Below are 535752 nucleotides of genomic sequence, written 5' to 3' on the forward strand. Positions count from 1 at the left end.
GTTTTTAAAGTTAAAAAATATAATACAAAGTATTAAAAATAAATATCAAGCCACTTATTGAACTTTTTACTGTGCAACGTAGCGAGTAAATATTAAGTTAAAAATATGCCTCTTTTGCTGGGATATAGTACATTTTATGGGCATTCTGAAAATATGCACAACTTAAAATTTTGTCGATTTTTGATTTATGACATTCTTGAAAGGAGTGAACGATATGAGTTTTCTAAAATCCAAACGGAACATCTACGAGTATAACCGTATAAATTTATCATTGATTGATTTAAAACGAATTTATAGGTGGAATCAACAACTTTTTTTCCGACAGAACAAACAATTAACCATTTTAGATTTTACATTTTTAATATGTTCGTAATAACATTTTTTTTAAAGAAAAATATTTTTGTGCTTATTATAAACCCCTTAATTTCAAAATATACAAATAGGCCTGTTATTAAAAAAAGGGTATTGAATTTGTGGTAGAGCGAGTTCGAACCTAGGAGCTTTGATTAAAAGTCTACGACACAAGCCACGAGATCGTAAAATGAATAGTGTCGTCATTATTTTTTTCTCAATTATATTATTTTAAAATCGGTTAGTTGAACTATATGTACCTACATTACCCATGATCATTTTTTTCATATGCATTCGAAAAATGTAATCCTTTTGTTTAAAACGTGTGGTTTTAAGGATCTAAATTTTAATTATTACATGTATGTATATGTAGGATAATATGTAGGTATACATCGCAGATATATGGTATACCGGAATTTGAGAACCTTATAAATATATACCTCAGGAGCGTATAGCACCAATATGGCGACCTTCATCGCTAGATATCGTGCTCTTATTTAGAAGAACATTAATATAGTTGCAAGGTTAACTCGAACCACATATTGCACATTAATATGAGATAAAAAAGTGCCAACACTTAATTCTGCGAATGAGACATAGGCGTGCAAAATTAAAATCTTTAACCCCAAGTTACGATAAAAGATCACAAAAAGATTGAATGAAAATTGGACTGATGAAGAAATATATACATTTGATAAGTAAGACTTACTAATAAGATGTAGCAGATTTCAAATAATGTCAGATTTGGAAATAATGTGCGAAAAAAATAATTTATTTGTAAAACAATATTTAATTGCATTTAATGATTTTTCCCTCATCTAAATTAGGGAAAAAATCATTAAATGCAATTAAACATTGTTTTATAAATAAATTTGTTTTTTCGATATCAAATAGCAATGCCTTTATCGAAATATGTACTTAAATATTACGATTTGTGTATCTGAATTTAAAATAAAAAAAAACAATATTACGTTATATTTAATATTATTTGTTCGCACATTCATGAATTTTAATTAAACGTACATATTTCATATACTCGTATATATTATATGTAAGTATAATACTATGTTGTATGAGATGTTTTATTCATTATATACATATTAAAATTTGTTATGATTAAGGTTGACAATTTAAAATAACATTTATATTTTAGGCTGACAAAACATGTTTGCAGTAAATTATTTTTGGTTAGTTGCGTTTCGAAATATTTGATCGAAAATGAATTAGGTTATGTCAATTTTATAATTGAATCGATTTCGCTGATATTCTTATTACATTACCACATGCAGTGGAGTTGACAAATGATATATTCAATTATTATTTATCACATGTATTGAACGTAATTTCGAACAGAGCGTGGAAAAAATAATACGTTCAATATTCGTAGACTTTGGTAATTTGGTAAAAATAGATATCTTTCATAGATAATGGAAAAAATATGTACCAAAAACGCTCTATATAACTAAAAGGCATAATTTATTATTATTATCCCATTTCACTATTTAAAAGGCATATTATTAGTGGCAGGTTGTGGTCCCGTGGTTAGTGTCGCGAACTCTGAAGTCAGAGTTTCTCGGTTCGAACCTACTCTACCACAATTTGATACTTTTTCTAATAATGAGCCGCTTAGGCTACAGAAATATGTTGAAATTGAAATATTTGTGTACATAATAAAAACAAAAAATTTAACTTTTTAAAAAATATATATTGTTATATATATATATATATATATATATATATATATATATATATATATATATATATATATATATATATATATATATATATATATATATATATATATATATAAAATTGATAAAGGATTTATGTATGTTTTAAAGTGCCCTTAAGACGATTTTTCATTAAAACGGTACTTCGTATATTGATTATTTCGAGAAATAAAAATACTTTGTATTCTGATCCACTCACATTTTTATTTTACCAACTAGTTTCGGCAACAACCTGTGAAGAGGGCAACAGGTTGTTGCCGAAACTAGTTGGTAAAATAAAAATGTGAGTGGATCAGAATACAAAGTGTTTTTATTTCTCGAAATAATTTATCAAGATGATCCACAAAGTTAATGCTTTCAATATTCAAAACATTCGTAAATTAACATTGCAACTACGTATTATATGTTTTAAAAGAACATATGTACATATAATGGTAAAGAAATGTTTGCTTTGTTTACCGCACACAATTTATTGAAATAAGAGTAACATGGAAGACGATAAAATCAGTATCTATTGATCAAAAAATGATATGTATGCTGTATAGCGGTTTATCGATCATTAATACTAGATACGGAGTACACTTTCAAGGCAATAACTGAAATCAGATACATGCATGTATTTATTATGAAATATCCAAATATACCCATCAGGAGGATTTCTACGGGTACAATAACGTTATAGCGTGTGAAACTTGGAACATAATTCACTCATTACTGACCTTCTCCGGATAATGATACTGTTGCACCAGAATCCAAAATAAAGCTACAAAGCATCTGACAATGATTCGTTTTATTGGGATGTTACTTTAGTCGAAAGAATTGCGTTTTTTTCTTCGTGAAATATGTAATTACATATTGTACGATTGTGAAAACATCGATTATGCGACACTTTGGAAAGACTTAAATGGGACATACATAAACATTAGGTTAAATACACATTACACGTAATCATGCCGACCGTATCGAATTGTCATGATGACCAAAGAAGCAAAGAAGCGAATCACGGAGCATTTCGTCATAGGTTCAATTACCCTACTAGAAATATCACGTCTTTCATCATAGTACTTAACTATATTATTTGTTAAAAAAAAAACAGGTAACATCACCTTGTCAACATGTGATCATCAGTTATTCAGATTTCATCATTTTCAACTAGACTAATAATAAAACAATTAAAAATTAATAAATCATAAAAAAACGATGAAAAAAGACCAATAGTTAATGTTTTACTGTTTGTAAAGACAGTAAAATGTATTTTCTTACTATTTTCTATATTTTCAACTTAACCAGTCTGAGCCACAGCAACACGTGGTTAGGTACAGCTTAAATACAAAAAAATGTTTATGTGTAAATTTATATTTTTATTATTATCAAGTTGTATTTTTACTTTTCTTTACTGAAATGCTTATGAAATTCATAAACTTATAAGATACGTATTTGTAACAAATTATTAATAAATTTATTAACCATATAATTACTATGTGAATACTACGTGAGTTACGAACTTAACAGCACGTCAATTTATCAGAAATCCTTTCGACTTAAAGCCTCTGTATTATTAGTGCAATACATATAAATTTTCAACAAGAGAATTAGCCTTACTGCTATACACGCTGTTATACGAGCATAGTAAGTGCACTATGAACCATCCTTTCACTCTTAACGTACGAAACCAGAAACCATGCTCGATGTCCGCGTATAACAATATATTGACGTGACACACATTTAAGCTCTTGTACCTGTTATCAGCAGTAATCAATGATAAACAATAAAAGTACTAAACAACAAGTAACAACAACACAAGTCATATTGTTTCTTCGACTATCATTTCACAACTTAAATCAGTCGAATTGCCATGTTCAAATTACTAGAAATTCCACATTATTTTTAAGAAAGTCAGGGAACAGGTTTTAAGAGTAGAAATGCAAATGAAAACAAGAAAAGAAATGTTTTTTTAGATAATATAAAAGTAATAATGAAAGTAAACTTACAAGTCGAGAATTTTCATCATTTTTGCAAATATATCATACAGCCAGGCCAAACATTTTACTTTTACGATCTCTGCATTCAACTTTTACTAGAAAAAATCGTTAAAATGACACATTGAATATTTATTGGCTTCTTTCTAAACCCGAACACTTTTGACAAAAAGCCAAACGATTGTGGGCCCTTTTTCGAATTGGACACGGTGTTATCTTGATCGTTAAATATATCCAGGCAAAATGATCAGTCCTGCACTCTAGATTATTGTATCAAGGCTAGAAATATATTTCTCTGGATACATATGCAAATGAAGTATGCTAAGAAATATATATCTTACCTTACGTTCAAGGGAAGTAGTAGGTGAGAACAACTGAATATGAAGGAGAAAATGCAGAATAGAACTAATAACCAGAGCTATCGGAGTTGCATATCTGCACTAGTACAAGCTTGTATAATTAATAAACTGTATATTTATAATGTATCAAATGTAATAAAACGTGTTTTTTTTACTCTAATATTTATTCAATACTACCCTGGACTAAAGCGGGGGGCTGATCACCTTTCCTTCATCAGTTAACGACCAAGTGCATGATGCAGTGCCCTATGCACCATTGGGGTGCGGATAAGGGTTTGAAGAAGAATTTATAATGTAAGGTAAACATAAAATACATACCTTATAACAACAACAATGTTTTTAGGTAGGTACTGTACTGATGTGTATGGTAGAGATATAAGGCCAATGCAAATCTGAAGTAACTTGATATTTTATATTTTATAATTTTATTATTTTACATTTTCTTAAATGTTGAAGTTCGCATTTTGCATTGCAGATAATCGAGGGAGTAAAGTGACTTGCCATAATTTATAAAGGACTTGAATTCAATTAAAACCTGATATTTAATCACATTGTATTCCTTTATCTTAATGTCAAATCGTGTGAAGGCCCTGAATTTATATAATTATAATTATATACAATTAATTGTTTTCGTTATAAAATTAACTTAAAACATGTCTCTTACTTAAAACATGTCTCTTAAACCTTTTTTTATAATAATCAATAAATATTTTTGTAAAAAAGTGTACATAAAAAATGATGTAATGGTCTGCCTCCATACTGTAGTGTTTAATGAACTAGGTAACGTTAAAATTAATAAATATCTTCTTACCTTAATATTAATATAATATTAATGACTGGCATCTGAAGCATAATTTTTTTGCCTTGCTTTTATGCAATATAATATATTGTCCAAATAAAGCTGTATCAATTTATCCCAAAGCTTGATTCAAATGAGTTAGGTACGAAGTTGTTTTTAACGGGATATTCGCAAACACAATTCGATCTCCGGACGACCACCGGCAGAGAGTAGGAAGGCATCATGTCAACGATTGAAAAATCGTCTGGAGGTCCTGGGTTCCAAGTGGGCTGATCACCTTCCCTTCATGTATTAACGGTCAAGATATCACTGCGTTTATACCATGCAGTACCCTATGAATGAATGAATGAATGAATGAATGAATATATATATATATATATATATATATATATATATATATATATATATATATATATATATATATATATATATATATATATATATATATATATATATATATATATATAAATATATATATATATAAATATATATATATATATATATATATATATATATATATATATATATATATAATATATATATATATATATATATATATATATATATATATATATATATATATATATATATATATATATATATATATATATATATATATATATATATATATGTATATAAATATCTATATATATATATATATATATATATATATATATATATATATATATATATATATATATATATATATATATGTATATATATATAGATAGATATATATATATATATATATATATATATATATATATATATATATATATATATATATATATATATATATATATACATATATATATTTCTGCCAGAAATATCTACATATTAATGTATAAACTTAAAACTGACTTGGATAGATCGATGTGAGCTGATGAAGTATACTACTTCGACGATAAATAGTAAAACGTCAGTTTACGAGAGGGCCTTCGATTTGTTAACTTAGAATGTTGAAATCAGATTTGCCTCAAGCGACACTTTAATTTATGAGATAATGCATCATTATGGCCAAAACGTATTTAGACGTAAGTATATAAAAACCAAAATCTGCATAGTCTGGTGATTTGTACGTGTGAAACAAGTGTAAAACACGTTTTTACACACAAAACACTACAATTACAATGCCGCCGTCATGAAATCGGAGGTAAAGTAGGTATAAGTAGTGCGTTATTTGACCGAATCATTTCTCGATTGCTCATATTGCTCAAGTCTGAGGCGAGTAAGTCAGTCGAGTATTCAGTTAGTATTTGAGTAAACATATATCGCTCACTCCTTTCAACAAAGTCAAATATAAAAAAAACTTGATTTTTTAGGAGATCGTTTTTAAAGTTTAAAAATATAATGAAATGTATTTAAAATAAATCTAAAGCCTATTGAACGTTTTTTCTCCGTTTGAAATTTTTTTATTGTATTTTAAAAAATAATTAAACAATATTTTTTCTTCGAAATGCAAAAACAACACTTTCTGCCCTGTTGCGGGTAAATATTAAGTTTGAAATATGCCGCTTTTGCTGGGATATAGTACATTTTCTGGGCATTCGGAAAACATGTAAAACTGAAAATTGACGATTTTGATATATGATGTTGTTGAAAGGAGTGAGCGATATGTATATCGTAAGGCCAGAATAACACCATAAAATGAATTTAAATTATACACTGCAATCTGGAGAGATTCTTGATAGTTAGAAGAGGAAGAGAAAAGGAGCAAAGGAAGCCTTATCAGGAAAGGAATGGTCAGCTTGGGGTTCCAGCGTCAAGGGAAACGAAAATTTATATATATATATATATATATATATATATATATATATATATATATATATATATATATTTATATATATATATATATATATATATATATATATATATATATATATATATATATATATATATATATATATATATATATATATATATATATATATATGTATATACATATATATACATATATGTATATATATATATATATATATATATATATATATATATATATATATATTTATATATATATATATATATATATATATATATATATATATATATATATATATATATATATATATATATATATATATATATATATATATATATATATATATATATATATATATATTGTATTTACAATATTTTGAGTGTGTCCAAATACTTGTTCACAAATCTGAATTCTTTCCACATTTTTTGGAGTTATTTTTACATTTTGACATCTCAACATAGATGAAGTAGAATATGGAAGTCTGGGTATTTACAGGGCTTATGACTTTTCACCCGTGTAATATTCACCTATTCTACCCATGATTGAGGACCACACTAGTAAATTTTTTGAAACTCCTAGATGTATTGAGCAATCTCAGCGAATATGATCAATATATATAGTTGCGTAGTGTGGTTCTCAATCATCGGAAGAATTGGTGAATGTTGGACGTGTAAAGTGATCACAACCAGCCTGTGACAGATCATAAGCTCTGTAAATACCCTGAGATTCATGTTCATCATCATCTATGTCGAGATGTCAAAATGTGTGTATTGGATGACTGAAAAAAATAGCGCTTTCGACCTAAATTACTGAGTAATTGATTTAAAACATTTTAAAAACGAAGAATGAATGAAATTAAATGAACAGGTCGACGCATTAATATGTTAAATTTTAATACAATTAGACAATATGAATTAGTTGTGTAATGCCGATTTAAGTGACTGAATGAGCCGAGTATAGTAGTAATAATAATGAATATGTACCTGCTTGAACGGTGTTGTAATGATTGTAAATTGTAATCTCACAGATTCGAACCCCAATCTCCAAGGATAACGGCATTCTACGGATCCGAGGCAAGAATTGTTCGTGAGCCTGCAAGTGTATTTAAAATACACACTAGAGTATAGTAGATGAATATTTTATAACAATCTCCGCGAATCTAGTGTAACATCCATCATCGTGTTGCCAACTATAAAAAAGGATTTTTAGAAATGACATGATTAAAAAAAACTAAATGTGTAATTATTTATTTATTCGGTTATCTAAGATTATAACCTAAAGTGCGTATATATATATATATATATATATATATATATATATATATATATATATATATATATATATATATATATATATATATATATATATATACATTTATATATCTATATATTTATATATTTATATATATATATTTATATATATATATATATATATATATATATATATATATATATATATATATATATATATATATATATATATATATATATATATATATATTTATGTATATATATATATATATATATATATATATATATATATATATATATATATATATATATATATAATTCATTTCAGATATATTTTAATCTATGAAATAACTTTTTCCTGGTATTTGATTAGTATTACGATATATTTATTGATTTGGCGTTTAATTTGTAAAATTCCATTTTAATTTATGTATTAATTTTATAAAAAAAAAACACATAAAAATTAGTATTGTTACAATTGTTTCGCCTAGTTATGGCATTTTCAAACGAATGTGAAGATTAAATGGACTGACGGTCCTTACAGAGCTATACAATTGTATCTTAATATTATTAATATTAGTATTAATTTTTATGTGTGTTTTTTAATAAAATACATCTTAGTAGACTGAAAAAACTGCGTTTGATTTAAAAAATAATACATAAAGTATCACGATATATTGCCTTGCCTTCATAAAACCAAAGATCGAGTTAACACTGCATTCATATGATCTGGTGTCTTATGTTATATTAAATTGAAAATAGATCAATACATCCATGTGAATAGCACGTCTACATGTAGGTACCAAGCTATCCTGCTATTTTCTAGTTTGAACCCGAGAAGTATGACATTAATAATCACATGTTATTCAATAACTTGCCAAATTGCCCATAATACAAGTGTATCGGCTGCCAGCGTTGCTACAGGTGATCTCCGGTTACCCCGAGTCGTTATTTAGACATAATTGGGTCATACATTAAGAATTATTAGCAAACAGAGATCGATCACAAATTATACAAATTAAGCAAATTGTATTGCTTTTAAATTGTTCGTGTGGTTCAATGGATGGTAGTAGATGAAGGTAATAATTATCATAATATACTCGTAGAATAAAAACCAAACTTTGTAGGGCACAATAATTAACGTACAGGTGTTTTGAAGAAGGATAGAGTACTAATTTGACTGATCCAATTCTTTTGCTCTAGTTTTGGGTTATTGCAAATGCTTTTTAAATATAATACATTAATTTAGACACACTCAAAATGTTGTAAATAAAATAACTGGTCAAATTAAAAGCTACATAAAAAAACAAAATCATGTTCTTAGGCGGGTCTCAAGTATGTGAATTTAATCTAGGATTCGGACCTTGCATACAAATATAATGAATCTTTGATTAGTAAAAGCTTTTCCTGTTCCAAATGATAAAACATAATTCCTAAGCGGAGAAAATCCAGATTTGTGAACATGTATTTGCACTCACTCAAAATGTTGTACATTAATTTTCTTTCGTGTTGATTTATTTTTTGACAGCACTTTTTTTTAGTTCAATTTTTCTTTTACAAGATACAACGTATCTGCAACGCAGGTACGTATATATATATATATATATATATATATATATATATATATATATATATATATATATATATACATATAAAGGATTTTGTTTTTAAATCATATATATTAATTTTAGTGTTGTAATATAAATAAAAATGTTAATATTCGTTTGAACACTATTTTAAACTTCCTAAAGTTATTCATCGATTACTTTGAAACGTTGCATTCAAAGACGCATGTACCTGCCACATTTTTTTACATAAAAGTTTTGAACCACAATTACAGCGCCATCTGTTGAACGTAATAGCAAGAGACGCAATATTTAACATTCCTTTAAAAACCTCTTTTCTTTTCAAAACTTGTATTTTTTTTAAAATTTCAAAAACGGTATTTCAAGCGACAACAACATAAAATCAATGACGTCAAATATTACCTGGGTTTAAATAAAATTAAGTTGCGATTTATCGTATGTTGGGCCTTAAGACGAATTTCATTTTGCTTCCTTGTTCCGTTGAAGGAACAATACTAGACACTGCAAATAAGGAACAAAAGCGTATCGAATTGCCTTCACACTCTAGTATTAGAAATTAGACATAATTGTTCTTAGAACGTGTATAAAATAGAATAGAATTTGTTGTTTTGGCAGTGAGACTAATGAAGCAGGTAATTAGGTCTCACTGATGAAGTAATTCATCGCCACCTTCGCGGGCTTCCGGATGCACGACTCTTCTCCATCCTGAACCATTTGAAATCCATAATTATTTTGATCTTTCATCACTGCACGTATTCAATACACCGTAGTGAAAGGAACGTATCCCGTATGTACTGGAAATTGCAAATATAATAATAGACTTCTTTAGAAAATTACGCGGGTTTTGTAATATGCTCGATCAAAAGCTTATATTGTGGCTTATCTAGGTATCTTCATACTATATTTACTCGGATAAATGTTTGATGAAGCGAACAGCAAAAGCAATGTACTTGATTCGCATGCATGCTATTTCTTGAATTTCAGCATTATGCTTTAATTTTTAAATACATCTTTTAAAACCTAAAAATATCAATAATTTGCTTATTACATGAAATATATAAACGATTAAAAAAATTTAGGAGCAGACGAAATCAACAAAGAGTAAATGTGGAATGAAAGATGGGCCAACGAACACATATTAAACAAACAATTAATCGTGGACCCAACAGTTCGAATACAGAGTTTTGATCTGCCTTGAAGGGTATGGTACAACATAACAGAGTAAGAACGGAGCAGGGTTGCTGAACTGATCAACTCTGGGGGAAACTGAACAACCCTGATTTTGAGTGTGGAGCTGAGCAGACCATAAGACATAGAGTAGGACTGCCGGCTCCAGGGGATTTGGTGGTGACCTTCGGGATATCCATGACGCGACCCCGGAAGCGGTGGATTAGCTGAAGAGACTGGAGACAGGACTCTAATTCCATAAGACGCAACCCGCATGGGCGAAATAGCAAACTGCTCCATAATAATAAAAAAAAAACTGATTTTAAAATACTTACAGTATTTTTTTAAATGTTAGCAATAAAAAATATATGTGTAGCATTACCCGAACTCAATTCCGGGACATTAGAATATTTGATTTGGTGTGAGTGATTCTTTGTGTATTGAATCAAATTATATTTTGATAAGGTAAGACAAGGTGAGACAATAATTTGATTGTTCAAATCCCAATAATCAGGATTACAATGTGATAAGATCATTCACTTCTCAAGGTTGGGTATTTATATAAGTGAGAAAATTAAAGCATAATAGAGTGTCACAATGGATTTGGTCACAAGGCCTGATTTGGAAATATGCATCACAATGTTAAATGAGTATTCTCGTCTATTATTAAGTTATCAAAATAAATATGAACGTTGTAGATTAACAACGAATTGTTTAAAACATGCATTTTAAGATCTCCTTCATAGCATTAATTAATTTTTCACAAATACTATGTTTAGCTATCTTTAATAAACCCTTGTTTATTAATACCATATTTAGCTATCTTTAATATACCCTTATTTATTAATACCATGTTTACAAATACCATGTTTAGCTATCTATAATAAACCCTTTTTTATTTCCCGACTTAGTCAGTTTGAACATTTTTTATCTCTCTGATAAGCAGTAATACACCCGTTAATGGATGAACATGACTCCTTAATTTTAAGTCTTCGTCAACCGCTCCTTTTTGACAATTCTGGCTTTCATTTAACCAAAATGTTGAACGATGACCCACATTTCACTTTATAATTTTTCTTCCCAACTGTCTGGATTTCATTATGACACGCAATATTTCGGTAATTTTTGTTCTTCTACAAGATTCCATAATTATGATTTCGTCTCAGATAGAGATCCTTAGCATGACGTTCCATCACTCTCTGAGCTACTTTTACATAGTTGCTGAATGGTCCGTTTGATGAGGACCCATGTTTTCACCCTTTAAGTCATATCAGATATGAAATATTTCTCGTATACTTGACATTTGAGATAAATTTATGTACTTAGAATTTAATACTTTAATATCGATGTACATTTACCGGTCTATCCTCTCCATGTATTTCTTCAAATGTGAGGTGTCATCTCACGTGTACCTTTCTTCCACTGCAGATGAAACGCATGATTACCACAAATTCGATGATGCTTCGTCATGTTAAATATTAGTTTCACTTGGAAACAATGCAATTCCGCGTGAAGTTTAACCTACTTACTCGGACGTATGCCAACAGCTTCCTATAGATTATACAGGGTGTTATTATTTTATATATAAATTTAGTATGCATTATATATTTATGTAATAAAAATCACAATTGAAATTTCGTCTGGCGTAGACGGTCGGTGACTTATATCCATTAAAAAATATTTCGCATACTGAAGGATAATAAATGATATCTTTTTGGTGTCAAAACTCATTTGAGAAAAAACATTTTTAATATCCAATTCTTCCTACAAAATATAGAAAACTGCAAATCTGACATTGCTTTTACATTTTTTTTTTGTAAAATATCGTTTGTTTTATTTGACATATTTAATTCTCCCTTATAGCCACTGAAGTAATAAGTATTTAGAGAAGGCAAAGAAAGAGTTCAAGAGTCAAGTTATCTATAGATCTTAGAAGATTTTTTCAATGCTTTCGTTCGTTCAAAAAACGTTTATTTGACAGTTGTCTTTTGTTAAAGTGCTATTTGTTTGGCTTTATCAATTTCAGATTAATTATTTCTTTTAAAACGTCAAACAAACGCAATACCTATAAGAAAATGGTTGAATATAAGTGACAAAAGACGGATACGATTTTGAACCATTTTTAGTAATGTTAAAAATTAATACATTTCGTCATCTCAATAAAGATAAAGAAGAATATGGGTAGAAATCAAGTCTTTTCAATGTATGTTGATTTATTAAATTATAAAAATAATAACTCAGTGGAGAAAGCCAGATTTGTGAAGAAGTATTTGGACGTATTAAAAAAATGTTTTGTTAAAAAATAATGGTTAAACATTTTTCTTAAACACGGGTCTAACTGGTAACGGATGTTACAGCGGTAACGGTTGCCAAAAAATATGAGTAAATAAAAAGTATAAAAGTATTTAATGGTCACACCCTGTTTATTTTCTTATGAACGTACGTAGGTACATTGTCCGGAACCAACTCCTCACTGTGATATGAACCTACACTACTTATGTACGTTCATTATCACCACTTGTACTGGGAGTAGCTACTGAAGCTTTGTTATTTCTTCACACGCTGTCTTCAAAGTATACCTAATTCTTCACAATCATCATTCAATTTATCACGTTTTCGCTTTGAAATTCACAACAGCAACATAGAAATACACAACAGCGAATGCGTTTTCTTTCTATTAGCCTAAAATATAGATTCAAACAATATTTGTACTTTAATTTAATTCATATTGTAATTTCTAACATTTATTTTCAGGTAGTTTAATTAATCCGTGTCTGCTCATTTTTATGGAGTTTGAACTGCCTTCAAGATCTTCTATCAGCTGCCAACTTTTTAGTGAATTCTCCAAATTTTAGACCGCGTCCAGTAATTCAGACAATAACTGCCGATGGAATTTTAGCAGTGGACGATCTAATAACCTTTGATTTTTCTTTTCGAAGTTATAGTATTTACAGTAAAAAGTTCTTTGAAAATAAATATAAACAGTTTTTAATAGCAAAATAAATAAAATGAAATTCACGGTAGTCTTATACGAGTAATTATTATATACAATTCATATATGAAGAGTTTTTGGTAAAATAAATATCTACGAAAATGCAGCGTTGCGATGCACTTTATATTCTTATTCTTATTTTTATTTTTGTTCTTCTGCATCGTTATCCTCATCGCTGAGGGTAGTGACCATATTCTCTCCTCATCAAAACATTTTGTAAAGTAATCCTTCACCTCTTCCGACACACACCATTGCATAACTTTAACTACTGATAACTTGTGGCAGCCTTGATTTGGTCAATCCATCCAATGGGAATCTTCCTCTTCTTCAACCACCTTCGACCCCTTTAATGACCATTCATTTTTCAAGGGTGTCATCGTTTCTTCTGGCGATATGTTGGAAAGACTGAAGGCCTCGTCTCAAACGGACGGAGAAAAATCATCCACATTTAGCTCTTTACAAATGAAAATATTTTTATTACATATATTAAAATAAAGTACATTACATTTTAATACTAATTATCATTATGTTTTTAATTTCTAGAGCAAATTTATAAAAGATAACAAACACAGAAGCCTTGAAAAAACTATGGTGTAAAAAAAATAACTGAACTGGTTTTATACATAAAGTTTTATTACCTAGAAAATTATAAGTAATTATGATTGATTATATCCGATATGTGTCGTAAAGAATCCACGAGACAAAATATATGTTTATTATGAAGCAATATTACATATTATATGTTTAGAAATATTCGTAATTATTTAAATAATATATATTCATCTACCTGAATTACTTTTCAGTATAATTATTTCACCACTAGAACTAATGTGATGTCTAAATCTATATTTTATTATGTTTTCGATCACACTCTAAAATGATGAAACTAAATTAAATCATTGATATAATATATTGTTGTCGAGTATTGTATAAGGAAGAGAAAGTAAATTAATTCTATAAAATATTTTAATAGTTTCATTAATGATCATTTTGATGGTTTGCATTATTCAATACGGAACGTGTGATTGGTTCTTCGTACCCAAAATATAATTATGATTATTGTCTTAAAGAATAATGTGAATACTCTTACGAAAATGAATGTGAACGACACTGGAAGATTGTTCGTGCAGAGCCATATTGGAAATGTTCTCTCGCGTCATTAAAGCGTGATTGGAGGGAAAAGTCTCATCCGGTCAAAATAGCCCAATTTAATATAGCTAATCTTGATATTCGTTATTAACATCATACCCATCCCTCCATTTTAAAAATTAAAACCTAACTATGTTTCATACTTCACCTAACTTAATCTAACAATTGTAATATTTTTTTTACAGTATTAAAGGTAGATATAACCAAGCCGACAAACTATGTTAATTTAAATGTACATAAATGTTATCATGTTAAAAATATTTAACCTTCTAAATTTATTCACCGAGTGCCATAATTTTTTTTACCTACGACTGGTGTTTTTTTTCTATCTGTAACACGTATAACTTTTTTAAAAACGAAAAAGTTTTTACTGCAATGGCAGCGCCATCTGTTGAAAGTAACAGCAATACCCGCAAACCTAAACATTGTTCATGGTAGACAGCATGTTTATTGATGGTTGATAAAATATCGGTAACGCTCAAGCGTTTTAAATTAGAAACATAATAGAAATATGGGAAATCGCTTTTCTTTCTTTTCAATTTGAAAAGACTTAGCCACAGCATCGCATGGCCTAAATATTATAAAATAAATTAATAACTTTGAACGTGAACATTTTGGACGCATTATTGGAGACATAGTTTATTTATCTTTTGAGAATAAATCGAGGGTATGGATTTTTATGAAATTTATTTTCAAATTCAAGAAAACGATTTAGATAGACATCGGTTTCAGGAAAGACTATTATTTATAAATATCATATTTACATATGAAGTAATATAAATAATTTTATACCGAAGGAAGCTCATGTTTTATCCTGACTATAAAAATAATTTATAAATGACATTTAAAAAGCTTTAATATGCGTGTAGTTTATTCGGTATCATCACATGACTTCGTGTTAAATACCAGGCCATTTTATAACAGCTATTTTTATCAGGGCTATTTTGCGTGTTGTCTATTTTGGCGGGGCCCTTTTTACGAGTCACGGCAGTCTTGAGTCATTAATATGATTAGAGGGAAAAGCCTCATCCGGTGGTAATAATGTTCCTCATACATCGGTGTGGACATCGCAAATATCTAGATATACTGGTAGGCCACAGCGAGTGGAGTACCTGCGCCTACCCCGTACCAGCTTTCACCTGTTTATACGCGGAGCACCCATCTCCCACCACGAGATCTGTCACTCTGTCAGTCTCCGCGCTACAACAATAACAACCTGTGCAGTCAGCTAGCGGCCGGCAATACAGTTTGACGTTTGTGCCTTTCGAGAATTTACCGCGCGATTTGCAATTTATCTGTGCGCGCGTGTTCCAATTTTAAAATCGTCGTTTTTATATTTCTTCAACTACCGGTGACAGTGTATCGAACGTACGCCATCTTAAAAATTGTCTGTGGTGTTATTAATTATATGAAACATATCATATTTCTTTGAAATTCTTGAAAGTTATAGAGAAATTGGAACATGCTCTTTCTCATAACGAACAAGTAAATAAATCGGGGCACTAAGTAATATTTTAAGATAATGTGAGAATTGTTTGTTTTTCCGATAAAGATTTACTGATTACGTACTTATTTTGTGCTCGTGTCTAGAACAATCGAGTGTATAGAAAATAAAAATATTTTTAAAACCTGTGAATATTAAAAATTGCAAGTGATAAAGATGAAATTATAAGAAATAACAATGGTTATCGAAAAACGCAAGATGGGCGAAGACAACGCAACGTCTTCTGGAAACGAATCCGAAAACGATCGTCCTTCTTCGGAAAATACGACGGTGATTGCTGAAACTTTGAGCGACGTCCCATCTACGACACTTTCTTCAGTCAAGTCTGAAAATTCGACTGAACAGCTAATAAGCAAACCGCAGCAATACAACAATAACAATAGCAGCAAAAACAAAAGCAAAGATGGAAAATTTCCCCGCGAAGATAGAACGGGAATAGAAAAATCCAGGCACAGTCCTGACACGTGTTCAAAGTCCATTTTGACGTCTATGCACAGTGACATTTCTATCAGGGATCAGTCGGAGAGGAGGCAGTCGAAACTGATTCTGTTCCTTGGTATCGGGCAGTTGCTGGTCGGTGTCGGGATGGTGATAACGGGAGGACTCGTGATGGTCCACGGGGGAGCTCTCGGCAAGTCTGGCGCCGGATTCTGGTCAGGGTGTCTGGCCATCATTACGGGAGTAATGGGTGTTCTCGGAGGAATCAACGACTGCTATGGGCTGTACGAACGACAGACGAGGTAATTTTATTTTATTTTTCTATTTATTTTCCGCCTCCGTAGTGTAATGGTCAGCACGCTCGGCTACTGTTCTGGAGGTCCCGGGTTCGATTCCTAGATGGGGGTCTAATAAGTAAAGTGATTCCCAGAGGGGGGTCTAATAAAAGTGATTTTTTTCACTCTAATATTTATTCAATATTTTTCTGGACTGGTACCTGAAGCGGAGGGCTGATCACCTTTCCTTAGTGTGTTAACGATCAAGATAACACTGCGTTTATATGATGCAGTACCCTATGCACCATTGGGGCGTGGATAAGGGTTCGAATGAAATTTATTGAGTATAGTTACAAAAGTTTTTTTTTTAAATAATTTAATTAATTTTCTAGATATAACTACTTTACATTTTTTACGCAGTTCTCTCCAATAAAGAGACTAAGCTCTTATATTATTAGTAAAATTACTAATGTCTTATGTTATTTTTATTTTTAATGATTCACCCCACAATAATCTATATAAATAAAAATGTAAAAAATTGGTTTGTTCAAAATCTGAAATCTCTTAAAATCCGTTATACCATATGCCATTGATTTGAATTTTTGTCATAACATCACATTAAAATACTTCTTGGTTTTTAACTGCAAAATCTGTTTTACATAAAAGCAAACCACATAATACAAAACTTCGTTCATGGTGGACAGCGTGCTTCTTAACAGCTGCTAAAATATTTTATACCCACAAGCATTGTGATATTAATGTATTAGAAATGTTTACATTCTCTTTTTTTTCTTTTACATTCAACCATACTGAGCCACAGCGATGCGTGGCTCCAGCTGGTATTAAATAATGAGTTATAATTAAAACTCCTTTGGCTGACTGAGTGAGGCGTTTGATACAAGCCTTATGTATTCAATCCTAAAAATCGAAATAACTAATATAATAAATTTTCGAATATGGGAAAAGAATAGTAAACGATGAAATTGTAATTGCTTTAAGTATTGGCAGTAAACGAAAGGCGATTGTAGAGATATGTGTTTATATCTGAGAACTTAATGATTATGAAAATAAATGTGGCAAATGTGAGCGAGATAACAGAACGAGGACGGCTAAAAAAGACTTGGCATCAGATCAATCAGAACCTAAAATCTGGTGATGTCAAAAGTCTGCGTAATCGGAGGGCATAAATAACGTGATGTATGGATGAGAAAGCGAGGAGTGTATGTCAGGAAAGAAGAGTGTGGCGTTCCATCATCTCTGCCTACTCCTCCGGGGAAATGGCGTGGTGGTAGTAGTAGTAGTAGTAGTAAAAACTTATGATTGCTAATGATTACATGAGTCCTTACCCGCATACGTCTGTACATTTGGCAATGTATTATATTAAAATAACAGTATTCTTATGGATTTTCACATGAATACAGATGTCCAATACTTCGTAGTGCAGCTCAAACAAAAAAACTAAATATTTGAGTAATAAATAAACATAAAGTATTCCATTACTTTCACTACCTATTGGAAAACTAGCGAGTTTAAAATTTACTGATATGCATAGTTATTGAGGTTGCCCATGTAATAAATATCATTGTTACTAGTTTCTCAATTTTCCGCTTTCTTCAAAATAACTACATATTACAATATTATAATAATTTTACAATATATTAGTACTTTATGAGTGTTTATATGCTTATGAATGGTATGAATAGAAAAGTATTTAATATCCATTATGGGTAATCATTTTACGATTGTTTTCATTTTTTATTTACGTTTACATATTTCCACAGAAAATTAGCGTTTTTAAGTACCTTTCGCTACTTATAGAGGGTAAATTCAAAAAAATATATCGACGTATCACAGGTATGATCAATTTGACTGCCTGCTGCCTTTTGTATGCTGACTATGACTACTTAGACACGTGAATCGAATGAGAAAAAGAAAAAGAACAGCGAAACAATTTTTGAGGCGAATTCCGTTGAAAATAGGAGCAGAGAAAGACCGAAGAAAACTAAATGAATTATTTCATTTACTGGTCACGTCAGGAGTCGGAATAATTGGCGGGTGTGTATGAGGAGATGCATAAATGTGGAAACACAGATTTGTGTGGCTTTCTATTCACTCTGCCTACCCTGCCGTGAAGCGGTGTGATTGTTAGTTAGTTAGTTAGTTTGTAATATTTGTGTTTTTATCATATACACAAATTTTACAACTCAATATGATAATTCATTTAAGGCCGAGATCTCTAACGTTCAAATTAGAACGCACTTGGCTGCGATGAGGGGTAGACGTCTCTCCGCGATTATTTTTTTCTTAGGATGTATATTAGGATTTGACTTTTTTAGAATAAGTAAAGAAAAAAATATTTTCATATTTTCTTTAACTCCTTACCTCTGTTCGTTTCACAACCATGTGTTTATTTCAAAGAAAAACTATTTTTAATGCAAAAGCGGTGTATAACGAAGAAAAAAATCAATAACGTCAAATGTTACCTAGGTTTAAAGAAAAATAAATTGCGACTAATCGTATATTAGGCCTTAAGTCTAAGCAAGCGGCTTATGTTTCTTACTTATTTGTAATATATCATAATTGAAGTCATACATTTTCTTTTTTTTGTTATTTGTTTACAGTTAAGTTCCACGCAAAAACAAGAAAATAAATACGTTTATTGTTCAAAAACATTTCTCGTAATGAGTTAGTTTTGCTGGCACGAGTTTTTACTATTTGAGAACGATCGCCGGTTCGGATGGCCGAGCCGAGCTAAAGTAAAGCCTTTACTTTAGCCGAGGCGGCTGAAGTAAAGGCTTATTTTTCCAAGTCATTAATAGCCTAAATGGGTAATGGAGTTGCTAATTACGCGCAGGGCCGAGAGCACGACGCGACACTGTGACAGTACGGCGGACCCGAGATGCTAGAGTCCAGATATCTCGTGATAAAGGACGGTACAACAACCTAATTAGAGAGATCTTCGGCCATTTTGAACGCCGTAGAGCCCCACTATTCGTACAAATCATTTTGGTATGATGTATAGAGATATTTTTAAATTAAACACTTAAATATACATATTATTTTTTGAAATCTTATCAAAGATGAAGAAGAATATGGAAATCTGGGCATTTACGAGGCTGACGACCATCATAGGCTGGTTTAAGTGATCACTTTACACACGTGTAACTTTTACCAATTCTACCCATTATTGACAACCACATTATTAAAATTCTTGGAAGTTCTATATATATGAACCAATTTAGAAACCTTGTTCTTAAATCACTAGAACTTCACTAGAGACATCTATTGGTGAGATGTGAAGAAGCTTTTTTTTTACTAAGCAGAAACTCTTATATTAGTATGTGAGGTCCGAATCCTGGATTACAATCACACACATGAGAAACGCCTGAAAATACCATTTTCATTTTTATTATTTAAGCTTATAATTTGACCAGATTTATTTACAACATTTTGAGTATGTCCCAATACTTGTTTACAAAAACCGGATTATCTCCAATGACAGGAGTTATTTTCATGTTATTTTTTGACATTTAAAGATGAAGAAGAATATGGAAGTCTGGGCATTTACGGGGCTTACGATCGTCAAGTATGTCAAAAAATAATATGAAAATAATTCCTGTAATTGGAGATAATCCAGATATTGTGAACAAGTATTTGGACACACTCAAAACGTTGAAAAAAATCTTGTTGTTTGTATGTTGTACTTTAATATACCACTTAATGAGTTTTATTTATATATATACGACTAGTTTCGAAAACTTACATATGTTTTAATTTTTACCAGAAGATGAAAACATCTGTATGTTTTCGAAACTAGTCGTATATATACATAAACCTCATTTAGTGGTTTTATTCAAGTGTTAAATTTAAATAAAATAATCAACATGTCATTCTACAATGTTTATGCCGAATCAATATATAATATATAGAGATATTTTTAACATCTCAACAAAGATAAAAAGGAAATGGAATTCTAGGTATTTACAGGGCTTACTATCTGTCATAGGCTGGTTAAGTGATCACTTTATACACGTGTAACGTTCACCATTCTATGAACTAGGAAGGTTTAAAATATTTTTGATGAAAGATAAGTATTGTAGTTCCGATGCTTAAATTTTTTTTTCGGAAAGCGCTAAGGTGTCAGTTACCCTAAATATACAGATCTAGAGCGCAGAAGTGATCACCCTTCCATATGATTAATAATCAAGCTAACACCGCAACAATGCGAGTGTAAAAAATAACTTGAAACAAAGAGAGTTAACACACTCATAAGTAGGAATCGGTTATAAAAGGAGCCTAAATAGGGCCATGATAAGCCGTGTTGCATAAGCTGAAGCTAGATATCAGAATCACTTAGACGTTAGGTTAGGTTAGGTAACCCTTCCATATGATTAATAATCAAGCTAACACCGCAACAATGCGAGTGTAAAAAATAACTTGAAACAAAGAGAGTTAACACACTCATAAGTAGGAATCGGTTATAAAAGGAGCCTAAATAGGGCCATGATAAGCCGTGTTGCATAAGCTGAAGCTAGATATCAGAATCACTTAGACGTTAGGTTATTTTAAGAAAATAGTCAATTCGACGCAGTGCCTTATGCACCATTTACGTGCGAATAGGCATTTAAAAACTCGATATTTTCTTAAAAAGAATGACCTGCAAAGCGTCTATTTTAGATGCGTCTATTTAAGGTAAATGTGAAAAATAAATCACAAATACCCATACAAATTGAAAATAAATCTATAAAATATAAAAAGGTGCTATTTATATAATATTTTAAAACATTATGTTTTTAACACATGCAATAAATTATATAGGAGTATAATTCACATAATTGCCCCATCAGTAGTTTTTACTTGCATACTTTATATCACATTACATGCATATTCATATTGTTGTGCAATATTTAAGCATTTCAGTATATAAAAATAATATTAACATAGATTTTTCATCATAATAAAATGGTATAATATTTAGTTTTTTAAAGAGCTTGTACACACCTACGTAATGCTTGCATAATGGATAGTTTATTGAACTTAATTGTTTTAATATGCACTGAAATATAATAATTTGGGAAGTACATATCTTTCCTTTCAACAACGTCATATATAAAAAAACTTGATTTTTCAGGAGATCGTTTTTAAAGTTTAATAATTTTATAAAATGTTTCAAAAATAAGTTTTAAATTTTTAATTTTTTAAAATTTTTAGTTAAAACCTGAAGGTTTTTTTCTCCATTTGAGAAATGTTAAGTTTATTCAAAAAAATATACACAATACTTTTTCTTCAAAATGCAAAAACAGCACTTTCTGCCCTGTAGCGGGGATATATATATATATATATATATATATATATATATATATATATATATATATATATATATATATATATATATATATATATATATATATATATATATATATATATATATATATATATATATATATATATATATATATATATATATATATATATATATATATATATATATATATATATATATATATATATATATATATATATATATATATATATATATATATATATATATATATATATATATATATATTTTTTTATTTTTTATTTTATTTTTTTTTATTTTTTTTTTTTATAAATCACAATTTTTAACATATATTAAAAATAAAAATAAAAAGTTATTTTGCAGAGACCCACCAAGCCACCTTGTGTGTCTTGTCGGTGGAGTTCTTTTTGCATACATTTTTTTATTGTTTTTTAACCATTTTAACCTAATATATACACACAAAAAAGGAGAAAAATTAACAATATAATCTTTTTTACAATGTTCATAAAATTAACTCTTGATCATTTACCCATTCCTTTATTTTGCCTTTGTTCCATCTTTTATTTTGACCTCTAACATCCGTCGGCAACAAATTAAAAATGTTCGGAACGATATATTGCAGTGTTCGACTTCCATATTTATTGTTGATTCTTGGGACTATCAGACCTTCGTTTTGTGTAAATCGTGTATCATGGTTGTGTACTAGAAGATTTCGATATTTTTGTCTAGTTTGTTGCTCAACGATGATACTCATCCACAATATTCCACGTACCGGCAGTAATTTTAAATGTTTATATAACAAGATTGGATTGTCCCTTTGATTATATATTTGACTGGGTACAATTTTTTTGATTATGGAATATTGCAGATTTTGAACCATTTTTAAATTTGTTTTCGTCGAATGTCCCCAAGACTTAATTCCATATCTTATTAAGGATTCTACTAAAGAACAGTATATAATCTTTAAGGTTGGTTTAGGCAGGATAAAGTACAACTTATAAAAAGTACTCCCTAGAGCCCGCAGACGATCACAGAGTTTTATAATATGCGCATCCCATTTGAACTTATTATCTATACATAAACCTAAATATTTAAATTCGCCCACAAATTCAATCCTATCGCAACTACAATTTTGTTGCTTTTTATTGTGCAAACAGTCAAAATTGTGTGCAATAATATTACCTATCTGTGCAAATTTGTTTGCAAAGTGAGGTGAACTAATAAACATACATTTAGTTTTCTTTGAATTGATTAAGAGTCCAAAATCATGCGCCCATTTTAAAAGCTGATTAAAATCATATTGTAATTTTTCTTTAGCTTCTAATGGATTTTCACTTTCTATGACTAAAGCTGTGTCATCGGCGAACATAAATCTATTTACATATTTAAATATTTTTTTCATCAGTGAGACATATATTATGTACAGTTTTGGTCCTAAAATCGAACCTTGTGGAACTCCAGATAAATATTTTTTGTCTTTACTGAGAAATATATATATATATATATATATATATATATATATATATATATATATATATATATATATATATATATATATATATATATATAAATATAAAACGTATAAAAGAATTCCATCGGAAGTAGGTAAGCTTACAGGCACCGCCGTCGTGGCTTAGTTGGGTAGATGCTCAACCGAACCCGCAACTGGCGTTGCGGGTTCGGTTCCCACCAATTCCAAAGTAAATACAAGAGAGATTTATTTTCAATAATTTGTTATTCACATTTACGTTACCTATCCTTATTCTACATCCAGACAAGCCTTTAAAAGTAAAAAGGCTTTACGGGTTATTCCTTTTTAAAAATTCAGACAGAAAAAACATGTACGTAATGTATGATAAAAATAAATTATATTACCAATATTCTCAATATTATTAATATTTAAAGCATTTACTTTGTTATTTTTTTTAATGATATTAGTATATAACCACTCACCGGTGAGTGGTTATATATTAATATCATTAACATTTTTGAAAAAAAAAGTTTATTACCAACATACATAAACGATAAATAATAAGTGTAAGTCCCTCTCCAAGCACAAGAGCTTAGTCTCTTTATTGGAGAAAACTGCGTTATTAATTTTAAGATTGTAGAAGTAGAAATGTCTACGAAATTAATTGAATTAAAATAATTAAAAAAACATTTGCAACCATATCAAATAAATAATTTTAAAAAAGAAAACATATATAACATTTATTTATTGTTTCGGCATTAACTTTGTGGTAAGACATGTTACAATAATTAAAGAAAACACTTTTTTTTACCACTTTTTTACTCAAGTGGTAAAAAACAAAGTGTTTTCTTTCATTATTATATATAACATTAATTTATCATATTATTTTTGACAAAATGTGTATTTAAAAAATAAAGGCTAGAAAGAGATTTGCAGATAAAAAAATGACAAAAATGATAAATGAGTGTGTTTTAAATATAAATTAATTTAATTTAAAAGTAATTATTTCTTTTTCTAGAGATGATCTCATTTGATAAAAACAGTTAAATTATACCCATGTGAAATATAATATGCAGTGCGTTTAAATGAGTGAAATTGAAATTGAACGCGGAACAATTATTACCGTTTGGTGGTTAGATTAGCAAGTATGCAATATGCGGAAACATTTTACAAGTTGTAAAGAAGATTACTTGTGAAACGTTGAGGTGAAAGATATATGAAGCAATAGACTTCACGACTACCAGCGATGGCTGCTGACACTAACTTGCAAGTAACCCCAACATCGTGTTTAGCTTTCGACAACAACGAGAAAAGGTCTACTACGGTTTAGTTGAACTTATTACAATGGACCCAAGGCACTTGTATACAGATGTATTCCTGTATATATGTAAATTGAAACTAGTAATAACTGTCTCCCCAAACTTAAATCTCGACATAAATTCCAAAGTAAATTTTAAACTACGCGGTATTTAGTGGTTCTGTTAAGGAGATATTCGCAAATATAGAATTCATTCTACCGGAGACCATCGGATAGGTCACATCTCTGTTCAAGACAGATTTTTAAAAAATAATAATAATAATAAATCTTTATTTCAGCTTGACTAAATGATGGGTGCAATACTTAGTCAGCCATATATGTTTTACAACATATTTTAATAAAATGAAATTAAAAATAATAAACTAATAAAAATAAAAATAATGAAAAGAAACGCCGAAAAAAAAAAGAAAATTTGTGGATGAAGATTAGCTCGCTGGTAAACGCAGCACTGTGCTCCAGTGCCGCCACATGTCCATCCCCATCTGTGCTGCACAAGCCGCTTTATGATGAGGTTAAATAATGTTTACTCTGTTTTTTGTTTTGTAGAATATATATATAGATTTTTTTATTTAATACTTGTCTTTCAATAAATCTTTTCTTTTCAAAACCATATGATTATTTCGAGGAAAAACTATTTTATCAATGCAAAAAACGTGTTTCAAGAAAATATCAATTATGTAAAATGTTATGGATTAAGAGAAAATTAAGTTGCAACTTAACGATTACTAGGCCTTAAAAGTTTGACCTTGTTAAGAAAATTTCAAATGCAAAAATAAACCAATTATATCTTCACCACCTGTATCCCATACCCCTTTATCCATTTACAATCTTAAATTTAATATAACATTGTAGAAGTCATAGAGAATAGAACGCCATACTACTCTGCCTTTGAAAACAGTACCCGCGGATTATTCCGACTCATGGCCACTTTCAAATATTGGAAATACTTGATCATGCCAAATTTTCTTTGGTCTTCTTCTGCTTTTATATCTAACTCAATTCATATAAAAATTAGTTTTTTTGCTGTAATTGGGAGCTGCTTAGTTGAATTATTTTTTTAATCTAAATTTATATATATATATATATATATATATATATATATATATATATATATATATATATATATATATATATATATATATATATATATATATATATATATATATATATATATATATATATATATATATATATATATATATATATATATATATATATATATATATATATATATATATAAATTTAACATTTCGTGTGTGGTTGTCCCGAACGTTTTATTTTTCTGTGGATAACAAGACACGGGAATAAGGCCTAGCCTAGTCGGAAGAACATCCATTCGTCTCTATTTATGGCCATAGTGCCTTTGTTCTGCGATACAACGCAGCCTTATTAAAATTACTGAAATTCCATTACACAAATAACAGAAGAAATATCTAATTCCTCCAGTAACGGTTCAAAGCAATAAATAGTCGACATTCTTACATCTTATTGTTTACTTAACAATATTTAATTAATCATTTTCATGTTAAATGCCCTAAAGTGTGAAAACTGTAAACCTACATTCAATTATATTTTAATTACATCCATGACTTTGTTGATTGTAAACATAATATAAAATGCGTGCCACACTATTATGTCGGAAAGAAAAAGAACGTAATCCTGGATTAAATACAAACAAATATATTACGTTAAACCATAAGTAGGTAGTACGTAAAATATACTTTTATACATCGCTCACTCCTTTTAACAACGTCATACTTATATAAAAAAAGAATATTTAGGAGATCGTTTTTTTAAGTTTAAAAGTATAATAAAATATATTACAAATAAATATCAAGCCATTTATTGAACTTTTTACTGTGCAACAGATCTTTTTAGGTAGAACCTGATTAATTTTTCTCCATTTGAAAAATATTTCGCATATTTAAAAAAATAATTAAACAATACATTTTTTTCAAAATGCAAAAAACCAACTTTTTCTCCCCTGTAGTGGGTAAATATTAAGTTAAAAATATGCCACTTTTGCTGGGATAAAGTGCATTTTCTGGACATTCCGAAAATATGCATTAGGTACTGAAAATTTACGATTTTTTTATATATGACGTTGTTGAAAGGAGTGAGCGTTTTATAAAAAAATCTTTAATTGATTCTGCAGTCACAATGTGGGAACAATTAAAAAAAATTGAAGTTTTACTCGGTAAATACCACTTTTTCTTAAATCTATTGTGATACGTTTTTTTATGCATTCCGCATCATTTTCAAATACCATATAAGGTGTTTAAAAATTACGTGGAATGCATCAAAACACATGGCACAATAGATTTTAAAAAATAGTGGTATTTACCATGTAAAACATTAATAAAAATATTTTTATCAACAGAGGAGTTTTTAAGATAAAAATATCTTTGATTTAAGATCGCATACATTCAATTTAAATTTCAGAGTATAAAATAAATAACCCGAGTGCTGAAAATAAAAATGCTTTTAATGTGTTTATTTTAAAAGTCTTAAACATTATTGTTAAAAATATACTGTCTATAATATTATGATATACTGTTCAACATAATGTAACAGTAATGTGTAGAAGTTTATGTAATCTTTAACAACTCTTGAAAAATTATGAAAATCACTCTTTCCTGGCATTTGATAAGCTTCAAGATATAATGTTAGTATTCGGAATGTAAAAGTCATCAGTCACATTGGCATGGAGATGATAATGTCGAAGTTAGCTATTGGTGACTGAGAAATAATGTACATATTTATTTGCTTACCATGATGAAACGATTAAAATACACTTTTTACATTCGTAAAAATCAGCATTTACAGTTCCATGTAAATTTGGCCTTGTAGTGAATATCAAAATAGATCTATCATTATGATTGTTTTTGTGTACCTAAACGTTATAATGATGTTTTTTTACTATGACTAGTACGTTCAGAAATTTGATAATATTTATATGTGTAGTGTGGTATTTATTGTACTGTTAAATAACATTACATACCGTTCAAAACGTGGTTTTTGTGGTCTTTAAATAATTGAATATGTAAGTAGTTGAACAGAATTCGATCAAGTTTACATGTTTAATAATACATTGATCCAATTTTATTCATTTTAAAATAGAACTTGTTTTATTAAAAAGTACACACCTGTTTGATTTGCATATAATATAGATTCATATGAAAAAGACTTTGTATATCATTAAGCATTTCTTTAAAAATAAAAATTTAGATTGAAATTATTATTTCAACATTAGATGAAATTATAGATATATATATATATATATATATATATATATATATATATATATATATATATATATATATATATATATATATATATATATATATATATATATATATATATATATATATATATATAGGACTTCTACAAGTTGCGTAAAATCTATCATTTGTGAACAAAAATTAGATTCACATATTGTTGGTCAAGGGTCTGTTTATTTTTTATTTCCGGATATATTGTTACTTTCAAATAGAGGCATCATAAATTTATTTGATTTTTTTTATATATATATATATATATATATATATATATATATATATATATATATATATAGGACTTCTACAAGTTGCGTAAAATCTATCATTTGTGAACAAAAATTAGATTCACATATTGTTGGTCAAGGGTCTGTTTATTTTTTATTTCCGGATATATTGTTACTTTCAAATAGAGGCATCATAAATTTATTTGATTTTTTTTTACCATAGAGAGAATTTCCTGTGAAAACATAGGTAGATACCGTGCTTCGTTTACATTCGATTACGAAACGGGCATCGTCGATTCGATTCCCGCCAAATATAAATTAAAATGAAATATTTATTTTCAATCGGGCTATGTAGAGTGATTTTATTTATAATTATTCCCTCTTCCATTTTGTTTCTCTTACTGGAATCTAGTCTCTTAAAAAAGGCTTTTCATGTTATTCCATTATTAATTGAGTATTCATTGTTGAATTGTTTTTTATTTGTATTTTATTTAAATATTTCAATAAAATTATCATTCATAGTCCAATTAAAAAAAAATATGATTACCGGTTTCGGAATAATCATTCCATCAACAGGTCAAATATAGACTAAAGTACTATAACACAGTGTCAATATTTAAAAAAAAATTACACATTCGTATAAAAGTATCGTAAAATGTGCCCTCGGCACGGGAAATCCCAGAAAAGAGACATTTTTAAATTTGCAGACTACTATAAATTTAAACTGTAAATAAATGTATGCAAATACGTGTTTTTTAATGCAATTTCGGATGTAGTTTTTTTTCCTCAAATTATAAAATAGCGACTGCAATATCAACTTTAGATATCTTGATTTGTCATCAAATATATTTCCTAAAATTTTCTCGGCGTGTTTGCACGTAACAAGGCAAAACCACAAGCTTCGGTTGAATAAAATCTTTCTTTTGGTGGATTTCTCAATCCAATCTAGACTAGTCATTGTCTCAAATTATCTCCATACGCAACTTCCACCCGCACCGTAATGATTGCATCGCAACGCGCGTGTATGGAATTTAGAATTCACATACGGCAACACTGAAATAAATTAGAACACTTTTTGGTGAGGATTTACGTAAATATGGTGACGTTTTTTATCAGTCTTGAATCTATATTGTAATACAGGTAGTACAAAATTAATGACCCTATTGGAAGATCTTATAATGTTTGCAAATGGCGTCATATCAATCATATTTGACATTTAACTCACCTTTTCAACGTCATATATCTAAAATTGTCAATTATCAGTTGTGCATGTTTTTAGAATGCCCAGAAAATGTACTATATCCCAGCAAAAGCGGCATATTTTTAACTTAATATTTATCCGCTACAGGGCAGAAAGGGTTGTTTTTGTATTTTGAAGAAAAGGTATTGTTCAACTATTTTTTTAATATACTAAATATTTTTCAAATAGAGAAAAAACATTCAGGTTTTACCTCAAAAGATCTGTTGCACAGTAAACAGTTAAAAAACGGCTTGATATTATTTTTTTTAAACATTTCTTTATATTTTTAAACTTTAAAAACGTTATACTGAAAAATCAAGTATTTTGATACATGACGTTGTTGAAAGCTGCAGTATACAAACAGATTGATAAAACGGGCACAAATATGTATCAATACTGGTGGCAGCTACTTAACGGATATCATATTTTTCACTTTACAAAAAAAATGTTCCAAATAAAGATTTCTTTCACTCAAAATCTTTTTTAAATTACGTAATGAAGTTATTCAAAATCACAATTGGATGATTAATTTTGCGTTACCCTGAATATGTTTATACACTACTACTATGGCTGTCTAATTCAGAAATGTCAAATATGATTGACGTACGCCATTTGTAAAAACTATAACTTTTTCCGAAAGTCTGATTAATTTTGTGCAACCCTGTTTAAGCGGAATGATGATGCAAAGTCTACATACGAGTACTTAGTGTTAGCATACAATACTCTTGTGATTTTTTAAAAAGAAAATAAGTGAATATTTCTTCCAAGATAATTGTTTGTTTAATTGTTTTTCCAGAATTTTCTAATAAACGTAATAATTTGTTTTGATAGTAAATAAATATTGCAGTAAATATAACAGACTACGGTCAGAGGTGTCCGTTAAAATCGTAGGTCAGTTATTTAAAAGTAGGTTTATCGTAAGTGTATGCTAAAAATTAACAAATCAGTTCCCCTTTTTTTATAAAGATACATTTCCGGAACTAATATTGCGTTTGTGCGTATGTATGCAAAAATTTATATTGAAGAATTTTTTAATGTAGGATACTTCCTATTTAAAATAATAATGCGTAAAACTTACAATATGACTTGGCTATAGAATCACTTAATACATTATTTAAACTGAATTTTTTTTTTTTTTTTGACATGATGAAGAAGAATATGGAAGTCTGGTCGGGCTGACGACCGTCATAGGCTGGTTTAAGTGATCACTTTACACACGTGTAACATTCACCAATTCTACCCATTATTGACTACCACACTACTCAAATTCTTGGAAGTTCTATATATATGAACCAATTTAGAAACCTTGTTCTTGAATCACTAGAACTTCACTAGAGACATCTATTGGTGAGATGTAAAGAATCTTTTTACTAAGCAGAAACTCTTATATTAGTAATGGAGATAATCCAGATTTTGTGAACAAGTATTTGGACTCACTCAAAATGTTGTGAATTTTAATATTGACTGGATTCGAAGCACAAAACTTCTTCCCTTAAACTAGATAATATCCCATTTTTAAGATATTTATTCGTAGTCTTTACATCGTGGACATTATAATTAAGTTTTAAAATACGATATACATATTTTGATTTCGTAACAAAATTATTTTGTTAATTATAAAAAGCAAAATCACTAATTTGATGCTTCAAATATTTGTTTTATTTTGTATCCCGTCTTCTATATATGTAATAATTAAATTGACTTTTTTTAACTAAAAATAAATTTAATATAAAAAAAACGTTTTAATTCCAAAGATTGTTAACAATTTGCGAAGATACAGCTCATATCCCAAACTAGCAGTGGTACGAAATACATAAAAAAATATTATTACAATAAAATAATTCTTACTTATTAAATATTTTATTCAATACTTCTTAAAAATTAAGTAAAAAGTGTAAAAACAATCAATTATATGTATTTTTTGGTGTTTCAAAAAATAACTCGATCGTAATAAGAAGACGTATTCAATAATAAAAATGGCTAGTTGAAAAATAGGTATGTCGGTGAATAAAATTGAAAAATGTGTTTTTTTTGTTGTTGTTATTATTCGTGTCGGGATGCCAAAATAGTGTATCAGAAGCTCGCCACTGTATGGCATCAAAAATAACATTTATAATAATTAATATTATGACAAATACAAATGATGTTTAAATCACAAGAAATTATTCATGACAATTAATATAAGGTTTATTCTTAATTTGTCTGCGGAAGAAACTCGCGTTGAATGATGTTAATTGTTATGATTGAGAAATGTTAATTTCATTGTATAGAATCGGTTCTCATGAGTTGAACTTTGATCGTTGAGAAAAGCATTCCGATGTAATTGGGTCATATTTGAAAGAAAGTAAAATTTTTTTTAACTATGCATTGTAAAAGATCGCGAAGCAGATTCGTCCGCCTCCGTAGTGTAATGGTCAGCACGCTCGGCTACCGTTCTGGAGGTTCCGGGTTCGATTCCCAAGGAGGTAAAATAAATATTAGTGATTTTTTCACTGTCATATTTATTCAATATTACCCTGGACTGGTACCTGAAGCGGAGGGCTGATCACCTTTCCTTCATGTGTAAACGATCAAGATAACACTGCGTTTATATGACGCAGTGCCCTATGCACCATTGGGGTGCGGATAAGGGTTTTATTATTATTATTATTGTAAAAGATGCGTTACAATTTACATTGGTGATGCATTTGCATTACAATTAATTTGTATATATTTCAACTTAAGTTAAACTTTTAGCGAAGGGCTGATCACCTTTCTTTCATGTGTCAACGTTCAAGATAACACTACGTTTATATGATGTAGTACCCTATGTACCATTGAGATGCGGATAAGGGTTTGAAGAAGATAGTAAAACTAATTAACAAAACATTCATTATAAAAAATCAAATTCTTACTTTTGTATTTGATTTATATTTTTGTATTTGTAATTTCAAATTTTTAAATATTGTAAATGTATATTGCTTCAATTGAAAACAGCATTCGTATTTTTCAAAAGTAAAATAAATGTTGTAATTAAATATTGAAATACTTAATTCAAGTGATGAATAATATAATATGTCAAAATAAATAAACTTTTAACGACGAATATAACCTTTCATACAATCTCGATCCAACTAAAAGTATTATTTAATTAAGTATAATAGATTGTAAAACAGCTTCCCTAATATGTAGCTGAATTTTATTATATTTTTTATATATTATAATATTAAAAATGAATCCCAGATTATTTATAAATATATTTTGATAGCTAACATTAGTCAATGTGCACAATGATTAAAACTTACTTGTGTAATAACTCTTTTTGTGTTTATTTATGTAACAAACAATAACACTAGTTTCGAGAACTACAAATGTTCTTATCAACAGGTGGAAAAACAATCTTTTACCCGTTGACGAGAACATCTGTTGTTCTCAAAACTAGTGTTTACATTAATAAACTCAAAAAGTGATCTTATGCAAGTGTTTTGTTCTTATATTTAAATTATCATAATTTTCCAAAAAATTTAAGCTAAATCAATAAATTATAAGACTTAAACACATTCAATTCATATGTTTAAATAGAAATTGTATACTTGCGAACGGTTTAATACATAGATTTCTCTACCTATAAATAGTTCATCTGTTTTGAAATCCTTACGATTCTGATGATGTTGAAAGAGCAAGAAAATTATGTTGATTGAAATGTCCAACGATAAAATATCATAATTTAATGTTTTACATTTTTTGACTAATAAAAATGTATTGTTTGTTTTCAGCCGAATGGGGAACCTCTTCCTCACCCTGTTTCTGGCTCTCAGTCTAGTCTCCCTAGCTGCTGGAAACCTGGCAGCTGTACTGGCAGGAACTGGACTACTGCGAGATGTCAGAAAGAATCAGGTATAGTTAAGATTTATTATTTAATCAATTAATTCAATTAGGCACATATCAGTGATTTAAGAAAAGAATCCGAATCTGAGATAAGCATCATCGATAAAACTAAAAAAGGTGCGTTGAGAAAGTTTGGGCAAGTGATGAAAGAACAGGTAAAATATTATGAGGCGAATGTACTTGGAAAAAGGAGTAAAGGAAGACCGGGAAAATTTTGGCATGATCGAATATTTCTAGTATGGAATTGAAAGTGGTCAGATCAGGAGTAGGAATAATCTGCGTGTATTTAACATATGAGAAGAAATGAATGAATGTGAAAGAGGCAAAGATCGTTTGCAATGACAAATTGATGTGGAGTTCTATACTTTCTGCCCATCCCTGCAAGGAAGTTAAATAATTTATAATTTTTGTTTAAAAAAATTGCTACCATTAGGTTTAAAATATGTTTCATATATCATTGAAAAAGTATAATTATATTTTTATTTTAGCTAAAAGATCAAAAAAGACCAAAGTAATATTTTCGATTCTAATAACTTCATCACCGACAAAGTGGGGAATTTTAGAACAAACGCTAGTAAAAATATTTATAAATATTTTTCATATTTTTAAGATTTTCCATGACGCATTTTTAATTTTCTCAACATATCTGAAAATAAAATTTGCCGCATTCCTACTGCATAACATTTTAATTATTAAACGTTGTGCGTCAGGATACCTGGTGGAGTGAATGGTTATTTTTTTTTACCATTTCACTTTCTAAGTTATATGTACTTAGTATGTAATAATTTATAATAACTTTACACAAAGCTTTACATCGCCTATTAAATGAAATTAAAAGCCATTTTTTCTACCATTAATAACGTCGTGAATTATACCTATACTTCATTTCAAAACAATTAAACAAGCCACATGTGTATATACGGTATAAGGTATGTATTACATTAGCAATCTCCTTGATTTTTTGACCGCGTAAGATAATGTATATAAATTAGTATCTGGCTACTTCTTGCTTAATTAAAAATAATATATCGGTGATAATGAAGAGCAATTATGTTTTGAAAGTACCGGAAAAGTAAGTCTCGCATGTCACGACTTACCGTGGTATGATTCTACACCCTTTCATTAGATTTATTATTAACAACCAATTATTTATTACCATTATTATACAATGGCATAACGGACAGTAGACGGACGAATGGACGGTGACCGAAGACTAGTGATGCGAATGGTTGATCGTGATAATTAAATTATCATCCGGATATTTTGGAACCGATTAACTCGATTATTGGTATTAGTTTCTTCAACGAATCAATTTACCTATTGGTATTAATATTATTTAGATATTTGATTTCAAAAGTATGTTCGTGCATATAAATATGCTTCAAATGCTAGTCAAGCACCTACATACATATATTTAATACATAAATATATAAGATTTTATATGATATTTTCTTGATACCAAGGAGAATTAAACCCGTGACATAATGCCGGCTTATTTTTAATTTTGCGATCCATTGATATACTATTATTAAAATAAATATGAAGAAAATTACATAAAAAAATAAATAATGGAGAAAAAGAGAAACGCAATCACAATTTAATCTGGCAACTATTTTATTAGTCATTATTCATTAATCGATAAACCGAATTCTCCACTTATTAAATCAAAAAAATTTAACTTTTCTTGTTTACTCAATTGTTTTTCCCTTAATCAATCGGTTATAAGCTCAATCACTGATTGCTCATTCCATTAGCCAGTTATGCGCATTACTACCGATTATTTTGTATCTTAAGGCAATTTAAAAAAAAATAATCTCAAAACATCCGGGCTTACCTAGTGAAAGTATTTTTAATGAAACCCCAGATTTTTTAAAACGGTTATTACGTTACTTTTATAATTTTTTTTTTCTTTTTAAACTTTCACTGAAAATACTGATAAAATGTTGATTATTTTAATAGAAGGGAGTATTTTTTTATATAAAATATATTGTTTGAAGATTAGTGAGTATATTAAGGTATTAATATATATTTGGGTGGTTAAATATTAAAATGTTGTTATTTAAAATGCACAAAATCAAGCATCATATATTGCATAAACAATGATGTAACAATGATATCAGGTACATTACATATTGGCAATTCCATGCAAATAATTCAATTAAATAATAAATATTTAAATGGTTCTTAAACTTTTTCAGTGGGTAAATAAAAATAAAATAAAGATAAAATAATAATTGAATGTATAAAATTAAGATATTTTAAAAATTCCTAATCAAATATAAAATTATCAATACTAATTTCCTTAACATTTACTTATTTCTTTGATCAAAAATTGTTCAGTTATTTTCTAAGTTTCAAGTAAAGTAACTATTTAGAACTAGACATATAGTAATATACAACTCACTGCAATGCATTTCCGAGATATAAAAGGCAATAGCAATCATTATTCGACGTGTTTTATTAAGATTTCCTCAATGTAAATTGCGGATGCTCTCTAAGTAATTGCGTTAGAGCTATATTGCTTGATTTATAACTTCGTGTAGTTTTATTTTTGAACCAATAAATTAATTTAGGAAATGTAAACTGGCTTGCAGTGCCTTTCCTACACGTGGTCTTTTTTCCTTCAAATATATCAGAAGCAATGAAAATGCATCCATTTTAGACCCTTAAAGATGAATTTTAATTAAAAAAATTCAATGTGTATTTCTGATAAGAGTCAAATATAATAAACCAATGTACACTCATACATACAGAGAGCTTTTAATATGTATTTTGAAAGCTGTCCCACCATATTCCCAGATCTGATACAGAAGCATCTAGGCTTCCTGGCGGATCTTCATTTGCAAAGCATTTTTGTTTATTTTATGAAGTAAGTTGATAAATTTGTGGAATGTGCAACAAAATTGTATCCCGATTTTACTGTGAATGCCAAACTTAATAAATACTAGTTTGTAAAAACCACCACCAAATTTTCACCCCGGTGTAAGCCGTGAAAGGTATTAGTAGCTTGTTAGTAATAAATGTATGTATTCCCTAAACTTCGTGCGGGTTTGTTGCCTACCCAGTCATTGATATATTTTTCAACATTTTGAGTGTGTCCAAATACTTGTTCACAAAATCTGGATTTTCTCCAATTACAGGAGTTATTTTCATATTATTTTAAGTATTAAAATATAAACATATACAAGTATTTGGACACACTCAAAATGTTGTAAATAAATTATCTGGTCAAATTATAGGCTTAATAATAAAAATGAAAATGGTATTTTCTGGCGTTTCTCATGTGTGTGATTATAATCCGGGATTCGGATCTCACATACTAATATAAGAGTTTCTGCTTAATAAAAAGCTTCTTAACATCTCACCAATAGATGTCTCTAGTGAAGTTTTAGTGATTCATGAACAAGGTTTCTAAATTGGTTAATATATATAGAACTTCCAAGAATTTGAGTAGTGTGGTTGTCAATAATGGGTAGAATTGGTGAATGTTACACGTGTGTAAAGTGATCACTTAAACCAGCCTATGACGGTCGTAAGCCCCGTAAATGCCCAGACTTCCATATTCTTCTTCATGTTTGATGAGATGTCAAAAAATAAAAAAAAATGATATATTTTTCATTCTGCCATTTCTCATTCGCCCTTTTATTGTCCCTTTTAGAAAGTCGAGGGACTTGTCATTTGCTTGCAATATGTTGTCCAGCCTTTGGTTCGAGATGCGTTCCTATGGCCATAAATCGGTACAGCATTTTATGAATAAAAATATTATGAGCACCGTTTGATCCGGTAAAAAAGTGCTTTTGTTTAAAATTCTTTACATATTTTGACGCGATAAATTTCAATTTCTTCAAGTTTTTGAGATATTAAGATTTAAATGTTGAGAAAATAAATCGAATTAAATAATAAAACATTACAATATACAGTTTTTTTAATTTATATAGATTTTGTCGTGTTCAATGCGAATCTACCAGCGAATTTTACTGATCCATGTCCATTTTTTTTAGATATTTTAGTTTAAATTAAGATTAGTGTTTACTAACAATATATTAAATTGTCAGGAAAGAATAAAAAAACTATTCCCATACATATATTGTACAAACCCTAAATTTTCCAAAACATTGGTTGACATTATAAGGCTATTTTATTATTTTTGTGTAAATTAAGCTAATTTTATGTAAATTTTTATATTTATAACTGTTGCAATTGACTTAAATTAACATAACGGCATTATTTTAATTATTGCGCGTGAGTTCGACGTTTCGGTAGGAAAGAATTAGCTTCTTCGAGCCGTGACCACACGCTACCAGCTACCATTAGCGTCGGATGGTTTGTCAGTGAATCGAGACCAATCTCCATATGTTCCAAAGGTTTCCGTGAAGAAAAAGGGCAATTAATAATTACATTGGGAAACATACAAGTGCAATATGGATTACATAATGTTATGGAAGAACAGAATTACAGGAATACCTCGCATCGTTCGGCTTTCATCAGTCCGGTTTAGCTAGTTTGGTAACGCATTTCTTTTTAGCAGAATTTTATTACAAGTAAGAGATCAAAATACTACTAGCACCCCTCAAAAAGATAAGTTGAAAAGTTATGTATTTATCCATATACTACGTCGTTAATTCACTCAATTTATACAAATATCATCTTTGTCATTGTGATATTTTAAGGCTTTTATTTTAGTCAAACTTTGACGCTGGCTCTAATAAGTTGGGATGAAAATTCATTAATTTCTAATACTTCATTTGTGGTGTACTCGAAATTTGAGAGAAAATGTAACAAAAAATTAATATTTAGATAGTTATAGCAAATAATACGGAAAAATATGAATACGTATATTGCATTGTGTTAATTTATTAATTAATATAATTTATAATTTTACTAGTTAAACATAATCTTTGCCACATATTACATTAAAAATTCATAATATGTTTTCCATAAGAATATTTGTTTCCTATTTTAATTGTTTTTTTTTCGCAAATTGCCATCATTACGTTTTATATTTTTTTATATGATAAATTGTTACTATATACATAATTTTATAATGAAATCCCACTATAATACTGTACGAAGATAATATAAATAACATTTTAGTGAAAACAAACAGTCATTTTACTAGCATTATTTGATTAATATTTTACTAAGGGTTTGACCCTTTAAGAATTGCTTCATAGTATAAATTTGTTTTTAAATCATGCGTGAGTTTATTTTTATTGTATTTATTTAAACAAAACTATTTACTTAACTGATGAAAGGATCAATACTATCTAAAAGATTTGGCATAATTATTTTGTTTTTATTTCAATTATATATTTGTTTATTTTTATTGCGAATCGCTCTTTGAGTTTCTTGAAAATCGTAAGACTGAGTTATACATAAAAAATAGTTATTATAAATAAAAAACAAAATAATATTAGTTCCGTTGATTGTATTAATCTGCGCACTTAACGATTCATTGACCTTATAGATGTATTGTAAGTTTCTTAATACATAATGGATGTGTTCTTATTTGTCATTCTAATGTAACATTTTCCCGATGCGTTAATTATTACTTATTTCCTCCGCCATTTTATCAAACAATCACTTCCCACGGCAATAATAGTTCCGTGATCATGTGCTTGATTGTCAAGTAAAAAATTGCAATTAATTGTTTTGTCGTGTGATTGAATTGGCATTGTAAAAAGTGTCAAGTTGTTACCACGTGCAGTTATTGTATTGGTATCCTACGTGTTCTCTAATTCACATATTTGGAAAACAGATATCCAAGCAAAAAGGTTGAAATTTTCCTTTTTTACCTATTTGTATGCGTTTCGCCATAAGGTTGGTTATTATTCATTTTTAAATGAACATTTCCAAGTTCCGTTGCGGTCACTGACTGCGGAACACCATAAAGGAAGTAGATGATCGTTAAGTACTTAGATTATAACAGTATAATTATTATTGATTTATATCGTTACTCTTCGATTTAGGTAATAGGGTTCAAAAAATGTTTTTATGATATTCACGAATGATTTGATTTTTTTTTATCATGTTAGCCTAAGTGGCTTGTTTTGTAAAGAAGGATTTGAGTTGTAGCAGTGTGGGGGTCGAGCCTTACCACTAACCATGGGACTTGTTCACATACTTAGAAATTTCAATGAAATTATAAAACATGAAAAATTCAAAATATGTATATTTTTTCTTCTTTTTAAAAACTTTTTTAAAATCCTCTTCCGTACCCAACGGAACATAGGATCGATCATACTGCATCAAATCAATAAAGTAGCAACTTAATTATTTTTCTCATAAAGCCAAGGTGATAAGCGCAAATAAATACTGAAGTGAAATCTTCGTTTAACCATTATCAGCACCCAATAGCACCCTTACGGCATGGCAATCTTGATCGTTACTCTTATGAAGACAAGGTGAATAATCTTGGGCTGCGGTACAAGCCAAAGATAAAACGTAATCGTAAAAATATCGTAAAAATATACATAATCGTAAAAATTACTAAATAAACATAATCGTAAAAATCACTACTATTCATTTTGACCCTCCTATGGGAATGGAACCCGGGATTATAAACGCGCTATCCATTACACTTTGGAAGCGGACATCTCTTTTATATTTTTAACTTCCTCAAAATTTACCCTTTTATTTTAATAATTCTTTATAGCAATCAATAAATAATAATTTAATTAAATATTTTTAGGCTGTTTTATTGTTAACGTGCTTAATTCTCATTAAAGAATTCATAGTAGTTTTGTTATACTAATTTGAATAAATAAATACATCAAAGTATTTTCTTTCTTAAAATACATGGTATTAATCTATTTAAAAAATACTCTAAATGTAATTTTGCCACCTCATTAATAAACTTAATAAACAAAATAATTTTATTGAGCTTATTTTGTACAACCATCATACATTTATTTTTATTATTAAATATTTTTAAGTGCGTGTAATATTAACAAAGTATATTATAAAACCATATTACTCGCTTGATTTATTACAAACAAATGCTCGGCACATTAGTGGCGAGCTGAAACGTGAGTTTGTGGATCATTAATTTGTTTCGAAAAATGAAAGTTGACAGACAGAAACTCATACAAAATCAAAATCACAAGTTAACCTAACAATAACAAGAAAAATTCCCTTGCATACAAACAACAAGATTTTTTTCAACATTTTGAGTGTGTCCAAATACTTATTCACAAAATCGGGATTATCTCCAATTACAGGATTTATTTTCATTTTATTTTTTGACATCTGATCAAAGATGAAGAAGAATATGGAAGTCTGGGCATTTACGGGGCTGACGACCGCAATAGGCTGGTTTAAGTGATCACTTTACACACGTGTAACATTCACAAATTCTACCCATTATTGACAACCACACCACTCAAATTCTTGGAAGTTCTAAATATACGAACCAATTTAGAAACCTTGTTCTTGAATCACTAGAACTTCACTAGAGACATCTATTGGTGAGATGTACAGAAGCTCTTTATTTAGCAGAAACCCTTATATTAGAACAAGAACCCTTGTGAACAAGTATTTGGACACACTCAAAATGTTGTAAGAATATATGTTATATATAACTTTCAAGAATTTGAGTAGTGTGGTTGTCAATAATGGGTAGAATTGGTAAATGTTACACTTAAGACTTCCATATTCTTCTTCATCTTGGACGAGATGTCAAAAAATAATATGACAAGGTTTGTTTAAAAAAAAATTAAAACACTTATATTATATTAGACCACAAATTGTGTTTTATCAGTATTTCTATACTGATAAAACATTAATTAATAATATGCTTTTGCAAAAATCCTCACCATTATTGTCTATGTTCCCATTAAACCAAATCCCAAACTTTTACCCCTCACCCATTTTACCAATACCTGAATGATTTTTTGCTCGTAAGTTTTTGTGATCATTTGTCGATGAAAACATCTGTAGTTTTCGAAACTAGTCGTGTGAAGTAAAAGTCAATTAGTGGTCTAATACAAGTATTTAATTTTGTCACAATAATGTTATTCCACAATGTTAATACCAAATCAATAAATAACATTTCTTGAACCTCTTGAATGTTTTTCGCAGATACTTTGTGGCACATTTTATAAACTTTATAAAATAAAACAAATTTATTTTATAAAGTTAATAATATAACAAATTTTGCATATTCAGGGAAAGATTTTCAAAATATTTTCACAATTTTTGTGAGAATACGTCTGGTCATGGGAATTTTTTACATCTGTATGTATGATGAGAAAACCAAAATTCAAACAATTAGAGAAAATTGAAAAATAACTATCTAGAACTGTAGGAAAGATACAATTAACAAGATTAAGTATGAATTTTTGTTTGTCTTATTTTTATTTATATGTATTTAATATACTATGATACATAGTAATACACTCGTATATATAAAACGATGTATGATAGATTGGAATGGTAAAATAAGAAAAGAATGTGAAGCGAAGAAAAGCATTATCGATAAAATTAAGAAAGGTGTGTTGATACGGCGTGGACATGTGAAAGTGAGGAAAGAATACTAAAACATATACGAGAAGATTCAATAATGTAAAAGAGGCGAAGATTGTTCAAAAAGGCAGACTGGTGTGGCGTTCTATTCTCTCTGCCTACCCCAGCGTGAAAGTGCCATGATCATTAGTTAATTAGTTTATACTGTTATCATCAGGTCACGCAGTACATTTAAATTAAGTCAGATTTTGCTCGAGCAACTCTACCGAAACTTGACATCTTTTTATTAAAGGGCTTCTGAGGCCTACGAAAACAGAATGATATAAAAATATTTTTCGTTTTTAATAAAAACATAAATATTTTTCTGTATGTAAAAAAAATTGGACCCTAATTGGTTTCATTATGTTAGTACTATATGCTTAGAAGGGTTCTTTGATTGGCTGAAGCGAGTTAATCCAACTTCATCATTTATTCCAAATACAGAACAACTGTTTGTATTGCGCACTTGATTCGGAGCTAATTTTAAATATCTATTTCTTGCAGGAAGAAGACGAAATAGAAAACTTCTGGCCTCCGATACTATCCAACCTTGGACTCCTGCTGACATCAGTTGTACATTGCTTCATAGCATTGTTCAGTGTTTACCATACAGCAAAGAGAGTTTGTTCCTGCTTCAAGCCTAGAGAACCATTCAATCACAATCAATTCGATCCATCATATTCGAATATTAAAACTCCTTTCTCTGTAGTCAGCGTATCAGAGAAGAATAAAAACAACAAATTCAGACCTGAGTCATCGGCCAATATGACAGATAACAGAAAGGAACTAAGTAAGATCCTTGAAGGGAAATTAGCAAACTCGGGATCTGATACAGACGCTACCGACGGAGGAAACCATAGCCATAGAAATGATGGACAAAAGTTGTCCGAACATAGGAGAGTGTCCAACGAGGCCATGCATGACGCGCACGGTGTCGGGTCTTACTTTGGAAGTGCAAACAGCAAGGATAGGCTGGTCTGCAGCTGGTTGGGAGGTCAACCTGCCATTCCCATGAGGATCCAGAAAATTCCCAAGAGCGGTGTCAGAAAGAACAAGATGAAACCGGGGCCTGTGCTACTGGTACCAGCAACTGCGGGAAACACGGTAAGTTTTATTTTTCTTTAAATATTTAGTTTTGATTTTGTGTGAAATCCTTCTGTCATGGGCTAGATGTGACGTTGTCCATGACGGAAGGATCTACAACCTGAGGACGAGGAGAGCTGACCCCAACAGTCTACAAACACGATAAGTTGGGATGGAGCCAGAAAGAAGAAGATTTTTCGTGAAATACATACTTCTAAAATTTCTATAAAATTATACCATTATTTGCTCATTCAAGGCCATTTATCTTTCGGTAAAATATTAGAATAAGAGATATAAATATATTTTTAAAATAAAATTGGCCTAAGAAGTGTCTCCCAATATTAAATTTACTTTAAACATTCCACAAATCATTTCAAAATAGAGGTCGCAACATTCGATTGCATTTCCTTATAACATTTACCACTAATCGAAAATTAACATTTTTACTATTTTTTGACATCTCATCAAAGATGAAGAAGAATATGGAAGTCTGGGCATTTACGGGGCTTACGACCGTCATAGGCTGGTTTGAGTGATCACTTTACACACGTGTAACATTCACCAATTCTACCCATTATTGACAACCACGCTACTCAAATTCTTGGAAGTTCTATATATATGAACCAATTTAGAAACCTTGTTCATGAATCTCTAGAACTTCACTAATATAAGAGTTTCTGCTTAATAAAAAGCTTCTTTACATCTCACCAATAGATGTCTCTAGTGAAGTTCTAGAGATTCATGAACAAGGTTTCTAAATTGGTTCATATATATAGAACTTCCAAGAATTTGAGTAGCGTGGTTGTCAATAATGGGTAGAATTGGTGAATGTTACACGTGTGTAAAGTGATCACTCAAACCAGCCTATGACGGTCGTAAGCCCCGTAAATGCCCAGACTTCCATATTCTTCTTCATCTTTGATGAGATGTCAAAAAATAATATGAAAATAACTCCTGCAATTGGAGATAATCCAGATTTTGTGAACAAGTATTTGGACACACTCAAAATGTTGTTAACATTTTTATCTCTAAAGGTTTTACTTACTTTTATCATTTTATAGATATACTTATACTTTAATGTTTAAATGTTCATCTGTTGTATGTTTAAATGTTAAATGTTTAATAAATAATAAATAAAACCCTTATCCGCACCCCAATGGTGCATAGGGCACTGTGTCATATTAACGTAGTGTTATCTTGATCGTTTACACATGAAGGAAAGGTGATCAGCCCTCCGCTTCAGGTACCAGTCCATGGTAATATTGAATAAATATTACAGTGAAAAAATCACTTATATTTATTTTACTCCCCTTGGGAATCGAACCCGGGACCTCCAGAACGGTAGCCGAGCGTGCTGACCATTACACTACGGAGGCGGACAGAATAAGATGTTAACAATCGAAATGTTGTAAATTCAACAATTCAATTGTTAACATCTTAACCACACAATTTATAAAATTAATAATGAATACTATTTATCTTATAATTTTAGGCTATTAATTGTGAGTAGTCATTTACATTCTTTATAATTTATTATTTGCTCAAATGTAAAAAAGAGAAGGCATACTTTATTATTAAGATACACGTCTTTATATTTTGGGGAAAAGTCTATTAAAACACTATTAAGAGATACATGAAGTAGAATGCAACGGTCTATGCAAAACTTAACCTTAAATTAAGCAACCAGAAACATGAGAGCGTTTTCGTTCAGCTAATTTAATATATGGGCAAACGGCATGCGATGTTATTAAATAATGTTAATCACTATGCGTTCGTGTGCGTTTATACAAAACAAATTACCGAGAAGTTTACTTACAGTTGTATTGTACAATATGATTTTTAAAGAGATACTGTTTATAATTTAACATTTTTAACCTTAGAAAATTACTTTAAAATGGTAAGGAATGTTGAGAATTTCGTTTTATCTTGGAATGGGAAATTTACTTTTCAGCGTATTTATATAAGTGCGTATATACTTTATACATAAATAAATTTACTCTATATATATATATATTTATATATATATAAATATATATATATATATATATATATATATATATATATATATATATATATATATATATATATATATATATATATATATATATATATATATATATATATATATATATATATATATATATATATATATATATATATATATATATATATATATATATATTCATATTTATATAGATAAATACTTAAACGTAGTTTTCAACATCATTTAAAAAAATCAAAGTAGAAAATAAAATAAGAAATCAAGCACCTTCTTCAAGTACATAGATTGTTATTGGAACAGTAAAACTATTTTCCTCTGACCGACTCTAAAAAGCTTTCAGTTTCTTATTTAACATTTTTTAATACGCTTAAGGTTTCGTCAATTGAAAGTTAATACAATTGACAATGAACTCTGTATCGTCGATAAAAAAAGGTCGTCAGTTTTGAATTAAAAAAAATAAGGTTGCATGTGGCAAAATTTTCCCGGCAACCTATTTTTTAGGTCGTTAAATGTTATCGTCAATAGGACTTGCGATACTAATTCTCTCCTCTCCCCTCACCGAAGCTTTTTGTTCCACAATATTTTTTTGTTTTTCGCCGATGATGTGTAGCATTTGATTATTATTTGAATGTTTTTCTTCACTAGTTCAATTGTAATTGTGCACTAGGCGCTTAATAATATAGACCCGAGTGTTGCATATTTATTGGCTTTGGAAAAAATGTTATACTATGAAAAATGATAATTTTATTAAATTTCATAAAGTAAAAGTTAAAAAATAAAATACTTATGAATTTTCCATCCAAAAATGCATACTAAGAAAGTTAATGAAGATGGAATGACAGACAGGGACTCATTATGTACATCATTATTTGATAGTTTACATACATATTTCCGTTACAACGACATGATTATGATTATCGGACAAAGTGCACGCCATACGAATATTAACAGAGCATCCTGTTAAGAAAATTACTTCCAGGATAAGATAATGCGAAATACATTAAAACTGACATTTGGATAAAATAAAATAATAAAATTATCATATCAGTACTGCACGGTGATATGATTGTTCTCAAGGTTTCTATTGTGTAAACACGAAGTAAGGAGACATACTATGTTTGATATTATTACTTGATCCTAATATAAATGAATTACTTTCTCTCAGTAGCAGTATGCAACAAAAGTCCAACAAACAACAGAACTCGAATCCAAAGAAATTAATTGTCTATGACTTTAATTATACATTGGGGGGAAATTCTTTTATTTTTGTACTTTCTCTATTTTTTCGTTCATTAGGGAGTATCAATTTGGTAATTACTTTTGTTTAGAAAAATGTCAAATATACGCGATAGCTATAAAAATTCGGTAGAAAAAACGCCTTGGGTGGGAAAATCCACGAAACTGTTTTTTTTCTTGTTGAATTAATTTGTATTTTCATTCTTAAATGTTAACCAGAAATTTATTCAATCAAAAATTGAATGTACCTCAATTTGATATTAAACATGTATATGTAAGTCTTAGTATCCCAGGGCTTACGACCTAGTATTTGGCTGGCTTAATTTGGAATGCTTAGACTTCCAAATGATATATCATATCAGATTGAGATACCTTTAAAAAATTAACATCTCATCCGTAGGGTGAAAAATCCAGTTTCAAATATAATACAAATAATAAATATTGTCATACAATATTATGTCAACAGTGATTGGTTTACCTCAACACTTACAAAAATATTTTTTCCTCCAAAAAAACTACACCCAGATCATCGTTTGGTTACTTTATTTGGACTTAAGTCTCTATGCGAGTGGATTCTAACCTTTTAATGAAACTTTGCAGCCTTAAAAACATCGGAACTAATTCCGTCCGGTGGAGAAAAGTACCTAAGCCGAATACTAAACTCGGATCGCGCTTAATGTTGAAAAGCAATCGGCATTATTATTAGCCGATTTGTGGGTGAACGACACTCCGTGAACTTGAAATGCCCAGCAGAAAAATTAAAGTTTTTTTTTCAGTTTTTTTTTATGATCTTACATCTGCAATATGCGAGACTTGTGGCATTATGGTACATGTTTATCTGTATATTTTTTATAATAAAATAACTACGTATTATTACAATGTTCAGTAAAAATATAATTTAATCTTGAACTATATCTCTTTGCATTGTATTATTGCAATGATATAAAAATCGTTAAATATGTACAGGCGAGGTGATCTTATTTGAGTTTACGGTATCAGTAATATTTTTTTTGCCATTTGCAAAAATTTAGCAAACTTCAAACAAATAAAAATTTAGATATTTATTTAGCTCGGGCGTGAAAAGTTATGATTTTAGTATAAATTTTTATTGACGAATGATTTTTATTTTGCTGTATCAAATGTATAGTTAAATTGAATTTTAAACTAGGTTATAGATAATATTAATAACACATGTGGAATATACCAATTTGTTCTTTTTTCCTACCATCAAATTCTACTAAAGGCAATACAATTTGTCATTCCGAATAGGTTTTTGAAAATAACCCCTTAAGAATATAAAACTGTTCTTCTATATTTTTCGTGAAATAGTTCCATTATTATTAAATGAATATAATGCCGTTGATGCAATTTACCGCCTATACACGTTATATAAAATACCTATTTGTAACAAATAAAATAAAATTGGACATAAATTATTTTCACGTCGTGACTGTTATCTTAATTATTGTGCTTCATATTTCAGCTTCGTGAACAATTTTGTAGAAACATATTCACATGTTCCTCATAATAGTTCATAACTGCACCAATTTTATCTTCAAAATGTTACAAGATCAACAAAATGGACACTTAAATCTGGACTATTATATTTCAAACGTGTTTTATCAACACGCTATATGTGAACAAATTCTTGTTGTAGTAGTCACGTAGAATTGATTTTTTTATTTTAATGTACTCGATTTAACGTTTTGGATTTATATTATAACTCCATTACACAGTCGGCATATACAATAATAACTGAGCGAATTACACTTTGAACATTAGATACGGTCAGTCAGCCCCTCAGCAACTTTAAAATATGTAACGGGATTCTATGGGTTTGATTCCAAGCAATCGCATTGCTAAGTGTCAATTCGGTAACCATAAAATTAAATTTGTTTTTTTTTTGCTGTCGATGAAATCTATTTTATAACATTTACTTTTTACTTTTTTTAAAAATAGTTAATGCGAAAGATAAAAGGGAAATAATTTCGGATATATTACAAATACATTCCAACCCCAATAATGTTTTTTCCTTTATTTACGTGGATAGTGAATGTACCGAACTTAATAACTATAAAAAAATAACAAAATAATTATCTAGAAATCAAAAAAATGTTGGCATTTCGTGGAAAAAATTCAATGCCATATTGTTTTTTATATCTTAGTTCTATAAATAATTCATGTATTTTGACTTTTAACAGATCACGACTTCGCCTTGTATTGAGTTTTCTTCTTAATAAAACACATATTTAATTTTATTCACACTAGTTATATTTGAAGTATGACAAATCATTAATACTGGAATTCACCTCACTTATGGCTTATTTTATCAACATTTTATAGTACTCTCAGTATAGTCAATGAAGTTCTTAATAATTGCTTCAAATTGTTGATTTTCCACTCTAATAAAAGTTATTTCATTGCTGATGTCATGTTCAAATGTAAGTAATAATTGCATATTTAGATATAAAGTCATTATTTATTTCAAATAAATACAACTTCTGGTTGTCTATATTAGTAATAAAATATTGATTCATAGAGCTACTGTTAATAAATAAGAAAATAATTTATGCTTCACATTATATGGTCTGTACAATTTCCTGCAATAGATTTTCTCAAGCTACCAACTCCTGTGCTTAACTACTGTTTCTACTATCAACGAGAACTTTTATACATAAATAAATATATATATATATATATATATATATATATATATATATATATATATATATATATATATATATATATATATATATATATATATATATATATATATGACGATGGACTGCAAAGTACAAAATAGCAGCAGCTATGAAATCACCCATCAATCGTACCATGACCTCTTATAGTCAACTAGACGACTCGAAATGAAGATACTCTATGATAGCTTGACTTTGCTAAGAAATACATTTTTCACACATGTAAGGGAAAAACTATCATAAATTTAATTTATGTTTCTCTCAAACTAAAAGCATTTGTAATTGGGATTGCAACCAATATGGTATATTCCATAGTTTATTTATACTTCGTATTATGTTATTGTTAGGATTCTGTAAATATTTCGGAAATAAATAAATATACATTTTTCTAAAATTATAATTTAATGTGAGTGACGTAATTATGTTACGTGATATGAATACGATTTAATGATCATTATTTTAAAGGCGTGTGTACGCTCTTCCTGTTAATTCCTCAAGGTTCCTTAGCTTTTTGGCTTCAAAAATAAATAACTTGAGATCATAAGACCTTAGATCTAATATTTTGGTTAGTATGTTATTTAAAATTTAATTTTAATAAATTTACACGAAAGTTTTTTTTAAATATTTTTTCAAAAGTAAATTATTTATAGCTTTGAGGACCATTTCCTAGCAATGGCTGCTATTTTCTTTATTCTTCCCATTAATCCTTCTCAATTTCCTTTTCCATACAGCAGTAATCTTCTTCACCCTGAGCTTACATCATCTTTGCATCTCATCACATGTGTTTCACTTCTATCCACAAGATCTGAATCCTAGAACTGATAACCTTACCTTCATGTAATTAACGATCAAGCAAATATCGCGTATATCCAACTCGGTGACCTATGCAGTTTGGATGTTGATTGATGTCAGAAATACAAATTTCACGGTAAAAAGTCGTTGATTTTTGTTACGCCTTGTTTAGGTACATCTTTAATAAACTTTTTTAATCTACAAATGAACGTGTTAAAAGAACTTATTCACCAAAAAATGTTTTATCGATACGAAAATAAAGAAAAATAACAACCACATTACGATATAACCAATGCGTTTAAATACTTTCTAAAAATAACCTTAAAATAAAGTTGATTTTCAATTAAAATAACATTCAAAACATAATATGACCTCGATTTTATTTATGTATAATATTTACAACATTTTGAGTATGTCCAAATACTTGTTCACAAATCTAGATTATTTCCAATTATAGCAGTTATTTTTCATATCATTTTTTGACTAATTTTATCTAGTGATTCAAGAACAATGTTTCGAAATCGAATCATACTCGTATATATAGAACTTCCAAGAATTTGAGTAGTGTGGTTGTCAATAATGGGTAGAATTGGTGAATGTTACACGTGTGTCAAGTGATCACTTAAACCAGCCTATAATGGTTGTCAGCCTAGTAAATGCCCAGACTTCCGTATTCTTCTTCATCTTTGATGAGATGTCAAAAAATAATATGAAAAAATATATACTTATTTCTGGTCGGCGTACTCATAATGGTTGATAGCCTTTCGTGAATACATATAAAACTCCTTTAAAAGCGAATCTTAATTTTGCAACAATACCATCAATGTTAACTTTTCAACATTCACTCTTTTCTCATTTCTACCATTTATTTTACAGCGTGATGAAATTTCAAATTTAATGAATGCCTAATGTCTAATACGTGACGAATTAACGTCCAATCAATTAATAAAACTAATTAAGTTTTCGTTCAAAGCAGCTTTTGATACGTTCCAATTTAAACTGAATAGATTTTTTACCATACATACCAATTTCTTTTGTATGCTTAAAAAAGCGATCTTTCTAGCGGCTAGGTGAAACGTACATTTCTACACTTTTCGTTTGCATCGATAAGCGTCCAGTAGGTACCGAGTCCAAACTGGAGGTACTTTTTTTCAATGCATCCGTAAGTATGTCAATTCACCAACTGTCGAGTGAGATTTTGCATTGATTAGCCTTTAGTATCGCATCTCAGATCTCCGCTACTTCTCCGTACCACGGGCTGTGATTTCACTTTTTAGGAGAAAATTTACTTCTTGTTCGGTAAATGGACGGAGAATTTCTTTGTCAAATGCTGTCAGTCAATTTTTAATTAAAGAAAGTTTCGATATGCCTGCCTGTTTGACATACGTAACTAGGGCCTGTTATCGGTGGTGTATTACACGTTGCTGGTCTATTTGCGATAGCTAGAAGAAAAAAGTTAACAAACAAGTAAAAAGTTCAGCTTAAATATATATCATAGAGATGTGTATCCTTTTCACAGGAGCAAATTAAAATTGCAATGTTTAGTAAAAGAGCAGAAAGAGCATTATTTTAACTAAAACTAGCCTTCGAATGTAGATAATTTAAAAGTTATAAAATTATTCGTGAATTTTGCTCCTACAATATGAAAACTACAAAATGACAAAAAAAACTAAAAATATTTATAATTTGTATTTAAAGCACTAACATTGTGATTTTCCATTTTATAATTAAATGTAAGTTTATTTTAAAATCACTTTAAGTTTAAAGTGATTTTAAAACAAAGTTACATTTATTATTTTTTTTAAATATAGCTAAAAACTTCATGCATATTATAATTAAAAGCTCTAACTATTCAGATTTTAGATAGACTCGTGTTATTTATAGTTTAATCTCTTAATTCGTTTGTACGTTAAATTAAGTTAAAATATATATTTCAATATAAATAATTATGAATTTAAAAATGTTTGTAATCACAACATAGACAATAATTTCAAACTTAAATATTTTATAATCCTTAGCTTAGCTTTATTTTAAATATAGATAGGGATATAAGACTTCGGAATTTACAAGGCTAGTTTACAGCATGTTCTAACGTTTTATAATGTTATAATTTGAACAACATCCGGCAACTTTAAGTGTTGTATTATTCACATGGTATGGAGTGGTAACAAAAACCAATCTTCAATCTTTACTGCAATAAGAGGCGAAGTGTTGGACACTTTAATAAACATGTAACTCGTGATGTAGATATTATTGTAACACCTCCGTTCGCGGTCCTTTATAGATCCTTTATTAAACGTTTGTATCTAAGTGTTTAATTCACACCCATATTACGCACTACACAGCATCACAAGCAATGTAATAGTATCAAAGAAGAAACTCACGCATATAATTAAAAGCATTTGCATTTTTTTTAAATAACTTATTCGGCATTTATGTTCGCAAAATTACTTGTAAATTATGTCAGAAACGTTATACCAACTACAAAAATTATATTCAAAGTAGTTGAAATGAAAATAGTTATTATATAAACGTAAAATACGAATTGGTATGGAAAAACAAAACTAGCGGACTCCAATTGAACTATTCCTCTAGCAAAGAGAGCATGGAGTAAATTAAGAGAACATTTTTAATACTATTAATATTATTTATTATATAGTACACTGGATTATTCACCCTAAGGAGCAAAAATGTTTCACGGACGTTACACAAGTGTATAAAGTGATCGCTTAAGCCAGCCAAATACCAGGTCGTAAGCCCTCGGATGCTAAGACTTCCATCTTCTTTCATAAAAAGGGGAAGAACGACACATGTTTCATATCAAGCTGAGACACCTTCGAAAATGAACATTTTTGCCCAACACATTTGAACTATGTTCTCATTTGAAAATTTAAATTTGAACATAAAATCTCTGATTTTGACAATTAACACTCATTACCCGAAAATTTAACCGTTAAGTAACATTTTCAGTAAAATTAAAATATATGTATATGTATATATATATATATATATATATATATATATATATATATATATATATATATATATATATATATATATATATATATATATATACATATATATATATATATATATATATATATATATATATATATATATATATATATATATATATATATATATATATATATATATATATATATATATATATATATATATATATATATATATATATATATATATATATATATATATATATATATATATATATATATATATATATATATATATATATATATATATATATATATATATATATTAGCAAATATTTAATTTACTGTTACCGTAGGCATCAGAGCTACCCAATTAACAATAATTTGAAGAAACAGGATTTTTTTTTATTGGTTAGCCATCCCAATTCCTTAGTAAAATTCATTTCACCAATTACCAATTCGTATGTTAATTATTTGTATCTACTAGAGATACCGCATAAAATACACGGATAATCGATTGATGTATGCAAATGCATCATAACCAGTTATTATAACATTATTTTTTCTCCGTAGCACGAGTTATTTAACTTTGAATGACACCTGTTGACATAGAACGTCTTGAGATTAAGTATTTTACACGTTTAGATCTAACGGTTTTAAGAGGGGAGTCGACTTTTGCCTTTTCACATACAGTTCAAGTTAACGTCACCATGAGAAAACACCCTTAAAATGCGAAACGGCTGTCAAAATAAATCATCATACAGAATTCTAACACTTTTTAAATTCATATCAACGATGTATGAACTCAACAAAATTAATACCAGCTCAATAAATAATGAATATTTGTGTTTTTTAACCATTATTATCATGTTAAGTAACGTTTTTCCCGACCTGACTTTATTGGAAGTATTTATATGATTTTGCTATATGACATGTATTTTGAAAAGGCTTTTTATTTTTCTTATGACAACTACCGAACCTCGATCAGTGGATAGAGAACCTTTTCACAAACGTGGTTTATTTCTACGCTTATTCTCCAAACAATGGGAACAAAGGGAACCGAAATAGGAGGTTTTAAACTTGTGAAGTTCTTATTTTTGCGGTATTTTTCCAATTTCATAATCATCGCAACGACCTGGCTAATAGTAAAATATGAATAAATGGTATCTTTATTAAATTCTCTAAGCATAAAGGAATTATCTATAGCTGCTGGGAAAAATGTAAATTTTGGCGAATTATCATTTCTGATATCCTAAAAAAAGGACAATTCTAGAAAAATAAGGGAAGATTAATTCTGAATGTTTTCTTTCATCACATTAAAAAAATGTGGCCAATGGCAATTGATGTGAAAAGAGAAAATTAATGACCTAATGGCAATTAATTTATTTTTTCTACATAAACAGATTTTTCAGTAATTTGTTGTGGAACTTGTTCTTCACACATAATGACGCGTTTAGTGTTATTATCCATCCCTCTTAATGTTGAAGGAATCTAGACATATTATGGGTAAACATTTCTTCGCTTAAGAACAAGTCAGTCTGAATAGAAATGTGAAAGCGAATTCTTGTAATAATTTGTGTAGAAAATGTCCGGAGAAGTAGGTATTATAATTGCGTACAATTGTTTGACATCAAGTGACCTTCTGTTGGGCATGGCCACAAGGAGGCATGCTATGGTACACGTTAGTCCTGTGTTTCTAGTTTTGCAACATAGGTCAGCTTGTATTGTATTGTACGAGTATCATATTATATCCCGCATTTAATGTGTAGTTGATCTCCTTGGAAGAAATGCATAGGTCACAGCTGAAAATGCGAAAATCATCATTATCTTTCTTATATCTCTTAAAACAGTTCATAATTATCATTTATTTAAGTTCATGTCAGTCTGTACGGTAAGGTTTAACTTTAAAAACTTATATTCTATCAGGAACAATCGTTTTAACTGTACGTATTTTGATAGTTTTCGATACAAAAGTTGACTTTTTGGGTGAAATTAAATTGAATAGTACTAGCAAAAAACATTTTGGATTAATTATTGATGTTACATTTGGTTTGATCACTATTTTTGATAAGTTTCTTATTAACTAAATATTTCAGAGTTATGTTTTTTATAATTTAATTCGGTAAAAAAGACAAAAAATATTACTTTTGATAAAAATAATACACCTACGCATTGAGAAATATAATAATGATCAACATTCGAATTACATAGAATCTTACATTACATTATGTGTTGTTCATGTTATCTATTTATTTATAAACATCGAGTAGAATAAAATAAACATTAATAAGAAAGGTTGTTAAAAATGCGATATAAAATATAATTCTCGATGACTATTATCATGATTGACGGTAATAGATAATATCTGAATAAAAACAGTATTAGAAAGTGTATTACATAGACGATTTTATTTAATAATGTTAAGAAATTATTATTCTCGACGTAAATATGTACACGTATTATTATATTATTGATAAAATACAGTCAACTTTTAGTCAATACATACAGGTATAATACAAAAAATATACAATTATGTATAAAAGGTATTTATTAATCCAGTATTTTAGAATGGGGTTTGTTTTAATAAAAGAAAAGAAACTATTAATAAAACATATTTAGTGAAGGAATTTAAGAAAATTCTCAGCTGTAACCTTGAATTACATTTAAGTTTTGTACTGACATTTCTTCCTGGAATTGCATTTTATATAATAAAAGAACAACTATAAAGTTTTTTTCCACGATTGTTTTATTTGACCAGTGACTTTCATCATCAGCGGATTTCATCATTACCGACATCATCACCAGAATGATGATGTTGGTAACAACAAAACTCGGTCACTAGTCCAATAAAAGAGTGCTAACCCTTTATGGAACACACTTAATAGAAAATATAATATATTACAATATATACATGTATATATTTATACATATACATATATATATATATATATATATATATATATATATATATATATATATATATATATATATATATATATATATATATATATATATATATATATATATATTTATATATGTATATATATATATATATATATATATATATATATATATATATATATATATATATATATATATATATATATATATATATATATATATATATATATATATATATATATATATATATAAATATATATATATATATATATATATATATATATATATATATATATATATATATATATATATATATATATATATATATATATATATATATATATATATATATATATATATATATATATATATATATATATATATATATATATATATATATATATATATATATATATATATATATATATATATATATATATATATATATATATATATATATATATACCATCGACTCATCCATCGCAAGTGAATTAACCCATAAATAAAATCTTTAATAAATTGATATTATGTATCCTGTTTATTTTAGTATCTTTTCTCTAATTAAAAACCGATGGAATCAAAATTGAGCATTCTTAGGAAAAGCGACATTTATGTTGTGATCATGTTCGGCCCTGGTTCAGTACCCGTGTGGGATGAATAACAAGTGAAGGGGATACATACGACTTTTTACAAATTACGTACTTTACTCATCATAAATTTTCCGCGAGCGCGACTGTGGGAAAGCCGCGCCATCTAATATACTTGAATATCTGCACATGGCGGGAACTTTTTTTTGACATAACACAAAATTATTTATTCAAACAAGGATTTCGTAAAACATTATTAATATCTTCTTCTTCCAGACTACATCCCAGCTTATTGTCCTTGTAGACTGCTGGGGTCAGCTCTCCTCGTCCTCAGGTCCTTCTGTCCTGGACGTCACCTAAAACATTATATATATATATATATATATATATATATATATATATATATATATATATATATATATATATATATATATATATATATATATATATATGTTATATATTTTTTTAAATAAAAAACTCACGTTATTTATTCCTGAAAAACCCTACCACCGGTAATCCAAAGAAGTACAAATTCTTTAATTTTTCTAAAGTATTATGTAAATTTATTTCGCTTCTATTATAGTAAATTATATTTTTCCTTCTCTAACTATAAAACATAATGTTTTCTCCTTCTTAAAACTGTTTTACCTGCTTTTAACGTCATAATTAAACAAATTTTCTTGAAGGTTTTGATTTTTACCTTGCGTTAATTTATTTATAGTAAAAATTCAAATTAATTTATCTAAGACGAAAAAACCAAGAAATATTTAGAAAATTAACTACAGTTCATGAGACAACTATTTTAATATAAAAGATTTAATTATTTTTTCATAAATTTATAAGAATAAAATTAGCCTCCATAGTATGGTGGTTACCGCATTTGGCTACTATACTGGAGACCCCGGATTTGGCCTGGAGATTTTAAATAATTATAATTATTTTTCCACTCCAATATTAATTTAATAACCCTGGACTGATACCTTAATCAAAAGACTGATCATCTTGCCATTACATAATTAACGTTCAACTTAAAATCAATTAGGTGTAGTGCCCTATGCACCATTAGGTGCGGATGAGGGTTAGTAAAAGAACGTTAATTATCAAAAAAAATATTTCGATTTTCTACTTTCTTTAAATCTATTGTGTTTTACCGTTTATTAGTCCGTACGTCAGTAGTATTCTCAGCACTTCGTATTCTATTAGCCTAGATACATACAAAGCTTATTAGAATATTGGCATCTTTTCCGCAAATTAGAATAAACTCCTCTTATAAATTGTGCGCACACAGCAGATGACTAACGAAAGTCAACCGACTGGATACTCGGCTCGCAGAAAGGGCAATATATCTTGGGAGATGTTTAATTCAGTTCTCTTTTGGAGTGATCTATTGAATAATGCATGACCAGAATCTACAGTGACGGATCACGCTTGGACTTATCGCTTTTTCAAAGGTGAATTTATCTTATTGAAAGAATGAAGCTTCAAACGATCACTTTGTAGCCCATTTAAAAAAAAAATCAAATACAAATTAAGCAATCATAACGATATAACTTTGTGTTTATGCTTTAACTCGTTTTTATAATGTTTAGCGTATTTTATTTGTAAGTATTCTGAAAGGGGTAGATCTGTGCTGAATCTATTCATAGTATAAAATATAAAAAGAATTATTAAAAAGATTTCAAAACGCTTTATTTTATTCATTGTTTCGGCATTAACTTTGTGGTAAGACATGTTACAATGATTAAAGAAAACACTTGTTTTATACAACTTGAGTTTTATTATAACTACATGTTTCATTTCATTTCATCATTCAGGTCTGTATAATAAGTAAAATATAAAATATAAAATTGTTCTTTAAATAAGGAAAGGGAAAAGTTAGGGGGAGGGGGTTAGTCTAGGGGCGGAGTTTGAAAACAAAGGAAAAATGGATGGCAAAGGTGAAGAATTGTGAAACAATATATTATTTAACCCATAACTTTCCCCGCTCCTTATTTATAGAACAATTTTATATTTTATATTTTAGTTATTATACAGACCTGAATGATGGAAGTTTAACTTTCGAAACATGTAGTCTTTAATAAAACTCAAGTGGTATAAAACAAGTGTTTTCTTTAATCATTATAACAGACTTGTGTTAAAATCAACAGTCATGAAATCAGTATGAGAATAATTATTTAAAAAAATGTATATTTAAACCTTGACTTATTTTGACCTAGCAACTCTTCAAAGGTTATATATCTAATCATTTACCGCATTATTTGTCATTAACATTTTTTTTAAATACATTTACTTCCCCCAACCTCTATCCCAAATTCGATTCCTAGGGTGGGTTAAAATTAACAGTATTTATTTTTTACTCTTATATTTACATAATATTACCCTGGACTGATACATGAAGCGTAAGATTGATCATCTTGCTTTCATGTAAGTAACGATAAAATCAATAAAATTCTGTACCCTAAGCACCTTCGAGCGCGAATAAGGGTTAGAAAAAGAAGAAGGATTATTTACAGGTTAAACCAAGAATTTTAGTTATTGAATGATATTTTTAATGGGAGTTTATCATACGTAATATTAAAAAATAATTTGCATTTATTTTGTATAACAATGTGATGTTTTATTAGACTAATTAATTATTATGATAATTTATAAAGCGCCGCTTTGTGAAAAAAATATAACGTGGGCGCTCAATTGAATCCACGTTTAGTTAACCAATATGTTAGTTTTCCGAGTATGTACCCAAGCGAATTAAAATTTCATCAACCCGTTGTTTAGTGATTTATGTGTTAACTATTTTACATCTATTGTTAATATTAAAACATTTTTTGACATCTCATCAAAGATGAAGAGGAATATGGAGGTCTGGACATTTATAGGGCTTACGACCGTCATAGGCTGGTTTAAGTGATCACTTTACACACGTGTAACATTCACCAATTCTACCCATTATTGACAACCACACTACTCAAATTCTTGTCTCTAGTGAAGTTCTTGTGATTCAAGAACACTGTTTCGAAATTGGTTCATATATATAGAACTTTCAAGAATTTAAGTAGTGTGGTTGTCAATAATGGGTAGAATTGGTGAATGTTCCACGTGTGTAAAGTGATCACTTAAACCAGCCTATGGCGGTCGTCAGCCCCGTAAATGCCCAGACTTCCAAATTCTTCTTCATCTTTGATGAGATGTCAAAAAATAATATGAAAAAAATTACTCCTATAGTTGTAGATAATTCAGATTTGTGAACTCAATTTTCAATTTAAATTTTCAATTTCAATTTCAATTTATTCAACAAAAAAATAATATTTACATAACAAACAATATTCAAGGCGTGTATATTAAAAGTAAGCAAGAAGACTTAAAGGTGTAGAAGAATCCCGCTTCGGAAAACTCCTTCGGACACATGGAACAGATCAATATCCAATGTGATATTGTTCAACATAGCGGTAGCTCTTCCTACAGGCATAACCTTCGGCAGGTTGGTCCTGTGTATAGGAATGTGAAACAATCTATGTCGACGCTGTCTTAGGTAACTATCGGGAACATACAGACCAATGTTCCGGATAATTTCAGGATTATCGATCGTACCGCGCAACAATCGATAAAATGCGTGAACGTATTTGGACACACTTAAAATGTTGTAAATATTAAAACTAGTTAGAAATTATTAAATGCGAATAAATTTTTTTTTTTAATGTTTAATTTGTTTTAAAATAAATCTTTATTATACGTATAAAAAGGCACGTTTCTTCGACTTTCACTATCGTTAGGTTACCTTCTTGTGATTCCATTTAAGGACAGTTTGCTTATCTCGAACTTGATGATGGACTTTGAAACTTGTTTGGAAACGCTAGTAAGATAAGCTGTGAACACGGTAGCGTAATACCCTTGTAAGGCTGAGTTGTCTCAGCTACGGTGCACTTGATTTTAACACCTTTGAGTACATATAAATTCCAATCACATTAAAACTATCATCATTGCTTTAGATAAGTAGAATAAAACATAAAGAAAGCTTTCACACTCGACCTGTTCGTGTGGCTTTATCAAAATTTCAATAATAATCTATACAAATGCGACTTTAATTCATACTAAACAGAGAACATGATATATGGTGTATTTATAATTGAAACTAGCGTAATTAAATACTTCGATATACAAATTTACATTAACGAAGGCAATTCTTTGGTTATATTGTGTGTGGGCAGAATATAATATATGCCAGTATTTATTTAACTAAATGGGAAAGCATATGGCACTCGATACCGTAGAAAACAGTTAAAAGCTTTCGCTAACTTTCTCGTGCACTTCTAACAAATTACAAACTATATTATCTTCCAGAAAAATTCTATTGTCGGCGTCACATTGGAAATAACTAATAAGAATAAGTGATTTTAGTGCCTTTCATTTGTCGAATTACGTGCTGAGCCAAGAGTTCGCAGAGTTCAGAGCCGTAATGTGCAGTGCCTCCTGTATCATAAATTAACTTTCCCACTTTTAGGAAGATTTAGTAAATACTTAGGTAGGTACTTGTATAACCTCTTATTTAACAACCCTGTATTTATAAGGCACCATCATAAAAAAACGCTGATTAAAAAACGACTAGTTAATGCATCGTTAGAACTAAATTTAATTACAAAAATCATTACATTGCTATGTAGTGATAATGCACCTAATAAAATATACTAAACAATATTTCTAAGATAAATAATGTGATACAATTTTTTACTCATTTAAAATAAAATTAATACTCTCGTAAATATGTACGATACAATATAAAATATTTAACACTAACTGATAAAGAATACCGTAAAATTAAATTTACTTAGGTACCTACTTACGTGCAGAGAAACCTAGTGATACAGTTTAACTTACCTTCAACATCTGATGCAAAGTTGTCAAACCTAGCTCACAGTTTTTGTTTACTATAGAAGGCGCTGTTTTGTGTGATTATAAATGGTGTATTTCAACGATTGGTCAAGGCGAGATTCTTTCTGATGTAGGAGAGGCAAAAGGTATTAGAAACGGTGTCAGCTTTATGAATGTAGGTATTATATCTGCTTGTTGGTCGTGGCGCCAAACCAGACAGAAGAAATCTCCGTCGCTTTCAATTTTTTCCTCCCAGTCAACGGGTGTCTTTTGGTCTTTGAACCAAAGTAAAAGAAAGAACTTCGAAATCTGAATGAACTAATAATTTTGTTTTGTTCTTTTGAAAAACATTATTGAATAAAAGTACAACGTTATTCCGTTAATGGTCTTTATCGCGAATTGGAATCTCGTTATGAAGAATTGCAAAATGATTGATCATTAATATAAAAAGAAATAAGGTTCCGAAAAAGTTGCTCATTTTGTTTCTCTACAGACTAATTATTTTTTAACGATCGTATTAATACATAAATGTGAGTATGTGCCCATAAGAATACCTTTATTTAAAATAAAACATCAAAATCGTCAAAATATAGAAGATGATTCTCGTTTTAAAAAAAGCTTTCTAAAAATATTTTTAAGCAATTTTTTCATGAATTGACTTGACCGTCAGTTTGTTTTAACATCTTTACATTTTTTTTATTTTATAAATTTTTTTTACTTGGTACCACTAATCCTTAAAATCTATTGTGACACATATTTCGATATATTCAGCATTTACAACATGAAAACAACATTATCATTTTTTTTTAATATTATATATAAAAATATTAACATTTGTTAATAAAAAGACGCATAATTACGTAAATGATTTTTTCATTTATTCATTTCTGCCTTCAAAGTTTTAGTATTTATTTCCTATAACAACTAGATATATTATTATATTATATTTCCATAACTATTTACGAGTAAATTGATTTATTTTCGCGATTATTTTTAAGTTGCCACTGTCTATTTACTAACTCAAACACTATGAAATATATCGTGTCATGATACATTTCAAATTCTTTCAATGGTATACAAAGCATTTTAATAAATTATACCACTATTCAGCTTTGAAAAAATTCAGCAGGTGATTACATTGATTGGACAGCCTTGATTTTGGTCACGAATAGTTTAAATGCGTCATATACTTAATACTAATAATAGTACCTATAATATCTACTTATGAATAAAAATATAATTTTCTTTGACGATAATATTAATTTGAAAAATGATTGGATTTTCAAGGTCATGAAAGTGAACTGCTCTGAAAAATAAGTTTCTGATTCCATAAAATATATTTTTTGAAATAAAAAGCAAATTCTTGGCACGATCAGATCAATCAGAACCTAAAATCTGGCGGTGTCAAAAGTCTGCGGAATCGGAGGGTATGTATGACTAGATGTATGGATGTGAAGGAGGCGAGGAGTGTATGTCAGGACAGAAGAGTGTGGCGTTCTATCCTCTCTGCCTACCCCTGCGGGGAAACGGCGTGATGGTAGTAGTAGTAGTAGTAGTAGAAATAAAAAGCACCTTCTATTTTTTTTTTAAATGTTATCAGCGCAGTAACTGGAATTTAAAGGTAATAAATATGCTGCTTTTGTTTAGATAAATTGTTTTGTTCTAAATATGGTTTTTTGATTACATTTTTTAAATTATTTATTTACGTTTATAATTTTCCACTTTTACGAGTATATGCATTTTTTGGGGAGACTCACCATGCCAGCAGAGGCTGTTTGTCTGTAGTTTTTTTTTTATATGCTTTTATTATTTTCAACTAATTTGTAAAATGATAATAAGAACAAAACTTATACATACAAGAATAATGAAAAAAACGCTACTGTTCAATTTTTAATATATATAAACCGTAATCGCTTACTCGTTTCTTTATTTTGCTTTTGTTCAATATTTTTGTTTGTCCTCTTACCTACGCCGGCAATAAATGGAAAATGGAAGTAACATTTTTACTGAACTATTACTCATGTGAGGGTTCTGCTTTCATTTTTTTTATTAATCTCGGGATTGTCATTCGTTGTGGTTGAGGCGGGTGTTTTAATATATACTATTTATAAATAATGTGTACTTTAAATAAAATACATACTTTATTTGAGGTTAATAAAGGAACGAAGAATTATCTTATAAAATCTTGTATACATTAAAAAAATTGTATGGATATCAGAACAAAAATATTTACATATCTTTTTTAATTAATTTTTTTTTCCAAATAAAGAAGTATTCTCAAATACTGTTTGATCCAAACAAACTAACATATCGATTGTTTTAATTTAATATTTTGGATATTGAGAAATGAAATCTTTTGTTTTATATTTATAACATGCAAATAAGGTAATTTAACTAAACAGAAAGATTTTTCTTAATAATAGTTGTGTTAAATTACTAATGGATTAAATTAATAAAAACTTTCATACAAATAAACACATGGGTAATCAATTACCAATCAAAACTTCCACTTATTTATAGCTTGACGGGTTATTAAATTTTAAAATCTGTAATTGCTATTAATTTCTATTATCGATAAAATGATTGTAAAGATTTTAGTGGAAATAAAATGTTTAGGTGATTCTCTATAATTTTACGATCGGTAAAACCGTTTAGTTTCTATAGACTTTCGCCGCCAATCGCGCATTATAGTATAGGCAATCAAAGTAATTTAACACAGTCATAATTCACATTTATTGTGGATACTGATGCGAATGAAATATCTAATAGACGATAAAAACCAAACAATTAATTTATAAGTTATATTTTGTAAAATATAAATTATATATATATTTTTCGACCGTATCATAAATCATATGTTTACCATACTTTAATGAGTGCCTTTTTTTCAATTATGCTCGTATTTTAATCTCTAATAATAGAAAAAATTGTATTTTACCAACTGTTACGGTTTAAAATTTATTCGAGTTCTCAAACGACTAGTTTTATAACTGCACTTTGGAGATTGTGAAAAATATGTATTGCAATAAAAGGGGTGTAAAAATATCATCCACCTGCGTGGCGTCGGTCCTAGGTCGATTCCCATGGGGGGTCAAAAATATTTGTGATTTTTTTACTGTAATATGTATTTAATATTACTCTTATTTTATACCTAAAACACAGGATACATAACTTTGCCTGCACGTACGTAACTTTCAAGAACACTGCATCAATACGATACAGTGTCATATGCACTTTTGGCTGTGGATAAGGATAAGAAGAAGAAGAAGGTAGATAAGTGTTATCACGTTCGAAATAATTTAATTTCAATTTTGGGATAAGCGCCGTAGTGTAGTTGGGTAGACGCTTGACTGCGAAACTGGCATCGAGGGCTCGATTCCGCCAATTGAAAAATAAAATCAAGGAAGATTTACTTTCAATTTGTCTGGGTGTATTTTTTCACATTTAACTTTCCTATCCTTACTATCCTATTTACAGATAAGCCTCTAAAAGTAGAGGCTTTGCGGGTTATTCCTTTAAAAAAATAAATGTATTATGTTTAGTGAGATGGATAAATAATTTTCAGAAGTACCATGAAATAGGCAGATACGTTTATATTTTGCTGTTACAAGTAAAAACATATGCGTATTTTTAACATTTTTGCTTTGTTGTAATAATATGACATTTTTGGTCATTTAACTCTAAAATTTTAGTATCAAAATTAATTAGAAAACATTTTCACTGATATCCTTTAGAAGATCATTGAAATGTGTATGTTTTTTATTTAAGTTTTACTTATTAAATACGACTATTTCTTTCGATGCATTCCGCATCATTTTCAAACACCGTATAAATAATGCGGAATGCATCGAAACGCGTGTCACAGTGGATTTTAAGAAAAAGTGGTATTTACTAAGTAAAACTTAAATTAAAAATGAATATATTTTACCGCAAGATGACTGCCAAATCAATTAATGAAATATATCTGAATAATTTATACTAATGTGTGGTTTTAATAACCGTAAAGATGATCAATTTTGATGTAATAATTGGCCACGGTAGAGATATAAATCTTGTCCACGATCGGTACGAACTCCGGATGGCGCCAGCCCAAGGAAAGTGATCTTACGAGAAACACATCAGGCAAGTAATAATGACTTTCGATTTTATCAAAACCCCCCCGGTCGATTGCATCCGATGGGTATCCGCAGGTACGTGAGTAACTAGCTACACGTACGTACATATGCACTGTTACAAGATACGTATATGTAGTTTGTAACGTCTTTAAGAAAGTCACGACTCTGGTAAACGAGATGTGCTTTTTTATATACGTTACAGGCAATTAGAAGCATTCAAAAAGTTGTTTGTGAGGTACCTACCTGGTTTTCCTTGTGAATCATAAAAATCATCTTTTATACAGCGTACATGCTCTTACATTGTGGAATATTGTATATTTTTCGATGATTTATCGAATTTTAGTTCTTGGTTAGCGAATATTCATACAACTTTATTACGAATTGTACTTTTTTTTTTTTTAATATTGATCATTGATAAATGCGCAATCAAAAATAAAGTTTTTTTGGGAATAACCCGCAAAGCCTAGACCTTTAGAAGCTTGTCTGTAGGTGGGATAGTAAGGATAGGGAAGGCCAATGTAAAAAATACATCACAAACACCCAGACCAATTGAAAATACATCATTCTTGAATTTATTTTGCACTTGGCGGGAATCAAACCCGCCCGCGACGCCAGTTTCGCAGTCAAGCGTCTACCAAACTACGTTACGGCGCGGCGCCTGTGGCGTATTCTTTTACCTTTTATGCTGAAGCCACGGGCCATTTAACATTTTTGTGTTTGCACATACGATTTAACGAACATGCAGAGACATCTCTTAGGCTAACCATGTTATACTATGATGTGGATATACTGACAAAAAACTCTCAATCCCCTGTTTGAATAATCCCTGTTAGTTTAAGCTTTTAGCCTGAATAAAATACCCGCTTTTAAACGTAGAGTTGAAATTACTTTTAGAACCATATATATTTGACATTTCAAACTACTTAGTGTATTTTGCCAGTTTATGGAACGTTGAAAACTTTATAATGAGCAGCATTAAGTCAATATTGCATATTCTCGACTTAACGATTTTTGCCAGTACACTCACGATATTTTCTGTTTGAATAAACGCAGCGCGCCAGGCACCCAAAATATTAATTAATACCTGGCTATTTGAATGTTACGTCATTTTTTTTAAGGAAAAATAATTGTGATTTTATTATTAACACAAATATTTCCGTTTCAATTTATTATTAGATTAAAACCAATATTTTTAGCTTTTCCACTTTTTTTATTTGACCAGCGACCGGGTTTCGTCGTTACCGACATCATCAGACTGGTGATGTCGGTAACGACGAAACCCGGTCGCTGGTCAAATAAAAAAAAAAAGTGGAAAAGCTAAAAATATTGGTTTTAATCTAATAATAAATTAAAAATGCAATTCCATCACGAAGTGTCAGTGGATAATATAAATCTATTTCCATTTCATACTATTTCTGTGAGCCTAAGCGGGTCATTATTAGAAATAGGCATCAAATTGTGGTAGAGTGGGTTCGAACCGATAAACTCTGACTTAAGAGTCCGCGACACTAACCACGGGACCACAACCCGACACTGTTGAATTTTATAACTGAATTTGACGATTTATTATACAGAAAGTTGCTGCTTATAAACATAATGTCGTAAATTATAATCCACCGGTCTAGCACAGATCACAGCACGTCTAAAAAACATTATATTAACGGACAGTTAGGTCCGCTTACCGCTTACCGGCGGTTATGTGACAAGGCACATTAGTGTGTGTTATTAATTGGTCATTCATCTCGATTTGGCATGCGAGCGGGTAGCGGGCAGCGGGCAGGGGCGCGGAGCGGGGAGCGGGGGCGGGCATCCGGATGCTGTTAAAATAAACGGAGAAAGTAGCCCCGGCCGGTTCTGGCAGCCTTCGAAAGGAACCGATCTTACTTTTACGAAGACGAAAGTGTTATCTCACGAGAACGAGTGTCTATCGATACCGCTATCAGCCATCGAGCAGAATAGCCGTGAAAATAGCACTCCGGACACCGGCTATTTGCTCGTGACTCGTGACGTCATCGGTAATCAACATCATAATAATGTCATCATAATATCATATTCCTAGATACAATTATCCACCTCAGGCGCAATCATCAGGACGCTCGGCTACCGTTCTGGAGGTCCCGGGTTCGATTCCCAGAGGGAGGGTAATATAAGTGAATATAAGTAATTTTTCACTCCAATATTTATTTAATACTACCTTGGATTGGTCCCTGAAGCGCAGGAGTTATTACCTTGCCTTAATGTAAGTTACGATTAAGACAACACTGCGTCAATACGATTTAGTGCCCTATGCACCATTGAGTGCGGATAATAGTAAGAAGAAGAAGAAGATGAATATATTACATTGCTAGATACAAATCAAATGCATCGCGTAATCAAAGTTTGATAAAATTCAAAATTCAGTTCTACATACTACGTATTCGGTGACTGTTAACAATGAAAGCCTATGGCTTACCTAGTGTAAAAGAAATTTTAAAAAACACTCGATCCATTCATTCGCTGATCATTTGCAAACCTAAGCCAAGAAATTGGGGATTTTATGCATGTTTTGAGGATTCAAGAAAATCTAGATACTCGTACATATAATCATATGTTTACATACAATACGCGTTTACATTTTTTGCACATTCCGACCTCATTAATTCAAAAGTAAACAACACACTTAATAGAAAAAGAAAAATTTAAAATAGTTTTCTCACGCATTTTTAAAAGTACGAATTACGATTTGATAAAGATCCGATTAATCTCAGATTATCGATTATCCCAGAAAAACATCTAAGATGACTGTGACATTCACGCCAATAAATCGATCGAGCGTGATCTTCGAATGTCACGGATCGTAATCTCTGTTATATTAATTATTTATGTTCAATTTGCAAGATCTCATTTGGTTAACTTTAGTTGTTGTTTATTAAATTCAATTATTTAAAAAATTATAATAACATAATTAGCAGTCAGTATTAAAGTTTCTCTTCACATTCCTCGACTCAATCGATTTCCCATCGAAGCAGGTCACGATTTTCGTAATAATATTTGGATATGTATTACATATAATTTATTTTCATGTATAAAATTAAAGTGAAGATGATTTTAAAGTGTTTATTTTATTAAAATATTCAGTTAAAATCTGAGCTCTCAAAATGTGTCCGTAAAACTTTGTATTATGTATTATTTTTTTGAAATCTTATCAAAGATGAAGAAGAATATGGAAGTCTGGGCATTTACGGGGTTGACGACCGTCATAGACTGGTTTAAGTGATCACTTTACACACGTGTAACATTCATTAATTCTACCCATTATTGACAACCACACCACTCAAATTCTTGTCCGTAAATGCTTAGACTTCCAAATTCTTCTTCATCTTTGATGAGATGTCAAAAAATAACATGAAAATACCTCCTCTAATTGGAGGTTATCCAAATTTTGTGAACAAGTATTTGGACACACTCAAAATGTTTGTATTTTGGTCACATAATGAGAGGTAGAAAGTTTGCCATCCTATACAACTGGTCATAAAAGGGAAGATTGAGAGCCGCAGAGGGTTTGGAAGAAGACAGCTTTCCTGGCTTCGGAACATTCGAGAGTGGACCGGGATGAGATGTGTGGAGAAGCTGTTTCGTGCTGCCCAGGACAGACAAGCTTACTCCCAAGTGATCGTCAACGTCGGGGGACCCAGTAGGACACATGAAGAAGAAGAAGAAGTTGACACATTTCTCAGATATCTATAGAAAGTAAATTCCTTGTTTGTTCTTAATATGTTTGTCATAATTAAATTACTAAGAAACAGAATATAATTGACACTGAAGGTATAAATTTATTGTGTTTAATTTACATGCGATGAGATTTCAAGAAATTTCCTTAAAACTGGAAATACCTGAACCTTCTAGAATCTAGAAGGTAACGGATCCCGCTGATTACTTGACTAGTTAGTTACGGATGTCATTGAGTTTATCTTAAACTCATCGCGTTTCAGACTCATTATAACGTACTTTACTACGAATAGAGTTTGCTGAAAATAATCTCAGTTTTTGTGCCGCTTTTTTACGAGCTAGCGGATGTTCTGAGATTTGACAGGGTTTTTATTGGTAGGCTTGGGAATACCACCTATTACAAACGGCCAATAAAAATGAAATCACGAAGGTTTTATTGCGAATTATATGAATAACTGTCAACACATTGACGACCAGAATGATTTGTGGCTTATAATTAGTATCTATTACATTCGACTGAACTATTCGTAGATTCGCCGAGCTTTAATAATCGAATCGTATTATTCCATTGAAATTCAGTTTTTTTACTTGCTGTGCTCAAGATATCACAAAAAACTTTTTTTTATAAGTGTGTGCCTCCGAAGTGTGATGGTAAGCACAGGTTAAATTCCCAAGATATCGAAATAAATATGAGCGAGTTTTTATTTTAGTATTTATTTCATATTCCCTTGACTGGTACCTGAAGCACTGGACTGACCCTGGCTTCATCAGATTTATGATAGCATAAAAATACATTAAATACGAAAAAGTTTCATATGCACCATGGGTGGGGATGAGGGTTAGGTTAAGTTAGGAGGAAGAGGATAAGTGTACAACAAATAATACAATATAATTTTTTTAAATATCACTGTGTTGAATTTTTTAATTAAAGTTTTATATTAAAATTCGAATTTGTAATCTTAAGATTTCAGTTATAAATATATTGTAAGTAAATAAAAAGAGATTTCTATAACAGATATAATATGCATTTGCTTGGCTAGAAACTCCATTTTACAATATGGAATTATTGACTGGGAAGTATCCTTTGGCTTTTTCCGACATGGGGATGATGTGCAAACTTATTATAGGTGCGTAAATAGGTTAGATTATTCACTGCTCATTAAATCATGACTCACATCACTAGTATTTTTTTATTTATTTCAACTTTCCCTCAGACTAACTCTGATGTATTAAACTGGTATTAAGTCTGTAATAAATCAGAATGAAATTTGGCACAGAGTCTTAGAGGTGAGTCATGTTTGTTTAAGTATTTTTTGTTTCTCAAACACGTTTGCTTGTATTGTACCATATGTAGGTAGTAGGTAGATAGTACGCGAAATGTAGGCAAGATGAAGATAAGTCGGGTTACACAGCTGGACCTCCGCAATACCTCGCGGAAGCAAACATCCACGTCACGAGCCGGAGAGACTTCCATGTTACCTGCATCAGGGGAGGTTCGTAAACTACAAGGCAGGGGAGAACTACCAAAAAAACAAATACTAAAATCACCATCTAACTTGTAAAGTTCAATGTCTGTAATTTATACAAAATTTTCCATATTAAAACAAGGAATGTTAGTTATCCTAAAACCTGTGAGTTGTAAAGGCTACCATTTCAAATTAAAAAAAGACCCATGAGCACTGGATTGGAATTCAGATTTTTGTTCCCTTCAAATCGACCATTTCCTGAGTAAAAATCGTAAACGACATTTGTTATAGTAAATACAGTTTTTTAGTAACTCCGCATAAAATAAAAATACGGATAATCTAGAAAAAATCATGCCTAATCGATAATCATACTTTTTTTCGTTTTTATTTATTGTTAAAGATTATATTTTTTTATTTTAATTAGACTTACGCAACAAATTTTATGGAGATCAAGTAATGAACACAATATTTTTTCCTAGAAATGATCGATATAACTTGATCCTTTCGTATAACAATATCCTGTGGTCGAATAAGTAAAAAAAATATGATTTTGTATTGAAATTAGTTTTTAGAATAATATTGACTCGCAAACTGAACAAAACTAATTTTAAATATTTAGGGCACTGTTTTGGTAATACTCATACTTTAAAAATTTTAAAAATATATAAATGTATTATTAGTAAAATAAATTGGATGTAAAATATGTGTTTACATTCACCTTGAAATCAGCATTTTTTTTGCAAAAGATGATGAAATGACAATTCTAATTACTTACATATAGGTGAAATATATGAAAGAGTAAATAAAAATAGGTTTTAATGATCCTCATCAATGTACAAGAATAATAGAAAGGTAATTCATCATTTTCTTAGTTTGTGATTATGATATTATCTCTCGTTTCATCGGTCGCTGGTTGTCGGTCTCTGGTCCGTAAAACCTAAGCAAACATCGGCCGGCGGCAGAATCTGCAGAAGTAATATAAAGTAATGTTATCATCAGTCAGGGCGCGCCCCGGCCAGGAAATCCGCCCGCAGATATCCAAATAATAAGTGCCTATTATTACATCTAGCGTACCAGCCTAATGGCAACTCATCCTCACCTTCGTAACCGAATGTCAAATGTGAAATGTGAAATGAATAAGAATGAAGAAAATGTAATAAATGATTTCGTATTGAATTTTCGAAAAAACTGTTTCTTATTAAGATAATTTTTTTGATTATTTATTGGAATTAGAAAATATCAAAAATGTATCTACATAATACAATACTAAAATATATACGAGTTTTTAAACGATTGCGTTTACGCATAAATTATTATTATTAATAAATATAATAAGACATCCTCTCACCAAGCCTTAGTAAAAGTAACGATTTGCATTTGTTTTTTCCGTTATTTTGATTTTTTTTTAAATAATTCGTGTGTACGTATTCTTGAACATTTTATCTTTTTTATAAATCCTCTTGTATGTATTTTTATTTTTATAACTTGATATTATTTAACGTCAATTACATGAAAACAAGTCCCTCGCTTCTAGTCCAGGGTACTTAATATATTTTAGAATGAAATTTTAAGTTTAAAATTAGTTAAATAATTTATTTCAAATACGGAGTCGAACATTTGAGTGGACCTCAAATCTTTCAATTTGTATTTATTTATTAGCAATACTACCAAAATCGTATAATAATATGGTGTTATATGATGAAGCTATCGAACAATAAATTATTTCTTAATTTTGAACGACGACTGGCAAAAATACGCCATTCTACGATACTTTGAGATTGATGCTGTCTTTATTTTTATTTTATTAATTATAAACAGTACAAATGTATCCCCAGTTTCAATTTATCTAAAAACGTTACCAATCTGATCCGATAGTACAAAAAGGTTAAATAAATTGTTGCTATTACCAATCGTTAGTGGAATGAAACAAGAATGCAGAATTATTTATGCGCTTGATTAGTTTAACCCTTTCAGACTACTTGAATTACTTGTAATAAATACAATTAATTTTTACATGGAAAAATAACATTTTAATTCAAATATAAACTCTTAAGGTTTTTAATATAAAAAATCAATATTATTACAAAGAAATATCATTTAAAAAGAACCGTACGTAAATGTTCTATATTTAGTATATAGAATTTGTTTACCAAGACACATAGTTGGATAACTAATTTATTTTAGTGACTTTCTATCATTTAACCACACGTATCCTGCAAACATTCTTCGCATCTTCTACATTCATGCATCTTCTCATATATACCTGCCGATTATTCCGACTCTTGACCTGATCACTTTCATGTATTTGAAACACTTGATCATGCTAAGTTTTCCTCAATCTTCCTCTTTTCCTATTTCCAAGTACATTCCCCTCATAGATTTGTTTTACTGTTCGTTTCTCACTTATTCTTTCAAAATATCAAAAGCGTCTAAAAATACCTCACTTAGTTTTATCGATAATACTTATCTCAGTCGTGCATTCTTTCCTTATTTCACTATTTGAACATCTGTCATACAAAGTTTTTCCGCACATCCGCTTTGAAGTATTTGACATACTTGTATATTTGCATAGTATGCATACTTGTATGTAGTAAGTTTCTAATGATCGTATCTTTAAACAATAATCTAGAAGCCCTCAGAATTAGATCTTTGGATCTCTAAACTATTCAAGTATTTATTTTAAGAAATATGATTTTTTTAATTCGTACTGAGAGGGTTGACAGACCTGCAAGCTGCGGTAAGCGATGTGAAACTCTTGATTAATAACCAAATCATAGTGTAATGATGTTATTATTATTATTTTCTCGAAATGCTTTCGTGTGTCGCGGCGGCCACCTGTTTTATCTCATTTGTGAAAACAATTCTCGTTGAATGAACTCCGCGGCCCGAGGAGTCGAACCGGGGACATGATGGATGGACTTGTCAACACATCGCAGCGTCATTAATGGTGTTTGTGTGGTGTACAATGAACAGTGTACAGTATATAGTGTACAGAATCAAGTTTCTATTCACTGCTGAATTGATGACTTCGTGTCTAGTACGGAATTATGATGTAGTTTATATGTTAGATGCATAGAATTATAAAAACATTAGCAGCTTCATTTTTTTTTTCAATTAAGAGGGATCTTTTGATGTATTCCAACATAATTATTATTTAATTTTATTTATTTATTTTCATCATGTACATTATTACTAATTACTGATTACGGTAATGTTCCCTCACTGAATTTTCCCGTATATTCAAATACTTTATATTGCTGTTGCCAGTTCTAGAGTAATATACTATAGTATATATTCTAGAGTAATATACCATATTAAATATTGACGCGCAAATTAGTTTTGAGACCCTAATAAAAAACGAACTCGTAACCTCGTGCAAAGCAGGCAAGTCACATTCCAACTCAATAGTTAATATAATTGGATGTGTAACTTTGAAATCGTTTATATGATGCAGTACCCTATGCACCATTGGGGTGCGGATGAGGGTTTAAAGAAAAAGAAAACTTTGAAATCTGGGAGGCTAGCTATCAAATAATAAAGACCTCCAAATTAGCGATAAAAAACGCCCTACTACTACCCTTATTTGTCTTAAGAGGTCCCTTCAGGGTCGTGCAATTCACAGCGCCATGCTATATATACTAAAGGGCGTACTCTCAAATATTCAAAGGCAGTACGCGACCGGCTGTATGAAAAGCCGCACGTGTTGTCTGCGCACAATTAAAAAAATATATATATTGTAATTTGGCGGATATTTTATACTATTATTTTTAAGTATTTTCTTTCAATAACTATTTTTTTAAATTATTTTTATCATTTTTTATTTTTTTAGCTCCTTTCTTTCAATAACTATTTTCTTTTCAAAATCATATATTTATTTCAAATAAAAACTTATTTCTTCAATACAAAAACGGTGTTTTAAGCGAAAAATGCAATTATATTAAATGTAACCTGAGTTTAAAGAAAATTAAGTTGCGGGCTATTGATTATCCCGCCTTAAGTAAGAGGAAGCAATAACTTTGTTCGCCTGCGAACGTGTTGAAAAGTCACATGTCCAAATGTGGGATTTTTCCGGGACTTCTGGTCACTTCACGTCAGGCTTCAGTTATATAAAACGCGCAAACAATTATATGTTTTTTTTACACTCCCTGACATTAACATAGTGCGTCAGGCGAGAATCAGAGGCCAGTAAGAAAGTTATCAGGCTGGTTTAGTTCTACTGACCATAATAAGGTATAAAGTAATATCGGCACGTAACCACGTCAGCCATGAAGCTTGGCTTACATTAGTAGTCTTACCGGTATAACACAATACATATCATACTTTTCTCAAAACCATCCACAAATGTTGGTAAAGAAACCTTTACACTTACTCCGTAGTACACTGCTACTAAATTCTTCAATGTAAACTTATAAAGATATAAATAATCAAATCACAAGGAAGAAGAACGATTTGTTTTTTTTTTTAAATATTAAGTCACAGGTAAAAATCTATATTCCATAAGCCGTAATGAGGTTCAAAAAAGACGCAGTATGGATAAAAAATATAATAATACATAAGTTGGGGTGTTGTGGTCCATTTGTCCCATTCACTCGCTTAAGGGACAGTATATACTAGCGGGATTATTATTTGATTATAATTTTTATTTATTTTATTATTATAATTATTTGTCCGACTGAAATAACATCCTACGATATCGATAAAGCATTAATACTCGTTAACAATGTAGTGCAGTAGTGCAATGAAACTTTTCCAGTAGTGCAATGAAAACAGAAAATACTTAAATTATGAGAGGGTAAAAAAGACAAAGCCCAAGTTCCCCCACTACTGCAATAAAATCGAAATATCGTGCCAGATAGGTAGGTGGTAGGCTGAGAACGCACTATTCTAAGTATCATCCTTCCTACCTACCCTCTACTATCTTAAGTAACTGTAATCACGTTTACATAATACAAGTAACTAGTTTGTACGGTAACTCTACCAATAAATCTACCAATGTAAGCTGTGCTATAAAGCGCCCCACGATTCGCTTTCCGAATCGCACCTCTTCTTGTGAAGCAACACTCTGCGAGTGACCTTAAACTTTACGCCGTATCTTCTCTGACGTCACCTCGTGTCTGTGATTCGTGATAAATATATCGACCTTTGGTATTTATTTAATTAAAAGTAAATTTATATTTTTTATTAGAATAACAAAAACACTGATAATATATTTTTTAAATTTAACACTTGTATAATACCACTTAATGAGTTTTATTTCATTACACACGACTAGTTTCGAAAACTACAGATGTTTTTATCTACAGGTGAATAGTAAAACATTGGTGATTATTGAAAAAAACAACATGTCATTCCACAAAGTTAATGCCGAATCCTTAGTAATGTAATATTAATATATTTTATTTATTTTAAGCATTGTCAACTTTATGGTATGGTAATATAACACTCTGCTTATCATTTTTCGTTCACGTTTCGTAATAACCATTTTATCATCAGGTCAAATGCAGACTAAATGTAGAATAATATTAATATTTGGCATTATTTACAATATTCTTAATATATCTGTTACGTTTATTTTTTCAGTGAAGCTTAGGTAATTTGTTTTGTTATATGTTTTTTTAATTATAAAATTATCCGTTTAATTGGTCATTTTGATTTGACTTATTATAAAACTATCATCTTTGATCAGAAGGTATAATATAAGCAAACTTTCGCAGTAGAGTTTTGTGTCAGATTGAGTTTATGTTTGTATGGAAGACACTCTCAACTTTTACAGTATTGAGTGTTGAATGATGAAACGTGCAAGGGTTAAGAAAAATGTGAAGGTAGATTTGAAAAAATGTATCTTTAAAGGATTGTACTAGAAGAACATTATTACCATATGCCCGCATTTAATGGCAACTCGTGGCTAATAAGGCAATATCAGAATAACAAAGCGAACATCTTGAATTTATGGCCTGCAAACGACTTGGTTTATTGTACAAACAAATTACCTACGTAAAGTTATTCGTCCTATTATAGATGAAGGTACACAGGGAACGTGGCTGATAACAAGTACGATGTTCGCTTTCCGCTTGCATAATGAATTTCGATACAATTTTCCGTTTAAACTCAATACCTTAGGCAGTACCCATCTTCAAACGAAATAATTGGCCTTGACAGAACGAGGGAAACAGCCAGCGGAGAGAAACAGATATGGAATGAGTGGTACATGTTTTTTTTATGTTTTTGCCATACGTATTTCCAATAACATTAAATTAACTTCTATTCAGTAAAAAAAATCATGAATTTTCATTCCGTTATCGGTAACTCCCTTGCAATACTGATCAACTGTCAGTTACAAAATGTTAAAGCCATCAGACATAAAAATAAAGAAGTAAAATAATATTTACACAACGTGCTATCCCTGATTTGTTTTTCTGCACCAATGTGACATTATTCATAATCTCTTTATATAAGTTTGTATGAAGAATATATCTACTTGTACTTATAGGCCACTTGTTGCTTTGGCTCATGCTGGTTAAAAGTAAATAATAGAAAACACACATATGTTATTTCACAATGCGTGTGGAGCAATGCAAATATTTAATATCTATGATAGCAATACACTTAAAGGCGTTGAAAATACTAAATGACAGCAGATGTCAATAAGCATACTGTCCACCATGAGCAATGTTTTGTAATGCGTGTGTTGCTGTTACGTTCAACAGATGGCACTGCAAATGCGGTCGAAAACTGTTTTTCAAAAATTCATATTTTTACCTGTCGCAGGTATATAAAAACACGCGCGTATTCAAATTTAAAGTTGTGTCAAAATTTCAAAGCAATCGGTTAAAAACTTGAACGAACTAATATTCGCAATTTTATTTATAAAGATATAACTCAAGTCTCAACAGAGACGAAAAAGTTTGTGGTAAGAGAATATGGAACAATCCCTAGGGAGATTAACCCAGTACTTATGTAAAAAGACATGCTCCAAATATTACCACGAATGTAGTTGGATAGTAATGAGTGCTGCTGGAGTTTGCTGTTTGCACAAGTCATTTGATTCTATTACAATTCACAATCGAATTGCTTCCGCATTGTTTATTCATCAAAATAATAAATCACCAACAAGGTCAAATACAATGACATCAAATATCGTTCTTTAAATTCTAAGTAGGTTTTTTTGCATTCTTCTTAACCACTCGATTTTTATGCGAGTGTACTAATAAATAGGAACGGCATTCCAACCATAAAACTATTTATATGATAAACTACCAACATTTACAAATATTTATTTCTGAGTTTTTATTAAAAAAGTAGTTACTATGTTGGTTTCTTTCAAAACATATTCATATTCGCGGATTTTTAATGTAAATAAGTAAATTATTTTTTGACATCTCATCAAAGATGAAGAAGAATATGGAAGTCTGGGCATTTACGGGGCTTACGACCGTCATAGGCTGGTTTAAGTGATCACTTTACACACGTGTAACATTCACCAATTCTACCCATTATTGACAACCACACTACTCAAATTCTTGGAAGTTCTATATATATGAACCAATTTAGAAACCTTGTTCATGAATCACTAGAACTTCACTAGAGACATCTATTGGTGATGTTACAAAATAATACCAAATACAAACACTAGTGTTTGATAATGTCTTAATAAGACGAAACGCGTCACGTATTAACATATACATAAATAAATGTAGAACTCAATCCAATAAACGTTGTTTAATTTAGGATATATTACCCAATAAACTTCATATTGTTTTGTAATTCATCAATCAATCATACCCAAGTAATAACATTATTTGCTATTAATAAATTTAGTAAGTTATATCTTATTTCATCCATTTTTTACCCAACAGCTCGCCAGCGAGACGAACTTTCACTTACATCGATAAATCAATTCGATTTATGTTTTGTCTGAAAATTGTAAAAATAGTTGGTAGGCCTGAATCGATATACGATACGTGTACACCATTGGATTGCTGTTCGTTGGTGCGTAAAGAAACGATTTGCTTTCCATTTTGAAGTCGAAAAATACATAGTTTTGTTAAAATTATTTCAACCTTTTTATATTGCGTTCCAAACTGAGGGACTGACAAACTGACAAACTGACAAACTGACTTTTCCCTTTCTGAGGACAATACCGTATTATAACAATGACTTTAAAAAGATCTGCCATCATCATTCAAAATTACTTAACAATTATTATTTTTATGATGCCTAATTTTTCGGTAACTACGTACAATGTAGGGTATTAAAAATTACCTTTAAATGGCTATTACCTATAAATCGTTGACATAGTGAGTTAATATCGGTTTATCGATAATTTACTGATATTTGTGAAGGTATAAAAAAATGAATATAATGGCATTGAACTGTGATAAAAAAGTACTAAATATATTAGAGTATGTTTTTATTGAGGAATGGAAATGTCGTCAAATGTCACAAAATGCAAATTTCTAACACTCAATAATACTAATAGTAATTTAATTCTTAGAACCAGTGATATAAAAATTATCATGCTGTACCTTATTGTATTGAGGCCTTACTCGCAATAATATAATTCATTAAGCGTCTGGCTACGCTGAGTTCATGTTATTTCACCCCCGATTTTTTAAGAAAATATGTTGGATTCTTGTTTGTTAAAATGAATATTGAAAAACAATTTTTATGTGTTTTTAACTTCTTACCATTCAATAACTTTTAAATTCTTTACATTAACTTTAAATTTTTGTTCAAAACCATATTTATGTATTTCGAAGAAAAACTTATTTATCAATACAAAAACGTTGCTTTATGGAAATAATTCAATAAGGTCTAATTATACCAGGGTTTAAAGAAAATTAAGGTGCTTTTTATCGTATGTTGGGCCCTTAGTTCGAAACGATCTCGCCATGGAAGTACAAACTAACTATTTTAATTGTGGTGTTTAAGTTTATTTGGTAAGTATCGTAACTTTCAAAGCACGTAGCGATTAGTTTGAGATTGTACGAAATTTTGTACACCCACCACACGTCAATAAATTCAAACTTTTTGTGCAAAATATTAATTTTCTACATAATGAAGATGAAACATTTGATTATTCAATGTATTAATAAGTGAATAATTTACTGATATTATCGGTTCACAAATATATTTACCGGTAAACCGGATAACCGAAAGCGGGATATTCATACCCTAGTTAGTACAAAATGATTGTTGTGTAAGATGTAGGATCAAATTGTTCAAATCCAGCGTATGTTTTGTTGCAAATTATAGTTGCCGAATTTATGTTATCTATTTATCAAAATCCATTATAGCAAACGTGACACATCACGAAGTATTAATTAAGTAGTCATAAAAGTGAATGCCTTCGAGTCAAAATAGATTTTTATCCGAAACCACACGGTTATGGGAATTCATGTAAGTTAATGTAGTATCGTGTGTTGTATTAATAATTTTAAAAATATCTGAAAAATACATACTATTGCTGATAATAATTTTGGATAATTTATATAGCGCCATCATGGAAAAATACTACCTCAAGGGTGATACATATTATGTATGGCTTTATGGTTATAATTTATATTTATTTGTTTATTTATTCTTATTTTTCTGGAATAACCCGCAAAGCCTCTATTAGAGGCTTGTCTTAAGGTGGGATAGTAAGGATAGGGAATGAAAATGTAAAAAATACATAAAAAACACCCAGACCAATTGAAAATAAATATTTTTTAAATTTACTTTTGCACTTGGCGGGAATCGAACCCGCGACGCCAGTTTCGCAGTCAAGCGTCTACCCAACTACGCCTCGGCGCCTGTCAACTATTGTGTTATGGATAAAATACAACAATAAAAAAAAACTAACTTATTAATCATCACCCCGCTTCCCTGAAGAGGTGGGCAGAGAGAACAGAACGCCCCACCAGTGTCTTTGCAAAACATCTTCGCCTCTTCCACCTTCATGCATCTCATCATACTTACGCGCCAATTACTCGGACTTCTGACCTGACCACTTTCAAGTATTTGAAACACTCTAAGTTTTCCTCAGTCTTCTCATATTCGTTCGATTCACATCATTAAACCATCTCAATACTCTTTTTTCTTTTTTATCGATAATGCTTATCTCAGCCTTGCATTATTTCCTTATATCACCTATTCGAACATCTATCATACAACGTTTTACCGCACACTAGCATTATTTATTTACACAAAATAATAGTTAATAAATAGTGTCAATTTATTCTCTGTTTTCGCGATTTCTTCATACATAAACACATTTCTTAGATCACCATTCACTTAACATAATTTATATTTTACAAATGGAGTTTGACTAATTTTGCGGCGACGTTCTACCACTACTGCAAATACAAACATCGCTTGTACATATAAAGGGTCCGCCAAATAACTTTTTTTTTTGAAAACAGGGCGCAAAACATCGAGTGTAGCTTCGGCTGTGTGGCACGTAGCGCCGTCCTGTTGAAACCAAATGTTGCCAATATCCTCCTCTTCAATTTTTGTGAACAAAAATCCGTTCAACATGGCCCGATAACGATCGCCATTGACTGTAACGGCCACTCCTTGCTCATTTTCAAAGAAAAATGGCCCAATTATGCCTCTGGACCAAAATCCGCACCAAACAGTGACTCGTTTTGGGTGTACCGGCTTTTCAATGTATGCGTGCGGGTTTTCTGTGCCCCAAATACGACAATTTTGCTTGTTTACATACCCGCCAAGATCAAAATGAGCTTCATCCGAAAAGATGATTTTTTTGGCAAAATCGGCATCTTCTGTAAGTCGATCGCAGGCCCACTCAGCGAAGCGAAAACGCATTGGATGGTCAGTTGGCTTCAACTCCTGAACCAATTGGACTTTGTATGGCGTCATACCAAGGTCTTTATGCAAAATTCGTCTCAATGATGTCTCCGAAATGTTCAATTGTTGAGAACGACGGTGAATTGATGTTGATGGCGCTTCACGCACACTTTCTGCCACAACATCGATATTCTCGGGTGAACGCACTGTTTTTGGCTTTTCACGCTTTGGTTTATCGATGAGGATGCCAGTTTCTTTCACTTTTTTCACAAGATAACGAACATACGGAGCTGACGGTGCTTCTCTTCTTCCAAAAACCGTACGCAATTTTCGCACACATTCTGCAACATTACCATGATTTTCAAAGTAATGTCGCAATATTTCCCAGCGTTGTTCAAGCGTATACACAACCATATTCGCTCAGCGGAAGGATAAAACTAATTATCTGTCAAATCAGACATGAGCTAAGTGTTACCATTCACGAAATAAGCACTAGTTGAAAAAAAAAACTTTAGATGGCGGACCCTATATGTATTAGATTACTCGCATATTGAAGCCTATTACTAGTGAATAAGTACATTGATCTGCACGTTCCAGTTTTAAAAGGTCGCTTGCTGTAGAAGTTGGCAAAATCATACTCATTTGGGAAATATCAACTGCGTTCAAACAAACTTATAGGTTATCTGTATTCTAATGGCGTAATATTTGATTTTTAACGTAATAAAAAAGGTATTATGATAAGGACCTACGTATAAATATACCGGAAGCTCACGAGTGTAAATAATAAGAACCTGTATTTATAAAAACAGCCTTTATTGTAAATAAAAAGTAGAATATTTACAATATTTTGAGTGTGTCCAAATACTTGTTCAGCAATCTGGATTATCTCCAATTATTGTCAAAAAATAATATGGTAACGTAGGATTTTTAAATAAATTCTAATAAACAGTATTTTTCAAAGGGAAGTGTGCATTCCAAAATTAAGAAACGATTTCGTTATATACAGGTTCACTAAAGGTTTATTTAAAAAATATGTATTAAAATATGTAACAATTTCGATGACTTTATTACAATAGGAAAAATATTTATTTAAACGCATGCTTATTATTGACCGTCTTTCATTTTTGACGGTCAAAAATTTCGGTAGGATTCTATTTATGTGACTAATAGAAAAAATATCGGTTATTTTTGGGTCAAATTATTCGTCGAATAAGCAGTCAGCCAACCCTTGTATTTAAAATAGAGAAAATATGTATTTCAATGCAAGATAATCGTTGACTGTCGATTAGTCGGCAAATAGGCCTATTTCGCGAAACACAACGAAAATATCAAATAAGTTCAATATCACAAATCGATATTTCAATTGTATTTTGTTGTTTTTACTGTAAAAACTTGGCAGAATTAATTTCATAAAGGAATTATTATTTAATTTTTTGAGATATATTACTTTGCAAAGCAGTAAAAATCTGAATGTCAACAATGTCCACGGGTTGAGCAAAAACGTCATTGCACATTTGTATGTTGAAAAACAAATAATAAAAACCGTACGTGGATAAACATAAACATGCCAACTGGTCACACTATTTCGTATGCATAGTCATGAACACGAAATTTGTATTGCAAATATTTTTCGAGAAAATGTCAAAGGTGGGTTTGTAATATACTTACCTTAAAGGCAAACTATCATATTTCGAAAATGTACGATTAATTTTGTGGATTTAAATTTTATAAACAGAACACTCATTATAAGATTTACAGATTTTTATTCGATTTACACTTTACTCATATATAAGGCAATTATTGCTTACTCAATACACCTGCTTTTTACGTAGAGCGGTTGGTATTATTTTTCATTAAAATTTTACTTGGTATTAACCACTATTTCATCTAATCTATTATGACACGTGCTTCGATGCATTTCGCATCATTTTCAAACACCATGTTCAAATACAGTGTTTGAAAATGATGCGTAATGCATCAAAACACGTGTCACAATAGATTTTAAGATAAAGTGGTATAAACCATGTAAAACTCAAATTAAAAATGGATACTTATTACTATGATATCTGGGTAACTTCATTTTCATTCTTGATTAGATTACAGTGCAATGATTTAAAAAAAATAACATCTACTCAAAATCCCGATTTAATGTTACCTTTATTGTTTCGCATTGTTAACGATCACGAAAACACATCACCAATCCTAATAATACCGAGATAATTTATTCCAATCTTCTGTTCACCTTAGAAAAAAATCAATTACAAACGAATAAGACACATATTCATTCATAAAAAATACACATATTTGTAGTAGAAAATCAGAATAATGTATCATCTCTTGCATGTACTGTAGCAAAGAAATATTTTACAATACTTTTTGTTCTATTAATTTTTGATAATTTTTCCTTCTTTTACCTTGCACTATTGGGTGTTAAGGGCACCAAATTAGTATTATATTGTATTAAATATTCATATTAAATATTTTGATCCGCCTCCGTAGTGTAATGGCCAGCACGCTCGGCTACCGTTCTGGAGGTCCCCGGGTTCGATTCCCAGGGGGGTCAAATAAATAAAAGTGATTTTCACTCTAATATTTATTCCATATTACCCTGGACTGGTACCTGAAGTGGAGGGCTGATCACCTTTCCTTCATGTGTTTGATCAAGATAACACTGCGTTTGTATGATGCAGTGCCCTATGCACCATTGGGGTGCGGATAAGGGTTTGAATGAAATGAATGAATTAAATTTTCAATATTGTATTCGCATTACACAAAAAAAAACTGACACCTTAATAAACTAATTTAAAATATATGTTCTTATGATACCTTCAGAATGACGAAGTCAATAATTGAACTTGTAGTTTTTAGTACATGATAGCGAAATGTCCTAGATTCAACACTACCAAGACATAAAAAAATTATCTATGTTTTCTTTGCAAGTATTTCCACATGTGAATTATTTTTGGATTGAATGAAGAAATAAATAATCATGCTTTTTAATATTATAATATATCGCGTTTCGATTAAATCAATTTCGATGAACTCATATTAAACCGACAGCTGCAAGTTGCTCTCTTCACGATATCCGAAGCGAAAGTTGGCTATCTATATAAAGCATAAAGTATTTTAGATACAGTTTTGGCAAACAAGAACCGCAAAGTCATGTTTAACGCTGGTATTTCATATACAAACACCAACCATAACTTTCCATTTCTTGTTCTTCATCTTTCCACAATGCACACCAAATGCTGGAAAGATCACGATGTTAAATTGGTACGTAATTATTTAGATCAATTATTGTTGTATTAAATTGGTAATTACGTTTTCGAATTAGATTAGTGTATCATATATTATTTGTAATAAAAATTAAGTAGGAAGGATCATACAGATTTATTGTATTCAAAATAAACTTACCATTAAATGACTATATATATATATATATATATATATATATATATATATATATATATATATATATATATATATATATATATATATATATATATATATATATATATATAAAAATCGAAAAATAGCGGAAGCTAAACTGGCAGTGCACAACGCAGTCCTGGTTCCAACTCATTAGAGTTGGAACCAGGACTAGGAACCAGGACCATACATTAGTATGGAAGTAAAACATGGAGTTGGCAAAAGAAGGATGAAAGTAGACTGAATGCAGTCGAAATGCGATCTCTCAAAAGAATGTGTGACAAAACGATGTATGATAGATGTGCGAATAGTGAAATAAGGAAGGAATGCAAAGCTGAGTTAAGCATTATCGATAAAATTAAGAAAGGTGTGTTGAGATGGTTTGGACATGTAGAACGAATGAGTGAGCAAAGAACGGTAAAACAAATTTATGAGGCGAATGTTAGTGGAAAAAAAGCATAGGAAAACCGAGAAAAACATGGCACGATCAGGTATGCCAAATACTTTAAAGTGGTCAGGTTAGGAGACATAACATTCGGCGGATATGTATGAGGAGATGCATGAACGTGGAAGAGGCGAAGAATGTTTGCAAAGACAGAGTTGTGTGGCATTCTATTCTCACTGCCTACCCCTGCGGGGAAGCTGCGTGATGGTTAGTTAATTAGTTAGCTATAGAAAAAGTAACTATTAGGGTTCGGATAAGGGTTTGAAGAAAAATAAAACAAATAAAAAACTATGATGTCTGACTAATGTTACCTCCGTATGATTGATAAATTTCTAATATTTAAAAAATCTGGTTTTAACAGTCACTAGATAAATAACTAAATAACAACGACGGAAACAGGGTGAGCTTGAGCAATGCTTTTTAAATGCCACTCTTATAAGGTTTAACACTATTTGTAGCTAGGAAATAGGTGCGCATTAAATGCATTCTTGTTACTGCACTATTTACGAGTACAAGCGCATTTTGCGCAGTGAAACTGCATCCTGAGATTCATTCCGGCCGTAATACATGATGAAGGGCGCGCTGCACACTGCGCACTGGGCATCATTCTTTAATGTAATTAACTATCATGGATGATACTGGCTTTCCACACTTGATACATTCATACCTGATGCAAAAATTATTTTTCATAACCACATATATTGCACCATGAAATGTTTCTTTGAATATATGCTACTTTTTTTCCACCTTTCAAGTAAAAAGCTTAGTTTATAACTTTCTTCATTATCGTATCGCTAAATGGAGTTTATGGTATCCTGGGATGTTAGGCACTCGGTGAATAATTTGCCTCTTTTCTTTTCATTCTTAGGCCAATCTGATGACAGCAATTGTTAAGGGTGTAGTCGCAAATATACAATTCAGTACGCGACCGCTGCGTAACGATCCACATGAGTATCTGCGCACAATATTTTTTTAAAGTTTTTATTAGTTTTTTTTAGAATTTTCATTGAAATAGTGTTTTTATAATTCTTTTCTTTTCTTTTCACCGTTTATTCATTTCGAAGACAAACTTATTTTTTTCAATACAAAAACGGTGTTTAAAGAAAAAAAAATATTTGTATTAAATGTAACCCGGGTTTAAAGAAAATTAAGTTGCGGGTTATCGATATTCCCGCCTTAAGCATCCTGCTAAATACTTTATTTGGTGGTTCCATCTTGTAAGATAATATAATATAACGAAAAAATAAGGTAAAGCAACAATATATCAAACTGTTCTATTTCAAGCTAACTCGAATTTTTAGAGTTAAAATAAATATAGATCCGTATTTTCATTACAAGAATGATTTTATTCCAAGTCAGATGTATTTTTACTCCAGCTTAGATATATATCATATACATATGTGTGTATGGATATATTTTCTCACGCAAAAATCATCTAACTCTATCCTATCGTAATAGTCCTGCCCCAGTGTAAATTATGGATGCATGTATGTAAAAATGGCATTACTCGGAATGCATATACCGGGTACGGAGGTGGATACACTGCACACTGCACAGGTTAGGAAATGATTTCCTCTAAACTCTAAATGCACCTTCGGATGTAAAGCAGCACCGCCGACAGATTTACCTTCGTACGCGGAGTATTATGCGCATGCATGGTACGTACTAAGGGGATAGAACGAGACATCCCTTTACGTGAACCGTATCGTATTCATAAAATTGCACATGATGCATTTCGCAATAACACGAGTTTCCTAGTGTTAAGAAACCAGTCAGTCCGTTAAACCGGAATTTGCATTCGAAAATAATATGTAATGAAAAATATTTAACCTTCCAAACATATGTAAATATTATTTATTTTTAACTTTGGGAACTTCGTTGTACATTAACATTTTTTTGTCTTAAAGAAAAAGTACGTGACACTCCTTTTTGACAAATTTAAACATTTAGACAAGCTATTGTAAAAGTCAATACTATACATTTTATAAGAATTCAAATGACACTTGTTAACCACTCTATTTTAGACGCTATTTTTCAACAAATACCAAATTTATCCAAATACTTCTGGGTTGGAAAAAAGGCCATAAAATAAAGTTGTTTAAAACAAAGTTTGCGCTTAAATAGTTTTTGTGAAGTTAATAAAATTTACTAAAAAGTATCACTTAAAAATAATACATTTTTGTAAATAACAGTTGACGAAAACATAAGTTTTAGCAAGCCCAATATGTCATTATTTAGTACATACAATATTGTAAATGGTTTCCTTTGATGTAAGTCATAATGAAATTTGTTTATGACCAAATTTAGAAATTAGAAGCATTAAAAAAATCATTCTAAATTTCTTTTAGATTTCCTTAGTCTGAAAATCCTTCGAGTGAAAAAAAATGTACTCTTATGCGTCATGACAATGTGATAACGGCCCCAAAAAAGATGGGCCGATTACATTATCCCTCCCTATGGCGGGTAGTAAATAGGTCGAACAAGTTCAAAATAGAGATGTTTAGAAGTCGTTAGAAAAAGTCTACATCTACAGTGGATTAATTGGTTGGTGAATTGATTCATTTTATGTGATTTTACATTTCCATCAAGAAATAAACGAATACGTCGTATGTATATTAGAATTATTATTTACAATAAACTAGCCTCTTAAAGAGAGCAATATAATCCACTTGCATCTGCATCTGAATGCACAGAGAAATTCAGTATTATTTGATTGCACTCCTACCTGCCGAGCTGCCAGTGCAACCTGCAACAGTTCGCGGCTCTGCGTTATGCAATCTTAGAATGCATTTCGTTATGTACCTACCTACAGCGAGGAATATCGCACAAGCTTATATTCTATGTTTTAATACTAACGATATTTTAGAGGTTATTATCTAAATGTAAACGAGTATGTGAGAAATAACAGTGCAATAAAAATATATTTATCAAAATAAAATTTGATAATTATTGTAGCTACTGCTTCAATTATTACCTTAGATATCTCAATTTTTATTGCTGGATTTAAGAGTAGCATTAACCATAAATTTATACAGTATGTTTGTTAAAAAGTTTTTCAGTATTTTTTTAAATTACCAATATTTCAATAAAGATAGAAAAAAGTAATTTCATTTATTCATTCGGCATTTACTTTATGGTAAAACCTATCCATTTTTTATTTAAAAAATTGCTCAGTAAATACCACTATTTCTTAAAATCTACTGTGACACGTGTCACAGTAGAATTAGTAATTTTTTTAATTAAAAATTTAAAAAAGAATTCAAATGGTCATATGAAAGTCTGAGTGCTACGACCATTGGCTGGTTTTAAATCATAATTGACAACCTTGAGTAGAATGATAAATGTTACACAGTGAATGTTACACAAATATCGAAGGTTTCATTTATTTGAAATGACAAAAAATACGATAAATAAATAATCATCTCAACAACCTCTTACTATACTTTGAGAACAAAAAACAAAATTATAATAACCCCTATTTTACAGCTATTTCAAACGATGAAAAACAAAATGACACAGTTAAAATTTTAATAATTTAATTTATTTTAATTGCAACTGTATTAAAGTAAATTATATATTAAAATTTTTAAAATTTCAGTTATCTTACCATAAACAATTGTTAATAAAAATAAGTAGGTTTTCTAATAAGGATATGTTCGAAAATACCTTATCTATATTTGAAGGTGTTTAGTAAGTATTATTACCACTCTCCCTATCATTCATCAAAAAAGTATTATTACCGTTAGTTTTTACAGTTCTATCTATATGGTATCTATATACCAAAATATCTGCAAATTCATTTTTATTACAAATGCAGAAAAACACAAAAACAATAATATAATCTTACCAAACCTTTCGTATTATTAAATGAATTTTAAAAAGGGACGACAATACGTAAAACTAGTTTTTTTTAAACCACTTTTCTTGTTGAAACTGCATTTAATACAATGAAACAACAAGTACATAGTATTTTCAAATTTTACTTTATTTGAATGGTGAGCGTTGTTACTTGCATTACGTTTCTGATGACGATGAAGTCTGGTCACTAGTATAGTAAAATAGAAATGAAAAAAAAAACAATCATACCTTTTAAAGTTGTTGTTTTATTATACTTACTACTTTTCTCTGTTTTTTGTATTAAAAACAAAACCGTCTACTTTCTGTAATCGTTGCTCAGTTTCATCAATCACGTTAAACGTATATAAGATAACTACTGTTTAGCCAGTAATTTGTATCAAAAATAAAAACTGCAATTCCTCCATCATACCTAAATTTAATTATAGTAATTTGATGATGAGAAATGTGGTTTTAATGATCAACATTTATTATAAAGCTAATTCACACAACCAGTCCATGTTTGTATTTAAAAAAACTTAATGGCGTGTTCCATTAAGTAGTAGATATGTTTGCATGTAACTTCGAGTTTACTGACAGTGAGAAAATCTATTTTTGTTGTAACTTTAATTATCAGAACAATTAGGCACAACTTTTTATCTCATTTTAAACAAACAATTACATAAAGCAATAAAGAACCGATCTAAATCTTACATTGTAATTCCTCCTACGTTACTATAACCACGAAGTTAGCACATTGTGCTATTATTTCTGTTGTCTCTGGTTTTCTTAAGAAATGCTTGTTAAAAATAAAATATTTTTATTTTACCTTTTACTAAAATTTCTGAAATCCATCAAATTATTTTTTTTTTAAAGGAATAACCCGCACAGCCTCTTATTTTTAAGGCTTGTCTGCAGGTAGGATAGTAAGGTTAGGGAAAGTAAATGCGAAAAACAAATTACAAACACTCAGACCAATCAAACATAAATATGCCTTTAACTTATTTTGCGATCGGTGATGCCAGTTTCGCAGTCGAGCTTCTACCCAACTACGCTATAGCGCCTTCTAGTGAATATAAATAATTATGCAAAAGTTAGTATTTTCTCGAAATCTTAAAACTTCAAAAGTTATTTACCGATTGAAATTTTGACACTACGTTGTATTCGATTAGTTTCAAAGGCGTATAGCGTACTTTGTTTATTTGATAGTTGTTTACAAATATGAATGGAATGTGAACAGTTTTGCTCTTCAGGTACCAGTCCAGGGTGATATCAAATAAATATTGTAGTGAAAAACTCTTATATGTTTATTTTGATCCCCCTAGGAATCGAACTAGGGACCTGCAACATGGTACCCAAATGTGTTTATTACTGTACTATGGAGACTAAGGGGGAATACATCTAATGGAAATACATCTAAAAATAAAAGCTAAAAAATACATTTTTTTATTTCCAAATCAAATTTCGCAAACTTAATTCAACCATCGAGAATTTTTTATCAATTTTTTTTATAGATAGGTATCTATCAGGATATATATAGATAGGTATATATATAGATAGGTATCTTTGAGGTCAACAAAACAATTTTTAGGGTGGTGAATATAAAGCTTCGTTTTTACAGGACTTGTAGCTGCGAAAGAGAAAGAGACTTGTGAAGATAACGTTACACAGTGTAGAAAAACTAATTTAATAACATTTATGTTGTTGTATTTTATCTTAATTTTCTAATGTTATTAGCTGGGTATACGGCGGGAACCATAAAGCAAAGAGTAAAGAGTAGGGATGGCCAAAGCGTCAACCGGAATGGATCGAATCCCTAGTCACCTGCTTTTGTGATATATTACATTATTGGAAAAGCTTGCCGATTTTTTAAATTTTATTATTTAGGAACTAAACAGAACAGTTACATCAAGTTATATACATAAATGAGTATTATAAAACGAGTACTTTTACTGTTCCAATTACAAAATTCCACATTTGTAAAAATACCTGGAAGAGAGACCAAAGAGAAAAGATCAAAGCTTGTGTCAAATACAAATTGTAAGAAACGTGGGAAACACCATGATATCAATATTGACTAACAATATCAAATTATATCAGCGCTGACAATGCCCAGTTCAACATATCAAACTCCTTATATTCATCGTTTAATACGTAATGCCAAGTTTCCAGCATGTCCTCTGATACGACATAAAAAGGCTGAGATAAGCATTATAGATAAAAATTAAGAAAGGTATGTTGAGATGGTTTGGGCTGAATAGAATGAATGAAGAAAAAACAGTGTTTTTTTTATTTCGAATGTAGTTGTAAATAAGAGAAAATGAAGACAGAGGAAAACTTGATGAAAACATGACCAAGTATGTTAAATACTTGAAAGTGGCCAGGTAAGGATTAAGAATAATCGGCGGGTACTAAGAGATGTATGAATGTGGAAACGGTGATGATTATTTGCTTTAATAGATTAGTGTGGCATTCCTTCCTCTCTGCCTACCCCTGTGGAGAAGGGGCATGATGGTTATATAGTTAAGTTGATATTGAATATGTATTAGTATTGTCTATATTAGACGGAATTAAAAGTTATTTTTGGCTTTGAATTACTTTTTTGACAAAAAAAAATATGTCGCCCGCGATCTAAAATTTGGCCATCCCTGGTGCAGAGTAAAGTACGAGATGCATAAAGGTATGGTCTAATCTATCCATAAATCGAGCATTGTGTTAACACACCGTAAACCCTGGCATTCCCAGGGCCGCGGGCCCAGCGCCTGTTGCATAGTACGGGTTCCGGACTCCACGCCTCACCCGCACTGCCGACTGCCGACTGCAGAGCTCCCACCATACATACCGTTTACCTATCTACTACCCTGGTACCTACTCACTATCGAGAAGTAATGACTGCACGAACTATATGATAACACCAAACATAATACGAGTACGTTCTTACGTATGCTCCTGCATCGAGATTAGATTTTCGCTCAAAACAGACGAAGAAGTAATGTAGAAGTCAGGCATTAAGGCCTTACTCGCAATAATATAATTCAGTTTGCGCCGGCAGCGCTGAGAGCCGAACGTCAGATCACGCCCAATTTTTTTAAAGAATAATAATAAATATTGTATTTTTTTGTATTTTTAGAATACATAAAGAAAAATACTTTATTAGCTTATTTAACTCCTCCTTCTTCTTCTTCAAACCCTTATCCGCACCCGATGGTGCATAGGGCACTGCATCATATAAACCCAGTGTTATCTTCCTCCGCTTCAGTTACCAGTTCAGGGTAATATTAAATAAATATTATAGTGGAAATTACTAATATTTATTTGACCTGGGAATCGAACCTGGGACCTCCATTACACTACGGAGGCAGACTTCAACTCTTTACCTTTCGACAACTCTTTTTTTTTGAAACCATATATTTATTTCGAAGAGAAACTTATTTTTTCAATACAAAAACGGTGTTTTAAGAAGAAAAAAAAATATGTCTAATGTTACCTGGGTTTTAAAAAAAATAACTTGCGATTTATCAAATACTGGGCCTTAATACTGGGCCTGCGACATGTCATTGACTGGTTTAAGTAATAATTTCATATACCGTGCAACATTCACCATTCTGACCATGATTGAGATCCATATCTTTTGTTTTTTGGAACTCCATATCTCTTTCAAATTGGAGTGCTTTTTAACAAGTACTTTTAGTTTGTATTTTTAGCGAGTAGGTGCTTTTTATAAAGAACAATACTAAAAATGCATTTTAATACAAAATTTCAGGGATATATACATACATACAAACATATTTATTTGCTCCTTTATATTTTGTTAACTTTATACAATATGTTTAATTAATTTACAATCCTTCCGGATTTTCAAACACAAGAGACGTTATTTTATAGTTTACATAAATACAAGTGTTTACCTTGACCTTTCACTTTACCATTCTCTCAGCAACTTATTATTGATTTTTATTGTTTTCTCAATGTTTCTAATGTGACTCGTACAATTAGCAAAGTCCAAGTTACACAAGCTAGACAAGTAGGAATGTGCAACTCCTGGTGACTAACTCACTGCTGCTATTATTTTTTTTAAACTAATTTTTCTTTTCTATACAGCAGTAATGTCCTTCATCCTGAGCTCCTTTATTTGCGTCGTTTGTATCCCGCCAAATATTTAACTAGTTTTTTTTTGGAAAAATCGACAGGAGCAACTGTTTTAATAATTAAAATTAGAAATAATTTGCACAGAAGCCAATCAGAGATTTTCATAAGCAATAAAAACATATTTGCATTCAGCAAATAATAAAATAAGACTTTGTATCCTATTTAAAGAATTATTTGGAATGCAAACGCCGCACATTATTTGGGTTGAAAAAATCTTATTTAAAATAAAGTGTATTAAAATTGTTGTTAGCTTTATATGAATTTTGTATAAATCAAGTTCTATTCTAAGGGTTTCAGGTACAAAAATATATAGTTTGATAATAATTCAAGAATTATGCCTTAGGTTATTTTTATCAAAAACATTTCGTCGGCTTTTTCACTCCTATATCCAAGAATCTGAAGTGCAGGATTGACCATCTTGCTTACATATAATTAGTGACCAAGTTAACAGCGCGCGTATCCTCGATGGGTCAAAAAGAAAGAAGAATAATAGTTTTCTTACTGAAATATTAATTGCAGGTAAAGTAACTTATAATAACATACCGTTTTGAATCTGTCTCTTTTATTTCATTATAAAGCATTGCTCGTATCTGTGTAATTTTAATACCTTGTATTACGAATGTGCCTGACTTAGTTGAATACCGATCCGTTTGATTATGCAATGATATTATTTGTATACATGTGTGATGCCGTTACTATTAGTCAATGTGTGCTTTCCATTGATATCTTAATCCACCGTGAGATCGTCTCTGCGCATTAGTTAAGTATTCAATCAAGTTCCTAGGATGTGTTGAGCTCGTAGGTAGATTCCTTTATACCGCTGTCAAGCGATCATTGATTCGGCACGGAACTGTTAGATAAAGACATAAATCTGCCGATTCTAAAGAGAAATTCACTCGACTCTTTATTACGTCGTAAACTTATTCGCTAATTTTACGTCTGTAAAAGTGGGTATTACTTTTCCAATGCAGTTTGTTTCTTATTTTGCAGTGGGAAGACGGGTTGAAGTCATATAAACTTTCTATAAAACTACTGGTACATTATGTACGTATTTTTTTTAGTATGTGTTGTCCAGTCTTATAGCAATTATACGTCATTAAATATTTATCATTTTCAATTTATTACTTCTTTGTTTAAAAAAGTCATCACAAATACTGATTTTAATAACTATGAAAAACTGTACCAAAAATGGCATATCAATTATGTCAGCACCAATAAAGGGCTTAAGAAACAACATTATATGACAAGTACAATGAAAAAAATACAATTTAAATGTGATGAAAATTGAGATATGGAAAATGAAAAAATAAATGATAATTTAATTTAATTTAATTGAACCACAGTACCTACTTGTACTTCAATAGTGCCTTACGTTCAAATCTCATCTGTACTACACAAGCTTATTTGATGATGAGGTTGAACTTTTATCAGCTGTTCACAGTCCATAGAAAACCTTGTCCTTGTCCATATAAATATAACAGATAAGGATATAATAATACGTTGACTGATTTTCTTAAACATCTCAGCAATATACAAATTATTCGATTTTTTTATTATTTCAAAATGACGATTTATCCTTTTGCACATACGTCCTACATTTCTACACATTATCACTTTACGATCCGTTAAATATAAATTTATAAGTACCATACATATTACATATGGTATACTTCAAGCATGTTTATTGGAGCATATTAGGAATACATTATATTTGTACATTTTTACCATTGATTCCTCTGTAAGTGACGTGGAAAGATTCAATATTATTCTATAAATGCCTCGAGGCATCGCCATTGCAAAAGCTCTGGCAAAAAGTGGAATTCCGTTACTGAATCGTAAAACCTCACGTACCTATCAAATTTACAAAAAGACAATAGGCATATTTTATGGACTGGCCGTGCGTTGCCAATTTAGGCTTTACGTATATTTTCGCGGCTCTAGTAAACGTTAATAGATTATGTTGTATACCGAAGAGGCTTTTCTGCCTATATATGATACATCTACACACAATACATTTCGTTCTTGAAAGGTCAATTGAACCATTAGTAAGAGCCTAGTATTTTTATTCATGTTTAAAAATACCTTATGTTCTTTTTAGTATATTTTATACTAAAAATTATCCGGAATGACACCATTACGTGATTTATTATTATTATAATCATGAACAAATGATGTAATGTACTTGTTTCTATTATTATATTTTAATTAATTTGGTTGAAAACTGATTGGATTTTTGGAGTAAATTTTTTTTTTATAGAAATTTTGATGAATTTCATAAGACAATAATCCGATTAAAGCACTCATTTATAGCAAAATTTTAAATGTATTAGTTCAAAACCAGTTTTTCTGCTATTTTTTTAAATTTTACATCCATAGTCGTAGTGTAAAGAGAAAATCGTTAAAAAATTCCAAAAAACTTTTTTTTTTTAAGTTTATTTACAATTCTTAAACGAATTTGTGGAAAAAAAGAAGACACCAAGCATACATTTTTCATATGGTTTATTCAATAATTGTAAGTTTTAAATATCCCAACTGTTAAAAAACACGTGTACTACCTTTATATTCAACAAATAGCACTGCCATTGCAGTCATGTTTTTTTTTTTAGTTTTTCTCATATACCTACATATATTGTCTCATATACCTCATATATTTAAACAAATGCGTATGCGAATGCTGCGTTGAGTTAAAATTTCATAGATATTGGTGAATAAATTATGAAGATTTTAAATTTTGAACAAACTAACGTTTATATTTTTAAAGAGTTGAGTTAAAGTTCCAAAGATATTGGTGAACAACTTAAGGAGATTTTAGATTTTGAACAAACTAACATTTATATTTTTAAAGAGTTGAGTTAAAATTTCAAACATATTGTTGAATAACTTAAGAAGATTTTAGATTTTGGACAAACTAACATTTATATTTTTATTTATATAGATTCTGCACTAATTATATATTAACTCATTTATTTTTTAGCTACTTTCAGCTTCTTTAAATTAAACCATTTTAATTTACTTTCTCTCGCTGTGTCAATAAAAAAATATGTACACATTTTGTCATAATTACGAGTGCATAAAAACTTTTCATCTAATTCGTATTTTTTAAGAATGCTCTATTGTTTGTCACCATAACGAAATGCTAGAAAGTTTATTAAACATTTTGAATGAGTCTAATCATAAATCTAAGATCTTTCGAGTTTAAAGACTTCGTGTGACACATTAAATATTACTTCAAGAGATTCAATTACGTAAGGTTTTTATAACAATACCACATGTTTTGTCGGAAAGTTTATTTTCTCATATTTTTATTAGACTTATTATTCAATTAAGCCATTGTAATTCTTTAAATATATTTAATGTGTCATATTATGTCACCCATGACCGCTTGTTGTATGAGCCTGTGTATATTTCGCTGTACACTGAGTTTTGTTTTGTTTTTTTCATCCAAACAAACTTAATCTCATTATGACATCTCAACATAGATGAAGAACAATATGAAAATCCGGTTGAATATGGAAATTTCTTTTTCATTTATTTTAAGAAGTAAAAATTAACTCCTAAGTGGAGAAACCCATATTTGTGAACTAGTGTTTGGACACACTCAAAATGTAAATAATAATGTTATAAAATAACTGGTCACATTGTGAACTGCATTTAAAAAAATCATCTTTTTAGACGTCTCCCAGTATGTAAAATAATCCGGGGCTCTGATCTTACATAATTCTTAATAAAAGGGTCGTTGCTAAATAAAAGCTTTTTCAATCCAACACAGATGGGTGTTGTGAACTCAATGATGAAGCGCCATGATGATATATGAGTTATAAGATTGATAAAATTTAATATATGAGTTTAAAAATTGACGATTGTGGTTGTCAATCATGGATAGAGTGGTGAATGTTGCACGTGAGTAAAGTGCTCAGTCAACCATCCTGTGACGAGTCATAAGCCCTGTGAATACCAAGATTTCCATATTCTTCTTTATCTATGTTGAAATATCAAAAAAATCTCATTTGCAACTACGAAATGCATCCTATTCTTGAAGCCAGTGCTGCAGGGATTTATTTTCAATGCTACATGCGACAGGAACCAGGTAAATTTTCCCACGGGAACATAACGAAGTACTCCAGAAAATGTCAGTACAATTTATACGGCGCAGTTCCCTTTCCTTATGACATGTTTGATTCCCACCGAAATATTCCGTCTACAGCTTAATCCAGTTCACTAACTACCAACTAGTACTTAATGCTGCTGCAAGATAAATAATATGATGGCGAAGTCCATTTCGAGCGACAGAGAAATACTTCGGTTGTCTCCCAAACGGACAGGTCCCCGCTGTCCGCTCCTTTCCTCAAATATGTTAATCTGCTGACAGAGAAATATTGAAAAGTTTTCCTCCTCGATACTCCTGCTTGCTGGATATATTTATGGCGACCTCCCACACTTTCCGCGGGCTTCGTGCCGAACGTTTGAAAAATACGTAACGGCAAATTTCTCTCACGATATTAAAAAAAACTTGACTATATTTCAGTATTATATATTGTCAGAATGATATACATAAATGCGTACAAATGTTTTATTTTCTATTTTTTATTTGACGACAGAGTGACTGCCGAATCAATTAATGAAAGTTTTACGATTTATCTAGCATAGATGTCACTTGCGTGCATTCAAATGCTTTTTTGTATTTTGTGCACATTCCAAAGGAAGTTTACTGCACAATGTAGAAATCTATAACTGTTCGGTATAAAATAACGTTTTTTCCGGATTGTTATATATTTTTCGATTACATTAACTACCTTTCAATAGGGATCGATACCAGTTTCAATATGCCAAGTCAAAGGTAAAGGTATCTATCTATTATTATCGGCAACCTGGTCAGCGATTACATTTCTTGGTACTGCAATTATTTCAATATTTCGCGCTTTTACTAACGAGGCTATTAGACATCATAACTTCATTCTTTTCTTTCTAACCTTCAACTTTAACCTGTTTTTTTTAAAGGTCTCTATTTTAGAAGTTTATCTGATAGTAAGGATGTGGAGGGTAGACGTGAAGGATACACCATCGACGTCGAGACCAATATTGAATATAAATATTTCTTAAACTCATTTTGTAATTGGTGGGAATCGCGCGACGACAGTTTTGATGTAGAGAATCTACCCGACTACGCCACGGCGCCTGCCAATGGTGCATAGCCTATGCAGCATAGTGCATTCTATTGGATTTGTAGAATGATAATTTCATTAATATTCATATGATGCCCAGGAGATCGGTGGTGTATTTCCGGTTTCATGTAGGTACTTACCAATTTTTATGAATAAATCACTTATATGTATTTATTTTGACCTCTGCCGAGAATCGAACCTAAGATCTCTCTCTGGCATAGTAGCCGAATACACTAAAGACTTTACCAAAAAATCGTTGTGAATTATGTTAGTAAAATTACATGTAATAATACTTATAATTTGTAATGGATTCAATATTCCCATGGTACTTTTTTTCAATTGTTCCATTTTCATTACATTCTTTATACCTGCCTACATATAACGCTTCCAGTGACAGATTTAGATCTCCATCTCGCCTCTAACTGATTATATAGCTTACTGAATACAATGCCACCGGGTATTACTCTATTTTTCCATTTTGTGTAAACCCGCACAGAAGCCAATGTCATCTTTATACTCGACTAGCTATAATTCTTGATACTTTTTTCACACGTGCAAGAATCCGTTGTTACTTAGTGGGTCAGCATTTATTACAATTCCAATTTAAAGTGTAACAACAATTCCACCGCGATTCAATGTCAAAATAGTTTAGGTATTTTAAGTAAATTGCTCATGTAGCGGAAACGAGAACAGTTACATTTCTGATTCGGTATTATTATGATTGTAATCGTAATAATTGGGCACTCCAGTAACGTTTAAAATGAAGATGGATTTGACACTCTTTGAACTATATAATTGGTTTGAATTGTTAAAAATACAGTGGAAACTGTGTGTTTTTATTTTTGCAGTGAATTTGGCTTGTACGAATTATGGCAAAATCATGAAAAATGCAAAAGAAAAAACTACGAAAAAAATGTAAAAAATAGAAATCGTTGGCTCTAAAGATAGAAAAGACTTAGTTGTTTCATTTTATTTTGTTACATTTACGATAGAGTATTAAAAGTTTAGTAGAATTGTGTTTGTGAAGTTCTGAAGTGTATATAACTACCATGCTGGAGGCCCCAGGTGCGATTTCCAGGGGGGTCAAAATAAATATAAAGTGATTTTTCACTCTAATATTTATTGAATATTATCTTGGAGTTGTACTTTTTGCGCAGGATTAATAACTTATAGTATAATCAAAATCTAATAAAATGTTATCTTATTAATTAAAAATTAAAATTTCATGAAAAAAACATATTTTTTTATAAATTTCTATAATATTATAAAGTTCATTATCTAAAATTTGACAATATTTTTATCTTCTCAAATTCAAATCATTTCTAAATGTAAAATCCAAAATATTTATTAGGTATAATAGAATTAAAAAAAACTTTTTTTTTTGTTGAATAGAGTAATGGTTTGTATTTAGATCAGAGTCAGTAGACTAATCACATGTTGCGTACTATTATGTATGCACATAATATTTAGTTCAGACATGCGACAATCTAAACTGCGACGGATTGTCACCGAAACGTGTGAAATTTCATTTCACTGCGTTCAATGCATGGTCGTTAAATATTATAAAATATTGCGTATATAATATATTTTATGTAAGATGAATACAACGTAGTATTTAGCCAAGAATAACATAAAAATACATTCATAAATAAAATGAAAAATAATATAAATGATATAACTTACTGCGTGCTGCCATTAAAAATGGGAACTAATTTTTTATTTTTTTTATTTATTTTATTTACGACATTTATATACAGCGAGATTCTATTTCAGATAGACATACTTCGAAATTGACCCACCATTATTATCAGTTTTTAGGAATGCAAAATATTTTTGTCAACGAAGGGGGGGGCTCTTTTCAATCAATTTTCCCCAATTTATTTACTTATTTCAGGATTTTGCGCCCCTGAAAGTTCCGTTCAAAGTTTTATTTTCGGCCCCTTAAGTGGAAATACAGTTAAATTAATTTAATTTAAAATACGATCTATATCGATACACATATTTTAATAAATATTACCGTATTTACTAGTCATCGTTGTAGAAACATTCGTTTTATGTTTTTCTTTTATAATTATTAATTGGAGGTTTTAGATACTATATTTTTCAATTTTACATGATTAATTCGTTTAACAATAAAAATTAATTCAAGAAATCTTTTTGAGTTGATCTCTGTATTTCTTAAATCTGCTTTCCTCGTCCTTTTTATCAAATCAAGTGTTCGTAATTGAATTGTTATAACATGTTCACTATTATTATTTAAACAAAATAAAATAAAATACCGAAGCAATTTCAAAAATTAAAATGATGTGTGAAATAATCGATTCTTCTGATATTTGTTATAAAAATAGAATCATAATACGAATATTCGAATAATAAAATAAAATCGATTATTCGCTACAATTGTTCGATATAATACAGTGATAATAAATAGTCTATTTATTACGTAAGTCAATCGTAATCTTTAGGTTCTATTCGTATTATCCTAACTATTCGGTGTTAAGTGAACGAATTACTTTATCAATGTATTTTTAATTCATGTCAATTTTCATAAACGAAACTGTTTGTACAATCCTAAATTATTGTCATTTCAATGCAACTAAAATTGGGCAATCTTATCAGGAAATAATAATGGCTTTGCGTCACAAGTTTCTTTAGATTTTCGAAGTCCGATTATTATTTTTGACATGAGATGAAATAATTTTTCTAAAAGAAATAAACATTTATGTTTGAAACGCACCGCGTGATAACTAGATTAATGTTTCAGTTGCTCTGACTTTTACACTAGATACCGCAAAATTGGTTAAATGCCTTGTTTAATCAATGTATGCAACTATGTAAAATATTATATATTGTATATTTATAATATTTTATATGTACAAACTCAACCTGCGTATCGCAGTCGTACAGGAGAAAGTGACCAACTAACAAAATGTAAATTTTTCAGGAGGGCCATTTAAGTCACTTTTGCTTGGCAAGAAAATAAACATCAATGCAGTTAGTCATTTTTAACAAGTCAATACATTATACTTACAAGTTTAAAATCCTTTGGGATTTTTTTCAGGGCAATATTAAGCTAGTAAGATATCAAATAGTCAATGATCACGCTTTTGTAAAAAATAAAATACACTTGGACACTTTCTACTGTATGACTACGATATAGTTTAGATTAAAGTAAATGTATCAATAATTACAACTATATTTTATTTATATTTTCCATGAGTAATCGTACAACAAATTTCTATATTTCACTTTAATTTTCTTCTTTTTCCTATTTATAATACTTTTTCTATGGCGGCAATATCAAGATTAAACAGTAATTGGTAGATTTGACATGAAAAATAGTTTCTTACATCGGAATTAATTAATACAACAAACTTACATTCAATATTTCATGAAACATTCTTACTTACAGTAAGAATGTTTCATGAAATATTGCACTTATTATTATAACTTTGTATTATGCTGTTTGTATCAGCGTGGTGTAATTAATTATCCGAACTTTACGCATAGCCCAGGGCTGTCAATCAGAAGATTTTGTTTTAAATATAAGATTAGAAAGAAAAAACACGTTTTCCCTATTCGTATATTATATTTAACGTTCGGACGAACTATAGTTCGTATACTATTAATTTTATTGAGTTATTCGAAGGGTTTTCTTCGAACTCTAGAAACCTTAAGAGAATATGTGTTAATACCGAATACGTCAACAAAATGACATAATAATGAGACATAACCTCCTTCAGATGTTAACTATTTTCAAGATGAAATTTTTAAAAAATAAAATTACTCTGCGATAAATTTACAAGGAATTAATAATGTTTTTTTTAAATATATATTTTAATTCCTTATTCACTACCTAGAAGAATAAAAGAGTATTTGAAGAAAAAAAAAACAAATGACGTAAAGTGAAACTGGGTTAAGTATATTACAAATTGAAACAAAATGGAGGAGGAAAAGTAGTTTTTTTTAAAACACAATTTATGAATAAGGCATTAACTTTATGGAATAACATGATGATTTATAAAACACTTGTTATAAAACATTGAGTTTATGAATGTAAACACGACTTGCTTCGAGAACATCTGTAGTTCTAGCAACAAGTCATATTTACATTAATAAACTCCAAAGAGATCTTAAAAAAGTGTTTAGATTATTTATATATTCATAGATTTGGCGTTTATTTTGTAGAACTTCATTTTAATTGATGTACATATTAAATTTCAATTTATATACAAAAAGACATTAGTTTCAAGATGACATAACAAGGCGAAACAATTGTCACAAATTTTATTTTTATGTGTTTTTACCAATAAATTGCAATTAAGTAGAATTTTAAAATCAGTGCTTGATTTTAACATTTAATGTATAAATTAAGTGTTTAGATTTTATTTTGAAATTAAGTTACAGTTGGCATTTAACAAAAGTTCATCCTGTGCGTCTCCCGTCCCTGTAATTGATATATCTAAAAGTCCAATGTTAAAATCAGCCATACATAAATAATTTGTTATGGTGGCGGGAGTATTATTTAATAAATATTTGAAAAGAATACACAATGGACCAGTATTCGTCATATGTACCGTTGAATGGGATCTGCGTACGTTTGTACTACTCTTAACCCAGATAAAAACATACCTAATCGCTGGACGGCTGAACAAGAACAATGTTATGTTTTCCTCTAATTGTTTTAATCAATTAAAAACACACAGCGGTACATACACTTCATGAATTATTCTCTGTTTGTTTAAGAATTATAATTGGTAAAAAAACTGAAGTCTTAATCAAGATTATGCATTCAAATTAAATAACATGTAATTTATTTTCAGAGAATTAATCCATTTTTTTTCATTAAGGGCACATAAATTTTATTCTAACACACTCCTGCTTCTTTACTGAATGCGTGAGAAATTTATATTCATTTTTAGTATCTCGAATATATTAATATAATAATCACACACTATGCATTTTTTTAGAATAAATTAAAATATCAATTATGCCATTGTTGTACATAATTTAAATTGATATATTTTTATAAACCTTGCACAGTATTTTTTACGTTATTATTTTCTTACGTGTTTTGTTGATATGATTTTTTATGGACATTTAAATAATATGTATATCGGCTCTTTGGGCCTGTGTTGCCGAAAAACACTTCTTGCCAAACGCCATACGAAAAGTATGTAAAGTTAAGTATGTACTACATTTTTGAAACGCTTAAATGATTTTAAATACAGTTATACATATAACAGAACATAAAAAGCCATAATTACCAAACTAATGGAATTTTTACAGGTTAAAGGCATCGTTTTGCATATTTTTGGTGCTAGGAAGTAAAGTTTTTCTGCGTAAAGCTCTTGTAAATGTGTGGGTCAACATAGGTCATTGTCATAGCTGATCACATCTGTATATTTTGTTGGCTCCTAAATATTAGTGCTTCTTTGGTAAATATTAACTCACGTCCAAAACCTTGAACTATGTACTAAGTCATAGGATATAAGGTTTACATTGTAACTGTTATTTTATTGTAATCTTGTCCACCCCCGTAAAATAGTGGTTAATCCTTTTTCGTGTAGGAGGTCCTGGATTCGATTCTTAGGTGGGTCAAAACAAATATCAATGATTTTTCACTTTAATATTTATTTTATACTACTTTGGACCAATACTCATAACGCACAACTGATCATTTTTTGTTTTCAAGTAATTTATCATCAATGTGAAACTGCTTTGATGTGATGCAGTGCCCTATGCACCATTTGATGCGAATAAAGGTCAGAAGAAAAAAATTGTTTTGATTTAATTTGAGACTTTTATACTATAATATATAACTAAGTTCAAACGATAAAACTTCGTGTTTCTTCGTGTTTGTATTTGATTATATTAATTTTCTTTAAATTTACTATTTTACGATAAAAAAAAATTGACACGATAGTTTATTGACCAAATTTAATTTGGCGTCTACTTAATTGAAAGAAACATTAAAAAAAACTTAAATTTTTCGCAATTTCAATCAACAATATATTCTTGTACCAAGCTAGAAAATAATATAAAAGGAGTTGCATTGTGAAGCAGATCTCGAAGTGGTTTAAAAAAATGTTACTAGAATAATAGAGTCGTCAGAGCGTTAACGAGAGCGCAAATTTATTATTTTGTATGAACAGAGTTAACGAACAGTTAGTTGTACCTACTTGCACACCTTTATGTTTAGTACAACGTTTATCTCCAGATTGATCTCCGTCGCTTCTGGGTTCTGGATTAAATCGGTAGGATTATCTGATACTATAAAGTATTTACTCTTGTTATTTATCATCTACTGATGTACGTATAATAATTATTATTTAAGATACTAATGAAGCAACTAACATATACTGATAAATTATTTTTAAATGCGAAAACGCTTGAGGTTGTGTTTATTAATGTATTTATTATTTCAAATAACTTTTTTTCTTCTTTTGATTTTCCATATACTCGCATCACATATTAGATTGAGTATAATACCATTATTATATGGGAGAAAAAGGTACCTTCCAATGCTGTTGAATAAATGATTTATGTTTTATATATAAATATATATATATATATATATATATATATATATATATATATATATATATATATATATATATATATATATATATATATATATATATGTATGTATATATATATATATATATATATATATATATATATGTATGTATATATATATATATATATATATATATATATATATATATATATATATATATATATATATATATATATATATATATATACACGCACGCACATCGCTCCTTTTTTCTTTCATCACTCCTTTCAACAACGTCATATATCAAAAATCGTCCATTTTCAGTGCATGTTTTCGGAATGCCCAGAAAATGTACTATATCCCAGCAAAAGCGGCATATTTTTAACTTAATATTTACCCCCTACAGGGCAGAAAGTGTTGTTTTTGCATTTTAAAGAAAAGGTATTGTTTCTTTTTTTTAATGTACTAAATATTTTTCAAATGCAGAAAAAACAATCAGGTTTTACCTAAAAAGATCTGTTGCACAGTAAAAAGTTCAATTAGTGGCTTGATATTTATTTTAATTACATTTCATTTTATTTTTAAACTTTAAAAACGATATCCTGAAAAATCAAGTTTTTTGAGATATAACGTTGATGAAAGGAGTGAGCGACATGTGTATAATCATATCATAAAACATCTTACATTGTTTACTCACTTATTGTTTTATTTTTTATATTTCTATAAATATATCACACATTAAATACGTTCTTTCACAATAATTAATGTCCTTTCAAACCTTTCGCTCTCAAACAAAAATAAAGATAGATACTTTATATCCTCGTGTTTATTAATTAATTTATTAACAAAATATAACGCGATATTTTGGAGCGTAGGCGATGCTGTCAGAAATGAAGCAAAATAATATATTTCTCGGACTCGGACTGAGAATCGCTCCGACGTAGAAGACGTGTAATCTTAAAGTTAACATGTGGTTAGAGATGAAATCACAAAGATGTATAAAACTTTAGATGGACTGTGTGATAAGATGGTTCACCCCGCCTTGGTGCACATTACAACAACTGAGATGTTATTAATATAAATACAAAAGTGTTTAATTCACTTGCCACTACATACTATGGTGTAATTCTCAAAACCTTATTTTTATGCTAAAAATAAAATAATAAAAAATAACAATGGAACAATACTTCTCCCCCAAGTTTAAATTATAGTTTCTTTAGTAAATTACCGCGTCACTTTATCAAGCTTCGATAACTGAAAAATTAATCGAATATTAATACAATAATCGTATAAATATATTTTATATTGTTTATAATTCCTCAATATTCTGTAAGAGATTTGCAATGCTAATAAATTAATTAATTTGTAGATTCAAATGAAATAAACTTAAATACTTTTTACAATACTAATAATAATAATAATAATTTAATTAACACCCAAAAGTTTTATGTTCTACGTTCAAGTAGAAATTATATTTATGAAATTATATTGAAGGTAATATGGATGTCTAGGTCATTTACAGTGTTAACAACCTATCATCGGCTGGCTTAAGTAATCATTTTAAACTCTTTTATAGTGTTTTCTGCATATGCTCAAATATCAATAAATACAACTTGATTCTTGGAGCTTGTAAATATATTAAATTTCCAAGCCTCCAACCAAATGCTATTTAAAGAGACATCTAGCAAAATTCTTATGAAGTAAATATCAAAGAATTTTTATTATTGTACGTAATATTCTTTCCGAATTATCAACACTTAACATATCGCTCACTCTTTTCAAGAACGTCATAAATCAAAATTCGTCAATTTTCAGTTGTGCATGTTTTCGGAATGCCCAGAAAATGTACTATATCCCAGCAAAAGAGGCATATTTTTAACTTAATATTTACCCGCTACAGGGCAGAAAATGTTGTTTTTGCATTTTGAAGAAAATGTATTGTTTAATTATTTTTTTAAATATACTAAATATTTTTCAAATGGAAAAAAAACTTCAGGTTTTACCTAAAAAGATCTGTTGTGCAGTAAAAAATTCAATAAGTGGCTTGATATTTATTTTTAATACATTTTATTATATTCTTAAACTTTAAAAACGTTCTCCTGAAAAATCAAGTATTTTGATTTATGACGTTCTTGAAAGGAGTGAGCGATATAGGAGACGATTGAAGTATTATTTCAGTTATCATATTAACAATATGTCAAAATTATTTTTGTGGGTTTGTAGATTTCAAAACCAAAAAGTAATCAATTTCTATTTACAATAATGGTCGTTAACTTTTCGTGGATATTATTGAAATTTATTTAGAACACCCTCTAGCAACAGATTTTCTCATTTCATTAAAACTTCCGACGGCTTGTAGCTTTACGTATGGTATACCAGTTTTCATTAGATAAAACGTAAAATGTCTTTCTTTACTCCATCTATAATCAAGCATTGGCATTGGCAGGAACATAATGGATAATATCGAGAACTTCACTCGGCATTTTGCTTTTAACTATATACGTAATTATAAGTTAGTAACATCAGATCTAAGCATGAAAATGTATTGTAAGGTTGGCACTATTCACTATGCACTCCACACTCTCACAATAGTGTTGGGATGTAATGCACGGTAGAATTTCGCTATTCGTACAAAATTTGCGTCGGATTTTGAACGTGTATTATCGTTTGCCACAAAATAAACATGGTTTCGTGGTGCTAAATCAACGCGAATATCATTACAAACCCGAATGTGATTCGAGACAAGTTTCGTGAATTAAACACGCTTTATTATATGTTAATGTTGCTTACACAACATTGTTTTCTGGAGGCAGTGCCTTCTATTGAACACGCAAACAGAAATAGGCGATCTGGAGCACACTATTACAGCTTGGTTCATGATTTCATTGCATTGAACAATAGGGGGTGTCTTGGCAGTATATAGGTGATCTGTTACCCTTCATTTCTGTGTGCAAGAGATTTACTACATTTAGTATATAATTTTACCTATTCTATTTGAGAATGGTATAATCGAACCAATCATCGGTCTGCTTGCATTTTAAGACCTTAAAATTTGAACATTAAATTATAATCGACAGAAAAAGCGAAGGTTTAGCTGTGCGAATAAATAGTAGAACGAATAGCGAAATTTCTCCATATTTATATGTGCAAGTTGTAGTCGGCCTGTACATCATCGTATCTAGTTATTAAATGCAGCGGTTATTAAATTTTCAGCAAACGTCTATCTGTGAATAAGTAGCCACACCTACAAGTAGGCACTGCAGAGCGCCTCATATCCGATCCTATCTGCCCCGCGCTATTATTCTTTACTATCTTATTATTAATCTCAGATTTCTGTTAAACGCGAGACTTACAATTATGTATTAATAATAATGAATTATTACGAGGAAAGTTGATTACAGCTTATTTTGTATCGAGCTAAAATTCCAAGGATAATTTCTATTTTAACACTTGTGTTGTTTGATGTTGCGAACACGGCGGATATGCGAGTACCTACGTATATTACATGTAAAATCAGCATACGTTATTTATATTTCTGAAACTCAATTATTCATAAATTAATTATTAATATGTTTTAAGGTAAATGGTTTTTAAAAAAGGACATAAAATTTAAAGATATTATTAAAATTAATATTCTAATTAATGTAGTCTAAATAAAAATAAATAAAAGGGTTTTATTACTTTGCATTATTAACTGAATATGAAAAATAATCCCGATTTTGATATATCGGAAAGTTTGCATTTTTTATATATTTTTAAGATATTTGTTTTTTTTTTCTGATGTCGCGGAATAAAAATAAAAATTTGAAAACCTTTAGGGGCTAACGAAACGGGAGATTGCTAAATAAGTCATCACCACCAAGCGGCAACTGATAGAAACTTTTATCAGAGTATGGCGTAATAATCCTAATCTTCGGCACAATGCAAAAATCTGCATAGAAAGCATGCCCCGACGCTTGGATGTTGTAATCGCAGCAAAGGGTGTTATCACTAAATATTAAGGTTTTTCTGAAATTGTTGAATAATCGCTTTTTATGATAAAAATAAATTGCTGTTATTAAATACACAATCATATTGTTTCTATATTCTAAATAAAGCACCCCAATCAATAAAATAATTATCAAAAAACCTAATAATATGCTCATTAAATTAATTTAATCATAAAAATTACAGGAAATTCGAAGTGTCCCTAATAATTTCGCCACCCACTGTATATATATATATATATATATATATATATATATATATATATATATATATATATATATATATATATATATATATATATATATAATTTAATTATGTTAATACTCTGATCCGGCCCTTGACTTGAAGGCAGAATGATAATTTGTCCTCAGATTTGTCCTAGAAAAGGTTGCCCATGCCTGGTCTAATTGAATATATGTCTTTTTTTACAGCTAAGCCGTCCAATGCAGATGGCTATGGTTCCCGTCCCCTCTGCCCGAATGGGCTACGCCACCCTGCCGCTAATGCCAGACCCACATGGCCCCCCCATGATCTACCCACACCATGGACCGATGTACCCTGCCTATCCGATCAATGACATGGTAAATATATTTTTTTTAAATACGTGATAGAAATAAAACTTTTTAAAAAAAATATATATTTCATGTGAGACAGAGGAGAGAGCAAAAAAAATGCATAAAAAATATCCGGTTCATTTCTACCATGGAAATTTTAATATTTACAATGCCATCGATAGGTGATTTAATTGGTAATACTGATATGAATGGTTTGTGATAATTAAAATATAAAAGATTTGTATGCCTCCGTGGTGTAATGGTTAGCGTAGTTAGCTACCTTTGGAGATCCCGGGTTCGATTCCCCAAGGGGGAGTAAAAATAAATACAGGTGATTTTGCACTCTTATATTTATTTAACCCTGGGCTGTCCCTGAAGCGCAGGAGTGGTCACCTTGCCTTCATGTAAGTAACAATCGAGATAACACTGCGTCAATATGATGCCCTTTGCACCATTGGGTGCGGATAAAGGTTAGATAATAAAATATAAGAAGAACGAAATGAGCCTTATAAATGTGACGCATCTTTTAAATTTCACTCTTAATTCTCGCCCAATTATCGACTATCGAATCGCCGCCTAAAACGTTTCACTTAAAACAAAGAATACTTTTATAAAACATTTTAGCCACTGTGGCAATTGCCTTCTTAGGGGTACAAAATTGTGTAAGGAAATTGTAGAATTAGATTGTTATATCAATGTCATGTATCTAAGTTGCATTGAATACATATATTTTGTTCACTTTACTTCAGTGTACATTTTAGATGCAATGCATGTTGCCGTGCTACAGGCGTAAAGAATTACTGTCGGTGCGGGCGTTTCTGCGTGGGCCGATTTCCTTCGGCTCTCCTGTCAATTATAATATTATTCTGCAATAATAATTATTACTGGTTATCGGGTGAATGGTTCCGCAGATTACTTGGGAACCGCAGTGGTTATCTAACGCCATTACAATAGATAGTATCGAGAGTAAATCGTTTTATTTCATGTCAGCATGCGATCAACGAAGATGATTACGATTTAATTTCGTTGAAGTCAAATTATACTAGATAAATATTGTGTTATATTACGTCGTAAGTTTTAATAACTACAAATGTTTGACATGATATGAAAGATGATAAAAATATCTAAATATCTAGTCAAAATTAAAAATACATCATAACTAACTAACCATCACGCCGCCTCACAGTAGGGATAGAATGCCACACTAATCTGTTTTTGCAAACATTCTTTGCCTCTTCCTATTTGAGATGCTTGATCATGCTAAGTTTTCTGTACTATAATTCATTCTTTAAGGGGATATTCGCAAACACAGAATTCATTTACCGGGCTACCGCCAAAGAGGTAACACCGTCTTTCTTAGCCTGATTTTTTCATGGAATGTATTTTGGATATTTTTTTGTTTTTTAGAATATACAATATAGAAATAATATTTTTATATATTTCTTTTAGTTCCTTATGCAAAACAGAGTTGTGGTCATCATCTTTGTTAATTAATTTGGTATATTATACTAAATATAAAATATGCCTCGTACTATTCATCGAAAACAAGGCAAATAATAACTGCAACTTTAAAAAAATGTGTGTGTTTCATTATGTCATTCGTGCCGGATTATTTATTCATGATACACCTCAAAACCACTTCGTCACTAGGCATTAGCGTGTAATTTACATACAAATATTATCCATTTATTCGTTCGTAATTATTAAACAAACAACTCTGTTTGCGTTTACGAAATATTCTAAAATAAAATCTTACCCAATAAAACCAGGCAAACATTTGAAAACACACGAGGTCGCCAAATTGCGCTGTCATTTCCATAATGTTCGCTTTATTTGCGCATCAAATAATTGCTAAAGTCATCATAATATTACCACAAGATGTCTGCCATTACCACCATTACCGTCTCCTGTTTGTTGATAAGTTCCCATTAGTCGAGATGATTGCGGAAAAGGTATTATTGTTAGGTGCTATTATGTATTGGTCTTCCGAGCAGTGAAATGCCGAATCACTGCTGACTGTTGGTCAAACTGTGAGTACAAGTATAGCATGTATGTAGTTATGTATGCTGCGTAACTTCTTGCTTCTTGGGAAACCTCGACTCGTCAATCTACGGAGATTGGCAAATGAAAATTACTCACGTTCGCTACATTGCACAGGGCCAGTAACCGAATATCACCTTTACTTATTAAATATAACTTATTTATTCATTTTTCATAAAATACCTATCTGAGTAACAAAGCTTTGAAGAAATGTCGGAATCCGCTCTGTCATATGCAATACTTAAAAAGTGGACAAGAGTTTTCACACCGAGGCGAGTTTTTTAAAATGATCCACGTATACAAGTAGTGCAATACCATCGACTGTAGTAAGATATTCTGTTTTGTGAATCCTCGTCTACCTTTACGAATTGCGTTAAACTCACAACCTGACTCTTATTTATCTGCTGTATTTGAGTGGGCACTAAAAAACTACTAAGGAGTTTTAATTATTTTTTATTTTTATTTCAAAATAGATTACATACATAAATCATATATACATATAATATTCCCGATGAGTAATTTCTATTTCTCATTTTGGGACATGGGATTAAGGTTAACAAGACTGGAACACAAATAATAATGAAACAAAAAAGATTTTTTTGAAATAACCAAAACTAATACTAATACATGGCAAAATATAAAAACAATAAACAGGTATAATAAATAGGCACAAGAAGCATATTTAAAAGAAATAAATGAGAAAACACAAGGTAAGAAGCATATTTAAAATAAACAAATGAGAAAATATAACAAATGAGAAAAAATAAACATAAGGTAAAAACAAAATAAGAAAATATGACTAAACACTACATTTATATCTTTCCATAAAGTACCCTCGTATTTAAAAAAGTAATAAAGTATTTCGATGTTAAAAGTTTTGTAGTATTCGACATCAAATCTTAGATTCATAAGTAATTATCGCAAGATATGGGATCATACATACTTAGTATGGTGAAGTCTATTGGTGACTAGATCAAGAGGAAGTCATAAAATTTAAAATACTCCTCATTCGGGAGAAAAGGCCTGAATATGTTTTTCAACAGTCCAGCTTCTCTTGATTAATTTTCCGTGGTTTAATGTTGTTATTGGGCTCGAATTATTTTCTTATTAATCGGTGACAGCAGATAAATTTCTCCCGATCTTAAGAAGAGAAGAGTCTCGCGTTAAGACACTGGATATAAAAATGAGTAACAAACCTCTTTGATGATATATAAATTTGTTTGATATGAAAGATTTAGAATGTAAAATTCAAACACTCCGGCCCTCGCATCGCAAATTGTTGCTGTTTGAATACGAAGTATCTAATCCGCAGAGGATCCTCAGTGGCAGTGACTAGGCGACTACTAAATAATGGGCCGAAGCTTGCGTCATAATTTTCCTTTTGAATACTAAAGCCGCCATTGCACAGCGCAACGCACCGGTATTCGCCAAGAATCTGTCGGCGCTATTATAAAATGTAAAAATGTGCATTGAAAAATCACAAAAAGCGTGAAAATCATACAAAACGACCATCGTGCAATGTCGCTTTGCGCGCAGAATTCTTTATGGCGTTGGTTTCATAACTGGGTCGACAGACTGCTCAATTTGCTCGTGCTCGTGGCTTGGGATCAATTTTGAATGTTTGTCTTTTTTGGTCACAGATTTGATGAGCACGACCTTTGTCAGAGTTCATTTTTTACACTTAATTTTATTACTCAATATGGAAGAAATTTTTTGTAGCGTAAATCTAACATTGTTCGCATTTTTACCAAATTCACTACAGTTTTTCCGAACATTGTTATTTTTATGATAAATGAATAATCTTATTTGATAAATGTTTTTTTTTTTAATAAAAAAAAATCTACACGTATGGGTATTAGGGAAATAATAATCTGTAAAACAAACATTTATGTATCTACCTTCATGCCAATTTCCCTCAAATTATATTTTTTGAGGGCTTTAAGTGACTCCTCAAATATGACACAATTTGGATCATTAAAAATTTTAAGTTTTTGTACTTGATCAATGTTCTGCTTTCATACAATTCAATAAGTTTAGATACTTCTAGAACAAAATCTCGACTTCAAATAAAAAAATTCAAAAATATTTGTGACAAATAATAAATTCTTTTTAACAAGAAAACTGTCCAAAACAAAACTGTTTTCCCATAATTCTAATATTCATAATTCTAACGTAATAAATGAATAGATAAATAGACAGTGCTCGCGCAAACCGGGACAAAATCTAAACCGGCCGGGACACCGGGTCCCGTGTCTGAAACCGGGACAATCCCGGTCAAACCGGGACGTATGGTAAGCCTAATAATAACAATAAAGACAACAAATTACAAGTAAATAAATAAATTGTTATATTATTTCGAGAAATAAAGACTTTGTGTTTTGATCCACTCACATTTTTATTAACCAACTAGTTTCGGCAACAACCTGTTGCCCTCTTCAGGGTTTAATTTATGACTTTATTTATAATTTAGTCATAAATTAAACCCTGAAGAGGGCAACATGTTGTTGCCGAAACTAGTTGGTTAATAAAAATGTGAGTGGATCAAAACACAAAGTCTTTTTATATCTCGAAATAATATATCGATATGATCCACAAAGTTAATGCTTTTAATATTTAAAAAAAAATAATATATATATTTTTTAATGTTGATTATTGTATGATTACAGGTCCGTATAAAACGCAAGCGCTACTCCGGTTCGTCATCCCCTCGCACAGAGGGCGGCAGGAGGCGCAGCAACCAGCTCACCCGCTCACTGGAGCGCATCCACCGGCAGCGCCGCGACGCGGAGCCCGGCGAGCGACGCCACCCGCACAAGCAGGCCAAGAACAAGCCCGTCACGGAGGCGGACGTCATTAGGACCTACACTGGCTTGGACAGGTGACAATTCTCAATCAACATTACTTCTTGGAGTCTTTTGAAATGAGAATACAGTAAAACCTCCTATAACGTTGAGATAGGTACCGCATTATCAGAGGTAATGTTCTCTAATTACTTTTAAGAAACGTCAGAGATATTACTATTTATCATTTGAATCCTAAGTGTCCATCAAACCTCCTCCCTTAGTTTTTCCCTCTACCTCCTTCCTTAAACTCCCTTTATCCTTTGCCTTCCTTATTATCATCATTTTTAATTAATTTTTTACTTAGTAAATACCACTATTTCTTAAAATCTACTATGACACGTGTTTCGATGCATTCCGCATCATTTTCAAACACCGTAGTACGGTGTTTGAAAATGATGCGTAATGCATTGAAGCACTTGCCACAGAGTAGATTTTAAGAAATATTGACATTTACTAAATAAAACATCAATTAAAAATGGATAGATTTTACCACAAAGTGACTGCGGAATCAATTAAAAAAATAATTATCATCAATTTGTAATTTATATATTTTTTATGTTTAAGTACTATGTACCCTCTGATTGCAAACAGCTATACATGGTATCAAACGTTTTAATCAATATCACTTGTCTTTTTTTGGTTGGTTAGAAGATATTGCTTTTGAGCAATATCAATAGCCCGCCAATGTACTTATTTATTTTCTGTACATGAAGTTTAAATAAATAAATAAATGTCATAAGTGGTTATTTTTCAAAGTGGATTTTTACATTTTAAACGGTGGAAAAGAGTGAAATGAGTCATTTAAAATTAAAATACAATTATAAAACAGTAACCCTCTACAACGTTCCGATTGATAAACGCGGTACCTATCTCAACGTTATAGGGAGGTTTACTGGGGGTGTATGAAAGTCGTTTTTGTTCACCTCCATAAGGTGTAGCGTTTACCACGTTTGGCTACCAAGCTGGAGGTAACGGGCACCATTCCCAGAGGAGTTAATATAAATATTAAAGTAATTGTCACTATAATATTTATTTTAAATTACCTTGGAGTTGTTTTCAAAATTCCTGTTGAAAGTTTTTAAATATAAATTCAGAGGATGTAAATCGGATTAACAGTAAAATCTGGATACAATTTTGTTTCACATTTTTTATAAATTTCGCAACTTAGCACATAAAACAATTGTAAAAAAATTAATTTGCAAGAGAAGGTCTGTCAGGAAGCCTGGATGCTTCTGTATCAGATCTGGGAATGCGGTGGGATAGATTTCAATACCCTAAACTTGTACCTGAAGCGTAAGACTGATCACCTTGCCTTCATATAATTAACGATCAACACATTGTCATTAGGCAGTTTTTTCATCAACCCCGCCCGTTATTAGTATACTTATTAGTATCGTATACTAATCACAAGTAACCACAAACCCAATTCCGATCTATACCCTGTTTAAAAAGAAAATATGTAATAACCAACTGATATTAATATTTCAGGACAATTGCGGAGCAGTTTATAGCGGCCTGTGACGAGAGCAGGCATAGTCAGGGTACTCCTGATCACACTTCAGGGAGCCCCATTAAGACTGAATCTTCAGCCTTCGATTCAGCAAGCAGCGGAAGACGCAGCAACAAATATTAAATATTCTCAGTTAGTCCCAGGCAATGGATTCCAGAGAAATAATACTAACTGGGAGATATCATGTACATAAATACTCTCGAAACCAGGGCCATGAGTATATAGGACAATCATTTTGTACATTATTTTTCTTTTATAAAAGGTCAACAACTCGCATCGCTCTTTATGTCATGCAATAAAGTGCCTAATTTCTATTCAGAAAAAAAATAAAACACAAATTTCACATTCTAATAACAAATGTAATTTTTATTACTTAAATGATGTCATAAATATAGATATGATTCAATGGCTGTAAAATTAACAACTTGGCAGAGGAAACAAATAGAATAAATTACAATATGTTGTCGTTAAACCATGTGCTATTTACCTGTATAATCTTACACAATGTAAAATACGTGTTTCGCTTTAATGGTATTGTTTATAGAAAGGTTAAGATAGAAGATACAATGTATTGAAAAGAATCCTATTGTAGACAATTAACTATTTCATTTGAGATTGAAATATACATATGCACAGCATATTAAATTTGTGTGCAAAAAACATCAGAGTATACATATAAAATTGAAAACCTGTAAAATATAACATATAAAACCTAATGTTAAGATTCAATAAAAACAAGAAATTTATTATGTAACTCCATAGTAATGTTTTCATGTAATTTAGAGAACTTAAGTTAATATTTCTTTTATTTTGTATTTTCATATAGTAATAGAAAACAGTTCGATTTTTTTTATATTATCAATTTACGAAATTTAATATTAAAAAAATCTCAATCCCATATTAATATTTTTGTCGCTTATGGCATTTCAAATTTAGCTATCATAATTTTTTACCAAGTTACATTCAAGATTGATGAAGTAAATGAGATAATTTTTGAGACTGCCCATAAGTATATTAATTATAAGGTTCCAGTATACAAATGTACAAAAGGTTATTAATAAATATAAAACAAGATGTTCACTAAAGTCAACATCTTTAAAAAGAAGGGTGAATTAATTTACTATCACATGAATTTCGGCTTAAGTTTATTTTTTCTTGAGGTAAAATCTTACTTTATAATGAAAATACATAATATTTTTATCTTCTATAACATTTTTCAGTAATATTACAATTTAAATGGCTAACTCCATGTAGACGTACTTTACAAAAGAAACCAACATTTTAATTTTACCAGCTGTATTTTCAAATTTAAGTTATTTATATTGCTAATTTGCAAAACCAAGTCACTATACAAAATTTGTAATATTTAAGCTGACGCATTTTAGATTTTCAGGTATTTTTGCTTTCAGTGCCATGTTATGTAGGGCGCTTTCAGTTGTTCTTTAAACAACATTGACCCTTCTCAAAGGGTGGTACTGTTAAGCATTTGTTTTTAGTAACGCAATTCAAACTGATGCTTTTTAGTGCCTTTTAATATATATATTTTTTAAATTGCAGTCTAAAAGTAAGTTATGTTTTACATAAAAGCCTAGTGATTATAAAATATATTGAAGCCATTGTAAGTATTGTAATTTGAAGCAATTATTGTAATATGTACGGATATTATTAATACTATATGAATGAAGTTACATATATTTTATAATAATTATAAGTACATTTCATACCTTTGATTACAAAATCAAATAGTCATAAATAAGTGTAAATAAATATTTTATTATTTTGATGAAAATATTTTTTGATAATTTTATATTATTGATTATTAGATTTTCCGTGCTCAACTATACACTTACTATAGTCTTGTACATAGAATAAAATATTTTGTAAGAATTATAAGGTTGATCAATTGAATAAAGAAAAAATATTAATAAAAATAATGCTGTTGGTTTATACACGTCATAACAAAGGTAACTTATTTCAACCTTGTTTTGTGTTCTTTGAAATTATAAAAAAATAATGTTATAAATTAAGTTCATATGCAAAACTGTATATTTTCTAATTTTTAAGTGTATACTGAACTTTAAATAAAATATTTTATTAAAATTTATAGTTTTATTGAGATTAATAAAACAACATTAGAATTGAGGGAAATAAAAACAATATTGAAAGGAAAATTATAATAGACCTTATGTATTTTGAAGAAATTATAAGGACTATAATAGAAAAACACAATCCTTGCTTGATCTTAAAATTTTTAATAAAAGAGCAAATAACTACACAGCTTCTAATGGCTTTTTAGATGCTGAAAGAGTTAGTATATTGTGTGTCATTTACACTTCTCGCCAATAACCAACATGAGTCTGAATTAGGCTAGCCATCATCACAATACATAGGGAAATGTCACCATTATTAAGAAATGATATTGATGCCCTAGAAAATATACCAATAAATCTTCAATTTAGCCTTTTAGTAAAAGTATCCCGACAGGATCTTCGGAAAATACGCCAGTCATGAATCTAGATGGATACTGCCATGTGGTCTGATACTAAGTAATAAAAGAAAACTAGTGCAAACAAATGATAAAATAATAAAAATTGGAAACAGTTTGCAGTAAATATTTCTTCTTCTTCTTTTTAATGGCTTTTCACCCATCTTGGGTGTTATAGCCAGTGTCGAGTTATTTTTTATCTACACCTTTTACATTTGACTTTCAAGTGTTAGTATTCCTGTTAGTGGGGTTAGTTTTATTAGTAACGTAAGTTTGTTTAGTGAGTTATTTTACTTTACTAATTTATACAATTCATTTTAAGATATTTACAATTAATTTTATTTACAAGTTTGTTAGGGGAGGTTAATAAGGTTAAGATGTTAGTGGGAAATGGAACGTTTATGCTAAAGAGGTCTGAAAGGAAGCTCGGGTAGCCGTAATTCAACGGGCACCCAAAGAACATGTGATATAGATCCTCCTCTTCAAGACGACATTCACACATGGCAGTATCCCGGACATGTATTCTAAACAAGTGAACACTGCAATAGTAAATATTTGAATAAAGATTATAATTTTGTTTGTGGTATTATTTAAGGTACCTATATGGTGTATTCTATCCACTTCTTATCAACATTTCAAACCATTCCTTTACAGTGTCCATCTCCAGTGCTGTTATCAGAATGACACAAGGTATAGTACCAAAACATTGCTAACAGCATTTCGTTTGTGGAGAACATTTGAAAGATTCATTATTGAAGTTACTTCAAAAGTCATCATCGCTTAATATATCTTGCATGGGTTTAGTAGAAGGGGCTCTCCTGTTGAGGGATTGGTTGGAGCCGAGTGTGCCCCTCGCACCCTGCCCCCCCGGGGCCCCCCGCGCTCCACGACTGGGTGCTCCCCCGCTGGCCCGGACATGTAGTTCACTCTCGTCTGAACTTCCCAGAGAACCCAGGTCATCAGAACCACCTGGAACCATATTGTCATAGAGAGTTATAAAGTTTTTTTCAACATTGATTTGTTAGAGTTATGTACATGCTTAGATATTTTAAAGTAATAAAATAGATATTTTATAATTAAGGTTGACAATCTGAAACGCAGGACTGACTGCCTTGCCTTTATGCAAATAATGATTAAATTAACAATTTATTGATCTGATGTGGTGCCCTATGCACCATTTTAGTTTGAATAGAGGTGGAGAAAAAATATCAGCGGTTTTATCAAAGAGTGTAATTTTTAAAGCTGCTTATAACGATGCTAATAAAAGGTTCGATTATCAAGGGGAGTGAGAATCAATATTAGTGATTTTACACTATATTATTTATTTAATACTACCCTGGACTGGTGTCTGAAGCGCATGAGTGATCACTTTGCCAACGTGTAGTAATGATCAAGATAACACTGTGTCAATAAAGTTCAGTACCCTATGCACCATTGAGTGCGGATGAGGGTTAGAAGGAAGAATAAAGATATCTATTGAGTTGACTAAATGATCACAGAGAGCAGTTAAATTTAATGAATCTTGTTTGACTGGAATAAAAACATTCAGACTTTAACATAAACAGAGATGATATAGTAATCCCTCAGTGTACATGAATATTACCACCACATGTTGTTTGATGATTTTTTGAAAATTCTTATATGATACATAAAACGTTATTTGTTTAGTTACATAGTTAGTTCTTTAAAAAATCATTTCCAATAGAGATTTCTTGAATTGATTGGTTATATCATCTGCAAAGTGTTAATTTTTATGGTTTCGATACACCCGACCTTTTCAGGAAATACAGATACACTAAGGTATTTATAAAATTACCCATATCCAACGCCTTTATATCGTCATCATCAAGATTATCTCCTATAATGTCATCATCGTCCCCGATAGAATCGTCAATTGAAAATTCGTCCTTAGCTGCCATACTACCAAATACTTTTGGTTGCTCTCCTCTTCCCGCACCAGCTGTAATCAAAATATTAACTTTTTTTCACCACCGACAGAAATCTAATATTTATCTTTGCAACGGAGATAAATTTTCGCACAGAGAAATAACAATTAACAAAACAAAACAAAAAACAATTAGGTTTGTGTGACAAATTTCATTATCACAATTAAAAACCATTTTTAATTTTATATTTAAAAAATGTAGCAAGTCATAAATTTACCAACTATGGTTACCTTAAAGGATTTATTAATTACTTTGTATACTGTTTGAAATAAAATATGTATATTTTTCTAAATACAAATTGCCTTGTAAATAATATTATGAAAAAAGGAATAAACATACATAACTGTGCCGGGTTGTGGTCCCGTGGTTGGTGTCGCGGACTCTTAAGTCAGAGTTTTTAGGTACGAATCCACTCTACCACAATTTGATGCCAATTCCTAATAATGAGCCGCTTAGGTTCACAGAAATTGTATGAAATTGAATATAAAAAACACAAATATTTCTCTTTAAAAAAAATAATAATAATAAATAAATATTTTGCTAAAAGGAGAAAATCTGTTCTCTGTGTTTTAAAAATATTTATAATGAATTTCTTATGTTTTCAACTAAATAAAGCAATCATTCATGATGGTTGTTTCTACAATATTATGGACAGAGAAATGTCACCATAGCATATTTGTCTAAAAGAGAATAATAGACAAAAAGAATATAAGGAACTTTACCTGCAGTTCTTACTCTTAGGCGTGTTCTAGGCCTAGTTTCCGGCCTCTTTTCGATTTCTTTCAATTCTTTTCTTGGACTGTCTTCATAATCATATTCATCTATAATGAATTTCAATAATAAATTTTAAGCACGATAAATTTGTAATAAACACTCAAAATATTGTTATTATTTCTACCTGTATCACTTATATTAACTAGAACATCTTCAGCTTCATATTTCTGTATTAGTTTTAAAGCAGCAGTACGCCTCTCTTCCGCAATCTTTAAAAGAGAATAATTATTATATACATGCATGATACAAAGATATCTATGAATTATTTTAGTCAGTGCACCATTGTTTGAAAGGATATAAATTAAAATAAATATACAGCTTATTTTTACCTCAGCTTCAGCGGCCTCCAAAGTACTAAGTTGCTGTTTTAATGCTTCAATACATCGTAGTTTTAAAATGTAATCATCATATAACTTTTCTAGCTCCAATTCTAAGTTCTTAAACTCTGCTTGGTAGGCTGGTCTGATACATGAAATAAAGTTTAAAAATATGAATAAATCAAATATTAGCAGAGTGCAGCAGTGACACTACATTATTGACTACAAAGAGAATAGTTTTGTTCTTACTCTTGGTTCTTAAAATTTGGCACAAAATATTTTTTCCACTCCTTACGACCAAAACCTTTACCAATCTATTATGGCCAAACAAAAATTTGTAACTTTAAAATGTAATCATCATATAACTTTTCTAGCTCCAATTCTAAGTTCTTAAACTCTGCTTGGTAGGCTGGTCTGATACATGAAATAAAGTTTAAAAATATGAATAAATCAAATATTAGCAGAGTGCACCAGTGACACTACATTATTGACTACAAAGAGAATAGTTTTGTTCTTACTCTTGGTTCTTAAAATTTGGCACAAAATATTTTTTCCACTCCTTACGACCAAAACCTTTACCAATCTATTATGGCCAAACAAAAATGTCAACTTACTTGATCTTCTGCATGGCTTGAAGTCTCTTCTCGGATCTCTCAAGTTCTGCCTTTTTCTTTTCTATTTTAGAATCCAGCGATGCCTCACTTGCAGCAACATTCTCTATTTGTTCCCTGTATGTAGACAATTCCTTCTCATACGCGCTGCAAGCTTTCTCTACTGTTGACTCGACGGCCGACATATCCAATGGCCGACTAATGGCTTGCTCACGGATCTCCTAGGAAAAAATAAATGGTTGAATGATTAGTTCAAAATATTCACCATTATAATAATCTGCCCCGTTTCCTTTCTCCGAACCTCTCTTTCTAGCAAAACTTTAATTTATCCTTTAATTACACAACAATCCATTTAAATTACACAACAATCATAAAAAAATAATTTGGTTATAGTTTTGCAACCTCAACTAGTGTGCCTATATTAAACTATATTTACCTAACCCCTTTTTAACCTTCAACATCCCAAGGACCTAAATCTAAAACTTACAATTAGTTTTATATACGGTGTTTGAAAATGATGTGACATGCATCGAAACAGTGTGACAATAGATTTTAAGAAATAGTGGTATTTACTAAGTAAAACTTAAACAAAAAAAACTATATTTTGTTCAAAAACAGAAACTGCTTGACCATACTTGAGTGGACAAGAAGCTTAACAAGTCCAGTTTGAAACTATGTTGCCAGATTTGAACTTTTTTTTTGGGTTGATGTAGAATTGAGGAGGACAGAGCTCCCAATAATGACTCCGCATTTATTTGACATATTTCTTGCATCTTTCAAGGCATAATAACCATTTAAGATTTTAGAAATACTCTTTCCTCTGCCATTTTTTCAGTGGTCTAAGTCCTAGTGCTTTTAATCTACCATGCCAGGGCATCCTTGATAACATGTTGATATTTTAAATCTACCTTTATGTCTATAACACACCCTAATAACCTATAGGAAGTTTAACATACCCTTTTCTCATCCAATCCTTTACCTATTTATATAGGGGTCATCACTAATAGGTGACGAGGCATTGCTTGTTGGTATGAGAGCATTAAGAATTTACTAAAAATAAAAAAAAATTCCCATATACTTACTTTGTAATCAACTTCTTTACCCAAGAGATCATATAGGACAGCTCCATTAGCCGTTATCTCAGTAGCAAGTTGGCGAGCCTTTTTCAAATCGTCAGTCTAAAATCATAAAAACATATTGGGATACTTGCAAGAGAAAATAAGTAAAATTTATAAGTATAATGTATGTATCGTATTGTGTTACTTTTGATGATATATCAAATTGAAAAGTCGGGTCTTCAGCATCAACAGACTCTTCATTTTCAATTTTGGCAACATTAAGAGCATCATACAACACAGATGTTATTTTCAATAACTCTCTTACTGCATAACCATCCGCCCCATATAACCTTTTTGTGTTTAGATTGATATTAGCCTTTGTCATCTGAAAATTAACAAAAATTTATGACTAAACCGATCATATTTACAAAAACCTATTATTAGTAAAAAGGAAATGTAATTGGACCATTTATTATTTTCGAGTAACATATGTTAGTTTTTTTATAAAAAATAATTGAAACAAAGCAAATGTAGGACAGCATTGTTTATGTTCAAGCTTTACAATAACTATAAAGATTTATTTTATTACAGAAGAAATTTTTGTCAATTGGTTTAAAGGATTCTTACCACTACACTTATAACTACCGAGAAATTAACAAATATCTATAGTCAGGGTAAAATTTAACACCATTTATATCTTTACAACATTTTGAGTGTGTCCAAGAATTTGAGTAGTGTGGTTGTCAATAATGGGTAGAATTGGTGAATGTTACATGTGTGTAAAGTGATCACTTAAACCAGCCTATGACGGTTGTCAGCCCCGTAAATGCCCAGACTTCCATATTCTTCTTCATCTTTGATGAGATGTCAAAAAATAATACATTTATATCTTGGTGAAATCCTGGTTATTAAAAACATAGGTTTATTGTTGTCTGTATCAAAAAGTAAGTTATCAATATAAAACATAAATTACCCTTTTAATAGTGCTTACTTATGACTATAACTCATACAATGTTTGGAAATAAGTTTTCTCAAATTAACATTAATTCTACCAAAAGTTTTGAATAAGAAAATATGAATAAAATGAATATTTGACACACCATGAATTGAGCTGCAGATCTTATTATCATTATCCTCTCATCCATTGTGTTAATTCCACCATCGAGATGTGTTTCTGGATCAAAACGTTCTACCAACCATTTTAATAAGCTAGCAACCAGTGGAAAATTTGGTTGTCTGAAACTTTCAAGTGAAACATGCTGTGGATATCCAAAAGCTCTAAGATGCTCTGTGAAATCTAGGAACATAAATCAAATATATTATACACACATTGAGTGTAATTCGAAAAATAAAATAATAATCAGTTTACCAAGACAATGATAAGAATAAATGGCTTCTGAAATTCCCTTTATTCTAAAACTCTTCTTCTGCCTTTTATCCATGCCCAGTAGTACATAATGTACTGAATCAAATTGATGTAAAGTGAAGTTTATCATTTATCTCAAAGCACCATCATCGGTCCTGCGTTTTAAGTCCAGGGTAATATCAAATATGAAAATACTAAATTGTGGTACTTTTTAGTTTTGTTATACTTACTCCTAGAATCTCTAAAAGACATCTTTATCCCAATAAACTTTATCTAAAACTATAGTTAGTATAATATTTATAGCTGATCCATCTTTTGAAGAACAACTGTCGATATTATTTGTTTGACATGTTAATGTTTGAATGTTTCACATGTGCGTTGCCATGGTAACCAAGGTAAAAATAGGTGTTGATTGACATAGTTTTTATCATACCATAATAGAAAAATAAACAATGTATGTGGTTACAAACACACAATAATCATAAGAAATCATTAATAGAATACATGTATTTTTTGCCAACATGTGTATTTCATTAGCCGGACATTTGGCCGAATGGCTATTCCACTAATATTTTTAAATGTTAAAATATATTTATTATTACTTAAATTATATCAGTAGGTTAAGCAAGGTTGGACAGATAATTAATTAGTGTAGGATACTGCCTACTCTACTGAGTTAGGTAGTAGGGTATACTAGGTACTACTTAGTAATGTAGGGTAGGTACTGGTTGCGTTTTTATATGTCACACGGGTAAGTTAGGATGGGCACAGCGTTTCTGCCTACATGGAATGTACGCCCCTGTATTCATGTAATTATTGACCAATGATTTTGTAACTAACAGTAAGCTAAGGTGGGTAAATTTATTAAATTAAGGTTAAAGAGCTGCATTTTTAAATTAAAATACGCAGTACATATAATATTTACCTTTATAGATTGTATATCTCTGTCATATTATGGACCAAAATACAAACCATACCAACTCATCATTGAGAAGATGAATGAAAAAAATGAAAGATACCACATTACACGCCTATCCAACCTGTAATTTTGGTAGTATAGAGCAATTTAACAGAACTATGTTGTGCAGCTATAAATAAGATGCGAATCTGAATTACGATTAGCAAGATGGCATGGCAGTATAATATATATTCTTTATATAATCCTCATGTTGTACAGAATCATCGCAAAACATATCAAATTATTTATAAAATAAAAAACAAATTAATAATATGACATTGAATTTATTAGCACTCTAATCATACAAACGAGATATTGAATACTTTACAGGCTTCAGAATAATGCATATACAGATACAGATAGTTTGATATTTTTCAAAAGAATTGAATGCATGCGAGAGTTAAATTTTCAACCATTAAACTTTTTTTACAGAAAACATGAATTAATATTATTCTGAATAAATTGACCCACCTGCATATACTAATGTAGAAAACAAACTTAATTTTTGAGGTATTTGATTAATTTTACATGTATTTCGTTACATCTTTGGTTCAAACAAACTAACAAAAACAAAAATTATATTATTTTTCTTAAATTCAAAAATCTAGAAACTCAGTTCAAATGTACCAAATGTGAATCTTTTTCCTGTAAAATTGCAATTTGAGGCTTACATTAGCATACATAGAAGGGGATGAAAATCAATTTGTCATCATATTTAATTAAGATACTATATATTCTACAATTATTTGGGAATAGATTGGTGACTACGGGACCAATCTACTGATAGTATCATAAATCGAGCATGGTTGGTGTTTTTCTTAGGTTGCGTTTTTCGGACACAGCTCTCTTTGCCATTAAACGTTCCCTGGCAGCTTTTTCTTTCCTAAAAATAATTAAAAACATTACATAAGCTAGAAGAGGAACTATGCATATTATGAACCAATATTAACCAAAATCTATAATAAAAAATAATAAACTAATAAACTCAGGATTAATATCGTAATGTAATTTTCATAGGATACTACCTCAATAAAAACAAATCGCTCACTCCTTTCAAGAACGTCATAAATCAAAATACTTGATTTTTCAGGAGAATGTTTTTAAAGTTTAAAAATAAAATACAATTTATTAAAAATAAATATCATGCCACTTATTCAACTTTTTACTGTGCAACAGATCTTTTGAGGTAAAACCTGAAGGTTTTTTCTCCATTTGAAAAATATTAAGTTTATTAAAAAAAAAAATTAAACAATACATTTTCTTCAAAATGCAAAAACCAACACCTTCTGCCCTGTAGCGGGTAAATATTACGTTAAAAAGATTCCTCTTTTGCTGAGATATAGTGCATTTTCTGGGCATTTCGAAAACATGCACAACTGAAAATTGACGATTTTTGATTTATGACGTTCTTGAAAGGAGTGAGCGAAATGTCAACATCTTGCTGACAAAAAATATAAAAACATGTAAGTCATTTCTCTCAGTAAGAGATTAGTTACCTTTTTGCAGTTTCTTGCGATATTGACACATTCTTCACTTACATGAACCTTTATTTTCAACGCAACAATGTGATAATATTACAAAGGACAGCAAAAAGGAGAAAAAAGTAAGGAAAATTAATTACTTGTTCTTCGAATAGTGTTGATATTATAATATCATTTTGTACACTATAAAAGAAAATTATTGTCAAACATACAACATAAGAATCAGTGCGATCCGCATTTTTATTACAGAAGTTTTTGACTAAGTATTTTTAGTAGTATTGGCCAAAAATTATAGAATAGAACTTACACATTCGCTAAGTGTAAAAATCAAATAAATAATAATGCCAAATTTGTATTTAAGAGGATTGTATGGAGATTAGATAAAAATGTGTATATTAATATACCTTCTTCGTATCCTTTCAAAAGTTTCCGGACTTATTTGAGGTTCAGAATCGGCTGCTTTCCGGATGAGATCTCTCAACTTCCTCATACAATCAGCAACATTGATGTGCTGATATCTGGTCAAGTCTGATTTGACAATTAAAAATCCTTCATTCGAGATCTTGTGATGATGCTGTAGAAGTCATAATACATTGATTGATATTTTGTATTTCATAATTTTTTCAATTCAAACCCTTATCCGCACCCCAATGGTGCATAGGGCACTGCATCATACAAACGCAGTGATATCTTGATCGTTATCACATGAATCTTCATGAAGTGATCAGCCCTCTGCTTCAGGTACCAGTCCAGTGTAATATGGAATAAATATTTGAGTGGAAAAATCACTTATATTTATTTGACGCCCCAGGGAATCGAACTCGGGACCTCCAGAATGGTAGCCAAGCATGCTGTCCATTACACTACGGAGGCGGACATTTTATAATATAAGATGGCGATTTTATAATTACATGGCAAATATTTTAATTCAATGAAAAGTAATTTTAATTAAAATTACTGTTGTTTAAAAAGAGAAATCACATTTTGCTGAGAATTGATTTTTATTGCCTACTCTCATGTCAAAATTGGAGAATAAACCTTTAAAAACTATTTCACAAAATGCTTCCAATGTTGGCCAGAGTGGATATGGTCTATAATACAGTGAAACCTCTATCTATCGTTTCTAAAGGGACCTTTTAAAATAAACCATGAATGCGGGAAAACAATGGATGCGGGATTAAGAAGCCAATACACAAGAAGATACAATGGAGTAAAGATACCGTCCTCCCAATCTGCATAACAATGGTTAGGTTAAAATTCTAAGCAGAATACAAATTTTAGATGCAAATAAATGTATTCATTTAACAAAACCAAAAAAATATTAAAGTTTCTTGCATTCTAAATAATCTTTGATGGACATTTGTTTTTGACTGTTTTATTTCCATAAATCAATACTATATTTTGGGCTTTGCAAATATTATTTCGGCATCAGTTATTGAATGTGTGTAGTATGTAGAAAGCTTTTAATTTTTAAAAGAGTGTGCATGCTTCTGAAAATAAAAGTACAGGCAGCGGCTCCTCTTCATCAATATCGACCTCTGCTGTATCTGTCAACCTTATGTCGCACAAGCTTTATATAGTTTCTATACCACACATTGGAATATTGTCGTCAATTGTAACAAAATTGAGAAGAATGCAAAAAAAACAGACAAAATATGTCAAATGTGCGGCGTGATTCAAACGATGAATGCGGTAAAATGGTAGATAGAAACGATCGATGCGATCTATCTTGTATGAAATCAATTCGGGATAGAAGAATTAAACGACACATCCGGGGAAACGATTATTCGAGCAACGATAGATAGAGGTTTCACTGTATATACAAATTGAATATAACTCCTATCAAGCCATCTACAAAACTTTGAAACTTAAGAGCAAAAGAAACAAACTGCTTCTTAATTTACAACATTTTTGGTGCGTCCAAATCCTCCTTCACAAATCTGGGTTTCTTCGCTCAGGAGTTGTTTTTATATTTTGACTTCTCAACATAGACGAAGAAGAATATGGAAGTCTGGATATTTACAGGACTTCGATAGTTCACATTAAATCAAATCATCTATAATTTATGAGGCAACCCAATATGATAAGTAGACATACCATACGAAGAATATTTTCTCGGACTGATGGAAGTAACCAATCAGCTTCAGCAACTTTGAATCTGAGGTCCACTTTACTATTGACTTTATTTACATTCTGACCACCGGGACCTGAACTGTGAGAATACGTGATACTCAATTTTTCTATCGGGATGTAGCCGGAAAACTTTTCGTTTGGATCTGTCGGGACCTGCAAAAGAATATTGTCAATATTGAAAACAAACAGTTGAATAAATAGGTGCACGAATCATAATTTTGAGGCTTTGTTGGACTTACAAAACTCGGTGTAGTTATCTTCAAAGAACTAGAAGGATATAAGTTATCGAGAGAAATAGCACTTTTGTAGGCCAAAGACCGTCCTAATATTGCAGTCTGAGCGTGTGTACCATAATGTTGCAAAATTCTCCCGAGTCTTAGTAAAGACCGGCTCATTTTGAATGTATCAAGAGAATGCACAATTATTGAAAAAAATCAAAGGAACTTTTAAATAAGGTTTACGAGATTAGACCACAGATCTAGCGTATAACCTAAAATTATGCTGTCAAATTTTATGCTCTTCTCTCCATAGATTTTTACGTCTTTTATATTTTTGCAATAGACAATATATCAATCTTCCCCGAATATAAAATTTTAATGTAAGCACCTACCTAGTTTCAAATTCAAATCCCAATCCATGTAAACTGGCGACTAAATCACTATTTTTTTAAGGTGATAATTTCCTGTTTTCTTCGAAATATATAGTACTTTCTTCCATTGTAGGACAATACGCTTATTAAAATGTTACGTATTTATTAGACAAAACGCTTATTGCGGAGAAAAAATGTCCTTAATTAAAATGTATTTCGGATTTATTTGATGTCTAGATTGATTATAGCTCAAATCGAATAGTTCTTCATAATTAGTGTGAATTTTTACTACTTATTTAAGCCGATGTTCGAACTTTTAAAATAGTTTTAATTACCTTTTGAAATCTTTAACACGAAATGAAATATAGGTGACTACAGAGAATAGGTATGTATGTATGAAAAATTAAAAACTCACCGACATTTCGAGTCAAAAACGAATTATTTTTAGGAACAAAATACATATTTTTAAATCCCCAATCAACCTACGGGTAGCACTAAAAACAAGAGAAGGTAATTAATAATTCAACTACCTTTAATAAACCACTTTAAAAAACACTTCATGATATTTTATGTCGATATATTTCAAGTTTTGTTGTAGATATTGGGTCAAAAAATGTTTAAACGTTATATGTATGTATATTCAGGAAAGGAATTATAATTTACGGTAATTTGCATCATCTGATAACGGAAAGAAACTCGTACACATTACTGTGTCCAAATAAGAAAAAAAATGTACGAGTGAGAGTTTGCAACCCTGAGTGGCATAGGTACCCTCTAGATGCCAAGCGCGGAGAAAGAGTTAATTTTGACACGTTGACAGGCTAGTACCATAAACGTTTTTTTGTTACCAGAAACGCACACAAACGTGTGAACGTTTCATAAAATCTCAATAAAACATACAATAATTAAAATATTTAAATGCAACAGCAGGTTCAAAGACATTAAGTAAACTCATTCAAGGTCCGATAATGTATAATTTGCGAAATCGCGACTGCTCCAGAATAATGTTCTTAATCTCTGCCATCTTTGGAGGCAAATCCTCTCAATCTCCGGACGAAGAGTGTCTGGTAATGAATTATTTTGATAGAATTTACATTACATCCACATAGCGTGAACATCTGGGATCATGGACCTCTCGCTGGAAGTAGGGTAAGCTGACACGGTCCGCAGCAGCTCGCTGGCTGTGTGGCAGTTGGCTGTGCGTTGTGTCTTCACAGTATGAATTTATCTCCATGCTCTGTCTCGACTGTGGCGTGCCAAATGTAGATACATTATACCTGTGCTGCGAACAGAGGCGAGAAAAAAGTCGAGAGATTAACGATATTGTGTTATCCAATAAGCATTACCCTAGCTTTGCAATCGTTATAAACTGTGATAGGTGAGGTAAGGCTGGAAACAGACTAGCAGCTTGAAACACTTGAGGTCAACTGCTTCGAGTTGTCAAAAATCACATCAGATAGCACGCTGGCGTTTTTAGTAATTGTTATTGATAGCTGACCTACGGTAGTGATTTTTGTATTGAAACTAAAGAATATCCAACTCTAGTAATTTGATCTCAACTGCTTCTATTTGACAGCTTAGACCCAACATAATGATGAAACATCTAGGTACGACAAGTTGAAATTGTTGCATGCGTATTCCGGCGAAAAGTAGTAATTTTCTATTTTGTGTTCATTGATTTTTAAATACCTGTTACCTACCCAACATGTTAATTTTCCTCATTTCTACAATTCCTGTGGCAAAGATAAAATATGAATTATTTTAATAGTAGTCATTAAATCCGAATATAATCAAACGTAATTTTATTTATCGTTGTCGTTATTGTTTCATGGCAATATATTATTGAAAAAATGTATTAAATATTTTCAAATACCTCTCATTTTACACACAATAATAGTCGATTAAATTTTGTGTAGTCGCATTTTTTTCGCAAATCGTTGAAAGTATCGGGAATGTAATAATTATAATAAATTTACGGTAAAAGTACAGAATAATATTCCGTTACAATGTTGGGCGTTTCATCGTAAGTGCGGCAAATGCAACTAACGTCTCAATGAAACCATTATTTTATGTGTGGTGTGTGGCGAATTAATTATTGAAACGGAGCAAATTATGAATTATTACTAACCACAGATGCTGCATGGATTCAAAATGTGGATTTAGCGGATTGGCAGATATCGTTTCATTGTGATAGAAGTAAATCATAAATCAATAAAAATTAAATATCGACATGTTTATTTTTAATGAAAATTCCCTCCAATGATATTTACTATTCATACTGCATAGTTAAAATTATAATAACTTATTACGCTTCCGCTTATTTTTTATTTATTATATGCTTATTGACAGGTAATTTTACTATTAAAAGTAAACATGGGTCGTTCTTGAACGATCCGGATACTTATATTCGTTGAGTGAATCTCATTCACGAACGCTGACCCGTTCGCTGACACTGAATCAGAAATTTATCGATTCCCTGATTCATATTGTCATTGATATTATTAAATCATTAATTGGAACTTCTGGATCTTTCAATCAATTGAAAATTTCTCAAGAAGCTAACGAAAGTAAGGTCGCTAGGATTTTCAAGGAATCCGTAAGGTTTCACGATAACAAAATTAAAGGAACAATTTAGTGAAAAAAGTAATGATACCAAAAATTCCCCAAGGTTTTTTTGGGTCTACTAATCTTTTGAAAGATAAGACCTTAACCACCTTAGTCACTTTATATTTCTAAATAAGAAATATTAAATGACATTACTATCAGCACTTCCATCAACCCAACTCTCAAACAGTTCTTTTAAACTGTATATTATGGAATATAAAACATCAGATGTATTTTCCTTAGAAGATAATATGTATTGGCATTACAATTTAAAAATTAAGTACTTTTCTCTCGTTTGGGAAAGAAAATTACTCTCAACATGAACTTATGTTTTATTTAATGTTCAAGTACTATCTACCCTCTGATTGCAAACAGGTATCAAACGTTTTGACCGATATCACTAGTCTGTTTTTTGATAGGTTGGAAGATATTTTTTTTAGTAATGAGCCCGCCAATGTATTTATTTCTTTTCTACACATGAAGTTTAAATAAATAAATAAATATGGCAGACAGTAAATCAAGCTATCAAATTAATTGATCGAGTATTCATTTTCAATCTATTAATTACCTATGGTAACGACCAACAACCGAACATGTGGTTGATTCGACTACCGCAAGCACTTAATGTTAAAGTAAAGCATTATTAACGCCCTGTACTGCTTCTAGTTCTCAATACCTACAGCAGTCCCAGCAACAACCGGAAAACAATTCATCTTTCATTTATTTACGGTTTTTTCTACAAACACATTGCAGGTTTATAATTACCTCGGTTTAATTTCATGTATCGTTAAACTCATGAGCACTGAGCTTTGAGCGTCGGGCAGCAGCTCCATATCATGGAGTATCAGGTCTCGTATAATGAGTACTACCAATTAATTTCGGTACAATTTGCACAATAATTGTTAGAGCAGCTACTATGTAGCAATTATAAAAGCGGCACGTTCTTTTAAATACTTGTGCTTATGTGTTGCACTGCTCCGATAATCAAGATTTAACGACAGAAAATCTATTTACACGATTGCTGTCGGCTTTCCTGTCAAAAGTTCGACGGATTGTTAGAAATTCTATATGTGAACAGTAGGAAAGGAACGGACATTACAATTTAAGAAATATCTTAATGCTAATTGTTATTCATATTTCTGAGAGGATCAAATTAAAATACATCAAAACCACGATATAACGGACCTTTATTTAACGAACTTCGGATATAACGAACAAAAAATCCGGTCAAATGAAAATGAAATTAAAAACGTCCTGTCAATATTATACATATTTAAATTCAAGTGTTACCGCATGTAAACATTTTATAGCGGCCATGTTACCAGTAGTAAGATCACATCTCGACGATCTAATTACAATTATTGACATTTCGTCAGATAGCGAAGTTCAACTATATTTAAAGCGTTTTCCTTATTTTAGAGAGTTGTACAAAAAAAATAAGTATGTAAAAAAACAGCAAACGTCAAAAGTGCAAACAAAACTTGATTCTTTTTTCAAAGCAGGATTACCGAAAGCAAGACAGTACATAGAATTTTGTTTGTATTTTGTACTGTTTATTTATATCTAAATACAGTGTTCATATTTTCATAAAAAATTCTTGATTTATTTTAAACCTATTTTTATTGAGCTTTCGGTTTTGAAGGACACCTCTTTCTCCCAATACGTCCGTTATATCGAGGTTTTACTGTAATTGTGTAAGTAATAATTAATAATAATGTAAAATAGGATGTGAATTAGTAAAAAAAACAGGAAAAGAGGAAAAACGCAATAATACCACAATTCATTGATATTCTTTTGTTCTACTCTAAATTTAATTTCTATTGCCGGTGATTCACGTTAAATCCATCTCCCACTTATCATCCCGTTCTTTTTTCCCGTAAAATTCATTTTTAAAATATTGACATCTCAACATAGATGAAGAAAAATAAGGAAATCTGGTTATTTACAAGGCTTACGACCTATCTGGTTTATATCTGACTGGAAGACTATGTATGGATTAAAATGTTTTTACTATTCCGGCATTTCATATAATTTCACGGTAAAATAAGAATGTCGATGGAATACACACAGAAAGGCAAGCCTACTCACTAAATAGATTCACGACTTTGAATAATTAGCGAAAAAATGTTTCTTATATTAAAATGAATTTCGGAAGAAAATCTGCCTTTGGGCAAATCTCGCGTCATTAATATTGCGATAATAATGGAGCAGAAATGATTGAGAAGATATTTTAATAAATATTTATAAGTGTAGCGTACATCGGTTTCGCTTGGCAAATTGGTGATCCGGTGGTTGTGTTTCTAAAAATGAACGTTTAATTAAATCAGTAATCAATTATCCTAAAGATATAAAATAAAATTGCCGAATGTTCGGTAGATTGCGCATACGGTACATATTTCAAACTGTTGCATATTTATTAATCCGTGTTTTAATTTTATTATAAAGTAATTCAAATTTTGGTACGTACGTATGACTAATCTCAGATGTTCTAATTCTCGAGTGCAAAATTCTATGTAATTCATCTCGTATACATTTTTTTAATTCTCATTGTTTCAAATTAAAAGATATAGATATCTACATATTCGTACAAAAAACACAATATGTACGTCAAATATGGCATACATAAATTAAATAAATGTTTAAAAATATACGAATTTCCTATAAAACGGTGTTGTAATATACAATATGTCTATGGCAAACAGTTTAATTATAACCAATTTTTTGAGAATAACAAAAATACAATGACATATTAATGAGTACTAAAAAATAGTTTTTATTTTAAAAATAAAACAAAAAATACACCATAGATACAGACAAGCTCACAGTGTTCTTTGAAGTAGAATGGATATTTAGTAAAATGGCTTCAATCGAAAGCAACCACAAAAAACTTAACGTAAATCATGAGAGGCACTCGAGGCAAACTAGTGTAAAATAATTTTAATCACGTATGTATCAATATCAATCGTGAATATTGTATTGATTAGTATGTCCTGTATGTAAACAGTTATTCGGTATGTTAATATATCTAAGAAGTACAAATGAATCCTGAATTGCAATTGAAAAGAACATAAAATTATTATTTACAGTATAGGAGATCATATATTTTTAATTTTGTCCATTTTTTTATTTTTTACATAGTTTAGAACAGTTTCCCTTTATATTTTTTTCCTGCTAATGTATTTTTTTATGATTTTTTTCATAGCATTTAAATCCTCATTAAAACAGCTTGCGTCAATATAAGATTTTTTCAATATTAAGAGAGCGTCAGAAAAATTATAACTGCACTGTAATTAAATAATAAGAATCAATTTGACGCCATCTTTTGCGGATTTCTTTACATCCATAAAGACAGACGAATATCTAACGTTCTACGATGTGCATCTACGTAAATGTGAATGGAATAGCTATCAATTTTCAAGACAAATGGAATGATTTCTCATTAATTTGCAAATATCAAAACTGGGTTTATGTGCGGAGAAATCTTTTAGAAAATTGCATTTAGAGATGTAACCGATTTGTTAATGCATTTATGTAATTAAACAATTTTTGCGGTCAATTCAATTTATAAGCGAACAGTTAGGCCGTAAAATTAGAATTTATATTCATGATACCAAGAGAATATTTTCATAAATATATGATTGAATAAACGGTGATATATTTATACAAATACAAGATACTATTATTCTTATATAAAAATAATTCCATGACTATAGTTTAGAAAGAGTACCACCCCCTTTCTCTTGATTTTAAATTGTTACTAATAAATGCATTTTCCTTCTTTAAAATATATTTATTTAAACATACAATAGATACAAAAGCTTTTCATTAATAAACAAAGAGTTTATTGTTTATTTATTTATTGTTACAAAAGAAACCTTTGCTCAAATCCTTATCATGAACTTGCGGTATGTACAACAGACGCACATAGCGCGTGCCGCAGGAGGAAAAAAAAACAAGTTTTCAATATGCTAAATCCAAAATCCACCTTCGTAGTGGATGGTCAGCACGCTCGGCTACCGTTCTGGAGGTCCCGGGTTCGATTCTCAGGGGGGGGGTCAAATAAATATAAGTGATTTTTCACTTTCATATATATTCAATGTTACCCTGGATCCTAGAGCCAGGAGTGGAACCTGAAGTGGAGGGCTGATCACCTTTCCTTCATGCGTTAGTGATCAAGATAACACTTTATGATCAGTTTTGTATCAGTTGTATCAGTTTTGTATGGCAAGGGATGGAAATGAAACGGAAACACTTTCCGCGTCATACGAAAAAAGTATTTTAATAAAATTTTCAAAACAACCTTACATGATTTTTTAACGATTCACCCAAATAGTAATAGCTTGTATTGGATAGATATGAGTTTACATACCTCATGATATGTAAAATCGATGAAATTTGGCTATTATCTGTGAATCTGGGAGTGTAAATACACTACCCGATATCAATGATCCCTATACGATCCAGAGTCTGTAAAAAGGTCTGTAAGAGGTGTGGGCATTTTAATAAATTCCTCAAAACAGCCTTACATATTTATTGTAACTGCAGACAGTTGGTAGATTCCATTTTAAATTTTTGGGTAATGTATCCAAAATCAATCAAGGTTATACTGGATTGAATCCTACTTTTATTTACATATATAAGATAATATGTTGTATTATCATATGTAAATAAAAGTAGAATTCAATCCAATAACCATGTATAATTTTGGATATGTTACCCAAAAACAGCCTTACGCGTTTTTTAACGATTCATCCAGATAGTTCTGGCTTGTATTGTGTTGGAACCTCATGCCATGTAAATCAATGAAATTTTTTCTATTATATGGACTCTGGGAGTAAATACTTCAATGATCCCTACACGATCCAGGGTTTGCACTAAGAAGTGAGGTGTGGGTATTTTAATCAATTCCTCAAAACATCCTTATATGTTTCTTAACGATTCACCCAAATAGCACATTTTGGGTAAGCACCTCATGCTATGTAAATCAATGAAATTTGGCTATAATATGGGACTCTGGGAGTAAATACGCCAATGATCCCTACTCGATCCAGGGTTTGCACTATGAAGTGAGGCGTGGGCGGGGCGGGTTCGGGCACAGGATTGCGCGTAGCGTTATCCATAATCTGCGGGAAGAAGAATGCAATCGCGTGGGCGGAGTACTCCGTCCGATGCTCCCGCGGATTGAATTATTGGTTTTTTACTCTCCCTCCAGCCACACTTGCCAGCTCAAGCGAGCACCATCCGCACGAAGTTTGGCTTCTGCCAACAACTGAAAATTGCAGTAAAACACGACACAAGAGGCGGACTGAGAAATTTCGGGGCTGTTTATTTTTATTGATAGGGAAGTTGTTTATTTTATAGGATCCAAATTGATTTCAAAACTAATGAATCCATATAACGTATACAAACTACGAATACGTATCACTAATACGTATCACTAATACGCATCACTAATACGTATCACTAATACATTTATAAATCTCATACGTTAGTAAATATCCGAAGACTCCAAAAGCTTTCATTGATTGATTCGGCAGTCAATTTATGGAAATATCGTTTCATTTTTTATTTATTAACTTTTTCTTTGTAAAAACCAACCAAACATACAAACTTAAACATAAACTTTTGTTTCTTTTACCAATATTTATTAAAATCCATATAACTACGTATTTCAGTGCATTCAACATCATATAAATACAGTTTTTGATAATGATATTAAAACGCATTTTATAATGTGTTTCATATCAATAAATAGCTGTATTTACCAAGTAAAATTTAAAGCATTGTTTCACACATATACCTACATATCTGTATAATTCAATAAATTGTATCCCAATTTAATTATTGATAAATAATTACTAACGTTATACATACAATTTTTTCATACTATTAACATGAGCGTTTCCTTTAAGAATTTCAGACGCTCTCATCATTGGTCGAATAAAGAAAGAAGAAACGTATTAAAATATATAATATGTAGGTATTCATTTAATCGAATTATAATGCGAATTCCCTTGTTAATTTTTAAAAAATAATCTGAATAAAATTATACTTCGATTTTAAGATAATCTTTAGAATTATTGAGATAATCCTCTGAACCCACTCTGTCTAAATTCTAAATGTATAATTGAAAATATATTGAACTTTACAACTGTTTATCAATTTAATTATAAAACTGCAAAACAGTGGATGTGCATAAATAATTTAGCAAGACGTAAATGTTTTTTATCAACTCTAAGATTTAAAATAACTGGGTGATAAATGAATTTTTAATTTAAATTAATAAATTCAAGTCACGTTCACAACTTCAAAATGTCGTGGTTATCAAAAATAAATTGAGAAAACTCTTAATCTTTTGAAAATCGACAATTTTGTTCGAATTTTATAAAATGGTAACAGTTTACAAATTTTAAAGTTTAATTTTTTTTATTTATTTAACCCTTTGTACGCATAAATCGACTAAAGTCGCCTGATTTTTTTCCCTTTGGACGCGTAAATCGACTATAGTCCATGGCTTGTAAAAGCCATGAACATGACTGAAACAAATAAAAGAGGTTGAAAGGATTTTATAAAATACTTTATTTTTCATGAAAAATTTGCATTTTTCAAATAAACTTTTATTTTTTGCTTAACGCGTTCAAAGGGTTAATAAACTTAGGTAGAGTAAATACATCGAAAATACTAAAAATTTATAAAATATATATAGAACCCTTATCTGCACCCCAATGGTGCATAGGGCACTGCGTAATACAAACGCAGTGTAATCTTGATCGTTACACATGAAGGAAAGGTGATCAGCCCTCCGCTTCAGGTACCAGTCCAGGGTAGTATTGAATAAATAGTACAGTGAAAAAATCACTAATATTTATTTTACCCCCCCCCTGGGAATCAAACCCGGGACCTCCAGAACGGTAGCCGAGCGTGCTGACCATCACACTACGAAGATGTCACAAATTTAAGACATTTTCAAATATATAGGTAAAATACACAGACGAAAATAAGGAAAACCTGTCAATACTAAGGGAAACAACCCGTCTAGCAAAATCTCTAGTATGTTTTATTGCTTTGTGTAGAATGGAATCATGAACACTAAGTATAAAGGAAATGAATATGTTGTATGTGATATTATTTTTTGACATCTCATCAAAGATGAAGAATATGGAAGCCTGGGCATTTACGGGGCTGACGACCGTCATCGGCTGGTTTAAGTGATCACTTCACACACGTGTAACATTCACCAATTCTACCCATTATTGACAACCACACTACTCAAATTCTTGGAAGTTCCATATATATATGAACCAATTAAGAAACCCTGTTCTTGAATCACTAGAACTTCACTAGAGATGTCTATTGGTGAGATGTAAAGAAGCTTTTTATTAAGCAGAAACTCTTATATTATCTTGTATGTGATATACTGGGAGTGAATGCTACCCTTTTCGTAGACAAATTCACAGATGCGCAAATGACTCCATCCTTCGGAAACTATAGAAAGACTCTAAAACAATACGCAGATAGAGGGTTCTTTCGTGATTTGGGCAAATTGAAAGACCAAGGAGAGTGTTTAGTGTTGAGAAACTGTTAGTAACAGAGTCAGTTGAGGTTAAGCTCACAAGATGAACTGATTAAATGAAGGAGTAAACTTTCTTTTCTCTAAACCAGCCCCCGTCTTGACCCAGGTCTGCGTCTAGGAAGAAAAAATACGAATTACAGGTAGTGTCAGAGAACCAAGGAAACAATGAAGCTCAGCAGCAAGCACGATGGCAAGGAAGAAAAAGAAGAGAGATTTTAATAAACAACCATCGTTGTATCAAATTTTCGGTTAAAATATATGGTATTCATAAGGAATTTGTTAAAACAGTAATGCAAAACTTACGCAATCTAATGCGAGCAAGAGTATGCAACCCCGAGTGGTCTAACCGTTGCTTCTGTTACTTTTTCTACCAATTAATCTTCCTCCATTTTCTAACCCATATGAAGAGTTTCTCCCCTCACGTTGACTGTTTTTTTACTAAACATATTCCTCTCCCATTAATGATAATCTGTAGCGCAGGATGACCTTTTCGTCATGTAATTGACCATAAAGTTGACACCACATCTAACCAACTCGGTGCTCTATGCACCATTAGGTACAGATAGTGGTAATCAGATATGACGGTAAAAATTATAGTGTACATATCTTGGCAGTATATCAAAAACAGAATTAAGTTTTTTTAAATCTTTAACATTTAGTTCTGGTCAGTTGGGTGTTAATTACCCACCATAAATGAGGAATGATCTCTTCAACAGCTAATGATTTATTACTTAATTATCGGAGATTTTCCAGCCGTTGGTATTCGGGGGAGTTTCTCTCGCCAGTTTTTGTGGCGATCTCTGTCCTTGAGTGGGTATAGAAATCGAAGATGCTAATTAAACGAATTGATTTATCAACACCTCTGGTTTCTGTTCGTGGAAGGCTGTAAATGTCGTGTGAGAATTGCGAGATTCCACGCACCGGAACTCCGCGCCGCAGACGAGACGCGTAGACGCAATTGGTTCCGAAAGGAAAATGGTATGGATAGAAAAGCCTGAATGAATTAGGGGGTGTCGTGCAGAAGGGAACCAGTCCACAAAATCACACGAGTACCAACATAAATGTAAAAACCAAGTTAAATGAAGCTTCTGTCATTCTTTTTTTAAATACATTAGATTTTAATACATGTATACACCAGCCTATGACGGTGGTAAGCCCCGTTAATGCCCAGACTCCGTATTCTTCTTCTTCTACCATATGTTGACATATCAAAAAATAATATGTACATATAAATCCCTTAGCTACCTGACCATGTGTTCCTGTAGCTAAGTGTAGTTAAGTAGAAAAGAAAAAAATGAAATAACACATTTTTATACGTATAATAGATTTTCACATACTTGTGAAAGAGTGAAAATATTTCAAATCTTTTAAAAACAATGCAATCGAAAACATTGCTAACTAAAATGCAAAGTGACAGTAGCTATCAATAAGCACGCTGTCCAGCATAAGGAACATTTAATATTGCTTGTGTTGTTATTACATTTAACAGATGACACTGCCATTGCGGTTAAAAAGCTGTTTTTCAAACAAATAAGTTTTTTTTCTATCATGCGTTGCTATGGTTCAATCATATTAGTTGGGAAAGAAAAGTTTCATAAAAACACGCGTGTATTCGCTTGCAACGTTGTGTCAAAAATTTAAAGCAATTAATGAATAACAACTTTAGGGGATTTAAGATTTTAAACAATCAAACATTCATATTTTTATTTATTTATTTATACAAACAATATAAATTATATTTAGATAACTTTTTTTTTTTAATTTAAGAGTTTTTAGTAAAAAAATATATGCTATCTTGAGTGTGGGCTGGTTGCTTCTCGCTTAGCAGTAGCCAATTTTCCACGAGTTTTCTAAATGCGTACGTGAAGCAGGTGATCATAGCCATGTTTGCAATAACCGCGGTAGCTATGTGAAGAAAAAACACGCTTTCTGTTCCACAGAAACGAATGCATAGATGTTGATTTATGCGGAATGCGTTTTACAAAATCATTAGGAAATCTATTGTCATGTTCCTCGTATTAGTATGAGCGCTGTTGATTTTGTTATTTTTATGAATATGACAAAACACAAACAGTTATAACAATTCTTTCAAGAGAACAATCATATCCAAAATTGCATCTTCTCATGCTATGAAGTCACTATCAGCTAAAACGATATACTTTGTATAAAACAATTTGCGGTTCCGACTGGTGGTTTTCGCAACTTTTATTTTATAATTAAATAAAGTCGAAGCACCGTAGTGTAATGGTCAGCACGCTCGGCTACCGTACTGGAGGTCCCGAGTTCGATTCCCAAGGGGGGTCAAATAAATATAAGTGATTTTTTAACTCAAATTTTTATTTAATATTACCCTGGACTGATACCTGAAGCGGAGGGCTGATCACCTTTCCTTCGTGTGTTAACGATCAAGATGACACTGCGTTTATATGATGCAGTGCCCTATGCACCATCGGATGCGGATAAGGGTTAGAAGAAGAAGAAAGTTGAAGGTATAAAGTTGACACTGTCCACCAGTTGAAATTTTTACAATGTAATCATCGGTTCTTAACTTTATATAAGAAGTGTAAGATTCTTAAGTTAATTTTACAGACCAGTAGCCTCTTACCCAGCGATTAAGACGTTAAACGCCATGGGGGGCACCGGTGACCTCGCCTGTGTTGGACCGCAGAGCCATGGGGGGCACCAGTGACTTCAATCAAGAGCTATATTAAAAATAAAAATAAATCTATGTAACCCATCGTCATCGTATTATTAAAATACGTAAATTACCGAAAAGTTTTTTTTCTGAATTTCAAATTTTTTAGCGTCGGCGTTTAACGTGTAACGATAAGTCAAGAGGTTAAGAACGACCATCTTTGACATTTTTCCTGTTGGGTTTGGTGCACCTAGCAGATTTTGTATTAAAACCCCTTAATACAATTATTTGATACATCGCAACTTAATTTTCTTATAAACCAGAGAACGTTCGACGTAATTGAATTTTTTGCTTGGAATGCCGTTTTATTATTTATTGAAAACGTGAGTTTTCTTCGAAATAAATATGTCTAATATATGGTTTTGAAAAGAAGAAACATTCAAAGGTACCCCTTTAGGTAATATTTAACGAAAATGGCGCTGTATAAATTATCCAAATTCATTACTATTATTATTATGTGTAAATGGCATTTTCCCTTAGAGTAGCTATTTTTTGAGTTAAGAACTTTCTGCGTAACAAAATAAGTAGCATTAAAAAAACAATACTTGAAAAGAAAAGAAAAAAGAAATTTACTTGCATGCGACTTATGCGTATGGATAGCTCTGCATTCAGGTGACAATATGTATTCTATTCTCAGTAATCTGATACATAAGAGAAACAATATTTCGATAATAATTTACACAAATTATACGCTTTTAATATATTTAAACAAATATATTAAATGCAGGTATTAAACATCTAAATTGAAATACATTATTCATACAATATTTATTTCAAAACTTTCATTCGTTTATAAAATAGAAATGTAGAAAGGAAGTTCAATACGAATGAATATGTATTTTTAAACAATAAATCATACAGATTATAGATTATCCTAAATTAAATTACACTATATGAAGTAACGAGTTGTTGATAAGAAAATTTATTGTCGCATATTGAGGACATTATCAATTTATAAGTATACAATATTATAAAGTATCGGCATACTTAATTTGCTGCAAATTTCTGATAACCGCGTTTGGTATTCCATGTTGAAATTTAGCTCTTCAAAAACTTGGGAAAATACGATATTTATGTGCATATATTTGAAAACACGATGCACGACAGAAGAGGCATGCCCAGATTGCCGCCATAGCCTACATACCCCGCGGACCACGTCGAATGAAGCAGAAAAGTTCGCTCGAGACGTAGGGCTACCATTATTTTAGTTTGCTTTGGGGACTGGAAAATTTGCATTTCATGATATTGTAGTATCTTTAATAAATGAAAAAATCACCGTAATAATTAATAAGATGAGTTATACGAGGTAAAGCTGGATTGAAGCCGTCACATATGATACTAATACAATTCTAAAGACAGTGTGTTATTACCTATGGACCAAGGCCTATTACTTACGCATGTGAAATATGACATTACCTTGAATAAGTAAAAAAAATATACTAATGAGTTTATAAAGGTACCGAAATTCAAGTGTTATCCCGTGAAACCACTAAAATGCGGTATGGTGATGTAAAGGGTATTTCAGAGAGGTGAAGGTAGAGCTCTGAAAACAAGTACTTACGTATCTAAAGATGATTTTTTTCTTCCATCATTATGGTAGACTACAAAACTTAATCATCACTTTAAACTTGTTTGCCAATATCTTTCTTACCTCTCAGAAATACCTATACCATCCTCTCACAACGTTTTAGATGTTGCGCGGCAGTGCAGTTATAACTGTTAAAAAACAATATCCATAAGTGGTGTTGAATAAGGGTTAGCTAGATCGCAGAGTAACAAAGATATAGAAACGGATAAGCTGCTACATTATGGAGCCACAAACTTCTAAAAATGTCATCCAGCCATGCACCCACAAAATATATCTAATCAAGCAAACTTTCGTTTATTTGTGGTCACCCTAAACACAGCCATCTGCGATTGGCTTATCGCTATGACGCCTCCTATTGGGCGGCCGCATCTACTGTTACCCGCCGCTAGCTTCACGGCATATCGTCCCGCGCGCTCATCTGTCAGTCAGTCTTCGTGGATCGTGTGTGTGTAGCGTAGCGCTGTCCCACCCTTGTGAGAGATTTCATGACAAGTAAATCGCAAAAATATACCTTATTATAAAATAACCGTGCCATTCCGACAAGCGACGTCTCATCGCGGCGCATTGTAAAACCACCCCACTGCCGGCGGATAAAAAAATAACACTTTCTGTGCTCCACGCGTATTTTTTTCGCAAAGTTGTGTTTATTGTACGGCCGGTTAAATCGTTCGGGATTGTTACTTGATTGTGTGATTATTGCCGAGGATATTGTGTTTCTGTGGTTTGAACTTACTTGCCGATTCCAGATCACATTTTGAAAGCAGAAAGGTAGGTGTGAACTGTAAAATAATCAACCTTTAAAAAAAAACAACCCTTTGTGATATTTAATGGCAAATGTATGTCTTCTTTTTTTTTTGTTTGTCTTCGAAAGCTGTGAATGAGATTTGTCTTCGGGAGAGTAATGTTTTGCGGTTTGTGTGTGTGCAGACACAAATCGATGACGGGATGGGCGGTGTTGGGGTGGGATTGTAGTAGTAGGTACCTACGCATACCGAGTGGGTAGGTTTCTAAATACGGCGAGCGTACAACCCCGTATTCGCGCATGTAGTGCGAACCCTGCCAGTTGAAATGCTAAATGCTCTCTGCTAAATGATGAGTCCCCTTAACATGTATGAAAACACGACTAAAATGAATTCAGAAGCAATTCCTTTCAAATAAAATCGTAAAATTAGATTAATTTAAGCACATTGTAAAAAATAAATACATTAGTGCATAAATAACTTTTCAAAAGCAGTTTCGTGTGTATTACAGGTAGATTTCTTCCTATATATATATATATATATATATATATATATATATATATATATATATCCTGTAGTAGTAATCTACTACTATCATCACGTCATTTCTGAGCAAAGGTAGGCAGAGAGGATGGAACGCCACACGCATTTGCCCGTACACGCCCCAGTCTTCATCTTACCTATAATAATAAATCAAATATATCGGGGGTAGACTGGCAAAAAACGTTAACTCTAAAATCCCTGTTTGAATAATCCCTGTTATTTAAAGCTTTTAGCCTGAATAAAATACCTGCTATTAGACTTAAAGTTGCATTTCTTGTAAAACCACATAAATATGACATTTCGTCAGAACTTCGGGACGCGGATCTGACTTGGGAGGATGCAAGGGAGCTGGCAGCCGACAGAAAAGCCTGGAGGCAGTTTGTGGAATCCATATGCTCCACCTAGGGAGCGGATATGGTTTAATATAATAGTGTATTTTGCCAGTTTATAGAACGTTGAAAAGTCAAAATTGCATATTTTCGAGTTAACGTTTTTTCACAGTTCACCCACGATTTGATATAACGGTTTTTCCTTCTTGCTATTCATAATTTCAGAATAACATTCTATGTAAATTTTGACTTGAATGCTGTCTCCAAAAAAATTAGCTAACAAGTTTTACACTTTAAAATATAAAACAGAATTTTTGATAACGAATCCAAATGTAGTTTCGTTGATGAAATTGCAACAAGAACTATGAGCAGATTATTTTTCATAAGTATGAAACATTTGTTTATCTATTTTTTTTAACAAACAAATAATATCTAAACATCTAAACTATTCTTTTATAGGAATAAAACATTTTAATAAACTACCTGCAAGAATAAAAAATATAATCAATTTAAAATCTTTCAAAAATGATTTACAAAAACATATAAGGCAAACTCCCGTTTGATTACCATTTATTTATTTCTTATTTTTACTTCTTATTTATATGTACAAACCCTGTAAGCGAACCCCCTCTCTAAACACGAGCAATCTGCTCTCTTAGTGAGGTAGCACGAAAAAAAAAATGTAACTATGTTGATACTTTGATTAAAAAAATAAATAAATAAAAAATAAAATAAAATAAAAAATCTCCAAAGCTTTGTTATAAAAATGCATGAAGAATTAACAATACAAATCTTTTGATTTTGGTATCATGGAATATTGGCCGTTCTTGTGATATCGTATCAAGATATCATCGAAAATGCAATTTTACTGTTTTTTTTCTGTACTGAAATATCTCCATTTTTTAGTAATGCCTATTTGTTGAGTGCGCGATATTTCGATATATCGAAGTGCATGTTGAATTGGCGAGCCTCGTTCGTGCCATTCACCTCTTGCAGAGAGCGTGGCAACGGATTACTGACCTTGAACTTGACAGTCAATAATGCAAGTTAATTGGAACGGGTTGTAAATATGCCTCGGGAGGTATATTTGATTTAACATATAATATTTATTATTTGATTATTTTTTAAATAGAAATATTTGTGTTTTTATTATTTACAAAAACACTTGAATTTCATACTTTTTCTTTGAGCCTCAACGACTTATTATTAGAAATAGGTATCAAATTATGGTACAGTGGCTTCAAACCGAGAAACCCTGACTCTTGAGTCCGCGACACTGACCACGGGACATAACCCGACACTCGACATATAAATACGTTTTCATATTCTCTTTGTACATATCGCTCAATCCATTCAACAACGTCATGTATCAAAAATCGACAATTTTCTGTTGTGCATGTTTTCGAAATGCCCATAAAATGTACTATATCCCAGGAAAAGCGGCATATTTTAAACTAAATATTTACCCGCTACAGGGCAGAAAGTGTTGTTGTTGCATTTTGAAAAAAGGTATTGTTTGATTATTTTTTTAAATAAACTAAATATTTTTCAATTGGAGAAAAAACCTTCAGGATTTACCTAAAAAGATCTGTTGCACAATGAAAAGTTCATTGAGTGGCTTGATATTTATTTTTAATAAATTACATTATATTCTTATTCTTTAAAACGATCTCCTGAAAAATCAAGTTTTTTGATAAATGACGTTGTTGAAAGGAGTGAGCGATATTTGAAAATAAAATAAAATACAAAAATAAAAGAAATTCACGTTGCAAAATTCGCCTTTTGAAATAGATCGTTTTATAAGTTGGCAACATGTTGCTTCATTGCGCATATCCACGGTTTTGGAAAGTTGGTAACAATGCAGTTTAAACCATTCCCCCACTGCAGTCAGTTCTTAGTTTCCAATACGAAAAACGCCAGGCTTCAGGGTACGTAAACTCCTCGGTAACACTAATGGCGTTGTACCAGGAGTCGCAAGTTTTGTAGACATGGGCTGTCGAATTGAAAACCCGAATTGATTCACGGCTTCTCTAAAATAAGTCATTAGTTCATTCGGTTTTCGGATTCGATTATTTAAATCTAATTACGCCATTCAGTGCACGAATTTGGTTTCGTAATGCTTATTTCTAGATCTTAATATTTTTGACAATTTGACATCGAAATAGACATCAACAAAGGGAGCCGCCAATAATTTAGCAATATTAAAATAAGTCAATCGTTTATGTGACGTCATTAATTGCCAACTTACGAAAATAACGTTTTTTCGAAGGCGAATTTTCCAAAAGAAAATGATGAATGAAAATATTAATTATATCGACTGTTATAAACACACAAGTCTAATACAATCCTTTATAGGTTGAGTATGTAAAATTAGATATTCCTCCCGTCTGACAAAGATCCATTGAGAGCAAATTTAAAAACGGTTTATCCATAATACCGTGGTTAAAGTTGAATGTAGCACAACAGAAGCAAAAAATAATATCCACATGTTTACCCTTGAACTTTCAGTGTTTATAAATAGAAAAAAGATACATACTGTCTAGTGTCATATGTTTCTTCCCTCTTTATTTTAAAGCTATCCATGTATGTATCATCTTGTCTTCGTGTTATTTTTATACCCCTGTTTATTAAATAAGTATATCTGTAGTAGTGAAGTGGTTACCACGTCTGTCTACCTTGCTGGAAGTCCGGGGTCAAATTCCCAGGGGCATCAAGTATAAGTTTAAAAAAAAAAACTTTATTTATATTTAAATTCTTTATTTAAAAACGTTTATTTATCTTCATTTAAAGAACCCTGGACTGGTACTTGAAGCGTAAGACTGATTACCTTGCTTTCATATAATTAACGATTTACTACACATTGAATCTATTTGATGCAGTGCCTTATGCACCATTGGGTACGGATGAGAGTATGAAGAAGAAGAAGAAGCCAATCAAATGCTCTGCATGCACCTTAAACCGCTTTTACTAGAAAGAAGAAATGCGTATATTTAGATCATCAAATAGTTCGAAACGAAAAAATATGGGAACTTTTTATCTTGCACCATAAAATTGGCTATTGTCGTGATTGCTCGTATTGCAATCATCGAGGCTAGACTACGTATGCTAACACAGTATGCGGATTGTTTTTTCCATATTTAATAACATGTTGCTGTCTGTTTAAATTATAATCAAATAATATTTAAGGCGCACTATTTTCACCGGACAACAAAACTGTTATTAATCACACTGACCGACATTAATCTGACAATCACGGTGAAAATCTCGCGAAATTAAGTGTATCACAATCTACATCGCGAATCTCTGTAGTCTGAAATGTATTCATGTGGCCCCACCTTCCACCTTCCAATCAAATATCTCTTTTACTTTAATAAATTGTACATTCATCTAAATAACGATTAGAAATAGAAATTGTAGAAATGACGAGACGGTTTGCTGAGCTTGCTCTACTATAACTCGATACTATCACGAATTTACAGATGCTACATGTTGGAATACTAATTTTCTTCTTCTAATACCTGAGGATTGTTCCTTTGTCAGCATAGTTTTATGTAAAATATGAATTTTCATCTGAAACCAATATGTCTCCTTAGAAAATTATACGTTTAGGTTAATCTTCCTTGTTGCTTTGAGACAGTGATTTCTAAAACAACCGGATCATCTGTTTTTGCCAAAAATTAATATATTTTGTTTATTCCCCTTATTTTATTGGAAGTTTTAGCCTTAAGGCCCAGTATTCGTTACTATTTAAATAGTTAACTTTTCCTTAAAACACTGTTTTTGCATTGAAAACATAAGTTTTTCTTGGAAATGATTGTATGGTTTTGAAAAGACAAAAGAGTTATTGAAATGTAAGGAGTTAAAAAATATACGTAAAATCATTTTTTCCATATAAGTACGTATATTCTAAAAACAAAGAAAAAATCCAAAATGCATTCTTTAAAAACATCTGACGTGAATAGACATGTGACCTCTCCCGTGGTCGCCCGGCGAACGAATTCTGTGTTTGTGAATATCCCCTTAACTGACGATCTGACAAATTGCAATGATTAAAATAGAAGTCCTAGAGGTTAGGCAAACTGTACCAGTGTTATAAGCTCCAAGGACAAAAATAAATAGCACAAATTCATTTTGAAATGGGTTCGAAACATATACCATATACCTCATATATTCTTTTATATATGAGGTATATGGTATATTATTATTATTATTATTGTAGAAACTTGTAGCATTAGTAATTTTTAACATGTAAATAAAACGTACGAATATATTGTCAATTGATACATATTCGATATTTCTCTTCGCTGTTATTTAGTATTCTTGTCAGCAATTGGTGGTATTGAGTCTATCGACCTTGCAATGTGTCTGCGACTGTCTTTGCTGTCTACTTGTGTCTGTGTCTTTTCTTGGCTGTGTGTTAGTGACTGTCGCCGCCACATATCCGCCCTTTGTTCGCACACGCTTATTTTACATTATTTTCAACTCCTCATACCCTCTAATACGATACAATTTATCCTCTTTAATATATTTTGTATTTTAAAAGCATTGTTAACTTTGTGGTATATTATTATAACACTCTCCTTATCATATATCATATCGATAGCGAACGATGAATGATAAGAAGAGAGTTATCATCCTCATCATTAGTTTAAATTCATGGTTTTCAAAGCAAAGATTTTTTTTAAAGTGTTAAAAACAAAGGTAAGATTGAAAACGAATCAATATCCATTACATGTCAAATGTGACAACATACGAGTATTTATACTAAAAGTTTTTCATGATTATATATTTTGAGTTTAAAAACCTTATTCTGACCCTCGTTACTAACTTAACTAGACACTAATCTTCCGAAGGTTTACAATATATGGTACAGGCAGACAGATACGACGAATTAGACATATACGATAAATAAAAGAATTTTAAAACAGCATTTAATTAAATTCAATAACACAAAAATAAAATCAAAAAGTTGTCTGAAACTATAATAAATAAGTATATACGATTTTAAAATTATCGATTCATTCATTTTAATTTAGTACCTATATGAAAAATAACTTCATGTTATATTTTGTATATTAAAAGCATAGTTAACTTTGTGGTATGGGAATATAACACTCTCCATATCATTCATCGTTTACTTTTTAAAAGTTTTATTACACAAAGTGAACGATGAATGATAAGGATAGTGTTAACTTCATATTATCCTAATTTTTATGACGGATCTATGTAATACAATACTTTAGTTCAGATTGGTTAAAATTGTTTAAATTTTGTGAATACAATCTGCTTCCTTAAAAACTCAAGGATTTAATCAACTATAAAAACACAAGGATTTAATCAAATATAAAAACAAAATATACACTGTAGAAGTTGAGTGAACACTATTCGCTCTCTTATAATGTGCATTTGGATATACTATACGTCGTCTTATAGCCCTTTGAATGTCCAGTCATCTTTTTGTCTATTGTTCCTTCCACGAATCCTGCACGTGGGCGGTCAAATCCTCCCTTCTATACAAATCATTTAGATTCCTTCTTAATGCTACATCAATTCGAATATATGAGACAGTGAAGCGGGAGAATAAAAAAAGATGCATAATAAGGACGTGACACGAATAGTTTTCCTGTTAAGTATCTTCTTCTCTGTCTTATTATCCACATGACACCACATTGGATTGGTGCGGCGTCTCTTGAAGAAAAATGATTAGTCTTACGCTTCAGCTATGAAGGGCTAACATATAAATAGTTGAATTTTATTAAAGCTAGACTCTTCGATATTCGTTTTCGTCGAATTATCCAATATGGATATAACCAAAAACAGTTTGTTGAGGTGAAAAAGTCAATTAGTCTGATTTATATGTCGATGAAGGTAAGGATCGTGCCCACATATGATGCACTGTATCCAAACCTGATTTGTAGATAAATAGTAATAATGATGACTCCATCGGGAATAAAATCTGCAACCTCTAGAATAAAGGCAAATACACTTCGGCTGTCCTAATTTAAAACACAGTAAGGGACATTTTTTTGTAGTAGGTTTTTTTGCATTTATGGACTAAGTAGACTCTACTTAGTCCAAAAATGCAAAAAAAAACCTACTACAAAAAATGTCCCTTACTGTGTTTTAAATTTGGACAGCCGACTTGGTTATCACTACAATACAGATGTTTGCTGGCGCAGAAAACCTTGGCCCCGTGGTTCTTAAACTTTTTTTATATAGCGCTTTATGTTGTTTTTGGCGATACTTTAGCGCTCCCTCGCGCAACGGTAAAATAAACATAAAAAAATATATAAAAAAAATCCTTTGTCCAAAATTCGGCCTATCGGGCATTAATTTCTCACTTTCATAACTGCCGCACAGATATTTAAAATAAAAATAAGCCACCATTGGAATATTATTAACTATTATAATCCTCATTTACTCTCGACAAAAACGCTTCGATTCGTTTTAATACCTGTTTAATTAATAATTAAAAAATAAATATTTATACAGCAAGTAAGATGATGTATTCTTTCACTGAACCTGTTCCGTTAGATCTCATGTGCGCATTGTTGGTGTTTTACATACATATTATTATTTTAATAAATCGGCTGGTCATTCTGGCGGAACATACGTATATACGAGTATTCCTAATAAAACGGGCTAATTTAATATTTCACGTTTACCGTACCTGCACACGTGGGTTAATCACCACTTAATTACATTATTTGCGTCTATGGGTGTCAAATGGTGCGCTACACACGTACGTTAATTGAACGCACATTAATTTTTATCACCGTATTTTTCGGACCATAATACACACCCCAATGTGATTTTCTATGTAAAATAGGACGATTTTTTGGTTAGGTTTTATAACGCACCTGCGTCTTGCAGCTCTGGTACGAAGCAGTGTGTACTACTACTACTACCATCACGCCGTTTCCCCGCAGGGGTAGGCAGAGAGGATGGAATACCACACTCTTCTGTCCTGACATACACTCCTAGCTTCCTTCACATCCATACATCTAGTCATGCATGCCCTCCGATTACGCAGACTCTTGACACCACCAGATTTAAGGTTCTGATTGATCTGATCGTGCCAAGTCTTTTTCGGCCGTCCTCGTTTTGTTCTCCCGCTCACATTCGCCACATATATTTTTTAGTCATTCTCTCGTTATCCATTTGCTCCACATGTCTGTATTAAAGAACTCTTCTTAATCTTTTCAATTATCCTTTTTTCAGCCATAGATTATTATTTTCATGGCATAAACATGGGATACATTCTCCAATTACGTTGATATTATATTTTATCGAATAATATTTTCATATGAAAGCGCTAATTACTGGGGAAACCTCTCTATTCACCTCAAAATGATTGTTAAATTTGACAATAATTCCTGTCTTTGATAAAAATTATAATGGATTCTTCCAATACTTGTTCTTTTTCTTCGTGATGCTAATTGAATACAACATATTTTCTTCCTCTTGGGACGGTCTGTTGCTCGCAAAATAGACTCTACATTACGCATTGATTGCTGTAATGATTTACGATCCTGTTGAAAATACTAATTAATGAAATAAATCTCCCTCGCAGACTTGGTGTGCCATATCCGTTATTTTACAGGGAAAAAATATTTCTTCTCTCAAACAGCGGGGTTTTACAATTATAAATCACGGTTTTACAGTTTCATGAAATTCAAACCGCAATGTCTATTTTATTTAAACAACAGTATCTTTAATTTGAAATACAAAAAATCTTCATCAAAATGTCAGAAATCAGATGAAATTAGTGCACAGTTGTACGAACATATACCTACTAAATGCAGCATGGGTCGCTTGTATGTTAAGGTTACATGTCTTTTTAATAAAATGGTCACCATATCCTCCAAAAGCTAATTGCTAGATCACGATACGAGATTACGATAAAAAAAATTAAATCATATACGTACTCACTTATTATATTCAATGCATATTGGCGTAACCCTGTCCTTGGTTTAACAGTGATCCAAAAATAATTAGCTTATAAGTCAAAGTTAGGTACATTATTATCCGTATTCAAAATCCCTGGTAAAATATGACCTTGAAACGAAAATTTTATACAAAATAAGAGATAAGGCCGATCCTCTCCCCTTTATCCTACTCTCATCCTGTTAAAACTATATTTTATTTCTGATAAATTACCACCGCTTTGTATCCCATGTGCTTAAAATTTTATATTTGTTACTGGTACAAATAAAAAAACATTTTTAAATATTTTTATTCCCAAACAATATTAGATGAAAAATATTGTTTGAATTTTCTGAAAGTGCATTGAACTTTACGTTTTTGACTGTTTTCGTTATGTTAAAGATCATCGTTTCATAGGAATAAAACCCCTTTTATAGAAAAGATCCATTATCACTTATTATATAGAAGATTCGATCGAGACTGAAATTTTTTACTTGATTTTAATAGCATCAATGTTTATCAATCATGGGTGAAGCAGACATAATATGTCATCCAATAATTAAAAATAAGACGTTATAAAAATAAATTACGTTTGTAACGACATATATTCGTTCTGCCATTTATCTGCCGATATTGTTTTATTTCTTACTCGAAGTGAAGATCCTAGCATTGGATTAGGTAACAGTTTCCTGTTTGTATCCGGTTAGCGACCTTGCTATTCTGATTGGAAAATACAACTTTCTTTATCATCAAAAGGCTCCAATCATTATTATTGAGTACCGTGTACACCAGGCATAGATCACACACCTTTTCACCCTGTAGCAAATGCTGGCTCGAGCACTTGACATTCTGAGTCGGAAGCTGGTGGAGAATCCGATTATGGCAGTATTGGATGCATTGTACCAACGGAATACAGAAGGAATGTTGCTCCAGACCATATCCAAGTTTAATACTCGTGCCTATGTTTTATCTGCACTATAAACCGACACTTAACAGTGTAGTATTTTTTAAAGCAATACTAAAGCCCTTAGTACTGTACTCTGGTTTTGTATGTAGTTTTTCAATGCAACATCCATATAAGATCCTTGTAATTAAAATATTTTGACAACGGTGAATTTGAAAATTATGTGCAACGATTAATTTTGACATAAAGAAAAATTAGGGAAAGCACCTCATAAAATGTACTTATTGTTATTGTTAAACTGTAAATATTGAGAACAACTAATTATTATTATTTTTTATTGTTTTAGATTTTTTAATCTCCTCAGAAGACATATTATAAAAACTAAAGATATATTTTTTAATGTTTGCTACTCAGTGATTTTCTCCAGACCTTTATTGGTCCAATCAGAATAGGTATTTTCAAATAAAAATAAAAATGTGCATCCTACGTACCCTTAACGATAGTAATTATTTTATAACAACTCTATTAAAAACCCTAAAAATGATGAATGTCAAATTGCTTCACTAGTAAATTGGAATTTTCTACTTTAATGTTCAATAAATCATTGCCTATAAAACTTCAAATTACATTTAAATGGTTTAATTTATTTTTATGTTATGTTCTGATGGCTATTGTATGTTGGAAACACTGAGTACCTACTGAATGCATCTTCATTTAAACACGACTGGTGTATGAAATACATTGTTGCAAATATTTTTTTGGACCAATCTGATTTTACAAATGTATTTTCTCTGACAACCAATAAAGTTTTATTGCGATTAATATCCTTACATGCACTATGTCAGCTCCTGTCGTGCCTATTGGCAAATGAAAATATAGATCTTACTTTGTATTTAATTGTTATTACCGTAAAAACCAATCAAGTATGTCCTACCCGTCATGATTTAACAGCTTGCTGCAAATACTTGATACCTGGATCGACACTGTTGACAATGTATGCATTTACGTGATTATCTCTGTTAATTATCTTATTACGCTGTCGAAGTGCTGCATGTACAGAAAATAAAGCTTGTCATTAAAAAAACGACAACGAAGATTCTTCAAAATAAAAAAATTGGTAGCTAGTAGTAGCTAGTCAGCTAGAGACGAGTGCCAACCTGACAGGCAGACGCGTTCACAATCCCGACCATAACCATAAACCAGAAGTCGGCAAAAGCGACTTGCGAGCCTTTGCATAGACGTTTGCGTCTCTTCGCCCTCTATCTGCGGAAACAGTGCAGGAAGAATTTCCAAAATGTCTTGAATGTAACAGAGAAGCGAGTCGAAGATATTAAGCTAGTTTCCGCAATATCAATTGCAACTGATGAATCGTGTGATACTAATTTAATTTCCCTAAAATTCCACCTCTATATGCAAATACCGCTCACTCATTTCAAGAACGTCATAAATATTGGGTTGATGCAAAAGTTTTGACCCTTTTTTACATATATTTTTTTAATTTTTTTTTTCTTGTGTATTATTTATTTAATAAATTATATAATTTTCATCAGTTCTTATAACCTTCTCCCATCTTTCTATCAACTTATTAATGCCAGTAGTATAAAATTCCGTGGATTTTGATGCGAAAAATGAAGTAAGGGATGTTTTTACCTGCTCTATTGAATAATTTTTTTCATCATTTAAATTTTTTTGCAGTGATCGGAATAAATAAAATTCAGAAAGAGCAAGATCTGGAGAATACAGTGGATGCTTGATAACATCCCAATTTAACTCATTTAGCTTGTGTTGGGTCATCATAGCCACATGTGGTCGCGCGTTGTCGTGATGAAACACTGCCCCTTTTCTGTTTACCAATTCTGGTCTATCCTTTTGAAGGACCATGTTCAATTTGGGTAAATGCTGACAATATCGTTCTGTTGTACTTGTCTTATCGTGTTCCAAGAGTTCAAATTACACAATACCCTTATTATTCCACCAAACACAAAGTATAACTTTTTTTTATGGATTTCGGCCTTCGAAGTTGTTTTGTCGGCTTGTCCAGGTATAGTCCAATGTCTTTTTCTTGTCACGTTGTTGTACACGACCCATTTCTCATCTCCCGTCACCAAATGATGCAAAAAAGGTTCATGTTTTTGTCTCGCACTCAAAGCAACGCGCGTTGAAAGACGATCCAATAAATTGGCAGCCGACAATTGATGAGGTATCCAAACGTCGTACCGCGAAACCATTTCCATACGCTTCAAATGTCTTAATGCGATTATTTGGTTGACTCCCATCATTGACACAATCTCTCTGATGGTTAGACGTGGATTGGTGTCAATTATGACTTTTAATTCGTCTTCATCAGACTTCAATGGCCGCCCGGTACGTGGTTTATCAATGAGTGAAAAATCTCCAGATCGGAATTTTGCAAACCATCTTCGTACCTGTCGAACTTTGATGACATCTGCTCCGTACACTTCGCAAATGTTTTTGGTTGCCACACTCGCGGTATTGTCTTTACGGAATTCATAAAGTAAACAATGACGTAAATGCACTTTATCGAACGACATTTTGAAAAAATACAAGGGGTTATTACTGTACTCTGGCCAGGCCAAAACTGAATAGAAAGTAGAGGAAAAGCATCCTTTATACAATGGAATCATAAAAAAAGAAGATACTATTCATAATTTATGAAAAAAAAATTTTTTACCTGGGATCATAAAAAACGGTCATTACTTTTGCATCAACCCAATAAAATAAAAAAAGATTTTTCAGGGGAACGTTTTTAAAGTTTAAAAATATAACACAACGTGTTAAAAATAAATATCAAGCCACTTATTAAACTTTTTTCTGTGCAACAGATCTTTTTAGGTAAAACCTGAAGGTTTTTCCTCCATTTGAAAAATATTTAGTAAATTTATAAAAATAATTAAACAATACCTTTTCTTCAAAATGCAAAAACAACATTTTCTGCCCTGTAGCGGGTAAATATTAAGTTGAAAATATGCCTCTTGCTGGGATATAGTACATTTTCTGGGCATTTCGAAAATACGCACAACTGAAAATTTACGTTTTTTGATATATGACGTTGTTGAAAAGAGTGAGCGATATGTCTATGGCAAATATGCGGCTCTCTGGTTCCTTTGTTATCCTCTTTCCATGACAATTTGGCTCCTCTTACTTAAGAAACTGCCGACCCCTGCCGTAAACGGACGCATACGCAGAAAAAATTCATTTCTATGTATGCATAATTGTTCTCACTCGACAAAAATAAATGCCAATCCTTTATAATAAATGGTATTTTATGATTATCGGAACAATAATTTGCGATATAGATGCGCGCCTTAACCTTCTATTTAGACAGGAAGCGTAAACTCTAATAAAATCAACATAAAACCATCCGAAAAGTGACGTAATTTTAAGAAAGCACTATAGATAATGTATGGATAAAATCTCTTTTGAACATTTTGTTACACTTTCCGATTCGCCATCTTAAAATATATGTTTGCATTCGTTTTTAAGCAATACAGGGCTACAATGATTCACCAGAAAATATGAATAAGGGTACAGGGGGTGAGGATTCGCGAAATGTTTTAAACTTCCAACATTCTGTGATCCTATTAAAACCTTTTAGCAGGATCACAGAATACGTCCAATAGTACTGTAAGCGGGAAAATGGAGTTTCAGAATGAGTCATTGTTCAGCTTCTTTAGAAAACAAATCCCCCACGTTTGCTTAGCAGCAAACAGCACCAATCTGGATCAAGTAGGTACGAGTAGTTGCGGTTGGTACAGGCCTCTGAAGATTGGAGATCGATGACGTACGTTGTATAGAACATGCATAGAAGCGAAGTTGGTGATGTTGATTTTGTGTGATTAATCTCATTCGAGACAGTCCAGTTTCGTATTATGATGGATAGCGTATGATCAAGATTTTTAGTGGTCTACTAACGTCAGCCACCCAGTTAACTGCCACGAGTCAACTCGTAAATCATGAGTTTTATTCCATTATTCATTTATTTGTTCATGCTGTTAAATACTAGCCATAATACAAACCAATATAATATATAATTATTTCCCCAAGAACATTTTCGCAGCTTAAAGAACTATCGTAAGTCCATTTTAACTGTACAAATAATATATTCATGAATGAATACTAAAATCTGATTGTATTAGGATTGCAACGGAGAGTCCATAAGTATTAAGTATTTAATAAAAAAATGCAGTTTAGGAGGATAATAGTTAGAAGAAGAATACAGAATTAAAATTTAAAATCATTTAAAAATTTTGTTATTTCTAATGGTATATTCAAACGAAAAAAAATAACGAAGTAACCACGAAAATATACAGAGGAAACTCATAACAAATCAGTCTTAATTAGGTCACTAATTATGTATCTAAGTTTGTTGTTTTCTGATATATATATTATATACCAGCAATTTTTTCGTAAAGAAATTAAAAATCTTAAAAATGATCATAATTTACGTCTAGCTCATTCTTAACGAATCGAAATTCCTGAATTATGTTCCTGTATGATTTTTGCTTTCATAAAACTGCAAAAATTATTTTAATTACAATTTCATTGGCAAATTGTCTCTTGAACATAATCCAGTTCCAGGAAATTGTGATATCAATTGAGGAAATTTTAAGCCAATAAGTAAAAATTCGATACTAATTAAACGTTTCAATTTTAATTTGTTCAGTTTTTAAACCATTAGTAGCTTGAAGTGTCCAGTTTAATGAAGTACATATCTAGAAAATTGGTCTCAAATTAAATTGTAGTAATTTTCCGTTAAAGTAACATTATACCAGCAAAAAATTGTAACGGTTATATACATATTTCCGTTGTAGTACACTCGATGTAAGTGTACAACAGCGATGTAGGTACAATTATTTATGATCATCTTATGAGCGAGATAATATCAACTTATTCGTTGACCTGAAAAATTATAAAGTACATTGTATTTCGAATGTATGTATACATATATTTATAGAGACATATATTCTTATTATTTATTATAATATGTTAATTAACTTTCTCAGCGAATTACAAGTATTATCATATTATTTTTTGACATCTCAACATAGACGATAAAGAATATGGAAGTCTGGGCATTTATGGGGCTTACGACCGTCATAGGCTGGTTTAAGTGATCACTTGACACACGTGTAACATTTACCAATTCTAATTATGATTGCCAACCACACTTCTCAGTCGTAAGCCCCGTAAATGCCCTGACTTCCGTATTCTTCTTCATCTATGTTGAGATCTCAACAAAAAAAACTAATAATTGGAGATAATCCAGATTTGTGAACAAGTATTCGGACACACTCAACATATAAAAGCTATAAAAGTATATCGAAATTAAAGTTTAAAAAATATCGTAACAAATATAGTAAAAAGTAATTAATTTCATCAATTCCATATCCGCACCCTATGTGGAGCATGTGGAGTCTTCAAGCTGCCTCCAGACTCTTTTGTCGGCTGCCAACTCCCTTGCATCATCCCAAGTCAGATCCGCGTCTCGAAGTTCAGACAACTGACGAAAGATTGTCAGCAGTGGACGTCCTGGGCGGCGGGAACCTGATGCCTTGCAACAAAGCTCTGATTTAGGCTCTCGGGAGGCATGCAAAGTATAAAAAAATGTTGTAAAACATATATGGCTGACTAAGTATTGCACCCACCACTTAGTCAATCTGGAATAAAGAGTTATTTTTATTTTTATTATATGTTTGTGTTTACTTTTAACATGTATTTCGCGTGTGAAAACTAAACAAAAATCAAAACATAGTAAAAAGTAAACTAACAAAAACCGATAACTAAATTTATCAAAACTACAAAATTTATGCAAGTAAGGGAAAAAGTTTTAAAATATTTTCAATCTTAACGAGTCAAATATCACCATCGACGGAAATTTTTATTTTATTACCTCTAGCCTTCAGCGCTTGTTACATCTCATAAAAACCTATTTACGACGATCTCGAGCTAATGTCGGCCACTGATTGAGATAAAAATGTACTTTCTTTTTGTTCTGTTAGATGCACGTTTGGATAAGGTTGTTCTCGTCTGCCCATTGGAGTTCCTCGTGGATACGAGATAAGAAATTATAGGCGATGGTATTCATATAACGTAGTTCTATGTGACCCTCGGAGATGACTCAGCATCGGTGTTGAAGTCTTTCTTTTTCTCGACTATAATCGGGTCATCTGGTAAAACGATTTCACAGGCTGATTCAAAACTTAATCTTAAATATAAGATAGATAAATTTAGGTATTGTTAGATATTGCAAGTAGAATTAAAATAATTATGGATTGTATTTTTTATAAAATCTGGTTAAAATAGGATAAAAAAAAACGCTTCAGAATTGTCCCGGTAGTTGAGATATTCACGAAGTGGCAATAACATATAAATATTCTGAGTTTTTTAGGTATAAATACATTGTGCGGCATTCAAGTCTTGATTATATATGATAGAATAATACATAGTTTTACTTTGCATCATATTTTTAAAGAATTATATAATATATACATTATTTTATACTAAATATAGTATTGGAGATATTTAGATTAAAATATTATTAACATTCTGATACATCAATGTCAAAAACCAAATATTCTTAGGTTTTTTCGTCCCCATTTTTAAAGCTTTATACAAAGAAGGTTAGGCAATCGAGAAGCCAATTTTTGATCCTGTGTCTCTTAGGTACTTTCGGATCAAAACCTCTCGTTTCTAAAAAGGTTTCACAATCGGCGACATTTATAATATCTTCAATTCATAAATTCTCGAAAAATATTAACAAGTTCCTCACTCAATTGTAGAAATTATTCGTTTTTGGAAAATATATCCACTATTATGATTTTTATTTGTATATTCAACACAAATTCTGAGTTATTTGTGTTTTCTAAGTAGCGTGACTGTCCCTTTGTCCGCGTGGAACGTCATATTCCATACAGTTGTCAAGTTAAAGATATTTCATGTTTGGACTGTATTGTGTGCCTAATGTGATTTAGAAATTTGAATAAAACCTATCCCTCGTCTTCGTGACCGTGACGGAATCCACTATTTATTTATCTGTGAACTCCACCACTCCTTGTGGCGCTCCTAACTACAAAATTGAACTCGTATACCTATCTAAGGTTAAAGCTCATAGAATAGAAAAATGAGTATCTACCATTTGGCTACCGGTAATACCTACTATGGGATTCGTAAGTAAATTCAGTATTTCGATGAAATTTTGGTAAAAACCGTGTAAAAGGGGTTAATGAACGTAAATTTAATTTTCAACGTTAACGTCACTGTTTAATTAACGACCTCCAAAGTGACTTTAATTCATAATAAATTGTCATTTTAATAGTCATTGGGGGCTGAGATTGTTTATGGATATGAAAGCATGGTTGAACAGTTTTACGATGCGAATGTTGGACTTCGGAGAGACGAAGAAGTCTGACAGTGACTTGTTCCGAGTTTATTTTAGAATATTTACGTGTGAAACTTGAATTAATTGATTTGTAATTACAAAAATAATACGAACCATTCAGCCAGATCTTATAAAAATCCTTCTCATAAAATTACTCTAAAAGAGGAAAAAATAAGCATTCAGTCATTGCCATAAACGGATAGATTTAAAGCGGCAACTGTGAAATTGTGTCTCTTTTGCACTCAAAACTTGTATCACTTTTTTCACAAAACTCAGACGATTATTCTCGTCAGACTAATTCTAAACGATCAGCGCCAGTAGTCAGACTAAAAAATAAATCAACACTCCATAAATGTCTACATCTTAAACCGACGTTTTGTAGTTATATATTTCGATTTTCGTTTTATGGGCGTCTTGAAGCTTTTAACCTTTTTATCCTCCTGGGAGGATTGTCTCAATCAGCGGTCGACTATTTCGGGATAGTATGGTTATGATTTGCTTGAAATATTGCAGATGTCAGAAATGCACGAAATATAGAAATATTGCCGTCATTCCGTGAACGGCGTGGAATTTTTATAGTCATGCACTTGCATTCAATCAGCACATGGAGCGTGGTATTTCTGTCCACAGAAATTTTAGCTGCATCAGATTTGTACTAAACAAAGAATGTATTTCTGAAGCCAGCAATAAAAAATCTCATAACTTTCTCACGAGATAAATTGAATGTCTTAACGCCTCCAATCAGCAATCTGAATTTGTGTACTTGAATGCGAATCCATTATTCATGCAAAAAATATAATCTCTTACTTGGAATTTTGGAGTCAAAATACTGAATATTTTCTAACCTGCTAAAAATACTGCGATTTGAAAAGTTTGTAAGTATAAAATAATAAATAAATTATTTTTATTTTATGTCTTCAACTGGTTTGATATATTTCTTTTGATGAAAATATTGCATCGTATTTTAAACACATGTTCGCCAAATTTATTCCATTGCCATTTTTATAAACGCCAAAATTTTTAGACCCCGTAGGTCTAAAACGAACGTTGTGTGCATCTCCACTTTTTTGTCTGTTTATTTATTTTTATACATTCAGACACATTTTGGTGACGCATTTTATCTGTGTATTCTGTTTATCCTGAAGCTCGAGAGACAGCATCCTGCAGATTGCTCGTGTATTTTTGTCTGTCAGCTTAGTCATTTTAACAACAAATAATAATAAATGTTTTATCAGGCGGAGCTTTTGCGGTTTACTAAAGATAGGTCTCTTTACAAATATTTGTACCTAACATTGTTTATTTTTTATACATAATTTTTTCCCTTTAATATAATAGATACAGTCCTGTATTGTAAAATATTTTTTTGTGTAGGTTTTTGCTTTTTTGGAGGAAATGATGTCATTTACGATACGGGTTGGGTAGCTGTCATTAAGATAATGACAATAATAAATAATATCATGGAATGATGCTTTTTTTTACATAAACATAATACAGACGAATACCTTCATTTAAGTCTCAAAATTCTAATGATGTGTGTTTTATACCTGAAAGATAACCGATATTTCCTTCACTATCCAAGTTTTGCATGTTTTTCTCACTTAAATAAGATAAGCACTATTTACGTGACTATATGGAACGCACGCCACTGGTATTAATATTTGTCATACTTTTAACTTTTAAATTAATTAAGCGTTTTTAATAATGTGACATAATGTTTTTCGATAATGTAATAATTCCATCCAATTTTATTCTGATTCTCTATGAATTTATTAACATTTGTAAGTGCAGTTCCGTGATAATATATCAACGATTGCCATTTTACGAAGATATAGATATTCAAATTGCATCGAAAAGGTTAATTGTAGTGTTGAATAATTGAAATCCGAATGGATTATGTAAATAAACCGTTAAGAAGTATAATCAGAAGATACCATAAAAATCAGTGAATTAAAAAGATCAACGTGTTTTACGGCCTAATAAAACCTGACTTTAACATTGCCATTTAATATAATATATGTAAGTCATTAGTATTCAATCGTATAAATATTAAAAATAAAATATGAATACCAGTAAAATACGGTTTAAGAATTTTCATGACAGTTGCTACTGGAGACTTCTTTCATATTTATCATGATTAAATTGTCGCTTTTCGTAATGTCCATTTATTATAAACATTTTTTTTGTGTTAACTATTGATTATAAGTTTTGAAGCAATTTACTTGTAGTTTTATCAATTTATTCGACAGTCCCGTTGTGACTATCTATCCATGTTGTATTTAAACACACCCGTATTCGTACAAGCCTTTGTAAGCTTAAATGCGTGACTCCATTGAGGTAAAAAATGAGAATGTAAGATAAAAATTAATCAATTATGTTTACCATCTAAACCTGTACCAACGCAGAAAACATGATTTTTGTCTTTTATTATTACATCCTACCTAGTGCTCTTGGAATGTGTAATCATTTCATCGTTAAATGTACATTAGATGCATTTCCTTCGTCAAATTAGTACAGCTTTTTTTTAAATATTTGGTATGTGTTATCCTAAAAAAATGTTAGGTATAAGCTGTAATTCAGCATATAAGTGATATCTTTCAGTTCTTATTGATTACTTTTTGACGTTATAATTGAAATATCAACATTTTCAAAACGACCTATCAAAATTCTTAATTCTTCAAACAGATGGTGCATAAGACATAAACGAAAGGTGATCAACCCTCCGCTTCAGGGTAATATTGAATAAATATTTTATTGAAAATATCACTTATATTTATTTAAACCCACCTAGGGAATCAAATAAGTGTCTGGTTGTGGTGCCGTGGTAGTGTCGCAAACTCTTAAATCAGATTTTCTCGGTTCGAACCCACTCTACCACAATTTGATACCTATTTCTAATAATGAGTCGCGTAGGCTCACAGAAATAGTATGAAATCAAAATATTTGCGTGAATAATAAAAACAATATTTCCCTTTAAAAAACCTGATCTGTAGAACGGTAGTTGAACGTGCTGGTCCTTATACTACGGAGGCGGACAAATAATATAATTAACCATTAAATATTAGAATATCTTAGTATTAAGTAGTCGTATTTCCGTAGGTATTGTGAGGGAGCGAACTGGTATCGATCGAGGACCCTTTGAATGGAACCCTCCCCCTTGTCAACAGCTGCACTACACAGATCAAACTTTGCTCCTTACAGACTCTTGTTTCCGTCTTGCCTATTCAAATAAATGCCAGCCACTCCGTCTCCGTCTCCGTAGTTCCGTACAAATATATTATCATACTCCGTGGTAAATGCTCTTGACTTAAGTATTTCATACCCTTTGAAGTATTTGAAATCGCCACATAAATTTGTTGTACTGTTAATGACATTATTTGAATAATATTGTAAGAATCCAAGAAGGAACTGCTTAAAATAAAGTTTATTTAAAGTAGTGATTTTAAAACAAAGTTACATTTTAATTATAAAATGAAAAATCACTAAGTTAGTGCTTCAAACAAAAATTGTCTCAACTTGATATGAAACATGTATGTTTACTATCTGAGCATCTCAGGGCTTATGATATGACAAAAAATTGACATCTCGTCCGTAGGGTGAATAATACTGTGTCCGTTATAGTAAATAATATTAATATTGTTAAAATAAAGTTTATTGAGACTTAAAGTTTCATGTTGTATGTTCTTATTAATCTTTTTCCTGGCTACATCCCAACTTATCGTCGTTGTAGACATCTGGGGTAAGCTCTCCTGGTCCTCAGGTTGTAGGTCCTTCTGTCATAGATAACGTCACCTAGGTCATATCTTCGAACCATGTTCTCTCTTTGCAGCATCCAAGATTTTTTTTAAATTCTTCTAGATATCTTTCGAGGTAGATCCATTTCTATTGCCTGGTTTACAACATACTCAGGTTCTCTGCGTCCTATATGCCCTTATGTACTTATCAGTAATAAAATTAAATAAAACGTTATTTTTATCAACACTATACTTTTTTAGAAAGGACGCCTTAGAGTATTAAAACACACTTAGGACGGGAAAGGTATTTCTACCCGTTCGGTCGATTGATGCTTAAGGACGGCAAGGGTATTTTTACAAAAGCAGATAAGAAGAAATTATCCAATGTTCAGCGAGTGTTTTTGCCTAGAATTTTCACTCATGAATTACATGAAATTATAGTAACTTTAAACATAAAGAGTAAATCCACTCACAAGTAGGCATAGGCTATGAAACTTTTAAAGTTGAAGCCTGAGTAGGGACATGATAAACGGTGTTGCATAAGCCGTGCCGTAGCTAGATTTCAGAGTCACTTGGACGTTAGGTAATTCAAAAAAAAAATATCCAATGTTTTTAATGAACATTAAATGCCAATCTCTTTATTAAGGTCTTAACTATATGTACATAATTATTAAATCCCGTCGCCAGCGGTCCGCAGGCGTAAAAAATACCCGTCCGAAGAGTATTAATAATTAACAACATTTTGAGTGTGTTCAAATACTTGTTCACAAAATCTGGATATCTCCAATTACAGGAGTTATTTTCATAGTATTTTTTGACATCCCATCAAAGATGAAGAAGAATATGGAAGTCTGGGCATTTACGGGGTTGACGACCGTCATAGGCTGATTTAAGTGATCACTTTACATCTCACCAATAGATGTCTCTAGTGAAGTTCTGAGTGTGTCCAAATACTTGTTCACGAAATCTGGATTATCTCCAATAACAGGAGTTATTTTCATATTATTTTTTTCATATTACATCTCACCAATAGATGTCTCTAGTGAAGATCAAGTGATTCAAGAACAAGGTTTCTAAATTGGTTCATATATATATATATATATATATATATATATATATATATATATATATATATATATATATATATATATATATATATATATATATATATATATATAGAACTTCCAAGAGTTTGAGTAGTGTGGTTGTCAATATTGGGTAGAATTGGTGAATGTTAAACGTGTGTAAAGTGATCACTTAAACCAGCCTATGATGGTCGTCAGCCCCGTAAATCCCTAGACTTCCATATTCTTCTTCATCTTTTATGAGATGTCAAAAAATAATATTAATAATTAACATTGACTTTAATAATTAATTGATTAATAATTAACAGAACTAAGGTATTTTTTGTGTAACATATAAAAAATTGCAACAATCTTCATCGTCTTTAGTTGTCTTTGAGGCCTTAACACTTCTTCTTCTTCTTATTGTAGGCCTTACGGCCTGTTTTTAAGAGGGATTAGCCTCCTGCGACGTCGATTCCCAGCTATCGGCCCATCTCTTTGGTGGTCTGCCCGGGAGTCGTCTACCATGGGGTTGGCCGTGCAATGCGATGTGGGGGAGTCTGGATGGTTCCATTCTTCTCACATGCGCATACCATTGTCTTCTTCGTTGCCTTCCCCACCTAATGACATCTTCGATCTCGCATATTCCCTGATCTTGGCATTTCTCAGTCTATCTCGAAGACTCTTGCCTGTTATGCTTCTCAGAGTCTTCATTTCTGACACTCTAAGCGTGTTTTTTGAGGCCTTAACACACAAACATTAATTACTATTAGTGTTATATGTTATTAATTACACATAATTAGTTTTTTGCTGTTTTTTTCTAGCGTCTATGACTTAAAAATTAAAAATAAATTTATGCCGAAGTAACACAACGCTTGCCTTCGCTAAGTGCGTAAAATAACAAGATTGTTGGCTTTGCTAAAGTGCAGTGCACGGAGGAAATTGCGGTTTTATTCATGAATCATTGTGGTCGGTTCTCTGCCTAATGCTTCGAGTTCTAATAATAAAATTTATTCAACTACGTCTATTATTCCCTTTTATTTTACCATTATTGTTTTATAAATTAATGATTGCTGCCGGCATAAAATTCGAGCATATATATATATATATATATATATATATATATATATATATATATATATATATATATATATATATATATATATATATATATATATATATATATATATATATATATATACATATATATACACCATATGTATGTAACCCTTGTGTATGGAAGTGAAGCATGGAGGTGGCAAAAGAAGGATGAAAGCAGACTGAATGCAGTCGAAATGCGATCCCTCAGTCGAATGTGCGGCAAAACGATGTGTGATAGATGTTCGAATGATGAAATAAGGAATGAATGCAAATTCGATAAAATCATGACAGGTGTGCTGAGATGCTTTGGACATGTGGAACGTATGAGTGAGGAAAGAACGGTTAAACATATTTATGAGGCGAATGTAGTTGGAAAAAGAAGCAGAGGAAAATCGAGGAAAACTTGGCACAATCAGGTTTGTCAAATACTTGAAAGCGGCGGGCCAAGAGTCGTAATAATCGTCGGGTATGTATGAGGAGATGCATGAATGTGGAAGAGGCGAAGAATGTTTGCGAAGACAGAGTGGTGTGGCGTTCGATTCTCAGCCTACCCCTGCCTAAAGCGATGTAATGGTTAGTTAGTTAGTTATATTTATACACTTTTTTTACTTTCACGTTTCCAAGAAATCCTCTTAGTCACATTAAGGAGGAAGCAAGTGCGCAATGACAACTTATATACATAATTCATATTGAATAACTCTTTGTACTATCCAGGTGTTTGAAACCACTTGAATTATGAACAATTGACAGGATGTTGTTAGGTGAATCGTGTCTTAATCGTTAATTTATGAAAAATTTTACGTGTAAACACACACGTCTGTTTTGGTGCAGCCAGGAAAGAAAAAAATACTCCGATGGATGTATTCTGTAATTTTGCATTTTCAAATATTTCATGTCGTTGTGCCACTGTCCCAGTATTATAAACAATAAAGAAAATTATTCATGATTTATTTTAGTTATAGAATGTAAAATTAAAAGATAAAATAAATGCTTACAAACTATGATATAACTCTCCCCGATCACTGTTTAATAAATGCTTTTAATGAAGAAAATACACTGTCAATCTTTGTTCTGGGTACTTTAAAAAATGTGTAAAATTTTTATTTTTTCAATAAATAATTAACAAAATACCAAAATTGTATCCAATTTATCAAAATATAATTACACACACAATGAATCTATTAAATATTGGTCACACGCTCCTGTGGCTCATCTGGTTAAATTGAAAAGAATGAAAAAAGCGTATAAAAACTTGCATTTACTTCTAATCAAAATTTCATAGTTTAAGAAATAAGATTTTGAACCAAAGACCATTTACATATTCTCAATATTATTAATATTTAAAGCATTTACTTTGTGGTTAGTCATTTTTACTTATATTTTTTTTACAAAAATGTTACTTATACTAAAATGTAAATAACCACTTACCGAGATTTTTATGTCTACCGGTTTCGAGACGTACCCGTCTCTTCGTCAGGACAATCACTACCAAAGCATGCAAAGCCAAACAATACTACCCGTCACTACCATAGCACTATTCACACACTTAAAGCTATACAAAATGTTTATCACATCCGATTTCGGTCGGCCCGAAGACCTAACATGTTCTAAAAATTTACATATTTAATAATATAAATTGCACTCAAAGATTAAGATGAAAAAAATATATAGGGAGAATCATATTATTAATCAAGAATATATAAATCCAGTTTCGAGTTTTGATTCCTGTATATATTTTAGTCCGCCTCCGTAATGTAATGGTCAGCACGCTCGGATACCGTTCTGGAGGTCCCGGGTTCGATTCCCAGGGGGGTCAAATAAATATTAAGTGATTTTTTCACTCTAATATTGATTCAATATTACCCTGGACTGGTACCTGAAGCGGAGGGCTGATCACCTTTCCTTCACGTGTTTACGATCAAGATAACACTGCTTTTATATGATGCAGTGCCCTATGCACCACTGGGATGCGGATAAGGATTTGATGATGATATATTTTATTCAGCTCATGTACTATGAATTGAAAAATATGATTTGAATTAGTGTATTATTATTACGGTATTTTATAAATATACATAGGTACCTTCTAGGTACTATGTCAATAATAATAAAAAAATTTCAATTAATTTTCTATTGAATTTGCTCTGAGATAATTTAAGCACATAAAAGTTAACAATCTCTTCGTTCATTACCAATTTTAATATGATCTTTACCGTCTGTGACCAATCTTCCTCACAATTTGATGGCAATTATTTTCCAAATATTTCAAAGAGTTACCGTTTCGGCTTAACGGGATTTCGATATGATCTATGGCACAGTACCAAATAATTCCCAGAGCTAAGTGCTTTTATTTATTGATCCGGGGCCAATGATGACTTGCGTTATCGACTACACCTCGTGATATTTTATACTTTTACACCTGTTACAAATATTTATGGAAAACAAATGAAAGATTTTGCTGAAATAGTTATTAAATATTATGAAAAACTCACAGAGAACTGCGTCATCGACTACATTTGTAATATTTTATACGTTTACACATGTTACAAATATTTATGGAAAACAATTGAAAGATTTTGCTAAAGTATTTATTAAAATATTTTAAATAACTCACAAGAGACCAAAAGTTTTTTTAAATAGGAAGATCTGGGCATTTCGGTGCTTATGACCTATGCTTGGCTGGTTTGAGTGATCAAATTATACACTGTAACTTACCGAATAACCGTATTTATTTTGATTTTGAAAAATCTGTATTATATTTTAATATTCTGTGTCCTCTTCTTATTCTAACCCGTATCCGCATCCAGTATTGCATAAGGCACTGCATCGTATTGACCCAGTGTCATATTGCATAAAGGCAAGGTGATCAGTCCTGCGGTTCTTGTGCCAGGCCAGGGTATAAATAAATATGATATAATAAAAGGTTTTTAAATAAATATGGGCAGGAAAATCTTTTTTTAATATTCTATATAACAGTGAATAATTCACATACTCTACATTTTTTTAGATTATAAATCATTTAGTCACCGCGTTTATCCGACGCGGTGCCCTATGCACCATTAACGCAGTTAGAATAAAAACATTTTCTTCCTTATAATGATTGTAAAATTTCTTTTTCTGTCCTAAATTACTGCATTTAGAGCGATTTAAAACCATAATTTGATTCGACAGTCACTTAATGGTAATTAATATCTATCCATTTTTTATTAATGTTTTAGTTGGTAAATACTACTTGGTATTTACCAAGTAAAAACAAAATTTAAATTTTTTATGCGACTGCTAGAATGCTGACTTAAACCTCAAACAAAAACTATAAAGTTGTTATTTTATTTGTGTAGTGTCGTTTAAATAAAATCCACGGTGTTACTTCATTGTGTTCAGCAACATTTAATTTGCTTGAGATTATCTTGATAAGATAGTCACTATGGATTTATGCGAAATACAAATTTCGTGTGCTTTCGTTAAATAAGCAAACCAATTAAGGATCATAATGAGACAATGTTACTATAATTTTATACTGTATTTCGTGTGAATCTCTTAGCCGCTGCGATTTCCAACACGATACGCGTAATGCTTTTTACGTGTTCTTTCAGACAATTTCAGATCACTTCATCTTATTATATGTGCTACTTTGATCCTAATTAAATAAAACAATTTAAATACTTTTGTTATTTTTTTTAAATTAAACTCTTGGAATAAACCACTGAATGAGTTTCGAAAACTTACAGATGTTTTTATCTACAGGTGAAAATTAAAACCAAAGAGCAAAAAAAAACTTATTCTTCTTCTTCTAATCCGTATCCTCACCCGATGATGCATAGGGCACTGCATCATATAAACGCAGTGTTATCTTGATCGTTAGTTGACACGTGAAGGAAAGGTGATCAGCCCTCCGCTTCAGGCACCAGTCCAGGGTAGTATTGAATAAATATTGGAGTGAAAAAAATCACTTTTATTTATTTCATCCCCCCTGGGAATCGAACTCGGGACCTCCAGTACGATAGCCGAGCGTGCTGACCATTACACTACGGAGGCGGACAAAAAATATTTAGGGGTATATATAGAGGTTAATAGGGTAATAAATATAGGGAGGGGGTGTTAAGGAACAAGATTTTTTCTAAAAGAAAACATAGATAATAATGGTAAAGTATTTTGAACCAGTATGTTATTAATTAACGTTTTATCTGAATTTAAATTTTTATGTATTTCTAAATTTTCTAAATTATTCATCACTTGAAGTGTATGAGAGTCAAATGAGTGGTTACTTACTTATCAACATAACTAACTAACTAACTAACTAACCATCACGCCGCTTCCCCGCAGGGGTAGGCAGAGAGAATAGAGCGCTACACCACTCTGTCCTTGCAAACATTCTTCGCCCCTTCCACGTTCATGCATCTCCTCATACATACCCGCCGATTGTTACGACTCCTAACCTGACCACTTTCAAGTATTTGGCATACCTGATCGTGCCATGTTTTTCTCGGTCTTCCTCTGCTTCTTTTCCCGCTAACATTCGCCTCATAAATTTGTTTTACCGTTCTTTCCTCACTCATTCGTTCTACATGTCCAAACCATCTCAACACACCTTTCTTAATTTTATCGATGACGCTTATCTTATTAACATGTCATTCCACAAAGTTGATACCGAATCAATAAATAATACAAATAATACAAATATGGTATTCGTTAATCTTGTTAAAATTTGACCTTTAGTGAAAAGTCTGTTAAAAAAATACAAATAATTAGTCTGACTCTGACCCCCGGTATCCTACCCTCATTTAAAATAAATTACATAAATAATTACATACAACATTTTGAGTGTGTCCAAATACTTGTTCACAAAATCTGGATTATCTCCAATTACATGAGTTATTTTCATATTATTTTTTGACATCTCATCAAAGATGAAGAAGAATATGGAAGTCTGAGCACATATAGTCATGCCCGGACTTTCATATTCTTCTTCATCTTTGATGAGATGTCAAAAAATAATATGAAAATAACCCCTGTAATTGGAGATAATCCAGATTTTGTGAACAAGTGTTTGGACACACTCAAAATGTTGTAAATAAATTATCTGGTCAAATTATAAGCTTAATAATAAAAATGAAAATGGTATTTTCTGGCGTTTCTCATGTGTGTGAATATAATCCAGGATTCGGACCTCACATACTAATATAAGAGTTTCTGCTTAATAAAAATGCTTCTTTACATCTCACCAATAGATGTCTCTAGTGAAGTTCTAGTGATTCAAGAACAAATTTTCTAAATTGGTTCATATATATAGAACTTCCAAGAATTTGAGTAGTGTGGTTGTCAATAATGGGTAGAATTGGTGAATGTTACACGTGTGTAAAGTGATCACTTAAACCAGCCTATGACGGTCGTCAGCCCCGTAAATGCCCAGACTTCCATATTCTTCTTCATCTTTGATGAGATGTCAAAAAATAATTTGAAAATAATTACATAAATAATCCTTAAATTCATCACATTCTCTAGTAAGTAAGGTGCCAGCGCTCAAGACCTATGTGTTAAGAAACTCAAAGCGAACGTAACCGCCTTCGTTCTGATCATTTATATCTATAAAGATATAGATATTAATTATCATTATTATTATTGTCTCTGTGTATTTGATTTTCTTTTGGTCCATTCAACTTAATGTTTTAAACACCTTTATTTGATTATGTTTATGTTAACTAAGAGTGTAAAGTAATGATATGCTTAATTGTAAACAAAACGTCTTAATTTCTTGAATATTTTCTGCAGATACTTTGTGACACATTTTAAACTTTATAAAATTAAACAACTTTATTTTAACCACTTTTTTATTATAAGTACACTTTAACTGACCGGTTTCAACTAGGACCTTTTCATCATAAGGGTTTATTAAATTCTAAAACATTAAAATATTAAAATACTCATAGTTAATTACATTCCCTTACTCCTAAAAAAATCTTAACCCTTTTATTTTAATAATAGTAAAACACTTTGTATTGTCAATCATGGGTAGAATGGTGAATGTTATACTATACAAAGTGATCACTTAAGCCTATGACGGATCGCAAGCCCTATAAATGCCTAGACTTCCATATTATTCCTCATCTTTGTTTAGATATCGACACAAAGAAGAAAAATTAAATCAAACCCCCATTCAATGTACTCATTACTTCATTTTTTAATAATATAATATATTTATGTATCAAATATTAAAAATCAATTTTAATATTTAATATATAAATTAAAATGGAGTTCTACAAATTAAACGCCATCTCTTTAAATAATATAATAAATAACTTTAATATCTGTTTTATGTTAAGGTAGTATTTTATATTAAGTACTTTATATTTCTTGTTTTAATATCTGTTTCACACTTTTAAATCACAAAACGAGAGTTCTGCGTGGTATCGTTTTGCACGAAAACGCCCAACCATATTTTTCATTTATTTAAGCTAGTGGTCATCCGATATTTTATATTAATTTCCCTAATTTTTATATAATTAAAATTATATTCATTTACAAAATTCACTAAGATAGCGGTAATCCAAACTAATGAACAATCCCTGTATGAGTGTTATGTTGATACATGATGTATCACATTATAACAGCCGATTAGTAGTCGGAGAGAGCTGCCCATAACAGCACCGGCCGGCACTTCAAAATAATGATGGATCACTTCTGTGTACCGCTGCGAGTGGATAGCAGAGAGTTCGCGATGTATTTAGGTGATTTGATCTAAAATTAATGTATTGTACGATTTTTGCTTCATTTTAATCGAATTGCATTATGCAGAAATAGCTGTTTAATAAAATTGGATCAGTAACCGTTTCTAGCTGTGAACCTAATTATTGTTGCTTTAGTATACTGCACTAAAAATACAGAGAAACAAATCAAACAATTATTTTCATTAATTGAATTTGCACTCACTTTGTTGTAAAATCTATCCATTTTTAATTTAGTTTTACTTGGTAAATACCACTATTTCTTAAAATCTATTGGGACACGTGTTTCAATGCATTCTGCATCATTTTCATACGGTGTTTATATATTCACAATACATCTTAAGAAATAGTAGTATTTACGTAGTTAATCTTAAATTAAAAATCAATTAATTATGTTCAGTAGTCGTATTATTCTAAAAGACAAACTGCCTAACTAAATCATCTAACATATGGGGTCAAACTATACCAGATACTTTTTTACAGATACCATTAATTTAAAATCTTAAGACAAGATTTAAAATTTTTGTTTTTTGTAGAATGACTCAAAAATTAATATAGATTAAACCGTAGTTAAAGATTATCTACATATGAAAACTAATTATTGCAAATACCGTATTGCCAGTAAGACGTAAATTTCTTTAACTCGATCGTAATATTATTTACACGGATAGGTATATAATAAATCTGTTTTTTTCTCATTGTATTTTAACTTTTTTAAACCCTTATCCGCACCCCAATGGTGCATAGAGCACTGAATCATACAAACGCAATGTTATCTTGTTCGCTAACACATGAGGTAACATTGAACATCCAGGGTAATATTGAATAAATATTAGAGTGAAAAAATCATTTAGGTTTATTTGACCACCCCCCCTGAGAATCGAACCCGGGACCTCCAGAACGGTAGCGAGCGTGCAACGTTTTAGCACGTATTTATTGTATTTTAATTTTATGATAAGAAAAAAATAAAGCAATAACCACAAGGAACCGTAATAGTATTTTAACCACCACACATTTATGTATTGTAGTCTACCACAGCATCACATAAACTGCAGCAATTAACTTCCGACTCATGTATGTAGATATTATACGACGTATGCGAATGCCTGCACAAATATTTTATGCAAGTTGGTGGATTTGTATGCAGAAGCTTGCTTCAACAAATATGTATGTAGCTTCGCCAGTGGAAGCATTTCCCGTTTCTACAAAGGAGTTTCAGTTTAATAATATAGCAGTTGTGGTGTAAACGGAGAAATACGAAGGGGTTCAAGTTTAGTGCACACAGTTTGCAGTATGCAGCTCTGAACAGTCAATAACTCTGCAAACAGGTTTTAAGAGTTTACAGGGATTTTATTTCCTTCGGTTTATTGATTTTAAATAATACCTTTTCTATTTAAGTCCAAGTCTATAAAAGCACCTAAGTGCCAACTTCCTGAATAAGCTTGGTGGAAAATATATATTTTTTAAATTAACGTAACTTGTATCCACTACATTTATAGATTCGGCGTTTGATTTGTAGAACTCCATTTTAATTTATTTACTAAAATAATAAAATAAACACTGTTTTTTTTAGTCTACTAAATTGTATTTTATTGTTAAAAAAAGCACATGATAAACTTTGTGACAATTGTTTCGCCTTGTTTGAAACATTCGTTAGAAAATGCCATAACAAGGAGAAACAATTGATTTTTATATGTTTTTTAACAATAAAATACAATTTATTAGACTCGAAAAATCAGTGCTTGATTTGTATTGTATCCACTATTTTACCGAGGGCATTTGCCTATCAAAATAAATATAATTAAAGCATTTGTCTTTTATAATCACTCTGAAGTGAACCGAAGCGCAGAACTGCTTACCATGCCTTTACGTAATTAATTATCAAGATAACACTGCGTCGATGCGATACAGTGCCCTATGCACGGGGGGCTAGAGTAATTAGAATGTAACTGTCTTAATAAGGTTATTTTTATTGTTAATATTTCTTAATGGTTTTTCATTGTTAAAACTGTCAATAATCAAGTGAAAATGCACTATTTTACAAATACCTGTACATTTCGTTAAAAGTATGGTAAAAATATGTCAACTGATTTTAACTGAAGTGTTACACCCGGTCATACAAGTAGGCATGTACAATATTTACTTTTTGTAGAGAAATATACAATAATATTGAACCCCTTTTAATTTTTTTTCATTACAGCGGTTTTACTTTTCTTTGAAACTGGGCATTTTAAGGTTTATTAAAAAAAACTTCACCCCATTAGTTAAATAAACCAATAAGATCGAAGTTTTGAAAAAAAAATCCTCTTTATTATTTTTGAATATGCATCAAGAAACAAGATTTTCATTTTTCAACTGTATATTCAGTTACTTTACAATTATTTCTCCGTATTCATCCCATCGGCCCATCCATTAGTGCATTCGCTCTGTATTTAATTTACTCTTATCAAAACTGGTCGTCTCTTCAGCCTTCCGTAATTACTTTTAAAACGTAAAGAAATTAAGTGATTTCCGTGTGCAGTTCCGTCGTTATCGCTATAATAAATTGACAAGTTTCCTCAATATTAATTGATGAATAAATGTACGTGATTGGGATAATTTATTTTTATTATTTTTAGACGTCTCAAGGAGAATATGCTAATCATAATTAAGTTTTATTGATATTAGTATTATTATTTTTTTATTATTTCAATTTGAATGATTTAACTAATCGTGTTACTGAGATTAGTAGATATTTTTTTACGATGCTGAAATTTCTGCAGTCCAATAAAAGACAGATAATTTCTTTATCTTTTTTTTTGGATTAAGCTGATTCAACATTTTTTTATCATTTATTCAATTATATTATAGGTAAGATATTCTTATATTTGTGTGTATTATTTTTTATATATTATTTTTATAAGCTCAATTTTAGAAAAATATCTAAGGATGTTTAATTCGGCCCGGGTTGAGATTGAAGCGTCAGAAACGATATTAAAATTTCCCAGAAAAAATCTGCAATTTATGCCGTATTACTGATTATTTGTAACCAGGAAAAGTTACATTATTCACTTCGATCAAATCATATTACAATTACAATCATGCAAATCACAGTTGATTCGTCTGTGATATAAAAAAATAAAAAAATAACGACGCTAATGTTATTAGTTCATTAGTTGGGATTCCGGGACTCGACCTTGATGAACACTAAAAACTACGTATCTCCTAATCCAGCAAATATCGGAAAGCACACGGGGGGTTATTGCGATCGGTATTTAGTACCTCTATCGCATCGTTTGCGTCGATCATATACTGCTTAACACCCTGTATATATTCCGTTAGCGGCGAAATGTCACAGAGATAGTGAAACGTCTAAAAATGACAAATGATTTTCGCACCTTCTCGTAGAAGAAGACTGTATTTGGAGAGAATGTTGAACCGTTTAGTTCAGGCATTCTGAATGATCACCTGCACTTAAACGTTCCCGACAGTCCAGTCCAGTCCAGTCCGACCAGCTAAATGGTATGCCTCGCCATTACCGATGTTTCACGCGTCACTTGCCCCACCACTGTACACGTTACTTGCCTATGCAACTGTAGTGTATAGCTCGCTTTACATCGTACTGACAACTGACAAATTGTTGTCCATTATATACAAACGTTAACATTCCGCTCTGAGATAATGTAGCATCTATCTCTATATTGTAAAATAATAAACGGGGATTCATTCTTTTTAGGGTAATTTAACTTTTTTTTTAAATAATAAACTGTAACATCAGAATGATGAAATAAACTACATACATATGTCATTTATTCGATCGGCAATAATAAAAAACACCTTTTTTAGATTCGGTCGTGCCAAGTCTTTCTTGAGCGTCTTCATTCTATTCCTTAATTCATATTCATATCCTATCATACAAAACTATCAACCATTTTGTAAAAATACGTATCGCTCACTCCTTTCAACAACGTCATAATATATCAAAAATCGTCAATTTTCAGTTGTGCATGTTTTTGGAATGCCCAGAAAATGCACTATATCCCTGGAAAAGCGGCATATTTTTAACTTAATATTTACCCGCTACAGAGCAAAAAGTGTTATTTTTGGATTCTGAAGAAAATGTATTGTTTAATTTTTTTTTTCTACTAATTTTTCTTTATACTATTTTTTTTTCAAATGGAGAAAAAACATTCAGGTTTTACCTAAAAAGATCTGTTGCACAGTAAAAACTTCAATAAGTGGCTTGATATTTATTTTTAATGCATTTCTTTATATTTTATGCGGACTTATTGTTTCAGAATGTAGCTTTTTATGTTAAAATTATACCATTATCGATCTTCGTATTAGAAATGAAAATTAATCAATATTTTTTACCGAATGGAAGAAATGTTTATGTTATCTACACAACGTATTTAATGCATTAATGCCTCAACATCCCTTTGTAATGGACGCCCCGAACATTGATTACATTCGGAAGCTACCAATTTGACTAGGTTGTAACGATAACTAACTTTGCTTATTTTCGGTAAAAAAAAATATGTATATTTTTGGTAACTTCCTCATAAGATTAATCGATGGCCTATTTCAAAATCCCGAAATAAAGTAAAGAAGTAAAGTTATGTGACATCATCTCTCTTTTAAATATTTTGCAGCGCGACACAGGAAAGTTCGATGATATTTTTCGTCGCTTTCTGGAATGAATGACGCATTCTCACTTAATATAGATGAGTCATTGAGTTTGAGGGATGATTAACAGCCTACCCTTTACTTTTCCTCCGTTCATATTAAATTTCGAGCACATAAAATATTATTACAGACATTGAACAGATAACATTTCGATTTAAGTGATATTTGAACAATGGCATTATTTTGTCAGTGTCATCCAAACCGTCTATAGCATGGTTTCCCAAACTATGGGTCGCGAGCGAATATTGATTGGCCCTCGGCACTGTATACATGAATTTTTAAAAAAAGGAAGTGAAATTTTATTCAGGTAATTCCTATAAATTGAAATAAACTTATAGCCAAAAGGTGGGTCCCAAGATTGGAAATTTTTGTTAGATGGGTCGGAGCTCAGTCTATATTATGTCCAGACTATGGTCTATAGTCTATGGCCATTGAAATTCCTACGATATTCACCATATAATGTTTTAAAATTCGATTTGATTTATTCTTGTTCTGTTTGAAAAATATCTTATGTCTGTCTCTTAAACAGCAAAAGTTTTATTCTTCTGACCAATTGGTGCATAGGGCATCGATGCACCGTAAATTCTGTCAGGATTATATCAATGCAAGGTGACCAGTTTTTCGCTCCCGATTCATGGATTTATAAGTGAAATATGTTTAATGGATGAAGATAAGCATATTAACGGAAAATATATAAAAAATCCAGGAGTAATAGAAGGCACCAGAGGAGAGAAAGGAACGCAGCGATGGCTATGGTACTTCGGGTTTCACATACCCGCACTCGTACTAGTCTGTGTAAATTATAAACTAATATGTACCTACGTGTCCTTTGTGGATTCTACGTAATTTTTCAGTCAAAAAAAAACTTTATATTTAGTCATTGATTATTTTGTTTAAAATAACGCCCTCCTAACTATTACATACTTAGATTTTAAACAAACCATTTTGATTGACGTCATACTTGTAACTCTACAAAGGCTGTACTGTAATAATATTGTAGTATGGCGATTCTATTATGCCCGTCAGCAGCTCGCGTGAGAACTCAATTAGCGAATACTTGAACCTTTCAGGGTCAGACAGGCTGATATTATTATCATGACAGAGCTAGGAGCATTGTGCTGGAGACAGTGTGTGCGATTGCTTTCTGGCAAATTGCAACTAAACTGTTATATGAAGGTTCACTGGACTTGTAAGATGTATGTTATGTTAAAGTGAAAAGTAAAAAGACGCCTTTTAAAAAAAACTTTTTCCACAACTAAGCTTGCCTCTTTTTCCGTTGATTTTAACCAAATTTTTAGTTTTTTTTTGTGTTCCTATATTTTAATGATGCCCAAGAGCAATAAAAACTAGTATAAAACGAATAACGACAAAGAACTGGGATAGTTTTCATGGTTGGATGGAGCCTTGCCCTCAACCGTACATAATACGGATATATCATGTGTTTCGTATGTCGTTTTATTGCAAAATGAAATAATTTTTCATAATATCTCATAACAATCTCGCGTTAAACATATGTACTTCAAGATAATTTTATGGTCGTCATCCGAGAATTTCGTACGTACCTACTTGTGACATTTTGTGAAAACCTGGTATTTTTGATAATAGACGTTTATTTTATCTGCTTTTCAAAAAAAGTGTAAAATGAATCGATGTAGTGGTGGTAACTCATAACTAACTGACCAGCACTATTTTTTCTATGTATATTTTGTTTTGATATATTTTGTGTTAAAAAAAATCTTAGCATATCTTGAATCGAAGTATGTAGTTAAACTCATGTTTTCGGTAGTATAAATAATTAATTAAGTCTGTATGCAGGTATTTTGATTACAAAAAATAATCAGTTCTGCAGCAACAATCACAAAAATAAACTTCATTTGGGGTATTCAGTGTTCCTGTAAAATGATTCACACTATTTACGTAACGAAAAGTCCGCATAAAGATATTAATATTTCTATTTAATTATCGTCGTTCTGTACCATCGCACTTAAAATCCGTATAACGTAACCTGATTCCTTATGTTTAACGACGATAAGTAGAAATTATGAAAAAATATAATTTCTTTACTTTCTCTACGATGTCTTTCATTTAACAATCATCAGTTTGACAGTTGGCTTTTGTTAAATAATTTTTTCAATTCCTGACAAATGTTAAATGAAAAAATATCATTTTACTCTCGAATATATTGAACACATGCAATGACTACACATTTTAATATGGCACAAAGACAGATCGAAGACGCGTTTTGTTTATCTAATTTTCGTTAAACCCATTAAGCTAAAATCGTTAATCACCTTTCTAGAATGTATCCATATTTCAGTATTTTTATTTTTTTATTTATTCTTATTTAAATTTATTCTCGTTGTAAAAAACTAGTATTTCCTTTGTGTTGGTACGTTTATTATTCTTCACCTTATAAATTATTTCTCTGTCTACGATTCAACCCCCTTTAATGACTGCTCGCTTTCATCTGAAGCTTTAGTTATATCTGTCCTGAGGGAGGTTTCAGAATAATTATCATTGTGAAGGCCTCAGTTGCGAAGTAGGCATTTTAATCATCGGCTGCGCCAGCCGCCATCTTTAATTTTTTAACCACGCCCCTCAATGGCAGAAAACGCGAATGTCTTTAAATTGAATCGATTCAATGAAATATAATATAATTTTATCTGTCATAGTATATACTAAATTATTGCAAAGTTATAACAAAACTTGTAAAAAGACCATAAAAATACTCCTTATTTTTTGACGTTTCAACGTAGGTGGAGAAAAACATGGAAGTCGGGCATTTACGGAGATACGACCGTCATAGTCTGGTTTAAGTGATCACTTTACACTCGTGTAACATTCAGCAATTCTACCCATGATTGACAACCACACTATTCAAATACTTGGATTTTTTTATATTTGATCCAATTTTTAAAAATGTCCAGACTTCCACACTACTGAAATTCTTGGAACTTCTATACATATTTTTCAATTTTGAAACAGTGCTTGGATTACTATAATTTCACTAAAGACGTCTATGGTGAGATGAGATAAGCTTTTTGTTGAGCAGAATCTCTTTCATTTTCTCAATTGGAGATAATGCTTATAATAACGGTCAAAATGTTGTAAAATACACCTTTATACACATGCAATTACACATATGAAATGGTTTAAAAAATATATTTATAGAAATGGAAATGTGGAAGTCGGGCTATTTATTTAGGAGCTGTCGTTGGTTGGTTTACGAGATCACTTTATACACTAAATCTATCCATTATTGATAACCATATTACTTAAATAACGTACATACTCGTATGTTAATGCTACTTTGATATTATTTTGTGTTATTTGTATCGTTTTCTGTTATTTTTTTTAGTTTCCTGTCTTGCTGTAGAAGTTTGTTGATAACAATATCTGTCAATATAGTTTATTAATGTCCGGTTACTTTATTATCTACTCATAGAAACAAAAGATAATTAGAAATTATTTTCTAATCACCGAAGGTTATGAACCTAGTCTATAATACTCTTGTGTTCATCTATTTATATACAAGACGTCTTATTGAATGAACAATAAACATGAATCGGATGTATGAATAATAATATCTCCCCTTTCTTGAATGTGATGATTATTACTGTAGGAATTATTTACAAATACATTAAAAAAATAGTTTTAAATAAAATAAAAGGAAAAAAATCCATCGTATTGGTGTTACTTTACTTGTATTTATAGATGGTGACCTACTCTTAATTCCCTTTCAGATTTTCTTCTGCGAACCCTTATCTTCACCCAATGGTGCATAGGTCACTGCATCGTATCGACGGAATATTTATTTACTATCCTTAATTGTTTGAAGGAATGGTGATCAGCCCAATTCTTTTAGGGTAATATTAAACAAATATTATTGTGAAAAATCACTCGTGTTTCGATGCATTCCGCATCCTTTTTAAACAACGTTTACGTAAGTATATATATTTTTTAAAAAGCGGAAAACATCGAAACATGTGTTACAATATATTTTAAGAAATAGAGGCAGTTACCAAGTAAAACATTAATAATGCATAGATTTTATCACAAAGTGACTGCCGAATCAATTAATGAAATACATATAGTACTCAACGATTTATTAATAATACGCAGTACTATTTTGATGCCGGTGTTATTGTACTCGTAATAATTGTTACTGATATTATTTTTGGAGCAGCAGAAAATTACGATACTGAGAAACTGTACCGAAGAATGTAATATACGTTAATGTAAACGCACAATAATTATCATATTTACCGAGTAATTCGATCAAATAACTGGATTTTCATTAATATACTGTGTATGTACCGTTGAAAACAAGTATTTTAAGTATGTTATGTTTTTTTTTTGAGATGTATAAACTACAATTTATTCTAGCTTTGGAAACGATTCTTCCAAATTAATGGAACAATAATTCGTATAGCCACTAAAAACAGCTAGATTTGATTTATTCGCAAAACAAGTTTATAAAAATAATGTTAATGACCATCCGGTTTCTGAGCTGAATTAAACGATTCAAATTATTATTTCAATCTTATTTCTTATCTCTTTTTTTTAGTTTTTAGTTTATCTGTGTAAAAAAAAACTTGTTTAAGCAAATATATTACAAATTTCCTTTCATACTTTTTAGCGTTCGAAAACTTATTTTTATTTATAAATTTGGTGTTTTTTATTTTATTATATTTATGATTAAAGGAATAACCCGCAAAGCGTATATTTTAGATGCTTGTCTGCAGGTGGGATAGTAAGGATAGGGAAGGTAAATGTGGAAAATACATCACAAATACCCAGACCAATTGAAAATAAATCTTTCTTGAATTCATTTTGCAATTGGCGGGAATCGAACCCGCGACGCCAGTGTGCCTGTCTAATTTGTAGAACTCCATTTTAATTTATATATTAAATATTAACACAAAACATTGATTTTTAGAGTCTCTAAATTGCATTTCGCACACATAAAAATTAAATTGTTTACAATTATTTCGCCTTCGCAAGAATTCGCAGAATCGGGAAATTACACTTTACACATTACAAATGTGTGCTTTCTATTTTCTTTATTTTAAATTCGACCTTTTTTTAAAAAATAAAATAACATTGTTTTTCACCACTTTATTTATTAGACTTTGTCATCATCAGGGTTAAACATGTACTGTTTAACATATTTAACATGTTTAACCCTGATGATGACAAGGTTCTTGTCGAAACCGGTTGAATGTACCAATAAAAAAGTGGTTAAAAACAAAGTATCTGCAAAAAAACATTCAAGAAATCAAACCTATTCACCCAATGCAACGCGTGGGCGGGTACAGTTAATGTCTCTCTCTAACCCTTATCCGCACCCCAATGGTGCATAGGGCACTGCATCATATAAACGCAGTGTTATCTTGATCGTAAACATATGAAGAAAAGGTGATCAGGTACCAGTCCAGGGTAATATTGAATAAATATTAGAGTGAAAAAATCACTTACATTTATTTGACCCCCTGGGAATCGAACCGGGGACCTCCAGAACGGTAGCCGAGCGTGCTGACCATTACACTACGGAAGTGGACAAAACGGGTTCACAGTTAATAGTAACTTCTTTTGCGATGAATTCTTCCTCAGTTATCTGGTCGTTTCGAAAATTCCTTTGCATACCGGAGTACCTACCGAGGTACATTATGTAATCCATTATTTATATCGTTCTGATTGAGTGCGTTCAGAGCTGCCTACCGGTAATGAGAGCGGTGCAATCAGCCGAAGCGCTGAAGGTTATTTGTCGATCATTTCGCGGTCACTTGACGGTAAATGGTACGAGTACTTCGATGAACTGCCTCCTTCTCTCATCACTGATTATATACGCCAATTTATGAAGGTGGATCTGCATTTCAAAGGTCTTCTCAATCAACTAAGCCCGTATTCTTAAAATATGTTAAACGATTAACTTTTAACGGAATACATGCCTTCCAACAAACTCACTGACATCCTTCTAACAAATGTTATTCGTTGTCAGGTAGGTATTATTTTTCATATGTATTGCGTGATGGACGTCAATGTTCGATGTTTTTTTTGATAGATTTTTAGCGTTAAATGGTCAAAAATCGAAAAATATATTTGATATTATTACACACATCGATATTTGAGAAAAAATACTGGCGATATTTGCAATGATTATTTTGTTCAAATGTTTCTGCTGATTTTTTAAAATGGGATTTGCATTTATTATTTACCTTGCTTACACTTGAAAACTGTATTTGAAACTGATTTTCTGACATCATAACACATCATTTTGTAACAGAGAGATTCAATAGGTTTATATATATATATATACATTTTTTGCGATATATGCGTCTTAATACTACGTTTTGAAATATATCGAAAATTCAAACTTTGGCCTTTTAAAATTTACAGAATCTTGAAAAGACCGATGGAAAAAGACTACAGCAAAACAAAAAGCTGATATAACGTCACCATATTTAATAGTTGCGAGCTCTTTGGTGTTTTAGCACATAGTGTATATACAGAACTACGGTAATTTACTTGAGAAAACTGTTATTTTACGTGTATGAGAAATATATATTTTTTGAACTTACGTATTTCAGAATTCGAGCACAAATCTGTTATTTCTCGTTATACCATTTCTTTCCAGTGGCTGTAATCAAGACTGATGTCTTAAGGCAACTATTGTGGTTTTTCTTGTTACGTACAGACCTCGAAAACGTGGAATTATTTTAAAACGAGTGACTGACTGTCTACGTAAAAGGCTATGTCATTAAATATTTTGGTTCAACTGTATAACACTCGTATATATATTACATCAAAATAAACGTTTTCGGTTATTTTCTTTAACGCTTGATGTGATCATATAATTGGATATAAAACAATGTATTTTATTTATGCTGTATGTGCTATATCCGTTATACCTATAATTAAATATTATCAAACACGTATGTGTATCGTGTATAATATAAAACCATTTTTTTTACAAATTAATGGTTTAATAAAGGGTTTTTATGTATGAGCTTATGTTTTATATGATTATCAATGTAAGTTGTAAAGTTTTTAGTAATAACACTTTACAACTAACATTGCTTTTCTCTTGCAAGATATAAAAAAAAGCTTTTATTTACTTACATTAACACTTAAACTCTATTAAATAAAAAGGCTGTTTGGCCGCCGCGGTTTTCGCTGGTGACGTTGAGAGGAGCTGGCCGGATAAGATTTTTTTTTAAATTAGCTTTGTGGCATTTTTTCTACTTTAAAATTATAGTAATTTTGTATAAATAAATTGTTTACATATTTCAAATAAGTTGTTATAATTCATTTAGAAGTGCCCTTATTAAAAGACCCATATTTAACCTTTTACTCTATTTTAAAGGTATGTTTACTTTTTTGCAAGTATTTTTTACGTATAAAACAACTTGCTTAATTTCAAGCATTATTTAATTCACATCAAATATATTAGATTTAACACTCGAGATATTATTATCAAAATGTTATAGATAGAGATTGTTATCAAAATGTCATAACCCTTAGAAAAGCGACGTGAGATTTGGGTGAGATCGAATTTCTTTTTAAAAAATCGGTTATTTATGTGTTAAGATACGTATAACATTTAGCGAGTGTTTTTGCCTAGAATTTTAACTCATGAATTACATGAAATTATAGTAACTTTAAACATAAAGAGTAAATCCACTCACAAGTAGGCATAGGCTATGAAACTTATAAAGTTGAAGCCTGAGTAGGGACATGATAAACGGTGTTGCATAAGCCGTAGCTAGATTTCAGAGTCACTTGGACGTTAGGTAATTAAAAAAAAAAAAAAAAAACGTAAAACATTTTTGAGATTTACGTATTTAATAGGGCCGAACGTTGTTAGTATTATGTTACGAAGCATATCAAAATTTGGAACTCAAAGTAGCGTAGATACAGTTTTTTCGTCATCAGAATAAAAACGATGAAATATTATTTACCTAATTAAAGACAGTTTGATTTCTATTCATATCTCGCTTAGCTACCAAAAATGAATACATTACACCTCGGTAAAGGTGTTACTTTGTATACGCTTTAAGTGTCTTGTAATTATTCCTTTTAAATTGCCGAGTTTGTATATTCAGTTGTCGTAATATTTTCTAAATTAATAAAACATTTTTATAGTGCCTGCTTTACACAGAAGCTGCTCTCATAAATAATTAAAATGTTTATCGTTCACTACCCTCATAATTGCTCATTAGATACTGATACCGTGTTTTCTAATGCATGCTTCCGATTGGTTTGAATACCAAAACACGTGTCGTAATTGCCTCGGAAAAGGCGACCAAGAGCTCCGTGAAATTTGAATTACGGCTAAACAAGCCTAACAGTCTTGTGAAAATGTGCATTGATCTTTTCTGTTGAAATTTTCACTGGCAGCGTTGATGTTTTCATACTATTTCATTCGCTTTAATACAAATTTTAATCTGTAATTTTTTTTTATATCAGGCCAGTCTAAACTATACATACATACATGTAAGCACCCTACTTTCGTGCATTTTCGTGAATTTTTCAATCAAAAATAAAACAACAATATATGTTTCATTATGACGTACACGGTATTTCTAATTATTAGGTAATTCTATCGGCTTGTGTTGATAAATAGGAATCAAATTGTGAAGAACCCAGAAACATTTACTCAGAGTACGCGACATCAACCACGGGACCACAACCCGAATTTTCCGTTTTGATCAAAATGTTATATGTTATTGTACTCAATATTATTTTTTTATTGTTAGCCTATAATGTCACATTTCATTTGGTACTGGGTTTTATTCTTTGTTAGGTCAAAACGAATACCTACTCTAACAAAATCAGTATTTGTAATATTTTGATTTCAATATAAGAAAGACAATTTGATGAATTTATATTTATAACATTTTTTATGTATTAAATACACTATATTTCTAATAATTATTGATAATTATGGACGTTCAACAAACTGTTAAAATCGGGCGAAGAGCAAAACTTCGTTGTTTTATTAACTTTTGACCAAATATTAAAAATATTATATGAATTAAGGGTTTTAAAATAAGCAATACTTGTCATTACATGTTCAACTCACAACGAAATCGGTAGATCGATAAAAGCGTTAAAAGTTGGAGCATTAAACAGAAGTTGTTAATAAGGTTGTGGTAAGGTATAAGAAAAAATCATCAACACTCCTTAAACTGATTTTCCCATACCCTTTTGTTTACCATTATTTGGCTTAAGATGGTTTTAGCTATATACATAATGAAGAAACTTTGACCGCCTTTGTTTGGTTTACAAAGTGCGTGCGACACACCTACATCAGAAGGATTGTTAAAGTGGTCATTACAGTTTAACTTGCTTTGTTATTGTTATTGATTTATATTTGATCATACAAACATACAAAGTAAATATCATTAAGTTACAATTTAATGACGACAACGAAAGACAATTTATTATGACGGAGGTTAAAAGCCAATATACGAGTACTTGTATTGGAGGCATATATTATATACATAATATAATACATATGTATGTTGCTCTATAAACGATCCTGCGCATCTTTGTAGTGTCGCTTGTTAAGTGCGTGAGTACCACATATTGTCTTTAAATTTCTAATAAAATTAGCCATTCAGTAACCTTATTTTTTTTCAAAATGACAAGGTATTGGAAGACTTTCATTAAGTTCTGTATAATAAAACGCTTTCGTTATTTTTCTCCCAATATGGATGTATTTTTTATCATTGAATGTTCTCCCAACCGTATTCCCGGATCTGATACAGAAGCATATAGACTCACTAACAGACCCTCTTGCAAAGCATTTTTTTAATGAACTTAGTTGCGAAAATTATAGAAAATGTGAAACAAAATTCTATCCCAATTTTACTGTGAATTTACATTTAATAGCTTTCAATATTTTTTATATCAGTTTAAAATTGCATCGCTACATTTTGTCAAGTCTCTCCCCCTCGCCAATAAGTATCTGCCGTGTTATTTATCTATCCGCTATCGCTGGTGGCTAATTAAGGTGGAATTAGTTTTATTGGGGCAGTACTGGCACGCTCTGAGGAGCAGAGCAGATGAACACAACAAAATCGTCTCGGGTCTTGATTCCTCTAGCCGCCATTTTGCAATATTTTTACATTTCTTGGCTTCCCCGTTCGTTGCACTCGACATTATCTCATATTCGTCTGGTATACAGTTACGTGTAATGAATGGTGTATTTATACAAAGCAACACAAAATATTTTTTATCTCTTATTTTAAAAATCAAAGTTAATCTAAAAAAACTAGTAAATCTCAGCTAAGACAAAGATTTGATGCAGCAATCAGTAGCAGTCAAACAACTAGTCAATCTCAACAAAGACAAAGATTTGATCCAACACGAGTTGTACGTTTACTGTCGCTTTTTTTGTAAAAATAAAATAAAACCTTCTATATTTCAGTATTGCTTCCTATATTCTAACCGTTAATTTATTTGTAGCTTGTCACTCTATATAGTCGCTAAATAGAACACTCAGGAGTTTCCAGAAGTAAAGGTTAAATTCTCTTAAGTTTTCATTCTATATTTTGTATAAATTAGTTACAATATGTAAAATGAAAATACTTAGTATCATAAATATCATTTGATACTACTAGCCAAATTTATACCCAGTATTTTCATTAGATACATTGTTTCAAAATACATATATCTATAAAAATATCAATGATATTTACTTGAGAATTACATATTTTGGAACTTCTATGAAAATACCTCGCGTTAGTCGTTATCTTCGTTTGTTCATAGTGAAACTGGCAGTTGTAATTTATGTTAAATCTGCATATAATTATTCTATTACACTACCAGTTCCTCTGGATTTTCTTCAGCTCTTGCGCTTCGTCAAAAGGGTGATCTTTCACCCGTAACAACACTGTTCGATCGAATTAACAAAAGTACATTCTTACTTGAACCTACTTCGAGGTCGTTTCTCCGGAACCAAGTAAAGTCATGTTCAATACTTCGGCCAAACCCGTTTGAGCTTCATCAATACATTTCCACGCGCGTTGGCCGATATCTTTCCATCAATGAATTTCACTTCGGATTTTTTCTCTCATTTAATTTGCTTTTAGTTTTACCCCGCAATTTCTTCTGCCGAGAAACTAGTTTCTTCATCACCTTTTGGAAATCTTATATTTTTTTATCTACTCTTTCCCGTTTGATATCCGTAAGACTTTCTTTGTTAACTTATTGTAAACTGTTAGCATTTAATTATATTCGTGTCAAATGTTCTGATCTCGGACCGCTCGCCATAATTATTTATCAATATTGCCTTCGGAGTTGCCAAACTTTTTTCGACGAATCGATTTCGAATACATTTAGTGGGGCATTGTTTTCTCGGTGCATCATTCATCAGCATCTTCGGTAACTGACCCGCTTTCATACAATCTTCTCCATTGTGTTGCAGAAGTTTCTAGACGATGCAACTACAAAAAAGTCGACTGTGCATAATTTTCACACCGTTATGTTCTGTTATTGCGAACTTTTCTGCAAAGTATTTTTCTGTAAAACTTCTCATAGATATCATAACAATATCGTGTCAGCATACGAATATATTTCTCGGGATAAAAAGTGCCATAAATCATCATTATGCATTCCATACCACCATTTGTGTTTTCAAATAGCCTAAAATATTTTTTTATAACTAATCTGCATTGTTTATATTTACAATAAACAAAATATATATCCCTAAATTGTTCCTTACTTTATTTGTAGCATGACGCTCACTTAAAGCGAAGTTTTCCCAGAGGTGATTAACGTACAGTGATTATTTATCGATTATATATAAAATTAAAATAAAACACTTTAATTATGCGTATTTGTTTTTCTTACTTTTATTATATTCTTTTTACAATTCAATTTGTTTTGTCAGACCCACTAATCCACCTGATGTGGTTTGTCTGTGGAGTTCTTATTTTGATTTTAATTTTATTATTATCATCATATTCAAGTAATTTGCTGAATTACAATAAGAAATAACATAAACGCATAAGAAGAATGAAAAAAAATTGCTAATATTTACAATTTATATATTTGTTCTCGTTGAATACATTTCAAGTATTATTAAAAGTTGGTTAGGTGGTGCATCTAAATTTTTTGATGTGGTGGCATCGATACTAAGTGTGAAGGTCTTCACGAAAAAGTTAAATTTTCAATATTGCACAAAAATAATTTAAATGCAAATCTATTATGTTTATTGTATTCTATCAAAATCTTAATTAAAGTTGCGACAAAACGTGACCAATCATGTGTTAAACCAATATGAAATCATAAAATCGCACCAAAAAGTAACAATTTTACAAGCTAGAATTCCTGATTTCTTAAAATCATTTATAATGGAAATGTAACGTTTTGTTGAGAAAATCCACAAGTGTTATAATATTGGTATGGACTAGTACAAGTAGTAGCGCAAGACCGATTCCTTTAACGCGAGTGTTTTTGCCTAGAATTTTCACTCATGAATTACATGAAATTAAAGTAACTTTAAACATAAAGAAAATCCACTCACGAGTAGGCATAGGCTATGAAACTTATAATGTTGAAGCCTGAGTAGGGACATGATAAGCGGTGCAGCATAAGCCGTAGCTAGATTTCAGAGTCACTTAGACGTTAGGTAATTAAAAAAAACGATTCCTTTAATGCTGTTCGTCTCTGAATTTGTTTATCTCTGTTCTTCAACATTCATTCAATTTTCTTTCTTTCTTCCAGTATCATAATGGCGATGAACGGAATGAACGGACACCACCAGGAGGGGACGAACGGCTCAGCTTCCGCTGGTGACATCATCACCCAGAACCAGCAGCGAGGGTGGTGGACGATAGGGCTGATCAACGCTCGCTACCGCTACCTGACGGCGGAGACCTTCGGATTCAAGATCAACGCCAACGGCACCAGCCTCAAGAAGAAACAGATCTGGACCCTGGAGCCAGCTTCCAACGCAGGAGACAGTGAGTACTAAGATGATACAATTTCTAAAATTTTATTGATATTCCAGTCCAGATTAGTTAATTTATTGGTTGTACACCGATCCATTTAGTTTTTATTGATACTCTTTTGGTTGACACTTCCGTCCATTATTTTTGTCAACTTATTATTTTTTAACATTATTTTTGATATTTCAAAATAGATGAAGAATAGTATGGAAGTCTGGGCATTTACAGGGCTTACGAACGTCATAGGCTGGTTGAGTATAAAGTGAACACTTAAACCAACCTATGACGGTCGTAAGTCCTGTAAATGCCCAGACATCCATATTTTTCTTCATCTATGTATCTTGAGATTTCAAAAATAATGTATAAAATAACTCCTAATTGGAGATAATCCAGATTTGTGAACAAGTATTTGGACACACTCAAAATGTTGTAAATAAATTATCTGGTCAAATTATAAGCTTAAATAATAAAAATGAAAATGGTATTTTATGGCGTTTCTCATGTGTGTGATTGAAATCCAGGATTTCAAAACGCACTAAAAATTCTGTAACTAACTATTTGTTGATATGGTTCTGGTCCCGTGGTAAGTGTCGCGGACTCAAATTTTAAAAGGAGTTAAATTTCTATGTTAGAGCTTCTCTTCCACAACTTGAATCCTATTTTTAATAATAGGCCGCTTTGGTCTACGATAATAATATGAAATCGAAGCATTTGTGTTTATTTATTTGTTTTCATAGGAACACAATATTTATCTTTACAAAATATCCATTTGGTTTTTGTTGATGCTGGTTAATACTTCATTTCTAATAGGTTTTTTCATATGAAAATATTACTTATATTGCATTGAATATAGAGAAATATCTGCTAGGAAACAATCGTTTGCACCGAAAAATTACTCTGTCTACAATAATCAAGTCACGCGAACTGTTTTTTTTTTTAGTTCATTAGGTCACGAGGAACCAGTGCATTTTGGACTGTAATAATATTTACTTTCAATATTTGCTTCTTTCTCTGACACTTATCTGTTGCGCATAATAAAATATCTATTCTGTATTTTCTGAGTATCTTATATGTACAAAAGATGTTAGAGTGTCAACATGATATTCCTACTTATGTTAATAATAAATAAAACCCTTATCCGCACCCCAATGGTGCATAGGGCACTGCATCATATAAACGCAGTGTTATCTTAATCGTTTACACATGAAGGAAAGGTGATCAGCCCTCCGCTTCAGGTACCAGTCCAGGGTAATATTGAATAAATATTACAAAAATTATCTAATAATCATTAATTAATTATGTGAAAAAATCATTTATATTTATTTTACCCCCCTTGGGAATCGAACCCGGGACCTCCAGAACGGTAGCCAAGCGTGCTGACCATTACACTACGGAGGCGGACAAAGATTCACTGACTCACTTATGTTAGTTACATTAAAAACTCTTTTATTCTCACTATATTGGCTTTCTTTTCAAGTCAAACATAAATGACAAATATAAAAAAAAAATTAAATTTAAAAAGAAATATGCCATCTTTATAAACTAATAACTTCTACTGCGATATTTTTAATGTTTAAATAAAGCTGAGAATACATATACTCCGTTATTCCCACAGCGTTTAATTCGGAAATTGAGAGATGTCTAACTACCGAGTAGAGAATATTAAAGTATAAAACGAAAAAACAAACAACAAAAAAACTGGTTTTTATAACAAGACATCTGTAACTAATTGATAACTTCTTTGCATCTATAAATGCATACAAATATAGCAGAAAACTAGAAGAAAGTGTCAATATATATCATTTTAATTTATTAAATCGCGACAAAAAATAGACTACCTGCGACTAGGGCCTATACAAAAACTTACTATTGACTAAACTGGTTCTTGAATTCGAATACTTCCTGCAACTCGGTTTAACCCGTTTTTGAAGTTGCACAAAAAATCTTCAAAAGCTTCATTAAATCGTTTTCTACCCCAAAACAGATGTGCTACTGTTTTGACTATGACCACTTGCCTATTTATAATCATAGCAAGTGTATATGTGCCAGATGCACGGCATTAAAAAAAATAAACCATCAAATAAATTTATTTAAAGTGCTATGATATATAATAGATTTATATTATCCACTGACACTTCGTGATGGAATTGCATTTTTAATATATTATTAGATTAAAACCAATATTTTTAGCTTTTCCACTTTATTTTGATTTGACCAGTGACCGGGTTTCGTCGTTACCGACATCATCAGACTGGTTACCGACACCAGTCTGAAGATGTCGGTAACGACGAAACCCGGTCACTGGTCAAATAAAAATAAAATGGAAAAGCTAAGAATATTGGTTTTAATCTAATAATATATAAGCTATGATATATAGTACATTATACTTACTATTAAATTACATATTTCATTTCAAATATTTTTTTTTGTAACCAAGGCGATTTCTAGTCAGAATATTAACAGTTTTTTTAGTATGATATTCAATAATGGGTTAACGTGTGTTAAAAAATCTGACTTTAAAATCTCGCAAATTGAGAAAAATACCCAGGTTTCACAAACCCGTTTTTTTTTTAAACCGATGAGCCTACCTGCTAAAAAACAAAGTAATTAGTTTTTGCTTTATTCGGAGATAAATTTGAAACAAAAAATGATATCCATTTCAATGTGACTTTTGATAACCTTGTTATTTCAATATTTCGAGTAGTTCCAATTTTTGTACGTTAATGATTTGTACCCTTTCGCTTCTGAAAGATTTTTAGTCAGGATTTCTTGAATCTCAGCGGAGACGATGGTTTTTTAAAAAGGGGCATATGTAAGTAATGCATTTACAAACCTTGCCATCTCTCATGATCCCATGATGTAAAGTGATAAATTATTAAAGAGTGTTAAGAATTCACTTTTATCCATATTACTTTGATTTTTTAAGCGTTCATATATTTCACGTAAATACTTTTAATGTAAAAAAAAAACATTTTTTTAAATATGTTGTGTCCACGTAATACTAGCATCTGTATAACATTTATGACTAACTCTCAAAATTAACCAAAAAAAAGTTAAATGGTTTTAGCAGTGGTATATTTTTTATGGTTAAAATATCAATTCTTATGAATATTTCTCAGTTTGTGTCGTCACTGAGTTTGTCGCATTATGACCTTTTAATGTTTTAACATTAAAACATCGCGTTGACCTGACTGCCCGTGTCCCTGGACGTTTCTTGCAGGGGGGCTGTACAACTGTTTTTGTATTGTGTGTCACATGTGGAACCCTATTACCAACGCTGTGTTACACCCAAATGTCATATCAAAGGTTATACGTTGAATAAATTAGATTCCCGTACACATTTTTAAAATTCATTTTCAGATTATAAAAGCGCCACAATTAATTATTGTGTGATTCTCACAAAATTTGTTTTTAAACAAATATACCACATACAGAGAAATCGTGACGTCACCAGATGTAACATAAAATTATTTGTTGATTTGGGGTTTAATTTATAGAAATCCTATGTTTTCAATATTAAACCAAACACTGATTTGAGTCTACTAAGTTGCATATATTTTATTATTTTTAAAATTCAAAATAAAAATTCATGACAATTGTTTCGCATTACCACAGTACTTTAATAATGTCCTAACAAGGTGAAACAATTTTAAAGTAAATAATTTAGTAGATTCAAATCAGTGCTTGATTTTAATATTTAAAATATGAGAACTGTAACATTATATGTTTAAAAAAATATGTTGCCTAAATTATCAACCATGAGACGAGTGTGCAATATTTCGTGTTGTAGAAAGATATCTACATCAAAGTAAATTAGCCATTTTTGTGATCAAGAATTATCTGTAAAATGTGTAAAAATTACACCATTTTCACAGTATGCATACATACATTTTTCCTATGATACATTGTTTCAGTATTGTTAAAAACGTGTATCAGAATAGAAATTCAAACTATCTTTTCCAAACTATTTCACATTCTTAGAATTTTCTCAATTAACTAACATAAGAGATAGATAATAATTTGCGACCATCGATCGTTAAAAATGAAACAGAGCAAATCTTTTTATCACAAGCATCATAAATCTTTACAGTGATACAGATATAATAATAACAATTATTCGAAACAATGACAGATAATTAAAATAAGCCTATAAAGGAATCGAAGCGGAACTTTTACTGAGCACTACATAGTGTTTTATCATAATTGTTAATTCAGACTGCTTATTATCATTGATTTTAATCAAAATACGACTTGTAATTTTACCGAATTTATTAATTATAATAGCTGTTTCGCCTTGCGTGGGCATTGTCAAACTGAGCTAAAAAATGACGCATAAATCTACCTAGACCTAAGAGAGGGGTTTAAAATCCCCCTAAAACAACACTTCACTCGATAACTTCATAACCATTGAATCAATTTGATCCATATTTTTTGTAACCTTTATAATAATACTTAGCAATACTTCGTTTTTTTGTTTTAAAATATGTTAAACAGTACTTTGACGAATATTCCGCAATCTACGGTTAAATGCATCGATAAGTGATCCAACGATCCAACATGAAAAATGACTTGTCTCTGTTGATATATCAACAAAAAAGCTTTTTAACAATCCCTTCAGAGATCGATCCCAGAAGTGTATGCCGTGTAAAGCGTACTTTGACGTTCTACCCTTTTTGTGTACCTTTTTGAGGAAACCATCGGCACTTTAGTTTGAAATTCCATGGTTACCATGTAATTTAATTAGCTTTAATGAGCTTAGCTCACAAGTTGTCATTCGGAGTTGACGTATTCGCTATGCAATGCACAATAAAAACAACATTTAGGAGTTTTTCCCGTTATTTAAATCATATTTTTTAAATCATAAATTCGTACGGAGTGAGTGGAAGTTTTTGGTATCGTAAGGGAAGTGTAATTAACTATGAGTATTTTAACGTTTTAGAATTTAGTACATAAACCATGATGATAACAAGGTTCTTGTCGAAACCGGTGGGATAAAATGTACCAATAAAAAGTGGTTGAAACAAATTGTTTTATTTTATAAAGTTTATAAAATGTGCGGCAAAGTATCTGCGAAAAACATTCAAGAAATATGTAAATATTTATTTATGTATATGTATATATATATATATATATATATATATATATAATATATATATATATATATATATATATACATATATATATATATATATATATATATATATATATATATATATATATATATATATATATATATATATATATATATATATATATATATATATATAAATATTATGCATAGATATTAGAAATATATTTAAACAATCACGATTTAAGTTTAAAACACAAATTGATACCATTCAAAAGACAAGTTTATTATAAGGTCATTAAACTGTGATTTTCAATTTGTAGAATCTAAATGTTCCCACACATATAGCGTAAGCGTTGATATAAATTTTCGTTCCCTTTTTAGTGCTTTATAAGTTCAAAGTTCGACGTGTATCATAATGAACTTTCAACTTAATGTAACAAGATTTCGTATTATCCGGTGTATTCGTTATGGTCGTAAGGCTTCTATATAATTGCAAGTATAAGGTATGAACTTTCAAGTGGACGGTGGTAAATCAAATGATATTTTTATGTAGTAAACATGCAAACACGTGCTGATTTTGTGTTGAGATGAATAACTTGGTTTCTTCGAGGGAATTCAAAGTTTCGTCTCGCCCACGCAAAATGCAGTGCTGGGAAAATGATTCGTGAACATTTCACGGTCGTTAAAATATTATCCCATAATAATTCATACTTTACCGTAGAACATTCAACCTGACATTAAATATTACGTTATTAATTGTGCCTGAGAATGATTTACTGGTTAATATAAATTATTTATAACATTTAATATGTACAGTATAATATTGTTTATACTAGATATGCGTATGATAAATAAATAACAAAAATAGCACAAAACATTCAAAAAACGATGAAACACTTCAACGGTTTATAATTTTTTGATGTTGTGTGGCTTATTAGTTTAATTTAATCAGTAAACCTCTAAAAGCTCTAAAACCCTAACTTTCGAAATCCTACCAGGCCAATTCTGTATAAACAGACTTGACGATTAATTTTCAGCTTAACGAAATTGTTTCCTTGTCCTATTATTAAATAGTCATCAGATGCCAGCATTTGTCAACTATCATCTGGTCAGGTTGTGGTCTTGTGGTTAGTATGGTGGACTCATAGATCAAAGATTCTAGGCTCGAGCCCCTTCTACCACAGCTTGGTTCTTTTTTTAAAAACGGGTCGTTTTGGCCTACGAAAATATTTATACTGAAATTTTGATATTTGTGTATGTAATGAGAAAAGTAATATTTCCCTTTCTTAAAAAAAATATTGTCCGATGGCTGTCAATGTTCGTTGTATTAAGAGAATAAAATTTTATATTTTTTCATTGATTATCATATTTTTAACACAAGAATCTGGAACCCAGGAATGATGAACCTTGAGATTTAGTTAACGACCAGTTGCATCAGTCGATGCAGTGCCCTTTACACCATATGAGTTCAGAAGACTGCTCACAGTCGGTTAAAATGGAATCACACAAATTTGTTATGATTAACTCCTAATGTGTTTCAAACACCACTCGAATAATTTAACACTGCTAACATTTAACACGAAATGATACAATGAATCTCATTCATTCACTCCTCGTGTTATTGTGAAGCAAGGCGAGAAGGCGGTAATTATACGGAACGTTTAGATCTTCATCGGCAATCCACAACACGTACCATTAATATCAATCTGCAATGATCATGTAAATGACAGACGGCTAAGCTTTAACGAGAAACATACAATAATATTTGGTTTACATGAATGTAGTAACTTCAGTATACCATATATTAATTCTTCGTGAATTTTTATTTTTCAATTTTGTTTTCACTTTAAAAGGATAAATACCCAATAATACACGCTTAAATTAATATTTCATTTTCATTAATTGATTCGGCAGTCACTTAGTGGTAATATCTATGGATTGGTAATATCTATATATTCTATTATTTTTTTACATCTCATCAAAGATGAATTAGAATATGGAAGTCTGGGCATTTACAGGGCTGACGACCGTCAAAGGCTGGTTTAAGTGATCACTTGGTTTGAATTGGTGAATTTACATGTGTGTAAAGTGATCACTTAAACCAGCCTATGACGATCGTCAGCCCCGTAAATGCCCAGACTTCCATATTCTAATTCATCTTTGATGAGATGTCAAAAAATAATATGAAAATAACTCCTGTAAATGGAGATAATCCAGATTTTGTGAACAAGTATTTTAACACACTCAAAATGTTGTCTATATATTCTAGTTTTACTTGGTAAATACCAAAAGAATCGGAATAGAATTATTTATTCATCGTGTCAATGTATTATTATCTTGTTGAACTCAGTGATGAACGATGAACGCCAAAATTATTTTTGTAACAGTTGGAACCCTATAAATTTTAGAACGGTGCATTTGACACACTACGTTTAAAACTAGACATATGAAAATAATGTTTTTTCAAAATTGTGCTAGAAATTGGAATTCATTAAATTAATTAAAAATATATTATGCAGTCAGGAAAAAATGCATAGGAAAATCAATCCTAAAAATAGTGTGCGTATGTAACTTATGTGGGTATGTATATTATAATCATTCGGACAAATTAAAACATAGGTGTAATATATCGGATAATATTAATCGGTAATGCTAATATCCGAAAAGGTGGAGGTTTCACCAAAATTCCTGTTTTCCTGTGTATATTGAGATTTATTACTTATTACACGCAAGATTTATAACTTATTAGATGCCAGTATCCATACTATTGTCGAAAATAAATTAAACAAATAGTTTTCGAAAACCCTTTGTATTAAATATTCATTGTCGTTTACTTTATATATTATATATTTTATATATATTTTTTCTTCTAGTTTTGGTATAATATACAAGTAATTGTGAAATTGCTTCTATACCATAATTTCTTGAATAACACAAAAAGTAGGAAAGTATCTCCTATTGCTAATAAATTATTTATCATTTTCCGCCTTTTTCCTCAACATTTACCCCATTTCACAATAATTTTTAATAATGCTAAAATCACCTTCCATGTGATTTGCGTTTTTTTCTCTGACGCGTGACAGGTACACTTTGTTCATTTTTATTTCATTAATTCATTCTTCCTTCAAGAAACATTTTTTTAAATAATTGTAGCGTGTTATGGTCTAAACTGTAGTATACATATGGAGTGACGTGTCTAATTGATGCTAATTACAGCTTGATAAATAAGATAAGTTTTCTACGAAGTACATATATATAAATTTTACTGTACCTACTCATAAAATATCCAGCTTTAAAATTTGCCTTGTTCCAAGAAATCGGTTTGCTTATTTTTCCTTATCCCGACTTAAGCTTAATATGGCTTGCGTTATGCAGAAATTAGAAATAAAAAAAAAACTGAGTACTTCAACGCTAACTGAATCCTCCGTGTTAGTTCTATCTAGTCATATCCTATGTAAACCCACATATAAAATCATATATCTAAGTAACTTCTTTGCTTACTTAGATTCATTGAATTCTTTCAGCTCGTGCCTTTAACGAGATAGTTAATGTTTATGTCTAGAATTTTCACTCATAAATGTCATAAAATTAAAGTAACTTTAAACATAAGGAGTGAACCCACTCACACTTAGGAATAAGTTATAAAGTTAGAGACTAAGTACGGCCTTGATAAGTGGTGTTGCATAAGCCGTAGATAGATTCAGAGGTACTTTGACGTTAGGTAATTTAAAAAATCTTAATATCTTTATTTATTTACAACTTTAAACAAACAGCTTTTGTATTGTACAATAATACATGAAAAAAATTTTTTTTTCATGTATTATTGTACAATACAAAAGGCTGTTATCACTCGAGTTTAAATCATTTTATTGTTATATTTATTAATAAAAACCATCGTTGTCTTTTTTTCATTTTACTATTTAAAAAAAGAATATTAGCAAAATCTACCATAGGGAATCATGATTATTTAATAAAATACCTTGAAGGTGAATTATGATGAATATTAATATTATGATTATTAAATTTTATTATTTATTGATTCGACATTAACTTTGTGGAATGACATGTAAAATAAATCACTTGAATATACCACTTTAATGAGTTTTATTTATATAAGTATACGACTAATTTCGAAAACTTACAGATGTTTTCATCTTCTGCTACAAATCAAAATGTTTTAATTCATTAAAGTGGTATATTCAAGTCTTTAATTAAATTTTAAATCAATCTCCGTTCAATACGGATATTATCAAAGTGACATTTTTTTTCGTTAAATCGAATGTAAATGTAAAGATGATACTGATACGTTCAAGCAATAAATTTCGTTGCAGATTATACTATATTTCCATCCATAAAAATTAAACATAATTTGACATGTGATTACAAAATTATGAATTTGTGTGTAATAATTTTTATAGATATATCGTGAAGCAAGTCGTGTATTATTTATTGATTCGGCATTAACTTTGTGGAATGACATATTGATTATTTAAAAAATTAAATACTTATATATTAGCACTTTTGAAATAAAACTCATTGTTTCATTAAACACGACTTGTTTCGAAAACTTGCTGTTTTCATCAACAGGTAATCACAAAAACTAAAGAAGAAAAAAAAACAGGTTTATATATGGGTGGTTTGAGCAATAACTAGAGGGGAGGGGGTTAAGGGGTGAGACTATTTAATTGGAACATAGACAATAAAACTGAATGCTTGGGAAAGCAAATTATTAATTAATATTTTATCAGAATTCAATTTTTTATGTGTTTCTAAATTTCCTAAATTGTTCATGACTTAACCTTTGTATGTGACTGAGTGAAATTAAATTATAATATTTTATGATTTGACTATCAAAAAAGAGCCAATTTTGACTATGTGGTTGTCGTGTTATGTTTTTATTTTACGTCATTAAATATAACTTTGTTTGTAATCCCAAAGAAATTTACAACGAATAAAGCAAGTCTCATAATTTTATCTGAAATAGATACATATGCAAAAATTATATGCCTGCAGCAAATGTGCTCGAATTATATGCAATAATTAATTTATAAAACAATAATGGTAAAATATTTGACCTAAATTAAATTATTCTAACTATGGTAAATTAAGACTTCAATTTCATGCAAAAATAATGGATTTCTTTTTACTAGACGTAATACATAGTTTGTTTAGTAACTGTGAATGATTTTACGAAATGTTTTTTTCAGGTGTCATCTACCTTCGCTCCCACCTGGATAAGTACCTGGCGGTAGATTCCTTCGGGAATGTGACCTGTGAGAGCGAGGAGAAGGATCCTGGAAGCAAATTCCAGATCAGGTTTGTTTGACTTTATACCTATAGTGATATAATAATCCTTCAATATTGATTTACAAGCTGTTCTACACTTTCTTACATTCGACTGTCGTACATTTAGGTGTTTTGAACAAGGTTAATACGTTACTATTACAGGCATCTACAGGCATCTTGACCATCGTGGAAGAATGTGATTCATATGGCACCATTTTAAAATATAGGCTATACACAAAGACGCAGCGTATTAAAAAAATCTGTCATGAACGGAAAAATTTAAATTTAACTATCTCTGAATTTAATAAAGAACCCACAACCCGCTTGATTAAAAACGCTTCAACTGCGTATTGTAGATAACATTAACGTTATTTCTTCGGGATTTTGAAATAGGTTATCGATCAGTATTGCGAGGAAGTAAATTATATCGAAAAGAATATAAATATTTTTTTACCGCATATAAGCAAAGTTAGGCTATATAACCTAGTTAAATTGGTAACTTGGTTATGCAATCAATGCTCGGGGCTTCGATTACAAAGGAATTTTAATCCATGAAGTACGCAGTGTAGATATCTTTAACTTTACTTCTATTTGTTAAATAAACACTCTTTTTTCTAGTAACATTCAAGTATTGTCACCCAAACTGTCATCATACTCTAATCAGTATTGCATGCAATTATGCAAGCCAAAGTGATTAGCGTTTGATTTGGTTATATGATACGTTTGATTTTATTTCCCGCGGGTAAGCAGATAAACTTAATTATAGTAGATGTGTAAGTACAAATCATATACCCGCAGTAATAAAAATGTAAACTAATCAAATAACCACCTCGCCGCTTCTTCGCAGGGGTAGGCGGAGAGAATAGTCCGCCACACATTACACAATTTTAGCCTCTTCCAGATGCATCACCTCATACATACTCGACAATTATTCGACTCCTGACCTGACCACTTTTAAGTATTCCTGACGTAACCATTCCAATTAAAATTTAAATAGTTTTGCAAATGAACTTACCCCAACCCTATGAGCTTGTTCAAACCACTCCACTCCAAAACCAATTAGAATTCTTCCCAAATGAGGCATGCGCTTATTAACTGCAATAAAAAAGGTACGTGTATTTTTAAGAACCCTCGGAAAGTCTACTCTCGTTCCTTGAATTACGTTCATTCCGCAACATGTCTATTCCCCCAGGACCCTATTTTATGGGGTTAGTACTAAAAGTACGGCTGTACCTTGCCCTTGAACTTTCCTATACAAACTACATATTCAATCCGCACCCTCGCTCTATGTACACTCCTCCCTTATGTTTCATATTAAGATATGTAGTATTAGAAAGAAATTTACAAACATTGATTTATACTTATTCGGATGTTATATTTAAATCTGTTAATGGTAATTGTTGTTTTTACCGCCCTTCAAATACGACATTTTTTATTGTACTTTTGTAAGCACCCGGTACTGAGTTAGGCATGTTTGTCGTACTATTTTACCACCCTTAAAATGCTATATGGTTGTGTTTTTTAATCAATCAATAAGCCAGCCGATCTAATTCATCTTAATATTTAGTTCACGTTTAAAATATCTATTCAATGCAATTTTTAATATACTTATATGCACAAATCTTTAACCTTTTTTGTTTTTGGTACCATCATATTTATACATAGTATTTAAGGACAAGGTAAAGTTAAAAAACAATGTTTCTTCGAATGTTGAGAAACATATATAAAAATGTATTAACAGGCTATCTTTATTTTTCGAGATGGCCTTATTGTCACATAAATATTTTTGTATGGAAAATCTCCTATACAATTCTCACATTTATTATCATTTCTATAGTCAACAATAGTGGTATTAACTTATTAAAACTTACATTTAAAAAATATGACAACCTAATATTATTAAAATGCATATCTTTATTAGAAGAATTGACAGTGAAGGCATTACTTTTGAATTGAAAACACACAAAGTTTAGACATTCAAACATTTTTGATATCGATGATAAAAAATGCTTTAAAAAAATATATTTTAAGGCTGACATTTAACATTTAGACTTATGAATAAATGCTGATTATCCAGACTATTGGTATGTCACGCCCGCTCCACGCTCGCCGTTTCGGTTATATTGTCTATGTATCGATTTTTATTACTATCTGCATATCTGCTATACGAATGTAAAAGTAACGAGAGATAGCATTATGTACTTTAATACTACAAACCATTCCGATAATGTAATTTTCATCATCTGTTAAGTTGAGTAAACATTATCATAAATGGTACCTAATCTTATTATGTTCTGATTACTATCTTATTGTAATTTAAGCGTAATTAAGCGATTAAAGCGTTATTAAGATAGCGCTTTCTCTACGAAAATGATATAATCATTGCAAAATTTATTCAAACGTATTATCAATTAATAACTCATGAATCATTGCCTTAATGTGTAACCATGATATTAGCAATATTAACTACTTATCTAACTATCCAAGTAATTCAGAAAATAAAATTTAAAATGCTTGTTGAAGTGTATCGCTTAAAATTAGCTAGAACTAGAGCACACGATATTACTAGAAATTACATTATCAGTAAAGACAACATTTTGAGTGTGTCCAAATACTTGTTCACAAAATCTGGATTATCTCCAATTACAGGAGTTATTTTCATATTATTTTTTGACATCTCATCAAAGATGAAGAAGAATATGGAAGTCTGGGCATTTACGGGGCTTACGACCGTCATAGGCTGGTTTAAGTGTTTAAAATGTTGTAAATAAATTATCTGGTCAAATTATAAGCTTAATAATAAAAATGAAAATGGTATTTTCTGGCGTTTCTCATGTGTGTGATTATAATCCGGGATTCGGATCTCACATACTAATATAAGAGTTTCTGCTTAGTAAAAAGCTTCTTTACATCTCACCAATAGATGTCTCTAGTGAAGTTTTAGTGATTCATGAACAAGGTTTCTAAATTGGTTCATATATATAGAACTTCCAAGAATTTGAGTAGTGTGGTTGTCAATAATGGGTAGAATTGGTGAATGTTACACGTGTGTAAAGTGATCACTTAAACCAGCCTATGACGGTCGTAAGCCCCGTAAATGCCCAGACTTCCATATTCTTCTTCATCTTTGATGAGATGTCAAAAAATAATATCAGTAAAGACGTTTAAATGTTAAGGAAAGCCGGCTTACCGTAATTTGCCGATAGCAATAAAGAAGTCGAAAATTAACATTTATGGCATTGCTGAATTGTAGTATAAAATACGTTGAATTATACAAATTTTCGTGTAGGTACCTGAACTAAAAAAAACTTGTCACATATCGAAGGCACCAAATTTGAACATCTTAAAGTTTCAAAAATACGTGAAATAAATTAATTAATATATAGGTCCTCCTGAATTCCATTAACCTCCAATGCCTACAGTTTTATTTATGTTGAGATCTGTATATATTAGATAATGTTTTGTATTGGGCCTTTTTCTACATACACTACTAAATTTTACATTTGTATGGGTTTATAGTTATTACATCGATATATCACAAACGCATATCAATGATACTTTGTAGCAGGTGATACCTACCGATAGAAATGATATTTATTTAAAAAAGATCTCGACATGTCTTATTCGTCGAGAATAATTGTTAATAGTTAAATTAATAAAAGTCATTAATTTTTAAGTAAACGACCATTTATCAAAACCATTGTCCCAGTTCTTAGTTTAAAAATAACTACCTTTAGATGAAATGTAAAGTGTAGATATATAAATATGTATTAATAACTTTGCGAGTATTTAAAAATTTAAACACTTGTATACCACTTTAATTGAGTTTTATTTCATCAAACACCACTAATTTTGAAAACTACATTTGTTTTCATCGACAGGTGATTACTGAAACATGTTTTTAAATGTTTTATTGTAAAATAATTAACATGTAATTTCATAAAGTTAATGTTAATCCATAAATAATATGATAGAGTTTATCGGACTGTCGAAAACTCAACAAAATCCAAAAGAACATGCATTGTATGGAAAAAAGTTTTAACGAATTAATGAAATTTTTAATTAAAATTTTACTTCGTAAATACCACTATTTCTTAAAATCTACTGTGACACATGTTTCGACGCATACCGCATCATTTTCAAATACCGTATACGGTATTTGAAAATTATGCAGAATGCATCGAAACACGTGTCACAGTAGATTTTAAGAAATAGTGGTGATTACTAAGTAAAATTTAAATTAAAAATGGATATGTTTTACCACAAAGTGACTGCCGAATCAATTAATAGAATTAATTCAACTTATCGGTTAATAATGAAAGTAGGTAATAATATTGAATCGTAAGTCTTATCTCTTTGCATTCCAAATACCAGGATATCAGAAATAGCCCTTTGATATTGATATTGCATCCTTTATTCAATAAAACGTATGCTTTCGATTTCGAGAATTTGCCAGACAGATGGTTTGAATATCGCACTTCGCTAGTTTCAAGGTTACGCGTTCCCCGCGCCGGCCACCCCACTCGACCCACCCCTGCCTGCAGTCACTGCACCACAATACTACATTATGAAGCTCCCCTCCAGTCTGGACGCGTTTGGCTCCGACATTCGTGCGCCCCCCTCGCAAGCACTTGCTCACAAATTACCCCCAGGGCTGGTTTATGCATTATTTCCAAATTGAAAAAAAAAGGCTATTGCATTTAAGGTTTTTTTGTGAATGATGATATCCAAGTTGATTGGATTTTTGAGCTAGGTACTTATATAAAAGAAATAGGTAAAATATTAGGTAATATTTTTCATATTATTTTTTGACATCTCAACATAGAAGAATATGGAAGTCTGGCATTTACGGGGCATACCTTATTTCCTTTAATTGGAGATAATCCAGATTTGTGGACAAGTATTTGGACACACTCGAAATGTTGTACTTGAATATTTACATATATTTTAATAGTATCTAGGAAATTTTCTCGGTGCTTCCTTCCTTATATTTTGATAAATTGTCTTTTTTTCTTACAGTTTGTTGTCATTTAGACTGTAATGAGCGTATTTAAAACTGTTTTACGTTTTTTTGTTGTTTGTTAATTTCTATAAATAATATGTGTACATATTATTTATATAAATATCTGATTTTAACAACATTGACATAAATTTGTTAGTGTTTTTTTTAATGATATCACAACGTAGATATAGAAGTTATAGAGATGAAATGTTGGACATTTACAAGGCTTATGATTATAGATGTCGGCTATAGATGTCTATCCTGGATTTTGTAAAATAATGTGATGGAGCGTTTCGGTAACTTTATTTACAATTTGAGTCATCAATCGTGGGTACATTGGTAAATTTTACAAATAAATTGATCACTTAATCCAACCAAATGTTCGATGATCTGTCTACCGATTTGGTGAATTTTTAATACATACTTTTAAGTAAACTTGAAAATTAAATTATACAAAAATAGTGCCTGTTCTGGCTCTGCAACTAATGTGGCATTAAGGGGTGAAGGTTTGAGAGGTCACCTCCGCCCCGTTAACGAATTTCAACGGAGAGCAGTTCCCCGAGGGGCTCTACAAGTTCGGCGGAGAAAAGAACTTTACACAAGGAAACCACGGAAGTGTAAATGTACCTTCACACGTGCCCTTTCGTGTTTACTTTTCTCATTTTAGTGGTATTTTTATACCTGCCATTATTATTTTTCTGCCTAGAATTATCATAACTGGAAAGTATTTTTTTATCATACTTTTTTATAGCAGTTTATTTTAATCTTTATCCCAGTTGCCCTATATTCTCGAATTTGGCAAACCACTTCCGGAGATAATGTGCGTGTCAGTTTAGCAAGGCTACCGCTATCATTCTGTTTTATCAAAAATAATCTAAATTTAAACTAATATAATATCTAGTGCGAAATGCGAGGGTTGATTGATATGATCCATCTCTGACCTGCTTCGAGTTGATCAGTCAGCTGTTGAGTATGCATTATGTACCTCGATATGTTTAGGTGTAATGTACCGACGATGAGTTGAAATCTGCAACGGTTTAGTAAAATAACAGTCCGCTGATCTCTGAAAAATGCTATTCGGTGCTAAAATGGACGCGCATGAGTTTCTAGATTTAAATGTGTTGTATCCTACCAAAATCCACTAAAAAGCGCTTTGGAGGATTCTGTAGTATCATATGACATAGTGTGTCTTGAATTTTAAGACGGCAGAACTTCAGGTAAAGGAAATTTTGCAGATGAAAACAATTTCTGCAAGATGGATTCCTATGTTAATGCCCTCACCAAAAAAAGTTCATCTGGACACTTGCAGGAAACCTCTTGCTATCTAGCAAAATAAACAATCTACCAAAATAACTCTGAAACCAAACATCAAAGCATGTAGTGAAAACCACGAGCTCTCAACTCCTTCGCACGTTTCAGGTCCAAAGGTCATTACCTCGGTTTTCGGGGATATTTGCGGGGTGTGTGTTTGTTGACTACCTCTCAAAAGGAGTCACAGAAGCAGACTCGTATTAAGCTTAGCCGATATCGAAATTTCTGGAGGTAATAAAAGATAAGAGAATGAGTTACCCGGGAAAGGGGATGCTGTCTCATCAGGATAATGCTACAATACACAAAGCGTTAGGTCCATGGGTGTTATTCACGATCCTGAGTTTGAATTGGTCGAACACCCCCCATATTTACCTGATCCCCCCCCAGCCCCCCAGTTACTACTTGCTATTCCCTAAACTCGAGGGAAATTCGCGTGGAATTATTTTTTTGATGAGAATGAGGTCATATGCTGTGTAGATGAGTGATTGGCAAGGGTCGGACTTATGCTGTTTCAGGAAGCTATAGAAGTATTGGAGCATTACTGAAAGATGTACTTTCCCAGTCCAGGTATACTTTTTGTCGAAAAATAAAGTACATAAACTTTTTTTCTCATCCACTTTGAAATGTTATATTAACGGAGGAGCTTATCAATCAGCCCTCATATTATAATTTATTTTGCGGAACTTAATCCGCTTATTTAAAAAAATATATCTTACTTAATTTATGGCAAAGATAATTAATTATCTAGGTGTCTACCTATCACTTTGATAGTTTTACGAAGAGATTTAAACATAGGTACGTACATACTAGCAGATATATTTTTATTTATTTATTTACATCTTATGAATTAGATGTCAAATAATGGAGAGAATTGAATAAAGGAAACCAAACATGAAGTAAATTATTAATTTTTCTCCCCATCCCATTTTATTTTTACCTTCGATATGATTGTTTTTACATACTTGAAAATTCAATGTTAAATTTACCACGCCACGTTATTATACTTCCCCTTTCATCAGTTCTCAGTTTATTTCTGTTTTCTTATTCCCTGATTTAATTCTTCCACCCTATTCTATTCTCCCCCCAGATTATATTTAAAATTAGGTACCTACATTCTTCTTGCGCTGTTATTGCAATCATTGTAGATTATTACTAGAATCAAGTTTGCTTGCTTCCGGCTTTTTGTTCCGCCCTTCTAGTGGGGGTAACTTGCTTGATAAAATAAAATAACTTATTTTTACAAAAATAGTTTTTTTCTAAACTTACAATTAAATCATAAGATTTGACTTGAATGTAACACCACAGCAATCTATGTCAATACCGTGTCTTATATGCATGGATTTAAATTAAAAGTATTAGCGTTATAAAATTTTAAAACAAAACACTTTTTTTAAATTAACACGCCTACCTACTTATTTTTCAAATACTTACTTTTGATAAATAAATAGTACATATTTTTATATAAAATGTTACTCAATAAGGGTTTTTTTTTAAATTGTTATATATAATAAAGTTCTACGTTAAAAAATCACACCGATTTTGCTTTTGTTAAGCACCTGAAATTTTTTCTCGGGCATGTTTAATTATTACATTTTTTTATTATTTTATATCTGATGTTACAATATTATTATTATGATAAAGTTCGTCGTCTCACAATAGATTTAAAAATATATATACATATATATTTTGAGTGTTTCCAAATATTTTGAGTGTGAAAATCATGTTTTCAAAGCGTCTCCTAGCATGGAAAATGATTCGGGAAGAATCTTACATACATTCCATGAAGACCTCTGCTAAGTATAATACTTACTCAATTTAATCATTGATGGTGCAGAGAACTCATATATGAAAGATTCGGATCGATTAAAGGTCCGCCTCCGTAGTGTAATGGTCACCATGCTCGGCTACCGTTCTGGAGGTCCTGGGTTCGATTCCCAAGGGGGTCAAATAAATATTGACTGATTTTTTCACTGTAATATTTATTCAATATTACCCTGAACTGGTTGGTACTTGAAGCGGAGGGTTGATCACCTTTCCTTCATGTGTAAACGATCAAGATAACACTGCGTTTATATGATGCAGTGCCCTATGCACCATTGGGGTGTGGTAAGGTAGGCTTCTATATTCTTCTTCATATATACTTATTGAGCATCAGTATAAAAAATATCAAATTTAAAATTAAAAAAAAATAGAAGGTAAACATAAATATAAAATTATTTTAATGTATGTTTGTAAATGTTTTTATTCCATCAAAAATTTGATTGATGTCAATCAATTGATTGATCACAAAATTGGTATATCTCCACCACCTGCCCCAGACCTGTCGCTCGGCCGCCCTTATCTCCATTGTGCGCCGTGGCACCCCCCGCCAGCCAACCCTTCCCCCGCGGAACAGCGTCCCCGACTATTTCCGTAAATCCCGAAATCCCGAGGGCGACCCTCCGAAACGCGTTCCCCTCTCGAAATTGTGCGTTTTTTTTACCACCCGTACCTGTGCGCATGCCCTGGAATATTAATTATTGATGTATGCGTGAAATTTCGGAACGTAAAGGCACGTGTTAAGTTACTACATCGACACCAGTAAAACGTCGTAAACGCCTGTAAGGTAAATATCGTTTTGTTTTAGTAATTCTGCTCAAAATTATAAATGCCTGATTTGGAATACAATGGTATGTGGTTTGTGATTTTTTCATGTATGCTTATTTTAAGCGGATTTAAAAGAAACACGATCTCAGCCTAACTGTCATTAGCTTTAGGTCGAGATGGTTAACGTGTTTAGCTACCGTGCTGGAGGTCCCAGGTTCGATTATCAGGGGGAAGGGTTAAATAAATATTAATGATTTTTCTCTCTAATATTTATTCATGGAAAGATTGATAAAGACATAGAAAGGAGAGTGAATGCTGGGAACAGAGTGAATGGTGCACTAAAATCAGTTTTAGCAAATAAAAATCTATCAGCGGAAGCTAAACTGGCAGTACACAATGGAGTTCTGGTTCCAACCCTTATGTATGGAAGCGAAGCATGGAGTTGGCAAAAGAAGGATGAAAGCAGGCTGAATGCAGTCGAAATGCGATCCCTCAGACGAATGTGTGGCAAAACGATGTTTGATAGATGTTCGAATGATGAAATAAGGAAAAAATGTAAGGCTGAGATAAGCATTATCGATAAAATTAAGAAAGGTGTGTTGAGATGGTTTGGACATGTGGAGCATATGAGTGAAGAAAGAACGGTTAAACAAATTTATGGAGCGAATGTAGTTGGAAAAAGAAGCAGAGGACGACCGAGGAAAACTTGCACAATCAGGTATGTCAAATACTTGAAAGAGGCCGGGTCAGGAGTCGTAATAATCGTCGGGTATGTATGAGGAGATGCATGAATGTAGAAGAGGCAAAGAATGTTTGCAAAGACAGAGTGGTGTGGCGTTCGATTCTCTCTGCCTACCCCTGCGGGGAAGCGGCGTGATGGTTAGTTAGTTAGTTAGTTATATTTATTCAATATTACCCTGGACTGGTACCTGAAGCGGAGGGCTGATCACCTTCATGTGTTAAAGATCAAGATAATACTGCGTTTATATGATGCATTGCCCTATGCACCTTCGGGTACGGTTAAGGGTCTTTAAAATATTGAAATAAATGTTACTTCTAGAAATAAAGTTCACTGATTTAAACACGTAATTTTCTCCTACGATCTCTCTCTCTGAATCAAATTACGAAGGAATTTTTATGTTATCATTAATTATTGAAAGTATTTAATTAATAGTCTCGTTATTCTCAGATAAATCGTCTTCTCAAAAGGATCAAAACAAACATTTTATAAAGATAATTATTTATAATATATATATATATATATAAAGCTTTATAGAGGATATGCAAGAGATGTCATAAAATTTTAAAATAATTAAAAAATTAACCTTATTTTAAATGCGATATTGTGTTTTACAAACCAGTTTTATACAATTTTACATTCACAGTAATTCCGGCCTAGACAGAGGCGACGCTTTACAATTTGCAGTGATTCGAAATAAAACTTTTTTCCTATCCACCCCTATCTATGTGAAATTTAAATTTACACAAATGTTTACTTCTTAATAATTATATTTCCCCCTTTTTTTCTACGCCAATGTTTACAAGACTGTTTGAATCTATTTCCGTTTTTAGCCATATGCAAAAAGAGTTCCCCTTTACAACACATCCAAATTCTAAAAGCACCCATTTCCCCTCGATTACTTTCTAAACGAGTCGATTTCCCCAAATGCCATGGGGATTGTAACTAACAAAAAAACCTTCTCTGAAAAGACATTTTTAGTTAGACAGCTTTATCGCCAAAAATGTCCAAAGCCGACGTTCAAAAAAAATATTACCCCTTTTTTGCCGCGTTCGTATAAGTAGCCAGAAGATATGCTAAAATGTAGTTGTATAAAAGGGTAGATTGAAAAGGATAATCCTTGGTCGTGGATGGTATGTATAATATTTTGCATTTCCCATTACACCTGACACCCAGGCTGCGGCTGGCGTGAAATTAATGGATATTCCAATTTGTAGGGGTGACTAAATAATACATATGATTATTCCTTCGTAGTTTTCGATACACTTGTGAGTACTAATACTAATTTAAGAATTTTCTATAAATTACTGAAATAGAATGTAAATATTCAAATGCAATCATGATAAAAACACAGAAGTAGTAAATGATAAACATATGTATTGAGGATTATTAAGGCCCAGTCTACGTTAAATTCATTTTCTTTAAACCCAGGTAACCTTTGACGTGATTGATTATTTTCTTTAATCACCGTTTTTGTACTGAAGAAATAAGTTTTTTCTTCGAAATGAATATATGGTTTTGAAAAGAAAACAGTTATTGACAGGTAAGGAGTTAAGTAATATGATAAAAAATATTTATTCCCCAAATTCTAATTGTGCGCAGACAACACGTGTGGTTTCTCGCGCAGCCGGTCGCGTTCTGAATTTATTTATTTGAGAGTACACCCTTAACGGCCTGCTCTACGGCAGTTATGTACCTATCTTAATTTAAGTCTTGCCGTTGATAGTTTAGCCGCGTAAGTATTGTCATTTATTTCATTTAGAAATTTCGACGACAGGCTCTCAGCGCAGCCGGACGCTTAATGAATTCTACTATCGCGAGTAAGACGTTAATATAATAACAAATGCAATATCCGATTTATTGGCACAAAGAATTACGTAATATTTCTTGAAAAATTGTATGGTCTGTTTATATTTGTTCAATAAAGAATAACGACTGCACTTGTATAGATATTGGTGAAAAATTAAATTGGTTTTCATTTATTTGCATTACAGTGCATCACCTTTCCTAGTAACCTGAGTGGCCGCTGACAGATGTTCTGTTAGGCGGTATTCCTGTATTGTATGAACGTGACTCATCGTATAGGAAATTCCCTCGATAATAGACATTCTAATGCCATCCAGTGTGGAGGTATCCAACCGAAAATGACAGCTGACAGTTGTGCATAACGTATTTAGCGATAATGGTGTTCGCTCGATCACTTTTAACAGTTTTCAGAAATCGCTTTCTAAAATGCTTTAACAGTCTTTTTGACGCCTCAATGAACATTTTGCAAGCTTATCATTGGTTTTTTTATAATAATAATAATAAAACCCTTATCCGCACCCCAATGGTGCATAGGGCACTGCTTCATATGAACACAGTGTTATCTTGATCGTTTACACACGAAGGAAAGGTGATCAGCCCTCCGCTTCAGGTACCAGTCCAGGGTAATATTGAATAAATATTACAGTGAAAAAATCACTTATATTTATTTGACCCCCCTGGGAATCGAACCCGGGACCTCCAGAACGGTAGCCGAGCGTGCTGACCATTACACTACAGAGGCGGACAGAATTATAGTAATTATAGTAATTTGTAGGCGGACAGAATTATAGTAATTTGTAAATTCATAATATTTTGAAAGTGTCCCAATCTTTGTTCACAACTTCTGGGTTGGCTATTTATTTGATTTGGAAATTGAACAGAACAGTTACATAAATTCATTATCATTAACGAGTAACAGTTATTTGTACCATTTTATTTACAAAATTTCCCATTTATATTGATATCTCAAAAAAGATGAAGAATAATATTGAAGTCTGGTCATTTACAGGGATTACCATCTGTCACATGCTAGGAAGGGATTACTTTATACAATTGTAACATTCTCCATTCCACCAATGATTGACAACCACACTATGTACTCAAATTTCGGAAGTTACATTTATGCTTCAATTGACTTACTTACTACTTCTTAGTCACCATTTATGATTGAGTTTTGAATGAATCTTAATCAAAATATACTAGGCGAATGAAGTGAGAAATAGAAGCAGAGGAAGGCTGAGAAAAACTTAGCCTAGTCAGGTATTTCTTATACTTAAATACTAAAAGCGGTTAGGTCAGGAGTAGAAATAATCGGCGGGTTTTTATGTGAAGATGCATGAATGTGGAAGAGACGAAGAATGTTGGCCTACCCCTGCGGGGAAGCGGCGATATGGTTAGTTAGTTAGTTTTGAAAGTTTATATAGGCCCCGTATTTATTGATGTTAGGCTAAAAACTGATTATTATAGTTTTGTATTGCATAATTTTTATCCAATGATTAGGCATGTTTATACTTATATCCACAAATATGCTAATAGACCAACCCTTCTTGAATTCACGAATAAAGTCGTATCATTGTCTATGATAGATTTCTATTGTGTTTCTAAAAGCGTGTTATCCTTAGGTTTTTAGTTCCACCGCATATCCTATGTCGTGGCACAATATGATAAATGACATTTGAATCTTGCGTCAACAACAGAACAATGGACCGTCTTTAAATGTCATTAGCAAGCATATTTAAAATATTCTATACATATTAATACGAAACAATTCTAACAGAACTTTAAATATTTGGGAACCAAACACTCAATAACCTTCCTATCGATATAAAAAAATGATGACATTTAAATGCTAAAAAATAAATTAAATGTTAATAGAAAAAAAAACACGCAAAAAACACCGTTTTTTAAAAAACTTCTTATAAGATATTCCACAAAGATAAAATAAAAATAATTAGTTTTAGTCCTTCTCTGAGCACAAGAGCTTAGTCTCTTTATTAGAGAGAACAGCGTTGTTAATTTTAAGATGTAAAGTAGTAATGCCTAGAAAATGAAATAAATTATAAAAATAACTCTTGTAACGATATAAAATAAAAATATTGAGTTTTTCTCTATCATATCCTTTAATGTCAATATATTAAGCTTAACAATAAAAGTACATAATACCTAAACCGTTTTAAGGTGGTATAATCTAAAGCCTGCAAATATTTTTTCTTTAAACCCATAAAACATTTAACGTCATAGATTTTTTTTGCTTGAAAACCGTTTTGTATTTGGACAATAAAGTTTTTCTTCAAAATAAATACATGGTTATGAAAATAATATTTTTTTGAATTTGTGATTTTTTTCTTACTGACCCTTTATGAATTCGGTGACTTGCCTCGAATAATTTATTTCGTGACAAAATTAAAATTCTTTCCATATAAAATCTAGCTTTAAAACGCTCATGTAAATATGACCTTCAAAACTCCACCCTAAAATTACTAAGTTCGGTCGTGCTTTAAAAAAGCGCTTTTCATGTTGAGCCTTGATTTAAGGGTATTACTTTTATTGCCTCCTTTTTTTTACTGTTACTCTTTATGTTTTGTTGATGTCTTTATTACGCTCCCTGTTGATAGCTACTAACTCGCACATGTACTTGTGGTACAGATAACTCGACTTATTTAAATAAATGGGCTATTAAATTTATTTATTCCTTTATATGGGGTTGTAGATTAATAAACTTCATGTAATGGATTTAACATATTTTATCTTCCTGGAGTTTACATCACACGCTATTTACAAATCTATTTAGGGGTGGCATTTATCGTCAACATATTTCGACTGTAAAAACTTTATTTGAATTTATTCGAAGTCTAACCCTATATTTATTCGTTTTAATGAAAACTTGTTTTTACTAAGAAATACTGAGATTCGAACACTTAAGGACTGACGATCATAATAATAAAGAATTATGATTTTTTTATTCAAACACCAATAAAAAACATACTATTGCACTTTTATATTTTTCTTTTGACTGAATAAATTTCAAAAATTATGCTAACAGTATTTATATTAAAATACCTAACGAGACTATGAAAATAATGTTTGTATCCCAAGGTTAATTATGATTATAACAAGTTAATGAATTGTTATCTTTAACGTTAATAAGCTCATTTAAAGAATATCTGCCTACATAATTAGTCTACAGTGAGTCTTATGCTACTTCAAGATTAGAATTTACTTGAAAAAATTCTGTTTTATAAGTAGATATATATTATTTATAACGTTCTAATTTGATTCCAGTCGGGAATTGAACCCGATAATTTATATGTGGTAACCACACCACAGAATGTTAAATAATTCGGAAAGCGAAAAGCTTTATTTATGTAAATATTGTACAATACCGACAATTTTCTTTAACTTTTTGTTTTAGTAAATCTACTTAATATAAAAATAGGCTTGACCTAAAAAAATCGTACACTTTGTAGCAGTTCTTAGAATGTAAACACTTAGAATGCTAAAGAGAAGAATATTTTCATATTGAAATTGATTTTAAATTAATATAAAACAAAATTGGAAAGGGTCAATGTATTATATTTAGAAAATATATTATTAATATTAAAATTCTACTAGGTGTAGATATAATGTTATAATATTATTATATATATATATATATATATATATATATATATATATATATATATATATATATATATATATATATATATATATATATTATATTATTATTATTAATATTAAAACTCTACTAGGTGTAGAATATTGTTATATTTTGTAATTGTGATTGATTTTAGATATACATAAACGATTGTACTATTGTTAATAACCATTCGACTAGTTATTCAAACATTTTTATTACAACTAACATTATTATGTTTATATAAATAAAACTACGAAATTACTTGTAAAAATTATGTGAAAAACTCATCTTAAATATATTTATTTAATTATATTATTTATAAAAAAAGGAATGAACATTTTGACCATCGCAAAATTTGGCTACGAATGCAAGTTTCTCACATTTTAAAATAAATGGAAAGATATCTCAAGCGGAATAATTCCTGTTATATTATTATATTACTTCCTGCAATGTAATTTAATTGCTCAATACAATTTACCGGTTATGATCAAGATTATTTGTCAAACACCAGTATTATTAAATATTACTGGCTTTAAAGAAGTAAAATCAGCATTCGAGTTGTTTTGTGTTTTCTTCAATTATAATACAATAATTTCCTGCGGTTTCTAATTTAAGCCTTCCAATTTATGGCAGATATTTTAATGCAGGCAGGCCTCTTGGAATATCAAATTTACAAAAATTATGTAAAACTTTCTCAATTATATTACCATTGCATCATTATAGAACAGTTTTTCTTCCTCAGTAATACTTTCAGCCACAATGCCAGTATTGTTAAAGGTTTTTGGTTATTACATCTTTTCATATTATGTTATTTGATACCTGATCATATTTCATTGACATGACTTACTTAACACTATATTGTTGAATATATTGAGTACATATTGTTCTCATAAAAAGCGTGAACGTCCCAATACACATACTCATACATAGAAAAGGGAGGATAGAGAAGGAATATATGAAAAATACGATACCAAGTACGAGTTTTTCTGAATTAAATAGAATTGTGCCTCTCATGTAAAATTCCAATGAAAAGATTATCACAATTTTTTTGAAATTGACACTTTCGATTGAAAACTAATTCGTACGCTGATTCTGCAGGGGCAATAGGGGGGGGGGGCGTGGCCAACGATCGTGATGTCTTATGATGATAATTCGTGGCGAGACGTTTAAAATATACTTATATTTGAAATATATTATTATAAATGAATACATAATATTTTAATATTTATAGTAACGTCATTCGAATTATAAAAATGCTTGAAATATATAAATTTAAAACGGTATCCCCGATCTTGTTACGAGTATAAATCAGAAACATATATAGATAGATATGTCGTTCAGAAACAAACACTTGAAGTGTAAATCAACCGCATCAACCTGTACGACAGTGGAGTACGTGGAATGTTCATGTTCTGTGCTTATTAACAAGTAATCAAGTGTTGAAACGACTCAATCGTCTTCGTGGGAACCTTCTTCTTTATATGCCATATTTTCGTGTGAACCTTTGTTCGATCATTTCTGTGACTTTACTTCAAAGCCTCATAAAACTGTTTGGCATGCTTTGAAAAAATCCCTAGCGTCAGTGAAGAAAGCAGCTCGTTTATAGTTTGATATGCATTGTTTTGAATACAACAGACGTATTGTCGCTCTCTTTACTAATTTTCATAATTTTTACACGAGTGCGTTTTTTTTGTGTTTGCGTTTTACAAGTGTATAAAGTGATCACTTATGTCAACCAAATCCCAGGTAGCCCTGGAATGCTCAGTGTCAGGATTCGTCTTAGTTAAGGCATCTATAATATATAGAAATTACATGTGTCCTGTCCAGAAATTACATTAAGTACACACTTATATCCGATTTCTTTAGTTGAAGATCGAATAATGAATTAATTATCCGAAAGCTCATTTAAATATTAGATTTAAATTTTTACTTTTCGTTCATATAATGTGCAAATAAATAAGTATGCAAACGCGAAATTAATGCTTTGTTAATTGAAATACAAGTTAAATTTGATTCATGTACTCTCAGTTTAATTAGAGTGTGGAGTCATGTTATTCGTATTTGAGGTGTTAGGCAGAGTGTGCAATTGTACCAAAATTCATCAAATACTAAAATATATTGCGATGGCTTAGGAGATACTCACATGATCCTACCTTCTAAAAATACTATTATACATCTGTCCAGGTATATATTTTAACCTAAACTAATTTTAAAATCTAAATTATGATCTATATTACATTGTATTCAAATTTTAATTAAACTTTCAGCTAATTAGAGGGTAGATATCAAATCTCAAAATTCACGGACCAACGTTATTTATTATCTTATGCAATTATCTACAGAGATTTTTTTAAATTCATATATTTTCAAATTCTGCAAAGATTCTAAGCAATTGAATTGTAAATAATAAATATTTTTATTGGGGCAGATTACTCAATATCTGAGAACTAAATAAATAAAACAATTTCTCTTCTCGAGCACCTTTCACACGTTAATAAATAATGTGTTTTGTAGAATACACATGTGTAAATAATTTGTGTAGGAATATTCATCCGAATGCAAAAGTCAAATAGTTTTTCTCATTATTCAGCACACTAAAATTTCTACCTATTAAACCTGTTGTATACTTGCAGATTAATATTTTGATTTACAATTTACAATGTAAGGCGTGCGTTTTCACATTGAACTAGCATATTATAATACTGGTATTTGATGGGTAGTTAAATGCAAATGAAATTACGTGAAAGTGAGTGGATATTCAAGATCCAGTTTGTTTATTCGCTTACTAGTTAGTCGTTGACTATTTTCGTTTTCGTTAAAATTATGTACTTGTACCTGTCTAATAAAGAAATCGATTTTTTTAATATAAATATTGCGGCAAACAACTTTTTTACTTGTATAATTATTATTGTAATAACATTTTCTAAATGTACTGTTAATGATCGATTATTTTGAATGAAACTGTTATTATGTCCGGTGTTTGACAGATATAGTACTTAAGGTGGATCGCAACATAGTATTTTCATATCTATATTTACTTTTCATAAAATGAGGTCGGAAAAAATATTAATTTATTGTAACTGCAGACAGTTGGTAGAATCCTAAATTGAATTGTTGGGTAATATATCCAAAATAAAACAAGGTTTTTGTTGGATTGAATCCTACGTTTATTTATGTATATCTTAATACGTAACGCGTTTCGTCTTCTTAGGACATTATCAAACAGTAGTGTTTGATAATGTCCTAAGAAGACGAAACGCGTTATGTATTGAGATATACATAAATAAACGTAGAATTCAATCCAACAAAAACCTTGTTTTATTTTGGATATATTACCCAACAAAAATATTAATAATTAGTTACTGTGAATCGAATTTCATGAGCGCACTTAAAGTATGTACGCACTTATTAATTGGAATCCTAATTTCTTTATTCTGTCAATATGTGGACAGTGGAGTTATTATTATTTGTGTTTCAGATATCAGGCAGTGTTTGTAATTGAAATTAAAATAAAAGGTTTTTATTAGGAGTACTATAAATAAATTATATCAACACGAAATATATCATTGATTTGTAAAAATATTAAGGTTAAGAAAATACACACAGTTTTACGTTGTGATTCTCTTAATGTTTTTTTTTAATTCCTCTGACTACGCTATAATTTACTCGTGAGCTTTATACTGTCCTGATAATTTTATTATTAATTTATGTCGAATCATTATTAGTGTATCATGTTATTTATATAATATCCTTAATATATCGCTGATTTTTAGCTTTTATCAGTTCGTTAAAACCAATGATATAATTATATTGGTTTGTAAAAAGTTAAAAAGGCAAAAAAATGTATGAAAATACGGTGCTACGTTGTGATTGTCAAACACATTGTTTTTTTACAACATACAAATAATGTTTATTTCTTACATTCCTCTAACAACGCTATAATTTACTCGTGAGATTCATTCTGTCCTGATTATTTTACTATTAATTCATATGAAATCATTAATTGTGCATCATATTAATTATATTTTTAAAATATCCTTAATATCTTGCAAATTTGTAGCATTTATCAGTTCGTTTCTTTCTTGATATAGAGATATAAAGATGACTAGAGGGAGACCAAAAAAAATCATGTATGCTGCAAAGAGAGAACATGGTTCGAAGACATGGCCTAGGTGACGTTGTTCATGACAGAAGGACCTACAACCTGAAGACGAGGAGAGCTGACCCCAGCAGTCTACAAAGTCGATAGTTGCGATGTAGCCAGGAAGAAGAAGAAAGTTCGTTTGTTTCTCGGTTTAATTTTAACCATTCGTCTTGTTTCAGCGTGGCTGAGGATGGAACTGGTCGTTGGGCCCTGAAGAACGTCACCCGGGGTTACTTCCTCGGCTCCAGTTCTGACAAGCTGACCTGCACCGCCAAGGTGCCCGGAGACGCCGAGTTCTGGCATGTCCATCTTGCGGCCAGGCCACAAGTAAGCGAGCAAATTATTACAACATCATCAATAACCATTTTTTTTTTTGGAATATTATTATTTTTAATTTATTTACATAAACTGTATACATTTATTTAAAAAAATTATAAACATATTTTAAATATTTTTTGCAGAGACCCACCAAGCCACCTTGTGTGTCTTGTCGGTGGAGTTCTCTTTACAAACGTTTTTTATTGTTTTTTTTATATATTTTATCCTAATATGTACAAAAAAGTATGAAAATAAAATTAAAATAAAAACAATTTTTCAATTTTCATAGAATTAACTCTTGATCATTTGTCTATTCCTTTATTTTACCTTTGTTCCATATTTTATTTTGACCTCTTACCTCCCTCGGTAACATATTAAAAATTAATTGTAATTGATATGAAAGACGTAGATAAAAAAAAATATGGACATCATTCGGATGGACAGACAAAATCATGAATATATTGCAAGCAGCAATTTGTATAGATTAGTCGGCTGATTCAGTTCATTTTTCTGCCCCATCAGATAAATAAACCAGTGTGATTATTTTTTTTTAAACCAGTTTGTTTTTATAAATAGTGATAATTGATCAACGGCACCTTTTGATACTATGTAAGAAGATTGATCACTTTTAACTCCAAAATTTTAGAAATCACTAAATATAGAAAACAACCTCCCAAACTATCAAAATTTGGAGTGTAGTTGTAAAACATAATATAATACGTTCTTTGCATTTTATAATGCGTTTACTTAAGTAAGGTACTTAAGTACATATTACTTTTTTTACTGACTTAAGTACTTACTACTACTATATTAATTAAAATTAAGTACTTAAGTAAGGTAGTTGGTAGTAGCAGTAGTAAGTAAAGTACTTAAATATTTTTTTTATTCAGCCTTCTTCTTGTGTCCAGTATTGAACAACGGCCTCCCTCTTGGACTTCCACAGTTCTCTGTTGGACGCGACTCTCTTCCAGTGCAGACACTTTTTTTCCGTCGGGTTGTGGTCCCGTGGTCTCTTGAGTCAGAGTTTCTCGGTTCGATCCCACTGTACCACAATTTGATACCTATTTCTAATAATAAGCTGCTAAGGCTTGAAGTATTTTTGTAAATGATAAAAACACTAATATTTCTCTTTTTAAATAAATAAAAAAATGTCATTAGACCATCTCGGCTGTCCAAACTTAAAACACAGTAAGGGACATTTTTTGTAGTACGTTTTTTTGCATTTTTGGACTAAGTATATTCTACTTAGTCCAAAAATGCAAGAAAAACGTACTACAAAAAAATGTCCCTTACTGTGTTTTAAGTTTGGACAGCCGATCTTGTCTGGGGCCTATCCACACTTCCGCGTCCTGTTTAGGCATGCAGTAACTAAAGTAATATGATTTAAAAACTCGCGTTTTTGTTCAGGTGAATTTGCGGTCCGTGGGTCGCAAGCGTTTCGCCCACCTGTCGGAGTCCCTGGACGAGATCCACGTGGACGCCAACGTGCCGTGGGGCGAGGACACGCTGTTCACGCTGGAGTTCCGCCAGGATGAGGGCGGCAAGTACGCGCTGCACACGTGCAACAACAAGTACCTCAGCTGCGGCGGCAAGCTGGCCGATAAGTGCGGGGCCGACTGCCTCTTCAGCGCCGAGTACCACTCTGGCCAGGTAAACACCCCGCGCGAACTCTTCAGCTTGTCAACAGTATAATAATAGCCAACAAGCTTATTCTAACCTCTTAAAGAGATATTATTATATATTAAATTAGATAAAATTATTATTTACAAAATTTCAAGTCCGAAACATAGAAACCATTTATAAAAAAAACGCAATTTTTCAAATACTAAAAGGTGACAAATATTTGAATTTCAAAAAAGTTTATCTTCGAGATTCTTAAATGATTTTTCAACTCCAAAATGCAATACTAAGCAATTTCAACAAAACTTCAAATATTTGGGAATGAAATATTTCAATAAACTCCCTAAAGAAATAAAAAAAAATAGAAGATAAAAAAATTCTTAAGGAAAAAATAAATTCCCATTACATATAAATCTTGAAAAAATATATTAAAAAAAGACTATTATACCATTAATTACATAAAACATTAAACCATGAGTGTAAGTCCCTCTCCAAGCACAAGAGCTCAGTCTCTTTTTTGGAGAGGCACAGCGACTCTAAAACTAAAGTTTGCCATATGTATAAATGTTTAGAAAATGTATTATATTGTACTTAAAAATGTAACTATGTTAAATAAAAAAATTAAATAAAAAAATGTATAATTCGTATATAACTTTTTCTTTAAATCACTATAAATATTTTATTATAACTTAATTATAATGTCTACCGATTTCAAATCTAACCGCTTCTTTTTCAAGTTTTTCAAGTTTTCTGATTAATACTGATTTAGACTGATTAATCTAGTATATAAAATATGTATATTGATTTTAAAACAAAGTTATATTTTAATTTTAAAATGGAAAATCACAAAGTTCGTACTTCAAATATTAATAAAACTCTTGAAGAGACATTGAGAGAGGATACTGCAACAGAAGTCGACCAAAAATTCCCCTCTTTATTATTCTTCTTTTTATGGTTCGAGGTTTTGTCAACTGTGCGATTGGACTAATATTTAAATAACGTTTATCAGTTGGCACTCCGCGACAGCAGCGGGGCTTATCTGTCTCCGATCGGCTCCAAGGCAGTCCTGAAGACGCGTTCGCAGACAGTCACCAAGGACGAGCTGTTCTGCCTTGAGGACTCACTTCCTCAAGCATCCTTTATCGCCGCTCTCAACTCGAGATACGTCTCCGTTAAGCAAGGTTAGATAATCCTCTACTACTACTACTACAACTACTACTACTACCATTACGCCGTTTCCTCGCAGGGGTATGCAGAGAAGATGAAACGCCACACTCTTCTATCCTGACATACACTCCTTGCTTCCTTCACATCCATACATCTAGTCATACATGCCCCCCAGACTCCCTTTTGATACTGCCAGATTTTAGGCTCTAATTGATCTGATCCTGCCAAGTCTTTTTTTCGGTCGTCCTCGTTCTGTTCTCCCGCTTACATTCGCTCAGTCATTAATCGCCAATCATATAATATAAACTTGTGAATCATCCATACAGAACAACCTCTATTGTTCGGACCAAATAATGTATGTCACAATTCTTTAATCTCTAATTAGTATTCCGATGTACTCGATGAAATATAACAATGCATTTATCACTTCAGATTTTCTATTATAATCGTTAAGTAATAAAGATGGATCCCCGTCTTATCTAAGGATTATGTGACTATTAATTTCATTTAATATATTATTAATGATAACATAAAAAAAAATATCCAGTTTCATCGACTATTAAAATATACATATACTTACATACATAATATACACGGTACAAAGAGACACGCATCTAACTTTCCAATGTCATTTATACATATCTATTAAGTTAATGTATACATAGCTATTAAACATTTATACATATCTATTAACAGTATGTCGTTAAAAAAATAGTTCATACATTTTTTTTGTATTTAGTAATAAATTCGTAAATTGATAATTACGAAATCTTAAAAAAATATGGTGGCATCTTTTACTCCAGACTCAGTCAGTTAACAATGCGTTTTATTTGTTGCCTGTAAGGAAAGATTTTTGTAATGAATATATTAATATTTTTTTTTTCAATAAACTTCTTTTCATGTAAAAAATAAATATCATACGTGGACATACGACTTATGTTACATTTATACAAACTGAGGGAACGCAACACGTATATTTTTTTATGCGAACGCAGATTTTCACGGCCACTGGTTAATTCAGATTAAATGTTTTCATGGAAACCCCGTGTAACTTATTTAATTTCTTTAAATACTTAGCGTTTCGACTTCTCCAAATTTAGGAGGTCAAAACGTCTAAAAATGCAACATTAACACGTAATTACCCAGAGTACCGGTTCCTTTTTAGCATCCCTTGCAATGATTATGCTTTGTTGGGTATCTTTTTTCCCTCTTTATTTTATTATGCACTTATTCTACCTTTATTATCCTTCCCAACATAAACTATTGACGGTCTCGTCTGGCTCGTGTTACCGAGTCCGTTCCACCTCAGGATTCAGAGTCAAGGTCTCTTACGAAGGTTGGAATGCCAAGTTACTTATGCATTGCACTGCACGCCATTCCTAGAACGTTAAATACCCATAAAATTGAGATTGGTTTCCGCCAATTTATGGCCCATCTTTGAAGCCTTTCGTACTATCAACTCGCTTGGAGCTTCATGCCTTTTGAAACTGGTCGAAAGACTCGGGCTCTTTACACATTCTAATTAGCGTTTTAATTGACTTTAGAAATCGACCAAACACTCTCCGTTAGTAAATTAAAATTGTCAGAAATGCTGAGTAATTATATATCGATTAAAGAACGTCTTTGAATGTTTGTTAAAAACGCTACACTCCATAATATAAAACCGCATCTATGATGCCTCCCGAAATAATGTGTTGTATCTAAAAATAATTAAAAACCGTTTTTTCCCCTTTATAAACGGCTGTATTCAATTTGTACATAATATATTACATGTTGTATAAAATAATATGTTTTCCCATTTAAGTATATTATTGGTTCAAAAAGTACTCATCTAAACAAGGATGAACATATAAAACAAGGAATTATGCATTAGCCTGAAAGATTGTATTATTATTGCTTTATTGTTAGGAAGTGATATATTCCAGATATTGATATGGTCCACGAAATCATTGCCGTGGTTTTGCATTCGGAGTATAGAATCCAGACACTGTCCGGCTGTTATTACAAAAAAAATACTTGACGGTTTCTCGTGTTTCTGGTTGGGGCATAAATATTTATAATTTTTATTCCTTTGACAAACATATTTTTTTATAAATTCATCTTGATATTGAAGGATTGATCAAAATTTCCATACAGTTGACGTCAATATTTCATTTAGTTTTGATAACCAAATCCTGGAGCAGACAGATTTATTTCTTAAGATATGTTTAAATAATTTCTCTCTTATGATTTGATAAATATAGTATACACACGTTTTTAGTTTAAGGATTATAGAAAAGCTTATTGGATTTCTATCTTAAACATATATGTATGCATCACGGATTATGTTTGATATAATCCATGACATCCACCCCATACACATCGCACCCTCGTACAAGATCCAAGTAATGGTGATGTGGCGCAGATCCTGAAGTAACACGATCCAGATGGCTGTACGCGCATTGTATTTGCCTAAGACCACTCCCTTTCTCATTATTTTGACAGTCATGTTTACACATTCCTTAGATCAAAAATATAGATCGTGCTGACTAGTAGCTTTTTACGAATAACGTAAAATTATGTTTTAAAAATGTAAAATTAGGTTGCTTTAATTCTTAGCCGTTGTGGTAAAAAAAAATTATGCGAACGTCTTATTTGATTTGGTTTTTGGACATTTATCCCATCTGTTATATGCTCCTAACGATTCAAAAATCTCGACTGTCTATAAAATATAAAGCAAACGATCAAATAAGTTATATGAAGGCAAATTATCCATATCGCTCATTTGCTAAATCAACGATAAGATGCATTCGAAGCCATGTCACTTTATTTATGATTTAAGTTATTTATTTAAAAACCTTACTTTATAATTCCAAATTTGAATTCTATCGTTGTTCTTGCAAATGAGTAAAATCATATATAGCTTAAGGCTTCGGCTAGTAAATACCAGTTTAGGATAATCCTACCTATTACCAAAAGTGAGAGCAATATTTCTTAAATACGATATTATTGTGAAAAAAAACTAACTGTGATTACGAACCGGTTAGAATTTATAAAAATATAAGTTATTGTGTTGATTTAATATACGTACCTATACATTTCTCGCTTTTTATTTATGTAGTTATTTCTGTTTATATTAATACCTTGTAATATTATAAATCTAGATATATGTACAAATAATAAAAATATTTAATATTGAAATAAAACAATACACGAGTATGTTTAAATAAAACAATATTCTGGAGTTCCATTTAAGACTTTTAGCATTGTAATGTAATGCATTTACTTTATTCTTACATTCGCAACACATACTTGAATCCTTCAAGAGCAAGGTAACAATTAACAATTAGGTTTTGTTAAGTAATACAATACCTGACGTCACTCGGACTCGCGTGAGGATGCCACTTTATTTCTTGTTTACCCTGTACTAAGTACCCAGTACAATATCATGCTCGGTTGCACCGGTCCCGGTTCCCAAAAAGATATAAACAACTTGCGTGTTTTAGTGAAACGTCACATCGTGTTTATGTAACCGACACCCTAGCGCTGGTGCTCTACCATCGGAAATACTTAATCCGGATGTAATCCCATATGCTACTTTAAACCAGACGGAAATCCACCTCTGGAATACCGCAAGGATCCTTCCTTGGTCCATTACTAATACAAATTCTAACATTTGTTTAATTTTCAATGATGACCTTTCGTGACAAAGGACTAGCAGAGCAATCGTTTGTTTATCAAAACGTTGGGTGTATAAATCATAGATCAACTATACTTGGTTAACAAATTAATAAGTAGACAACATAACACATGTATGACGTTTTCACTTCTAGTAAAATAATTGAAAGTAATTGATTGTGTTTGTATAAAATTGTATGCATTATTGAATTCTGCCACAAAACGTAAAGCAGATTTACTAACACAACCTCGTATTGACAATGATGTACATAAAATATAATGTTCCTGTAAAGTGTGATTGGGCCGTTTGGCTATATGAGGTGATTCTGGGAATACTTTTATTTCATTTATCTATATCTGGAGTAAATGGAGTCTAGAAACTGCCTTCAGGCACTTCTGTCAGCTGCCAGCTTCCTTGCATCCTTCCAACTCAGGTCAGCATCCCGAAGTTCAGACGAGAACCGCCGACGAATTGTCAGCAATAGACGCGCTAGTCGGCAGGAACCTTTTATTTGAGACTAACGTCGAACGACGGATACCTCTTTTTCAGTTGTATAGTTGCTCTGCATGCGAAATGGAGTTGTATTGAATAAATGCTTTTGCGCCGGCATAAATTGATAATAACCGCGAACTGTTCGTAGGTATACCGACAGAGGAAATATGCAAATTTAACGTGTAATATTTTTTTACGTTTAAAGTACAACTACAAATAGCTGTTACCGCAGGTGGGTAATGGTGGATTAAACATATTCACTCCTCGGTCAGACTACTGAAAACTGGAGGTTTTCATATTTGATCAGAGTGATTAAAAAATGTCGATAATTTAAATATTCGATGTTCATTTTTTTGTAAAAAATCTTTAAAATTGATTTGAATTAGTGAAGGGATTTATTAAAAATCGCGTTATATATTTGAAAATTGATTATTTCATATTGATCTATCGAATGATGAATAATATCAATTCGATTGGAATGGAAATGTCATTTTCATTTAACATTTTGTAAATTCTCTTTAACGTTTGAGATAATTTGAAATAATTAATATATCGATTTAATGAATTCGAAGACATAATTAATTTCAAAACTAGTCGATCATTTAATTGTTGGAATGTAAAAAATCTTATTTTATAGATTTTTTTGTGGTTCAAACTTTTTTAAACCTCCACTCGTTCACGCGTAATTTTGGCTGTAACAAAATACGTTGTAATAATAATAAAAAGGATATAAGTGGAGATATAGAAAAGAAAAGAAGGAAAAACATAAAAAATACAATAATTAACCAAAATTAACGAAAATGTAAAATAAATTATTCGATCTACGTTAATTAAATTATATGAAAATGTGGACAATAAAAGTTTTTGTTACCTTAAATGTACATAACTATGGTTCAAAACTAGTTTGAACATAGTAAAACAATAATAATAAAACCCTTATCCGCACCCCAATGGTGCATAGGGCACTACGTCATATAAACGCAGTGTTATCTTGATCGTTTACGCATGAAGGAAAGGTGATCAGCCCTCCGCTTCAGGTACCAGTCCAGGGTAGTATTGAATAAATATAACAGTGAAAAAATCACTTATATTTATTTTACCCCCCTTGGGAATCGAACCCGGGACCTACAGAACGGTAGCAGAGCGTGCTGACCATTACACTACGGAGGCGGACAAAACATAAACATAAACATCAAAAATGCCGCTACATCAAATTGTTTATGCCCTTATTTTTACACTTTGAATTAGTAGATTGTTCGTTTACCATGGACATTATTTTCCGATAAATAAACGAAGAGGGCGCGTTTTGAATAAACCTTTTAACACCAGACAGTACTTTGATCGAACCCGGTATGCCTGAACGATGACTATTAAAAATAACGCCAGACAGTGATGGCCGGTAGCTGCCAGAAAATATAATTAAATGGTCCCAATATTTATTATTCTTCATTGGAATGGAATCCGACTTCTGTGAATTAATACACTGTTGCGAGTAAAAAACGTTAGAAATCATGTCGAGCTTGATTTCTTCGAATAAGATATTGGTACGATATATTAAAAAAAGAAGTTGATTCATGCAAATCAACAAAAAATCCAGGAATTTCTCCGTTTCTTAAGCCCAAAGCTATAGATATGTATCCACATTATCTTAAAAAAAACTCTTTAAAAAAAATTAAATTAATTAAAATATAAATAATAAAAAAAAAATAGAGGTAAAATATCCGTGAACAGAGTTGTATCTGTGTACAGTTTTTTGATCACTTTTTGGCTATAGAAAATTATTCATATATTAAAAAAAAAAACACTTTAGTTAACTAACCAACTTACCATCATACTGCTTCCCCGCAGTGGCAGGCAGAGAGAATAGATCACTTTATACATAATCTTCGCCTCTTTCCACATTCATACATATACGCCGATTATTCCGACTCATGCCCATTTTCCTGTCCTGACCATTTTCAAGTATTTGAAATATTTGATCATGGCAAATTTTCCTCGGTCTTCTTCTGCTTCTATTGCCAAACACATTTGCCTCATAATTTTGTTTGAGTATCCTTTCTTTACTCATTCTATTCACATGCCTAAACCATCTCAACACGCCTGTCTTATTTTTATCGAGGAGGTTATAGCAAAATAGTTAACTTTAAAAAGTATATGTATTAAGATTTTGCTAATTATTATATGAAAATAATCATATCAACACTTTCACGGCAAAATGTCGTCAACGCCAAATGGGTAACTATAGTTTTGTTTTTACTTATTCTATGTTGCACCCTCATGACCGAGAATCGTGAGTCACGATTGTGACCATCATATCTCTCACTCCTTTCAAGAACGTCATAAATCAAAAATCGTCAATTTTGAGCTGTGCATGTTTTCGGAATGCCCAGAAAATGTACTATATCCCAGCATAAGAGGCATATTTTTAACTTAATATTTACCCGCTACAGGGCAGAAAGTGTTGTTTTTGCATTTTGAAGAAAATGTATTGTTTAATTATTTTTTTCAAATATACTAAATATTTTTCAAATGGAGAAAAAACCTTAAGGTTTTACCTAAAAAGATCTGTTCCACAGTCAAAAGTTCAATAAGTGGATTGATACTTATTTTGAATACATTGTGTTATATTTTTAAACATTAAAAACTTTCTCCTGAAAAATCAAGTTTTTTGTTTTATGACTTTCTTGAAAGGAGTGAGCGATATGCATAGAAGGGAGGTATGTTATTCTCCTATTTCTGATGAGTACGTAACTCGATTTTTGCCTATGGCGTTCTAGAAAGGAGTGAGCGATATGTTGTTTTGACAATATTTCTCCATATCTCCATTCCTCCAGCCTGCACTGCTCATACCTCCCCCAACAAAGTGCTTGCTGCACTCGTGACTCGGTCGCTTCAACGAATAGGCGACCTCCCTCTTCTCTTCGGCCATCCGTTCTCTGGACCACAACAACTCGCTTTTGAACAGATGCCCGAAGTATTGCAGGATGCGCCTGCTCTTGGAAGAGAGGCGTTTGTTTTAGTAAATCTACTGAAAATATACGCACGTTCTGTTTTTACTAAGCTTTAAATCGTTTCTCAGATTGTTCCAAAAGTTTTTTTTAATCATGCGTCGGATTTACAAATTACAAATTTTATAAAACTTATTTATAAAACTGTCAATTTGACAGTTGATAGTTGATTTGTAGTCAGTACGTTTTGCTATTTCACGAATGGCATTGATGTCACAGAGCTGTGGTTTCAACAAGATGGCGCAACATCCCACACCGCGGGTGCCACCATCAATCTATTCCGAGAAATTTGAATTTGTATACCTCTTAAAAAACACCCTATAATTGTATAAAACTTACATTCTAGTCCATTTTATTATTTAAATATTGAATTTTGACACATCCAGTTTCAATTTTTTGCTACCATTCCATCGATCTTCGAAATAGACAAGCCCGTGCCATGTACCGATGTGATACATTAACCAGCTGCCGTGTACACCTTTTTTTTAATTTTCATTATTTAATAACATAACCGTAAAACACTTCTATCTTCGACCATATGTCATAATTAATTTGCATAGATACACCTTGCATACTTAAGTCTATTTCAAACATCGAGATCGTCCATGTAAACAGTGGAATATTTGTAATTACGGTTTTTTATCGTTATGAATATGTTTGATTGAAATATATCACACACAAGTAAAACGTTAAATTGTTCATATGTAGTAAGCAAAATAATACTAACCATGATTTGAAGATAACCATAAAATTTGTCCGGTAGATGATCACGTAAATTGGATAGTGTTTTTTGCATATGATTATGTATAGGGATAAAGGTATGTGTAGAGGCATTTCTGGATTTTAATTTTGGATAGATAATTATATCTGTTTGATATTATTTTTTCAGCGCAGTGTCGTTATTATTGTTTTTATTCGATCGCCAGTATTTTAGCCAGCGAGTAACAAAAAACTCGTTTTAATGTGAAATAAATCACAATGTAACATTCTTTCATTTTAGTTTTTAATTCTGTATCAGACACTGAATTCTTTCTCAAGTTTACACACCTGTAATAAAATTTACGTTAGCATTATTTGTAACAAAATAAACCATACAAATTTGATATTATTTCACATATTAATGCAGGTACATAAATTGCAAAAATAAATGAAAAGTACATTTTTTTTTAAATATTCCTTCAGATAGAGAACAACTGCATAAGAAAAAAATAATGGTATAGATTTACCATAATAGGCGAGAAAAATATGCTAGGTATAATCTCCATGAAGAACAACGGTTATGCCGAATTTTTCTTCGCTATTATTTAAACGAATATATCGACTGTTTCGCGAAAATTCACGCCCGCCGGCTACAAATTGAGCAAGTCCATAATTTGCATCGAAACAGCAAGAACGGTAACCAAATTGAGGTAAATTCATCAGGAAGTCCCCTATTACGTTGAGATTCTCTCCAGGAGCCATCTGATTGGCTCGGTATAGGTAAAACCTGCCACCGCTGCAAAGTGTGATGATTATTCCGACTCGATTAATTGTAAAGTCGTCCAAAGGCTTTGAATCTTTGCGCGGAACTGCTTTGATTTGCGAAACAAATTCAGTTCCACGGATGCAGTCAACGACCGCGTTAAATTGGTCATTATTCTTGCTGATGAATTTCAAGTGCGTAAAGGTCGTCTGGACTTGAATCTTAGATGTCTAAGATGAAAATAACCCCAATTTTTATCTTATTAGTGCCTAAAAAATACGCGATTCGTTTTGGATTAATTTTAAATGTTTTTAAATAAATGTTTTTAAAAGACTCAAAATTTGAGATTCATTCATCTAACTTCCCTCATTTTTTATAATTTTTTTTTTACCTGAATGCTAACTATTCAAAAAAGTATATGTGTGATTAATATTACCCTGGACTATGTACCTGAGGCGTAAGACACCTTACCTTCGATATAATCAATGATCAATTTAACATTGCATCAATTCGATGTAGTGCCCTATACACCAGGAGTGCAAATGAGGATAAAAACAAGGAGATGAAGTTATTGGCATTTTCAGTTTTGTTTATTTCCATAACAATGCTGAATTTGGTTCATACAAAACCCATACTACAGTATTATGGTCAGGGTAACAACACTTCTTTTATTTTTACAACTTTTCAAAAGTTATTCTATTACAATGTTGCACTATTACAAATTTACTCACAAATTTATTTTGATTAATAATTATGAGAGTGTTAATTCTAAATAATATGACAAAATCTTATAATTGATTACCACTTTAGTAGCAAAATTTACGTTTTCCTCAAAAAATATATTGTATATGGTGTTTATTTATATTTTTAAAATTTATTGTTTTCAGTTTTGCATTTGAAAAACAACATTTTTTTTTTTTAATATTGTAATTTTTTATTAAAATTATTTTGCGTTTCCATTTTTAAAGAGGTGTAATTAATTTCGGGACTCGCTAGTATGTTAAATTTTTAACATGCTTCAATTTGGATACGATTATACTTATTCACGTATATTTCGCTATTTTTTACAATTAGCATGTTCGTGAATGCATTATGCACGGAATGTGACTTTTCCGCGAGATTCTTGAATGAAAAATACAAACGTTAACCTGGTATTCTCACACCCGTGACTGATGGCGATGTTTTAATTTGTTTTTGTTATATCTTAATTAAAGATAACGCTAATGGGCGGGCAGCGCTATGAAACGGTGAGAGGGCCAATTAATTTAAATGTCGATGCATATTCAAACCGGGTAATAATACACAAACAATGCGCTTACATTTTCATCCGGCGAACTAAATCTGCGGAAATCGCCGATCCGACCGAATTAGCAAGAGGGTTATCTACCTTGCTACCTGAATACTACTTCTGAATCTTACCAGCGAACACTGTAGACAATATTAATCATGTAATAATGAATGCTTCCAATAATGAGTGCTTACTTTACGAAAATGCGCTCCTTAACGCTTCTAAATTTTATTTTGAAGAACAAGATATTCGATTGGCCGATCGCTTGGTATAGTTTGTGTTTGTGTGTGGATCTAAATGTCGAAGCCAACGGAAAAATTTAGAAATTTATAAATTTGCTAGTTGTCGGTAAAGTATGGTAAAAGTCTGTGATAGCAACGTGTACGGATTGCACCCTGAAAATAAGAGTTTTGAGCTTTATAAAATCTTGTCGTTTTTTTTAGAAGTTTACCTTGAAAACCGATTAATTTTTGACAAATTAAAGGTATAGAAATAATGAGTATTTCTAATGATTTTTTAACCAGAATTTTAGTGAAACCTGAATATTATTTGATAAAACCATAAGGAGGAGATTTTTATTAAGGCTGGGAGAATAAAATCAAATACAAAAAATATATAAAAACTTGACAAAAATGGAGTAAGCGATGACATCGAAGTTTACTAAATACATATGTTTAAAAAAATACTAGAGTAAAAAAATATTAGAGTCAAAACGGTGGCATTAAATTTGAGAATAAGAGACAGGAACATTTTTTCCTTTTTCCAACCTTTACCGCGAATAATACCTCGCGCTTCCCGCGTCAATCAAATATCGGTGAATTTTCATCTGAAGGTTGTCAAGTTAAGTCGATCTCCGAATATTATTTTCCCCAGAAGATCGGAGGAGGAGAGCGAGATCACAGCTCGTTATAACCGCCAAGCAGAGCGTGAATGTGGCGGGTGGCGGGTGGCGGGACCGTCGTGCAGCGGCGCGGGAAATGTGACTTTCAGATTATTTGGAATCCAAAGAAAAACACGCGCGATAAAGGCGATTCCATAGATAATTTGAATATGGAACATATGGTAATCTCGTAATCGTTTAATAATACAGAACGCAAATGGTAATTTCAGCGGATCATTCGCGACTACATACATCCGAGGTGGCGGGAAATGCAATAAATCTCACTCTTGTATAAATTAATAAATTAACTAATTTTGCCGTAAATGCTTACTTTCAAATTCGGTATTTTAAAAAACAAGCACAGATATTGGAATTTACGATTTTCATTGCATTGTTGTACATTATAAATTTCACTTGCAACTTGTAAATCTCAAAAAAATTAAGAGTTTCTAAAATGTAAAACGTCTCATTTACGTGTATAATGCCTATAGTAATTTTTCTTGAAATTTTAATGACCTTCCATCGAAATTTATCGTATGGATTCGGCTGAGACTGGAAATATTGGTTTATGGTTATTTGAAAAATAATTTAAAAGAACATTTGAAATATATTAATCATTTAGTGACCTACTAAATATTATATGTTGCATAATTTTTTGTTTTATTCTTTTATGCAACTTTTTATTTATTTTAGATTTAGTCATAAAATGGGCTGTGTGTATACATTTAAAAGCGCCTCGCAGACGTTCTGTAAAATTGTCAATGCATAGGTTATGGATGCTTACTGATGTGCCAACGACGTAAAGTATTTTTTTTTCACCAATTTTCTTGAACGTTTTCAGGCCCTTTAATAAATATCTACTACCTACATTTCTCAGGTTTCGTTAAAAATAAATGCATATTTCCAAAGCAAAGTCATATTTTTGTTATAATACGGGTAATAATTCGAGTAATAATACGAATCGATATATTATCATAATTGATGTGAAAGGTTACCAAGTATGATAGATCTTTTTTTAAATTATCTATGGCAGTAATTTACCGTTATTAAATGGGCAATTAATTGGTATTTTAGGGACATGTTTGCAAAGAATCATTACATCAAATGCTAGTAAACTAATAGGGTATTTTCACGTTTTATTTGAATCACGTGACAACCGGTATTATTCCTATCAAAATATAGAATATTTAATGGATTAAACTCTAGTTAAAGGGCTGGTAAACTTGATATTAGTCTGTATACTGTACTGTTGTCGAGTTTGTGAAACCCCTTCTAATTATTTCATACTGGGAGTGGGAACTGGTGGAAGTAGGAACTATATTGTCTTGGTTTTAGCTTACCAGCTTACCTAAAACAGTCATACAAGAAACCAACCAAAATATTGCCAACTTAGTAAAATGCTGTTTATAATCAGTGAATTTTGCAAATGAACATAATTCAATTACCAATGTCTGAGTATCTTGACGTATAAACGGGGTATCGTTTTCAGAAATAACGCAAGCCGAGGTATAATGCAAACGTATTCGCCTTGCGTGGGAACACGGTACAATACTTTTTAATTAATTTCTAATTTTGCGCCGTCATGGAATCACTTATACACACTATAATGTGTACAATCTACGAACATGATTTCTAATCTAATCTGTAGCAAAACGCAACAATGATCATCGTGGGGGCTTGGTCGAAATAATTAAAAACTGGATTTGATTTACGGCTTCTTGTTAGATTCGATTGATTTATTGTCTACTTAGATGTTCATCCCATTATGCTTGCGGCTCGTGAATGGATTATTTTCAGACGGGAGGAATATTTAATTTAACATACTCAACCTATAAAATATTGTTTAAGACTCGTTTTGTGTTTATAACAGCCGATATAATCAATATTTTCATTCATCATTTTCTTTTGCAAAATTCGCCTTCGTAAAAACGTTGTTTTCGTATGTTGGCAACGAATGACGTCACAGAAACGAATCCACACTACTACTTTTACAGCTCTATAAAGCAGATACATAAAGGAATGCGCCCCATAACACACCCGATGACGTAAAATTTGATGACGTATAGCGAATGTCCGTTTTTCTTTTTTTTCAAATATTTAAAATTTAAACCTTCATATCTCCCTTATTTATCTACAGATTTCAATAGAATCTCACCGATAGTCTTGTGCTTTTCCATATTAATTTATTAGCCAAAAATAACACATCACGAGAAAAATCCATTATAATCATAATTATTAGTTTAGTTCTCGGGTTATCGTTTTCACGCAGGATACAGGAAGTAAAGGCATTAGTATTCTCGAAGTCAAAGTCTGCTGGTTTTTGTTCAAGACTGTAGTGGAGTTATTATTATTTTCATCAGACAATGTTCACATCCCTTTTATTTTAATTTTGCAATTTATATACCAACCTATGAATCACTCTGGTCCGAAACAACAAATGATGAACACACCTCAGCTTCGTGTGAGGAAGTGCGAGAGATGCCTACATATCCGACTACGATCGGACAGAAATTATGTAAACATACGAACATAAGAATACTATCGGAAACTTTGTTATATTATTTATTATTTGCTTTATTGTATTAATTTTGTAATATTATTTATTATTTGTTTTATCGTATTAATTTTGTTAAATTATTTATTATTTTGTTTTGAATATTAAAAGCATTAACTTTGTGGATCATATTGATATATTATTTTGAGAAATAAAAAGACTTTGTTTTTTGATCCACTCACATTTTTGTTAACAACCAACTAGTTTTGGCAACAACCTGTTGCCCTCTTCAGGGTTTAATTAATTAATTAAACCCTGAAGAGGGCAACAGGTTGTTGCCGAAACTAGTTGGTTGTTAATAAAAATGTGAGTGGATCGAAAAACAAAGTCTTTTTACTTCTCAAAATAATATATTAATTATTTTTTTAATATTTTAATCATCCTGGCAGAGATGAGTATCCTGTTAATATCAGGAAGCTTACGCACTGTCACAGTGATAAATATTTCACGCGATATCCCCATTACGTGTTCCTTGCTGCTGAATAGAATTCTGTACTCTGATCACGCTCTCGATGCCGCAAAAGTCTTTTAACTGTGCAAACTGGGATTTATTATTACCATTAGTATAAGACCAGTTTTAATGCTTTCAAAGTGTGTAGTGCCTTCCGCTAGAATACCTCGTTAATACGACGCGTTGAATTCAAGATCACCGCTTTTAAGGCTCGCAATAATATAATTCATTGAGCGTCCGGCTGCGCTGAGAGTCGGTCGTCACTTCGCGTCATATATATTTTAAAAATTGTTATTTTAGAATATGTATTGAATTTTTTTTTTAAACTCCTTAATAGGTACTTTTGACCTTTCAATAACTCTTTTATTTTCAAAATCATAAAGAAGAAAAAAACAAGTAACCATCACGCCGCTTCCCCGCAGGGGTAGGCAGAGAGAATAGAACGTCACACCACTCTGTCCTTGCAAACATTCTTCGCCTCTTCCACGTTCATGCATCTCCTCATACATACCCGCCGATTGTTTCTCTCAAAATCATGTATTTATTTAAAGATTTTTTTATTACAAAAACGGTGTTTTAACAAAAAAATTCAATTGCGTCAAATGTTAACTGGGTTTAAAGAAAATTAATAATCGAATACTGGGCCTTAAGCGAATCACAGACCTTTTATCGCGTAATAGTTCTTATATAAATGTTGAAATGTTTATTCTATCGTATTGTATACCTTATAAAGCCTGTAGCTGAGCATAAAAGGGTTTAAAATATATTACATATTTTAAGATCGAGATAATGGAAATTCGTCTCTTAAATTATATTTTCTTTTCTGTTGACGAGTCGCGTTTGCGAAGCGTCAGCGAGTAAGGCGAACGTAAAACCCCCAGCCTCTTGTGCTAAATTCCATCACGACATATCAATAAAGAATAAATTGATGTTTAATTTCTCCTTAATTAATAAGATTTTGTTATAAATATCTTGGAAATGAAACGACAGAATACGGCATTACGGAATAACATTTTTTTCAAATAAAAAGATATAATAATAATAATAATAATAATAATAAATTTGGATAACTTATATAGCGCCATTTTCGTAAAAAAATACCTCAAGGGCGCTTCCTTGAGTTCCAAGTATATACTTGTGTTCCAACATTTTAGCTAACAAATATATTAATTTAATACGATTTTTGTCAAAAAAAAATAGAATCACACAACAGTACCTGCAACAGGCACTTCACTAACTATGAATATTTCAATGTTTTTTATTTAGTATATGTTTAACCCTGATGAAGACAAGGTGTTTGTCGAAAACGGTTGGAAATTAAAAAGTGGTTAAAAACAAAGTAGTTCTATTTTATAATGTTTAAAATAATACTGTCCATATTCGATTAGTTCATTTCAAAATAAATAATGTCTGATTTGATTATTGGTTCCAGGAGTCGACGTGACTGCCAACCAAGACGAGATCTCGGACCACGAGACTTTCCAGCTGGAGTTCGACTGGTCCACTCGGCGCTGGTATGTGCGCACCATGCAGGACCGCTACTGGACCCTGGAGACCGGTGGTGGGATCCAGGCTTCCGGGGACAAGAAGTGAGAATCCTTATATATTTTTTAAAGAGTGTTCGAGCCAGATTTATTGTTTGATATTTTTGAACGATTAGTTCTGCAGCATTCAAGGCCTTACTCGCAATAATAGAATTCAGTAAGCGTCCGTTTGGGAGAATAAAAAAGGTATCGGAAGACCCCAAAAGAAATGATCTGACGACATAGTCGCTGTGGGGGTAGAAACTGGCTGCAAGCAGCAACCGACCGGAGGAAATGGAAAGAAGGGGAAGAGGCCTGTATCCAGCTGTGGAGGACAGAGAGCTCACGACGAAGAAGAAGAAGAAACGTCCTGCAGCACTGAGAGCCGGACATCAGTTCATGCCCATTTTTTTTTAGAATATATATTGGATTTCTTTTTTGTTTTTTAGAATATATATTGATAAAATGTTTTTATATATTTTTTAAACTCCTTACCTTTCGATACCTCTTTTATTTTCAAAACCATATATGTATTCGTTTGGAAGAAAAACTAGTTTTTTTTCAATGCAAAAACGGTGTTTTAATAAAAAAAAATAGTTAAGTCAAATGTTACCAGGGTTTAAAGAAAATTCAGTTGCGATTTAATGTATGTTACAGCCTTAAGAGTGTTCTAACCAGAGTTATTGTTTGATTTTTTTAACAATATATAAAATATATTTCCAACATTTTGAGTGTGTCCAAATACTTGTTCACAAAATCTGGATTATCTCCAATTACAGGAGTTATTTTCATATAATGTCAAAAAATTATATGAAAATAATAATGACGGTCATAAGCCCCGTAAATGCCCAGACTTCCATATTCTTCTTCATCTTTGATGAGATGTCAAAAAATAATATGAAAATAACTCCTGTAATTGGAGATAATCCAGATTTTGTGAACAAGTATTTGGACACACTCAAAATGTTGTAAATAAATTATCTGGTCAAATTATAAGCTTAATAATAAAAATGAAAATGGTATTTTCTGGCGTTTCTCATGTGTGTGATTATAATCCAGGATTCGGATCTCACATACTAATATAAGAGTTTCTGCTTAATAAAAAGCTTCTTTACATCTCACCAATAGATGTCTCTAGTGAAGTTCTAGTGATTCATGAACAAGGTTTCTAAATTGGTTCATATATATAGAACTTCCAAGAATTTGAGTAGTGTGGTTGTCAATAATGGGTAGAATTGGTGAATGTTACACGTGTGTAAAGTGATCACTTAAACCAGCCTATGACGGTCGTAAGCCCCGTAAATGCCCAGACTTCCATATTCTTCTTCATCTTTGATGAGATGTCAAAAAATAAAAAAAATTATATGAAAATATATTTCCATTGAATAATATATATGCATTGTTTTTTATAGATCCTCCAACGCCTTGTTTGATCTGGAATGGCAAGGCGATGGCTCTGTGTCCTTCAGAGCTAACAACGGTAAATACATAACCACCAAGCGCTCTGGCCATCTGTACGCCAACTCTGATGCTGTGGATGACAACTGCAAATATTACTTCTACCTCATCAATAGGTAATAATGATTTAATATTGCCATTACAACAATCATGCGGTTATCATAATTATTGCAGTTTGGTAGTTGTATTGTTTTTGTATTTTTTCTTTGTTTTCCAGGCCCATTCTTGTCCTGAAGTGCGAACAAGGATTTGTTGGGTTCAAATCATCATCCAGCCCCAAGTTGGAGTGCAATAAGGCCACCTATGAAACCATCTTAGTCGAAAGGGGACCTAAGGGAATCGTGTATTTCAAAGGTTAAATTAAATTTATTAATTACCTTTTATTTTAATTTCATTATAAAATATTTTTCTACCTCACTTTAACGTAGTGGTTAGGATATTTGGATACTGCGCATGAGATTATCAATGAGGTCAACATTTAATTTAGACATTTCTGTTTTCCTTTCATTGCAGGGAAAAAACAAAGAGGCTACTATGCACCAATTTATTATTCGTGATTGTTGTGCGTGAATAAATGAAAGATGAAGAAAACTATAAATATTCTAGAACAGTGTAAAAAACATTTTTGTTTCGGTTTCTACAAAATATTTACTATTGCAAAACTACAAAATATTTACTATTGCAAAGAGGCGCTTTAACTTCCATACCCCTCATTTGTATTAAATATCTTTGTTTTGATGTTTATTTTTATATTGCTGGACCCATCCACTAGAGTTTTTTTTATGAAACGAAAAGACAAGACTTTAAAAAAAAAAATTTGCAATCAAATAAAACAAACTATCCAGAAACACATTATTATAAATTCTTATAATAATGTTTTTCTGGATAGTTATATTCTGCAACTCGTCAACATTTTAAAATATGTACTTTGCAGTGTCTGTCATCTGAGCTAAATATTTTTAATTGCAATATATTGATAAAATTACATCATTTCAGGTCAGAACAACAAGTACTGGCACCCTGATGGAGAGGGTGTGACATGCGACTCCGAGAACCCTTCCGGCTTCCACTTGGAGCTGCGTGAGCCCACGAGGATCGCTATACGCGCTGTCACCGGAGAGTATCTCGCCGCCACTAAGAATGGCAACTTCCGTCTCGGGGACAAGAACATCGAGCAAGCCACACACTGGGAATACTAAACCCAAACATAAATTCCTAAACGTTTTCCTAAAAACGCTATTTTATGGTTTATGACACTGCCACATTTGATTTAATTGTAAGCACATTATACAGTCTTCACTTTTGCAGAATCTTTTTTTAATGAAATGAATGTTAAGTGAAAATTAACCACACATTCCATTTGACTATTTTTAGAATACCAAGAATCTTGTTTTCCCGAAATGGATTGTGTGAATTTATTTACTTCATTTGGGAGATATTATTGAAACATGAAAACACAGTTGCAATTATTCATTTCACTGATTGCGATGGATCAAATGCTAATGTGTCATAGTTAACTATATTTATACATATAATAAAAACCGTTTACTGTTTGGTATAAGTTGGTAGGTTGACTTGTTATGTGTAATTGGAAGAATATTGGCTTTTTAGACAACCATGTGATATATGAGTTGTCTATGTAGCACGGGCTGTAATCATAATAATTATTACCTTTTTAATGAATGCGTTAACTTTGCAATACTTTTTAGCTTATCAATATCAATGATAGTTTTTTTTTCATGCACTCTTTTCATTGATAAATGTATCAAATAATAATATTGTCAACCATTATCATATTTAACATGATAATTGTCGTTGGATGTAACTTCTTTAGAATTTCAACAATATGATATATATTGTTGATGTAATCATTTCCTCAATATCACTTAGAAATTAATGCTTCTTAAAAAGTAATTAGTACATAAATAAATGAAAAAAATTAGGAATCATATTTGAAAGGTCCCATACAATAATTATACTATATAAATTTGTGTATTTCTTAAAATATAATTTGTGTGAAATATTACAACAGGCGAAGTAAAAAGCGTATACATATTAATAGTGATAATACAGATTTTTGTAAAAACACAAAGCAGTCCTCAAATTAGCAATTATTGTACAATTTATACATTTCATACTTTTGTAATACTTTTACAATTTTAATACGTAATTTTTTATAAAGTTTTATGTAGTTTGCAATAAATTTGCAACTACTCAAATAATGTGATTTGATATTGTATGACTTAAAATTAGGTATATCATTTCATGATTCATTTCATTTGTATTTTTATTTGTCGTGTGACCCCCAAACTAAATTATTGTTTTATCGCTACCTACTTAATAATGTGTTTCCATCATGAACATTATTTGTATTAATATTTAATCACCCCTAGTTACTAAAAAAGCTTAATTCTACTCAAATATAACTCATGGAGACAGTTTAGTATTTAGTCATAAATATGTATGTAAACGTAGCCAAAACTTAGGGATTTGCGCAATACCAGATCCATGCATTGAATGTCGATAAATATTTTTCTATCTTGCAACAATAGTTGACTATAGTAAAACCATACTTAAATTATTATTTTGTTGCTTCGTATATTTGAATGATTTCTACAAATATGTTGGGCTCAGTACTTAAATATCAAATCACCTGATTAACATGCTTTACCCATTTATTAGCACTAATAAAACATGAAGTAGCAATTTTTGTTATTCTGGTCATTCACATCCTTGTCCAGATTTTACAATTGAAAATTATTTTAAGGGACTTGTGCATTGCATCTGGCTTTTATTTACTAGATTACATTTTATTATTATGCTGTGCATTTATTTAGTTTAATTTTATTCATTTAACATATATAATTTTAAATTGTAAGCATATTATACCTAGTAGCTTCTATGATACCTCCCAATAAAATATGTTTATTTTGAACAAAAATATACCATCTCTTTTATTTAGATTGAAATTCACAATTTAGTATTTTGTATGATTTTTTAATCAATTACAATATTTAAATAAATCTGTTTTAAAAGTTTACTCAGAAGTAACAATATTTTATGAGTATGCTTTTTCTGCGGTAGTAAGATTTTTTATTTTTCTTATACATATATTTTAGTATACTTATATCATATTTACTTAGTTGTATACAAATATGTGTATATGATTTGTTTTTTTTTGCCAATCATTACCACTGCTACATGATAATTTTTCGTATGTATACTTATTAATTTATTCATTTGTAAACTATTTATAAAAATAAAATGAAAAATATACTCTGTGTTTTGTTTTTTTCTTCCTAAAATGCTAAATAAGAGGTCCCTTGTTCAATTCTAATATTTTAACGAATTCCATGGTTTAACATGAACGTTATTGTATGTTCATATTCATATGTCAATTTAAAATATTGTCCACATTCTACCTCAGCAGAGCATTTTTTACCTTCAACTTTTATTTGCCATATATTATTATAGTTGGTATATGTGTGCATTGTCAACTTTTTTAAGTTGTAGCTTTTGTTCAATTTTTCACTTATTGGAAAATATTAACTATACCAATATCGGATTGTAACTGATATATTTTTACCTAATAAAACCTAGGTCGTACATGCCAGGCACTTTTCTGATACCCTTTAATTCAAATACATATTATTTTTTTAGAAATATCCGGTGTCAAGAGATTTTATCCATTACGGGGATCTTATTTTTTATTTTTTTTTTAAATCGGAAAACTTACCATACTGGAATTCTCCTTCCTACCCATAAAAATTCGTGATTGAATGAAAAGGAAAAGATTTTTAAAATTATTGTTTAATAAGAATATCTCAAATTATCGATATTCGTTATTGTTACATACATAAAAAAATTTAACCCTAAATTAGGTTTCAATCATTTTTAATTTCAAAATCGTCAGCCGATCGATCGTCAGAAGGTATTTATGAACGCACCCACCCCATTATAGGGTGTCATTCTTGGAGACCCCACAGCGAAAAACGGTGATTGAATATTTCTGTCGTTTGATTGCTTTATGGGTTTCTATGCGGTTTTTTTTATTCGTTCTATCAAAATTACAAAAACATCGACGAGAAAGAGGACAACATTTTGAGTGTGTCCCAATACTTGTTCACAAAATCTGGATTATCTCCATTACAGGAGTTAATTTCATATGCTGGCGTTTCTCATGTGTGTGAATATAATCTAGGATTCGGACCTCACATACCAATAAAAGAGTTTCTGCTCAATAAAAAGATTTTCATCTTACCAATTTTAGTGAAGTTCTAGTGATTCAAGAATAATGTTTCAAAATTGGTTCATATATATAGAACTTCCAAGAATTTGAGTAGTGTGGTTGTCGATAATGGGTAGAATTGGTGAATGTTACACGTGTGTAAAGTGATCACTTAAACCAGCCTATGACGGTCGTCAGCCCCGTAAATGCCCAGACTTCCAAATTCTTCTTCACCTTTGATGAGATGTCATAAAATAATGAGAAAGATTCTGATCCAATGGTCAAATAAATTTGGGCGAGGGTACGACGTTCCACATGAATTTCACAAAGGAGCGTTTTCTTCAAAGGGTTTGAGTGGCGTTTTCCTTTTTCAAAATTACGAATGTGTGAATCCATATAAAATAATTACCAAGCACACCATCGTTTTTTTCGATCAGAAGATATTCCGCATTCGAAAATTTAGTATGGGATGCGTTCGAAATTCCGAAAGAGGAAAACGTAAGGCAAAACCGCTGGCGTATACGCCCGTCTGCGAGAAGGCTTAACTCTCTAGGGAATAATCTTTGTTTTTATCTGTCATTTTTTTATTCCAAACATTTAACCGCCGTTTCAATACGAGTAATATTTTGTGAATATTTATGTTAAGTCATTCTCTCTATCGTTAAAAATGGATGAACTCGATCTACTTGTTCCAGTTAAAACATTCGTAAGTTATTATATTAGGGAACACGTTATATTTATTACCGTGTTATTATAACCTGTAAAAAAACACCGCTTTTTATTTCAGGCGATTTCAGACGATTTGTGTGCGAAAGCTGGAGTCGCAGCAACTTTTATAAAGGGAAATGAATTCGCTATTTTCCCATGCCAGCATGTTAAAAATGATAATAAGAATTCCAAAAGTCAGAATGTTCCATGTAATCCAAAAATTCATATGATCCGCCAAGATGTCGGGCTTTTTCATCCGGTCATACGGAAACTGGTTAATGAATCAAATGGAACATTTTTATCGTTGCAAGCTATGGTCGAGAAGTCAAACTATGGCGATATGAGATGTGAACTTCTAAAGACGTCCCGGCAATATCGCGCGATAATTCGCGCTTGTCTCGAAAACTTAAGCGAGGCCATTGAATCGACCGCAGATAGCGAAGAGAAAAAAGTCTTGTCTTCTTACGAGACCATATTCTATTGCATCGAATATGTTTGGCATCTGTGCGAAATTTTGTATATAGATAATATCCCGGGTGATATAGTCTTGCCGCAGTTACTAGAATGGGTTAGGTTATATTTTCCTAATCATGAGAAATCTGCAGCTCAGATATTGGAGGTCTGCGAGCGAGGTTCGGAGGAGAGAGCAGACTATTGGGATACCGTGACGGGAATGATAATGCAAGGTAGAACAGATATTGCTAGAGGACTTCTACGATTACATTCTAACAGCGATAGTAACCAGTTCAAACTCGCTGATAATATATTACGATCCATGCCCACATATGATGTAAGTAACCAAAACCGTACTTTACTACTTACTTTTTTAGGAATGAAATATATTTCTTAAAAATTGTCATCCATCAGTCTATCAAAATAGATATCTCGTACATTTTACTTTAAAAAAATCAATGCCCCTAGCTTAATGCATAGTAAAAATATGTATTTATGCTTGGTAAAAATATTATAGTATTAACAGTCATTTGTAAAATCTAACAGACATAACACTGTTATACAACTAAACTGTACAAAAACTACCAAATATAAATACTATTAACCCTTTCCAGTCCCCTAAAATTAAAAAAATCTAGGTAGACAGTTGCATTGCAATTGGAAATCTTTTGTCCTCTGCTCCACATACTGTTGTAATAGATACGAATGACAAAAATGTAAGCTTGGAATTTAAATAAATAATACTAATGATGAAAAAAATGTCGAATAACATCCGACATGGGACCTAAGAGCAAAAAATCGATGTCGAATGAGATTCGATATTGGACCAGTAAGGGTTGAGGAATGATATTCAATGATCGAAAATGCTTCGTAAATTGTTGTTTGTAGTTGCCGTATTTTAGAAATACTTTTTTGACACTTTGGAAAGGGGATGGGCAAATTTAATCCTTCTGATTTAAAAAATATTTTAGATTACAAAATGAAAAAAATATAAAGCTGAATTCAATAAATATGTGTGAATAAACAAACTTATGTATATATGTGAATATCACAGATACATCCAAAAATATAAAAAAAATTTCCTAACAAAATCAATAAAGCGTTAAAATCCCATTATGCCATGCCATTCCCGAAATTATTTATCATTCAAAAGAAAGTATATACAAATGTTATACTTGATGTACGCAGGTCTGTCAAAAATGCATTTTTATAACACGGCAATTATAGTACATATATTCTACAGGTGTTCTATATTTTCCAATTTTAGGCTTATAGCAGTTTATCCATGAATGAGTTTACTGTCAATTGGAAACATTGGCAAATAGATTGCGAAGCTAAAATTGAAACTGGATCTTTTGAATCGGAACCCCGATTAAATCATATTATGAAGGTGAGTTTGTTTTATTGTTTAACCCGAGCACTACCGTTCAAATCAGTTGTGATTTTTAAAACCGATCACTGCATTTGACGGCATGCCGAGCAATTGTGACATATTTTATTAATTATTTTATACACTCATTTTATCAAGTTGGTACTATTGATATTTTACTGAAGTAACAGATGTGTAAGTATGTTGCGGACGATTAAGGTTTAACATTCAATAGTCAAAATTGTAAAAATCCTTATCAAATACCTTATGTGAAACTTGAGAATTGTGTTTTTGGGACGTTAAAGAATGAGGTTAAGGGGTGTTCTTTATTTTTTTTTATCAATAAGAACATGGTCCATAGAAAGGAGGTCTTAGTTTTTGTCATATTGTAAATTATGGATTTATCATTACTTTTTTAATATATCCGCCTCTGTAGAGTAATGGTCAGCACGCTCGGGTACCGTTCTGGAGGTCCCGGGTTCGATTCCCAGGGGGGTTTAAATAAATTAAATTGATTTTTTCAATCTAATATTTATTCAATATTATCCTGGACTGGTACCTGACGCGGAGGGCTGATCATTTTTCCTTCATGTGTTAACGATCAAGAAAACACTGTGTTTATATGATGCAGTGCCCTATGCACCATTGGGGTGAGGAGAAGGGTTTGAAGGAAGGAAGGAATGTTTCAAAATGTTGAAGTTTATGACTTTTGTATGAATTATTTTTAGGATCTCTACATTATTATTATAATAGGGGTGTTTGATATCTATTATGTCTCTAGCCAACTCTGAAAATCTTGGTCTGAAGGATCATTGGATAATGGCCTGAAGGCATTATTGATCCAAAGGATCATCCTAGTGAATAAAAGTTAGCATCAGGCTGGACTGGCAGCTGAAGAACAGGACTGATCACCTTGTGTTCATGTATTTAATATTTTATTCATATTTAATAACCAAAATAAAAAAGCCGTATTCTATGCATCATGTGCAGATAATAGTTGGAAGAAATAATAACCTTAGTATGTTTACATTCTGGTACAAAATTACAAAAATGATTATGTTAAAAAAGATTAATTTATTGTTGTACAGTTAGTTGCTGGTCAGCGAAGTGCCCTGGAGACAGCCCGGGGAGAAGTTCCCTGCTGGCGTGATCTCCTGGGAGCCTATGCCTTGTATTGTGCGCCGGGTACGAAGCGCGGAGACTTGGGACGCGTGGCCCACACGTGCGCCTCCATCCGCGCCCCGGCAGTCTCCTCCCAACAGACGCAACTCGATGTCATTGTGCTTGCTCTTATGGAAGATGATATACACAGGGTAATTTTACATTGTCCCTCCATTCAGTGCGCCGCAATATCTCGCTGAGAAAGTTGTGAACCTTTTTCAGGAGAGGACACTTTCCATTCCTACTCATCCCACATCATTCTTAAGTCATTTCTTTTGTACAAGTTGCCAATCTGGAATGGACTACCTCTCCTTACGAAAGATCTCTTCTTCAATATCCTTCAACATATATTTTAAAAAATTACTACTTATCCATAGATTTTTTAATTTTTTTTAAATTTTTGTTTTTATTCATTTAATATATTTACATTTTTATTTATAACATAATACATTTGAATCATTTATACATATGGAGAACTTTTATATTTCGATTCGCTGTGCCTCTCCATAAAAGAGTCTGTGCTCTTGTGCTTGGAAAGGGACTTACACTCGTGGTTTAATGTTATATAGTAAAAGATATAATAGTTTTTTTTTTTTTAAGATTTAAATGTTAAGAGCTTTAATTTTTTTCTTAAGGATTTTTATATCATCTATTTCTTTTTATTTCTAATCATCTTTCAAAACATACCTCTTCTGGGCCATTGTCCATTACCTATCTCATATTTTATGACCTGCTTGCTCATCAAACAGATATAAAAAGGTATAAACTGCAATATTTTATATAGTACTTTTTTGGTTAGTTAAAAGATGATGCTTTATAATGTAGCAATAAGCCCAACAATGTACCCTATTTTTGCGCAAGAAGTAAAATAAATAATTCAACTTTTTTTACGTGATATTATAATGTTCAATTGCAATAAATCACAGCGTTTTAAAAAGAATCCTATAACTGTTGTCAAATTTTAAATTTGACATATTCAAAAGAAAAAAAAATTAAGTAGTAAGAGTACTGAATACGTCTCTAAGAGTTTAAACAATATTATTTTCAGGTTTTGCATGAAATCCAACAAATGTCAGACAACGGCTGGTTCGCCACACATCTAACTGATCTTCTATTACACTCTGGAAAATTAAACATTATCGACGAACATCAAACAGAGTATGTAATGTGTTTTATTATTTTTTAATGATTTTTTCACAAATAATATTTTACCTGGTCTGTACCAACACACTTGTATGTTTGATCCTATTAAGCAGGTAAAGAAAATTTATTTGAAAGTGCTGACTAATTAGATCCGAAGCAACACATCATCATCACTCACATGTTTTAAAATCTATTATAAAAATTTTATTATAACAATTTTTTTTTAAAGATTTTTTTTATTATTTTGGCAGTGAGTGCAATGCTTAGTCATCCATATTTTGTTTAAAAAGTAAGCCAAAAGTGTAAGAGATTTATATAAACTTTTAAAATTTGTTTATTCTGATAATAGTTTATTTATTCCTTTAGTGTTACCCATCAGCTGCGGGACAGTCTCGTCCTGGAATATGGCTCGTTGCTGGCCAACCACCGTTCCCTGTGGGCATGCGGGCTTTCTTACCTGGGACAGTGTCCGGGAGAAGGCCCCCACAGAGCGGCTCTACTCACGGCCCGCTTGCCTCTTGGCTCCGAACACAGAATCATGAAAATACTAAACGAAGCCCATCGCTATAATCTTCAAAGTGTTGGTAAGCTTCACTAATAGTCAATTCTTCTTCTTTATCCATGTTCCCTCCTTATGTCCACCTAGGCCATATGCTCCAGCATATGGCCAACACGAGACATCTACAAGTCGCTCTGTCACGACCTATTAGTTGGCTTCTTCCCAGGTCAGTCCGGTATCCGAAGTTCCGCTGAGTATAGTTGGTGAATGGTCATCAGCGGCCTTCCGAGGTGCCGAAATCCTCAGGGTTGGAAGAAGAGACATGAGGGGTTAATGCTCTCAGGTGGCATTCTAAGGATGTGTCCCAACCATGTCCACCTTTTCCTCTTCAGGACTTCCAGTATGTAGGGCTGTTGGGTTCTTTTCCTCACATCATCATTCCTGACGTCATACCACTTTACACCCAGTATTTGCCTCAGGCACCTATTTTCAAAACTTGCTAGTTTTGGTCAAATGATCAATTACTTACACTTTAACACATTTTGGACGGGTGTTTTTTACGCCTGCGGACTGCTGAGACGAGATAATTGTGTACATATAGTTAAAACCTTAACAATAAGATTGGTACATAATACATATTCATATAAAAAACATTAAATAATTCCTTCTTTTCTGACTTTTTAATGAGGCCGGCGCAGAAGGTAAAAATACCCTTCCCGTTCTTAAACATAAATCGACCGAACGGGTAGAAATACCTTTCCCTTCCTCAGTGTGTTAATAAAAGATAGCGATTCCTAGCCCCGTACTTGATGTTTTAAAATAAGGATTGAAATGTGTATTATTTTTAAATATAAGCTTATGATGCCGTCTACGCTTCAGTTTGTTTACCTCTTTCTATATAGTAAAAGTAAAGAAATATACAGTAGAGTCTCGATTATCCGACCTAAACCGGCCGCGAAAAGGTCGGATAACACGGAAAATGATGAAAACGACATTGAAATGTGTTTATTTTGTTTATTTATTTATTTAACACTTTTCAAATATGTACATGGAACATAACTAAATGTAACAAAGTAAAACATCAAAATACACTTACAGCAAAGTAATAAAACATGTTTTACAGTAGGTCCATACCCACATACAGTCGGGTAAAGTAAAGGGGCATTGCCCCAGTAGGTCGGATAACTCGGAAGGTCAGATAACTGAAAGTCGTATAATCGAGACTACCGTATATACTGTTGCCTCAATCTGTAGTCTCCGACTCCATCTTGGCTTAGTCAATTCAAATAAATATAAAGCATTATACTACAAGTTTAATTCCTTGATTCCAGCTGAGAGTATCTGTCAACGGCAGGCCATGGTGCTGCGGGCTCGTGGGCGTGGGGGGGCCGCCCTGGGCTGGGCACTGCGAGGACGCGCCGGGCCCCTCGCGGCCCGGCTGGCTGATGAGGCACTCCGAGAGTACGCCAAGACGGGGACTCTGGCCAACACAGACCTGGTAGGGGCTCTGGGACCTGATATGATGCTGAGTGATCGACTGGTATTCCTAGGTAATGAATTATTCTAAAATTTGAATAACCCAGATTTTGATTTTAAATTCTAATTCTCTATCACTTTACCGCATGATAACTTTGGTACATGTTAAATTGTGAATTGGATACAGGGAAGCACTTGTCGCTCACTCCTTTCAAGAACTGTCCTTTGCATTCCTTTGCTGTCGAGATCCAATGGCATAGAATATTCTTCCATCAGCTTGTGGTATACCTATGTCAATTGATTTAGATACCTGTCACAATTATTGTCTCTTTTTTTACAGCAAAATATTCAGAATTCCACCGGCTGTACAAGAGCAGTGAATTCAGTCAAGCTGCCAGTTTGCTAATATCATTGCTAGCATCAAAAATCACCCCAAACTAGTAAGTTTCAATATGTTTCTAAGAAACCGTAGGCATAAATAAAGTTATTTTTTATGTGGGATCAACATTAACCAATTTTATATTGTACTAATCTGAAATTTTATTAAAATTAAACACTTGAAAATACCACTTTAATAAGTTTTATTTATATTTACGACTAGTTTCAAAAACGACAGTTGTTTTCGTCTTCTTGTACAAATTAAAACAATTTTAATTTGTACCAGAAGATGTACCAAAACATCTGTCGTAAATATAAATAAAACTCAATAAAGTGGTATATTCAAGTGTTTAATTTTAATAAAATAATCATGTCATTCCACAAAGTTAATGCCGAATCAATAAATAATCTAATCTGAAATCATTGTAAAAAAAAAAACAATAATTTAAGTCAGGTTTTGGTCCCAGTCAAAGGCTATCGGTTCTACCACAACTTGATTCCTAAGTTCAAATATACAAGCCATATAGCTAATGGCAGATCGATTGGATCTATAGTGCCTTATTACTAACTCCAACAGGACAGGCATATATGTATATGTTTGTAAATTAAAGTGAGCATGCTTTTCTTCCCTCCCTTTAAGGGCTTGGTGTTCGTGCCAAGTGAAGTTATGGTAGGTACGGCACTGCACTTAGGCTTATCTGAAATATGTATTGAATCGAAATATTTGCAAAGCTTTATTTTATTTTAATACATATTTGCATATTGTAAACGAATATTCTTTTACGTTCTGTTTAAAAAAAATACTAGTGGTTTAATGGCAAAACCAAATTATGTGATTATGAAAATTATAAAATAGTTTATATTCTTAATTTTTCTCTCTTTTTTGTGTGTATATTAGGTTAAAAAATGGTCAAAAAAATGTTTGCGAAAAGAACTTCACCGACAAGACTCACAAGGTGGCTTTTGGGTGTCTGCAAAAAAAATTCAAATATGTTTAAAATTGTTATTTAAATAAATATATACAATTTATGATAATAAAAAAATGTTGTTTTGCCGTTAGTATTGGAATAATGTCGTTCTACTATTCTGTAGGTTTGCGATTGTTAATAATACTTAATACAAATAATCTTCTTTTTCAAATTATTCTGCCATATTTTGGTAGTGCTAATCTTACGTAAATAAGAATGACTTTTTGTTTTAGTTTTTGGTCCACCCTTCTTATGGATACTCTACCTCTATTGGAATGTGACGTAGTTGTATTTGGCACAGATGATACTTATGAAATAATGCACTGCGTCGAGGAGAGAATAACAAATGGCGAACTTGGAGACAAACTAGATCTGCTTAAACTCGCCCTTGCTAGAAACCTCGCTAGAACACTCCTCCTTGATGATGAAGAGTTAGCTGACGAAGAAATGTAGTCAATTTTCCTCAACATGTTGTGAAGTTCAGTGTTAAAAGAATAAACCTTTTTTTTTTACTTTTATGATTGTCAGTATATTTTATACTTTTGTTTTATCTGTTATGTATCCATAATCCATATCAAAAGTATTATTTAGCGTACAAAGCGAATTTCAGAAAAAGGCTAAGGAAAAGGAAGGATTATTTGGATTAAAGAAACTAATTACAGTACTAACTACATAATTATCTCTCATAACAAGCATAATTCGTTCCAGAATCTTACTTGTTATGCGAAACATGTTTTGTTTTGACTGGCGCAGAAATCTCGGCTCACAAGTGAATGTCATGAAAAATTGGCTTGCCTTTTTTCTGAAACTCATGCGAAAATTCGCTTGTTAACGGAGCAACTTTTTCATTTTTTTGCTCTTTATGAGAGGTGCTCGTGATGAGAGGTTCCACTGTATCATTATCTTTTAATAAACTATGTAATTAAATTTATGAAAAGTTTTTAATAAAATATTTTTTCACAATTTTTTATTATTTATTTATACAAGGTGAAAAAATATTGCAAGCACTAGGACAAGGAAACACAATCCCAGGATCCCGGAGAGTTTCCAGTCCCGTTAGTCCCTAGTTTGAAAGCTTGCAAGCTCGAGGTTTTTCGTGATTGAAAGAAAATTTCTCATATGGTACATGTATTTAATACTTTGGATTTGCTTTGAATATAAGCCAAGAAAAAATAATGTATAATAGTTTTTAACAAAGTCAAAAAATATTGTAATGTACCTAAACATTTAGGTTACTATATTTGCTCACTCCAAAAGTACAGATGCAAAAATCTTACCACTGAGCTAAGAAAAAAATACCACTTTTTTTTAAGTACATGTATTTAAAAAAAATCTTCCACAAGAGCATTATGTATTACATAATATTTTTGATAATATGTAATTAAAACAAATCGCAATATAAGTAGATATTCAATATTAACTAAATGAACTTGACAAAGTTTCTCAACGCCTCTTTCATTACTAAAGTGTCTATTATATTCCTAGATAATATAAGTAGATCTATTACAAAATAAAGATTATTTGTACAATCTGAATAGCATACACTTTTGATTTATAGATTCCAAATAGGCTCTTGTGCTTATGCTCAGAGGCGTGCATTCTATATAGGCAGAAAAGCAGTGCCTGCCCTGGATTACTCGAGTTCCATATAGAAACACAACCAGTGCCTACTATGCCTTATCACTACCCAACCCTACTACCTTCCCTGATTAAAAATTGTATGGAAGCCACTGCTTATACTATACAACATTATGTATCTATATGCATAAAATAGTGATTATGTTTAGTGCACATAATCACATTTGTACATATTCATAGGTTAAATTATATTCTAACTTGCCTGCATGGTGCAATTCACACCTGCAGTAACAAAAAAAGAGTATTTTTTTAATTAATAAAAAAACTTGAAACCTTTTTTGTGCTGTAAATTATATTATATAATTTTTATTTTTAAAAAACCTTCAGAACCTAAAAGTAATGTATTGTAAATATGTTAGATTTTTTTATTAGTTTACAGAAAGGACGGAGCTTGATTGTATGTAATCACTAAGAGTCAGTTCTTAAATGGGATTACAATATCCCTACATTTTAGGGTGTATGAGAAAAAAATAATAGGGGGAAACAATCTACATACGACTTGAATTAATATTAAGATAGAAACAAATGAGGTATCAAGGGGTTTAGAAACAAAAGATTGGGAGCCTCAGAACCTATAATAAGAGTTATGAAATAAACACATAATACAAAAACTTACTAAAAAAGATTAAAATAGTCAGACTACATCAAAATTTATAAGTGATTTACGAAAATCAGTCTTTAATACTTTCTAATTCTTCTTTGGAGATCTGTCGCAATTGTTGTCGTAATATATCATTGTGGCCTTGGAACCAAAATGTACCCATGAACGGGACACTCTTAAGTAGATAAGGGAACCAGAATCTATCATCTGGCCACATATCTTTGAAAGGTATGGCAGATGTATTAAACCATTTTGGTTTCATTTCCTCAGATTCAGTCAGGTCTCCTTCAAACATAAATGTGCTGAAGACTTTCACCACCATTATGCGAGGTTCACCTTGAAAATGAAATTCCAGGCTACCCAAATGGTTTAGATTGTTCTCTTGGATTATAAGACCACATTCTTCTTGCATTTCTCTAACGGCTGCTTGCTTTAATGTCTCTTCAATTTCGACTTTACCCCCAAATCCGTTCCATCGTCCTTCGCCAAATCCTCGCTTTTTCAGTCCCAACAATATTTGACTCCCTTTTCTAGCGAACACCAGAGTATAGAGTTTTTTATACGGCATCTAAAAGCGAAAAACACTTTTAAAACAATTACGGTCAGGCATGTATATGACAAATGATATCTAAATGGTTGAATCGTTTGAAAAACCATGTAAATATATCAGATAATAATAATGTTTGTCAACTTACGGTTAAATGCGAGTAAGAATTTTTCCTTTTGATCTTTATAAAAATTTGAAAAAATATTTCGTTTAAATTTCGTATGTGATTAAGTACTTGCAAATGATCGTAAGCATTTGTATTATCACAGTAGCAGCACTGAATTTCGTATTTTATTAAACATCCGGTGATCCTTTTTTTGCTAATTTCTGTTATGATATTTACTTTCGCGGAATTAAATTTACATATTTAAAATCTCTGGTACTCAAATACTCTTGAAAAATTGTAAAATGTATCCGTGATGAAGAGAAATGACAACCCGTCGGTAATAGTTGCGTTTGACGTTTCACATAACTTTACGAGTTACCCGGATATAGCAGACATCTTGAATGTATTTGTCATAAATAGTGACTTCAGATTGTCATCCTACTCTTTATAATAGAGTTTCGTGTGCAGGGTGAAGTTTTAATATTTGTTGTTTATTATTTTATTTTAAATAAGCATTAATCCAGTGTTTCTTTTGACGGGTCAAATAATGAAGTCCTCCAAGAGTTTGTGATTGCTCAATTTGTATTGGAAAGTTGATTGGCCTATTGGCCGAAAAATAATCGGAATTGCTGCTTTAGGTAAGTTTGTGGTATTTCTCAAGTGCTCTAGTTATGACAAACGAATTATTATTTGTTACAGTTACCATGATTTTTTTTGTATAAATAAAAAAAAAAACCTACCCCTGTTTGTACGTAAGGGCGCAATTTTTTCTTACCGTCACATGATTCTCCGTTTTAATTATTCCAAACAGGCTACACCGCATACCTGTACTTGATTTGACGTAAATAAACGTCATTCCATCGGGACTCGATCCCCAGTTAACTGTTGTTTCATTGGGTTATAATATATTGTTTATTTTTGACGTTTGTTAGTTTCATTATAAATATTTTGCATCTTAGAAATTTGATTTCTTGGTGGTGACCTGAGTATTTATAGGTACGTGACACAAATTTTTACAATAAAACCTTGGATTTCCAATAGCAATGAAATTATGCTACAACATCAAGGCAAATCTCTTCTATATAATAAAGCTTAGATTGTTCAAGTGAAACATGTATAGTATTGAAAAAATTATGCTTATTATTTAAAAATCACCACAATATATATATTTATCACCTACATAGGTGTAATTTGGATGTCAATTTTATTGATGTAATTAGACTTATTTAAAATAAATAGTATAATTTCTTCCATCGTTATTTAACCTCTCGCCAGTTCATTTTAGAATAAAAAATGCTCCCATCATACATGTACATATTAATTCACCCTTGAAATGAAGCTGAATCTGAAGAAATGCTTCTTTACTATTCAATATGTTTCAATGTTTTTACATACTTTTCTTATTATAAATTGTGTCCAGATATTAATATTTGATAATTAGATTTAATTTGGTTTAATGCTCCAATATAATGGGCTGAATTCTTTGATAATAAATCAATTTCACAATGAGTTATATTTTTTTAATTTAATTGGATAAATGCTTGGATAAAAAAACCGCTTGCATAGTTATTAAACTACTCCTTTTCGCTTTAACAATTGAAAGTATGAATGATACTTGTCATGTAGTATTTATAAATCTTTTGTATATTATACATATCGCTCACTCCTTTCAAGAACGTCACAAATCAAAAATTGCTAATTTTCAATTATAGATGTTTTCGGAATGCCCAAAAATGTACTAAATCCCAGCAAAAGAGGCATATTTTTAACTTAATATTTACCCGCTACAGGGCAGAAAGTGTTGTTTTTGCATTTTGAAGAAAAGGTATTGTTTAATTATTTTTTTAAATATACTAAATATTTTTCAAATGGAGAAAAAACCTTCTGGTTTTACCTAAAAAGATCTGTTGCATAGTAAAAAGTTCAATAAGTGGTTTGATATTTATTTTTCTTACATTGTATTATATTTTTAAACTTTAAAAACGTTCTCCTGAAAAATCAAGTTTTTTGATTTATGACGTTCTTGAAAGGAGTGAGCGATATCTCACTTCATTAATTCAGTATGTCGATAAAATCGAACTGTGTACTCCTTATGGCCATATATATTTTTTAGAATAAACAATGTATCATGAATTTTTACGCAAAGTGCCCTTGAAGCATTATTTTACAAAAATGTCACTATATAAATTATCCAAAATTATTATTATTACTACACAAACTATAAATTTATTCAAGTTTAATATTTGATGTTCATTAATTGTTTCGCAGTCACTTTTTGTTTTATCTCTACCCATTTTTTAATTGAACAAAAAACTTGGTAAATATGTTGTATGAATGATATTGAGTGCACTGAAATGCATATCATAATAAAGTATTGTAATTAGTGGTATTTAGCAAGGGAATATTCAATTTTATAATCAATACTAACCAGAAAATTTTAAATAATTCATCGACTATCAGAATTAAGTAAAATCTATTTAAAATTGTTCAAAATGGCCGAAGCTTGTGATGATAATGTGTTATCATTGATAGAGACTAATTAAACATGTTTATTTTGACATCTTATCTTATATTAAAGTAAAAAAAGGACTGTAGACTTTTCTTTGTTAGATTTTATAATTAGATATAAATTATTTGTTATTGTTATCAGTATAATTCCACGTAATGTACATATTTCATGTATTTTTTGCTAGCCATCTTTATTTTTGAAGGAAGCCATGAGTCACTTGTGTGGTTTTATTCAAGAATAAACCATAATATTAAGGTGACGTGGGTTTAAAGTGTGTGTGGGGTAATTAAAATAATAGGTACACTTTTTTCTTAAGATTACAATTTAATTTTTGAGTTGAAAAAAATTCTGACTCCAATTGTCCTAAGATAATATTTAAAAAAAATAAAAACATGATTTGGCAACATAATGAATAAAATGATATGTTTTTGTATTCTTATTAAAGGTTTTGATTTTCAGAATGCTTTTTTTATGACCATTGATAACAAAATTTCTGAAACAAAATTTCTAAGTTTAAATTAATAAATTATGGCATTTAAATGCCCAGACTTCGACATTCTTCTTCATCTTTGATGAGATGTCAAAAAAGAATATGTAAAATAACTCCTAGAATTGGAGATAATCCAGATTTGTGGACAAGTATTTGAACTTATTCAAAATGTTATATATGTCTTTATTAATAAAGATTACTATATTATGGTAAAGAATCTTTTGTTTGTTATATTCAGAAAATATTAATAGCTTTCACATACTATTGCTTGCATTTCATCTATTCATTGTTTTATTTTATAGAAAAATATATATATTCTTACTTAAATTTTGTTTTTAATGTTCTCTGTTGGATATTTGTATTTTTAGAAAATGTTTTATTTGGGGCATAATCTAATAAATGATAATATACATTGTACATAATTTTCAATACATAACGCTTACACTTCTCCGCAGCATAAGTGAGTATATTTTTCCACTTGTATAGCTTCTTTTAATGCCGGCTAAAACCAGTTATTTAAAATAGTGTAAAATCAATAGGTGTTTGTTTGAAAATTGTTGCTCCAACATAAATTATTATTATATATTTTTTAACCAGTTTTCTATCCATGACATTTTTGGACACATAAATATGTGTATTGTTGTCGTTTTTCATTCTTCAAATTTAAAGAAAATGTAATTGTACTCAACAGCATAAAATATAAATAAGTTATCTCCGTTATTAACCTTTCCGGGAGTACAAAAATTGATGTTCGACTTTCTGGGGAGTGGGTTCTTTTTACATGAAAATTTTTTTTTTATTAAATCGATGTATCATGAAGATAGAAATTATGTTAAAATAATTTAAAAAAAAAAACACCCATTCGAAATACTTTTCAATTATGACAAAATCCACAAATATCATTGCTATACAAGATACATCATACAGACGTCTGACAGACGGACTTCGACGTTTATTAATGTCGATACTCCTTTAAGGAAAATTCGCACCGACGTTCATTTACGTCCATTCTCCCGGAAAGGTTGGTTTTGAAGATGAATACATTTTTGCAAACAATATTTTGAGTATGATTCCAAAGCTATGTAAAAATTTTCTCCCTGGGAGATTTTTATCAGATTTAAAAAAGTATATATCTTAATAGAAACACGGAATAAAGAAGTCCATTTATAGAGCTTATAACCTGGTCGCTGGCTGGTTTGAATGTTCACCTTGTAACATTCACCATACTGTTTGCTTGAACAATCATATTTTCTCCCACGGTGAATGTCACAGTGCATAAAATGATTTTTTAGACCAGCCTATGATAGGTCATAATTCCTGTAAACAAACAGGCTTCCATATTCCCTTCTTAAAAAGCCTGAGACATAAAAAAAATCTTTATATTTTTAGTTTTCTATTAATTCATGTATCGCTTGTGAATAAAACATCTCGGGTTGATTGAAATTCATATTAATGTTTTGTGTATATATTTTTATATGAAACAAGATGTGTTTTTTATATCTGTCTTTTTTAAATATCGCTGTACATTAATTTCTACTATGGATATTTGGGAACTTTATCCTGTGATGATTTATCTCTATAACTGTATAACTTTAACATTTTCTATTTCCGCTGCTAGTATCTGACTGAAGTATGTGTTTCTTCTTTGACAGACGCGGCTAACACACGCGCTTGGATTTGCTTATTAATCAGGCAATATTGATCAACTAAGAAAAAGTAAGTTTGAAAATTTATTTGTATATTGTTTTGTGGTGTTCCGTACTCAATATATATATCATTTTATATATTGCATGTAGATTCTGACTTGTAGGGTTTCCTTAATATAAGTTTACTAATTTTATTTATAAGTCAGGTGTGTTGGCGTAGTTGTATAGACGCTCGACTTGGAATCAGACGTTGTATTCACTAGATGATGGATGAAAGTAAATAACACACATTACATGTAAATAACGTCAAATATTTTATTAAAAAAAAGAAATTACACAAAGGGATGATAATTGATATTCTTATGTATATTTTCACAACATATGAATGTTATATGCATGACTAATTGGAATAAAAATACTGCTACACCAGCAATGGTGAGGTGTGACTCATATGGAAAACTTAGGAAGTCAACTATGCTCAGTTTTTCTGTTCATTTTTATTTTTCCTGATTAATTTATTGCACTAGTAAATCGACAAGTTTATATAATTTTACTGTATTCATTTTCACTTTTATTAGACAGTCAAAAAACAGGAAATACAAGTATTTACCTTATTACCTTAATAACATTAACAACAAAAAAAGTATTTTTTTTTTACTGAAAACTACTGTATCTGCATGGTGTACTCTACAACAAATCCATAATATAAATCGTCCACCTCTGCTGTGTAGTGGGCCAAAATAAATATGGATGATTTTCACTATCGTATTTATTTAACATCACCCTGGACTGGTACAAGAAGCGCAGGGCTGATCACCTTCCCTTCATGTGATTTATGATTAAGATATCACATCGTCGCTACGATGCATTACCTAATGCACCATTGGGTGCGGATAAGAGCTTAAAAAATAAAATAACTTGGCTTGATTATGTTTTATAGAAAATGTCAATTAATGTCTCATAAAAATAAAAACACTTGCCCAGACTGACTGCTACATGACTCTGTGTTTATCAAAATTCAATATCGGATTCTCGGTATCAATTTAAATGTTGAAATGAAATACGAGTCCAACCTTTTTATCAGTCTTCATTGCAATTCTTTGCATTTTATGCATTGCTACATTGGATGGTGTCCCTTTACAAAAACGATGTAATTTAGATAAAGTAGATTAAAAAATGACTGTGCGAAATTACGCTCCCAATATAAATAAAAAACCCTTATCATTTAGAGTTAAGTATTACCAAAAATGTTAAGTGTAGATTTTTTTAAATACAACAATACTTGAGTATTGATCCACACTTGAGTTTGCATTCATAATTTTATGGATTATTTGATATTTTTTCGCTGAAAATTACATTTTAAATCTTAGAATTCTTATATGGATTCAAAATAATCACTTTTAATAAATTGATTATATATACACACCTTGATAATAACAGTTGTTTTGTATAGATAGGTCGTTCTTGGAAGGTGATGATTTAGTTCACTAAAGTCTTATTACACATTGTTTTAGCCCCATAATAAATCTTTATTTTAACTGAATATGACGTTGATTAACCGTTTGACTGCTGAGAAGCAATATATCGACTCTTGTATACTTTGAAAAACATTGATATACTGACGTTTTTCGGCGTCGCAATACTGACAAAAAATAAAAAACCTTTTTTATCCACTTTCAATCAACTTAACTTAAAATGAACCATTATTGCAAACAAATTTTCATCAATCTTAGCATACTTTAAAGAAAACATTTCAGCAGTTAAACGGTTAATAAACCAATTCATTTTCCAAAATAATTATTGTTTCAAGTAATGTTAATCAATTGATTTCATTATGTTCATTCCGTAACACATTCCTTCGTAAAAACAGTAAATAATTGATATAAACATTGAAGTCAAACAAATGTTTGATTAATTGATACAACAAATACTTTTTTAAATGTATGTGTATATTACTTTCTGTTACTTTATTAATTTTAAGCTTTTTGATAAAGTAAGGATTTTTCATTCTTTCCTGTGTCCGTATGAAAAAGCTAAATGTTTTTTTAAAATATATGGCAGTGTCATTATTTATTAACTTCTATTTATTTATCCATTTTTGATGAAAAAAATATAGTATATTCTCAATACTTCTAACATTGATATATGTACCACACAACACATGAAAAATGAGAGCTCTACAGCTGATGTCATCGACTGACTATAGAATGACAGGACCTGGATGCCTTTTAAAGAATTTCTCTATGCTAAAAATCAGTTGTTAAACGTGACTCAAGAATACAAATGTTGAGCCGTGAACTGAGCTTGTTTATTGGATTCGTGGCTTTCTGCCAGACTAATATTTGCACATTCGATATCAACTTTACCAAATCAAGATAGGCCTAACTCTGTCACGCATTAATATTCAATAACGATGTTAGTAAATTGAGTATTTTTGGTTATATTCCACCAACTTTTGTTACTTACAATGAAAGATTTGTTCAAATGTAAGTATAAGCTCTTTATGTAAATTGTTCTCACTTTTAGACACAGAGTTGAATTCGCTGACCCCTCTTGAATTTTCATTGTGTTTTGTCATTGTCTGGTCAAATACATTTTGCTTCAATTACCTACGGACTAATTCTGTGTAAAAGATTTGGATTGCAGATTACTTAGACAAATGACCTGAATGGCTTCACTGTATGTACCGCTGAATGTAATTTAACACACTTACCTTTATTACTGGTAATCACTTCCATGTGCTCATTCCAGTGTACAAAAATGTATTTGATTTCTTAAATGAATTCATATCTAATCAGCTATGAACCCATGATAATTTTGAATATGTATGTGGTTTGCCTGCATAAAGTTTAAAACATAATATATACCTAGTGCATTTAAAAAAATATATAGATCTTTATCTAGTGAAATTGTTTGCTGAAATCGGAAATAATCATTATACGGAAGCAAGCGTTTTATAAAGTATAACTAGTAACTAGGTAATATAGTGTTATCTTTGTAATACGTCCACCCTCGAAGCGCAATGGTTAGCGCATTTTACTACCATACATGAGGTCCCGGGTTTGATTCTCATTTAAGTTTTATTTCTATTAGTATGGATAATTATTCGATAAATGGTATTGCAAACACTGTCAATTTGATGCAGTACCCTATTTACCATGGAGTGAAGTAGGGGACAATAGAAGAAGAATTATCGTTAATGAAGACTATATGAACACTTATCTTGGCAAGAATTGAATATTACAATTTTTCAAAAATGTATTTGAAGGGCATTAGGCTTTAGAATAACAAAAGGTGTTTTTTTTTCTCACTTTTTATACATTTTTTTGGAGTTATATCTTATAAAATATGTAAATATAAATAAAATTGATCTCATATTAGTTACATGACTGTTTTTGTATTATACATTGGACCCTAGTAATAAACATTCATTCTAAAAAAATTAGGTAGCCCTTGAGGTAGTATTTTACAAAAATGGCACTAAATAAATTATACAACTATTATTGACTATGTTTATACTTAATAATGCAGGTAATAAATACAGATAACTCACTTGTCTTCTTTTTTCTTTGGTTGTGTCTTGACACCCATCTTCATCCGGTGTTTATATTTTGATTACCTTTCCTTTGTTATTAAATGGTAGATGGCTCCATGGTACTGTCTCAAGTTAGGAATATGCTTATTATTTTTTAAATCTACGTATCCGTGCATTACTTTAAGAGAAAAAAGGTAATTATTTATGCTATAGGATACGTTGCCAAGAAAAGGGCAAGCCACTTATATTTTCTTAAACATTCAAAAAACTTTTTGTTTTCATTTCTAGTTAAAGCTTCCAGTAAAAAATATCCATTCCAACATATCTGCATTCAAAACTGCCTTTCCATCAGCTAAATAAAATGTATTTTTTTCAAAATAGTTTAAAGTTTCTCGGGAATATTCAAGTAACTCCCTCAATAAGTTATTGTAAGCCAATACTGTTTTATATATTATGTTTTATAACACCTGGGGGGTTTTGGGGTCAAGTAGAATAGAATGATATGTAAATATGTGTTGTAATATGATTGTCCTAATTGCAATGTGCCAGATGCCACGAGGACAAAAGGAAGATATGCAGGTGAATGTAGCGGGGCTGCGGAGAAACATAAAGAACCTCGCACACAATTACTCCGATGCTCAGGTAAATTATTCATCTATTCATGTTGTCCTTTATACTGTCACTTTCTGTGAGAAGAAAATGTCCTAAAAAAGTAACCATTGTGTACTTTAACTAACAAGAGCCGTTTTTGTCAATTTAGCAGCTAATTCCCAATTTCTCAAGCAATAATAGATGTTATTAGACATGCGTAATTTGTATTTCTTATTTGGGAAATGAAATTAAAACCGCCAAACAACACTGTACAGAAAGACAGTTACAACCAGTGCAAAATTCAGGCTATTATATGGAGGAAAAATACAATTTGTCTCTATCTAATGATTTTGTATTATTATTATGAGGTCAAGGGATCTTCCAAGGGAGCATCCCTTATATCACTGCAACCATATTAGGTCGATTGTGACCTCCCTCTGTATAATAGCTCACTATTAAGATCTACATGAGTCATGTAGTTCACGACCTGTCTTGGCGGTAAGAACTTCACCTTCTCGGAGTCTAGTGGTGGTCCTCCAAGGATGTGACTTCGTTTGCGAGCGAGTGCGTCACAGTTTTAAAGAATATGGAATGGTGTTTTGTTATCTAATGAAGCTAAGAGGCATGTTTAACATTTTTAGATAAAGGTGCGCGAGGCTACATCAAACGACCCGTGGGGTCCCTCCAGTACACTAATGACTGAGATAGCCGACCTCACGTACAACGTGATGGCATTCACGGAGATCATGCACATGATCTGGAAGCGGCTCAACGACCACGGCAAGAACTGGCGCCACGTGTACAAGGCGCTCGTGCTCATGGAATACCTCATCAAGACGGGCACCGAGAAGGTGGCCATGCAGTGTAAGGAGAACATCTTCGCCATCCACACGCTCAAGGACTTCCAGTACCTGGAAGATGGGAAGGACCAAGGTGAAAAATGTTTTCTGTTCAATATACCATTTAGAAAGTTATGCAAAATGTTATTTCTGTAGATATATTATTAAATCTCACTATATATATATTATTAAACCATATCCGCTCCCTAGGTGGAGCATATGGAGTCCACAAACTGTCTCCAGGCTTTTCTGTCGGCTGCCAGCTCCCTTGCATCCTCCCAAGTCAGATCCGCGTCCCGGATCTGACTTGGAAGTTCTGATGAGAACTGCCGACGAATTGTCAGCAGTGGTCGTCCTGGGCGGCGCGAACCTGATGCCTTGTAATAGAGGCAAGCTTGATTAAGGCTCTAAGGAGACATGCGGAGTACATGGCCAAGCCAACTGAATCGCCTTTTCTTGACGACAGTTGTGACCAAGATTTGTTGCGTCCTACGCCTTATCTCTTCACTATATATTTAAAAAATATTTATTTCTAAACCTATTACATATTTTTTACTCGGTTTACAAGCAAGTATTTTAAGTGTAATGAATGTTTCAAGAACAAATTTACAATGGGATCACTTATGTGAAAAAAAAGTATTATTTGAAAATTCCATTCAATCTAATAATATTTGATCATTAAAAGTTATTCAAATAAATGAATGAATGAGTGCGAATGATTCATTCCGTGCCCATAATTTTTATTTTATTATATTCATTGAGAAACATTTGGAGAATTTTGAAATAAATGTTTCAGTACTGTGTTTAATTTTGATAAATGAAGACTACAATTACCCATTGCTTTCATGCAATTCGACACTATGCCAGGCTATATTATGCTTGGTAAACACATTAAGTGATTAAGTTTTTAATTATTATAACTATAATTTAATAATTCCTGAATGCAATGTATTCAATTGTAAGTAAGGAGTTAAATTTAATAGTCTTTTTTTTTTTAAATTAGGTAGTTAGTTCGCTACTTAATCACGTAATACATGTAAACCAAGCATTAAAGAGATTTATGATAAACCTCAATTTATAGTATGTATTGCTCAAATAGTTTACAAAAAATAAATAAAATTATTCCAACAAATAAGTAGTCTGTGAGAAGATATATTTATCACCATATTGTAAACCTTTTGTCAAAACAATACTGTTTACAGTGCTTGGAAAAACATTTCGATAAGGATATCGCATCGATAAATACTGAATACAATTAACGAATAAAGTAATAATGGGATAATGTGTCTTTTTCAGGATTGAATGTCCGCGAAAAGGCCAAGCAATTGGTGAACTTACTGAAGGACGACGATAGATTGAAGAACGAGAGAGCACGAGCCCTTAAGGCCAAGGAGCGGTTCGCGCAGTCGGCCAGCGCCATCGGCAGTGATGGAGCCCTGGACACACCCTCTAGTCCGCCCTTCTCCACTGTAATAATTTTTTTTACTATGTAATGTGTTGCAATAACATGAATTACCAGTTGTTCTCTCCCATTTACCTGCAGAAATCGAAAACTTAATTTGTTTCGAAGAACCAGCTTGTGATATCGCTCACTCCTTTCAACAACGTCATATATCAAAAAACTAGATTTTTCAGGAGATCGTTTTTAAAGTTTAAAAATAAAATACAATGTATTAAAAATAAATATCAAGCCACTTATTGAACTTTTTACTGTGTAACAGATCTTTTTAGGTAAAACCTGAAGGTTTTTTCAAATATTAATTTAAAAATATGCCTCTTTTGCTGGGATAAAGTACATTTTCTGGGCATTCCGAAAACATGCACAACTGAAAATTGACGATTTTTGATTTATGATATTCTTGAAAGGAGTGAGCGATATATCAAAAAGATCACAAATATTTTTTTTCGACTTACACGAAAACCTTTGGAACGAATTAATCTTACTATATTGGCAATGGCTGGGGCATTTAGGGTTGCACACCCATGCTTGTACAAGCCACTGCTAATGCGCACGATTGTCTCTCCACCAGATGGGCGGGGGTGGGGGTGGGGGCGGCGGCGGCGGCAGCGGGCGCAGCAGCGAGGGCGCGGCGTGGGCGGGCGCCCTGGAAACGGCGCGGCCGCAGACGGCGGGCGAGGAGGAGCTGCAGCTGCAGCTGGCGCTGGCCGTGAGCCGCGAGGAGGCGGAGCGGGACGAGCGCCGGCGCCGCTCCGACAACGTGCGCCTGCAGCTGGCCCTCAGTCAGAGCCAGCAGGACTTCAAGTGAGACCAGTTGCTAACTGTTAGGTTAGGTTAGGTTAGGTTAGGTTGCCCTCCATTTCGGAGGTACAATCAAGTATCAAGTGGCATTGAAATTCAGTGTTTTTATACAATTTTTTCGCGGTATCACGATAACTATCATCGTACAAATGATATATTTGGAAAATAACACTTTAAATGTTTTAGTCTGCCTCCGTGGTGTAATAATGGTTAGCGTATTTAGTTACCGTTTGTTTGGATGCAGGTTGCTCATAATTTTCTGCAGATTAATTATGTTAGTAAAATGATAACTCGTTGACCAAGAATAGTTTCAATATTCATAACCTTTCGTACAAAGTTAATCCCCGTAAATACGGACAAACTACAAACGATTCGTGTATATTCAAACTCCTAGGCAAAATTTAATAATTTGCATTATGCAATATCCTGCAGAATAGACGTGAATCCTTTTTTCTTTCAATTTTCAGAGGTACCCCAGAAGCGAAACCTCGTACTGACACGCCGCAACAGAGCCACCTACTTGACCTGCTGGATATGGATGTAGGGAATCCCGTGGCTGCGGCCCCTGCCTTGGCCGATCCCTGGGGGGCTCCCCCGACACCTCCGCAGAGACCACAGGTTAGATAAAATATTGATATTGCAACTATTATTAATTTTTATTCTCTATTGATACCTAATTTTTGGTTTTTGGTTGACTCGGTGAATTACAGTGTTCGAAAGCAATGGTATTCTCGCATGATATTAATGTTTACCGCATGTTTCTTGTTAAACTTGTTCATATAAATGTAATGTCTATTTTGGTTGCACTTCCTAACATTATTCCTAAGTTGTTATTAATGTATTTCCAAAGTTACCCAAGAGCATGCATTTTTTTACACGATGTAAAGAAACTAATGTGGAATTTTTTTAATTATATGTTTGTCTAAATTACACATGACATATTTTTTAAAGATTGTCTCAAGTTGCATGTTAACATTTATGTATTTAATCTTGCATTCGTATATGAATTTAATTTGCCTTGTTTAGTATGTCTTGTTTATATATGTATGTATAATTATATTACTAAGCTATTATCATAAATGGTTGGCTTTTAAAAAGCATACATGTTTTATTAACAAAATATATTATTATTTAACTGATGCTGTAATTCATTAAAAAAAACTTTTAAATTTTTCATTCTACTAATTATATATTAAAAATTTGTAGTGTTAAAAGATAGGCAAAGGAGTAGACGGCAAAATTAAATTTTAAGTTATAATTTTTAACACAAAATTTTAATTAGTTACTCTAATAATTGATCAGTTAATAATTGAAATATTTAGTTGCTCTTATAATTTTTCATTTTGCATGTCAAAGTATTTTATTTATGTTTGCAATTTTCTTTTATTTTTGCCACCAGCGTTTGGACCTTGGATTCGAAGCTTACTATGATCCAATGGTAAGACGATTGCTCTAGTATCGCTACTGTGAAATTATTTGAAGCCTTTTTATGTTTTTATCATCATTATTTTTTTACGCATATGTATACCATAAAATAATACAGCTTTTTATTTCATGAACAGTTAAATGTAAAGATAATCTGAAGTATCCAAGGTATAATTTTTCAACTTTAATCAGGTATACGCAGGGTCACAGTCAGTCAGAAAAATGAAACACATAAATTTTTTTCAAACTGTGTTTTCTGGTATAGTTTCTAATCTATGTATTCTTTAATTTTCATATTGTTTTGTAAGTTACCTTTGTAGATTCTTATCTATGTTTTTTCATTATAAAACATAATTTAAGAACTGGATCATGAACTACTTGATGACAAGTTTATCGGGACTTTTTATTGGAATTTTAGCAAATGTAAATACATAAATAAAATAAAATAAATAGTATATGAACAAAAAACTTGGTAGTATTCTCAATATTATTAATATTTAAAGCATTTACCGTCTCTAACCTCTCTACCGGGTACGTCTCGAAACCGGTAGACATAAAAATCTCGGCGAGTGGTTATACACTAATATTATTAACATTTTTGTAGAAAAATAAATAAGTTAACTTAGTTGTATTGAAATTAGTTTGGCAATACATATTGTGCTATTTAATAATATTGTGTTTTTTTAATATCAATAGAATTGAACTCCCCTTTTTGGGAAGTCGCAACACTTAAAAGGTTGATGAATGATGATATAGGATTTTTTTTTTGACATCTCATCAAAGATGAAGAAGAATATGGAAGTCTGGGCATTTACGGGACTGACGACCGTCATAGGCTGGTTTAAGTGATCACTTTACACACGTGTAACATTCACCAATTCTACCCATTATTGACAACCACACTATTCAAATGCTTTGAACAAGTGAACAAGTATTTGGACACACTCAAAATGTTGTAAATGATATAGGATTGTTAATTGGTGATATGTTATGTTAGGTTAAATTTTTTATATAATTTTTATTTATTAGTATTTCAATTGATATAATTAAGTAGTATATGGTAGATTTATAATACAGTGAAACCTCTATCTATTGTTCCTCAAATAATTGTTTTCCCAGATGTGTCGTTTATTTCTTCTACCCCGAATGCATTTCATACAAAAATAGATCGCATTGATCGTTTCTCTATCACCATTGTACCGCATTCATCGTTAGAATTACGCTGCATATTTGATATATTTTGGCTGTTTTTTTTTTACATTCTCCTCAATGTTGTTACATTCGACGACAATATTTTAACGTGTGGGATAGAAACTATCGAAAGCCTATGTGACGCAAGGTTGACGGATACAGCAGGAGAGGTCAATATTGATGAAGAGGAGCTGCTGCCTGTACCTTTATTTCCAGAAGCATGCACACTCTTAGAAAGATTGAAAACTTTCTTCTATGCACAATGCCGAAAAAAAAATATTTGCAAAGATGAAAACATACTGTTGACTTACGGAAATAAAACAGTAAAAAAAACAAATGTTGATCACAGATTATTTAAAATAAAAAATAAACTTTAATATTTTATTTACATCTAAACGTTGTATTCCTCTTAGAATTTGAACCTACCAATGGTTATTCAGATTGGGAGGACGGTATCTTCACTCGATAGCATCTCCTTGTGTATAAACTTCTTAATCCCGCTTTCATTGTTTTCTCGTATTCATAGTTGATTTCAATAGGTCCCTTTAAAAACGATAGATAGAGGTTTCACTGTACATATATAGCAATACATAGTCACGTAGGTAAAACTCATACCCTCTTTATTTTTTATAGCCTATTCAGATCCGAATTTTCATTCCTGTTCGTTGATTCTAACCCGTGCCGACGAGGCCCCAAAGTTTATCGAAATAATTGAAATTCACATCTTCTAGATATGATGGTAGTTGAAAGTGTTACTGTTAATGACTATTATTCATTTTAAAAAATAAAATACTAAATACATATAGTGCAAGTCTTTCAAATATATTATACTAAATCGAGTTGTGTGGTCTTGATGTTAGAGTTGTGGACTCTGATTCAGAGTTTCATGGCTATACTACACTGTGGCAATATTTTTAGAAAAATAATATATAGGTATATGTATTATATTATTAAATCTTGGGTGCATAATATTGACTTCATACTCCTTAAAAAGTACAATTGCAAGTTGTGGCTTACATGTGTGTGTCGTCTCATGGGTATATGTGGTGGTTGTGCGTGTATTGCAGCAACAGTCGGCGGACCCGTGGAGCAGCAGCTCGGGCTCGCCCCCGGTCCCCGCCCCCCCGCCGGCCCTGGCGGACCCCTGGGCTCCCCGCACCACCCCTCTGCCCAAGGATCCGTGGGCCCCACGCGACCAACAGGTGATTACCATGAGTGAACCGCATATCTTCATACTTGAGGATCACTCCACATATGTAATTTTTAAACCCGTTTGGCATTCTTACGATAATGGTAATGGCCAAATTATTAATGTATGTTGATAGCTTTAATTATTTGAAAAAAATAAAATAGATTTGTGAAAAATCTCTGATCCGGTCAGTCTCATAAAAACAACACATTTTCCAACATAAAATTTTGAGTTGAAAATAAAGATTTGTGTTCATGATAATGTGTGGAAAATGGTTTCTCTTACCAGTAAAAATGAATTATATTTGTTCTTGCAGTATTAGTGATGAATGTACACATTTGCACATTTCTCGTGACTTAATTAAGATGGAACCTACACAACCGCAAATAATGTGAGAAATTATCAAAGGAAAAATCCATAGAAATTGTCACAGTGTAGAATAAAATGCTTTCTATATTCTGGTGATTTCTATTTTTTAAAAACATTCTTAGATTTTTCATTTGATTATTTTCGTAAAATTTAAAAAAATAAACGGCCTCTTATGTATATCTTTATAATGATGTATAATTTTTATGCAAAATACGTGCCATGTTTAATTTCTAGTGTATTGAGAATTAAAATATATCCATATATTTGAGTGTAAAAGATCATCAATTATATAATTTTAACACTATTATTATTTGAATTTCCTATGTTGTTAAAAATTGACCATTATATTTTATGTATATTATAGTTTTTTACCCTTTTTTCCGGTTGACATTACATTATAGATATCGGACTTGGACATTCTTGACTACTACTCTCCCGTGGTGAGAATCTGGTTTTACTAACATCACTTCATATCATCCATTTTAATAATAAAAATAACTTACTCATCTATCCACCGGTTTTGGTTTTTGGTGCTTTGTGTGGCTTCTAATATTACACGGAATCATTTTATGTTGGGTTTTTACTACACAGAGAAGTAAGTATGTACAAAAATGTTTGACACACCGTTAATAGTTTTACAAATTATTAAATTCAATTGTTAATTATCCGCTTTATTTATATTATTCTTTATTTCTGTTGACCATCTTAAACTTAAACTTAAATTTTTCCAATGACTAATGTTATTAAATGACACGGTAGTTTGTTTTATTGAAACAAATAAGTGGTTTTGTTCTTTTTCGTTTCTTCAATTTATATGTTTGCACTATGTTGGAAAATATATCATTCCAGCTCATTTTGATAATCTTCTACTAAATTACGGTAGCTTTTCATATGTACTTTGTCTCTTGTGGTTTGAATAATGTGGATTTTAAAGTATTTCATAGTTATCCATTGATATTTCCCACTGATAAAATCTAGTTGTAATAATCAACATGTGGAAATACTGATAATTATGGCATCTATTTCATTTTTATTTTATTACAATGAATATAATGAAAATGAATATCTAAAAACTGAAAAAAGAAGCTCTCAATTTTTCTATTACATATTATAAAAACAAGTGTCAGATTTAGAGTATTTATTTACCAAATTCATCTTTTGATGGCGTTTTTCTAATTTGTGTTGTCGTCAGCATTTCTTGAAAGTAGAGTACTTTGAAATGCATTTGATACATCAGAATGAAGCGGAGTCATAACTTAAAAAAAAAAATCTGTTTTGAAAACTTAATATATGCCGGGTTGTAGTCCCGTAGCTAGTGTCGAGGACTCTTGAGTCAGAGTTTCCCGGTTCAAATCCACTCTACCACAATTTCATACCTAATTCTAATAATGAGCCACTTAGGCTCACAAAAATAGTATGAAATTGAAGTATTTTTGTAAATCATAAAGGCACAAATATTTATATTTAAAAAAAATTAGTTATATTGCCACTTTTAGCTTCAATTAATGAAATTCCGGTTAATTTCAGGCCTCTTCACCCCTTCAAAATATCCTGTCCAGTCCGTCATCCGACCTGGAGTTCGACCTGATCACCAACAGAACTCGCTCGCAGCAGAACGGGTCCAGCAACAACAACCATTCCAACGGGGGCACCCTATCTCCCGACCCGTTTGACCTCTCCATCCTCAACGACACTCTCGGCTCCAACGCCAACTCCAACAACGTCAAGAAGACCCCCCAGAGCTTCCTGGGAGAGAACAGCGCCCTAGTGAACCTGGACAACCTGATAAAGCCGGTCAACGGCAGCACCGAGCCGCTCTTTGGAGCCAGTACTGCGGCTAGCCTCAACATGACCGCCAACCCATTTTCTTCAGAAGTACCGCCGCCGCGACAGAATCTGTTCCAAACGCAAACACAGGTAACCTAAACAAATACCTTTTTATTTTGAATTCCTCTTACACATGTTAAAAACAGTAAAAAAAACTTTTTAGTTTCATCAAAGATAATCAAAAAAAAATTTTTTTTTTCCTTAATTTCATTTCCATAGCCTTCTTCTGGTTTAAAACTTCATTGTTTAAACTTTTGGTCTCTTTAGCTTTAGAATTGATAAGATTTTTACTGTAATCCCTAGCTTTTGTACTAATTGTGTTCAGTCTTTTCATATTATTTTTTTTTTATATAATCTATTATATGGAGAATGATTTTTATTACATAAAAAAAGATTTAAAAAATGTATTAAAAAACACAGCCTAAAAAAATTGAATGAGTATCTATCTACTATTCATAATTGAAAGAAATATGTTGCATTATAAGTGATGTTTGATTTCAGCCTCGTCTCACAATGAATGAGATAAAGCAGCAGCCTCCTTTCGCCATGCACCCCCCCATAGCCGCCCAGCAGCAGGACCCCTGGGCCCCCGTCCCCCCCCACTCCACCACCCCCAACCCCTTCCTGTCATAACCAACCAGTGCCATGTCCCCGCACACCCGTCACGGAGATCAACTTGTCCATACAGTTTAAAATAATTATCTAAAATGGTGTCCGAAACTATTAAAAAGCTGTAGGATTCTTTAACAAAAAGTATTTCCAAAATTGTTTCCGCCGAGCAAATGTATTTTTGTACTCTGATGCTAGATTTAGATAGTTTCGAATTATTGCCTTTATCAAAGAATTTTATAGCAAAGGTGTTTTTATACATACATATTTCACTTATTGATCTATCAACGACATTTAATCACGGTATCAACATCTTTAGAGTCCAAACAAACTGCTAGCTCTGGTCGTGAATCATGTAGTTTTGCTAACATTTATTAGAAGTCAGGTAATCAAAATACCATAAGATTGGAACGAGACATCTCTATAACATGATTTATGATAGGATCAAGCAGTTTATTAGTACTCTAGTATATGTAGTAAGCAAGTTACTGCTGTAAAATTAGATGAATTCGGTTTTCCTAGCAGTATATTTAACACGAAAATATAATACAAAATGAGGTATACAAAAATAAATGGTCTAAAATAAAACATAAATGTATCATTTGTATTCCAGCAGACCATTTAATGAACGCTCTAATTATTATTCTTTAAATGTATATTTTGAAGTATGGTTTTGCTTATAATTTTTATAATATCTATACAATTTAATGAATTGTGTCGAGGTACAGTGCGATATCCATACAGGCTTTATAGATCCAGAATAGACACGTTACGTTTAAATATTTTGAAAAAATATTTTTTTAGTTTGCTGCAAATTATTTTGGAGTGAAATAATTAGGTTAGAAATAAGGTCCGCGATTGCTTGGCATTTGCAATCGAATGCGAGTTGAATTGACGGATATTACAATGAATTTGTATAATTATACCAGGAATGTATTTTTATGTACGGGTAACGCATTATTCCTTGGAAGCCGCATCTTATTGTGAGTTGTCAATAAGCTAGATAAAAGAAAGTCAATTAAATGAAAGTGTGTGACTGACAAATTTCCCGAGTAAAGTTTTGCAGCTTTCAGTTGGTAGGAATAGAGTGATATACTGCGTACATTTCACCAAAGGACCATTTTTATGTTTTGTATGTATTTTACTTAGTTAACCTTATTCTTTATATATTTTACACATTTGCACCACAAAGCCAGAAAGACATTGAGCAAATAATGCATTTATATGTCTTATAACATCGATATATATAAATACGTATATATATGGATTGATATGCTGTTGTTTTTGTAAATTCCATATTAAATTTCGAACTTTGGAGTTTACAATAATATTTTTATTTTTGCGACAATTGTTTCATCTTCTAAGTAGATTTTGAAATAATATGTATTTTTTTAATGCGCTCACCCGGTGATACTAAAGTAGTTATTATAAAAAAAATAATTACTGCATCAATTTTAGCTTAAACCACTTCAATCTCCAATTTTTTCTAAATGTATGTACCAAAAAAAACATGTTTTTTTTTTAATATAAAAACAAAATAAATAATACATAATTGCAAAAATGCCCGTAAAACTGAAAGACAGTCGATTTGGCAGTATCTCACTGATCTATGTAACATAGTAAAAATACCTTCAAGGATGCCCGAATGGTATTTATATAACTAAAGCCTACGCAATATAGTTTGGATTAATTTTGTTTTTTGACCAACATGCGTACGCAATACGGGTTGGCGTTATCCGGTAGGTACTCGCGCGTATTACGTACATTCAATGAGGTACAGCGGTTTATATATGTTTTTTTTTTATATACATATTCGACATTAATTCATTTTATTATTATTTTCCATTAATCTTTGAGTTATTGGAAAAGTTTAATTGATTTTATTGGCAAGGTATACTTTTAGAAAATTGTTTTTACACTTATACTTTCTATAACTGGCAATGGTATTTATGTTTTACTTTGATAAGAATAATACCAAAACCTGATAAATTAAAAAACGAGCTTTAAAAAAAACATAAAAAGCTTTTCAATTTGAAAAAAATCCTAAAATATTTCAAAACATCATCATGTATCAGTTTTTGTAAATGGAAAATGGGTGATATTTTTCTTATTCATAGTCCTGTCAATTTCAAATAAACAGACTTTTTAGGAAACATTGGTAGTTTTATAATTAAAATGTGTTTTACTGATTGCATTGCTGTCTTTATTAAGAAAGTAACTTCTCAATTTAAGACACAAGACTTGCATTTTATGTACCCTTCAAATTTATATTACTTAAGATACTTAAGTAATATATATTTAAGTATCTTTAAAATGACAAATAACGCAGTTTACTATTGTTGTTTTTGAGAAATGAGAGTAAAAATGATAGTTTCTTCATGTTCATATGGAACAATTTTTTATTTTCTCCATTTTGCCAACATTTCACTCTTTGATGAAGCCCCTTTGTTACTGAGGATAGCAGTTGCCGCATGGTGATTTAGATTCTAAATGTCATTTTCAAATAATTATACTTTTGTTCACCGCATTTTAAAATAGATTATTACAATATTGGCTCGAGTACAACGCAATGTTCTTTTTCTTCTTAAAAATTGTGTTTGTTGAAAAATTACGGTTGTATTGTATTCAAATATTCGGCATTTTGTTGGGGCCAATGTGGTATATTTTTAAAGACCTATTGTTTCCTTTGAAGTCGTATTTTGATAACTTGCAGAATGAGCAAGTTTTCAGTAAATTTCAATCATATTTACTTACTGAATGACTGTAAGAATGAATGTTGAGATTTTAGTATTATATTATGAAAGTACGTATGTATATGTTTATTGTGGTGTGTATAGTGCCTTACCGTATTAATACAAGTACAGGAAAGTGACAGAGAACTGACAATGGGAAGGAAGCGGAATGTAAGGAGCGAGGATAGCAATAAGAACTATTTCTAGTGTACAGGTTAGATTGGAGGGTATTCAATAAGTACATATATTTTTTACAAATCGGAAACTAAGACATACTGATTTCTCATAGGTAGGACCTTCTTTCAAATATGTACATCGCTTCAATAAAAAATATCCCTTTTATTTTGTTTTTTACAATATTAAAAATTTCAAAGTCAGATGATAATGAATCTTCATACCTTTACATTTGGTAAATATGTATAATATATAAATAAAATAAAGTTACATTTACTTTAATACTAAAAAGACTAATGCAGTTACATATTTAGACAATAATTCCTGGCAAAATGTCTATACTGCCAGTTAAGTAAAGACTATTTATTTGGTAAATCTACTAAAAATAAATATAAACATGATCTGAAAACAAATTGTACACTTTGCGGTGATTCTTAAAGTGTCCTCAGGCCACTCCAAAGTGTAAGATTTTTCCGAATCATGTGTAAATTTATTTTGGGTGCATTTAATAAAAATATGACTTTTTACATTACTGGCACTTACAATTTTTTGTCGAGAAAGTAGATTTATTAAAAAAAAAACACAAAAATAATTACTATTTATGAAAAAATATTTGAACAAGTAGAGTTGTTGAAATGACAGCGTTCTTATTATTGTTTTTTTTTTAATGCATTTATACAGATTAGAATTCTTCCTTTAATAAATCTTACATATTTTTATAAATTTATTTAAATAGCCTATTATGCATTTATTTATTTTTCTTAGTGCGCAATAATTAAAAATAATAAATGCAAATTGTAAAATGAGCCACTTACTCATTCTTTTTAAAAAGAAGCGCGGTAACATTACTGTTATACATGAAGAGTCCTCGAGAAGACTGCTATTAGGTATGGAGAATAACGTGAATATATTGATGATTGTCAGAATTTGATTGTAATTTTAAAAAAATATTTGGTACAATAAGTTTTTTTTCTATTACTCTTTTATTTTGAAAACGCTTACTATATACACATACACACACATACATTTATATAAAAAAATTGTTTCTGGATGAAATAAATGATAAAATTTTAATTGAATGCATCGCACTGACTAAAATAATGTTCCAAATGATTTGTTGCATGTTTAAACTTTTTTTATTGGATTAAAAAATCTTTAAAATCTATGGTTTAGGTAAAAAGTAATTTACAGTACATACTAAACATTATTTTTAAAATAATAATTATACTATACATACAATCCTAATACAAAAATGTAAGTGGTTGTTTCCTAACATATTTAGACCTCTAAAGCTTGCTCATTTTTATACATTGAATTTGACGTCCATATTATTAAGACTAATGAAAGATAAAATAAAAGGTTTATGAATATTCATTATCAAAAACAAAATTAAGTCATTTTTTAAATATATAAATCATTGTAACTTTTTTCATATATTTTTCTCTTTTAAAAATAAATAAGGTGTATTTTTATAAATCGATCAATCAAATGTTGATAATTTTTCTTTATATTGTATAAATTTACGAATTAGCAATGTGTTATCCGAGCATTAAATTTTATTTATTTTTATCAGATTTTTATACTTATAGTTAATTTATTTATTGAAGTTTTTGTGTAACGGAAGCTTCCGCAGCCCTGTAAATAAAATATCACAAATATCCCTAAACTTACTGTCTTTTACTGTATAAATAAAATAAATTTACACATTCTATATTTGATTACATTTTGGTGTGGCATTCACAATACATGTTATATTTATTTCTTTGTAAGTAATCATTTTTCCTATTGACATTAATTCTTTTAGAGATCCATTGAAATTGTGGTTTTGATAATTATATCAATTGGAGAATATAAAGCATTTTAGTGAATGCATACTACTGAGTGCTTGTAAATATATAGATTGGATCATGAAATTATTATATTATGTAGATTTTCAATTTTGGCTATTTACATAATAAGATTTGATATATATTTGTATGGTATTATAAACTCAATAACAAAACTGGTTTTATTTTTATTCCTTCACATTCCCTCTTTATTATTATCTTCATTCTCAAACCCTTATTCGCACCGTGTTATCTTGATCGATAACACATGAAGGAAAGGTTCAGATACCAGTCCAGGGTAATATTGAATAAATATTAGAGTGAAAACATCACTTATAAGTAGATTTTATTTCTTAAAATATTTATCCCATAAATCATAATGCTCATAATGCGCGCGTAGGTACTTATAAATTTGTGTTTGAAAGAACAAAATATTCTAAACATCGATGACATTCTTTCTTGATTGCTTCACACAAATTGTAAAAATATGATTACGTTGTATGAAAACTAATATTTTCACAAATGAAATGAATTCAAAAGGGGTATAATTTTAACTATCAAATCTATCAATTTGACGAGTGTCCGTAGAGATAGGTATACAGGGACAAGATTTTCAAAAATAAGAAGTTTCTGAAAAAACAAAAACGGTAAAAATATTTGCACTGATCCATTATGAAAAGTCATTAAAAAAATCAGAAAGATTTCGTCCGTTTAGTCAAATTTTACAAATGAAATCAGAAATCCGTCAAATTGATGGTGCCGTAAACCTAGTGTTAAAAATTAGTATTTAGGAATTAGTTTTTTTGTAACTCCCGAGTATTTTATCTATTTGATTTTACTAACTATTTTATCAAAAACATCCTCATTTTTATTATAGTTTCGCAGCTACACTGAAATTATGTAATAAAAAAAGAAATTGAATGACCTCTATTTGTCTTCACATGGAATTAGGTAAAATACATAATATATTGGCTGGTAAAGAATTACAAATCTCAGTTTTGGACAGGCTTTCTATTATGCGTGCAATATCTCACACTTCACACGCTTAAAAGATTGACTCGACCGAATTTTTTCGCAAAAATTTAAACATGTGGGAGGTATGTTGTGTTCCTATATATATTGAGTACGTAACTCGATTTTTGCCGATCAGATTAGGTCAGATATTAATACAAACCGGGTAGGTGTGTGATGTGTGTAGTGATACACTACTATTTTAACCGATAAGGAGTGCATTTAGGGGGATTACTCAACAAAGTTAAACCAGAAATATTAAAAAATATTTATTTGGTACAAAATTATTAAAAAGAAAATATTTATCAAAAGTAAACATGCACAATATATTTCAAAAATATAAAATATTTTCTAAAAATTAATTAAATATTAGTCAAATTAAATAATAAATAACTATGAATAAATACTTGATTATTCCAATCTCATGTAAGTTTCAGTAGTACAGATCTGAATGTGAAGTCAAATAATTTTTTTATAAAGTGTTTCACTTAGGATTTTGGTATTCGCAGATATATCAATGTAAATGAATTTAATAAAATGCAAAATTTTAAATGCAGTGCATGTGGATTTCATTGGTTTACTGGTGTAATGTTTTAGAAAGCTGCACTTTTTATAGTGAAAGTAACAAATGTCATTGACAAAATAAAATGTATACAATGTAAGCATTTTATTACCAGTTCTTATGGGTAAGGTTTGAGTATATTGTGTTGTTGAAATACGCTCACATCGAAGCTTCGAAAGCCGACTTGATGGATACGGGGGGCAAAAAGTGACTTCTTATTTCACTGTGCAATTGCGCAACTTCTGAGTCTATAATCTCCAGTTCTCTCACCACTTGCGTGAAATGCACCATACCATCTCTCCCTGGTGCGAAGCCGTAATTCTTTATGACATCCATTTCAATTTGAACAACCATTGGGAACACTATCTGCATCATTTTTAACATCTCATTTCCAGCAGATTCTTTGGCTTCATTTAGCTTTGTATCATTCTCGGGGCTGGCCAAAGCTTTGATTATTTCGCGGAGAATTTGACACATTTCATCTGGAGTGTAATTTCTTAAAGATGACATCGTATGCCGATTAATTATATGTATTTAGAAAAAATGAAACCGGCTCCGCGGACAGGACCAAGATTTGTTACAAATGTCAGATGTCAAATTTCACCCGACAATATTTCATAGACTATATATTTCAACAAATGTCATAGATCCACAAACTAATCGTCGAATTTCTAACCATAGATTTAATTATCTTTTTATGGCTTTACACCCTACAGCAGTGTCTAGCCAGTGCCTGGCTATGTTTATTTGTGCATTTTATATAATATAAGTATTCCTATAAGTGAAACAATTACTCTGATATTGAGGGAAAAAGTCCAAATAAATTTTGACTCTTGACTTGAACAGAGGTACCCCAATATTTTTGCAGGGAATCAATCTTCACATTTCCATCCATGCCGTAGTGGCTCGGAATTCAGCCAAAAGTTATCTCTTTATTCATGGAGGCAGCCAGAAAATTATTAAAAAACGGGCTATAATGTAAATATTGTTGTACTATGACCACCGATTATATACTATAGTGGCACACTTTCCATCATAGGGGAGAGAGTAAAACATGACTACACAAGTAATGTGCAAAAAAGAGTTTGAAGGTCAGAAATTCAGAGAATGTCTATAAAAAAAAAAACAGCCAAAAATTATCACATATAGAATTTACCAAATTATGGGAGCTGACCACCTGCGTGAAGAATATGAAATAAAAGAAGGAATAAATGTAACTTAGTATAAGCTAAGATATAAAAATAAGAGACCATTATTAAATACTTGAAACTTTTTTATAAATGTCGCATTTGAGCTGTGGCAGTCGGGCCAGCAATATTTTATTTACACACAGTGGTGGGATTCAGCCGGTTCACACCGGTTCTAGTTAACTGTCAAATTTTAGGCCTAAAATTTGCCGGTTCGCTAGAACCGGTGCCTAAAATTTTTTGAGTTTGCCGAACCGGTCCTTAACCCTATGTTGTCACACAATATTCCGAGTGAGATCATGTATCAGAGCACGCTCGGTTTACTTGGTCCGTTCCGTTCCGTTGTAAAAATATTTGAAACTCACAAAGAGAACAAAATTATTTATTAAAAAATTACTAATTCCTGTTGCTGTAAAGCTCATAAGTTAATGCCATAATTTAATCACAGCAAAGCGCCTGCAGGTTATTTTACAAAAACAGCTGTATTTAATTTATTATCATTTTTGCGTGTAGACACTACCACGAAAATTTTTATTTTATTACATGTTGCATTTTACCTTCTGGTATTTTGCGTTATTGCTATGCAAATACTTAATTTACCAACAAAAAAAAATGTTTAATGTTTTGTCTCACAGCAGAATATTTTTATTTAAATAGAGGATGAATAATACATCTTTTAAAGATATCGCTCACTCCTTTCAAGAACGTCATAAATCAAAAATTGTCAATTTTCAGTTGTGCATGCTTTCAGAATGCCCAGAAAATGTACTATATCCCAGCAAAAGAGGCATATTTATAACTTAATATTTACCCGCTATAGGGCAGAAAGTGTTGTTTTTGCATTTGGAAGAAAAGGCATTGTTTAATTACTATTTTAAAAATACTAAATATTTTTCAAATGGAGAATAAATCTTCAGGTTTTACCTAAAAAGATTTGATGCACAGTAAAAAGTTCAAAAAGTGGCTTGATTTTATTTTTAATACATTGTATTATATTTTTAAATTTTAAAAACGTTCTCCTGAAAAATCAAGTTTTTTGATTTATGACGTTCTTGAAATGAGTGAGCGATATATGCCATATAACCCTACAGTTCAGTTTATTTGAATTGTTGATCACACTGAAACCAGAATTTACATTAGTTTCCATACTCATTATTCGTGGCAATATGGCAAAATGTATCCCCAGCAGATAATAATGAATAATTGAGACAATGTAATGGATAGTTTTGTAGTTATTATTATTTATTTAAATATTTTCATTTGCATATTTCTTTAATATCACCCTAGACTGGTTAAAAAAACGTAGGACTGATCGCCATGTCTTTTTACAATTGACAATCAAAATGACACTGGGTCAATATGATAGTGTCCTGCGGCACCATAGAGTGACGAAAAGGGTTTGAAGATTAATTATTATATAAATACTAGTTTCTTGCTGTAAATTAATTAATTTACTATTGTTTGTAAGCTGTCCATGGAACGTACGGTTCATTTTCCCTTTTTTGTTTCATCTTCTTATTCCATTCACATAGTTCGGAACAATTTTTTTTGCAAAATTGTTTGGGTTCATATGGTTTACTTTCACTTTTAGGTTGCTTGGAAGGTTTTAGAGCAGTAGATGCAAGCTTATGTAAACCTAAAAAAATGGCATTATTTAAAACATAATTTATTTTCACTTTAGTGACTTTTTTGTTCTTGTTTCTATATGGAAAAATCCTAAGATGAAGATCAGCAGCAAATTTAAAATTTACAAAACTTGTGTGCGACCCATCATGATGTATGGGATCGAAAGTAGAGCGGACACCGTTGGCACAAAAAATGCGCTTAGAGTGTCAGAAATGAAGACTACGAAGCATAGATATGCCAGATGGCAAGAGTCTACGAGACAGAATAAGGAACGCTAGGATAAGGGAATATGCGAGATCAAAGATGTCGTTAGGTGGGGAAGGCAACGAAGGAGACAATGCGCATTCGAGGAGAATGGAACCATCAGCAGTGTACAGCTAACCCTAAAGTAGACGACTCCCGGGCAGACCACCAAAGAGATCGATCGACATCGCAGGAGGCTAATCCCTCATAAAAACATGCCACAAGGCCTACACCAACAAGAAGAAGACTTTTGTGATGAAATCAGTCTTGATGAGCTAAAATGACCTAAAGTCGTGACTTTATACACATATGCACAATTTTACTATGATATTTTTTAGCTACCTAAACTTTCAAATTCCTTTAATTTTGCTGTCCATGGTCTCTTAGTTTGGTAAGAATTCTTGATTTGTGGCGACTGTATCGATACTTTTTCAATTGTAACATCACGACTTGAGGAAAGCGTAAATGAAGACAAACTGGTTTGGGTTTCAATGAACTTCCAAAAGGCATCAACTTTGACTTTATTGGATGCTTCGACGTCACCTCGATCAGTAAAATCTATCCGTAAGAAGAAATTAGGAAGCAGGTCAGTATCAGAACTAGATGATCCAAAAAATGGGGTTGACTTCGAATTCTCTGAAGACTTCCCCGATTTATTCATTACAAATTTATATTAATGGAATTGAAAACTGAAAAAAGTTGAATTCTTTTGTAGAACTGACTGACATAAACAACTTTTGTTGAAAAATGAGGTACTTATATTTTTTAAAGTAGGTACTGCATCCATTGGAGAATAAAACACATTTTAAAGTAAAGGCAAATGAAATATTTATTTTCATTTCAATAATCATATAATGATATCCGTAAGGTTTTCAAAAGCGGTTTTTAAAAGCAGTTTTCTAATGTTTAACATGATTTGAAAATCTAATTTCACCTAATACATAAAACATTTACGGTTGTAACGTTTCTTAGCGTCAGAATGCAAGTGTTCTATTTCCAAAAAGATATGGGAATATGTTCTTCAAATTTCTATGTATTGTTACTATTTGTTTATACATACTATTTGTTTTGAAAATAGAAAACTTAGCATCTGACATGGCGATTTCTGAGATGAAAATATGATGAAAGCAAGTGCTATCCTGGATAAAATTGGACTTAAGTATATCAGTAAATGCAACACAATATTTCTCAATTTTAAATACATATTAACAAAATGGAGAAATGAAAATATTCCGTTAAGAACAATTAGCCTAGTGATTACCCCCTTCACAATTTACTAATAATATTACAGTTTGAGACATTGCACATGAGAAATACGATTAGTATTTTATACAATTGGAAAACCTTAAAACCACTGATAAAAGTATATATGGTATGTATACCAGAGAAGTTCAGTACATCTACTTAACAGGTTTATATGTATTTACTTACACATGTACATGGCTCACATTCATTCATTGTACTTTATATGTATTGCTTAGTGACAATTTCATTGTTACACACCCATAAAGGTGAAATCAGTTGATTGGAAAGAAAACATATTACGCTATTGTGATTTCGCATAATAAAGGGAAATATGTTATTTTGTTGAATGAATTTTGAATGATGTAGGTGTCTCTACTTAGTTTACTAATATGTAAGTGTTATTTATGTATTTGTACTAGCATTTCATTGTAAGTGGTTCAATATCCAGTTAGGGCTAAAAGAAGAGATGCTCAGATTTATAATAGGGATATTCAGTATATGGGAGGGAGCATCACTAGTCTGGTCACATTTACTTCTTCCCTTCTCCCACTGGTCATTCTATCAATCCCTATTTTATTAGAAATATGTGTACCTTTTATGATTTTCATAAAAAGTGTATAAGGCGTGGTTAGACGAAACAAGCAAACACACATATATCCTTCATTCTACTGTATACAGACATGGGTTCAACTCTGCGTTCCTAAGAAGACAACCTCCGTCCGCTGGTTACGCCGACCACTGCCAGTCTTGTGATTCTGGAGAGAACATTAGCTGACTATGGTGGCTATATCTAGAAAAGTCTTGTTTCTACTTATCCCACACTAGGACTATGGCTGAATCCGTAATATACTAAATATACGGAATATTACGGAGAGTCAGGAGTGGAAAATAGCAAAATTGTTGTCAACGCCCGCAGGCTGTAGTGATTTTTTCATATCACCGAAACACAAATAAACTACCAACATTTTATAAATTGTTCCTAGGTCATTTTTATGAAATTACAAATGAAAAAACCAACAACATCGGAAGAATATACATAGTACATATTATAATATTTCTAACAGTAGTATCCAATATACATTACATACTTATTTGTTCAATAATATTTTATTTATTATAAATATTATTTACTTACAACGTAATAACCTCTCATCTTAGGGGAATTATACATAAAATGTAGTACTTGACAAGTCTAGGGTAAGTAGGATGGAGATAAAAACCGGTCAAAATTCAACTAATTACATACAGAGAACCTCGATACTTGTTGGAGACACTTCTCACCAACATACACACCATACACTGTGTTAACAACGCCTTATGACTACTTACGCACTAATTATTCTATATAAGTGTATAAATATTCTTTAAACCCAAACTTAAAATGCAGTAATTCTAATTTTACAGATAATTTTTTACAATATTTTCTATTTTTTAGATACGCCTCATTGTATAATAACAACATTTTTGATTCAGTTGAATGTTATGTTCAACGAGTGTCGTTCGTGCGGACATTCACTTTGTGTAAAGGAAATATAGAAATCGCATTCAGAAGCGCAAAGTATTCCTAACTTATTCACAATCATCATTACGAGTAATTGCCTATTGTGGACAAGTCCAAGGAAGTTTCATTAATATGAATTTATATAGTACATAAATTTATGGAAATATTTGAATAAGTATGTGAAACAAAGTGGTTTACGCCCACTGTCAATCTATTAATCCAGAAATATACTCTGTGTAAATAGCATTAACTTCGAAATAATACACATACATTTGTAAAATTACAACCAAATCTATTAATCCAGAAATATACTCTGTGTAAATAGCATTAACTTCGAAATAATACACATACATTTGTAAAATTACAACCCTAAATTAGTTTTATTGCTCATTTTTGTTGGCGATTTACCACTTATTTCACAAGATAATTCATTTATGCCAACATGCAAAAAAATTTTTAAGAGGTTTATTTAAAAATGTAAGGAAAATATATACATAAAAAGTGGGCAATTTGTTTGAAATGTACAAATACATAATACATTAAATATAGATCATTAGAGTTTGTAGTTTTATGATCAGAAAATTACAACGATTTTCAATCGCATTAATTTTTATTTATGTATTTAAACATATTACATGCAAAAGTCACATACATAATATTCTCGATGAGTAATTTCCAACTCATGCCTTTATAAGAGACAGCGAGTTCCTTTGCCTACAAGTTTTACTCGTGAATTTAAACGAAACTATAGTAACATTAAACATAAAGAGTAAACCCACTCACAAGTAGGAATAGGCTGTAAAACTTATAAAGTTGAAAGCCAAGCATGATAAAAACTTCTTATTCATTCATGTGTTTTGAGTGTATTTCCACATAACAACTAATATACATATATCATAACCCCAAAACTACAATTTGAAATCATTTTTTTTCAGATATCCGATATAGTCTTACATTAACTATATAACTTGCGAATGGTATATTATTTTATGGAGAACAATTTCATTATTATTTTGTAAAGTATGTATTTACAACTTATTTAAGGAACATAGATGTAGTGATGAGGTGCTAAAATCAACAGCGTGTCCTGTTTTGAAGGACATATACGCAACATTTTTGATGGGTGTTTTGAGATAGTAAAAAAAACCTCCTTTGGAAATAATATAAATATGTATGTATTTCAGAAATAATAAGTATGTATTTCAGAAATATATTAACAGAAAAGTAAATTCTACTAGCTGTTATATAAACCCTATTTTCTAAGGTTTGCGATATTTGAGTGGTTATTATATTATAACCCCAAAAAAAGGGTTTATTTGGCTGAGACCATCAGGTCAGATAAAGCTAAATAGTTTTGATATAAACTGAAGATAAATTGACTTTTTACAAAACATAAGAAAAATAAAAAAACACCTATGAAATGTATAGGGGCATTTTATGAAGGATAATCAAATTTAATTTAAAATCAAATTTAATATAAAGATTTTTGTTAAAAACACAAGATTTGTACAAAGTATCTCAAAGATTCAAGCGTGTTAAGTGCGTAAGTATAACCAATATTTAGTCTTTATTGGTATAGTTACATGTATTTTGATAATGTAACTATTTCTGCAATATGTATTGACATACAGAGTGTTATGCATTGCATTTCAAGTAAGTTCAATATTTCACACAAAGTATACATTCACAATAAATTACAGAAATTAATGTTTTATTACTTTGCTTTGCACGATTGAACGGTTTTTGTAAACAGCTAAATAGATTGAAAATTTGATGATTTGTATAATATTATAGTAAAACCTCATTTTTACATTTAACTACTTTTACCGGGAAAAATTATATTACTCAACACAAATACTATGTCGCCATGATTACAGAACTCTGTTTTCAAACCATTTTGCGAATCGGAATTTTGACATTTGGAATAGTACTGCATGAAAAAAATAGGTTAACAAACCTTTCTTTACTGGCATAGTAAAATGAATACAAATATAAATTGAATTTGATGAACCTTTTAGATACGTATGCCTAGGTTGAATACTCTACGACACAGGTATAATCCAATGTCGAAAAAATCACCATCGAGTCATGCTCGGCAAAAACATGCAAAACGGGATCATCGCCCTTGAACTATATTGAAAATGTACACACAATGGTGTCATCTTTTCTATTTGCACAAGGCTTTTATCACCAAGAGATCATTTGCATTGAATCTTGGTATATTAGTATTGCAATTTTACCCAAGGGAATACAATCTCACCATGTTCGTATCTCACAAATCTTGAGGGAGCGACAATTGTCATTAACATAAAAGTAAAATACTTGTATGAGACCACTTTCGAGTTTATTAATTCAAAGATGACTAGTTTCGAGAACTACACATGATCTCATTAACAGGTCAAAATACGCAATTAAAAGAACATCTATAATTCTAGAAACTAGTCATGTGTACAGTAATAAACTCAAAAGTGGTGTTATACAAATGTTTTGTTTTTATATTTAAACCATCAAAAATAAGCTGGAAAAATCTTTATCAGTATGGAATACATATTAATGATATGATGTTTCAGGGTTCTTTCTAAGTGCAAAAAAATTAGGGTTTTATTCCAACGAAATAAAAAGATCGAGTGATTTATTCATTCCACTATAATTAGAAATAGTACAATTTACACTTTAATCGATTTTACTCATTTTTTATTAGTCCATAGAAAGAGGTAAAAACAATGTTTTACCTTAATTAAACTGAAAGAGAGAATGTAATTCTCATCTTTTGATATTCGATTATTTAATTTAAACGCAAGCTCCAGTTGTTATGTCTACATCAATTTGCCTTCCTATTCAAGCTAATAATAGGTAATAATTTTATATTAGCAGGATATATAATGGAGGAAAAAGGATTATCTGGGATGAAAAGATAAAAAATAAAATAAAGTATATAGACAACAGCCAGATGACAAAAAAATAATTATATAATTCATTATGTTGTCGGCGTAAATTTTCAAAACAGTTTTAAACAGAAATCAGAGAAACAATATAACGGCTTTTATAAAGCGCATAAAAAAGTTGTTATTATATTTATTCTATCAAATATACAGAAAATTTTAAACTTAGTACTGCAACAAAATATTTATTCCTATTTTAGAATACTTATCTTTTATAGCTAGTCTATTAAATAATAATATGAGAATTGCATCGCCGTTATTGCAAACCAACGCATTCTTAGAATGTTCCGAGCGGAATCAATCCTCCGTGTCACTTTGTCACAAAAAAAAACATACCACGGCATACACAAGTGAGAAAATCAATTTAATCAACACACAAATGTAAACTAATATTATAAATAAAATATTATGTGCATATGAGTGCAAACATTGCATATCGAGAATGCCAAACAACATATAAAAAACAAATTCAAGTCAGTTGTCTGGCAATTTTATCAATCAAATTGATAAATAAAATTGTTAAACGATAATAACTCCCAAAATCGATATTTGGCAAAATTGATATCAAACAGTTAAAACAAGCTCTTGCCAGTTATATTCCGAAACAACTAAAATATATCTAGAAGGGTTGAGTCAAAAAACAAATTAGAAACATTGAAAACATAAAATAATTCCTTTATTGTATCTATTTTGAAAACGTTCAAGTTCAGCCATTTTAAATGGTTTACCTTTAGAACCTGCCAAATATGAAACAAAATAATTTACCTTTAAACAATATTCAAATATTGAAACATTGATCATCCCAAAACTATAATTTATGAGTTGTTTCTGTTTAATACTGGGCAATCGTTATCATGTAAACTTTTTGTCGGATATAAGTTAAATTTTCTAACCTAACTTAAGGATATTGCAATAAAATGTCTTTAAAATGTTGGAAAATCTTTTTTTAAATACTAATATCATTTAGGTTAGGTTAGGTTAATTTAGGTGGATAGTTTTGAAAAATCTTAACAAAACAACGGGTGAGTGTGGTGTAGTAATCGTAGTGACAAAAGCATGATTAAAATCGGTTTGCATAAATTATTTTTGTGAAACCCCCACCCCAACAACACTCCTCTCGTGGTATTTTCCAGGAACACCACTGCACACGCAATGCGTTTTCTCATAATTCAACTGTACCAACATAAAAATATATTAAAAAAAAAAGTTTGCCATGTTGCAGTCATAATTAAAACATATTTACTTTACTTGCTCTACCAAAACCAAACCTCAAATTAAGATCGCTTTAGTTGTTTAAAGTCAAGTAATGTTTCGTTCAGATATAAAACTTGCGTATGGTTGCTGTTTGTTTTCCTACATGTCAGGTGATGAATTTTTGTGAGCAACCTAAGAATGAGATGTTTTTAAGCAAATGTTTGCATATTCGAAGATAATCAATTTGAACATTATAGATAGAAGATATAAAGATTTTATGAAAACATTCTCATAAAGCTCGGACGATATCTTGCAATACGACTCGGGAACAGAATATATCGATAATACCTACATATTGCAAAATAAACTGTCATGTCTGCAATACTGATTGTTTATTACGCCGTGGTGTGTCGAAAGTCATTGACGATGTTTCAACTACTACAGTGAAAGTCGGTTACAACGCGGGTTTGCTGGTGGCGTATCTGAACTGCGTATACGATCATCACGATATAAACAAAATAATTTTTTTTTATTTTTTACGAAGACATTTTAAAGTTTTATTTTTAATTTTTATACATTTTTGTAAAATATAAATAAAATCATAACATAACTTAAAAAAAAACTAATCTCTAGCTGTTTTTTTTCAAAAGGATCTTTTTTTGATAATAGAATAACAAAACAAAAAAGACCAGCAGTATATCTGAATGCGCATTATAACCGACTTCTTCTGTACAGTTACAGGGGCCATCATTGAAACATTCGAAGCACCGCGACATAATAATCTAGAAAGCGCTATCAGCATCTCAATGGGTGTGAAGATCATGTTAGAAGTGGCCGGCATGCTGAGTCGGATCGAGTGTTTCCTGAGGAGCCATACACGTTTGGGTTGTTCCACTAACACATTCGGGCGGGTCACTAGTAGTCGTCGTGGCGGTGCTGGTAGCGGACTCGCTTGTGCAGGGAGGGCGGGGAGGGGGGTGGCACCTCGATGATGAGGTCCCCCCCTCCCCCCGAGCCGCTCCCCTCCCCGTCCAGGCAGCTGTCGTCGCCCGAGTACCGGCGCTTCATGGACCCACTATCGCTAGTGAATGATCCCCTGGAAGTTATTCACCACTATGTAATTCACCTTCTTTCAAATTGACTAATGAAAATAATAATTTGGATAATTTGTATAGTGCAATTTTCGTAAAGTACTACCTCAAGGGCGCTTATAAAGACTTGGATAATAATAATAATGATAATGATACACAAAAATACATCGGTAGTGTAATGGCAGAGGTTTTTTCCACAAAATGTCTAAAATAGTGTCCACATAATCTGACAAAAGGATATAGCTGTAGTTGCAATACTTATTTAGTTTTATTAAGATATGTACATATAAAAATACATAAAACAAATGAGTTATTTAATTTCACAAGTTTGTTTTTGCTCTCCTGTAAAATTTGATTTGAGACAGACATACCCCTTTGCCTTTACACTACTGACATATAATAAAACGTCGTCAATCAGTTTCGGGACGTCGAGTGGGCTGAGTCTGGAGCAGATGAACCGAAAAATTGCAACGCCTTCCTTTCAATCCTCATGGGCTGGAGAGAATGTTGGGTAGGACGCCTACCGGAGCGATGGTCACGCTGAAGAGCAGCTTATTGAGCTCCTCGTTATTGTGAATGGTCAACTTCCAACTTCCAGACTAGCACAGTTCAAACGGGACGGGAATGTTAACACGTTGACTACGGTGTGCACATATTTGTGCATTTTAGAAACCTTGAGTTGCGGAGAAGTGCACATTTTTGTGCATCAGTATTTTCAACATAATAAACAAAAAACACGTCTTAGACTTCTAATTTCATTAGTCATATTTGTTTTGCTGTGTAGCAGATAGGTGTAATTATAGTACATGATTATCTATTCTTCACTGGTTCAAACCGAGTTAGTCTTCAAGGAAGTACTATAAATTGATTTAAAAAAGACAAAAGATGGTATTTTTTTCTCCTTAAATTTCTGAAAAGGATACCACGAGAGCGCAGAAAAACTATGAATTGCGAACATTTCTAAATATTATTTACAGATAAAAAAATAAAATTAAATACAGTGGTTTGATTTTACAGAGATTATACCGAAAAATAAAGACAATAAGAGATAGTAAATACATATTTGCAGAATATATCATGGGTGTACTGGCAAAAAACGTTAACTCGAAAATATGCAATTTTGACTAATGATGCAGTACTATAAAGTTTCCAACGTTCTAACAACTGGCAAAATTCACCGAGTAGTTCAAAATGTCATATTTATGTGGTTTTACAAGTAAATCCAACATTAAGTTTAATAGCAGGTATTTGAAATAACTGGGATTATTTAAACAGGGATTTCAGAGTTAACGTTTTTTGCCAGAATACCCACGAAAAATAAAACAGGTGAAACTTACCCATACCCGTAGGGAGAGTGTGATGCTTGTATGATGACATTAGCGGGCGGAGACATGGAGTGCTCCTCCTTGATGGAGACCAGACTGCTTCCGCCCGATCCGACAACATATTTTTCTGAAACGCAAACCTCTCAATTAGACCTATTTCTAAAGTGAAAATAAATCATTTTGAAATTACGTTTCAATATCAACCTATGTGCAGAAATGAATAGTGATATTGGCAGGGCTTTTTTTTTTAGCAAAAAAAGGTCCCAGAACTCACTTAGAAACTCCCAGAAAAGGTCTCTGAACTCACATGAAAAGAAATATTCAAATATCATTTAAATATTCACTACAATTCTTCTAACCCTTCTCCGTACCCCAATGGTGCATAGGGCACTGCATCGTATAGAAGCAGTGTTAACTTGATCGTTAAATACATGAAGGAAAGGTGATCAGCCTTCCGCTTCAGGTACCAGTACAGGGTCATATTAAATAAATATTAGACTGAAAAATCACTAATATTTATTTTGACCCTCTTGGGAATCGAACCCGGGACCTCCAGCATGGTAGCCTAGCGCGTTAACCATTACACTATGGAGGCGGAAGGACTTTTGTCCTTCATTACAATACCAAATTTTCAATAATTTTGACGAAATATCATATAGATTGTAATAACGTAAGCACAAACATTGTTTTGTCTAATTGATTTTGAAAATTAAAAAAATATATATTCCTGAAAAAACGGTGTCGGAACGCCGTTCCACCGCGTTACATGAAAAAAAAGAGCCCTGATATTGATGTCGCAACATGAAAAGGATTGGTGACAAATCTCACCTTCCCTCTCGCCGCCCGCCCCGTTGGTGACCACTGTGATGTGTTGGCCGGGTAGCATGAGGTGATGCTGACCCTCCACAAGAGACTGCTGCTGACTCAGAAGACCGCTGGAGCTCATGAACGAAATTCCTCCATGACCTAATCGTTAAAAAAATATTAGGCAATAAAAAAAATTAAAAAGAAAATTCAAGGCACTTACAATTCTTCTAACCCTTATCCGCACCCAATGATGCATAGGGTTCTATTGTATTTACCCGGTGTTATCTTAATCATTACTTACATAAAAGCAAGGTGATCACTCCCGTGCTTCGGGGACCAGTCCAGAGTAATATTAAATTAATATTTGAGAGTAGAATCAGTAATATTTATTTTCACCCCCCCCTCCTGGGAATCGAACCCGGGACTTCCAGCACGGTAGCAAAACACGCTAAACATTACACCACGGAGGCGGACTAAATAAATACTTAGACTTACAATTAGATACAAATAATTACCACAGCGTATTGTCACCCAGGAAGAATCACTTTTTTAAATAATCTTTTTATACATTTTACATGTATAAAGGGGTTCTTTAACCGTTTTACTGTGGACTGTCGATATATCGACCCTTTGTTACAGCGCGAAAAATGCGTACTGTCCAAATATCAAATTCCCGGACCAAAACACAAACCTGCCTACAACGTAAAAAAAAAGAAAGACTAGACTACAGCTTTCTTCAGAAATCATCAAGTCTATTGGGAAAGAGTGGATGGATAAAAAAAGCGTCTCGGAGACACCATCAACATCAAAGCAAAGCTTTGGTTTGGAAAAGTTACCAGGGACGAAGCTTCGACACTGTACCGTTTGCAGTAATAAAGGAGGTAAAGGAATAACACGATCATCACTAATTTGTGGAGGTGTAAGAAGGGAGTTAGAATTACGAAAATCCCTATATATTTAATCAAAATGTATTTAATTTCGTGTATACTTAATAGTAACATTTTTTTAAAAGGCTCAACAGTAAAACTGTTAAGATTATGGAAGATTATTGAGCGAAGCAACTGAGGTATTTACCTGGTGAGCCGGGTGCGCTTTGCGGATGCGCCCCGTGGCGGACGTGTCCCCCGCCGCCGCCCCCCACGCCCCCACCACCGCCGTTGTCACTGTCCGGCGGGTACGGCTCTGGAGAGGGTTCCCGAGACAGCTCCTCGGGGGTCACCAGCCCCGAGATGCCCACGTGGGACGGGCTGGCCGGAGCACTCCTGGAAAACGTAATTCGCATCAGTTATCACCTGACAGTCTAACGGTGGGGACTGTTAACATTCGTGGCGCCATTCGACTTCGGATGGAGTACTCGGAAAGAGTGGCGAGCAGCTCGGCTCGCTGTACTGATTATACGAATGCTCGCATCGTAACATCAGTCCCCACTTTAATATTAATTTATTAAACCAGTTGGCAGTTTATCCCGAGCATGACTCAGGAAGAGGTTTGCGTTGCATTGATGAGCCCGAGGGCTGCTCAGACAAATCGTACTCCAACTTGGTGGTATTGATTTGCCTGAGCCAAATATATAAATATAAATAACCCCATAATAAATATATACTGACCCGACCAGGGTTATTCAATAAAAAAATACAGGTGGCAACAGTTGCTCGCAGAAATGCACATCAGCATAAAATTCGTTGCAAACGGGAATTGCTTTCCACCTAAACGGGCGGCTATAAATGTAGGGTCGGGTACCTGGAACTGAGGCCGAAGGGGGCCCGGAAGCAGGGCACGCCCCGCTGCCGCCGGCGCCGGAAGGCTTGCTCGATGAGTTTAGCTTCACTCTGCGGGTCTATGCGCCAGAAGCTGCCTTTACCCGGCTCCTCCTGACTCCGTGGGACCTTTATGAAGTACCTGCAATCAACATGTCACTTTCCTATAATTTGTAATTACTACATGTTTATTATAGCTACCACACTCTGTTTACAAGATTAAAAATTTGGTTAGCGCCATGGTGACATGCAGTTTTTATAATAAATAATTAAAAACTATATGGTCCAGATTTCGCATTACCTTATTCATTTAATATCTATTTTCAAATTTGTAAAAGACATTTTAAATGTTTGGAAATATTGTTTTGATAAAAAGCACAATCAGTCGGTACCGCGAGATTTACGTACTTATATATACGTTCATTTTCTGGTTGCAAGTGACTTGTTATTTTTTTCACTCTAATAAATGTGGTATTACCATAAGGAGAGAGGAAGACTAGATTACTCCGCTTTCGTTTGATCTGATTTCCGGCCTCTCGCTTATCGTATGGCCACATTCAGTCGGCACTTGACGACGCGTTGGAACGGATGTAGCACTTATGACTCTGGTGTGAAGCTGGTGCTTGCTGCGTATTACGATTTGCATACTAAATGAACTAGGGTCTTTTTGTTTAAAAATGTTTAAAATAGACCCTTTTTCAGGAAAAAATCCAGCTATCCAAATATTTGATTATCCAAATTGGTCCGGAATTGTCCAGTCCCAATTGATTACTTTTTAATTAAAAAAAAAAAAAAAGGTATATGCGCAAAGCTTCTACATTAAGAGGCCTGTCTGCAGGTAGTAGAGTAAGCATAGGGAAGGTAAATATGAAAAATACATCACAAACGTCCAGAACAATTGAAAATAAATCTTTCTTGAATTTATTTTTTACTCGGCGGGAAACAAACCCATAATGCCAGTTTTGCAGTGAGTTCTACTGTATTTAAAATATTGTTTCACTAAAACTGTTAACCTTCACTGCATGACTTTTTTATTTTAAATGAAAAAAAAATCTATTGTATCTTACTCTAAACATTAAAGAAGAAATTAATAAAAAAATAATGAAAAACTTTTTACAATGAAAAATTAAGAAAACAGGTATGTATCATGCAGTGGTTATCCTTATGAGATATTGTATGGAACAAGTGTGGAATTCAATAATCAATGAAATATACATCAATTAAATATAATACTTAATACGCTATTGTTTAAATATGGCTAATACGCTATTGAAATAAATATCCGACCTGTTTAGACTCAGGTTGTGGCGGATAGAGTTCTGCCAGCCCTTATCTGCCGTCCTGTAGTAGGGGTAGTTCTTGGTGATGTAGGAGTAGATCCCGCTCAGCGTGAGCTGCTTGTCTATGGCGGAGGCGATGGCCTGCACGATGAGCTGAGCGTAGCTGTACGGCGGCTTGGCCTCGTCGCGCGTACCCCCGCTGCTCACGCCCGAGTCGTCTCTCGAACTCTGCGACGACTGAAGGAAGGACACGATACAAATAATTTACTCTTCATACTCGAGATCTGTTAACTGTACATTTTATGTATCTGAACATAAAATTCAATTAGAACCGGAAGGAAAATAGTAATTACAACTATCTTGCTACTTAATACTGGTCATGTAATACTGTTCAGGTTTCATTTTATCATTCTTCTCAACCTTAGGGCGTTTGTGCACTACACGATATTTTACCGTCCGTCGCTTTAGTTAGCGTGATAAAATGATGATTGGCTTGGATTGGCTTGTGCTTTTGTCCATCTTTCTTCGGATCGGTGCTCTTAATCGTTGCGTGAATAACGTTGCGCGTAAATTCGATCACGCTAAATTGTCGTAGTCGCTTTTATTTTTCAAAACCAGACTGTTGGACAGTAAAATTCCGTGTAGTGCACAAGCTCAGTTATTCTCGCCATTGGGTGAAATTCATATTTAATGAAAATTAAAAAAAAAAAAATACAATTTGGTTACAATACAAACTGACAATAAATCCAATACTTTCTGTACAAGGACCGTATTTCCTTAAAAGTAGTCGTACCAGTCACTGCGCACTTCATCTCCATATAATATTTATATACCTCTGTATATTTATATGTCTCAAAAGTTGACTGTTAACATCTCAATAAAAGCTACATTTAACATAACTATGGTGTCATATATATATAGTGTGAATTTTTAAGATACTCATATATTCCAACATAATGAATATGGTATTAGGAAGACTATCATGATAAATTATATTCTATTCCCTGTTTTCCACCTCAACCTAACAATAAAAATATATCTAGATATTATTCATTTACCTTTTTTTTTAAATTTCAACCTTTCCAAGAGTACAATAATTGATATCCGACTTTCTCAGAGGAGTGGGTTCTTTTTACATGAAAAAATACGTATTTTTTTCACAAAATCCGACTACGAAGATAGAAAATACATAAAAATAATTAAAAAAAAAAACACCATCTCTAAGTTTTATTTTATGACAAAATTACATACAAATATCCATAGATGTCATTGCTTTACAAGTTACATCATACCAACTGAGAGACGGACTTGGACATTTATTCACGTTGATACTCCTTTGAGGAAAATTCGCACCAACGTTCATTAACGTCCATACTTAAAATTCAATAGATTAATAATAAAAAAAAAAGCTCAGTCAGCATAATAAGAGTGGGTGAATATATATTTGTAATTAGGTTGACTGGAACATACCGCCGTTCCGTTGGAGGAGGATCTGGAGAGGTCTCGGGAGATGGCGTAGGAGGCGGCGAGCCCGAGGTCGGGGTGCAGCCCGCGCCGGTGCCCCCCGCCGCGGGGGCTCGTGGGGCAGCTGTTGGCCGCGCTGATGGTGCCTGCAACACCCAACAAACCGCTCATTCAGACATCAAAAACACATGGCTCAATTTACAAAAATTAATTTAACCGAACCGGTGCCACGCGCGTTAACGCGTTCTCCAATTCCGTACTCGCCAGGCCGGCCATACAAAATAAGCAATATAAAATCTAATTGCAATATTTTTTTAAATTAGACATTTCTATTAGAAGAACAAGAAATACTAAAATATTACAATTTACCGATATTATAAATTTTACAGTCATCTTTTTAAAAAGCTTTCACATTATTGTTGAAAAAATCGCAGCCCGCTGGGTACGGCCATATTAACAACTTTCAGCATTGAAACGGTTAACCCACTCTCCTTATCATCCACTGTTCACATTGTGTAATACCACTTTTATAAACACTTATTCTTGACTACCGGTTTCGGAAAATCATTCCATCATTAGGTCATTAAAATAAAATTGTTTCGATTTGACATTTGTATAAAAAAAAAGTGAACAATGGATGATAAGGAGAGTGTTTTATTACCATACCATAAAGTTATCAATGCTTGTAATATACAAAATATAAACTTCAACATTCATTTTATTGAAATCAATTGTTGAATTGTTCAATTGAATCAAAGTGTGCTTAACGGGACCATCGATCTCGTAAAGGCAAGTTCCTGTGCTTCAGGTACCAGACCGGTATTATTAAGGCCCAGTATTCGATAAATTGCAACTTGATTTTCTCTAAATCCCGACAACATTTTATGTAATGGAAGTTTTTTCTTAAAACATTGTTTTTATCTTGATAAAAAAAGGTTTTGCCGAGCGCGTTGTGATTTGAACGCGCTCGGAATGATGCGGAATTCATCGAAACATGTGTCACAATAGATTTTAAGAAATAGTGGTATTAACTAAGTAAAACTGAAATTAAAAATAACACTAGTCACTACGATATAATTCCGTATTTAACGATTTCCACTGTAATCTGTTCAGAGAAGTTCGAATTCCGGTAATACTGTGGCACACGCAATGCATCGCCAGCTACTTGAAAGGGTTGAAATTAAATACAATTTCTTCTACTTCTTCTTCTAATCCTTATTCGCACGTAATGGTGCATAGGACACTGCATCATATAGAGGCAGTGTTATCTTGATCGTTAACACATAAAGAAATGGTGATCATCAGCCCTCCGCTTCAGGTCCAGTCCAGGGTAATATTGAATCACTTATATTTATGTGACCCCTCCCTGGGAATCGAACCCGGGACCCTCAGAACGGTAGCTTAGTGTGCTGACCATTACACCATGGAGGCGGACATAGTTTAGTACTACTACTACCGTCACGCAGTTTCCCGCAGGGGTAGGCAGAGAGGATGGAACGCCACACTCTTCTGTCTTGACATACACTCCTCGTCTCCTTCACATCCATACAGCTAGTCATACATGCCCTCCGATAACGCAGACTTTTGAAACCGCCAGATTTTAGGTTCTGATTGATCTGATTGTGCCAAAATGGTCAATAGTTCTTTATATGGTTATGTGAATAATAGACTAGATTAGAAGAATAGTCACCGTTTGGTGAAGGATTGGGGCTCTGTCCGGAGTCTGCTTCGTCCTGGGGGATGTTGATGCGCAGGGGGGGGAGGGCGCGCGGCTCCCCCCCGTCCCCCCCGCCCCCGCTGTCCACCAGTGACTGGAACACCAACCGAATGTTGGTGGACGGGAACCGGAGAGTACATCTGGAAACAAAAGGAACTTTCTTATAAACGATGTTTGGGGAACGATACTTATTTAAATTGGCCAACTTTACACTATAACGCGTTGACGGAAAGCATCATTCTTTAACACTTTGCAGGCCTACTACACGGATCCGTGTATCATGCGTCTAGCGCATGGTGACCACTACATTTATATGGGCACTACCATTTATATGGGCAAATATACCATCAAAAAAATTACATAAAATTAATTTAATTGGTAATAAAGACACTTATTATTACTGGAAACAAGAAGAAAAAAATTTGGCATTTTAAAAAACAAATCCCATTTTTTTTAAGGCATTGAACGTGTTAAACTGTATGGATAGGCTTCACAGAATATTAAGGAGATTAGCAGAGACAAAAAAATTAGTTGAGAGTTATTATATTACCAATAAAATACGTCATTTCTGTATGATCTAAAATTGATTGCTACGGCTTTTGGGTATTTGTTAAGAAAATGTCCGAAGGAAAAATGTAATTTTACCCTTTTTATGGGATATTTTATACGTAGCAAAGTTAACAGATGAAATATTTTATTTATATTTTATAGAAGACCATGTTAAATGATGCCGATTCAACAAAAAACTAAAAACACAAACTTCATTTTTGCAAATGAACACAACTAATAATGAAAACATTCTTTTCACAAAAGTCATATCGTCAACAGCAAAAAAATGATATTTGAAATGATAATATTTATCATTTCTTATTTGTGCAATTGCATTATTTAATTTATCGGCGAAACATTACAAGTGTTACTTTGTAGGACGATGATATTGCATATTGTCCTTCACATATCAATTTGTAAATAAAATATTCACAAATAGCAGAAAAATGGTAATAGTTTACGGTACAAATTTGCAAAAGGAGCATTTCAATATTAATTATAAAAGAATGAAAAATATTTATTGAGATTGTAAATTGAGAATTCATTTAAGGAGTATTGGAATGAAGTAATTTCACACAGAAATTCTCTACTCATGAATGATATTTATGAAATTAGATCTTTTTTTTATTTTTTATTATTTAAATGCAGTGTATTAAATTTCATAGACTTACAGACCATTTAATATATATTTTTTAAATACAGTGAATAAAATTTCATAGACCAACTACAGTTAAAAACCTTTTTTTTATTTATATTGTTATATTTATTTATTTTATTTTTTATAACTTATCCTTTGCTAGTAAAGAGTACACATAATATATGTTAAAAAAATATAAATAAAAACAGTTTTATGAACACATTGTTAACGGTGTGCACATATTTGTGCTCTTTAGAACCTTATGTTGCGGCCGTGTGAACATTTTTATGCATTTCGGTTACCATCAACTTCATATACAAAAAACACATCTTAAACGTCTAATTTCTTGTCTTGCTTTGCTGTATAGCGGATGGGTGTCACTATATTATAAAAATATTATCATTTCTTTTCTGCCATAATTTTTCCCATGCGATCTAATATCGCCCCCATCAAATTACATTTATTTAACAAACTTCAACATAACCATGTATTAAGTTATAAAATAGTTGGGTATACATTCAACTGCGAAAAAGGCATTGTGATCCGTGCCAATTAAAAAAATTAATTTTAGAGAAAAATATGACCATTGGAATGCTAATTATGTATTCGCCTTAAATATGTAAATTATCCAGATGAAAAAAGGCAATAGAAGGATCATTCGTAATTCAAAACACTAAAAAAAAAAAATAATCCACTTAAAATAATTTTAATACCCAGCCAGGATTTGAGCTCTGGACTCTAGGGATAATTATTTAGGAAGGCAACAAGCATTGATCGGTTTATAGAGCATCGTTTGGTGTGTAGGAAATACTTCCTGTGTTCCTTCTGACGCACCTATTAGCTATTAGGAGTGCAGGAAGTGTTCCATAAACGTTTCTACAATTCATAAGTGTTCGAGAAGTATGTGTACAATGTACATTTCACAATGTGTAGACTTTACATTTGACTTTCAAAGTAACTATGTAACCATTTGTCGCCTATTCTAACCAAAAATGAATTAGTGATAAGAGTTGACATTTTGTTTACCAATATTTTTTTTAATTGATCTAATTTTTTTAACAGAATAGAATTTTTTAGCCTTAAACTTTATTTACCAACATAAAATTACATCTTTTATAGTTCTGGACTTTGTTGTTGATTAATTACTTCATTTATTTGTTGATTGATTATTTCATTTATTTGTTGATTGATTACTTCAATTTAATAAATGTTGGAAAAATTGACTAATCGGTGTTTGGTCGTTTATAGTAGGCAGTGAAAAGTCAAATACTAGTTGGCTTTGGGTAGTTAACGCATTAAGACATCTTTTATATCATATTGTGACGGAATCAACACCACGAATTTGGAAAGAACCAGTTCAAGCTGAAAAGTAAATAGGATTTTAAAGAATAGTGCAAGACAAACCGTCACTGGTACTATGTTTACAGTGGATCACTTTCGGAAGCACTAAATAGTACTGCATGCAAAATCTAATGTGCTAACTGCGCCGGAGTTAATATATGATTAATGTTTTCTTCTTGTGTGCATGTATGGTTTTTTGTTGTTGAATTTGAAAAAATTATAAAAAGGTTAATCCAGTATTTTTGTTCAAATCCTCTGACAAGCTATATGTGGGTCTTCGCAGTAAAATTAGAATATAAAAAAATAATTGTAAGATACTATATTAAATATATATTTTTTTATTATCCTATTTTCGTACCTACATATTTTTTTAAAAGAAATTTACTCAACATGAGGCGATTTCTGTTATTACGAAGTATTAAAATTACAAACGCAGATATTTTTAATTTCAGAGATGACAATATTTTTTAGATGAAAAACGAATGCTACAAAAACATCGAATTTTATTTGGGTTGCCATTTTGATACAAAAATTCCCAACGTAGGCATACGTCCAAAGGCATACATCCGTATTCAGATTTCGAATGTAAACCATATTTAAAAAAAAAAGTGTGCACAGCATTAAAAAAAATCCCTATAAAGGTTAAAAGTTCGAAAATTAAAAGCCGGGTAGGTAGGTACTTTCCTCGCGTGCAAAGAACCCTCTACATAACCGCGTTATGAATTCATTATGCGGTAGTGTGTCTGGCGCGCACTGTTGTCTGGCGGGACTCGCCTTGCCTACTCCAACTCGATACCACGCGGCGGATTGGGCTGTTTGTCTACAGGTGAGAGGGGGGGGGGGGGGCGAGGAGGAGAGAGGACCGACCCAGTCTTAAAGGGTAATAAATCAGAACGAGGTCACGCGCTGTTCGTAATTACGATATCAAAGATGTCATTACATTGTACGCAGTTGGTACGGCGAAAATTGGTCGATTTTATTTACCTCAAATTTAAGGCAGGTACTTTCTGTATTTTGGAGTGTTGCGATCGCAACGTAAAGTTCAGTATTTTAGGGCAATTTTCGTATGTTGATCTTATAAGCAAATTTTCCGGCGAAAAGACGAACCGTAGTATACGGTTACGTCAATAAAAAATAATCCCATCTGTAAAGATTTTTGCTATATTGATGTTGCTCCTGATAATTAAGAGTTACATACGTATAACGAAGACGGCTCAGTATAAATGCAATCACATTTTTTGTCGCATAACAATATAAAATATTTTTAATAAAAAAAAACACACACACACACACAATCGGCAAGTACACAAACAAGTACAAAGTAAATACTTCAATTTTTATCCGGCAATTAAGGTCCAATATACGATAAATCGCAACATAATTTTCTTTAAACCCAGATAAATTTTGGCGTAATTTAATATTTTTCTTAAAACACCGTTTTTGTATTGAAAAAATAAGTTTTTTTTTCTAAATAAATATACCATTTTGGGTTTGAAAAGAAAAGAGTTATTGGAAGGTAAGGAGTAAAAAAAAATACAAATATTTTTCAATATGTACATTCTAAAAAAGTCAAATTTCAATAAGTATATATATATATTTATGAGCGCGATAAGACGCCTAGCTCCCAGCGCGGCCAATCGCGTTCTAATTTGAACGATCGAGACGTTAGCCTTAAGCGTAGGTACTTTTAAAAATGCTGATAAATATAAATGGTAGAAGTACCTAAATAAAAATGCGTGACTCAATAATTATATCGATTTCCTATGGAGACTAATACAAAATGAAAAGAAACAAATTGCAAACACATTTAGCAGCCGAGGCGAGAGGGTGGTGTGTGCAGTACGGCGACGTGTTGCCAGTCAAGAGTCATTCAGCGTCGGTCAGGTCGCTGATCATCGCGGATCATAGTCGAGTCTGGGAAGGGGTATTTCCACAGCGGTACCAGGAAGCGAACGTTGAACGCCTCGATCTGACGCGTCAAATATCGCCACGATGCAGTGCAAAGAAACGCATGTACATAAATATAGCGGTAACCCACCATTCTTATACAATTCGCAGGAAACGCTTGTGTCGCAAGTCATGCGCATATCAACAATAACAGGCGCCGTTTATTTTCAATTGGTCTGGGTGTTAGTGAAAAACATGGCATGATCAGGTATACCAAATACTTGAAAGTGGTCAGGTTAGGAGTCGTAATAATTGGTGGGTATGTATGAGGAGATGCATGAACGTGGAAGAGGCGAAGAATGTTTGCAAAGACAGAGTGGTATGGCGTTCTATTCTCTCTGCCTACCCCTGCGGGGAAGCGGCGTGATGGTTAGTTAGTGATGTATTTTTCACATTTACCTCCCCTATGCTTACCACAGTTTGATACCTATTTCTAATAATGAGCCGCTTAGATTCACAGAAATAGATGTGAAATAGTAGTATTTTTGTAAAAAATAAAAACACAAATATTTCTCTTAAAAAAACCTCAAGTGGGGTAAAATCTAGTATTTGTGAACACAAATTTGGATGCACTAAAAATATTGTAACTTTATTCTACATAATATACTATATACAATCGAGTTATTAACATAACGTTACTAAAAATCAATGGGTATGATATAATATACGCCAAAACTATACGTTATTTCGTATTTCTTAATCTAAGGGGAATTCGCAACAACAAACAGCGGGCGCTTTACGCTCTACACCAGTGGTTCTTAATCTGTGCTCCGGGAACTTGTTGCAAGTGCTCCGCGAAATTATGAGAACCAAAATTTAATGTTGGCTCATTTACTGTGCGATTTGAGTTGCAAATTTGAGATGAATTAAGGATTTTTGTTCAAGACGAATACCTAGCTCTCTCCAAAAAGGGCACTGAAATTTTTATTACAGTTTTCAACCTTATATTTGTGTGAGCTATGTTTCTCGACATTAACTTATATTAAAACGAAGAGACGCTAAAGGCTTAGCAATTTGGATGAAGAAATGAGAGTAGATATATCAAATATTAGACCAAATATCGCTGAAATTTGTAAAAGCCGACAAGCTCAGGTGTCACATTAAATAATTTTTGCCGAAAATAGTTTCATTGGAGTTTTTATATATTTTTTTTATAAACGTAATTTTTAACTTGTCTGTAGTCAAAAAATGTTGATTTACTTTAAATAAAATATATCTTTGAATCTTTAGTTTTGGTATACCGCGAATTTTCCTTATGATGTGTTTCCTGACTTCAAAAAGGTTCAGAGCCACTGCTCTACACTAGCGGGGTTTGGTGTGTAGCGTGTAATGTTTATTCGCAAGCACTAATTTGGCGAATAATTTCGGAGCGGAATAAATTGGTTGTGTTGACTCAGTACGTCATAGGAGTAAAGAATCAAGTGTTCGATGCGATGTCTTATTGATTATTTTACTATTTCTGTACTGCAGACAAATTGGCCCCATTTCCAGCCGTACAACCAGCGCCGTACTGTTGGCGAGCCGCGAGCCGGCGTCGTCACATACAAACATTACTATCGTTATCGCATCGACTGTAAAAAGGAAAAAAAACTCAAAGTAAAAATCGTCAATATTAACCATTTTTTAATTTAAGTTTTACTAGGTAAATACCATATGTCGGTAGTGTAAAGGCAAAGGGGTATATCTGTCACAGACCAAATTTTACAGGAGAGCACAAACAAACTTTTGAAATGAAATAACTCGTTTGTTTTATGTACAGTGGTACCTCGACATACGAGTTTAATTCGTTCCGCAACCTTGCTCGTATCTTGAATTACTCATATCTCAAAGCAAATTTCCCCATACAAAACAATTGAACTACCATTAATCCGTTCCAACCTCCAAAATGTCACCCCCAGTTATTTTTGTTACGTGGTTTTGAATAATAAAAACGTATTTATAAATATCAAATATTTATTGCACAAAAACAAAAAAGAGAACGTAAAGAAATAAATTAGATATCCTCACTGGTCTTTGCCTTTTTCGCTACATTTTTCTCGCTTTCACCTGTAGGCCGTTTAGAAAAAAACATGTCCAAGGAGGTTTGTTTCTTCCTCCCTCTCAGAATGTTCCGGAAATGAGTTAGGCAAGTGTCATTAAAAAGGTCAGATGCACGATCTGTTGCAACTTTTTCTGGGTGTTTTTTTTCCACGAACTGTGAAACTCTCTCCCACATTCCTAAGATCTTTATCTCACTTGTAGAAATAACCTCCTCCTCTGACTCCTCAAAACCAATTTCTTGCATAACCTCAGTATGCTGCTGTGACTGTAACTCTTGTATCTCCTCAGTCGTCAGTTCCTGGGTGTGCTCCTCGATGAGCTCGTTCACGTCTCTCTCTTCCACCTCTAGACCCATGGATTTCCCCAGAGATACAATCTCCTTCTCTAGTGAAACACTCGTATCTCGAATTTTGCTCGTAACTCAAAGCAAAAAATCACTGTTTTGGACATGTGGTATTTAAGTGAGGAAAGAACGGTAAAACAAATTTATGAGGCGAAAGTAGTTGGAAAAAGAAGCAGAGGAAGACCGAGGAAAACTTGACACAATCGGGTACGTCAAATATTTGAAAGCGGCCGGGTCAGATTTCAAAGAAAACGGTGAATAATTTGGGGGGTTTGAGAGTTTGAGCAAATTAATTTAATATTATTTATTTATATAGATTTGTCAAAATAGCCACCGAAATTTTAATATAAAACGCAGATCTACATAGAAGCGAGGAGGTACATATCGTTGGCCATCAAAATGATCGCTTGACGGCAATACTGTTAAAAAGTGCCTCGTTCACTTAAATCACTTTTGAGCTCGTAAAATATAATAAATTGCTATTTTCTAATCACAGATAATCTAATCATGTTTTCTAATCTTAAGCAAATTAAAAATAAATATAACATTATGTGCGAAATACGTGCTACAACTTTTGAATCGATTTCGAGAGTAGGAAAGTGCGGATCACTTTAATCAACGAGCAATGTTAGAAAATAAAACGATTAAATTATATACATATCATAACCTAGTTACAAACATCCATGGTGAAACATGCAGTGACGTCAGCGTCTTCAATTTTTTTTGTCTGTAAAATAGGGTGTAGAATATTTTTAGATATAAAACTAAAAATATATCATACAGGGTTGTCCAAAAAGATGTTACCGCTTCCACGGAATTGACTTTTATCACTGTTTTCTTTACAGTCAGTGGTCATAGACGCAAAGTTCGCACAAATTTCTCACGAAGTTGACGGTTAATTAAACGGCTTGGAGGATTTCATTAATTGATTCGGCAGCAACTTTGTGTAAATAAAATATATAAATATTTAATTTAAATTTAAATTGTCCCCTATTGTCTATGTTCCCGCTGACGAGAAATAAAAAAATGATAATTAAATAAAAATAAGAAACAGCTCCTACCCCTCCTTCAACCTTCAACATCCCAAGGACCCAACTCTAAAATGTAGGATTAGCTCCACACACGGTGTTTCAAAATGATGCGGAATGTGTCTAAACACGTGCCACAATAGGTTTTAAGAAATAGTAATATTAACTAAGTAAAACTTAAATTAAAAATGGCTTGGAGGATACTTATGAAACCCTTGCTATTTTTTTCTAATCATTGAAGGTGATCCAAATAATAATATAAGTGTACTATATGAGTGGTAACATCTTTTGGACAACCCTGTATTGAATTCGAGTTCTACTATTAAATAGGAATTAAATTATTTATGACGGTTGTCGTAAAAACCCAATCCCATAAAGAAATTTATAGCTTTAGTTTTTAGGTAATGGAAGAGAAAATAATCGGCAGTGGAAGATGTATGTGATAGGTGCACATAACACCGGAATAAACAATGTGAATGGCACCAAAATAATTACAGGATAATTACCTAATCCATCAAATTACTAAAGGATGATTCAACGTTAGTGAAACTGAGGCTGAAAATATACTAGAAGCTTCGAGCTGCCATTCTGCAGTTTTAATACAAAATGTCTTCACGACTACTTCCAGACTAAGGTAGAGGACATATTTACAAAATTTACAAATAAGAGATATTTTTTTGCTTGCTCTAGCCGAGAAGTTGCTCGTTATTACCGTGAATAAATGTATGGAGAAAATTCGAAACCACGAATGTTTCCTCGTTATATCCGAGATCTCGCTATAACCGTGCTCGTAATAACCGAGTTCGACTGTACATGATCTAGTAGTATTGAGCTATTTAATACCAAATAGGTTACAGATATGCAATGGGTGTATTAATAAAAATTCACTCTCGTGGCCATTATGGAAACATGATATACAAGTATGGAACTCCAAACGACTCTACTTAAAATCGAATTGCTCATATCCAAGTTAAATTTGGAGAAGGATCAATTTCGAGCGGATATTCCTTGTGCAATAGAAATGCAATACGCACGGGTATGAGAGTTATGTGAATTAACGCGTTGTAACATATCCCTACTATACGGTACCATTCCATGAAGTGTAAAGTGCAAACGAGTGGGTAAATTTTATGTAATTTTGATTACAAAGCGACTGAAAATGGCGTCACAACAATGCCTGTCACAACAATAGAGTAACATTTTAATGAGACTATACGACAGCGGTAGGTTCATATAACACAATTTATTGTTTTAGACTGTTGCTATATTTTATCCTGCGTGTGCAAATGTTGTGACATATTGTGTTCAATACCCTCTTCGTAATCAAATTTATCCGTCCCCAAAGGTACATTACCACTGGATTGTATCATAGCAGTGTTTTCTTGATCGATACTTACAAGAAGGGAATGTGATCAGTTCTATTCATTTAATATCACTAAGGTGACGTAAAAATATGTACGCTGAAGTAGAGAGAAACATTTAAATTTATATTATTTATTGATTCGGCATTAACTTTGTGGAATAACATGATTATTTTATTAAAATTAAACACTTGAATAAACCACATTAATGAGTTTTATTTTTATTTACGACTAGTTTCGAACACGACAGAAGTTTACATCTTCTGGTACAAATTAAAACTGATTGATAAAAATAAAACTCATTAAAGTGGTATATTCAAGCGTATAATTTTAATAAAATTTTAATTTACTATGATACCCCTACAATAGAACCTGGGACTTAAACATGGCAGCGATATTCACTAACCACTAAACTACAGAGCCGGGGATTCAGTGTATATCAGCGCTGGAGAGTTAGTAATAAATCCGAGCGGTCGTTAAAAAGATAGGCCGTTAAACAGGTAAGTCATTAACCCGTGTAAGATACCCGACAATCGAGTGGGGTACGAAAGTGAGAGTTTTCCCAAGATATGGATTTCCTAATAAGCACGTACATAATTCCAATATGATGAATGTAATTTTCGTATTGGAATTATACAACATACATGCTCGATTACTGATCGGGATAATTTCTCCGTAAAATCATGATTGACACCAATAAGACTGGCGTAATTTTCCTCAGATTCTGTCAGAATTTTCCACGTTCCAATTTTATCTAACGTCCAAGTGACTCTAAAATCTGGTTACGGCTTATGTAACACCGCTTATTATGAACCTAATTAGGCTTCAACTTCATAAGTGACTAGTTGATAAAGAAAATTTCTATTATTTGATAAAAACATTCAATGTAACTTTATTCCATAGTTATAATTTTATGTACATGACAGTTTATTTTTATTTTTAGTTTACTAAGTGAAAACCTCTAATTGGAATGTATTTAAAAAAAATATATTATATTATGTTATTTTTGTTAAATATTCTGTAGGTTTTCCAATAAATAAATAAGTTTTCTAGCCTATGCCTACTCGTGAGTGGGTTTACTTTTGTTACTATAATTTCTTGTAATTCACGAGTGAAAATTCTAGGCAAAAACAGTAGCTGTATGGGAGCAATATAGTCATATTGAGGTGGTTATATACTCAGTCTAAGATGTCAATAGGTTTATGAAGAGGGGCAGCGGAACGACCCATTACACAACATATCACTCGAGGCACTGAACCCATTGGACCTTCAAGTATCCAAGTGCCAATTAAACGTCCGACAACAGTTTATGGGTTACGAGAGACGATTCGTACGCACGAACTAGACGAATGGTGTATGGTTGGCTGTAAAGTGAGGTAGAATAGGAATTGGACCATTTTCTAAATATAAACGGAATCCCACAGTGTCACAATAACGCTTATCTCTGGTCGTTGGGTACCAGATTATGGCGCATACATTCGGCTGAGAAACAGATGGTGCAAGTACCCACTTTTTCGGTAAAATATTGTTTTACAGCGTTCGTTATCCGAATGTCAGCGGTAAAATTCTGCAAAATGTTTATTATGCTATAATGTTCCGATTTTACAATAATTTTTGGACAGAAACAATTTATAACAGACAAAATAACTTAATTAAAAATCACTAAAAGTTATTTATAAGAATAGAAAATGACAAACTGCTTCAAATATTGAATATAAATTGATGTGTTTAATTTTCTAGACGCGTCCCAATGAAAGACATTTCCGTATTTATTAAGTGATTGCGTATTGAGTGGACTGTCTTTTCTTTCGGTACAAATTACCTTAAGACTAGTATAAAGAGGACCCCCTGTATAGTTAAAAATAAAATTAAAAAATTACGATATAATGAAAAACCAGATCGTCATATAGATACATTGTTATAAAGCAAAATAAAATTGTTGGTATTATTATTACTTTTTAAAATGTAAGTACATAAATTTTAATTTATAACTATATTTGGTAGATTTTCTGTTTTAAGATCGACCCTTTCCCGGCAAAACATCGTAAAAGTCAGTTACGTAAATATCGCTTAGTTTTAGCGAGCCTGCTAAAATTAAACCCAGAAAAAAATTGTATCCATAAGAACGATTCTTAGAGTGTCCTTGTATTGCTCATTTTTTCCAGATCATGATATTATTTATTTTCACTAGATAAAAAAAAAAGAAAACGAACTTTACATAACTGGTGTTTACGATGTTTTGCCGGTAAACTGGTCGAGCTCATCATACGTGTGACATACAGCTATCCGGTTTTCAGCTCCATATAGTATTAATTAGAGGTTTGCGACACATATTCACGAAAGAAATATGTTACTTCGCAGTACCCTCTATAGTTGCTAGGCGCATTACTTGGGCAAACAGCAAACAGCGCCAGGCTGACGCAATATGTACTGTAGAGTCACGATGGTCACAAGCTGATTATGGTGCAAACAATTTACCCGAGCACAATGTACCACCACCTACCTTCCTGGAACGGCCACCCTGAATGAATTTCATTTAACGGCATTGCTATTATCATTACAACTCCGTATCAAGCTTAGTTCGGCTGTCCAAACTTAAAACACAGTAAGGGACATTTTTTTTGAAGTACGTTTTTTTTTTTCATTTTTGGACTAAGTAGCATCTATTTAGTACAAAAATGCAAAAAAAAACATACTATAAAAAAATGTCCCTTACTGTTTTTTGAGTTTGGACTGCCGAGTTAGCAGTTATGATTTTGATAGTATACAAAATGGGAATATCTGCCAGTTGTCACCTCCCAAGGCCATAAGGCATCTGTTATATTATACATTATGTTAGATTTCCTAGATTAACCGTTAGAACGCTGAGAATCGATATATCGGCTCTGGTATACTTTGTCAAAAGCGCGGTCGTCGATATACCGACGATGAGTCCAGTGTATTTTGGCGATCGAGCTGGGAGGTTAAAATAATAAGAACGCAAATATTTATTTACATATTTTTAAGAATAATTATTATCGAAATGCTATTTTCTATATAAAATATCTAAAAAAATCTAATCCATGGATTCTGGACGTTAATTGTTAATATTTGTAGAGGGGTAACTCACTTGCCTTGAGTATAGTAATTTAAATATTTGTGGCTTCGATCATAGTTGCCTTTAGACGTACACGCTTCATGGTTCATGGGACACAGCAAAGTTCTGCGTCAAAAGTGGCCAGAGCGGTAAAGCGCAAGTTGTACGCACCTTGCCCGCAGTCATCATTTATTTAAATTTACATGTACATGACAGAAAAACCAATAACAATGTACGTATATATATATATTTTAAACCCACAAAATAAAATAACAGAAGGATTTAAAGAAAGTATACATCATGCGGTGTATCCTGAGCGATAGCACAGCCAGCGCCAATCATGCGGTAAAGCGCGTACGTATAAAGGCAGCTATTCACGGCATATTCTAGGGATACAGCCCTCGCGAGTACGATAATTGATTGAGAATAACAGAACGTTAGCGGAATAGCGCTGATCGAAGGGTCCCCGAGTGGGTAGAAATTCGCCCTCTCGGAGCGAGCGGGTCAAGGCCGGAGGCGGGGGTCAGGCTCGGCTACAGCGCGGTATGGAGTGCGGATCGTGCCGCGCTGCGAGCGCGTTTGTTTACACACAAAAACTCTAATAAATCACAACCCAGTTAACGTTACCGCAAAGAGGAAACAATATTATACACAAATATTTACTACCCCAAAGTAATTTCCAAATATAGGAATTGAACAAACGAACATAAACAAGTAAACTTTAATCAATGGCTTCCACGATAAACTAGAAATAATTGAAATACATGAGTTGAAAATATTTTTAATAGAGGATTACAATAAAACAATATAACTATTTCTCAGAAAGCTAATTTAAGATAAGCACTTTAGTGGGAAAATTAATCATCCCCTTTCGAAAACAACCCCTTTACTTTTTATCGTACAGTTGTTATATTATTCGATACGTATATCCTTAATCGTTTCCATGGATAGCGGTCGAATTATTTACTTTTTCAATACTGTTGTAATCATATCCTAATAAAAATATGTTGTAAGTATAATTTTCAGCATTTTGAACCATAGATTTATTCACATATGTAAAAAAAAAGAATTAAAAAGATTTACTTCACATTCACATCGCTTCTAAGCGGGAGAAAAAAAATAGGATTTCATTAGTATTGTTATTATTACAAAACTATAAGTAACTATATTTTTACCTACACATTAAAGGTATATCGAGTGTTAAGTCAAAAATCTCCTACATGAAATTTTATCATAAGCGTGTAATATAATAAAAACAAAAAATGGGGAATTTTGAATAAAAACCAATAATGAATAAATAATTAAGTTCATCGATTTTATCCTCTCAGAACTTTATTTATGCCAAAATATGACTCGAGGTTTAAACTGGATTAATGTGAAAAATATGAGCTAATAATCCCGATTGAATGAATTTCACTTCAATACGTCATGCAACATTATATGAATTTACCTTCAATACATCATACAACATTATACGAATACACCTTGAATACCTCACGCTGCATTAGTGCTAATAATGTTTTTTTTACAACCACATTCGCATGATCATTATGTTGACAGCGGTACGCCACGTTATATTTATGCATGTAAATAAACATACACGTACTCAGTGCTAAACATGTACGTACATATTTTTGTTACACGCCTTATTCGGTGAATGAGTTCGAGCGTAGGAAGTGGATTTTTCTTATGTGTAAATTGGAAATAAACAGCATGAAGGGGTTAACCAACTGTGTCGCCCGACGGATGTAAAAATGTATGCTTTATTTATCGTAAGGTAAACTGCTCATATATTACCGATTGATTGCGAAAACGTACAAAGTAGTATAAAGATTAAAATAAAATTTAAATATCTACAAATTGAAATAAAAAATAGTGATTTTTAAAAAAATTCGACACTATCATATTATAAGTGACCGTAAGGACGCTTGTCCACTACCCGGAATTCCGTGTAATTTTACAATCCGGCACGTCAGTAAGCGTTTTAAAACGTCGATTGGCTTGTGCTTTTGTCCATCTTTCTTCGGATCGGAGCTCTTGATAGGTGCGTGAACACGTTGCCCGTAAATTCGATCACGCTAAACATTCGTAGTCGTTTCCATTTTTCAAAACCGGACTGTCGGACGGTGAAATCCCGTGTAGTGGACAAACGCCTTAAGGGATTATGCAAATATTGGAAAAATAATTTCACGGTCCAAAACACCTTCCCTGAATTGACACCGAGCATTCCATACGTGGGCAAAGAGAAACGTGGTGAAATGGAATAATTTTGTTTTTCTTCTAATTTAGTACCTACCTGAAATAATCTGATCTATATAAATACCGGGAACTCAGAAAACGAGGAAGGGTTATTAATACTACGTCGGGGAGCGAGGAGTAGGCACACAGCAGTATGTAGTTCAGTGGAGTTTCCTCCGCCCCCGCCCGAGCCGAGGATCGATATCCCGCGCGCCGCCCGCCGCCCCGCGCCCGCGCCGCCTGTAGCGTGAATGGCACAAAGCCACGTGGAATGGGACATGTTTATTGTGTATTTTGGTCTGGAACGTCGCGTCCGACCGGCGAAAATCGGTAATAGAAATAAGTTCATCTTAACTTCGGTCGACAATAAGGGAGTTGACATTTCAAAAGCAGCCACGTACACACTTTTGTTCGATGTTGAATTTTCGTAAAACGACTGTTTTACAATATTTCAGTATTCATTTATTATTTCATTAATTGATTCGGCAATCAATTTTTGGTAATATCTACAGATTTTTAATATAAATTTTACTTGGTACAAATAGTGGTATTTACCAAGTAAAACTTGTATTAAAAATTAATTTATTATCGCTCTATAAAAATAAATAAATGTATTTTTACTCTCGAATATATTCGTTTGGATATGGTTGCTGCGTTAAAAAAAAAAAAAACAAATCTATACAACTTATATTTTAGAAAAAGTCATTCCATTTTTTCATCATTCCGCGATATCAAAGTGAATACTGCTTTTTTCTAGGGCCTAGCAGCACGTTGCATTGATCTAATACTCCTTATATGATCTTACTCGCAATAATAAACTTCATTAAGCGTCCGGCTGCGCTGAGAGGCAGTCGTCATCTCGCGCCCGATTTTTTTAAAAGGATTATTTGATTTTTGCTTGTTTTTTAGAATATATTATATTGAAAAAAATATATATATAAATATTAAATTCCTTAAATTTCCATAATTGCCTTTAATTAAAAAATATATACATATTTCGAAGAAAAACTTTTCAATACATAAATGGTATTTTAATTCAATTACCGTAGAACGGGGCTATTCGAACTTTGATGTGTTACTTGAGCCCAGTACAAAAAAAACTGTATTTGGTCTACAATAATGAACGTATCGACATGATTCATTATTTCCCTGACAGGTGACACTTATTGTCACGATACTTCGATCGATACCACGATCTAAATATTTTTTGCACTGGGCTCAAGTAACACATCAAAGATCAAGTAGCCCCGTTCTACGGTACATCAAATTTTACGTGGCTTTAAAGAAAATTAAGTTTCGATTTATCGTATATTGGGCCTTAAATACTGTCGGCGCAAAGACTAGCATTTAGTCAGGAACCGAAATGCCTCGTGTTCTTACCCTCGAGTTACATTGAGTTGTAGTTAAACATAGACCACATAACCGCATAGCGACAAGATTGTAGAATAGTCTGAATGTGTTCTCAGTCGGGCTCGGCAAGCAGTAATAAAAGAGACAATCAGCGCATGTATATCGTACGTTACGCGCGTACAATCTAGTTTCAGAGAACACGAACACACACCTAACCAGTTTGGAGATCCCAGACATAGCAATGACTCGCGCAGCCGATTACTGGGCGAATTCTCAAAACCAGCTCAAAGATTGATTTTTAGCATGACGAAATCCTTTCAAACGCATCCTCATCTTGTTGAGCGGTCAATCCTACATGTTTCGTGCGTCATTGCTGTAAATGTTCGATGTATTGAGAGAGAGAGAAATTTATTTATTTGTCTTATATTGGTTAGAAATTGACAAAGGCCAGAATATAGTAACAAAAATATTTAACAGTATATTACTGTTACGGTGGGGACTGAACAGAGCCATTTCGTCGTAACATAACACGTTACGATGCGAGCATTCGTATAGTCAGTACAGCGAGCCGAGCGCTCCATCCATAGTCGGAGCGCTCGCGAGCGATGTTACGACGTTACGTTACGACGAAATGCTCCGGTCAGTCCCTACCATTATGAAAACAATAGTAATAATTAAATTCATTATAATCAAAATATTTCCCCAACTAGGACGGTTTGAGAAATTCGTAAGTATATACCGTATATGTATAAACAAATCATTCAATTCAAATTCAAACATTTATCCGCACCCTAATGGTGCAAAGGGCACTGCATCATATAAACGCAGCGTTATCTTGATCATTGAACACATGAAGGAAAGGTGATCAGCCCTCAGCTTCAGGTACCAGTCCAGGGTAATATTGAATAAATATTAGAGAGAAAAAATTATTCATATTTATTTGATCCCCCCCCTTGAGAATCGAACCCGGGACCTCTAGAAAGGTAGCCGAGCGTGCTGACCATTACACTACGGAAGCGGAAAAAAGAAATAAATCATCATACTTTTATCAAAACAATAATTATAACATTTTGAGTGTGTCCAAATACTTGTTTACAAATCTGGATTATCTCCAATTACGGAAGTTATTTTTCATATTATTTTTTGACATCTTTTCAAATATGAGGAAGAATATGGAAGTGTGGGCATTTATGGGGCTGACGACCAGCCTATGACGGTCGTCAGCCCCGTAAATGCCCAGACTTCCATATTCTTCTTCATCTTTGATGAGATATCAAAAAATAATATGAACAATAATTATAATTAAAATATTTCCTCTTCTACTCTAGGATGGTGTGAGAAATTCGTTTACATATTTTTTCGTACATTTTTTGAACCGTAGACTGATTTTTATGTTATTTAAAGTTTCTTGCAAATATTTCACATCGAGATTGCACTACACGACGACAATTCAAGTCACATTTTGCAATCGAATGCAGGTTAAGCACACATAACGTCAAACGCGAGATTAGTGAGTGAAATAATATGTAAATTATGTCAGTCGATACACCGACTAATTTTCCGTCCGACAAAGTTGTTTGGTAAACAGTTCAAACACCGCGGAGCGTTACATACCATACTCGCGCGCATCGCTCGGCTCGTCCATTATCACAAACACCTCGGTAAATTCAATGCGATGATCGCACTGTAGACATGAAACGATGCGAACACGCTGCTTCGCACGTCAACGGTAGGTACTAACGAGCTAACGAATCACTAACCGTTCAAATTGTGTTACCAATAATTTTTATTTTCTATTAGTTTCGGCTGTAAATAAATATATGAATAAGTTTTAATGACAATAACATCGTCGTACGAAATCTTTTTATAATCCTTGTGCATTGCTGTAAACCTCCCTAAAACGTTAGGATATGTAACGGAGGGAGCGTTATAAGGGGTTGATGTTTCAAATTGTATTTTTTACATCAATCAGCAGGTATGTATGACATGCATGAATGTGGAATAGGCGACAATTTTTTGCAAAGAGGATTGGTGTGGCATTCTATTTCTTCTACCTACCCTCGCGGAAAGCGGGGTGATGGTTAGTTAGTTAGTTTATACAAGTTTCACGAAGCGAAATCAAGACACGAAAGAAATGACGTCAGAGATTTTAATATACTCTACTCTTTTATTTATACGGTTTCAAAATACCACGGTACTACGCATCCCTTGCATGGACATACGTAGATTTTCCGCCGGAAAAGAATGTCAATAGTAGTTCCAGTAACAGCGCATTGAATCCTCGAAGGCCTGCAACTGGTTAGTAAACTTAGAAATCATTTTACAACAAATGATAAATGACGATATCTCTCTATGTAAACGCTTGCATGATGCGTTATTGATAAACTAATAATTACATCTACATATAAAAATTCTTAAAAATAATATTACCAACAATTGTATTAAAATCTCTAAAATATGGCCATGTCAATAAATTCTTCCCTTCCCAGAAAACAAATATAAGGGTACATACCTACATCTCCCATTAGCGACTGTTGTCTCCCATAAATTATTACTGCACATGTTAAAACTGTCATATAGAATTGTATAGCTACATAAGGACCGTAGTCGATTTGATCTTCACATTCGTTTGATAATGCCCTAACAAGGCGAAACAATTGTCACAATATAATTTTTTATGTGTTTTTTGTTAATAAAATACAACTTAGTAGACTCAAAAAATCTGTGTTTGATTTAAAATTAATACATAAACCAAGAGTCATACAAAAAAATAGTCACAGTGATCGGTAGGTAACAGAATTCGAGTTTAAATCCATTGAACAAGATTTGTATACAAATATTTGTAAACAATTACATAGGCTGTGGATATTTTAAATGATGAAAGGGATGTCGTAGGTACCAAATGCGGGTCAACGGGTTCGTTTATTGTCTGATGGAGAATAATTTATTTATTTATTGAAAAATATTCACATATATGATATTCCCGATGAGTAATTTCTATTACTCATTTTCGGAGATGGGATTATGGTTAGCAAAACTGAAAAACAGATAAAAAAGTAACAAACAAGAAAACACAGAGCAAAATGTAAAATAAAAAGCAATAAAAGGTACAGTAAATAGGCATAATATAACAAAAACATAAGGTAAAAAGCATGTTTAAAGGAAAAAAAGAAAAACTAATCAGTTTTAGCACAAACATCTTTTCATAAAGTATTTTTTCAGTTCATTCATGTTGGATTCATGACATAATAATATTGACTGATAATCGTTATAACATTTTTTATGAACAAAATACACAGAAATTGAAATAATTTATTTATTGACATCTTGCATATTTTTTTAAAATAAGGAAACCTATCCACCATAAATTTTGTTGCAGTATACTTATTTTACACGGTGTCGTGTGGACTGTATCCCACGTGTAAAAAGAGAGTGTAATATGAAAGGAGGAATGAGTATGATGGGACTATTCAGCGATATAATCGACTCGAATGGTAAAACTCCACACTATGAAGTTATATATGTTATATTCGTGTAGCGCTTTGTGTTGATGACGCTATTGCGTGCTGAAAGTTCCGATACAATCTGCCGAAATGGCTAAAATGTAGGAAAGGAGGAGATATATTGGCCATAATAATCATTTTCATATTTGTATTAAATATTATCACAATTCAAAATAGAGGGACAAAATCATGATCATCATCATTCACAAAATAATATTTGGAATGGGTGCTATTCAAAAACAGCGTTCTTTCGTTTTATTAATTGATTCGGCAGTCACGTTGTGGTAATTAATATTTATCAATATTTAGTTTGAAGTTTTACTAAGTAAATACCACTATTTCTTATAATCTATTGTGACACGTGTGCCGATGCATTCCGCATCATACGGCGTTTGAAAATGATGCGAAATACATCGAAACACGTGTCAAAATGGATTTTAAGATATAGTGGTATTTACCATGAAAAAAATAAATTACAAAAAATCTCAATAAAACAATTATATTAGGTGTTTTTAAATGGTGCAACAAACACTATTTAAATGGACTTACTGTAGAGTTAGGAATTGAACTCAGGAACTCGGATATCTATAGTAAATGGTGCATTGGGTGCTGTGTGGGATTGATGCAGTGTTCTTTTAATTGTAATTTACACGACGGCGAGGCGTGGCAGAATCATAGCGACGCGCAACTACATTAAAGCGCTGTGTAAATATTTGCAAAATAGCTATCGTTCGACGGTCAAATTCAGATACTTATAAAAAAAACAGCTGCAGCAATAACAAACAACTGAAACGCCGATATCATTATTTCTCCAGTCAAGGTACAAGGTTATGTACACAAAATAAACCTTTTTTAGCGTCTCGAATTTATATTGAAAATACAAAATAAAGAAAAACGAGAAAAAATAGGAGAAATACTGAGAATTTCATTATGTTGTCTTTAGCAAGATCGTCAAATCAAGAAAATAAAACACACATCGGAGAGTAACCGTTCTTTGCTTATTATTTTTTGTATACTTATACATAAAATAGAGCTTTCTTTAGTCTTGTTAGAAAATTTGTGATTGGCGAGTTCATACGTAAGAAAAAAAAACATCCCTGAGAAATCCGTCTACCATTATTAATTTACAGAAAACATTTAGATTTTTAAACCAGCTTTTTCAACATAAATACTTAACAACAGGTTTTTCTTAAATAAACAGTGTAACGTGGATAACTATACGAGTATGTATTAGGAAAACAGAAAAATTAACAAAAGTCGTATTTAAATTAATAGAAATATTATGTAGAAATAAAACATTAATAAAATAAGTTATAATGATAAGCATATACCATTCCGACTGACTGTTTTCATCCTCGCCATATTCAAGAAAAGCATATTACCGCAAGTTTTATTTTTATTACCTGTGGGCAAGCAGAAGGAGGGGTATTGTGTATAAAAACTTTAGCGAAACTCGGAAACGTTTATGCATACCATAACACGTTTATTTCTTTGTTTTAGACATATAATACTCGGCGTGGCGTCTCCCGGGCCGCGTGACGTCAGGGGGAAATTCGGAAAAGCGGAAGGGGGATGTGAACGCCGAACGCCGCACAAAGAGTCGAGATAGAAAGGGACGGTGGAGCCTCAAGGTCGGGCATTAAACCATCTGTAGCAGGCTATCCGGCTTTCCCACGATCGAACATAAATCTTGCCGTGGCTATAAAGATGAGAACCTTTTAGTCGAATCTTTATAAATATATATTTTTAAGTACAGAATAAAGAAAAACAAGCATTCTTTGTTTTATTGATGTGTACAATGCGAAACATATGTTGTATGTATATCACGTGTTCTATAATAAAATGCAACTCAAGTGGCTATGACTGTTAAAAAAAAAATATTTATTATTATTTTCACTTATTATTAAGCCAATTTTATGTCTTTAATCATGTTTTACCCTTATGTTACTAACTGCAGGAGTTGTCACTTGACGACTGCAATTCTATCGCACTTAAATACTATAAATTTGCTCCTTTACTTCAAGTAAGGGGCTGTCGAACTTCACACATCCTCACATCCATACATCTAGTTATGCATGCCCTCCGATTACGCAGACTTTCGACACCACCAGATTTTAGGTTCTGATTGATCTGATCGTGCCAAGTCTTTTTCGGCCGTCCTCAAAGAAAACACGTATAATTGTGCAAACAACATACTAAAATTTGTGCAGACAACATACTCCTGTTGACTGACAAAGCGTCGCGAATTCTGGATCGATTTGTGGATATCCAGAACAATGACTCCAGTACGTTATTATGATGTATGTATGAATTACCTATTCGTATCTCACATACGGTCATAATACTGTCACACGTTTGCTGTAATACTCGGAATCAATATAAGCGAAATAATTTGCACAAAACGAAACGAGATAATTCGACAGAAAGCTTATTTCGCATTCTTTTATGTAAAAGTAAAGTAGCTTACTTAAGTTTGATAACGTTACGATACTATTGAACGCATCACCTTGACTAATTGAAAAAAATATTTACTATTCATTTCGCAATTAGCGGATAGTAATCGAACCCGCAACGCCAGATTCGCAGTCAAGCGTCTACCCAACTACGCCACAGCGCCTGTCGTATAAAAAATAATTTAGCAATCTGGCAAAGAAAATATTATAAAACAGAGAAAGACTTGAAGAGAAAAGCGGCTAGATATTTATCTTTTTTGTAGAAAATGAGTTTTTAACGGCCAAGTACCGCTCCCATTTCTTCCTTATCAGTATGAAAATTAGCGAAAATACTATTGTACAAAAGTTATATCACCAGAATACTTCATAATGATGAAAGCGAACAATGGATGTACAAATAAAATAAAATATCGCATTAAACACGTTGAACTAAACTTGTATTAATAGTATTATAACGTTGTATAAAATCATAAACCAATTTTTGATAGCCCTGAATTGCTAAAACTGATATCATTCTATGTACCGCCACGGCCTAGTAGAACATCTACTTTGTTTTATTGTCCAAATGCTCGGACGGTAGCTCACTTCAATACTCCTATACTAAGATTCCAAAACACTAGTAATGAATATGCCACCAATTTAGATTTATACAATAAATCGCTTCATAAATGTAAATTGGCATTAACAAATTTATTCCTGGCCCAGAGAATGTCACGTTTTGATTGAAAATTTACTTTATTTATGTTATTGTTTACTTTCAATATAATATTTTATTTTTATGGCATATACATTTATAACATGTAAGTAGTTTAAAACAACTTGATTAATTGATGTGTTCTTTTATTCTTATTATGTAAATGGTACAATAGTACCGTATATATAAAAAAATAAATAAAAATACTGATATAAATACACATGCAGGCATTTGTTATTGAGAGGTTAAAATAATCAAAACGTTGCGGTTCACAGAATGTTACGTCGAATAATTGAAGGCTCGTCGAGGCAAAAAGATCGGTGTTGTCTACTTTTTCAGAAATCACACCGGGCAAGTGCCCCTGTAAATTTGTACTCGACGTCCGTCGTACTTTCTCCTTGTTGCTATGTCGGATTGGAAACGATAAAATGACGAGCGCAAGAGAAGAGTTACGTACAAAAGTTCAAGACTAAACCTAAACGTGTGTAAAATAATTCCTATGGAATGATTGACTCCTTTCGCTGATCGATTTTAAGCAAACATTTTATACCAGTCGATAAAGCAAAGTATGAAAATACAACTAGTGAGTCATCTCGATGAAAAGTTCGATTCGATTCGACATATGAAATTGATTGAACAGAATTTGCCAATATTCAAGTCTTTTTCCATCGGAGTTAATGGACGCACGCGAACAATACAAACAATACTAATAAAAGAGTTTCTGCTCAAAAAATATAATTATTTAACCATATCCGCTCCCTAGGTGGAGCATATGGAGTCCACAAACTGTCTCCAGGCTTTTCTGTCGGCTGCCAGCTCCCTTGCATCCTCCCAAGTCAGATCCGCGTCCCGAAGTTCTGACGAGAACTGCCGACGAATTGTCAGCAGTGGTCGTCCTGGGCGGCGCGAACCTGATGCCTTGTAAAAGAGGCAAGCTTGATTAAGGCTCTCAAAAAATAGCTTATTTTAATCTCACCAATAGATGTCCTTAGTTAAGTTCTAGTGATTCAAGAACAACGTTTCGAAATTGGTTCATATATATATATAGAACTTTCAAGAATTTGAGTAGTGTGGTTATCAATAATGGGTAGAATGGGTGAATTTTACACGTCTGTAAAGTGATCACTTTAACCAGCCTACGACGGTCATCAACCCGTAAATGCTCAGACTTCCACATTCTTCTTCGTCTTTGATGAGATGTCAAAAAATAATATGGAAAAATAACTCCTATAATTGGAGATAATCCAGATCTGTGAACAAGTACTTGGACACACTCAAAATGTTGTAAAAAATAAATATTACGAATGGAAACACAAAACAAAGCATTGCCATAATACAATTCCGTCTATCGTACTGATGGTGGCTGGATTTAGCCATTTATTCATTGCGGCGTATGAAACGTTATCTTATCGCGGATCAGCGATTTCCTACTTAAATATTTGGATTAATACTTTATTGACTGTGAGGAAACTCACGTTGTGAGCTAGGCCCCAAGTCCTGAGAATCGTGGGTGGAATGGGACTCTGGAAAATTTGCACTGTATCCTCGTGTGTTTACATACGAATAATTTCAGTTTGAAAATATCAAAAAGTGTAAACGCACGGCGGATGTTTCGTGGGATACTGCTTAAATATGACGAAGTTTTGGAGTAAATATTTACTTTGACAACGAGTTATATACAATAAAATAAAACTTATGAAATGAAATGTGTACAAGTTTTGAAGGAAAATTTTGAAACCCTGTTTGTTTTCCCTAAATTTACTACGCAGTTCTAACTCAATGACATTCCGAGACTACAAAACTTTCTACAGCAAATAGTTCATAATACACCTATTTTCGAGTATACTTTAAATTGAGTATACTAAATTTATTGAATACAATGAAATTGTTTACAAATTTACGAAATTCGAGTTTTATGAATACTTCATAACATCCCTATAATGTTGCGGATGTTAACTTACAACAGTATACTGCAAAAGTGTCTCATAGAGGTGACTTGATTTAAATAAACGAAGCCCATAAGAACTGCCAATACAGGACCTAAAGGCCTGTAAAAGTTGTCCCGAAAGGTCAATTTAGCCTGTAATAATAATTTTAATTTTTAGGATAATAATTTGTGCGTACGAGGAAAAAAGGTGGATCTAGTGAACAGATAATGCAACATTATGTTCTTGAAATATATGCTAACACAATTTAATTTAACGATCCGCGCAGAAAGTAGTTATCCCAGATGAAAGTCACGCGCATTTTTCAAGGCTAGGAAAATCTATTCTTTCATCATATAATTTATAAACATGATGTGGACTTTGTAAGCAGCAGGAAAATGGGTCATAAGATGAAAAAATGACACAATTTTTTTTCAAGTCGTTGCTACACGGGTGTTTATTTATCTCCTAACCCTGCACTGGCCGCGTATCAAAATGTCATGCGAGTGGTCGCCGGGATTACCATACATATCTAATCCCCATAAAAAACGAAAATCCAGAAATCCATAAAATGGACACTTCGAGTCTATGCGTATTTTAAGTACACGCCATATTTTTGTGCATACATCTGTATGAAAATATTGGGGAGATTAGGACTTGTACACGTTAGTGATAAAATAAAACTAAGTATGGGGAATCGCTATATATGCAAATGATTAAGTATTTACAATTCAGTGATTGATGAAAAAATGGAATGATGAAAAGATGAAGAAATGTATAGGAAAAAGAATCATTTAAAGGGTTGAATATCGTATTAGAGAATAATTGATTTCAAACATTGTTTAACCCTTTCCGGTCGCCAATAAAATATTTTTAAAAATCCAGGTAGACAGTTACACATTCCAATGGGCAGAAATTCATTTGTCCTCTTCTCCACATACTGTTGTAATAGACACGAGTGGTAAAATCTATCCATTTTTAATTTATGTTTTACTTAGTAAATACCACTATTTAGTACAATAGTAAATAGAAATACCACTAATAGTAGTATTTAGTAAGTAAAACATTCATTTAAAATTTTAATATTTTGGCTGGAAGGGATCGACCCAGTAACGTTTTAGAAGTAAAATAAAAATAATATTTATTGAACTTCGAGGTTTTCTTAAACAACTTTTAAAAATACAATACTAGCGCCCTGTGGAAGCTCTGAACAGTTTCGTGCGTCACGACCGATGATCTAAATACGCAATATTTCCTCTGAAATGTGTAGGACTCCGCGAGCGATACACCGTCACGCGTATGTATAATATATCGAGGCGAGAGTACCGGGGTGTCGGGAATGTGAGCTTTCGGATTATGTTAACAGGCAAATCGAATTCTTTTCACGTTCCGTGTCTATCAATATCTGCACAATACGGTGGATTGGAATCGGCATTAAAAATAATATATTTCGAATAAATTACGGCGTTTTTATTGGAATATTATCATAATTCGTTTATGATATACGCTTGAAGATAATTTAGCAAAGTTATTCGATTTTAAAAAATATATAAAAATGAAGGATGAGACAAAATTTGAAATGGTGTATTCTTTTCGCAAAAACGAGAAACATTTTTTAACTTAATGGCGTGTCGGTATTGCCTATAAAATAAGGGCATAAAATACATGAATTTTTCAGATAAATGAATTACTTATTTACAAACGAAAAAAAGAGCAGTGGATATTCGAGTCACCTAATAACGAATTTAGGTAGGTCCTTAGAGGTCCTCAGTACTCGCCTGAATTTAGAATAAGACGAGCCAATTAGGGTGTCGGGGAGCCAATTTTGTGAGATTCTTTGCAATATATTTTTCCTCTTCTTCTGGCTCTTATACGTATTCATTAGTACATAGGGCACTGCGTCAGATTTAAGCAACGTTATCTTAATCGTTAATTACACGGAGACAAGGAAACCAGTCCTGTGCTAAGTACCAAGACCAAGGTAGTGCATACTTAATAAATATGAGAGTTAAAAATCACTTTTTTTGACCCCCACGGGAAATGAACCAGGAAACCAGGGAAATGAACCGGGAACCGGAAAATGACCTTCGGAACGGTAGCCAAACGCTTTACACTACTGAGGTGAACATAAACACAGCTTATAAGCAATGTAGTGGTATTTAGGTAGATATATACGTAAAATGCACTCTTGATGAAAAAGTGCAAAATTATTAAGGGTAGCCATTGTTTTTTTTTTATAATTAAAAAGTAAATAATTAGACCGTGTATGCGGCTAACAGGGCGACACACTTTCTTCAACATCTAGTATAGGTTCTCCCGCAAATAGACCAGCATCACGTGGCCGGCCTATAATGGTATGTCTGTAAACATTGGCCGGCCAGTCGGCGCGGAGATGCAGGGAAGGAGCGAGGCGGCCGGTCTCGTCCGTCCACTCTCCATCTCGCGGTGGAATGTCAGGCCGACCACGACCGAATGCACCGCCGCCACGCCACGCTAGACGAGGGTGGTCGTTGCTCGTAGCTTATGTCATTATCGTGTTCGCACATTGATAAACAGGAAGATTCCGTTTTCACTTTCAATTTTCACAACAATATGTAATAAACACATAGCTATAAGGAACGACAGACATCTATATTGTTAAATAGACTCGTATGTTTCAAAGTACCAGGAATCGGGATATTATTAACCCGATGGTTGCCAGAGACGAGATATCTCGGCAAATGGCGGAGTGCCCGTATGGCCAGAGACGAGATATCTCGTCAGTACTTTTGATGACGTATTACTCCGCAGTTTTAACTCATATTGACAATCTGTCAAAAACGGAACATACATTGCCATCAGTTGAAGTTGTCACAAAATATTTTATAAAGTTTTTAAATACTTTTAAGTGATTTATCGGTATCACTTTCAGCTGACAGTTGACAGATGTCATTAGGGCTACCACTCAAACCACTTGAAATATTGATTATTTTAATCGATTGTTTTGAACGCCAGGGGTTTTTATTTTGCTCAATTTTTTTGTGTTTTTCTTATTATTTTAAAATATTCCATTGATAAATAATAGTTGTGTGTTAATATTAAATTTAATAAAAACTTGCGTGTGCGACTTAGTGTGACAACCCTGAAAATTTGAAACTGGTTTAACTTCAAGAATAAAACTCTAACAATCGATGCGGGATATAATATTTGGTAAGTAAATTATAATTCAATAAAAACAACAACAAAAAAAATCTTTAGACAACTTTTTTTTTTTAAAAAAATACTTGGCCTGTTGAGCACTGCGGCGTAATTTATTTGCGGCTATGAAAAGGTTAAAAGTTACTGACTGATAAGTTTTGAATATTAGTCACTTTAATATAACGCAGAAAATTAAAACAAGTCAAGTACGGACAGAAGAAAATCAACATCAACAAAATAAAAGAAAAAAAATAATAAGGAAACGTTGTATACATGTAACAATACATTTAACAGTATAAACTTCAGAGGAGACATATCGTAGTCGTACAGGAGAGAGTGACCAACTAACAAAACGCAAAATGTTCAGGAGAGCCATTTAAGTCACTTTTGCTTTGGCAAGAAAATAAACATCAATGCAGTTATTCATTTTTAACAAGTCAATATATTATACTTCCAAGTTTTAAGTCATTCGGGATTTTTTCAGGGCAATATTAAGCTAGTAAGATATCAAATAGTCAATGATCACGTTTTTGTAAGAAATGCACTTGGTCACTTTCTCCTGTATGACTACGATATATGTTTTTTCTTGAATATTTTTCGCAGATACTTTGTGGCACATTTTGTGTACATGTGCACATGTGCCACAAATATTGAAAAATTTGTAAAGTATCAAAAATAGGTCTGTTACTTAAATTTAATTGATTATTTATAATATTTAAATTTTGATTTATCGCTTTTTTAATTTTCAAAATCTCTAAATAATGCAATGAGTTTACTTTTTTATTAGAATGTAGTAATTATGAGTATTTTGATGTTTTAGAATTTAATAAACACTGATGATGACAAGGTTCTTGTCGAAACCGGTAGGTTAAGGTATAATAATAATAAAAAAGTGGTTAAAACAAAGTTGTTTAATTTTATTAAGACATATATGGTTTAAACTGAAACATGTAGAAAACTGTTATTATTTTACTATTATAATTTATGCATGGGAGATTCTTTGAATTAATTACATACAATAGAACCCCGTTTAGCGTTTAAATGATTTTTTCACTGTTCAACAAGGTATTTTTGATACTTAAATGCATCTATCTTATCATATATGTATTGTAATGATATCAAACGACCTCAAGACTGCATGCGAGTATCAAAGCAACAAAATCGTGCGCAATTTCGGTGATTACGGGGTAAGAAACTCGCAAAATTAAAAGAAACCGAGCTGTCGACTAACATCAACAATCCTTTGAACGTCAGTATACGAGTAAATATTTAGAGCCATGACAGAATGAGACATATGAGGAATGTGTAAGAAGGCATGGCTTTGTTCAAATCAATTGCTTTAGTTGGGAAGCAAGTGACAACACATTGGTGACCTGTGAACGAACGGAGGTGGTATAACTTTGTACTGACTAGTACACAGCGGTCGAATTACAAAACAGCTTTCGAGCCCACGAATGCCGATGGAATTAATATCTCACAGCGTACACTAAAATAGATAATAATCATAGGGTACGTGCTTTGCGGGGCATCTTACAGAGCTGTAAACAAACGGGTAGTCAAATTACGAGAGAGATAATAATAATACTAATGATTGCCTTGTTAACGGGTTAATCTAGGCAGTTACACAACTAAGGGGGAAAAGTCGATAAGAAAGGTAAAAATTGTACGGATAGCCACATTCTGGAGGGTGTTATAAAATATAAACTCAAAACTTTCATACGAATAATGAGATTTTGGCGTTCATTAAAGACTGGGTTAATTGTATTGCAAAGCTACTAGTAGTTAGCAAGCTACTATTTTGATAGAAAGCGAAACTAATTAATGTTATCACGAATAATAATGTTCATTTCTTTACGTATCGAGGTAAGGAAAAACCCAATAAGTATATTACTTTCAGGTTTCATTTTTTATCCGGTTGTAGGTTCTTGTTTATAAAAACGGTTAACGATTATTTTACGACGTAAAAACCGCAAAAAAACGTCCCTGTCGAGTCAAGTATCACCATTTTTTTTCAATATAAAGTGTAGGTATCGCGTGTGACTTTTTCTGGGAGTAAAACGATATATTTTTAATAAAATATTAGTCAGGAACCGGAAAAATTTATATTACTTACACTAATAACAAAAAATGGCATAAATTATAGTTATAGTCGTTGGAAATTTAATTAAAAAATAACAAAACGATTGCGTTACTGAGTTACGTGAGTTGGAAAATTTTCGTCATGGAAAAGGAATTAAAAAGAATTGAATAATTTGCACATATCTCCATATATATCTTTATCCCTCTCCAAGCACAAGAGCTTAGACTCTTTATTGGAGAGAACAGCGTAACTAATTTAAGATTGTTAAAAGTAGCAAATGAACTAAATTATTGTAACTATATTTAATAAATTAAAAAAGAAAAAAAAGAGAAAAACTGTGATATCACAATCGAACTCTTCAAAACCCAGACCGAATACACGAAAACTACCAAATAAATAATTTACAAAAAAAAATGTACATTTTGACTGATGGATAATGTCCGTTATTTGGCAACGTCCGAAAAAATTCCACAAATCAAAATGGAGAGTTTGATACCCGTACTAGCATAATAAACTCCATTACAAATACCGTTTTGATTGGTGAATCATCATGTGCCAGCAGTCGGCAGTCGGCACGCGGAAGCCTCCTCGACTGCATGCAGACTGGAGACTGAAACGTCTATTGAGGACGGAAATAATGCGACACGTTGTCCCGCATCAATTTATCAACAGCAGCGAAATGGGCAGGTGTGACGATTAATCAGGACGCTATTCCCACGGGAGAGATTCGAAGTCTGATAATTTAGGAAGTGAAAAATAAAAATCTACTAGAATGCTAATTTAGCATTCATGCCAATAAAATGGGAACGCCAGGATAAGGGAAATATGCTAGATCGAAGATGTCGTTAGGTGGGGAAGGCAAGGAAGGAGATAATTGCATGCGCATGTGAGGAGAATGGAACCATCCAGACTCCACATTGAACTATACGGTCAACCCCCCGATGTAGACGACTCCCGGGCAGATCACCAAAGAGATGGATCGACAGCTGGGAATCGACATCTCAGGAGGCTAATCCCTCTTAAAACAGGCCACAAGGCCTACACTAAGCAGAAGAAGAAGAAGAGCCAATAAAAGATGAACTCGGAAATGGTCGATTTTGAAAAAGGTTTAAATCAAGAGAATCGTTGAAGAGTGTTGTAATCTTCTAAAGCAGTGCTCCGCAACCGGTGTGTCGCAGTCAAATTCAATATATTTGAAATTTTTTTATTATGTATTTAATTCACAATGACAAATTATTTTTCATAATATTGTCTATTTTTCAAAATGCAGTATTTAATAATTAATAACTAAATAATTTTCCAATGGTCTGTATATATTTTAGCTTTTGGTGTGCCGCGGAATTCTAGGAATTTTTTTGGTGTGTTGTAGGTGAGAAAAGGTTGCGGAGCACTGTTCTAAAGTACAAAGTAGAACACTCCGTATGATGAAAATGTCTCTAGAGATACGGAACAACAATGATATTATATTAATAACATGCTCGACGATTCTCTTTCATATTTAAATTTCACTTTTCGGGAGTAATTTCAATGAGCTTCTTCATGTGAAAATATTCAGGTAACGGATACGATACGAACCAACATGAGAGATAGGTGTTTGTTTAAAATTAACGTCCCCTTCCCGGTGTTGTGTACCTAGTACACATTGCTTCTAATAACCATAATATTTCTATAAATGTAATACATACAAGGCTAAGATTTTAGATATTCCTCCATAACATATTTACGCATTGATTTAAAAAATTATCAGAAATTAATTATCAACAGCGCGTGAACACTGTGCGGGAACTGCGACACTATATTCGCATCTCACTCTTGCATACATGCACTGTGTAAGCGTGAGGAGCTCAAAGCTCAATGTTCTCTAGCTAGCAGTCAGCAGCTCTTCAGCTCCCGACAAGAGCGGACCTATGCTTGTTTCGTGAGCGTTGTCAGATTGTTTTAAAATATTTTCAGCAAATAAATCTAAATAATTATAATTTTTGACTTTATTTATAGTTAATTAAGTTTTATTGTATAGTGACTACCCAACACCGGGACACGCGTTTTATTTTAGCACCGGAAGGGAAAGGTTAATTACATAATACTAACTAATAATCGTTTCGTGGTAATTTGGTATGTGGTTTCGTGTAGTGAACTCTGAGTCAGAGTTTCTAGGTTCGAATCCTTAGTATAACAACTTGAATTGAATATTTTCAATAATGACCGCTGGGGTTACGAAAATCATCTTCGTCTTCTTCTTTAAACCCTTATCTACACTCCAATAGTGCATAGGGTACTGCATCATATAAACGCCGTTATCTTGATCGTTAACACATGAAGTAAAGGTGATCAGCCCTCCGCTTCACGTACCAGTCAAGGGTAATGTTAGAGTGAAAAAAAATTACATTTCTTTGACCCCCCCTGGGAATCGAACTCGGGACCTCCAGAACGGTAGCCGAGCGCGCTGAACATTACACTACGAAGGCGGACATAGTGTGAAATTCAAATATATATGAATACAATAAGAATACAAATGTTTCTCAACATTTTGAGGGTGTCCAAATATTTCAAATCTGGGTTTAATAATATCAAAGTTTAAAAATATGGTAAAATGTATTCCAAATAAATATCAAGCCACTTATTGAACTTTTTACTGTGCAACAGATCTTTTTAGGTAAATCCTGAATAATTTTTCTCCATTTGAATAATATTTAGTATATTTAAAGAAATAATTAAAGCAAACATTTTCTTCAAAATGCTAAAACAATTTTTTCTGCCCCTGTAGCGGGTAAATATTAAGTTTAAAATGCCGCTTTTGCTGGGATAAAGAACATTTTCTGGGTATTCCTAAAACATGCACAACTGAAAATTGTTGATTATTGATATATGACGTTGTTGAAAGGAGTGAGCGATATATCAGCTGTTATAAACACAAAACGAGTCGTACATAAGCCTTTATGGGTTGAGTATGTTTAATTAGATACTGCTCCCGAGTGATAATACACTATTCGATAAAACTACTTATAAAAATATTGAGTACCTACGCGTAGTAAAATTAACGAAAAATAATATAAATATTAGGTACCGCCTCTTATGTGTGGTTGAATCAGAAATAAAATGAATAAAATTAAGAAAACGTCATATCTGTGACTGACGCAGCAATTAACATAAATTTTCGAAATCATTTATGGCAAGACTGGATATTTCACAACATGGCGAAAAAAATGTTTAAAATTTGACGTAATCACAAATGTACCCGCTGTTTATTCAAATACTACAGCAACCGAGTGACCATTAGTCAAAATAATAATTGTTAAGCCGCCTTAAAAAATGTTACAGCTAGATTTAAGCGAATGTGGCACACAAGGTATGATTCACCAATGATGAATTAGCATTTAATACGGTGGAATATCATTAAAGTACGAATAGACGAAAATGTCTACGTAAATTTCGTCACCAATAGGGTATTATCACACGGGAGGAATATCTAATTTAACATACTCAACCTGTAAAGGATTGCGTAAGACTCGTTTTGTGTTTATAACAGCCAATATAATCAATATGTTAATTAATTTTCTTTTGGAAGATGCGCCTTCGTTAAAACGTTGTTTTCGTAAGTTGGTAACGAATGGCGTCACAGAAACGAATGCACACTACTACTATTACAGCTCTTTAAAGCAGATACATACAGGGATACGCCCCATAATACACCCGATGACGTAAAATTTCATGACGTATAGCGGTGTCCGTTTTTCGTTTTATTAAAATATCTAAAGTTTAAACCTTCATATCTTCCTTACTTCTCTACAGATATCAACGAGAATGTTACAGATAGTCTTGTGAATTTTCATATTAATTTATTCGCCAATAATAACACATCTTGAGAATGATCCATTGAAAATTAAGCTAAATCACACTTAATTAATAGGTAAGGTCGACGTCAAGCCAGCAGAGGGGATGATCTGTGGAGTGTGCTATCTGTCTGTTGAATGTTTAGCGGATATTAACTATTGTATGTGGTACGTAGTGCACACTGCAGACAGTCTGGTGTTGACAAAGCAGAGTGCGTTCACCCGGGACTTCCTACTTACTCATTGTTCGGACTCAACCTGCAGTTTGCAGTAGGTGTTCATTTGTTCACAATTAAAAGTTATTCAGATAATTGATAACTCCAGAGTATGTTATTATAATAAAATAAAACTATCATATATGTATTTACATATATCGCTCACTCCTTTCAAGAACGTCGTAAATCAAAAATCGTCAGTTTTCAGTTGTGCATGTTTTCGGAATGCCCAGAAAATGTACTATATCCCAGTGAAAGAGGCATATTTTTAACTTAATATTTACCTGCTACAGGGCAGTAAGTGTTGTTTTGCATTTTGAAGAAAAGGTATTGTTTCATTAATTTTTTTAAATGCCTAAATATTTTTCAAATGGAGAAAAAACCTTCAAGTTTTACCTAAAAAGATCTGTTGCACAGTAAAAAGTTCAATAAGTGGCTTGATATTTATTTTTAATACATTGTATTATATTTTTAAACTTTAAAAACGTTCTCCTGAAAGATCAAGTTTTTATTTATTTATGACGTTCTTGAAAGGAGTGAGCAATATGTATTTACATGCATATATGTGTATATTTATGATATTCAATTCGATAACACGGTGCACACAAATGATATTCGTTGTTCGATACTTATACTAGTACAAGCTTCCAAATCCCGGTGGAGTGTATGTTACACAAGCTTGTACGAGTGCACATATGTATCCCCGGGTACCTACCATCTCTCTACCACTTCGTTTCACATAAAGGCGTAATGTCATTTACCCTAAGCTCCTTCACACACCTCCGTTATCTGTAAAATATTTTATCGTGCAGGATTCGCAGCACTGATCACATTGCGGCTGTCCAAATTTAAAACACAGTAAGGGACATTTTTTTGTAGTACTTTTTTTTGCATTTTTGGACTAAGTAGATTTTACTTATTCCAAAAATGCTAAAAAAACGTACTACAAAAAAAATGTCCCTTACTGTGTTTTAAATTTGGACAGCCGATTGCCTTCACATTACTATTTATCAAGTTAACGCCCCGTTGTTTCGATGTGGTTCCCGATGCATCATTAGTGACCTTTATTTTCCCCTCGCTTCTGAATTTCTAAAATCTGACACGAGCCAATGAATCAGCCAATCAGTGAATAAATGAATCGGCGAACCAATGAATTAGTGAGTCAATGAACGAATCAGCGTTCGTAAATGAGATTCTTTAAAAATGGGGATCCGGTTACTCAATGAACGCATCATTAAGAACCGATCATTCTAGAATGACTGACGTCTAGTGGATGGAAAATAAAAAGAATGCGTACGAACCGAACACAGTCGAGTGTTTGAGTTTGTACTGTTTCATAATTGAGATTATTGCGTAAAAATCATATTGAGATTTGTTTCTTTTTAGGCATTTATTAAACCACATTAAAGTAAATCTTCAAAAAAAAATTTTTGGAACCATTAATCTATTTTAAGTTTCGTTTCCGCCTATGAAATCTAAGAACTTGTGCAAGTACTAAACCAACGTTTTTTTTCTAATTTTCGGATCCTTCGTTTACACAAATTATGTATTAAAAACACCAGATATTTGACTTGTTTGGTCAATGGTTTGATATATGTGATGAGAAGTTACGTGTTTTAACCTAAAATCGATATCAAGTTTCTAGGTTAATATAAAGTTAAAATATATTAACCTAGAAACTTGATATCGATTGTAGGCTAAAACACGTGGATTTTCGGCCTTGAGTCGCTGTTTATTTCCCAGAATAATCTACCAACGGGTTCGCCCGTTTGTCGCCTTTTGTGTGTACGACATGATGTGCGCAAAAGGTCGTGGTCGTAAATATCACACGCATTGTGTTGTACTGTTAATCTGCTGGTCAGCTAATCCATTACAGCATACCGAGGCCGTTCGTGGTCCCTTCCAAATAAGCGAATTCACGGTCATGGTTGATTTGCAAGTTTAGTACAACTTACAAAGCGTTGAACCGCGCTGTGGCTTAACTGGATTAATTATTACGACTGAATTAATGATATGTGTTGATAATCTTAAGAAATATATCGACCCTGTTACGTATACCAGCGTAACCGAAATCCGTAAATTTTGAGTTTATTTTATTATATAAGTACGCAGTTTCAAGGATGATTTTTTTTTCAAAATTGATTACGATTAGACTCGGGAAACTTGATACAAATGTATCGGACTAAATAAATTGCATTTTATTGGTCCGACTTGTGCCTCTTTTCCGTACCACCGCAGAAATGCACGCGATAGAAGTGAAACTTCTTAAAAAATAAAGAATAAGAGATTTAGTGCGAGAGACAGAGAGAGAGCATCTCAAAATAAATTAAAAAATACAAAATTTGCATAAAAAATATTATGTTTATTCAATATTTACACTGCCGTTGATTGGTGCTTCAACTGGTGATACTGATATTAATGGTTGTCATAACTAAAATATGAGATATGTCCATGATTTGATATTTTCGAGATGACGAGAAAAAATGTATGTATTGTAGTTCCAGATTTTCAGAGATGCTTACACAACGCATGATACTTCGGCTGTTCATATATAGCATATCTTTCTCCTTATACGTATCCGTTCCTTTCTCCTCTTTACATTATATCTTTCTTCTTGCCTGTGTGCCTAATCAACGTGACACGTCCTTGAAATTTCACTCTCAATCCTCGTCCGATCATCGATTATCGAATAGCCGCCCAAGAAGTTCACTTCAAAAATGGATGGGTTTATCCATAGCAAGTGAAGTATTTATTCTCGTTACCTTAATTTTTCGCAATCAATAAATTGTAATTTCGTTAGTTAACATTATGAACCCTCACTGAATTCGCATTTCCTTTGCATAAAAGTTAATTTAACACGAACCAACTCTTATTTTTACTTTAAATAAAATAACTATGCGTTCATAGAGAGGAGCTATTATTATTAATAATAATGCCAAATTTACACGCGTTGGAGAAAGAGTATTGCCGTACCTTGCGAAGGTATCAGCCATCGCAAGGTACATCACGCGATCCAGGACAGCCATACGAAGTTTTGTTACAAATTTACGCGAGTCGTAGAGAAAAAGTGTTTGAGACGAGCCGCTACGCGCTGAAATGCGGCGAGACGTTTCTATGTCGTGCTATTAGACACTTTACCACGATCCAGATTACCACTGGAGCGATCATCCGCCAGACAAATTCATCTTTATTTATTTATTAATCACATTGCAAATTTACCCTGCAAATAGCCGAACAATAATGGTTTATCTTCTTGGACTAGGAATGGATATAATCCCACAAGTAGAACAAACTCTAAACAAGGTTCCTATATTATATTCATCAAAATTGGCTAACGATGAATGTGGGAATGTTCTACTCGACATTGTCAGCACTGAGATCGCTTACATCGCTCACTCCTTTCAACAACGTCATTTATCAAAAATCGTGAATTTTCAGTTGTGCATGTTTTCGGAATGTCAAGAAAATGTACTGTATCCCAGCAAAAGCGGCATATTTTTAACTTAATATTTACCCGCTACAGGGCAGAAAGTGTTGTTTTTGCATTTTGAAGAAAAGGTATTGTTTAATTTTTTTTTTTTAATATACTAAATATTTTTCAAATGGAGAAAAAACCTTCAGGTTTTACCTAAAAGGATCTGTTGCACAGTAAAAAGTTCAATAAGCTTGATATTTATTTTTGATACATTTCATTATATTCTTAAACATTAAAAACGATCTACTAAAAAATCAAGTTTTTTTATATATGACGTTGTTGAAAGGAGTGAGCGATATATGTTATGAAACACGAGTGGATGAAGGTGTATATTACAACAAAAACTCATAAATTAAATCATTGTAAAATAAAAAACGTACTCTGCAACGATCTCCTGAAAACTCGAGTTTTTTTTTATATATGACGTCCTTGAAAGGAGTGAGCGACATAGCAAGCCGATATTCATATCGTGGTGTGCCCCTATTTTCACATAATTTGTCTTGGGCTTGAGCTTTGATATTTCCCTTTTCCCCCTTTCCTCCCTTCCGTCCCTCTCCCAGGTGTTTGTATTAAATTACAATATTTAAATACCTGTTTTTTGTTACTCGTTAATGAAAATGTATTTACGAACTGTTCTGTAAAATTTTCCAATATACTTATATTTATATATATTTTTTGGAGTGAGATCAGTAACCTGATATCAAAGAATGCGACATATTTTTAACTGTATTGCAAACATTACACTGCGAAATGTTTCACGTTACGTCATATAAGATTTGCTTCACGCACAGAGTAAAACCCACACATCTTGTTACAATTTATTTGATGACTATCGGAATGAGACGATTTCGTAAAATGTAATCCATTTTACACGAGGACTGATCAAACCGTGTAGCAGTAAAACATATTTATATTTAAATAATTACGTAATTTGCATTTAAAAACATTATTAAGTATGGAGAAATAAAAAATAATATAAAAAATCTTCTTCTTCAAACCCTCACCCGCACCCGATGGTGCATAAGGCACTGCATATCTTGATAGTTAACACACGAAGGCAAGGTGATCATTCCTGCGCATCAGGCACCAGTCCAGGGTAATATTGAACAAATATTAGAGTGAAAAAATCACTTACATGTTATACTATATTTATTTCACTCCTCCACTGGGAATCGAACCCGGGACCTCCAGCACGGTAGCTAAACACGCTGACCATTACATCACGGAGGTGGACAATATAAAAATAACCATCCAAAAAAATCTTTAGTAAGTACATATATACTAATCCATTATTGAAGGGACGCTGTTCTTCAATAATACATGTTTATTACGGTTATAATAGGCCAGTTAAAGAGTTGCACGACTTTAATAAATTGAGTGCAAAAATGATTAAATCCGACTAATTAAGGAAAAATAATTACATTTGAAACTCGTAAAGTCACGTCATGATGCCGGCGCCATATTGTTACACGTAACGTTATTATTGTTATTAATTAGCGCAAAAGGAAATTCTGGGCAATTAAATGAACGGTTTTTCTGCGGTGAGGTCTACAATGATAATACCCCGTATAGCAAGTATTAGTATGAAGTAGGTAGAGAATACTTCATCCTGCCGGGAATCTTGCTAAAATTATGCTTTTGTGCAATTAATAATTGTGGAATGATAATTATTAATTCAATAATCAGATTTATTTAATAAAGTTACTATATTATAATAAAGTTACTATATTCATGACTAAATTACGATGACTTTCATAATTTACAATATTTTGAGGGTGTCCAAATATTTGGACAGACTCAAAATATTGTAAAGAAATTAACTGGTCAAATTATAAGCTAAAATAATAAGATAAAAAATTATATTTTCTAGCGTTTTTCATGTATGTATTGTGATTATGATCCAGGATTCGGATCTCACATACAAATGAAAGAGTTTTTGCTCAATAAAAACGATATCACCATAGATGTCTCTAGTGAAATTCTAGTGATTCAAGGCCTTTGTTTCGAATTTGAACTATATATACAAAAGTATCAAGAATTTGAGTAGTGTGGTTGTTAATCATGGGGGGTAGAATTGGTAAAATGTTACACGTGTGTAAAGTGATCACTTAAACCAACCTATGACGGTTGTAAGCCCCGTAAATGCCTAGATTTCTATATTCTTCTTCATGTATGTTGAGATGTTATAAAAATGATATAAAATTTGAATGTTGATTCTATTAGGCGATGTACTTTAAAAAGCCAAGATTTGTGCAAAATTTGCACACGTGTTTATTTCACGGGCGATATGTTAGATCAATTATCAGATTGCTTATATTTATACACGTGGCGTGGGTATACCAACAAGTGGTGTAATGTGTAATTAAAATATGCGTTTAAATAGTCTGCCAAATGAACGCCGCGCCACCGACTAGCATAGATCATCACCAAAACAATGCAGGATAGCGCTGTAGTTATGAGAATAAAACTGATCATTCAATGAGTCTCAACAATAACAACAAAAGTGCACTTCCATATACGATATACAGTGGAACCTCTAATAACGAGCATAATTCGTCCCTGAATCTTATTTGTTAAGCGAAACCTTTTTTTATTTTGAGTGGTGTGGCTCATAAGTGAATGTCGTGAAAAGGGGATTTGTTTTTTCTCTGTTATGCGAAATGTCGCTCATTAAGGGAGCAACCATTTCACATTTTTTTGTTCGCTATGCGAATTACTCGTTATGAGAGGTTCCACTGTACTTTGTCCGAGCCCTTCTCATAAATATTTTTTCAACTCAACCAAGAAGCAGAGTGCGTTTTTATTTTACAATGATAAAAAAGAATTTTTGTTGTAATATACACCTTCATCCACTCGTGTTTCATAAAATATATTGCTTACTCCTTTCAACACTGTCATACAGTATCTACTCAATGAATTAGGGCCACCCATTATTTTTTTGAATACTCTGAAATCTTTTGGATTATTATATTTATTTTACATAAATACTTTAAGTTTTCTATTGACATCTAATATCGTGTATATTACCTTCAATAATATGTAAAATATACCTGGATTATTTAAGCCTTTACAAAATTTCAAACCCTTTTCTGAGAAAGGTCCCTAATTAGCACAGGTAGACAGATAGTTGAAAGTTCAAAAAATAGTCCTATCTCATTTATTAGTGAAGTTTCTTGAGTTCTGGTTGTTGTTTTGTTCAGAGAGGTTATATAGTTATCGTGTCTTGTGAAAAAAACTTAATTTTTAATTTTAGTTCATAAAGTATAATTTTTTTTTGTAAACACAAGTGTTTTTTTTGAAAAGGACGAAATGGGAAAAAGTAAAGACATTTCTGAGGAAAAAAAGTCTAGTGTTATAGTGCTACTGAAATTAGGAATACTATCTAATAGAGAAATTTCAAAAAAAGAAAACGTTTCTCGTCAAACAGTGGACAGAATTTCAAAATCAATAAAAAATCAGTCACCCGCCACTAGCAATCGGCGAAAGAACTGTCGTAGGATTAGAAAAACAACACCGAGGACTGATCGAAAAATCGTTCAAAGTGCCTTAGAAAACCGTAGTGCATCAGCAAAAACATTGAAAATAAAATTGGAAGAAGAGGGTATAAATATATCGGTATCAACACTGAGGCGACGTCTTTACGAAGTAAATTTGAAATGCAGGCGCCCTGTAAAAGTACCAAAATTGACACCACGAATGAAAGCGGATCGATTAAAATGGGCCAGGCTACATCGAAATTACTCGGTAGATGATTGGAAAAAGGTATTTATTTCAATTGAATTTTCAACATATCATTTTAGTAAATAAACTTATATATTTGAATTAAACTTAAATTTTCATTATTTTTCAGGTCATCTTTAGTGATGAGTGCCGGTTAGAAGCCGTGACAGAGAGCCGTCGATTCGTCAGGAGAACACCAATGGAACGTTACAATGAGGCCTGTGTGGTAAAAGTTATCAAACACCCCCCTGCAACAATGATATGGTCATGTATTATTAACAATTTACCTGGGCCGTTGTTTTTCGTGGAAGGAACAATGAACCAAAATTCCTATAAGCAGGTCCTCGAACGAATTTTATTGCCCTTCTACCATACACTCGACCCAACAGAAGGTCCATACACCTTCATGCAGGATGGGGCACCTTGCCACCGGGCTAAATCAATAATAAAATTTTTGTCTAACAAAAATCTGCCTTTGCTACCCTGGCCTGGAAATTCTCCGGACCTTAATCCTATAGAAAACGTATGGAGCATGTTAAAAAATAAGGTATACTCATTTCCAAATCCGACAGTAGACTGTCTAAAAAAAAATAATTAAAAAAATTTGGTCAGAAGACGAAGAAATAAAAAAACATGATAAAACAGTGCATTTTAAGTATGCCAAAAAGAATTGAGGCAGTTATTTCTGCCAAAGGTGGAAATACTAAATACTAACTATATTTATATGAAAATATATGCATAATTTAAGCGTAATAAAGTGTTCATGTGTAAATAAAATTCAATGTTGTTTTATTCAAGGTTTTCTCTGAGTTATTCCTGTTTGAATTGAGAAATTGCGTGAAATTCTGCGTGGCCCTAATTCATTGAGTAGATACTGTATATAAAAAAAACTTGATTTTTCAGGAGATCGTTTTTAAAATTTAAAAATATAACAAAATATATTAAAAATAAATATCAAGCCACTTATTGAACTTTTTACTGTGCAACAGTCCTTTTAGGTAAAACCTGTTTTTTCTCCATTTGAAAAATATTAAGTACATATTTTTTTTTATTTTTAAATAATACCTTTTCTTCAAAATGCAAAAACAACACTTTCTGCCCTGTAGCGGGTAAATATTAAGTTAAAAATATGCCGCTTTTGCTGAGATATAGTACATTTTCTGGGCATTCCGAAAACATGCATAACTGAAAATTGACGATTTTTGATATATGACGTTGTTGAAAGGAGTGAGCGATATGAGTCGTATCAAATCAAACATGCCCAACATATCGAAACACATGTCAGAATAGATTTTTAAATATAGTGGTAGTTACCAACTGAAATAAAAAATGGATAGATATTAATAACTATAAAGTGACTGTCGATTCAATTAATGTAATAAAATCAACCTCCATTAAAATTTATGTATATTCTGCGTGTTTTTATTTATGGATCATATTAAGAAAAAAATCTCTGTAAAATAATTAAACGTACATTTTTCGTCGGGTGTTGCGTTCGTTCAAGTAAATAGACTCAATTATGTTGTACATACAATTAGTTAAATGTAATCTATGTATACGTACTATATGTACTATAAATATATTATCGGTGTGCACTAATATATTCATTTATAATTTTTTTTTAGATAAAACGGGTAATGAATGAGTATTTTTTGTACATCAAATGCGTCATTGTTATAAAAATAACATTTGCGTAGAAAAAAAGTTATAAATAAACACGATATTTCACAAAATAAAAGGCAATCAAAACAATTAAGATAATAATTAAATGGTGGCGGTATAATGAAAATATATAAACAATGGCGAATTGCAGCGTGTCAACAGTGGGTCAATATTGAAAAATACCACGTCGTAAACCGGAAGAGTATGTGTTTTGACTGTTGCTAAGGCGGATTTGCTAAAATCCATAGTGTCGAGACGATATAGACGGAATCTGACCCAAACTGGTTTGCGACTTGCGACACCCAACGTGTTCAGTCTCATTAATTAAATTATCGGTATCTCATTCAACCTTTGCTTTAAATTACAGGATGAATGCCACACAACGATGTATAGGATAAAATATTATTATGCAAATATTACGTATTACGCTTGATAAAAAAAACTTTTATTTTTAAATACTGCTTAACAATAACACACTGACTATTGGGAAGGAAACATTATCTCGCGTATAAACATAGTGATAATTGGCCATTATTTGTAACGCGTGAATAATATTATGTAGGTACTATAGATTAATGACCGGGATAGTGTACTACTACTTAGAACTAAGCAGTATGTTTACTATATGGAAATAGTTTTATTGATTCCTACCGGCAACTTGTCCGTCAGCGAGTCGAGCCCGAGTCTTATCTAGTATTCATTCTGGCGCTAGGCGGTGTACGGTGCACCGACACATTTTGTTTACAAGTGTATGATGTAATCAATACAGAAACTAAGAATGAGCCGACCCGTTCGTACTACCTGAGCTAGCACGTAACAACACTAAAGTCTATGTACATTTTTATTATTATTTACAGCCACTGTTTTGATTACTTTAACCTAAAATTGCGTCACACATCACGTGATTAGCGGGTGAAACCATAAAATAGATCAATATGAGGAAATATAAACAATTAATATATTGTGCAATTTTTATTATTCGCTGTGGGTAAACAATATATCGATATAAACATCGAGACCCGCGATGTAAACACGGCAGCGCCCGACCCGTGCAGCGAACACGCTTCTAGGACTAGAGTAGTGAGGGCTCGATTTCCGCTGCCAGGAAATATGAGGAGCTTGTTTATTTACAAGATGTACACATTGCACTTACGTTCTCGGGAGTTGTAGCGAAGGCCCTCCTTTTCTCTGGAAGACTCCGTCGACGAACACGCCGTTCTTCCCGTTACAGGTCATAAAGAACGCCGGATGGTCGAAGAACACTTCCAGGTGGCGTCTCGATATGAAGCTGGAGTGGCCCATGTTGACGTCCACATCGCCGCGACTGCTGTTGCGGCCGATGACGATGTGCTTCTGGCGCACCAGGTACTCGAAGTCGCGGCCCTCGAGGCGCGCGATGGGAGCTCCCGTCACCTCGGGGGCCCACTGCACCTTGGACGGGCTGGCCGGGGCGGACTTGAGCGCTAGCAGGGCCCAGGCGTCGCTCTCGGGGTTTCTCGGGTATTGGGACATCACTGCTTCACTTCCGATCCGGGGGTCACTCGCGACACCGCACCGTGTTTACCCACAGCGAAAACGTGGGTGGCAAAACATCAATGCACACTTCCCCGAGAATAAGACATTTTTAAGTAACAATGACTAGATAGATAAATTTATCAGAAAAGTAAATAACGCATGTTTTAATACGGATTTCGTTTACAAAATTGGCAGCAGTCGGTTCACGCGATCTGTACGAATTTCTTCGACGTTGAGGTTACTAACATGACGCACATGCGCGCAGTTTCTACTTTCTGCCAGTAAACAAGAATTATATAAACAACCACGTGATTTGAGTTATTTAAAATTAAAATATCACTCGAAGATCTATGTTTTTTTACTGAAAATACCTCAGAGATACGAGTACGGACCGGGGTGAATATAAAGCTTGATAAATCTGATCAATATTGTAGTTTACAGGTTTCAAAATCGACATGAGGCGCGACGGCATTTAACCAAAAATGACAATTCGGTACACGCAGTACAAAATTATGGACGAGGAGAATGTTTAGTGTAGCGTTGGTAGCGACATCTATTCGGGAGAAACGAAAACTTCATTAGTTTGTAACTGGTGGGAAATTCAAAATCGTTAATTGTCAGTTATAAAAAAGATAAAATATACTTTAATCGTAATTCAGATGCTAAACTAACAATTTAATAGAATGTTGTGTTTCCTTTTGGATAATAATATACAAGAAAAGTGCAATTTTTTCGATGTTTTCATTTACGAAAACTTGTTTGTTTATAAATATTTTAAATTTATTTTGTTGGCCAAACTTTATCCAGTAGACGTTGCCAACTTTAGAAAAATAAATAAAACTTCAGTTGATAAACGTCACGTGTGACTTGTTTATTATTTATAATTTAATAATGTTTGTTTATTTATATTTCTATTGCTAAATTTTGTCAAAAGCTTCTTAACAGTTAATTCATTTCTTATTTATCTCATATCTCATCAGTACGAATAAAGGTAAAAAAATTTCAAGTATTTGGATCAATATTATATATTTTTTACTTCAAAAACTTTCTTCTCTTTTAACTATATGTATGCAATATGTGACCATCATAATGAAAACGCAAACTTAAAAAAAACATGTTGTTTTCTACAAATAAATTGAACTTTTTAGTAAATTGAAATTTCTACCATTTCAGTGATTTACATTAATTAAAGTTGTGCAATTCGAAATGCAGTTTTCTTCTTCTTTTTTACTAATCAGTAATTTTAATCATTATTTTAAATAGAAAAAATATTATAAATAGAAAGGAGATGCTATCTAAGTTTAGAAGTATTGCGGATATTAGTATTTTTATATGTTTTGTATGTTATACAAATTAGGTCATCAATTATTATGAGGAACCTCTCAAAGAGATCATAACATTATTTTTCAAGAAAATTACTACTCTTTGACAATTTTTTTAAAAAGAAATAAATTTTAATGTAACTTTATATGGCTATATTTTATTTTTCATTTTGGAGAATTAGGCATTACTAATATTGTTCACCCTTTAAATGTTATTGGTTAGTGGAAATCAAACCTCGTATACAGAAAATATGCTATAATTTATTAATCAAAACATTTCCGATGAGTGTTTTTTACACCTGCGGACCTCTGGCGACAGGATTTGATAATTATGTACATTTAGTTAAGACCTTAACTAAGAGATTGGTACATAATATTCATATAAAAAACATTAAATTTGTAATTCCTTATTTTCTGATTTTGAAATGAGGCCAGCGCAGAAGGTAAAAATACCCTTCCCATCCTTAACCATCAATTGACCGAACGTGTAGAAATACCTTTCCCATTGATAGTGTGTTTTTGGGGCCAGGATTCTTCATTATTTTGAAAAAGATAAACACATCATTTTTTATTAAATTTATTTAAAATATGAAGTACACACTCAAATATAAAAAATATACTTTTCTCAATGCACAAAGTAGCAAATGGTTTATCACTCACAGATAAAGGTACATAAACATTTTTAAGTTTTATAAAAAAAATACATATAAATTATGTAGATATTGTAAAACTGTTTTTACTGTCATTGTAAGATACTAAAAAATCTTTACAATTTATCGATTTGCCTTTCCAATGATATCTATTACATTTTAAAAAATTTATAAAAATATATATTAATTAGTCTTTTACTTTATTAGTGAAATTTAAAGTGAAATTCACTAAAAGAAATTAACATCTGTGCAATGTAATGAATATTTTGTTTTTAAATTCAGTAATGCTACACTGAAGCAAATGTATTCAACATCTCTTTGTCGCGTTAACTGTTACACAAATTGGTCAAGTTTTATTTTTCGTAAAGTTTATAAAAATGTGTCAAAAATATTGAAATTAAATACATATAATATATACAATTTCAATTTGTTTCATCAAACAATGTTATTCAATGCCGAATTAAGGTAGGTCTTGAATGTTTAGGTTAGTCATCTAGTTGTGTCAAGCACGCTACGCCCCTGTTAATCCAATGTCTCTCCGTTAGATCGCTGTTGAATGTCATGTTGGTGACAAAGTTGCTGGAGTGTCCCGTGGTGGCGAGTACGCCCCTTCGTGCGCTGGTCTTGTAGATCGGACAGAAGTAACACGGAGGAGGATTGAAGTCTATTTTCTTAGCGGGTTTTAACCAAATTATAGGAACGGTGTCAAATAGAATTTTGGGAAAAGATTCATCCAGCTTTTTTAACTTGCGGTTCCATCTCGCACCCTCTAAGAACAGACCCTGAAATAATGATGACATAAATAATCTAAAAATCTCAATTTAATTGCTATCCAAGAACCATTTAAAAACGAATAGTTTTGGTTACCATATATATTTATGTTTTTATGATTCTCTTTTATGATTTCTCTAATTTTTATTACTATTACAGGTCAAATCTCGGTATTAACATCACAGTACCAAAAAAATATTTCGTTATAATGAAAATTTGTTACACTGGATGTATAGGATATGACACATTTTAAATTTATTTTAATGCTATATTATCCACTCTTATTAGAAAATTCAAATTAGTTATTACTGTTACACTACACCCGATCTTCCGGCCAGTGATCAATACAATATAGGTACCTACCTACTACAGGACACAACAGAAATGGAAACTTTATTGGAAAAAAGAAATTTACAAAGAAAGAAAAGTGAATTAAAAAGGAAGTTAAAAAAGGTTTTTAATTTTTAATAAAAAAAAAACGGAAATTTTTTTTAGACATGAATTGTAACATCATTTTAAAATTTTGAAAAAAAAAAGTTCCTTATTCTGAGATCGGCTTAGCTACATTGAATTTTGGTTCGGTACATTTTATATGGAAGTTTTCCGGGGACGAATTGCAGATTCGTTATACTGGAAATTTCGTTAATTCGGTATTCGCTACAAAGAGATTTGACTTGTATAACATAAATAAAAGGGTGCATAAACAAGCGAGTTACGATAATGGTGCTTTATTAAGCTTATACTTACGTCTCCAAAAACGCTTTCATCAAACTCTTCCTTAATTTGCTGCATGAAAATTAATTTATGAATGATACAAATGTTATGGATTAGACAGTTAATAAATGTATGTTTATTGTGATCCTACGGATACGCTTAGAATTCTTAATACCTTTGTATACACTCCAAATGTTGGGTCGCTTGGTGCTTCCGTTTCATAGCTGGAAATCTCAAATTCATAGTGCAGCTGATCGATGGGGATTTTGTACTTTCTAGAGTAGTTTTGTAAAACTCCCGTGAGGAAGGACTGTGTGAAATAAAATCCAGACAACCAATATACTATCGGAGGGCCATTTTCTATCCAGTCTTGGAGAAACTTTAACCTGCCATTAAAAATATTAAATGATCAAATCATAGTAATTATAATACAACAAAAATAATATTAAAATGACATTTTTTAATACTTATATTCAAAGCATTAACTTTGCAATTGAATATTTGTTTAAATCTTTTGGTTTGTTGTTTAATACGTTAGTATGATTTTTTATTTATTGGTGTGTTGATAGATATTTAATTTATCAAAAATTAATGCAATTGTTTTACAAGTACGTTTGTGATAATGTAGAAAACAAAAACATGGAGTGAAGCAGAGGTTATAGTTCAAACATTTATTTAAACGGGAACAGAGAAACACAAATTTAAGAGATAATCATTCAACCAGTGTCACAAAAGTATTAAAGGCATCGCGAGTGGTGTACAAAGTTATATTTTAAAGTTATTGCGATGGAGGTAAAAATATGTATAATATTGATTTGTGTACCAAGTATTACATAATTTTTTATGCTTGTTTAAAATTATGAGTGTCATTGACAATATCAGTGGATTTTAGAAAACATAAATAGAAATTATTTAAAAAAAAAATATGAAGTTTAATATACATATATACATACTGATATCTTAATAGATTACCATGATGTCTATAATTTCATTCTTCTTCTTCTTACCCTTATCCGCACCCAATTGGTGCATGGGGCACTGCATCGTAGGGACGCAGTGTTATCTTGATCGTAAATTGCACGAAGGCAAGGTGATCAGCCCTGCGCTTCTTGTACCAGTCCAGGGTGATATTAAATAAATATGAGAATGAAAATCAGCCATATTTATTTTGACCCCTCTGGGAATCGAACCCGGGACCCGGGAATTTCATTAATGTTTGAATTATTGAAAATTGTAGTAAATAATTAGTTCAAAGCTGAAATTCATCACATATAGGATGGTGGCCCAAAACTCCTTAAAAAGTTATAAATTTTTTGTTTTACATTTTTTACTATGGATTTTTTCAGACCAGAATACAAAACTTTAGAGTATCGAGAATGTGAACGGCATCTATTTAAGGCTTTAAGGTCACTATTTGGTGTAGTGTGGCGCATACATTTTCTATGTTATAACGGAGCGCCAATTAAAAAAATGAATATTTAAACATTTTAATACATAATTTAAAATAACTTGAATAATACTCCACGGAATACATGACTTGAATTTAAAACAAAAATAAAAATTGAAACGGATTGAAAGTCATTAATTAATAAAATGGTGAAGCGAAATCTAGGCCATTGTTCTGTACATCAGGGCTGCCTCAAGCACAGCCTGCTTACATTTGTGCGACTAGCAATATGTTTTTTAATCTACACAAATTCGAAAAATTTTCTTTAAAAAAAGTTATTTTGTGGAACTTCATTTTATTTTTATGGCATCTTTAATATTTGTGTCCCTCCAATCTATTAAGCTATTTAGATTGACCTAGGATCGTATCTGGTTTGGACAACCCCGCTGTACATCATGATCTTTTTATTCAAACTGACAGTATAATATAATTGATTTTACAAATTAAAATTTTCACTAATCTAATGAATTTTATGTTTTGTTACAGTTTTACAATATGGACGACAATGTAGAAAAAGAGATTTCTGACAAAGATCGTTGGATTCGGGAGGCGGAAGCTGTGATCAACGATATCAAGCACCATGTCCACTCGGTGGAAATATCTAAAGAGTTACCCAATACCAGCAGAACTATCTACTTGAATCTAGTAACATTAGAAATGAAAGAATACTGTATAGAAATGTCTTATTCCGGATTTCAAGTTGTTGGAGAAAAGTTTGATGACAAAAGTTTATCTCCCGAGGACTACTGCGAAACACCGTACAGCTTACTTAGCGTAATAAGTCCCACGTATAAAAATTCATTTGCTAACGAGTTGATACAAAAATTGAAATCTCTGGAAAACAAGACATAAAAATGTAATAATTTTTTGTCACAGTGGATTTGTCACCGGGCATTTAGTTTGCTTTAATTAACACAAATATACAAACGCAATTAATAAAACACTAGATTATTGTAACAAAATACACATTTTATCTAAAGTTCTGGAGTAAAGAACGTGATTACCACTTGCAATATGATAAGACACACTTGTTATTTAGGTTAATTCAACAAAATAATCAACATTTTTTAGAGAAAAGGTAATCAGATTTTAGATAGATAAAATCAATGTTTTTACATAAAAAAAATATAAATCTTCATCTTCCTTAGACTAATATACGAGTATGTATCACTGTTGTGCTTTAATTTGTATACAATAAATGTATTTTAAAATACTAATCTAATTAGTGAATAAGAAAAAAGAGGTTGAATTCACACTGAGCACTGTTTTTTTTTTGTATTTAATAACAACAATAAAAATATATATTAGATATTAGAACACACAAATTAGTGGAGAGTAAATGCTTTAAAAAATGACTTTACAGTAGACTCTTGATTTATCGGATTCCAGTTAATGTTACTATTTTAGTAGCAATATATCTCATTGCTAAAAAAAATAACCAAAGTTATGAATATGTAAGTACTTCATAGTTACCTCGAATACCATAAAAAGAAATATAATTAAAAATCATTTGGTGAAATATTTATAACATTATTTGTAAAAAACTTGCTAGAAAAACGATTATCTCATCTTGAAAATAAAAATAATGTTTTTTGATTATTATTTTTACCTTTTTCTATGGAATTTATTTGTAATGATATTACATATACTATTACACAAATAAAAAATTATGATGTTCTTAAATATTAAAAATATAGTTAACCTGTATATTGTATGTTAATTTTCAATGGTATGCATAAATCACAAAGACTAGAAGAGTGACCACTTTTCAGGAGACACAATTGAAACACTATAACTTAAGCAGTAGACTTAACTCTTTGAACCCTAGAGGCCGGTAAACCGGCTTTATTTAGTAACGCATACAGCCTAATGGATGGAATACCGGCCTCAACATCTATCACTACCCTGCGGCCTGGAATACCGGCCTGCGAAGAAAAAACTAAGATGATACTTTTGACTTATTGCGACGTCATCGCGAGTGTCAGGGGGGAGAACTTGTTTGAGCATGAACTCAGATTAAATTTGATTCATTTTGGATCGAAATTAAATTTTTAGTCAAATATAATTTTTTGGTCAAAAATTACTCAGGAGCTCAGGGTTAGGGTACTTGTACAATGAGCGCTTCAGAATTCAAATAGTTAAGTAGTTAAGTATGTATAAACACATAATGTTCAGTAATGTATTGACAAAACTTTATTCTATTTGATTAAAATATCAAAGCATAATGACTTCGTAAAACTTATGTTTTAGGTTGATGAATATCTCAGTAAAAAAAAGAGCAAAATGAATACTTATTATAGAAATGCGTTAAGCCCTGATATGATAAATGTTGCCTTTACATAAAGTGGAGTATTTTTTATCATGTTTAGATTTTCCAGAAAAATCTATTTAACTGGGGTTTTTTTTCTTTCCATTCTGGTAAATCACTAGTCTACTAAACTTAAAAATACTAATATCAATAGATTTAGTGTTTCACAGTCTTGTATCAGTTAATTTATTTACGTTACACATAAATTTATGCATAAATAAAGACAATATGAAGGTGGCATTGGAAGAATGTTGACATTGTGATTCCATATCGGATAACTCTGAGAAACTTCTCTTTTTTAAATTTCATGTTATCATCTAACTCCGGTTATTGCTTGCATGCTGACATTTACACAGATGACAGATAAATTACATATGTATTGTTATTGAATTGGTACAAATTTTTCTACTAAATAAATTCTTTTCTATTTATTTTAAAATTGCTTCTTTTTCTTACACTTGAAAAGTGTGTAACCACCTTTTTTATGATATGTAGAGCATAATTTTTAAGGTATTGTATAATCTAGATATCTGTTGCAATTTATTCATCACAGTTTCTGACTTCCATAGGAGTATGGACCAGCATAGCTCTGAAACTGATAACAGTCAACCGTGTGCCATTGGAGAAAGAACATATTTTTGTTATGGTTAATCCTTTTACCCAATCACATCAGATTTATAATAAAATTTTAAAATAAGATTTGTAAAGCAATGGTTTGTTTTAGTAATAAATATTGTTTAAAAGATTTTTATTTCGCAACATATATGAAGAAATTGTTGAGATGGGAATTGAGATGAGATGGGACTGTGGTTTTTTACATCGCTTATAACCTATTGTTTATGAACAGAAATCCAACATTTATTACAAAACTTTGGACACGTCAAATAATTATTGATTTTTAAAAGTAAAAATAATGTTTTTACTCTTAATGTTTGTAAATAGTTCCCCAATGGCACTGACGCACAGCTAATGTTTATTGTCAGAGGGCCGGTCCCATATATTTTTGCGAATCCTTTTGGTTTATAGATATTAATTTTAAAAAAGTAGCTTACCTGGCTAGAAAATCAGACACGTATGAGCCCAGAGGTTTGAGTGAGGGATAGGACTTGGAGGCCCACACACTGGGGACCACGCCCTTGACGATGGCATCAAAACAGCTCTCCAACTCTGGACTCATGATGGCCAGACCTTGGGCGGCCAAGTGCACTCCGTGGAGGGTACGTTTTACTACTCCCAGCAGCTTGTTGTAGCGAATCAATTCCTTAATCGATAAACATTATAAGTAAGTACACCCAGTCAAAGATGCAATTGTAGTCTTATCAGCTAGAATTGTGTACAATTATACTCCACTGCCAAATGTTCACATTTTTTATGAAATTCCATACAAAACAATAAATTAAGCAGACTCTAAACTTTTTAAATAAATCAAACAAATAATTAATTAGTCCGATGCAATAATCCCATCACTCACTTGTCTCAGTACAGTATTCATACTGTTCATGTAAAGTACGGGGTATTTGTTTGAAACATCTTCAATGTTATACAACGCGGGCATCCTCCCTATAATGTCCTTCACCAGCTCCACTATTCCTCCCTCAGCTCCCTCTCCGCCCCCTCCACCCGCTGTTATAGTAGTTTGAGTCAGCAAAGTGCCAAAGAGCAACTAAAAATAAATAAAGACCACATTTACAGAGCCCAGAAATCAATATAAACCCGTGCCTTGGTATTGGCTGGGATTAGGTTTCTAGCCTTTTGACTGCCTTTGATATAACCTTGTTATTAATAGCCTTAGTATTAATATGGCCTTTCTAGGCACATCACAAATTTCTTTACCAGCATCATAGGGTAGAAAAGTGTTAAAAAAAAGTTTAGGCAAATAAAAGCTGATAAAAGTTGTGAACAGCAGTACCGCAAATATCTAAACAATTTGCAGTCAATAAATGTCCTATAACCACGAAACACATGGATTATGGAAATATTTTAATAAAAATTGAATTGCAAAATAAATCATCCTTGTTTTACGATCAAATTATCATACACACAGATTAAATCTTGGATGAACTTACGCTAGCAGTTTCATGATTGTCCTTCGTAATATCAGCATTTTCGTGCAAGCCAAATACTTCAGGCATTTGAATTAATGGGAGAGTTTTTATATGCTCCAGAACAGAAGGCTGATCGAGTTCCAATGGCATCGTATAAATTCCGCTCGGTGAGAAAGAATAACTGTAACATTATAGAAGTGAGAAAAAGACAACAACAGAATGATTGAATGTTTTTTTTGTTTAGTTAATACAAACTTTAAATCCAGGAGGACTTCTTCATTATAGAATATGGAGAGTAATGAAAGCAAAAGACGCCTGTCTTTGTCATCTGTGACTCGACCGCCGTAATTACATTCCCCAGCCAGATATGATAAGGCTTCAAATGGAGTTTCTTCGTAGTCCGTTAAAAACATCTGCAATAAATAAAAAAAGAAGCAATACGAAATGGCTGGAAAGTGTATTATTTTCTTGTAAATCAAAAAAAGTTAATGGGGTATTTAATTAACTAAATGGTCCAGTAAAGAATAAATGTTAATATCTCAATATTCACTTCTTCAAACTTTAAAATCTCTAACAGTCGGAAACTCCGAAAAAATCCATCAAATCAAAAGAAATATATTTGTATATACTAATGATAAATTATCAAAAATTGACATAATTTTGGAACTTTAAACTATGGATGTTATAAAATTTTACCTTGATTAATGTACATATTTGAAGACTTAATTCAAATCACTCAAATAAGAGTATATATTAAAAATATATATATAATTTTTTATAAATATTTTTTGTTTTTGAATTTATGTAATGCAAAAGAATTTTAAATAAAGAAAAAAAAAAAAAAAAAGTTAATCAAATTTTACCTGTAATTGGAGTACGCTTATTCGCAAATCAGATTCATTGAATTCATATGGAATATTCCATCCAAGTGGTCCAAACTTTTTTCTTTCTTGTATAAGTGCGTGGAAAAAGCAAAGGGAATACAAAAGGCGTTGCCAAGTATCCGTTCTTGGACATTTCCCATAAAATTCGGGATCAGAAATTGGATCTGTTGTATAAGAGCGATACAGATTATTCTTAAGTCCCTTTGGCGCCTCATTTGTCATTTTTACACCTGAAATGTAAAAAAAAGACTTTAAGAGGGAGAGGGAAATAAACAAAAAATATTCATAAACTAAAGGAATAAGCATATTCATTAAAAACAGTTCTTGTTACATCTTTTTGTTTGTACTTGTCACAATTATGAATTTTTTTTAAATTTCTGTTTTTGAAATGTGGAAAATAAATCTTTCTTGAATTTATTTTACAATTGGCGGGAATCAAATTTGCGATGCTAGTTTTGTAGTCGAGGATCTACTCAATTATGCCACCGTTTATGGTGAACACTGGTTTATATCGATTGTGTATCTTAATGGATAAAGGGTAAGTTATGATATAGATCGTTATGGCACAATTTATCAATCACCTTACAAAGGAACATAATTAAAATTTGCTGATTTTTTAGTACCTAACTTAACTTTAATTGTTTCATTTACATATTTTAAAGAAGCAAATTGGTAACTATTTTAAAAATAATACATCACTCTTGCTACATTTTAAAAATTATTTTACATTAATTCTACTTTTTAAGTTTCAAAATTCAAGGTACCTACTTTTGACTTTTAGACAAATATTGAGCTTTTTTTTATTTTGAGTGAGGTTAATTTCCGTTTTTGTTTTAATCTTTGCCGTGTAGTACGCAATATTGATATGAATACTTAATTTAACCTACCATTTTGAAGAATAGATACAGGGAAAGTCCTGGATGGATAGCTAGTTAGCCAACACCTGAAGTCGGAATGTGTGGACTGTGGTATGATGACCTCAGAACACAAACGATCCAACTCTCCCATCCAACTGTCTACTAAGTGGCAGTTCTGTAGGACAACCCAGCCCCCGGAAACAATTCCTCGGTGGATCATGCCAGAAGCAATAGGACCCTGAAATTTATCATTTGGATAAAAACACAATAAACGGTGCATCAATTACAGTGTCGACAAATCAGATTCAATTTACCAGTTTTATGTAAAAATATGATTTGAATTTTTCTTGCATTGTATTTTAAAGTGAATCGCATTTTGACTTTAGCTGGTTTAAGTATATGTCAAACATATACCAGGTTTGGCAAAAGAACTTTGAATATATCATAATAAAGGTCTAAACCTATTCACACTATTCATAAAATCATTAAATAACAACTTATAAACGAGCTATTAATGAATGGATAATGGAATGAGTGGATACAAAGTAGACCATGTCATTTGGTCATATCATTGACACATAACTAACAAATAATTTGCTAAACAAGTTTTTATTTTATTATTTCGTTATATAAAAAGAATAACCCACAAATCCTCTATTTAAGAGGCTTGTCTGCAGGTAGGAAAGTTAGGATAGAGAAGGTAGATGTAAAAGATACATTAAAAACTTCCAGACCAATTGAAAATAAATATGCCTGAAATTCATTCTGCAATTGGTGGGAATCGAACCCGCGACCCCAGTTTTGCAGTCGAGCGTCTACCCAATTACACCACGACGCTTGTCAAATGCACATAACGGTGCATATTGTAAAATTAGCACGAGAAAACCCAGTGAACACACATTATTGTAAGTGTAAAATTATAAGTATGTGTGTGATGAAATAAATAAGTAAATAAAACAAAATAAAAAATAGCATCATTCGACATTAGAGGGAAGTTTCAGCTTGACTATAAACGGTATGTTTCAGCCTGTTTTCCCATATATACATTAAGCTTCAATGATCTTTCAATAGACAGCTAAGCAACAAAAAAATTTATGATAAAATTAAATCTAATCCATCTCACAGTCAATCAATCTCTAATTGTATTGTTAATAAGTTCTGAATCTTTTATATATCTCTTAGATATTCATTTGATTGTTTACCTGTCCTTGTCCCAGGGAAATAGTTTCTAAGCTGACCACCTCTTTCTCGGTGGCAAACTTCACAAGGGCGGCCATTGGATCAGAACCTGCAGACAATATAAACACTAAGGGAGAACAACAGTTGCTGTCATTGTAGGACTCTTCCAGATTAAATGGTGGAGGCTCTATATAGGATTGATCCAACTCGCTTATTACAAACTGTTGAACCATCGGAGTCATTTTGTCTGGACGGATACATCTGTAAGCGTATAAATTATAATTAAATTAAAGTGCAGGAATTTTAATTATCTAAGATAGAATACGTAAAAAAATAGTGATACCAGGACCGATAGAAAATCGCGTCACAATAAAATAGCATACAAATATTTCTATGGAAACAAAGGATTCACATATACTAAATAATTATGATAAAGTACAAACCTTAGCAATATTAGTCGGTATAAACCTTTTGCCTTTTGGTACGGATCAGGAAATGGTATTGTATGTGGATTTGTGTTATCATAGAAAGCTTTCCATTGTTTTATATTCTTCACAAATGTTGTTTTAAATTCTTCAAGGCTATAAGAAGAATAAAATCATATAAAATGTTAAAAAACACTTTTTTTTTCAATTGACTGATATGAATAAAATTTACCCAGGCAAGGCTGAAGCTCTCACAACTTCTGACCAAGATTTGTCGGAAAGCCATTCGGGTCCTGGATTTGGGAAAGGATTTTCTAACGCTACCCCTCCCGTTAACAAGAAACCAAGTATTTCTTCATTGACTTTGCCCTGTAAAAAACAATTAAATTTAAACTGACATATCTGCCCAAAGACATACATACACATGTGATTTGTCAAAAAAATAATCATAAATTTACCTGAGATCTTAGAATCCCCAGTGCGAGCACAAATGAAAAGATCAGCTTATCTTTTTCAAATAAACTTCGACATACATTGTTGTAAATACTTTTAGTAAAATAGCTATTTAAAACTTCCAAACGTTGATTCAAAGTATCGGTTTTAGGAGCATTTGTAATGGATTGATGATAGAGATTGATAAACCTGGATAAAATGATTTTTAGAAGTATTAATAAAAGAAAATACAGTGTAACCTGGAATTACGAATGCCCTGGTTCACGAAGAATTTAGAAATCGTCAAAAAATATGCCTCATTTTGCGAACATAATTTAGAATGGGTTATGGACTCACCCAAAATTCTGTTTGCAAACTGAGGCACATTTTTATCATAGTAGCAAAAAATTGTTATTACATGGGGTATTTATAACCTTATAATAATTTATTATATAAATTGCATTCTTCTTCTTCATCCTTTATTATTCTTTTTTTATAACATTGTTTGGAGTATTGCTATAAACAATATAAATGAAAAAATGATATCAATGTTGATCCTACTGGGATTTGAAACTGAATCCACATACATTAGAGCAAAATGCGCTAAGCACTATACTCCATAGGCAAGTTAGAGAAAAATCATATCCGAAGTTAGAGAAAAATGATATATCAATTTTTATAGACAATATATTTATTATTGTCTTTAAAAATTGCTATTTTTTTAAAACTACATACAAATATGTACTTTGAAGGCAAAAAAATTACTGAATCTGTCTAATAAATAATTTAACCCTGATGGTTTTGAGAGAGTGAGTTTTTCAGAACAAAAATTTCATTCATTTTTGGAGTGAGTATTTTCCTATAATATTACAGATAAACCAAAATTAGCTAATATTTTTAATGAAAATGTCATTAAAATCACAAAATTAAATAAAACTAATAGTGGGTCTGGTAATTTTTGAACAGTCGGAGCTGCCAAATCCCAAATGTAAATCATTAAGTCGGTATTAAAGATAATATAACAAAAACTTCAAGAAACTATGTGATGAATATGGCTACAGAAAATCACTAGAAATCCTATATATGTATTAATAACAGCCCTTGAATTATAAGCATGGTTACAATATTACGGTTCATACTCCTTTAAAACTACTTTTGTTGAATGATAAGTTTCACTGAGATATTACTTAATATATATTTTTTTAATGCTATTATTTAATTTTTCTTCAAATTATTACTTAATATTTGATAATATTACAGGTTGTTTATAGCAATAAACTTACCACGCCAGTGAGTACTGATACATAGGGTCAATGTTAGCTAACTCCGAAATGCAGAAAAATAGAACAGAACTGTGTTTAGAAACAGGTATGTATCCCGCTCTTGCTTGATCTATCTCCACTTCTGTCACGGCGGCCACTTTTTGTTTCTCTTGAATGTCTTCCGACAAAACTTTACTCGACGACAGAATTCTATTGGCAGATTCATCTTCTAAGATATTCCCTTCACCAGAAAGAACCTGAAATAAAATTTCAAAAAAATATATAAAATGTATAATAAATTGGTTAATGTTCATATAGCATGAAGGGTTTGGGTGGTTTAGTACTCTCTGTATTGGCGCTATTGAACTAGATATCTTTTTACTCAATAATGCAAATTCAAAAGTCCTAGCAGTCAAATATTGTGTAAGTAGAAAAGGATTAATATCTTAGTCAATCGAGGTCATAATTGAAATGATTTTAATTACTTTTTCAAATATTTTATTATGCTCCACAGTCACTTTGCTAGCGGATAACTGATTTGGATATTTTTGGTGATCCCCGTGATAAAAACTGAATATCACCACACAAAAAAAAATATTGCATGGCATTACCGCCTACTTTTTTGTAAACATATTTTGATAGGAGGTGAAATGAAATAATTAGTATAAAAAAGCCTTATTATCTATTTTGTTGTACCCAAAGACATAAAAAAAGTATCAAAAACCACTTTATAAAATAATTCAAGTTGTGCCGACCTCGAGAATTTGATCTTCTATTTGTTTAAGTGTTTTTTTATTGTTGGCTCCTTCAACAATGAGTTCATTCTTTTTCTCTTCTAGTTCCGGTCGATCTCTTGCCACTACAATTCCGAGTAACTGATCTTGCAAGCCTTGAGGTGTAATCATGAAGTTAATAAGAGTAACCTGTCAAAATAGGATACATTTTAATGGAAAAATACTTTTAATTTTGAGATTTGTGTATTGTATAAATGAATAATGTTTTACCTTAACAGCTACTTCGGGTAAGTAGTGAGGGTTTCTCAATCTAGTTGTGATGTAGAGCCTAAAATCTCTATTATATTCTATAACATTATCAGCCAGACGAATGCAATCCATTCCAGCACTTTTGAAGATGTTTAAAACTAAAACTGGTTCTAGTATAGCATCTAGTGTTTCCATTATGTTTTCTAATATAATCGGATATCCAAATCGTATTGCCGTTTCCAAGATACGAAGGTAATTTGGATCAGACAGTTTTATAACTTTTAAACTATTTTCTCTCTCCATGTTTTTGACCCATTTGTTTGCTTGTTCTGGAATGTATAATTGGGCAGAAGTAAGAAAATAAGGAATAAGAACAATTATTGAGACGTCATAAGCAAAAAGGCAAAGTCATAGTTTTAAGATTTAATGTGAAAATGTAGACAAATTAACGTACAAACTAATATTGGATAAATAAAAGTCTCTGTCAAAGATAGCATTATATTTACCTTGAGGATCTATCATCAGAGACCACCTTCTAGCTTTATTCACTATGATGCCATTTTCAATAGAGAAGTTATCAACAGGTAGACCAGCAATATTCCAATCTCTTATAACGACCGGCTCACCAAGAGTTGTTATTAAAGAAAAATGCTTTGAACAGGGAAGACCTGGAAATTTGTAAGTTCTTATAATTTTTGAAAATTTTTAAGTAAATAAAAGTAGGAGGTTTCATAGTCGTATTATAAATACTACATTACCGAATCCGAGGCATTCTTTGTTCCAACTGTATATAAGTTCATTGCGATAGTTGACTGTAAATGCCCCTAGATAAGCTATGAATGCAGATGACAAAAGAACATCACCTGAAAAATTATATTTAGTTTGATGAATACAGCAAGTAAAAATGTAGTTATCTAAATGTTTTCACTCTAAATAAAGCCTTCATTTATTGATCGGTCAAGATAAAATTAGATTTAGATCTACTAGATTTATTAGGACTATTTTTTCAATTAATATAGAACATTAGGCATCCCTAACATTGAATTAACCTCACATAATTGAATAAAATTAAAACACACTTGTTAATGAAGAGAGCACTGTATTGCAAATACAGTAAGAGCAAAAAGGTAATATGTATTGTTAAAAAGTAAAAAGGTCTAGGTACAAAAAAGTATAAAGTAATGATATAGATATTGCCTTTAAGTTTTTAAATTATTCATTAGGCTATGAGGATGAAGATTGATTGTAAAAAAAAGAGACATAAAAATATAAAAATCATGAATAATGAATGCCACTGACCAATTACATTGGATAGAGATTCATGCAATAGTTGCGCTAGTTCTGACCACCTTGATTTCTCTCCTCCCAATCCACCAATGAGCTTCTCTGCTCTTTCCAACTTTTGTGTGCACAAAACGATCTCATCTTCTAGTCCCTTTTTCTTTCTAGTGAACTCAGCAAACTCATCATTCAATGCTTGAAGCTTATCTAAAACCTAAAATTTAAAGAAATATATAAACAAATGAGTGCTTAAAGAAATCCGTGGAATTATATATTTTTGCATTCAAATTTTTATCATTCATTTATTTGCAAGTTGTTGAAAAAACACTGTTAAGCTTTACCATAAACAATGCAAAGATGGTTTAATGCATCAACTGATTCTTCTGACAAAATAATTGTCAAGAACACTATGATTTGTAACGTTGCGCATTATTAGATTCAAAGTTCAAGATTGAAATTCATCTTAAAAGTGGAATAACTTTGAGCATTCATATTGTAAAAGTAATAACTACATTCACTGAACATAATGCTGTTACCAAAAAATTGAACGGACCAAACAGCGATTATTTATAATTGAATACTTATCACTTTTATATATTCATAAATAATTTCAGTTTGTCATGTCCAACCTCAGAAATGGCCACGCATTGAAGTTAAGGTTAAAATTAATCTATTACACACCCCTTGTAGTTGAGATCTCTTGAGATTCAGCGTATACATCTGCGCTTGTAATTCTTCCTCTGCCTCTGCGAGAGCTGCCTTCTTGGGCGCCACAACTTTAATAACTCTGTCATACACTTCCATAGCTCGTACCCATTTGCACAAACCTTCGCAGGCAGCTGAGATCTTGGTGATGACTGCAGGGTCAAATTCACGATCAGGAATATACCTGAAAAAAGAAATATAGTAATTCTCTACAAGTGACTAGCTTAATGAGGAAGTTGATGAATGATGAACAAAGAAGTAGATCCACAAAATAAATTATTTTATTTAAATATTGGAATCCAAATACGGCAGTATAAGAAGTGGTCATTATTTCGAATATGGTCAACTCAATTAGTTGGTTTATAAAAGTTACCTACCGATCTCTTATTCTTTTCATAATGGCAGGATTAATGTTATCTTTGTCATAAGCTTTCAGTGATTCTAAGAATTTCATATCACCCAGCAGTTTTAAAGAGGGACCCCAAAAGTCTTCTACCATTGCACCTAAAAAAAAACAAGTTTATGTAGACACCTACGTACAATTAAGGATTTTTTCAAAACAATTTCCACAGATGAACATTTTGAAGAATAATTTTCTAGTGTATTTTTAATCTTATGTAATGTTTTCATTTTTAATACCTTGGGCATTGGGTTTCCTTTCACTTTTGACCCCTTTCATAACACAGACAGCCTCCATCACGAGCTTCACACCGGCAGGTGGGTTTTTCATGGACTTGACCAGCGTGATGTCAGCGGGCTTGAGGGTGTTTAGTGCTCCGACTGCTGCCTCCAAAGCTGGTACTGCTTCCGCTAGATCACTCTCACAGTCATCCTTGATGGCTTGGGCTGCCGCTGCTGCTTCATTGGCCAAAGCTTCATCTGCGCCTACAATCTAAAATTACATAAAAATAAGTATGTTATTTATATTGAATTTAATTTAATAAATCAATTAATTTTGCTGATTAATATCCAGCTATCGGTTTTATGTTACTATCAGACTAGAAACCTTTTGAAAATGGATGAAATGGGTGAAAAAATGTACATATATTTTATTAAGAAGTTCTGACAACTCATGACATCGAAAATTAATTTTTGAAATATCATCAAAGGACTTTTTATGCATATTGAAAATAATAAAGTGGCATTTACACCAGGCTTTTGCAATTTTGGTCAAAAAGTAGAAGATGTTTTAATAGATTGGACTAAGAAATAAGCTTGAGGACATTTTATTGTTTCAGAATGTGTACTCATGAGGTGATTTTGGCTTGTTTTGTGGAGTGTCTCAAAAATTGGCCTCATATAAATGCTGTATTATTGTGTTTACAATCTATTGCTTTTGAATGGTTGTCTTTCAGGTTGATTAAATGGTTCTGATTGCCGATGTATTTTTTTTTATTCCCAAATATCTACAAATTCAAAGATAATTTAAAATAATGTTGAGGACCTCCTAAGTTTCCATCAATATACAAATGTGGAAATAAATTTTACCGTGTTGATAATACTTACTTCTTTTTGAGCTTCTACAATAACTGTGTCTTGTTCAATTTTAATCATAAGTTTTTCAGTTTTTTCTGATGTTTCAACCAATTGAGGATGTAAGGCTGTCAGCTGTTCCTGCATTACAGCTACTTGACCTGCCGCAAACTGTAACTGCTCCAATCCAGATATGTACCTAAAACAGTAATTGGTGTGATACTTTCTATCCACTTATCTGTGGTGTATTCACTAATACATAATTGTTGATAATGATATTTGGGATTTTTAAACTGTAGTTTAGTTAGATTACATGTATTTTAATGGTTGGTACAAGCACAATGTCTTAGTTGGAGAAGTTTTAGGTACTTTATTTGCATTAAATTTAATAATGGAAGATCACATTTATTAATATATAGAATTTTTTTATTTCCCCCTGGGTAAAATTTATAATTTTAATAAAATATTTGCGGCATTTAGACCAGAACTCAATACGAATTTTTAATTCACAAACACATTCTATAATTTACATTGAAATAGTAATGAAAATACCTGTTCTTTGCTAAGGTAATTTGATTGACTTTCATGTTGTATAATCCTTGGAATGCCTTTAGTAACTCTAAGTACGAAGTTGGTGTTACATAAATTTTTCGCTTTTGTTCTGCATAAAACCTAAAAATAACACATTTATTTTAAAATCTTATTATATTTTTTTAAATAAACAAAAATAAACAATTTAAACTATTTTACCTAACTCCTGATTGTGTAACACTCGTATGGAATAATTTGCACATCTGAACACAACACTCTCGTGTGTTTTCGTCAACATCTTCCATAGCCTTCAAAAATACATTAGCGACTTTTTCTAATGCTTCTTCTGGCCATGATGTGTACCTAAAAAAACAAAACAACATAAATCTTTTGCATTTAAAAAAAATGTTTATATAATAATAGGTTAACCGGCTCACCAATCAATAGTACAGCAGTTGATGAGAGAAGGAAACATTCTCAATCGGTTCCTAAAAGAGTCTCCAATTGGTGACATAGCAAAGGCTATGTGAAGATTAGCTTTGATTCTCTCTACAAAGAAACCAAATAGAGCGAAAGGAGTTGTTTCAGTGAGACCCTAAAGGAAAAAGAAGATAATTAACACATTTTTACACAATATCGATTGTTACTATGCAGGAGGTACATTTGCAGCGCTATTGCTTCATTGAATTGGTCATGTTTCTACACTATTATTTAATAATTACATAGAATAAAGTCATACAGTCTACATGACTACCTGAAAAACTAATACGTATCTTAAAAAGTAGTCTTGTCTAGCAACAATTAGAATTGTCCTTAAATATCTAATGTATGTCACAAGTATTATTTTAGAAATAAAAAGATTAACCTCATGTGTAGTGTATTGAGCAGTATAGACTGGCTATATACTTTCTATCTATATTTTGTACTTTGAAATCAAAGTCTTGTAATAAAGATATCTCAAACTACCATAAAATTTCTTAGATTATTATAATCAGTTATATTGTAATTTTTACTGCGCTGCATCTGGTTATCACTTAAAATATGAACTTATTTGTCATTCAATAATAATCTTGATAAACCATAAATATCATCATATTCACAAAGCTGTTTTGTTTTACGATGTCAGTAAGGTCATCATAGTATTCGTTGGTGGCTTTTGTAAAAACAGGGATGATAAGTATAAACTTTTACATAATGTTTGAAATATAAAACAGTTTACCCCATCTCTTGCAGCCCCGAGCATCTTGTCGAGGATTTCAACTTTATCGTCTCCCCCGTAGAGATTGGGAATATCTCCAGTATTGAGAATCATGTTGATATCTTCTACCATCCCCTCATACTGAATCTGATTATCAGCAAACAAGAATACCAAAGGCTTCCCAGTGATTCCCGCTTTCATTAATAAGCGTTTCATGTCATCACGCCACTCCGGTTGATTGTAGGTCCGAGATATTTGAATCTATAAATATTAAAAACAATATTTGGCAGAAAAGAAAAACCTAAGTGAAAATTTTGACCACTATTCAGATGCGCAAAGGGCACTATTTTATTGATATTTTAGCATCAATATGTAGCTGGTTTAGAAACAATACAAATAGATTTAGAAACCAATTCCATACTTTCAGCCTCAACTTTAAAAATAATAAGTTGAACACATTCAAGACTTTGGCTTAGACGTCAAGATAAAGAAAAAGACAAATATTTCAAAAACCAGTAATAACCTGCAAAGCCTTTATTTTTTGGGGCTTGTCTGCAGCTAGGATAGAAAAAGTAAATATAAAAAATACAAGATAAACACTTAGACCAATTAAAAATAAATATTTATTGAATTCATTTCGTAATTGGCGAGAATCAAACCCGCAATGAAAATTTGCAGTCTATCATCTACCCAACTACACCACGGCGCCTGTCAATTCAACATTGTTTTAGGTAAGTCTAAGCGGTTTGCCTTAAATCTCTGATATTCTAGTTTTCCATACTAACCACGGGACCACCGCTTGTCTAGTGAACTCTTGAGTAGAATTATAAATATTTATTTTATTTGATTAAATATGTATAGTATAATTCCACATAATAAATGCAACATGAATAAAATGGTTATAAGTACCTGGAAGCAACTCATTTCAAGAATACTTGCAGCTAACTTAACAGCACTGCTTCTTCCACTGCCTCCAACACCCACCATCAGAAGATTACCTTTAAAAATATAATATTACCAAAATAAAATAATCACTTTTTTGTACAATATGCAGAACATATATAATGTCATAGCATACCATTAGCTTGCAGCAACACTCTGCAAGCTCTAGATATGTGATCGAGAGCATATTTGAACATGACCATGCTCATTGGCGTAGGAGACATTAGGCTGTATTCTTCTAAGTAATATTCCATCTTTTCAGACATCAAATCAAGATCCATTACCTGTTATTGAAATCACACTTTTTAGACACAATATGTTGAAGGAAAGAAAGGTGGCCAGTCATGAACTTCAGATTCATAAAAAAAGGAGTGGAATATATTTATTAGGTTATAGAAGACAAATTTATAATGCTATATGGAACAAGAAAAGGAGAAGGAATCATAGGTAGGAAAATCAGATAAGCTGCAATACCTAGGGCACCCGGGGTTTGTATACCAATATTTATACAAGCATGTGTAAGGATAAGTTATTAAAATCACTCAAAATCAAAGCAGAATAATAACTTGGAACAGGGTAGGCAGAGAGGATATAATGTCACACTACTCTGTATAATTTACAAAATTCTGCAAAAATTCTTCACCTCCTCCACATTCACGCCTCTCCTCATACATATCCATCGATTATTTCGAGTTCTGACCTGTCCACTTTCAAGTATTTGAATTGCTTGATGGTGCATCTCAGCCTTGCATTCTTTCCTTATTTTACCAATTGAACATCCACCTAACCGTCCTGTAACGGAATAAAAATACTTACCTGATCATAAATTTTAGGATCAGCATCTGGTTCCATGTAGTTTCCGAAGAATATATTCTTTATGTGCTCATTAGAGAGTTTTTCTTCCTCGGGAATATAGGCAACAGCAACTTTTTCCAAACTAATACGGAAATGACCATAAACGCAATTATTTACAATAGTAAACAATTTCTGCCTGGAAATAAATGCAAAACAACATGTAATGGATTTTTATTCACTCCAATTAAATTAGAACTATTGAAATTTTTATGTTATAAGTGAATAAAAATGTATTCCGTACATTTCCAATTTATTATTTGTTTCAAATACCAGTCTCACTTATTAATGGGTATTTCTAAACAGGACCCATAATAAACGAGAATATTAAATATGGAGGTCCTCACCAAAAAGTTGCATTTCCGATATTGCACAAAAAATCTTTTAAATGCAAATCTGTTCTGTTTACTGTATTCTATCAAAATCTTAATTAAAGTTGTGACAAAAGGTGACCAATCCTGTGTTAAACCAATGGTCTAATAATCAAATTAAAGCGTATTTCATTTTGACTTGTGGTTGTATAAGTTTATATAATCGAGAAGGAACACCATTAGAAATATTTTAATATTTTATTTTATTAATTTGTTAACTTCTTGTACAGAAGAACTGTAAATTTGCCATTTGTTTTTTTTTTTTCTAAGAAGCGATTTCTACCAAACGATTAAAAAAACGGACTTGTGGTATAGGTTACGGTTTGAGCCTTATACAGGTGTTTGAAATCAGTGAAGAAAAAATAAATATAAATATTGAATTGCAGTATACATACTCAAATAATTACAATATTATATATTTATATAATTGTAAAATCAACATAAATAATGAAAACAAGGGTGTAGGATGAGGTAAGGGGTAGAGGTAGAGGGTAACTTAGGAAGGGATGAAATGATGAACAGTTAGAGTTCCAAGTAGTGCAGACACAAATTGAAATTGATATTTACCTATCGTCATCATCGACCAATCTATCGTAAAAGACTCTATAGGTTTCATGTACCCAAAGTAGAATAAGTTTTTCCAATTCTTTCAAGTGAGTTGCAGGAACCAGGAGGATTCCTCTGATGACCCGTGCAAAATCTCTTAGATTAAAGAGGTAGTGGGACTTTGTTGGTGTCGGAAGGAAAATAGCCATTGTTGATTTGTAAACTTCCATTGTAGCACTGACAACTGCCTAAGAAGGGAATATAAAGACAAAAGAAAATAGTTAATTAACCAATTACATAGACCTGAAATATACACATGTAAAGATTGTGAAAGAAATTTACAAGTTAAGAAATAAATTAAACTACAGACACTACTGACACATGAAAACTAAAATGACAATACCCAGATATGTCATAAAAATAGCAGTATGTATTATTATACTAAGCGCAGAGGGAACTTTTGTTGATAGCTTTTTTGAATTTTTGCAAGAGATTAACAAAAATAATAAATCCATATCTGTTTTGATCATAGAGAAAAGAAAGTACCTGGTAACTTCCTAATATGCAAAGAAAATCCTCAAATACCAGGCAATATGATTTTAAATGTTGCATACTATTTCATTAGCTTTGTAAGAATTTGAACCAGTTTCTACCCAAAGAAAGTCATATAAAGGTGAAAGGGCTCTCTTATTCTCTTTTTTCATTTAACCTTTAACTCTAATGGAATAGTATAGACTGGTGGTAGTTCTGATCATTAGACTTTTTCCATACGTTTTAATATTCTGACTCCATTAGCCGCCACTGTTTCAACTATTTGAGAATAAACGTCTAAGAAAATCAAAGGCGTCTTATTATAGTCCGCCACTTTACCAGACATTTACGGGGATGATAATTTATTTAAAAAATAAATAAAGAGAGAAATGTAACCAGACCTTGCTCATTCTAAAGATGTTTTCACCGAATCCCTTGTTGAAGTGCCAGTCCATGATTGAAGTAAATATCTTGCTGAGAGTCGCGTCTTCAAAAGAATCCAGAGTAATGATGTGAGTATGGCGGGTCAAACGGCTTGTAATCACATTTGATCCTCCACCAGGAGGTAACATGGCAGACACAAACAGCTAAGAAAGATGAAACACAATATTTTTGTATTAGATAAATTTACTTAGTAACTAGTTAACTTTGCGGCAAGATGTGCGGCAAAATATATGTGAAAGATGATCGAATGGTGATATACAGAGAGAATGCAATTAAATTTCTCAAGCATGCTTTAACCAAACAATTCTTCTGATACAAGTTCTGGTATACATTTTGCAAATTTATAGAAAAAAATACAATTATTAAAACAGAGGGGATTGGTTAAATGTTTATATATCGTAGTCATACAGGAGAAAGTGACCAAGTGCATTGTTTTACAAAAACGTGATCATTGGCTATTTGACATCTTACTAGCTTAATATTGCCCTGAAAAAATCCCAAAGGATTTTAAAAATGGAAGTATAATATATTGACTAGTTAAAAATGACTAACTGCATTGGTGTTTATTTTCTTGCCAAGCAAAAGTGACTTAAATGGCCCTCCTGAACATTTTACATTTTGGTAGTTAGTCACTTTCTCCTGTACGACTACGATATGTTCATCATGGGTAGACTAAATCAAATCAATTCATCTCTGTAATTAGAGAAATTTTGTTTATACATATATCCCCAGTTTATAAGATTTTTGTAAAATAAGGACCAAAATGGTTTTTGATATACCTCTCCGGTTTGTCTATAATTTAAGTAGGTACTTACAACGTCAACAAGTTCCTGTTTCGAGGAGTCTTTTAAGTCATACCAATGTCCATGGTCAATCCACTGTCGTAATAACTCAAGAGGTGGTTGAGCTCCATAAACTTCTTTTTGGGGCATACTCAAATCATCCACAAATAGAATGCACTAAAAGGAACAAAAAAAAACTGCATGCAAATCATAGCATAAAAAAACTAACAAAAATCATGGGAGTTAAATTTTACCTGTTTGCCCATTGATGGTCCGAAAATACCCTTCCGTCTTCTGTCTAGCTTTGACATTATAATATCTTGGGTCTAAAATTGAAAGATGAAAAAAATAAATAATCAGAGTTGGTTAATAAAACAAACAAAAAATAATGTAGCTTGAAAAGCCAGTAAATTGACTGAATTCTCCAAAATAATCATTAAAATTATTGGTACCTGATTTGCAGTGGTTCGTGCAGAGAAATTGATTGTGTTAGTAATGTATTTATTTCTCGGTAAAGATAGAAAATGTCCGAGAACAACACAAGATTTTCCTGTACCGGTGGGACCAACAATCAAGAGGGGAATCTTTTGAGAGATCAGTCGTTGTAAGAAGAACCGTAAACAAGCATTTTCATTAGTTTGAATAATAATCTCATTTATCTGAAAAAATATACGGAAGAGAAATTAAAACAATGTTTTACATCACCAATGAAACATACTTTTTAAAATTTTAACAGCATGGAAGATTCGTTTTCGGTGTAGCAGCAACCATGAGCAGCAGAACGATTCAATGTTTTAATGAATCATGTGATTTTTAATTAATTTCCATTAAATTAAATTAAAGTCAATTAATTGACCTGCGGAAATGCCTCGATAGTTGAATAAGAAGAACTATATGAGAGAGAGGCTTCAGGAGCAGTATAGTCATGATCAATGGGTGTGGGAATTGTTATAATCTTTGGGTATTTTTACGTATTTCCTTTATTTAACAAGTGGTGGTAATTATGGTGGATTAATTAATTTAAAAAATAAATTGAGCATTCATCTTTCGTGGTTACCACTAAGAGTGATTCCTAATGCGTTAACTGGATTTCATGCCCTTGTTAAAAAACTGATGCAATATTTACTTTGGCATTTGCAGGAATTGGCGGGTCTTTTTCCAGATCCAACCAACCAATCCAAGATCCTCCGTTTTTCTTATCGTATACAAAATCGTAGGCAGATCCTTTTTCAGGGAACACTTGATTCTTAGCAAGTTTAAACGACTTGGGTCTAGGAAAGTTATCGTCACCTCCGTCAATAAGTTTTGCAAAGTAAACATCAAACTTTTTGCGGCTGTCACCTGTCAGAAATGGAGCACAATACATTAAAAATGATAAACATATTATGAATATCTGCAAATATGTATATGGAGTTGAGAACAAAAAACAGAGATTTTATTTCATTTTATAAACCTACCTGTAATAGTAGCACACATACCCCATACAATGCAGAATAACAAAATGCATTGTAACCAAAGGGTGCTTACTTGGTTTTCTCCCTCCAACATTGCTGAGAAAAGTCTTGAAAAAGACTGAAAAAAGAGTTAATGATTAAAAAAGTTTGTACCAATAAATAAGAGTTGAGTTGAGTTGTGGTCTTGTGGTTAGTGTTACAGACTCAAGAATGAATTCAATATTTTATTTAATAAAAAATATTTGCATTACAAACATAAATTTAAAGCACACATATTACAATTTAAAATAAATAAAGAGACACTCTTGTAAAAGAAGTAGAAGAATCCTGGTTTAGAGATGGAACTCCTTCAGAGACAAAACAGATTAATACTCAGCGTGATATTGTTCAGCATAGCGGTAGCTCTCCCAACAGGCATAACTATTAGTAGGTTGGTCATAATGGAACGTCGAACAATCTATGCCGAAACTGTCTTAGGTGACTATCGAGAACATGGTCTAATGGTCCAGTGGTCTAATGGTCCAATGGGACCAATGGTCTATATAATTTTAGGATTTAATGATCATAACACACAACAATCATTAAAAATGTTTTAAAGCCCATTTTAACACAACTTATTTTTTTTAATAACGGGTTGGTCAAGCCTATGAAAATACTATGAAATTGAAATATTTGCATGTATAATAAGAAGATAAATATTTGTTTTAAAATAAGCATTCATTTCATTAAAATTCAAAACATAACTAGTTGTGTAAATATCTTACATAAAAGAGATGAAGTTCACTGGTTTCTACAAAGAACTTGCATTTATGTGTCATGAATTCAAAAACAGCGGGAACTAGCCACTCTATTAATTCAACAAGGAGTTCCATTTGTTCTGGAATAAGTTTCTTTGAAACAATGTTCTTATAAGACTCAAATAACGGCTCCCAACCTGCGGATAAAAAAAAGTAAGTAAAAAGAAATGTTAAGTGTAGACAGAAAAAAATATATTTCCTGGAAAAAAGTAAATATGTACCAAGCTGTTTAGATTCCAAATAAATCATTCCACATCTTGACACAGTAGCGGGAGAAGCTTGATCTAAATCAGCAGGCTCAAATATCAAATTCATTTTGTTTGACATCTGAAAGAGAAAGAGCATGGTTGGTAGTCATTTTAAATAAAGCGAAGAAAAAATGATTTAATATGAATACACACCTGAATGATTTCTCCTGACATGAGACATAATTTTTTGTTATCATCTAACACTGTATTCATGTTTTCAATCCAAACTGCATCCACTGGACCATCAAACATAATCCACTTTCGTTCCTTTGTCATGGACGATGCAAAATCTCTGAATGTAATGGCTAGTACACCATCAGTCCTAAATTAAATCAATAACATATAAAAATAAGAATAATAAAAATTACAAAAAACACTATAACCGTTAATGGACTATGCCCGAGTATACTTTGGCAGCTACTATGTGCTAAAATTCCCTCACCCCAGATAATTTGGGAAAATGAGAAACCTGCAGAAAATACCACTCCCAAATATAATGAGGTGAAAATTAAATTAAATTTGTGGTATGCGAAAGGGGGGGAAAAAGATCTGAAAAGTCTTGGTACTGTTGCGAGCCCTGCAATCTAGACCTTTGTGCTACTGTATGCTTCAGAATTTACCACACCAAAACACAGTCTTGATGATACACCAAATGTTTTATTTAAAAAAATAAGGAATCATGATGTTTATAAAATAAGAAAAAGGGTTTTCTTAATTCCTTCATGATTGCTAAAAGGATCAATAAGAAATAAATAAAGCAAACCATTCATGGGATGCAGGATCAAAACACCCGTAAAGTTGTCCCATAGTGATTGCTTTAGGATTCAATATCTTGTAGATAGCTGCAAATTCTTTGTGGCGAGCTGGTGGTTTCTGCAGCTGAAGGCATCGCAGAGCCTCTGCCAATGTCTAAAATTACAAGATACATATGCATAAAAAATAGATATCGAATCTAGAGACATGGATGATAATTTACATTAAATAAGTCAAATTGCGCTTTAAAATTATACCTGATATGCACAAGTTTTTCCAGCCATCGGATCTCCCACAATCATCAACCCGTGTCTTACCAAAATCATTTCAAATACCTAGAAGAAATAGACTAATTATGACAATATTCTTATTCAGCTGGATATCGTAACTTATTCGATTAGCCAAATCCAATAACCTGAATGATTTTCTCCATGTACCAAGGAGTGCCTTGCAAGTTTCTGCGTTCTAGTTCTTCTGTGATATGTCTGGTGAGTTCATCTCTATCTGGCTGTGGCAAATCAATGCCAGGGAATAAGTCTTTGTATATTCCAACAAACAGTGAAACATCCTTGAATAAGAAATATACAAAAAATGTATAATAAAACGTGATAATATCCCAATGCATAGTACAGACTTCTTAATGTCAATAGTAAATGGGGATAGAATTTACTTCTTAAATTAATAAAAGAATATGGGTTACTATAATCTTCAATTAAATTTCCTGCAATCATTCTTGCTTTTTTGCTTTATAGAACAGTTATAATAAATAATATTTGTGTATTCCTATATCAACAGTAACAAAAAGTAAGTTGTATTCTTACCTGCCATAAAAATTTAGGAAGATTAATATCAATTATAGCTCGTAGAACCAGTTGTGACTCATTCCTGTTGGGATAGTTTTTCTTAAGTGTTCCTGCTGCAAGTAATACTGACTTGACAGCACGCATTCCATAATCATAATGATTCTGGGAGGATAACTGTTCAGAACATAGTTTGTAGGTCTGCACAATCTTTTCGGCTAAACTGAAAGTCAAGTAATTTATAATTTATTTATCACCCCAAAAAAGGTTAAAAAAACCATATAAATATTTTTTTCCGCTATCTGAAAAGGCGTAAAGGTGAATATGTGGGGTTATATTATTGTACTCACGGTCCTGCATTTACAAATCCATTGGAGTAGAGTGTGATTTCACCAATCATAGCGTAGTCTGGAACCATCATGGCAACAGTTCTAAAGAGAACTTTTAGGTTATCTGGCAATTCTTGTCTTCCTGCATATCTGAAGATCAAAACAATTGATTGGTTTATCAATCTAATGCTAGCATACCATATATCCAGGATAGCAGAATCAAAGACGATATTTAACAACCCAAAAATAAATAGATGTTGGTAGTTAAAATGACATAAATTTGGAAGATATTTACCCAGGATTCATTGTAATGAAGCAGGTACAAGTTGGGTTAAGAGAGATCTCAGTTCCTTCAAAGACAAACCGAGCGACTTTCTTCATAACGGCCATCTGAATGCTGAGAATTTGTTGAGCCACCACGGAAAGCACTTCCAATTCAATGCGGTTAAATTCATCAAAACATGCCCAGGCGCCAGATTGAGCCAATCCCTATCAAGTAATTCACAGTGAAAAAATAAAAACTACAGCATTTTAACCACAGATAACTGAAATTGTGGATAAAAAATATACATATGTGTAATGAAGAATAACTGAACTTCTTGTAATTTCTAACGAAGGATGAAAATAAGATTGTAAAAGTAAAATGTAGTAAAAACCTTAAAGAATTTCCCCAGAGCTTTATAATCAAGGCCATCTGAGCAATTAAATACAACACATTTCTTGGCGACTGCTTTTGCCAGATCTTTACATGTCTCTGTTTTACCAGTTCCAGCGGGACCCTCAGGAGCTCCTCCAAGGTTCAGTTTGAATGCACCCATCAGTGTTCTGACAAAAAGGACAAAGTAATAAGTCACAAGTTTGCAATTAAAAAATATATAAGTATATAAATAAAAATAATTTAGAATTAGACTATATGTTTCAATACAAAAACTGAGCTAAGGACTGTCCACATATGTAATAAAAGATAGTGTGTATTTTGAGGCCAATAACTGTAACCTGGGAATTTGTTTCTATTGCAAAAATGGCAGTAGAAAAAGTAGTATAATGAAAATGGTTTAAAAGTAAACTGAGGTTTGAAAAATATCGAAACTTACGTTTTGATCAAGATCATATCAATAAATAAAAAGTATAATATGCAATAAATTCAATGGGTTTATCGATGTACCTGAAACATCTATCAGTGAGTGGAGTTGCAACAAGTCTTCCAATATTTCCTAAATATTCAAAACCATACGCCACATCCGTAGTGATCATGGAACAAGCTATTGCATTATCTCGCCAGTAATATCGCAGTTGTGAAATCCATGTGAAGTCTGTTACATTTGTGATGTTACGTTCTTCTATTTGTCGTACAATATCACGACCTGAAAGTAAACAAAAATATTATAAATTCATTTGTAATAGAAAATATTTGGGAATATAACTGAAACTTTAGCTGAGCTGAACTGAGAAAAAATTTAGGTTCATAGAGTTTATAAGGACTTAAATAATAAAATTGAAAGAGATTAAAGCTTTGTATGCTTTATATAAAAAAAATTGTAACATGATTAATCACATTTAAAATACACTCATTACTGCATTAAGTATGTATGTTTTAATGAATACTTTACCATGAACATCAATTACTATAAGAGCTTCAACAGTCACTCTGTTCCCTGGATCAAGATCTCCTTGTACGAGGTACACAATTTCATTTATTTGTTCAGTACACTTATCTCGATACTTGGATACTTTATTATTCTCTATAGCTTCGGTTACCTATTACAAAACATAAAATTCAACAATAATTTTAATTACTCCACGAAAACAATAAAAAACTAAGTTATTAATAATACACAAGTTATATTTACCTCTGTTGTAAAATGAATGCAATTTGCGACTTGAACAACTTGGCCAGGCCACTGAATGACCCAGTCTCGTCTTTGGGCTGAGAAATATGCTCCGATGGATTCCAAAGTGATGTTGGTCAGGCTCAAAATCATTAGTTCCTCTAATTGTAATAACCAACGTTCAACCATACCCTAAAATAAACACAAGATTCAAGTTATCAATATTAGGACAGAACCATGTACACCACCGGATAATTAAAAAAACACACACACATTACAGTTCCACAGTAAGAAAAAATATTTTAAAATTACAATCGATTCATATACAAACCTTTGCTTCCGCAGGGTTAATAACATTAGCAAGAATTACAATTTCATTTTCTGCTGAAACCATTCCTGTTATATCATCGTCGTCATTAAACTCCAATGAGTATATTCCTTCGAAGCACTTCTTGAGATGGGGCTGTACTCGCATTGGATCTTTAGTTTCAGATAATATTTCCAAAAGTTCATCGTTAGACAAGAAAAAGAATCTGAAAGTTTACACACTAAAGAGAAAGTAAAATCTCACGATTGTCACTGGTTGTTTTTACTGTTTGAGTTTGCCCATCAAGTTTTGTTTAAGCAAAGTTAAAAAAGCTACTACATTTAACTAGAAACCAATTTTAAAAACCATGAATATGAGGGACATTTAATTTACGGATTTAGGTTATGAATCAAAGAAACATATTGTTTTAAAATTGCATTCATCAAACAAGCAACAGCTGAATAAATTTTATGAAAAATGTATATTTAAAAAATCTAAAACAATTATATTTCAATGGTTATACCAGATAACGATATACCAAATATTTAACTAGCATAAAAAGCTTTTAAAGCTTTTTACTAAAACAAATTACACATACATATTCACATATCATTTAAATAAAATTTAAAGCAATTCTTCTTATCATTTGGACAAATTATATAAATATAGATTGTAATTACATAAGCGCAAACATTATTTTGTCTAGTTGATTTTGAAAATTGAAAAAATATCTATCTGTGAGAAGGTGCCGAAACACCATTCCACCGTGTTACATGCAAAAAAAGCCCTCACTATTTAAATAGAGAATTGTCCAATTCTGGAATCAGTGTAAGTTAAACAAACCTAGGGAAGAAGAGCCTTTTCTTTTCCAAGTAATCATTCAGTCCCCTCTGAATGTCAGAAAGGAAGGTGTTTGAAGCCTTCAGTATCTGAAGAAGCTTAGGATAGTTAGTGGCTTCTATAACATCTGGAACCTTGTGAGTAGCTGCCATGATGGCTCTCCATTGTTTGTCAACGTCTTTAAAGTTGCGTGCCTCTGTTGGCATTTGCCTCATAATATCTTCTGATGAGAAAATGGGTTCTAGGTACATCCATACGCCTTGAACCTGTATTTAAAAAAGTAAATACATATTGATGCCAAGCTTGTGAAACCCTTGTTATTAAGAGCCTGATTTTTGTTAATATATGCACTAAAATTGTATAAAAATACTCAAAAGTAAAATATAAAAACAAGTAATAGGGTTGAACCGATAAAATAAAATCAGGTTTAAAATATTTGACAAAAGAATTATATTTTTAGCTCTAAGATTCAATTTGTGAGATTCATTTGCAATAATATCACCTGAGATGTCGTAAATATTTGAAAAACAAAGAATTATACTGTTCAAAATACTTTTTTACCTGCAGCCACTGATCTAATATGTCCTGCATAGAAATGAGTTTCTCTTCCCACGCCTGCATTTCTGCCTCAAATGGCTTGACAAATGGCGATCCTCTCATAGTCTGTGATTTGAGGATATGGTCATCTAACATCAATTGGACATCATCAACACCAGACAAGACCCTTGTTCCTGTATCTCTGTTCAAAGAAAATAACACATCAGGCAAATCTGAGAAGTGATACTGATTTAGTAATAGAAACAGACTTAGTAATACAATAAAAAACGATTATAAATGAAAAGTACATAGCGACTTTATCATCAGAAAATACTTTATCTGCAGATTACAAACGGAAAAGTAAAAAAAAAGAACACAAAACACAAGTGAGAAGGACATTGATAATATTTCCAATACACTAGAGCGGCAGTAAAGCTAGAATAATAAACACATACGCTCTATTATTATACATAGACGTTGTTCAATCAACTATTTTTATGCTGAGATTTAAATTTTATAACGAGATTTACCTATATAAGACACATTCAAATCTAATTCCGATCCATTCTTCTTTCATTTTAGCTAGAGCTCTTTCTAAAGCATATTCTTTAGAGGCAGCTGCACTAATTTCCTCCAACTTCTCAATATGCAAATGAAGCCCAAGTTCTATCATATCTGCTAGGCTGGACTCTGGCGTTAACACTATGTCAATGCCGATTAATTCAGAAATTTTAATCCAATGACGACCTTCCAGGCCCTGAAAAACAAATAATTGTTGAATATTTTTTTATGATTAAAAAGTCAATGAAAAAAGTCTACATATTTTTCTCTCTCTAACCCTTACCCGCACCCCAAAGGTGCATAGGGCACTGCATCATATAAACGCAGTGTTATCTTGATCGTAAACACATGAAGGAAAGGTGATCAGCCCTCCGCTTCAGGTACCAGTCCAGGGTAGTATTAAATAAATATTATAGTGAAAATATCACTTATATTTATTTGACCCTCCCCTGGGAATCGAACCCTGGATCTCCAGAACGGTGGCCGAGCGTGCTGACCATTACACTACGGAGGTGGACAAAACATTTTACCTTACACATTACACATTTTACCTTATTACAAATTGCTTGGAGTACAGGAACTAGAACTTTAAACTTTTCAACTCTTGCTCGGACCATATCTGCAACTCTCTTGGCTCCTGGGAATTCAAACAGTTGCTTGGAGACCTTATACAAAAGCCTCCATTCGGCCTCAACTTCTTCCTTGATCTCATCAGCTTCTAACCCTTTGAATGGTCCATAATACCTCGAAACACACAAATAAATTTTAAACTAATTGATTCATACACCATACATTATTATTTAGTAGAATCACTCCATGGCCGGCATTGCCCAAAGTTAAATTAAACATCAAATAAAAAAGGATGATTTTTTTAGTGCAAACAAGATAAGGTACAGGGTGGAGTGAGTAGGGCAACTGCACCAGACGCCATTTTCTTATTCACATTATTAGATGATTTTTCAACATTCATAGTTATCATTTTAAAAAGTGAGTCAAAATTAACACAATTGACACTAATATTAATGTAAATATAGTGTTACACATTTTGATTTACCATATTTCATATCCAACAGTGAAGTCAAGTGAGGTGTGCCATAATTTGTGGAATGGTTCTACTGAGGTTAGCATAGTAGACAAACTATAGAATACAGACACTTCCTGGTCCAAAAGCGCTTCTTCTTCATTAATACTAATTGCTTCTTGTTTGTCTTCCTGTAAATTATTTAATTTAAATTAAAATCATAAAATTCTGGAGATTTGTGATACTAAACATATTGTAATATTCAAATGTACCTATGTCAAATAAATAGTTGGCAGTTTTAAAATAATAACGCAATTGTTATATACCATATATAACGCTATAAAAGCTAAATCTTCTAGATCCACACAAAAACTTAAAATCAATCCAATTTCCTCATAATGCTTTTCTAACCACTTCATGCTCATAATTTTTTCACAAAAATATTGTAGAATAAAAATTTTGGGTAATTTTATTTTGTCATTTAAAGAGTTCACATAATTCAAAAGTTGTCCAGTTAAAAAAAAAACAAGACAGAAGCAATAAAATATGTTAAAAAACTTAACCAAATATGAAAAATTCAAACAAGTAAAAGAATAAAAAGATAAAATTTGGTCATTTATCAAAGAATTTCCAATAAATTCAAACAGGGTCGTAGGTGGTGGAATTGACGAGCTCAGTTCAGTTGTTTATCTTACGTAACGCAAACAAGTCGAAATACGCGAGCAGTGCTCGGGTTGGCGCGATATGACACATGCGCCATCTGCCAACACTGATCGTTCAAAAGCATAAACTGGTTAAACCTTTGCAAAATATTCTGCTATTTTTTACAATTCTAAATTCTCATAACTGATCTTAGAATGAGAAGCTTTCAGGATTTTTTTAACGATCTTATTATTGGCGGGGGTTGGTCAAGATCATGGCTATCTTCACCTCATTAGCAGGCATGTACACATACTTAATAGTATGTAATCAGAGGCATGCATTCTATATGGGCAGAAAAGCAATGCCTAGCCTGGATTACACACATTCCATATACAAACATGACCAGTGCTTACTATGCCTTATCCTTATCCAGCCCTACTGCATACCCTGATTAAAAACTCTGTGCACGCCACTGTATGTTATTAGTATGTGTATTATTACAAATCATGTGCTATTTTTACCATCAGTTTGTTGTAAATCTCATCAATTTTGACCACAAACTCTTTCATAAGATCTATGTTGACCAATGGAGGATCCAGCTTTTTAAATGCTTCTAGCAGCTTTTCGTGTCTCTTTAGTTTATCTTCAAATACAATTTTCCTATTTTTAAGAGATTCTTCCGCCATGTTTCTCTTTGTTTGCAATGTTTTCAAAGACAGTTCTATCACAGTCTCTAAGTCAGATGGCCACACACTCGACTGTTCAGAACTATGTCATCAACTAGAAAATGTTAAGGTAAAATCAATTTTAATATATATGTATTAAAAATTTCAATAATACATGAACAAACAATGTATTTTTTTTAAATTTTTAAATTTTAATATTCAGAGTAAAATAAAGAGTAAAGCTTATTTTAACATACATGGGAGGTCAGCATGTTCCATCAAAAACAGTACATATTCAGCAGTAGTTCTAGACTTTTCTCTCAGATCAAACATTGCTACATCTCGACAGTCGACAATGTAGTTGATCAGTTCAACAAGTTGGGCTGTTGTTTCCGGCATTTCAGAAGCTCTCTGTGACATCGTTTGGTATGCATCACAAATTCTAAATAATATAAATTTTTAAATATGTGTTGTCATGATAAAAGTGCATAATTCAGGAAAAAGTCTAGATGTACAAATTTTTACAGCATAGCATACAAAAAAACAAAATTTAAATATACAAATAAAGTTGTTAGCACTTCGTAGCAAGATTTTAGACCGAGTGCTCACAGTAAAATACAGTATAATAACCCGAAAAAACAGCATCATCAGCATTTATTGAATTGAGAAGTCAATCAATCGCTTCCCACATTTTCACCATCTCCTCAATGTTAATTTAATTTGGCAGGCACTAAATTGGGGCTACAGACTATGACACGGCATCAAGTATCTCTTTCATGCTGATGATGATAGAACACAGAGATTTGATAGCAGTGTCATAGGCATAAGATAACGGATGTAAGGTTAAGTGGTTGCTAAATAAGGTGGTTGTAAAGTAAGGACCATCTGTACATAATTGGACTACTCTCATTTTCAGACATAACTTACGCTCTATTGTGTCGCCTGTTGACATTGATAAAATAATCAACAATATATTGTCGAAGTCCTCTTACAGTAGTCCACATGTAATCATTGATTTTGCTGCAGTCGAGCAAAAACATATTCAATGGGATAGAACGCCGGAGGTTAGTTATTTCATTGCATAATTCTTCAAATTTGTAAATCTCAAGACTAAAATCCTGCAAAAATTTAAAAAAGGGAATGAATTGATAAAAGTTTTAGATAAACTAGAAAGATACAATTGCAAAGCATTTTATTATGATGATATACACATGTAATCATCATAGTAAAATTGGTTTGACTAGGTCAACCAAGAAACAAAGGTGGGCATTTTTCAGTGACCTGGAATGGTTTTCAAGCTTAAACATTAGAGTCTTTTAAGGTAAGGGATTCAATATTTATCTCAAAAATATTGTCACTCGGCTCCCACCTAAGCCAGGATCCCAAAAATATACCAAACTCAGCTTTGCTCAATGGGTTTCATCCTTGAAACCATTTTTACTGATAATATTTATGAAAATAAGTAACCTTCAGGTATGGGAATGGTTCAATAGCAAAAAACTCCAACAAGTCCTGTTTGGCAGTTCCATTCAGTATATAATTGTAGGGAATATATGATCTTAGGAATGTTTTTGGTCCGATACTATTGTTTTCTAAAGGAATTAAGATTTTTCTAATGTATTCTTGAATGTATGTCTCATCTTCATCCACAGCCATCAGATAAAGCTTGTTTTTTCCAAGTTCTACAAACATAAAAAAGTGTAATAATAAATAAGCACATTAATAAAAAAATTATAAAGCATATAGTTGCAGTATTTTTGCAACCCAGTGTGTCAATGAGTAATATTTAATGTTTATTATATTTTGAATTGTTTCATATAATAATTTCATTTCGTTCATCCTAGAGCGTTTGATAACTTGCTGTTTGGGTTTGGTTTACAGGGGGGAAGGGGTTAAAATAAATATGGGGATTTTTACTCTCGTGCGTAGTAAGTTTAAAAAAAACTCCAATTTCGTTTATAATTTGTTGCTTTGATGTGAACTGATGGAGTGTTTGATATCATTACAGCATGTGTTTAGATATAAGTATTCACAACTTAATATCTTAGTCAAACACTGTTTAGCATTGAAACTCATTGTAATATATCCTCCGCCTTAAGAGGGGCCTTACTGTATTTGTAAATTACATATAACAAAAAAACAATGTTTTAAAATATAAACAAGTACCCGGAAAGAGAAGGTTTTCCACTCTTGGTATTCCTTTATTTACATTTATGATCAGTGAAAACCAATGTCGAATGTGATTTTGAATATTTTCAAAGGATGGGGAAAAAATTAATGTATCACTGTCGGGAACTGGCTCCACAGATATTGTCAGTAAAGGATTTTTTATTAGTACAAAATCTTCATATTCTTCTCCAAAGTAATTTCCATCCTAGAAATAAAAACATAAACTATATATATATATATATATATATATATATATATATATATATATATATATATATATATATATATATATATATATATATATTTATATGTGTATATATATATATATATATATATATATGTATATATATAAATATATATATATATATATATATATATATATATATATATATATATATATATATATATATATATATATATATATATATATATATATATATATATATATATATATATATATATATATATATATATATATATATATATATATATATATATATATATATATATATATATATATATATATATATATATATATATATATATATATATATATATATATATATAAATATATATATATATATATATGTATTTTTAAAAATACTGTAAATTAAAAATTTCCTAAAAGAACCCATGCATGGAAGAGAAAATCTGTATTTATTTAAAACCAAAAAAGCAGTAAATGGAATAAAACATTGAATTAATTTGAATTTTTTCCAAAGTATCAAAAATCTTACCTTGTAAATTGAAAAATGATCTTCAAAGTGTTCTAAGCTTTTTAAAACCATTCCTCGAATTTGTTTCGACATCTGACTGCAAACTGTCTTGAAAAACCTTTCTACTCTGTATGTGGAGTCAGTTCTGATTTTTGGTGCGTAACAGCTCCAATTATCTCGCATTCTGACCATGATATCGGCAACATCACAAAGCCATTCCTTAACAAGGATGTAGTGAGTGTGGTCACACATTTCAGTAATCTTTTCTTCAAAACTCTGACAAGTCAAAGGCCCAGTGGTTTCATCTCGTATGCGCTGCATATCGCATATGAGCATATTCTCATATCTAAAATCAAGATAAATACTATTTATTTCTACTATTTATTAAACTATAATAAAAACAGTGGAAATCACAGCGAAACATTTATATATATATATATATATATATATATATATATATATATATATATATATATATATATATATATATATATATATATATATATATATAAAGCACTATGATAACACTCTATTTTGAATTCTTGACTGTAAAGTAAAACAATGACAACATCCAGACTGATTGAAAACAAATCTTTTTAGAATTCATCTTGCTAGAAATCAAACCTGCAATGCCAGTTTCACAGTTGGGCATCTACCTTACTATGTATGCCATAGTAACCAGTCTTAAGCTTCACTTGTACGAGGGCAATTATTGTGACTTTCTACTATGTCAAGCTAAAATTTTTTTTTGTGTAAATAGATATTTCAAGACAAAGAAACATCCTCGAGCTAATTTTACATAATTGTCATTAATTAAAACACTTTCTAACTTTCGGCTTAGTAAATTGGCATAACCTTTTGTAAAAGCCGCTTTACACATCTCATTATAGATAAATATCTATTTTATTTATTGGTCACATAAAACTTAAAATAAAACATGTTTTGTTTCATATTTATGAAAAAAAAAGTATGAAATTACAAGTATTTTGCACAAACAAGATAACGTCATGTCAAACTTTTTGCATTGTAGGCAATATTTTACGTGTCGAGTTGTGGTCCCGTGGTTAGTGTCGCGGACTCTTAAGTCAGAGTTTCTCGGTTCGAGCCCACTCTTCCACAATTTCTAATAATGATCCGCTTAGGCTCACAGAAATAGTATGAAATTGAAATATTTGTGTGAATAATAAAAACACAAATATTTCTCTTTTAAAATTAAAAATTTCAACAATTACTTTTGCTCCCAAATGTGTCGCAGTTCCATCAATATACTGTTTCCTTGAAAGAAATTGTAAAATACTTTTTCTTTTGAAATTATAACTGAGTTTCTCCACGGTACCGGTGCTCTTATTGTTAAGGAAGGCCATTGGGGAGGATAGTTAAATATTTGCAATCTTCTTCGCTCCATTGGATCTTTGAGAACATAACGAAGTATGGTTTCTTTCATAGCATACTTGAACCCCTGAAATACTTCTAGATCCATTTGTTTTCTCAATTTCAGGAGTTTGTAAGTTTTGTATAGATCCAAGTACAGTTTTTGGAGCCGGCATTTTGCTTTATCATATAAATGCATTGGATATTCAGTAACGTATTTGTCGGTCAAGTCCTGTAATTTTAAAAATCAGTTAAATTAACTTCTTAACGAGGCCAATCGGATTCGATGGACTGTGGAGAGCAGCAGATCACCCCACATCTGTGCAGGTGTCCCATATGTTTGACTAACTGCAGAACTGGATACCTGATGGAGGGCAAGAGTCACAAATAATCGTAATTTGGGCTGTGTTGCTGACATCAAGAAGAAAATAGAGAAGTAAACAACATACAAGGTTATCATGGTTTATGCTTTTCATGTGTTGATGTCTCAGACCTCATTGCAGAATCTATCATCTGGACTGATGTGCACAGTGCAATGTTGGAAGTATTCCGAGGATTCTGAATGATATGGCACAATCCGGAGAAATTAATGCACCAAGAAACTTTAATACTAATTAATATGGGTAAATTTAAGACTGGAAGCACCAATGTTATTATTTTGATGGCAGTCTGATAAAAAGGTGATATTTTCTTAAAATAATATCACATATATTTAACCAATTTTTTTAGTTTATTTTCCAGGTCATGCCGATGCTGATACGTTATTTTTGGGTAAGTGCTGAGTGAAATAATGACAAAAAAATATGATAGTTACAAGGCATAATAATAATAAAAAAGCTTTATGCCTTGAATCATATTTTGTTAGCAATCCAAAAATAATTTGTCCGCCCTCGTTGTTGTGTGCTCACAGACATATGTGAGAAGAGATCAGTTTTAATGCTTCAAATAAATAAATTAGATACTTACTGTTAGTATGTAAAATTGAATTCTATCTATCTCATCTGGTTCAGATTCAACTAAACAGTCACTATATGCTTCTTTCAACAAAACTTCCATTTGTTCTTCTGGAGTATTTGGGAGACCAGCTTGAAGACTCGCTAAATACCTGGTCAAAATACAGTATCAATAAACACAATTTCACAACAGTAAAATTCTTTTTCACATAAACCAAGAAAGGGCCCCCACATTACCTTTTTTCCTTTTCAAATTGTTTTTGTTTAAGAAGTAGTTTTCTTTGATTCATTTTCTCAATCTTTTTAAGCTTAGCAGTTTTAGCCTCATTTTTCCTCCTATAGTAGCTTCCATCCAATAAATCCATCAGTGGTACAAATCCTAAAGTCATGGTATCAATAATTATTAAAACATGACATATTTCATGCATAAATTGTTTATTTTTACTATATTTTACTTATCCACAATTCATTCTAACAGCAAATATCAAAAACATGTAATTGAAAGTAAGTACTGCATAGGTATTTTTGTTGTTGAAATGTTCCAATCCCATTATACAAAAATGTTAAGATTAGCTATTGATCAAACAATAAAAAAATATTCTGAATTTACTACATTTTTAATTATTTAATATGAAAAATAGCACATGTAAATATTTTTAATCTAAAAGATTGAAAAAAAGGATTTAACCTTGATTTATTTTCTTCTCTTTTTCTAATAGCTTTCTTTCCTCTAATATTTTTTCCTGCTCAATTTCTTCTCGGGTTTTTTTCAAAGGAAATTGGAGTTGTCCATCTTTCCCAATCGGTCCATAAGGTATTTCTTTAGGTTTCTTTTTTGGTGGTAAATACGCTAATTTTAGCATTCTCGATTCTAGGGTGCAGAGAATTTCATTTGATGAAATGAATGAATTAAATGTATTATTATAAATAATAATTCTAAATTTACAAGTTATATTTCCAACTAGAAGTATATTTTTATATTTATTATTATCTGTATATTTTTTAATAAATAAATATTTTTTTAAACAGTGTCTTCACATAATTCTCTGATTTAATTCCTTAACTAGAATACTAAGTTACTTTACCAACGAAGGTAATTTAAATAATGCTTTGCTTGGTGCTATTATTTATTTCGTTCAATAGCGTGGATATCGATGGATGTGAAAAAAAGATTAAGTGAATCATTTTCTTTTACCCGTAACCACACCCAAATGATCAAAAGGGCGCTGCATGCAGTGTTAATTTGAAATCAAATTAATCTAAAATAGTTAGAAACCCAAACCCTGGTCGAATAACAAGAACAGTGAAAACTAAGAATATTATTTTATTAACTATAACCAAATACATGTGAGTATGTGAGTCTTGGCACCTCATCAAAGCTCAAAGCAAGAAACTAGTAAGTTTTGAAAATAGGTGCCTGAGGCGAATACTGGGTATAAAGTGGAATGACTTCGTCAGGAATGACGATGTGAGGAGAAGAACTCAACAGCCCCTCATACTGGAAGTCCTGAAGAGGAGAAGGTGGACATGGTTGGGACATGTCCTTAGAATGCCACCTGAGAGCAGCAACCCCTCATGTCTCTTCTCCCAACCCCGAGGATTCCGGCGCCCGGAAGGCCGCTGATGATCATTCACCTACTATACTCAGCGAAACTTCGAGACGCCGGACTGACCTGGGAGGAAGCTAAGGAGATGGCGCATAACAGAGTGAGTTGGAGGCGTCTCGTATTGGCCATATGCTCCACCTAGGGAGCGAACATGGAAAGAAGAAGAAGAGATGTGAGGAAAAGAGATCATTACCGACAGTTTGCATCCCTTCTGAAGTATCACCAAATGGGACACTTCTGATGACTGCTTTCTCCGGAACCAGGGGTGGAAACTGATATACACTTTCTGTTCCATCATCAGGTGTGTGGTGCCTTTTTATTGCTTTACTTTGAACAGGTTCACTGACTTTAGTATAACCCTTCCCAGGAATCCATGGCAAATCAATTGGTTTTTTAGTACACTTTCTTGCTTTCTGCGAAGTGCTCTTCAATGCTCTTGTTATATGATCATAATTCATTTTGTTTTAGGATATAATAAATTTAACAAACACCTAATCTCCATTCAATAAGGTAGATTTTTCATATTTTATTTTGTAATTGACAAGGTAGAGAAACATTATCAGTTGATAAGGTTACATAAACAAATTGGTTGCTAAGGGGGGAGAAATGGGCAAGGAATTTAAAGTATCAACTACCTTATCAACTAACTATGTATTTTATCTTATTTTTTGACATCTCATCAAAGATGAAGAAGAATATGGAAGTCTGGGCATTTACGGGGCTTACGACCGTCATATGCCCAGACTTCCATATTCTTCTTCATCTTTGATGAGATGTCAAAAAATAATATGAAAATAACTCCTGTAATTGGAGATAATCCAGATTTTGTGAACAAGTATTTGGACACACTCAAAATGTTGTAAATGTATTTTATCATTTATGTAGGGGTAAGCAGTGAGGATAGAACGCCTATCACTTTATATTTACACAGCTTATTCAGAGGATTCTTAAGAGAAATGAAAAATTCAATAATTTAAAAAATATATATTTATTTAGTAGAATAACATGTAAATAATATAAAGGCAAGTACTTCTGAGCAAGTTTTCATAGTAATATAGTAAAATTGTTTTAAGAGAAATATTGGAAGACAACGTAATATTTTATTATAAAAAAATCAAAGCATTTTATTAAAAGAGCAGGCAATAAATATATGCTTTTAGTTAAAAATCAAATCAAAGATAACATTAGATAAATATTATTGTAACATATATAATAAATAAAAATATTGCACAAAAATTGCTTGTGATATTAACTTATAAGCTTATGACTTTAAAAACAATACTGTATCTTGTATCCAGTCTTTCAAAATAGTGAAGAAAATAAGAGTGGTGGTGTAGTTTTTATGGCAACACTTGTACATTTATAAGGTATTAATAAATAATAATCAATAATTAAAGCACTCAAACAATCACAAAATAAACTAATCACGCAAAATTCAATGCATAAACCGAATGGTTTTATATTTTCAATGTTAATAAGACAACACAATTTGGTGTTGCCATTGCAAAATTGGTTTTAGGCAAGACTTGTTATACTTCAACTCTTTTTGTCAACATTATTTGACTAATTTAAAATATTTTGGGAATTGTTGATTCCATTTGTAGCATAAGTAAATTGGCTATCTGGTTTTAAACTATACAAAATTATTTAAAAAAAAGCTGTCTGCCAATTGTGTTGTGAAAATAAGGAATTAATTTATTGCCGACCAAGTTTGCTGTGCAATAAAGTTATCTGTAGAACAGGTGAAGGTACCATTCTATTGGTGATAATACATTATTTAGAGCGTGTAAAAATGCATGGAAATCTGTTACATACTTGTATGTCAACTTTTGCCAATTCTATAGATAAGTTTACAGAAAGTGCATGATTTGTGTAGGTGATAAGAGGAATGAATTAATTTTCATGTCATCATGTAATCTGACAGCTCAATAATTTCATAGTTAATAAGTATGTCTAATATTATGATTTTGAGATATTATCAACATCCATAAAGCTTCATCATCATCATCTTCTAAAGGCAGCGCCTTGTTGTGTCAGCCACTTGTCTCTGTCAGTCGCCATCCTCTTGAGCTGCGAATAGGAGGAGACGTCCATGAGCCGCTTCAAATCCTGGAAGTATGAAGTTCTTGGGCGGCCTCTTGTTCGTTTTCCCAAGATTCTTCCTTCGAAGATGTTGCTAAGAAAGGTGCTATGTCTAATTGAGTGCCCTATTAGCTTGGCCTTCCTCTTCAAAATATGATTTATAAGCTCTCTTCTTTCTTTTACGTCCTGCAACACCTTTTCATTGGACTTCCTTACGACCCATGATGTTTTGGTCATCTTCCTCCAAACCCACATCTCAAATGCTTCAAGCCGGTCTTTTTCGTACTTTTGGATGGTCCAGGTTTCACACCCATACAACAAAACACTCCAAACAAAAGCCTTTATGAATCCATAATCCATAAAGCTTATATTAATAGAATTTCATTTAAAATTAGTATTATCTCCACATTAACGAATAAGTTATGTAGACTTCATGTTTCATACATTGTTATATCACAATAGTGAACAAAACTAATTATGCATATAAACATAACAACTTATTTAAAAATAAATACATTTTCACTATAAATTGATAAATTTGATGCCTAAAAATATTATATTTTTCAAAGATAAAAATCACATACAAAGCCTCAAACGTTTACTTCTAATATAATTGATTTATTTTTATTATTAATAGTTATTGCTTGGTGTATTCCTTGGATTAAAATTTTCATAATTTTTCCTCATCCTCGATGAACTGGATTTGTCTAAAGGGCTGATTGGAGGTCTTGCAGATTCGTGAGATATGTTTTCATAGCCTTTGTAGTCGGATGTATTCACAGAAGATGGAGATTGAGGGCCTATTGACCTAGGAGAATCAAATGGCAATTTTCTGGAACTGCTGTCAATATTCCGCTGAAGTCCCGAAGAAGACGGCCTAGTTGAAGGTGATTTATGTCCCATAGTAGACCCCGGGGAATCAAATGGATTTTTCTTTGCACTGTTAGCAACTTCAAACTGGAAACCGGCATTAGAAGGCTTTCTGATTTTGTCAGAATCTTTTAAATATTTCCAGGTGTTGCTCTGTTCAAGGTAAGAATTATCAATATTTTCATCTTCTTTTTGGCTGTAGATCCATTCTGAAAAAGTAAGATGCGGTAAATAAATGTAAGTAAGATATCACACTACATTAATTCAACAGAATGTGAGGTGTTTTGGTAATAAAGGAAGCGCAATGTCCAAACTTGACCTAAACTAACTGACTTTAACTCTTGAATGATTTCGATTTGGTAATTTAAAAAATATATGTTGATTTTTTGGTCATTTGGGGTATATGATTGCACACATGTACATATTTTCAAATGTTAGAGCACAACAATAAATATAAGTGATATTTCATTCGTTTGCAAAGTCAAAATAAAACTTCTTTCATTTCTAACTGCGCTAGATGGTGCATAGGGCACCGCATCAGATAGGCACAGTATCAACCTGATTGTAAATTATATGAAGGCAAGGTGATCAGTCTTGCGTTTCAAATTCTCAGATTCAAAAGTGGAAGATATTTGATGGGACAAGGATAAGGCAAGTGAATGAGCTTTGGGCGAAGGACATTTCTGCTATATGGGAAAGGATGTGGAGGAGCAATAGTAGGTATAAAAGAGATAACATTTGAAATGACTAAGATACTTGGGGTTGCATACCCAAGTGCCTTAGCCATATTCAAGCAAGCTTGTTTATGAGTCTCTTGAGCTAATATTTATCTGCAAGCCAATAACAATATAAGCGAACGTTTGTGGTAGATGTTGCATTTAGATAGACCACATTTTACGGTGAAATACTCGTATCTGTAAGCTCAGAAATTTTAACTTTTCATTATAAAGTAAAAAGAGTCAAATACTTACGCCCCTTTGAGACTTTGGCAATGGCATCCAGGAGGAACTCTTTATCTTTGGATTCCAAAACGAGCATATCACGTAAAATGTTTACCATACTCTTTTGGGCCAATGATTTGGCACGCAAGTAATATGCACTGACACTAGAAACAAATTATATACATAAAATAACGTTTCTATGAGTGATATACGAAAATTCATTAAGTAAAACTTCATATAGTTACCACATGGCAATTAATATAAATGCTACAACTCCTGGTTTGGTTATGTACATGATAACGGAGAAGAACGGACTTCCTTCTTTTAAGTTGAGGATTCCATCCACAAATACTAAGTAGACATAATGGTAATTGTCAAATGGACCACATCCACCTGTTTGAATCCTAGAAAATGAATAAATAAAGCAACATTAATTTATTATTCCAGCTGTTTACAAGTAGAAAGACACATGATAATCCAAATATGATAATCTCTTTCAAACTCTATCTGTACCCAAATGATGCATAGAGCATCGCATCAAATCAACGCAATACTAAATGGATTCTTTATTAGATGAAAACAAGGTGATCAGTTGCATGCTTTAAATTTATTGATATAGGAGTGGAATATATTTGGACAGCAAACATTCTAAAAGGAAAAAAAGAGCTCGAATCTTCTCTGGCTGCAGCATATTACTTTTACATATTACTTTCGCCAATGTACTTTTTTCATTTTCTGTACATGAAGTTTAAATAAATAAATAAATAAATAAATGAATATTAATTATCATGCTATCTCCTTCGTTTAAAATATGTATTGATCTATCTCCATTTTCATGTGGTGTTTTCAAATTTTCATCTCTTTGGCGGTCAATTTAACAAACAAAAACCACTACGCATCTTTTCTGCACAAGATTCTGCTTAAGTTTAAATGGTTTTGAAGACAATTCATTCGTTGTCTTCAAAATTTCATTTATAATTTCAACACCACAAGCGGATATGATTAACTGATAAAAGTACGTTAAGATAACTATTAGTAGACTAACAAAGTTAATGAACAAATGATTTCCTTGGAGATTGCTGCACTTGATTTTGATATACATATTTAAATAATTATTATGACTCAAATGTTAGGCATTTTTATATGTATAACTTAAGTCTGATCATGCTTAATCCAGACAGGTTAATCCAGGTAACATTTTTTCATCACTTAGTCCTATACAAATCTATTGTGCTGAAATCAATACAGATGGTTTACATTTATTATTGTTAAAAAATATATATTAACCCTGTAAAAATATAGCCCAGTGTAAGAAGTATCACAAGAAGAGACATGAAGATTAGCACTAGGAAGAAAGTCTCAGTCTGTGCGGCTCGCCATGACTTGGTTGACGGCTGGCAAGTGTACTGCATACTCAGTCTCTTCATGTAGAAGGTTATGAACATCTTCAGTGAGACTATGGCACAAAGTATGGGAGAATAGAATAATCCCATCCACAGCAAGGTTTGGTTGTATATGAGACCGAGCGTATTGCGGGCTATATCGAACTCCGGAATTGTCAATTTTTTCCATAAATATCTGTAAGGACAAATGAAAGCAGTCAATAAAAATAAGTAATTTTTATTTATTGATTTGGCGTTTAATTTGTAGAACATTTAAATTTATATATGAATTTTAAATCAAACACAGATTTTTTTGAGTCTACTAAGTTGTATTTTCTTTTCTTCTATTTGACTCAAAAAAATCTGTGTTTGATTTAAAATTAATACATAAATTAAAATAAGTAATTTTACTATCATGGCACTGCACATTAGAATAAGATGCTTCTTTAATCACAAATTCTACGAGAAAGTAATTTATATGTCTGCACATTTACATGAAATAGTAACACCCGAATCATAATAATAAAACATTGCGAGTAATGACAGAAAGCAACTGCGCTTTTTTAAGTACATATTAAAGGGCATATAATTGATTTACTTTTTTGTGCGATGAGGTAATATAATTTTGTTCTTTCTTGCCTAGAAAGCTCTCACACCTACAGTGACATGGATCGGTATATTATACATTACTACTAATGCGTCATAATTCAATTCAATTTAATTCAATTCAATTCAATTTATTCAATAATTAATATATACATTACAAACAAATATTTAAGGCGTATACATTAAAAAAACAAATTAAAAATTACACAAGAAGACTCTTGTTAAATGTGTAGAAGAATCTCGCTTCGGAAAACTCCTTCGGACACATGGAACAGATCAATATCCGATGTGATATTGTTCAACATAGCGGTAGCTCTTCCTACAGGCATAACCATCGGCAGGTTGGTCCTGTGTATAGGAATCTGAAACAATCTATGCCGACGCTGTCTTAGGTAACTATCGGGAACATACAGACCAATGCTCTGGATAATTTCAGGATTATCGATCATACTGCGCAACAATCGATAAAAATGCGTAATCAAATACGCATTCCTTCTAGTCTCTAAACTATTGTAGCCAAGCATACCCTGGAGAAACTGGGTCGGGTAGAGCCAAGGATAATAGCCGTACTCTCTCATGTAGAGATACCTCAAAAACTTCTTTTGGACTTTCTCTACCATAAGAGAGTACTTAAGCTCGTGTGGCCCCCAGATCATCGAGCCACTCATAAGTAAATGTAGGAAAGACTCAAATTTTGTGATTTATGTAATAGTTCAGGGAAATGAAAAAACTGTAATATTATATTAAAAATGTATAATTTTCAATATCATAAAATATTTTACTTACTTGTTTATGACAGACCGCAAGAATTCAATGATTGGCATTATAATTATTGAGAAAATGAAGTCAAAAATGATCAGTCGATACACTTCTTGACCTAGAGACGTCTCCCAGCACTAAAGAAGAAAAAATGCATATAAAAAAATATGTACAACATATATTGTGTCGAGTTGTGATCCAAGTTTAAGTCAGAGATTCTCGGTTCGAACCCACTCTACTACAATTTGATACCTATTTCTAATAATGAGCCGCTTGGGCTCAGAGAAATAATATGAAATTGAAATATTTGTGTAAAAAATAAAAACATAAATATTTCTCTTTAAAAAAAATTTCAAAGAAAAATAGTTATCTTTTTACTTATTATTAAATAGGTCTATTTTTATTTGTTTGTTGTTGTTTTATCTTTATTTTATTATCATAATTTCATAATATAAAATATGATTTTTTACCCTGAAATGTTCTGCCAGGAGGGGCAGTACATTCAATATACACATTTGAAAATATAACGGATATGGTTTAAACTCACCCTGTTTTTAGATCGCAGCCAAAATATAACTAGAATGGCAACTACTACAGCTTCTAATGCAAATGTCCTCAAGAGGGTTATAAATATTGCAGTTCGAGGATTACTGTAGTGTTCAAATCTGAAATTATAAAACATATTAAAATGATATTTAAACAAATAAAGAGATATTTTTTTATGCAAACAGATCAAGTGAATAAATTACCTGGATATAAAACTAAATATCATTGGCACTATTAGCATGATCAGTGTTACGATGACAGCCATGAGGATTCGTAAGCTGGAGACCCTTATAGTGGTGACCACTCCGGGGACATCCACAATACTATCATCCAACAGCGTGACCATCAGGACCCCGGTCAGGCACAGAAGGGTTATGGCAAAACCGTGCACCAGGATTTTTATAAACAGACGAGAGCATCGCATCGAGTAAGACTTTTCACTTTTCACTTTGCTGCTGTCACTTAGCAATTCCTTTAATAGTAAAACATAATACAACGGGAAATTAGTTAAACATTATAACTCTCCAGTCAAGGAGTTTTTAAATAAGAAAAAATCATCAGCCATTTTGTAAAAAACATAAGCTATTTTGAATGTTATGGAAATTTTATTTATTGTTTCGGAATTCACTTTGTTGTAAGACATGATGAAATTGTAAAAGAAAAACATTTGTTTTATTTAGACCTGAAGATTGAGCATAGCTTCTAAAACTAGTCATTATAATGAAATAAATATAACTCATGTGGTAAAAAACAAGTGTTTTTCTTTTACAATTTCATCTAAATTTGACTTTATTATTAAGTTTTAAGAGACGGTTTCAATACATATTTGTTATTATGTCAACTTTATTATACTATCGATTTTCTTCAATAACTCGTTTTAGACAGTCAAAAGGAAATTTAGAGACATTGGTTGAGAAAGTCGTACCATATTAAGCAGTCAATTATAAAGCATATAAATTCATAGTTGATTGAGATAAAATTATTTACCTTGAGTTCATTAAATAGAATTCTAGATTTCAAGGTGGCGGCTTGCGGAGAAGATATACCAAAATCCCACCCGCAGAATATTTTATTTGCATATACATTTTTTATCCCACCTGCAGTTTCAATAAAACTAACCCTATATGAACGAGCCATTCTGAAAGTTTAAATACAGTTGAAATATCTTTGAATAATATTTGAATAATATTTACTATGCATGTATTTAAACTAAATCTCACGTTACCTTATAGATAGGACAATGAACATTGTAAAATACATAACGAGCATTGTAAAGAAGTATGCGTATGGAATATTGTAGAAGTATCCAGGGGTTACACTAAATATCACCGGTGAATAGAACCCGTAATACAATGTCGTATTTGTGAAGAAACCCTGTAAAGTGAAAAAAAATCATATGAAAAAATGTAAAAACAAATAGAATTATCCGAAAAATGTTAAATTAACATATCAACCTTTTACCTCTTATCAAAATCCTGAGCAGGAGTGTACAGACATAAATAAAAGCAAACAATTTACCATGATAAACTTATGTAATACATTCTGGCTAACACAGGGAAATGCTCCATGCTCTAAGCTAGAGGGGCCTAACCTTATTGGGTCAATAGCAGTGGCGTGCACAGAGAACTAATTAAGGTAGGCAGTAGAGGTAGGTAATAAGGTAAGCTAGGTACTACTTAATAAGGTAGGGTAGGTACTGGTTGCGTTTTTGTATGTCACGCGGGTAAGTTATGATAGGCACTGCTTTTCTGCCTATATGGAATGCACGCCCCTGGTGAATAGACCCCTAGGATATGTTTTCTTTTTCAGCTGCTCTCTTCATGAGCTAATTTACTGGCCTTGATGGGACAGCCTGGCTGTCGCCATCTTCTACGCTATCTCTGCCTCTCTTGAATTTATGGAACTACTTTTGAATAACCAATAATAAAGGAGTAGACTTCCCGAAAACTTATATATTAACCTTTCCGGGAGTACAAAAATTGATGTCCGACTTTCTCTGAGGAGTGGGTTCTTTTTACGTGAGAAATTTGTTTTTTTTTCATTAAATCGATGTATAATGAAGATAGAAATTATGTTACAATAATAAAAAAAAAACACCTATTCGAAATATTTTTCAATTATGACAAAATTACACACAAATACCACAGATGTCATTGCTATACAAGTTACATCATACTAACTGACAGACGGACTTTGACGTTCATTAAAGTCCATACTCCTTTAAAGAAAATTCGCACTGACGTTCATTTACGTCCATACTCCCGGACTGGTTAATGGATGGTTTCAGACTTTTTTCTTGCTTGGTAAAGAGTTTTACTATGGTGTAGTACTTGAGTTTCTTTAACTTGGCAAGATGGTTCATCTTGCTTGGGTTTCGGTTACAGCTACTCAATGATTAATGACCCAATTGATTTAAACTTCGATTTTTATACCACTAATGAGTGCAATACCACGAGGTAGCTAATTGTTCATTCATAGCTGCACTGTTTCATATTGATACTAAGTATATATTGAAAGCCCTTCAAATAAGAAATATATTACGAACATTAGGACCAATTAAAAATAAATGTTCTTGGATTGATTTTGCAGCTAACGGGAATCGAACCTGTGATGCCAGTTTTGTAGTCGGATGTCTATGGCGCCAGCTTGCTTAATTGCTCTATTGAACACCATAAACATTCAAATAAAGCCCCAAAAATAGATCTGACATACAATGTACATTAAAAATGAGTTGCAAAGATTAGATATAATCAACGAGTCAATATGGAAATTACAAAAAATATTTACCATGATAATCGCACTCTTGTTAATTTATATCAGTTGATACTTAGATGGTGCATTTTAAAACCAAATAAATGAGATAATTTTTTTTACATCTTTTGATGAACATTTGAATAGGATTTACATAATATTTGACAATTTTTCTGCAGTTTTCTCAGCAAATGAAGAAAATAATTCAAAAAGAGTTCTAAACAAACCAGCGGTTTAGCATATCATCATTCAAATGAGATTCAGTTAAAACTTTTTCTACTTCTTCTAACACTTGTCCACACCTAATGGTGCATAGGGCACTGCATCATATTGACGCAGTGTTATCTTGATCGTTACTAACACGAAGGCAAGATGATCACGCCTGCCCTTCGGGGACCAATCCAGGGTAATATTAAATAAATATTAGAGTGTAAAATCACTAATATTTATGTCACCCCCACCCTGAGAATCGAGCCCGGGACCTCCAGCATGGTAGCTAAACACGCTAACCATTACACCACGGAGGTGGAAGAAAAACGACCAACGACGTACCAATTAAAACTAGGATCATACAACCCATTTCCCTTCCGATCTAACACTGATAATACAGAATTATTTTTAATGATTATTTTTTGAAATCTCATCAAAGACGAAGAAGAATAAGGAAGTCTGGGCATTTACGGGGCTGACGACCGTCATAGGCTGGTTTAAGTGATGCGATGTTCATCTTTGATGAGATGTCAAAAAATAATATGAAAAACTCCTATAATTGGAGATAATCCAGATTTGTGAACAAGTATTTGGACACACTCAAAATGTTGTATTTTTGATGAAATATATATAAACCTTGTACAATATATTAAAAGAAAGGTAAAAAAGAATGCAAAATCCACATAAAAAAATAAGTAAAGTAACTATGTACCTGACCAGAAAATATGTCGAGAAAGCTGAAGGATGCTGATTGTACCGGGATATCACTATGAGCAGTGTAAAGGGCCTGTGGTATGACGATGAAGGATATCAGGAACAAGCTGACACTAGCGTTCATGATAAAAAGCCAGCGAAGGAATCTGAAGTAGGTGGCCACACCAGAACCAAAGCGACCTTCGATAGTTTTGATACTCTCATACCACAGTTCAAATGAGAATATCAAATTCCTGAAGTTCTGCTTCATCTGAAATATATAAGTATATTAAAACAAAATGAAAAATTCTTTGAAATTACAGGTACAGTAAGCCCCCCTATTATGTTGAGATAAGTTTCGCGTTATCGGGGGGAACACTATAGGAGGCTAACGATTTTTCATTTTAACCATTAGAAATTACTTGGCTCGTGCGATTCTTTTGGATGACGTAATCTTCCTACTGTGTTATACGGCGACCACTGTTATAAAAAAGCTACCGCTAACGTTATAAGAGGGTTTTTTGTAGTTTCATATTTACTTCTGGAGATTGTGAATTTAATATTTTAAAAAATATAAATAACCCAATTTATTTATCAAACACCACACTAATGTTTAAAAAAAATATTAATGTTATCCTTTGTTCTCAATCCAGTGACATAATTACATATTTAACGTTTTCATAATTTTCTCAATAAACATTTATTAGGTACCCCTTATTTTAATTAATTGATTCAGCAGTCACTTTATGGTAATATGTATCCATTTTTAATTTAAACTTCACTTGGTAAATACCATATTTTCTAAAATCTACCATGACACATTTTCCATTTCATTCCGCATCATACGTATACACCATACAGTGTTTGAAAATGCGGGGCATAGATATTAAGAAAAAGTGGTATTTACCAAGTGAAATTTAAATTCAAACCTTATATTTTATATATTTTGCCATCCCCTATGAATTAAAAAAAAGAGATGTATTATGATCTTATTATATAAATAAATATTTCAATCACATACTTTTGTCATGTCAGCCTAAGCGGCTTGTGTTTGAGAATAGAAATCAAGTTATAGCAGAGTGGGATCAAACCCAGAAACTTTGACTCCGAGTCTGCGACACTAACCACCAAACCACAACTCGAATCATAAGTCAGTCCATTTGTAATAAATTCAAACCTTTTTTTTCCAAAAGTTAAATCTATACTTCGTTCTTCGGAAAAATCCGATTGGCCTGTGTTTTGATTTGCGACTGACGGAAGCTGTAATTTTTGCTCTGATATTCCTCTTGACTGTCAAGCACTGTGGTAAATCCCGGAGAGTTTCTCTGAAAATTTAAATAATTTGTATCAAAGAAATAAACTATTTTAGGGTTCCAACGCTCATTAATTTGAAGCATCGTATATTAAAAGTTAGGCTAAAAGATTGGCCCTTAATAAGCACATAGGTACCTTTAAATTTAACATTGATGGACAAAACATTATATTTGAATAGGATTACTAATTTTTTAAAGATATTTATTTCTATTTTTAATAATATACATATATAACCAAAAAACTAGGCTTTGTATGATAATAAATATAAACATTGAAGTAGCCATCTTCCAGTTATTAATCTACGTGTCATGTGAACTTAGAACAAATTCATCTTTGTCTAAATTTCTAATGACTTGAACTAGTGTTTTTCTGAGTTCATAATCTGCCTGCTGAAAATAATGTTTTCATTAGTTGAAAACTGGCTTGTGGGTCAAGTGATGAATTATGTGATTTTCTGCTTTTGTTCCATAACACGATAAGCAGATCACGGCTTTTTAAATATGTCAGTCTAATGTGCAACGGGTTAACACTAGAACCATCATTACATACGAGTACATAGAAACAAATAGTTATTAAAGAAATAGCAGTTAAATAGCACTCTTATGTTCGAGAAAGTCCTAAAGAAGTTTTTGGGATTTATCTACATGAAAGAGGACGGATATTATCCATGGCTTCTCCCAACCACAATTCTAAACGGTATCCTTGGCAATAACTGTTTACAACAACATGGCAACAATGGACTAGAATGAATGCATATTTTATAAGACATATTATTTTTAATCATGTCGCAACACTACCATTAATGCTGAAGTTATGCAGTGTATTGGTTTATATGTTCCTGATAATTACCTAAGACAGAATCAGCATAGATTTTTCGAGTTTTAATATATAGGATTATCCCTATACTGAGCTAGATCATATTGGATATATTGTTCAGTTACATGTCCCCAAGCAGAAATTTTCTACTCCTTTAACATTAACTACATATAGGCACTGTGTTAATTTTGTTTTATTTTAATTTTTCATGGTAACAATGTTTTAATTTGTCATGGTAAATTGTTTTTAAAATTTATAATCTATCTATTTTATATTCTCATGTGTACGATTTGAACTTATGTTTTTGATTTGATGTAATAAATAATAATAGTAATAAAACCCTTATCCGCACCCCAATGGTGCATAGGGCACTGCGTCATATAAACGCAGTGTTATCTTGATCGTTTACACATGAAGGAAAGGTGATCAGCCCTCCGCTTCAGGTACCAGTCCAGGGTAATATTGAATAAATATGACAGTGAAAAAATCACTTATATTTATTTTACCCCCCCTGGGAATCGAACCCGGGACCTCCAGAACGGTAGCCGAGCGTGCTGACCATTACACTACGGAGGCGGACAAAGTAATTTGATTTGATGTAATAATGTTTAAAAATGAAAATTATATATTGTGATACTTATTAAATATGATTCAAAGTCAACAAGTTAAATACTTTGTAATTTTAAAAGTTCTTATAATAATTTCAACGACCAAGAAGATCGTTTTCTAGCTGTTCTAGTGGAAAGTAAGATAATGATAGTTTTACAATCTCATTTCTTCTGCGTCAGGGCTGTCCTCCATAAGAGTGTCCACTTTTTCCATTTGTTGAACGATGTGCTGTACTTGATTTTCCTGTGTCTCTGGGTCAGTACTATGTAATAACGGGACATCCATTCCTGGCATATTTGTACCCACAGCTCCTGTGATATATAAAAATGAATAATGAAATATCTACTCCTGATTTTGGCTTAACACGGTGGACATAATCCAAAGAATATCATAAAAAGTGTGCAAAAAGCAAATATACTGTTCAAATGTAGATGCCAATTTTAGAAAAAAGAAATAAATCAGAATTTATTTTTTCCCTTTTTTTTATATTGCTGAGATGGTTTTTTTTTGGATATAAAAAGAAAAAAAATTAAGAGTAAGAATTATATTTACATTTCAATCACAATAAAATATCGCCGGATGAACTAGCAATTTACAAGAAGTTAAGTTGGGTCTACTTTTATTAAATTAAAGTAAATGAGATTTTTAATTTAAGAATTACACTTGGACGGCTTGACTCTGGCCTATGTCTGTACAAAATGTCAGATTTTTCAGTTCTTTGGACATGTTGCGCGTGGCAATGAGGTTGCGTCTGGAACGACTGGTTGTAATCGATAGCCTGGAGGGGAAGAGAGGGTGAGGAAGATCCCCACATAATGGATCGATCAAGTTAAGGCAGCAGCAGGCACCTCGGTGGTTAGAGCGCTACGTGCAGCGCAGTCAAGGGATAACTGGAGGAGTCATTGCTTCGACAAGGGTCACAACCCTCAGCAATGAGGACTAAGACAGAAAAGAAGATGAAGATTTGGTTGAGATAAAGCCACTCCACGATGCCTTGCCTCGCATATAGCGCGGAATATCACTTCAGGGATGCGTACAAATTAGACAGGTGGGCTACCAGGGAAGCGCTACGTGCAGCGCAGTCAAGGGATAACTGGAGAAGAGTCATTGCTTTGACAAGGGTCACAACCCTCAGTAATGAGGACTAATAGGGAGAAGAAGAGACTTTCAAGCATCATTCTAAGAGTTCATACGATCATATAAGATATCATAGGGTATTTTTTTATTATTTTTTTATAGTTAGTCTCGGTATTTCTATAAAAAAGGTAATGCAGTTAGTTCATCATGATAACAAATCATAGACAATAATATATTTTTAAATGTATGGAATAATTCTTCTTCTGACCCTCATCTGCAACTGCCGATTTAATTACAAAATTTGAATTTAGTAATTAAATCAGCGTTAGGATAGTAAGGATAGGGAAGGTAGACGTGAAAAATACATCACAAACATCTAGGCCAATAGAAAATAAATATTTCTTGAATTTATATTACAATTGGCAGGAATCGAACCCGCAAAGCCAGTTTTGCAGTCGAGCGTCTACCCACTACGCCTGTTTAGTATTTGATAGTATATTATACTAACGATATGGAGAGAGAAAAACATGGGAGTAAACATAATTACAATAGTCACTCACCCACGTTAGTAACATGTCTAGATGGTAGAAAGTTAACGGCATTCTGATGTGCGTTTCTGTGCAGAGACCTGGCCCTGCGGACAGTTTGGGCCGCCTGGCGCCACTCATCGCCCAACTCGTGGACATCTGCATTCACACTGCGGCTTCTTCCATACGTTCCAGAATCCCTCGCAGACATTTCGTACGAACTCCGCGGCTCCACATCCTCAGCCGCCTCTACGCGATTGTTGTTGAACCGGCGCATATTATGATACTAATTGCACTTCCCCTTATCGCAAACGATAGATCGACATATTAGCAAATATTTCCGGAATTCATCAACACAACAGGTTATCTTATCGCTTTTATCTCGGTAATTTCCTTAATACGAATGATTCACTATTAATTTGTTTACACATCCAAAAGTGGTAGGTATTAATTAAACATTAATGTTACAGTAAAAAAAATACCAATTTGTGTGCATTCAATCATGTTATATGATGATACATCTTGATGCTACCACAGACTAACTAATTTATATAATGCTATCAAAAGCGGAAAGCATCAAAGAAAACAAAAGTTACAGTAAGTAAAATATACGTCAAAAATTGAAAACTTTTCCGAACTTTTGATTCTTGACTTAAAGCACTTACACACAGAGAGCGACAGAACACCTGCGATAAAAAATTCGTAAGTATGCACAGGTATATATGGGATGCCGTATGTAAAAATTGCATGAGTTTTGAGATCGGATCGCAGGATCGAATCGTACATAGTGTGTAAGTGCCTTTACTAATTTTTGACGTTTCATTCATTGCCACATGAAAAAATAAATGTGATCAGCTGTTCATTCCTCTATAATTAGGGGCAGGTTGTAAGTGCTTCTTTACATTTATTTCTTTATTTTTATTTAATTTTTATATTTTTATGTATAAAAAATAATGTTGAAAATATATATTTTTTTTTAAGATTTTAAAATATTTTCTTTTTGGATATCGTTTTATGAATTCTCTAGTCATTCGGTTGTCATTCGTTTTTTCATTTCCAAAAAATGTTTTCTTTTAAAAGTACTGTAAAAATATTTATTTTGAACATGGGTAATAACATTTCTTTCACATAAACAAATGATAAAGTGCCGTATGCAGTATCTGGGTGCAGATGCGGTCAAAAATAGAGGAAGAAAATTTAAAGCCATTTCAAAGACAATTTTTTTATTCGGTCGTTGACTGTAGTATTCTTTGTTTGAAATTCTCATGCGGTTGTGAAATCTTCCTATTTTCAATTTCTTTAACGAACATTAAATCCGTGAGACAAATCGGAATACACGTTTTAATGTATTTAAATTAAAATTTTACTCATTAAATACCCCTATTTCTTAAATTCTACTGTGATACGTGTTTCGATGCGTTGTGTATATTTTTTTATGCTGATGAGTGTGTTTTGTTCGAGTAAGAATCCAGTTGGTTTATATAGGATATTATATATTATTATATGAAGGAGAGACTTGTACGTAAGTGATTTTTTCTCCACTCTCCTTCTAATCCCACTTCCGCAGATTGGAGAGCTTAAAACTTCGAATAGGAAGATTATGAATGAAAATATTATTCTGATCATGAGAAACGCGTACAAGAACTATTTGTTACTTCAATGCATAAGCACGTTTTCATATTTTTTGTTAAATTGTTTCCACCATGTTAGTAGCTTGGCCTATATTTAGGAGATAAGGTTTTTTTGATCAAAAACATGAAAGAAAAGGGCATATTTCATACACGATTTTCAAAAATTTTTTTTTTTTAAGGAATAACCCGCAAAGCCTCTATTAGAGTCTTGTCTGCAGGTAGGATAGTAAGGATAGGGAAGGTAAATGTGAAAAATAGACCACAGACACCCAGACGAATTGAAAATAAATCTTTCTTGAATTTATTTTGCAATTGGCGGGAATCGAACCCGCGACACCAGTTTCGCAGTCGAACGTCTAGCCAACTACGCCACGGCGCCTGCCGTTGATGTTTTTTATTCGCTCACTAAAAACACATCGCACTTAATTCAGTGGCATCATTAAGGGCGGATAATAGGAATCAAGAGTTAACACATACGGTAAAAACCTTTCTTTATTTATTCATACTTGTGATTAGATATTGTATCATAAGTTGTATGTTTATGAAAAAACTACGTACTCGTTCCATTTTAAACCATTGTATTCGTTGGTAACAATATTGTGCCCAGTAAACATCTAAAGATCCATACCCGATGTTATATTGTGATTTAGTAGATACATTCAATATTCGTATATAAGTATGTCAATATTTGGTATTTTTGTAACAAAGGTGATTTACTACTACTATTACCATCACGCCGTTTCCCCGCAGGGGTAGGCAGAAAGGATGGAACGCCACACTCTTCTGTCCTGACATACACTCCTCGCCTCCTTCACATCCATACATCTAGACATACATGCCCTCCGATAACGCAGACTTTTGATACCACCAGATTTTAGGTTCTGATTGATCTGATCGTGCCAAGTCCTTTTCGGTCGTCTTCGTTTTGTTTTTCCGCTCTGTTTTCTTAGTCATTCTCTTGTTATCCATTCACTCCACATGTCCATACCACCGTAAAGAACTCTTCCTAATCTTTTCAATTATTCCTTTTTCATTATGTGATTTGAAAGAATCGAGTAACGATCAGCCACAATTCTTTTGATTAATTTCTGGCAATAATTAAAAAAAAACATGTTCCTTATCCGAACCATTCGGACTGTTGGTCCATTTGGACCTAATACTATCTTACAGCAGGTACAAGGAGCAGTAAAAAAATGTATAGGGTGTTCGGGAGAGGACTGGTCCATTTCAACAAATTGAATAAATTTCACGGTGAATAGATTATTTCTGATTTTTTCAATCTCCCCGGGAATGAAGCCTGGGATCTTATGATTCACAATGATGATAATTTCTCGGTGTTCTAATTTCATAGTATTCACTTGTTAAACTCTTTTGAAATCACCTTAACGGATATGATTCCGAATGAATTTCAAGTTTCGATGGATGATATAATTTTTATAAAAAGTTTTTCGCTCTAAAATAAGTTTTATACGGACGATAATCATTTGTTATTGTAAAATAGGTTGGATATCTAAAATATTTATGAAGATAATCTACCCTCCCTGCGTTTTAGTTTATGGAGTTTTGAAACGAGACGAGAGGACAAGCGGATATCGGACTCGTAAAATCCGGAAAACTTACTTAGATTTTCCGTACCATTAGTTCGGAAATTCAAAGGAAAGGTAGACGATAATGTGTCTGCCAACAGGAAGTTTTACCTCCTCTATATTTTCCATCTAAACAGGTTCTTTCCTTACAACAACGGCCCGTACAACACCTCGGAGCGTTTATGTGAATGTCTAACATAACCCGAAATGGTACATTTACACTCACACGTACATACATAGATAAATATGAGGGCACTAGAATTAAACTTCAGATTCTTGAATATAAGTGGAACATATTTTAAGGGATACAGATGATATAATTCACGGAACTCAGGGATAGGAAACGGAGCAGAAATGGTGGGTAATTAAGAGGAAAAAAAAAACTTTCTAATGACAGCAGAAAAAAAGGGAAAAGAGATTCATACAAGCTTGTGAATAGACAAGCCACTAAAAGTAGAACGAGTGCATTGATGAACTAAAAATACACAAGAAAAAAAGGTTTCAATCTAATGTTCGAATGTATTGGCTCTCTGGTGTTAAGTTTATCCTTTATTTTCCAAAAATTCCTTTAAAGTGAAGTAAGATATTTTCTAAATGATTTTCTATTCCTATTTCTTTTAATCAGTGGATATATTGACTGTAGTAATGGGTTTAGCGATCATGCAATAAATCGGTTTGTTTTTCACATATCGCTCACTCCTTTCAAGAACGTCATAAATCAAAAAACTTGATTTTTCAGGAGAACGTTTTTAAAGTTTAAAAATATAACACAATGTCTTAAAAATAAATATCAAGCCACTTATTGAATTTTTTACTGTGCAACAGATCTTTTTAACAAAAAAATCGTCATCATACAACGAAAGCACAGTAAAACGTTGATAGAACTTACTTATTCGGAAGAGTTTTTTTTTTTAAAATACACGTGTTGTAACATAAAGATTACAAAATAGAAAATGTGTATTTCGATTATAGTAAAATAATAATAAAACCCTTATCCGCACCCCAATGGTGAATAGGGCACTGCGTCATATAAACGCAGTGTTATGTTGATCGTTTACACGTGAAGGAAAGGTGATCAGCCCTCCGCTTCAGGTACCAGTCCAGGGTAATATTGAATAAATATTAGAGTGAAAAAAATCACTTATATTTATTTGACCCCCCCCCCCCGGGAATCGAACTTGGGACCTCCAGAACGGTAGCCGAGCGTGCTGACCATTACACTACGGAGGCGGACAAAATACGGTATATATAATTTGGTTTGTTTATGAAAATGAAAAGTAATTTGGCGAAGTGGCCCCGTGATAAGCAGAATTACCCCTATTTGCGGTATTTATACCTAAGTAATATCCATATGATACAAAAGGAGGGTTCTTAAAAGTATTAATGAAAGGATTGGATTTCGGAGTTTAAATAAATGAAAATAAAATCTTAAAAGTTAAACGAAGAGCATGTTTAATCCGATATATCTCGAATATTATTAAGGATTAGCTGTCAGAGCACAAAAAGTAAATATTTATCATATGTTATTTTATTATTCAGACGGAGTTCAAAAACGAAACTATAATACAGGGTATTTCTTAAGTAATGTGAATATAAATCATAATGCGAATGCCAAGATTTGATAAGGGTAGTAGTAAAAGTGAGCGGTTATACAAAGAGCGAGTAAAAAGATAAATGCTTTTATTTTCAAGGGATGAATATCTGAGACGTACGTACCCGCTCTAAAAATATTCGGTTTATACTCTGGTTATTCTAGCACATGTGAGACAATCCAAAAGTTTACCCTTCGGAGAATAATGGGAATTAATTTATATTTTGGAATTTTAAAGAGAGCTTTATGCGAAAGTTCCATGATAAAGCTTTGTCATTCGCTTAAAACATGTACTAATATAATAATCATAGACTCCAGACACCCATTGAGGAACGGGTAGGTACAAAGAGTGGATATGGGGTGCGTGAAGTATATTTAATTATAATTATAACTAAGTACATATGTATTTACAATTAAACTGTACGATTTGGTAAAAAATTGAGCACGACGTGTTATTTATAATACATCGTAGATGTTCAATGCAAACAAAATACATTATGCACCACAGTAGGTCATAATTTAGTCGCTCCTGAAATTATGTCCTATGATTTAATTCCTAAAAGTGCCTACGGGAAGGTCAAATTTAGTGGTTTCACAGTAGGTCATAATTTGATCTTTTTAGATACGAGTTTTGCTATTATTTTACTGCTAAAAGCACCAATGGTACGTCAAATATGATTAATTTTAGATACATTATAGTATTATTCCAAATATTCATATATTTTTTGTAATATTGGAAAATCTATTGAATGCTCAGCGATATATTTATTTTTGAATAATGAAAAATAGTCCATATCACTAGTTAATTCCTCTAAAATTCTACATTTTTCTTATAGATATTGCGTGTGATCCACATTTTTTAGAAAGAACGATATTTTTATTTTTTCAAAGTTAGCCAGCAGTCAAAAGCAGAAGGTAAATAAATAGCAATTGTTTGGAATATTAGCAAAAACTTCTAAAATTGGAAAAATGAAGTTCAAGAGGAATCTTGCTTCTATTTTTAAAAAAAAGCTGAGAGAAAAATTAAATCATTCCATGGCAAAGTCTAAGAGTAACTTTACAAATGTCTTGTCGTTACAAGTCTAACTTTTAAAAGGTTTTGTGGGGTGAAAATTTTACCAAAAAACAACAAAAATACGCGTATGTAATGTCATCAATTATTCAGGCGTTAGTTATTCCTTTACACATAAAAATAAAATAAAGTATGAAGGGAGTTAGAATATAAATTACATTGTAACTCCTTTCAAAGAATTTTATCAAAAACCCTGCAAAGTGTAATTAAAAAAAGTGTTTTTGTTTGGCAACCTGTTTGTAGCATGGAAGGGTAAATATTAGACGTGATATGTACGTAATGCGTCACTACTGTGATATATTGGCCCTGGCACTGCTGTCGTGACGTAAACGTCAAGATCGACGCCAGGCAGCTAGAAAACATTTATCGCGTCAGTGCCAGAGATAGGTCAAACTGCAACATAGCCTGGAATGGGGTGTAAAATTTATTACATCACAAATAAAAACAGATATTTAACCAGATAGCGAAATGAATTATACTGTCGCATTCCGTAAAGAGGATGTAAAAAAAAGAGTCTGATTATAATATCTCTCCCAATTGGACATATTTTATTTTTACGAGGTTTGTTCTTTATTTGATGCTAATTTTAAATCAATAAGCGTACTTTAACTACTTCGAAATGGTAGTTTTCCAAAACTTCAGTTGTAAACAATACTTTTATTGTGACGTAGTTTTATTATCGACAGTTAAAATGAAGCTTTTGAGCTTCCTACCGTTTAAGATGGATAAAAAATAGATAAAAAACTAACAGTAAAAATAGAGCTCAAATTCAAAAGACAGATAAAAGATTATTAAAAAAAAAACATTATAATAAAGGCGTCATATTAATTATACAATGTTATATTAAAGAGATGACATTTTATGTAGTATTTTATATGATGTATAGAATCTGTACCTTTTTTTCATATCTTGCATTGGCTAATTGTCAACTGCCTATTTCGTGTTGATGGTGTTGCCAACTACAGGGTATCCATTAAACTGTTCATTTACTTAGGTCCTCTTCAAATGTTCACAAGAGTATTTCAAGTACAAACTTTGCAAAACAAAAGGAGCTCATTATCAAAGGGAGGTGTTCAAATATCACGTCGGTTGATAGGATAATTACTAAATTAAGGGTTAAGTTCAAAATTCTCAACGTATAACAAGTTATTGTTATGTTTACATCTGACCTGAAGTCCATTATTGGTTGAGAATAAATTCTTTTTTCTTTGGGATTAGAATGCTGATTGCTAAGTAGTAATATCTTCAAACCAAGTGGTGTAAATAGTAGAAATTATTAAGGTTAATATTTAAAATAAATAACCATAGAGCATTTTTAAAATATGCACGAAATACATGCGTATAAATATATACTGAAATATTAAAATACCAGTTACAAAAAGTGTACTAAAGAAACTTATATTATTTATTGTATAAATAATAATAAAATACATATCGCTCACTCCTTTCAACAACGTCATTTATCAAAAAATCATCAATTTTCAGTTGTACCCAGATTTATGCCCAGAAAATGTACTATATCCCAGCAAAAGCGGCATATTTTAAACTTAATATTTACCCGCTACTGGGCAGAAAGTATTGTTTTTGCATTTTGAAGAAAAGGTATTATTTAATTATTTTTTAAAACATACGAAATATTTTTCAGATGGAGAAAAAACCTATTTTACCTAAAAAGACCTGTTGCATAGTTAAAATTTCAATAGGAGTTGCATATTTATTTTTGATACATTTTATTACATTCTTTAACTTTAAAAACGATCTCCTAAAAAATCAAGTTTTTTGATATATGACGTTGTTGAAAGGAGTGAGCGATATATGTACGTACAAAATAAATGTACAAATTAGAATAACTTATTAATAATTATTAAAATTTTGTTGCATCAAATGAATAAAAAACAGTTAGTTTAAAAAGTTCATAAACCAATAACAGAATGATAAAATATAGATTCAATTATTTTAAATTTTGATGGTAAAAACGAAATAATTAAAAATAAAATCAAATAGATGTACAATTCAATTTAGAAATATTCCTTAACGTATATATGTGAGAAAATCATGACAATAAAGGAATTTTATTTACAACATTTTATCTCACCAATAGATCAGATGTCTCTAGTGAAGTTCTAATGATTCAAGAACAACGTTTTGAAATTGGTTCATATATAGAACATCCAGGAATTTGAGTAGTGTGGTTGTCGATAATGGGTAGAATTGGTGAATGTTACACGTGTGTAAAGTGATCACTGAAACCAGCCTATGACGGTCGTCAGCCCCGTAAATGCCCAGACTTCCATATTCTTCTTCATCTCTGATGAGATGTCAAAAAAAGTATTTTATTATTAAAATACACATCAAAATAAATTTGTGACAATTGTTTCGCCTTTTTATGGCATTTTCGAACGAATATTTCAATAATTTTTCCTGATAACAACTAGTTCTAAGAAAGTAATTAAGTTTTCACTATGATGAACAAGGTTTTAACTCAACGGAGGCATATAAAAAAAAGGAACCTAAAAAAACAAAATTTTATGGAAAAATGAAATAGATTTTGTCGCATTTAATATGTGTTTGATTAGTTATATATCTATCTGTATTCCTTATAGGGCAATAAACTGCAATACATTGTGAGTTTAGTCTACTCTGATAACGCCAAAGAACGGCTATACTCGGTAGCAGGGTATCGTTGCACATAACACGTAGCATATTGCACATTGCACATGCCAATATAAGCTTAAATTGGAAGTTATGGCGCGACGATACGGAAGATACTACCTTTAATGCTCCAGCATCAAGAGGGGAGTCTTAAAATAAGAGAAGAGTGATGTTTTCTGCGGTAAATCCTGAAATTAGGAGCAAAAAAAAGGAGCATATATATATATATATATATGTATTTGTTTATATATATATATATATATATATATATATATATATATATATATATATATATATATATATATATATATATATATATATATATATATATATATATATATATATATATATATATATATATATATATATATATTGCTAGTGTAAATAATACTTACGCTAGCTTCCGGGCTGGCTTTTTGGTAAAAAATGTATCTGTATAATTTGGATACATGAATATTTTTCCCGCATTCGTGGTGTAATGGTTAGCGTGTTTACCTCAGTGCTGGATGTCCCGGGTTTAATTCCCAGGGGAGGGGTAAGTGAAAATAAATATTGGTGATTTAATACTCTTATTAATAGATTTATATTATCCACTGACACTTCGTGATGGAATTGCATTTTTAATTTATTATTAGATTAAAACCAGTCTGATGATGTCGGTAACGACGAAACCCGGTCGCTGGTCAAATAAAAAAAAAAGTGGAAAAGCTAAAAATATTGGTTTTAATCTAATAATAAATTAATACTCTTATATTTATTTAATATTATTCTGTGTGGCCCCTGAGCGCAGGAGTGGTCACCTTGCCTTCACGTATTTAACGACCAAGATATCACTGCGTCCATACGATGCAGTACCCTATGCACCATTGGGTGCGGGTAAGGGTTAGAAGAAGAACAATAATATTTTTGTTCAAACGAATGAATACAAAATAAATGTTAAACCATGTGATAACTTTTGTTTTCATCGAGGTATATTTTCTCTAAAAAAAACAATGAATTTTCAATAAAAACTCGACAACAGTGCCACCAATCGAGTCCAATTCACAAGAACCTGTATTACGGCCAGGCTGAAATATGTACGCAAAACCAAAATTTCGTGTAATTTGGTCCATTGGTTCCAGAGAACGAATGTTTATTTCGACTCCAACGCGACTTACCAGGTCCAAAAATTACAACAACTCTCTTTTAGCCAGAATAAATATATCCAATCTGGAGTAAATTAAGCGTGTAGTTCCCAATATTTGCAGTATCGAACATATGCACTAACGTTTTTGTATATTAAGATATATATCATGCATTGGTAGATATAACGATTGATAAGATATCCTACATATCGTCTAAGTGACTCTTAAATCTAGCAATGGATTATGCAATAACGCTAATCAAATTCCTACTGCTCCAACTGCAATTTTATACAATTCTTGAGTGAAAAATTAAAGGCAAAAGCACTCGATCAATAAGATATCATAGAAAAAGCTAAAAAAAGTTATTTATACTAATCTCGATATTCACAGATCATACGATCTGCTATTGGCTGGCTTACTTTACAAAAGTTCTAATCGGATGACGGTTTCAGTTAAGATTAACCATACCAGTGTCGGGTTGTGGTCCCGTGGTTAGTGTCGTGGACTCTTGACACAGAGCTTCTAGGTTTGAACCCACCCTACCACAATTTGATACCTCTTTCTAATAATAAGCCGCTTAGGCTCACAGAAATAGTTTGAAATTGAAGAAATTTTGTAAATAATAAAAACACAAATATTTCTCTTAAATATTTTAATTTCGAAAAAAACAAGTTAATTAAAAATACAATTTTAGAGAATAGAGGCAAGAACAATAAAGGGTAGAATTGTGAACATTACAAAAAATAAAAACTCAATGCTCCACTTATAAATCGTTTATTAATATTTATTTACAGTATTTTATTATTCTGGAAAATATATTATTATTTGGTGGCGATTTTGATTGTAGTGACATCTGTTCCACAATACGAGGGTATTTTCAAACTATGCAATAAACTCCAAATATACACGACATTTGGGAGGTAATAAAGCCAAGTCCTAACATTTTCCTAATCTCGTTGCTCACGACCGACCGCGACCAAATCCAGCGTAAAAACGAGAAATAAGTAGTTTCCGAGACTGTTTTAGTACTGGAATTAGAGTGAAACGTCCTATTATTGACAATGAAACTCCCTCCACATACATAAACTGTTAGACTGAGAGTATTTCATCAGTGACACTCAGTTCCACTTTGGTTGATCAAAAATTTAATGTTTCATTTATAAAAGTAAAACTAATTAAGACAGAAAATCAATGGAACACTTTCCCTTACATTTTACTTACTCACCGAGATTTTTTTTTACCGGTTTCGTGACATACCCGTCTCTTCGTCAGGACAATCACTACAACAGCACGAAAACACTACAAGCCACTACCATAGCATTAATCTCACACTTACATACAACTACACAAAATGTCGATCACATGCGATTTTGGTCGACCTAAGGACAAACATGCTCTAGGAGTTGCAGAACAAACATGCACTAAGAGCCGAGGTCTGACATGTGCTAGGGTTGTTAGTCAAAGTACGTCAGGTGTAAATAGGCTGAAAGGACTTTCTCTTAACTGAATACTTTAAAAATGACGATTTGATTTGTTTGTTTAGTGTGTCTGGATGGAATAGCACCATACCTTTATTCTACCTTCTAAGATGCCATATTTTTTAATGCAAACACGAACAACTTTAAAAAATACGTTATTTAAAAAAATATTTACTAGTAACATTTAAAGGAGAAAAATAGAAATGGGAAAATATGCTAAGGTTTGATTATGGAACTGTCTTTTTAAATATTTTCGTAATTATTTTGAATCCCGATCAACACAGATAAATAAGCATCTTATCTCAGTATTGGTTATTAATTTCGATAATTTTAATTTTTTTTTAATCCTTCATTAAATTATCGCACAATTTTGATTAAGGCGCTGTTAATAGTCGTTAAAAAGCGATTTTAAAAATTGATACTGTGCAAACGTAATGATAAATAAAAACTTTAAATTATTGAAACATATTTTATTTATTGTTTCGGCATTAACTTTGTGGTAAGACATGTTACAATGATTAAAGAAAACACTTGTTTTTTACCACTTGAGTTTTATTAAAGACTACATGTTTCAGAAGTTAAACTTCCATCATTCAGGTCTGTATAATAACCGTATAATGTTATTATACAGACCTGAATGATGGAAGTTTAACTTCTGAAACATGTAGTCTTTAATAAAACTCAAGTGGTAAAAAACAAGTGTTTTCTTTAATCATTATTGAAACATATTTTATAGCAATTAGGTACCTTAATGAAAACATGATAAACTCAAAATTTTAGTCAACTTTTAAAAATCATCTAATGCTTTGTAAATTTACATGTTAAAATTAATTGGTTTTATAAAATGATTAGTTATAAATGTAATATAAGACGAGCAGTCAATAATTTGTTGTTCATCCTACATGCTTTATTTGTTTTGAACAATGGGTTTCATAATATCGCTGTGCTAACTTATGTATTCTGTATGAACGGATATAAGCTGGTATATTTTCATTGAATTTTCCACAAACTATGTTTTGAAGAAGCGCGGGATTGAAATTGCATTTCTACGAATTCCCAAAAGGTACAAGCTACAGGAAACGTGTGTGTTTACTTTACATTTTTACAGAAAAAACATTGCCCCAAGGAACCCATTTCACCGTCTGAATTCTACTTAGGCTTCATTGTCTTATCCAAACTGAACACTGTTAAGGAAATCCCGAGAGAAGGAATATGATATCTATGCTAATATTTCACTATACAGGTACGATCTTTATCGTTGATTTAATAGAGGATGGAAGAAATGGAAATATTTTCTAAGGGTCATAGCGAAGAGGGCTCTTATGTCATATTATGTCCTCACTTTTTATTTTATATTAAAAATGTTTTAAGTTTATCTAAATATTTGTTCACAAATTTGGGTTTGTCCACTTATATATATATACACATATATATATATATATATATATATATATATATATATATATATATATATATATATATATATATATATTTATATATATATATATTTATATATATATATATATATATATATATATATATATATATATATATATATATATATATATATATTATGTATATATATATATATATATATATATATATATATATATGTATATATATATATATATATATATATATATATATATATATATATATATATATATTATATATATATATATATATATATATATTTATATATATATATATATATATATATTATATATATATATATATATATATATATATATATATATATATATATATATATATATATATATATATATATATTATATATATATATATATATATATATATATATATATATATATATATATATATTTCAACATAGGTGACTAAGAACGTGGAAGTATGGGTACCAACAGGGCTGTCATAGGCTGGTTTAAGTGATGACTTTGTGCACTTGTAATATTCACAATTCTAGCAACGATTGACAACTGTACTCCAAAAATGGAACCCGTATATATGAGTTTAGTTGATTTGAGCTTCTTATTTAGCGTGGCCCTCGTAAAAAATTACGTATGATTTATTCCGAATTATTTTAAATAGCTGGAGACGCCAAAAAAGGGTTTTTAAAATTATTTAACTAGTTATTTTAATCACAAAATTTTGAGTGTGTAAATTCTTGTTTACAAATCTATGTTTCTTAGTGGTTATTTTATAGTACATATATATATATATATATATATATATATATATATATATATATATATATATATATATATATATATATATATATATTTATATATATATATATATAATATATATATATATATATATATATATATATATATATATATATATATATATATATATATATATATATATATATATATATATAATATGATACATATTTTTAATTTAATTTAAGTACACTACACAAGTCAGCACTTTCTATATTAATTTTCTTTGGTGTAGGTTTCGAGGAGAGAAAACTGTCCTAATGATGCAGTCCTAATATATGTACCTAATGATGCAGTCTGCTGTCCCGAATGGCATAATAAATGTACTATTTAATGAAACCAAATAGCGCACCGCACAGTGCTGGAACAAACTATTTAAAATGATAATTTATTAATTTATTTTAAGGATAAAAAAATACTTTTTCTTTTTATATCCCGGTAGGTGTTAAGATGGTGTATTAAAATTTACAAAGTTCACTTTTTAAATACATTTAAAAAAAAAAAAGATCTGTTTTTGGCATTTTAACATATAAGTAGATGATGAAGAATATAGAAGTCTAAGTATGTACAAGGTATGATTGCTCACTTCTTTCAAGAACGTCATAAATCAAACAACTTGATTTTTCAGTAGAGCGTTTTCAAAGTTTGGAAATATAATACAATGTAATAAAAATAAATATCAAGCCACTTACTGAACTTTTTACTGTGCAACAGATCTTTTTAGGTAAAACCTGTAGGTTTTTTCTCCATTTGAAAAATATTTAGTATATTTAAAAAAATAATTAAAAAATACATTTTCTTCAAAATGCAAAAACAACACTTTCTGCCCTGTAGCGGGTAAATATTATGTTAAAAATATGCCTCTTTTGCTGGGATATAGTACATTTTCTGGGCAATCCGAAAACATGAACAACTTAAATTTGTCGATTTTTGATTTATGACGTTCTTGAAAGGAGTGAGCGATATGATCTATCTAAGCTGGTTAAGTGATCACTGAAACCCCATGAAACACACCCATGAAAAATAACCCATTCTACCTATGATTGACAACTACACTACTCAATATCAAACAAAAAAATCCAAATTGGAGAAAACCCTGATTTGTGCAGTATTTGCACACACTCAAAACGTTATGTTAAGTTAATAGTTTTTGTTGATATACAAACCATGTTTAGTGCTGCATACACTATATATCATACTTGTGTATAATATTAAAAATTGAATGTTTATTTTAAACATAAATAATTATCATATCATTTTTTGACATCTCATTAAAGATGAAGAAGAATATGGAAGTCTGGGCAATTTATGGGGCTTACGACCGTCATAAACCGTCTTCTTTATCATTGATGAGATACCAAAAAATACAATGATAAATAACCCCTATTATACGAAATAATTCAGATTTGTGAACAAGTATTTGGACACACTCACTTCGACTTCAGACCCTTATCCACACCCCAATGGTGCATAGGGCACTGCATCATATAAACGCAGTGTTATCTTGATCGTTAACACACGAAGGAAAGGTGATCAGCCCTTCACTTCAGGTACCAGTCCAGAGTAATATTGAATAAAAATTAAAGTGAAAAAATCACTTTTATTTATTAGACCCCCCTCACCCGGGACTTCCAGAACGGTAGCCGAGCGTGCTGACCATTACACTACGGAGGCGGACAAGACACACTCAAAATGTTGTAAATAAATAATTATGTTCTATCACTGGGCATCGTGGTAGTTTGCATAAAATGTCGTTCTTACGTCTCCCTGTCATTCTGGGTTCTAAAGTTCGTCTTTATCTTCCTCAAACCCTATCGCCCTTGCATTTCGTATGGCGGAGTCCCCGCGGTCCCCGCGGTGCATCCTCCCGCGCTGGAGCGTGTGGTTATGCAATGGAATTACCAAGTCAGAGTGCTTTCAGCATATTTATTAAATGATTCTCAACTTTAACATTAGCGTTCGTCTTCCTCAGTCACTTTTCGCTACTTTTGTTGGTCTTTTGCATTATAATAACAATTTACATGACATTCTCCTTCCTAGAAATGAAAATCCTTCGCTTCACGTTCAGTTTATTTGTAGAAACTGAAGAAAATAACAAAATTGAACATAGCGATTTGTTAACAACATTTTAAGTATGTCCAAATACCTGTTCACAAATCTGGATATTCTCCAATTATAGGAGTTTTTTTTTCGACATCTCAACATAGATGAAGAAGAATATGGATGTCTAAGCCCCGTAAATGCCCAGACTTCCATATTCTTCTTCATCTATATTGAGATGTAAAAAAAAATCAATTTGATTTATATTAACATTATAAGAAGACACTCAATCAATGTATTTTTCCTTCAAGCCCTTATCCGCACCCCAATGGTACGTAGGGCACTGCTTCATATAAACGCAGTATTTTCTTGATCGTTAACATATGAAGGAAAGGTGATCAGCCCTCCACTTCAGGTACCAGTCCAGGATATTATTGAATAAATATTAGAGTGAAAATATCACTTATATTTATTTGACCCCCCCCTGGGAATTAAACCCGGAACCTTTAGAACGGTAGCCGAGCGTGCTGACCATAACACTATGGAGGTGGACAAAAATCAATGTACGTAAGAAACGTTGAACAACATTAATGTGTCTAAATACTTTAAATTTACTACTTACAAATCTTATTGGCCTATCATGTGTCAACACCTCAGATATAAAAGAATATGAAAGTCTGGGTATTTACAGGGCTTATGACCTGTACATTTGATGACATGATCACTTAACCAGCATACTGCAAACTCTAAAAAAATACGTCAATTTTTTAATGTTAATTCTAAATGAACTAACAATGAGTTTTTTTTTCTTATTCTTTATACTGAAAAACATACCAACCCCGGAACTAATGATTTCTACAAAATAATAAAAATAGTTTTAACTAAAAATTTACGAAAATAGTTCGGAGAAGTAAATGTAAATAAGAAAAAAATAATTAATTCGCGAATTGAAACGCGAATCAATTTAGTGCGATTGAATGAACGAATCAACTAGTGATTTAATTAATTCGATTTAAAATCAAAGAATATTTTATTTTCATTGATAGATTCGAGCGATGGAAACCGTATCTCGAATTATTTTAATTCAACTTTAGATTAATTGTTTTTTCTATTAGAATTCTGTTTGCTCCATAAAACCAAGCGGGATAATATAATAAATAACTCGTAATGGAATGCTATCGTTTATTTTGCCGACGATTTTATCGGATGTTTGTTACTCGTTTTCCAAGATAAGGTAAAACTAATTGGTTTTATCTTACACCACCTTACTTAAAGTTTGATAATGGTTAAGGGTTACTTACAATTAAACCGTTTTTGGTATGCAATAATGATTTTGATTTTACAAAAAGTGGTGCTTTGAATTTCTCGTTCCCGAATATGTATATATATATATATATATATATATATATATATATATATATATATATATATATATATATATATATATATATATATATATTTATATATATATATATATATATATATTTATATATATATATATATATATATATATATATATATATATATATATATATATATATATATATATATATATATATATATATATATATATATATATATAAATATATATATATATATATATATATATATATATATATATATATATATATATATATATATATAATATATATATATATATATATATATATATATATATATATATATATATATATATATATATATATATATATATATATATATATATATATATATATATATATATATATATATATATATATATATATATATATTGTGTATAAAAACAACATGTTTATATTATGTATGAAGCTAAAAACATTAATGAAATATCCCTCATATAGATGTGTTTTTTTAAAATTGGATTCTAGTTAAAAATGTTGTCTTTATTTTACTTTGGGTTGAAAAATCTATTATAGATCATCTGATGACAATTTTAACATATAAATTACTGAAGACTCCTGGAGAGATTTAAAACATTTTTCCTGTAATTTGCGTATATGAAGTGTGGACATTTTGCATAAGTCTTTACATGCAGGAGTATATTCCCCTGACAATTTCTGATATCTTCATTCTATTCCTTGTCCATTTCCTTGACAATAAAACAGTTATGTTTTATTGTCAAGGAAATGTCAACTACGTCAACAGAATCTTATTAACCTTCACCCTCTTTTAAACCAAAGAATTTAGAGCAATGGACACTTTACTTTCATGAAATTTGTGATTTCGTTAGCACGCTGTCGATCCGTTGCTGTGTCATATACACCAGTAGGTGTGGTCAATGAGCTGTGTTTTGTAACAATTATCCCACAAATCGTGAAGGTTTGTGTTTAATAACTTAAACCACAAAACTATAGATGTCAAATATACTTGGATATCTACAATATTAAAAATTAATACATACAAATAGAAATATATTATATTATAAAAATATTATCACCCAAATTAAGAAGGCTTGAACTTTTAAAATTGTAAAGTTAAATTAACATTTTAAGTTAACAAAAAAATCAACAAAAAAATACATATTTGGTATGAGTTCTAGCTAAATAAACAGAGTCGTTAAAAAACTATTAAAATAATTTATTTTAAAACGCAAATGTTTATTATTCTCTCCATTATTGGTTCTTTTTATCGGAAAGAAGTGTTTTATGAGTCGATTTTGCGGAGAATTCTAATAAATTGTTGTAATCTAAAGGTTTCCGAAATAGAATGGAAACACTTAATGCTTTTTCCGGGAACGACGAGGGGGTGCCGATGTCTTCTTCCGCCTTGACATTTTGTAGCCAACTTCAAGACAAAGGTCTTTCTCCGATTTATGGAACAAGTTGTTCTTTAGCACTTTGTCGGGAGACATGTGGCGTGTCCTAGATTAGATCTAGCCATCGCCATTGTGTGACGCTACACATACATAATAACAGGAATAAACCTAAATAATGTCGCAGCGCTAAAACGTGCGCTGTCTAGAATAATCAAATAGCCGACCTTACAAAATACACGGATATTCCACCTTCAGCTGAATCATTCGACATGTCTAACAAATGAAGTCCAGCACTAAGTGAATTTGACAGGTTTTTTTAATCCGGAAATAAATATTTGAGGTTTGAGGCATCATTATTTTTATATTTTTTTTTACATCATGAAGAATGACATTTACGGGGCTGACGACCGTCATAAGCTGATTTAAGTGATCACTTTACACACCTGTAACATTCACCAATTCTACCCATTATTGACAACCACACTACTCAAATTCTTGGAAGTTCTCTATATATATAAACAAATTTTGAAACATTGTTATCGAATCACTAGAACTTCACTAGAGATATCTATCGGTGAGATGAAAAGAAGCTTTTTTTTAGCAGAAACTCTTTATTTGTATGTGAGGTCCGAATCCTGGATTATAATCACACACACGAGAAACGCCAGAAAATATCATTTTAATTTTTTTCATTTTAGCTTATAATTTGACCAGATAATTTATTTACAAAATTTTGAGTGTGTTCAAATACTTGTTCACAAATCTGTATTATCTCCAATTATAGGAGTACTTTTCATATTATTTTTTGACATCTCATCAAATATGAAGAAGAATATGGAATATGGATTTGTGAACAAGTATTTGGACACACTTAAATGTTGGACCATACTTTAAGTTTACTTTTAAAATAAGGAAGATCGTTGAGAAAAAATATTTTTTTAAAACTATTAAACCAATTGCAGACGAAGAATAGGCATTGCTTAATATGAAATTTATCTCAAAAGGTCAAATAGTATAACGTCGTAGAAAGTAAATTGGTACTAGAATTCCCATTCTCCTTTCAGTTCAATTCAGTTCCTGTCGTACCTACTTCAGTCCGTCAACATTCTTAGTAGACGTCGATAGAATACACGAGCATCGAGCAAAGGGTAACACTTCATTCTTTAGAACGACACGACGCGCGACGTACTGTACTCCGCATCATACGAGTATACTCGTAGCTGTGAACAGATCTATACCCGTACTCACAAATCTTGTTAATATTTGACCATGCAACAAAAAGTTCATACAGACGAGAGATTCGTTTCTCACATACAAGGTGGCGCAAAATTAATCACCGTATTGGAAGATGCTGTAATTTTTGCAAAATTTGAAATAATTTTTTTTGAATAATATTCGAAATTTGTGACAGTCATCCGTCCTCCGTCGAGTGGCTGCTGCCAGTGTCGATACACATTTATGCCTGTTTTATCAAACACCGTATGATGATGCCAAAATGATGCGGAATGCATCGAAATACGTGTCACATTAGATTTTAAGAAATGGTGGTATTAACTAAGTAAAACATTACTTAAAAATGGATAGATTGAATGAATCCATTAATGAAAAATCGTTGATATTTAATTGTACGAACTTTAGCAAATATATCGGTTTATTTGGTCTCTATAAAGCACATTGACAGGAAACTTTACAGGGAAGTCCACATAACACTAATTGCTTGTAAGGGTTACATCAGGCTCTACCACTTTGAAGCAGTTTGTGAGGGGTGGAGTGGTGTTTATACCAATTGATATATTTGTATTAATGATAGTGTACATATCCACTAAGACACCACTTAACGCTGTTGCGCTCAACGCTGTTTCTGTATAACGCTGGTAGTTTTAGGATTCTCCGATTTCACGAGCGATTTTGTTGCTTTGATATAATTTTTATGTTGATATATCAAACAAAGGTGTAAAACATATGGAAATCTGGGAATTTGCGGGGATTATGACGTGTCATTATTTCATTTAAGTGATCACTTTATACACTGTGAAACATTCACCATTCTACCTATTATTGACAATTCTTCTTCCGACCCCTATCCGCACCCAAGGTGCATAGGGCACTGCATCGTATTGACGCAGTTTTATCTTGATCGTTACTCACATGAAGGCAAGGTGATCGCTTTTGCACTTCAGGGACCATAGTGCAATGATGAATATGAACCAATTTTGAATCATTGGTCTTGAATCACTAGAACTTCACTAGATACATCTATTGGCGAGAAGAAAATATTTTTTTTTTACTGAGCAGAAACTCTTTATTAGTCTGTGAGGTCCAAATCCTGAATTTTTATCACATACATGAGAAACGCTAGAAAATATCCTTTTTTATTTCATTATTTTAGCTTATAATTTGACCATTTAATTTATTTACGTTTTGAGTGTAAAATGTTGTATTTATTGATTTGGCGTATTTGTAAAACTCCATTTTAATTTATGTATTAATTGTTTAATCAAACACAGATTTCGCGTAGTTATGGCATTTTCAAACGATTGTCATTTGTTTGAAAACACCACAACTAGGCGAAACAATTGTCACAATATTTTTTAAAATGTGTTTTTTAGCAATAAAATACAACTTATCTTAAAAATAAAATACTATAATGTCCGCCTCCGTAGTGTAATGGTCAGCACGCTCGGCTACCGTTCTGGAGGTTCCGGGTTCGATTCCCAGGGGGGGTCAAATGAATATAAGTGATTTTTCACCCTAATATTTATTCAATACTACCCTGGACTGGTACCTTAGGCGGAGGGGTGATCACCTTTCCTTCGTGTGTTAACGATCAAGATAATACTGTGTTTATATAATGCAGTGCCCTATGCACCATTGGGGTGCGGATAAAGATTTGAATGAAAAAAAAATCTGTGTGTGATTTAACAATTAATATATAAATTATGATGTTGTGAAAAAATAAATGTTTAACTTTAAAATAATACGGTAAATTAAGGGTTATAAAGAGCCTTAAAGCAAGATTAATTAATTCCGTTTTGCCGGAAATCTTTTTGTCTTGCATTTAGATCTAAACCTGTTTATAAATTCAGCCCTGCCCTGCTTAGGCCGCCCTCGAATAAACAAGCAGAATGCTAGGTTTGGTTAATTTCAGAGATTTCAATGGCTTTTGTTAGCATTAGGGGCTGGCTCGGGACTTGTTATTCAGCTCGCCTTCACACTTCCTCAAGTCACACTTCAAGACCGTCAAATCAAATTAATATTATTGTAATAGAATCATACCGTGACCGGTGGCTTTTAGATCGACGGGGAACTTCAGAGCTACCCAAAATTTATACTCAAAAATATTTCATGAGTGGTATATATACGAGTATATATATACATACATATATATATATATATATATATATTATATATATATATATATATATATATATATATATATATATACATATATATATATACATATATATATATATGTATATATATATATATATATGTATATATATATATATATATTATATATATATATATATATATATATATACATATATATATACTATATATATATATGTATATATATATATATATATATATATATATATATATATATATATATTATATATATATATATATATATATATATATATATATATATATATATAATATATATATATATATATATATATATAATATATTTATATATATATATATATATATATATATATATATATATTATATATATATATATATATATATATATATATATATATATATATATATATATATATATATAAATTGCTACGAAACTTCTATGAAATGTGTGAAATAGCAAATTCGGTGATTTTATCGATAAAATCGCTTTGACCGTTGTACCGTAGATAACTTTAATTTTGGGCATCTTTTTAAAGGGAAATTTTTTACCACTTTACCTACATAATTAAGATAACTTTGACTTTGCTTCTGTGCGATAAGACACTTTTCTTGGTAACTTTGACACCCGGTTTCAAAATATCAACGTCATTAATAATAAAAGTGATGTTAAAGTTATCTATAATACGTTGTTAATGCGTTATCTATCTATTGTAATCGACTACCTAGGCATTTATTTTTAACGGATTTGAATAATTTTGTCGTCTGTATTGTCAGGAAGTTAATGTTGCCAAAAAAGGAAATTGCTTTTTGACGGAATATAATGAACGTTAAATTTATCTACATTTACAAGCTAGGGTTTTTGTAATACCATATCGGGAATGAAAATTTTTAAACTTAGATCAAAACTTACTTAAAACACAACACCACAAAGCAGACATATATTTTTTTGTATATCTATTTCTCCTCCGTAGTGTGGTCAGCACGCTCGGCTACCGTTCTGGAAGTCCCAGGTTCGATTCCCAGGGGGAGGGGGGGTCAAATAAATAATGGTGATTTTTTCACTATAATATTTATTCAATATTACCCTGGACTGGTACCTGAAGCGGAGGGCTGATCACATTTCCTTCGTGTGTTAACGATCAAGATAACACTGTGTTTGTATAATGCAGTGCCCTATGCACCATTTGGGTGCGGATAAGCGTTTGAATTGAAATTTAATATTTATTTCTTAATTTTTTTAAAGTTCCAATCATGTATGAACTGTGAGTATCAGGTATGTTATGTCATTTGCGTAACCCTTGAACAATAATGATGACTGGATGTAATTTTTTTCCTCACTGACGGGCTTCTAAAATCTAAATCAACCTCTGAGGATCCACATCGAAAACTTTTGGAATCTGTGGTTGTAATGAACCTAAAGTTATATAATTCCATTTTCGTTTTCATTTTCGAATCATTATCGTCCGGTTGAATTTACAAATTGATTATAGTGTTATACGTTACAAAACATGTATGTGTTGTCCCACTCCTTGGGGGAGGAAACTGTTTAGAAACTTTGGGATTGTTCAACAACTGGCTAACTTGTTAGGTGCCGTGTCAATTGTCAATAGAGGGATTTATGAACTTGCGAGAGAATAAACAAGTTGAGATTATCATCAAAACTTTTCGCGTGGATGATTCAAACGGAGCTATGTGTTCCTGTTTAAATTTGCAAATTGGGCCAATAAACATAATGAAGCTATCAAAAGTTTCGTACAAACAATTGATTCACAACATTTTGGGTGTATCCAAGTCTTTGATCACAAATCTGGGTTTCCCCACTTAGCAGTTATTTTAAAAATTTTAATTTAAGGGAATATTCACAAACACAGAATTCATTCCACCGGAGAGGTCACATCGCTCACTCCTTTCAAGAACGTCATAAATGAAATAAAAAACGATTTTTCAGGAAAACGTTTTTAAAGTTTAAACATATAATACAATGTATTAAAAATAAATATCAAGCCACTTACTGAAGTTTTTACTGTGCAACAGATCTTTTAAAGTAAAACCTGAAGGTTTTTTTCTCCATTTGAAAAATATTTAGTTTATTTAAAAAAATAATCAAACAATACCTTTTCTTCAAAATGCGAAAACAATACTTTCTGCCCTGTGGCGGGTAAATATTAAGTTAAAAATATGCCGCTTCTGCTGGGATATAGTAAATTTGACTGAAAATTGACGAATTTTGATTTATGACGTTCTTGAAAGGAGTGAGCGACATGTCTGTTAAGGACCAGTTTTTTTAAAGAATGTATTTTGGATTTTTTTTCGTAATATAATAAGAGTATATATATAAAAAAATATTGATATATTTTTTCCTCACCTTTCAATAAGCCTCTTTTCAAAACCATATATTTATTTTTATTTTATTTTATTTTTTTCAAATACAAAAAAGGTGTCTTAAGAAAAAAATCAATTACTTACAATGTTACCTGGATTTAGAGAAAATCAAGTTACTTAACGAATACTGGGACTTATGTTTTACTTGGTAAATATATGTATTATGTATAAAAGGATGTAAGCTTGTATATTTTCATTGAATTTCCTACAAATTACGTTTTGAAGACGCGTGGGATTGAATTCTATGAATTCCCAAAAAATAAATCGCACCGCGGTGTTTGAAAATGATGCTGAATGCATTGAAACACGTGTCACTACATCGATAGATTTGAAGAAATAGAGGTAATTACTGAGTAAAATTTAATTTAAATAAAAAATCTATAGATTTTACCACAAAGTGACTGCCAAATCAATTATTGATGTTACTTTTAAGTTACATTTTGACATCTCAACATGGGTGAAGAAGAATATGGAAGTCTCGGTATTTGCAGAGCTTGTGACCTGTTATAAGCTGTTTGAGTGATCACTTTACACACATGTACCATTCACCATTCTATCCATGATTGACAACCACATCACTAAAATTGTGGAACCAATACATTTATCATAAATCCAACGTCGATTCATGTTCATGTTAGGTAGAATGGTGAATGTTACACGCGTGTAACGTGATCATTTAATTGACAGATCATAAATACACGGACTTATAAATTCTTCTTCATCTTTATTAAGATTGTTGAATTCGTATGTCTACGGATACGTTTTTGTCATTTTCACCATAGATTACTAAAAAGTACTAAAAAAGAATATATTTTTATTGCATACCTCTTGAGTGTTGAGAGTGGCATATTATATATTTGTCGAATATTTATGTTATTTTTTTCTCTATTTTAAATTATTTTGTATTTTACAACATAATATAAATACAAATCAAAAAATATATAAATAAATACAAAAAAATATCCCACAAGGGCATCGCCTGTGTGTGGGTATACAATATAATTCAGGTCATAGTAAAGGACACTGGCAAGAATACAATAGATATTATAAGAAGTAAAATTAAAATAAAAGTGTTAAAATAAACTACAAATACTTGACTAGCAGAAAAAAATACAAATAAAAATATGAAACTAAGAAAAAGTAAATAAAAAAATAATAAAAACGATGAAAAAGAAAAAAAGTTAGCAAACATTTACTACATAATACGTCTAAAAGAAAAAGTAACTTCCATCTGTTTTTTCAACAAATAATTTCAAACAAAAATTTAAATCTAAACAAACTTAGGTAATTAACATCTAACATAAAATCTTGGAGCTATGAAAAATTAGTGTCCTTACGCGAGTCTGGATTTGCAAAATATGATAATATTATTTTTTTGTTCCATTGCATTTGATTGATTAGTGCTATTTTTAGTCGTTAATTACGCGAGCCAAGCAAGATGATTAATGATCTATCTTACGCCTCAGGTGAAACTTTCAGTACCTACATTTTGAAATTGCATATTCTGATGCTAAATATGAATAATCATTTTTGCCGACCTCCCAAAGTCAAGCGTTAGTTTGTATTGAAGATCTTTATATACGAGTACAATATAATATCGCTATCCTTGTGAAAATAATAAAGGTATCCACTCTACCTAAAAGTTTTCATTTGAGATTACATTGCGTAGTTTGTTTAATTTATAAGGACTAAAATGATGACTGAAAATAGTATTTATCATTAACTTTTGCAGAATGACATGTTTATTATGAAAAAATAATAATTAAAAACTTGTATTAGTCCAATAATTGAGATTTAAAAATTAATGTTATAAACTTGTATTAGACAATAATAAATAAATAATTGTCTTTGTTTACATTCAAACAAGTCCCGACCCTTAACCCCCCCTCCCTCTAATTATTACCTCAACCAATACATGAATGATTTTTTGTTCGTTAGTTTTTGTGATTACCTGTAGAAGAAAACATCTGTAGTTTTCGAAACTAGTCGTGTGAAATAAAATAAAACTCAATTATCGAACTCTAATACAAGTGTTTAATTTTTCATAATCAACACTAAAAATATTTATTATCTCTTGTCATGCAATAAATTCGTCAAAAGTTTAAATTATTGTCAGGATTGTAATTATTATTAGATGATTTAATTAACTATTTCTTTAAAAAATCAGCGTGATAATATTTTATTAAAATTATAAGTTTAAGAAGTTTTAAATATATTTAGATTATTTTTTTTTGTACAAAACTTGATACAACTGCACAGAGGTTTGTTTTCTCAGTATAAACAGCTCCAAAAAGAATGCATTAATGAATGGGATACACTTTTTACAAATGTGCAAACTGGGGAAGGTTGTAAGGCTCGGGGTCCTGAAAAGGAATATTTTTCTTAATTATATTAAATGCTATTTTAAATTAAATTCTTTCATAGCCTAGGAACTCACACGAGATCAAGTCTAGCGAAAAGGGTAGACGAAGAACCAATTCGAAGCATAAAGTACTACTGGTAGATTGAACTTTATCTTGCTCGCTTCAAACGTATCTTAACCCTGAATAATGTATCTTCTATCTAAAAGATGCACGCAAACTCTTTTCAGCAAGTCACTTTGTCTAACATTTGAATAGGGTTTTATTCATATTTTCCATGTGGTAATAATATAGGAAACAACCCATAAAATTACTACAGACGTGTTGATCTATGAAATATTACAGTGAATCCTTGAAATATTCATACTGCTAACTCGACCATGTTACTACGGAGTACCAAACAAATAAATATTCATGAACCATGCTTCACTGCAGTGGTGGACAACCTTGTAATGCTAAATATTTTACTGTCTTCTTCTTAAGCCTTCCGTCCTCCACTTATGGATATAGGCATCGGTCTGTTGCTACTTGTAGCTAATTTATACCCCCCATCCATAGCGGTTATATCGTCAGATCATCTTTTTTGAGGTTTTCCGATGCATCTTTTATTCTCCCAAGGTCTCCATCTCATAATTTTAGGGATCCACTTACTGTATACACCTTAAATGCGTCAATCATAGATCAAAACAATAAACTTACAATGACGATGGTTAAAACAATGAAGTAACGATAAGAATCCAGTATTTAAATATTATCTTATACCACCAATAATACAAAGGATATTGAATATTGGTGGTATAAGATAATATTTAAATACTGATTATGACTTGAATAATACACCGTTATCTAGAAGACTATTAGTTTTAGGGTGATAGCTTATCAGTCAACAGTTTCTTATTTATAATGTTTATGTTTTTTTTTTATTTACCACATAAAGGTTTTCATACGTGGTAAACAGGCTGATTGTATATTACTAAAACTTTTACCATTTAATTATTAATATTTCATTGAGATTTTAAGGCAAGAAATGACTTATATGTATAAAGATCAAAAAGCTCATGTGGTAGAAAATATTTTTGTATGGCTCAGTTATGAGAGATAAATATATTTTTTTTACTAAAAAACATTTTTTTATTAAAAAATATAGGTTTTTGTTTTATAAAGTTAACTTTATTAAATATATTTACAAATATTTAAATTGCATACTGTATTTATGACCCTAATCGGTTTATTATTAAAATTATTTATCAAATGTGGTAGAGTGGGTTTTAGCCCAGAAACACGTTATCAGTGTACGCGACACTAACCACGGGATCACAACCCTAAACATATGTATATTTTTGTATTTAAAAACTAATACAATGAAAACAAAAATCATGCAAATGCAGTATGATGTTAGATTATCAACGTTTCTTTGTGTAGAAAATGGTGAGTTTAAAAAAATGTTTTGACTAAAAAGGAAGAAATGTAGGTAAATAAACACGAAAAGGAAGTAAAAACATTTTTACTTACATTATATATTTACAAATAACATGGTCAGAACTTTCAAAGGAACGAGATAACTTTGTTTTTCCAGATCAGAAATAATACAAATTATTTACTTTGTTGAAGTTAAGTGTCACGAACCACTAGTTTCGTACTCCTTTCATGTAGTATTATTGTAGTCACGGCAGCTATCAAACCGTCTAGGGAAGTAAAGTTTAACCTAATAATGTATCAGTCGTTACCAACATGAATTTAGTTTCAGTGCTACTACGTACATTTTGCACTCAAATGCAGAAAAGCCAGAACTGCAAACATAAATTATTATTTGTGCAATGTGTTCAATTGATTACACAACACAGCCGATTCAGAACAACTAATAATTCTGTGAATCGATGGTAAAAGTCAAATAGTGGTTAAAATACATAAGGGCTAACTTGATTCAGATAAAAATATATTGATATTAAATAATTAACAAACTAAAACTAACTGATCATCACGCCGCTTCCCCCCAGTGGTAGGCAGAGAGAATCGAACGCCACACAACTCTGTCTTTGCAAACATTCTTAGCTTATTCTACATTCATGCATCTCCTCATACACACTCGACTCATAATAATTATGAGAGTGAAAATCACATTTTTTCATAATATATTTTAACCCCACTAAATATTCACCCGGAACCTTCAGTACCGTAGCCAAACACTCTAACTATTACAATATGGAGGCGTTTAAATCTGAGGACGGCTTGCATATTTTTTTATGGACTTTTCGTAATAAGGCCAAAGTCACTACTAAATACCGGTTTTATTAAATGTATGCTAATATACTTACTTATACAAGCGAAAGTGAATTAATTCCCAAAATATAAGAATAATTACGTATATAAAAAACCCTCTGACTAAGGGAAATTAAAATAGATAATTTGTACATAATACCACAGAATGTTCACATAAAACTCGGGATCTATGTATTTTATCTTGGTTTATCTAGGAATCACCTCAGTAGTGAGGAGATAGTAAAACACAATGCGGTTTACTGTAACAATAAAAGTTAAAGAAAATACGTTATTTTTATAAAACTTCCACTCTTTCATAACTTTTAACTAGTTTTTGATGAAATTTTTCATCTCACTGGCTAAAATAGTGGTGCTCAGAAAATAAATTTAAAGAGAAGAGGAAAATTCCACACAATGAAAACCTTTGAGAATATTAATTACGGTGAAAGCTTTGACGGACAGCATATTTTAAATGCAAGACTGTAAAAGCTGTTCCACGAAGGGCAACTTTAATGTGATGCCACATCATAACACGCTTAATGCTTGCTTTATGCGAAACCCCTTATATAACGGTCAAGTTGAATAATATATTTGTTTATTACGTTTTAACATAACATAACACCAATAAATATAGAAACAAACGAGAATTCAAATTTGCACCCGAAAATTTATAACTATATTTGGGAGGTATACTATTCATAACCTTCGTCTCTTAGTGTAAATAGTAATAATTTCATTTTATTACTCAACATAATAAAATAAATTATGTTAAAAGTTGTTTATTAATCTTAATATTTGTATAACTCCAAACAGTTAGCAGCGGGAAGGCATCGGCACAACCAAACATATGGCGCTCAGCATGTTTCTACATAACAAATTTATTAGGTGAATGTAAGTGGAAAAAAGAGCAGAGGAAGACCGAGGAAAACATGGCACGATCAAGTGTGCCAAATACTTGAAAGTGGTCAGGTTAGGAGTCGTAACAATCGGCGGGTATGTATGAGGAGATGCATGAACGTGGAAGAGGCGAAGAATGTTTGCAAAGACAGAGTGGTGTGGCGTTCTATTCTCTCTGCCTACCCCTGCGGGGAAGCGGCGTGATGGTTAGTTAGTTAGTTTTTAAAAAATATATATATTTACAAGCATTGTGAACTTAAGTATAACAAATATATTCTCTATATAAGAAAAATATTTTTTAAACATTGAGGTATTAAGTATAATAGAAATGTTTGCATTCCTTTGACTTTTTTTCTATTTTATCAGACTGAACCACAAATGCGTGGCCGGGTGCAGCTATTTGACAATAAATTAGCAAAAATAGTTATAAAAAAGTTTTCCTTGGATCACCATACATATGAGTTTAAATGCATTCAGTGCATTGGTACTTTCTCATAAGAATCGTAGATCACATTTTTTTGTAACTGCAGCCAATGTCAATGTGAAAACGGAGAACTCACTCCTTCAATTAGTTTAATTTATCTAAAATCCGTGCTGACTGTAGAGGAACAGAATTGCTTTATTTTATTTATTGTTTCGGCATTAACTTTGAGGTAAGACATGTTACAATGATTAAAGAAAACACTTCGTTTTTTACCACTTGAGTTTTATTATAGACTACATGTTTCAGAAGTTAAACTTCCATCATTCAGGTCTGTATAGTAACTAAAAAAACGAAAAAAACCAAAAAAACGAAGTGTTTTCTTTAATCATTGAATTGCTTTATATTTTCAGCTCTAACATATTGGCGACGCAATCACGCTGTATTTTATACACAGCTTTTAGTATGTGAACAAAAATTAATCGAAAAAAGCTCGATACTTCCGCACTCAATTTTCCGACTAAATAAATAAACAGAGGCCGTGTATGCCTGCCCCGGGGGGATGGAATCTTGACCCACTTCCCGGAAGCAGAAGGCGGAAGTGTGTCTGCGGAACCCGGAACAGATGTGGCGTTCTCATTAGATCAAGCTAGGAATTGAGGTCTCGTTACCGCTACACTTGTGGTAATTCCTTCTCATTAGTCTGGATGAGATGGTGCAAACTTCCGCTGTGCTGACAATGCACAAAGAAATCAAAACAGCTTTTATGTCATGTTTATTTTTAATTATTTCCCTTGAAAATTTCCCAAAATATTTTAGTCGGCAAAATTTAATTAACATTAAATATAACGAAGCTTTATTAATATGTTACATAAACATGTATTGATAATAGTTTTAAAATGCTGGAAATATAATTCCTGTATTCTTTTGCGCGTTTAATGTGAAAAAATAATTTATTTATGTTTAATGTGAAATGTAGAGTTTATTTTTGTTTTATGTAAAAAGCAGAGTTTAAAAAAATAATGATTGTTTTATGTTGTTGCTGTTATCAACTTCTTGCAGTAGGAGACGGGTAAGTTAGGAAGGATATTTTTCTTCTTAATATAATAAAATACCGTAATTGTTTAAATAAAATACTACTTCTGAAGCTTATTTGCATCCAATGGTGCAAAGGGCACTGTATCAAATGGATGGAATCTTAATTTGATTGCTTATTATATGAACGCAAGGTGATCCTACGTCCTACGCTTCAGGTATCAATCACTCTAGGATAATATTACATAATTTACTTGTTCTTCTTCTTCTTCAAACCCTTATTCCCAACCCAATAGTTCATAGGGCACTGCTTCATTTATCACATAATTTACTACAGTGAAAAAACACTGATATTAATTTTGCCCTAATGCCCTAACGCACAAGTTTATTTTAAGGACGTTTTTGTTTCAATTTTGTAAAAAGAAATATTTCTTGTAAACGTACCTTTACTTTCGAACGTCACTGGGCGTGAGGGTGAAGAATGTTCGCCAGAGGCGAGCAGCCATGGAGTAATGTTCAAGGGGCGTCTAAACTATGAATTATTTTTTTAGTAAAAAAATTATTTTTAGTTTACCATGAAGAATATCCCTGTGATTTTTTAGGAATGTCCGTGAGTATAAGATAATATGATTAATCCCCTTATATTAACGTCATTATTGACTAAGAAAAAAACTGCCTCTATCCTATGGTCTGCTCTACATATATGTCATTAGGTGCAAAATACAAACATATATAGACACAATTAACATTCACCATTGTATTCATGATTTCTCTGTTAAATTGAAAAAAAAACTTACATAATTTAACTAAAGATACTGCCAAAAATTCACATCCGAAATATCGTGTGAGTCATACAGGAGAAAGTGACCAAGTGCATTGTTTTACAAAAACGTGATCATTGACTATTTGATATCTTACTAGTTTAATATTGCCCTGAAAAAAACACGAAGGATTTTTAACTTGGAAGTATAATATATTGACTAATTAAAATGACTAACTGCATTGGTGTTTATTTTCTTGCCAAGCAATAGTGACTTAAATGGCCCTCCTGAACATTTTACGTTTTGGTAGTTGGTCACTTTCTCCTGTACGACTACGATATACAAGTTATAAAAATTCGAGTAGTGAGTTTGTTAATCGTGGGTAGAATCGTGAATGTTACACGTGTATAAAGCGATCACGTAACCAGCCTTTAACAAGTCGTAAGCCCTGTAAATTCCCAACTTTCCATATTCTATACTAGGTATTTCATGGTAGTAGTAATCAGTCCGCCTCCGTAGTGTAATGGTCAGCATGCTCGGCTACCGTACCGGAGGTCCCGGGTTCGATTACCAGGGGTGTAAAAATAAATGTTATATATTTTTTCACTCTAATACTTCATTCTCTAATATTGAATATTACCCTGGACTGGTACCTGAAGCGGAGAGCTGATCATCTTTACTTCATATGTTTACGATCAAGATAGCACTGCTTTTACACGATGCAGTACCCTGTTCACCATCGGGTGCGAATAACGGTTTAAAGAATGAAGAAGAAGTTATCAGTACAAAATACGTGTCTATTGTTAAACATTAGCACAATAGCAGATGTGAAGTTTCTATAAACGTTGAGAAATAAACAGCACTACTTACAGCTGCTTGTCGTTGTCCAAAGTTTTAAATTAATTATCTTGTACACAAGTTATCTTGTCGAGCAGTAGCTCCCAACGTGTGGTACGCGAAAAATAATCAGTGATGTCGGACATAAAAAGTAAAAAAAGTATAAAAATATGATTTACATCATTGTATTTCTCCTATAATTTGTCAAAATGAATGTGTGAATTGTCTCGTTTTTATCGGTAGTTTTTACATTTACCGTGTTTAATCGTTTTTTTTAATATATATTTTCTATTAATATTGGTAACATTTGGATTTTTTTAAAAATAAAAATTAGTTGTTTATAAAAATACTTCTTTACATGTCCTGGTTTTGAATTTCGATAAGAAATGAGCTTCGGTACCTATTATAAAAAAAAACAAACAATGTGATGTAAAGTTCAACAATATAATTTTTATCAACAAAAAAATCAAACTTTGGTATTTTTTAAAAACTTAAATAAATTGAGTTTTGGAAAATAAAGTCACCCTATAATATTTATAATGCAATATAGAATAACAAATTTCTAGAAGTACGATCATTTTTACGAAGTACAATCATTTTTACACAAGGTGGGTCTCTGCAATTTAAAAAAAATGTTCACAGTTGATGTAAAAAAAGGTACAATTAAGCGTGTTGTACCTAGTGGTACGCTAGCCAAAAAAGTTTGGGAAACGCTGTTGTAGAGCATTTCGTAGTGTCGGATTTCGTCCAACTTTAGGAACCGTTATTGCAATGAAACAACGTAGTTCTTCAACTTCCTTCTATAACTTCCTTAAATAGCTTCCCTCTCTTGGCTGTTGTATTTTTTGCTCAAAACATTTATTATCCTTACAAGGTTTAAAAGTTTAAATGTATTTAAAGGACGAAAGTAGGAAAGACTCGTTTCGCATTCAAGCATTCACCGTAAAACATTGCGATGTAAAACGGACTATTTGTACAATAAATTATACGAATAAAGTACGAAATACCGATTTATTTAAATATAATTTTGATTCTGTGTACGTGATTTTTACTATGGTTTTTATAGTCAAATTTCTCAAGTTCGATAAGATAACGTAGAGCTACTAGCACAGTTATATAAAATGGAGCATCTGCATCATCTCTAATGATATTTTTCGACGGATATGTTTGTTTTATCCGTCTTTTTAGTGTTATGGTTAGCGCATTTGGCTAATATTTGGTTAACGCTGTAGGTCCCGGGTTCGATTCCCAATAGAGTCAAAATAACAAAAGTGATTTTTAATTCTAGTATTTATTACACGTTGTCCTGGACTGATACTTGACTTCCGACGCTTACCTTCAAGTATTCCATCGGTGTCGGGTTGCGCTCCCGTGGTTAGTGTCGCAGACTCTTGGGTCAGAATTTCTGGGTTCGAACCCACTCTACTACAATTTGATACATATTTTTAATAATTAGCTGCTTAGGCTCACAAAAATAGCATGAAATTGAAGTGTTTTTGTAAATAATAGAAAAAACATTTTTATTAAAAAAAAAGATTAATTAATGATCAATGTGTCACTGACTCAATACGACGCAGTGCCCTATGCACCATTTTGTTCGAATAAGGTTGTAAGAATATTCAGTCCATCCACAGCGTCTCTAATGATTCGGTACTGAATGCTTGCTACTATTTTGATTGAAATCCACATACGAATTTTGGAAGATATTAATATGAATATTGACTTAAACAAAAGGTGCATTAATTATACAACGAAAACTTGTGAGATCGTTACGGTGGCATTTCGTTACAATTTGTGTCGGAGAACTGTAGATGTCACCCTCGTGATATTAACACGGGCAATTCATTACACGGTACACGCTAAGGGTGGTGTCCGACTAGAAAAGAGTTACGATGTTTTGTAAAGCCTTAAATCAAGCGAAGGGGAATGGTGGCGGAATTTATGAAAGGGTGTCAACGAAACATAGCAGTTCGGAATTTTTATCACCAATTTAGTTTCATTTTTATGCCCGATGCCGGTATGACTTCTGCCTAATTGACTTCCTGATTTCTCTTTTGGATCGTACTTGAAAAACAAATATGAATTATTGTACGCTTGTTGGTATCAACATGCTAAATATTGGTTTTTATTAAAGGTAATTTTATTATTTTTTGGCATCTCATCAAAGATAAAGAAGAATATGGAAGTCTAAGCATTTACGGGGCTGACGACCGTCATAGGCTGGTTTAAGAAAATAATGTAAAGCAGCCCCGTAAATGCCCAAGTCAAAAAGTAATATGAAAAATACTCCTTTAATTGGAGATTATCCAGATTTGTGAACAAGTATTTGGAACATATTACACACTCAAAATGTTGTAAAGGTAATTATTATTTATTAAAAAACACCACAAGTAATGTTTTTCTCCCAAACTTCACTTGGCCTGCCTTGGTCCACCTCCGTAGTGTGGTCAGCATGCTCGACTACCGTTCCAGAAATCCCGAGTTCGATTACTAGGGGGGGAGGGGGTCAAATAAATATAACTGATTTTTTTACTCTTATATGTATTCAATATTACCCTAGACTTATACCTGAAGCGGAGGGCTGATCACCTTTTCTTCATGTGTTGACGATCAAGATAATACTGCGTTTATATGATGCAGTTCCCTATGCACCATTGTGGTGAGTATAAGGGTTTGAAGAAAAAGAAGAAGAAATATTAATCATTTACTATACAGTGTTAAAATAATTCTCGTTTTGTGACATTCAGTTTTGTTGTTGTTTTAGTAAATAGAAGTGTGTTTATGAAAAATTACGTTTATTAATTGTAGTAAGGCAACATAAACAATTTTCAGGGGACCGGTAGTAATTTTCACAGGACGAAATGAGCAAATTTTCCCATGTATGTAATATACTCATAATATCTTACACACTACGTAGAGGAAAGGTATGGTGACGTTAATGATGCTATTAACGAAGAATTCGCGATTAGTAATTTAACTCGCAGCACCAATGGCGTATAAAATAATATACATGGTTTATATTAAGATGAAGTGTTGTTGAAATTGTTAATTAATTCCAACTAACTAACTAACTAACCATAACGCCGCTTCCCCACAGGGGTAGGCAGAGAGAATAAAACGTCATGCCAGTCTGACTTTGCAAACAATCATCGTCTCTTCCACGTTCATGCATTTCCACATGAATGCGACTCCTGACCCGGCCGCATTCAAGCATTTGACATACCTGATAATCTATTTATTTTTCAACTACATTCACCTCATAATTTTGTGTAACCGTTCTTTTCTCACTCATTCGTTCCACACGTGAAAAACATTTAATCACACCTTTCTTATTTTTATCAACAATGCTTATCTCAGCCTTCAAAGTCGATGTTAGGGAGACTTGACATGACACAGACAGAAGAAAAAGATAGAATTAAGTCCTACACCACCGAATCCAGTTTGTTTTAGCATCAATTATTGACTTTTTAACTAATTTACAATAGGGTTTCAGTATGAAACAAAATTACACGTCATGTTTTTCTTCGCATTCGATGAATTGTTTTTTTTTGACAAATCATCAAAGATGAAGAAGAATATGGAAGTCTGGGCATTTACGGTGCTGACGGTCATATGCTGGTTTAAGTGATCAGTTTACACACGTGTAACATTCACCAATTCCACCCATTATAAACAACCACACTTTTCAAATTCTTAGAAGTTCTGTTTATATGATCCAATTTCGAAACATTGTTCTTGAATCACTAGAACTTCACTAGAGACATCTATTGGTGAGATTAACTCCTATAATTGGAGATAATCTAGATTTGTGAAAAAGTATTTGGACACACTCAAAATGTTGTGAATTATTTGTTAATCACATATGACCTACAAAAGGGTAACTTGATTAAATGACCATCTTTTTTTCGATGGATTAGAGGTTTTCCATAATGTATATTTTTGATTATTAAAGTTTCGTTAAAAAAAGTCTTTTGTACTATTTTTTTAATATATTTTATACCTTTTTATTCAGAGATTCAATTATGGCTTTTCTAAGACTAGGTGTTAATGTAACAAAATTTAGTAAAATAGCGAACAAGCTTTGAAATACGTCTACTAAGCAAAGCTTTACGGTTCCTTTACCAAATACGGTATTGTAACCTCTTTGTTAGCTCATGGCTAACACATAAATGAGGTTAGTTAGTCAGTATTTTACATGTACCTTGTCTACAAAACAAAGAATTATACAAATGGTTCACACCGTTCATGTACCATATTTATTTGCAACATTTTAAGTGTGCCCAAATACTTGTTGACAAATCTGGATTATCTCCAATTAGGAATTATTTTTTATATAATTTTTTGTACATCTCAACATATGTAGTTGAAAAAGAACATGGAAGTATGTGCATTTACGGGGCTTATGACCGTCATAAACTGGTTTAAGTGATCACTTTACACAAGTGTAACATTCAACAATTCTACTCATAGTTGACAACCAAACAAATCAAATCATTGGAACCTCTATATATATATATATATATATTTATATATATATATATATATATATATATATATATATATATATATATACATATATATATATATATATATATATATATATATATATATATATACATAAATAAATATATATATATATATATATATATATATATATATATATATATATATATATATATATATATATATATATAAATATATATATATATATATATATATACATATATATATATAAATATATATATATATATATATATATATATATATATATATATATATATATATATATATATATATATATACATATATATATATATATATATATATATATATATATATATTTATATATATATATATATATATATATATATATATATTTATATATATATATATATATATATATATATATATATATATATATATATATATATATATATATATATATATATATCAACAATTCTACTCATAGTTGACAACCAAACTAATCAAATCATTGGAACCTCTATATATATATATATATTTATATATATATATATTTATATATATATATATATATATATATATATATATATGTATATATATATATATATATATATATATATATATATATATATATATATATATATACATATATATATATATATATATATATATATATATATATATATATATATATGTATATATATATATATATATATATATATATATATATATATATTATATATATATATATATATATATATATATATATATATATATATATATATATATATATATATATATATATATATATATATATATATATATATATATATATATATATATATATATATATAAATATATATATATATATATATATATATATATATATATATATATATATATATATATATATATATATATATATATATATATATATATATATATATATATATATATACAAGTTCATTTGTAGGTAGGATTTAAACATTACATATATATATATATATATATATATATATATATATATATATATATATATATATATAAATATATAAATATATATATATATATATATATATATATATATATATATATATATAATATATATATATATATATATATATATATATATATATATATATATATATATATATATATATATATATATATATATATATATATATATATATATATATATATATATAAATATATATATATAATATATATATATATATATATATATATAAATATATATATATATATATATATATATATATATATATATATATATATATATATATATATATATATATATATATATGTAATGTTTAAATCCTACCTACAAATGAACTTGGAAAAATCTTTTGGGAATTTAGATGAAAGTGTCGTATTTAAAATGTGTGCTCAATCTAACATACCTTAAGCTCTAGTCTTCTTCAAACAACATTGATTCAAACGAAACAAAGTGCCTCAGGCAAAGAAAGCCAGAAAAGATATTGGATAACTGATACATTTTATATACATCATCAATACATTTGTTCTAAATTGAGAGATGAGCGAGGTCTTGCCAAACAATCCAGGGTCTAACTATAAAGTTACCATTTTTACACTCTTACAATTTCAGTCAACACCTAGTAATTTGGCTAACGTCACAAAGGTCACGAAAGGTCAACTTTGACAAGGTTTATGCAAGAAGAATACTTTTTTCTTTATCTTGGTCATCTTTACAAGCTAGCTCCGCAGCAATACCGCATCCGATTTACGATTGTTTTTTCTCCTTTTTCAATTGCTTATTTTTCAATGTACCCTTTCGCATATCAGCTATTTAAAAATTAAAGAGGCAAAGTCCAATGACATAAACCGTTCTAAGATTTTAGATTGATTCGTAAGCCAGTGGCGTATATATGTATTTCAACAATAAATATGTATTTTTTTATTTAAATTTATGACTGACATATATTTTTTTTATCTTCTGTTGTGGGTTTTTCGTATCAATATTGCCATAGAAATTAAATTTCATTAAAATAAATTTGCTTAGATATACATATGTATTTTGTATTTGTGTGTGTTTGTGTTGATAACCCGTCTCCAAAGGAATTATGTTTGTTAACCGAGGAATTACTCTACTCATTTCAAACTTGTCGTTTTATGTATTACTTACGCCTCTTTCCCTTCTAGCATCGACATAATTTAGTGGAGTTGTAACGTGATGGATTTAACGCATTTCAGTACTTCGGCTCTTGAAGATATTATCGAATAAATCCGAAGGATTTGATTATATAATGGGTCTTTTCTTACTACTTACTAGTCCCAGCTTATTGAGAGCTTTTACCCTTATCATCAATAATTGATTCAATTCCTAATACTTATATTCAGAAAGAGATGAATCTCGACAAGGACGCACCCAAACGGAGTACAAATTTTAAAAAAGAAGACTGAAATGTCAGCATTATTGGAAAAATTAGTGGACTGGAAATAATAATAAAAAATACTGGCTTTTTAAGGAAAGAATTACAAATCCTCATTTCGATTTCTTTTTGCTTTCTAATTTATCAATAGTAGTTATTTAATGAGAAAAAGTATTTTAAACCGCAAACAAAACTATAATCTAGATGTAAAATAGCAGTTAATAGGGAAATTTTGGAACAGGTATATGATTTCGTATTTTTGGGAAATATATTTTCTAGGGATAGAAAGATTGATAATGACAGTAATATAATATAATAATAGAAATATAGTGATTAGTTCACAGATTTCAGTTAGAGCAAATAATATCATATCAGCGAAAGCTCAACTGGTAGTACACAATGGAGTCCTGGTTCCGACACAAATGTATAGAAATGAAGCATAGAGTTGGCAAAATTATGATCAAAGTAGACTGAATGCAGTCAAAATGCGATATTTCGGATGATTATGTGGCAAAACGATGTATGATACATGTTCAAATGGTGAAACGATGAAAGAATGTAAAGCAGAAGAAAGCATTATCGATGAAATTATGAAAGATGTGTAGAGATAGTTGGTTTGTACAAATGGAACGAATGGGTGATGAATGAACGGTAAAACAAATGAGGCGAATATAGTTGGAAAAAGGAGCAGAGGAAGACAGAGGAAAACTTATGTATGAGGAGTTGCATGAGTGTGGTAGAGGCGAGGAATGCTTTCAGAGGCAGATATTGCAAAGATAGGGTGGTGTGGCGTTCTGGCCTCACTGTCTCACTGTCCTCACTGTCTACCCGTGCTAAGAAGTGGCAGGGTGGTTAGTTTTACCACAATTTGATTTGTAAGACTTTTTTTTAACACTCTCACTTTCATTCATCGTTCACTTTGTGTAATACCACTTTAAAAACAGTACCTACCTCATCAATCCATAATCAGACCAAATGTAGACTAAAGTGAAATTGTTTATCTGATATTTGTACAATAAAAAAATAAGGAAAAAGAAAGGAGACATGTCTTTTTTCACCTAGGGCTACGAATTATAACGGTAGACCGGCTGTATCTTATATATTTAAAATATTTACAGGAAATAAAGGTATTTTTATTAATTGAATTCACAAAACTCTCAATTTAGATAAGGTTCTTGTGTATCGTTATTCTACTGGAAATAATTTTAAGCAGACTTATTAAATTTTCTACACCCTAGGGGGTTTATTTATAAAGGGAAATCTCTCGGGTACCATTAAGTTAGAAATGGGAAATAAATTATCTAATCATTATCCGGCTTTATTACCTGAAATGTCGCATTAATAATAATAATAATAATAAAGTATTTTCAGTTTATTACAATGTATGTACTTATATAAAGTATGTACGTTTATAGTATATAGTATGTTTATAGTGTCTATAAAGGTTTGTAGTCCTGAAGAAAACTTTTCACATAAATCTTGAATTTATTTTTTTATACTTGTATCATCCATATTTATTTTTGTTGCTTTTGTTTTGAAGATTCTTGCAAAAAAAAGTACAATTATGCCTGTACATTATATTTTAAATTTAAGTTTTACTTGATAAGTATCACCATTCCAAACTATAATACAGCGTGGCGCAAAACTAATCATCCTATCCGAAGATATTATAATTTTTGCAAATGGCGTCGTATGTCAACCATATTTGACATCTGTGAACGAGAAAGCTGCAGTATACAAACTAATGCGATGGCGCAAAATTAATTTTCTAATTTTGGTTTCATATAACTTTTTTACTGTATAAAAAAATGAGGGATAAAAATGTTTATTTAAACCTTTACATTTTTTTTGAAGTGGAAAAGATGATATCCGTCAAGTAGTTGCCACCAGTATTGAAACGTATTAGTGCCCATTTTGTCAATTTGTTTGTATACTGCAGCTCGGCTGTCCAAACTTAACTTGTATTTTGCATTTTTGGACTAAGCAGGATCTATTTAGTCCAAAAATGCAAAAAAAACGTACTGAAAAAAAATGTCCCTTACTGTGTTTTGAGTTTGGACAGCCGAGCTGTCTAGTGATGCAAATGTCAAGTATGAGATGACGTATAACGCTATTTGCAATAATTATAACATCTTCCGATAGGGTGATTAATAGTGTGCCACAGAATCAATACTTTATACGGAAATAATGGTATGTATACTAAGTCAAACTTTGATAAAAAATGGATAGATTTTACTAACACAAAATGGATAGATATTTTAACACAGAGTCCCGAATAATGAAAATATATATTTTATATTTTATTTACTTCCCTGGTCGTTATAAGTTATATTTTAAATATTAAACCTTCATTTCCCAATAATAAATTACCCTTGTGATGTATTCACTGGGAGACACTTTCCAATCAAATGACATACATATTATTCCAACAAAAGACCAACAAAACAACACTTTCCAATCAAATGACATACATATTTTCCCAACAAAAGACCAACAAAACAACACTTTCCAATCAAATGACATACATATTTTACCAACAAAAGACCAACAAAACAACACTTTCCAATCAAATGACATACATATTTTCCCAACAAAAGACCAACAAAGCTTGATATAAAGACACTCAAAGAACCATTAGATCAATTACGCGAATACAAACCAAAAATAGGGAAATGAGGACTTCTCATTTGGTTAAGTTTTTGATCTCAAAGTTAAGAAATAGCTAGAGTCATTATGATGATTAAAGAAAACACTTGTTTTTTACCACTTGAGTTTTATTATAGACTACATGTTTCAGAAGTTAAACTTTCATCATTCAGGTCTGTATAATAACTATGTTATTATACAGACCTGAATGATGGAAGTTTAACTTCTGAAACATGTAGTCTATACTATGTTATTATACGGACCTGAATGATGGAAGTTTAACTTCTGAAACATGTAGTCTATAATAAAACTCAAGTGGTAAAAAACAAGTGTTTTCTTTAATCATTGTAACATGTCTTATCACAAAGTTAATGCCGAAACAATAAATAAAATAGAGTAATTATAGTTTAGATAAATGTGATACTGTTGATTTAATTCATTTTATAGTTCCAGTTTTAATTTATGAAATTTATCTCAGAAATGAAAAAAGAATTTACTCTTAGCGTACAAAAAATATTGTATGAATAGAAAATTAAATACCGTATGATAATGTCAAAGGCTTGTAAATATTTCATCTTTCAATTTAGATTTGCGTGGGAAGTCAGCTTGGGTTATGCTGACCGAAAAAGGCTTCTAAAGTTGCAATTTCCTATCCTTAAAGGTTTCCCAAGGAACTTGAGGTGAATGTTTTCATAAGGTAAACAAACACTTTGCGTTTGGCGATACTGATCCTGTTTATAAAACCAAACTGCGCACCGAATTTCAGCCAAAAATCACGTCGATAAAATTCTGTTAAAAAAACAAACATAAATATTTATTGTTGTAAACGAAAAACTTGTTAGCTGAAGCAAAGGAACACTAAAACTCTTATTCTGTATCTATGCTTTTAAAGCTAAATATACACCGTGTTATAATTAGTAAAATAAAGCAATCCTAAATTATTTCTTATACAATTATTCAACTCTGTATATAGAAAACACTTAACCAAAGGGTTTGACATATCGCTCACTCCTTTCAAGAACGTCTTAAATCAAAAATCGTAAATTTTCAGTTGTGCATGTTTTCGGAATTCCCAAAAAATGTACTATATCCCAGCAAAAGAGGCATATTTTAAACTTAATATTTACCCGCTACAGGGCAGAAAATGTTATTTTTTCATTTTAAAGGAAAGGTATTGTTTGATCATTTTTTTTAATTTACTAAATATTTTTCAAATGGAGTATAAACCCTTTAGGTTTTACCTAAAAAGATCTGTTGCACAGTAAAAAGTTCAATAAGTGGCTTGATATTTATTTTTAATACATTGTGTTATATTTTTAAACTTTAAAATCGTTCTCCTGGAAAATCAATTTTTTGATTTATTTATGACGTTCTTGAAAGGAGTGATCGATATTTCTCCACAACATTTTGGTTAAATGATCCAAATGACGTTAAATTCAAAATTTTTTAGTCTTTTCTTAAATTTGGTATATTTTTAAGATAAAATTTATAATTACTTTCAGTTTTCAAACGTTTTCACGATTTTTTGGACGCGAGAATTATTGAAAAATACAAAAAATAGCTTTTATTACATTTGTAATAAATTGGCTCCATACAGCTTTGCAGATGCACTACTTGTAAAATGAGTATGAGATTTCCTAATACAAACAAGAGATTTCTTAACAAACGCAGGAAAATCTTTCGTTTTTCCTCGAAATCCCTAAAACAATAAAGTCAGGTAAAAAAGTATCAAATGGTGCGAAATAATTATTGTTATAACACTCCCCGAGGGAATTAAAACTTTTTCACTTTCCGAATTTTCTCCCTAAAAGAAATTACTCTTTGACGGCTATGATTTTTGTGTCGGTAACTTTTGATGGAAGCTAAACTCCGCTGAAATGGCCGGTCACGTAACACTAACTTAATTAAACATCCACCCCTAACTTGAGAGGCAATAAATATAATTGATCCTGGCACAAACTTTTGCGACAGAAACAGGCAAGTGCGAAAAAGAAATATTAAATATCAATATTTTTGCGCTTGGCAGTTACTCAAGCAGTAAGCGTCTGTAATGTGCCTTTATCAAAAGAAGTTTCTGAGGTATCTCTACATGAGAGAGTACGGCTATTATCCTTGGCTCTACCCGACCGACTTTCTCCAGGGTATGCTTAGAGACTAGAAGGAATGTGTATTTGATTACGCATTTTTATCGATTGTTGCGCGGTATGATCAATAATCCTTAAATTGTTCGGAGCATTGGTCTGTATGTTCCTGATAGTTACATAAGACAGCGTCGGCATAGATTGTTTCACATTTCTATACACAGGACAAACCTGCCGATGGTTATGCCTGCAGGAAGAACTACCGCTATGTTGAACAATATCTCATTGGATATTGATCTGTTCCATGTGTCTGAAGGAGTTTTCCAAAACGGGATTCTTCTACATCTTTAGCAATAGTATTCTTGCTTATTTTCGATTTTAATGTATTTTAATGTATACGCTTTTAATTTTAAGTTTGTAATGTGTATGTTAATTATAAATAAATAAATTGAATTGCATTGAATAGAATTGAATCGAATTTATTTTAACTCTATACGTTTTTATTAAAGGCCATTTATATAACTGTAATTTTTCTTCATTCTTCGACCAACTTTCAATCGTACACGATAATATATATGATAGGATGCAAGATCGAATCTAAGAAGTTTTAACGTGATTATTACTCTATATATTAAAAACGAAATGACCTAGCATTTGATTGAACCTAATGGCATATGTAACATTGAATTAGGTGCATTTCTGTTCATTGTTTATTTTATTTAACCAATATTCTTCATTAGGTTAAGGGGGTACCAGCAAACATACAATACAGTAAGCGACCGCCTGTGTAAGAAACGACACGTGTCTTCGCGCACAATTTTTAAAGAATAAATATTGATTTTTTTTCTTTCAAAATACATATTAAAAAAACCTTTTCAATATTTTTTGAAAGCTATAACTATTTTTTTTTTCAAAACCATACTTTCATTCCGAATAAAAACAAATTCTTTCAATACAAAAATGGTATTTTAAGCAAAAAAAAATAATTACGTTAAATGTTACCTGAGTTTCAAGAAAATTAAGTTGCGGGCCATCGAATATCCAGCCTTAAGTTAGGTCCATGTTTACTTGATCAACTTGACTGTTAATACCTTAGAGACAAAGTGACCATTTCCGTTCTAAACATTGAATTGCACCTAATGGTAGGTATATGTATATACATTTGTATGTACAGCACTCTATCGGGTGCAATTATCTTTAATGTTAATTATATTAAAGCAAAGTAGTCAATTTTGTGCGTTAAGTTATGTTAGATTCACTTTAACATGAATTATTTTATTTTTGATCCCTGAAAGACAAAATAATCGATCGTGTTCTTATTCAACCGTACTACTGGTCGAATTCTTAAAATGGGTTTAAAGATTGATTTAAAACATTATAAAATTCTGTCAAACATATCCTCGCCTGTCATCTGGGAGTCTGTTAGTGCAATCGTTGAGTTGTAATTTTTTATGTGACGTATTAAAAGAAGTACATTTAAAAATAAATAAATGTTGGACTTAAAAATCATACTTCCTACCATTAAACCTATTTCCCTGATTTATTTACTTATAACCTCCATTTTTTAGTATACAAACTCTATTAAAATAAATGCCTATTTATATGCAAAGTGATGTAATCTTGAATCAAATAAAAAAAATATAAAAAAATTATAAGGCATTAAAATAAAAAAAGTCAAATATTCAGCAGATGGGTCCCGAGCTTCTGTAATTGATTAGCAAAAATAATTATTTAAAAAGAATGAGGGCAGGATACAGGGTGTAAGGACACGGTTAATTTTTTATGTTTTATGAAATCTTCGTCACAGAAATAAGCTTTTTACATGATCAAAAATACTGTCATACGTATGTATGTTGTTTAATCGTCGTTGAAATTGCAAAACAAGTATCTTAAGAACAGCCAATTTTCCACAAAAAAATACATGCTCTAAAAATATGTCGATATATTTTTTTAAATTTTTTTTTTAATGAGATAAATAAAATAAATAATTTTAAAAAATACTTAAGCAATTTTTGCACTGCAGTTAAATTTTCAGAATATTAGAAGCTTTTATTCAATGTCATTGACGATATTTTAAGAGATTTGTTATTCTTCTTTTAAACATTAAACAGCTCTTAAGAAATATTACAAAGTACGAGCATAAAAATAAGCTTTTATTTTAAAAGAGTTTGTTAACTAAAAAAATGGAGGTTTTAACGTAATAAATCAAGAAAATCGGTTTGATCGCAGTATGTTGTAGTATGTGAAAAACACGACTCCAGAAGTCTCATGTTATTGTAAAAATATACGAGACAAGTAAAAGCTAGACGCTAATAAATAAATCAATGGAGTTGTGCTGTTAATTTAAGAATACCCCAAGGGAGTTTTATTTTCGTCACAAATGTTTTTTCGATACTAGTTTCTCATTCTGTGTATCATTAAAAAAGTTGATTTCACCCTGTCTGCGACTGAAAGCACCAAATCAGTCAACAACAGATTATTTATTTATTTATTTCGAGAACAAAGAAAATAAAGCCTTGAAGTAATTTAGGTTCGAATGATAAAGGTCCTTAAATAGAGAGCGAGCAGAGGCGATTCAACAAATATAAGGCTCCAAAAATCAAGCAGGTATTAAAAAATAATGATAGTTCTTTATCTACAAAAGCTCCCCTCATAGGCTTCTAAGCGTAGGTTGAGTAGCGAAAGCGAATTTAATCAGGTTTGAAAAAAATTGAATTGTGTATATTTTTATATATATATATATATATATATATATATATATATATATATATATATATATATATATATATATATATATATATATATATATATATATATATATATATATATATATATATATATATATATATAAATATATATATATATATATATATATATATATATATAAATATATATATATATATATATATATATATATATATAAATATATATATATTTATATATATATATATATATATATATATATATATATATATATATATATATATATATATATATATATATATATATATAAAAATATACACACACAAAGCAGTAGGTAAAAATCTTAAGTCTTAGAAGTATTAAAGGAACTGATATATTTGGCGTGAAACGGATGAATCTCTAATAGAAAAACGTAGCTTCGTGAGAGATTTTTTTGTGAAGAAGATTATTAGTAAGTAGTGCTTGACAAGTGTTTTGTGATATTCTAGAATATTACCCCAGAGACAGAGGGTGAATCTTACATCCCAAGCTTATCTGGGTGATCTAAAAAAGGTTGACTGAGATATCGCTTTATTTGGAACAAAAAGAAAGGTTGTGCGAAATAAAAATAAGACGAAACTTTGACACATAGAAAGTACTAGAATTTTGGTTAAACAAAGACATCCTGTTCATGAAACGATCAAATTGTATTGGTTTTGACTTGATCATTATTAACGAAGGCAAATATATTAATCCTTCTTTCATATTTATTGGGTGCAAGAATGGAATATAATTGAAGCAATGCAGATAATGTAGGCAAAAGAGCTCAGGGTATAGTACATTACTTATACAATATTTGTAAAGGATAAGGAAAATAATATTAAGTTGGAAAATGAGAAAAGCAGAAATGACAATGACTTTCGTGGTAACATAACCATACTTGTACGTAATTTGGGCAGAATAATGTGTACAAGTTCCCTGAGGACAATAAAAATAAAAATTTAAGTTAAATATTGAATGATAATAAAAATAATAACTGTTCAACAAGGGTTAAATACATGTATATCATTGAAGTGTAATTGCAAACACAAATAAATATTTTTGATTTTTTTTTTCGATTATGAGTAGAATGAAGAACGTTACACATTGTGTAAACTGATCATTCGAACCTGCCGATAACATATTGTCTAGACCCTAGTCCTAATAATGTCTAGATTCCTTCATATTCCCATTTCAATTAACCTTCTATATTTAGAATCTTAGTACGAGTATATTTTGTAATACGAGTTTATTTTTATTTCAGACAATACAAAAATAAACAGATTAATATTAAGTTAATTTTGTTTTTCTTGGTAAAAAATGGTCATGTCACCTTTTTTTCATTGCACATAATGATTTTCACTTTATGCATTTATGTCGTACACTAAATTCTTCATGGAGTAGGTATATAAACAGTTTAATGAAGTCTTAGTACAACAATTTTGCCTTTAAACCTTGATCTTCTGTATGTGCATTGTATATATTGGTGAATTGAGTTTTCTTAATTGATACGACGTCAATTTGCTGTAAATGAAATGATAAAAATACGAATCGCTCTCAGATTTTGCTTACTTCAAATTTCAACCTTTGGTAACATATAACGTTGAATATGCTTATCAAATAATATACAAACATACTACAGATATATTATGTAGTATCTCGTATGTATTTGGACGACATCGTTACTCGAAATGTGCAGTTTTATCGGCCATTAAACAGGATCGCCACCATCCTCACCCACGTGCATTGCTGTACAAGCAAAAATTTACCACAACGACAGTATTATGCAGCCATTTTGGTAGCGCTTAAAGCCTTTAAATTTCATGTAACTACTATGCGAAACGTCCATAGTAATATTCCGTGCAAATAATCACACGTGACATAAGTACATATATACTCGTAGATACCTACGTGACAAGTAATTTAATTTATTTAATGAATTCGAAATATATTTAATGGGATTGGTATATTAATCATTTATAGTCAGCCAGTATTAATATTATGGAGAACATATGTCCAAATACTTGTTCATAAAATCTGGATTATCTCCAATTACAGGAGTTATTTTCATATTATTTTTTGACATCTCATCAAAGATGAAGAAGAATATGGAAGTCTGGGCATTTACGGGGCTTACGACCGTCATAGGCTGGTTTAAGTGATCACTTTACACACGTGTAACATTAAGATTTTGTGAACAAGTATTTGGACACACTCAAAATGTTGTAAATAAATTATCTGGTCAAATTATAAGCTTAATAATAAAAATGAAAATGGTATTTTCTGGCGTTTCTCATGTGTGTGATTATAATCCAGGATTCGGATCTCACATACTAATATAAGAGTTTCTGCTTAGTAAAAAAGCTTCTTTACATCTCACCAATAGATGTCTCTAGTGAAGTTCTAGTGATTCAAGAACAAAGTTTCTAAATTGGTTCATATATATGGAACTTCCAAGAATTTGAATAGTGTGGTTGTCAATAATGGGTAGAATTGGTGAATGTTACACGTGTGTAAAGTGATCACTTAAACCAGCCTATGACGGTCGTAAGCCCCGTAAATGCCCAGACTTCCATATTCTTCTTCATCTTTGATGAGATGTCAAAAAATAATATGAGTTTATATTTTACACTATTTCGTAAAATTAATCTCATTAAATTAAAATTGCAAATTTTTATTTATGTTTAGCATTTATGCATTATTTGTTTTAAAAAACATTGGTTTCACATAAAATATAACTACATTAGAATTTATAGTTTTGGTAAGTTGATTCAATTGTAGTTGACGATTTGATTTGTTTCTCAATAACCTAATAAATAAGTAGCAAGCTATTATAAAAATAAGCACTTTCAAGGACCATGTCTCCCCGCTGTATAGAAAAGTTTAATTTATAATTGAAAATACGTATTAGTACATAATATTTACCTTCCATATAATGAAAATAAATGGTTTATTTCAAGGACTTAAAGAGCGTTATTACATAACAGATATGTAGACAAAAACAAAACGTTTCAAAGCTACAAGTTTTTGAAAGCAATTACGTGTGTTTCTTCATGTAAAACAGTTTAGAACCACCCACCGCGTCAAAAACAACAAGAAAGTATTTGTTTTGTGTAATGGCATAAATCTTAACAGTTTTCATTTTATTAAAAAAAATAATGAAAGAAATTTACGAATGACTAACTTAAACGAAAATAATGATCTCGCCTTCGAGATTTCTACGAAAGGGGTCTTTGAAAGAGTTTCAAGTCGAGACAGGGGCGGGCTGCCAACATTTTAACAAGGGGCTCGGGAGTTGACTGATCAATGAAGAAATAAAGTGTTACCATTATGCTTATACCTATATTGATTGACATAGTGCTTATTTTGTAGAGTGTTAAATATGAGTTTAAAATGAAGGACAGATAGTGATTCCACGTATTTATAATTACTTATATTTAATTTTGTCCGCCTCCGTAGTGTAATGGTCAGCATGCTCGCCTACCGCTCTGGAGGTCCCGGGTTCGATTCCCAGGGGGGTTTAATAAATAAAAGTAATTTTTTCACTCTAATATTTATTCAATATTACACTGGACTGGTACCTGAAGTGGAGGGCTGATCACCTTTCCTTCATGTGTAATCGATCGAGATAACACTGCGTTTATATGAAGCAGTGCCCTATGCACTATTGGGGTGCGGTAAGGGATTTATTATTATATTAATTTGACTCTGAGATATATTTTGCCATTATACATTCCCACCTGTTCACACCTTTGCTGTATCTGGGGTTTCGCAACTAAGAAGAGAATTTCCGAAGTACAAGTTATACAAAATAGAGCTATTAGAAATATATTTCGTCTACCGTACACTACTCTTGTAAAAGACATTTTGTTTTTTGACATCTCATCAAAGATGAAGAAGAATATGGAAGTCTGGGCATTTACGGGGCTGACGACCGTCATAGGGTGGTTTAAGTGATCACTTTACACACGTGTAACATTCACCAATTCTACCCATTATTGACAACCACACTGCTCAAAATCTTGGAAGTTCTATATATATATGAACCAATTTAAAAACCTTGTTCTTGAATCACTAGAACTTCACTAGAGACATCTATTGGTGAGATGTCAAATAATAATATGAAAATAACTCCTGTAATTGGAGATAATCCAGATTTTGTGAACAAGTATTTGGACACACTCAAAATGTTGTAAAAGACATTTATTTGAGCACTAACATAATACCTTTTGACATTCTACCAACTTATGAGATTACAAATACAATGCTTCAAATAATATTTAAAACAACTTTCAGCAACACCATACCGATTTTTAACAAAGAAATTCATAATCATAATACACGAGAACATAACAAAATACATGTAGAGTCGATAAACACTACTAAATTTGGAGTAAGGTCCTTAAAATATATTGCCAATACTCAAATTAACCAGCTGCCTGACAAATATAAAATAAAACCCATTCGGGGATACAAATAAATGATCTGAGAAGGTACTTAATGGAAAGATATATTATATCTAGTGTTTAGTCATATTTTCTTATTTTGTTCTTTAAAAAAAACTTTTTTGTTACTTTATTATTTGTGTTCCAGTCTTGTTAACCTTAATCCCATGTCCCAAAATGAGAAATAGAAATTACTCATCGGGAATATTATATGTATGTATGACTTATGTATGTATTATGTTTTTGAAATAAAAAAATATCGACTTAGTGTCCAAAAATAATAATTATTTTAATTAAATTCCTTTCATTCAACAGATCTGAAATTTCAAATACGTATGTGTTTTTGCATGAAATGTCTTATGAAATTTAACGTTGTTGAAGAAAACCCCCATTTTTAGTGTACTATATAATTACCACACGTATCAGCTGGACTGGAGGTCCTAAGATCGATCGATCAAGGGGGTCAGAATAACTTTGAGTGATTTTTGACTTTAAAATTAATTTTGTAATCCAGGACTGGTATCTGAGGGGCAGGACTGATCACCTTGCGTTAATGTAATTACCGATCAATATAACACTGTATCGATACTATGCAGTTACCTATACACTGTTTGCTGCGGATCTTCTTCTTCTTCTTTCTCTTTGTTTAGGACTATGTCCTGTCATTCTATGTCCGGTCCGCTCCTGGGAGGTGGAAGACCAGATATCTTTCCATCACTTAGGTGGTCTTCCAGGGGATCTGAGGTCTGGAGGTCTGAAATACCATGTGTTAAACTAAGCCAAAATTAGAGAGTTGTCCCCTTGGGACCCTGAAAGATGACCTCGTGTGAGCCCCTTCGAGCCCCTTCGAGCCCCTTTGAGCCCCTTTGAGTTCAGCCCTGTAACTGAGTTAATATAAATCATAAATTACAGAAGAAAGTGGAAAAAAAGTTTTCGTGTAAAGGGGTAATTTATCACGAACGCTTTTATGTATTAAACTAACAACTTCTGAGTTACGACTCTCCGCGGAAGATTTTCACAGTATTTTAAGGCGGACATTTTGTATAAACGTTCAATATTTTTGTGGCTATTCTCCTACTTGATTTCTTATTGTAAAAAAAAAATGTTTAAAAAAATAATAGCAATAAAAGGGTCACTGCTAAATAAAAGCTTTCTTAATTCAACACAGGTGGCTGTTGTGAACTCACATACACTGTGTCATGAGATTAATAAATATATCTTGGAGTATCGAAAAATTTGAGATGCGTGGTTGTCAATCATAGGTAGAATGGTGAATTTTGCACGTGTATAAAGTAATCCGCCTCCGTAGTGTAATGATCAGCACGCTTGGCTACCGTTCTGGAGGTCCCGGGTTCGATTCCCAAGGGGGGTAAAATAAATATAAGTGATTTTTTCACTGTCATATTTATTCAATATTACCCTGGACTGGTACCTGAAGCGGAGGGCTGATCACCTTTCCTTCATGTGTAATCGATCAAGATAACACTGCGTTTATATGACGCAGTGCCCTATGCACCATTGGGGTGCGGATAAGGGTTTTATTATTATTTATTATAAAGTAATCACTTAACCAGTCTATAATATGTCATAAGCCCAGTAAATACCCAGACTTCCATATTCTTCTTCATCTACATATGTTGAGATGTCAAAAAGTATAAAAATTATTTAAAAAAAGCTTTTAACTCTTCTCTTATATTTATTCCGCGTACCAGACATAATATTAAATAGATCCATCATATATGGTTTATCACTTGGAGATATATCAATTTTATGGCAAAGGAATATGGACATTGACAGGGTTTACGACCTTACGACAGGTCGTGTACGTGACACGATTTTCTCGAATATTGGATTAGGTCAGTTTACCATTAAACATGCGATGTACTCGTTTATTAAGGCGTAAATGTACTCAATAATTTAGCACTAAAACGAGTAACCCAGTCTGCCATGCGGGCTCCATGCGTCATTAGTGTAAAAATATTTATAAAAAGATGAAATCACTGACAAAGATTAAATTAACTACATTCTAATATTGTAGGTTATCGATATGTTTTACTGATTACATAGTTATTATTTTGAGTATCGATGGCTTAGGATTAAAAACTGATAATTATTTAAGGTTTCTTAAAAATTAAGTACCTAAGATAGATTTCTTCAGCATTCAGTTTTTGTAACGAATGTTTAGAAAAGATGTTTTAAAAAAACGCATTTTCATTGTTTTTTCATCTTCCTAGGATAAATATTAACGTTTTTATGTAGATGTAAAACAAAAATAATCTAAAACTAAATTTTTATTGTAAGTTTTACTTAGCAAATACTACCTTTTCTCAAGAAATAGTAGTATTTACTAAGTAAAACAAAGTGACTGTCGAATTAATTAATGAAAACTTTAATTACCTTTATTATGAATATAAAAAAAGCAGGAAATAATATTTTGTACATAAAACTGTCCAATTTAGATTTTTGTTTATTTTGAATAACAGAGTTTCAAAACATTTAATTAGAAAAGTAATTATAAACAAAAGTAAAACTGTTAATTAATTCATTCTCCGGCTACGAACTTTGAAATATACAGCTAAGAGAAAATGGCTTCCTACCTAAAATAAGTTTACCCTTTCCGTTCGGCTATTTAAATCCACCGAGACCCTGTTTTATTTATTATTTACTAAAAAAGGTAGATAAAAATTCTAAACCACCCAATATCTACAATATATAACATATTATTATTTTGGTTTTTTGATTTTTTTTGACATCTCATCATAGGTGAAGAAGAATATGGAAGTCTGGGCATTTACGGGGCTGTTGACTGTCATAGGCTGGTTTAAGTGATCACTTTACACACGTGTAACATTCACCAATTCTACCCATTATTGACAACCACACTACTAAAATTCTTGGAAGTTCTATATATATATATGTATATATATATATATATATATATATATATATATATATATATATATATCTTTATATATATATATATATATATATATATATATATATATATATATATATATATATACATGTATATATATATATATATATATATATATATATATATATATATAAATATATATATATATATATATATATATATATTTATATATATATATATATATATATATATATATATATATATATATATATATATATATATATATATATATATATATATATATATATATATATATATATATATATATATATATATATATATATATATATATATATATATATATATATATATATATATGTATATATATATATATATATATATATATATGTATATATATATATATAAATATATATATATATATATATATATATATATATATATATATATATATATATATATATATATATATATATATATATATATATATATATATTATATACCAATTTAGAAACCTTGTTCTTGTATCACGAGAACTTCACAAGAGACATCTATTGGTGAGATGTAAAGCAGAAACTCTTATATTAATTATTAAATATTAATTATATTAATTCGAGATGATCCAGATTGTGTGAACAAGTATTTGGACACACTGAAATGTTATAAATCTATTTGACACTTTAAAAGCAGGAACAAAACAAAACATGTTTAAAATTCTAGATTATGTTAAATTATAGTAGGAACCATAATATTATATTTCATTACATTCATCATACTTGGTGTCAAAATATTAATTTTATCATACGTTTTTGAGTATTGACAATGGTTTTGTCTTATTCACTTTTATAATTTTCATTTCCTTCTATTAAGAAATAATTAATTTGAAATGAGTATCTCATATAAAATTAATCATTTATAAATAGAAGGAATTGGAAAATGACGCTTAGGTTTCAGTGAACTATGCAAATCTCAAAAATATTAATAACACCTGTAAACACAGATATTAGGATATTTTTCATTTACCTCCATTTTTTATGAAAACTTACCAAAAATATTATCAAAGAATCAGCCATATACTAAATTCATTCAAACCCTCATATGCACCCGATGGTGCGATTTTTAGCTCTGCATCGTATAAACGCAGTGTTATCTTGATTGTTTACATATGATGGAAAGGTGATTAGCTCTCCGCTTCAGGTTCCAGACCAGAGTAATATTAAATAATGAAAAAATCACTTATACTTATTTGTCCCCCCCCTGGGCATTGAACCCGGGATCTCAAGTATGGTAGCCGAGCGTGCAGACCATTACACTACGGAGGCAGACAAAGACTAAAAATAAAAAAAAGAGAAACATCTCCAGCCCCCTTTTCACTTCTAGCTTCACACGAGGTATTTAAAAATGATGCGGAATGAATCGAAACACCCTTAAAAATAGATTTTATTAAATAGTAGAATTAACCAAGTAAAACATTAATTGAAAATGGATAGACATAACCACAATGTGACAGCTGAATCAATTAATAAAACTAGATAATTACGTTGAGCAAGAAGTACTGTCTAAGCACTATTATAAAATAAACCTCTTAAAATGTAACCTGCTGGATACGCTAACGTCCCAGGACTCCAATCTAGGAAAAGTCAATGATTTTTATGTAATAAACTTAATTTAATATTTTAATTTTGATGATTTCAATTCTTTAATTCATTAAATAAATTTACCTCTTGACATGAAGGTGTTATTGGGTAAATAACAAAAACGTTTTTTCTCTGCTGACAAAACAATCACAAAAATTAATATGAAAAAAGCCATAAAAGAATTTTAAATTTTATATCAATTTTCTCAGCAGGACTTTGAACTTCTATCGTATATATATAAACGTTGAAAAACGATAACGAGAGTTTTAATACGTTTTTGAAAAGTAAAATAAACACATGCCATTTTGAAATTGGTGTATATTTATATTTTTACTCAAATTTTGTTTTTTTTATTTATCATTTTGTAAATAATTTGTTTTATTTAAAATCAGTATTAAATTTTTATAATCATATTTCAATTTTGTGAAACAATTTTAAAATAAAACATAAAATTTAATTTTTTACTGAATATTGAAGATTTAAAATTTGTTTTTATTTTTTTGTACTTCATTTCTTTTTCCAATATGTATTAACAAGCTTTAAAAGTAACAAATTCTGCAAAAAAATTGTGCCACCATGCATTAAAAAACTTCTTGTGATGTTTTTTTTAATACGGATTACATATTTGTAACTATTCATATGAAAATACAGTAATTAAATATTAGCATCAACCTCACTGCATATATAACATTTACGTCCTTTTCAATCTCTGTCTTTGATGTGGTTCTCATAAAATTCGTCCTTAATAATTTCATATGGCTTATTAGCCGGGTCAAAGGATATCATTATCATCCCATATTTTAGATGGCAAATAAAGGTTTTCCCACGAGCTTAAATTATTTGCGTCCCAGGTGTAATTTTTTCGTTCATGATACTTTTGATCATATTGAGAATTTTTTTAAAGTAACAAATTAGGATTTGGGCAAAAAATACATAAATACATATATGATTACTAGGATAATTGCTTTGAAAATTCAGAAAGCTCACGTTATAGAGGATACAAAGTACAAACATTTTCATCACAAATCTCAATAAGTTTGTTTATAATAAAAACAATGTATTTTGTAGTAAGAATTATACTACAACGTTTTGAGTGTGTCTTAACTTGTTCACGTGCAAATAAAAGAGTTTCTGCTCAATAAAAAGCTTCTTTCATCTCGAAGAAAAAATCTCAATAAAATAAATAAATCTCAATAAAAAGTTTCTTTCATCTTTCTTTCTTTTGTCTCTAGTGAAATTATAGTAATTCAAGCGCTATAATGTTTCGAAATTGGATCATATATATAAAACTTCCAAGAATTTGAGTAGTGTGCTTGTCTATCATGGGTAGAATTGGTGAATGTTACACGTGTGTAAAGTGATCACTTAAACCAGCCTATGACGGTCGTAAGCCCCGTAAATGTCCAGACTTTCATATTCTTCTTCATCTATGTTGAGATGTCAAAACATCTTATGTAGACAGCAAGTATAATAAAACAAGATAATTAAGCAGCTTTTCAGTTTTATATTGCATACGTATTTCAAATACATTTTGAGAAATGTAATAAATAGGTATAATAATAGTCGTTTTATGGTAAACTTTATTTTATTCAGCAAAATTTATATTAAAATGTAGCTCCTTGGTTTCGTCACAAATTCACCCCTTCAAAGTGCTTTCCCGCGTCACTTTACAGAAATATCCTCGTTTATATTGGTTTTGTTACAAATTCGTGCAAGACATGTTGATTTACTCATACAAAAAGTACAATTTAATTCTGATAGATATTATTTTGTTGCTGAACAAATTTTATTTTCTTTCAGAATAATTAATAAATTTGTTGAATAACTTTTATATTTATTTGGAAAACCTATTTAAACTATCTTAAGACGTGTTAACTTCATAACGGAATTTATAAGAAATAGTGGTATTTACTAAGTAAAACATTAATTGAAAATGGATAGATTTTTCCACAAAGTGACTGCCGAATCAATTAATGGAATTTATTTGGTTTGGTTATTAATACATATATTTTCAATGAGGCATTTATATTTTTTGATTTTAAACAGACTCCAATCCAGACTCCCCAAACCTATTTGGGTTAATTTATTAAATATAATGTCTAATTTAAATGTTTTTTTTTTGACTCACGGTTAAATTTGACTTCAGCAGTAAATAAATTTTTGAACGTACATTTATTTAATTTTGAATTAAATTATTTATCCTGTTTCTTTTAAATATTAAATTGATGAATATTAATAGTGAATTGAAAATCAAATATGTAAAAATATTAAAATATGACTAGGCCTAAAGAGCCAAAATACACAAAATTATTATCCATTTATTCATGTAAATGTATTCATTATTTTGGATAAATAGATAAAAGATTTCCTGTATTAAAATTTGTTGAGTAATAAAATTCTCTGAACTCCGGTAATTTTGTTCTGATTTAATGCAATAAGTTCTCAAAATGAATACCGCTTTGTTAACAAAACCGGGATACTATTTGTTTATGTGACAAAGGAGCTAACTAAATGTTCGTAAAATGCGGAAGCAATTATGGTAAATGTTTCATAGTTTTGTAGTTGAATTTATGTAGTTATGTAATACATATTTTCAAGAATATTTCATACAGTGTGCTATTAGTGTAGAATGATCACCATAACTCTTGGTAAATGGGTGAATTTCGTCAAAAGTTACAAACGGAAATCATAAAATGATCAATTAATTGTAAAGTCATGTAGATAAAACGTACTAAGGTAATACAACAATTTTTTGATGAATGCAAAACACTAATTTATAATCCAATTCAAGGTTTTAGTCTCGTTTTATTTTGGATTTTTTTTTCATTATTATGGAATAAACTGTGTTTTTTATAACAAAAGCATGTGTAACAAACATACTTGACCTTTTATTATCCAGTGCATGTTAATTTTATAGCACTTCAATTTTGATATAACAAAAATTTGGTAACTACACACATTCAAGATTTTGTAATATTAAGTGACTAAATTTAAAATTTAAAGAGAAAATTTTAAAGCCAATGAGTTTATGAGAAAATAACTTTTTCTTATTACAATATATTTAAAAAAAATCTGAACAATGCTTCTTTTAACGCATTTCGCACATAATGGAGAGATTTTTTTTAGAAAACATCTGTTTTATATATTTAAAACTAACATTGATTTTACAACATTTTGAGTGTGTCCAAATACTTATTCACAAAATCTGGATTATCTCCAATTACAGGAGTTATTTTCATATTATTTTTTGACATCTCATCAAACATGAAGAAGAATATGGAAGTCTGGGCATTTACGGGGCTGACGACCGTCATAGGCTGGTTTAAGTGATCACTTTACACACGTGTAACATTCACCAATTCTACCCATTATTGACAACGACACTACTCAAATTCTCGGAAGTTTATATATGTATATGAACCAATTTAGAAACCTTGTTCTTGAATCACTAGAACTTCACTAGAGATATCTATTGGTGAAGTTCTAGTGATTCAAGAACAAGGTTTCTAAATTGGTTCATATACATATATATGGAACTTCCGAGAATTTGAGTAGTGTGGTTGTCAATAATGGGTAGAATTGGTGAATGTTACACGTGTGTAAAGTGATCACTTAAACCAGCCGATGACGGTCGTCAGCCCCGTAAATGCCCAGACTTCCATATTCTTCTTCATGTTTGATGAGATGTCAAAAAATAACATTGATTTTAATGAGTCCTTTATGAACAGATAAACAATACTTTAAATGACACGAGAATGAAATTAAAGACGTCACTTAACTTTTAAAAATTAAAACTAATTTTAAATTCAAAATCAACTAATAAACACAAAATTGGGCTAAGGTGTGAGGAGTAGTCTTTATAATCTTCAAACATGAAAGGCTTTTTTTTACATTTTTCTGATATAAAATAAAATTAATATAAACCAGGTCAAGACAGCTAAAAACCCACCTTTGTCACCTGAGACAAACAAAACCAACAAAATTAATTGTCGTTATTGAAAAGCAGGAACTTTTCTTTTTAATTCGTATTTAATCGTAAAAATGTCAAGTTCACTCAAAGTGGACTTTTCTCCAAAAATGAAATCCCTTTTTCCCTGTAAAATTTAAGCAGGCTTATTATGATTTCTTACTTCAACATGGAAATAAAATTAGCCGAATAGTTGAAAATAGCATTTTCAAATATTTTTAATTAAAGTTTTACGTGGGATTTACCACTTTTTCTCAAAATATATTGTGACACGTGTTTCGGAGCATTCCACATCATTTTCAAATATCAAACATACGGTGTTTGAAAATGATGCGGAATGCATCGAAAAGCATGGCGCAATAGTAAGTAAAACTTATATTAAAAATGGATAAATATAAACACAAGGTGACTGTTGAATCAATAAATAGAAAATTGTCAATTTATTTATAATATGAATGAAAGGAATTCAAGTTAGCTGAAGTATTATTTACCTTTAAAAGAAAGCTTCTTTACATCTCACCAGTGATTCAAGAACAAGGTTTCTAAATTGGTTCATATATACAGAGCTTCCAAGAATTTGAGTAGTGTGGTTGTCAATAATGGGTAGAATTGGTGAATGTTACACGTGTGTAAAGTGATCACTTAAACCAGCCTATGACGGTCGTCAGCCCCGTAAATGCCCAGACTTTCATATTCTTCTTCATCTTTGATGAGATGTCAAAAAAAAAAGAAAATAACTCCTGTAATTGGAGATAATCCAGATTTTGTGAACAAGTATTTGGACACACTCAAAATGTTGTAGAATGGCTAAGTAGATAAAATGTGATATTACTGTCATGTATCATGTATGAGAACAATAGATGATTTTTTCCCTACACACAGCATCTTTCCGGTATTATAACTTCATGATACAGATGGTTTATCGCCTGTTTTCATATAACATTGCAACGATATGCTCATTTTGATCGAATGAAGTATCAAGCACATTTTCGACTAAAAATTACAAATGTGTTTATTTCCCTTTGCTCTTCTCGTATATGTTATTACGTAGTTAATATTCTTGTTACATTTGGATCTAAATCTAGTGGAATCGCATTTCGAGCAGGCATTTATGATAATCATAAATTTAACCTCTAGGCATGAAGCTAGATATTGTTGTACAAGCACTAAAATATTAACCTAAATCCTCATACACCAACCTCATTAGACAACATGAATAATAATTATAATTAAAGTTCACGACGTTGTTATAATAATCCTTTATTATACGGCAGGGTTGGCAAATTTTAAAAAAATACAATAGTTATAATTAAAATGTAACTTTGTTTTAAAATCACTATAAATGTTTTATTATAACTTAATTATGATGTCTAACGGTTTCGAAGCTAATCGCTTCTTTATCAAGACTGATGAAGTGATTTTAAAACAAAGTTACATTTTAATTATAAAATGGAAAATCACAAAGTTAGTGCTTCAAATAATAATTATAATATTTTAGTTATTCGTACATGTACTTATCGTAAAAATTAATTACATCGAAAGGATATCAAAAGGGATAAAATGCCAAAACAGTACATTATTATATAAAAATAATAAAACACCAACTTCAAAGGTTTTTTTCATTTAATACATTTTACTGGCGACTAGGTTTTGTCATTTCAACATTGTTAGACTGGTGGGAGGTAAGATAAAATTGTATGTTACGTATATATCAAAACAAAGCAGGAGGTAAGAACCGTGATTTTATATATTTTTTTTTTGTAAAAATAAGTTTAAATTGAACAAATTTAAGAATAGCCTAATAATATTAATAATGTTCAAAGTATAGCAGTGAAATTTGATCAGCGATATGTATTTTGAAAGCGCAATTTTTTTGAAGATGTCTAAAATAAATAAATAAAAGAGGTATTTTTTCCCAATAAATGCCAGTAGAAAATTTACTAACATTAAAATGTCCTTTGTTGCACATAGACTTTGCTTCCTTCAATATTAATCCGTGAATTTCTTCATAATATAATAAATGTACTTCAATTAAATTAAATTCACTTTCAACCCTCTAAAGCTTCTAATCTTTAGGCGAATGTATGCTTAGATGGCAAAACTTTTTCAATATGAAAATAAAAAAATTACCATTTTTTATCCACCCTGAATATTCAAATCATTTTCGGTCAAAACACAATTTTATAAGTCGTATTTATCTCATCCTTGCAACAATTTTAATAGTATCTTAAGTGGGCTCAAATATTTGAATCATGGATATAATGGCAAATTTTGAACAACGCACAGAGTAAATACTTAAATCAGCCTTAAAAACACCCTTTTAATGTTTCCCCGTTCGTACAAATGTATGTTTGAATATCGTTTTTCGTCTCCCTACCCTTGTAAGTACATATATTTTAATAATTCAATATTTAAACATCATGATTTAAGGTAACTAAATTTGATTCCTTGTCAAATATGAGTTGAATTCTTGAAACGATACGTCGACTTCAGTTTAACGTGCAACCGGAAACCCATCCGTGACGGAATTACCCTCATGCACTTATTTGCCATCCCTGGTGATTTGTAGGCGCCTATACAACTCTCAGAGAGAAACATTAATTACGCCCAACCGATGTCCTGTTAACTTAAGCATTGTAAATTAAGTAAGGTGTTTGTCAAAAGAACAAGGCCCGAGTACGTCATCAAATTATTCTCAAATATTTCCGAGTTTTTTTTGTAAAGGCCCTTAAAGATGGACGGATGAATTCGAGATTCCAAATAGCGGGCCGTCTGGTTTATTCTTCTTCTTCTTCTTCTTCTTCTTCTCTTCTTTTAGGACTAGGTCCTGTCATTCTCGGGTCGCCCCTGGGAGGTGGAAGACCAGCTATTTTTCCATCGTTTAGGTGGTCTTCCTGGGGGTCTGATCCCGCCTATGCTGCTGTCCGCTGCCATCCTCACCACTCGATCCGAACTCGCTTATTCGAATCTGGATAAAACGATATGATTCCCAATGCAAACATTTTTTTATTTATTAAGTACTAAATCATTAGTTTTTTTGCCATTTACACTGTTTCATCGCACCAACACAAATCTTTAATTAATAAATGATTCCACTCACCTTTATTCACTAGCAATTTTTTGTACAAATTTTTTTATACTCTTTTTCGTAGAAAAAGCCCTATATGTGCCTACCTAAGTACTAGTTTTAAATAAAAGTACTATTCCATGACTGATTACTTTAATATTACACCTCGAGAATGAAGATACCCCTCGCCCGCCTAGTACGTCGGTAAAGATAACAACAATTATATAAATATGTTCCTTTTCGTAGATTTCCTCTGTACATTTTTGGACAAACGTTATTGAAAAAGTATATCCCACCCGAGGACATTAAAAAGGCACTTTGTATGAAAATGTGAGATATAAAAGATACATATATAGACAGTCCAGAGGTCAACGAGTGAAAGTCACATTTTCTGTTAAAATGAACATGTATTTGTAATGAAATATGCCTGTAAATGCCGGATTTTTAAAATTCGTTCGTATAAAAAGATACTTCTTCTCTGTTAAAATCTTTAGAAATATGAATACATATTGATGTGTGGCCCTCAGAAGTGAAATTAAGTATTCGTAAGCAATTAAATAAAAATAAGTGATATTGTAATAATGAACTGAAATTTGAAATATAAATTTTAAACAATAAATTAGGCATTTCTTAATACGTATTTTTTGTCACAGCAGGTCTAATTGACATGTGAAAACGGTTGTTGAAATGAACCATATATAAATTTTTTTTAAAATGTTCATGGACATGACACTGATTGACCACTGAAGCCTCCAAATATGTATTTTTAAAGTACTTTCTATTTCCACTCAACTTGACAACCATCCGGGACGTGTGTCATAGTGGAGAGAATTAGAAAAAATGCAAAAGGGTTTTTAAACATGACGGACATATTGGTTTCCCTTAAAAAATTTTGTACATATTTTGCTTTTAGCTGTAAGCCACCCAAATACCAAGTCGTAAAGGCTGGAACGATCAAACTTTTAACTTTCTTCGTACAAAAAAAAACAATAGATGTTTTATCTCGAGACAATTAACTACAATATTTATATTATTTTTTGACATCTCATCACAGATGAAGAAGAATATGGAAGTCTGGGCATTTACGGGGCTTACGACCGTCATAGGCTGGTTTAAGTGATCACTTTACACACGTGTAACATTCACCAATTCTACCCATTATTGACAACCACACTACTCAAATTCTTGAAAGTTCTATATATATGAACTAATTTAGAAACCTTGTTCATGAATCACTAAAACTTCACTAGAGACATCTATTGGTGAGATGTAAAGAAGCTTTTTATTAAGCAGAAACTCTTATATTAGTATGTGAGATCCGAATCCCGGATTATAATCACACACATGAGAAACGCCAGAAAATACCATTTTCATTTTTATTATTAAGCTTATAATTTGACCAGATCTGGTCAAAATACAATATTTATTTTGAGATATCGTCCATAGGGTGTAAAATCCGCGTCTCATAGATTAAACAATATTTTTTATTTTAAATTTGTATTGAAAAGATTTTATGAATATATGTGTTTAGTTTTACTTTAAAAAAACCTTTTTATCAAAGTGGTAAAATACATTTCCTAAAATAATTTACATCACGTATTTACATTTACTCACAGCACATAAAACAATTAAATAAAAAAAATCATGCTTTTAATTCTTCATACATTCAGGCATCTTATCATACATTTTCAATCCCTTATACATTATACAATTTTGAGAATCTTTTTTTTATCCTTATTTCTAGTACTATGTTTTTGAATGCTTACATTTAAATCTATTTTATCCTTTAAATATTTAGGCAATTCAGTGTTTAAAACTTGTATATAAATCATATTCTATGTTAGTCTTTTTTTATAGGTAACCAGTTGCGTTTTTCTCTCATTGTTTTCATTTTAATTCTCATTTTTTTCTACATTCTTATGTATATATTTCTTAAGTACAATGTTATTTTGAATTAATTCGAGAAAAATGTATTTTAGGGCTTAAAATCGTTAATCAAAATTTATAATGAGATCTGTATATTCCACATTTAGGCGTTGCAACCGCATTATTACGAGCTACAGCCGTATGCATGGCTGGCCTTTAATGTTTTGGGAAATTTCATTACTTACTATTATTTCCCGTCATGCACACGTGTTACCCACGTGACGTGTGCTATATGCTGTGTGCTATGCTATACTATGCTTCACATTATTCTAGCTGGCGGTCACTCAAGGACCCAACTTGAACACTTTACTCGGAATAATTCATTTTGCGAATAGTACTAACTCTTGATTGAATTGTTTTATATTAGGGTAAAATTATTACGAGGTCCTATTTGGCTGTTTAAATTATTATAATATAAAATATAAACAAGTACGTTATTTGAGCAAAATAGCTACAACAAATCCCGTTTTGTATTTTGTGTTGTTCTTGTTTTAAATATTATATAAAGATATAATTAAAAAAAATTGTTGCTGACGGAGGTTAGAAGTCACAATAAAATATGGAACAAACGCAAAATATAGAAATAGGTACATAAATGATCAAGAGTTGATATTATGAAAATTATATATATTTTTTTGTTTGTGTGTATTTTATGTTAAAATAGATAAAAACAAAAAAACGTATTAAAAGAACTCCACCGACAAAATACACAAGGTGGCTTGGTGGTTTTATACAAAAAATTAATTATGTTTATGAATTTTGAAATGCATGTACAAATATATAAAAAAAAATTATAAGTCAAATGTTAACGAAACATTTTTTTTTCGAAACCAGTTTTGAATTAATAGGGCATTTAAACAATGGAGCAAAATCGTGATTTGAAGTTATATTTCTTAATTTTTTAATTTCATAAATAAGACAGAATGGTTTGGACATGTGGAACGAATGAGGGAGGAATGATTTGTAAAACAAATTATGAGGCGAATTAAGTAAGTTATAAGACCCAAGAAAGAGTGGAGCACACTTACTTGATCAAGTATTTCAAATACTTGAAAGTGCAGGTCAGGAGTCAGAATAATCGGCGGGTATGTATGAGAAAACGCATGAATGTGAAAGAGGCGAGGATTGTTTGGAAAGACAGATGTGGCTTTCTATTATCTCTGCTTACCCCTGAGGGGAAACAGCGTGTTGCTTTGTAAGTTGATATTGTGTTTCTGAAACGTTAGGACTGAATATTGTGATTTTATATTATTTTTACTTTGTAATCGAAAAAAAAAAGTTGTTAAATATTGGTTTTATTGTGTTCCTTCGAAAAAATCGTGTTTTTCGTACAAGAATTGTTAGTGGAAAAAATTTGCTTTTCCATTAGTTTTTGTAGTGTTTCCATTTTGTTACGAAGGCTGTATGATCAATACCTGGTCGTTATATGAACAAAAACATTTTTTCGCGTAAAATTCGTTTTATTTTTTTAACAAAACATATCGCTCACTCCTTACAAGAATGTCATAAATCAAAAAACTTGATTTTTCAGGAGAACGTTTTTAAAGTTTAAAAATAAAACACAATGTATCAAAAATAACAATCAAGGCACTTATTGAACTTTTTACTGTGCAATAGATCTTTTTAGGTAAAATATGAAGGTTTTTTCTCCATTTGAAAAATATTTAGTTTATTAATAAAAATTTATTAAATACCTTTTCTTCAAAATGCAAAAACAACATTTTTTGCCCTGTAGCGGGTAAATATTAGGTTTAAAATATGCGTCTTTTGCTGGGATATAGTACATTTTCTGGGCATTCCGAAAACATGCACAACTGAAAATCTACGATTTTTTATTTCTGACGTTCTTGAAAGGAGTAAGCGATATGTTCTCACCTTTGAGCTTAATACACTTTGTTCAATATTTTATAAACTTTTAAATCTTATTTAAAAATACGATCTCTACAACTATTAAAAAAACCACATATTTCAGCAATGATTTCATTGTTTGAGCCAAAACATTAATTTTTTTCGTTTTGAAAAATAAGAAGTAATAATCGCTGGAGGCTGAATTCGGCGAGTATGTGTTGATATAATAGACGAGAAAGCAATTGGTATTCAGGCCAGATTTTTAACCCATAACCGATGTGGAAAGACATGTACTATCTTCTTCTTCGTCTTATTCTTTTTAAAAATCCTTAGAATCTGTCTGTGCTGCCGCCTGTCGCTCTTGGGAGGTTGACTGCCTTTCCACCTTTTTGGAGGTCTGCCCGGGGGGTCTCCGTCCTTCAGGGTTTCCTTGAAGGGTGATACGTGGAAGTCTGTCTTCTGACATTCTGTTTACATGCTCATTCATGTATCGCCTTCGTTGTCATCCTCACCTCACGATATCTTCCGTTTTACACATGCTCCGGATATTAGTGTTTTTTTTACACAGTCTCGCAACGTGTTTCCAGTTATAGATTGGAGAGGTACGATGTCGAGATTTTGTTCTAGTTTTTAAACTATGATTAATTTCAAAATAATAAAACAACATATTTATCAATAAATTCATTAGGTTTAAGTACTGGAATAAAGTAATCTGTATTTAAAAAAAAAATACAAATTGACGATTTTCTGGTCAGCCCAGTTGACTCAACTAACATTACATATAATAATAATAATCTTGGATGATTTATATAGCGCCATTTTCGTAAAAAACTACCTCAAGGGCGCTTATACAGGTATGGATTATGATATGAAAATGATAATGAGAGAAAATTAAAAAAATATATAAGTGAAAAATTACGTCGGTTGAGTCTGAAGGCAGGAAAGTGGAGCCGCCGTATTGTTGCGCTTTCTTCTAGGTCTTCTTAGGCTGGAACATGGCCAAAATGTTGGACAGGACGCTTCACTGTGTAATGGTAATGCCAGAGAGCAGCTTACATCTTCAAAGGTAAACAGATTAAGAGTTGCACAAACCTGATGCAACTTAGGGCAAAGGAGGATAATTAGTTCCTATAAAGCATGTTATGTATGTTGTAGTTGTTCGTGTGTATTTGTATAACGTCAAGCTTATTAACTGCAGTGCTACCATGACTGTCTTATGGGGATACATTGCAAATACGAGACTATATAATGAATGCGAATAGTAAATACAGAATTCTCCGGACGCTTGCGAACATGTCATTCATAATGACGTAATTTTTGGTTTGGAATGCTATTACACATCTCTATATTATATTATACTATTATTAGATTAAAACCATAATTTTTAGCTTTTCCACTTTATTTTTATATGACCAGCGACCGAGTTTCGTCGTTACCGACATCATCAGACTGGTCACCAGTCGCTGAAACCCGGTCGCTGGTCAAATAAAAATAAAGTGGAAAAGCTAAAAATATTGGTTTGATTCAGTGGATAATATAAATCTATATTATACTATATTATACATCTTTGATAATACTCTTTGCCTAAACGTATTTATCTAGTATTTTGTATATTAAAAGCATTGTTAACATTGTGGTATGGTAATATAACACTCTTCTTATCATTCATCGTTCACTTTGTGTAATACCATTTTAATTAACACTATATTCAACTTCAAGACCACTTTTAAAAATATTACCATTGTGATTCATTTTTCTTCTTTCTCTCTACCAAAATATTATTTTTGTATTAATGACAGACCGTAATAATTTTATTTTAATGACGATGGAATGATTATTCCAAAACCGGCAGTCACAAATTAGTGTTTACTAAAGTGTATTACACAAAGTGAACGATGAATGATAAGGAGACTGTTGCATTTATCTAATTTAATTTTTTGATTTGTCAGTCACTTTATGGTAATATCTATCCATTTAATTGCCAATTACCACTATTTCTTAAAATATAATACATTTTTGACACGCGCTAAAAAATCGTATTTAAAGATAAGTCTGAAAATGGCAGCCTTCAAAAGGAACTGGGAGTGCGATTAGGACTCGCAGGGTCCGCATTTAACAATATGAAGGCTGTCTGGAGATCGGATTTATACTCGGTGAAGACCAAATGCCGCCTTTACAATGCCTGAATTGCTCCTGTTCTCTTATACGGCTGTGAAACATGGCACCTTACAAGGGCTCAGAGCAGCCTATACTAAGCTTTGAGAATAGGTGTTTGCGGAGAATTTTAGGCGTGCGGTGGTTTGACTTTGTGAGGAGTGAAGAGATAAGGCAAAGGACGCAACAAATCTTGGTCAAAACTGTCGTCAAGAAAGGGTAATTCAGTTGGCTTGGCCATGTACTCCGCATGCCTCCTGAGAGCCTTAATCAAGCTTGACTTTTTTACAAGGCATCAGTTCGCACCGCCCAGGACGACCACTGCTGACAATTCGTCGGCAGTTCTCGTCAGAACTTCAGGACGCGGATCTGACTTGGGAGGATGCAAGGGAGCTGGCAGCCGACAGAAAAGCCTGGAGACAGTTTGTGGACTCCATATGCTCCACCTAGGGAGCGGATATGGTTTATTTATCAAATTTTAGAGTTGTGTCCTTGGGACGTCGAAGGATGAAGAGGATCATCTAGAGGAGACGTTTTAGTAAGCTGATCCCAAATTTGTAGCGTAGCGATAAAATTACATAAAAGGTATTATATTAAGACCCAGTATTCATTAAGTTGGATCACATTTTCTTTAAATCCAGGTAACATTTTACGTAATTTATTTTATTCTTAAAACACCGTTTTTGCATTGAAAAAATAAGTTTTTCTTTGAAATAATTATATGGTTTTGAAAAGAAAAGAGGTATTGAAAGGTTGGTAGTTAAAAAAATATAAATTTATGATTTCTTTATATATTTCAAAAAACAAAAAAATATCCAATAATAAAAATCGGGCGTGGGAAGACGTGTTACCTCTACGGCGGTTGGCCAGTTGAATGAATTATATGTTACGTTGTATGTATCTCCTTAAAAAAAGATAAAATTAAGTTGAAATATGTTTTTTAAAATTCTGTTTTAATAAATGTGAGAAAAAAGGTTTTTTTAATGTTAATTTACTTGATAATTATATTTAAAAAAAAACACGTAATTTAATTCTTAGTAAAATTAGTCTTTACTTTCACTCCTTGACTTTGTACTAGATTTTCGGTTTCAGGATGATAGGCATTTCCTCTACCACGAAGTCTTTAAACCCTTCCGTTGCAGTACATAGTACTTGATTAATTGATAAGCACCCCCACTTACTTTCACCCCAGTAGAGGATTTTAATTAGCATTAACTGAACATGTACGAGGTAAATTCAAATTAGCAAGAGAAAACTCATGGGCTTTGTTTCATAAAATATTTATGTGAAACGTATATAGTGTGAGGGCAAAGGTTGATTCTGTTTATTGTCGGATTATTATTTTGAATGGGGCTTGTACCTTAGAAAATAAACTACAATATTCATTACTAATCTACACCCTAGACGATACACTATCTGTGTATGTTCTCTCCATTAGATAAATAGAAATATTTCAAACGTTCATTTAAAATAAAAACTAAAGAACGCGATGCTTTTAAAATTTATGGTGAAAACGTGCCTTAGGGGATGATGGTTCTTAAATTTTTTTCTATTCGCGGCCCTCTTGCTAAATCCAGATCAAAGGTATCCTGGTTTTAATTTTTTTAAAGCACGCTTTGAGAAGTAACAGAAAATGTTTTTTTGTAGCCGTTTTGCAGTGGTTAGGGTGTTTTATTAAATATTTTGTACATTAAAAGCATTGATAACGTTGTGCTATGATAATAAAACACTCTCTTTATCATCCATTGTTTACTTTGTGTAATACCACTTTAAAAATACTTATTCGTGACTGTTGGTTTCGAAAAATCATTCTATTGTCAGGTCATTAAAATAAAATTATTACGATTTGACATTTGTATTAAAAATATATATAAGTGTTTATAAAAGTGTTATTTCACAATGTAAACAATGAATGATAAGGTGAGTGTTTTGTTTTATTAAAGTTTTCGGCTTTTGTATAGATAAATATATTGCTTGCTCCCAGTTACCTTAATTCTAAGAAAAAATATTATTATGTGAAAATTCAGAAAATCAAAATTTTTCTTCTGAACTTTGCTGAAACCGGAACTGCGTGGCATAAATTTTTAACGTAGCTTTTTAATCTACTATCTATCTCTATAGAACAAAGATACGGCTATGCGTAGTGAGCGAGACGAAACAAGGCCAGGCTTGAGCGTGGTTACTTCATTGACCTTTAAATGTATACTAAAAAAAATTTCGTATTACTTTACATCGCTGAGATTTCGAGATATGAATAAAAAATAGTTTATAAATAAAATCCAAAATTAAACTAACACGTGAGCTTAAAATAGCGAATGAATTTTAGAGAACAAGAAATTTATGAAATACAATACATTCAATGTGTTACAATATTCATACACATTCTTTTTATTTCTCATTATTGATTCTTACTATTATAAAATTACCTTTAAAGTACTATAAATGAATTTATTAAATTACGTTTAAAGGGAAATATGTGATAAAATATGTTCAACGTTAATTTTATTATTTATGTTAAATTTGTATAAGCGCTATCAAAGAATCTATAAAATTACATTCAAAGGGAAATATAATATCCTTCAAACATAACGCTTTAGAAAATCTCATTGATAAACTATTAAATTGTTATATGATATTTATAATGGAGTTTCTACGAAAATTCGCGCACCCCAAATATTAAATCTCGTTTTCTTTGTGAAACTGGAGATCTCCCACAAATTTATAAAAAGATACAAGACACAAATATACCTACAAAGCTTTCAAGAAATATCTGGAAGAAGCCTGACGAAAGAATATAATGAAAATAAATATATATGGCGCAATTGAAATCCGTATTTATTTTTCCTTTTTGTAATATCACATATCATAACAATTCTCAATTTGTGTAGCCTTAAGGCACAAATAATTGAAAAAAAACTGCCTTGGCATTTTGCTATCGAAGAGAAGTTGTGTAATTCAATCTAGAACAAGTTAAGCATTGGATGATATTTTTAATCTAATTATAAATATCAATCAACTCGCAGAAAATATTTGGAGTTTTAACAAAACATGCCCTAAGGAGAAAATTATAAATAATAATTTTAAAAAATACTGCTGTTGAATTATATTTATAAGCTTATTTTTATCTCTTAAATAGACTTGAATAGACAATACCGCAACAAAAAATTCATCCGTTTTTTTTGTTGTTGATATGACTTGAACTTTTTGGTATCCTTTGTTTTTGAAGATTTTTTTTGTTCTATTAAAGGTGAATTGTTCATACATAATGTCAAATACAAGCTATCCAATAAAGCGTATTCGTAATATCATTCTAAGTAAGTACTAAGTTTTCGAAAATCCACTCAAAATTATGATAATCATGGTTAATGAACAACCAGTGACTGATTTGAACAAAAATACACTTATTGCTAGAAACCTCACGCAACCTAAACTAATCAAACCTAACAAAACCCAACCTCCCAACACAGATTGAAATAAAACATGTTTTTAGATAGAACTAACAAAAAAAAAAACACTAATTGATCTATATACCTTTTTTGTAATAAGTAAGTTAAATAATAAATGCAACTCCAATTTGTTTTTTATATTTTTATTTTAAACAACACACATTGGAAAAAAAATAAAATTAGGAAACTTCTTTGTCTTATGGAACTTTTCAGAAATTCAATCCAATAAGTATATCCACGATTTGAATTTGTCCACTGATAACCGATGGTTAACTATAACTTGTGGTTATGTAACTTAACGAAGGTTAAATACGTATTACATTATTTAAAACCGATTCCGTTTGTAACGAGACCGTTACAGGGTTTATTTAAGCAGGTTGGTTTTAACCTTATAAAGGTCCCACTAAGTCTTCACTTTCTGCACCCCGCGCGTAGTAGCGCGCTTATCACTCCCCATAGAACCTATAAGGTTTCTTTAGTGCTGAGATTAAGTCGCCTCAAAGGAAGCTTAAGACGATCATTCGGTGAACAAGCATGAACGTTGTTTGCGCTGATGTACGATATAGATAAAGAGATTTTAAACATCGTACTATTTTTTCGCTTCCGTAAATTTGCTTGGCATCCGTTCTGGAGGTCCCGGGTTTGATTCCCAGAGGGGTCAAATAAATATAAATGATTTTTCACTGTTATACAAATTCAATATTACCCTAGACTGGTTACCTAAAGCGGAGGGCTGATCACCTTTCCTTCGTGTGTCAACGATCAAAATAACACTGTGTTTATATGATGGAGTGCCCTATGCACCATTGGGTGCGGATAAGAGTTTGAAGACCAAAATATTCGATGATCTGATCTCATCTATTAAATTAATACTCGTATTCAGAAATTCCGTTAATATTTTGCCTTGCAACGGAAAGCCTATATAAGTAAGGTGTTTTGGCCAACCCTTACTCCCTCTATTGTACCCTCCACCAATTTAAACAATAATTTGTCTTGTAAAATACCATCGCTTTGTATCCTATGTACTTAAAATTAATTTGCAAGTAGCGTGGTATCTTTCAGGTAAACAAAATTCCCAGAGGCAATAAGTAGTAAATCGAAATACCTCCATATTCTTATACTTTCGCCGTTCTTTCGTTTGTTCAAGAAAAGTCAATTGGATAGTTAGTTTTGTTGTTTTTGGAAACAATTGATACTGATATTTATTCAAGTTTTTTTTTTATTCTGGACTAATTTCAGATGACAAAATATTGTTTAACTGACATTAAAAAAAAAAAGTCAAACACACGTGAGAACCATGCTAAAAAATTAGGTACGTTGATAAATTGAAGAAAAGTGAAATATGTTAACTATGATGCATTTCAAAAACAAAATGATAATAAATTAAATAGATTATATCCCTATCATGATTTGCTTTTGTGTGCATAAAAAAATATATGGAGGATACAACAGTTATGTTTTAATTTCATTTCGTCTGTAGTCCGTTGGTAACTCTATTTGTATGAAAATAAATACCAAATAAAAAAAACACAAAAAAATTAAAGTTATTTTTGTTTTACAAAAGTAGCCCAAGTTATATTGTGAACATTATTTAAAAAAAAAAGTGGATTAAAAACGTCAAATACATTTATACGTTTACCACGTCCGATATTTTCCGGCAGGGTGTATAGAAAATACGCCATGATCTCATTTTTTTGTTATTGTAGAGACGTCTTCTAGTAGACCCTGTTATTTATATTCTCTTAATAGACGAGGTTATAAAAAATAAAAAATAAACTGGTAAAACGTAAATAATAAAAACCTTTTTAGTAAAGGCAACAACCCACAACAAGTAAAAAATATATTGAAAAAAATCGTGGATACCAACCGTTAATATTTTGGAATTGAAAATAATGGTCAATATGCAAAAACGAATGTAATTTATAGGGCGAGCCAACAGTTTGTTGTACTTAAACGATTATGTACATATTATATTATTCCCAAGAGTGGAGAAATAATTTGCGGGTTAGATATAAAAATAATATTACTTCACATTTCGGGAAATTGTAGATACTAATTATAAATTATTATTGTGTCCTTTTATTTTCTCTCGGCCATAAAAAGGTTTTGTTTGAGGGCCAGTCGGGAAATTGGTTCAATCCCAATCTTAAAGCTTAAAAAAAGATTTTATTAGTAAGCTTTTCCACTCAAAAAAAGTTTGTAATTGTCGTATTGGCCATCTCTGGCATTTTACATTTGAATATAGTTTGAATGATATCTGTAAAATTTTATAAATATTTTTAAAATACACCAAGATAATTGTAATATTTTGACTAGTTTATTGGTAAACCAAAAGTATAAGAAGACTAATGTACTGTACTGATTAGCTGGTGCTTTGGTTAAATTTTGCAATGAAATATCCTTCCAAGGGATTCGTATACGAAAGCTTATGCAAGCGAGTATGGGTGTGCTAATGCTCTATTAACTTTTGTGTCTTTAATGATATATACATTTATATTAACAGATATCAACCAGATTATTGACACGGCTACTTATATTTAATCAAGATATTGAATGAAATTCATTTAAACAGAATTAAAAAATATTTTTGTTGTATGCAATACTACGATGACAATTTTATCAAAATATTAATTATATCCTTAATAATTTTATATTATTTTTAGGCTTAAATGAACCTAAGTTAGTTTTAACATTTTTATCACATTTACGAGTAACATTTTGTTTTTCTCGTATTTCTGCACTTTTTAATATTGTACTATATATGTATATCTGTTTTACTACTTTTATTATTTTTCGCAATAATTTATATTTAATAAAGCAATACTTTTCGTGAAAATTCTTCGTTTATTCGACAGCATTGAAAGTAATTTAATTTTTTAAATCTGAAATTCGTTTCTTTCTCCAATATTTCACACTATTCGTTATTAAAATGAAAGATATTTGTATTTTGTAAGGTTTTTACATCGTAAAAATTCGTTAAAAACAGACAATTTTGTACCTACTAAATTATGTGGGTTGGATGAAATGAGAAATATTGCGACTAGCAAAAACCTGCCCAAAGCTAAATATTCTGTGCAATAAATTATTCATGGACTATTCCTAGAATAATCTTAAAAATTAGTTTTTCGTAAATCTCTGAAATGTTTTACGTTTAATTTGAAATGAGCAATCACCGTGTTATTAAATGCCGTGTTTTGAATACCTTCCGATTCCACAACCATTTAATTTTAGCGAAAGAAAATATTCATGAGTAATTTTCTGTAATTTCGTGAATTTTAGTTACTTTACACAAAGACACGGTCGATGCGTTCTATTACATTTCAGCGTTTACCAGGGTTGGTAGAAAATAATTCTGTTACATAAATAAAATGTTATTATTTAATAATATGTTTTTGAATAAATAAATAGTTCTGGAGGTCCCGGGTTCGATTCCCAGAGGGGGGTCTAATAAATATAAGTGATTTTTTCACTTCAATATTAATTCAATATTACCCTGGACTGGTACCTGAAGTGGAGGGCTGATCACCTTTACTTTGTGTGTTAACGATCAAGATAACACTACGTTTATATGATGCAGTGCCTTATGCACCATTGAGGTACGGATAAGAGTTCGAATTGTTTATGTAGAAGTAATTTTACTATACGCGGTAACAAGAGTTTAAAAAAAAAATTCTAGACAATTTTACTGTACAATCTAAAAATAAATGATGATGTTCTCTCCAATAAAGAAACTTATCTATTGTGCTCAGAGAGGGACTCATACTACTTATTTATTGTTAATGTTTGTAGGTGATATAATTTATTTTTATTATTATTGTGTGTTTATTTTTTTCTTCGATTAACACGTATTTAAGTCATTCAACCGCCCCACACATACGAACGTACGTGATACGCGCGATTTTTCTTCACCATTCCGCGCTAACGCATGACCTACGCGCACGAGAAAAGATATCTGTTCCAAAAATATTTAATGCGTACCGGATACACTGACAAATTTTTTTCAGGCTTCATACCTAACAATATTTTGTGACAACAAACGTTGTGATTTTTTGCTTGTTTATAAAAAATATGCCTGAAAATAACCCGAAGTTAGATTGGTTAATTTATTTTTTAGCTTTTTAACGTCTTTTTTTAATATCTGTAGGAAGGTTATTCAAGTATTTAGCTCAAAAATGTTTAAAGTTCTGTTGAAATTGTTTGGTATTGTGAAGTCATTTTGATATCTCGAAGATGAACCTTTTTCGATTCAAGTATTTTTCACTCTTAAATATGGAATAATTGCGTTTTTTTAAACGGATTTAAACAGCATAAACCGCTCTATTATAAACATTATATTTTGTAATTGGACTAAAAATAGTGTAGGAAATCTGTACGTCATCATTGCCATTGTTCGCGTTATCTTAGCCTCTGACGTCAATCCGAATTACTTCACTTCGATGGATATTTTTATGCGAGAGGTGAGAAAAGACAAAACAATACTATTTTTAGAGAGCTGAGGGAAATCCAACACCCCAGGGATGTGAAGGGAGATTAACAGACTTACGTTTGGCCATAAAATTTATATCCCAGGACCCGAGTCAATATTAAACTTGGAGGTATCATCGCCAACCTCAATTAAAACTTTTAAAGTATAAATGAAAACAACGACCGTCGTCGTGAGCGCCTAAGTATCTTTAAAAACATGTAATAAATTTTGGGAGAGTCGAAAAAGTCGATGTAAAAATCAATGTTTCCTTCTTTATTTTAACTTTTGTTTACTGTAATTGCAGTTGTAAAGTGATTGATCGTAATAACGTTACATATCAGTTCTTATAATGAATCTGTATAAGTTAGTATGGATGAAATAAGCATTTTATTATAATTTATAAAAAATCGAAGTAAAAAATAAATATTTTTCCCGTAAATTTTTTGTTTATTAGAATTGCAATCATGGGACGATTTATCGTAATTATCGTTACAGTTAAGTTCTTATTATTGAATTTTTATAAGAAGGAAAGGAAAATATGTATTTTATTAAAATTTAGATAAAAATGTTGTTTTATTCGAACAAGAAATTAAAAAAAAATACATGTACTGCATTTTCTAATATCCAAATTTAGCAAGTATGTAAATTTTGTTACCGATTACAAAAAAAAATATTAAATACGTAATTCCTATTCTAAATGACATTATTTTGTTCAAAGAAATTTGATTGTATTTAAAAAAAAACATCGGCCTAGATAACGGTCCATACTTGCTGGCTTTGCTTTATAACGTTGAATTTATTGACCACTACAAATGCGAACGCAAGTTTAAAAAAAAAAAATATATGGTTCTTACTATTGGTTAAAATGAATTTTATTTAAAAACGTTTGTGCTAATATTTTATACTACGTTCACTGTAAATCTGCTGACACGGAAAATTGAGTCCGACCGAAATGATTGAACATTCCTAAATTGAAAATGGATGTTCAGCTGGAATTGGAAACCGCTATAATGGGGATAGTTCACAGCGCATCAAATAGCTAATTTATTCATGGACTGTCATCTGCGAGACACCAAACCGCATATTTAGTAAATAGAAGCGAAATATTCAAATACTACAATTTACAGAATTGAACATAATAATAGAAATGTCCAAATATCGTACGTACATAATTCCGTTAGTTCTTTTGACATAGAACCATCCCCATAAATAAATAAACCTACACTTATCCGTTCAACTTACCTTTACAAAAAATTTATGTATTTTTTTGACATCTCAACATAGATGAAAAAAATATGGATGTCTGGGTATTTACGGGTGAATGTTACACGCGTGTAAAGTGATCACTTAAACAGCCAATGATGGTCGTAAGCTCTGTAAATGCCCAGACTTCAATATTCTTCTTCATCTATGTTGATATGTCAAAAAATAATATGAAAAATAACTCTTATAATTGGAATTCATCCAGATTTGTGAGCAAGTATAACATACTCAAAATGTTGCGAATATTACTTTGTTTAAAATCTTTAATCTCCACAGGTTGTGCACCATTTGCTTTGACTTCTTCTTTTAATTGTTTGTCAGCCGTCTTTCCACTCTTCTATTTTTTCCAGACTTCTCTCGTTTGGGCTTATAAAATCCACTTACTAACCGCGACGAAATCAATGTTGTGAGATATTTTTTTAATTTTTTTTTATAGAACATATTTTTGACATTAATGGCATTGTCATCTGTTGAACGTAACATCAACACACACAATACAAAACATTGCTCATAGCGGACAGCGTGCTTGTCACTTAGCCTGGTGATTCATTTTACATAGCGCTAGCGATATTTTGTATACGATAATACGATCCCATGAATCCTGAATACTGCCAGTGAGCACATATGCATCTGAGACTATGGTTCTGGTGGTTATGGTAAAGAGAAATGCAGAGAAGTTCAAGTGCATACACCGATCCATAGAAAGATCCATGCTTAGTTTAAGCCTGAGGGATAAAATTAAAAATTAATATACCAGGAAAAAAACCAAAGTTGAGGACAAAACTCAAATGGCAGTGGGCAGGACATATAGCGAGACAGGACCTCACAAGATGGACCCCAAAAATTCTACGATGGAGACCTTGGTAGAGCAAAAGAGGTGTCGGAAGACCCCAAAAGAGATGGTCGGACGATATTGTCGCTGTAAAAACTGGCTGCAAGCAGCAACCAACCGGAGTAAATGGAAAAAAGGGTAATAGGCCTATATCCAGCAGTGGAGTTCAGAAGGCTCGTAAAGAAGAAGAAGAAGAATTCGATATCCACATTACGGATTCAGATGAATCAAAATGTTAAGTTTGTCTTTTGGTGTGTCTAGTATTTTCTAGTGGAATTCGAAATCCGTTCAGTAAGGGTTTCAGTATATGCAGCTTTGTTATTACTTTCATCAATAAGTGATGGCGCGATGTTCCCTACGTGATCATACTATATATATATATATATATATATATATATATATATATATATATATATATATATATATATATATATATATATATATATATATATATATATATATATATATATATATATATAAATATATGGATATTTACTATTTGAAATATTTAAAAAAATGTTAATCGTGTCATAAACTGCCGCCGAAATTAAATAAATGGATATTTCGTACTCAAATGGTTCATTTATTTTTTTAAAAAGTAAACATGTATTTTTTTAGCACATTGATTCGACATTTATTTTGTAAAATTACATGATGATTTGAATATTATAATTGAACACTTGTAACTTATCACTTTTAAATTCAATAATTTAAACACAACTAGTTTCCAGAGCTACAAATGTTTTCATCAACAAAACTGAAAAGAACATCTGAAGTTTTCGAAACTATTCATGTTTACTCAAAATGTATCTTAAACAATTATTTAATTTTGTATACTGCATACACAATTTTTAAAACCCCATGGACGTAAATAATACAAAAATGAATTTTACTACGCAAAATAAAATAATTTTGCTTTTGTATACGTTGGGCTTCTACAAGTATAGCATTGTAATTAGGAGGTAATTAATTTGTTTTCTGGCAATTGAAACAATCCGTTCAACATTAAACTGTAATTTATTTCACAACACCTGTATGTATATTGTATACTCGTATAATATTCATTCAAAATTAAATAAGTTTTCATAAAGCGTTTCACGTTGAATGAAGTAATTACTTCCTGAGACTTTTATTTAATTTAAACTTGGCGAATTTTCTTTCAAGGCAAATAAAGCACTGCATGTTTTATAAACTATAAAAACAACCTTGTTTCTGAAATTACCTGCTTGATTTATGGCATCGGTAGATTCTAGTTGTAAATTTAATATCTATTTCCCTGGCAGAGCAAAGATGGCACAACAATAGTATACATATGGGTGTATTCTGTGTTATCTGCCTCCATAGCGTAGTGGCTAGCATGTGACGACATGCCGGAGGTCGCGGGTTCGATTTATAGGGAGATAATAATAAATAAAAATATTTTCCACTCAAATATTTATTTAATATAACCCTGGACTGGTAGATGGAGCATAGACTGATTACGTTGCCTTTATGTAATTAAAAATCAACTTATTAATTCATCAATTTAGTGCAGTGTCCTATGCACCATTGGGTAGGGATGAAGGTAAGAACAGAAGAAGGATTTTTTTGTGAACTTGCTAATAAATGACCAAGAAAAGTCCATAAAGAATAGTTTAAGCGGATTCTCAATATTTTTAGTGTGTCCAATTCTTTGATTACAAATCTGGGTTCTTCCATTTAGGAGGTATTTATATTGGTATAACAATATAGATGAAGAAGAATATGAAAATTTGGGTATTGATGAACTATCATAGGTTGGTTTGAGTGATCATTTCATAGATGTGTAAGAATGTTACATAATGACAGCACATCCTGCAAATACCCAGACTTCGTCATATATGTTAAAATATCAATATAAATAATTCCTCTGTGGACAAGTCCAGATTTATAAACGAAAAAATTGACACACTAATAATATAACGTATTTTTTTACTAAACTTCTATTTTTGTAATGATTTATTGATGTAATAATCTCAATACAATATAAGTATCGAGGGTTTTATTTTCAATATCATACAATGTTTAAATTTATAACATTCATTTAATTTGAGCCATATTCAATAGTTCTATTTCGTTTCACGATTTAAATATACGAGTTTATGTACGCGCATGTGTGCACAGTCCTCGGAAAACAATATATAATATTTAATTCACAAAATAATTATTACCGAGTAAGAAAGTCAAACAGAATGAAACCTCAAAATGTTATATTTTCAGCTTTTAGCTTTAGGCCATGTAATGGATTTGATTTTTGGTCTCTTGTTAAATAATATTTGTATGGCTTTATTGTTTACTTGAAGATAAAAAGGGTAATTTGACATTTTATTATTATTAATGATAACGAATGTGTAAAAATAATTAGATTACTTAAAAAAACATAAGTGTTTTTACAAAATGTATGGTTTCCCCCTAAGTTTATTACTTAGTAGCTAGTTATTTGAAATTTGCCGAACAGTTAAAAATATTAACGTATCTAAGTTAAAACTATATCCGCTCCCTATGTGGAGTATATGGAGTACACAAACTGTCTTCAGGCTTTTCTGTCGGCTGCCAGCTCCCTTGCATCCTACCAAGTCAGTTCCTTATCCCGAAGTTAAGACGAGAGCTGCCGACGAATTGTCAGCAGAGGTCGTCCTAGATGGCGCGAACCTAATGCCCTGTAAAAGAGGCAAGCTTGATTAAGGCTCATGGAAGGCATGCGGAGTACATGGCCTAGGCAACTGAATCGCCTTAACAAGTATTTGACGTTTCGCTCACTCCTTTCAAGAACGTCATAAATCAAAAATAGTCAATTTTCAGTTATGCATGTTTTCGAAATGCCCAGAAAATGTTCTATATCCCAGCAAAAGCGGCATATTTTTATCTTTATGATTAACCGCTACAGGGCAGAAAGTGTTATTTTTGCATTTTGAGGAAAAGGTATTGTTGAATTTTTTTTTAAATAAACTAAATATTTTTCAAATGGAGAAAAAACCTTCAGGTTTTACCTAAAAAGATCTGTTGCACAGTAAAAAGTTTTATAAGTGACTTGATATTTATTTTTAATACGTTGTATCATACTATTAAACTTTTAAAACGTTCTCCTGAAAAATCAAGTTTTTTGATTTATGACGTTCTTGAAAGGAGTGAGCGGTTTCTTCTCAAAATTAAAATCACCAAAAAAAAAATCTGTGGAATCGCATATGAAGCGAAAAGCACACCTTACAATAAATCCATTAAAAAACACCTTCAATTTCAGTCCTAAGCTTTATCGAGATTTTGAAATTTTAAAATTAAAGGCTTTCAGAATTTTCAAATTTGAATAATTTAATTCCCTTGTATTTCATGTACCGCGCAATCTTAGTAATCAAAATTGAATTTAGCAGAAACTTTGTTTTAATTAGTAAGTGCCGACAAGATTCCTTTTTACCCCCTGGACACACGAATGCGATTCTTCTTAATCTAATCCGGGGAGGGTTTAAGTGCTTCCCTTGTGTTATTAAATTATAATTTAATATGCATTCTGAAAATGCGAAACTCAAACTTGTACATTAAAAGAGAAGATAAAGGGTGAACTTTACTTCTTCCTTTATTTATGTTCCATACAAGCCACAAGAGGTACAGACTCATTTAATATGTTAAACTAATTCGGAGTTTAGATAGTGAATATTAAGCATCGAAACACACAGATCTTCTTTTAAAATGTTGTAATTTAAAAAAAAAAGTTTTTTAATAAAAAAATATATTTTATTTTCAAAGTTTTTTCAGGTAGCTTTTAGACATGAACTAACCTAATGTTATTGGAGGCTTGTCGAAAATCTCGTGAACTAACAGATACAATAATGCCTCTATTTTATAAAAAAAATCAATTAGCTTTCAATGTAAAATATAGTTATATTATAATGGTGATGTGTGCGTGCGTGCGTGTGTGTGTGTGTGTGTGTGTGTGTGTGTGTGTGTGTGTGTGTGTGTGTGTGTGTGTGTGTGTGTGTGTGTGTGTGTGTGCGTGTGTGTGCGTGTGCGAATGCGTGTGCGTGTGTTTGTGTGTATTTGTGTGTGTTTGTGTGTGTGTGTGAGAGAGAGAGAGAGGGAGTAAGAGAGAGAAGAAAATAAATAATGTAGTATGTATTATTAGTTATTTGGCTAAGGAAAAACAGAAGATGGTAATTGACTGTAGATATCCTTCTCAAATTCTTAAATACATTTCGGACAATAAACAAACGTTTTAAGACTTAAATGTATCGATGTTTAAGAAATATATATATTTTTTATTAAATAATTTAAAACATAAATATGTTAAAACATATCACATTATGTCGTGGGGTGATTACTATTAGTAGAAACAAATTTAAAAAATCAACTCCTTAATAAGCTTTCTCGAAATAAAACAAACTGAAATAAAAAGTTGTCAGCAGTTTAATGAATCATCTTTTTAAAATTATTGTAATAAATAAATACAAAATAAAAATTTACGATGATTTCGACGCCTTATGAAATATATTTGACGCATTTATATACCAGAAAATCAATTTAATTTTTAGTGGTTAACACTAAAACATGGATTTCAAAGTTCTATTAAATACGGACTCATACATATTAAATGAGTTCATGTCGAATTGTTGGGTAATATATCCAAAATAAAACAAGGTTTTGTTGGATTGAATTCTACATTTATTTATGTATATCTTAATACGTGACGCGTTTCGTCTTCTTAGGACATTATCAAACACTATGTGATAATTTCCTAAGAAGACGAAACGTGTCACGTATTAAGATAAACATAAATAAATGTAGAATTCAATCCAACAAAAACCTTGTTTTATTTTGGATATATTACCCAACAATTCAATATGGAATTCTACCAACTGTCTGCAGTTACAATAAATGAGTTCATGTCGTTCAAAATAATAAAATACAATTAAAATTTGGTCTATTTCCCAACCTCGTAAATGTTATAATATTTTTTTTCAGAAAAACAACATATGTAACGTTAAGTAAAAGTATTATTCCATTGTTTTCGTTTTCAATAAAGTAAACAGTGGTTCTTAAAAATTAAAATGTAGTTAGTGACTTTTTAGGGCTTATGGACACGTGCTGGAAAATGATTTACCGTGTTCGGTTAGGTACTTTTACGAAGGGTTAACCTACATTCTCTCCCCATTATCTCAACCTTTTTCTACAGGGTCAACATAAAGTTGTTGGCTCATACTTTAGATCTAATACTTTTTCGGCTCGTGACGTGACTAAAATATTTATACTTTCGGATTTTTACAGTTTTAAGGTCTTTATCTGTCATATTACCCAACACATTTTTATAGGCCCCTCGATCTTTCTTACTAAGCCTCACCATAAATATTCCATAGTTCCATTCAATATATCGCAATTGAAAATCATATTTTCTTACAGAGCTCAATATTTTTGAAAAAAATATGAAACGCATCGGAATTTTTATTACGAAATAAATTGTAAGATTAAAAAAATATTTTTTGGAGTTTCAATTAAATTTATTTCGATATATTTAACATTTCTTAAAAAAACACGTAGTAAATCTATGCTATCTCTCTCATTACTTCATTATATTTTTTCCAACCTCAATGCACCTAAGGGTGAGCTGCTCGAGTGCCAAAGGGACTATCACTTTTTGTCATGAACACAAGGGAACATAATGAAGAAAAAAGATAAAAAAGTATTAAAGTGAATGAAAATATTGTTTTTGAAATCGCAATCTGAATATTTTGAGTGTGTCCAACTTTTTTATTACAAATTCTGAATTTTGCTCGTCATAAGAGTAATTATTATTATATTATCAAGATTTTTATTTATTGATAGCTCAACATACATAGATAGAGAAAAAATGGAAGTCTAGGTATTAAATACATTTTATGAAGGTTTATGTACAGTGAATACTTATTAATTTCAACCATTGTTGTCTCTAAACAAGTAGCACATGGAATAAATTTTCAACTGAAGCAAAAATATAACTTTTAACACGTGTACAAAGTGATCACTCAAACCAGCCTATGACAGGTCGTTTGTCCAGTAGTTACCCAGAATTCCATATTTTCTCTTATTTTGTTGAGATATCAATAGCAAAAACTTTGACATTAATCAAGTTAATAAAAATCAATTGATTTTTTTATGCGGATACGAGGTATGTTCATTTTAGTTTTTTAAGTGGATATTTATACAAAAAAAACTTTTACAATAATGGGAAACCATCATCATTTGTCATTCGATTGACATCAAAGTGTTATTCGATTCCCTTGTTTGGAAAGTTGCTGAACAAAGCGCAGACAATAGACGTTCAAACATATTAGGGGATGTATTTCAGACACATAATTTCGATTCCTTCCTCGGGACTTTATTCAGAGCGTGAAACGTATCCTTGTTTGCCTTCACGAGGAAGTGGATACAACCTTACCGCATTAAGGTAATATATATGCACAAATTGTTTTACTCGTACAAATCTATCGTGTCTTTCCATCGATAATTTTGTATTTCAATTTTCAATTTTTTTTTGTCATCTCAACAACGATGAAGAAGAATATGGAAGCCTGGGGATTTACGGGGCTTAAAACCCCATAATTGCCAAAAAACTCCTATAATTGGAGATAATCCAGATTTGTGAACAAGTATTTGGACACACTCAAAATGTTGTTGTGTCAATTTTTATATTCATCTCATTTTACTCGTCCACACGTTGCTGTGTCTGATTAAAGCAAAAAAAGAAGCATATGAAATGCTGTGACGAAATTGCACAGATATTGGTGAATAACATTCAGATATGTAATATTTTGACCACATAAGCGTTCACATTTTTATTTGTATAGATATACAAATGCAAAACAATCAGAGTTATCGCAGTCATAAATCTAAAGGTTGGACTCTTTCGATGCTGTTACTTTCAGGCTCGAAAGTTCAAAATAATCTGTTAAAAAGACACCCTATAACAAAATTTCTAATTTGATTGGACGCCTTCAGGGTACATATGTACTTGGTAAAATTATGTTTATGTATGACATAGTGACATTCATTATAAAGTTTTTTCACTTCATGAAAAAGTTCACTTCTGAAATCAAATTTTAACTAATTTAGTTTTAGTTTTTAACTTTAGTTTTCAATCTTGCAACTCCGTTGGGTTTCTTGAACTTTATAAAACAGGACGGCGCAACTAGAACTTAAATTTCATTCAATGAAAATACAATGTTTTTAAAATTTTCATTTTTATTGTTTGCTCAGATTAATGTTAGAATCATGTAGTGAAAATGAGATTCACCATTTTGTCACTTCGGCTCCTGTCGTAAAATACGTCTCTTTCAACTAATTGTTCAATGACAATGGATTATCTTCGATTTCTCTAGTGATTGATTAGAGATCATCGATGATTTTTGAACTTTTAGAATATGCTTCCGTATGAATATCTAAAAGGGTTTAATCACACTGTCGTGAAGTTCACTGAAATTCCCTGAAATTCACTGAAATTACATTTTTATAATGATAGGTTGGTAAAAAAATTGTTGATAAAATAAAAGTCATTATTTCAGCAATACAAAAACGACAAACAACTCTTCCATTTTGGCACCTAATACTTTTCATGTCTAAATTATTCAATTGATGTGACAAAAGTATGAATCTTACACAAAATCGATTTCTTATGGCCATAAGATAAATGCTGTCCAATGAGAATATTCTCGGTCTAATAACCACAAAAAACATTACCACGTTTTGGATGAATATGCACAAATTTTGATTTTTTTTTATTGACTCAAAATAACAGTGCTTCTTACGCCACTATTTACAGTGCATATTATTGCCAAAGGACAAAAGGTTTTTTTACAACATTTTGAGTGTGTCTAAATACTTGTTCACAAAATCTGGATTATCTCCAATTTGAGGAGTTATTTTTATATTATTTTTTGACATCTCATCAAAAATGAAGAAGAATATGGAAGTCTGGGCATCATGTGTGTGATTATAATCCAGGATTCGGACCTCACATACTATTAATAAGAGTTTCAGCTTAATAAAAAGCTTGTTTTTATCTCACCAATAGATGTCTCTAGTGAAGTTCTAGTGATCCAAGAATAATGTTTCAAAAATTGGTTCATATATCGCTCACTCCTTTCAAGAACGTCATAAATCAAAAATCGTCAATTTTCAGTTGTGCATGTTTTCGGAATGCCCAGAAAATGTACTATATCCCAGCAAAAGAGGCATATTTTTAACAACATATTTACCCGCTATAGGGCAGAAAGTGTGGTTTTTGCATTTTGAAGAAAATGTATTTTTTTATTATTTTTTTAAATATACTAAATATTTTTCAAATGGAGAAAAAACCTTCAGGTTTTACCTAAAAAAATCTGCTGCACTGTAAAATGTTCAGTAAGTGACTTGATATTTATTTTTTATATATTTTACTTTATTTTTAAACATTAAAAACGTTCTCCTGAAAAATCAAGTTTTTTTATTTATGACGTTCTTGAAAGGAGTGAGCGATATATAGAACTTCTAAGAATTTGCGTAGGATGGTTGCTAATAATGGGTAGAATTAATGAATGTTACACGTGTGTAAAGTGTTTACTTAACCCAGCCTATGACGGTTGTCAGCCCCGTAAATACACAGATTTCCATATTCTTCGTCATCTTTGATGAGATGTCAAAAAAATATAAAATAATAATACGTATTTTTTTTTAGTTTATTGAAATATTTCATAAGACATTGTACATATTTACTTCTTATTCCCGAATAAAGGCATAATATCCATACATTTCAAAGGTAATTCGAATAACTTATGTTCATAACAAAAAGTTCGACCTATTAGTTGGGATCCAAACACAACCATGAAAAGAGATCCCGAGGGTTGATTTTTTTTTATAAAGAAACAACTGGATACTCGAACTTACGTTTTTGTGTAGAAAAACTCCGAGTAAAAAATAACTTGATATCTGACGTATAGCCAACCTAGCTCCGGAAAAGATATCTCGGCCAAAGGGGTGAAAATGTATGATGACATAGTTATTTTAAGACTTTGATGGATGATAATTTGGTATATTTAGGTCTGATGGCACCCTTCTCCCCCAAATTTGTTGAAGATGATTTAAATTTTTTTTAGAAATTGCGAAAAGTACAATTTGAGAAGGTATATTACTATCTTGCGTCTTAATACTTGTTCCGATACTTAGGTTACAACAAAAGATTTACGGTGTTAACTCGATCGTTAGGGTCATTAGTTCTGCGCTTCTGATATTAATCTATCTGTAATATGTACGTATGTATGATACAGGAGTGGAATATGTAATATTTAATGACAAACAGAAGACGTATGTATGTCAAAGAGTTCAGAATTAGGGACATAACTTATGGAAATAAAAATGGAGAACGAATAGTAGATAGGAAAAGGAAAATAGCAGAAATAGTTAGAGGACTCGAGGTTGCATATTCGTATAAATCTTATAAATTATGAACTGTTTATGTGTATTTATCCCGTCAGGAGATAATTAAGTTGTCTTAGTATTTGAGTCCAAAAATATTAAAATTATGCAAAAAAAACTCAATCTATATTTTTCTATGCCAATTTTTCAACCACTAAGTTGAGTATTGTACTGGTACTCGTAGAATGAAGGTGTCTGTCTGGTATTTCGGAAAATTGGTCCCCGCGAATACTTCAGGTTATATTATTGCTATAAAAAATAATTTAATAGGTATTTTTGTTAGCAATGGATGATAAGTTTGCATGGTTCACTTTTGATAATGGTTTCCCTATTCAAAAATAAAATTAAGAGAAAGCTCACGATCTGTGTCCATTTAAAATTTTATTTTTTCCTGTAAATCATCGTCGCTTTGGACACGTGTACTAAACCACTAGATGCACCCATTCAGTAGAGTAACGCTTTGTTTTATCTCAGCTAATGAATACTTTTAAAGGAAATAGTATAATTACCTACTTTTCGTTATTTTATTTTTTATTTTTCAATTGTGTATTTTGTCATTGGTACTTTTTGATTGTTCTATTTCGAAAATAGTATGAACGTTATTTATTTTTATTCCTGTTCACTATTAAACGGAAAATAATACGCATCATGAAACAATACGATAATTTACAGAATATAACAGAAAACGTTTGGAGGAAAGATTTGGTGAGAAATGAAACTTTTCGTTTGGTTTAAAGTTAACAGTCAAACAAAGATTACTGCGATAAATTAGTTTTGTGACTCATGTTGTTACAACGTTAAATAATCAATAAAGGATAAAACGTAATATTTAAAACCAAAATTTACCGGTCGGGAATAAAGTTAATCGGTGTTTGCTTTACAACCAATGTTGAATAGCTAGCATTCGTCTTCAGTTAGAGTATCCCACGTGTATTCTTTCAATTTCTAACAATAATTGATTGGCACTCTAAGACAAATTATGTGTTTGTTAATTTTTACCCGAAAAAAATAACTTGCTCTTATTTTGTGAATAATTATTCTCATTTAGCTAGAAATAAAGTGGGAAGAAAGAAAACAGAAAATGACCATCAAGCACGATGACAGAGGATCAAGTGAGTCGGCAAAAAATGGATTGAGTTATCGATATCTTGAAAAACGTGTATACTCGTATTTAGTTTATTGGGTTTCATTAAACAAACCTCGTCATTCGTGCACAAAGTCCATAACAACTATTATTATTATGTTAAATGACAAAAATCAGCAATTTCAATGTTGACCGAAATAAAATTATCGTCAATCTCAATCTTCCAGTACACAACCACGATACACGAATTACACACAACGAAGGTTTGAATTAACTATAAATATCAACTATAAATATGGGAGTCGAACACTGCAATTCCGTTCCGAACATTTTAAACTTGTTGCCGACGGATGTTAGAGGTCAAAGTAAAAAATGGAACAAAGGCAAAATAAAGGAAAAGATAAATTAGATCAGAAGTTAATTTTAAGAAAATTGTAAAATAATTTATATTCTTAATTTTTCCCTCTTTTTTGTGTGTATATTAAGTTAAAATGGTTAAAAACAGTAACAAATGTATGCAAAAAGATCACCACCGTCAAAACACACGCGGTGGATTGGTGAGTCTCTGCATTTAAAAACAATTTTTTTTAAAATTATTATTTAAATAAATGTATACAATTTATGTTACTAAAAAAAATAATAATAAACTCTTGCGCTAAAAATAATCAATCATCGAAAATCATTAAAACTTAAAACATAATTTCAAACGTAATATATTAAAAGTTTTTCATCGGTGGGCATTTTAATTTGAAATCTCTAACTCTAATAAACCGTGGAATATTGTTTGCTCAAAGCTTGAATAAGTTTTAAACTAATTTTAAACCAACATAAATGCAAGCGAAAACAAACATAGAAATTCATTCAAATGTAGTCAGTAATGTAATCAGTTAATAATGTCTATCTGATGATTTAAAAGTGGTTTTTCTATTAGACGTAGTACCTGCAAGTCGGCATGTTCAGTGACTTAATACTCTACCTCCGGTCGTGTATGGGCTCTGTTCTTCTTCCCCGTAGGAGTAAACAGAGAGCAAAGAGCCTGACACCAATCTGTCTTTGAAAATACTCTTTGTCTCTTCCACATTCATTCATACCCGCCGATTATTCTAACTTCTGATCTGACCATTTTCAAGTATGTGAAATACTTGATCAAGAGTTTTTTTCTGAATGCGTAGTACATATCACTCACTCCTTTCAACAACGTCATATATCAAAAAACTTAATTTTGCAGGAGATCGTTTTTAAAGTCTAAGAATAAAATGAAATGTATTATTAATGAATATCAAGCCACTTATTGAACTTTTTACTGAGCAACAGATCTTTTTAGGTAAAACCTGAATGTTTGTTCTCCATTTAAAAAATAATGAGTATATTTAAAAAAATCATTAAACAATACCTTTTCTTCAAAATGCAAAAACAACACTTTCTGCCCTGTAGCAGGTAAATATTAAGTTAAAAATATGCTGCTTTTGCTGGGATATAGTACATTTTCAGGGCATTCCAAAAACATGCATGCAACTGAAAATTGTTGATTTTTGATGTATGACGTTTTTGAAAGGAGTGAGCGATATATTTAGATGCTTCGGATGTGTGAAGAAAATGTGTACCATCTAAGATAATTTGTTTTTGTATTTGAATTGTTTGCTTAATTAATGAAACAGAAAATTTCATCAGCTCTATGACAAATCGTAGTCTGCTAAAACATCCCCAAACTTTAGAGATAATATGTATTTCATTTTCATACCCACCGAGAGAGTAGGCAGGGATATGCCTTACTGGTTTTCTGTAAACCGGTTTATTCTATTCCCGAATTACGTACAAATTGGTGAATTCTTTTACCAAACAGCCGTTAGATATTTTTGAAATCTCATCATAGATGAAGAAGAATGTGGATATCTGGGTATTTACAAGGTTTACGACCGTTATAGACTGGGGATAAGTGATCACTTTACGCACGTGTAACATTCACCAATTCTACCCATAATTGACAACCACATTACTGAATTTTTGGAACTTCTAGATATTTTAATCCAACTCGTGACACAGTACATGCGAGTTCACAACAGCCACCTATGTTGGAATAGGGAATTTTTATTTTACCAAGACTGTTTTTATTTGTACGCAAGGTGAGAATCTAGAGAGCCCCGCCTAAAAAAATGACTTTCTGTTTTTTATGTAGCTTAAAATTTAACCAGTTATTTTATTTATAACATTTTAAGCGTATCTAAATACTTGCTCACAAATCTGGTTAATCTCCGCTTAGGAATTATTCTTAAAATTTGTAAATATTTTGTAAATGATAAAAATAACTCGTAAACGGAGTCAATCCAGATTTGTGAAGAAGTATTTGGCTACACTTAAAATGTTGTTAATTTACCGATAAATAAATTTATTTCTATCAATGTCTTTCAGTTTTATGTAAACTACGATATTATGTGACTTTATTGTAGAAAGAACTTTTTTATGATCCGATTACCTTGAATTTGGTAAAATTTTCTTTAGCGTAGTAAAAATGCGTGCATGTATTTTAAAGTTTTGAAGGATTCAAGACTAATCAACGCAACAATCACGAATGCATAGATTTTTTTTTATTTTAAATTTTGAGATTGTAATGAACTGAACATCATTATGGTAGATTTAAACCATACCTATTTTTTCATAAAAAAAGAACTTTTTGAAACTTTACAATTATCAGTTTTCCTGTAAAATTTATTTTATTACTAATTTTCCGGTAATCTCATTTTCGGTAATTTTGCCTCCCCTTTAAAGCGATAATTTAACTCGCGAACTAACTGAGATAAATGGAAGAATTAGGTTGTTGAGACTCTCATAAATATTTGTTTTGTAAATTGATGTAAACATATGTGGTAATGAATTAGAATATATACATATGTTCTTACATATATTTTGAGAATAAATTATAATTAACATACGCAAACGAGTAGGTACTTGTGAAAATTTACTAATTTACTCCTTTGAATGTGAAACGAACACTTCGGTATTCAATATTTGGGAATCATTAAACACGTTATGGAAAATATGTGTATATATATATATATATATATATATATATATATATATATATATATATATATATATATATATATATATATATATATATATATATATATATATATATATATATATATATATATAATATATAAATCATATGATTGTGATTCAAATGCGCATGCTGTTTTAAAATATACATAACAAATACCTCTTTTGGTTAAAAGATTTCAATTTAGACTCTTGAGTTAGTATGGTACAAAAATGGCGCTACATAAATTAAAGAAAATTATGAAAAATATTTTTTATAATTTACTTATATATAAACCTAATTAATATAAGGGGTCTTATTTGTCATTTTCATGATGGGAATTTATACGTCTGATCATGGCCCTTTTTAATTTCGAAATGACTGTAGTTTTGGCTTGTATTTTAGTTTATAGTTCCAAAACATTGTAAAACAGGTTCCAACATATCGGATATTTTTGGAATGGATCCAGAATGGTTCACAAAACTGGCACAAAACAAGGTGTACGAATAAAATTATTACATATGCGAATTATCCACCAAGACTACCATAAATGATTAATTACATTTGGATTTAAAATTGTACGTCTCCATGATTAACTAATATTGAATTTTTTATGGTTTATACAAAGTCAAATATTATAAAACCTAGGTCATTTTAATTTCTACGAATTTATTTATTTCACGTATATATCACACGTCAGAAAAATAAGTATATTAGCAAAAAAGGCATGAAAGGATATTAAAGAGTTGTGTATACTAAATAGCCATAAAATACAAATGTACATACTTTTTAGAATTTTTTATCTTAAGACTCGTATACTATTGCAGTAGTTTCTTAGTTTGTGCTAGCACAGGTAAGCAACGCTTAGCGTCCTAGTCATTGTTCTTATTGTCCCTTAATTTCTCTTCTTAATTAGTATAACTCACTTTTCCTTCTACATTTCCTTTCCTAAATATGAGTGAAGTGTTTCATCTTGAATTCCTTTATATAATTAATGATCTCTGTATCCATTCAATGAGGTGGTCTATTGACTGTCAATATGCGGATTGGGACTAGTAAACATAAGATTATCTTCAGTAAAAAATTAAAAGGTACATTTTTAAAGTTTTTTTCTATTAAACTATGTAAATGAGTTATTTTAAATTGATGGAGTGTTGCGTTTTTTTATATACCTACCTGAATTTTTTGAAAGAATACGATGTTATATTAATTCTTTGAAATGAAATAATTATGTAATGACGTTAAAACGTTACCTAAGAAAATGTAAAGAAAATAATTTATCGAAATGTAAAATAAGGAAAATTTTCTGCGTTAAAAAAGCTTAATTTGACTTCAAGCACAACTTTTGCTAGAGGAAATCCACACACATTAGTGGAACTAAGTTGTTAATTGACTTCTTGTTGGTAAAGACAAGGTGGAAACAGAAATAAAAACAGAGTCCAGGCTTAGTATTTGTAATTATTTTATTGTAAATCCTTTCTACAGTAAATTCTTATTGTATCTATTGCATAAAATGTATAAAATCTAGTAATTAAAAAAAAATCTTTATTGTATTAACATGTAAGTATTTCGGCTCAAAACAGGCTGTGCCTAAAGAGCCGTAATACATATAATTAATAAAATGATTTATTTTATTTTATTTATGTACCCAATTTTTTTTTCTTTAATCAAACGAACGGTTTGTGATGAAACAAACAGACGTACATAATTGTTTATAAAACATTGTATTCAATATTTACTGTATTTCCAAAGGAGTTTTAATGAATGTTATTTTTTCAAGCTAGACGTGAGGTGATTTATGTATTTTCTATCCTCTTGAACCAGTTAACTTTACAGACAGGCATTGCCTAGAATTTCTGATGTGTATGATTTTTATGATATAGGCTTCGAATTTATCGAGTTCAGTCCTTTCAATCTTTGGTGGTAATTTTTGTATGTGTTGGTTACATATTAATGCCAATTACTTATTGGTAATGTTACGTACACTTTTCGGGAATGTTTTACTGGCTTAATTACAGATTTCTTCATGAAATAATTTACGATTACCGGTTATACATACTTTTCGTTCTAATATTAGTAGGAGTATCAGAAAGTAAGTAAAAGTGAACAGAAGGTCGCCTGCGTAGAATTATATATTTTCCTTTACAGAAACAAAAAAACCTGAAAACTTACTAAGTAAAATTACTAAGGCGTTTATTACTAAGTCGTTATTATTGAGGCGTTGAGAGAAAGCAGAATGCCACGACACTTGGTTCAAAATGTTTATGACTTCAGTTTTAAAATAAATTGACTTATACTTTGGTTAATGTGACGATGTTTGTTAACGATGCATGAAAAATACGAAGAAAATGGGAGTATCTATGTTTCTAGTATTTTTTTTTGTTTGCCATACAATTGAATGTTTTTTTTTACTTCAAAAATTTTTAAATTTTAAAATTTAAAGAGAAATACTTGTGTTTTTATTATTTACACAAATATTTCAATTTCATACTATTTCTGTTAGCCTAAGCGGCTCGTTATTAGAAATAGGTATCACATTGTGGTAGAGTAGGCTCGAACCGAGAAACTTCTGATTTGAGAGTCCGCGACACTAACCACGGGACCACAATCCGACAACTTTTAGCTATACTTTACTCTTTTAGCTATACGTAAATGCTAAAGTCATTGTTTCTCGAAACTTAACACACACGCACACACACACACACACACACACACACACACACACTCTCTCTCTCTCTCTCTCTCACACACACACACACACACACACACACACACACACACACATAATAAATAATAATAAAACCCTTATCCGCACCCCAATGGTGCATAGGGCACTGCTTCATATAAACGCAGTGTTATCTTGATCGTTTACACATGAAGGAAAGGTGATCAGCCCTCCGCTTCAGGTACCAGTCCAGGGTAATATTAAATAAATATTACAGTGAAAAAATCACTTAAATTTATTTGACCCCCCCCTGGGAATCGAACCCGGGACCTCCAGAACGGTAGCCGAGTGTGCTGACCATTACAGTACGGAGGCGGACACACACACATACACCCTATAAAAAAGTTTTTATTCAACACTCGTTTTCAAGGTTTTCAATTTATATAAAGATATATCAGAATAAACTCTTTTATGAATAAATACAAAAGCTGGGGGCGTAAGTTTCAAATGGTTAGCAGCTATGGAAATAAAATTTATGCCCCTAAGCAATGTAATAATTGGTCTTAAAACAATTTCTCTTTTAACAATCACGAGAAAAACATTTTTTCATATTTTTAATCTATTAAATATATTCTTCTTTATCCCTGTCCGCACGCAATGGTGCATAGGTCAGTGCATCGTAAAGAAGCAGCGTTATCTTCATCGTTACTTACATGAAGGCAAGGTCATCGTTCTTGCGTTTCAGAGACCAGTCCAGGGTAATATAAATAAATATTAGAGCGTAAAATGCCGAATATGTTTTTTCACTCGGCATGGTAGCTAAACACTCTAACCGTTACATCAATGATTACAATAATAATCCATATTACTCTCCCATCAACCCACGGTTTTTATTGGCGTTCAAGTAATTTGTATTCGACGCGTTAAATGCTTGTAAAATTATTCAGGATTTCCGATGGAATTCAAAGTAAACGTTTAAAAAACATGCTCCGTGGAAAAACGTAATTTTTGGCAATATCGCATTATTTAAATTTAAAACGGAAAGGATACCCTTAAGCGAATTTCAATGGGTACATTCCGAGATTTTTATGGTCAAGTTTATTGCTTTAGACTTTTGCATAATTGAATAATTAAAACGCCAAATATAATGACACCATTTTTTTGCAGGGTTTAAAAATTTTTCTCAAAATAATTTAATTTTTTATTTTTAAAATTGGGGTCCAAAACAACAACAAAAAAATCCTGAATGCTATAGAAAGATAATGTGTTTCGAAGGCATGTCCTAGGTGACATGGTATATGATAGAAGGACTTTCAACCCGAGGACGATGAGTGCTAACTCCAACAGTCTTCAAAGACGATAAGTTGGAATAGAGTCAGAAAGAAGAAAAACTTAAATATAATATTTAAAAGAAAAAGGAAATAGTATTAACTTATTTGGAGCACTTTGAGTGTCTCCAAATACTTGTTCACAAATCTGGATTATCTCCAATTATAGAAGTAATTTTTCATGTTATTTTTTGACATCTCATCAAAGATGAAGAAAAATATGGATATAATGGGTAGAATTGGTAAATGTTACAGGTGTGTAAAGTGATCACTTAAACCAGCCTATGACGGTCGTCAGCCCCACAAATGCCCAGACTTCCATATTCTTCTTCATCTTTGATGAGATTTCAAAAAATAATATGAACTTATTTGGATATATACATATTTTTAAATTATCTAATCTTCTTAAACTGTCACTTGTGGTTTCCGTTGCGCACGGGATTACCCTCCGTTGTTGGTACGTTACAATGGAAATTTATTTATTTGTCACTCCTAAGATTAATGTTCTATTTTATTTGACTTGGACTGTAATAAAACTTTGGTTAAACGCGAGTTATAAAGTATATTAAGGGGGTTTGTTGGAATATTTTGTGGTCGGAACAAATGTTTAATGTAAAACAATGAATTTTAACGCGCAAAAAGATCATCTACTTTAAAACTCTGCCAATTACAGAGGCATTAAACAAGTCGAATAAATAAACGAAAAGTTTGTATCTCGTGAAGTTTTAATTTTACGATGGATACAAATGATACCATTCGCATTAATATATAGTACATCCCAAATTATTTAGAATTTAATAAATCTGTTATATGTAAATCAAAAGCGTGTTGAAAATTAGGATTTTAATTTTTAGAAAAAAGTTAACAAAAAACGCGAATTTAACAAATTATTCAATTGATTATGGTATGCAAATCTTTTTTCACAAATCTGGGTTTCTCTACTAAGGAACTATTTTCAAAATTGGCCCAGTACACGAAATTCATTCGAGAAATATTATATTTATTTTTATGCTGTAGTAAATGTTCCTGCCTATTTTTTTTAATAAACGTGTATTAATTATTAAAGAAATATTTAAATTTACTTATAAAGGTGATTTAAAATGAAGAAAAAAGGAACGAAAGAAGTTTTGATACTATGTTGACAAAAATAAAATATAAATTTTCCTTACAATTATTCCCAAATGTTATCTGAAAAATTCAATTGCATTAAAGCAATTAAACGTTTGAAAACTAGTTCTTAATGAATTTCACCTATGTCCAGATGGAGAAAGCTAATACTTTATCCCAAATAATGGCAGCACAGTATATGATTTTTTAAAAATTTAAACTTGTATACGAAAGCAATCCAACAACAGTCCGTGTTGGAGTCGTTTATAAACTCAACTAAAAAATCAATACGATATGGATGTTCAATACTGATAAGAATGGTAAAAGTTCAAAAGTGTTTGAGCCATCCAAATTCCAGATCGTAAGCACTTAAAAGCTTAGACTTGAATTTTTACTCGTATAAAAACGATAGATGCTTCGCCTCAGTTTAGACAATTTCTCGTTAATTAAATGATTAAGTTTATATTATTTGTATTAAAATTTGCAATATTGAATACTTAATTTTACAGGCAGTCAGAATCAGCCATGTTTAGTCAAAAAGTCAGAGTTTACACAACCAACCATTATTTAGTCACAAACAGCCATTGTTAACCTGTCAGTTACAACTTTAGTATGTTTATAAAATTTATGTTAAAAGCAGAGATATTTTGATCGTAAACTACAAACAAAATTGGAGCCTTTCTCCGCTCTCTGTCCAAAACCAGGTTTTCGGATCTTATAATAATATTAATAGCTTATTCCGGCTAGACATGACGCATGCCTTTTCCTTTTACTGCTCCACATAGCTCTTTTATGTTCCTCCTCTCTCTCTTTTCCCAGGGTACATACGTAAGTACTCGTACATAAATACTTATCGATGGCAATAAATTGACAACTCGTTATCGACATATGTCGTAAAATGACTTACACGTAATAATTCCTCCGTTTCTTTATGATATATTCATATTCTGACCTTTCTTCTACTCGAGTAAAATTTACAAATAGTGATTCACTTACGATTCCCTTTCAAGGTAGGAAAAAAGTGAACGGGCGGACATTAATGTAATATAAATGAAATACGTGAAAGATTCTTGGAAGAATGCTACCTACTTTTGTCTATAAATAATGGTGTAGATCAAGTACAAACAAAATACACATTATACAAAGTTCTGCGGGTATTTCTTAGTATTTCGTGATAGTAAATCTATCGAATAACATTCCAACTTACAAATGTAAGCGTATAAGTTTTCACAGATTTGCGATAACCATTACAATTGTAGGAGGACAAAAACATACGAGATTAGTTCTTACTAATTATTGATGTCTTACAGAGACGAAAGAATTTCTTGGAAAAGACATATGAAAAACTCTGGTTATTTGTGTCCGTTTACAGATCTTAAGACCTATCATCAGCTTGCAAAATGATCACTGTATATATATGTACTTGTATGATATTCACAGTTCTGTCTGTGTTTGAATATCCATATTACTTGATTTTCCGTAAGTTGTACATTTAATTTACAAAATTTAGTGCGTATAGGTTATGACCTATCGTCGCATGACAAAATAATCACTGTATTTATTTGTACATCTTTAATGCCTGCATATAAATATCCATATCACTCATTTTTTTTATACAGTTAGTGTAAGTTTTTATACAATTTTTTTATACAGTTAGTGTAAGATACTAAGCATTTACAATACTAAGTATCTAATCGCGTGTGAGTTGAAGCGACATTTAGCAAGATGGATTAATTTAACAATTCTCAAATTTTGAAAATAGGATATGATTTAGAACGTGTATTTAAAACATGTTCAATGGCGTGTATTTGAAATACGTCTTATAACACATAACTGATATACTGTTAGTTCCAATACGATTGTAAATATTTTCTTTCTTGAAAGTCTTTGAAAGTCATATCGTAGAGATATCGGATAGTAGGTACTTACTAATTATGTTGTTAAATTTCTATTTTGTTCACAATTACTTCATAAACTAGAATAATTTATTCTAAAAAAAGAGATTGTTTTTTGATCTATGGATAATTTCGTTAAATTTCAATAAAAAAAAGAAAAAAAGAATAAATGTCTTTAAATAGACGTTTGGGTACAAAAATGTTTCACATCAATCAATTTCTAACCAGCCTGCTAATATGAATGATGGATGATTTATTATCCTAATTGAAATAATATATGATAAATGTTTCAAGCCATAAATATAACATATACAGGTATTTAGTAAGCTAAAATCAAAACAAAAGCCAGATGGATTTTTCTCGTTTTTTTTTTACTCTAATACTGCTTCCCCTGGGAATCGAATCCGGGACCTTCAGCACGCTAACTTAACACGCTAAACATTACGACTACTAACCTTACCTAACCTTGTCTAGCCTAATCTAACCTAACCTTACCATTACACCACGTTTATAAATCACTACATTATCTTGATAAATTTAGCATGTTGGCTGTAGACTGATATATTAATACAATATATTCCTAACACGTTTTTATTTTCAAATTTACGTAACGTTAAAAAATAATAATTATTTAAGCAGTATAACTGAATAAAGACCTCCCAGAAACACAACACGCTTTGAGCGGCAAGCAGAAATAAAATTCACACATTACAGGGATATACGTAGATGAAACCTAATATACCTGAATAGAATTGAGCAAAATATCAAAACCATATTTGGTTTCAGCATTTTCATTTCAGTTTATAATATAAAGGATTTTCTTTGAGCATTTTCTTTGTACGAGTACTAAGCAGTCCGAAACGATCAGTCGTTAGTGTTCGTGTTACTGCGGCTAAATTTATATTTGAAATACACCTACTCCTAATTTCTCACGCGAGCTTTTCGCATCTTAAAATATTAGCTCAATTGAATTGAATTGTATGGGAACTTTTACATGGATGAAAATCTTAGCTGCTATTGCCTGGAGCTTTGGAGATAAACGGTCGGAATACACTTTACGAGAAAGCTATTCACCCACGTTATTTTTTCTTCATATGGATGTTAACAATTGAAAACACATATTAGATTCTTGGGTAGAGGCGTCTTTTTACTATTCATGTATTTTGGATAAAAATGACATTTACATACAAAATCCTGATCACATTTACAAAAGAATAAGTTTTTTTGGAACCATTATTGTATTGGGTTACCTTAGAGTATTTGTTGAAATCAAATTTATCCTTTCCACTCTCATTTGAAGAATTTTCGTAAGTAGGCGATTTCCATTCAAATAATTCATGTCATTTGCATCATATATAACAAAATATTTATTACTCTCTTATCAAACTGTTGTTGTATTATTTCTACATTACAATCTAAAAATTAATTACGCTTTTCCCTCCAATAAAGAGACTAAGCTTGGAGAGGAACTTACACTTATTATTTATTGTTTATGTTTGTGATATGTTTTTTTTAAATTACCATATATATACATATAATTAATTTTATGAATTTTTTAACCATTTTAATGTCTTCTTTTTTATATACTTATAAATATGTAAATTATGGACCCTTGCTTAAAAAGTCAAATATTAAAGGGTCAAAACGCATAGTTTGTTTAACAGCATAATATTCTAAAATTTCGACAATATCTTGAAATTTATCGTTAAAAATTTGCGGAATGTAGATTTTTATGGTTTTATTGTGATAAGGTGAGTAAACGCATAAAACGTGAATGAAATAATTTAATACCCATATGAAAGCTATGAATATATTTTTCGAGGATAATTTTATGACTTTAAATCCTTTATTTTTCCACCATTGGCTGTAAGCAGTCCCATGAGTTGCATAATGTGTAAAAGTATCTGTACAGACCCCTTATTTTATTATTTATGTCAACATACGAAAAATAAAATACGAGTATATGTTTAATCTCCAATCGGGAGCCATAAACTGAATTACGGAAACGCTTTTATCAACGTATGTTTAAAAATAAATAAATGTCCATTATATTTTCAGTGTGCGCAAATTTTTGTTCACAGATTTTGGATTTGTTTTAGTTTGGAGTTATTAACACCAAGATTTCAACTGAAATCTCACCAGAGATGAAGAAGCCTATTTGAGGTAGGATCATAGAAGGCTGGTCGATTACAGGGCTTACGACCTACCATTCGATTGTTCATTGGCTTAAAACACTGTGTAACATTCACCATTCTTACATCGTCTTTAATTATAAATTATGCATATATTTTTTTGTATACTTAATAAATCAAATTGACTGGGTATATGTCTACATTTATTAATAAGAAATCGAATCTTAACACTGTTAAAAAATATATACAAATGAGATACATTTTATGAACAGAAAATTATTGAAGATGAAAAGTTTTAATTTTAATTTTTTTAATTCAAGTGTTAATACGTAGTTTTATTTAAATGTTAAAAATGCAAATAAATGTTGGTCATACGACTATGAAATAACGTAATAAATTCAAAAATTAAAAATATTTAAATGTAACACTATTTAAAAAACAAATATATATTCATATCGTATGATATACAAAAAACAATTCTTTAACGACTTTATTGCTAGGTTGTTTCCACTGGGGTTTTTTATTTCCAATATTATAAATCTACACAAGACGACAAGAAAGCGAATATCATCTCTTTGCCTCCAAAATCTCTCTCTTCATCTTCAATGATAATAAGAGTTACTTTGCAAGGATAAGAAAATGAATTGTTTTTTTTTATTGTAACTCTTTATCTTTTTAAAACAAAAACTTTGTTTTTTTAACATTTTTTTCCAGACTATTATTCTTTTTATTTATTTTTTCATCTAAAGTTAAGAACATAACATCGCAATTTAAAAATGATCATGTTATTAAAATAAATGAGTAAACACAATATTTTTCAAATTGAATTGCCATATTTTAATCGTATTTAGTGTTACATTGAATATATAAATGAAAATTATTAAGGAAATAAAAATTCATTACGTAAGCTTCTTCCAAATTATGTATTTACTTAATTTATTTTCCATTTATAGCTCAATAACTATCTTTTGGGTAGATCGAAATATTTGTGTGATAGTATTCTAATTTATAATATTAATAATAGTAATTATAAAAAAAATCATTCCTTCCTGATGTTATATGAATAACATTTTCTTAATGATTTAATGTTACGGAATTATCCCTATTGTAAATGTAGCTCAGTACGGTAAAACCCTACTGCATTAAAAGATAACTGTTTATTTATTTTAAGAGAATATTTTTTTAAGTAATAGATGAGATAATCAATAAATTTAAAAAATCTTACATACATATTTTTATAAAAAACCAGAATGATTAACAAAAGAGTTTATAAATCTTGAAAATTATGAGTTCGTAGATTTTCTGAAACGTATTGTTTTCATAGTAATTCTGTATTCTATACATCGACTTTACATAATATTATGACAGATTTATTTTTTGAAAAGATTTAATCTTTGGAAATTAATACCACTGAAATAACATTCAAAATCGAAACCTAAAAGCTTGTTTAATAAAGCATAATGAATTTCTGTTTGCATTCAGCATAAATAATGTGCCTAAATATTACGAATTGTGCTATAATTTTAACATTCTTTCTGCTTGAATATTGGCTCAGTTAAATCACGAAACCCTTGAAACCTCGAGGATAATATTATGATAAAGGAATAAAAAATTATGGTTCATTCAAAATGTCTCTGCTGAATACATAACGGAGAGCTTTACATTATTTTACAAAGAGTAAAAACGTCTTGTTTTATTAATAATTCGTTACCTTAATGCCAAAAATATCCTCAGTGTACATTTCGGTCAGATGAATTTGAGAATTAAGAAATATCAAACAAATGGATATTTTTTGGGTACAAGAGTTCCTATGCCAAATAAAAAAATTTGAAATAAGTGATTCTAAAATTAAAAAATCATGAGAGTGTTACATTTCGCAATGAAAGAAGGCTTTATTCCTTACAGTTAATTGACAAAATATTGTATTTTAAAAGGAAAAATCTTTTCATTTTTAATAAAACAGTGTGTATCAGACATTTCCAACTTTCAAGGATATACGACTTGAAAGGAAAGTAATTAAATATTTATCACTGAAATAAATCACAAGACTAAATTTTTTTTCGGGACAACTAGAATTGGGTAACGTGGGTTAAATTCAATCAAATCAAAGAATTGTTTTTGTTTCTATTATTAGAGCTTTAAAATAAAATAATTTTTTAATCTTATTCTCTTAAAATGAAGAAAATGAAGAAAGAAATTTCAATGATGACTAATAGTTTGAAATACATGGAAAGCGTTACACGTGTTACCGTAATTATGCATTACCTACAAAGTTTTGCATACAGAATATCGAAAAATAAATCAAAATTATTTTTATGAAATCAAAGTGTTTTATTTTTTCAACGAGTTTCAATCAAATATCGAATCGTTTTACAGTATTTTGGGTACCTGAAAACGACAGATTGATAGTAATTGCCAATTTACACTTAAATTTAAAAAATAAACTATAACTCGTTTTACATTTACTTTAACAATATATTTTATCTTTTTATTTGCTTAATTGATATTTCAATCTTTCAATATTACGGATCAAATAAATTTCTCGTTTATTTTTAAACATTAATGAATTATTATGAAAACGTTGATTTATTTTCTGAATGCAAATATTCACTTCCGTTTTCTTCTATTTTTAAAACTCTGTTTTTAAAACATTGATTAAGTTAATTTGAATAAGATGTGAATTATTCACTCCAAGAGCTATCTGTCTTAAACTGTATTATTAAAATGAATGTAAATGAATGAAAAATATTCTAAAACTGTACTCTCCAGGAGTAACCTCTTTACATGCAAAAAATATTTTAATTCATATTATATATTCCTATGTTGAAATATGAGATATTCTAGCTAATTGCAATTTAAATGAGATTTCAAAAAATTCAAATTGAGATATTTTTTCTTAATAAAGAAGTTCTTTTATAGGTAATTACGTACTTAAAAAATTAATAATGATTCATTTATTACTATTTGACAATGATGTTTGTGCAATACTTGCTAAGCTATATTGAATTAATTACATAGTTACATATAATAAATAATACCGGAGTGATGATGTAAGAAAATCAGCTTCCTTAAAATCACAACCCTTTTCTCCAGTGTTGCCACGTGTTCAGTCCCCATCTGTGCTTCACAAGCTTATATATATATATATATATATATATATATATATATATATATATATATATATATATATATATATATATATATATATATATATATATATATATATATATATATATATATATATATATATATATATATATATATATAAACATATTAAATATACAAAACTAACTAACTTACTAACCGTCACGCCGCTTAGGCAGAGAGAATAGAAAGCCACACCGCTCTCTCTTTGCAAACATTCTTCGCATCTTCCACGTTCATACATCTCCTCATACATTCCCGCCGATTGTTTCGACTCCTAACCTGACCGCTCTCAAGTATATGGCATACCTCATCATGCCAAGTTTTTCTCGGTCTTCGTCGTTATTAAATATATTGGTTTTGATATTTGTTTCGTTGATGATATTTTTTATTATTCAAATCCATTCTCCAAACAATGTATTTCGTTTCTACGTAAACTATCTCGGCTTAACCTTAATCAGTTTTGTAACAAATGGAAGAGGTTTGAAAATACTTTGTTATAGCCATTCTATTTTTCCAAGGATTTCAGTTTATCTAAGAATGAAGATTCCAAATGAATGTGTCATCACTATTATTTATAAAGTTGTAGCTTTGTGGTATCTTAAATAAACGTGTAATGCAAAACTACCCCAAGTTTTAAGTAACTTTAGTAATAACATTCATGAAATATTTAAGAATTTTCGTACAATTGTTATTGAACTTTCCTTAATATTTTTGTTTTCCAACTTTACAAGTAAAAGTAACTTATTGCTTCAACTAGAACAATTGAAAGCTCTGCGTCCCCTGAATTTTATTATAAAATCTCTTCTTAAAGACAATGCGCAAATTGAGAACTAGTTTTATGAGAAATCTTTTGAGCAGCCGGGTTTATTTTGGGAGCTTACTTTGAATACCTTTTTAATATTGTAAAACCTTTCAAACATAACTTAAATCTCTTTTGATAGAACTTTTGATAAACAGGAGAGGACCTTCTATATTTATGCAGACAAAAACAAATTATAGTCAACAAAGAAATAAAACAATACCCTGTAAATGAATTATTTTGATGAATTTGTATGATTGAATCTAAATTGATCTAACGTTAAAATATCTAAATCTAACGTTATAATGAAAAAACATGGGTTCTACTTAATTTTTGATGAAATATAGACCCCAAAGTAAAAAGCAAATAATATCTGTATTTTTATATCAGTTCTAACTTGATAGGTTCCGTGTTGATCTGTTATTGATGATAATTTAAAATAAAACATTTCGCAATATCAATAAAAATCTCAAATGTAACTAAGGGAAGTTGACTGAGAAAACAACCTTAATATGCTATCCATCCTCATTATTCCACTTCTCTTTTCTCTATTTCACTCCAAGAAAGAACAGATGGGGTGAATGGAACCAATTATTATTCCAAGGAACGTAATTTACGTAACTTTAAAGTGGTTAAGTAATCATATTTAATAAATAATCAAATATGTCACGACGATAAAAAAACGAAGCATTATTGTTATGTACGGATGTAAAATATAACGTATTTTCAGTTTACATTGAAAACTGAAAATACGTTATACATAACGTATTTTCAGTTTACTTTGAAAAGGTTCTATCTTCTCATAGATTCTTATGAAGTAAGAACCAAATCAAAGTATCCTACCGTTTGTCTTATGCATATCTTAGATATATACATATGTGTATTTTTTAGAGGATTCCTTAATCCTAGATTTTGAACCATTCGAAAAATTTACGACAGACATCCAATCTGTGGGGAGCACCGAGGGAAAACATGTTAATAATATAGTGACAACTAAAAAGGGAGTTCCTAAATTTTTTACAGATATTTTTTATTCGCATGGTATATAAAGTTTACTAATTGTTTTTACTAAACGTTTTTGGTAAAATGTGAGTAATTCTAATAGTCGTATGTTTTATGATTCTCTCGTATTAAGGTACATTGAAACAAGTCCTGTGGTCAAGGGTGAAGCATTATTACCTATTCTTTTGTATAAACTCAAATATTATGTTTATATGACAATAAATCAAAATGTAAAAACTTTAACAAAAAAAATCTATCGGTAAAACTTTTTTGATTTATATTAAATTTTCACTAAGATCATTACGAAAGATGGTTATATCGGATGGTTTAAAAAAAACCCTATCCCCGTAAAATGTTCAGCGTATGTATAAAAAATCGCCTATTTTTACATGTATCATTTTATTTTTGCAATAAATAGCTACATACAGTGATTTTTGAGAGATATGTAGGTTTATAATTCGAACCATAATCTGTTACAAGATGACCATTATTCGTTGCAGAAGAGACAGCTGTATTACATTATACTCTAAGGCACTTACGGACGTATTAGTGTTACCCGTTCGTGAAATTAACAATGCAGATAAGTGCTTCCAGGTACGGTAGGTATACGTAGTCCTTAAACAATTGGATTGAGCAAGCCAGGAGCGCAGAGCGGATAGCGGGTGACCAGCTTGCACTCTCGGTCAATTAGCGGACGTGAGGTGGATGACAGTGATGAGAATACATCGAGGCGAGACCTGCACGTACATTCTGCTGGCCTGGGAGTATCTAAATAAATCTCAGTTCGTCGAGCAAAGAGGCCCTTTGTAAGCCTTGCACCACTAATGTTCATTTAGTCGCATCACATTTTTTTAGCTCCGGGTTTCGTCTTTACCGTTAGACAATCATTATTTAATGAAAACACACTGACTTCCTTACAAAAAAATCTTTAAACTGTTCAAAATTAACTCAAGTATGCATTTATATTGAACATACTGAGATTACAAATATTTGATGAGATGCCTGATGATGAGATGCCTGAATGTATAAAGAATGAGAAGAGTCTGAAAGAACTTAAAAATAAATGTTTGTATACTATAAGATGAAAATTAAGTATACAATATATTTTTTTGTCTCAAATGTAATATAAGCTAACTAAATAAATAATAATAATAAAAAATATATCTCAAGATAGTTAAAATCTATGAGCCTAAAATATTTTGCCTGTGCCTAAAAAACCTCACCCAATTGATGTAAGACATAAATAAGTGAAAAAAATATAGTTAAACAACATTATAAGGCGAATTTGGTTGGTAATAGAAGCAGAAGAAGACCGAATAAAACTTGATATGGTCAAGTATTTCAAGTACTATATAGTGTTCAGGTCAGGAGCCGGAGTAATAGGAAGGTATGTATGAGGAGATTGTTTTCCAATACAGATTGGTGTGGCGTTCTATTTTCTCTGCCTACCGTAACCTACGTGATTGAATTTTTGGCATAAGACACCGTTTTTCAATTGAAAAAGTATTTTTTTCTTTAAAAAAAATATATGGTAAAGATAGACAATAAGAAAAGAGTTAAAATATTTTTTAATATACTTTCAATACATTTTCATTCTTAAAAATTGCATTCCAATATACATTCTAAAAAAAGGGTGTGAAGACATGTGGTCGATTGCTAAATTATTTGCGATTAAGGCCTTAAAAACAATAAAGAAATAATTACACTCTTATTAATGACAATATTTTATGATGTTAAAAGAATAAATATTGAAAAATATTTTTCAATTTTCTCTTTAGTGAAAAATGACCAGAGCTCTATTCGAAACTCATCCCTCAGTTATGACGCATGGGCAAATCGAAACGTCATATTCTTATTATTACATAAAATATTATGTATTCACACACATGTAACACATGTAGTAGGAACTAGAACCATTCTGTTATTCAATATCCTCGATTCACTTACATCAGCATTTGGTCCCTTTGGGTTTCGTCAGTCGTCATAAGGGTATATTTTCGATACACAGCCAGGGGTTTATCTGGGGGAAGGGCAGTATTGCTACCCAACACCCAATACCCGTAAGGTATGCGCCACACTGATGATTAACATTTCTGAGAAATGGATATTCCAAATAACTTACGTAAGAGCATCGCATACTTTGAATATTATACATTTGGATAAATCTATATCATTTCGGTAAATTAATGATATTGAATTTCGCTTATAACATCAAATATTACTCGAAGAGCTAACGGAAGTCGAAGTCCGATTGAAACACACAAACACACACACACACACACACACACACACACACACACACACACACACATCGCTCACTCCTTTCAAGAATGTCATAAATAAAAAAACTTGATTTTTGACGAGAACGTTTTTAAAGTTTAAAAATATAAAACAATGTTATAATAATTATTATCAAGCCATTTTTTAAATTTTTTGTTATGCAACAGCTCTTTTTAGGTAAAACCTGAAGGTTTTTTCTTCATTTGAAGAATATTAAGTATATTTAATAAAATATTTAAAGGATACCTTTTATTAAAAATGCAAAAACAACGCTTTCTGCCCTGTAGCGGGTAAATATTAAGTTAAAAATATGCCTCTTTTGCAAGAATATAGTACATTTTTTGGGCATTCCGATAACATGCACAACTGAAAAATTACGACTTTTGATTTATGATGTTCTTGAAAGGAGTAAGCGTTATACGCACACATACATACACACCATCCATAAAGTAATTACATAAGAAACTAAGTATAAAAGAGCTATTCATAAATGGAAAATAGAGGGGGGGTAGATCTGAAATAGATCGCATCATTCGGTCATGTCGTATTTTACTACATATCATAAACAATTTTATTTTATAAAATTTTATAAATAAGTATTGTAATTTTTCTTTTGGTACAGGAAAAGTCAGTGAAGGCACATTATTGTAATTTATAAATTGTAATTATGTGTATGATGAAATAAATGCTATACTTCTGTGATGTAATGGTTAGCGTGTTTAGCTACCGTGCTGGAGGTCCCGGGTTTGATAGCCTGAGGGGGGAGTGAAAATAAAGATAAGTGATTATTTACATATCCCTTGGACTGGTTCTTGAAGCGCAGGAGTGATTATCTTGCCATCATGTAAGTAACGATCAAGATAAGACAAAATGCATTACTATATGCACCATTGGGTGCCACTAATGGTTAAAAGAGGAAAAGAAATAAATAAAAATTTAATCAAAATATGTTCCAAAATTTAAATTAACCCTTATTAAATTATTGTTATTCTGCTTCTTCCTCTAACCTTTATGGTGCAAAAAGTACTGCATCGTATTGAAGCAGTTATTAATCCTGCGCTCCAGGTACTAGTACAAGGTCGTAATAAAATTAATATTAATGTGAAAAAATACTAATATTTCTATTAATAGGAATCGAACCCGAGTTCTCCATCATGGTACCTAAACGCAATTGCCATTACACTAAGGAAGTGGATTTATTCAATTAAATTGGTTATTACAAAAATATTATTTACTGCATAAGTTTGAAAACTGCAACAAATAGTACGTTAAATGTATAAACGCCCATAAAATGCTTTATTTCAATTTTCCTCCCAAATTATCAGAAAATCGAATAATTATTTTCTTATCAATCATGACAGAAATTCAAATTGAATTCGATCATTAAATCGCCATTGATATTCAAATACGGAACTTGAAGAAAAATAATTTCCCCTGGCTGTTTTTTTTACTGGTATCATTTACTTAGATGTGGAAAAATGTCAAACATCTCTAATATAAAATATAAAAGAAAAACCACTTTTTTCATCGTTTGTCGCGTCAGGAGAATTTCTACGACGGATAAAAGCGAAAAATATTTTTGAAACCTTTGCCAAATCTGGCGCCACAAAAGCCAAATGAAGTATAGAAAAAATCATTCCAAGGCGTGACAAAGGAGTCTCATTCAATGGTCGACTTCAGCGAGAAAAATATTTGAAACATTTTATTATGAATTATATTTTAAAACCCTCTTCTATTAACAAAGGTTTTTATATTAATTCTAGCTTTGTCCTTTATATTGTATCCAATTTTTTAAATAAAATTGTTCATTTAAAAGATTTATCGGTATTCATGTAGCGGTATTTGAACACTGATTTCATACTGGAATTAACATTTTAACCACGCTAAGTGGACAATTTAACATTTGTTATGTTCGTTTAATTTTTTTTTTTGACATCTCAACATGGACGAAGAAGATTGTGAAAGTCTGGGTATTTATAAGGCAAATGACCTGTCGCAGGTGAAAGAGAAGACGGGCAGAATGTCGTACAAAAATCTTAAAAATCTGTTATTTTATTTTTAAGTTATTGCACAAACAAGGGTCTTTCATATAAAATTTTTAAAAAAATTACCTCTTCAATATATTTATCAACTGTAAATGTGATACGTATAATAAATAATAAATCCCTTACCGCACCCCAATGGTGCATAGGGCACTGCTTCATATAAACGCAGTGTTATCTCGATCGATTACACATGAAAGAAAGGTGATCAGCCCTCCACTTCAGGTACCAGTCCAGTGTAATATTGAATAAATATTAGAGTGAAAAATACACTTATATTTATTAAACGTACATCAATATTTTTAAAGAGTTTATTTTTCCCGTAAAAAATGTATTTGTTATATATTGTACTAAATAGGATTATTTTTTAACAAGATGCGTTCATGAAGATGCGTTCCCTTAAGCTAGGATTTCAGTTATAAGTTAACTAAATATTTATTAACACTCTCCTAATCATTAATAAAATTTTGATTAATAATAAGGAGAATGTTAAAAATTAACGAGTTTACTATGTACTGTTAACTTTAATTTTACTTCTGGACTTTGTTCTTCCAAATTAAGCCAAATTATTTTAAATGCGATTAATAACGAATAGAAGTAAACTAAAAGTCACCCATACTATAAACATAGTTAAAATGGTCAACTCGCGTATTTTATCGATGCTTTGGTATAATTTACAATCTTTCTGACTTTCTATATAACTAAGAAAATATCAAATAAAGAAGAAAAAGACTGGATTTTTTAAATGCTTTTGATACAACGTATCTTGAGACGACGTAAATTAGGGTTTTGGATTATTTTTGGATCTCGAAAGTTAAGCAAGAGTTAAAGCGATATATCCTTTGAACACTGTTAAGGTTGTAACACGTTTACGGATCGCTGTGATTGCAAAGTTTTGAGAGATAACTCATAAGCCGCCTGTTTCTGTGAGATGAATATTTCACACTTTGAGAATAATATATAACTAAGATGTTTAACACGTCATCAGTTCATCAGAAGACGTTGTTTCGGATTACAAATTAACTATCGCATTAATTATTATATGATAATTAATGAAGACATTTTCATAACAAAATTTAAATACCAAGTTACTTGAACGTATGATACTTTAATCGTAGTGCACAAGATTTTTTGGTGTTATGAAATAAATATAAATAAATATTTAAAAAAAACTTTTCTCGTTATTTTTTTAAATTTTTTAAATGGAATTCAATCATCTAATATGAAACCATAATTTGTTTTCATAAAAATAAACAAGAACTTAATATGAATGTACATGCTGAAGTCCCCTGTTTTGATTCTCAGGGGAGTTTAAAATGGGTTAAAATAAATATTAATGATTTCTCACTCTAATATTTATTTAATTTTACCCTGGACTGGTGCCTGAAGCATTAGAATAATCACTTTGTCTTGATGTAAGTACAATACTGTATCAATACGATTACATAATAATAATACAGATTACAGAATAGAATTAACAGTAAATATGCGAGTCGAATACTGCAATATATCGTTCCGGACATTTTTAATTTGTTGCCGACGAATGTTAGAGGTGGAAATGAAATATGGAACAAAGGCAAAATAAAGGAATGCGTTAATTTTATGAAAATCGTAATTTGTTTTTATATTCTTAATTTTTCTCCCTTTTTTGTGTGTATATTAGGTTAAAATAGTTATTAACAAATAAAAAAAATATTCAAAAAGAACTCCACCGACAAGACACACAAGGTGGCTTGGAAAGTGCATTAAAAAAAATGTTTCAAATTGCGATTTAAATAAATGTAAACAATTTATGTTAATTAAAAAAATCAGTGTTGTATGCACTACTAGGAGAGAATAAGGGTTAGAAAAAGAAGAAAATTATATGTTCTCCTAGAACTAAATCAATTTTATGGTGTAGAAATGTAGTAATCATTGAACGTTAACAGGGCTTACGACATATCATCGACTTGCTTAAGTGATATTATACGTTCACCGTTCTATTTATATTTTGAAACATCCTTTCACTTATAAACTTTTAAACTTTATTCTTCTTCTTCTTCTTGTGCCATATCAGGTCCCCGCTATGTTGGCGAACACTCTGGTGAAGGTTTCTCTATCTTTCTTAGAATATATATGTACATGCACAAATCCATGTCGCTCACTCCTTTCAAGAACGTCATAAATAAATAAAAAACTTGATTTTTCAGGAGAACGTTTTTAATGTTTAAAAATATGATACGATGTATTAACAATAAATATTTAGCGACTTGTTGAACTTTTTTATTGTGCCACAGATCTTTTTAGGTAAGACCTGAAGGTTTTTTCTCCATTTGAAAGTTATTTGGTATATTAAAAAAATAATTAAAGTATACCTTTTCTTCAAAATGCAAAAACAACACTTTCTGCCAGGTAACTGGTAAATATTAAGTTAAAAATATGCCTCTTTTCCTGGGATATAGTACATTTTCAGGGCATTCCGATAACATGCACAATTAAAAATGGATGATTTTTGATTTATGACGTTCTTAAAAGGAGTGAGCGATGTGACCTTTTACGTGCTGATTTAAAGCGACATACAGCGAGGTTATTACGAAGTATATTATGAAAACTATTACGAAAATAAATTATTAATTTTTATTATTTCATCACGATAGTCCTTTTGAATAACCAACACGTACTAGAATAATTCTTTTCTACTTTTTTTGTATTTTAACATATTTAAAAAAAATGGAAACGATCAAAATATTGTAAAAAGTATTCGATAACATCGAATTATAAAATTTAATCCCAAAGTAATACTTTTTTTCCTTATAGTATGTAGGCTGTCAGTAGCAGGAGTTCGTAAACTTAATAATGTATTAATTTATACCGTACATTTATAACCGTTCTATATATTAAATACAAACTTCGTAACTTCTCACAAAGTTTGTATTGAACCGAATTTGTTTTCTTAAGATATAATATGTATGTTATATGTACATGAATATGTAGGTACGTAACCACAGCAATACAAACAAGATAAATAAATCATGAAGTTATACAAAATTTGTAAGTATGTACATAATCGATTTTTTTCTAGTAAATGTTATTAAAAATTAATAAATTAGTAAATTCAATGTTTAAAAAAACTTTAAAAAAACTCACCTCTTTGAATATTATTTAATGTATTTAAGAAAAAACGTTTTTTTATTCATAACAACAATTAACGGATAAATAATTGTTTTACCAAATAGTTTATTATTATTTTTATTTTTTATTGATTATTTTTTCATAATACATAGATACATTCAAATAAACATATTAATTTCATATATGAATGCATGATGTATTTTTATACTTTTAATGTGATTGTTATATTAAATTTTTATGAGTATTCCGCATCATTATTATGATATCAGTAGTGGTAAACGTTTTATTTCACCAACATACTGTAAAACTGTGTATGTATACATATATATATATATATATATATATATATATATATATATATATATATATATATATATATATGTATATATATATATATATATATTATATATATATATATATATATATATATATATATATATATATATATATATATATATATATATATATACACATACACATTTTTTAGTTTATAAGTTATAAAATTAGTTTTGATTGTAATAAAGAAAATATTGATTATATTAATTATCGTTACATTTATCGAATAGTTAAATCCGTTTAATTCCTTTGCAGAAGTTTGCAATGTACATTTTGTCCAGTGATTCGGTAATTCCCAATCAACACCAATAGCTGAGGAGATATTTCCTGAACCGTTAGTATCAAGTTTAAGGCCCGAATTATAATTAATAAAGCGGTTTACGAGTAAACACCGATAAACAATTATTTAGTATCGAAGCTAGTAGCTGTAAGTTGGTCGATAGAGTTTGCGGTACCCGTATTAGCGCGGGTGGCCGGCACCCCTTCCAACTTCCCACAGGCGTGTTTTCACATCAAAAACATAGTAGCTTACATTTTTTACTGGCGAGAAATATGATATTTGATTACATGTTTTGACATCTCTTAGATGAAGAAGAATACCACTTATGACTAGGTCATAAGCCCTGCAATTACCTAGATTTCCATTTTCTTCTTCATCTACATATTTTGAAATAATAAAATGTTAAAATAACAATAATAATAAAACACTTATCCGCACCCCAATGGTGCATAGGGCACTGCGTCATATAAACGCAGTGTTATCTTGATCGTTTACACATGAAGGAAAGGTGATCAGCCCTCCGCTTCAGGTTCCAGTCCAGGGTAATATTGAATAAATATGACAGTGAAAAAATTACTCATATTTATGTTACCCCCCTTGGGAATCGAACCCGGGACCTCCAGAACGGTAGCTGAGCGTGCTGACCATTACACTACGGAGGCGGACAAATGTTAAAATAAGTTAGATTTATGAACAAAGATTTGGAAATACCCAAAATGATAAGAATGTTTATGGATTGTAAATGTTATTTAAAATGCTTTCCTTAAAAGACACTACACAATGCACATTAAAAGTAACTTGAACAAGTTGTAATGCTTGATTTAATAGTCTCACTTTCTTATACTTTTAAATAAAAATGTTATTTTTTCAATTTTTTAAACATGTGTAGGTATAATTTTTAAGTATGTGACACACTTTATGGTTTAACAAGTGTCAAATTGAAATAAGTACTCCTATTTGAAATACCAATATTGCGATAACCCTGAAACTTTTTTACTCAATTGTAAAACGCCTGTTTTTGGTTTTAAGTGTGTACTTTTATTTAATATTCATCGAGTTTATTGCTAAAATTTTACTTTAACATAAAGCCATACAAATTATTCAAAAGTCAAAAAATATTGCTCGTTATTTCTCGTATTCTCCATTTATAAAATATTCTCAATATATTTTCACAAATAAAATAAAAAACAAAAAAATATTTGACAAGTTCACAGACTGGCAACTAAAAGGAATTTAGAATTACTAAAACTGACGATAATTAACGATATACCAATAAAACAAAGGATATTTAATATGGTTTTAAGATATTCTAGCCATACATTTTTATACATTTGATATTGATTTAAGCCGTGAATGTTGATAATTAAATGTCGTACCATTTTTCAGGTCGCATGTTTTCTGGCTTATGTATATTGGGATCATAGTGTAAAAAAGTACTAAATAAAATACGACAATAATCCTTGAAACTTATTTATCGAAGCTAGATTTAAGAGCAGTATAATTTAAAGGATTAAGTCACACTCTTTTTACCATTCATCGTTCACTTTATGTGTTAAATCATTTGCGAAACAGATTTGTTGTTATAATAAATCAAATATGATGAAAATATTAATCAAAAGAAACGTTAGGTGATTCTTGAGATACCGTAAAATAAGTTAGATGCTTGCCGTTCTTGGTATACATTTATTTTTTTTGGTGCTGCGTTTTTAAAAGCAAAATTGCTAATTTTCATCCAATTATTGCGTCGATGAAGAGTTCCCATAGTTAGTAATTGGTTACTTAAACTTTGCGGAAATTCTTAAACTTTTTCAGTAAGGCCGGGAAGTATTAACTGGTTTAGTATTATAAAAGCTATAAAGGCGTGCTTTTTATGCTTAAATGTTCGTTCATTCATACTTTCTTGCCTCGAAAGCTCTTTGAGTGTGAGAAGAAAAGTTTCTGATCTAATAACCCTAACTCAAACAGGCTTCTAGAGGAAATAACGTTTTCCCAACCTTCCACATTATATTATGTAACACATCTAATTGATTCTAAAGTAGAATTTACTTTGAGGATTAGCCAATATTGAGCGGAAAAACTATTTTTTGCTTGGAATTAATTTAGGTTGTGCCATATTTAATTCTTAAAATGAATTTTTATTCGAATCTCAACATAGATGAAGAATAATATGGAAGTCTTGGTATTTTCATAGGCTGGTTATAGTGATCACTTTATATACGTGTACCATACACCATTCTAACCAAGATCGACAACTACGTTACTCATTTTTTTGGAATTTGTATATATACTGGGTAATATATCCGAAATTAAACACAGTTATTGGATTGAATTCTTCTTTTATTTTCATATTTATGATTGTATTTCACGCGTTTCGTCTTATTAAAATATTATCAAACACAAAAACTAAATTAGTGTTTGATAATGTCTTAATAAGACAAAACGCGTCACATATTATCATATATGTTTATGTTAATAAAAGTAGAATTCAATCCAATAACTGTGTTTAATTTTGGATATATTATCCAACAATTCAATACAGAATTCTGCACTGTCTGCAGTTACAATAAATCGTTTATATATGTACATACAATAACACGTTCATTCGTATGTGAGTTGTCGGTAGCATCTATGGTTAAATTCAGTAAAAAATTATTCAGACTTTTACGAAAACGTGTCACTTTTCTTAAAAATTAAGTTCATTAATTGATTCGTCAGTTAATATTTGGTTATGTCTAAAAATTTTTTTATTAAATTTTTACTTGGCACATACTACTTTTACAATTCTAAAAATCTTTAAGAATTTTTTTGTTCGTAACGGTGGCATAATTTTCAATCGCATACGGTGTTTGAAAATGACGAGGTATGCATCAAAACACGCGTCACAATATAGTTTAACTAAGTAAAATTTAAATTAAAAATTATTAAATTGTTGGAAAAGGCCATCACCGTTTTCAAATATTAATTATTACTTTAAACCTTAATTTATTTTCATTCTTGGTCTCTAATGACCCTTTGAAGAACCGAACTCCAATTAACCTAATGGGATTTTAGTTTTCCCGATATTAATATCGGAAATGTTTATTCACTAAATTACGAATTTGTTTTCAATTAGACTCCATTAACATACCTTTTCCTTAATTAAAATCGGTTTTGATATCAGTATTCGCGAGAATACCTAAGGGTATTGGATTTCAAAATAATGTAAATAAAGTATTTAATATGTTTATTTATTTTATATTTCACTGTAAACATTATTACAAATTACAGTAATGTGTTCTCGCTGAGTTTTCACGTGTCGAGGGCACATTTTACAATGCTAATAATAAAAAAACAATAATTATAATAAATTTCGATCATTTATATATTGCCATTTTCGTAAAATACTACCTCAAGGGGTCTTTTAAAAACAAATAATTGTTTACGTTTACGTTTGTCATGTTATGCAACGATGTACGACAACGATGTCAAATCATTCTTGCTTTATAAAATAAAAGTCAGTGTTTGAAATAAAATACCTGAAATGTTGTAGTAAAATAAAACCTTTATATTTTCGTATACAACTTTCAATTGAATATGTCCAGTAACAAAATCTTTGAAATTAGTTTTTCCAGAAATACGTACAAAAGAGGAAAATAATTCAGTCATACCGACATCTATCAAGTCACCGCTTTGTATTATCAAAAGTTTTTATTATTTTGTTTGAAGAACAATCCCTTTGTGCTACCCGGTCTACTTGTCTATTTGTGTGTATGATGTCAACTCTTACTTGAAAAGGTTAAACTTTTTAGTCGAGGATGAAAAATAGCAAAAATAATATTCGAACTAACTTTGCTTTAGTAAAATGTTTGTTACGTTAGTACAATATATAAAAATATAACGGAGAGTGACTTAAAATATTATTTTGTAGTAACAATCAAAATAAAATGATATAAAGTAAATTTTTAACGCTCTTTGCCACCGTGTGCCTTAAATCGATATGAACGAAACTCAAACCGTTACGTTAAACGACATTTCCAACGACAAAAAGCAGAGATTTGGATGAACATGATAATTTCTGTGCTTTTTCTATACGTTTACTGACGTACTAATTACTATTATATGAATTACTTTTAATTATTTATTATTGATTTCTGACTAATATTATATTAAAACACGTTTTCACTCTCTGTAAATGTCAAAACATACTAAGATGCAAATTAATGGTATAATTAAGTCACGTACAAAGATACGTATTGTTAAAATTTATTTTTGTTACGAAAATAGATTTGTCTTATCTTAGTATGTAGTCATATTTATTATTATTATTTGTATTCTTATATATATTATTTTTATTTCCTTTTCTTCCATAATCAAATCAAAGTGTTATAAAAGACGCACGATGAAATCAAATAAATGATTACATGGTTATGCAAGTTTATTAATATTCTGAAGCAAATACCATAAATGTATGATATCGCTCACTCCTTTCAAGAACGTCATAAATCAAAAAACTTGATTTTTCAGGAGAACGTTTTTAAAGTTTTAAAATATAAAACAATGTATTAAAAATAAATATCAAGCCACTTATTGAACTTTTTACTGTGCAACAGATCTTTTTAAGTAAAACCTGAAGGTTTTTCTCCATTTGAAAAATATTTAATATATTTACAAAAATAATTAAACAATACCTTTTCATCAAAATGCAAAAACATCATTTTCTGCGCTGTAGCGGGTAAATATTAAGTTAAAAATATGCCTCTTTTGCTGGGATATAGTACATTTTTTGGGCATTCCGAAAACATGCAAAACTGACGATTTTTGATTTATGACGTTCTTGAAAGGAGTGAGCGATATGTAAAGTTCTATATAATCGTATGGTACACATTGGAAACTCAGAAACGTGTTCCTATTCACCCCAGTTTACGGTACTCAATTTATACTTAGAAATAGACGTGCATCCTTTGACATCCTCACATTTGAACCGGAGGTTTTTTGTTACGACAAATGTGTATATTCTCATCACGTAATGTCCACCTTATTTGAGGAGAGAATTACGAACAACTTATCTGTGAAACAAAGTTTAGACATCGTTGATTAGAAAGCTCTGGAACGTATCCTAAAATACAACTTTTGGGATCAATGTTATCTTTCTAATTACCTGTTATGTTCCTTAATACAATATTTACTTAAATGTTTAAATATTTACTCATTCATGTCAAGGATCCTTTTCCCGAAGTTCGTTTCAATTGTCGTGACTTTCTTTTATGACCTCGTAGGATGTTCTAAATTACTCCATTAATTTTAATGTTGTTAGTCCTTGTAGGAAGGAAGTAAAAGGTCCCTCTCATGTATATATTAATGGTGTCAATTGCTCGTAAAAATAATGAAATAACGAATAAATCAACTATTCTTTTACTAGGTACGGACGTAAAAATGTTTGGTGTAAATTTCATGGACGTAGAAGTGGGACGAATTTTATTATTCCTGTAAATTTTATTTGAAAATTCGTTATATTATATTTTAAATCAGTTTAAACAAAAATGTTATTTTTCTTTTTATAATGTATATATTTTTTAAATGATAAAAAAATAACTCTGGTAGAAACTAAATTTTTGAAACACGTGTCATAAAAAAAAAATATTGATAAATTTACAGTAAAAAATAAAACCTACCACAAACATTTTGCTGAAACAAATGACGATTATAATTTTTTCAGTGAAATGAAAAAATCTCGGGTTTGACAGTTTATTTTCACACGAATACATAAATTATAAATATTTAAATATAACACTAATACAATAAAGTGTAAAAGAGTACAAAAATGACAAAACTAAGCAATTTATATTTGTAATTTTAAATTAAATAAATAAATGAAATTTAAAATTACAAATAAGTATTTGTAATTTTAAAATTTTCCTGTTAAGTTTGTTAACGTAATTATAATTAACGTTAAGATGGTTTTACATCATGCAATAATTTTAAAATTTTGAAAATTATTCAAGGTGAAGATATTTAAGGAATCCGATCAATTATAATATAATTTCCTAATTATTAACATTGATGCTTGATCAAATATTTATTGGTTTTGAATTATTGACAAAATTCTGTCCAAATTTTGAATATTTAATTTGAATCTGTACCTCAATCTAGAGCACTACAACATTATTTTGGTATCTCATGGGGAAGCGTCGTCCTCGATCAATCGTCCTTAATCAGACTCGTTTAAGTTGGAGAACTTGAAGATTAGTTCTCTCAATTGGGAATAATTTGGGACATTCAAAGCTAACAACTAAATAATGAGCGTGACATTCAAAGCTCTGAATAAAGGTAAGCTTCCTACGTGAACTTTGAAGAGCTAAACTTTTCTAACACAACAGGTAAATGAGAATGTGATTTGTTTCGCTTTGTTTTCATAAATCAATGTGTAATTTATTATTTTAAACTAAATATTAAAAAAGGTAATTTACAGCGAAGTACTGAATTTTTTAATAATAAAATGCTTTGCATACTCAATGGCTTGATAAAAGAATGTAAGTATTTTCCATGGAACCAATGATTTTGGTGTTTAAAGGTATAATAAAACTTACATAACGAATGTATTTTTTTACAACTGGAAAAAAAAAATTGTGTACTGGATTTTCAACTCTTTCTGTTAAAGGTAAATAAAAACTTTATAATAAACATTTTATGATACTTTGGTATGAAAGTGTTTGAAAATAATGAGTATTTACTTATTTATTGTCCTATAAAATAATGTGTGTAAATGCAATAAAATATGTGTTTATTTGGTTACCGTTAATATTCGGTGACGGTTATCGAATTGGGACGGTATTCATTATTTTTTCTCGATTTATACCTTTTCACCTTAATTGTTTAGTTCAAATATATTAGAAGTTGGAAAAACGCAATACGCAACTAATTTTGTACAACTATTGGTGTGATTAATGCTTCATGATTGAATAAAAATGTATTAAGGAATGATTTTTTAAAAAGAAGTCGTAATTTAATTCTTTTTTTATTGTTAGAAACATACACGTCTGCCTTAAGGGACTCGTAGGGTTTCGCAGTATCTAGTCAAATCAACTTTTAAATACTTACGAGTACGGGTATACAACCCCTAGACAAGGGCCCTAGCTGTTATTATAAGCTCCTTTTCTTTTTGTTTTCAAGAAAAAAAAAATTAAAAAGTTTATGATGATTATATGTATTTTTGTATTTATAAGAGTAGCTATCAATAATTATAACCTAATATTGATAAGTTAATCAGAAAATTAATAGTTCTATGCAATTACGTAAAAATGATAAATAATATTTTGATTAACAAACTAAATATACCTATTTATTGATTTGGCGTTTAATTTGAAGAACTCCATTTTGATTTTTGTATAAATTTTTAAATCAAACACAGATTTTTTTGAGTCTACAAAGTTATATTTTATTAACTGTCACTTAGCATTGTATAGCTATATAAAGAGCGTCAGTCCATTTGATCTTCATATCCGTTTGAAAATGCCATAACTAGGCGAAACAATTGTCACAATGTTAATTTTTTATGTGTTTTTGTTTATAAAATACAACTTAGCATACTCAAAAAATCTGTGCTTGATTTAAAAACCAATACACAAAATAAATATACTTTCATTATTCAGCTATATCATTGTTATACCTTTAAAGTGCTAATTATTTAGACGCATTTTCATTGCCACTGAGCATTTCTTTGGGTTTTCCATAAAATCTTGATTTACCGTTTACTGCGAGTACGCGGCCATTTTTCAATGTTTGCGGTTTTCTTGTGACTTTAAATATAATAGCTGTTAAAATGACGTAAAACAAAATAACGATTTAACCTATTAGGAACTGACGAAAGGTGTTAAATGTAAAAAAATAAAATTCAAATGGAAAAAAAATTAATTTAAAAAAAGTTAAATATTATACTATTTTCTGTAAAATAACTGCGATTCGCTGTGTTATTAAATTACATGTTGTTTAATTTTGGACATAACTTTAAAAAAATTAAATAAAATTAAGAAAGTTATTTCGAAAAATCATAATTGGCTGTTTATTTATGACAAATATAAAGTTCTTATTTTTATAGTTGAGTGATTTCACAATGATTTAAAGTGTTTTTCTTTTCAGTTTTTTTTTCGAAAAAAATTTAAACGGCGATGGTATTATGATTCTGTATTCTGAAATTCCGCCTCCGTAGTGTAATGGTCAGCATGCTCGACTACCGTACTGGAGGTCCCAGGTTCGATTCCCAGGGAGGGTCAAATAAATATAAGTGATTTTTCCCAGCAATATTTATTCAATATTACCCTGGACTGGTACCTGAAACGGAGGGCTGATCACCTTTCCTTCATGTGTTAATGATCAAGACAACACTGCGTTTATATGATGCAGTGCCCTATGCACCACTGTGGTGCAGATAAGGGTTTTAAAATAAATAAAAATCTGAAATTAAAATTTGTTTCACTAAAACCTAACGCTTTTTATTTATCGCAAAAAAACGCCATAAAAAATTATTATTACTTTCGAAAGTTTTAAAGGTTAATAATTTTTTTAACCTAAACGAAAATGTGACCTTTAAGGGTTAACGAGACTCCTGGGAGCTTATATCATAAAAAAAATGTTGTCATTGTCAGAACTCTCGTTTTACAGCCCTCCAATAATGGATCCTTTAGAACCCACGTGAAAGTAATTCTTATTTTATGCTGTCAGTAAATTACCGTTTTAGTACAAAAATATTATGAAGTTTGTGTTCTACGGGCCGTATACATACAACAAGAGACAAAATAAAAATACACCACTTAACAAAATGGGTTTAACTTTAGCACGTACTGATTTTATATATATTTTTTTTATCATATTATTATGGTTTGTATGAATATTATCCTAACCATTTCTGTCAGCATTTTTCTTAACCAATATTGAGATAAGAAAGTTAAGATAGATAAGTTGTAGCAAATAAGAACCTATCAGCGGAAGCTAAACTGGCAGTGCACAACGGAGTCCTGGTTCCAACTCTAATGTATGGATGTGAAACATGGAGTTGGCAAAAGAAAGATGAAAGTAAACTGAATGTAGTCAAAATGCGATCTCACAGAAGAATGTGTGACAAAACGATGTATGATAGATGTGCAAATAGTGTAATAAGGAAGGAATGCAAAGCTGAGATAAGCATTATCGATAAAATGAAGAAAGGTGTGTTGAGATGGTTTGGACATGTAGAACGAATGAGTGAGGAAAGAACGGTAAAACAAATTTATGAGGCGAATGTAAGTGGAAAAAGAGCAGAGGAAGACCGAGAAAAACATGGCACGATCAGGTATGCCAAATACTTGAAAGTGGTCAGGTTAGGAGTCGTAACAATCGGCGGGTATGTATGAGGAGATGCATGAACGTGGAAGAGGCGAAGAATGTTTGCAAGGACAGAGTGGTGTGGCGTTCTTTTCTCTCTGCCTACCCCTGCGGGGAAGCGGCGTGATGGTTAGTTAGTTAGTTAGTTAGTTATATTGAGATATCAATAAATAATGTTTGTACTTTTTTTGTTTCTTTTTCTTCATTAAAAATATTCACACCTTTTCCCCTGTGACAATAATCTTATCACGCGAAAGAGAATTATGGGTTGGGTCTAAGGGAAATACAAGTAACAGTATGTTGAGTGGATAAGTAGCAGTCATAATTCATAGCCAGTTCATAATTTTCTAGCAGAAAATCGATTTGAGTCTTTAGGTACCACATCAATAAATTCAAAAAGTTTTCTTTCTACTTAACAAAGTGTAATCGAAAAATTTAACGGTCATAAATATAATCTTGATATTTAAACAAAAAAACTTGTATAACTTTACGATGGTGGAAAATTGAACGTAAAGAGCAACTTGAAATATTTTGTAGGTAAACGATTATGATTATCGTTTAATTTATGTTTAACGAATTGTGATGACTAATTTCAAAAGTTTTAGAAGTAATAAATCTTTGTATATAAATTAAAAATAAACCGCTTTAATTTGGCAAGGAAATTTATTTTGTATCGAAAAATTAAAAACATCATCATAATTTTGATCGTTTGATCAAAATTATGATGATGGATTTAACCTATATATTTATATTTAAAATCAAATACAGATTTTTAGAGCCGATTAAATTGTCTTTTATTATTAAAAACACATAAAAATAAATTTTGTGACAACTGTTTCGCCTTGTTATAATAGTTTCAAACTAATGTTAAGATTAAATGGACTAATGATCCTTATATAGCTATACAATTCTATGTACTTAAGTAATAGTTTTAACATGTGCAGTAATAATTTACGATAGGCAATAACAGTTAATGGGTATTTAACAATAAACAATAGTGTATTTAACTATTTGTAAATACGAAACTTAATAATAATATTTTATTTATTGTTTTGGCATTAACTTTGTGGTAAGACATGTTACAATGATCAAAGAAAACAGTTTGTTTTTTACCACTTGAGTTTTATTTAAGACTACATGTTTCAGAAGTTAAACTTCCATCATTCAGGTCTGTATAGTAATATATGTTATTATACAGACCTGAATGATGGAAGTTTAACTTCTGAAACATGTATTCTATAATAAAACTCAAGTGGTAAAAAACGAAGTGTTTTATTTAATCATTAATAATAATAATTGCTTCTTTTTATGATAAATGTAACAATTACAGATTCGATTTCTGTCAATAAATATTGTTTCGGTATGCTTAATTTTAATTTTGCCTAAAAATTAAAATATTCATTTTATTACTGCTTGCGTCATCTTTCTGAAAATCGAACGGTTATGTTTCAAAATGCCTAGTTAAAGCTTTGTGGAAACGCTGATGCGACAATAAGTCAGGAGAGCGATGATTTATGTGTGTAGATAATGTTTATGATTCTAGCCTATTTTCCATTGAACAAACATGAGACGGTGGGATTATATGTTTACTCTCAAAAATAATAACAATGTTGTAACAGCTTTAGCGAGATTATTTATCCTAGTTTGAATATAAAAAGAAAGCTTTTTTTACAACCCTCTAAACGTGTCTTAAAATATAATTCATAAAGTTTAATATTATACATCGAAAAACGAAATTGAATTTTATATATATTTTTTAATTTAAAAAAAATTCAATTTACTCGTCGTTTTATAAAATAATTCTCAATGAAACTGTTTCATTGAGAATTACTGTTTCACGATTTAAAATTTACTTAATTTTTTTCTTCGTTTTCAAAGGCTTCTTGAAGAATATTATCAAATATTTATTTATATTACTCTATATTAAAGGATTTTTTCCATAACTCAAAATGAGATTAATTACAAAAAAAAACTAAGAGCAAAATATTAATTTGAATTTTCTGCCGTCTTCTTTGAGACGAAAGTTAAAGAATCCTTAAAATTCATACGAGGAACAAACTTCAGTGTAAACCTGTTTCAGGAAAAAAATATGCGCTGAATCTTTTTCACTTAAATATTTGAAATGAAATTTATAGAGTTGTCAATACAATAAGGAATATGAAGAGTTGTAAAATATTGGAACGTTAAATTTTTTCATTTATATTCATTCTATTAATTTTTAATGTTTTCTTTGTAAAAACTTAAATGACAAATGTATATGACCACAAAGTGGTTTCCAAATCTATAAATGACAAAATAAATTTCGCTCATTAATTGATCACTACATATAACTGTAATCAATAGCTAAAATTATTATCGTAATTGAACCAGTTTTTAACCATTGAATATATTATAGAAAAACGAAGCAACCTAAATACTACTTGACTTATTTTTCAACTGGCGACGCAACAATCTGAATACTTTCAAACCTATCGAAAATCGTACCCACATGTGAAAGGTTCCAAGGTTATTGCATTTATACAGGTTAAAAAAATTAATGCTTTAGATGTTCGATAATGGGCAGAATGGTAAACGTTACACAAGTTCACAAAGTGATCGCTTAACCCAACCAAATGGCAGGTCGTAAGCCCAAGGACGCTTAGACTTTAATCTTCTTTCTCACAAAAAAAAAACAACAGATATCCAATTGAGATACCTTTAATAAAAACACATAATTTGAAATGTACATGAGAGTAGACAAAGCTTAATTTTCCAAATCTTAGTTTTCGGAAAAAAAGGAAAATAACTCAATTTACGGAAACAAATGAAACATCGGCTTAGTCCTTAAACAAGCTAACTCCATATGGGCTTATGTGAGGTACAGGTGAAAAAAAAATATTGTCCAAAATATAGTGACGACATAATTATTAATGTTTTTAACATATGTACAAGTGTATTACACCAGTAAGACGATATTAAAAAAAAACATTTGAAATCAATAAACTGCAGAAGTAATCAAATAATTCAAAAATAACTTTACTTACCATCACGCCACTTCTTTGCGGGGTTAGGCAGAGAAAAGAGGATGCCACACTAATCTGTCTTTGCAAATAATCTTCACCTCTTCGACATTCATGCATCTCCTCATACATATACCCGCCGATTATTACGTCTCCTAACCTGACCACATTCAGGTTATTGAAATACTTGGTCATGTCTCGATTTCATAGGTTTTTTTCTACTTATATTACCAAACACATACACCTTATAAATACCTTTAACTTTTCTTTCTTCACTTATTCGATTCACATACCCAAACCATCTCGGCACAACTTTTTAATTTTTTCAATAATACTTATCTCGGTCTTGCACTCATTCCTAATATCGCCATTCGAATATCTATCATGCATCGTTTTGCCGCACATTCATCTAAGAGAACGCATTTCAACCGAATTAAGTCTACTTTTATCATTCTTATAACTCCATGCTTCACTTCCATATATTTGGGTTGGAATCCATTGGATGTTAGTTTCGAGATAGCAATTGTCGTATTTTTTTATTATTTAGTTTTGTTTAATTTATTATTATTACTCGTAATTACGTGTGAGACAAATTATATAAGCATATATATTATTAAGTATGAGACAAATTTCACTATTTTTTTACTTAACGTCCACGTGACTATAAAATCTACCTGCGGATAATGCAACACCGCTCAACTCGGCCCTATTTAGGCTTCAAAGTTATAAGTTTTATTGCCGACACCTACTCTTTGATATGTTTAAAGTTACTTTAATTTTATAAAATAAATTAGGAATAATTTTAGGCAAAACACTCTCAATTTTAGCCTTTCTCCTCTCACCCGCTCAAATATACCGCAGGTACAAAATAACGGCAGATGAATCCCTATAGGCATTTCAAAGCTTCCCGTGACGTGACGTGTGGTCTTCCCGTAATGCGACGCGTTTACAACAATTACATTTAAAACCACTAAATCTGTTAATGCCACTAAATCAGTTGTTACCAACGTCCGTGTTACGTCACTCACCGTTAGCAGGTAGCGGTTGTGCGCTACGGTATTTTAATTGTCATTTTATCGACTCTTGATTGTCACACTTTGGATTTATCACGTTAATTTATCTACCCTCATCGATACCGACCCCACCACGAAAATCAAAGAGAATTTAACCCTATCCGACCTGTGAATTATTTAGCCATATTCAAACGCTCCTAGTAGGTCAATCTTTTTGCAAAAAAAAAATGTTACTGGATATATGCGGGTTAAATGAAAACGTTGTGCATCATTTGTTAGAAATATTTAAGTGAGTATGTATAGAAACTGCTGAAATGTAAATGTTTAGACGGTCATCTGGAGTATCCCTTCGTGACAAAATAAAAAAGTTCGCGCATTTGTGGAAGCCTGTATGTAAGTATGTAACAGAAGTCTATAGTAAGATAGAGGAAAGGTAATTGAGATATTATGGGCACATATGATGTAGATAATCTGACAATATAGTGAACAAGGCAATCGTCGTGGATTTTTCTTGAAATAAATACATCTCAAGGAAGACCAAAGAATTCATGGATGCTATATAAAGAAAACATGATTCGAAAGCGTTTCCTAGGTGACGTTGTATATGACACAAGGACCTACAACCTGAGAACGAGGAACTCTGACTCCAACAGTCATAAGACTCTGACAAAGACGATAAGTTGGGATGGAGCCAGGAGGAAGAAGAAGAAGTTTGCTTTATACAGACTAGGGTAGAACAATTCGTTTTGACGACTCATTTTCTTTCTTTTTTAAATCGGATTCCGATCGCACGCTTGTGTTATTCGGAACAATCGCAAATATTCAATTAAAAAACAAAAAGTAGCTCACACGTGTTGAATTTTTTTTTGTTGCATTTGGAAGCCTAGATTCAGAAAACGATTTCAGGAACAAACGTTTGGATCTCAATAATAAGTCTAAAACAAATATTGAGACGAATTTAATATTGTGAATTTTTTGTTTCTACTTGTACGAGTGTATATGTTGAATTGTATTGTATCTTCTATAGAATTGTATTGTATTTCATTTGTTTTCCCCAAATCTCAAACATAAACTACAACTTGGTTTATTTTATATATTTAATATTAAAATCAAACTCGAATTAAATTGTATTTTATTATTAAAACATGGTTTATGTTCTGGTCTACTTACAATGTTCTATAATAGCCACATTAAGTTTGAGAAAAGATGATGAATACAGGAAGTAAAGAGAGAGTATCAAATATCAAGTCAACTATAAAGATTCAGACATGTAGGAAATTTAAGAGGTACTGTTACATTAACAGCATTTTATCTTATTCCCAATATTATTAACATTTAAAGCATTTACTTTGTGGTTAGTCATTTTTACTTTTTTTTTTTACAAAAACGATAGTAACTAACTAACTAACCATCACGAGGCTTCCTCGTAGGGGTAAGCAGAAAGAATAGAACGCCCCACACCACTCTGTCCTTGCAAACATTCTTCGCCTCTTCCACGTTCATGAATCTCCTCATATATACTCGCCGATTGTTTCGACTCCTAACCTGACCACTTTCAAGTATTTGAGATACTTGATCGTGCCAAGTTTTTCTCGGTCTTCCTCTGCTCCTTTTTCCAATTACATTCGCCTCATAAATTTGTTTTACCGTTCATTCCTCACTCAATCGTTCTACATGTCCAAACTATCTCAACACACCTTTTTTAATTACAAAACGTTAGTAATATAAGTATATAACCACTCACCGAGATTTTTATGTCTACCGGTTTCTGGACGTATCACAATCACTAATTGGCTGATATCTCTCGTGCATGTCAGACCTCGGCTCTGAATGTATAATATGTTTGTTCTGAAACCTCTCGCGCATGTAGGTCTTCGGGTTGACCAAAATCGCATGTGATAAACATTTTGTATAGTTTTAAGTGTGTGAATAGCGCTATGATAGTGACGAGTGGTATTGTTTGAATGCTGTTATATTCTAATATTACCAGAAAAATTGTAAAAAAAATTAAAAGGATGTTATCTTGCTTAAAAAGAAGAAAATAAATAAATTGATTTCTCAGAAAAATGTTGTTGTTTCGGATATAACGAGGTCATTTTGTATCCAGATGTACCTGATTAACAATTTTATTATTATTCAAAAACGAAATCCTTTGAGAAAATTGTGATTTAAAATTGTTATTTTATCATTCTAGTTTTCCATTTTATGTTTGTTGAAATAAAAGGAAGGTAAACCAATCAAGCGCTACAAACTTGACAGTAGAAAAATACAACCTCTCTCAATTTAATAAATTCAAATGGAGTAGCAATGTTCGCTGTAAAATAAGATAAAAAAATTAACATCTGGAAGGACGACTGGCGCCGACGTAGCAAAAGTACTTATCAGTTTTTATTTCGCTGAATTCTCTGATGTATTGTATCAATTTCACCAATACTACCCTAACAAAAATCGGTAAGTATTGAATAAATCAATACATAGTTGTGGAGGTCTTCACCAAAACGTTACATTTCCAATATTGCACAAAAAATACTGTAAATTCAAATCTGTTATGTTTACTAGATTTATATTATCCACTGACACTTCGTGATGGAATTGCATTTTTAATTTATTATTAGATTAAAACCAATATTTTTAGCTTTTCCACTTTTTTATTTGACCAGCGACCGGGTTTCGTCGTTACCGACATCATCAGACTGGTGAGAGGCTATACAAATTGTTATGTTATATATAAAAGAAGGCAGGAGTTGATAACCATGATTGGATATAATTTAAAAAAAAAAAAAAAAAAAAATATCAAATCATGGTTATCAACTCCTGCCTTCTTTTATATATAACATATCAATTTGTATAGCCTCTCACCAGTCTGATGATGTCGGTAACGACGAAACCCGGTCGCTGGTCAAATAAAAAAGTGGAAAAGCTAAAAATATTGGTTTTAATCTAATAATAAATTAAAAAAAAAAAAAAAAAAAAATGTTATGTTTACGACTTTCTATCGAAATCTTTTTTAAAGTTGCGACAAAACGTGACCAATCCTGTGTTAAACCAATATGAAATCATTAAATCGCACCAAAACATAACAATTTCACAAGCTAGAATTCCTGATTACTTAAAATCATTTGAAATCGAAATGTAACGTTTCGGTGAAGACTAAATAAATAATGTTATGTTAAACTTTATTTTGTTGACATCTCCACAAAGATGAAAAAGAATATAAAAATTCTGGGCTTGCGACCGTCATAGGCTTGGTAAAGCGATCACTTTACACACGAGTAACATTCACCAAATCTACCCATGATTGATAAGTTCACTACTTAATTTTTTTAAACAACTAGATTTATTTATCAACTTCGTAACACAGTGTGCGCGAGTTCACAAAAGCCATCTAGGGTGGTATAAACAAAAGTTTTTATTAAGCAGAGATTCTTTCCACATGTATGTAAGTTCCGAATCGAGGATTATATTGATATACATAATCAAGATTTGTGAACAAGTATTTTGACACACTCAAAATGTTAAATGGTTATGTGTGTATATTTTAATCATCTGTTCTTCGTGCCAAGTATAAATATCCGGAAAAAAATAGTGGATAAAAAATACCGAGACTTTGATATCCTGTCAATATTGAAAAATGTTGCATAATTTTTTAAAGGAATAACCCGCAAATCCTCTACTTTTGCTCAGGGCTCGTTTCTAGGTAGGGTAGCAATGATAGGAAAGGTTAATTAATATCAATAATATATCACAAACACCCACACTAATTAAAAAAAACTTTTTTGGATTTATTTGGCAATTGGCGTTAATCGAACCCGCAACGTTAGTTTCGCAGTCGAGCGTCTACCCAACTAAGTCACGGCGCCTGTCGTTTTGCCCGTATTATTTCGTTATATGTTTTTCAAGACCTTGATCCCTTCATTATTTTTTTTCTTACCCGATAAAGAGATTCCAAATTGTTGTTCTCACAAACTGGACGAAGGAAATTCACACCAACATAAAGTCAAGATTATAGTCGGTTGCCAATTGCTCTACAAATGACGAACTTTTACAGTTTTACTCGTACAAGGAAACGAAGAGCTGACACATTTAACTTTACAACGCTTCGAGATGGAATCATTGGAGAAACCTTGTAAGTTTAATTGTTTCGAAATGGAATTTCAATGAATATTGTCTTATTGTTTTTTGACATCTCTTCAAATATGGTAGTCTGGGCATTTACAGGGCTGACGACCGTCATAGGCTGGTTTAAGTGATCACTTTACACACGTGTAACATTCACCAATTCTACCCATTATTGACAACCACACTACTCAAAATCTTGGAAGTTCTATATATATTAACCAATTTAGAATCCTTGTTCTTGAATCACTAGAACTTTACTAGAGACATCTATTGGTGAGATGTAAAGAATCTTCCATATTCTTCTTCATATTTGATAAGATGTCAAAAGATAATATGAAAAATAAGTTCTTTAATTGGAGATAATCCAGATTTGTGAACAGTATTTGAACACACTCAAAATGTTGTGAATGTAGTCTTACTTATTTTTCGGTTATTAGTTAAGTCATTAATTTTTTATGGCATAACAGAAATTTCTTCAAAAATAGGATTATCATCCTCAGATAGGTAGATTAACAAAATCAAACTCTTCTTTCCACATTACGAGCTTCCTCCCACATTTCCTCCCTCATAAATTCATTGATTGAAAATTTTTATCGCGGAACGCAGCAGTTTACTCATTATAT

At 31.3% G+C, this 535752-nt stretch overlaps 12 protein-coding genes across 17 annotated transcripts; 5 read left to right on the top strand and 7 right to left on the bottom strand.

Annotated features, from left to right (window-relative positions):
• The first annotated feature begins 16341 nt into the window (after nt 1-16341).
• On the top strand, nt 16342-116545 carry LOC148303732 (uncharacterized). The gene is made up of 6 exons (XM_088269466.1): nt 16342-17365; nt 33927-34047; nt 43045-43644; nt 109698-109847; nt 114527-114738; nt 116192-116545. Exons 1-6 carry the CDS (start codon nt 16803-16805, stop codon nt 116334-116336), a joined length of 1791 nt encoding a protein of 596 aa, XP_088125592.1. The 5' UTR covers nt 16342-16802; the 3' UTR covers nt 116337-116545.
• Nucleotides 116546-117103: 558 nt separating this feature from the next.
• On the bottom strand, nt 117104-125901 carry Cluap1 (clusterin associated protein 1). Its single transcript, XM_088269468.1, has 10 exons — nt 125001-125901; nt 124505-124701; nt 123610-123789; nt 123429-123524; nt 122350-122567; nt 121748-121880; nt 121543-121627; nt 121367-121465; nt 120515-120658; nt 117104-119667 (listed from the first exon to the last, which is right to left on the bottom strand). The coding sequence occupies exons 1-10, from the start codon at nt 125020-125022 to the stop codon at nt 119462-119464; spliced, it is 1380 nt and encodes a 459-aa protein (XP_088125594.1). The 5' UTR covers nt 125023-125901; the 3' UTR covers nt 117104-119461.
• Nucleotides 125902-125985: 84 nt separating this feature from the next.
• Nucleotides 125986-129848, bottom strand: LOC148303734 (large ribosomal subunit protein mL62). The gene is made up of 4 exons (XM_088269467.1): nt 129582-129848; nt 129307-129495; nt 127614-127783; nt 125986-126611 (listed from the first exon to the last, which is right to left on the bottom strand). Exons 1-4 carry the CDS (start codon nt 129735-129737, stop codon nt 126518-126520), a joined length of 609 nt encoding a protein of 202 aa, XP_088125593.1. The 5' UTR covers nt 129738-129848; the 3' UTR covers nt 125986-126517.
• A 14970-nt stretch (nt 129849-144818) lies between these two features.
• On the top strand, nt 144819-245207 carry sn (fascin domain-containing protein singed). Its single transcript, XM_088269469.1, has 10 exons — nt 144819-145159; nt 192251-192489; nt 202753-202861; nt 222236-222383; nt 223782-224024; nt 225004-225175; nt 240387-240543; nt 241890-242051; nt 242153-242289; nt 242932-245207. Exons 2-10 carry the CDS (start codon nt 192258-192260, stop codon nt 243132-243134), a joined length of 1563 nt encoding a protein of 520 aa, XP_088125595.1. The 5' UTR covers nt 144819-145159; nt 192251-192257; the 3' UTR covers nt 243135-245207.
• Nucleotides 245208-246699: 1492 nt separating this feature from the next.
• Nucleotides 246700-255281, top strand: Nup75 (nuclear pore complex protein Nup75). The gene is made up of 9 exons (XM_088269470.1): nt 246700-246869; nt 246951-247661; nt 248592-248714; nt 249782-250006; nt 250903-251012; nt 251364-251581; nt 252828-253046; nt 253313-253412; nt 254552-255281. The coding sequence occupies exons 1-9, from the start codon at nt 246831-246833 to the stop codon at nt 254769-254771; spliced, it is 1965 nt and encodes a 654-aa protein (XP_088125596.1). The 5' UTR covers nt 246700-246830; the 3' UTR covers nt 254772-255281.
• LOC148303737 (oxidized purine nucleoside triphosphate hydrolase-like) lies at nt 255277-257387 on the bottom strand. The gene is made up of 2 exons (XM_088269476.1): nt 257253-257387; nt 255277-257125 (listed from the first exon to the last, which is right to left on the bottom strand). Exon 2 carries the CDS (start codon nt 257123-257125, stop codon nt 256628-256630), a length of 498 nt encoding a protein of 165 aa, XP_088125602.1. The 5' UTR covers nt 257253-257387; the 3' UTR covers nt 255277-256627.
• Nucleotides 257384-277254, top strand: lqf (epsin homolog lqf). 4 transcript variants are annotated; one of them, XM_088269472.1, is made up of 11 exons: nt 257384-257848; nt 261862-261925; nt 265940-266032; nt 266623-266914; nt 268117-268289; nt 268851-269083; nt 269548-269698; nt 272764-272898; nt 273656-273694; nt 274782-275171; nt 275583-276713. In XM_088269472.1, exons 3-11 carry the CDS (start codon nt 265940-265942, stop codon nt 275712-275714), a joined length of 1638 nt encoding a protein of 545 aa, XP_088125598.1. In that variant the 5' UTR covers nt 257384-257848; nt 261862-261925; the 3' UTR covers nt 275715-276713. The 4 variants fall into 4 exon arrangements, with proteins under 4 accessions (XP_088125598.1, XP_088125600.1, XP_088125599.1 ...); XM_088269474.1 differs by lacking the exons at nt 272764-272898; nt 273656-273694 and adding an exon at nt 270480-270518 and having other exon boundaries at nt 275583-277254; XM_088269473.1 differs by lacking the exon at nt 273656-273694.
• Nucleotides 277255-282022: 4768 nt separating this feature from the next.
• Nucleotides 282023-282622, bottom strand: LOC148303739 (protein C10). The gene has a single exon (XM_088269477.1). It carries the CDS (start codon nt 282503-282505, stop codon nt 282155-282157), a length of 351 nt encoding a protein of 116 aa, XP_088125603.1. The 5' UTR covers nt 282506-282622; the 3' UTR covers nt 282023-282154.
• Nucleotides 282623-288092: 5470 nt separating this feature from the next.
• On the bottom strand, nt 288093-346037 carry FoxK (forkhead box K). The gene is made up of 9 exons (XM_088269492.1): nt 345172-346037; nt 301348-301514; nt 299664-299803; nt 298201-298430; nt 296897-297055; nt 296231-296418; nt 295178-295315; nt 294362-294476; nt 288093-293029 (listed from the first exon to the last, which is right to left on the bottom strand). The coding sequence occupies exons 1-9, from the start codon at nt 345528-345530 to the stop codon at nt 292849-292851; spliced, it is 1677 nt and encodes a 558-aa protein (XP_088125618.1). The 5' UTR covers nt 345531-346037; the 3' UTR covers nt 288093-292848.
• On the top strand, nt 345805-352720 carry LOC148303741 (GSK3B-interacting protein-like). Of its 3 annotated transcripts, none has more exons than XM_088269495.1 (2): nt 345805-345929; nt 350924-352720. In XM_088269495.1, the coding sequence occupies exon 2, from the start codon at nt 350933-350935 to the stop codon at nt 351287-351289; it is 357 nt and encodes a 118-aa protein (XP_088125621.1). In that variant the 5' UTR covers nt 345805-345929; nt 350924-350932; the 3' UTR covers nt 351290-352720. The 3 variants fall into 3 exon arrangements, with proteins under 3 accessions (XP_088125621.1, XP_088125620.1, XP_088125619.1); XM_088269494.1 differs by lacking the exon at nt 345805-345929 and adding an exon at nt 346370-346524; XM_088269493.1 differs by lacking the exon at nt 345805-345929 and adding an exon at nt 349670-349782.
• LOC148303742 (dynein axonemal heavy chain 3-like) lies at nt 347618-388616 on the bottom strand. The gene is given in 67 exon segments (XM_088269496.1): nt 347618-348287; nt 349166-349376; nt 353798-354006; nt 354217-354408; nt 354812-354971; nt 355046-355203; nt 355654-355904; nt 356562-356769; nt 357734-357971; nt 358154-358291; nt 358368-358504; nt 358594-358777; nt 359851-360086; nt 360585-360752; nt 360834-361141; nt 361319-361480; nt 361571-361675; nt 362112-362307; nt 362775-362982; nt 363176-363302; nt 363438-363690; nt 364305-364470; nt 364824-364943; nt 365022-365165; nt 365240-365397; nt 366022-366261; nt 366910-366998; nt 367079-367226; nt 367759-367933; nt 368733-368959; nt 369644-369829; nt 370502-370645; nt 370723-370794; nt 370921-371127; nt 371595-371809; nt 371926-372040; nt 372687-372856; nt 372941-373046; nt 373121-373289; nt 373731-373876; nt 373978-374055; nt 374136-374288; nt 374542-374743; nt 374871-374999; nt 375145-375338; nt 375506-375674; nt 376015-376213; nt 376460-376607; nt 376700-376870; nt 377010-377211; nt 377829-378091; nt 378387-378564; nt 378893-379119; nt 379475-379667; nt 379978-380135; nt 381108-381337; nt 381340-381366; nt 381509-381693; nt 382179-382369; nt 382719-382933; nt 383418-383625; nt 384158-384482; nt 385369-385739; nt 386474-386612; nt 386698-386839; nt 387149-387331; nt 388261-388616. Coding segments are annotated over 67 exon segments (12288 nt in total). The 5' UTR covers nt 388526-388616; the 3' UTR covers nt 347618-347990.
• Nucleotides 388617-389059: 443 nt separating this feature from the next.
• On the bottom strand, nt 389060-404070 carry LOC148303743 (transmembrane channel-like protein 7). Its single transcript, XM_088269491.1, has 13 exons — nt 403284-404070; nt 401804-401957; nt 400085-400232; nt 398927-399178; nt 396479-396627; nt 396241-396391; nt 395457-395725; nt 395255-395372; nt 394735-394844; nt 393248-393538; nt 392206-392364; nt 391991-392124; nt 389060-391228 (listed from the first exon to the last, which is right to left on the bottom strand). The coding sequence occupies exons 1-13, from the start codon at nt 403525-403527 to the stop codon at nt 390780-390782; spliced, it is 2628 nt and encodes an 875-aa protein (XP_088125617.1). The 5' UTR covers nt 403528-404070; the 3' UTR covers nt 389060-390779.
• Between the last annotated feature and the right edge of the window lie 131682 nt (nt 404071-535752).

This window comes from Brachycentrus maculatus, unplaced genomic scaffold (genome assembly GCF_059751285.1).
Source record: "Brachycentrus maculatus isolate JH-2025_06_01 unplaced genomic scaffold, ASM5975128v1 h1tg000353l, whole genome shotgun sequence".
Taxonomy (NCBI): domain Eukaryota; kingdom Metazoa; phylum Arthropoda; class Insecta; order Trichoptera; family Brachycentridae; genus Brachycentrus; species Brachycentrus maculatus.

Bases quoted from the DNA above. Each gene is read 5' to 3' on its own strand.
- LOC148303732 (XM_088269466.1), top strand. From the start codon at position 16,803: ATGGTTATCGAAAAACGCAAGATGGGCGAAGACAACGCAACGTCTTCT. The intron at 17,366-33,926 runs GTAATTTTATTT...GTTTGTTTTCAG, and splicing joins CTGTACGAACGACAGACGAG to CCGAATGGGGAACCTCTTCC. The intron at 34,048-43,044 runs GTATAGTTAAGA...TATTTCTTGCAG, and splicing joins GAGATGTCAGAAAGAATCAG to GAAGAAGACGAAATAGAAAA.
- Cluap1 (XM_088269468.1), bottom strand. From the start codon at position 125,022: ATGTCTTTTAGAGATTCTAGGA. The intron at 121,628-121,747 runs GTAAAAATAAGC...TCTCTTTTAAAG, and splicing joins TGGAGGCCGCTGAAGCTGAG to ATTGCGGAAGAGAGGCGTAC. The intron at 121,466-121,542 runs GTAGAAATAATA...AATTCATTATAG, and splicing joins AGTTAATATAAGTGATACAG to ATGAATATGATTATGAAGAC.
- LOC148303734 (XM_088269467.1), bottom strand. From the start codon at position 129,737: ATGAGCCGGTCTTTACTAAGACTCGGGAGAATTTTGCAACATTATGGT. The intron at 129,496-129,581 runs GTAAGTCCAACA...ATTCTTTTGCAG, and splicing joins AGATAACTACACCGAGTTTT to GTCCCGACAGATCCAAACGA. The intron at 126,612-127,613 runs GTATATTAATAT...AATTATTTTTAG, and splicing joins TTTGAAAGGATACGAAGAAG to GAAAGAAAAAGCTGCCAGGG.
- sn (XM_088269469.1), top strand. From the start codon at position 192,258: ATGGCGATGAACGGAATGAACGGACACCACCAGGAGGGGACGAACGGC. The intron at 240,544-241,889 runs GTGAGAATCCTT...TGTTTTTTATAG, and splicing joins CAGGCTTCCGGGGACAAGAA to ATCCTCCAACGCCTTGTTTG. The intron at 242,290-242,931 runs GTTAAATTAAAT...ACATCATTTCAG, and splicing joins GGGAATCGTGTATTTCAAAG to GTCAGAACAACAAGTACTGG.
- Nup75 (XM_088269470.1), top strand. From the start codon at position 246,831: ATGGATGAACTCGATCTACTTGTTCCAGTTAAAACATTC. The intron at 246,870-246,950 runs GTAAGTTATTAT...TTTTTATTTCAG, and splicing joins TTGTTCCAGTTAAAACATTC to GCGATTTCAGACGATTTGTG. The intron at 248,715-249,781 runs GTGAGTTTGTTT...ATTGTTGTACAG, and splicing joins GATTAAATCATATTATGAAG to TTAGTTGCTGGTCAGCGAAG.
- LOC148303737 (XM_088269476.1), bottom strand. From the start codon at position 257,125: ATGCCGTATAAAAAACTCTATACTCTGGTGTTCGCTAGAAAAGGGAGT.
- lqf (XM_088269472.1), top strand. From the start codon at position 265,940: ATGCCACGAGGACAAAAGGAAGATATGCAGGTGAATGTAGCGGGGCTG. The intron at 266,033-266,622 runs GTAAATTATTCA...TAACATTTTTAG, and splicing joins ACAATTACTCCGATGCTCAG to ATAAAGGTGCGCGAGGCTAC. The intron at 269,699-272,763 runs GTTAGATAAAAT...CGTGTATTGCAG, and splicing joins CACCTCCGCAGAGACCACAG to CAACAGTCGGCGGACCCGTG.
- LOC148303739 (XM_088269477.1), bottom strand. From the start codon at position 282,505: ATGTCATCTTTAAGAAATTACACTCCAGATGAAATGTGTCAAATTCTC.
- FoxK (XM_088269492.1), bottom strand. From the start codon at position 345,530: ATGTCCCAATACCCGAGAAACCCCGAGAGCGACGCCTGGGCCCTGCTA. The intron at 301,515-345,171 runs GTAAGTGCAATG...TTTTGTTTCCAG, and splicing joins TCGCTACAACTCCCGAGAAC to ATGTACTCTCCGGTTCCCGT. The intron at 294,477-295,177 runs GTGAGATTTGTC...TTTGCGTTTCAG, and splicing joins GGCGGGCGGCGAGAGGGAAG to AAAAATATGTTGTCGGATCG.
- LOC148303743 (XM_088269491.1), bottom strand. From the start codon at position 403,527: ATGCGCCGGTTCAACAACAATCGCGTAGAGGCGGCTGAGGATGTGGAG. The intron at 395,373-395,456 runs GTAATTTATTCA...TTATAATTTCAG, and splicing joins ATATTTAGTTTTATATCCAG to ATTTGAACACTACAGTAATC. The intron at 393,539-394,734 runs GTAAGTAAAATA...TTGTCCTTACAG, and splicing joins TTGCGGTCTGTCATAAACAA to ATATTTATGGAAAAAATTGA.